Source organism: Lynx rufus, unplaced genomic scaffold, assembly GCF_022079265.1.
Source record: "Lynx rufus isolate CCGP_SWC_20201006 ecotype Redwood Valley unplaced genomic scaffold, mLynRuf1.p SCAF_13, whole genome shotgun sequence".
In the NCBI taxonomy this organism is placed as follows: Eukaryota; Metazoa; Chordata; class Mammalia; order Carnivora; family Felidae; genus Lynx; species Lynx rufus.
The window spans coordinates 55,741,497-56,318,212 of record NW_025814827.1 but is presented as its reverse complement, the minus strand read 5'-3'; the positions used below and the strand labels follow the sequence as shown (position 1 = coordinate 56,318,212).

Sequence of the window (576,716 nt, the reverse complement as noted above, 5' to 3'; positions counted from 1 at the left end):
GCACTGACAGCAAGGAGCCCAAAGTGGGGCTGGAACTCACAAACCATGAGATCATGACCTGAGCTGAGGTCAGATGCTTAACCAACTGAGCCACCCAGGAGGCTGTTTTTGTTGTTGTTGTTTAAAGTTTTATTTATTTATTTTGAGAGAGAGAGTGTAAGCAGGGGAGGAGCAAAGAGAGGGGGAGAGAGGAGAGAGGGAGACGGGGGGGGGGGGGGGGAGGGGGGGAGAGAATCCCAAGTAGGCTCTATGCCCAGCACGGAGTCTGATGCAGGGCTATGAGATCATGACCTGAGCTGAAATCGAGAGTTGGGCGCTTAATAGACTAAGCCACCCAGGCGCCCTGACAAGTTGGTTTTTAAAATGAACTTTTTGTACCTTCTTATAGGATTGGTGTGGCATGTGGCCCTGACCAGGCCCCTAGAAGGAGGGGAGGGAGAGCTGCTTCCCTGACATAGTCCCCACTATCCTTATCAGAATATGAGAAGCCCTAACAAAGAGTTGATGAAAATATACTGGGGAAAACCTTAACCAAAGAATAACTTCTCCCTGGGGCACCTGGGTGGCTCAGTCCTTGAAGCGTCCCACACTTGATTTTAGCTGGGGTTATGATCTCAAGGTTGTGGGATCAAGCCCCCAGCCCAGCACCATGTTGAGCCCTGAATGGGGTTCTGTGCTGGGCATGGAGCCTGCTTGACATCCTCTTCCTCTTTCCCTCTGCCCCCTCCTCCTCTCATGTTCACTCTTTCTCTCTAAAAATTAATTAACTAATTAATTTTTTAAAAAGAATAACTTCTTTTAAATGTTGCCATCATTTCATATTTTTAATTTACTGAATATAAAGTACTAGCACAAAAATAGACACATAGATCAATAGAACAGAATAGAAAACCCAGGAAGAAACCCATAATTATACGGTCAATTAATCTTCAACACAAGAGGCAAGAATATGCAATGGGGAAAAGACAGTCTCTTCAACAAAGGATGTTGGGAAAACTGGACAGCTACATGCAAAGGAATGAAACTGGAACACTTTCTTATGCCATACACAAAAATAAATTCAAAATGGATTAAGGACCTAAATGTGGGACAGGAAACCATCGAAATCCTAAAACACAGCACACACAGTAGTAATTTCTCGGACATCAGCCGTAACAACATCTTTCTAGATATGTCTCCTAAGGCAAGGGAAATAAAAGCAAAAATAAACTACTGGGACTACATCCAAATTAAAAAAAAAAAAAAAAAGCTTCTGTACAACAAAGGAAACAAACAACAAAACCAAAAGATAATCTACTGAATGGGAGAAGATATTTGCAAATGACATATCCAATAAAGGGTTAGAGTCCAAAATATACAAAAAACTATACAACTCAACACCAAAAACCCAAATAATCTACTTAAAAAATGGGCAGGAGTGCCTGGGTGGCTCCGTCGAATGAGTGTCCGATTTCGGCTCAGGTCATGATCTCACAGTTCCTGAGTTGAAGCCCCACACCGGACTCTGTGCTGACAGCTCAGAGCCTGGAGCCTGCTTCACATTCTGTGTCTCCCTCTCTCTCTGCCCCTCCGTGTTTGCACTCTGTCTCTCAAAAATGAATAAACATTAAAAAAAAATTTTTAATGGGCAGAAGACATGAACAGAGCTTTCTCCAAAGAAGACATACAAATGCCCAATAGACACATGAAAAGATGCTCAACATCACATCATCAGGGAAATGCAAATCAAAACCACAATGAGATATCACCTCACACCTATCACAATGGCTAAACTCAACAACACAAGAAACAACAGGTGTTGGTGAGGATGTGGAGAAAAGGGAACCCTCTTGCACTGTTGGTGGGAATGCAAACTGGTGCAGCCATTCTGGAAAACAGTATGGAGATTCCTCTAAAAATTAAAAGTAGAATGGCCCTATAATCCAGTAATTGCACTACTGGGTATTTACCCGAAAAATACTAATTCAAAGGGATACATGCACCCCAATGTTTATAGTAGCATTATCTACAGCCCAAGCCAAATTATAGAAGGAGCCCAAGTGTCCATTGATAGATGAGTGGATAAAGAAGATGTGATATATATATACAATGGAATATTATTTATCCACAAAAAATGAATGAAGTCTTGCCATTTGCAACAACATGGATGGATCTAGAAAGTATAATGCAAAATAAAGTAAGCCAGTCAGAGAAAGACATATGCCATATGAATTCACTCCTATATGGAATTTAAGAAACAAAACAAATGAACAAAAGAAAAAAAGAGAGAAAGAAAGAGAAACCAAAAAACAGGCTCCTAAATATAGAGAACTGATGGTTACCAAAGGGGAGGTGGGGGGGGGTGGTATGGGTGAACTAGGTGAAGGAGATTAAGAGCACACTTATCTTTTTTTTTTTTTTTTTGAGAGAGAGAGAGACAGAGAGAGAGAGAGAGAGAGAGCATGCACAGTAGGAGAGGGACAGAGGGAGAGGGAGAATCTTAAGCAGAGCCCAACCAGGAGCTCAATCTCATGAACTGTGAGATCATGACCTGAGCCAAAATCAAGAACTAGACTGAGACATCCAGGTGCCCCTCTGGTTTTTTTTTAAGATTTTATTTTTAAGCAATGTCTACACCCAAGTAGGGCTCAAACTTATAGCTCTGAGATCAAGAGTCACATGCTCCATGGACTGAGCCAGCCAGGCATCCCACGAATACACTTATCTTGATGAGCACTGAGTAGTATATGGAATTGTTGAATCACTATATGGTACACCTGAAACTAACATAATACTATATGTTAATTACACTGGAATTAATTTTTTTTAATTTATTGAATTATAGCTTATATGGAAAGCATTCAGCTATTTAAACTTAAGTTTTTAAAGTCTTTTAAATTGTCGTATTTTGTTTGTACAATGTATTTTTCAAAATCTCACTCAACTGATCTATGGTAACATATATCATGGGATAAAATAATAAATTCACCTTTTATTTATTAAACATGTATACAGCATTTCCTATGTGCCAGATACTATTCTAAATGGTTTGCAAATATTAATTCCTGTAATCTACAAACCACCCTGTGAGGTAGGTGCTATTATTATTTTCATATTTTTTTATAAGGAAACTGAAGCACAGTCAACTTAAGAACCTCAGCCCAGGCCACACAACGCCAGGCTTGGGTGGGCTCCAGATCCACATTCCCAACCTGTTAGTATAAAGCAGGCTTCAGGGGCACCTGGGTGGCTCAGCTGGTTAAGTGTGCAACTCTCAGTTTCGGCTGAGTTAGAGCCGCGCATTGGGCTCTGTGCTGACAGTACAGAGTCTGCTTGGGGTTCTCTCTCTCCCAATCTCTTGGCCTCCCCCCTCCACACAACCCCCCCCCCCGCTCTATCTGTGTCTCTCAAAAATAAATAAACATTTAAAAAAATAATAAAACAAACAAATAAAGCAGGCTTCAAAGGCACGCATGGGGTTCCCACTGACTGAAGTGATCGCAACTCATCAATTTTGAACCTGTTTCTTACACATTCATTACAGGTATCCTACAGAAATGGGATAAATATTACAAAGGATGGTTTGAATTCTGAGGTGTCCTGTTAAAGGAAGAGTGTCTCATAGAAACTATATGATAAGGCAGAGAATGGAAGATGTGAGCTCGCAGGAAACCTCAGTAACCTGAACAATAGTGGGGACCCGGATTCATCTCTGAATGTTTAGTGTTGAGTTTCATGTGGTGCTAAATAAAAGGAAGTGAGGCATGTCTGTCCTTCCAGGAGTTTCCAGTTGTGCGGTCTAGGTTCACTTGTGATTGAGGCTAGGTGTACCCAAAGTCACCACATTAAACATTTTGGTCAGACTTCTAAAAACTTGGCTGTATTTTAATATTCATCTCCAGGGAGGCCTAATACAAACTAGCAAGTGCAAGTTTTAAGGACTAATGAATGGGCTTCTTTCAGGTGAAATGTTCTAGTGTTGATTCCATTTTAAGTTGGGTTTTAACGTTCTCCTTCCAAGCCCTCACACACACACACACCACCGCCATTGGGAGGCAACTTCCCAGGACAGGACTTTGCCGTGTGACCCACCCTGTGTGGCCGGCCAGTTGTAGGGGACGAGCAGCCCTGGCTCCAGGGTCAAAAAACATTTCTGGGTATTTGCATTTAACTCAGTTGTTCTCCACAAAACACAGAGTAAGCCTCTGGTTTGAAGGAGAGGCCTGAACCATTGATATGTAAATACCATCAATTTACAAGTCAAATGGAGTAGAAAGCTTTCACCTTTTTGAAGGCAGAACTGGGAATAACTGTTCCACCAGCAGATTCACCACCAAAGAGCCTTGCTGGGGTGTAAGCAGTACTTTCCAGGTCTGAAATGCACACCCAGAGATGGGCAAGAGTGGCTCTACGCACAGGATCCTCCGCCCACAGTCCCCAAAGCACCCCAAGGGGATGACACAAGGTCAAATCTTAATGAGAATTTCAAGTTTGTCTTAAGCAGGTCTTTCAATGCAGGGCTTGATTGGGATTGGCAAAAGTTCAAGATAGCAGTTTGGGGTTGGAAAGAGCAAGGTGAGGGGTTATTTAAGGCAAGGGGTTTGAAGTGTCTCAGGCATGAACTGTCTGTGGATGCTTCCTACTAAAGAGTTGATGGGTCTTTTAGGAAATTCCTATGATAAACAATCAAGTTATTTGCCTAGGCAAGAGCAGCTTGGAATAGTTAAGTTACTATAATGAAGTTGAAGAATAGTTATGTTAATGTAGACAGTAAACGAGGGGGCAGGATGGGGTAGATTCATCCCCAACCTGACTAGTCATTAGGCCTAGAGTAAGGGTCTGAGGAATATGAGGACACGTGACAGGGACATTGTGATAAATTAAAATGATTAAAAATTCAGGACATAGACCCGTGAGCAATTGGGGGGGGGGTGGCGGGGGGAGAGGGGGAATGGGGCTGGGGGTGGGCTAACAGGGAGTTTGCAGAGGAAACTCTACACTTGGAACACAGAGCAAGTGAGGCAAGGGTCAAGAAACAAGTTTTACATGTTCTGTCATTTCACCTGTAATTGAAGAGCCTGAGCTACAACATCTCTCTTTAAACGAATTAATTCACATCATAAATTCACACCACCAAGTACCCAGGTAATCCAGCTACTGGTGAAAAATAATAGGAGGCATCATTTCTCAAACAGTGGCTATATGCCAGCCATTTTACATATAAGATCACTACAGGGCAGAGGTGGCATTATTAGCCCCATTTTACAGAGGTTCAGAGAGGTTTAGCAACTTGTCTGAGGTGATGCAGCCAGGAAAAGTGGCAGTGCTGGGATTCGAACCCTGCCCCCTGGGCCCCCAAGGCCCTTTCCCACCAGGCTGGCCAGGGTGAGCCTCCTCATTTACTGAAGATGTCTGAAGCTCCCAACAACTGCCATTTTCCACTACTGCTGTCGTTAGTCTTGAGTAGCTCTGACTGCCACACAAACCCATTTTACTCTGAGAAGCCACTTGCTACGACTTCTATTTCATAAAATTTCCTCATCGGAAAGGTTGGAAAAGTACCTCACAGGAGTGTCTGAAAGGTAACTGAGAGGGGGGCGTCTGGCTGGCTGAGTCAGAAGAGCATGCAACTCTTGATCTTGGGGGTCGTGAGTTCGAGCCCCACGTGTAGAGATTACATACATATCTACAAACTTAAAAAAAAAAAGTAACTGATAGAGCTGCTACAAGTGCATAGGAAACTCACCGTGCAGCTGTGGACACAGTGCTGGGAGAGTTCTTGAAAGCGGGTGGTAGGAACCCACCTGCAAAGGAGAGAGAAAATTCCACGTTCTCTGGGCCTGCTGGGAAACCCTGTGCAAGGTCATTTGTGATTAAGTTTAGACCACATTCAGCTGACCCTCTGAGGCGGAGATTGGTACAGTGAGCAAATGCCCGTGGGGCCTGGGGGCAGCTGTTTCAAGGGGCGTCACCACTGGTGACTATCTGGACAGAGGCAGCCTCCAGAGGGACTTCCCAGTTAAGAGTATGTGGGGGGTGTCCTTTTGTAAGTATACAGACCTCCTTCCTCCTTCATTCTCTCAAACACTGTTGATGCTGCTACAAGAATGAGGGCGGTCTCTCACTCTCTTTCCCTGCCTTTTCCACAAGTGGGCAGGTAGAAGGAAAGGCAGGGTCTCCATAATTAAAGCTCACTTTCCTCATAATGAGGCAGGCCTGAGGGTACACCAACCTGGCTCCCACTCTGGGCCCCAATCTGTACCACTGCGCCCCTGGGCTAGTTGCTTAACTTCTCTGCTTCTCAGTTTCTCTTGTGTAAAGCAGGATGGCACAGCTCTCTGGCAGTTGCTGTGATGCTAGTGTCTGTGAAACTCTGGCAAAGCGCCCTGCACGTAGTAAAAGCTCAGATGACAGCTTGTCCTATTAGGATTAGTCACATGAGCAGGCGCCTGGGGGGGGCTCAGTCGGTTAAGCTTCCTGGGTTCTAGCCCCATGTTGGGCTCTGTGCTGACAGCTCCGAGCCTGGAGCCTGCTTCAGATTCTGTGTCTCCCTCTCTCTCTGCCCCCACCCCGCTCACACGCGCGCGCGCTCTGTCTCTCTCTCAAAAAATGAATAAACATTAAAAAAAAAAAGTATTCACATTAGTAGCATCGAAGCAGCTGACAACCCTCCCTTTGGCATCCCACCCCTGCAAGTAGCACTCCTTCCTCTACCTCTCAGGGAAGCCCAGGACCTGTGGGACCAGATTCTCTAGGGACAAACTAGGGCAAGGAGCTTACCTACAGCTTCCATGACCTTGTGCCTTGCCCCAGGGCTCCACCCTCACCCAGCGCCATTTTGGCCTCCTATTGTCGTCGCCTGGAACGGGGACCAGACAGGCTGAGGGGAGCCCATTCAAACTGTACCTGACACACAGGAGTTTCCACGGGGCTGGACTAGGAGGGCCTGATCAATGAGGTGCCTGACCAAAGGTGGGAAACTGAAGGTTGTTGTGGGCCCCGGCAGGGGGGCGGCAGGCCTGGTGGCTCCTGACCTCCGACAGCCCTGTAAAGCCTTGGATGGTGTAACCTTTGCTCCCGTAATCAGCAGGGGGTCAGGCTCAGTCTGCGCAGGGGAGGAGGCTCAGTGGAAAAGCAGGGCCTGCTTATGGAGGGTGACACACACCCCTCTCTTGGGGCCTGGCCGGGAGCCCACTGATAGGGGATGGCTGGTCAGGCACATCGTGACTCATTATGAGAAAGTGAACTTTTATTATGAAGACCCTTCCTTCCCTTCTACCACTTGTGGGAAAGGCAGGGAAGAGCGCCCTCATTCTTGAAGCAGCATTAGCAGCAGTTTGAGAGAATAAATGAGGGAGGTCTGTATACCTACAGAGACTCCTTCCTCATGCTATTAAGTGGCGGCGGGTGGGGGGAGCACCTTACCGAGCAGTTTGCATAGTATAATCTTGTCAGTGAGCAAAAAACTATACAAAATCTTGTGCCCACCAGGATTTTCAGTTTGAGGGAAAGAAACAAATTCTGGATAATTTAGGCAGAAAATATTTGTGAGAGGATTTGGGGGAGCCCTCAGAATCTCCAGGAAGGCTAAGGAGCCAAAGAGAAGAACTAGTGAGCTTACTACGGCAGCCTAAGTTGACCCACTGTGGCCCTAATGGAGTCCACACAATACCTCCCATTATTAGCCTCTGATTCAAGGTCCCGGGAGAGGGTGTGATTGCTGGAGGCTCTGTCATGTGCCTGAGAAAGGAGGCTGAGAACGTGAGTGGCTGGCATTTTTGCTTCAAGTTATGGCATCTCCTCCAAACATAATAAGTGGGTTAGGATGACAAATTTGAGTGACATATGTCCCAAGATGTTAATGGTAGTTATTTCTGGGTAGTTGGATTAAAGGGTGAGGTGTTGTTTTTGTTTTTTTGTATTTCAAGCAGATAAAAATGCAGAAAGAATATTAAAATGAACCCCCATCCCTGGCTTCAGTTATCAGCTCTTGGGCAATTTTGTTTCATGTATACTTCCATCCACCTGCTTTCCCTCTCTTATTTTGAAGTAAACACCAGTCACCACATGTACATTCATAAAAGGTCATATAAGTTCACCCTTAAATATCTTAGTCCTTATGCCTAAAAATACAAACTACATTTTATTTATTTATTTATTTATTTATTTATTTATTTATTTAAATTTTTAGGTTTTTATTTATTTTTGAGAGAGAGAGACAGAGTGTGAGTGGGGGAGGGGCCCAGAGAGAGGGAGACACAGAATCTGAGGCAGGATCCAGGCTCTGAACTGTCAGCACAGAGTCCGACATGGGCTTGAACCCACAAACTATGAGATCATGACCTGAGCCAAAGTCGGCTGAGCTACCCAGGTGCCCCGATTTTATTTCTTTTTTTAAAAGATTTTATTTTAAGTAATCTCTACACCCAATATGGTGCTCGAACACACAACCCCGAGATCAAGAGTTGCATGTTCCACCGACTGAGTCAGCCAGGTGCTCCAGAGAAGAGCAATATTTTAAAGATGTAACTTTAATACGATTATCACACCTTAAAAAAATAATTAATAATTCAGAGGGATTTTTAAAATTCTCTTCTTCGTATATTTCTCTATTACTTTAGTTGTCAGGAAAAAATAAAGCTATTGTCATATTTAATTTGTTCTAAAAAACATTAACCACAGTTGGGCATGCCTCACAAACTCAGTCTGAGACAGAGGCCAGTCAGGAAACACAGAAGCATAACCCAGGGTGACAGGGACCATGGTTTGGGTCACAAGTAACAGAAGTCTCTGGTGCAAGGGCTCTGGAGGCTCACCGAAGTGGTGAGGCCATCAGACATCACCTGGGCCTCCACCTGTGCTCCTCTCAAACAAATAGCTCTGCCTCTTTTCCTGTGTGTCCTGTCACATGGCAGGTGAGCCTGGCTGTGGCTGCCAAGAGCACAGGTGATAGGCACAGGATGGAGACAGGCCAACCCCTCAATGAATCTCGCTCTTCTTCTTACACACACATTGACACACATCCACACTCTTAACACATACATTCATACTTACACATTCACCCACACACATATGTTCACACCCCTGTCCCACAAACACTCCGAGGGAGACAATCAGACGGGTCTAATTATATCCCCAAAGTAGGGCATGTTTACACCTGTCAAGTCTTGACAGCCTGCAGCGAATCGGCCTATGAGCCTAGGCAGATCGATGACCAGAAGGAGAGCCACCATGAGCTGGAGAGCCAGCCTAGTAGGCGCTCACCTCACAAGAGGTCTGTGCTGGCAGAGGGTTTGGTTTCAGGAAAAGCCCCAATGCGGAAAATGGTTAGAAAGTCATACGGAGCATGACGCAGGGTTGGCGGTGGCCCGGGCAGCAGCACCCACCGGGGAGAGTCCTGTAGACTACAGCATTACCGACTCCCAGACTCTGCACACCAGTCAGGCTGCGGTACGTGTGACTGGGGCCAACAGTGGGCTCTGTGCCTTTGTGGACCGTATGTGTCTCCTTTTTTCTGGGGTGCAACAGGGCAAGACCAACTGCACCCACCCAGTTCATAGGACTGTAATGATGAAGGAAGAAGGGAGAGAAAGGGAGACCTTTGGATGGCCCCTCCATGACCTCTTCCAGGGCTGGGGCCTCATGAAAGAAAGGGGTGAACAACAGTGTGGGGAGGGGGCTTTGCATGGAATTTGTTCGACTGGGAAACTGGGAGGAACCATCAACAGCCACCTGACCCATCCCAGGCCTTCTACAGAGGACAGCAGCAGCCCGCAGGGAGGGTCAGTGATGCCCCAAACCAAGACAAGTTCCTAGGAACCCTGAACCAGATCCAGAGAGCCAAATTCTTGCCAGAGTTTGGACAGACAAGAAGGGACAGGCTTTCCAACAGGGGAAGTGCCAAGGTGGGTGTCCAGTTGGAGCCATTCAAGGAGTACACACTGGGCTTCTATGGTCAGATGGCAGGAGTGGTATCAGATTAAAGGAGTGTATGGAGGTCTAGACTTGACCCACACTAGGTTCTTGAGCAGAGAAGTGACAGGATAAAGGGCTCCAGTGACACTTAGCAGAGCTAAGGATGCAGAGTGAGCTATAAGGGAAAACAGTTAGGAAGCAGTTGCAGTTGCCCAGATGGAAGGGATGGGGGATGAATTAAGAACAAGATATATTGTGAAGAGAAGAGTGTGGGATACTCTGGCTGACTCCCCATTACTAACTATCAGATGAGTGCTTGACTCAGGCTGATGCTTGCATCCATAATCTGTAAGCCAGCCCCAGCAGGTTTTAAGCAAAGGGGAAGTTGGTGGAAGCCCACAGGGAGTGGAGAGCTCACAGAATAGACAAGAGATTGGGAAGAGCAGGGTCAGGAAAGTCAGGAACCGAGCTCTCTAGACAGCCAGAAGAAGGTCATGGCCTGTGCACCAAGACTGCAGCAACCCGGCTGCACCTGCTTGTGTAAATGACCTCTAACCACTCACTGTCCTCAGCTCACTTGCCCAGGATCTGAAACCCTAGGCAAGAATGTCCATTGGCCAGGTGGAGGCCACATTCCTGTCCTGACTGGGCAGGAAAGGGGGTGGAGTGGAGAGGATTTGGCTGCCTTAAATCTCTATGGCTCTCTTTTGTTGAAGGAAGTAGGGATGAGGCAGTCTCCTCCAAAGGAGGTGAGAATGCTCTTTGTGGGTGCTGGACACACCCCAAAAATGACAACTACCTTCCACCTAGCCCTTGCTTCCATCCCACTGATTCCCCAGGTTGCTGAGATCTCTGACCCACACTACTCCTCTCCTGAAACTGCTCTCCACTACTACTGCCCTTGTAAGGGCCGCTCAAACATCCTGTGTTGCTTTATTTTGGGGAGTGCATTTGAGGTTCCTGCAATGACAGAGAATGCCTGCCCCTGGGCAAGTGGATGAGTGGTGGGCTGACCACTGGGCTTCCAGGACAACCCAGGGTGGTCTCTGACTCCTAGGGTAACTTCCTCCCCTAGTTCACCTTCACATAGCCCCAAAGCAAACCTTCCAGCATCCTCAAGATGAAGCTAAGTTCTTCTGGGGGCACATGAGGTCCCAAGGATCTGGTCCTGCCTGTGTGGCCTCCTTATCAGCCACACACGCTTGCCACATTCTGTATATCCTTGCTTCTGCTGTTCCTCTGCTGAAAGACCTCTGGATCCACCCACCAGCCCAGGTCTGGCTGAGGCTAGCAGACTCCTCTTCAGCTCGCAGAACCCCTTCCCCAATCTCCCTAGCATTCCTAAACCCTCCTCCTTCCATCCTATCACATTGGTACATATCTCAACCAAAGCATCTCCCCCTGCCCAAATATCACATTGTATGATAGTTGTTTGCAATACTTTTTTCCTTTCAGTTAGAAAGGGGACTCGACACATAATTTGTAAAAAGTCCTTTTTAGCTGCCCCCACCTCCCCCCACCCACCCCACTGCTGCATTTCCCTCCCTTCTCCCCTCTCTGTAGAGGTAGCACTTTCCTGAATTTGCTGGGTAGCCTCCAGATCCATTTTGTGTACTTTTATACACTTCTATTTACCCATAACCAGTGCTCGGTACCGGTCTTTGGTGGTGTTGATTTTATGCTTATTTACATCAGTGTCGTCATGCTCCAAGCATCATTTGGTGCCCTCATTTTCCCTACTCAGCATCATCATGGCAACCAGCACACTGTGCTGTAACTATTTCTCTCTCACCATTTGTGTCCCCCTTGGAGGGCAGGGCCTGTATCTTTTCCACTCTATATTCCCAGTTAGGTGCTCAATAAATATTTTTGAATAAATATATGAATATGAACACGGTTCGAGTTAATTTCAATTTCTACTGAGAATGTGAAGTCATGGTAGCTGCTTCATTTCCCATCTTGCCTGTCTCCATCAAGTTCTACTTTGAGTTCTAAACTTTATTTATTTATTCATTTTAATGTTTATTTTTGAGAGACAGAGACAGAGCATGAGCGGGGGAGGGGCAGAGAGAGGGAGACACAGAATCTGAAGCAAGCTCCAGGCTCTGAGCTGTCAGCATAGAGCCCTACACAGGGTTTGAACTCACGAGCTGAGCCCAGCTGTGAGATCATGACCTGAGCTGAAGTCAGACATACAGCCCACTGAGCCATCCAGGTGCCTCAATTAGTTCTAAACTTTAAATCCACATGGATCCTGCTCCTGCACCCCCTCCTTGTAATCCCCTAATTTCCCATATAACATCTTCAGTTCTCCTGATCTTTTGGAGGACATTTGAATAAAAGTTTGTGAAATGCAAAATCAAATGACTATAAATGGCCCCTCTCAGCCAGCAGGAAGAAATCAGATGACCTAATCCCAGCCATCAGAAAGGGAGGGTTCACGGTGTCTTCCTTTTATACATTTAGTTCTTTTTCTTTATAAAGGAAATGCATGTTTCTTAAGAAAGAAAGAAGAAAGAAAGAAAGAAAGAAAGAAAGAAAGAAAGAAAGAAAGAAAGAAAAAAGAAAAAATTCAACTCAACAAGACTTTCCTTACCCAACAAACTCAGCTACAGAGTAGCTCTCAAATTACTATTTTGAATTATTTCTTCCCTGATTTAAAAAAAAAAAAAATTAACGTTTGTTTATTTTGGGGACAGAGAGAGACAGAGCATGAACGGGGGAGGGTCAGAGAGAGAGGAAGACACAGAATCTGAAACAGGACCCAGGCTCTGAGCTGTCAGCACTGAGCCTGACGCGGGGCTCAAACTCACAGACTGTGAGGTCATGACCTGAGCCAAAGTCGGACGCTTAACCGACTGAGCCACCCAGGTGCCCCATTTCTTTCCTGATTTTATGCCATTTTTTTCTTTATACAGTTGTGTATATATACTTTCATAATCTATTTTAAAAAGTAACATAATGTAAGCAGTTTTCATATTATATAAGTTATTTAAATAGTAAGTCTTAATGGTTGCATAAAATCTAATAAGTAAATACTGTAATTTACCAAGTCACTTCTCTAATATTAGATACTTAATTTCCACTTTTTTTTCTTTTTCTTTTTTTTTTTTTTTTAGTACTGGAAAGAATGTTGCATACAGAGCTTCTTATGTATTTAAGGTGATACCTTTGGGATGGAATTTTATAAGAGCATGTATTGACTGGGCCAAAGGGCATGGATGGGCTTACTAAGGCTCCTTACAACATTGCTAAATCTGTGCACTTTCTGGGAGCAAGCCCCAGTCTCCCAGCAGGGTATTAGTAAGAACACTTCTACAACAGTACTTTTTCTAACCCTGGATATTATACATTCTTAAAGTCAGCTAATTTGATAGGTGGGAAATATACCCTATTTTAAATGCAAATATTTGAGGGTGCCTGGTGACTCAGTCAGTTGAGCGTCAGACTACATTTTGGCTTAGGTCATGATCTCAGCCAGGGTCATGGGATTGAACCCCACAGTCAGTCTCCATGCTGAGCTCCTCGGGCCCTCTCCCCGCTGCTCGTGTGCTTTCTCTAAGATGGAAAAAAAAACTAAATGCAAATATTTGATTGTTATACCTTTTCAATTGGTTAGTAATCAATTGTATTTTTCTTTTGTGATTTGTCTACTCATATTCTTTATCTTGGAATTATATTATTTTTCTTTCCCATTTAATATACAGTAAGAGTTTTAACACTTTGTCACCTTGCCTATCAATATCTTTCACCAGATTTTCTTTTAGTTTTTAAAAAGTTTATAATCATAGTATTGGACTTAGTTGAAATGTTTAGCCATGGTATTAAATCTCAGGCATACCATGTGTTTTCTAATGCTGTTTTCTGAGTATATTTTCTCCCACAAGGTACATGCTACTTCTGTGCTATTCCTGGGAAAGGATTTCACTGTCTACATTTTATTGGGATGCAGCGGCCATAGGCCAGCCTAGAGGTATTTCCTTCCTTGCCACAGGAAATAATCTTTACTCATCTCAGTTTGGTGTGGCTTAAAATATTTTTAAATCAAATCTATCAATCTTTGTAAAAAATTTTTTTAAGTTTATTTATTTTTGACAGAAAGAGACAGAGCATGAACAGGAGAGGGGCAGACAGAGACGGAGACACAGAATCAGAAACAGAATCCAGGTTCTGAGCTGTCAGCCAGAGCCCGATGTGGGGCTCGAACTCACAAGCAGTGAGATCATGGCCTGAGCTGAAGTCAGATGGTTGCTTAACCGACTGAGCCACCTAGGCGCCCTTATCAATCTTTTTATTTTTATTTTTATTTTTTTTAAGAGATCAAAAGAGAAAGAGAGAATGTGTGCGAACTAGGGGGAGGGGCAAAGGAGGGAGGGAGAGAGAATCTCAAGCAGTCTCCACACTCAGCACAGAGCTCCATGTGGGGCTTAATCCCACAACTCTGGGATCATGACCTGAGCTGAAATCAAGAGTTGGACACTCAATTCACTGAGCCATCCAGGCACCCTGATTATTTCTCTTTTAAATTCCGAAAGTCCTCTCATCTCCAATGGTTATATTACTTATTTTCTTTTGCTTTCCTTTAAATTTTGTGGGGTTTTTGCTCTTTTTTTAAAAATATCTAACTTCATTCCATATGGAATTTATTTTGGTGAGGTAAGTATAGGGTCAGTTTGGAAATAGGCAACAAGAGCTATATTTATATTCTCTGACCCACTTTAGAAGTACACTTCCAAGAAAATAATTCAAAATGGAAGATTTTCCCAGATGTTCATGGCAGCACTATTTATAATAGAAATAGTGTAGAAAGTTTAGATACCTACTCCAGAGGAAGAGTTAAACACACCATGACACGGAATAGGAGAAAGAAAGGTACGTGTGATGAATTTTAATATCTTTAAGTGTTTATGTTTGAGAGACAGAGAAAGTGTGAGTGGGGTGGAGCAGAGAGAAAGGGAGACACAGAATCCAAAGGAGGCTCCAGGCTCTGAGCTATCAGTACAGAGTCCGATAATGCGGGCTTGAACTTACAAACTGTGAACCAAAGTCAGACACTTAACCAACTGAGCCACCGGGGCGCCCCTGAATTTTAAAAAGAATACAAAATGTACCTACTCTATGTTTACACTTACATATAATCAGGCAAGAAAATGACCATAGCCTGGGAAAAAGACACAAGTGATAGGGTTGTGAGTAAATTACTGATTGCAGCTGGGCAGGGGTGGCCCCTGGCTGTCTGTCCCTTTCTTGAAAGGTATTCAGAAAGGGGATCTGGAGATGGGAAGGGTGTCCCTGAGTGAATTGTTTTCCCTTTAAATTTAAATTCTATTAATATCAGCAAAAGATTTATTACATTAATACAGCAGCTGCCTGACATTTGCAATGAATATGTTTCAAGAACTTTGTTAATCTCCAAATATGTACATAAGGAAACATCCATCTGCTCACCTGCTGGACCGTGTCTTCACAGAGACTCCTTGTGTGTCTCTTGCTTATTCTTGCATCTTTTCAACCATCACTAGTAGTCACTTTCTGGGTCTTGGGTTCTTCTTGAGAGACAGTGGGAGCAGAAGTGGGGGGTGGGGCAGAAAGAGAGGAGAGAGAGAAACCCTAGAAGGCTCCACAGGGTTCCATCTCACAGACCATGAGATCATGACCTGAGCAGAAATCAAGGGTTGACGCTCAACCAACTGCGCCACCCAAGTGCCCTCAACCATCACTAGTTTGATCTCTCACATGATGTCCTTTCTTTTTTTCCACAAGGAGAAAGTGTTGAATCCCACTGCCCCCATCCCACACTTCAGGAGAACTACCCAGTAGCCAAGGTGAGTGGATGCCATCCAAACTTTGACAAGTCAGGTGCTGCACAGACAGCCAGGCTCATTCACCAGTAAGTAATTCTCACTTCAGCACTGGCCTGGAGACACAATTCTAACACTGTCCTTGCAAAATCACAATCCTGACATCAGGTTTGCTCACAAGTGATTGGACCTGACATCATCAAATCCATAACTATTCACGGTCCTCTGGAAAAGAAGGATGTTGCGGCAGACTGCTACATTGTGGTAGACTGTGCCCTCCCAGGAAGCAAGCTTCCTGGAATCCTTGTCCTTGTGTAGTCCCTCCCACATCATCCCTGGCCTTGGCCATGTGTCTGGCTTTGGCCAATGGGACTTTAAGGAGGCATAATACATGAACAGCCTTGATAAGCGCTTGTGTTTTAGGTTTGTCTGCTTGGCATATTCCCTCTTAGAATCCAGCTGCATGCTTTAAGGAAGTCCTGGCTAGCCAGTGGGAGTGTGGAGATGCCTGGGAGAATGAGACAGCTCATGGAGAAGAACAGAGGTGCCCAGTGGAGCCCCCAGCTGAATGCAGCCACGTGAGTAACACCATGTGGAGCAGAAGAATCTCCCAACCAACCCACAGGATCATGAAAAATAATAAATCAAGGTAGTTTTAAGCCACTAAATTTGGGGTAGTTTGTTAAACAGTAACAGATAGCTGAAATACATGGAAATGTACATGCAGTATATACTGTAGTATGTTAAGTGAGAGAGTAAAATACAGGGGTGCCTGCGTGGCTCTGTTGGTTTAGCATCTGTTTCTTGATTTTGGCTCAGGTCATGATCCCAGGGTCATGGGATAGAGCCCCATGTCAGGCTTCACGATGAGCGTGGAGCCCAAGATTTTCTCTCTCTCCCTCTCTCTCTCTGTCCCTGTCCCCCACTCATGCTCTCTCTCTCTCTCAAACCAGTACTAAAAGCCACTTTAAAATTATAGAAAATGGGGCACCTGGATGGCTCAGTCGATTAAGCGTCTGACCTCAGCTCAGGTCATGATCTCACAGTTCATGAGTTCGAGCCCTGTGTTGGGCTCTGTGCCAAAAGCTTGGAGCCCAGAGCCTGCTTTGGATTCTGTCTCTCTCTCTCTCTCTCTCTCTCTCTCTCTCTCTCTCTGCCCCTTCCCTGCTTGTGCTCTCTCTCTCAAAAATAGATTAATAAAAAACATTTAAAAATTATAGAAAGTGCTGTTCATTAGGTTCCTTTTTTTTAAAGTTTTGATTTAAATTGCAGTTAGTTAACACACAGCCTAGTATTAGTTTCAAGTGTACAAAAGAGTGACTCCACACTTCCATACTTCCATCCATTGCTCATCACAATAAGTACAATCCTTAATCCCCATCACCTATTTAACCCATACTCTCACCCACCTCCCCTCTGGTAACCATCAATTTGTTCTCTGTAATTAAGAGTCTGTTTCTTGGTTTGTCTTTCTCTCTCTTTTCTCCCCCTTTGTGCATCTGTTTTATTTCTTAAATTCCACATATGAGTGAAATCATATGGTATTCGTCTTTCTCTGACTTATTTTGCTTAGCATAATACTCTGTAGCTCAATCCAATGGTAAAATTTAATTCTTTTTACGGCTGAGGAATATACCATCGTATGTATATCTACCACGTCTTCTTTATCCATTCACTTAATGCAATCCCTATCAAAATACCAATAGTATTTTTCACAGAGTTAGAACAAACAAACTTAAAATTTGTATGGAACCACAGAAGAACCCAAATAGTCAAAGCAACCTTGAAAAGGAAGAGCAAAACTGGAGGCATCACAATTCTGGAATTCAAGTTATATTACAAAGCTGTAGTCATCAAGACAATATGGTACCGGTGCAAAAACAGACAAAGAGATCAATGGAATAGAATAGAAAACCCAGAAAATGAACCCACAACTATGTGGTCAATTAATCTTCAACAAAGAGAGAAAGAATATCCAACGGAAACAAACGTCTCTTCAACAAATGGTGATGGGAAAACCTACATTTTGCAACATGCAAAAGAATGAAACTATACCACTTTCTTACACTATACACAAAACTAAATTCAAAATGGGGTGCCAAGCTGGCTCAGTTGGTGGAGCATGCTACTCTTCACCTCAGGGTCATGAATTCAAGGTCATGTAGAGATTATTAAAAAATTAAATAAATTAAAAAAAAAATTTTTAATGGATTAAAGACCTAAATGTGAGACCTGAAACCATAAAAATCCTAGAAGAGAGCACAGGCAGTAACTTCTTTGACATCAGCCATAGCAACTTCTTTCTAGACATGTCTCCTACTGCAAAGGACAAAAAGCAAAAATAAACTATTGAGACCTCATCAAAATAATAAGCTTCTGCACAGCGAAGGAAACAATCAACAAAACTAAAGGCAACCTACAGAATGGGAGAAAATATTTACAAATGACAAATCTGATAAAGGGTTAGTATCCAAAATCTACAGAGAACTTATCAAACTCTACCCCCCAAAAATAAATAATCCAATTAAAAAATAGGCAGAAGACATGAACAGACATTTCTCCAAAGAAGACATACAAATGCCCAATAGACACATGAAAAGATGCTCAACATCACGCATCATCAGGGAAATGCAAATCAAAACCACAATGAGATATCACCTCCCACTTGTCACAATGGCTAAACTCAACAACACAAGAAACAACAGCTGTTGGTGAGGATGTGGAGAAAGGGGAACCCTCTTGCACTGTTGGTGGGAATGCAAACTGGTGTAGCCATTCTGGAAAACAGTATGGAGATTCCTCTAAAAATTAAAAGTAGAATGTAAACATTAAAAAAAAAAGGGGGGGGGGTGCCTGGGTGGCTCAATTGGTTGAGCGTCCAACTTTGGCTCAGGTCATGATCTTGCAGCTTGTGAGTTCGAGCCCCGCGTCGGGCTCTGTGCTGACAGCTCGGAGCCTGTGAATCCCTCTCTCTCTGCCCCTAACCCACTCACATTCTGTCTCTGTTTCTCTCAAAAATAAATAAACATTAAAAAAATTTTTAAAAAAGTAGAATGACCCTATAATCCAGTAATTGCACTACTGGGTATTTACCTGAAAAATATAATTCAAAGGGATACATGAACCCTGATGTTTATAGCAGCATTATCTACAGCCCAAGTCAAATTATGGAAATAGCCCAAGTGTTCATTAGGTTATTTTTTAAGTATATAGTTCTTTGAGTGTTATAGGGAATTTCAAAAAGTCTATCATGGCTCTTAGTCTCAAGAACTTCCAATCCTTGAGAAAAGTAGTGCCAGGCAGCTTTTGGGAACAATACTTGTGACTCCCAGCCCAGAGAGGGACTGGCTGAGTCGGAGAAGTTCTGGGGTCAGCAGAAGGCTAGGATGGCTTCTAGAAGAAGCAACTGACATCCTCTTTTTTGGAAAAGTGGCTCTCAGTAAGGAAGAAGTTCCACTATGAAACAAAATGATTGTGTATATGTGTATGCATATGAATGTGTGTGTGCATATGCATGCTAACAAAAAGTAATCCAGCACTAGAACCTTCCCCAATGCTGCCCAGTCCTGAGCCTCTGTGGTTTTGGCAGTGTCGGTTCAGTCCGTAGGCTCTGGGACCTTCCTGGGACTCACTGATAAGTCTTGAACTCTTTCAACTCTTCCAGTCAACTCAGGCCTAATCATGCTGTGGTTGCCATCAGCGAGTGCATGACATGATGTGAGATGTCAATTGGATGTTCTAAAGTTAACTGAATGCTTGCTGGCTAAAATACACTATATGTGAAGTTTGTGCAAAATTAGGAAGATTATAGCATTGGTAAGGAGGGCATGACTTCTGGGAAAGTATTTTTTAAAAAATAAACAACTTAAGTAATTTTGCAAAATAAGCAACTAGTAAAACAAAAAAACTTTACCTCCATCCTTCCAGTTTCTTGACTAATTATAGTAAATGTCCACATACATTTACAAAATACATTTATAAGAGGAAATGGACATTAATGAAAAAATCAGAAACCATTGAGCATACTGTAAGTGAAAGCTTTTGGGGAGCATCTGCTTTTGAATGTGATTTCATGTCTTATTCATAGGCAAATTTTCTGTTGGCAATGTTGCTTCTTGGACTCATAGTTCAACATTTCCCAGTGTTCCAGAAGAACGCCCTGGCTACCACCAGGGCTGAACTAGTCTAGGATGCTCTGCAGAAGCACATCAGGTCACTCAGCCATTCCAGACTCAACCGTTTCTGAAAAGGTGAGCACACTATTGCTGCCAATCACGAATCTTGTAACTGAGCCCAGGGCCATCAGCAAAAAGTTCAGGAGTCAGGAAATCCTGGTTCAATCCACTTAGTTAGAGGGAACAACAACGTTCTTGTGAAACTTCTGGTTCCCTTTGTGAAATGAAGAAGTACTGAGTCACCTTTCTGAGGTATTCCTGTAATGAGCTTCCTATATTTCCCAAGATTTTTTACTTCATTTTCCCTTGATTAAGAAAGTAGTACAATGAATAGCCCAGTAAATGTCACAGAAGGTAGAAAGCCACTGGTGTTGACAACGAGGACTGCGTCAGGGTCAGGAAACTGGAAGCCGGACATGCCTTTCTGTTTGCTGAAATCTCCATTCACAGATGCAGGAAAGATTGCTGAGACCCTGTCCTGGGAAAGGAGTGGACCAGCCACACAGTGTTGATTTTCCTCCCGAATGGTGTCCTTCAACAACAACTTTGAGTTCTGATTGGAACCTTTTGTTCTAGCTGCTTAGTGAACAAGACCTCTGTGATCTTGATAAGGGGAGGCACCTTTCCTATTTTTTCTGGCTTCTTAGCCTGGCATTTTGGCTTGGTTTCCAGCCTTATTGTTTCAGTCTGTTCGAATAAGCAACTCTCTGGTGAGGGTTCTACGACCCATCCTCCAGCAGGCAGCACCGGGACTGGGGCTAGGGTCAGGCTGAACCCATTCCCCACAGGTCCTCTCTGTGCTCACTTGTTGCCTCAGAGACCCACTGGGCACCCAGGGGTGGAGGCCGGGCAAGGATATCTCACAGCTCAGAGGAATAGTCATGGTACTATTGGAGTCCTGATGGTGACATAAAAAAGAATTAAGTTCCCTGATCTTGGAACTCCGTGTGCCTGAGCAGCCTTTGTGACTCTCTGCTCAGAGGACCCCTCAACATCCCATCAAGGGCAGGGAGGCCACCACAGAATCACTTTCAGGGGGAGGGGACAGTAGATCATAGTGGTTAATGGTGGCCTCCTGGCCTTACCACTTGTCAACCATGAGGTTTTGAGAACATCATTCAACCTTTCTGTGCCTTGGTGTTCTCATCTTTAAATTGGGGGGTTTGGAAGTTCTTATCCATAGAGTTAAAAGGAGAAATCCAAATGCCATGGTAAGCTCTCAATAATACAACCATGAATATTAATTGTAAGGTGGGGAGAATAGGAAGTCTTTTTATCTGCTCTGCTCCAGAGAACAATCTCAATCGGTTCCTGTTAATCTGGCCCTAACCCCCATCCTCACCCCTGCTTGGGCTGTAGAAGGCCTTGTCCCAGCTGGGATGGCCTAGGCATTAGCACTCAGACCTTCTTCAACCTCAGTCCTTGGAAGTCTGTGGCTTCTGTTCTAGAGTGACTGTTTATCCAAATTGAACACACACTGTTCAGGTAGGACATGAATGGGGAAGTGGAAAATTGCCTAGGAATCTGTGTACTGTGCAGGAGGAAAGAGCACTGACATTACATGGAAAAGGTGGATTGATATAGATGAATGTTAATGTTTACAGTCGACTTGGGGAGATCCAGAGAAACAGAGGATTTCAGGGAAGGAAAGGGAACGGTAACTCCAATAAGGGTCATCAGGAAAAGCTTTGGAAAGCAGCATTTACTTTTCTCTAATTTGCCAGGATCATCCCTCCCAGCATCTGAACAACCAGGTTTCAACAAAGTATCTTTCACCTGAGCCTCTAGGCCTTTGGCAAAGGGTTTAGAAAAGCTGCTCAGAAGACAGCTTAGTGCCACAGGAGAGCAGGGTTGGCGGGAAAGGTGCAGTTCCAGGCTTTTGGATTCCTGGGTTCTAGCCCGGCTCTGCAACCCAGGCCCTTCCTTGTCTGTGAAATCAGGGTGGTTAGGAAGTTGGCCAGAAGCTCCCCAACTTCTCTTCTGGCTTGCTACGTCCAGGATCCTTTGCGCTCCAGGCCCTGCCCCCACCCCAACCATAAATCTGGGCACATGGGGAAGAAGCCCCAACAGGATTCAGCTGACTCATGTATGTTACCGTAACAGGATACATTTCATATTGCTCTCTGGACCTGGAAAAAGCCGAGAGTGCCAAGCGCGGACCTGTACGTGAACGCTTCCTGTTTCTCCCAAGGCTCACAGGCTTTCCGCATCCCGGGAGCAGCGCAGGCCAGCATCTCCCGAAATGCCCGAACCTCCAGGCCTCACTGGTTCTTTAGAGCGCTGGGCGTGGTTTCCGTGCGGCTCAAACCCGCTGACGCTGGAGCCGGGAGCTGTCATCCCCCCCTCGCTGCTCCTCGGTGGGGCTGTTGTGGGAAAGGGGTTAGCTCCGCAGCCTGGAAGCTCCTTAAGGGTTCTGTGCGCCCCGGCGTGCGCCGCACGCGGCTGGCGCGGAGGAGGGGGTCACATTGATCCCCGGTGCATCCAGAGGCTCCACATCTGGAGGAATGTGCTCGTCACATCCGTCTGTCGTGTTCCTGCGGGCCCTCCTCCCAGGATGGATTCATGCTTTCAGACTATAAGCCCTACCAATTCCTTTAAATGCACCGCTCTTGGATCTCCCAGGCTCTGGGCGTCCCCAGTGGAGGGTGGCATTCGTGGAGGTCATTTTGACAGGATACTGTGGGGGTGAGGACTGGATACGAGGAGAGGGTCTGAAATATCTGTTGTGCACATCACTGGTGTAACCGTCACCCGCACAGCAGGTAATTCCTCACTGCAGAGTTGAATAAAGAGACTTTTGAGAAAGGCGAGGGGGAGGGTGTGCGGGGTGGGGGTCGCTTGAGGCTCAGTGCAAGGCCTAGGGTCGCAGCAGTGGTCACGACCCTAGAGGCCTACGGGGGAGAGAGGGCGGCGATGGCCGAGCCCTGCAAGAGCCCGCAGCAGCGAGTGGGGGTGGGTGGGGGCAGGGAACGGCCCGGCCGTGCTCTCCCTCCCGCAGCCGCCCTGGACGCCCAGCTTCTGTGCTGCTGTCCCCGCGGGGCAGAGAAGGGGGCGGGAGAGAGGAGCCGGAGGGACAACCGTCATGCACTGCTAGCTCACGTCTAGGTGGTTTTGTTTTGTCTTTGCAGTTTAGAGATAACCGTATAAAATTAGCTGCATCCAGAGGTCTCAAGAGTCAAGGGAATCCCCCTGAAACGCCAGGCCTCTCTCTGGCTTTGTGTTCTGGGGCCATTCGTGGAGCACATACTTCCTCCCCTGAGGTCTCTAGCACCAGCCTCAGGTGCGCGCTCTTCTGCTCCGTGGCCACTGTCACCAGCATGCTCAGGTCTCCTGTCCAGAAAAGCCCCTGAATCGCCGTTTCCACCCCGAGACCACTTAGAAATTACAGCTGCTTACTTATTGTCCCTTCTCTGGGCCACCGTTGTGCGGAATCCCAGCTGAAGGAAAGCACCAGTGACTCCAAGTTACTTAAGAATAAAAATATACTTCTTATCCCAACAACATAAAACATTAAGAGGAATTATGTTTTTTACAAAATCCAACAAACCACCCACGATTGTACCTACCAAGCAAAAGCAGTACCTTTGTAAGCAGAGCAATGATGAAACAGACTGGGGCCACTTGATCTCAGGTCCTGGGCAGACATTTAGGTGCCAGTCTTGTTTCTAATAGTCTGAAAAAGAGTTGACAAAAAGTAATGTTTATTGGATACTTCCTAGGTCCTGTAAACCTGGACAAGTTTCTTAACCCTTCTGTGCCCCCAACTTTTTATCTGTAGAATGGGAATAATCTTAATGCCTCTTAGGGTTTTGTGAGTATTAAATGAGTCCATCTCTGGAAAGTACTTGAATGGTATCTGGTGCACAGAAAAGCGGTATTTACATGTTACCTCAATATCAGCTACGATCACGTGGCAGCCCAAAGGGGGTTCACGGTCTCTGTTTTTGAGACTATGGCTTCAGGGCTTCCTCAACACCCAGGGCCAGCCAGCCATTAAGTGGAGCCATGAGGGGCGCCTGGGTGGCGCAGTCGGTTAAGCGTCCGACTTCAGCCAGGTCACGATCTCGCGGTCCGTGAGTTCGAGCCCCGCGTCAGGCTCTGGGCTGATGGCTCAGAGCCTGGAGCCTGTTTCTGATTCTGTGTCTCCCTCTCTCTCTGCCCCTCCCCCGTTCATGCTCTGTCTCTCTCTGTCCCAAAAAAAATAAATAAACGTTGAAAAAAAAAAAATTAAGTGGAGCCATGGATCTCCTGATCTTCGTTCCCTGGGGAAAGGTGTCTCCAGAACTCTCTCTCTAGGCCCTGCCTCCTCTAGCCTGAGTGCCAGGCACCTGGACCTGCCTCTGTGGCACTTGGTGGTGGAAAGCGGCCCTGAGTTAGGATTCAGAAGATACTCAGTGTGGCAGCTGAGTGACCTTAATCTTTGGGCCTCAGGGTTCCTATCTGTAAATTAGAGATAATAATTGCCCTCCCCACAAACCCACATGCAGGGTGGTTTTAAAGACCAAATGCAAAATAACTAAAAGTTCTTCCTAGAGGTGATATCATGAGTCTCTGCCGTGCCTCCAACCCCAAATTGCACTTTTTTTTTATTATTAAAAAAAATTTTTTTAACGTTTATTTATTTTTGAGAGACAGTGAGAGCAGGGGAGGGGTAGAGAGAGAGGGAGACACAGAATCCGAAGCAGGCTCCAGACTCCAGGCTGTCAACACAGAGCCCGATGCGAGGCTCAAACCCATGAACTGCAAGACCATAACCTGAGCTGAAGCTGGATGCTTAACCGACTGAGCCACCCAGGCGCCCCCCCCCCAATTGCACTTTTTAAAGCTCAGCTGGGGGGTAGAATGGATTGAAAATAAACCAACCTCGATAGTTGTGCAGGGGTCTCAGGGGAGCTCCTTAGCCACATAGAGTCCCTGTCTGCCCCCACTGCCAGGCTGCTACAGGGAGGAAACCATTAGCCCGAGTGAACTCTTGAAACACTGGGGGCAGTTGTTCCATCCCAGGTGGTTCCCATGTTCCAGGAGGAAGTAAGGATCTTGCCCCCAAAGAGCCCAGGATGGAGTCTGAGAGGAGGGTCTTCTGGAAAAGGCGGCCCAGGCCTTGGATGTGAAGCAAACCTAAGCAAACCCTTTGCAAACCTAAAGCTCTTAGCTGCAGCTGTGGGTAAGGGAAAGAGCCTGGGAAGGTAAGGGGCCCTGTCGGCAGAGCATCCTGCAATGGGGGAAATAAAAATAGAGATAGGGTTCTCCCTGTCCTCACCCCAGTTGAAGAAGCCTAGCACTGGCCTGGCACTTAATAGATGCACAATGAATTTGTTCCTTTTATGCACATGTGCACACACACACACACACACAACTCCATTTGGCCTCAAAGTACCTGCTATGTGCTGGGCACTGTGCAAGTTCGGGGGACCAGGTGCAAGAACTGGCCTTGACCTCTGGGAGTTGTATTTGGTGGTTGAGATAAACTTCAGCCCGGGAGAGAATTGGAGCCCTAAGAGGAGCCCTGGGGAGGTGGTCCAGAGCTGGGAGTGCTAGTAGAAGGGCCCCTAGGCTGAGGGGACAGCAGGCACAGAAGGAGGGGGCAGGAGCTCTGGGTTAGGCAGAGGGAAGATTCTTGGATGGTATTTTCTCGTTACATACCTATTTGATCTATTCTTTGGTACTTTCTGGAGAGGCAGGACCTTGGCTGCCCACCTTTGCAGGCCTCTGCATAACCGGTACGCAGTAATCCCAGCATGGAATCCCCGTTGTGGAAGGGGATGGCAGTGTAGCTCTTACCCCAGATAATAGCACAGGTGGACTGGAAGAATCTACAGAAGAGTCCTGTCCTCTGGGTTCCAGGAGAATCCTAACCAGCCACAGTCCTCATGGGACTGAATGTTTTCCCCGAGGTAGCTCCTAGGACTAACTCCAGGTGCAAGGCCTGGGTGCCACCCATCACTTCTTCCCTCCTGCCCACCCCACTTTTAGGAGAAGGTAGCCAGTTCTGTCCACATCTGGCTACCTGTAGGATGGTCCTGGGGTGTCAGATCCAGAGTAGGAAAGGAGAGGGTGGAAAAGAATCCTCTTCAGTGGTCTGCCCCTTGGGTGGGTGTCTCGAGCTAGGCCATCCTTCACACCACCCAGAGAAATCAACTCCTCAATTACGATGATGGAACTTGTTTCCTCCAGCCACATATTTGCATGAAAAGTTGGGGACTGGATATGGGAGAGGGAAAGCGATAACTCTGAGAGTTGACACCAGGGCTCAACTCTGGTGCCAATTTGAGTTGTGCCTCAGAGCAGGTTTAGAACAAGGAACATGAAGGGGTGCCTGTGTGGTTCAGTCAGTTAAGTGTCTGACTTCAGCTCAGGTCATGACCTCATGGTTTGTGAGTTCAAGCCCCATATTCGGGGTCTATGCTGACAGCACGGAGTCTGCTTCGGATCCTCTGTTCCCCTGTCTCTCTGCTCCTCCCCCACTCATGCTCTCACTCTCTCTCTCAAAAATAAATTAAAAAACATTAAAAAAAAATGAGGAACATGTATTGAAGAGCACCTACTATGTGCCAGGCCCTTTGCATGTATTCTGCATGAGGTAGGTGTGTGAGGTAGGTGTTCTAGACACATTTTATAGATGAGGAAACTGAGATAGAGCGAGTTTAATTGAGTTGCCCAGAGTCACACAGCGACCTGAGAGGAGTAGAATCTGGTTGTGCTGGCAGGACTGTCTTTTCTGACTGAGGGTCCCTCAGCAAGCTCCTGGGACAGTGTAGTTCTGGGCGGATGGCTGCAGCTCAACTTGATGCTGCAGCCTGAGGAACCGTGTGGAAGGCCGGCTTGGTGAGCATAGCAGCCGTGTCACAGATGGGTCAGGGCTTTGGGTGTCCTGCCGGCCAGTGAGGAACCGTGCAAGGCGTTTGCACAGGCTACCCTATTCCTGAAGCCAGTGGGGGTCTCCAAGTCTTCTGGCGTGGGTGAAGGCTGCTTCCCAGTTGATGCACTTGGAAAAGCCCCTGCCTCTACCATGGGCCACGGAGTGCTGTGTAACTTCCTCTGTGGGTCAGTCCTCCACCAGGGGCTGTGACAGGGTGGTGAGTCAGACCGCAGCCTGTCACTGATAAGCCACCAGCTGCCTCGCTTCTAGCCTGCTTGGTGGACATCGGGATGGCTGCTCACTGCCTTCTCCCATCTCTGCTCTGCCCTGCGTAGGAGAAGTGGGGCTGCTCAGGGGAGGGTCAGGCAGACATCCGCTGTGGGTCATGTAAACCTCCAGGGTCAGGAATTGAGGTGCCACCAGCAAGCTGTTTGAACCTGGCCTGATCACACCATTCATCTCCCAGGCAAGAACATTCTCTGCCTTCCCCTCAAGTTCGGGAGACCCACAGGGGAATCTGCTCTTCTCAGAAAAAAGCACTCAGCTTAGGTGATTAAAAAAAAAAAAAATCAGTGGTTATTTCAACTGCCTTCAAGGAATTCACCATGTACGGACGGGCTTTGAAACTCAACAGCTGGCTTTTAGAAAACAAGAAGGATTATCTTTGGATCCCTTGCTGTGAGCTGACAGTGGCTCATCCAGAATCCCTCAGGGTAGGGAGGCTGTCACAGGCTGGAGTGCCAGTCATACTTCTGGGCAATTTAAAGCCACGTGCTCTGTGTCACCAAGACTGTGACTCAACCGTGTGCTTGCCAAAACTCATTCACAGAGGGGTTGAAACTGCTCTGTAGGCACTTTTCGGAGTGAGGGCTCTTCATGTCCTGGAGGGAAACCGGGGATGCACAGGAGATGAGCCTTCCCAGCAGTCCAGGTGAGGGCCCCTTCGAGCCAGGCCCCGTAGGTGTTCGCTTCTGTTACCTCAGCTCCTAGGCTTTCCATAAGTGTCTGTTAGATGACTGAATGAACAACAGAAGAAACAAAGTGAAGCTGGCACAAAAAACTAAAGCCCATACTTTCCTATGTGTGTCTTGCTGCTTAGCAAAAAGGAGTGATGCTCATGTGGTCCCCACAAGGGAGCCTGAACCTCCACAGACAGACCAGATGCCTGGCTGGCTGCCAAGAGATCCATGCACCCCGAGGGCTCACCCTTTCTCTGCATTCCTCCAAGAAGGTAGGAGTTGGCCCCGAACACCTTGAGGGAATAAGGCCACTCATATGTGGGCTATTTCTGGAATTTTAAATTTTTTTTAATGTTTATTTATTTTTGAGGAAGAGAGAGAGAGAGAGAGAGGCAGAGTGTGAGCAAGGGAGGGGCAGAGAGAGAGGGAGACACAGAATCCAAAGCAGGATCCAGGCTCTGAGCTGTCAGCACAGAGCCCAAAGCGGGGCTCAAACTAACAGACCACGAGATCATGATGAGCTGAAGTCAGATGCTCAACCGACTGAGCCACCCAGGTGCCCCTATTTCTGGAATTATAAAGAGTTTGTGTTGGCTGAGATCCTCAAAAGAGATTTCTTAAATTATTATTATTTTGCTCCTTAAAGACAAAAACAAAAACAAAAACAAAGGCCTGATGACAGGTGCTAAGAGTCCAGGCTAGATCAGCATGGCCAGGCTGGGAGGAGTGAGCAGCCACCAGTGGGTCTGGTCAGGCAGCCCTGCCAGAGTGGGCAGGCAGGTCCTCGCACTGCAGTCTCCATCAACCCATGCATCTCCTCACATCTTGAAATCTCCATCTTCAGTTACACCTGCGGGCTGGACAGCCACATTTAGACCAGCTCCTGCCATCACTACTCCTCACTGCAGAGCGCGACCCAGGCATCTTGGCTTTTTTTCTTTCCTTTTCTATCCTTTTTCTATCTCTTCCTTTTTCTTTCTTTGCCTTCTCCTTACTTAGTCTAATTGTCAGCCTGGCTGGTAGAGACCAGAGGCCAGAGAGGGTGTGACACTAGACAGAGACTTCCAGGGGCAGCAAGAGCCCCATAGTGAGGATGGGGTGACTAGGGGGTTCCTTGGCCCGCCATGTGACAAGCAGATCCGGCTTATCATCCTGGAGACTTGGTTCCGAGGTTCTGCCCAGGAAATAGCTATAGGGCGGGAGAGAACAGGGGCAGGGGAGAGACACCAAGATTTGGGTCTCTAAGAGAAGAAGACAACAAGAAACATCAACAGTTTTATCGGGCTGATCACATAAACTGCCAAAACACCAGAGCTGCATGGACCAGAAATACATCAAGCATTGGTGGCTGGAGAATTCGAGTTTGTTCTGTGCTTAGAACTGTGACGTCCACATGGGAGGATTTTTCACTGGCTGGGGCCTTCCACAGAAGCGCATTTTTACCATTCTCTGCACCATAAACAAATGCAAACCCTCATGGCAAGTGGTTTTCAAAGACTGTTGTCTCTAAAAGGAAATCGGGACTGCATTTTCCCACAAGAACTTCAAGGAATTATGATTACTCAGAACTCCCTCTTGACATTCTTGCGAACATTTGAGAAATTCCCAGTGCCTCCTGTCGCCCTGAGTGCGGGAAGCCAGGGATGTGCCGACTCACACACAGCCCAGAGAATGCTTTCAGGCTCATAGCAACTGCATAAACCATTGCATAACTGCAATCGTGCCTTTTTTTTTTTTTTTAAACTTTGATAATGAAAGGAAATGCAAATAAAGAAGTAATGACTTCTGGGAAAATGATGCCTAGAAGATGACTTCTTCCTCTCTATCCTTCCCATCTCCTCAAAAGTGCTCCTCTCTAGATCTCTTTTTCAGGAGCTGAATTCCCACAGCAATTTTCCAGGATTGTAAAGGGACATGGGACAGTCCGCGTAATTAATTCTGTGAGCTCCCCTACTCTGGGGCTCAAACATTCCTTCAGGCCCAGAGATGGATGCAGGGACTCTCCGGGCTAGAAGAACTTCTGGCCACCAGCCAACTTCCAATGCAAAGTACAACTCCAATCATGAAACAGACATGGAGAGCCTCACCAAATACTAAAGACTACCGGAAAAGAGTTAAGGGCCTGCGTGAGCCTGCCCCCATCACTCAGTAGAGAGAGACAGCTCACCTTTGTTACCTACAACCATGGACAATAGGTGTATAGGGACTGGATATGTAACCAGATATGTAACTGGATCTGGTAACCAGAGGGCTACCAGAAAGCCCAAAGAAAGTAACTAGTCACATGCATGCTACAGCACGAAAGGGGAAATAGCCACTGGACAGAAGAGAGTTCTGGAAAATAAAGTTTCCTAGTATTTTCTGCCCGGAGAATGCTGTAGGCAGGTAGACACATGTCTCATTTCTTTTTTTTTTTTTTTAAGTTTATTTATTTATTTTGAGGGGGTGGGGAGAGAGTGAGAGCAAGTGTGCGTGAGCAGGGGAGGGGCAGAAGGAGAGAGGGAGAGAGAGAATCCCAATGTTCAGCATGCAGGGCCTGAACGCACCACTGTGAGATCATGACCTGAGCCAAGATCAAGAGTCAGACAATCAACTGAGCCACCCAGGTGCCCAAAATGTTTAGTTTCTAACGAATGATTTGGTTTTCTAAGAAAGAAGAAGGAAGGAAGGAAGGAAGGAAGGAAGGAAGGAAGGAGAGAGGAAAGAAAGAAAGAAAGAAAGAAAGAAAGAAAGAAAGAAAGAAAGAAAGAAAAAGAGGGAGGGAAGAAAGAAATGGGAAGGAAGGAGGAAAAGAGGGAAGGAGGCAGAGGGGGAGGGGAAGAAAAAGGGGGGGGAAGAAAAGAGGGAGGAAGAAAACACAAAAGGAAAGAAGAGGGGTGCCTGGGTGGCTTAGTCAGTTAAGCATCCAACTTTGGCTCAGGTCATGATCTCACAGCTCAGCTCGTGAGTTCGAGCCCCACATCAGGCTCTGTGCTCAGAGCCTGGAGGCTGCTTCAGATTCTGTGTGTGTGTCTCTCTCTGCCTCTCCCCCACTCACGCTCCGTGTGTGTGTGTGTGTGTGTGTGTGTGTGTGTGTCTCAAAAATAAATAAACATTTAAAAAAAATTTTTTTAAAGAAAAGGAAAAAAGATAAAAATTCTAGAGCTATGCTGTTCCATATGGTAGCTTCTGCTCGCAAATGGCTTTTGGGTCCTTGAAGTACAGCTGATCTGAATTGAGATACGCTGTAAGAATAAAATATATGCTGGATCTCAGTACAAAGACAGGCATGTAAAATAAATACCAATTAATAATTGTTATCAATTACACAGGGAAATGATGTTTCGGAGATTAAAAAAAATTTTAATGTTCTTATTTATTTTTGAGACAGAGAGAGATAGAGCATGAGCAGGGGAGGGGCAGAGAGAGGGGGAGACACAGAATCCGAAGCAGTCTCCAGGCTCTGAGCTGTCAGCACAGAGCCAGAAGCGGGGCGAGTGTCTCTCACAGAGTGTGAGATCATGACCTGAGCTGAAGTCGGATGCTCAACCAACTGAGCCACCCAGGCATGCCTGGAGATTTTGAATTAAACAATATACATTAAAATGAATGTCATCTATTTTTCACTCTTTTTAATGTGGCTCCTAGAGCATTTACAGTTACATCTGCGGCCACACTCCATTTCTCTTGCAGCGCTGCTCTAGGTAGCTGCCTTCCGTGGCATAGGGCTGCCCTGGGGTTCCAGCCCCACTTCTAGCTCCTGCCACACTGTAGAGGGCCTCAGCTCCACCCCTTTCCCTGGACTGAAAATGAACTCGCTCAGATGGGAGATGTCTTGATTCTTAGATTCTCCAGAAAAGATCCAAACATCTCCCTGGAAAACCCTTTTGAGTTTCAAGCAGTCATGTTTGACCTTTCAAAATCCTCTGCATTGCATGAAGGCGCACAGGGGCTTTCTTGCACTCGTTCGAGAGATGGTAGGTGGCTGTGTGATAGCAACGGAAACTTTGAATAGGATGTGTGAGTCGTGGGAGGTTTTGGTGAGGCCTCAGTGGGGACTAAGACATTGACAGACACTGTTAAAGTTTGAATCCAGGTTCACCGGTAAATATTTAGGAGAATTTTTTACATTTTTTAAAAGTAGTCTTCACACCAAACCCGGGGCTTGAACTCATGACCCTGAGATCAAGACCTGAGCTGAGATCAAGAGTCTGATGCTTAACTAACTGAGCCACCCAGGAGCCCCCTAGGAGAATTTTTTAAAGTGGCAGAATATCGAGGCAACGTTGACAAAACATTTCTTCCAAAAATATGTGTTTGAGCACCCTCTCTTTGCCTGGAGTAAACTAAGCGATGAGCACAGCCGTCTGCTGTGGAGCCCTGGAAGGCAGAGAGGAAAGGCTGGGTGTGTGATGTGGGAGGGACAGGGTCCAGGCGCCAACGGTATACCTGCTCAGTTTCCCAGGCCTCCAGCCACCGTGTGCAGACTTTTACAAAGTTGAAATTATAGTATACTTGCATGTTTTGCTTTATACTTCTTTCTCATAAATGCTCAGAAGTGTTTTCCATGTTCCTATATAGTCTTCATAATCATCCTTTTTAGTACTTAACTAATATTCCAAGTGACCGTATCATTTTGTAACCTCCTGTGGGACAGTTTCCAGTTTTGTTTAAATAAGATAGCAGCAAAAATGCAATTTGCTTTCTTTGCTGTCTTTCCTTTTGGATTTAATTAATTGCCAGAAAAGAAAGAAACTACCGTGTTCAGGGGTATGAAATCTTTTCTAGTTCTTGATGGATATTGCCAAGGCGCTGTCCAAAAGGCATGTATGAAATTATATTGCTTGCCGCGATGGATGTACATACTAAGTTTCTTACAACTTTGCCAGGATTGAAGTTACAGTATATATATGTATATATGTGTATGTGTATTCTTAAGCATTCAAATTTGCAAACGTATATATACATGTACATGTATACATACACATAATATGTATGTATACGTTTGCAAATTGTATTGCATATGTTTTGAAGCTTGAGATTTTTGAAGCTTTTATAAACAAAATGTTTATAGACAAGTAACACTATATATATATATATTTTTTTTTTCTGAAAATGCCATGATATTGTCTTGAGCATTTCTGGACTCTGCATGCATTTCTGTCTTTAAATTGTTCTGCACAAGTTTAAGAAACAAAACAGATGAACATAGGAGAAGGGAAAGAGAAATAAGATGAGAGAGGGAGGCAAACTGTAAGACTCTTAAATACAGAGAACAAACTGAGGGTGGCTGAAAGGGTGTTGGGTGGGAGAATGGGCTAATGGGTGATGAGCATTAAGGAGGGCACTTGTTGGGATGAGTTATAAGTAAGTGATGTATCACTGGGTTCTATTCCTGAAATCATTATTATACTATATGTTAACTAACTTGGATTTGAATTTTTAAAAAAGTGCTATTGTCAGCCTCAAATATTTAAAAAAAATTTTAAAAATGTTCTGCAAAGATATGTCTCTTTTTCTCCATTTATTAATTTATTTATATCAATATGGACTCATTTTATATTTTGGGTTCTACTCCAATTGATTGTGTTGCCCAAATCTTCCAGCTTAGGCCATCGGGATCTCTTTCATTTGGCTCCTGTGCCCCTTTGACATACCCTATCAACGTATTTGTAATTATCTCCTTACTTTCCAGCACTCCAAGGTGCTCCAGGCTCATCTTTCTCAGTCTTAGAGTCAGTCTGTTCTCCACGGGGCCCTGTTATTGGAGAATGGTTCTAGAAACCAAGATCTGGGTGCTCAGTGTGCTTATTGCTACTATGGTGTCGTTTTTCAGGTTCTCAGGTGACAGAGAAAAGACATATGTGTGTTTACCAGCCTGCATCAGGGGTAGATTCCCATAAGTGACATTTCTGGATCAGAGCAAACCCACATTAAACATGTTGTTACTGCCTAGTTGTCCTCAAAAAAAAAAAAAAAAAAAAAGAGCGTTTTTCACTCTTCCCAGTGGTGCTTAAGAGCACCTGTTTTCCCACACTCTCACCAATACTGAATAGCAGCAAATACAAAATTAGCAAATTTTTACTGATCTGATGAGTGGAAAATGGGATCTCCGTGTTTGAATAATTTGAATTGACTTTGAACTTATGTTTCTAGTTTTCTCACTGCTCATCTGTTACTAGACTTTGAATTTCTTCTTTCATCTTCTTTTATCTTGTATAAGCATTTGCATCCTTCCAAATAATATCTAAAACGACTCTTTTAAAACTCTTTGCTGACCTCACCTTTGAGCTTAGGTAGATTTTGCTGAGAAATGGAAGCTCTTTTGACAGACTGACAACAGCACAGCTGGGGACAAGAGGACTCATTTTCCATCTCTCCTTGCAGGCACTTCCTTATTAGTCCTTCCCAGCCCCATCTAGAGCCCCTCCGGTGCTCCTTCCTCCAGGATAAACTATTCTAGAACACGTCAGCAATGCCTGCCTTTGGGAGGTTGTGAACTTTTGTCACAGTTTCCAGGGTGACTGTGACTCAGCCCCTGTTCCTGAAGTCTGAGGCTGTCCACCTAGAAAGCGCTCATTCCCTAGCACAAACATGCCTCCCTCAGCCTCAGGCCAGCAGAAGCTCTTCTGTGCCTTCCTCCCCTTGCTCCTCCACTCCCACTCCCCACTTTAACTCATAGTGTCATTATACAAATGAAACGTCCACAGACATGAACCATTCAAACAGTACACAATTATCCTGTGAAAATATATGGGTATTTGTTTAACCTCTGTGCCTCTTCAGAAATAACCATGCATAAACAGGCATATATTTGCATATAGATTCTTTTTTTAATGTTTATTTATTTATTTATTATTAAAAAAAATTTTTTTAAGTTTCTTTATTCCTGAGAGAGAGAGAGAGCAAGCGCATGAACGGGGGAGGAGCAGAGAGAGGGAGACACAGAATCCAAAGCAGTCTCCAGGCTCTGAGCTGTCAGCACAAAGCCTGACCCAGGGCTCAAACTCGAGAACTGCAAGATCATGACCTGAGCAGAAGTCAGATGCTTAATCGACTGAGCCACCCAGGTGCCCCATTGTTTATTTATTTTTTAGAGAGAGGGAGAAAGTGTGAGCAGGCAAGGGGCAGAGAGAGAGGGAGACAGAGAATCTGAAGCAGGCTCCAGGCTCTGAGCTGTCAGCACAGAGCCCGACGAGAGGCTCAAACTCGCGAACTGCGAGATCATGCCCTGAGCCGAAGTAGGACGCACAACAGACTGAGCCACCCAGGGGCCCCTATACATTCTTTTTTTATAAGGCAACTGGCAGAAAACTCTACACAGTGTTCTGCACCTTGCTTTTATTTTTAATTACCAGTGTATTTCGAAGATCTTTCCACATCAGCCTACACAAATCTGTCATTTTGAATGGCCACATGGTATTCCACTGATGTGTTATTGTTTATCTAGTCCCATTTTAATAGATACTGGGTTTTTCCTTTTTTTTTTTTTTTTTGCCACTAGAAAGAATGCTACTGTGAACATCCTTGTGGACCTGTGGGGTTATACCTGCAGGGTAAATTCTTTAAACTGGAATTTCAGGGTCAAAGAAAATGGTGTACTTTAATTCCAATAGATATTGCCAATTTGCTCTCCGAAGGGGCTGTGCCAATTTACCCTCCCGTCAACAGTCATGAGAGAGGCTATCTCCCTGTCCTCTCTCACCAGCATCCAGCTCCGTTATACTTATAAACCTCCTCCCAGCTGATAGGTGAAAATGGTATCTCGTTATAATCTTAATTTGCATTTCTCTCATTATGGTTGAGGGATGTATTTCCTTTTTTTTTTTTTTAAATTTATTTATTTATTTTGAGAGAGAGAGAGAGAGAGTGTGTGTGAGCACTAGCTGGGGAGAGGCTGAGAGAGAGGAAGAGAGAGAATCCCAAGCAGGCTCCACCCTGTCAGTGCAGAGCCTGATGTGGGGCTCTGTCTCACAAACCATGAGATCATGACCTGAGCCGATATCCAGTGTCAGACACTCAACTGACCAAGCCACCCAGGCACCCTGAGGGATATATTTCAAGTGGCAAGAAGTCATTTATATTTCTTTTCCTGTGAACTACTTATATCCTTTATGAATTATCCCATATGTTGCAAGTTTTTATCTTACTGATTTAGAAGCATTCTTCATATATGAAGGAAATTAGTATTTTTGTTATATATGGTATAATAATTTCCCCCCAGTTCATTGTTTGTCTTTTGTTGGTAGGCTTTTTAAAAAAAATATACATGCTGCCCTTATAGATTCTGTCTTACAGCAGGTTAGAATTTCAATATACATATTTGGGTGTGCAATAATCGATTTTCTCATTTCTACATTTCATCTCCCATCCCCCTGAGGGGGCAGACACGTCTTGTCATCAGTTCAAAAGATCAGCTGGTCCTCTCGTCCCCTCAAAGTTCCTGGGATGGTCCTGAGTTCAGTACACGAGAGGACAGATGGAGCACCTTCAATTCTCCAGGCTAGCTGGCCAGCTGGCATCTACTGGGATTCCCTGGCTGGTCACTTTGGGCTGTCACTTCTTGTCCACAGGATCCCTCCATGTGTGCTCTCTCCTCCATACCCCTACACCAGTTACACAGTACTCTTTCTGCCACCCACAGCGAGGCAGAGACCCATCTGCCTGACACGCCACAGCCATTTCTAACCTGGACCTTTGCCACTTCCTCTGGGTTCCGCCTAGGAAACCCAGGCAGGGTTTCTTTCTCAGGACCTCAACAACATCCACGTATATCTCAGGACACCCCTCACCTCTGCCCTCTTCCCAAGCCCAGACTGGCAAGCCTTGCTATTCCTTGTCAAGGAGCTCCCACATCTATTCCTGTGTTTTCCATTCCTCTGTGGACTTATAATTCTGGAACTCAGAGGTCAGGAAGATTTCTTTCCATACTTTTTCTTCTGTTTCTGTCTCACATCCTTTCCCTGAGGCAGCACACACAGAATGGTCAGAAGTGTGTGTGTGTGTGTGGTTCCTGGGGAGGGAGAGACCAAAACTTGTCAGGAACCCCAGGAGAAAGCAGCCAGGTGTGAAACCCTGTGAACTTCCCCAGCCTCTCCCAGCAAGTCTCAGCCACACCCCTCATTGCTGGGGGTCTGTTCTCTCTTAGGCCCTCTCTGATACCATCTGAGGCTGCTGTGGGTTGAGTGGTTGCCTGTGCCCCCTTTGTGGGTGGGGGCTGGCCCATCTTGCATCTAGCCCATGGGCCTTGCACATCTGGGCACTCAGGATGTATGGCATTGAAGCACCTGCTGGTTTTACCAAGCCAGCTTGTCCTTGTTCTTGGTGCTCTCCGAGAGGCCAGGAAGGTGGGGCATCAGTGAGAGGGGTCCCCAAATACCCTCCTCAGCTTCTGCTTTCTTCTGAAGGCATTCCTCAGCTGACCTTGAGAAGCCAGGGTGAAAGAAGGTTTTCTCCAGAGAGCACTGTCGGCAGATGAGGCCTCCTCACCCAAGTTTGTCTCCCCTGGTCTCCATTCCTACTCTTGCTGTTCCTGCAGGCTAGGGGGCTGGATAGCGTGAGATGACCTCAGACCTCAGGTCCTCAGGAAGGGATGTTGGAGGGAGGAGCCGGAGAGGAGGTGAATACAACTGAATTCATTCCTCATGAATCCCATCCCTACTGTACTCCTGGTTCCATTTTTACTTTGCCTCTAGCTAAAAAACCTCTACCTTTAAGCCTTCTGTGGGTGAGGACAAGGTCCCTTCTGGGAAGTCTTTCTCTTTCCTGGGCAGGGCCAGCTCTCAGGACCATGCATACATACCTTTAGCTGGTCTCCAGCCTCCCAGCCATTTCTAGTTGTTCCCTCCAACATTCTCGAGGGGCTCAGCCTGTAATCTGATCTAGTTTTGCTGACCCTGTTACCTCACATCTGTGCCCATTACCTCCAGCGGCTTACTGTCTCCAGTTCTTTCATGTTAATTAATCTTTTCCTCGGTAGCATCTGAGCAACACTATCCACCAGCAAGCTTACCTAGGGACTGCAGGCTGAACTCTGGGAAATGTCCACAGTAGTGGAGATTCGAGGTCAGGAAGACGGTCCAGCCCCACCTCTGGCATTGACTGGCTGGTCCCTTGACTTCCCTGAGTTTCTTTCTTCATCAGTAATGAAAAAACCCAGTATGTACTTACCTCACAGCAGGGTGAGGGCTACAAAGGCATCATATGCATATTTCTAAAACATGTGCTATTAGTAGTAGTATAATGTGAAAAGCATTTTTTATAATTGACCCTGCCCTATATCTAGCATAAATCTGGATATATATATATATATATATATATATATATATATACACATATTCTCCCCCCCCCCCAGGGGAGGGTGTGTTCTCTACCATCTTGTTTCTCCTTTTTCTACAATTCTTTTTTTTTTTTAATTTTTTTTTAACGTTTATTTATTTTTGAGACAGAGAGAGACAGAGCATGAACGGGGGAGGGTCAGAGAGAGGGAGACACAGAATCTGAAACAGGCTCCAGGCTCTGAGCTGTCAGCACAGAGCCCGACGTGGGGCTCAAACTCATGGACCGCGAGATCATGACCTGAGCCGAAGTCAGCTGCTTAACCGACTGAGCCACCCAGGCGCCCCTACAATTCCTTTTTTTTTTTTTTTTCCAACGTTTATTTATTTTTGACAGAGAGAGACAGAGCATGAACAGGGGAGGGGCAGAGAGAGAGGGAGACACAGAATCGGAAGCAGGCTCCAGGCTCTGAGCCATCAGCCCAGAGCCTGACGCGGGGCTCGAACTCACGGACCGCGAGATCGTGACCTGGCTGAAGTCGGACGCTTAACCGACTGCGCCACCCAGGCGCCCCTACAATTCCTTTTTTAACTAGAAGTTGGAAATGGCAATGGCAGTGTTAGGGAGGAAAAGCAGTGCTGGGTGTGGGTGGAAAGATAAACAGGCTATCAGCAGCCACACCCCCTCGAGTAGGTGCCAGCAAGTTCAGCTGGGATTGAATCAAGTTTGGAAACCTCGTGCTGAGCTCCTCACATCAGCAGATGCCAGCCAGGCTCCCTGCCCCTGCAGGTGCGGTGCTCCCCACGAGCCAGTGTGAGGAAGGCAACCCCACCCATGGATGCTACGGGGGCAACCGATGCCCTCTTCCATTACCTTGTGTCATTGTGGTTTGTCACATCTGAAACATAGGCCACCAGGGAGGGTGCTGGGCCCAGGAGACATGGGCTGGGCTCACTGCAGAGCCAGAGGTGAAGGAACAGTTAGTTCCCTGAGAGGGTACAGCAAGTCAGGAAACTGGAGGACTGGAAGGCTCTGAAGTCACAACAGTGGTTGGTTTCCCTTGTAGGGATGCAGAGTGGGAGATGCAGGGTAATGAGCCAGGAAAGGAAACAGGAGCTTAGAAACAAACTGCAGCTATCTGTGCAAAGATTGAACACACCTTCAGTTTCCATCAGGGTGGGAAGACCGAATCATATAGGGACTATCCATACAAGGGCAGGCTGAACAGAAGGATGAGAATTGCATTATTTATTGATGTGACATGACATCCAATATGTATCACTAAATGAAAAAAGCAAGACGCCAACGGTGTATAAAAGAAGCTACCATTCATGTTTTTATTTACGTGCATTTGCTTGAATATGTGTAAAATGTCTCTGGAGAAATTCACTGAGAAACAACTTCAAGGAGTTCATGTTTAATGGGTGCAGAGTTTCAGTTGGGGTAGATGGAAACGTGCTGAGAAGGATGGTGCAGGTGGCTGTACAACAGTGTGAATGTACTTCATGTCACAGATTGTACACTTAAAAATTATCAAAATGGCAAATCTTATATATATTTAACCACAATAAAAATACTCCCAAACATTTCATCAGTTGCCTGTGGGGAGAGCAGGGTGTTCGAGAGAGAGAGGAAGGGAGAATTTTACTATACATCCCTTTGTGCCCATTTAAATCTTTCCAAAAAATAATTAAGAAAAATGAAAAATAAATGAGGCAGCAGACTGATAAGACCCCAAAACAAGCTAAGCCTTGCCGGATGGGTAGCCGTGAGCAGTACAGGGCTGTGGCTGGCTCACTTACACAGGAACTTTTTTTTTTTTAATTTTTTTTTAATGTTTATTTTTTTTTGAGACAATGTGAGAGACAGAGTGCAAGCAGCGGAGGGGCAGACAGAGGGAGACACAGAATCTGAAGCGGGCTCCAGGCTCTGAGCTGTCAGCCCAGAGCCCGACGTGGGGCTCGAACTCACGAACCATGAGATCTCGACCTGAGACAAAGTCTGACGCTTAACCAACTGAGCCACTCAGGTGCCCCTTTACAAGAACTATTTATAAAGATGTAAAGGGGGGAAAGAGAGCATGTGGACAGTGCAGCACCCTGGGGTCAAAAGCAACAGTTACTCATACTACTTACTGGAATTAGGAAGGAGAGAATCATTGCAAGAGGCTGCCTGACAGAGGCTGTGACCTTCCTTCCCGGGTCACAGCCAGCCTGGGTGACCCTACAGGGAGGGTCTTCCTGACTTCCATCTTTTCCCTTCCTTTAGTGTCTCATGGGCTCCCCATTGGCCAACACCGAAAGGCAGCCGGAGGCCGGGTGCACCTGTCAAGGCAGGATCAGTCACGTGGGTCAGCTTGCTCTGGACACAGTGCAGGGTGGCAAAGGATGAGGAGAGGATCTGGTGAGACAAAGGGACCGTCTCTGCGACGGCTTGCAAACCCAGGCACCAGCCTGCTACTGACTGCCTGGGTGCCCTTAGGCATCCTGATCTGTAACAGGGATAATTGTACCTCTCCGATAGGCTGGTAGGAGTATTAAATTTAATATCCACGTACAGTGCTTAGAACAGTGCCGTGCACGTGGTAAACCCTATATGCGAATTGTGACTTACTTATTACAGCCTCCCCTGTGAGACCCAAAGCTTTCCGTGGTTCCTACTGAGGCCCGGTGCAATGGAGCGGGCCCATTCCGTGAGAAGGGGGAAGCAGCAGTGAGTGTCCTGGTGAGGCCGGCACCTGGGAGTAACAAAAAGAGCTACTCATCCAGCACCTCTCAGAGGCAGCCCTGTGCTGGGCCTGCTGTATCCATTGTCATGAAACCCTCACCACATGTGCCAGCTGGGTGGAATCTTCTTGCCTTACAGCTGAGGAAAGACTGCAGCTCAGAAGGGGAAGCCCCTGCCCAAGGCCACACAGCTAAGAAAAGTTACTCTCAGCAAGCACTCACCATGACAGCCCTCCCAGCTGCCAAGTGTTCCTTTAGAAACTCAGAGCCCAAGAAAGATTTACAAATTGCAGTACAAAAATTGCAGAAGGTATTAAGGATACCCTCTGTTTACAGAATTTCTCTGAGCTTCCTAGTCCTTATATAGAGGGTAAATCTCATTTAAAAATATTATGGTCGGGGCTCCTGGGTGGCTCAGTCAGTTGAGTGTCCAACTTTGGCTCAGGTCATGATCTCACAGCTCTTGAGTTTGAGCCCTGCGTCGGGCTCTGTGCTGACAGCTCGGAGCCTGGAGTCTGCTTCAGATTCTATGTCTCCCTCTCTCTCTGCCCCTCCCTTGCTTGCGCTCTGCCTCTCTTTCTCTCAAAAATAAGTAAACGTTAAAAAAATTTTAAGTATAAAATAAAATAATCTTATTTTTGAAGCAGCTCTTTCTGCCTATGGGTCATGTCCCCGTGCTTTAATAAAACCACCTCGCTGCACAGAGAAAACAACCTTATTTTTGAAAATAGTTTTTAAATACATTATTTTAGGGGCGCCTGGGTGGGGCAGTCGGTTAAGACTCTTGATCTCCGCTCAGGTCATGATCTTGCAGTTCATGAGTTTGAGCCCCACATATGGCTCTGTTCTGGTGGTGTGGAACCTGCTTGGGACTCTGCCTCTCCTTCTCTCTGCCCATCCCCTGCTTGCACTCTGTCTCTTTCTCAAAATAAATAAATAAACATTAAAGATACATTATTTTGAAAGAGCACCAATATAATAAAATCAATTTGTTAGTCAAAAATACTTTAAAAAATGTAAAAGACAATGGCCAGGCCATATATCAGCATCTGTCAATGGACACATGGGCCACGTCCTTGCTCCCTGCCCCTGTCTCTTTACAAACTGACAAATGAAGGGTGCCTGGGTGGCTCAGTCAGTTGAGCATCTGATTCTTGATTTCGGCTCAGGTCGTGATCTCCTGGTTGGTGAATGAGAGCCCCACATCAAGCTCTGTGCTGACAGCTCACAGCCTGCTTGGGATTCTCTCTCTCCTCTCTGCCCCTCTCCCGCTGTGTGCATGCTCTCTCTCTCTCTCTCAAAATTAATTAGTTAATTTAAAAAAATGAAAGCTGATTTTCATCCCTATCAGTCTCCATTCATGGTAAATATAAATGAATGAGTGAGTGGATGGACAAATGGTGTATTTGAAGGAAAAATAAACCAATGAGAAGAGGTGCCGGTGATGAGCTTGAAAGACAGTTTGGACTATGTGGGAAAGCCTTTGACCCAAGGCTGAGGAGAGGATTTCCCTCAAGAGGCGGTACAGTGCCCATTGGGGTTTAGGACAGGAGAGTGATGTGACTCAGGCTTTAAGGAGATTTATCTCACTGAGGGGTAAGAGGACGGTAGGGAAGCAAGTAGTGTCAGTGTCACCATTCGGGGGCTCAAGGTGACATCTTCTTTGGGAGGGTCTGGAAAGAAAGGGAAGGAAGCCTGAGGGCCGGTAAAGAGAACTGGCAGGATCTGGTGGGTGCCTGGGTTGGGGGCCCAGGAGAGGGAGAGGTTGGAGATACGCTGGTCCCTTTGGCAGCTCCAGGGAAGCCAAGCAGGGGGAGGAAACCTTTTCTGTCAGCATTAGAGTTATACTACCTGCCTCCCAAGAGTGGGGGTGATATTGAGATCATTCTTGAGTCAAGACCTGTGTCTGAGGCTCGATGTCTCCCTTGTGCCCAGAACGGAGGACGCCAAGGCCACAGTACCACACTTCCTCTGATTCTGGCCCTGTTTCCGAAGTGAGGTTCTGTCCTCTACTTGAGTGGCTGATGGGAGGCATTGTATCCTTCATTAAAGTCCCTGAGACTTCTCCCAAGCAGGCAGACCCTGGGCAGAACATTAATCCAGACACGCTTTTATATCCCTTAGCATATTTCCAGGATACCTGGTGGATAACTTGTCAACCACCTGAGACCATCATTTGTCTGTGCTGAATCCTCAGGGGCTGAGACAGCCTAAGAACAGAAGATCCTAGATCATCTATCTTTTGCTCTTTACAGTCCTGCCTCGAATGTCAAAGTTCAGAATGAACTAGACATAAAGGAGAAGACAAACCATAAAGAAAGTGACTGCCCCTTCCATTCAGGCACACAGAAAGGCATGCTGGTAAGGAGGCCAAAAGGCCACAGACCGGAAGCTTCTGATTCTTGTCTGCAAGGCCAGTGCTGGGTAGATGGGATATTTATCAGTAAGAATACAGATCAAGTAGTCAGCAGCCTCTTCTAGTGTCGCATGGATGACTTATGACGCCTGTGAGCCGCAGGCTGCTCCTCACACAGGGGTCAAGTCCCTTGCCCGAAGCAGCCTTGGTTGTAAGAAGGCTGTCTCTGGAATCAAATGGCCATTTTCAAATTTTCAAATGAAACTTCTGAGTGATCCATGCCTGTTCCTGGTGGAGAGGACAGGGCTAGGCCATAGTATCAAAGACACTTTGGCAGCTCTGGCCATTTCCTTCATTCAGCACATATTTATGGAGCATCCCCTGGCTCTGTCTGCCTTCTAGAGTTCCAGCAGAGCCTGAGATCACTCTAGGGTGAGGGCTGATGCATTTCAAGTGCGTGCTCAGCTCTCCTTGGCCACGGGAACCCAGGGCCAGCAGCAAGTAGGTAGAAGCCAGGAGGGTTGTAGAGAATGGGGCTATGGCCAGTGGAATCCTTGGGACATGCATGGGGCAGGGGAGGCCCTTCAAGTCCTGGGCAGCAGGTTCCTCAAAAGCAAAACCACTTGAAACACATCATGTGGGACAGCTGAGGCCCCTATGGCCAGCCCCCAGCAGCCCAGGAGGTTTCTGTTGTGGAAAGCCCCAGCCAACAAGGGCAGCTGCTGGCCAGAGATGCCCAGAGATGCATCTCCTGCCACACCCCTGCACAGTGCCCAGGATGGCTGCGAGCAAGGGGCTTGGGGCCAAGGAACAAGGAGGTGACTCTGGGGAGACAGCCACTCCGAGGTTTCCCTTGGGCTCCAGGACTCAGCCCTAAGCTCAAGCTCCCCCCCCATCTTGGTTCTGTTCCCCTCTTCTGTTCTCAGCTCTTGTCTTTCCCCCAGTGGAGGCAGGCTGGGAGGCTCGACTGCCCTGGGTAGCTGCCAACAAGCTGTGGAAGGCAGGGGCTTGGCAAGCACACAGTGTCGCCTCTGTGGGAGCAGTGGAGCTAATTATACTCAGCTGGCGGCAGCAGTGGCCGGGAGTTTCCCAGCTCACTCGCCTCGCCTCCTTCTGTGTGGTAAACACTAAAGGGAGGTGTGGGGACAGAGGGTGGGGAGGTGTGGGCAGGAGCCCAAGTCAGGCCTTGAAGGGGAGCCAGGTGGGACAGCCCAGCCAGTGCTGGCTCCAGCTAGGAACCTGACTTAGAATCCTTGGATGTGGGGCCAGTGTGACACCCCCAGGGTTCAGGGTCCTATTGAAGGGGTCCAAGCCTCACCCAGCTGGGATATGGTAGAACCAAAAGGGGATGGAATGCTTGGGGAAGGCCCAGAGAAGGGGCCTGGTGGAGAATGTACTGTGTCTGCCTTTCCTTTTCCTACAAATATTGGGGACTTTCCTGGGGTCAAGGCTGCTGTATACAACTGTGCAGGTGTGGGCTGAGGCATCAGTGGGGACTAACCCAGATGGTGCTGGGTTGTGTCCATCTGAATGATGGGTCACCTTTTTCCAAATCACACAAAGGCCTGGTGCTGGCTGGTATCTGGTGCCCACCAGGCCAGAGTCAGAGGAGGCTGTTCATCACAGGCGAGCCCTGTACACTGGGTATCTGCCGGCCTTGGGAGTCCTTCCCCAGAGGATGGGGTGATGCTTTCAGGTCTGCACATCTGACCTGGTGTGGTGGGTTGGTAAACTCTCGGCCCAGGAGGTGATCAGCAGGTTTGCAGAGTAGCCTGAGGCCTCTGGCTGAGAAAACCCAGATCCCTCTCCTCCTCCCCAGACCGGTTGCTTCCACATCTTCCCTGCCTGCGTTCTAGCTTTTGCCACTGTGGCAGAGTCACCTCTGAACCAATCAGACGTCATCGCAAGTGGCTTGGGTCACACAGAATCAGGATGAGGAGTGAGCCTGTGGAAGCCAAGGCCGGGAGTCAAGTACATTGGAGCAAGACCAATGATTTAATTTCATACCTATCATTACATAATGCACAAGAATGTTGAGATTTACGAAAACTAATCTCAAAGCCCTATTCACTCCTTCAGCAAACATTAACTGACCACCTCCTGGGTCTCACTCAGCATTGTTTCTGAACTCAGCAGGGAAGCGGTTGCACCACATCACCACTCACATTCTAGTGAGTAAGACGGAGGAAAAGGCAAGAAAACAACAAAATAATTGCAAATTGCAAATAAGCCCCAGGGAGCAAATAGCATGCCACAGTGGAGAGCAATTGGCCTGTGTGAGTGTTGAAGGTGTAACTGAGCTGGTCCTGCTTCACTTTTTTTTTTTTAAATATTTATTTATGTTTGAAAGAGAGAGAGAGAGAGAGAGAGAGAGAGAGAGAGAGAGAGAGAGAGAGAGACTGGGAGAGGGGCAGAGAGAAAGGGAGACGCAGATTCCAAAGCAGGATCCATACTCCGAGCTGTCAGCCCAGAACCCAGCGTGGGGCTTAAACTCACTAACTGAGAGATCATGACAAGAGCAGAAGTCGGATACTTAATCAACTGAGCCACCCAGGTGCCCATGGTCCTGCTTCACTTCTGAAATAAGATCATAAGAAACCTACCCAAATCATTGGCAGATGTAAAACAAACCCTGAACTACCTCCAGACCAAATCCAGAAGAACCCTCTTCCCTGCACACCTACTCCAAGCTGCAGCTGCTCACAGAGGAGAGGCCCTCAGGGAGCCTTTGCTGACAAGAGGGCTCACAGACATGAGGGACGTGACCACAGACACGAAAGACGTGCCACCTCGCAGGCACCATGGGAGAGGGAGACATCAGGTCTCTGTCAGGGTGGTAGGAAGGATTCATAGAAAATGTGAGGGAGTCGAGGTTGGTTTTGAAAGATGAATTCAAATTTGCAGGCCCACAAGGGGGAGGCCTACCTGGCACAGAGGTGCAGAGCAGGGTCACAGGAGTGTGCTGGAATGGGGTGCAGTGGGCACCCTGAGAGGAGAGGCCCAAGGCCTCCACCCGGAGGGTCAGAGAGCACCCAAGAAAAGGATGCATTCCCAGACCTCCATGGTCCCCCCCTTCCTCCTGCCACCTCTGAGGCTCCCACGGGGTTTTCCCAGGCCGTCAGCCTGGCCAGAATTCCATAGGGCAAGGTCCAGGCAGAGTGACAGGAAGGGGGCAGGACTCTAGGGAGGGGCTCCTTCTCCTCAGGCCTGGCCACTCGTTTGTCTGTAGAAAGCACCAGGATACTGAGAGATGCCGCTCTTACTGAATGTCTGGCCATGAACACAGAAACTCAGGGAGGGAGGAGCTGGCTAGGGAAGAGGAAACAGGCTTTGTATAGAGGTGCCCCTGGTCTAGGTCTGGCCTGAGTAGGAGGGGCAATGGTTCTCAAACTCGAGGGTGCAAAATTCACCTGGGGGCAGAGGGGACTGTTAGCATGAAGGTTCCCTGAGCTTCTTCCCCTCCTTTGAGATCAGAATGTCTAGGGTGGGACCCGTGAATGTGCAGTTTTAACAAGTACCCAGGCAATACTGATGCAGGTAGCTGGTGGGTCCAGAGCCCTGGAAATTGGGCCTACATGGCACAGAAGTCACCAGGGAGGCTGGGAATTGGTGGCTCACTATGGGGCATGGCAGCTCCAGAGACCCCAAGACTTTTCCTTTGGTCCATATCAGTACCCGCCTCCCCCCTCATTCCACCACAAGATCTCAGAAGGGGGGCTTCTTGCTGGCATTCCCACCTGCTCTATCTGTGCTCTGACACATAAATGAAAGCCCCCTCCTCCATATTCTCAATAATGTTTTTTTCCACCAGAAAAACAGCCTGAACAAAGCAAACGTGAGGATTTGTGGTGGCCTCTGTCTGGGACCTCAAAGATGAATGCATTTTACCTTCAGGTAAGTCCTTCCCCACTGCCAGCACTCAGCTGATGGTGATGTTGTCAGTGGACAAAGATGAATATCCCACAAGAAAGGCTTGAAACCACCAAGCAGTAGAGAGAGCTCACAGCTGCTAAGAACCTGGTGGCATCAAAGCTTTACTTCTCTGCTCACCCCACAGCTGTTAGGTTACACATGCCACAGGCAGGGGTGAGTATCCTGGTTGGCAGGAGAGTCAGAGGGGTGGAGAGGCCCAAGGAGGACCTCAGGCAGGTCAAGGATGCTGCCCTCAACTGGCCACCCCTCTCCAGGGTCAGAGACTGACATAGTAGAGGCACATCGTGCTTACCTGGGAGCAGATGGGCCTTGTTTGCATAAATTTTAGGGCCTCAAGATTCTTACTCACCTGCAGCCCATTGTTTCCTAAATCCTGAACTGCAGCCCTGGGGAGGTGAGCGCCTGGACTGTGGGGCTGACCTTAAGGCCCTTGCTTGGGGGGCTGGGCAGAATGAGGCCTATGTTACGACTTGCTAGACTTTGTGGGAGGCAGAGCTTTTGCCCTGATAATTCTCGTCCCTTCCCAGCTCTGATCCAAGCTGTAGCCTGTGGCTTTTCTCCCATGAGAGCTGCCAAGCTGGGGGTTAAGAAGGGTTGCCCTGCCTGAATAGGAGATATGTTCACAGGCTCAGCCCCAGAGCCCCAAACTCCTCCCTGACTTCTGGCTGGTGAGATCCACATCACTGACCACAATGAATAAATTTAGCTGCCTATTACCATCCAACACGAGCAAATTACACTTTGAAATTGTAAGGCAAGTTTACTTTGACTTGCTTCTTATTTGGCCTTATATCTCATTGGGTCTACACCCTAATTTGGAGGGCTCAGTGTGAAAATGGGACAGCTTCGCCTACCTTATTATTGTTAACCACCACTCCAGAAAGGCCATTTCAGAAAGCTGAGCCAATTCATACCTGTGTCTTCTACGGGCCTCAAGGGAGGCTCTGGGCTCCCTGTTGGAGGCGTCGGGATGCTGCAAGACTTGGAGTCGGGAGCTGGGCGAGAATAGGATGAACTGTGCTGGCTTTTGTAAGACAAGGCTGTGTGTTCTGGGCAACAGCTGCCTGTGGAAAGACTTGATGGCCATTGAATTCCAAATAGACCTGGCTTTGAATCATCGTCTACCACCTGTGTGTCCTTGGGCAAATCGCTAATCATTTTGAGCTTCAGAATCCCATCTGTCAAATAAGCATGACAACATCCACCTCATAGGATTGCTCTCGAGAGACAGTCGGTGGAGGTAGCGTTTACTTCAAGCACCAGTCTGAGGGCCTGGTACACAGTAGATGCTCAGTGAGTGTTCCTGCTACCTCGCCTTAATTAGGAGCCAGAGCCCCTAGGATTCCATTCCTCTCCTGAGCAATCATGACCTGATCACGAGAGGCAGCAGCTGCGAGAGGAGGAGGGTTGGCTGCCATGACTGTGTGGCCCTCACCAGGTCCTGGCCCTTACCCCTAGACGACCGGCGCTCTTGTGTGTCACTGCATGAGTCACGACCCAGGACTGTGGGACTTACAGGTGTTTGCTCACATGTCTCCACTTTCTGCTCTGGTCAGGACAATGCTTTTATTTTATTTTATTTTTTTTTATTTTTTTCAACGTTTATTTATTTTTGGGACAGAGAGAGACAGAGCATGAACGGGCGAGGGGCAGAGAGAGAGGGAGACACAGAATCGGAAACAGGCTCCAGGCTCTGAGCCATCAGCCCAGAGCCCGACGCGGGGCTCGAACTCACGGACCGCGAGATCGTGACCTGGCTGAAGTCGGACGCTTAACCGACTGCGCCACCCAGGCGCCCCAGGACAATGCTTTTAAATTAAACAGAGATAAAGGCTAAACATGAACACAAACTTTATACAAACCATATATATATATATAATTATATAATATATATAATATATATATAAAACTTTATTATATATATAATTTTTAAAAATGTTCTTTATTTTTCAAGAGACAGAGAGCGCAAGCAGGGGAGGGGCAGAGAGAGAGGGGGACAGAGAATCCGAAGCAGGTTCTGTACTGACTAGCCAATAGCAGAGAGCCGACGTGGGCCTGACCTCACGAATCGTGAGTTTGTGACCTGAGCCAAAATTGGATGCTCAACCGACTGAGCCACCCAGACGCCTCCCATTTTTATATACTAAACAGACAAAAAGGACCTCAGAACATCGGAGAGGTCTCTGGTTTGAGCTCTGTTCCCTTACACGCAAAGCCAAGGCTTTTGTCTGGTCCCCACGTGGCCCTGCTGTGAGTTCTTGGCCCCGTGGGTGTGGTCGCCGAGGGCACTGAGGAACACGGGCCTGTCTTGTCCTCCTTTCCCGGGTCTCTCAGAGACAGACATTGCAGCTGCCTGAGCAGTCCCAGGAGCACATTTGCATTATTTGGTGGCAACAAGCAAATTTCCTGGAGGGGGTTTTTTGGAAGAGCTGGGAGACTTCCAGAGTGAAAGCCGAAAGAAGCAAGAGAGCAGGAGGCCAGGAAGAAACAGGCCTGGGCAGAGGTAGAGGCTGTGGGGGAACACAGCCTTGGCCTGAACACTGGGCTGAGGGATATCTGGGGTGCTGAACCCCTCCTCCACCCTCCTGAGCTGCAGAGGGCGAGGCCAGGGCCTGAGCAGGCCCAGGCACTGCCTGAACCACCCATGCTGACCTGCAGGAAAGCTTGCCCAGCCCAGGCCTGTGTCAGTGGCGGGTGATGATCTATTTAAGGAGGAGCCGACAGGGCTGTAAGATGGAAAATCCCCATGGCGCTCCTACACGTGAGGCAGCACCCAGGGTGGGGGCTGGGCACCGTGCTCCACTCAGGCCCTGACTATAGGAGGCATGTGCCTGACTCCTGGGTTTGGCAGGGCGGCTGCCACCAGGGCGCCAGCAACTGAACAACTTCGAGGAGAAGGGAATAGAAACCTGGCCTTTGACCTTCCTCTTTATTCTTGTGTCCTGAGAAATGGCCTGACTCCAGGCTTAGTGTTCGTATGTGCTGGGTGGGATGTGGAGGCCATTAGGAAATGAGAGAAGGCAGACCCGTTTTCTGAATATAAAAAAGGTCCAACGACCACTCGAAATAGGCTGGGAATCTGAAAAAAAAAAACAGGTCATAGTGGTTTAAAGAAATCAAACAGCATTCCACAAGCATGTAAGTCACTATTAAAAGTCAGATGCAGGGACGCCTGGGTGGCACAGTCGGTTAAGCGTCCGACTTCAGCCAGGTCACGATCTCGCGGTCCGTGAGTTCGAGCCCCGCGTCAGGCTCTGGGCTGATGGCTCAGAGCCTGGAGTCTGCTTCCGATTCTGTGTCTCCCTCTCTCTCTGCCCCTTCCCCGTTCATGCTCTGTCTCTCTCTGTCCCAAAAATAAATAAACGTTGAAAAAAGAAATTAAAAAAAAATAAATAAATAAAAAAATAAAAGTCAGATGCAGACATTCTAAGGTGCCACCAATACTGATGAACATCAGGCTGTACTGGGCTTTGGGCCTCAAGGAAGAACACCCATGGGGCACCCGCTGTGTGGTGGCACCGTCACATAGTCTCTCCTTCAGTTCTTGCTTGGTAGGGGCCCTGTGAGCAGGAGGGTGTGCTTGATGAGTACAGAGCAACATAGAAACACTCCTGATCTCTCTGCCCTCTCAGTTTCCCCCAAGAAGCCAGGCTCGAACAGACTGTCTCAAGACCCTGGGAATGTAGGTGTTTTCCATCCAGTCAGTCTCTGGAGCAGAAACTTCATGTTCCCTGTACTCCAGGAAGATGAGAAGGATCTAGGTATCAGCGGATGTGTCCCCAGTGTGGGGAGGCTGTGTGGGGCCCAGCCAAGGGAAGAAGGAAGGAAGCCATGCAAGATAGGACTTCCCCACCTCAAGGCCTACAATCTGGCTCCAATCACCTGATAAGCAAGTTGGTTTGTTAGCTAACCTGTAGTTTTCTACAGGTGACAAAGCCACTAGGAGGTTGCAAAATCTCTCCCACACAAGCAGATTTCAAGAGGACATGCTTTTTCCACAGGGATATGAAGAGAAGGTGCACAAACCCTGGACGTTCTATGGAGGCTGACTAGCACGGCCCAAAACTACAGAGAGGAACTCAGTAGCACAGGAGGATTTCTCGTCTGTCCTCCCCATTCTTCTGGCCAGTTAGTGCTCCTCCACCTCTGCCCCTCCCTCCCTAACTGGCCTTGACTCACACACTCTCTGGGTGAGGCACCTGCCCTCTGGCCTCCCTCCATCTGTTTTGCTCTCCTCCCCAGGCTACCCAGGGTGAGGAGCCCCTGGCCAGGCAGGCTCTAGGTACAGGCCGGAGCCTTACTGCTCTGTGCTGGGGTCCAGCTGAGCCAGGACCACCAGGGTTCTTGAGGATTCTGCAGGCCCTGAAGGTGTGGAGGTGGGAGGAGATCTGAGCCTGGGTTCCCCTCAGAGCTCCGGGAGACTGGACTCATGGAAGGGTCAGAAGCTGCTTGCTTCCTGATGCCATTTTGTGTGTTCTTCCAGGACAAGAAGGCTCTATCCAGGACAGGATTAGCCCCAAAGGCCGGGGACCCCCGTGGGGAAAACTTACAGCCTGTGGATGTCATGAGCAAGTGAGCAATGGAGGTTCCCAGGAAGGAATCCCTTCACCCAGAAAGAAGGGGGAAGCTGGCTGAGCCATGAGCCTTGTGCAAGTTACTGAGGCCACACCTGCTCAGCTCTGGCTTGCAAGAAAGGCTTTTTCACTATAGGCTGGCTTCTGCCCTGTCCACCCCACTACTTAGGTGAAAATTTCCCAGGAAATTGTATTTTGGAAGGTCAGAATGCTTTAGAAACTTGAAAGCATTTAAGAGCCATTCTGGAAGAGCTACACTATATTCTGTTGATAGTACCTACTGTTCTCAGCACTTTAAGTGCATTATGTCATTTAATACCCACAGCAACCCTTTGAGATGGATCCTATGATTATATCATTTTACAGAAGAGAAAAGTGAGGCTGTAAATTACTCAGCTGTGGATCAAGAATTCAATGAGCCTCTCTGTTGGAGAGTTGAAGTCCTTGGCACTTGAATCTAACAGAGAGAGCCTGGGGGTGTAAGTGCCCCTTTCCCGCACCTCTCTAGTCTGTCTCTGTCACCTGGGTCTCCTCAGGCTTCCTGAAATGGAACAAAGGCAGAACTGAGACTTCAGTGGTGGGTGTGTATGTAGCCAGCAGGCGCTGTTGGCATGGTGTTTTCAGCGGGATCCTCCTCACTCCCAGTTTCGCTGTTGTCTGATGTCAGGTTCTTGTAACCTCTGCATGGAAAGCCCCTCCCTCTAAGGCCATCAGCTCCCCCCCACCCCCACCCCATCACTTTGTGTAAAGGAAGCCTGGTACTGGGGTTTTTCAGAAATGTGAAATCAGCTGTGAGCAGCCGTGAGCGCCTGCAGCCCTTCCTGCTTCAGAAGAAACCATACAATACTCTGTTTTACAATGACGTTTGTTTTTTAAGAACACAGAGTAGAAGAAAAAAAAAAAAAAACCCAGAAGGGATCTCCGTGTAGTTTGTGGCAGGAAAGGAACACACTAAGCATATGACAAATGAGAGTTGTTAGAGGCATCTTCTCACCCATCACAGGCAGGTTGCTGCTGGTCCCTGGGGGCCCCAACAAAGCCCATCTGGAAGACGGCCTGGAGGCTGGTTTGGCACAAGGTGCCTCCATGCCCAGTGTGCTTCTGTGAAGGGTCCACTCCCTACCCTGCTGGATGGAGGCAGGATGCAAACATCTCAGTGACAGCTCACTCGCAGGAGATGCTCTGAGAAAGAAGCAACAGCCCAAATCCTTAGCACCCGGAGAGAATTAGGCTGCATCGCCTTGTTTATCACTGTGACCCCAGGCCCAAAACCTGGGTCTGACTTGTAGCAGGGGTCAAAAATATTTGCCGGTAAATCAGAAGAACTAAAGAGAACTTTCCTACATTAACAGGAAATGGTGCAATAACATGGCCCCTGCACAGCAGCTCTCCTCCCCGGGTCCCTCCTAAAGCACATGTTGTCGGGTGGTTGCTGGACACAGAGGCACAGAGAAGCTGGCAGCCTGCTCCAAGTCACTCCCCAAGTCTCTCCAGCCATTCTATTAGGATCAATGAGCTACTTTTTTGGAGGGGGTAATTTTGTCCCATCGTGTCCATCCAAAACCTAGAGCCATCACAGAAGCACACTGGGCATGGAGGCACCTTGTGTCACCATTACTTAAGAAGTGCCTTGGGGCGCCTGGGTGGCTCAGTGTGTGAAGTGTCCAACTCTTGGTTTTGGCTCAGGTCATGATCTCATGGTTTGTGGGTTCGAGCCCCATGTCGGACTCTGCACTGACAGCGTGGAACCTGCTTGGGATTCTCTTTCTCCCTTTCTCTCTGCCCCTCCCCATCTCCGCATTCTGTTTCTCTCTCAAAAAATAGGCAAACGTTAAAAAAAAATCTTTAAAAAAGAAATGCCAGCATGGCCATCCTCACAGAAGCTTTCTTGCCTTCCCTTTTGGTGAGAACTTATATAAGCTCCCTGAAACTTGTGCTCACCAGGCCCCTGGAGGCTGCCCAAGGAATCTGGCCCTAGTTATACTGACCCAGGCAAACGTAGCTCTGATGGTGGTTATCAACTGGAGAGCTAGGACCCATTGATAACCGAGGTTCTGCCTTTATCCCTGGAAAACCCCAGCGAGGCCGGGCACTCTGTGGCTGTTCACTGGGGTTCCCCCCAATTCATCCCTACTCTGCCCAGGGAAACCAGGTCTTTCCTGTTCTTCTTCTGCTTCTCCTTTTCATCTTCATTCCAGTCCCCACTAGAGCCTTAATCACTGTAGCTCTTGGTAAAACCTACATGACTGGGTTAACTCTGAGGTTTGCAGGTCAACTTGTGCAGTTAGGCCAGATGCTGATTTCTGTGTGAAAGATGTCTAATGCAGACAGTCTTCTTGTGGTAACCTCTCAGAAGGGGCATGAAGAGCATCACCAAAGTTTCTGCAACACCACTTGTCTTATGGGACAATGGCACATTCCCTTCTCCTAAATGTGTATTTCCCTGTATTCTCTTCACGTCCCTCTGGATCTTGAGCCCTTGCAAGGGGAACCCCAGGATACAGTTGCTGCAAGCTGGGCTGCTGAGAAGGGTTAATTATTGTTAGACATTTGCATTTTTTGTCCCCTTGACTGACTTTAGGACTCAAGGATGAGGTCAGAAAGGCACAAATGACATTAACCTAATGTACAGGGGTCACGTCCTGGACACCCACTTGACTCTTCAGCACCCCAGAAGCTTCCCACTTACCAAAAAAGGAGTAAAGGGGAGATAAGCCCCAAATACACTTCACTATGATCATGCCACTGTTAATTACCTCTTATAATATTTCCTAACCAGCAGCAAACACCAGAACTACTGGGGAGCACCTCAAAATACACATGTCCTGAGCAGCATCCTGGGAACCTCTGAGTTGATTGATCAAGATTGGAAGCCAGGTTCGTGTTCTTCACAAGAGTTCCCCTGGTGGTTCTGATGTGAAACCCTGGCTAAGAACACTAAGTCAGACATTTCAGTTCAAAAATCTTCACTGCTTACCCTCATGAGATGTGGGCATAGAAAGGTGGTATTACAGAGAATTTGAAACCACACTGAGCTCAGTGATTTCCTTCTTGGTAAAGAGGTCAGTGGGCAAAATAGTGCTTTTTGCTACCCAGGAGGCTCTTTTTCAGTCAGAAGCACCTGATGCTTTCTCTAAAGCTAAGGTGAGGCAGGTTCCCAGGGCTAGAGGTGAGGTCTAACGGATAACCCACAAGCAGGGTGAGATTGTGCACCAGGGAACTTTGTAGGTTCCCCAACGTGGGCTGTGTGTGGCACTGATGATTTGGCCCGGGAAATGTAAACACTTCATGCATGCTCAGAGTTTGGGCCACCTGGGTTAGGGATTGTCTGTGCTCTGAACTGGGGAAAGCAAGCACCCCATGGAGAGTTTGAACAAGGGGTCTTGACCAACACGTGACTAGCTGAGCAAGGCTCCTCTCCAGATAATGCTTCCCTCCAGGTAGGCTGTGCAAACACTTCAAAAATGGGTAAGACCCTCCATACCTTCACTTTTGGTATTTCACCAGGAAAATGTGGGCTTAAATTTGCTCATTAAAAAACTGAAAATTTCCATCAGGTTTTCAAAATCCATGCTTTTCAGTATAGGTTTTTAGAATTCAGAACTTAATTTTTGCCTGGTCATATAAGTAATACATAATCCATTTAAAGATTTGGAAAATACATTAAAGTATAAGAAATGAGAAAAATTATTCATAACTGATATGAAATTTTCTCTTGAAATTTTCTCCAAACATTTAAAAAATTAATGGACTTTATTTTTTAGAACAGTTTTAAATTTACAGAAAGATTGAGTGGATTGTACGGAGAATTCCCATATAACTCCCCTCTGCACCCACACACATACTTGTTTTCCCTATTATGAATATCTTGCATTAGTGTAGCACATTTATTTGATACATTATTATGAAGTATTATTGATACATTAACTAATGAACCAATGAACTAATATTGATACATTATTATGAACCAAAGTTCATGGTTTATATAGATATTCACCCTTTGTGTTGTACATCTCTATGGGTTTTTTTTTTTTTAATTTTTTTTTTCAACGTTTATTTATTTTTGGGACAGAGAGAGACAGCATGAACGGGCGAGGGGCAGAGAGAGAGGGAGACACAGAATCGGAAACAGGCTCCAGGCTCTGAGCCATCAGCCCAGAGCCCGACGCGGGGCTCGAACTCACGGACCGCGAGATCGTGACCTGGCTGAAGTCGGACGCTTAACCGACTGCGCCACCCAGGCGCCCCTATCTATGGGTTTTGACAAATGCAGAATGTTGTGCATCCGCCAGTACTGTATCAAACAATAGTTTGACCACCTTAAACCTGTGCTTCTCTAGTCGCTGATCCCTACCATCCTCCACTTTCCTTCACCCGTTCCAAATACCCAGTAATCATTGATTTTTTACTGTCAGTATAGTTTTGCTTTTCCAGAATGTCATACAGTTGGGAGCTTAGTCTTTCCAGACTGGCTTCTTTCACTTAAAATGTTCACTTACAGGTTCTCGATGTCTTTTCATAACTTGATAGCACATTTCTTTTTAGAGCTGAATAATATTCCATTGTCTGGATGTACCACAGTTTGTTTTCCAATCACTTATTGAAGGACATCTTGCTTGCTTCTAGTTTGGGGCAATTATGAATAAAGCTACTAAAAACATTTGGGTTTTTTTGTTTGTCTTTAAAGTTTATTTATTTATTTTGAGGGAGTGTGAGTGGGGGAGGGACAGAGAGAGAAGGGGAGAGAGAATCCATCCCAAGCAGGGTCTGTGCTGTCAGCACAGAGCCCGATGCGGGGCTCAATCCCACTAACTGTGAGGTCATGACCTGAGCTGAAATCAAGAGTGGGACGCTTAACTGACTGAGCCGCCCAGGCACCCCTAAAAACATTTGTGTGTAGGTTTTTGTGTGGGCATAAGCTAGATCTTACAGCAAGATGGTATCAAACTGCCATCCAGAGTCATTCTCACCAGTTTCTGCTGCTTTTTATCTCCACCAGAATTTCATATAGTCAATTTGTTTTAAACCATCCTAATAGATGTGTAGTGATATCACATTATTGTTCTAATTTGCAACTCCTGATGACCTACAGTGTTGGCTCCATGCTGACAGCAAAGAGCCGGATGCAGGGCTCGAACTCACAAACTGTGAGACCGTGACCCAAATGAAAGTTGGTCCTCAGCCAACTGAACCACCCAGGCACCTCTGCCAGTTTTTGAACTGGACATTGTCTTACTGTTGAGTTTTAAGAATTATGTATTTTTTTAAATTTTTTTTTCAACGTTTTTATTTATTTTTGGGACAGAGAGAGACAGAGCATGAACGGGGGAGGGGCAGAGAGAGAGGGAGACACAGAATCGGAAACAGGCTCCAGGCTCCGAGCCATCAGCCCAGAGCCTGATGCGGGGCTCGAACGCACAGACCGCGAGATCGTGACCTGGCTGAAGTCGGACGCCCAACCGACCGTGCCACCCAGGCGCCCCAAGAATTATGTATTTTTGATATCAGTTCTTTATCAGATATGAGTGTGCAAAGATTTTCTCCCAGCCCGTGGCTTGTCTTTTCCTTTTTTTTTTTTTAACGTTTATTTATTTTTGAGACAGAGAGAGACAGAGCATGAATGGAGGAGGGTCAGAGAGAGGGAGACACAGAATCTGAAACAGGCTCCAGGCTCTGAGCTGTCAGCACAGAGCCCGACGTGGGGCTCGAAATCACGGACCTTGAGATCATGACCTGAGCCGAAATCGGCCGCTTAACCGACTGAGCCACCCAGGTGCCCCAGTCTTTTCATTCTCTTAAGTGTCTTCACAGAGCAGAAAAAGTTTAGTTTATCAGCTTTTTCTTTCATGAATATGCTTTTGGTGGTGTATCCAAAAGCTCATTGCCAACCCCAAGGTCACCTTGGGTTATGTTATGGTCTAAAAGTTTTATAGTTTGTTGTTTTACTTCAAGTCTATGATCCATCTGGAGTTACTTTTTGTGATAGGTGAACGTTTTGCATGTGAATGTCCAGTTGTTACAGCACCATTTGTCAAAAAGACTATTTTTTCTCCATTGAATTGCTGTTGCTCCTTTTTTCAAAGATTAGTTCATTATATGTGTGGGAGTCTATTTCTGGGATTTCCAACTGTCCTAATTGATTTACCTATCCTTTTACCAATACCAAGCTATCTTGACTACCCTAAGTTTGTAGTAAGCCTTTAAGTCAGATAGTATCAGTCCTTTGACTTTGTTCTTCTTTGGTATCTTTGGCTATTCTGGGTCTTTTGCCTCTCCATAGAAACTTTAGAATCAGTTTGTTAATGTCCACAAAATTACTTGCTGGGATTTTGTTTGGGATTGTGTGGAACCTATGGACTAAGTTGGGAAGAATTGGCAACTTGACAATATTGACTCTTCCTTTTCATTTATTTAAATCTTTCATCAGGGCCTCCTGGATGGCTCAGTCGGTTAAGCATCCGACTTCAGCTCAGGTCATGATCTCACGGTTCGTGGGTTCCAGCTCTGCGTTGGGCTCTGTGCTGACAGCTCCGAGTCTGGAGCCTGCTTCAGATTCTGTGTCTCCCTCTCTCTCTGCACCTCCATCGCTCACGCTCTGTCTCTCTCAAAAATAAATAAACATTAAAAAAAAAGCCCTTTAAATTTTTCATCAGTTTTAAAACTTTCCTCATATGGATATAGCACATATTTTATCAGATTTATATCTATGTATTTAATTTTTGGAGGGTGCTAATGTAAGTGGTAGTGTTGTGTTTTAATTTCAAATTCCAATTGTGCACTGCTGGTGCATAGGAAAGCAACTGACTTTTGTATATTAATCCATATCTGCAACCTTCCTGTAAACACTTACTAGTTCCAACAGTTCCAAGAGTTTTTTCTACATTGTTTGTATTGTTGAAATCATAGACTTTGTAAACAATCATATGCTATTTTTTCTCTCAATTATGTCATGGCATTTTCCAATGTAATTAAAAAAATTTGTAAACACTTTTAATGGCAGCAAAATATTTTACTGAGCTATGATTAGTTAACATCCATCTTTAACTTCATGCATATTCCTTATTAGAAATGCAGAAGAGTATAAAAAATGTGCTCATAGTTCTACCATAAATAACCAAATTAATTTCCACCAGAAATAACCACAGTTCATATTCTATTGTTTTCCTTCTACTGTTTTTTTTTTTCTGCCAATGGTTCGCCTTTCTTGGGCAATAGCCTTCTTTGAATATCTGATGAAAGCTATGGGTCTCTCCCAGGAAATTAAGATATGCACTAAATTTTGCAAAGTTCCAGAGTTCTAGAGGCTTCTATGGCCCATCCCAGAAATGACTGACAAAAGAGGCTGGGACAGGGCTACACTTATGGCTGCCCTGGGGGATGAGATGTTGGGACAGTTACATGTACCAAATGTACATCCCCTTCTGGTACCCCACCCCTACCTGCTTGTTTGCCACCAAGGGCAAGGGCGTGGCAGGTGGCACCAGGGCGAGGGCTATCTTCCTGCTTCCTCCTACTCGTCCTCCTCTGCTGGGGTGGCCTCATCATCTCTCATGAATTATAGGCACTTTGACAGCTATCAGCAGGCGCAGCTCACGGCCCTTCTGTTGTGGGTGAGCCCAGGTCTCTGAGGAAGTTATAGTCACAACAACAGCAGCAACAACAAAATAGAGACAGAATATATAGAGAATATTCCCTCTGTTGACCTGAATATATTCTATGACATATAATTATAGAGAAAATATGTGTTTTATTTTTGGAACAGTTATTCTTGGTATAGAATAATGGCATTTTTTAGAATTTTGAATCTAGCCACCTAACTGATGGTGGGGAGGGGAGAACTTGACGTAAGTGATTGTAGGTTTCATCTAATGCCCTGACAAAGAAGTCTTGGGGTCAGACAGTTGTGTGTGGGTCTACTCCTGTCATCAATGCTTGTGTGATCTTGGACAAATTAATTTACTGAGCTCAGTTTTTTCACTTGCGGTAGGGGACTATTGATAGTATGGATCTATGATCCTTTCTGCATTAACTCTTATATATCCCAGACTCTTAAAACACACACACACACACACACACACACACACACACACAAACAGAACTAGAGTGACTTAATGTTCATACTTAAATTGATCATTTCCATTTCTTCTAGCTCATTTAAGCATAACTTAGCCAATCCAAGAAGCTTAATAATACTATTTTATACTTGGGGCATCTGGCTGCCTCAGTCGGTATAGCATGTGACTCTTGCTTTCAAGGTTATGAGTTCGAGCCCCACATTGGGTGTGGAGATTACCTAAAAATAAAGTTTTTTTAAAAAACCACTATTTTATACAGTAAAACCTTGGTTTGCGAGCATAATTCCTTCCAGAAACATGTTTGTAATCCAAAGTACTTGTATATCAAAGTGAATTTCAAAAACCATTGGCTCAGTTGTGATCATGTGACATTTGACGTCATGTACTCTTCTTATTGAAAGACATTGCTCATTTATCAACTTAAAATTTATTAGAATGTTTGCTCATCTTGCAGAACACTCACAGAACAAGTTACTTACAATCCAAGGGTTTACTGTACTTAAATTTGTCTAGATTTTGCATAATGTAAAACTTATTTTTCTAACAAATGAGGCAATTTGCATTTTCTACCACTAAGAGGTATTTTCTTACAAAATAGCCAAGGTATTTGCTAGACTTTCACCCATGACTCCAGAAGGGTGGAGTCGGTCAATACTCTAAGGGTATAGTTGTCCAGTGAAGTAGGCTGAGGGTCTACACAGACCCCACTTTGAAAATGGTAGTACCTTTATAGGGCCTAGTGGATATAGATGGGTAATCCCAGAGCAGCAGCCCCTGAACTGGAAGACCTTGCTTCCCCTTTAGGACTCATGACTCAGCTCTGAAGAGGATGTGGTCTGTGAAGTTTCCTGCTTTTAGTGGTCACAAGTTCACATGGTCTCCCCTTTTGTGGGACTGATGGCTACAGATACAGGAGCAACTGCCTCCAGGCATTTGTATTAGGCCAGCAGCCACGTTCACCTGTTGTGTGTGGTGACAGCCTGTCTCACCCAGGGCAAATGAGGACATGAAACGTATCAACCTTAGAAATTGTGAGATTTTTGGATCATCTGTAACAATTAGCGATTCATGTCACCAGGGTATCACTATGGGAATTTAAAAAAACTTAATTCTGTTCAGTAATGATTTTTCTCAATATAATCTGCTCTTCTTTTTCCCTTAACATTGTTTATAGTGGCATCTCTACTATAGGCCAATTCCTTAAAGTCTGCTTTAAATAATTTTAAGGCAGCATAGAAAATACATATATTCTACAACTTTCCTGGCCTCATTGTTTCTCAAAGTAACTGCAATTTTTGCTCTTAAAAATACTGCATCTTACGGAGTAGAGATTAAATGTGTATCTCAAAACCACTAATAACAATGCCAATCTTTTCACTCTGGTTAAAACCTCTGACAGAACTTGGGAGTCCAGTTCAGGAATATTCCATTTGAATGAATGAAGAAATGCAAAATAAAGGTCTTGCCTCACATGCCAGCTTACAATCAGAGCAAGTTATACAACCACAGTTTTTAGTTTGCCATTTATTCATTAGGCCATAGAGCTATAGTTTAAACTTCTGCCTGTTAAGTTCCTAAAGCCAAAGAAACTTGGATCTCTGTCAACAAAAAGAATAAAGCTACAATGTGAGGATGGTGGGCACTAACAGTCTGCATGCACCAGAGGCTTACAACTTAAAACTTGAGGTGAAATTAAGACAAGATGCGATTATTTTCCAAAAGCACTATTTTTTTTTATTTATACAGAGTCCTAACCACTTCAGTGGCAGGAGGAGTGGGAGAGGTTCCTTTTTCAATCCAGGGGCCTCCATAATGTTGGTCTGTTGTTACCAAACACACAGGCAAGTGGCGTCATGGATTTGGTAAACTAACTACATACAATGTTTAGTCTCTCTCTGCTAGAGCAACAAGGTGAGCATCAATCTCTGCTTCTGTAAGAATCCTAGAAGGCAAGGAGAAAAAAACCCGTAACTATTTTACTTTTTGAAAACTTTTTCTTATCTAAAATTCCAAACACACGAAAGTAGAATAGGTAGTAATGAATTCCTGTGTACCTAACACCCAACTTGAACAATTATCAATTTACAGATTTAAAAAATCTGTATACCTGTCATCCCTTTAGAATTCCTAGGTATTTCATCAACTTTATCTATACATAAAAATGTTTACTTAGCTCCAGTGTCAAAATGCCCTTTAGAAAAAAGACGGACATCTGGGTGGCTCAGCTGGTTGAGTGTCTGACTCTTGGTTTTGGCTCAGGTTATGATATCATGGTTTGTGAGACTGAGCCCATGTTGGGCTCTGTGCTGACAGTGTGGAGCCTGCTTGGGATTCTCTCTCTCTCTGCTCCTCCCCCACTTGCTCACTCTCTCTCAATATAAATAAATAAACATTAAAAAAAAAAAAAGAGGGGCGCCTGGGTGGCGCAGTCGGTTGAGCGTCCGACTTCAGCCAGGTCACGATCTCGCGGTCCGTGAGTTCGAGCCCCACGTCGGGCTCTGGGCTGATGGCTCAGAGCCTGGAGCCTGTTTCCGATTCTGTGTCTCCCTCTCTCTCTGCCCCTCCCCCGTTCATGCTCTGTCTCTCTCTGTCCCAAAAATAAATAAACGTTGAAAAAAAAAAAAAAAATTTAAATAAAAAAAAAAAAAAAAAAAAAAAAAAAAAAAGAGAAAAGAACTTGCAGGTCCTTTAAGCAGATTTATAAATTGCTCCTGCAGGAAAAATACTCCTAAAACCAAACACACAATTACTTCCCACAGATAAAAAAAAAAAAAAAAAAGTATAGATTCAAAAAAATTTTAATTCCATGAATTTTTCTTAAATCATTCATGTTTAAACCACTTACCTACAGGCAACAAAGAGAATAAATTAGAAGAAAAAATGCATAGTAACAAAAAACTCTGTAAGGTCCAGTTAAGCTTAGTTTACCACCTTTTTTCCCACCCCTAACCATTATCAAGTATCCCTGTAACTGTGACCTAAGAGTAAATACAAATTATAGTTAACATGCCTTCCAGCAGTTCCCTGCATCTGTGGATTTAACTGAAGTATTTTTCACAAGTGCATCCAGATTCATGGTAAGTAAACCACCTCACAAGGTTCTGGGGGGATTAAGTGAGATGGTATATGTTAAGCACCCAGTATAGATTTGACTCATGGAAGCTATAAGGTTGATCTGTAGGAGTTAGTTACTTAGTAAGAACAGACGAGCATCCAGCATCTGCAATTCAATTAGCTATATTCAGAATTTGGGGTTTCCAAAGATCTGCAGACAGGGTCTGATATAGATCAGTATTTCATATTACTCTCAAAGCTCCACTTAAATAATCACTAAATAATCAAAGCTTCACCTGAAAAAAACTAAAAACTACTACTCTGGGAGATGAGGTTTCTATTGGCCATAAGGTAAAAAAAGGTAACACTTATGCTTACTTACTCCTAACATAAAGAAGGTTATTTTATGTTGCCGCTGATATTTGATATAAAATCACTCAGAAATGAGAAGCAGTTATGTCTGCCTTAAAGAGATTTCTGATAAGTTTTAAAACAGATCTCTCAGGTAATGAGGGAAAAAACTGCAATTAAAAAAAAAAATGCTTTTTCCCCCCAAGTTGTAGGACAAATGGACCCACACACTTCTACCCTTCTAGGCTGTAATTTATCTCTTGGCGAACTTCTTTAAGCACCTGTCCAACAATATAACTCACCTGAATTTAGGATTTTCAACTGTAACTACTCCAACTTCTATTTCTGAAGGTTTAAAATCAATTGATAGAACAGTAGATAGGCATGTAATTGCAGTCTGAAAAAAGTATCAACATTAAAATAGTATTTTTCAGAGATTCCAAGATTTTTCATTCCAAGCTTATTCAGATCATGAATTAACCACAAACTATTCATTTTTGTTCCATGTTTCAGTGATGCAGTTCTACAACCACGTGTTACCAACAGATTGCTTAATTCTAATATGTTGCCTGCCAATGAGAAGAAACTTGGCTTATACTTAGTCAAGTCATAAATGAAAGGGGTCTATCAAAAAACACAGGATGAATCACACACAACAGTCTGTTTGCTTGATGACCTCTACATGCTGGGCACTATGCTTAGCACTTGGGGTGAGATGGGGGAGAGGATAAACATGAATGATACAACCTTCCTTCAAGGAAAATTTACAGTAATAACAATTTAAGAATGTTTTAAAGTGGCTCTGTATCTGATGTGATTAATCATTTATGTAATTATGAACTGCAAGTAAAAAAGACCTTTTATAAACATTTCAACAGGACACAGTACCTCCCAGATGAGAACTAGCTTTATATCTCCCGTTATTATAAATAATACTGCCAACCAAACATAAAAGTATTAGATAGTAATTCTTTTGTCACTTACCAGAATCATGTTTTAAGTCTTTAGAATGGTTGTATCCCAGACCCTCCTTTCCAAAATTTACTAAAATTTTTGTTTTCAACTTCTTGGCAGTAAATAAGAGGTTTCCTTGGTCTAAGATTACTAAACATTTATGTAAAATTTTAGCTTGTTGTATCCATTTAAAACATCCCAATCATAATGAATAATCAATCCCCTATCATTCCTGCATTAAGCTAGCTCTGCTTTTGCATCCCAGATAGAATTTCTCTGTCAAGTTATCGCATGAGCATATATTCTTTAACCAAGAAGATGTTTGTTTGCTGAGAATCTGGTATGTGGCTGTTTCTCCTTTAGGGCCATAAGAGTAACACTGCGGACTCAATTTTTTCACTTTTGCTCCCAGGAAGCTTAAGCCTAATTTGAGTCACAACCATGCAGGTCTCAGGCCCTGGTCTTGAATTCTCATTTTTAGTTACATCTTCCCATTTTATAAGTGTTTTATTGGAAGCAGTTTCAAATACATTATGACATGAGATAAGGAATTAAGTGAATACAAGCAGTCCTCATTGTTCCCATGTCAGCTGAATGACACCAATTTTACTATTAAGCCAACAAACTTGGTTCTGTGATAAATCCAGAACAGCCTTTTTAGATGGTCAATTTATACAATGATCTTCCCTATTCTATTTAGCATTAAAAAAAAAAAAAAAAGGTCAGATCCTTTTGACTAACTTACTTCCACTGTCTGTTCAAATGTCCAATCAAATTTCTTCTTGACTTTTTTTTCAAGGAAGCTGGTTGATTCAGTTTGTTTAACTCCTGCTGCAGTGGCTTTAAACCCACAGTAGTAACCTGCAGGATCACACTTGTACACCTGAGGGCCTTGTTCTTCATCTATACCAATTAAAATCATACCTAAAAAGAAAGACCCTCATGAAATATCTTATACTTTTGTACAACACAATTTCTTCTTTCTTTGTATTGTCATAAAGCTATTGTTAATCATTATTCTGTCCATCTATTTTAGGGTATGTATTTTGCTTAAAGAACACTGATAAAATACAGGTTATCACCACAGATAAACTAGGTAACCAAGAACTTTCCATTTCACAAAAGGCTTATCAAAGATGTTTTTAAAATTTGAATTATTACAATTATAATTTACAACTTTCTAAATCCTTGCTATTACTCAAAGCATATTCCTCTGAACCCTTGAGATGTTACCAAATAAATCTGAACTGAATTGAATTGAAGTTGAATTCAGTTAAATTTTTCATCTTCCTTTTAGAGAAAATAATATATAGTAGTATGGTAAATGTTCTGCTGTAGACTGATCTACTTAAACTTAGTAGTTCTTTAATTTATTTGACCAAGGAAGACTTTTTCTCTTTTTTTTAAGAACTTAAGGTTCTAAAGAATTTAAGGTTCCAGGGAACCAAAATTGTGGAATACACCTTGGGAATGGTGGTGCAAAACGAAATACACCTTGAGGCTACTTGCTTATCTTCAGACTGCCCATCTTTGATACTGCTGGTATACATTCCTCTACTAGTCAGGAGAAACCAAATTCTAAATTCCGTACACAGACCTTTATTATTACAAATCCATTATGTTATAATGACATACAGTTAAAATAAACACCACACCAAACTTCTTTCTACTCAGCAAAGCAGGTAATAAAGTATTTAAAGAATGACTTAACTCCTAGTTTCTTGTATTTCTAGATCTGAACCTCTTTTATGTACAGGCATGCCTCGTTTTATTGCGTGTTGCCTTGTTGCACTTCACAGATACTGCATTTCTTTATAAAGGTTTGTAGCAACCCTGTGTTAAGTCTATTTTTCCAATAGTGTTTGCTTGCTTCATGTCTGTCACATTTTGCTAATTCCTGGAATATTTCAAACATTTTCCATTATTCTTATTATACTTGTTACAGTCATCTATTATCAGTGATTAGGACTTGTTGAAAGTTTAGATGTTAGCATTTTAGCAATAAAGTATTTTTAAATTAAGGTATGTACATGGCTTTTTTTAGATATAATGCTATTGCACACTTAATAGAGTACAGTGTAAACATAACTTTCATATGCACTGGGAAACCAAAAAATTCATTTGACTCACTATATTGTGATATTAGCTTTATTGCAGTGGTCTGTACTGAACCTGCAATATCTCTGAGGTATGCCTGTAGTTTCCTCTGTTTTAAGATTCAGCAGTAGTCAATCACTTTATTCACATTTAGAGATGTTTTACTGAGTCTACCAATGAGGAATTTTGAAACTTATTTAATTGATAAACACTATGACAGTGATCAGATATCTGTTTTATTCAAAGGTTATGTCACCCTCTAATTTTCTTTACATTTTATACTTGATATAAAGTATAGGGCAACACCAAAGAGATATCCACTTACTGCTTGAGGGAACAAACACTTTTTTACTCCAGTCTTGCAAGATGAGCTGGGTTTAATAGATGGTAAGGACATGAAGGGCAATCAAGGCAAAAGGAACAACATGCACAAAGGCATCAAGACATGAAAGGTCTTGTTATACCCAGGTGATGACAAAAGACCCACGCACTACTGGGACTTCAGGTGAGGAAGGAAAGCAGTACACGGAAGAAGGTGCTTGGGAATAAACTGCATGTCATATTAAGGGGCTTGGAATTTACACTGTAGCTGATGAGGAATCAGTTTTTCTAGGGAGTAACAATCAAAATTTAATTTTAAAATGATAACTCACATAGCAACATGGAAGACAGACTAGGAAAGAGTGAGAAAAGAGAGAAGAGACAAGTAAACTAATTGGCAAAGGCAAGAGATGATGAAGAAGGAACAGAGGAGACAGGAAAGAACAGATATTCTAAGGTGAAGCTCGAAGACTAATCATATGACCAGGGAAGGTGGAGTAGGCGTAGCAAAGAGAAGTTGAGGATAAAAGTAGGAAAACAGCAATGATTTCAAGTCTGAAGCATCTGCAGGCTGTGGAGGAAGGGACTGGGCTAACACTAACGTAGTAGTGACTGGCTGAATACAGGTAGTAAACGAAAGTATGAAAGAGGGTGAGATCACTGACACAGAACCAAGAGGGAGAGAAGGACCACAGAGAAAGCCTGGTGAGCAAAAACATTTAAAGGAAAAGCAGAAGATGAGCTAAGGAAAGTGAGGAAAAGGGGGAAAGAGCATCACTGAAGAAACTGAGGGAGCATTTTTATTTATTTATTTATTTTTTTTGAAGTTTATTGACAAATTGGTTTCCATACAACACCCAGTGCTCATCCCAAAAGGTGCCCTCCTCAATACCCATCACCCACCCGCCCCTCCCTCCCACCCCCCATCAACCCTCAGTTTGTTCTCAGTTTTTAACAGTCTCTTATGCTTTGGCTCTCTCCCACTCTAACGTCTTTTTTTTTTCTCCCTTCCCCTCCCCCATGGGTTCCTGTTGAGTTTCTCAGGATCCACATAAGAGTGAAACCATATGGTATCTGTCTTTCTCTGTATGGCTTGAGGGAGCATTTTTAAATGAGAGGTCAAAAATAGGGTCATATGTTAGAGAAAAATCATTACACTCACTGTTTTAATTCCCATAAACGACACAATGTCAAAAACAAACGTGTTCAATTTTTCAGGATAATGTATTACATTCAATCTAAAATCAGTAAACCTCATCTCTCTCCTAATAGAATTTTATTTATTTTTAAAAAACATAATATAGTCTACAAATATGAACCACAGGTATATGTGTTTGAGCCTAATTCTTTAGGGTGATCAAAAAAAAAGAGCTACATTGTTAAGATGCCTATTGAGACATCTGCATGGAAAGAGTAATCTGGAATTGCAGTACAACTCCCATTACAACAGCCCAATGTAACAGTGACTTGGATCTTTCAAATCAAACATCCTTAAAAGAACTATTTTAATAAAGTCTAATAGCACCTAAAGCTTAAGAGATAATACCTAAAATACTGTTGTGAAACCTACCCTTCATTGCTGATTTATTATAGAGAGTTCCACCCTTTATATAATTTTCTTTTATTCCTTTCTGAAAAAATGTAATTCATTTGTGAGCCTTGTTAGCATACTTACAACAACCAAGAGGCCTCATTTCAGCATTCTGTGTGTAGACCTGAGAAATATCAGCAATTCTTTTGCACAGCATGTCCACAGGAATCTCATAGCCATACTTGTACTTCCAATTAGCTGCCTCATAGCGTGCCCTCTGTACCTGGGATCTGCTGTCCGCTTAGAGCAGAAAAAACAAGTTTACTTCTTTAGAGGAAAGAGTGAACGTAAAATCAGACAATTTTCCATTTTCCATACATATATAAAATCTCCACTCTAACTTAAGGAAGGTAGAGTGGTCCACTATGGTTTTTTCTACCACCAACGAACGGTCGATGACTCAGCAACAAATACATGACAAAAAAGGAAAACATATTTAAAGATGGAGTTCTACACACAGCACTTCCTTTTATGCTGAGTCCTTTATCAGCCGTGAAAATAGTTTCTACAAGTGTTTAATAATTCCCAAAAGAACAAGTTTTAAGGAGAATGTTTCTCTTATCTTTTTTGTAGGCTTGAATTTTCTCTTGATTTCAGAAAACAGAAACCCAAAGTAATTTTTATAATTCTCATCTACTTCTAACTGTGCCATTATTACCAGGTTTGAAATATATGGACTTAACTATCCTTAAAGTATTAACTATATATGAAATAAATCATCTATGAGAGGGGCCTCAGCCCAGTTTCCCTGACAGTAGTATACAGATCTAATTCTATTATACTTATGATTTCAAAAAAGCTCACAATACTCCGAATATACTGATACTAACCTTGGAAGATGGCAAATATACTCCTATATATCAGGCACATCAGGCACTAAAGGGAGCCTTTTAAAATTAATACAAAACTCGTAAATAATTGAAGAAAATAACAAATCTAAGTAGACATCAAATCAGTTACCTGTCATTCCTGTCATCACACAGCCAATGTTTTCAGTTATCTTGAATAAGTGAGTCACTGTGCTAGAATCCAATAATTTGTCCTAATGAACAAAAGAGATCAAGATAATTTTTTTTTTTTTTTTAATTTTTTTTTTTTTCAACGTTTATTTATTTTTGGGACAGAGAGAGACAGAGCATGAACGGGGGAGGGGCAGAGAGAGAGGGAGACACAGAACCGGAAGCAGGCTCCAGGCTCTGAGCCATCAGCCCAGAGCCTGACGCGGGGCTCGAACTCCCGGACCGCGAGATCGTGACCTGGCTGAAGTCGGACGCTTAACCGACTGCGCCACCCAGGCGCCCCAAGATAATTTTTTTTTATTTTTTTTTTTTTTTAAATTTTTTTTTTTTCAACGTTTATTTATTTTTGGGACAGAGAGAGACAGAGCATGAACGGGGGAGGGGCAGAGAGAGAGGGAGACACAGAATGGGAAACAGGCTCCAGGCTCTGAGCCATCAGCCCAGAGCCCGACGCGGGGCTCGAACTCACGGACTGCGAGATCGTGACCTGGCTGAAGTCGGACGCTTAACCGACTGCGCCACCCAGGCGCCCCAAGATCAAGATAATTTTTGTAAAATCAGAGGTCCCAGTGCAGGGATAAAAAAATTCTATGGAGTTATGATAAACTATGTAACAAATGTCTTCTGTTCATTTTATTGTTAAACCCAATTTTTTAAAAAAGGCAGGGGATAGACTTTGTTTTCCTTTGTTAGATGATAGGTTTCCTGTGGGGGAGAACTATATCACCAAAGCCTGTTGCAAGATTCCTGAAGAAAAAAGACCTAGAATTCCCACTGTGCTTATAATCATTACTACAAAGTTCAATATGTTAATTCTGTCTACTCAGCTAAACAGTCCATAGCTGCCGAGTAAATACTTCTGGAGTGAAACGGGAAAGCACGAGGAAAGCAAGAATGTTAATGTATATAGGTTGTAATATAATTTTGTACAAACTCATGAAAAATCCTTACATTATATTCTGTAACAACAGGCTATCTGAGCAATATTACTTACAGGTACTTTCTTCTGTGTGACAATTACTGCACAGTCTTTCCCTCTGACAGCTACTGATGTAAGGCCACCCTGGTTAATAGCCTTAAAAGCATATTCTGGAAAACAGAATAGTGTTTTTAAAAGGTGGAATAAATTATTATAGATTCATCAAATGGAATAAGCAAGCAATCACTGAAAAGAATGAGCTAGAGCTATACAAACTAACATGGAATGCTGTCCAAGACATGCAAAGTTAAAATAATAATGATAATAATAAATTCTAGTTAAACCAACTCCATTTCTTTTCATTTTAGTTTACTAATCATTTTCATCAGACTAAGTACCAACTTTCCAAAAAAGATTTAATTAATTTATCATATCAAGTCTTTAAAAAATTTTTTTTTTAATGCTCATTTTTGAGAGAGAGACAGAGCATGAGTGGGGAAGGGGCAGAAAGAGAGGGACACACAGAATCAGAAGCAGGCTCCAGGCTCTGAGCTGTAAGCACAGAGCCCGATGCGGGGCTTGAATTCACAAACTGTGAGATCATGACCTGAGCTGAAGTCAGACACTTAACCAACTGAGCTACCCAGGCACCCCTATCATATAGTCTTTATCAATTACATTTTATAATTTGAAAAATTTGTTTTGTGGTCATTATTTCTACCAAGTCTGGTTTTCCTGGGTCAAATTTAGTTGCTCTAAATTTTCTCAAGATCTACTACTACTGCTAATTTTGGCCAGTAACTAATTTGACCATATGCAATTTTAATTGCTGTTAAGATTATTCTGTATTGTCTTTCCCCCTACCAAGTTGAACTTTTCTGGATCATAGTTTTTCTGATTTTCATGATATCTAAAACAAGGATTCTTTAGTTTGTCTATAACAAACTTCAGCTTGTGCACTTCTAGCTGATATCAAACCATTCCCCAGGTTAAAACAGATGGATCAAAGAGGGAGCATGAAAACAAACTACTTTAACACCATGCAGTTGACAACAACTGCTTTTGAAGAGTAGAATTACAAATGAGACTACCCCTTTCTATGTTTTGTATTTCTGTAATATCTAAATCTAATATAAACATACTTTGTAATTATAAAAGTAGCAACAGATGAACTATTGGAACCTCATCAAGATAAAAAACTTCTGTACACAAGGAATCAATCAACAAAACTAAAAGGCAACGGACAGAATGGGAGAAGATATCTGCAAATGACATATCAGATAAAGGCTTAATATCCAAATACATGAAGAACTTACCAAACTCAACACCCAAAAAAATAAATAATCCAGTGAGAAAATGGGCAGAAGACATGAATAGACACCTTTCCAAAGATATCCACATGGCTAACAGACATGAAAAGATGCTCAACATCACTCATCATCAGGGAAATACAAATCCAAACCACACTGAGATACCACCTCACAGCTGTCAGAAAGTGGAGAAAGGGGAACCCTTTTGCAAGGTTGGTGGAAATGCAAACTGGTACAGCCACTCCGGAAAACGGAATTCAAGTTCCTCAAAAAATTACCTACAGAACTACCCTACAACCCAGAATTGCACTACTAGGTATTTATCCAAAAGACACAGGTGTGATGTTTCAAATGGGCACATGCACCCCAATGTTTATAGAATTATTGATAATAGCAAAAGTACGGAAAGAGCCCAAATGTCCATCGACAGTTAAATGGATAAAGAAGATGTGGTATAGATACACAATGGAGTATTACTTGGTTATCAAAGAGAATGAAATCTTGCCATTTGCAGCAATGTGGACAGAACTAGAGTGTGTTATGCTAAACAAAATAAGTCAGGCAGAGAAAGACAAATATGCTATGATTTCACTCATATATAGAATTTAAGAAACACAGCAGATGAATATAGGGGAAGGGAAGGACAAATAAGGTAAAAACAGAGAGGAAGCAAGCCATGAGAGACTCTTAAATACAGAGAACAAACTCGGGGTTGCTAGAGAGGAGGTGGATGGGGGGTGGGCTAAATAGGTGATGGGCATTAAGAAGAGCACTTGTTGGGATGAGCCCTGGGTGTTATATATAAGTGATGAATCACTGGGTTCTATTCCTGAAATCGATACTACACTGTATGTTAACTAACTTGAATTAAAAAAAAAAAAAATTAAAAGAAATTAAAATAAAATATTAGTCATAAAAATAGCAACAGAAATATTTGCTCACTGTAGAAAATACGGGGATTATAGAATACAATGTAAAAAAAAAGTCACTCATAACTCTAATCATTATTGACATTTTAACATAATAGATGTTTTAAAAATTCTGTCAAGTATTACTCTGGGCACAGGGTCTGAATCCTAGTCTCCTATGTTCAGAAAGCCAACTAACTGGTGATGAGGACCAGCCAAGAAAGATACTACCTGTGCCAAAGAACTTCCTTTAATAGGAGCTATAATAAAAAAACTCATCAAATATTTCTAAGTAGCTATAGATTGAAGACAGAAAAATAGAGTAAAAAAGACTCTAGCAAAACACCATAAAGAAAATCCTCAAATCTACCTTAGATTCAACTAGATTATAATAGTTTATTTTTACCACCACCACAAATAATTTCTAAAGCATAATGTTTCAAAATGCTTCTCAGTTCTATTTCTCATTATGGCCAAAAAGCTTCTATCAGATCAAACCTCCACAGATAAAAAACCATAAACTCTGAATAACTACCTGAAGACACCAGAAAGTGACAAACAGTAGGCAGATTCTAGAAGGGGAGGACAATGCTTGGAAGAAAGGAATGGCATGAATGAGTTTCCCGTTTTCACAGCTTATAGACTGAGTGCAGGCCCTGGTCGGGGCTAAATACCCACAGAAAATTCAGTCTTTTTAGCCTGAAGAACTAGAGAACAGTTTGGGGGTAACTACAGCTACTGGAAAATGAGGGAAAGAAAGGAGAGAGCCAGAGAGGGAAAGACTCAACCCATATATTATGTTACCCAAATCTCTGGCTGATTCCATAACCACATATACACAAGACAGACTCCAGGCAGCTTAGCTAAGGATAAAAGAAAGGGAGATTTGAGCTGCCACCCAAATTAATTGCCTGCTAGAACAAATCAACATTCTTTGGAGGAATATAGCAGAATCCATGTCAACTGCATTAAATATTAATGGATAAAATACTCCAATTAAAGGCAGAAACTGTCAGAATGGATAAAAAAGCAAACCTCAAATATATGCTATCTACCACAGACACACTTTACTAAATGAATGGAAAAAAAGATTACCATATAAACAGTAAGCATCAGAAAGTTGAATGGACAATATTAATATCAGACAAAGTAGAGATTTCAAGACAACTAATGTATCAGAGATAAAGAGGGACACTTCAAAAAAATGTCACAGAATGTCAAAAAATGTCATAGAAAAATCAATTCATAAGAAAGAAGACAGAACAATCATAATGTATACGCACCTTATAAGAGTACTTTAAAATACATAAAAGTAAAATTGACAAAATTAAAAAGAGAAATGGCCAATCCCATCCAGTTTAAGATTTTACCACCACCACCACCAGGCAACTGAAATAGACATAAACACACAAAGTAGACATTCATGATATGGACCACACTATTGATCACCTTGACTGAGTTGTATCTAAAGAACACTACTGGCAACAACTGAAGAATATACATGCACACGGTGTACTACAAATGCACATGGTACTTTTACTGAGATAGAGCATATATTAGAGACCATAAAACAAGTCTCAATAAATTTTAAAGTATTGAAATCCCTAACTATTTGAAAAATTTAAAACACCCTTCTAAATAATCCATGGATCAAAGACATAATCATAAGAGAAACTTAAAAATATTTTGAACTGACTGGTAATAATGTATCAAAATTTGTAGGATGCAGCTAAAAGAAGGAATTGTATTGCTATGGAAAAAGACCCTAAAGTGGCCTCCTCTCTATAATCCCTGCCTCCGGGTGTTCACACCTTTGTGTAATCCCCTCCTCCTGAATGTGAGCAGGACCTGTTACTTGCTTCTGACAAAATGTGGCAAAGGTGATGGGATGTCATTCTCCTAATTACATAAGACATCTTAAAAGCAAAAACATATGTTACCTTCCATTGCATATTTCTCCTACCATCATCTTTTTGTAACATTGTTTTTTTTGCCTTAAAGGTAAATGTCTGCCCCAAATGAATATGCAAAATTTAAAAATAAAAATGTTTAATTAATACAGTTTAATGCTTCTAAGAACAGCCAAACTAATTCCAATTACTTCATAAGTTGAAATGTACACTGATAGCTTTGAATGCAAAAATATTATCAGAGGTAACAATTATGGCATTTACAGATGTCATTAAGTGAGCTTATAAAATGATTTACCTGTGACATGAGGCTAATTTCAGTCCTTAACTGTACTTGTGTGTGTCTCATTTATCAATAAAATTATATATATAGTTTATATATAAACAGATATATAAACATATATTTATATAAATATAAACATATATAAAGACTCTGTCTTGCTAGCAGACTAACTCTAGAGATTCCTCTTGCTGGCTTGCTAAATGGCTGTATGACAAAGAACCATGGGTGTCTTCCAGTGAACAGTCAGCTAGTAGCTGGGACCCTCAGTCTTATACTGAAAGGAAATGAATTCTGCCAACATCCTCAGTGAGCTTGAAAGCAGTCTTCTCTAGTTGAACCTCCAGATGAAAACACAACCTAGACAACATGATTGCAGCCTTGTGATATTCTCAGCAAACTACTCCTGACCCACAGTAACAGTGACTTAATAAATGTATTAGTTTTAGCGGCTAAGTTTGTAGTAATGTTTATGCAGCATACAAAACTAGTATGCTAGCCTTGTTTATATTAGACAAGGTCTAAAATCAATTATTTAAGTTACTACTTTAAGAAAATAGGAGGGTGTCTGGGTGGCTCAGTTAGTTGAGTGCCCAACTTTAGCTTGGGTCATGACCTCACTGTTCATGAGTTCGAGCCCCACATTGGGCTCTGTGCTGACAGCTCAGAGCCTGGAGCCTGCTTCAGATTCTGTCTCTTCCTCTCTCTACACCTCCCTTGTTCACACACTCTATCAAAAATAAATAAACCTTAGGGGCGCCTGGGTGGCGCAGTCGGTTAGGCATCCGACTTCAGCCAGGTCACGATCTCGCGGTCCGTGAGTTCGAGCCCCGCGTCAGGCTCTGGGCTGATGGCTCAGAGCCTGGAGCCTGTTTCCGATTCTGTGTCTCCCTCTCTCTCTGCCCCTCCCCCGTTCATGCTCTGTCTCTCTCTGTCCCAAAAATAAATAAACGTTGAAAAAAAAAAAATTTAAAAAAAAAAAATAAATAAACCTTAAAAAAATTTTTTTTTAAATAAAAAGAAAGAAACTTAGAAGGGGCACCTGGGTGGCTCACTTGGTTAAATTTCCGACTTTGACTCAGGTCACGAGTTCACAGTTTGTGAGTTCGAGCAAGCATGGGGCTCTCTGCAATCAGCTCAGAGCCCGCTTTGGATCCTCTTTCCCCCCCTCTTTCTGCCCATTCCCCTGCTCATGTGCTCTCTCTCCCTCTCTCAAAATAAACATTAAAAAAAATAAGAAACTAAGGAAAGGTAAAATAAACCTGGTTCCCCCCAAATTTCCTTATCTAATTCCCATCTATATCAATTCACCTTCTCTGAGGAACCTTTCCTGGCTCTCCCTGGCTATGTCACTTTCCTTTTTTTTTTTTTTTTGAAGATTTTTATTTATTTCTTAGTTTTTTGGAGTAATTTCTACACCAAACATAGAGCTTGAAGTCATAACTCTGAGATCAAGAGCCACACGCTCAACTAACTGAGCCAGCCAGGTGGCCCATGTGTCACTTTCTATAGTAACCTTCTTTGTACTGTTATTTTAGTACTCACCATGTTGCACTGTAATTTCCAATAAAATTTTATATAAATGAATCCCTACTGTAATATTACCAGTGTAAAATATATATTTTATAGTAATTTCCAGAAAAATGGAAACTGCTGGAGTAAAGAATCTTGAGACAACATAATAAGTAAAAAGTATCTTCTAAAGAAACACTGGTAGGGTAAAAATATAGTTTACAGCAGAGGGGAGCTTGAAGGCTAATTAAGAAAAAAACAGAACAGCATAAGGGGAACATTTAAAGGTGTATTTGTTTTTTAAAGCCAGAATTCAAATATTGGAAATAGTAATTAAACACTTTATTTCCATCACTAAAGATTGGGGCTTTTAGGGTAAAATTTCAGAAAAACTTACAAACTAGCAAGCACTATTACATTAATCTCCATAATCTGTTTTTGAATGCCCAAAATTATGCAGGATAATAACTGATAGTCCATTTCCCATTTTTTAAATGGAACAAATTATAATGAATTACACTCAATCTCAAGTCTTCATTTCCTTAAATACATAGTAAAATACATATTTGTAAAGTATTAGGTTGACCCACGAAAATCACTTTAATAGGTAAAAAAAATAGTAAAATATCAGCAGTTTCACATGGTTCAACCTAACAATAAACCATTAGGTTAGAACGTAAATTGCTTCCTTGACCACAAACAAAATGGTAAATCAACAGTTGTTTTGTATAGTTATCTATTTCAGTCATCTCTTATTCACTTTCTTTCCTTATACTTTTTCCCAGCACTTTCCCAACTTTTCTGGGAGTCATTTGTATAGTACTAGGAAAAAAACAGGGGAAAAATATAAAAGATACTGTGATAAAACGTTCAGGACAATCACGATACCAGACAATGGCTCATACTACGACTTGCAACAGCAGAGATGCATATCCCCTTTATGAACACTCATCGGCTTTGCAAGGCATCTATAGATGATTCTGAGGTTCTGCCAATTACAGGACTATACTCAAGATTTTACCCATAATTTTGTTTAAAATGCTGTACTGAGTTTTGAGAGATAGATATGGGTTTTTTTCCCCCATATAAACATGGGCTGGAAAAATAAAAAAATGAAATGAGAGATCTATACATTCTATGAAGTTTGGTTATGGAAAAAAAAAAAAAAACACCAAAAAGGGTTGTTCTACTGGGGCAAGGCAGGTATTCTGCAAAATATGTCTATTTAATTTCAATGCTGCATGCTAGAAACTTTTTGTAAGATTTTTGGCAGCTGTTTATTCTTCTGTCTTTCCCTAACCTTGGAACATAAATGAGAAGTGCATCTCATTCCTTAGCACCACCTATTACCCTCTTTAAAAAAACTGTGATCTTTGGGGTGCCTGGATGGCTCAGTTGGTTGAAAGTCCGACTCTTGATTTTGGCTCAAGTCATGATCTCAGGTCCTGGGATTGAACCCTGCATCCAGCTCTGCACTGGGTGTGGAGCCTCCTTGGGATCCTCTCCCTCCCCACCCCCTCTCTCTCTGCCTCTTTGCCCCCCTTCTGCACTCACTCATGGGCGGTCTCCCAAATGAAAAGACAAAACAACTGTGATCTTTAAGCAGGTGGGGTCATTAGAAATCTTGGCACTGGCATGGGGATGTAGAGGGTGTATATGAGGTTTGAAAACATAGTAGTGTTTGATCTTGTTACTTTCTGGTGTAGTTATGATATGTATGTATTTATGTATACAGACATTTAACTTCAAATCGATTCAAGGAGGGCATGAGAAGTCTAGGTTCAGAAACACTATTTTTTTTAATGTTTATTTATTTTTGAGAGAGAGAGAGAGAGAGAGAGAGAGAGGGGGAGAGAGAGAGAGAGGTGCATGAGCAGGGGAGGGACAAAGAGAGAAGGGGACAGAGTATCCAAGATGGGCTCCAGGCTGACAGCAGTGAGCCTAATGTGGGGCCTGAACTCATGAACTGTGAGATCATGACTGAGCCGAAGTCAGATGCTCGACTGACTGACCAGGTGCCCCAGAAATACTACTTTAACACGAGTTTTTTTTTTTTTTTAAATAGCAAAAAATGTAAACAGTAAATACTTCCCAGTCCATTTATTTATAAAACTCTTGATTCCATTTTTATCACCCACTCATTTCTTCCTGACAGCATCCCTCACTGAAACATTTATTGAGCACTTACTTTGTGAAAGACACTGTTCTAATAAGTACATTGTATGTATTAAGTCATTAAATCCTTACAGCCCTATAAGGGACATGAAATTATTATTTCTATTGTACAAATCGAAGAAAATTCTCATAGTTGGTGTGGAGCAAGAACTTGAACTCAGGAATCCTGGCTTTGATACTATGCCAGACTGGTATTTCTAGATTAGAAAAGTGTCCTATCCAGTCTGATTCTACCAGTCTATTTCTTTCCTGCTCCTTATCAGTATACTCCCTTCTTAGAAGCACATGGGCAGTGCTCATATCCCCCTGGCAGGCACATTCAAATGACACTCCTCTCCTCCCTTGCCAGACCTATGCAGCAAAGGATCAGCAAAATCAGGAGAGAAAAGCCCGAAAATAGTGAGGTTTATTTTGTTCCACCTGGGCCTTAGTTTCTTCACTGATAACTTAGGGATTTCTGAAATTAGATTTCAAAGCTGGTGCTCTGTGTATAGTTCTACAATTTTTACATACACACACCCTGAATACATTCATTATAAGAAAATTTTCAGTAGTTACTAAAGAGTACAAATAACAATGAGAAATCTTTCTCTTACTCCCTGGGAGCAAACACTGTCAACAGTTTGTAATTATGGGTAACATTTTAACTTTAAATTTGTATCTCTATTTTTTAAATTATTGCCTTTAGACTATATTTATGTTTTGAGTCCTACTATGGAAGAGGAGGAGCATACACTCACCTCTCCATTAATCTTTCCTTCCCCAGTCACCTCCCCATTTTTGCTTTATTTTTTTCCACTATCAAAGTTAACAATTTGCACTCATAATTCTTATATACTTTGTCTCTGGTGGATTCTAAAGTTTATAAACTCATCAACAGCATTCACAATATTATAACGTACAAATATTTCACTAGAGAACCAAGTATGGATAGACCATAAAAAAGTAAATACTCCATGCTTACAGAGCTACTAAGCTAACAGACCAAAAAAATGAGCCAAAGAATCAAATAAGCACCTAAAAACATTTACTGAGCATTTAATACTGTGCTAAGCACTCTACATGTATCATCATATTTAATCCTCAAAACAAGCACACAGGAAGGAATTGTTAACCCAACTCTGCAAACGGAAACTAAGGCTAATGTTAATGTCATAGATCACTTGCCCAGGTTGGCTAGTATGCATTATGCAAGGATCTGAATCCAGGTAAGGCTCCAGGGCCTGACCTCTTCGCTATACTGCTTGCTCACACTAACTGTTCTTTCACTTTCCTTTTCCTAGCAATATCTAATTACTGCCCTGAATAGCAGAATGTGTTATTCAACAAGGCAGTGCTTAAAGTCATCCTGTCTAGAGATTAAGCTTTTGGACTTCATGTTTCATTCCAAATCTTTTTAAATTACTTAACTGACACTATATCCAGCCTTTCCACTCACCTAATCTGGAAGTATTAAAGACTACTTTCTGGCTGGATTTCACAATATGGTATATAGCAAAGCAAAGAGTAGGTCTGACTTTTCCTGTTCACATATTAAAAATCATAAAATAGAACATTCAAAGCAGTAGTCCAATATAGAAAAATTCTCTAAAACTCGGGAAAGAAACTAAAAATGAAACTTCCTTGAGAAGTTATCTTTCTTCTGTCTTTGGTCATATTTTTCGATTGAGGATGAGTGAAAAGGGTTACTGAATTACCCTTGCTTCTTGCTACCTTGTAAACAGTATATAGCCATATACTGTGTAAGTTTCATTCCACACTATTGAACTATTTCTAAACTACTTTTAACTATTTCTAACATTTACAGGTGAACTATTTCTAAAACTATTTCTAAATCTTGAACTATTTCTAAAATTTACAGGTGAAGAGAACCTCATTTATAGGTCAACTCTCCTATGATTTCCAACCAGAGATGGTATTACTGTCCTCCCCAAAGCACTGTGGCGGTAAACTCACTCAAAAATCAAAGGATCATGGGGTCAGATGTAAATCAGATTCTCCAGATATTAATTAAATTCCCTATGGCAGGAGATTAAGAATCCCTGACACCATTTCAATCCAACAAAATATATTGTTACACTGAATGAATGGTAAATAGTTTAGGGTTTATTGCCACTAAGTCTGTCTTTCAGGAAACAGCTAGTTCACCACTTCTCATCCACAATTCAAAAACAAGCTTTTAAACTATTTAGAAACATTCAGATGTGGTTTAAAAGGGGATGCTAATTTCAAGAACAGCTCCAGAATTGACAGCCACTCACTCGATCTGCCAGTTTTTCAAAGATGTCCTGATCTGTAGATCCTTGTCATCTGGCTCTTTTTACTTTCCTTTTTATACGTTTGTTTACGTTATATGTTACTCCCTTTAAGCTGTGAGCTTCAGTATAGGAGAGGGTGTGACATCTTTGCATCCCCTAGGACCGCCACAGTGTCCTCCACATAAAAGGGTCTGAATGCCAGTGTGGAATTAACTACTACAAGGAAGTACATGTTGCAAACAAAGGAAAACGGAGAGGACTGTTTTAATGGCAAACTTAAGGTGCCAATTATTCTTTAGAGAAGTCCAGATGTTGGGCCCATCCAGGCCAAAACGTAACAAGTGAAAAGGCGTCAAGAAACCAGAGTCCAGAATTGCAGTCCTACCTTCCTTAACTCTTTATTGTGTCCAGGAGGTGCGGCCTCTCGCCCTTAAGAGCCCGAGGCCTTCAGCCTTCGGGCCCCCCGATCCCTGCCTCCAGACAGGCGTGGGAACACCTTGGGAATGGACCCTGACTCGGCCTTTCTCCCGTCCCAGCTCGGGCCATGCTTCAGTCGCGGACTAAACTCCGGCCGCGTCTGCCTGTTCCAGGCCGTACCATGACAGAGCAATTCGAGTGGACCACAGGCGGACTCGGTTCACTCACCTACTTGGTAGAGCCGGCCCTCGGGTGAAAAAATGGTAATGTGGCGATCAAACCCAGCGCTGGAACCACGGGACATGTTGGCGCACCCACTATTTCAAGCACTGTCTCTGAGCCCCGTAGCTCCCGTACCAGGCGTACAACCCCCCCCGGAAGTTGCAGCAACTGCTTCCGGGGCACCGGCCGGCTTCATCCGCTCTTACGCGCGGAACTCGCGACTCAGCTCCAATTCAGGCGCGGAGAGCGTTCCGAGGCCACACCCCTTCTTGGGGGGTGGGGAGAGCAGGGACGGTGCGGCGTGGGGGCGCTTTCGGTGAGCGCTTGCGTCAGCTACGCGTCTGAGCTGTGTGCAGATACCAGGTGAAACTGGCGTTGTGGCGGTTTAGAGTTTTCATCTGGAAAGTGAATGGACTGCAGCAAGGACGAAAAAGCTTTCTGGGGGCCCCGAGTAATAATCTGCCTACCGGTGGGACCTAAATGGATGGATGATGTGTTTAAGTCTCTCGTTAGTTTGGGGACGTATGTATCCAGCTTGTGTCTAGATTTCTTGCGTTCTTTCTAATCTACTTTTTACCCATCCACTTTTTTTCCTACTACAGGAGAAAATGCGTTGCAGGTGTTGCGGCAGTAACCGTTAATTTTAGGTACAGAAGGGAGCGGGTTCTAGTAGCTACTGGAAAGAACAGAACTGTCTTCTGGCCAGGCAAGGCCAGCAATCCCGACAGTTTTGTCTTAGAAGTAGAACTGAGGAAATATAGGTGAGGAATATGAGGAATCATGAAGTTAAGTTGCTTTAATTGATAAGAACGGAAAGGACGTGGAGTATAGCCCTGTTCATTTGTTGAATGAACTAATGGGAGTAGCGGACTGGGTGGCTCCGGGGAGGAAAAGTGGCTTTTCAAATTGTAAAACGGTGCCTATTTTGACTTTTCCCCAAGGCACACTCCTATTTAACCAATATTGAATGCAAAACATGACGTTAGGCTGGTGTCCCTAACGTCCTCCGTTTGTGCATCTGGGAGGCCGGTTTTGCCAAGGTTTCTGGCACTTGAGTGCCTGCTGTAAGTTAATACTAAAGCAAGGATTCTTACCTCTTTAACATATTTTCTCCTAAGCTCACTTTGCATTTAAAGGAAAAAAATGTGTAAGACCCTCTTAAGTAGTTCTTAAGGAAACCCCAAATGTCAACAATGTTTTTAAAAATTAAACCTCCATTTTTATCAAGCTGAAAAAGTCCAAAAGTGAGACATGATTAAGATAATACTAAATGCATACAACATCTTTGGCACACAGGGTACTTTCCAGCTCTAATTTCCAAGTGTACCGATAAAAGTTGTCCCTTACTTCTGCCGCAGGTCCCTACCCTACCCTCAGGACCAACTCCTGACCTTTTGGGTGCTTTTTTCCTCACACTCTGAGCAACGCTAGTGTATTATAATTTACCAGACTTTACCTGAATAGTCATAAAGAGTTCTCTGTAAGGCTGCTAAGGAGGGTGAACTCTTTTAGTTGCACAGCCTCAACAGCCCCCCACCCCCACCCCATGCTGATGTCTCTAGCTGGACCCTTCTCCAGAACGCATTCTTATCTAATTGCCTGTGGGATGTTTTTCACTTTGAGACACAAGGTACCTTAAAACCCAATGTATTTAAAACAGAGCTCATCATGTCATTTCTTCCCCCACCAAGCCAGTTCCCGCCCCTTGTACCACACATTACAAGTACTCAGAACCCAAACCTTGCAGCAGTCTTTGATTCCTCAAAACTTCTTACTCTGTCCCTATATTATTCTGATCCTTCATTTTCTTTTTTTCTGTTCTGTAATTCATAATTTTGTTCACTGTTTATTGTCCCATCCCCCACCCCACCCCCACTGCCCCCACCCCCCACTTGCTCCATGAGGGCAAGAATCTTTGTTTTGTTCACTCCTGTAGCTCAGGCAACTTGAACAATGCCTAGCATATATCAAGTGCTCAATAAATATTAGTTGAATGAATGAATCCCTTACAGCATCGGGATTAGGAGTACATCCTTTTCTATTTAAATATGGATTTAAATGCCATTTGTGGCAGTTACTAGATATATGACCTTATGCAAACTCTCTAAGTCTGGATTCCCTCATCTATTAATTTTGGATAAGATCCACTTTATTGGAGGCTGTTGTGAGGATTAAATGAGAAGGCAAGTGAAGACCTAAACAAAGTACCTAGCATGTAACCTGGCACATTAAACAGTTTATGTTATTGTTGCTTTCCTGTCTGGTCAGTTACCAAATCCTGTTGATTATTCCTATGGGATAGGATATGTCTGCTTTTCATTCCCACTGCCATGCAGTGATGGGACATTTAAAATCACAGACACTGGAAGCCATTAGAATGTCACATGTTCAAAGAAATCCTCATCCCTTCTTGAGGTTACATTTAAGCTGGGCCCTGAAAGAGGCATTGGATTTCAGATGGTATATACATTTTAGTACTCAACCTGGAAAGAATCAACCTCATTTTCCACACAAACACAAACTGAAAGCTACAATTAGAACATTAGACTCCCTTAGGGCAGTGGGCACATTTATTTTGCTCCCCAGTGTATCCTCAATGGCAAACCATGTCTAGCATGAAGTAAGCACTCAGATCATTCAATGGATATGCATGCTCACTATCTGAGTTTTCTGTTATGTTTGTTTTTCCTAGTTTGGAGAGAGTTGTGAATAAATGAGAAATCCAAATTTCAAAAACCTAAAAGGTCAGAGATTTTATATTAGAATTTGAGATTTTTTTCCCCATACACAAATGAATTCCTCTGGGAAATCTTTCTGAAAGACAAACCCCTTGCTGATTCCACTGCTAAGGGAAATCCCCTGGAAGCAGACTGAATATGTGCCACTGGGTGCCAAGCAGCAGCCAAACTACTCACCCAGGTGGACTTCCCCCTTGGGTTAGGGAGCTTTCACCAAAGTCATCAATACTCTTGTAGCTTTAACACAGGCCTATGGGGGCAGACTTGCTGTGTCTGTGTGGAAAATTTGATCTTCCTCTCTGTGAGGCCACCAAGTTAGACTTTTTGAAATGACTTTCTGGTTTTTTGAAAAATTTTAGAGATGACTTGACATCTTGTGAGTCTTGGAAAATCTCCTGGGGGCCTCCATTTGGCAAGGCCCACATTCTCCCCTGGGGGTGGAGGTAGGTGGAAGGTTGGGGTTACCCACAAGGCAAAGGTAAAAAGTGGCAGCGTAGATTCCCAGTGACTGCAGACATGCTGAATCACGTGGTGTTTAAAGGCAAGATAAGAATTTAGCCCTTAGCTTACAATGAGCCCAGGGAATATAAAAATGGAGCTTATCTGTGTTTCCATGTGATATTAGCAGATGTTGAAACACAATGCCCTGTGAGTTAGCCATCAACACTGGTAACAGTATTTTAGGAGAGTGAGGATTTCTTGATGTTAAGGGACCCCAAAGGTCAACTGGAGCCAGGACAGAGCTCAGGATGTAGCAGCTTGGGTGGATAGTAGGAGGGAGGTAGATCTCTGCCCAGCTCCCTGGCCAGACTTCCCAGTCAGGTGCTTCTCAGGGGACTGAGGGCAGGGACCTGGCTCTATTTGTATGTTTCCCTATTTGTATCGTTCTCACAGCAATGTCAGTCCTACAGCTCTTCCTCCAGTAGCTATGGTTGGCTGCCTGGGAGTTGTCATTCTGGCTGAGTCTCTGGGAAGGAGAAAAGTGATGTCTCTGTACTCTAGTTCTATATAATTTATGGGCAGAAAAGGACAAATGCACCAAATGTGGGGGAAGTGTGCTTCTGTGACTTACATGAAGCACTTGATTATGCCTTTACTTGAAAGTCCTTCAAATCCTTTACGTGACCAGATTCCAATAAAACAACACTCCCCTGCCCCCTTGTCCGTAACATCTTGTGTGGTTCTCTCATCCTCCAATACCAATGGTGGGTACAAGATGATGTCTGTCGACATAGCAGTCACACAACTGTCATTTCCATTCTGCTCCATCCTTTCCTTACCAGTCCATATAATTCTGTGCCTGGATTCTATTAGTCATCGCCAGTATTGAGAATGTTGTCCTTTGCTATGAAAGGGAATAAACTTGCATCAGCCTAACCCAAAGGACATTTAACTAAAACTATCCAGGAATCCCCCACCTTCCCTTATATAGAGCCAAAACGTTTTTTTTTCTTTTTTAGAGCCAAAACCTTTAGCTTTCAGTTTACCCTTGATTTTTAGCTATAACAACGTCAGTATTATCCTCTTACAACTTTTGACGTTTCTCTTGCTTTCTCAAACCCTCCTTAAATGAAGATGCAGTGCTTGACTGATCTCTTGTTTCTGGAAGCCAAAGGTCTTGAGAAACACTTGAGAGTTCTCATGGGTCTCCCCAGAATACTGGAAGAAGCAATGGAAGACCCCAGCTGTCTTGGGCTTAACCGTTGGTGGTTTTTAACATACAACTTCCCCTTAGGCATGATAACACAGGAAGCCCTGCATAGCTTAAGAGAACAGCAAATGTTCCAGTGAAAAATCTGAAGGGGAAGGGAGGGGCCTGAGTCTCAAACATGGTCAGGCTCTGAGTGTCAGAAGCGCTGAATTACAATCTGAGCCTTGCCACAGACTACCTGATGACCATGACCTTGGTTTCTTAAACAGGCAAGCATGCTGTATCCACCTTAAAGGCACATAGAAAAAAATATTAACCACTACTGTGAAAATAAGTCACATACTAATAGACTTGAACTCAGCTTCTCTCTTTGTAAAGGGGAGCCACTGGTGAATAAAGGACTGGATTGTTGTCTATTTTGCTTTGATCTCACCCTAGTACAGAAGGAAACCAAGTACTGCACCAACCTGCACTGCACTCTGCTATTGTTCAGAAGTGAAAGTCTATTTTCTTAACTTGGAGAGCAGCCAGTTCTTACCCACCCTGTCCCACACACATGCAGCCTCACCCACGGCTGTGGACAGGGGGGTGGGAACTGTAAGCATCAATCAGTTCATTGATAAGATTTTCATACCTATCATCTTGAGGTCTTTAGGAATGTTATTTAACTTCATTCGCTCTGCTCGCCACCCTCACCCTTACCCCCATTCCAGCCCCCTAATCAGGTGGGGAAAGGGAGGTACAGAAGTTCGCCAGCACCAAGAGACCGAATTAAGGACAGAGAGGAAATAAGACTCAGCAGCCTTCCCTTTAGCCTAGAGACACTTCCTCTTCCTTGAGGTTTCCTAATTGGCTTCCTCTAATTCCTATTTTCTTACCACAAAATTAAGTCATCTCTGATGCTCAGAATCAGCCAGCCTCTCTCGGGTAGTAACAGGGGAGAGAGCAAATGAATGAGGTTTCTGATCATTATAACCAATATTTTCAGTCACTAATTTAGGAACTAGTTTTGAGAAGCCAGTTATTGATGGGAAAGTAAGAGAATGCTCCAGTCTTATTTTCTCCTTGCTTTGAAATGATTGATGGACCTGAGTTGAGATCCCCAAATTTCACCCCAAATGCATTTTGTCCACGGTGGTCAAACAAAGGCAAGTTTGAAAAATCAACCAATAACAGATCTAAAACATTTCCAAGAGTAAAAATTCTGGAATGAAGTCTTACAGGTGTATAGCAAAATTTATTCCAGCTATCACAGTGCATGTACATAATGATGCCTAATACATCATACTGAATTCATATAAGACATAGGGGGCTTACATGGAAATGATTATAGAGGGTGGCAGTGAGAAGTTAATATTTCTTGAGGATCAAAGGATCAGACACCAAAGACTATGTTCTTGAGTTAGCCAGCTCACACACAAAATACCATGGAGCAAGAGGGGAATTCACTCAAAGGAGAAGTGGGAATTGGAGATAAAAATCAGGAAGATATTTTCAAACAACTTCTCCAAAGTCATTCAACAAACATGTATTGAGCCCCTTCTATGAGTAAGAAGCTGGGCTGGCTGCTCTGGGAGGCACAGAGATGAACCAGACAAGGGCCCCACCAGAATCAGAGTTCAGTGGGGAAGATGAAACATGACTAAAAGCAACACTAACAGACAGTTCATGATACATAAGGTAGACTCCATCAGAGCACTGTAAATGGCAAATTACCTTGGGCCATAGGGAATGTACACTTCCTGTTGGAAGAAGTATATGTGAGCTTAGCATAGGAAGACAAGAAATCCTCCAGGTGTGTTAGTTGTTGGAAGCAATGTCAATCAGCGGCACCAAGATGTAACATGGAGTGGGAGTGACACGAAGAGAGAAGCAAATAAGGGAAAAAAAGCCTGTGCTTAGGACATGGCAATGGCCTAGCTTGACTAGGACTCACAAATGTTCTAGATTAGGACACAAATGCAAGGAAGAGGCTTTGAATGCCTAAGCTAAGGAACTTAGGCCCTGGTTGGAAGGCAATGGGGAGACATTTAATATTTTTGCTTTAAATTTTTTTTTTTTTTTTTTTTTTAGTGTTTATTTTTGAGAGAGAGGGACAGAGTGTGAGTGATGGAGGGGCAGAGAGAGAGGGAGACACAGAATTCAAAGCAGGATCCAGGCTCTGAGCTGTCAGCACAGAGCCTGACACAGGGCTCAAACTCACGAGCTGTGAGATCATGACCTGAGCCGAAGTCAGATGCTTAACCAATGGAGCTACCCAGGTGCACCAATATTTAATGTTTTGGACTAAGGGAAGCAGCATAATTATAATTATGCCCTGGGAATATAAAGCTAGTGGCATTGTTTATGATGAACTATATATAGATGGGGATATCAATCAGGAGGCTATTGTGAATAGTCCAAGTGAATGTTTCTGAAGGCCTGAACTGGGGTGGTAGTAATGGTTATGAAAGGGAAACAATATTTACAAGAGATTTTTAAATAGCTGTCCCCCTATTGTTAAAAGTAATATACTATTCAAAGCAGTGCTATTTGTAATAGGCAAAAACTGGAAGCATTTAAATGCCCATGAATGGTACAATCAATAGTTGTGGTGTTCACACTATACAACATTGTACAACAATAAAAATGACTGAAATACAGTTACATGCAACAATATGGATGAATTTCACATAATGTTGAAAGGAAGAAGCCAGCCACAAAAGAGCACATCCTGAAGATTCCGTTTATATAAAGTATAAAAACAGGCAGAATGAATCTATACGGTTAGAATAGGTAGTGTTTAAGTTTGCGGGGGCAAGAAATGATGGAAGCAGGCATCTGCGTTCTGCTAACAGAATCTGATGAACAGATTGTGATAAAACTCCAATTTGATTTTTTCTCTCCCACCCTTTCTTCAATCTTTCTTTCCTCTACACGAAAACCTGGCAGGTCCCATTATTTTGCTGTTCCTCAGACAATATGCAGTTCTATGGTCACTTTAAGTAATAAATGAAGTCTCAGTTCAGAAATCAGAATATCCAGTTCTAGAACAATAAAAATTCCAAACAGCACTGCATCATTTCTAATCTGCCAGCTTAAATTGGTTTCAGATTAAAGCCTCCCAGCGGAAAGGGATTGGGAACATGGTTGGCTTTTTTGGTTCAGTCACTCCTGGTTCAATTCTGCCCCCAGCCAAGGTGGAGGATGGACAGTGGAGGGCTAGGATGGGAGGGTAGGTAAGAATGAATGGTTAATGTTTTCTAGGCCTAGCAGCTACTTAAAGCTGGTGCTTCTGGTGAGCCTGGTTAAAGCTGATGCTTCTTCTCTTGGCCACTCTTCTAGGGCCGTATATCTTTTATATGTAGGTGGCTACTTGCAGCAACTTCTTCAACCCTCTGGGCATCCAGAAGTTCCTCTCCAGCCCAAGACAACCCAACCCCAACACATCTGGCTCCCATCTGGCCCTTGGGAAACCTTTCAAGGCAGTGGCCTTGACTCAAGGGAGCCTCTGACTCCCTTTCCAATACTGCTTTTTGGCCCTTCTGTCATCTTCTATATTTGCAGACACACTCAGGCCCCATCCCCAGAGGCTTCAGCTTTCTCAGGCACCAGAACTCTGGGTCACCCATACTGTAGGAGGCTCTCCAAGTCCTCCTGCTGAAGCATCTTTCTTGGGGTCCTGGGGGCAGAGGACACAACTCAGAGCCTGGCAATGGCTCTCTAAAGAAACTTCTTTATCTTTTTCTTTCCTCTGACTCTTTTATATGTTTGGCCTGGCTAAGAGGCCAGAGGTTGTGAGACAGATTCTTCTTTATTCTTTTTGTAAAATCTGTGTATGTACCTCACATTCATCTGGGAATCTTAGTATCTACTGTATTTGTGCCTCAGTGGAATACAGCACATATATTGTAACAATTTCAGGCTATGCAGGAGATGAAAAGAAGAAAGTAAAAATCATCCACAGTTCTAACACCCAGAGATACCTATTAATATTTTGGAATCAATACAATGCTATTTCTTTTTTTTTTTTTTTAATTTTAAAAAGACTTTATGTTTTTAAGTAATGTTTTCTCCTACATGGGGCTTGAACTCATAACCTTGAGACCAAAGGTTGCATGCTGTACCGACTCAGTCAGGCAGGCAGCACAACAAAATGTTATTTAAGATACATTTCTCCAGGTATCTCTTTCCTTCCTTCCTATTTAAAAAATGGGATATTAGACGTACCATTTTGTAGATGCTTTTCATTTAATCCATACCAACACACAGAGTTTCATTTTAGTCACTATAACATTAAAAACTACATTTACTTCTTTATTCCCTTGTTTTGAGCACTTAGTTATTTCCAATTTTATTATTATCATCAGTAACACTATTATGAACATCTTCAGGTACAAAGCTTTACAAAAGAACTTTTTTTTTTTTGAAAGACAGTCAAGAGTCAACTAACTAGCCTGCAACAGACATTTTGAAGGTATAAATCAACACAATTTGCTAATTGAGTAGGTATGCGAGTAAGGGGAAAGGAACAAGAAAAAATAACAAAGTAAGGCAGGAAGTTGCTTTGGGTGAAGATGAGTGGTTCCCACAGTGGTTCAGTTTGTAGGTCCTCAGGCCACCCAGGTAGAGATACTCAGCTGCAAATGTGGAATTAGAAAGAAACCAGGGGTAGAAATGGCGCCTACCTTTGAGATGTTTGTCTATTATACTAACCCTAGCAAGGCATGGTCTATGTCAGGCTACAAGCCTAAAGGTATTTGCAGTTAGCTGCGAAAAGAGCCAGTGGAAAGGGATTAACTGAAGAGAACAAGGTCTCAAGCCACCAAGAAGGGACAGAATGGAGGCAAGTAGAAAAAGTAACCTAGAAAAGAAAAGGAAGAAAAGTTCAGGATGGAAAGTTACTGGAAAGGACAAAAATTGCTGAAGAGGCTTCAGCAGATTGCAGATGGCTTGTAGATCTTAGTTAAGTCATCTGTTGACAGTGAGAATAGTGAGGTTATGACTCAGGACTCAGACTCATGAGTGTTGTTGTATTATTATTTTAAAATAAGCTTGAGCTCACTTGAAGCTACTCACGATACTACTCAAAATATGGTCTGTAGCATTGCATCACTTGGTACACCAGACGTTAAATCAGAATCTGCATTTTAAACAAGATTCCAGATGATTCTATGTCTATTAAAGTTTGAGAAGTACTGCTGTAGCCCATCTTCCCAATTAACAGAAAAGGGAATGGAGGCTTTAGGAGATAAGCCATTTTTCAAGTTAATATTGCAAAGGGTGAGAGAGCTCCTTCAGGAAATTAATGGGAATTCAATGAAAGATGAAAACAAGGATCTTCAAATGAGAGTGAAGTTCCAGCTGTATAATTTCACGACTTTTCTAGCAATACTTGTGTGTAGCAATGGAGGAAGTGGGATGGTTTGGGGCTGTCCAAAATTAGGTTTAGGTAAGATGCTGCAGGAGGTGAAAGGAACAAAAGAAGGCAAGCAAAGGCAGATGGGGATGGACAATAGAGGGCTTTAGGTAAGGAAGGGATGGGCCAAAGAATACACCAAGGAACTGGTAGTTGGGATGAAGGAGTGGCGTTGGTAAAGAGGTTGTGGTCAAAATGAAGAACTTAAAAGTTTGAAATCCTGAAGGTAGAACACCTTTTTTTTTTTTTTGGTTTACTTATTTATTTTGAGAGAGAGAAACAGAGAGCAGGTGGGGCTTGGGGAGGGGAAGGGACAGAGAGAGAATCCCAAGCAAGTTCCAATCAGCATAGGGTTCTATGAAGGGCAGGACTTGATCTCACAACCTGTGAGATCTGGACCTGAGCCCAAACGGAGAGTCAGTGCTTAACTGACTGAGCCACCTAGGCACCCCTGGAACACTTTTAAGTAATTTAAAAGGTCCAGGTTGGCCATCTCACAGGGGGCTGAAAATGACCAGGTTTAAGAGGTTAAGAAACAAGACCAACATATAAGTGGTTGTTAGATCTCCGGGGATAATGGCAGTGGACCAGAATAAAAAATCTGGTGACATTTATAAAGCACAAACTGTTCAATACTGATTGCCTCACATAAACTTCCCTTGGTGCGTCAACGAACAAAAAGAGCCATGTGATTTGCTTTAAAAGATAAAAAGCCCTTTTTATCTGTGTAAAGCAGCAATCCTTCCTGAGACTTTCTCTTCAAAAACTTGGTCTGACTAGAGTTTATTTCTTTAGCAGTTGGACATCAGAGGGCCTAACTTGGAAAAGATCCATTTCTTCAAAGATGTGACCACTCCTGCCAGAATAAGACTAAATGCCAAAGGGCATGACCCTTAATTTGAATCAATAGATACTATCAGGGTGACAGCTTCCTGGAACACAAATTTCCTTCTGAACACAAGGAAGCCTTGAGTAGTATATGAGTATACAGCTCTGCAAGTAGTGGTTTATGGTATACAACAGCCCTAGCTTAACTTGGCTGGCTCTCTTTATGAATTTACATTATTATGATTAGAGTATACGAAGAAGAAATGGTAGAAGACCATACAAACGTTTTCATTTTCTCTCAGGTGAACAAAAAGTTACAAAAGAGTTTACAGAGAATTGATCCTTTAAAAAAATCATGTGCATGTAATAGCCATATCTACGTATGTATAAAAACTTAGTAGCAACAGACAGCCCAGCTTTGGAGCAAGGGATAGAAAAAAAAAATGCAGCTGTGGATTCTAGGACAAGGCACTGAAATGAGGAAAATAGAATAATATATTTTTAAAGACTTAGGAATAGGTGCACCTAGCTGGCTCAGTACAGCGTGTGGCTCGATCTCAGGGTTGTGAGTTTGAGCCTCACACTGGGAGTAGATATCACTTAAAAAAAATAAATAAACTTACAAAAAAAAAAAAAAGACTTAGTAATTCAGTACATCTTAAGCAACAGGGGACTTACCTTTGGGAAGACCTGCCATGACCACTTCCAAAGGAACCTATTTCATGGAAGTGGAGGCCCATTCTCTTCTCCCAGGCCAGGACACCACTCTGCCCCAGACAGCCCAAGGAACAGCAGAATTGTGAGAGAATTCCACTGGCACCTGTCAGAACCCGGACATTCTCTGTTCTGATGTGGTCATAGAAAGCAAAAGAAATCTGTTCAATTTTAAAGGTTTCTATGTGAACTAAGCTTGATACCAAGTAATGTTCTAGTCTAGCTGAGAGTGATAGGGCAATCTGACCCAGTCTCTTCAAAAATGAATTTATGTCTCTACCATAGTAGAAATTTAAGTCCCTAGCAGTGATTTTTCCAGCATTTGCTTTTTGTGCTGGATTTTAATTAACACCAAAGAGATGGTGGGGTAATCATTTTAATGTGGTTGAAATTTCCATCACATTTCTTGTCAGAAACTACCAAAACCCCTTCATATGACACTGTTATTTACAATAAGTTATCGTGGTTACCTTAATAACCTAATCCATTTGATAATAGTGAACGGAGAGGACTCTGTACAAACTATTTTTGGCTGCCATCAATGACTACTAGATAATTGTCTTCCTGTTTATTTCAATTCCGGGTTGAAAGCAAGTTGTGTATGTAGGGTCTCTGGAAGCATCCGTCGGACTGAATATTGCCAACAAAGAACAAATCTCGGAAGACAGAGCTTCCCTAGAAGTATTTTTCAGTGGCAGAGCTTCAGGGAATTTTGAAACATCAAATGAAATAGACATGACAAGAGAAAATTAAAGACTATCTCTCCAGATTTACTGCATTTACTCATTGGTGTTCCCATCTCTTATATTTTTTCATCTCACTGCTTTCTATGGCTTTTTCTAAGTAGTTCTCTAAATGGAAGTCCCTTTGCTTATAGAGTGTACATTCAAGCAGATTTGTTATTAGCTGGGACCAGCAGGGAAAAGCTGGTCTTCTTGCCTTTCCTTCCTCTCTCAGGTGCCCTTTACTCACCTCCTTTCTTCTCCTTGTTTCCCTCCTGCCTCCTGTAAGACTACTGGGCTGTTAGATGCTTCATTCCCCACTAACACTCACCCTCCCATGTATGTCTCACCTAGGGTTGTCAGATGTACTAAATATAGGGTGCCCTGTTAAATGTGAACTTCAGATAGGCAATATTTTTAGTATGAGTCTGTCCCGGCAATACTTGAGACATATTTACACTAAAAAAATGTAAATGCAAATTTAACTCCTAGTCCTATATTTTACTTGAGAACCCTACTCATTGTGGGCTATAGGGGGCGCTAACAGCTGCCTGGTCTCTCTTACTGAGAACTCCATTTGCTGAAAGAATACCTAAATCAAAATAGCACCATTTCAGGGTGCCTGGGTGGCTCAGTTAGTTAAGCATCCGATGTCTGATTTTGGCCCAGGCCATGATCTCACGGGCTGAGCTCCTCGCTGATGGCACGGAGCCTGCTTGGGATTCTCTCTCTCTCCATCTCTCTACCTTTCCCCTGCTCATGTGCTGTCTCTCTCTCTTTCTCAAAATAAATGGGGTGGCTGGGTGGCTCTGTCGGTTAAGTGTCCAATTCTTGGTTTCAGCTTAAGTCATGATGTCACAACTTGTGAGTTCAAGCCCCGTGTCAGGCTCTGCACTAATGGCACGGAGCCTGCTTAGGTTTCTCTGTCTCCCTCTCTCTGCCCCTCCCCTGCTCACACTCTGTCTCAAATATAAATAAATAAACATTAGAAAAAATAGGGGCACCTGGGTGGCTCAGTCGGTTAAGCGTCTGACTTTAGTTCAGGTCATGATCTCACGGTTCATGGGTTTGAGCCCTGTGTCAGGTTCTGTGCTGACAGCTCAGAGCTTGAAGCCTGCTTTGGATTCTGTGTCTCCCTCTCTCTCTGCCCCTCCCCTGCTCGTGCTCTGCCTCTCTCTCTCAAAAATTAAAAAAAAAAAAAATATTTAAAAGAAAAAAGAAATATCACCATATCTTCACAATGGTCTATGTTGCTATACTCCCAGTCATTCCCACAAGGGCTCCCTTAGGTGTTTTTCACTCTAGGAATTCCAAATTACTGAAGGACAGCTGAAATACCAGATCTGGACTCCATTTAGCTTTGCCCTCAATTACCCTGATAATACTAATTTTTAGCAAATGAGTATAAGACTCACCATGATGGACAGAATTCAGGTGCCCATAAAACACACTCTTCCTTTCCATTCCTGCTTTAGAATGAAGCTATTAGGGAAAAAGAAATCCAACGTGAACATATATGATGTATTTTATAATACATCAGGACAATTTTTCAAAAAATGAGAAACCTGCTACAGGACCAAAGAGCAAGTAATTATATTTAAATGCAAACTTGAAGACACAAATTAATGTGAAGAACAAGACACCTGAGGTGAGGTAGTGTCAATGTAGTCCTGAGAGAATAATTAACTCAGGCTTCCCCTTTGAGATCTTCTCTTTATTCAGTCTGAGAACAGCAGGAGGCAAAGAGAGTATAAATTCAGGAGCATTTCTGAGGGAAACACAAAGCACTTTAGAAGATTGATTGATTGATCAATTGATTTAGAGAGAACATGAGCAGGGGAGAGGCAGAGAGAGAGAGAGAGAGAGAGAGAGAGAGAGAGAATCCCAAGCAGGCTCCATGCTGTCAGCACGGTGCCCCACATGGGGCTTGACCCCATGATCCTGGGATCATGACGTGAGCCAAAATGAAGAGTCCTACACTTAACTGACCGAGCCACCCAGGCGCCCCTGGAGGTATTTTCCAGTGGCAGAGTTAATGCTCTTTCAAAGCCTTCATGTGCCCTTTCAAAGCCTTCATTTGTTCATAGCTGACTTAAAAGACACTATTAATCCAGAAAATAACTTTTTTTTTGAGTTTATTGTTTTTAATTTACTTTGAGAGAGAGAGAGCAAGCAAGGTAGGGGCAGAGAGAGGGGGACAGAATCCCAAGCAGGCTCTGCACTATCAGTGCAGAGCCCGATGTTGCGCTGGGACTCATGAACCGTGAGATCATGACCTGAGCTGAAATCCAGAGTCTGATGCTTAACTGCTTCACCACTTCACGAACTGAGCCACTGAGGCCCCCTTGAGCATAACTTAAGAGAATTCCTTTTCCCATTGTCTCAGACTTTGCTTAACTGGTAGCTTTTTTTCTTTTTCACTCAGAACACAAAAGGGCAGCCTAAGTGTTTGGTACCAGCTCCCTTCCTTCAGAAGATCCCTGCACTCCTCAGTGTCCTGTGTCAGTGTCATTTACACTAAGCAGCCCTAGAATTCCCTTACTCCTGGACAAAGAACAGATGCACCTCAACTCAAGCAGAAATTAGGATTTTTTTAAATTATTTATTTATTTATTTTAGTAATGTCTATACTCAGCATGGGGCTTCAACTCACAACCCTGGGATTAAGAGTCACATGTTCTTCAGACTGAGCCAGAGTTGTATTTTTTAATAGTATTAAAGAGTTCAAAAATAATGTAATTTCCCTGACATAATTTTGTACACTGAAGAGCCATTCTACAAATGTGGACCCTTTAAAGAGGTACTCCCTTGTTTCTTTGCTCTCATTCTTCCCCCTTTCTCTTATGTGGCTAAGTCCCTCAATCTAAATACTGGATGCCCTATGATTCAGTCTGTTTGAGTTTTTATGAACTACCCTAACCTAAATCACAGTGTAGAGAAGGAAGATTATTTGGCTGGGAATCAGGGAAGGTGGGTTACAGTTGAAATGTCTCCACGAACTAGCTATGGGATCCACAGAAGCCATTTCATCTTTCAGGGTCTGTCCCTCCTCTATAAAATGCTACTGCTGGACTTTCTGTTCTTCAAGGTTCACTCAAAGTTCTGGGATTCCTTTTGTATTCTCCCCCATCTCCATGTGCTCCTTGTGAGGTATTTGTGTTAGGCTGTCAGATAAGCTTATTTAACAAACACATTTCTCTTTTTTAAAAATTTTCCAAAAACTAGGATAGTTACTTTAAAAAAATGTAACTCACTGAAAACACAGTTTTCTGTCTGTAGTTTATGAAATTTAGAAAATAAGCAGATTGGATGTAGGAGAATTTTCTGATCTTCAATATTTTCAAATTATTGCACACTTTTCTGGAAAGCTATTTTTTCTAGGCACGCAGCAGAGTAGGATCCAGTAAATGGGTAAGGAGATGAAACATTCCCCTCCTGTGTTTTTCCTGAATAGTCTCTCTGTGCATAATACACACCCTACTTATATCTGTGTATATGGCTTTATGTAAGTAATTATTTATTTCATGTAAATAATTATCTTAAAAAGTTTTTAATACTTATTTTTGAGAGAGAGACAGAACGTGAATGGGGCAGGGGCAGAGAGAGGGAGACACAGAATCTGAAGCAGGCACCAGGGTCCGGGCTTGTCAGCACAGAGCCCGATGCGGGGCTCGAACTCACGAACTGTGAGATCATGACCTGAGCTGAAGTCAGACATTTAACTGACTGAGCCACCCAGGAGCCCCAATAACTATCTTATTAAGGTTAATGTTTTTTGAGCTATATTGTTGTAAAGGCATCCATTTTAAGTAGTGTGATAAATCGACCAGTATACACATACACCTAAGTTAGCATCACCCAGATCAATATAGAGGGAACTTTATATCACCCTCCAGAAAGGTCTCTTGTGCTCTTGCCTCAGGCAACTACTATTGTGATTTTTATCACCACAGACTGGGTTTGCCTGTTCTTTTTTTTTTTTTTAAGTTTATTATTTATTTTTTTTTTATTTTTTTTTTTAATTTTTTTTTTCAACGTTTATTTATCTTTGGGACAGAGAGAGACAGAGCATGAACGGGGGAGGGGCAGAGAGAGAGGGAGACACAGAATCGGAAACAGGCTCCAGGCTCCGAGCCATCAGCCCAGAGCCCGACGCGGGGCTCGAACTCACGGACCGCGTGATCGTGACCTGGCTGAAGTCGGACGCTTAACCGACTGCGCCACCCAGGCGCCCTATTATTTATTTTTGAGAGAGAGAGTGCACAAATGAGGGAGGAGCAGAGAGAGAAACAGAGAGAATCCTATAGAGGTTCTGCACTGTCAGCACAGAGCCCGATATGGGGCTCAAACTCACGAACTGTGAGATCATGACCTGAGCCAAAATCAAGAGTCGGATGCTTAACTGACTGGGCCACCCAGGTGCCCCCGATTTTGCCTATTCTTGAGTATTAAATCATACAGCATGTGTGAATAAAGAAAAAACATAAAGTATTGTGGACATGAATATTTCCAGCTAAAATTAAGGCCCAGTGAGGTATAAGCAGGCTGGCAAGGAAGTAAAAGAGAGGCAAACATGAAAAGTTCATCACTTTGTTAAACTAAGTCAAACTTGATTAAATGAAAAAAAATCTGTATCCTTTAAAAAGCCCTCATATTCTGAGTGATGGAATTAATAGTGTTCACAAAATATTGAACCAATTTGAAAAAGGCATTGTAGAATGAAGAAATGACCACAGGCTAAAGAGAACAAACTGCTCCTTTCTCTCCCACTCAAATCATTGGGTGGTAAGTAAAAGTTGCTAATAAGCTTCTGATTTCTTGGCCAGTTTATCACAGAGGACCATAAGTGATTCAGTGTGAGTAGCAGATCATGTGTAGAGGATGAGATCATGCCAGAAATGGTAGAAGGGGTTTAGAAACAACATGAGTAGCCTAGGCCTAGATGCATTGGCTCTGCTATTTGTGGACCTGGAAGGTGAGGTCAGGGGTAGCAAAATGGATATCAGAAGCACCTGTTGTCCAAGTGAATGGCCAAGCTGGCCCGACAGGAGAAACGTAGACTTCACTCTGCCCTGACTTCCCCAACTATGGATAAATTCTCCAAAAACAAATGGCTGGTAAAAAAAAAAATACAAATACAACTGCTTATGAAAAGATATTATATTTTATTTAATTAAAAAAAAAACCTCAATTTGTTGACACCTGGACCAAACAGGACAAAGTGGATCACACAGGAGCAATGCTCTAAGCAAGCACTGACTGAAGAGCTCTGATGCCAACCAGAAGGGCACCCAAACACAAGTTCTGCATGGGGTATAGTCTTTATGTCTTTCGGTGAAGGCACAGCCATTTGGTTGGCACTTCATAGGAATATCTTTCCAACAAGTCTTCATCATATGGTATGTGCCATGAGTCTCCAGTTGTTTGCACCACTGTGTCATAACTGGGGATATGCTGTTGAATTAAAAAGGGAGCCAAACATTGAGAACAACACAGAGGGGTTACCTGGCCATTTCCCTTTCTTTTCTGACAACTTCTCAGTTTGCGTCAGGAGTATTCTCTGTCTTACTTAACAATGGATTTTCAAAGAGCAGCTAGCTCTGTGAAGATGAACCCTAGCATTAGGGGTTTCTTTTTTGGGGGAGAGTTCATCTTTAAGGTTAAAGACTCTCTACAGGAGAGTCTATATTTGGACTGAAAGAAAATTTTCATATATACAAAATAGAGAAATAGTATAATGAACTCCCATGTATGCACCACCCAGCTTCAGCCATTATCAACTCATGGATAATTTTATTTCATCCATACCACCGCCCAAGATTATTGTGAAGCAAATCTCAGCTATCATATCCCTTCTTCTATAATATTTAGTATGTACCTTTATTTTTATTTGTGAGAGAGAGAGAAAGTGGGAGAGAGGGGCAGAGGGAGAAAGAATCTGAAGCAGGCTCCATGCTCAGTGTGCAGCCCGAGGTGGGGCTCGACCCCAGGACTCTGGGATCATGAGCTGAGCCGAAATTAAGAGTTGGAAGCTCAACTGACTGAGCCATCCAGGCGCCCCTCAGTATGTACCTTTAAAAAGCAAGGATCTATTTTGTAAATATAGGATCAATATTATTACACTTAAGAGTTAATAATTCCTTATCATCAGATATCTAATATTTACATTTCCCCAATTATTAAATATGTGTACATATATTTTACAGTTGATTTCTTTGATTAGGAGTTGAAATTAGGTTATTACATCGTGACTGAATTATCTGTTAATTTTAATTAGAGCTTTACTTTTCATCTCTGTTTTTCTTGTTATTCTGTTGTTGTTGAGGAAACCAAGTCAGTTGTCCTGAATAGTTTCCCCCAGTCTTGATTTTTCCTATAGAGCTGTTGTTTTGTATATTTTTTGACCATTGGACCACATATACATTGGCTAGTGTATTTTTTTATAATAGCTTGCCTTTGGATTTTTTCCCTTTGCTTTCACACAAGAGATAAGAGATCTCATATTTTCAGGGATCTAAACTAGAACCAAAGGAGAACTCAATTGAGACCATGCCGCAGAAGTGAACTAACAGGAAAAAGAGTTACTTAGCAGAAATATGACGAACCATAAGGGATAAGGAATTTTCAGGAAAATAAAAAACATGTATGAGGAGTTATAATTGGTGACATAACTGAAGTCACAATTGATGACATCTCAGATGTTTTTGATATGTCAGTTAACGTGATGTGAGGCTGGTCTATGGAAACTTTTGCTCTGGCAGGAGCTGGCTAATCCAGGAGCTGGCTAATCCCAAATACCAAACTACAGCTGAGAAAAATAAAGCATTCAGAACCTTCAACTAAGTGCAACATTCTTTGACTATGCCACATTCTTACTATCTATCTATATCTATATCTATATCTATATCTATATCTATATATGTGACTATATACTGTACTTGACTCTGTTGGCATTATGTAGAGAACAAATAACATACCTGAAAGGTTATTTTTGATCCTGGAAGCCTATTAATGATTGCTAGCTGATGGCCCTGCTGCCACTTAAAGAAGAGGCGCTGGGTCTTGGCATCATGTAGACAGGCCTTGTGGTCCCGCATCAGATCTTTTGTGATAAACTTGCAGTGGTTCCCCGAGTGCAGCGTGGCATACAGAAGGAATGGGTCGTCTGCCGAGCTAAGCCAGGCATAAGAAAGAATACAATTAAGCACAGCCCCAAGGAGGCAGAGGATGGCATTCTTCACCACGCTTTTTACTTCTTACTCTATCTACTTTCCTCAGAGGTGCTCTGCATTCTTAACTGACATGATCTCAGTGATGCTTACAAACTACCTGCATCATGTCCTTTGCTAGTAGACAGCATTCTCTAGAACACAGGTTGGAAAGCTAAGTGGAAGGGAATGCAAATGCTCAACTTGGTCCACTGTAGTGGGCTCTCCCACTAAAATGAAGAATTCTAACAATGACTTTCTCTTCACATTCACAGAGAACCCTGGTTCTCTGTGTGCCCAAGGTGTTGTTCCTATTTGCCTTATCTACCACAGGGCATACCCGTGCCACCCCCCTTCTCACCTTTCCTCATTTAAATTTGAGGAATATTCAAAATATTAATAAGGCAGGATGACACTTCCTTGCAAGCTACCAAAAATAATGGGCTGCCCTGAAAGCTAATAGTGGTATCTCAAAGAAGCTTCTGGGTAGTCACCCAGATCAGCACTCAAAGGCATCTCCTGCTATGAGATGAACCAGTGACTCAGAGTTTCTAACAGACCCTCCACTTGAGCACTTACCACTGTAGTATGTGTGCTGTAAAAACAGCCAAGTAGTTGCCTTGCTCAGGAGATTTGGACTATAGCACGTGGTATGTCTTATGCCTTGATCCAAATGACCCAAAGTAGGACCATTTATAGTTTATTTTATACTCAACTATTTCAAATGAAATGATAAATGACTAGAATCTATCGCCTTTAAAATCTCCAGGAAAAAAGAGAGCGGAAAGAAAAATAGAAAAAATGTAGGAGGTTATATGCAACAATATCAGAAAAATGATAGTAATTGCTGGAGCTGGGTGACACTTCCATGGAGATTCACTATACTATTCTCTTATAGTATAGTATCTGTTTGAAAAGGCTTCTTTGGTACATTAGTGGAAAATAGAATTAATGTTAAAAACTTAAATATTCAAATCCAAAGCCACAGGAGGTCACTGAATCAGTCTTTACAACTGGGTTTGGAACTTTAACAGACACAATAAACACAAGCCCCAAACCAAGCATGAGACCAATTTCCAACAGGCTTCTTGGTTGTAACACTGCATTTATCCAGTTCCTCCACCTAAGAAAAATAAAAGTGATGATGATGGCACTTACATATATGCTTTCCAAGTACTTGGTGCCCTGCTACAGTTTTTCATGCATTATTTACAAATATTATCTCACTTAATCTTCACAGAAACCCCATGGGGGTTATATATGAAGACACAGAGGGAAACTTCCCAGATAGGAGGTGGCAGGGCTGATATGAGTCTGGGTAGACTAATTCCCAAGCCTGTGCTCCTCTTGTCTATCCGATGCTGCCTAAAGTGAGTGTGAAGAGTATTATTATTGTCTTCTACTCACAGAGACAAAGAAGCAACCCTTCCTGTGAATACATAAAAGGACTTAGCTAAGGAAAAAGGGATTGGTTTGGGATCTGAACGAGGGGTTAGCCCCCTGTTCCATGCACAGAGAGTCATTTTACCTTTTTAGGAATAAATGATTTGGGGAATACTGACAAATCTTGAAGCTACCACATTCAACATAATGAAACCTATACCCAGGACTGAGGTACACACATGATCCAGGCAAAGTTAAAAATAAACTTTTGTCAGCATAAATCGGATGTAAAACTAAGTGTATGTTAAAAGTTTACACGTCCTGTTGAGGGTCTGTGCCCCCTCCTGATTAGCTGCTTTCTTCTTTATGGACACTGTACCATTTTGTCACTCACCATGTTTTCCATGTTTCTTTGGATTCCTGAGAAGCTGTGGCTCATAGCAACATTCCCTTTATATTTAGAATAAATTCCAGGCTCCTTGCTTGCCTATCCGAGTCCACAGGTCTTCTGTACTATGGTCCTTTCCTTCTGAGTCCAGAACCTCCTGCTTTTCCTTCTTGCTGCTACAGCTCATCTACAATAGTTTGTTTGCTTTCTTCAAACATGTCAAACACATTCCTGCTTCAGGGCTTTTTGAACAGTGGCTGTTCCCTCTGCTTCATATGTTCTTCCATCCACCCTCCCCCATTTTCTCAAATGACTCCTTCCCTCTGGTTTTGCCCCCTCCAAAAGGCTATTCCTGACCACCCCATCTACTACCCTCTGACCTACCCCCTACCTAATCCTTTTTAATCTATTTACTCTGCTTTATTGTCTTCCTAGCCATTGATCACTGCCTGGAATTACATGACCTTTTTATTTGTTTACTTATTTACATCCCAAGAAGGCAGGCACTCAATGAACGACTGCTGTTTTCCAAGAACACAGAGGGTGCTCATATTTATACAATACTGGTTAAATGATCTGTGTAGGACCTTATGGCATGCATTCTGTGTACTCATCTCACTTCTGACTTTATCTCCCTCCTATTTCTCCTTTATCTTTATTTTCTCATCCATTTAAATGTATCCTGCTGTAGAAAGTATATTTTCGTAAGCTGCTTCAAATCTTTAAGAATGAGGCTGAATATACGTACATATATACATTCAGACACATGCACTTTAAAAAAGGCAAGAATAGGTTACTAACAAGCAGATGATGGAAGCCTAGTGTAATTTACCTAGTGCCTTCAGTACTTACATGTTGTCAGCAAAGAAGCAGCTGGCTTGCTTCTGCACCTTTTTCATCTCATCCTTTCTCCACCTGGAGTGCTGTGTTAGCATGTGCTTTCGGCCCAAGACCAGCAGCTGCAGATTCTGCTTGGCTAGTTGAGAGACCACATGCAAGAGCTAAAAAACACAAAGCCAGTCCCCAAAAGGGCCAAGAGAAGAATGTCAAGTAAGTGGAGTGATTCTTCTACCTGGTAGTCTCAATGGTGAAACACTCTTTTCTGGTAAGGGGTGAGAAAACATTCCTTAAAACAATTCTGCATCTTTGTAAGCCTGAAGCAAATGTTTCTTTGTTACAACTGCAGGCTACTGGTCAGGCTACATTACATTGGGTCTGGTGGGGGGGGGGGTTTCCTAAGCATAGACAAAATAGGTGGTTGTTGTTGTTGTTGTTGTTGTTTTACATTTAATTATTTTTGAAAGACAGAGAGAGACAGAGTACAAGTGGGGAAGGGGTAGAGAGAGAAGGAGACACAGAATCCAAAGCAGGCTCCCGTCTCGGAGCTGTCAGCACAGAGCCCGACGCAGGGCCCTGAACTCACAAACGATGAGATCATGACCAGAGCCAAAGTCGAACGCTTAACCGACTGAGCCACCCAGGCGCCCCCAAAATGAATTGTTTTTAAAGTGTGTTCCGCAGAGTCCACTGGGATAGAGACAGAGAGGTTCAATGAGGATGGGGTTTAGTTCCTATACTTCCGACCCTGTTTCAACCCAAACAAGCTCAGCTTTGGTACATTTATACATAGGTATTCTGCATAAGTTGTCACTTGAATAAAGTGAACAAAGTGTTCTACTTTTTTTTTTCTTGTAAGTTTGTATATGGCTGGAATAGATTGCATCTTTTCAGCCAACTTTTCCATGTCATGATTCTGCGGAGACTGATACCTTTCACTGAAATTCTTTTTTCCACTCAACGATCTGTCAATTTCTGTTCCCCACCCAAAGATTGTTAATATGTATTTACCAGTGGTTTTATTTCATGCATTTTTATATAATCTTATAAGCCATAATTTTAAAAGGCTAGTAATCAAAAGCAAAACACCTACACTATAAGAAAGTTTGGTTCATTGATTCAAACACCTCAAAAGATACTGAGAGGTGCATCTCCTTTAGAATGCATTTATAACATCCCTTTATTTATTTATTTTAATGTTTATTTATTTATTTTGAGAGAGAGAGAGAGAGAGCGAGAGAGAGAGAGAGAGAGAGAGAGAGCATGTGAACAAGCAGGGGGGAGACAGAGAGAGGGAGCGAGAGAATCCCAAGAAGGCCCATGCTCAATGTGGAGCCCAATTTGGGGCTTGATCTCACAAACTGTGAGATCATGACCTGAGCTGAAATCAAGAGTTGGACACTTAACCAACTGAGCCACCCAGGCACCCATAACATTCCTTTCTTAAAACTATGCTGAGATTACAGATTATTTTCGGTGAGTTCAATTATAAAACGACAACTGGATTCATTAAGAAGAATGACAATTAGTTTTAAAATTTTCCACATGAATTTCCATTGGATTATCACTTTATATTTTTAGTTTACTACTATACCCTGGTTTAGATAAATGGCCTTGAGTTTACTAATATTAAGTTAAAAAGAGGGGCCCAGGGAAGAACAGAAAAGGATTAGCTTGAACTGCTCTGGGGCACCATCTTGTGGCTTAGAGGTCTGTAGTAGCAGCAGCTCTCTGAAATGATGCTAACAAAAGAGAATAAAAGAAAGATACAGGAAAGAAAGATGAGTTTACAGAATAAAGGCACTGGCCTGAAACTCTATGACAGTCTAGCCATGAGCAGACTTCCTCTGCAGTAAATTCCAAGGCTAGATCCAGGGGGCTGGGTCAGAGTCACAGGTATACTCAGAATAGTAAAGAAAAAGAAAATTTACCTTAATTCTATGTTAGATCAAAACTAAAACTGGGGGGGATTTCCACTTCTTGGAAGATGGAAGTAGATCTACTTTTCCCTATCTCTAAAGTACTACTAAAAAGCCCAGACATTCTACAAAACAAACGTATAAAGACTTTGAAAGTTTGATGTTTCCAAAAATCAAAATGTTTTCAAACACATCTAAAATATAAAATACATCATAGGGGCACCTGGCTAGCTCAGTCCGTGGTATGTGCAACTCCTGATCTCAGGGTTGTGAGTTCAAGTCCCATGCTGGGTGTGGAGATTGCTTAAAAATAAAATCTTAAAAAAAATACCATAAAATGAAATTTATACCCATTTTGCATATAAGAAAAATATCAGAAATTAGAAAAAAGAAGACTGTGAAAGGTACAGAGAAAAAAGCAGACTGGCTAGGGACCTGAGGGCATGAAGAATGACATGTTAAGTGAGTTCCCTGTATATTCTTTTTGACTCATATATCCTAGACTTAGAGTGAAGAAGCTGGCAACCCAGAAATGCCAATGGGTACAAAAAGACCCCAAGAAAGGCCCAATTTCTATAGCCCAAGGACCAGGAAAGAGGCCATCCAGCAAGACAGAAAACTTGTTACAATGATGACACCAGAAGACTGTGGTATTGTGTGTGTGTGTGTGTGTGTGTGTGTACATATATACATGCAGTTCCCAGAGCAGCCATTAAAAATCTACACTAAAACACACTATATATTAAAAAACAAAACACAGTAAAAAACCCAGGACAGATACATAAAAATAGAATTCTATAAAAAAGTTCAAGTAGCCAACAGGAAGGCAGGAAATATGAAACAGAAAAAAAAAATAGAGACGATACAAAACAAAAAATAAAATGGCAGGCATAAATCCTAACATTTCAATAAGGACATGAAATACAAAGGGTTTTAATACACCAATTAAAAAACAGAGGCGGGCAGTGTGGATTAAAAAACATAACCCAACTATATACTACGTAAAAGAAACTCATTTTAAATATAAAAATATAGGCTAGTGGAAAGTTAAAGGATGGAATAAGTTAAATCATGCAAAGATTCATTAAAGGAGTGCCAGAGTGGCTACATTAATATTAAATGAAGTAGAATTTAGAGCAAAGAAAATTACCAGATATGCAGAGGGACATTATGTGATAAAAGGATCAATTCACCAAGTAGACACAGCAATCCTAAATGTGTGTGCACCAAACAACAGAGCTACAAAATATGTGAAGCAAAAGCTGATAGAATGCAAAAGTGAAACAGACAAATCCATAATTATAGTTTGAGATTTCAATATTCCTCTCTCAACAACTGAGAGAAGACCCAGACGGAAAATCAGCAAGTATACAGAAGAACTCAACAACACCATCCATGTTCATGGATTGGAACACTCAAGACAGTAAAGATGTCAATTCTCCTCAAATTGATATATGGGTTTTAAATGCAATTCCTATCAAAATCCCAGCAAGTTTTTTTTGTAGATATAGACAAGATTATTATAAACTTACAGGGTAAGGCAAAGGAAGAGCAGCTAAAACAGTTTTGAAAAAAAAAATAATAAAGTGTGGGAAAAATAAGTCTACCTCATCTGAAGCCTTATTACAGAGCTAAAGTAATCTACATTGTGTGATATTGGTAAAAGGATAGGCATATAGATCAATAGAACAGAATAGATGACCCAGAAATAGACCCATATAAATATGCCAAGGAAAGGTAAGTTTTTCAACAAATGGTGCTGAAGTAATTGGACATCCATAAGTAAAAAATGAACCTCTATTTAAATCTCACACCTTATACAGAAAATTAAATCAGAGAAGATAATGGACTTAAATATAAAGCATAAACTATACAGTTGTAGGAAAAAAACCTAGGAGAAAAATCTTCATGACCAGAGATCTACACAGAGTTCTTAGATTTGACATCTAAGACATTGTCTATAAGAGGAATCTTTGGGGGTGCCTGGGTAGCTCAGTTGGTCAAGCATCTGACTCTTGATTTTGGCTCAGGTTGTGATTCCACAGTTCGTGACTTCAAGCCCTGCGTTGAGCTCTGCGCTGACAGCACGGAACCTGCTTTGGATTCTCTCTCTCTCTCTGCCCCTCCCCTGCTCATGCTTTCTCTCTCCCTTCCTCGCTCTCAAAATAAATAAATAAAACTTTTAAAAAAATTAAAAAAAAGAGGAATCATTGATAAATTGGACTTTAAAATTAAAACTGCATTGTGAAAGGTCCTGTTAAAAAAGATGAAAAGACAAGTTACAGACTGGGAGAAAATACTTGCAAACCACATATTCAACAAAGAAGTGATATCAAGAACATATAAAGAACTTTCAAAACTCAACAGTTAAAAAAAAGCAAATAATCCAAATAAAACATGAACAAAGACCTTTTCGAGTGCTTGGCTGGCTCAGGTGGTAGAGCGTGTGACCTTGATCTCGGTATTGTGAGTTTGAGCCCCACATTGGGGGTAAAGTTTACTTAAAAACAAAACAAAACAAAACAAAACGGGTACGTGGGTAGCTCAGTCAGTTAAGCATCTGACTTCAGCTCAGGTCATAATCTCACAGTTGATGGGTTTGAGCCCTATGTTGGGCTCTGTGCTGACAGCTCAGAGCCTGGAACCTGCTTCAGATTCTGTGTCTCCCTTTCTCTCTGCCCCTCTTCTGCCCATGCGCGCGCGCGCTCTCTCTCTCTCAAAAACAAATAAAAATGTTAAAAAAAATTTTTTTAAAACAAAACAAAACCCAAAGAACTTTCACCAAAGAATGCACACAGATGACAAATGAGCACATGAAAAGATATCCAAAATTATTAGCCATTAGGGAAATGCAAATTATAACCCAATGAGGGATCACTATATACCTATCAAAATGGCTAAATAAAAAATAGTAATGACACCAAATGCTGGTGAGTGAGGACAAGGAGAAACTGAATCACTCACATATTGCTGGTGGGAATTTAAAATGGTACAGCCACTCTAGCTACAGTTTCTTGTAAAACTAAACATGCAACTACCACATGACCAAGGTATTGTATTTCCGGGCATTTATCCCAGAGAAATGAAGACCTATGTTCACATAAAAATTTGTATACATATGTTTAACTACTTAGGTTTATTTGTAATAGCCAAAATCTGGAAACAATCCAGATGTCCTTCAATAGGTGAACAGTTAAACTGGTGCATCTAGATCATCGAATACTAAACAACAATAAAAAGGAACAAACTATTGATACTGCAACAATCTGGATTGATTTCCAAAGAATTATTTGAGGGAAAAAAGCCAAACACAAAAGGTTATGTACTGTGTGATTCCACTTACATAACATGTCTGAAATGAGAAATAAAAACTGAGAACAGATTGGTGGCAGCTGTGGGCTAAAGAGAAGGTGAGGTCAGGAGGGAAGTAGGTATGGCTATAATAAGGAAACAGGAGGGTTCCTTGTGGTGATGGAAATGTTCTCTATCTTGACTGTATCAAGGTCAATATCCTGGTTGTGATAATATAGTTTGGCAAGATGCTACCATTGGAGGAAAGTGGGTAAAAGATACACGGGATCTCTGTCACTATTTCTTACATCTGTATATGAATCTACAATTATCTCAAAATAAGAAGTTAAACAAAAAAGCCAAAATAAAACAAAACCTCTAAACCAAAACAAACTGGGGCTCCTAAGGACAAATGGGTATGTGACAAATATCCAATGCATCCTGGATGGTCAGTATAAGATATAAAGGCAATCCTCTCCTGAGACTATCAGCAGGAAATAAGTTTAGATAAGAAAGATAAGGAAGGGTTTTCTTAAACTCAGGACAGTCATGACCAGAGAAGCCACAATCCACTCTGGACTGTTCTAATGTGGAAAACCATGAATGAGATGGTAAGGGATAGTTCTGGGTTTGTCTAAGTAATCTAGAATCTGAGCCACATAATAGAACAAAATAAATAGTATGGCTCCTTCTGGAGAGTATCCAAAATTCCAAATTGATTCTAGAACTTCTCTGGGTATCTCAAGGTTAACCAGAGATTGGATCTCAACGCCACCACCACCCCCCGCCCAACCCCATTGCTCCTTAGGATGTCTAAAGGATAATTTTCCAAAAACCAGAAGAAGAAGAATAAATTTCAGACTAATATTTGATGCAAACACTTTCTGGTTTGGCTTCCATTCTAATTTGGTTTATCTCCTACAGGAACAGATAAAAGGTTTTTGTTTGTTTTTGTTTTGTTTTTTTTTACTTGTAAGTGACACTTATTTTTGGTATAAAATTGCTGAAAGGTAGTTCCTGAGCTTAGGGTAAAAATACATTTGGCAGGGCCACATCTGTTAGAAATAACTGCATAGGGATACTCAGGAAGTAGAAAAGCTGCTTGGGAGGTGGTAGAGGCCAATGAGACCAAGAGTTTTTCTGAGTAATCCTAAACTGCAAGTGTAACTTCCTTTCCCTATTCTTAACTTTATACATCACCCCCTGCAGTCTCTTGCGCTTCCTGGGTTGTGTGGACTGTAGGTCTTCAAAAACTCTTAAGCCTTTGGGATCTGATGTCTACAGAAATTAGTTTTATGCCAGTTCTTCAGCAAGATAACTATAATCAGTATACCTTATATATGAGAATAGTTATTATCAGATACCTTCTGGAAAAAGTTTTGGAAACAACCCAAATGTCCATCAATAGATGGAAAGATAAACAAAACGTGTATATACACACAACAGAGCATTATACAGCTTTAAGAAGGAATAAAATTCTGATACATGCTACAACATGGAGAAACCTAGAAGACATTACGTTAACATTATGTTAACTTAAGACATTAAGCCAGACACAAAAGAACAAATATTGTATGATTCCACTTATGTGACGTATGTAGTCAAATTCATAGACAGAAAATATACTGATTGTAAGGGGTAGGGGTGGGGGAAAATGAGGAGTTATTGTTTAATGGGTACAGAGTTTCAGTTTGGTAAGATGAAAACATTCTAGAGATGAATGGTGACAATGATGGGACAACAATGTGAAGCATTTAATGCCACAGAACTGTACACTTAAAAATGGTTAAAATAGAAAAAAAAAAGGTTAAAATAGGGTGTTATATGTACGGGATGAAATCATTAAATTCTATCCTGAAAATAAAATTATACTAAATGTTAACTGGAATTTATTTATTTATTAATTTTTTTAAATGTTTGTTTATTTTTGAGAGAGAGAGACAGAGTGCAAGTCGGGGAGGGGCAGAGAGAGGGGGAGACACAGAATCCAAAGCAGGATCCAGGTTCCGAGCTATCAGCACAGAGCCCAATACGGGGCTCGACCTCACTAACGGCGAGATCATGACCTGAGCCGAAGTCAGATGCTTAACCGGCTAAGCCACTCAGGTGCCCCATTAACTAACTGGAATTTAAATAAAAACTAGAAACTATAAAAATGGTTAAAATAAATTTTATGTTGTATATGTTTTGCCACAATGAAAGTTTTATTATAGAAATCTAAGAATATAAACAAAAGTCAGTCAAATATAATCACACTACTGTGTGCCTGTCACTAGTTTCAATAGTTATCAGCTTATGGCCAATCCAATTTCATCTATATCCCCACCCAGATTATTCTCCCATTCATATTATTTTGAAACAAACCCCAGACATTATATCACTTCATCTGTAAATATATCAGAATATACTTCTAAACATAAGGACTGTTTTTTACAAATAAGCACATAATACCATTATCACATCTAAAAAATTAACAATAATTCCTTAATGTCAAATATACACTATTCGTATTTCTCATTCATGATTTTTTTTTTACAGTTTTCAAAAAAAAAAATCAGGATCTAAAAAAGCTCCATATATTGCAATTGCTTGACTGCAGTTAAAGAAATGTGGCCGTTTGTTTTACAGTATTTCCTGTATCATGTAACATATTCTCCAGTCCTCTGTTTTTGTTATAAATTAGTAGTTGGATCTAGGGAGTCAACCAAACTCAAGGATTTTTTTTGGTGTGTACTCATGTATGTGCATGTATGTGAAACTCCAGTTCCTTCATAGAACATGAACGAGAACTTCTCTGTCAGTCAATAAACAGGGGGCATTGGAGATACAGATATAAAGACACAGTAATCCCTAACCTCCAGGAGTTTACAGTCAAATGATTCTAACAGAATTGAATAAGTCTAAGAGGGAGCACAAGGGATGGGCACTTAAATCACACTGAGGGTAGGGAGGGTGGTCAGGGACATCTCCACAGAGGAAGCGACCGCTGAGGTTTCAGATGAATTATCCAGGCAAGGAATGGGAATTTCCAAGGACAAGGAGCAGCATGTTGAAGGTGGAAGCTCTTTATTAGTACACCGCATTCGAGGAACTGCAAGCTGTCAAATGTGTCTCAAGCAAAGGTGTGGGATGACCTGAGGAATGCCACAAATAAGGCTGGAAATAAATGTAGAAGTCAGTTCACAAAGGTCCTTATAAGTTGTGATAAGGAATCTTTTCCCACCTGAAAGCAATGGCGGGGGGGGGGGGGGAAACAAAGAATTTAAAACAGGAGCATGATATGACTACCAAGTTAGATCAAAACTGTGAACTGAGAAGGCTAGACTAGGAGATCAAGTGGGGGGGGTGTTTCTGCAGTAATTCAAGTAAGAGATGAGAACTGAGGCACGGGCAGTAAAGCTGGAGAGAAGAGAGCCTTCTAAGTTAGTAGAGTTAGTGGAGCAGAACTGATCAGGCTTAGTCACTGATTAGCTGTGGAGATGAGGAGAGGGATAAACCAAGGAAGACTGGGACAACTGGACAAATGTTAGTACCAAGACAGGGTCTATGAGAAGAAAAGCTCATCATATCCCCAGGTGGGAGATATCCAGTGGGCAGCCAGTTATGTGACTCTACTATCTAGCAGGGAGCTCTGGGCTGGAGACAAAGATTTCAAGGCATCATGGAGTAGAAGTTTAAGAGGAAGGATACAGACAGAGAAAGGAATTAAGCTGAGGATGAAATATGAAGAATACTATTTTTTGAAGGCTAGAATGATAAGAATTTAATGTCAACTGAGGAATGGTCAGAGAGATAAAGAAAAACCAGGAGACAGAAGTCTCTCAGACTATCAAGAGCTTTTAAGAAGAAAGGAGAGGCTAAGTATCAGTGCTTATAGAGACACCAAAGTGTGGTCTGCAACGTGGAGTCATTTTGAGGAAGCCACGGGGACAGGAGTGAGATTTCAGTTGGTTTCCTAAATTACATAAGGTTACAGTTTGCTTTTTCCAGAGAGACTCTGTTTTACAAGCATATCTGTATTTTGTTTACCAAAAATAACAATTCTGCTTTTTTCATCTCAGAAACGATGTTGTGTGGTCTCTTCAAAACTTCCAACCTCCAGAAGCTTCATTTTGAAGGGAGGAGGTATTTGATTTTGTTTTTTTTAAAGACAGAAGACTTGAGAATATTTATATCCTGATCAGAAAAAGTCAGCGGCAAGGTAAAGGATGAAGATACAAGGCACAGAAAGAATAATTGTTGGAACAAGTTTCCTGAGAAAGCAGTAAGAGAATCCAGAGAATAGGCAAGAGAGAAAGAGAGAACACCTCTAGCACTGAAATGGATTTGAGCATAGATAAATTGGCATGACCATGTGGTTCGTCTATGTATGTGTGTGGTGTGTATGTTGAAATATGAGGTCACTCCTCCTGACAGTTTCTATTTTCTGTGTGCGACAGGAGGTGAGTCACTGGCAGCGGGATGGTGGGGAGGGTAGAGCAGGAGGCTTGAGGGCACAGACACGGAGGAGATACAGCTGGTGTGAGATTAGGAGTGAGAGCTGACCTCGGACTCACAGAGCAAGCCAGACAGCATAAAAACCCAGAAGAGGGTGGAAGCCGGGAGTGCCTTGAGGCAGCAGCAGTTGGCACAGTAGGGAGATTTTCAGCAGGCATCATCCTGGCTGAGTGAGAAGGCCAGTGTGGGTAATGATAATCCCTTGCTCCGCATTTGGTCCAAAGGCAATTACAGGTGGGGCCATCATCAAAACATCAGTCATCTAATATCGCTCTCCCTATTTACTACTGAAGATCTCATCCCAAATTTTTATCAATACAGGATCTGTGGTTTGGGGGTTCTGGCCTGAGTCAGGAATTTCAAATTCCTATTTTATTTATTTGCTCAGATTGCTTTATTTTTAAAATGTGAAATAAGTTACCTCCCACCCTCTTCACTCCCCCTCCCAATATCCTCAACAGTATTATGAACATTTATCTATCAAGATATCATCAATAAAAATGTAAAATGACATCAACTCACATACAACTTCTATATGGAAAGATCTTTGGAGCAAGGATCTCAAAACCATCTGGCTTTCATGGCATGTTCTTTCTGGCAATGTTTCTCCCCTCTAATGACTTTTGGAAACCACCAGGGGTCAATTTGATAAGGGGTCCCAGGGGGCCACATGTTAGTGCTGAAGTATGTTTCCTTCCTCAACCTACCTCTCCACCTTCAGCCCTACCTCTCTCCTTTTAATGTATTAGTGTGTGTGTGTTGGGGGGGGGGTGGAGAATGGGGGTGGTGGTGAGAAGTTGTATTTACTTATCTTAGCCTTAGTTAAGAGCAGACGCCCCCCCCCGCCAGGCCCCAATTCTATTCAGCTAGTTGGAGCCCAGTACCCAGTGGATAAGGCACCCAGTATCATTCCCTGGCAGCTTCTGATGGTAATATTCAACGTGTGAAATGAATAAGTGTAAACAGCTCTTCAGGAATCATGGAAAGTTGAAATTCCTGCACTTGGCTGTGGACAGTTTTCTTTAAAGGATCTAATATACAGATGGGAAGTGGGAAAAAAAGAGAAAAGAGGGAAACAAACTACAGGAGACTCCTAATAACAGAGAAAAACTGGGGGTTGATGGATGGAGGTGGGTGGCAGATGGGCTAGATGGGTGATGGGTATTAAAGGAAGGCACTTGTGATGAGCACTGGGTGTTGTACTTAAGTGATGAATCACTGAATTCTACTCCTGAAAACCAATATTGCACTGTATGTTAACTAAAATTTAAATAAGGAAAAAAAAAAGGACCTGATGTAGAAGGGGAGCTTAATTAAAGTAGAAGTTGTTCTCTCTGAAAATGGTCAGCAGCTGTTTATAGGTAAAAACTGATCAGGTGGGGTGTTTGAGGAGCAAGGCATCATGCATTTGACTGGTCCAAGCTTTTGGAGGCCTCATTTTTTCTCAGATAAAACCATACTAGTGCTCACACCAAGGAAGATGTGAAGTGATTTTGTCTTTGACCTGTCTCCTCTTTACACATACACACAGCTGTAGTTCAGCACCTGAACTGCAAAATGAAACATTAATTAAAAAAAAAATTTTTAAGTTTATTTGAGAGAGAGAGTGCACAAATGGGGTAGGGTCAGGGAGAGAGAGGGAAGAGAGAGAATCCCCAGGCTCTGGGCTGTCAGTGCAGAGCCTGATGCGGGGCACAAATTCACGAACTGTGAGATAATGACCTGAGCCAAAACCAAGAGTTGGATGCTTAACTGACTGAGCCACTCAGGAGCTCCAGAAAGCAGATTAATTTTAAATACAATGTTGCTATGGGGCACCTGGGTGGCTCAGCCGGTTAAGCATCTGACTTTGGCTCAGGTCGTGATTTCATGGTTCATAAGTTCGAGCCCCAAGTCAGGCTCTGTGCTGACAGCTCAGAGCCTGGAGCCTGCTTTGGATTCTGTGTCTCCCTCTCTCTCTGCCCCTCCTCCACTCACACTTTGTTTCTCTCTCTCTCTCTCTCTCAAAAATAAATAAACAGGGCGCCTGGGTGGCGCAGTCGGTTAAGCGTCCGACTTCAGCCAGGTCACGATCTCGCGGTCCGTGAGTTCGAGCCCCGCGTCGGGCTCTGGGCTGATGGCTCAGAGCCTGGAGCCTGTTTCCGATTCTGTGTCTCCCTCTCTGTCTGCCCCTCCCCCGTTCATGCTCTGTCTCTCTCTGTCCCAAAAATAAAAATAAACGTTGAAAAAAAAATTTAAAAAAAATAAATAAACATTTAAGTCAAAGGCAAGCAAGAAAAGTAAGTAAAAATTCTTTGGGTCCTTTTCTTTCATGTGCATTAATTAATTTTGACAATTATTTCCCACAAACTAAGAGAATATGAAATCACTTTAGATACACAATGAATGATTCTATAGAGGCAGTGTTCTCAGACTCAGAAGACTACAAACACAATGTTTATAACTGATGCACTGTGCTCTCCACAAAGTTTACAGCAGAAAAAACAAGGCAAGTCATAACTTACACTGAACAATGGAGTTTTCTACTTGTTTCTGTGTTGTTTCTACCATCTGCAGGTAAGCTCATATCTAGTTTCATTCTCTCTTCTGTTTTTGTAAGTCTCAGTGTTCTCTTGAGCTAAGTTTTGGGAAGAGAATTCCTGCTCAGGTGACTGCTATATTCAACATTTTTCTGTATACCTTGGAAAATACCAACAAGAAGGAGTTTAGGAAAACCACCAAAGTTTTGGCTCAAAGCTTCTCATCATGTTTTCATTTGCCAACTACTTACTGGTGCTGTCTCAGCCTCAGTTCTATCTTAGAGAGAGATATCATTCTTTACTTAAGGAAGATGAATGATACTTCATTGGTGGAACTGTTCAAGAGCTATCCACCATGTAAGATGTAGATTAGCACTTGATTAAAATGGGAGAATTAGAAGAAGATGAAAAAAGGAAATGTTTTAGAGAAGCGGCAGAAGCTGGGGTGAGGAGGGGAGGGGTACTTTACTGGGTGGTATTCAAATGGAAGCTTCATAAACATGGTGGCAGAGTTCCAGAGAGAAAAGGCTGAGACTAAACCAGGGTTCCACTCCCATCTCTGGGACCATGTATTCTGACCACAGAAGATTTAAAACTTTGATGACTGACTATGTAAATTTCTTTGAATCTCTTGGAAGAAAGTATATACACAAAATACTGTTACTTTATTATGATGTCATAAATGATCCCACTGGTTTACACTAGACTCACCATGTTCTATATATCCTGCTTTCATCAGTCTTTGGTATTTTGGGGAGATTTGAATGATCTCACGTTGTCTTTATTCAATGAAACAATTCTACTGAGGAAGAGAAATGCCCTTCCTGCCCTGGGAACATCCTGTCAAGTGTGGGATGTGTTTCCTGCATACCTTGTCTTCTCTGATGCCATTAGCACCCACACAATTGTCCAGCCTTTTAGAGAATGATTAACTTGGCCAAGATGGATTTCCCCAGCTAGCTGAGAGTCAGCACTGTCTAGAAAACAGAAGATTTGGCTCCTGACTCATAGTATGACTTTTCTCCAAACATTACATGCATCCTTTGGTCTTTTTAGTTTCTCTGTAAGATATTTGCGTTTCCTTTATCACTGTGAGACAGAAAAGGATAGTATTTTGAAGACTGAAAACTAATTTCAGGAAGATTAAATTAACTTACTCGGACACATTTTAATTTCCACTTGCAACAATTTAATAAAAATTTCCACTAGGGTTCTAGATCCAGTCCATGTACGGGGAGTAATCTGCTCACACTGGTAAAGTATGAAAATACTTTCAGGCTCATAGATACCATTTAATGACTAGAAAAGAAAGAATATGATGACTGGGGCTGTGGAGGCTTGAAAATTTATGTAACCTTTCCATGGCTGCATTGATTTACATAGGTTCTATTTTAGTAGAGAGCCACACACAAGACTATATTATGGCTATTGATTTTGTTCACTTAAAAAAGTTTTTTTTAATGTTTATTTATATTTGAGAAAGAGAGACAGAGTGTGAGCAAGGGAGTGGCAGAGAGATGGAGATAGAATCTGAGGCAGGCTCCAGGCCCCAAGCTGTCAGCACAGAGCCTGACATGGGGCTCAAACCCATGAGTAGTGAGATCATGACCTGAGCTGAAGTCAGACACTCAACTGACTGAGCCACCCAGGTGCCCCTTGATTTTGTTTTCTGGAACAAGCCTGTCAGTTCTAAATATATGAGAGACATAGGAATATAAAAAGATACCTTGGATATCTCCAGTTAATGTTCCAAGTCATCTATACAGTTCTGTAGTGGAAAGGCTGATATGGTAAATGAAACTGAATAGAGACATAAAAGAAACTTTTGCAATTCATATCTAGTATTTGATAGTATAGTAATTAACAGCAATAAGTTTTGATATCAGGCTGCCTAGTTCAAATTCTGGCTCTACTGTGTCAGAGCTGTGTGACCTCAAGAAAGTTACATTTCTTTTTTGGGCCTCTGTTTCATCATTGGTAGAATGGAGATACAAATTGGGTTATTATGAGGATTAATTTAGATTCATTTAGCTACAAAGCACATGGAAAAATACTCAATAAATGCTAGCTATTATTAGACAGTACAGTCTGGATTAGTAAATTTAGACCTCCCAAACCCTACTGTATTCCCACTCCCTCAAAAAACAAAAACAAAAAACAAAACAGAAAGAGAATAAAACAGATAAAAAAGAAAGAAAAGAGAGATTCTTTTGGTATTATCACAGACCTCGGTGATTTTTGTATTAATCTCTCTGTCAACACTTGTTAAGAGTAGAACATAAGCTTTCAGGTTAAGAAGACAAAAGGAACACATGCATCTAATATTAACCCCACTTGAAACCCTACTAAAACTATAATACAGAGCCTTCTAAAATGACAAATCCACAAGAACCTGGAAACAAGGGAGATAACAGCAATAAAATTTGGAAGCTGGAAAGGAGATGGACAGGTGGTAACTAATCTTGCAGATCCAACAAAGTCAATTTTGAAGAGGGGTGAACTAAGAACCAACCTAGTTTCTCAAAATACTCCAGAACTGGAAGCAAAGGAGGCAGGCTAACTGGAGGCGTATGTCTTCACTCAGAAGACCTGGATAAAAGCTGTTAAGGAAGCATCAGATTCCTAAATCTTCCCTCCCCACTCCACATACATACTGTTTCTGCTGTGGTGGGGGTAGGAAGTCTGAAAGTTCATTACTTGGACGTGGTAAATCAAAGGATCTCTATACTGGAGTACTGTGCGCATTTCACAGTGTGAGTACAATACTGAAAAATAGGCATGACGTGAATATACGTATATTGAAAGCAGGATGTAGAGAAACTCAGACCTGTTCCTGTTCCTCTACTTGGCTCTCAGAAACACTGGCAGTAGTAAGCCCTTGGCCCTGCAGTCAAGAGATTGGAAACTCTCCTTTGGGGAATCTGACCAGGCAAAGAAAAAACCCTAGACATACTGACTGTTGGGAATTCCCCAACAAATGGCCCACCCAGATCACCCTACCATGAAGTCAATAAGCCCCACCTACACACCCAGAGCTTCTAATCAGCTCTTGAGATTATGTTTAATCTTAAGCACATAGCAAAGAATTATCACAGCTGTGGAGAGCCTATGACATGGAAGAGTCTAAAATAAATAAGAAAAAAAAAAAACAACAAAAGACTATAAAGGGATAAGGCCAAAATCCTACAAAAACTTATCATTAAAATCATGAGATAATATATACTCATTATGTATTTTTTTTAAAGGAAGAAAATAAAGAAGAGCTCTTAGGAATTAAAATATGGCTGCAACCATGAATTTTTAAAAAAAAGCAATAGAAGGGTATAAAGAGAACACTGAAGAGGCCTCCCAGGAAAGGAGCAAAGGGATAAAAATTAAGAAATTTAGAAGACCAGCCTGGAAGATCTAACATCTGAATAAGAGACAGAGAGAGACAGAGAAAAAGAAAGGGAGAGAGGAAGAAGGGAACGAACAGGGAAAAAAGAGAGGAGGGGTCATCAATGAAATAATCAAAGAACATTTCCCAAAACAGAAAGATACGAGTTTTTAGAATGAATGGATAGCAACTTGACCATATCAAGTCACACTACTGTAAAAGCTTACAATGCTGGAAACAAAAAGACAATTCCAAAAGCTTCCAAAGAGAAAAAAAAAATCATATAGAAAAGATCGGGAGTCAGAATGTCTTCAGATTTCCACTCTTCCTGTAAGCAGCCTGAGATGATCTCTGAAAATGGTTCACTATTCAGTTGACCCAGAAAATCATACAAAATCATGAAAATCAAGAGGTTCAAGGGTGCCTGAGTGGCTCAGTTGGTTGAACATCAGACTCTTGATTTCAGCTCAGGTCATGATCCCAAGCTTGTTGGGATTGAGCCCAGTGTCAGGCTTCGTGCTGAGCATGTAGCCTGCTTGTGATTCTCTCTCTCTCTCTCTCTCTCTCTCTCTCTCTCTCTCTCTCTCTCTCTGTATCTCTCCCTCTCTCCCACCCCCCGCCCCCCATGCTTGTGAGCATGTGCTCTCTCTCTTAAAAAAAAAAAAAAAAGAGGTTCAAATCTTCATGTTCACTTTAACAACACATGTGAAACTGCCTAGGCCATCAAGGGTATGCATATCCAAAAAGCCACACAGTATCTGAAGGATGTCACTTTGCAGAAGCAATGTATGCCATTCCATTGCTACAAAGAGTGGGGCTAGACACAAGGTTGGTGTCCCAAAAAGAGTGCCAAATTTTTATTGTACATGTTTAAAAATGCACAGAGTAATGCTGAACTTAAGGATTTGGATGTAGATTTTCTGGTCATTGAGCACATCCAGGTGAGCAAAGACCCCAAGATGTGGTGCAGAACTTACAGGGCTCATGCAGATTAACCCATACATGAGCTCTCCCTTCCACACTGAGATGATCCTTACTGAAAAAAGAGCAGATTGTTCCTAAAGCAGAAGAGGAGGTTGCACAGAGGAGAAGGATATCCTAGAGGAAACTGAAGAAACAAAAACTTATGGCTCTGAAGTACATTCTGCATAAACTAAATGCAAATAAAAGTAAAAAAACAAAAACAAAAAACAAATGTCTTCAAATTTTCAACACTGGAAACATAAAGTACTATCTTTAAAATTCTGGAAGAATATTATTTCTTAACCTAGAGATCTATTTTCAGCCACTCTATCATATGTAAGAATAATATAAAGACACTTTCAGACATGGAAGCATTCCAAAATTTTACCTCCCATGCATCCTTCCTTAAGAAGCTCCTGGAGAATGTTTTCTACTAAAGACACTAACCCAAGAAAGAGGAAGACAGGAAATAGAATCCAATACAGGAGAGAGGCGATGGGAATTGCAGGAGAATGGTGAAAAGACATTCCAGGATAATTGTCTATGTATCAGATTCAGAGGGCAATCAATCTAGATTGGAAAGTGAGTCCAGAGACAGCCACACTGGGGACAGTCATCACCACGATCTCCACTACCATCACATCATCGTTTTCATTTGAGCATAGAGTGCTCAAATGCGTGAGCTTGTACTTGGCTGTCTTAACCACAGTCTGGAGTTACTATACTCTCTACTCCCTGCCCTGCTGCCTGGATCAGTAAAGACTTGCATTTACTGAAAATGCAAGAAAGTTTTGCTTTGATCTACTCCTAAAAGCTGGAGGAAAGCCATGTGAGTGTAGAGGCAGTAAACAGCAGCCTGTTTGGTTTGACCATATTTCTGTCAAATGTTGTGTAACTGATCCAAACTATAACTCTGCCAGATGCCTGATAAAACCTCTGTTTCCTAAGACTCACGCCTAACGCTGAATGCTTACTTCCCCAGAAGGGGCTCTTACAAGCTCTCAGAGAAGCCATGAACCAAAGATTCTGTTCACCTTCTCCAGGGAGTTGTCATCTAATAGCAACAACACTGGTCTTTCTTTACACAGCTAGGGTTGAGCTTGCTAACTTGGTTTTTCAAATCTAAACAAAGAGCAAGAAAATTATTTATACCATACTCAGGGTGTCAGGATGAAGAAGAGGTTAGTAGAAGAAAGAAAAATAAGTTAGGGCAGAGAGCTTCTTAATCTGACAGGTATAGGAGAGTTTTATTATTATTATTCTTTACATCATACATTTACATTTAAAGTGTTCTTGGGGCGCTTGGGTGGCTCAGTTGGTAGAGCATCCATCTCTTGATTTTTTTTTTAACTTTTTTTTTTCAACGTTTATTTATTTTTGGGACAGAGAGAGACAGAGCATGAACGGGGGAGGGGCAGAGAGAGAGGGAGACACAGAATCGGAAGCAGGCTCCAGGCTCTGAGCCATCAGCCCAGAGCCCGACGCGGGGCTCGAACTCACGGACCGCGAGATCGTGACCTGGCTGAAGTCGGACGCTTAACCGACTGCGCCACCCAGGCACCCCAACCATCTCTTGATTTTGGCTCAGGTCATGATCTCCCAGTTCATGGGTTCTAGCCCCATGTCAGGCTCTGCTGACAGCATGGAGCCCACTTGGGATTCTGTCTCCCTTGCTCTCTCTTCTTCCCCTGCAGGCGTGCATGCACGTATGATTTCTTGATAATAAACAAACAAAGTGTTATTTATAGATAATTATGTTTCTCTCTCTCTCTCTCTCTCTCTCTCTCTCTCTCTCACACACACACACACACACACACACATACACACAGAGGCTCTGTAATATGAATCATATGAAGTTCCCAATATTCTACCATTTTTGAGGTGCAAAATAGCAACCTCCTATGTTTAAATCTAATAGTTGAGGCTCAGCAATGTACCTTATGCCCTTGAGGTGAGTTAAGAGCCTAAGTTTCCCCATCTGCAAAGTGTAGAGTGAAAAATAAAACAACAGAGAAATCAAAGTGTAGAGTGAAAAATAAAACAACAGAGAAATCAATGTAATGAACTCTCATAACTGTGTAACTCTCATACTATGTATGCCCAATACAATAATTCCTGTCCTCCAAAAAGTTAAAATGTAAGACTAATGGGGAAATTCCTTTGTGTTTCCCAGAGTAAAGATCTGGCAAATATTATATTCACATAAGTATAGTTTAATGTAATGTAACAATGAGAACTTAGGAACAGTTTTTAGAAATCCCCAAACCCTCACATTTCCCTCACTTCTGCTTTTCTTAAAGAAATAGGGGCACAGAAACTGGAAATGGCAGGAAGCAATAATGGGGATGTGATTTGAGGGAGAGGTGTGAGAAGAGGAATTAGATCTCAAATGAGACAAGTGTATTCACTATGCTCTAATCAAGGCAGAGATGTGGGCAGACTGAGTTGTTTCTTGGTAGAAGAGCTATTTTGAGGCTTTTTCCAAGCATACAGAATAAACATTCATGTAAACTAAAAAGAATCATCTTCTTTTCTCCCTTTAGCATAATTTACTGGGCAATTCTGGTGGGTCAGAAGCACTTTAAACATCTTTATATACATCTTCACTTCATCCTCATAGACGTCCTATGAATTTGGTACCATTATTACCACCCTGCTTCAAATGCCCTTTTACGTACGAGTAACTGAGGCTCAGTAAAGTTAAGGAACTAGCTCAAGGTCACAGGCCAGTAAATAGCAGAGCCATGTTTCAAACCTGGGCTAATTCTAACTTCAAACCCATTCTCTTAATCAGTAACCCCCTTATACTGAATACATCTTGATTCTAACTCCTTTCTTTTCAAAACGTTCCCCCTTCTTAATCCTGCCCCTAATCTATAGCTGTGACTATGATTTTTCCAGTAACATCTATTGCTTCCTCCTTCCTGAGTTGTGGGAAATCCCTAGCTACTTTTTTTTGACAGCCTAACGCTGTATTTCTTACATTGGGGTATGCACAAACAGTACTTGGCAACATATTGGGGGCACCCAGAAGCCCATAGGATAAACAGGCACATCCTCCTGGACTGACCATTTTACTTCAGTTTTGAGACTCTCCTTGCTTCTGATTTGAAAACAAACACAGAACTGCTGTGATATCTTCAACTGCAAGATCTATACTGACTTTTAAGATGAAACAAACAAGACTCCAGATATATTTTCTATTTGTGGCAGGGTCATATACTGCAACCTCTGGGTATAGGTGCTTTTTCCTCTACAAGTGTTAAGGAGTGATCACTGGGCTGTAAAGTAGGTCAGCAGAGAACAGCACTCTAACCAGCCCAGGAACAAAGGCAGACTATGGAACATTGCCCTAATCTGACTGTTCAAAGACATTTCCAAAACTTTGTACTTACTGGAAATGCATATATTTTTAAAAATGCAAATTTTAGAAAACTATGTTTAATGATGGCATTTCTGTGCAAAATAATTGTGTGTATGTGTGAAAACTGTCTTGAAAGATGCACACTTAACTGTTATCAGTGGTTTCCTTTGAGGAGCAGAACTGAGAGAACTTTCAATTTCTTCTTTTTTTTTTTTTAATTTTTAAATGTTTGTTTATTTTTGAGAGAGAGAGAGAGAGAGAGAGACAGAGCACAAGCAGGGGAGGGCAGAGAGAGAGAGAGGGAGACACAGAATCCAAAGCAGGCTCCAGGCTCTGAGCGGTCACAGAGCCTGATGCAGGGCTCGACCCATGAACCATGAGATCATGACCTGAGCCGAAGTCAGACACTAAACTGACTGAGCCACCCAAGTGCCCCAAGAATTTTCAATTTCTATCATTTGATAGTATTTGACTTTTTCCCCAATGAACATGTATATTACCTTTAGAAAACAAGAAAAACATCTGATGGTTAAAAAATAGAAAGAAGAAAGTGGGGGAAACGGGTGAATGTTGCCAAAAGGTACAAACTTGCAGCTGTAAGGTAAGTAAGTTCTAGGAATGTAAAGTATAGCATGGTGACCACAGTTAACAATACTGCATTATACATTTGGAAGTTGCTAAGGAGTAGATCTTAAAAGTTCTCATCACAAGAAAAAAAAAAAAACTATGTGAAGTGACAGATATGTTAACTAAATTTAGCATGGTAATCATTTCACTATTTCGAATATCTATAAAGCAAATCAGTATACCTCAAACTTTAGGTATACAAATCAGTATACCTAAAACGAAGGGGAAAAATAGCAACAACAGCACACACAGCAATCCCCCAAACTAAAGATAAAAAAGGATTCCTAGAGATCTTCCAAATCAGTAATTCTCTGAATGACTGAGCCTAAAAGGTCAATCTGAAAATCAGATCTCAGAGTAGGTTCTACCTGAATTTATTTAATTCAATTCAGCAAATATGGTGTCCACTCTGGCAGGCACTACTTGAGGTGCTGGGGTATATAGACCTTTTTTTTTTTTTTTAATAGATCTTAATATCAATAAGATTCACTTCTTTTGGGGCGCCTGGGTGGTGCAGTCGGTTAAGCGTCCGACTTCAGCCAGGTCATGATCTCGCGGTCCGTGAGTTCGAGCCCCGCGTCAGACTCTGGGCTGATGGCTCAGAGCCTGGAGCCTGTTTCCGATTCTGTGTCTCCCTCTCTCTCTGCCCCTCCCCCGTTCATGCTCTGTCTCTCTCTGTCCCAAAAATAAATAAACGTTGAAAAAAAAAAAAAGATTCACTTCTTTTCTTTCAAGAGTTCTGTCCAGGGACACAGACATGTAAACAAATCACTGTAATATATATAGTTTTAGTGCAATACAAAAATTTACCAAATGGATATAACTCTTCTGCTCCAGGTGACAGAAGGGTAAGCAAGACATGGTAACCTACACTCAAGGAGCTTAGAGCTCACTGGGAGTAAATATAAGGTGTTGGCAGAATCTCTACAAAGGAGGCTGAAAAGAGAGGCCTGTGGCAAGTATTGAAAGTTAAAATGAAATGAAACGAAACTTCCTAGTCACATGGGGGAAATATAGGGGAGAATATTCTAGATTAAAGAAGTAGCAAATGCAAAGGCACAGATGAATGAAACAACACAGTATGTTTAAGGAAAGGCAGGAATTTTAGGATTGGTGGAGTGTACAGTGCAGGGTAGGAGGAAGGAGGTGCTGAGAAGGTGAGAGAAGGGCCAAGAGGTACATAGAAGTCAAACAATCAGGACTGTGCACTGTACAGTACCTTGGGTTTATGTGATGACAAGCCTCTGAAGAGCTGTGGCAGCAGAGTAGTGACACTTTCAGATGTCCATTTCAGAAAGAGCATTCTCACTGAGGTTCAAAATGTAGGGAGGTCAATTATTAAACTTCAGCAGTAGTGAGAGATGAAGAGTCTAAATAAGATAGGACAAGACAGACGAGAGAAGTACAGCCCAAGTGAAATATGACATGAGCTGCAAATATAAGTTTGGTAGCCACATTAAAAACAAATAGAGGGGCGCCTGGGTGACTCAGTCAGTTGAGCATCCGACTTGGACTCAGGTCATGATCTCACGGTTCATGGGTTCCAGCCTGCATGGGCTCTGTGTTGACAGCTTGGAGCCTGGAGCCTGCTTCAGATTCTGTGTCTCCCTCTCTCTCTGCCCCTCCCCCATTGATGCTCTGTCTCTCTCTCTCTCAAAAATAAATAATAAAACATTAAAATTTTTTTTAAAAGTTAAGAAAATAAACAAAAAGAAACACAAAATATTTTTACTTAACACACTACATCAAAAATGTAGTTCAATATCAAAAATCAAAAGTTCAATATGAAATTAATATAAAAATGATTAATGAACTAGTTCCTATCCCTTTGTACACTATATCTTCAAAACATGGTGTGTTTTTCACACTTACAGCACTTCTCAGTTTGGTTAGCCACACTTCAAGGGTTCAACAGCCCCACTGACTGGTGGCTACCATATTAGTGCAGGACTGGAGGGATTAATTTAGGAGGCAATATCGATTTGCAGGATTTGTTAATTTTGTGAATGTGGAGAATAAGAAGGTAGAAATACCTGGAATTGCTGGCTTGGGTAACTGGATGGACAGTGGTACCAGCAAACCAAATAGAGGATATAGAAAGAAGAATAGGTCTGAGGGAGGGAAGGGAGGAGACAGAAAGTTTGGTTTTAGAGTGTTAACTTTGCAATGAAGTTATTTGCCCAAGCTAGTAACCTAGCTAATACATGACAGAGCCAGAATCCTGACCCAGATCTCTTTGATGTCAAACCTTTTCTAAAGATTACTCTAAGTGAGGATTTGACAAAAAAGAAGGATGAGGCATGGGAGGTCAAAGTCTCCCTTTATTTTCATTCAATATGAAATACCTTCACATTGACATGTCTCAGAAAACAAAACAAAAAAATTAAAAATCCCAAGTATGTGAGGCTTTTCATTCCATCTCCAAATTTCGTGCATTAATAGTGCAGTCATAATTTTCAGTATTTTTGAAAGACAGCAAGAGATTTTTTGAAATATGCCCAATTTAAGAAATCTAATGTAAAAAAATACACTTTCCAAGGCACTATATCCTACTTTGTAAATTTACACCAAGCCTAGAAATGGGATTTTTTTTTTTAATTTTTTTTTTTCAACGTTTATTTATTTTTGGGACAGAGAGAGACAGAGCATGAACGGGGGAGGGGCAGAGAGAGAGGGAGACACAGAATCGGAAACAGGCTCCAGGCTCCGAGCCATCAGCCCAGAGCCCGACGCGGGGCTCGAACTCACGGACCGCGAGATCGTGACCTGGCTGAAGTCGGACGCTTAACCGACTGCGCCACCCAGGCGCCCCTAGAAATGGGATTTTTAAGATTTCATCAAAATTATGTCCATACTGTAGGTGAAGGTATTAATTTTTAAGACTCACCAGATAGTCAGAAAATTACTAAGACCTTCTGATATGCTAAAAAGTGCAGTCTGATTCTATATGTGAATTCAGATGTTTACTTGAATTAAATTTTGGTTTCTCCTGCATATACGCCTAGGAAGAGAGTATTGGGAAAATGATACATCCAAAAGTAGGTGGCATAATAGCTGTCCTTGAGATTATTTGCTGCTTCAAAACACAACTGGTTGCCTTAGAAATGACTATGATCACACACACTCTCACATGCACATGCGCCTGCTCATATATGCCCCAAAGCTATCTATGAATGGGAATAAACAAAATAATTTGTTTTCAAAGGCATGATTTTCCAAAACAGAAACAGGCAAAGTGAGAAAACTTACCTGAGTCAGTTTTAAAACAAAGAAAAGAATGGTTTAAAATTTGACCACTATCCAGGAAATGGTAGCCACAATATTTTTAAAGGATGCTAAAATTAGAATGTATGTGTACAGAATGCAGTCTGAGTAGTAACTCTGGTGATAGTGAAATGATTTATAAACCACCAACTCTGTGCCAGTCTGCACAACATTCCTATCAAGCACTCTGTTTAAAAAAACTTTTCTCATTTTTTAAATAGAGAACAGAGCAGAAGACCCTTGGTTTTCCAGTTAGACAAGGCAGGACAATTCATGTCCATGGGAAAGTTATTTCAGTGTGACATACCACTGAGTTGAAATGGCAATGGTATGGCTTCATTTACTTACTCCTATTAGGCAATATAGGAAATGCAGAAGCAATAATGTGCCTGTTATCTGTCACCTGCCAAAAGGAAGGACAATACTGTTTGTAAGATGTAGACCAGGCAGGCATCAAATTCTAGAAAATATTGCAGTTGGGAGTTATCACAAGAAAATCATTTTATGAACTGTCTTAGTCAGCGTGGGCTACCATAACAAAATATCATAGACTGGGTGGCTTAAACAACAGAAATGTATTTCTCATAGTTCTGTAGGCTGGAAGTCTGAGATTAGGGAGCCAGCATGGTTGGATTCTGGTAAATGCTCTCTTCCTGGCTCACAGACAGATGCCTTCTCACTGTGTCCTTGGCGTGGCAGAGAGAGAGCTGTTTCTTCCTCTTCTGACACTAATCTCAGGTCTCTTCCTCTTCTCATAAGAACCCCCCATGACCTCATGTTAACCTAAACATTGGTAGTTAGGGCTTCAACATGGCAGGGGTACACAATTCAGTCCATAGCCCATAGCATGAATCAGATCATCTGTTTTTATTTACCCACTGCCTGATCTAACCAACTCATGATATGCTGCCAAGCTGGCATTCAAACGGTGAAAATGTGATCATTTGCTTTGAGAAATATTGTTCGTTTTCGGGGAGGCAGAACATCTCTGAGAAAAGCACAGTATATGGATTCCGTGCAGTACTAGACAGCTGTTAACCTCTGGGCAAGTCACTTAACCTCTGAGCCTGTTTCCTCATATGTAAAATGACAAAAATACAACCACTTACTCCAAAGAAACATGTGAGGATAAAATCAGATAATATCTATGAAAGGACTCAGTAAGCTGTAAAAGACTACATATTGTTATTGTTAGGCTATGAAAGCACAAAAATGTGGTCCATTTATACATGGCTTTGAAAGATCCTAAAAGATTACGATTTTAAGAGAATTAAGTTTTCATGAAAAAAAGAGTGGACATATATTTGCAAAGATGCTTTAACTCCTTGATTTAAGCACATTCATTTCTTCTTAGTTTCACTGTCATCACTTGACTTCAAGATGCAATTAGGTCTCCTGACTGGTCTTCCAACCAGGATTCTCCTGGATCACTGCCAGGTTACTTTTCCTGCTATTCATTCTACTTTCTGGGATTCATCCCAATTTCTGGGATTCTAGGCTATCCTAAATTGTAGGTATGACAAATCCAGAATTACCTGGTGAGGAGAGGGCTACATATGAGGTTTGGAAATTATAACACAGAACAACATACACAACACAGGAAGAGTAGCATAGTGGGAAGACCATGGACTTTGGAGTCAGATTGGCATTTGAATTCTGAATCTATTACTTGTATTTATTTACTCTAGGAAATGGTTTAATTGCACCTCAGTTTGTAAAATGGAAAGTTAATTGCTTACTTCATAGGGTTATTTAAGCACAGTGTCTAACTTTATTAGTTGTGTGTTTTAGTTTCTGTCCCTTCATATAAAACAGATAGAAAAATAAGATGTTAATAAAAACAAAATGGTTATGTGCATTGTATATTTAGAGTTTTGTTTGCTCCACTGCATAATCAGGTACTATATCTAAAGTGCAAGAAGATAAAAAGGCTACATTGGAAAAGGGAACAATTTAACAAAATAGTTCACATCTGTTCCCAAAATAAATCTTTTTTTTTTAATGTTTATTTTTGAGAGAGAGAAAGGCAGAGCACAAACAGAGGAGGGGCATAGAAAGAGGGAGACACAGAATCCAAAGTAGACTTCAGGCTCCGAGCTGTCAGCATAGAGCCTGATGTGGGGCTAGAACCCACGAACCGTTGAGATCATGACCTGAGCCAAAGTTGGACACTTAACCGATTGAGCCACCCAGGCGGCCCTCAAAATAAATCTTTTGACATATTCAGATATCTCCTTGGTCAAAACATCAAATGTAAATCTATGGTTACACTGTAAATTAAGTTTGAGATTTACATTTTTGTCTGTAGAATAGGTTGGATTTGAAAGAAACAAAACTGGAGATGAGAATCCAGTTACGAGGATATGGTACCTATTTAAGCAAATGCTAATAAAGATTTGAAGAGAAGGCTATAGAACAGAGGGAAGGAAGAGAACTGATTTGAGAAATAATTAGAAAGTAAAATTGGCAAGACTTGGTGAATGACTGGATTTGAGGGCTATGGAGAGGGAGGAGTCACAAACCACGCCCAGGTTTCTACACTGGATGCCTGGAAGGATGGTGGTATCATCTGTAGGAGTAGAGGTTAGGGATGAAGATGCTGACTTCAGTTTTGGACATTCTTAGTTCAAAGTGCGTACTTGTCTAGGGTAGAGATGCAGATTTGGAACTTGACAGCCCAGAAAGTGGATGAGATCCACTAAGGTGGAGCCTGAGACAGAGCTTCAGGGAATAACAACACTTAAGGGGTAAGAGGACCTCAAGTATAAAAGATGACAAGGAATGGTCAGAGTACAAGAAAAAGGATAAAAGTATGGACTCACAGAATTTACATTTCAAGAAGAAAAAAAATAAAGTACTAAATATAAGAGAAAATGTCTGAATGCCTGTATCTCCCCACTGAATTCACATATTGAACGCTAACCCTTAGTGTGATATTAAGTGGGGACGGGAGTCTTTTGGGGGTGGTGATTAGGTTATAAGGACAGACCCCTCCTGAATGGGATTAGTACCCTTAGAAAAAAGGCCAGAGAGATCTCCCTTGCCCTTCTGCCATGTGAGAACACTGTGAAAAGTTGGCTATCTATGAACACAGAATCAGGCCCTCACCAGAAACTGAATCTGCAGAGCCACGAACTTGACTTCCCAGCACCCAGAACTGTGAGAAATACATGTTTGTTGTTTATAAAGTTACCCAGGTTATGCTTTTTTGTTATAGCAACTCAAATGGACTAATACAAGGACTAAAATATGTCCACTGGAACTGGCAATTAGGAAACTATTGATGGCCTCAGTGGGGCTAGTTTCAAAAAAGTGATGGGGGCTAAGCCATCCCTTAGGGGTTAGGGAGTAAATGGATAGCAAGAAAGAAATTGTATACTAGTCTTTTGAGAAGCTTAGATGAGGAAGAGAGAAACTAGAGAAAGCTAGCTGTTTATGAGTTAGTGATTAAAGCAATGGAGATCCAAAGAATCAAAAGCATGATACAAAGAGGCCAAAGTAGAATTTCAGGAAAGAGGGACAAATAGATCTGTTACAGAAGAACATGGATTTTGGAAAGAAGTATTTATAATCCTGTAACTTTGCCCCTTACTAGCTATGAGACAAATTACTTAACCCTTTTTGAGTTGTAGTTTCCTTATCCTTAAGAAAGAAATACCACTATCTGTGGATCCGCTGTGAGAATTAAACGAGATGCTACATATAAAAGTGCCTTGCACAGGCACCTTCTGCTTGCTCCACAGAACACACTCAACAAATACTAGCTTCTATCTCCCCACAGAAGTCACTAGTAACATTGAAGAGTGTCATTTCAACTAAGCAGTGAAGATGATGTTAAATTGTCCTAGATTAAGGCATTCAGTTATGAAATATTACAAATAGGGAACAAGAATTGAAAGAGGAAAAGGATCTGAGAGAGTTAACCATGTTTGAAGCCTAAAAAGGTTGAGGCAAGTAAACTGCCAAGAAAAACTAAGGCCAGAGGAGCCCTCATGTCTTATATATGATTAGTGTATGTCCCAAAATTATTTGAAATAGAGGTCCCCCACTGGTCTATAAAGGGTGCAATTTGCAACAAAGATGGAAGCTGTAGAAAGCTGGACATGGACAGGATCACAGGTCAAATGAGCCACGTCATGGAGGAAAGTTTTGATGGAGCCTGATGCTGTTGATCATTTCAGCAAAGATCGAGGAAACAAAATATTTAAGAATATTAGCTTCCAAAGCAGACTTGAATTCAAGCATCCCTGGGCCTGTTAACAAGTGTGAAGCACACAGCTAGAGAATTTGTGGGTAGAAAACATTCCCTAATTGCACAATCTCTAAACCTTCCCATCTGATTCTAACTATAACAGATGTTCAAACAAATATACGTCTCAAGTTTTCCAACCCAAATGCACAAAGAATTACTCTCTTCAAACATACATTCATTCTAATAATTAGTCTTGACATGACAGCTTTCTTAAATAAATTCAAAGTTATTCCAGATGGGGTGTGTGTGTGTATGTGTGTGAAATTATCAATATTTTCAGCTTCATATGTTGGTTACAGAGAAAACCTAACGTTTAAAGAATTTAGAACTGCACAGACTCAAAAAGCAAGATAATGGTATAATGGAATCCAATGCTATTCTTTTTTCATATCTCTCTTCCTAAATAAATACAAGAAATGCAACTCTCTCTTCAAAATACAGGGCACAGACTTCTTACCAACTGCACATTTACTGACCGCAAATCAAGGTGGATGAGCAACCACATAGCTCGGAAGAAAAAAAAAGAGAGATGCTGTGATCATGTGAGGGAAAAGAAAACTAGAAAAAACTTCCCATGTTTCTCTGTACAGGGAAGAAAGAAAGAAAGAAAGAAAGAAAGAAAGAAAGAAAGAAAGAAAGAAAGAAAGAAAGAAAGAAAGAAAGAAAGAAAGAAAGAAAGAAAGAAAGAAAAGAAATTAGAGAACTCTTTAAAGGCAAAGAAAAAAATCTTCCAATTACTACTGAAGGTAAAGAAAGAAGTGGTAAGTGAATTTGAGAGCAACTTAACACAGGTAGTCTGAAGAAAGACAAAGGTTGGTTTCTCCACAAAACTTCTTCCACCCCCTGGGAGAGAACTTATGTGCTTTCCTTAAAGAAAAGAGTTGCACTCTGGCAATGCTGGAATGTGGGAAATGACTGACTTTATTATAGGAAATTAATTTTGACAAACATCCAAATTAAGCATAGTAGACAAGGTCACTGTGTGGAGTTGAGCTGGCTGTGCACTGCACAACTCTAGGGCAACATTCACACAGACTAAGATGTGAGAGCCCCTGTGGGTGATGCGCAGCAGCAGCCCTGATGGCAGGCATGTATTGAAAACAATGTGAGCTCCAAGAGGGCAGGGGATTTTCTCTGTTTCATTCATGGTATCCCTGGCACAAAGAATAGGGCCTGGTACTTAAGACGATCAATTAAAATGTGCTGCATGAATGAATGCATTAATGAATACAAGAAAAGGGGAAAACTGAAGTTTGAGAGCAGAGGGGAAGTATATGTTAGAGCAGGATTCCTTTCAACTGGAAGACTGAGCAAGTAAAAAAATCCAGAACCTTGGAATGGAATTCCTACCTGTTATGTAGGAGGAGAAAGAAGGGATGACAGAACCAGTTTGAACTGTCTTGCCAAGTTTTATTGTGCTCTGGCATGGACTTATTAAGAGTGAAGCTAAAGTTATATTAATAAAGAGGGGTGGAAAGACCATGTTGGCATAGATGGGAACTTTTCTTCTTATTTTTTTCTTCTTAGTTAACAGGCTAAGTATGTCAAGAAAAGTTCACTCAATTGCTTTTTTTCTATCAAAAGTATCTACATGGCCATAACCATACAGGGAGGTGGAAGTCAGAAGAGGATTTTCACCATAATATGACTCCCCCCCCCCAACAAATAAATTCTTGAACACATGATCAAGTAAGATGAACACTGCAGAAGTGATCTCTAAATTGTTATACACTACCATAGTGTTAGCTGTTTTTATTATCCAATTAATAGAAACAGAATTCACAAAGAAAGATTAACCAGTCACGTAATGTCTACTGACCATATTCTGAACTTGAGCATATATGCATGTATATAAAATAGGTAACTTATATTATTCCTTGATTTTCATTCTGTTCTATTTATCAGGTTTCAACTAGACCTGTAGTCTGTTTCCTTAGAACCCTCAACATCATCTTTACATGATCCCATTAAATATATATAGAATTTCTAAGGACATGGGCTGTTTCTATGGAATTTCTTTACGCATTCACAGTATTTTTTTTAAGTTTTATTGATTTATTTTGAGAGATAGGGAGAGAGAACACTCGAGCACAAGTGAGGGAGGGGCAGAGAGAGAGAAGGAGAGAGAGGATCTCAAGCAGGCTCTACACTGTCAGCACAGAGCCCAATGCAGGAACCAAACTCATGAATTGCAAGATCATGACCTGAACTAAAATCAAGAATTGGACGCTTAACTGACTGAGACACCCAGGTGCCCCATATTCACAATGTTTCTTAAAATTTCAGCTACAAAAATTTATTTCAGGAGAGCTGATGCCTCTATATGTCCTATTATGATTCCTCTGATGACATATCACAAACAAATCATCTCACCAAAGAAATTTGCTAAGTTGCTCTATATTCTGAGCAATACAAAGGTACTTACTGAACCATATTTTTTCTGTTCACAATCTGTTTTCTGCCATGGGTTTTGGGACACACCATCTGTAATTTCCATTAAAACAACAAAAGCAAACAAAAACAAAACATATAGCTCTTCGCTGTATAAAAAATCTGTAGTTGGCTTCTCTGGGAGGAACCACTCCTACTCACAGCCACTTGATGTTTATCAGGATCTATTAGTTGAGAGCTGTGAAAAATAGAGTGGGAAGTTCCCTGTAACCAAAACAAAAATGTTACAAATACTTACGTGATCCTTAGCAATACCTGTCTCCTATCCACCATATGTTTAGGAGTTTAGTAGGTTATAGAACCCACCAAATAAAGGACAACTCTTCATGTGGTAATGTGATGTACCAAGCCATTAAAGCTTTATTTTCCTATGGGTAATAAATCCACATGGTTCAAAAATCCAAAAGAAACCAAAGGGTATTCACTGAAAAGTTTCCCTCCCATCCTATCCTCCAGCCACCTAGCTCCTTTCCCCAGAGGCAACCAATATTTTCCACTTGTTGGGTGGCCTTCTCAAGAGACATGAACAAGCAAGTGTGTGTGTGTGTTTTCTTTCCCCTTCTTTGCACAATGGGTGGCACAATGTATACTGCTTAGACTCCTAAGCACTTCTCCCACTGTGCCATGGATAGGGAATAGGCTTCTTATATGGGTTTTTTGGTCGTTGTTAGATAGAACGATAGCAGTTTCCTCAAGTGCTGTGTTGTGAAGGAGCTTGAGGCCAGCAGGCTTGAAGGACAGTATGTTGTGAATGTTCTGTAATATCTGCTACAGCCATCTATTCCCGTTCTGTGCCTTACTTTATCTTCTACATGCTTCTATTATAAGAATTACCACACTTTATTATGCTTGGGAAGGGGTGTCTAAAGACAGGTACCATGCTCTTTTATGGATATAATGCAAGGTGCCTACCCAGCACAGGACCTAGCATATAATTAGCATTTAATAAATATTTACTCAGTGAATCCCACAGCAAAATTCCCAACGTTTAGGGAGAATGAGAGAGCTTTTCATATTCATGGAAGAGCTACTTCCCTCCATACAAAGATAGATTTGATCAACTCTGGAACTGTAGATATACAATGATGGTGTATTTGAAACACAGGTGACAGTGTTCTCCCTGTCCCAGTCAGAATTTTCAGCAATGCCATGTGGCACTCAACCTCCTTGAGAAAAAATAATTTTACAGAACTTTACACAGGATCTTATATGTATAATCACCTGGTTTCCAATCACTACCATGTAAAGGGAAAATGGTTGTATAACATGTGATTTCTGAAACAAAGGTGAGGTGAGAGGGAGGTCAGGTGATGGTGAAATAAAAATGAACGGAAACATCATGAGTGAAAAAGAAAGTTTATGATTATTTTTTAAAAATCCAGCAAATGAGAAAAATTAAGAACATTTCAACTGAACTTTACTCATTTAAGACTCCATCTGCTAATCATTCTCATATAAGTACTGCCATCTACAGTACATCTAGGAATCCTGGTATTTTTTTAGGGAGGAAATAACAGAAATGAAACGTCTGGCACACAACAGGCTAATATGCCTTCATGCCCTTTTAAATACATGCATTTATCAAAGTTACATGGTATATTTTCTCTTTGTCACTTTGAAAAGTAATAATGCTTAATGGGTTGGTTATTATCTTTTAAAATTTTATAGTGTAAAGCTAGAGCTTATGATTTTAAGTCTTTAAATTACATGTTATGTAACTATTAATAGTGAAGAAAAAAGAACTAATTTATAATTTTAACCTAGAATTTTAAGAAATATTTTAATATGCTCAAATTCTCATTCACTTCATTTTGTTGTAAGATACAAATTGGGACTCTCCAAGGAGAAGTAAAGAGAGTCCCTTTTTTGAAGTGAAAAGAATCTCTTATTTTTGGTGGGATTCTCTTTACTGACCTGTGGGTTAGTGTAGGGACAGACAGGATGGAAAAGGAGGAAGGGCCATCAAAAGTGAACAGACTGACTCATATTTGTAGGTACAAGCTGGAAAAGCCTAAATGAATTTATCCCAAACCACAGGTGATCTTCATGTTCCCAAGAGAATATTATACCAATGTGCTGTGTTGTCACAACACAGCTTTTAAGGGGGCGCCTGGGTGGCGCAGTCGGTTAAGCGTCCGACTTCAGCCAGGTCACGATCTCGCGGTCCGTGAGTTCGAGCCCCGCGTCAGGCTCTGGGCTGATGGCTCAGAGCCTGGAGCCTGTTTCCGATTCTGTGTCTCCCTCTCTCTCTGCCCCTCCCCCGTTCATGCTCTGTCTCTCTCTGTCCCAAAAATAAATAAATGTTGAAAGAAAAAAAATTAAAAAAAAAAAAAGGGGCGCCAGGGTGGTGCAGTCGGTTAAGCGTCCGACTTCAGCCAGGTCACGATCTCACGGTCCGTGAGTTCGAGCCCCGCATCAGGCTCTGGGCTGATGGCTCAGAGCCTGGAGCCTGTTTCCGATTCTGTGTCTCCCTCTCTCTCTGCCCCTTCCCCGTTCATGCTCTGTCTCTCTCTGTCCCAAAAATAAATAAACGTTGAAAAAAAAAAATTAAAAAAAAAAAAAACACAGCTTTTAAGGTAAATAAGTGGAATCCATTCAAAATACACTTTAGAATCAAAAAGAAGAAATTTGATTTTGGAGATAACATAACCACCAATATTAAGAAGACAGTGAATTTTTCTGGGTTGTTTATCCAACTATTGCCAACTGGGTATAAAATTTCATCTTTTTTCTCAAATCCCATCCTATTATGGGTACGAAGTGTTCGACAATAGGAAAAAAAGGGTGATATTTAGTACTTCCCCCACACACACCCTTTACTCCCTACCTCCCAAGAACTACTTTGCTACATAGTGCTATTTGAACATGTTGTCTGCACACAGAATCAGCCCCCCTTCTTTCCCACCTCCTCAGCTCTAGTTATAGAAACCTAACCTAGTCATAAAGAACCAATTAAATGGTGATGTCTGTCCATAAAGTATTCTTTTATTCCTCCTTAGCTAGAAGTAGTTTTCCTTAGCCTATGATTTTTTTTTTTTTTTTTTTTTAGTTTTTCTGAAATACTTCTTAGGGCCCTTATAAATAGTCTACATATGAACAACTTGAGTATTTACAAGATTATAAACTCCTTGACAAGGAGAGAACTGCATTTTACTCACCTTTGTATCTGCCACAATATCCAGCACTATGCCTGGCACAGGATAGGAAGTCAGTAAAGATTTAACGAATAATGTGTGTTTACATTTCAAAAGTTATATTGTCCACAAGTAATTTTTTTGAGAAATATCATGGCACAAAGATCAACAACAGAAGGGTCTTTGTTAAATATTTCTTGGGCAAGGAAAGCCAGAATCTATGGCAACTACAGTAAAATATACATACTTAAGCTCATGGTTTTTATAAGAGTAATACTTAGTGTCATTAAGTCACTAGCAGTCTAGTGACAACTTAATATTATAACTTGTCAGAGCTGTGGTTAGGCTAGGGGCATTTGATTTACAAGGAGCTAAAACTTCTAAAGTTCTTTTCTAATCATTAATTTATAGACTAGACAGATTGTACTATTGCCAGGGAGATGTCATAACTACCAGAAAGGAAAGCATAACAAATTCTAAAACATACCAAATGTTGGGAAGAAGGGCAGGTATTAGAATCCTTAGCCTTTTGTTTACTGATTTCATTTCTTGGGTCTCTCTTCACTACAGTAGAAAAATGCCCTACGAAGGTATTCAAGTGTTAAGGCTCTCTTATTCAGAGTTCCTAATAAGTTTATGTATGTAGTATGTTATACTACATAAAATTAACTACAACAGAGTTTCTTTTAAAACAATCAAGAACAATATATTCAGAAAAGAACACAAATCTATGCAGAGATATGGAAAAAATTAATTTATGATACTAGCAAAACCAATCAATATCAGTGATTAGATATGAACATGGACAGGTGGAAATAATTATCAGGAAAAATTATAATTAAGCTAAAAGAGAAATAGATGAAAAGACATCATTAGTGTAACCCTGGAAACAATCAATAAACTTCCCACAATCCCAACCCAAAACATACCACAATCAACCAAAAGGAGTTTGTGGTCAAAGATAAACAAGAGCTAGATACAAACCATGTAATTTCAAAGTTGGGAAATGGGGAGAGAACCAAGGAGACAATAATTACCAGGGAGGGAACACTATTGTAATTAGGTAGCTTTGGGGAAAGTTATAATTATGAAGGTCAAGGTGCTACACATCTGATAAAATCCTTAATTAGTTGTTGTTTCAGTAATGTTTCATGTTCTTTAGGTATTTTCTAGTATAGGCTGTAACATTTTTTTCCATTGGAACTTTAGAAAGAAAATAAATTGGAAAGGCTGCATTATGTAGTGTTTAGAGCATAGGCTCAAGCCAGATTTCTTTAATTCAAATTCTAGCTCTTGCTTAACTAGCTTTGTGACCTCAGGGATGTCACCTAATCTCTCTAAGCTTCAGTTTCCTCATCTACAAAATGGGAGCTAATACTGGTTCTCACCTGATAGGAGGATTTGTTTTTTATGAGGGTTAAATGATTAATTTAGTAAATTAATTTATTGTTTATAAGGCACTTTGGAACTGTCTCCCACAGAAGTGCTACGTGAATGTTTGGTAAATAGTATCGGTCCTCAATATTCCCACTGTTCATCTGACTTAAAAACTTTGAGATTGATCTGATTGCTGTAGATATCTGGCACCTCAGTCCAAGTTAGCATGTTCCAATTTTAAGGTCCCCATAGACCACTCTGATGGCCATGATCGAGATCTCCAGATGTACATATTATGATGACACTAGGTGTAATTTAAAAAATGGTTTTCTATTTTTGAAAAAGCCCTGCTTTGACTTTACTGTCTGTCCTTCATTCCCCCTGCTATGATTTCTAACTCTGTTTCTATAATTTTAGTTAAAAGATAGTTATCCAGGAAACAGTATACCTCTTACTCAGGGTGCTTAAGTGTTCACTGCCTCCAAATCTGCCATGACCCTGAAGAAATTAAAGGGCACACACACACACACACACACACACACACACACACACGTCAGGGGAATACATAGAGAGAGGATATAAGAAGATATGCATCATTTCCACTGTTAGATATATGACAGTACACATTAAAGCTGCGGATAGAGTGGGGTCTGAAGTCTCAATAAGACCATGTAAAATCAAGAAGAGCTCCCACATAGAGGTGCTGGTGTGATACCTAAAGAATACTATAGTAGAGCCTTTCAATAATTTATCAGTGAAAAATCAAGTAGATGGAGAGTAAGATAATGGCTTTATTCCTAATAACAATCTCTAGAACATGGATAACAAGAAAAGGAAAACTTGAAAGGTTAACACATGGAGGTAAGTGTCACTGAGACTCATGACACTGGAAAGGTATGTTCTATTCTAATGATGCTGTTGTGGTTGACGAACTGTGATGCTCTCCTAATACAGATTACAAAACAGATATAGACACGATATACAGTAGTAACGGGAAATGTCACCTCTCCCAGCATGGGTGAGAGATTTCATTCTGGTAAAAGTAGAGCACCTGATAAGTTGATATCATATTGACAATTTCATTTCTCAGCAGAGGAAACAACAAAGAGAACTGCTATTCAGGAGTATAAAGACTGTCGAGGAGGAAACTATAGATGATGTGACAACGGCTTTAAAAGACATGATGGTCCTCACTAGTCTGGACTTTATAAGAGCAAAGGAAGGAAACATTTCCCATGGGAGGACCCTAGACCCTGAGAGAGAAAATGTCAAAGTGTTCAGACAGTATGGAGTAATTCCAAGCTAGAAACTCTAACAGGGAGTATAACCTAAGACAAGTGGAAGGTAAGGCTTTAAAAACAAAATTGTAATATTATTGACTCTATTGAGAAAAAAAGGAGAGAAGCAACTAAAGAAAAAAATTAAACACAGGTAGAGATGCATTTATTAAAGGATGAATAAAAAAAGTGGTGCAAACTCACTACAATAATATCAAGAAATTTAACGCCCAGAAGGAGATTATTTTTTTTCCTAAGCACATGACCTTTTTGTTTCCTGCTCTTCCTTGCCTCCCCTCTCCGCCCCACCCTGCTTCTCCTTCAGGTCAGAACTGCTGGTTAAGTTCTACCTAGCAAGGAGACCAGAGAATTAGAATCTCAGCCTGGGAAAAGAACTTGAGAGTACAAAATGGGGCAAAGACAGTATGTGTTAGGGACTTGGCAGTATCCAAAATAAGCTATTTTATGGCCATCAGAGTGGTCTATGGGGACCTTAAAATCGGGACATGCTAACTTGGACTGGGGGTGCCAGATATCTACAGAAATCAGGGAGACAGGGCTAGCCCCATCAGTGGATCTGAGTGGTATGTCCGTATTTCTCATGACTTTTTCTGTAGGTAACTGTTATTTTGAGCTTTTTGTTGCTTTTACTGAATATGCTCTGAAGTTCTTGAACCAAATCTGTAGTACTGTTACACATATGTCAATTTTTGAGGCCATTCTTTCCAAATACTGGACTCTGAGTGTAATAAATACTGAATAATGTCTCCCAGCTGTTTCTTGGTGAGTATCATTTGTTTTCATCCATGGATGCCTCTGGTGCTGGTCTTTGGTGAGATCCACTGAGCCTGGCATCCTTTAATCTCTGCTGTTCATATATTCAGGTCCAATGACTATTACAATTTGTAAGTTATGGACAACAGAAAATAAAAGTTCCAAGTTATATTCAAGTTGGAAATGCTGCACAAAAGACTGAATGAGAAAAGAAGTACAAGAGAATTGACTGAAAAAAATAATTACTCCAAGCGAGTTCATTTTTCTAGGCCTGGATGAATTTCATCCTAAGATACCAAGAAAACGTATATATATAATTGTGCAGCCATTACTGGTTATCTCTAAAGAAGGAAGAGTGGAATTCTGGAGATAAACAAACATGACTAATTTTCAAAAAGGAAGGAAATATAAATCTCGAATACCACAACACCAGTTCAGAAGAGGAACAAGACCAAAGAAGGTCAGAGTAGTAACACAACCAAGGTCATGCCACAGGAGTGGTTAATTAGACACTGCCTCTGGGGCCCACCACTGGACCCTCAGGTGAGCATGCTTGCATGTCATGCAGGCACACACACCACAGTCACAGTAGGGCAGGATACAGACTTCCACTGCCGTTGTGAAATGTCTCTAACCGCATCTGTGTCTTTATATCCTCCAGAGTCAAAGTCCCAGGAGGAAAAGCCCACCTGGCTAAGCATGGATCTTGTCTGTCCATTTTAGTTGCAGGGCTGGGACCAGAATGAGGTGACTAAGGCCCTTGCCTTGGGCACAAAATTTAAAGGGGCACCAAAAAATTCACTGAATAAGATGAACAGTACTTTAATGCAGTATTTTGCACGATCAAAATCAATGCACAAAAATCCACGATGAACAAAATATCAAAATTTAAAGAAAGACAGGTTCAATAATAGTGCCACGCCAAGCCATACCGGTGCCTATGACAAAAGGGACAATCAATAACAGTGATTCAGTTTTTCTTTAAAATTTCGATATTTTGTTCATCATGGATTTTTTTTTTTAGTTTATTTACTTATTTAAGTAATCTCTACACCCAATGTGGGGATCAAACTCATGGCCCTGAGCTCATGAGTCCCATACTCTTCCAACTGAGTCAGTCAGGCACTCCCATCATGGATTTTTTTACATTAATTGTGATTTTTAAAATATTGCATTAAAACATTTATCCTTATTAATTACTGCATTTTGGGGCATCTCCTTAAATACTACAGCTGAGGTGAGTGCCTCATTCTTACCCCAGCCTCAGGCCTGCCCCTTGGTTCCAAGGAGCAACAAGAAGAACTGTTTGGAGCCATCTTTGATTTCCCCTGTGGGAGGGCATGGCTCCAAAATAGGAAGTGAATGTGGATGCTCCTTCTGCCTGGAACATAAATCTGCCCTGCCTCCCTCCTCTCTTCTTGATTGTCAGGTCTCAGTTTAGATCTCACTTCATCACTACTGATTTAGTTATTCCTCTATGCTCTCTCAGTATCCTATACGTAAGCTTACCAAATATTTACCACAGTGTTTTTACAATTTATTTGTTTACATCCTCCCCCAAACTACAGTCTTAGATGACACAGATTCTGGGATATTCATCCTTACATCATTCTAATACTTAACATAGTGACTCATATTAGGCCCTCAATAAATACTTTCTGAATGAAAGGTATGGAAGCCATATCATAGGGGAGTAAATGAAATGAAAAGTATTGATTCCAGAAAACAAGACTCAGGGAAATATAAATAGTTGTCCTCATCTACCTGAATGGCTGTCATGAGGAAGAAGGCTGAGATTGCATTTCTCAATCTTTTGTCCATTCTCCACCCTCCTGGAGGAAGTTCATGACACATCCATCACAACTGGCTCACAATGATATTAAATATTCATTTAATATATTTTTTAATGGGATTTTTTTTTGGAGGGTGATGGTGGTAGTATATATGCTGGAAAGGATCTCATACCCCTAGAAGACTGTGTCAGAATGCTAGAGAAGCAGTACATGTGTTATTCTCCCCGAACCTGAGAATCATGGGACAAGTTTTTCTTATCCCATATAGCTTTATAGGAGATCTAGAACCCACTGTCAAATATTATCCCAGAACAGGTTTTGGCTCAACAGAAAGAAGGATTTTTACCCTTTAGAACTGCTCATAAACAAGATAGGTAGAGATGAGAAATCATGAATGTGCCATGACCATGAACATTGCAGCTCCTTATCAGAATGTTGCAAAGTGAATCTGGCAGGAAGTGGAGTGAGATTAGGGTGTGGGTTGAATAGTGAACCTCAAAAAGATATATCCATGTCCTAATGTCTGGAAACTGTGAACTTGTTTGAGAAAAGAGTCTTTTAAGATGTAATCAAGTTAAGGATCTCCAAGGTGAGATCATCCTGGATTACCCAGATGAGTCCTAAATCCAAGGACTACAAGAGACAGAAGGAGAGAGGTCAGGGACACTGAGAAAGAGACATGAATATGGAGACAGGGAGAAATGAGACAAGTAGATTTGTGAGAACTTCGAAATTGAAGAATCTTTGTTTCTAGTCATTTCCTGCTTAGCAAAAAACCAAAACAAAACAAAACCAAAAAAAACCAGAAAACCAGAAAAACTGAGACCATATGGAAAGCTACCACTCAGGAAAGCTTTTCTGCGATGTTTCCTGAAACTGACACCTCTACTCTTCATGCAGTAAAGAAAAGGGTAAGTATTTTAATACAATCAAGTAGCATTTCTGTTGGCATACAGAAACTACAAAAAAATTAACTGGTAATGTTGTGAAGTTGATGGTACCAACTTATCTTTAGCAAATGCATGAAGCTATGTCTAACACGTAGGATTTAGATGTGGACTCCATCCAAATGTCATGTATGGTCACTTAGGAAATGGTAGCTAATCCAAATTATGCAGGTAAGGGACAAAGTATGCTCTTCTGAGGGTCCACCAAACACTTTTCAAATACTCAGTGTCTAAACAATGTCACGTGTAGGCCACTAACTTTCATAAATGCTGTATGTCCCTTTGTAGAAAAAAATGTTTCTGTAGGCCCATCTTACTCTGCCCATAACTTGCTATTAATTTACAAAATGGGCTTTAAAAAATCTGTGACTATTTCTTAAGCTTTTAAAGAAAATGTAAATACCCAAAAATAATGACATTCCAATTTCACACTTTTTGGATTGTTAATTAAAAAGGGGGATAGCACAACTAAGAAAAAGGAATAAATCTTAACTATATGTCACCAGTGATTTTTACACCTCGAAATTGTTTTCATAAGACCAAATACTTTAAATAAAAAGGAATATTTTTCTCCTTCCAATGTAAGTTTTATTTGCTAATCACAAAACCATTTTATCAAACAGCCTAGTGTGTGATGGAGTTGGGTTGCACACAGATAATAAGAAAGACAGATCCGAACCCAGATCTGGGAGATCCAAACCCAGATACCTTTGCTCCTGCGCTCTTAAGCCGTCTGTCATGGTGTCTCCCAAGTTATTACTCTATTGGTGTTAACAGGCTACCCTGAGCTGGTCCACCAGTGTCTAAATTTATTTAGTTGTTCAAAATATTTAACGACAGTGTACTATGTGAGAATGTGTTGAGCCACAAAGGTGAAAAATACAGAGAACTGCAAGAAATAGAGTGACATGTAGGGAAGAAAAAACATGGACTGTAACAAATGTTCATCGATGGGTGAATGGATAAAGAAGATGTGGTATATATATACAATGGAGTATTACTCAGCAATCAAAAAGAATAAAATCTTGCCATTTGCAACTACGTGGATGGAACTAGAGGGTATTATGCTAAGCAAAACTGGTCAGTCAGAGAAAGACAAGTATCATATGACTTCACTCATATGAGAACTTTAAAACACAGAACAGATGAACACAAGGGAAGAGAAGCAAAAATAATATAAAAAACAGGGAGGGAGGGGTGCCTGGGTAGCTCAGTCAGTTAAGCATCTGACTTCGGCCCAGGTTGTGATCTCACAGTTTGAGTTTGAGCCCCGCATCAGGCTCTATGCCGACAGCTTGGAGCCTGGAGCCTGCTTCAGATTCTGTGTCCCCCTCTCTTTTTGCCCCTCTCCTGCTTGCACTCTGTCTCCCTCTCTCAAAAATAAATAAACATAAAAAAATTAAAAAAAACAGTAGGGAGACAAAACATAAGAAACTCTTAAATATGGAGAACAAACAGGGTTACTGGGGGGGCGGGAGTTGTGGGAGAGGCGATGGGCTAAATGGGTAAGGGGCATTAAGGAATCTACTCCTGAAATCATTATTGCACTATATGCTAACTAACTTGGATGTAAATTAAAAAAACAAACAACAACAACAACAACAAACTATAACATAACGAGTGGCAAATGCTACAAGACAGAGACAAAATAGGAATTCCAAAGAGAAAGAGATTATTTTTAGCTTGAAATAAGAGTAGAGTGGTAGAATCTGGGAAAATTTTTGAGATGTGCCCGTGTGATATCTCAGAGTCAGCTCACTAGAGGAGGTAAGCAATGGAATGGTGATGATGATGATAACATCACCTATTAACTGAGCACTTATCAACATTTAAATTGCATTTTTAAATTTAATTCTCACTAAAATCCAATGGGTAGGTATTTGTCCTCCTTTTATAGATGAAGCAGTCAGAGAGACTGCATCTCTGTGGCATCTAAGTGGGCATAGGCCTGGGATCCTGCTAAGCATGGACAATAACAACAATGAACAACATAACCTCAAACAAAGAATTATCTGGCCTAAAATGTCAATAGTGCCAAGTTTAAGAACCCCTGGGCTACGCTATCTGGTCTCAACACTCCTGATTAAGATAGAACGAGGAATGTTCTACTTTAGAGAGCAAGTTAGAAAGAAGGAGATGAAAGAGGTAGAGAATGAAGAGGACTGAACAGAAAAAAAAATAAGAAACTCTGTAGCTTGAAGCTGGCTAATTAGTATGAGAAACATTAAAAAAGAAAGAAAAGAAAATGAAAAAAGAATAGCCACTCTTACAGTTTCTGACACAGGAAAAGAACTAAGAACAGAGAACACAGGCAAGGCAAGGCAAATCAAAGTCTTTCTCAGAATTAAAAGAACACGGGAATCTTGAAGGAGGTTACATGTAAAAACTTGAAGTTACACTGCTTTACTGAAAACCCAGTGATGTGTGCGTGCATAGGAAAGTCTTTTAACACCAAGTAAATCTAGCAAATTATACCAAGGTACTCTGGTGAGGTTTGTTGTGGGGTGTGGGGCAGAGGGGGAATCAAAAACAACCCCAAAATAAAACTAAGGAATTAGGATAGACTGACAACATCTCTGATATAATTATTATAAGGTATTTAAAATTTTGTTGTTTTAGGACTAATAAAACAGTTCTATTTATATATTTTAAAAATAAGTTTAAAAATGTAATCTACCTCTAAATGGCTTTTTGGACCACAGTGGCCAAGATTCATCTGATTTCCTAACAAGAATGAATTTAGGAAGGGGGAAATTTTCCAAAGAAACAAAGAAAAAATTAGGCCACTTAAAAACTAAAAGCTTGGGAAAATATTTGCAATAAATATAATAAGGTCCAATATACTTGCTTTATAAAGAATGCATACAAACAAAATAAATTTTAGGCCCAACAGAAAAAAAAGCATAAACATATAAACTTACAGAAATAACATAAATTTACAGAAGAAATCGAAACTGCTAACAAACATGAAAACTGTCAGTCTCATTATTTACTTAAAAAATACAAATGAAAACAAGATACTTTAGATTCAATGTAATCCCTATACCAAAACATCAGATGGCTTTTATGTAGAAATTGACAAGCTGATCCTAAAATTCCCATGGAAATTTAAGGGACTTAGAATGACCAAAACGATAAAAAAAAGAAGGTGGAGACTCACATTTTTCAATTTCAAAACTTACAACAAAGCTACAGTAATTAACACTATGTGGTACTGACATAAGAACAAACATACAGATCAGTGGAATAGAATTGAGGGTCCTGAAATAAATATTCACATTTATGGTCAAGCTAGATCATACCTTATACCATATATAAAAATCAACTGAAATAGATCAAAGATCTAAATATATACATATACACACATTCTACATACATACATACATATATATACATACATATACATATATATATTTACATACACACACACCCACACACACCCACACATACACACACTGGTAAAAAATTGAATGAGACAAAAAAAAAAAGAATAGAAATACACCAAAATATTAATACTGAGTGTTGAGATTATGTGTACTGAAAATTTTTTCTTTGAAATATTATTTGCCAGATTTTCTAAAGTCAACATTAAAGAAAAGCTTTTAGAAGCATCAATAACATTAAGAATTGGTTTATATTACCTTATCTATATAAATTTAGGGTATGAGATGCTATTTCTCAAAGGTTGGTAGTCTGAAGACATAAAATTAAGCTGAGATTCTACCTCTGTTCAGTTCTTTTCAAGAAAATGCTAAAGCTCTCAGAAATACCACAGCACCCTCTTTTGGAAGAAATGCATTGTTTTTCACAGGGAGTCTGCTGGAATCACTAAGTTTTAGAACTGAGAGTCTCTTAGTATATTAAGCCTGGTTTCCTCATTTTTTTTTTTTTTAATTTTTTTTTTTTCAACGTTTATTTATTTTTGGGACAGAGAGAGACAGAGCATGAACGGGGGAGGGGCAGAGAGAGAGGGAGACACAGAATCGGAAACAGGCTCCAGGCTCTGAGCCATCAGCCCAGAGCCCGACGCGGGGCTCGAACTCACGGACCGCGAGATCGTGACCTGGCTGAAGTCGGACGCTTAACCCACTGCGCCACCCAGGCACCCCTGGTTTCCTCATTTTATAAACAGGAATTTGGGGTTCAAAAAGGAAACACTACCCAAATCATAAAGGGAGGTAGCAGCAGAGCTGAGAATAGAGCCCCACATTAGATCCTAACCAGAGTATTTTTTTTCTTTTCATTTTTTATTAAGCACATTAGAAAATTTTTTTATTAAAAAATTTTTTTAAAGTTTACTTATTTATTTTGAGAGAGAGAAAGTGTGTGTGTGTGTGTGTGTGTGTGTGTGTGCGCGTGTGTGTGTGCACGAGCAGGGAAGGAGCAGAGAGAGAGGGAGAAAATCACAAGCAGCTTCCGCATGCTGTCAGTGCCGTGTCGGATGCAGAGCTCGATCTCACAAATTGTGAGACCATGACCTGAGCTGAAATCGAGTCGGACACTCAACTGACCAAGCCACCCAGGCGCCCCTAAACACATTTTTTAAAGATTAAAAAAAAAATAATACTCTGCCATTCTTTGGTAAGTATGAGAGCCTAAACTCAAAAAGTCTCTAGGCACCCAGCCATTTAAAGGAATTATTTTAGAAGGGGCGCCTGGGTGGCTCAGTCGGTTAAGTGTCTGACCTTGGCTCTGGTCATTTCACGGTTCACGGGTTCGAGCCTAGCGTCAGGCTCTGAGCTGTCAGCACCCGCTTCAGATCCTGTGTCTCCCTCTCTCTCTTCCCCTCCCCCACTTGCACTCTCTCTTTCTCTCTCAAAAATAAACATAAATTTTTAAAATAAATAAATAAAAATAAAAGTATTATTTTAGAAGGGCACATACATTCTTGCCTGTTGCTTGATACAAATCAGAATACGAATTTATAGGAGCGCTTGGGTGGCTCAGTTGGGTGAGTGACCAACTATTGATTCTGGGTCAGGTCATGATCCCAGTGTTGTGGGACTGAGGCCCGTGTTGGGCTGTACGCTAAGCATGGAGACTGCTTGGGATTCTCAATCTCTCCCTCTGCCCCTCTCCTCTGCTCTTGCTCCCTATCTCTCTCTCTCTCTCTCTAAATTAAAAAAAAAAAATTTATAATACCTCACAACCTTTGCATCTGTCTATTAATAACACATCCTTATTATAAACAGCAACAGTAGGGGCGCCTGGGTGGCTCAGTTGGTTAAGCGTCCGACTTCAGCTCAGGTCACGATCTCGCGGTCTGTGAGTTTGAGCCCCGTGTTGGGCTCTGGGCTGATGGCTCAGAGGCTGGAGCCTGCTTCTGATTCTGTGTCTCCCTCTCTCTCTGCCCCTCCCCCGTTCATGCTCTGTCTCTCTCTCAAAAATAAATAAACGTTAAAAAAATTATAAAAAAGCAACAGTAGATAAGAAAGTAAAATCATTCTGTTTAGTTCTAAAAAAATTATTCTCTAAATCTATTCTCTAGTGAGAACAGATTCAATATTAGTTTGAGGCTTCTGAAAAAAATCTGCTATCAGATAACTGACCTAATGTACTGGGATATTATTCTGGAGTAAAGTCCTACAATTTCACTACTTAGGCTGGTTTATGAATGTCTATTCATAAAGGGAAAGAAACAGTATATAACTCTTTTCCAAAAATATAAATAATATAGGGACTATTTCAGCCTTTATTCTCCTATTTGTAGATCTGAACAGTATACCTACTTCCCTGAAAGGCAGTATTCTTTGAAAGAACACCCTGTGTTTTCCTCTTATTTGAAGGATGCCTAGCAAAAAAAAAAAAAAAAAAAAAGATGTGACAAGTGTTGAATAAAAGAAGAAAGTATGGCTTCTATCATCAGCAGCATTTTAACAGCCTTTAAAGTATACTGAATACTGGGGACATGATACTTATTCCTGATTGATAGTTATTTGTCTATTGATGCATCTATAAAAGTAAGAATCATTAATTCTTTTGACAAATATTTACTGAGCAGCTATTGTCTGCAAGGCATGGTTTTAGGTGCTGGGAATATAGCAGTGAATAAAAGAGGCAAGGTCTCTGCTCTCATGGAAGAGAGAAAGCAAAATGAGAACCAGTAAACAAAGAAAAACAAACGAATAAGGTGATTGTGAAATGTGAAGACAACAAAATGGGTACCTAAGAAAAAACATAAAATTAATTTTTACAGTGTTGAACACCCACTAAAAATTGTTCACCAGTTCCACTGTAGCAACTGAGTGAATCCTATATATATGACTGTCCATTATAGTGCAATGTGATGTGGGCATAAAGCCTATAGTGGCTTGTTCTACTGAAGAAAACTGGAGGAGGTGAACTGTTGTGCTCTTTTTTTTCTCTTTCCAGAAGTTTAGTGGGCATATCTAAGTATTCCAGATATTTAAATTAGTTTATTTATCTAGTATCTAAATTAGGCAATGTTTCAGGTATTTCTAGCTAGTCACATGTGTTGATTTTCAAGATAATTAACACTTACCAACATGAGCTTCTTCTTACGAAATTCTGCCACTGTCAGAATACTAGCTATTCTTGCCACTTCTGCTGACTTCCCAGTCTAACTCTTCTCCATGGGCTCAGTCAAGACTCCTAACTACGAGCTAAATGTTAAAAATGAAAACCACCCAGGTGTAACTGAAATCAGAAATGTTTTATATAACTTTGACTTTTCCTCATCCATTCTGAAAACAGAGAATGAGATGATGCATCTTCACTATCCAAAATTAGATTTTTTTAAAGTTTATATATTCATTTTGAGAGAGAGAGCATGGCCAGGAGAGGGGGGGAGGGGGAGGGTGATGGTGAGAGAGAGAGAGAGGATCCCAAGTAGGGATAACCCTGACACAGGGCTTGAACTCATGAACTGTGAGATCATGACCTGGGCCAAAATCAAAATCAAGAGTCAGACACTCAACCGACTGAGCCACCCAGGCGCCCCTGAAATTAAATATTTTGTTAGTGGAAAAAAGAAAGAAAGAAAGAAAGAATTTAGATGTCTTCCAACAAATAATTAACGATAACTCAATTTATACATAGGAACGTTCTTCTAGTTATTCAGCCAAATGTCTTTCTCCTAGTCAAAACTTCGTAACACCTAATCAATTTCTTTTTTTCCATTTGTGAGTTTGAGTGTGTCTGTCTGTGCGTGTGTGCACACACGCACACACACATATGCAATTCTATGAGTTTTATCAATACCACGATCAGGATACAGAACAATTTCACCGTTAATTAATTTTTAATTTTTATAATTCTATGCTGGTTAATATTTTAACACTAGCATTTATTTTTTATTTTTACAATTGCAATATAAAGATCTTATCTGTTTTAGAGACACTGCTCTAGCAAAAAAGGGAGAAGGTAAACTGGCACAGCTTGAAACTAGAGGTAGGGGCAGAAAACTAATAAAAAATACATTAAATATTGCTACAGGGAATGCAATTCAACTCTAAGCATTGATGCCAAGAAATCAAGAGAAATGATTGGGGGGGGGGGGGAACTAATAAGTTTCTAACAAGGGAACTAAGAATAAAAATGACCTCAACACAAAAGGGTATGGCTTGCTGTGATACATACCACTACTTCTTTTGCATTCATTAGGAAATTGGTTGCTAAGTCATTATATTCAGGCATGGACATTTATCAGAAGAAATATACTCCTGAGGTTTAAAAGTCTAGAACTATCTTGTCCAATATGGTAGCAATTAGCTACGTTACTATTGGGCACTTGAAATATAAGTAGAATTGAGGTGCACTGGATTTCTATGAAAATTACTATTCACATAGAATATAAAATATTTCATCAGTAATTTAAAAAATATTAATTACATGCTGAAATGATAACATTTTGGACATGCTGGGTTAAATAAGATTTAATGTTATTTCACTTGTTTCTTTTAATTTTTTTATATGGCTATTAGAAGATTTAATCTAACATTATATTTCTATTGAATAGTGCTGATCTACAATGTTACTCTAGAATGTTACTGGTCTGTTCTGTGAAAACCACTCTGTAAAAGCTGACAGCACTGTACCAATAAGCTGGTAATATGCATTAAGAACTTTAAGAGGAGTCAGAAGAAGTGGTCATGTCTGCGCACTTGAATCCAGCCAGTTTGGGCAGGAATATAAACACTGATCAAAGAGAATAGGTATAGATAGCTATATTCTACTTTGAAATATATTTTTAAAATCCACACTAATTAATGAATAGATGAGAAAGACAAACAGCTAACAAAACAAGTATAGTAAAATGTTAATAGTAGAATCAAGGAGATGGGTGTACAGATGTTTGCTGTAAATTCTTTAAACTTTAATGTATTTTAAAAATGTTTCATAATAAAATGTTGAAAAAAAAAAAGGGAAACAGGAAGCATTGTCTCAGCATGGAATAGTAGCTGATAAGGATTAAACTGGAGGGTTAGGAGGCCTGTTCCAGATACCATCGCTGTTAAAATGTATACTTTGCAGTTTCTTTGTTGGTGGAGAACAGGACAACGAACTATTAATGTATGCATAGTAATAGTGAAGAAAGTATTTTTTTCTGACAACTACAGTTCTTTATATTTGTTATCTGAATTCTGCCTTCAGGAAGTAAGGCTTTTCAATAAAACTATAAGGTCTTTTACTTTACGTTCAAAAACCTTCTTTTAAGAGTAGAGAGTTAATTCCTTTCATGAAGATGGCAGCGAAGGCAGAAGGAAGCCCTTGCCCCTCCCAAAGCCAAAGCCAAAGCAAAGGCTTTGAAGGCCAAGAAAGCAGTGCTGAAAGTCGTCCACAGTCATAAAAAAAAGATCCGCAGGTCACCTACATTCCGAGGACCCAAGACACTGTGTCTCCGAAGGCAGCCCAAATATCCTCTAAAGAGCGCCCCCAGGAGAAACAACCTTGACCACTATGCCATCATCAAGTTCCCCCTGACTACCGAGTCAGCCATGAAGAAAATAGAAGACAACAACACTCTTGTGTTCATTGTGGATGTCAAGGCCAACAAGCACCAGATCAAACAGGCTGTGAAGAAGCTCTATGACAGGGGCGCCTGGGTGGCGCAGTCGGTTAAGCGTCCGACTTCAGCCAGGTCACGATCTCGCGGTCCGTGAGTTCGAGCCCCGCGTCGGGCTCTGGGCTGATGGCTCAGAGCCTGGAGCCTGTTTCCGATTCTGTGTCTCCCTCTCTCTCTGCCCCTCCCCCGTTCATGCTCTGTCTCTCTCTGTCCCAAAAATAAATAAATGTTAAAAAAAAAAAAAAAAAAGAAGCTCTATGACATTGACATGGCCAAGGTCTACACTCTGATCAGGCCTGATGGAGAAAAGAAAGCATATGTTCAACTGGCTCCTGACTATGATGCTTTGGATGTTGCCAACAAAATTGGGATCATCTAACCTGAGTCCAGTTGGCTAAATCTAAATATGAATTTTTTCAACATAAAAAAAAAAAAAAAAAGAGTAGAGAGTTAAAAGGCCCAGGAAAACACTTCAGCATTTATGTCATGTAGGATATAAATGTAGGCGCATGCCCAAAAGGCTCTGGCGTCCTTAGGTAAATGGCTTGACAGTTCATTTGTTCAGCATTATTAGGCTGTTAGTCCTGAAGAAAAAATAAAAGAAACACAACCACCTTGAGAAAAGAATTCAAAAAGAGACGACTCCACGTGATAATAATCTACTATCAGCAAACTTCAGGGGTTAAAAATCAACATACTGAATGCAATGAAGTTCATGTGTTAGAATTTCAACACTGTCATCAACAATGACAAACAAATGGCAAATGTATAATCACTACAGAGAAGAAAACTTCTCATCGACTTTCTCAATGAACAGCATTGGAACACTGCTAAATAATTAATATAAATTATGTGTCCTAAAATAGAAATGGAATGGACCTTGAGAAACAATCCAGGTTAGTTCTATGGTCTCATGAACATAAAAACTCTCACATTAGAAAACAGATGAATGAGGCCCAGAGAAGCTCACTGTCTTACCTAAGGTCACCTGGTCAAAAAACATTGGTGGTGGGAATGGTGTGCAGTTTTTCTGACATCTGATATATGATGATGTTTCTGGTCTACAGACTTGTGATGGAGAAAAAGAGATTGGCTTCAGGTCAGGGGTGAATATTTAGGAATGATCTATCACCTTGACCAAAAGGTTTAAACCTGGTGCTGGTTGGTGGGAATATAAAGTATAAAATAGCTATGGGCCTGCACAGTGTAGACGTAGCCAATATTTAAATCAGAGGTCTTAACCAGTAAACTATAAGCTACCAACAGACTCTGAGGTTTCATGTGAATGCCACTATCCTCCCCCTAACTCTACAGCTTGGCCCCCTTCTCACTGCGAAGGGAAGTAAGAGTAACACCAGTGTCCTCTACCCTACTCAGGGAATTCGCTAACAGCATTCCCCACTCCTCTCCCATTTGATGACCTCAAGCCTTTAGGGATATGAAAAACACTATTCACCAGAAAGAAATGGAGAACCAAACAAAAGGTACGTTGTCTATCATAAGAACCACTATCATAGCCACCAAACATTCCACAAGTCTAAAAATACACTTTGGGTTAAACATTCACTCAACCTTTTGCGTATACTTAGCATATGCCAGACACTGTGCTGGATGTTGAAATTTCTAAAAAGAACAGTTCCTGCTATCAAGGAACTTAAGACAATTGCAATCGTGTGACTGATGCTACACCAGAGATGAGAGCGGGGTACTCAGAGAGCACACATTAAGAGGCCAAGTGCCCAGACAAAAGATGACCTCTGGGAGAAGACAGGGAATGTGGGGAAGGGGTTTTAGGAATGAGAGAGGATTCCCAAGCTGAGCCCTGAAAGGCAAAAAGAACTTAGCCATACTACAGAAGCAACATGTACAAAGGCAAAAAATTATGGTGATATCACAAGTCTCAAGTGTTTGGTAGACTGTGAACATTTTCTATTTCAAGATCATGTCAATACTTTTAATTAAAATAAACAAATGCCACTGATGGCTTTCCTTTCACTTCTGAAGCTGCTTTTCTTTGTTAATAGAACAGATGTATGGAAAGCTGGCAAGATCGATAGAAAAGAATATAACACAGTGTTATCAGTCTTAGCCTCTGCTGTTAGAGAGCCTGGGTTTGAGTCTCAATTCTGACATTTACTAACTGTAAATTTATCATGGGCAAGTTTCTTGACTTCTCCAACCCCTTGTTTCTACATCTGTAAAATGGAAATGACACCTTATAAGACTGCTGTGAGGAATAAATGAGATAACATACATAAAGGGCTTAGAACAGTTCCTGGCACATGTGAAATTCTTAATTTTCTCATTTCTTTTACAAATCATCTCCCAATATGACTTTCCAGTAACACGACCATGTGACATGAGTATCACCTGTAACAAAGTTAAAGTGGAAGATAAAAATTTTAAAGGAGAAGGGTAAGTAAACAGAAAATTACCTCTTCCTCTGCAGGAAGTTTTTTTGTGGTTGCCAGATTAAAGGAGATAACAGATACCATTTGTGAAATACCAAGCTCTAGATAACTACATAAGGTGTACATATTTAGTAGTTCAGAATTTAATTAACTAATTCAATAAAAAAACCTTTCGGATATTCTTGCTTGATTTTCAGGTTTCTTTTTTTTTTGCCTCAACACAGTAACAAAACGATCAATTCTATCAAAAAAATACTCTTACACTAAAATCTAGATGTTATTAGTGGTAAGATCAAGCAAAATTAAATAAGGTTTAAATCTACATTAATATACAATTTCTTTGCTTTTATAGACTAATCTTAAGAAAGTATAAAGAACATTTTACAATCTAAAATTACTTTTAATTTATTCTAAAAGGAGTCCAGGATTAAAAAGCATTAAAAACACTAATTTCGAATATCTGTTACAGCTTCTCATATAACAAGTGAATAGTACTTGATGACTTAGAAAGTTTGGAAGACGGTTGGTTATGCTTTAAGGCAAAATTTCCCCAAGTGTATTTTGAAGAATATGCCCTTCAAAATGCTCTGTGAAAAAAGTTCCATAGTCAAATAATACATCCTCTCTTGGAAAATATCCGTATACACTGTGTTCTTCTTCCCTCCATACTTCCTGTTTTGGTTAATTCCTCCTTCTATGCTCTGGACCCTATTGCTTTCCACCTTCTTTAATACACTAACCATTCACTCTTTTTCTCTTACATAGTCAGCTTCAACCCCAACTTGAATCTTCTCTCACATGTCTACTTACTTTATCCCCCTTCAGATACTGCCCTGTTTCTATCCTTCCTACTTCACAGCCTCAATTTCCTTTATTCCTTGTGACATAATGAAAAGTATACATATATTGGTCTCTGCCCTGGTTCCCGGCATAGAGTCCCTAAAACCCTTATAATTTCCTAAGTGATAAGAATACTAGGAACTCATCTTTTGTTTTAATATTTGGTCTCTGATCCCAGTTCATGATGCAGAGCTCCTAAATTCCTTAGAATTTCCTGGGTGATAGGAGCATCTTTTTTTCTAAGGAAGTGACTCCTGGTGAGCTCCTGGATAGCTTCAGGACAGGGGCTGATCACCACAGAAAGACCAAACCATGATTAGAAGCTTGGAACTTTCAGCCCTAGCCCTTCATCCTCCAGGAAAGGAAGAGGGGCTGGGAACTGAGTTAATGGTCATGCCTAAATGATGAAGCCTCTATAAAAGTCCTCAAGTATGGGGTTTGGAAAGCTTCTAGGGTGGTCAATACATCTACATGCGAAGAGGGTAGCACACCCCAACTCCACCAGTATGGAAGCTCCTGTACTTAGGACTTTTCCAGACCTTGCCCTATGTATTTCCTCATCTGGCTGTTCATCTGTATTTTTTTACCATATCCTTTATTATATAATAAACTGGTAATCATAAGTGTTTCCCTGAGTTCCATGAGCCATTCTAGCAAACGATAAAACTTGAGGAGGGGTCATGGGAACCTCCAATTTATAGCTGATCAGTCAGAAGTACAGGTGACAACCTGGGAACTGCAATTGGTATTTAAGGGGTATAGGGAATCTTGTGGGAGAGCCCTTAACTTATGGAGTCTGCGCTAACTGCAGTTAGTATCAAAAAAATTTAACTCAATTGTAGGACAACCAGCTGGTATCACAGATAATTGCTTGATGTGTGAAAAACCCACACATCTGGTGTCAGAAGTTAAGTAAAGTGTGGGATGTTCCGTGTAAGTGATAAAGGAGAGACACACAGAGTGTGTAGTCCAAGCTACTCCATTTGACTGCTTATCCCTTCTCTCCACCTCCATAGCTCATTCTATGGTCACCAATCATCTCCATATCACTATATTCAATGACACCTCCTGATCCTCATTCCCCCATGATAGTTGTGTAATATTTGAAAATATTAATCTCTGCTCCCTTTTGAAACATTCTCTTCCCTTGGCTGCCATAACATACTTACTCTTCCAGTTTACCTATCATCTCTGTAGGTACTCTTCCATGTCCTTTGCAAGCTTATCCTCTTCTATATACTGGTTTATATATTAGAGTGCCTTAAAGCTTGGTCCTAGAATTACTCCTTTTTCATTCCAGATGGTTTCAATTATCACCTATAGGCATTTGAGTTAAAATTTCTACCTCCTTCCCAGACTCCTCTTTTGCATCGTAGGGCTATATGCCCAACTATCTATTAGGTATCTCCTTTTGGATACCCCAGAGGCATCAAACTCAACATATCTAAAGGCAGACTCGTAATTTTCCCTCCAACTGTCTTCCAACCTCTCAGGAAATGGCATCACCTTCTGTCCAGTTAAACAAACCCATTCCTTGATATCATCTTTGATCGCTTTCTCCAATTAACACCCCCCCAATCCAGTTCATTACCAAATTCTCGGTTTAATTCCTAAATATTTGAAGATTCGTCCATCTTCTACCTAGTCTCTCCCTCTCTAAATTTATCTTTGTATGCTTCATTCTGGGTGAGTTTCTCAGTACCAACTTCCAATTCATAAATTTTTTCATTGTGGCCAGTCTAGAGTTTATTATGTCTACTGAATTATTTCAATGACTATTTTTCATTCAAGAGTTCTGATTCTTTTAAACATCTGTTTCTGTTTCATTTGCTTCATATTTTCTTGCTTGCCTTAAATAGAATAAATTCATTTGAATCTGAGCAAATATATTAAACATACTTTAAAATATTTGAACCTTTACAGAATTAATTTGATCTATAAATTTATGTGTTTTTTATTTATTTTATTTTAGGGAGAGAGAAAGGGAGAGAGAGAGAGAGAGAGCAAGAGCACATAAGCAGAGGAGACAAGCAGAGGAAGAGAGAGAATCCCAAGCAGGTTCCATGTTCAGCATGGAGCCCAATGTTGGGATCAATCCCAAGACCCTGGGATCATGACCTGAGCTGAAATCAAGAGTCAGATGATCAACCAACTGATCCACCCAGGTGTCCCTGTAAATTTATGTTTTAATTGTTTTGTTGGTTTTCTTTCTTAGCATTAAATTTCTTCACACTTTGAGTTTTGGTTTGTAGACTTATTTTCATTTTAAGTTTAGAGTTTTTGGTTCTTTTCTCTCTTTCACATTCTTAGCTGCCATTATGCTGATCCTATCCCTGCCTAAAAGTTTTGGGATTACTCATCTCCCTAGTTCCTGAGTCCTTTGTTGATGGGAATATCACAGATCCTGTCACTGGTGAGTTGCTAGAGTATTCTTCCGTCTTCATTCCTGGGGCTTGCAACTAGTCGACAGGTCATTAACTTCAAATGGTAGTTAAAAGGTCCCCCCCCAACCCCCCACCCCAGTACCCCAGCTTCCTCTGCCATTTTGAGAAGCTTTGCTCCTGCTCTAGCTTTAAACAATAAAGCCCCATCTCACATGGCACACTTTTAGTCTTTCCTACCCCAAAGAGTTAAATCCCTGCCTCCATGCCTATTCTAGGACTCAGAGCTAAGCAGGCCTGTGGTTACAGTTCTATTGAAGGTTTTGTTTATGCTTTGTTTTCTTTTTGAGCTTGGCAATATCTTTTTAGTTTGTAGTTTCTATAGTTCATCTATCATTGATATATAGATGTATATAAGTGGTACATCAAAGTGTGAATTTATGGAACCACCTTAACTGGAAATCACTGATTCACTTTCCACACTACAGCCAGAATTATACTTTTAAAATGAAAACTGCATTATGTCAATTCCCTGCTTTCTATCACTCTTAGGATAAAGAACCAACTCCTTGAAGTCTATAATGTCTGGACCTTTTCCAATCCTACCATCCTGACCTTTCAGTCTCTCATACTTGTCATCTTCCTGTTAACCAGCCCCCACCAAGGGCCTCTGCACATGCTATTCTCTACCTAAAATACTTCCTTTTTTGTTATCTTTCTCTACTTAGTTAACTCCTATTCATCCCTCTGACCTCAACCCATTTGCCATTTCTTCAAAGAAACCTTTCCTGATCTCCTTGTCCAGGTCAAGTTTTGTTTTTGTTTTCTTAAATGTCTTCATAGCACCATGTACCTTCTGTTTGTTTGTTTCGTATCATTTATCACAATTGCAATTTTACACATATTTCTAGGATTATTATAACGTCAGGCTATAAACTCCACAGGGGTGATGATCATGCCTGTTCTGATTTACCACTGTACCTAGTTGCTGAATGACTGAAAGAAAATTCCAACCCTTCAATATTATATTTAAGGTGCTCAAACCATGGCCACAACCAACATTTTCAACCTTATCTCCCACTACTACCAAACAAGTAAGCTATGTTCCAACTACTAGTGGTCTACTCACTAGTCTTCAAGTGTGCCTTTATTTTCTGCCTTTAAACACTCATGACTCAAACCATTGCCTCTGCTTAGACCACCCTTGCCCACTGACTCTGCCTGATGAAGTTCATCTCAAATGCCACCTTGTTCATGAAGTCTTTACCTAATCTCCTGATCTACATCTCACTAATGATGTGAATACTCCTGCTCCTCCGTCATTTGAATATGTGTCTTATCACTTCTAGGTTGTGAGTTTCCTGAGGGCAAACACCATAAGGCCATTTCCAGAACCACACAATAGTAACTTAGTATTTACTGAACTGAATTCTGGGCACAGAGAGTTAAACTTATTTTTGTTGATTTGCAGAAGATTTTATTAGAAAGTGACTATGCTGTATTTAAACTCTGGCAAACAAAACGTTATAGTAAAACAAAACCTCTTTGGCTTTGAGTTATATAACACAAATGTCTGGTTGTTTTACGGTATACTGAAATAAAAATAAGAACACACGGAGAGGACAAAAAGACACATTTTATGGCACAAAGAAATATAAACAAAACTCTATCAATGTTTTATTTAAAATATCCTAATTTCGAAATGGGAGAGCCATTTTTTAGGGGCTCTTGTGGGGGTGTGGAGGTAAACAGATTACTGGCTGCAGTGACATTCTTATTTTGAGATCGTGCCATATCCCAGGGAAAATGTGGAGGGGTTCCCTTGAGTTGGCAGGTCCAAGTTGGTGGGTGAAGAAGAGAGGAAAAAGAACAGGTAAGTAACCTTAGGGTGTAAGGGTCAGTGTGCATAGAATAGAGAACCCAGTGGATATAAAAAAAGAAAGAAAGAAATCAAGTCTCAGGATAGCATGGAAAAGCAGCAGAACAAAGAACCAGTGGGAAAGATTCCCACCTATTCCTTCTGCAGCAACACACCAAAACTGTATGTCTTTTTATAAGTGGTCTTCTCTATCTACAATGTATTTGTAACTTCATTAAAGAAAAGTTTTACACTTCTGAAACGACTGTCAGAGAATACCAAAAATCTCCATGTTTAAAGCAGGCATTGCAATTACATAAAACAATTGGGCAGATATGCCAATTTCACTAGTACAGGTACAGGCAAACAATATTAATGCAAAATAACTACAAGTCTTGAGTATATCAGGTGTGGGGGGGAAAGTCCTTAAGTTCCAAAGCATTTCAAACCACAGAAAGGGTAAGTTTTTTTCTTTGCATCTCCACTGACTCTAAAAATAAGCCTTTACTATTTTCCAGATTATAAAAGAAATGTAAGTTCATTATTTAAAAAAATTCTAAAACTACACAAATACAGAAAGCCAACATTCTATATAACCCTTCCCTTTTAGAGGTAACTAGTGTTTATCAGATGGGTAACGACCACTTTTTGATTACTTGAGACACAGTAATAGTAGAGCTGCTCTGAACAAGTTTATGCTAATTATTTCAATTTATCCTTTGAGCTGTTACCTTTCCTACTCCACTGCTAAGGAAACAAAAAAGGAAAAAGAAAATTCAAAATACACGCTGATCCTCCAAAACAGGCAACACACAAATAAGATTAACCCCTGGGGAAAAAAAAATCAAAGGTGACTGGGCAAAACTGTTACACTAAGTGGCAGAAACAAGTATTATTTGATATTGAAAAATGGAGTAAAAGTAGAAAAAACACTAACCTTTCTTGTTTATTGTTCTCAATAATCAAAAATGGAGACAGCATCTTTCCCTTCAATGGAGACTGATGCAGCCTACTTAATTACCTGTGTTTTCTAGCTTTCAAAAAAGAATGTTGTACAACTGAGTTACACTGTGGTGCCAGAAAGTAAGGAAATGCTCACAACATTGACAATGATGGGGGTATGTCAAAGAGACACAGGAGCCAACAAAAAGTTTGCAATTGCCAAAGCTAGAATATATTGAACAACAAAATAAATATTAGATTATAACCCAAAGTATAAAATAAAATATCCATGAGTCCATACTACTATAAATAAGCATTAAATAAATAAGTAAATGGGGGACAATATACACATTTCCCATGTAGAAGAATCTAAAATAATTTATGTAAATCCTCTGCCTCCAAGAAGGAAGAACATAACTCCCTCCTCTCCACATGTGGCTGCATACTGACTTCCTTCTGAAGATTACAACATGAAAAGAGGGGGGAAAAGAAAAACTTCAATATCATGTTGGAGAAGTCTGACAAACACTTCCTCAGCCAGGTGATCACAGGTAACAACAGGAGGGATAAGTCATGTTGATACCATGTACTTTTAATATCATGTTATGGGACTGGTAATTTACCTCCATGGTCTTCCTTCCCAAAACCCATAACCCCACACTAATCATGAGAAAAACATCATACAAACCCCAACCGAGGGACATTCTATGTAATACCTGCCCAGCACCCCTCAAAACTGTCAAGGTCATCAAAATAAAGTCTGAGAAACTGTCACAGGGAAGAGGAGTCTAACAAGATGTAATGATTAAATGTAAGGTGGTATTTCTGGATGAGACCCTATGACAGATGTTATGATATCTTAATATCATTTTTTTCTCTCTGATGACATGTCAGAATGACAACCAGGTAGTGGACATTGAAATGGGATTAATAAAACAAAATATTGGAAGTAATTAAGAATTTGGTATACTTAGAATGTTTTCATAACCATAGAACTATGCGGCTTTGCAGTTTTCACTTTCAAGTTCTTATTTTGGTAAAAGACTGATATTGATAAAACACTTTATGTGTATTTTGCAGGGTTATTTTGGTCCATTTTAAGAGGAAGTGCTATTTCCATTTATCTTCTAAGCTTAAACCCAGTAAAATTGCCTGTTATCTCTTTCCTAAACCAATGAGAAAATTTTCAAGAGGTTTTCCTGCCATTCATATCATAATATGTGCAGATATTTTTGTGGAGAGGGATATCTATAATAATCGGAAAGCTTCAATTCAGATTAATTTTGTAACTTTATGTACACAAGTACTTTCTAGGCATTTATGATTTACACAAGACTGAGTGAGAAAGCACTACACTGATTAAATTAAATGATGTTGAGTTGGCAAGCTTCCTTTTTCACATAAAATAAATGGTATTTGCTATAATTATTTAACAAAAACCAAAGGCACTTCAGATACTCCAACCCACCTGAGTATCTCTTTAAATCTTAAGAGTGCTTGCTACATAGGCAGTATATTAGAGATATATGTTTCCTAGCCAGATTTTTTAAAAAACTGAAATCAAATTATATATTTTAAAAACAAGGTCTAGGGGCGCCTGGGTGGCTCAGTTGGCTGAGCATCCGACTTCGGCTCAGGTCATGATCTCATAGTTAGTGAGTTCAAGCCCCGCGTGAGGCTCTGTGCTGACAGCTCGGAGCCTAGAGCCTGTTTCGGATTCTGTGTCTCCCTCTCTCTCTGCCCCTCCCCCGCTCATGCTCTGTCTCTCTTTCTGTCAAAAACAAATAAAAATTTTAAAAAAAATAAATAAAAAATAAAATAAAAACTAGGTGTAGTACCACTGTGGATTACTGTGGATCCAAAGTGAAAAACCAGCTTACCCATTTTCCAAAGAGGTCAAGAAGCATGAGTTCTGCTACCAGGCCTTCTCACCAACTTGAGACAGCATTAATGATAATGAGTTATTGAGGCCTGTTCTCTCAAGCTCGTATATTATTCTTCTGACTCCTTTACTGCTGATACTTACACAGTCCATTCGCCTGGTCCTAACAAGGGTGTTGTAAAGAGCACCCACAGTGCCCACATGCCCTATACTAAAAAGGCCTGCAAGTGAAATCTCTTTGGTTCAAATATTAGAAATAATGGTACTTTCCCCAAACAATTTGTTTCCATTTGGTCTTATGAATTACATGAATCCCCCAAATCAATGAACCTTACAGTGGAAATAATTTCTTTAGAAGGTGTACCAGAATTGTGTGTCTTCAAACTGCTCTACTTTCTGATTATCTCTTCACTCTCCCAAAACCCATCCCAGTCTCTGTGAGAATCTCTTTAAGGAAAGAGAGTGTTTATAAATGGCAGTGTGGAGTGCTTATGAATGATGTACAGGCAGATAAAAGGACAAACCCCTACTCTTCCGCAATCATGTTTTCATCTTCAAGTCTGTTGACAGAATTTACAGCCAAATTACTAGAGTACTGCATGGTATAAATTTTGTGGAACCAAACTCAAGCCTCTTATTTTTCCTAAGCTTATATTCCCTTTGTGCTCTTATTTTAAGTTCATTTTATTTTAACTTATTTTAAGTTTATTTTCTGCATTACACACACTATTTTTTTTTTTAATTTTTAATGCTTTATTTATTTTTGAGAGAGAGAGCATGAGAAGGGGAGGGACGGGGGTGGAGTAGGGGGGGAAAGAAGATCTGAAGCAGGCTCTGCGCTGAGAGCAGCCAGCCCGATGTGGGGCTCGAACTCACAAACTGCAAGATCATGACCTGGGCTGAAGTCAAACGCTCAACCGACTGAGCTACCCAGGCGCCCCTGCAGTGTACACATTATTATAATCATCTTTTATCTCATAGAACAAAGTGGGACACAGATAATCTACAAATAAAGAATAGCTATGGTGGAGGGGGAGATGAATACCTGAAGAACTATATACACTTCCTAATACTATCTAGGAAAAAAAACCACGTCTAAATGAAATATTGCAATAAAATCTAAGATCTGAATTGATCTCAATCAATCGATCTTCATTGTATTTGACTGGGAGAAAAATAGCCTTTCAGTAGTTAAAAGTCTGAAATAGAAGCTATTTTAAAAGGAGAATTATTTTAAAATAAATATTTTAATATAAAATTAATGACTAATAAAGTATTACCACTGCAATAATAGGTAAGAATAATTGATATAACTCCAAAAATATGTTTAAGTAAACTTACTACTCGTTCTGGAATTGCTGTTTACCTTAGAGATTTAACAAATATATATTTTTAAATTTTGATTAAAGTGGGTATTATATTTTCATAGGGAGCTCTGCCTACCACATTCCTGGAAGTGTTTTAAAACATTGTCATAGAAGCAAGGTACACACAATAATGATTCACAAAGATAATCTCACCACACCCCAAACAGTTATCACACATTATCAGTGGCACATCAAGAGAAGAATCAACTTGTCATTGAGATTTTGTCAGAGAGACAACAGATATGGAAGCCTGGCAACGCTGTATTCCTAACAATGCTGTTCTAAGACACACAATCACTTGAATGAGTAACGCAATGGGGGAAATTTTCTTTCAAACACTATGCAAAATAATACCTTTTTGGAGACGTCTGGAAAGAAAGGGACATGAGGCTAACATCATTATAGAAATTTTGCCTGGCTTCATTCATCTTTCTACTTATTCCCTTGATTACTTCACCAAAACCCCACTTATGTGACAGTTGATCATTCACCCCATTAGCAGTTGGTACATGTAAGAATAATTCTGAGTGGTGTAGACTATTCTAGCAGTCACATAACAAAACAGAATTCTTATGTGTGTCAGGCAGGTAGAGTGGGTGGAATTGCACGTGGATGAAAGGAAGTACCTAGTCAGTGTGGCATTATTTGATTGCAGGTAATGTGACCTCCTTGAGTTATCATGTCATGAAAGATGAATAGTAAGAAAAGGAACATATTTTGTGTTTTTCAGTAAATTCTAGATTGGCATTCACTAATGCCTATTTATTTCCCCAAGTCACTTAGATCATCTTTGACTAGCTAGATATAATTATTCTAAAAATAAGGAATCAAGATTAGACCTACTTTTTCTCTCCCATGTAGTAAGTTTATAGATTAGAGAACTCTTATCAGCCCTTCCAAAGTCCCAATAAAACAGAACTTAAATGCTGCTACAGGTTAGCTGCCTTAAGATTCACAGTCCAAGTTTATAGTTACCACTGGTTTTCTTTTAATCTTAGGCTTATAAATACATACTAACAATGACTTATTTGGGTGATTATTTCAGATGCCCTAGAGAGAAACAAGCAATTCCACTGGTTTGATACTCCCTATAATTAATTAATTGAGTCTTAGGCTTTCCCCAGTTAGCACATTCTCTTTGGGCTACTTAACATATTTTTTTAAAGTCATATTCTAGGTACCTGAAAATCATCATAATGCTAATATAACAACTTGATAATGTAACTGTTGGTTATGGAAACATGACAAACTTCTACTTTGAAAGTGGAAGAAGTATATTATTCTTAGGACCAAGTTTCAGTACCTTAAAATGAGTTTCATATATTCAGTTAAAAAAGCAGAATCCCGATCTAAAAATTATTAAGACTTCTAATAATTTTGAGTGTTTACCTTTTATAAACTGCTTGTTTTTGTAAAGCAGTATGATCACACTTCTGAGAAACTGTCTTTATATTATAGTGGTTCTCAAAATGTGGTCCCCAAACCAGCAGCATCAGCATTACCTTCTCAGCCCCACCCCCAGACCTTCAGAATCAGGAACTCTGGGGGTAGGGCCTGCATCCTGTTTTAACAAGCCCTCAAGGTGATTCTGAGGCACACTAAAGTCTGAGAGTCAATATTCTAAAATATAGCCGAATCACTAGAGGTTAAGTTTGTAATACTACATATTTATTTCAAAGTTTTTTTTCTTTAAAAATATGTTAATTTTTTCTAAAGAAAGATAAAGTGAACAGTGAAGTCTTTTGCCGGATTACAGTTTAACCTAGAAAAAACTGGATTCATAATTGTTCTTACAGCTCCTAGCCTTAAAAACACTGAAAGAACCAGTCTTTAAATTCCACTAGAAAGAAACTATTGTTAACCAGTTGACTAAAATTAAGAACATGTTTAGAAACAATCTCCAATCACTTATTTCCAATCATTAGTAATCAACGAAACTTACGAAAGTAAACTGAGAAAAATGACAAGTTTTCAATTTGACATTTCAATACAGAAAAAAGTTACTCAAACACCTTCTCAGAGGAAACATGGGGGTTAGTACATGTTTTCTGAAGGCAACAATAGCAGCATGACATCCTAGTTTTGAGACCCAAGGAACAAGACCTTCTACCTCTAAAGCCAGTCCTTAGGAGCTAGTCTTTAAGTAGGAAGAAAAAATATATGGAGAAAAGTATTTAAAAGTTAAGAAGGTATTATTAATAAAAATACTTCAATACTTAATCTAACATTTGCCACTGCAAACACAGTAAGATAATTTAAGAGTTTCTGTGCTACTTTAATATTATTAAAACATAATTTCGGGGCACCGGGGTGGCTCAGTCGGTTAAGCAGCCAACTTCGGCTCAGGTCATGATCTCACGGTCTGTGAGTTCGAGCCCCGCGTCGGGCTCTGTGCTGACAGCTCAGAGCCTGGAGCCTGTTTCGGATTCTGTGTCTCCCTCTCTCTGACCCTCCCCCATTCATGCTCTGTCTCTCTCTGTCTCAAAAATAAATAAACGCTAAACAAAAAAAAAAACAACATAATTTCAAGCACAGTTGGTGTTAAACTCTACAATATTTCCACAGTTTGAGCAAAAAAAAAAAAAAAAAAAAATGCCCAAGATCACACACACACCACACAAAACACTGAGCATAGTTTATTGTATCTTAGGTTTTTTATGGTATTGAAACATTTACAAGAGACTATGTAAATCAACCAAAAGAAATAAAATAACTTGGGTGGCAGAAAAAAAAGAGAGAACTCATTGCTAAGTAAATGCTACTGCCAAATAACCTTTACTGGCTAATACCCATGCTTCAATTTTTCTCTCACTATAGTAAAACCAACTAAGAGGTGGCAATCAAAACAAATTCTGCAGTGTTTCCACCAAACTACTTTTTATTCAATGCCTCAAGCATGCTGTAAGGATAAAGCATTCAGTGCTGATGTCTGGCCATAATTCTTTTAAATTACATTATATATTTTCATTCTGTAGAAGCTATTTTAACCAATTCTCAGTTATCGACAAAAATTGGTAGCAGAGTTTTGAACAGCTAGCAAAATTAACTAAAATGATGTACTTTTCCCCCTATACACTACACCCTCTACTAAAGGAGCTTATTATGAACAAACGAAAATCCAAAATGCAAGCTGCAAAAGGAGCAAGGAACAAGGACACTAGGACTGAATTATGGGTAGGAGCGTGAGCCTGTGTGTGTGTGTGTTTGGCAGGGGAGACAAGAGAGAAAACTCAAAATAAGAACCCTTCCAATTTATATCCTTTTATTTTCTAGGTAAAAAGTTAGTACGGTGTCCCTGTCCCCTCAAGATGATCTCACATTGCCAATTATTAATGATGAATTGGTGGCTCAAAAGAAAAACTCATCCTGAAAATGAAAGTTGTGAAAGTGTGTGTAAAATATGAGTCATGGAGACTTTAGAATTCCTATCTGTTCATTCTAGAAAAAAAAAAAATCAACCATCAGTTCTTTCTACATAAAACCATGGTGAAGGAAACTGATATTGGAAAAAAGAACCTAGGTGAAGACAGTTTGCATGGTCATGCTGAAACTCATTTCTAGCTCCTGGGCTACACTTGACCATTGTAACAAGCAAGACATCACCAACCTCAGTGTGGTAGTCATTAGAGCTATTCAAAAACATTAATTCTCCTTCTCCTTCTGGGCACATGTGGTAGGATTTCCCCCCAGTCCCCATCTTACTGAACTCAGGTGTAGCTGCATAGCTTGCATTAGCTGCTAATAAATTATGAGCAGAAGTGATAGGTATCAGATCTGAGTAGAAGCTTTATGAGTCAGCATGTGCTCTACACCTTCCCTTTTCCCTCTGTCACAGTGACTGGCAATATTTCAGAAAATTATGCGGAATCCTGGAATAAGGATGACAATGAGACAGATGATCCACACTGAACATGCAGCATGAACAAGAAATAATTTGTTTTAAGCCATTGAAATTTGGGTTTATTTTTTTTTTAATTTTATTTATTTATTTTGAGATAGAGACAGAGACAGAGACAGAGAGGGAGAAAATCTCACAAACCACGAGATCATGACCTGAGCCAAAGTCAGGAGTTGGATGCTTAACCCACTTAGCCACCCGGGCGCCCCAGAAATTTTGGGTTTATGACTGCAGCATTACATAACCTATCCTAATGAATACTAATACAGTCTTTTATTTTCTCTGTACCATTAATATATTTCTTATTTAATTATTTTACAGAAAAGTTAGCCATTTATTTAGACACTCAGGTTTAGATTCTAAGCATCAGTTCAAAACAATGAAGACCCCCAAATTGAAAAAACTAAGAGCAGATTGTCAGTTATATTTAAATTAGGAAACTAAACGCATCATAAAAAACTACCATACTTTGGTACCTACAAAGTTAAGACCATGGACAACTAAATGCACTCACAAGGTGGTGGTGGTTTTTTTTTTTTTTTTTTTCTGCTTAAATTTATTGGACTATGTGCCAGGCACTGCAATAAGTGCTTTTCAATGATTAGTTCATTTGATCTTTACAGAAGGCATGAAGAGCTTTAACAGCCTAGATCACAAAGCTAGCAAGTGAATGAAGTTGCAGAGTGAAACTCAAGAAGTCTTTCAGAGTTAACCCCCAAACCCAGTTATTTCTAACAGTTTATATAATTTCCTATAACTCTATATCCATTTGTTCATCCTTTCATTCATTTACTAAGTATCTAGTGAGCAATTTACTATGTGTAAGGCCCTTTTCTCAGTGCTGAAACTATAACTGTAAACAAGATGTACAAGATCTTCAATATTGGGGCATTTTCATTCTGATGGAGGTTAGTAAAGTAAACAGAGACATGTATCGGAAATTGTAGATACTAAGTGCTATGAAAGAATTAAATAACTATTGCTGTATAATTAACTACCCTGAAACTTGGGTTAAAATAACCACCTATTTTCTCACAGTATTATGGGTTGGCAACTTAGGTTGGGCTCAGTTGGACAGTTATTCTGCTCTACATGGCATTGGTTAGGCCAATCCATGTGTTCACAATCAGTTGGCAGGTTGTCCAGAGGCTGTCTGGTATTAGATGACCTTACTCATATGTTTGGAGCCTTAGTTGGGATGGCTGTGTCCCTGATCTTTCTTGCCCTCTTTTTCCCTCTCCCTCTCTCTCTATGTGGCATCTCATTCTTAAGGAGACTGATGTAGGCTTGTTCACAAGGTGGTAATTCCTCGAGAGTGACAGCATAGCCGCATGACCTCTTGCGCCCTTGCCCAGAAGTCCCACAATGTCACTTGTGCCACATTCTACTGGCCAAAGCAAGTCATAGAGCAAGCCCAGATTCAAAATGTGGGGAAACAGACTCCATCTCCATATGAGAGGAGCTGCAAAGAATCTGTGGCCATTTTTAATCCATTACCAAAGTAAATAAGGTTGATGTAACTGAAAATGCAGGCAGAAGGTAGGAAAGCAAACTGGGGTTACTTCAGAAGAATTAGGGAAGGCCTCTGAGGTGCTGATAATGACCCCGCCATTTTAAGAAGAAAGAACATTAAAGGCTGAAGGAATAGCAAGTACAAAGACCTTAAGGCAGGAACAAGTTCAGTGTGTTTGAGGAACAGGAAAAATGCTAGTGTGCCCATTATTCATTGAAAAAAAAAAAAAACAGTACTATAATCCATGATAAGGAACTTGGATTTCATTCTAAGTGTAACTGAAAGACATTAGGGCAAGGGTGAAAAAGCAAGGAGACCACTTAGGAGTTTAGATGAGAGATGATGTGAATGGAGATGGAAAGAGATAAGATTATGGGATATATCTGGGGGTTATGACCAATAAAACTTGTCATCGGGGCACCTGGGTGGTTCAGTCAGTTAAGCATCCAACTTCATCTCAGTTCGCCTTGTGGTTCATGAGTTCAAACCCCGTGCTGGGCTCTGTGCTGAAAGCTCAGAGCCTGGGGCCTGCTTCGGATTCTGTGTCTCCCTCTCTCTCTCTCTCTACCCCTCCCCTGCTTGTCTCTGTCTCTCAAAAATAAACATTAAAAAAATTGTTTTTAAGCAAACAAAAACAACAAAAAAACTTGTCAGTCAACTGGATTTGGAGCTAGTGAAAAAGAGCAATTGAGGCTAGAATCTTTGGTTTTTGACTTGAACAACTGGGAAGATGGTGGTGCCAATTACTTATTCACTTAAGCTCTAAAAAATACAAGTTAATTTCTACCTCTGGCTATGCAAAGCTTTTCCTCCGAAGACTTGTGGATTTATTTTATTTTATAATATTTTATTTATTTTTGAAGGAGAGAGAGAGAGACAGAGTGTGAGCAGGGGAGGGGCAGAGAGAGAGGGAGACACAGAATCCGAAGCAGGCTCCAGGCTCTGAGCTGTCAGCACAAAGCCCTACAAAGGGCTTGAACCCATGAACCGTGAGATCATGACCTAAGTTGAAGTTGGAAGCTTAACCAACTGAGCCACCCAGGTGCCCCTTTCCTTAGAAGTATTTGTAAGAGTCAAAATAGCATGCTGTTGGATGGTTGTTAATAAAGAGATTCATGAACCTAAAACTACGCTAAAAAGATAAGTTTATTAAATTAAAAGACAATAAATGCAATTGAAGAAAATCCAAAATACTGTATCTTGCAGAAGGTAATGCTAAAGAGATACCAGTTCAAGTGAGTCAAGGGTTCAATGGAGCAAGAGTTCATACCTGATACTTTAGTCAAAGTTTAACATTTAATCAAATTTAGTTTCTCCCAAATTACAACACATTCTGGAGAACTGAATGTTACGAAAACTGTTTTGCAAAACTTATTAAAAAAATTTTTAGCCCATGTATTTTGGGTAAACGTTATTCTCTACTCTGACATTTGAAGTAGATTTTTTAAAAAAAGAATCATATACAAATATAAGAATCACTGTTAATGGACAACAAAATGCACAATATACTACAAATGTCTTGCTTAGATAACATACCTATTAGCCCAATTATGTTCCTAGCATTTATTGGCCTACAGACATATCCTCACATCTTAAAACAATATCTGACATGGAATAGGTGCTCAGTAAACAGTAACTGAATCTACATTGTAATTCCTGGCTAAGATGTTCTAACTGTCCTCAAAAAGGAGACTATATAATTAACCACTGGTCACCCAGAACCCTTCCCACTTTTCAAAATAAAAATATAAATTGGATCTTTTCTTCTTCTGAAAATTTGAAACTAGATATATATATTTTTAAGCAGGATACACTTTACATTTGAAAAATATCTACAAGATTAGTAACAAGTCTTATTTTCCCCAGATTTACTAAAGATTAAACAAATGAATCAGAAACAGTCAAAGGTAGTCCTATCTGAATCTATCTTCTAAATTATTGCTTATCATCTACCCATGACTATATCTCTAAATATTCAGAAACCATAAATGCAGGAACTAAAACTATAGAACTCTTAGAAGAAAACATAGGCATAAATTTTCATGATCTAGGATTAGGCAATGATATTTTAATTTTTTATGTATTATTATTATTATTTTTAATTTATTTTTGGCAATGATTTTTTTTTAGATATGACACCAACAATGACAGGCAACAAAAGAAAAACAATAAACTGGACTTCATTAAAATTAAAAACTTTTGTGCTTCAAAAGACAATCTAATTGGGAGAATATATTTGCAAATCATTTACCTGATAAAGATCTAATATTCAGAATATATAAAAAATACAACTCAACAATAAAAAGACAAGTTACTATTAAAAAATAGAGTATTTTTTAAATGTTTATTTATTTACTTTTGAAAGAGAAAGACAGAGATAATGAGAGAGAGAAAACGCAAGCAGGGGAAGGACAGAAAGAGAGGGCGACAGAGAATCCCAAGCAGGCTCTCTGTTGCCAGTGCAGAGCCTGAGACAGGGCTTGAACTCACAAACCATGAGATCATGACCTGAGCCAAAATCAAGAGTCAGACACTCAACCAATGGAGCCACCCAGGTGCCACCCAAATAGAGGATTTTAATAGATATTTCTCCAAAGAAGACATGCAAATGGCCAACAAACATAAAAAGATGCTTAACATCCTATGTCATTAGAAATGCAAATCAAAACCCACAAAAAATTCCACTTCGTATACACTAGAATGGTTATAATAAAAAAGACTGATAGTAACATGTTGGTGAGGATGCAGAAAAACTGGAACTCTTATACACTGTTATGGAGATGTAAAATGGTGCAGCTGCTTTGGAAGTTTGGCAGTTCCTCAAAAGTTTAAACAGAGAATTACCATATGACCTGGCAATTCTACTCCCAATTATAGATCCAAGAGAACAGAAAACATGTCCACACAGTGCAGCAAAAGTGGTTCTAAGGAAGAAACATATAGCAATACAGGCCTACCTCAAGAAGCAAAAAAAAAATCTCAACTAAACAACTTAACCATATACCTGAAGGAGCTAGAAAAAGAATAAGCAAAGCCCAAACCCAGCAAAAGGCAGTAAATAATAAAGATAAGAGCAGAAATAAATGATACATAAACTAAAAAAACAACAGAACAGATCAATGAAACCAGGAGCTGGTTCTTTGAGGAGATCAACAAAACTGATAAACCTCCAGCCAGACTCATCTAAAAAAAATAAAAAGAGGAAGAGAGAGAGGATCCAAATAAACAAAGTCACTAATGAAATATGAAATAACAACCAACACCATAGAAATATAAACAATTGTAACAATATTACGAAAACCTACATGCCAACAAATTGGACAACTTAGGAAAAATGAATAAATTCCTAGAAACATATAAATAAATAAAGCAGGAAGAAAGTGAAAATTTGAACAGACGAATTATCAGCAATGAAATTGAAGCAGTAATCAAAAAACTCCCAAAAAACAAAAGTCTAGAACCAGACAGCTTTATAGGCAAAATCTACTAAACACTTAAAAAAGAGTTAATGCCTATTCTTCTCAAACTATTCCAAAAAATAGGAGAGGAAGGAAAACTTATAAATTCATTCTATGAGGACAACATTACCCTCATACCAATACCAGATAAAAGATTAAAAGAGAGAGAGAGAACTACAGACCAGTATCTCTCATGAACACAGATGCAAAAATCCTCAACAAAATATTAGCAAACTAAATCCAACAATACATTAAAAAAATCATATACCATGATCAAGTAGGATTTATTCTGGGGATGCAAGGGTGGTTCAATATTCACAAAACAATCAGTATAATATATCACATCAATAAAAGAAAGGATAATAAACATAAGGTCATTTCAATAGACACAGAAAAAGAATTCAATAAAGTGTAACATCTATTTATGATTAAAAAAAAAACTCTGCAAAGTAGGTCTACAGAGAATGTACCTCAACATACTAAAGACCTTATATGAAAAACCCACAGCAAACATCATACTCAAAGGGGAAAAAGAGAGCTTTTCCCCTAAGGTCAGGAACAAGACAAGAATGTCTACTCTCACCATTTATATTCAACATAGTACTGGAAGTCCTAGCCACAGCAATTTGACAACATAAAGAAATATAAGGCATCCAAATTGGTAAGGGAGAAGTAAAACTCTCATTATCTGCAGATAACATGATATTATATATAGAAAACCCTACAGACTCCATCAAAAAACTACTAAAACTGATAAATTCAGTAAAGTTGCAGGATACAAAATCAGTGTAGAGAAAGCTGTTGCATTTCTATACACTAATAAGGAAGCAGCAGAAAGTGAAATGAAGAAAACAGTCCCATTTACAATTGCACCAAAAACAATAAAAAATATCTAGGAATAAACTTAACCAAAGAGATTAAAGACCTGTACTCTGAAAGCTATAAAATGCTGATGAAAGAAATTCAAGAGGACACAAAGAAATGGAATAACATTCTATGCTTATGGGTTGAAGAACAAATATTGTTAAAATCTCTGTATTACTCAAAGCAATATACAGATTTAATGCAATCCTTATCAAAATACCAACAGCATTTTTCATAGAACTAGAATAATCAATCCTAAAATTTGTATGGAACCACAAAAGACCCCAAATAGCCAAAGCAATCTTGAAAAAGAAAAAAAGGGAAGGTATCACAATTCCATACTTCAAAACTTACTACAAAGTTGTAGTGGTCAAAACAGTATGGTACTGGCACAAAAACAGACACGTAGATCAATGGAATAGAACATAAAACGCAGAAATAAACCCACAAATATATGGTCAATTAATCTTCGATAAAAGAAGAATGAGTATACAGTGGGAAAAAGACAGTCTCTTAAACAAATGGTGCTGGGAAAAGACAGCTACATGCAAAAGAATGAAACTGGACAATTTCTTACACCATACACAGAAATAAACTAAAAATGGACTAAAGGCCTAAATGTGAGACCTGAAACCATACAAATCCTTGAAGAGAGCACATGCAGTAATTGCTCTGACATTGGCCCTAGCAACATTTTTCTAGATAGGTCTCTTGAGGCAAGGGAAATAAAAAGCAAAAATAAACCACTGGAACTACATCAAAATAAAAAATTTCTGCACAGTGAAGGAAAACAGTCAACAAAATTAAAGGGGAACCTACTGAATGGGAAAAGATATTTGCAAACAACATATCCTATAAAGGGTTAGTATTCAAAATAAATAAAGAACTGATATAACTCAACACCCCCAAAAAACAAACAATCCAATTAAAAAATGAGCAGAAGACATGAACAAACATTTCTCCAAAGAAGACATCCAGGGGAGCCTGGGTGGTTCAGTCAGTTAAGCATTGGACTCTTGATTTCAGCTAAGTCATGATCTCATGGTTGTTAAGATTGAGCTGCACTTTGGGCTCCACACTGAGAGTGGAGTCTGCTTGGGATTTTCTCTTTCCCTCTCTCTCTGCCTCTCCCCTGCTCGTGCACTCTCTCTCTCAAAATAAATAAACATTCAAAAAAAAAAAAAAAAGACATCTAGATGGCCAGCAGACACATGACAAGATGATCAACATCAGTCATCATCAGGGAAATGCAAATCAAGTTACATGAGATATTTCCTCACACCTGTGAGAATGGTTAAAATAAAAAACACAAGAAACAGCAAGTGTTGACGAGAATGTGGAGAAAAAGGAAGACTCTCACACTGTTGACGGGAACGCAAACTGGTGCAGTCATTGTGGAAAACAGTATGGAAGTTCCTCAAAAAATTAAAGTAAAAACTACCCTATAATCCAGTAATTGCACTACTGGGTACTTACCCAAAAAATACAAAAAAACACTCATTCAAAAGGATACATACACCCCTATGTTTACCGCGGCATTATTTACAATAGTCAAACAACGGAAGCAGCACAAGTGTCCATCGACAGATGAATGGATAAAAAAGAAATGGTATATATATATATATATATATATATATATATATATATATATATATATATAATGAAATATCATTTAGCCAAAAAAAGAATGAAATTTGGCCCTTTTCAACAGCATGGACAGAGCTAGAGAGTATAATGTGAAAATGAAATAAGTCAGAAAAAGACAAACACCAGGGCACCTGGGTGGCTCAGTGAATTAAGTGTCGGACTTTGGCTCAGGTCATGATCGCGCAGTTTGTGCGTTTGAGCCCCACATTGGGCTCTCCACTGTCAAGCATGGAGTCTGTTTCAGATCCTCTGTATCTCTCTCTTTTCCCCTCCCCTGCTCATGCTCTCTCTCTCTCTCTCTCTCAAAAGTAAACATTAAAAAAACTTACATTAAAAATAGAAAAAAGAGATAAAGACAAATACCATGATTTCACTCATTTGTGGAGTTTAAGAAACAAAACAAAACAAATGAGCAGAGGAAAAAGAGAAAGACAAACCAAGATACAGACTCTTAACTACAGGGAACAAATTGATGGATTTACCAGAGGGGAAGAGGGAGTGGGTGGGTGAAATAGGTAATGGGAATTAAGGGGTACACTTATCATGAGGAAAAAAAATTTTTTTAATTAAAAAAAATTTTTTTAAAGGGTAGTTCACTAAATACTCAGTTTGCTAGCTGGATTCAGCTATTTTATTTTCTCCAAAATGACTTGCTTGTCTAGATTTGGCCTCTGCATCAAGATTAAACTTTCTAAAGGGTCATTACCTTAAAAGGTCATTTAATCTTATACCCATGCCTTGGGGGTGCCATTCAGGAAGGTAATTCTTCAATGTCATTAAGAGTTCTCTGGAGATCATGACCTGAGCCAAAATCAAGAGTCAGAGGCTTAACAGACTGAGCCACCCAGGTACCCCTTTTTATGTGCTCTTTTAAGGTGCTTCCATCTCAAATATTTTATTTTTTTAACTGTTTATTTAAGTTTATTTATTTGAGAGTTTTGAGAAAGTATGTACATGAGCGAGGGAGGGGCAGACAGAAAGGGAGAGAGAGAATCCCAAGCAGTTTCTCTGTGCTGTCAGTGCAGAGCCCGAAGCAGGGCTTGATCTCAAGAACTGCGAAATCATGACCTGAGCCAAAATCAAGAGTTAGATGCTTAACCAACTGAGCCACCAAGACACCCCTCAAATATTTTTAAATGGGTAGTTCTATACCTTTTAGAATTTCGTTTTTATTGAGAGCTTTCAACAACTGTGAATTAAAATGCAGATATATAGTCATTACACAGTTGAAGCTCAATTAGGTAAGAAGATGGAAAAACACTGCAAGGAAATAAAACAAAACACTGACAATGATTATTGTTGAATGATAGGGCTATATATAATTTTATTTACTGTAATTTCCAAATTTTCTACACGCATTACTTTTATAATCAGAGGAAACTAAAATTTCTTAAAATCATCACATTAGGGGCGCCTGGGTGGCTCAGTAGGTTAAGCATCTAACTTAGGCTCAGGTCATGATCTTGTGGTTCTTGAGTTCCAGCCCCGCATTGGGGTATCTGCTGTCAGCACAGAGCCCGCTTTGGATCCTCTGTCTCCCTCTCTCTGCCCTTCCCCCACTTGCTCTCGCTCTCTCTCTCTCAAAAATAAACGTAAAAACATTTTTAAAAACATCATTGCATTTAAAATTTTTCTTAAGTTTTTGGTAGTACTGCCTTCAATTCTCAATTATTATTTGAATACCTGACCTAGATTCAGTCTAATACTAAGGCAGAGTTTTGTATTTTAATTCTATTTACATAGATGATACAACGGAAAAAAACTGCCAAATAAGGGTCTACTGAAAGCAAGAATTACGGTTCCAGATAGGAAATCAATCTGAATAGTAATCAGAATAATAGTTACACCTATTAGATACTTACAATGTGCCAAATGCTTACATATATTAACTCATTTATTATTTATAACATCTTTGTGAGATAGGTACTATTATTATCTCCATTTTACACACTGGGAAACTAAGGCACAGAGAGGTTAAGTAATTTGTTCAAACCATGAAAGCTACTGAAAGTGGAAGAACCAGGACTAGAATTCAAAAAGTCTGACTCCGGAATCCTTATTCTTAACTTCTAAGCTAAAATTCTATTTACAAGATTAACAGAAAAACTGGGAAGCTAGTTCTGACAACCTACAAAGTGTTAAAGAATAAAACTAAGCCACAAGAGGGTCTGACAATAGATATAAAAAAAAAGGGGGGGGGAGAGGCCTATGAGAAATATGATATATCTGTATTTTTTTAAATATAAATCTCTAGATTCGGAGATTTGACAAAAAACTTGAGAAGGAAATTTTTTCCTTTTTCCTTATTCAGGTGGCATCTCTAAGCTGACAGCCTCTGAGCTGCAGTTTCCCAAATATAATACCAATGTACTGCTACAAGATAAGGGTGCTTTTACGAGCTGAGTAATAACAGTTACCTGTCCACATAAAGTGTTGTTAACATTAAATTATTTTAAGAGTGAAAGCTAAAAGTGGTGGCAGCTGCCTATGATTTCATAGGTTAATCTTTGTTCTTTGCCTCTTGGTTTGCCAAAATCTGCTAAGATCTTTCCAAATGTAAAAAATTTTCTCCTATAGGGGCACCTGGGTGGCTCGGTTGGTTAAGCGTCCAACTTTGGTTCAGGTCATGATCTCGTGGTCCGTGAGTTCGAGCCCCACGTCGGGCTCTGTGCTGACAGCTCAGAGCCTGGAGCCTGTTTCAGATTCTGTGTCTCCCTCTCTCTCTGCCTCTCCCCTGTGCATGCTCTGTCTCTGTCTCAAAAATAAATAAATGTTAAAAAAAAAATAAAAAAAAAATCTCCTATAATACTAGGGGATGTATCCACTACAGCATTTTCAACGTGTTACTTTCCCCAAAAATGTTCACCCAATTTGGGCTATATATTTCTGGCAAGCCAATTTTTACTGCTTTGTGTGAAGCTGAATGTCAAATAAAAGGTAAACAAATACAAAACTTTACACAGATTAGCTGAGGAACTTCTGATTTTGAGCTCCACCATGTACTAGTGATAGTAATTTTATGCTTCATTTTCTGGCTTTGCCCTTTTCAATATTGCTGATTCAAATAACCCTTCAAGTACCTAAAGGACAAAAATATTTTCAACTTGCTTTTGTGTTTTTTAAAAATAAAGGATTGAAAAGTACATACTTGACCATAAAAATGTAGGCATAAAGGATAGACATATAAAGAAATTTCTGTAAATCAACCTCGTCCTTGGTACTTGTAAGCTTTTCTGAGTATAAATGGCCAAACGGGACTAGTCGCATCTCTGAGAAAAAGCTTTTAAATTGGCAGTAATTTTTAAGAAATAACACAGATTAACTACAGATGAATGGCCATAGATTGCCAGCAGTAAGAACCACAAGCTTGAAATCCAGGAGCTGTCTACAATTTAATTCTGATGTTATGACTGCTTTCTACAGATTTACTATACAAAATTGGCTTCACTTTTCTAGTATTCTAATCTATAAAAATGAGGATTAAAATAATTGCTATAGGGTATAAAAACTGCTATAAATTATATGTAAAATTTTATATAACTGCTATTAAAAATCATGATATTCCTATTAGAAACTACAGGACACTTATAAACTTATAGAACAAATGATTACTTTACAAAAAAAAGAGCTGGTTAGATTCATTTATGAACATACTATGTTTGGAAAAACAAGTATGGGTATATTAACATCTCTTAGTTTATGTTGAAAATTTTCAAATACAGGAATGTGACTCACAGGGAAATGACAGAGTAACCCCAAAGAAAGAGCAGAGATGTAGAAAAAGGTTAGTTAAGGGGCGCCTGGGTGGCACAGTCGGTTAAGTGTCCGACTTCAGCCAGGTCACGATCTCGCAGTCCGTGAGTTCGAGCCCCGCGTCAGGCTCTGGGCTGATGGCTCAGAGCCTGGAGCCTGTTTCCGATTCTGTGTCTCCCTCTCTCTCTGCCCCTCCCCCGTTCATGCTCTGTCTCTCTCTGTCCCAAAATAAATAAAAAACGTTGAAAAAAAAAATTAAAAAAAAAAAAAGAAAAAGGTTAGTTAAAGGTTATATAAGTAAAAAGGCTGAGGGCACTTGGGTGGTGCAGTTGGTTAAGTGTCTGACTTCGGCTCAGGTCATGATCTTGCAGTTCATGAGTTCGAGTCCCACCTTGGGCTCTGTGCTGGCAACTTGGGAGCCTGGAGCCTGCTGTGTCTTCCTCTCTCTCAGCCCCTTCCCTACTTGTGCTCTCTCCCTTTCTCTCTCTCTCTCTCAAAAATAAACATTTAAAAAATTAAAAAAGAAAGAAAGAAAGAAAGAAAGAAAGAAAGAAAGAAAGAAAGAAAGAAAGAAAGAAAGAAAGAAAAAGGGCTGAAATGGCCCTCTACTACATGGCTTTTTAATCACTCTTGGCCAGCCTATAAGAGTCACTTTCTTGCCAGAGATGAAAACAGTGAATCTTAGATAAGTGGTTGGTTACTGTGACACCTTTAGGAACTTATTTTTAGAGGAAGGAAAAATGGGGAGTTAACACATCCAAGGAAGATCACAAATAAGTACAGTAAATATTTCTAGAGATTTGGAATAACAAAATAAAACTTGTACTTACAACTTGAGATTCACGAGCTTTAGGAAATGTTTTGGCAACATTGAGCCCATCAATGACAATATCAAAAGGAGGACAGCATTTTACAAAGTTCTGAAATCTCTCAAGTTCCTAAAAAAGAAAAGCCAGATAAAACAATAAAACTTAGCAAGGGCTTTATCATAAACACACTGTTATGACTTTTATTATTGTTCTGATAAGTAAATATATTCATCCCTTAAAAATACACACAAAAAAGGGGCACCTGGGTAGCTCAGTTAATCACCCGACTTCAGGGTCTGGTCATGATCTCACAGTTTGTGGGTTCAAGCCCCGCATCGGCCTCTGTGCTGACAGCTCAGAGCCTGGAGGCTGGTTCAGATTCTGTCTCTCTCTCTCTCTCTGACCGCTCCCCTGCTCTCTCTCTCTCAAAAATAAAAAAATAAACATTAAAAAAAATTTTTTTAATGCACACAAAGATACTTTCAAAATGAAATCCAAAAAGACCAGACTAATAAATGCAACCACATGTAATTAACTGATATACCTTATAATCTCATAGCACTGTACACTTCCTAGAGTACTTTCACATGCTATTTCATTCGATCTGCACCTAGCTATTGCCTACTAAACTGACTTACGTGGTAGTTATGATGAGAATGAAACGTCAAAATCTCTATATCCTGTTCTGTATGCCAAGGAGAAGTAAACCTCAGATATGTCAGTCTACTAGTGCAACTGTGTTGAAAGAACAAGGCTCTACAATAGCTCTTTGGTCATCAAGAGGTTTTTATTTACTTCTGGTTATTTTGAAGAGTTGGGTTATTCAACAAATATTTGTGGGGCATCTACTGTGTGCCCAGCAGTTACCAGACAGATAAAACTCTAACTTAGTGGAACCTGCATTTTAGTGGAAGGAGACATAAAATAAACACATAAGTTAATAAATTATATTAAATGTCAAATGTGATGAGTGCTATGGAAGGAAGAAAAGGAGGAGAAGGAGCTCCATTTCTGGTAATGATGGAATAGTCTGTCCTGGACTATGAGATAATATAAATTTTACATAAAAACCAACTATTTGAAGATACTAGACAATGACCGAAAGCAGGCAGAAATTAGAGGAAATGCAAAATGTGAACGACAGTATGGTGTTTTATTATTATTCTTCTTTTAAATCTTTTTTTGAGAAAGAGGGAGAGAGAGCATGCAAAAGTGAGGGAGAGGCAGAGGGAGAGGGAGGGAGAGAATCCCAAGCAGGCTCCATGCTGAGCATGGATCTCAATGCAGGGCTAGATCTAATGACCTTGAGATCATGATCTGAGCCAAAATCAAGAGTCAGACACTTAACTGACTGAGCCACCCAAACTTACAGTTTTAAAATAAGTCATAAGGATGTAAAGTACAGCATAGGAAATATAATCAATAATACTGTAGTAACTTTGTATGGTGACAGATGATAACTATACTTACCTCAGTGAGCATTTCATAATGTATATAAATGTTGAATCACTATGTTGTACACCTGAAACTACTATAATGTTGTATGTCAACCAGGCTTCATTTAAAACTAAATTAATTAGGGGCGCCTGGGTGGCACAGTCGGTTAAGCGTCCGACTTCAGCCAGGTCACGATCTCGCGGTCCGTGAGTTCGAGCCCCACGTCGGGCTCTGTGCTGACAGCTCAGAGCCTGGAGCCTGTTTCGGATTCTGAGTATCCCTCTCTCTCTGACCCTCCCCCATTCATGCTCTGTCTCTCTCTGTCCCAAAAATAAATAAACGTTGAAAAAAAAATTTTAAACTAAATTAATTAAAAATAAAATAAAACAACCACTAATCCATATGCATGCTTTCATTTCTCACTTGACTTCTTTAGCTTTTCTATCCTTGCCAACTCCAGTTGTATGGGACCAACCTCTTTCCTTTCTACTCAGCATAACACTTTTTAAAAATTTCTTTGCTCAAATATATTTCCTGAAAAATGTTTAGAAAGTTCCAACTAATATCAAAACTAACTAAATAAAGTTGCAATAGGAATACTGTTTTTTATAAATGGAAATAAAACTATCAAGGAGAATTAAAACAGTTTGCATACAATATGACCATTTCTTGTTTTGGTCTGAATGAACGAAGGGAAACAAAACAAGTGCATTAAATTCTAAAATTCAGGTTTCACTAATTAACATGGAAAAGATTTCCCACTATACTTCCAATATATCATTGTGGTGCTGCTCTTAGTACTATGTTGTATTCACCTCAGGAGTAATGACAAAGCAAGGCAGTTCACCGTGACTGGCAAAATGGACATTTGGAAAATCAAGAGTCAGTACTAGATAACTTACAAAGTCCCCTTCCAGTTCCGATATTCTATGTTAACAAGACTTGGAAATCCCTTAAAATCACAGAATGGAAAAGGTTATACTCGTGATGGTTTGTTTGAAAGGTGAGTCTCAGGAACCTCTGTGCAATCACAGAATGTGTAGTAAAATTCCATCTGGAGATTTAGCCTCCTGATTCGTATCTAATACACAGAAAAATTTTAAATGTCAGATTGGGCTTTTCCCCCATTATGAAATCTCCATTTACTAAATATTACCAGTCGAGGAGTAACAATTTATTACTTTGTAATACTTTCTGTGTGTATCCAAGATGCTCACTTTTCAAACTAAACAAGTTTATATGTCGTTGCACTCAAAAGCCACTGAGCAGATCATGCTGATAAGGCATGACAAAGAAAGAGGTGACCTACTGAGACAGCATATTAACTATGGCATAGGCCTATACAAATCTGCAAGCTTAAGTGTTTTAATGGAGGATAAATTTAAATTATTTCTTTCTAGTGCTGCTGCTGGGATTGTACTTGATTAGACTGGCTAATGATTTAAAGTATGAAAATCCACCAATCTTTTGATCATTTGTTTCTTGACTAACAAAAGAAGTTCTTTTGAAAAAAATTTATTGATACATAATTCATATACCATATAATTCACTCATTTGAAGTATAGTAAAACCTTGGTTTGTGAGCATAATTCCTTCCAGAAACACGCTTGTAATCCAAAGCACTTGTATACCAAATCAAATTTCCAGAACCATTGGCTCAGTTGTGATCATGCCATCTCAGTTTTAATCATGTGATCACGCATTCGGCATCACTTATTATTCATGTTGCAAAACATCGTTCGTTTATCAAGTTAAAATTTATTAGAAATATTTTCTTGTCTTGCAGAACACTTGCAGAACAAGTCAGCTGCAATTCAAGGTTTCACTTGTATACAATTCACAGGTTGTGCAACATTACTACAATCCAATTTTAGTTCTGTCTTTCCTACTAGAAACTCCATGCTCAGCAGTCAATCCCCATTCCACTACCTTACCACGTGGCAAACTGAATTATACAAATATATAGTCTTTTGTGACTGACTTCTTTCACTCAATATAATGTTTTCAAGGTTCATTAGTATTATAAATGAGTACTTCATTCCTTTCTATTGCCAAATAATATTCCATTGTATGGATTATACCACATTTTATTTATCCATTCATTAGTTGATGGACATTTGGATTATTTCCACTTCCATCACAATGCTGCAATGAACATCTGTGTACAAATTTTAGATGGATGTATGTTTCATTACTCTTGGGTATACATCTAGGAGGGAAACTGTCATGAGCTACCATATGTAATAATAGTAACTCTCTGTTTAACTTTTTGAGGAACTGCTAGACTGTCTTCCAAGTAGCTATACCATTTTACATTCCCAACTACAATGTACAAGGCTTCCAATTTCTCGACAGCCTCGCCAATACTTGTTATTTTATGTGTTCTTTATTATACTCATACTTTCAGATGTGAAATGGTACCTCAGTGCGGTTTTGATGTACATTTCCCAAATGACTAATGATGTTGAGCATCTTATTGTGTGCTCATTGGCCTAAAAGGAATTCATTTGTGTGACATATAGGCTTTACAAATTCAACATATATTTCCTTCAATAAAAAGTCACAACTTCTATCATCTTTACTCATTTTACACTTCTAGGCTTAAGTCTAAGAGGTGTTACTGCATAGGAATTACAAACACCATAACTTGCAATAGAGATTGTTAGCTCAAATGTCTACAAGGACCAGGCAGGTGACCTCAATAAGTAAAATGGGCCAAGTCTATGAAAACACAACAGAGCAGGCAAAATGATAAAGAGCAAATAGTGTAAGTCTCATGGTCCAAGATTCTATAGAAAGAAGTAAAGGCTGACAAACTGGAGAATGTAGGTCCCTTACAAAGGGAGTAGCCCAGTGCTCAGTCCAGCTAATTGCTGCCACATGAAATAAATACCCAGGGCTAGGAGATTTAATTTTTCAAGGAAAATAAAAAATCTGGCATTTTGAAACACTGTTAAATAACTATTAAAAAGAATAAAATACAAAGAAGCTCAAACAAAAAACATTTTTGGGCTAGATTCCACCTGCAGACCACAAGTTTATAATACATTCACTTGGTCAGTCAATAGATTTTCATTGAGCATGTGTTATGTGCCAAATAATATTCTTCTTCCTAGGAACAGAACAGAATAGTGAACAAATTCACTGAGCTAAAGAAATTTATATATTAGTAGAGGAAACAAGCAATACCAAGTTAACAAATAGATATTTAATTTTAGGTAGAGAAAAGTGCCTTGAAGAAAATTTAATCAGGGCAGGGTGTTAGCCCAACTCTTCCAAGCCCCTCTCTACTTTAGATATGGTGAAAGGAAAAGGTCTTTCTAATCAGGTAACATTTAAACAAAGACTTGAATGAAGTGAAGGGGTCAACAACCATGCTTCCTCTGAGGGAAGAGCCTTTTAGGCAGAGGAAAGAACAACCAAGGCCCTTAACTAAACACCAAAAGCTTTGAACGTTTGATGATTAATGATTAGGCAATTTGAAAGTTCAAATAACTATAAAGTTTTTATGTATTATGTTTTGAGTTTAAGTTTTAAAAATTCAATTCTTGTTTATTACTACAATATGGGAAAGAGGAAATAAATGTAAAACAATTCTAAAACAGCTAATCAAAAGTTTTAAATTCTGTATCATATCCAATTTCTTATTTGAAACAAAGAAGCAGAATTGATATTTATTGTTTTGTAGTTGTTACCTAATCATAAATGAGTAGCAAAAATGATCCAAATATGTGCATCAAAAAAAGAAATAAAGGAATGGGACAGCATATACATTACACAGATGATTCCAGCACCTGCCATCACAGATCTGACTTCCTAATTATAAATGACTCTCACAATATACATGGCAATAGAAATTGACTCTTCTATTTATTACTCCTCCTACATTATGGATGAGAAGGCAAAGAGGTTAAGCAACTGATTTTTCTCAACAAATGATATTCCAAGAGATGCTAAAACTTCTCTTTTACCTTTCTACCTAGAAGAGGTTAAATTCTTCAATTTTTTGAAATGATGGTCCATATGTTTATAGCAGTTTACTTAGGAGACTTTGATATAAACCTCACCAGGAAATTCAAAACAGATCTCTCTCATTTATTGTATTGAGTTAACATCCTCCTCTACAATGGCAACTCAGGGGAAACAGGACTACAACAATGTATACTCAAAACTTTACATCATAAAAGAAACAATGAACTCAACATGTTAATTATATCCAATGTACTACAACAATCATTATATTTTCCAAAGATTAGAAGAAAGGGAGTATTAAAACAACTGGCTTTAGTCATAACAGATATGGAAAAACAGGGGAATACCAGCTATTTTGGTGGGAAGCACTGTTCTTAACATGGAACCACAATAAAAAATCCATCTCTGCATCTAATGGACAAATTTCTTTGCATACCTTCTTTACCCCATGAGATACAAATAAGTGTGAAATAAAAAGAACACTAAAATGATTGCCTTACTGTAGCCAAAGAAAAACGAAATTGTATGTCTAGAAAATGTCACTGCAATCTAACAACTAATAGTCTTAGAAAGCTTACACTCCCTTAATAACAAGTTATATTTTAGGAGATGTTTTTCATTTAGTAATTATAGCTAGAATTACTATACTATGCTACTCTGTTTTTAAATACTTACAATCTTATCTGAGTTTTCTGACTCCAGAAAGATGAAAAAAACCCCAACAAACCCTTTCTGCCAGAAGTTTCTAAAAGGCTGTGTAAAATACAACAAAAATACCTATGCATGGTTGAACTTGAAAGAGAGAAAGAAAGAAAGAAAGAAAGAAAGAAAGAAAGAAAAGAAAAAGTATCCCAGTGCCAGAGATAAAGCCAAATCTGAAAATCAGAATGGTAAGGATAAAAATTGATGCTAATGTTGTCTAGGAGACAAGAAAAGAAATGGAGTGGGTATTAGCAAACAGGAGCCTGGTTTCTGATACCACCATGGAACCTGGAGATATATCAAACCTTCCAAATGAAGGGAGAAATTGGAAGTGAATTCCCGAATAAAAGAGGAACCTTTACAGATGGGAACACTGATGTCAAAACACAATACACCACCCTTTCTATCTCTACCAGGGATCTAAGCAGGAGGAAAAAAATCCCTGAACAAAAAGAAACTCCAGGTTTGTGTTTTAAATGTGTTTTAAAATGTTCCACTGAGAAATTACATAAAAACTAGTTCTGATCCAGAGGCGCCTGGCAGGCTCTGTCAGTAGAGCATGTAACTCTTGATCTCAGGGTCATGAGTTCAAGCCCTATGTTGGGAGCAGAGCTTACTTTAAAACACACACACACACACACACACACACACATACACACACACACATACCTGGTTCTGATCCAGTAACATCTCTTGGACACTTGGCAGAAGCAAATACCAAACCTCTCCAGAGAGATAATACCAATAATCTAGGCAACAAAGGGACACTCATAGAAAGAGCAAGTCCTTCTAAAACCGAACTCACCAATTTAAAATTTAAAAACACAAGAGTAAACAATCTACCATGTGGGAGTCTTCTGACACACCGAAGGATTAATGCCCAAAGAGTTCAGGCAAAAGGAAAAATGGAGAAACCGAAGAGACAATATAAAATATGTAAAAATAATTAAAATGTACAAAAAGAATCAAAACTGTAAGAAAAGAAAGAGACCATGAAAAAAATGAAGAAAACAATTTGAAAGAGAAGTTCTAAAATTAACATCCTAAAATAACTAACTGAAACTAAACGGATGGGAGAAAATCCAAATGTCCATCAGTTGGCGAATGAACAAACTCTGATGTATTAACACACTTAAATACACTCAGCAATGAAAAATAACTGATACATGTAACAAAAACTCAAAAACACTATATTTCAAACTAAATCTAATATATTGTAAAAACAATATTTTTTAAGCATTATTTTAAGTGAAAGACAAACAAAAACATTACAGATTATATGATTCTATTTATACACAACTATTAGTAAAGACAAAACTACAGAGACAGACAGCAGCTCAGTGGTTGCTGGGGTTATAGGAGTAGGAGCAGGGACTGACCTCCAAAGGGCATGATGAAAGTTTTTGGTGAAAGAAGTATTCTAAAGCTGAATCATGGTGGTAGCCACACAAGTATATAAATTTACTCAAAATTATTGAACTGTTCACTTAAAATGGTGAATTCTGTGGTCTGTAAATTATTGAAACAATAGGGGAAAAGCCCAGAAATGAATGTATAGAGAGAAGAACAGACACATATGAGGTAAGGAAGTAGTGAATTAGAAGATAGATCTAAAAATGTTACCCAGAATGCATTTCAGAAATACAACAAGATGAAATAATATGAAAGAAAGAGTAGGAGCACCTCAGGGTCTCAGTCAGTTCAGTGTATGACTTCAGCTCAGGTCATGATCTTGAGGTTCGTGAGTTCGAGCTCCCACATCGGGCTCACTGCCGTAAGCCTGTCAGCTCAGAGCCTGCTTTGGATCCCCTGTTCCCCTCTCTCTGCCCCTCCCTGACTTGTGCTCTGCCCAAAATAAATACTAAAAAAAAAAAAAAAGAAAGAAAGAAAGAGTAAGAGACATAGAGGAGAGTGAAAGGGTCTCACAAATGTCTAATGGGAATTTCAGGAGAGGCAATATTTGAAGATATAAGGGCTGAGAATTATTCAGAAGTGATTCAAGATATGAAACATCAGATTCAAGAAGCTCAGTGAATCCCAAGCAGGAAAAAGAAATACATTCATAATACATATCATAGTGAAACAGCAGAAGTGAAAACAATTTTAAAGAGCAACAAGGAGGATGGAGATGATATACAGAACAAAAATTGGACTGATAGGGCACCTGGCTGGCTCAGTTGGAGGAGTGTGCGACTCTTCATCTTGGGGTCGTGAATTTGAGCCCTATATTAAGTGTAGGGATTACTTAAATAAAAAACTTTAAAAAAAAAATTGGACCAAAAGCAATCTTCTCAATAGTAACTAAAATAGAGACCAGAAGATATTGCAATACTATCATCAAAGTGTTGAGGAAAGACATTAAATTTCATGTAATTAAACTATCATTCAAATAGACATTTACAGACAAAGAATAAAATAGTTTACCACTCTCATCCTGTCACTGAAAGGATGGTATTCAGGAAGATGGCCAACAGGAAGTTTGGGGTTCGGTGAGAATGTGAGGGCTAGAGCTATATATATCTTTGAGTCATTGGCACACAGGTGCTAGAGAAAACCAGAGTGGGTAAAATGGCCAGAAAGAATGGGTAGTGTAGCAAAAGCAGAAGCAGAAGTTCAGAAACAACAAAAACTCAGGGGATAGAGGACATATTTTATTATTGTTTATTTATTATTGAGGACAAATTCAGTTGCATTTATGAAGAAAGAGACCTGGCAAAAATAAAAGAAATGCAAGAAAAAACAAATTGCAACTACAGAATTTAAATCTCCATGAAAAGCCATAAAGATTAGATGAGTAATTTACCAGAACATGGATTTGGTGAACCAACTTTGAGAAATTCTACAAGAATGCAGAGGAAAAGAACTAAAAGAAAATGTTAAGAGAAAAAAACATTATAGATACAAAGGACAGAGAACAGAGACAACTTAAGCCTCACAACAATGAGGAATAAATCAGACAAAAAGATGAGAAATGGGGTGCCTGGGTGGCTCAGTCCATTAAGTGTCCAACTTCGGCTTAGGTCATGATCTCACAGTTCATGGGTTTGAGCCCCATGTTGGGCTCTGTGTTAACAGCTCAGAACCTGGAGCCTGCTTCAGATTCTGTGTCTCCCTCTCTCTCTCTTTGCCCTTACCCTGCTCATGCTCTGCCTCTCTCTGTCTCTCAAAAACAAATAAATGTTAAAAAACTTTTTTAGGGCGCCTGGGTGGCGCAGTCGGTTAAGCGTCCGACTTCAGCCAGGTCACGATCTCGCGGTCCGTGAGTTCGAGCCCCGCGTCAGGCTCTGGGCTGATGGCTCAGAGCCTGGAGCCTGCTTCCGATTCTGTGTCTCCCTCTCTCTCTGCCCCTCCCCCGTTCATGCTCTGTCTCTCTCTGTCTTAAAAATAAATAAACGTTGGAAAAAAAAATTAAAAAAAAAAAAAAAAAAAAATTTAAAAAAAAAAAAAAAAAAAACTTTTTTAAAAAGAACAAAAAGATGAGAACTAATCATTAAAAAAAAAATCTTTCCTAATATTAAACAAAAAATCTAAGTCTTTAAGGATTCATGAAATTCAGGGAAACTTAATGAAAAAATTCACCTAGTCCTCTTCTCACAAAATTTTTAATTTTGAGGTTGAAGAAAAATCCTATATACATCCAAGTCAAATAAGAGTTACAGAAAGACTTTTATAGGGTTTTCTATGTGACAAGCAGATCACAAAATAGAGAAAAACAAGAATTCTAAGCGCTTTTCATATATTAACTTCCTCCTTCCTAAAAAGTGGTTAGGAACTTAACAGATTAGGAAAATGAAAGCACAGAGAAGTTAAGCCAGTCACATAACTAGTAAGTGGTGGACTTGGGATTTAAAACCTAGAAGTCCATGCTCTCATATGTTCTACAACAGCTCAGAGAAACCAAAATCAAGCTGGCAACCACAAAAACCAGAAGACAACCAAATGACTATGTTTTAAGATGGTGGAGTAGTCCTCAGAAGGGCCTGAACCCCACAGCACCTGCTTCGGAATAATTTTTCCTTCTTCCTGAACAGTACATACTAATAAATTGTGGCCTATGCTCTTTTTTCCCATTTTATTGAGAAATAAATGACACACATCACTGTATAAGTTTTAGGTGTACAGTATGAAGATTCGCTTTACATATATTGTAAAATGATTGTCACAATAGATTTAATTAACATCATTTCATATAGGTAAAATAAGAGGAAAAAAAATTTTCTCCTTGTGATGAGATTTCTAAAGAGCTACTTTCCAAACAACTTTCCTAGATATCCTACAGCAGTGTTAGCTACTGTCATCATGCTGTATATTACATACCGAGTACTTATTTATCTTAGGAAGTTTGTATCTTTTGACCATCTTCCCCTAATTCTCCTCGCGACCTCCTGCCTCTGGTAACCACAAGTCTGATCTCTTTTTGTTTGAGTTCGGTGGGGGTTTTGCTTTTTTTTTTTTTTTTAAATTAGATTCCACATGTAAGTGAGATCATAACAGTGTCTTTGTCTGACTTATTTCATTTAACATAATGCCTTCAAGGTCCATCCATATTGTCATAAATGGTAAAATTTCCTTGTTTTTTTTATGACTAAATAATATTCCCGTCGTGTGTGTGTGTGTGTGTGTGTGTGTGTGTGTGTGTGTGTGTAACTTCTTTATCCATTCATCCATCGATGGACAGGTCATTTCCCTGTCTTTGCTATTGTAAATAATGCTAAGAAGTTGGCAGTGCTGGGGCGCCTGGGTGGCGCAGTCGGTTAAGCGTCCGACTTCAGCCAGGTCACGATCTTGCGGTGCGTGAGTTCGAGCCCCGCGTCAGGCATGGGCTGATGGCTCAGAGCCTGGAGCCTGTTTCCGATTCTGTGTCTCCCTCTCTCTCTGCCCCTCCCCCGTTCATGCTCTGTCTCTCTCTGTCCCCCAAAAAATAAATAAACGTTTAAAAAAAAAAATTTAAAAAAAAAAAAAAAAAAGAAGTTGGCAGTGTAGATATCTTTTTGAGTTAGTATTTTTATTTCCTTTGGATATGTTCCCAGAACTAGAATTTTTAGTTTTTTGAAGAACTTCTATATTTCATACTGTTTCCCATAGTGGCTGTACCAAATTACAATCCCACCAACAGTACATAAGGATTTCCTTTTCTCCATATCCACACCAGTATTTGTTATCTCTTGTCTTCAGGACAACGGTCATTTTTTTTGTTTGTTTTAGAGAGAGAGAGTACATGTACAAAGTAGGCAGAGGGAGAGAGACAGAATCTTAAGCAGGCTCCACAATGAGCACAGACCTCAATCCGGGGCCTGATCCCAAGACACTGGGATCATGACCTGAGCCGAAATCAAGAGTCAGATGCTTAACCAACTGAGCCACCCAGGCTCCCTGAAGATGGCCATTCTAACAGGTTGTAATGTGATATCTCATTGTGGTTTTAATTTGCATTTCCCTAATAACTAGTAATGTTGAGAATCTTTTCATGTACCTATTGGCCATTCATATAACTTCTTTTTTTTAAATGTTTATTTATTTTTGAGAGAGAGAGAGAGAGAGAGAGAGAGAGACAGCACGAGTGGGGGAGGGGCAGAGAGAGGGAGACATAGAATCAGACTCCAGGCTCTGAGCTGTCAGCACAGAGCCAGATGTGAGGCTCGAATTTACTAACTGTAAGATCATGACACGAGCTGAAGTCTCGAGCTGAAGTATCCTATGTTGATGAATTGGAAGAATGAATACTGTTAAAATGCCAATACTACCAAAAAGCCATCTATAGATTCAATGCAATCCCTATCAAGATTCCAACAGCATTTTTAAAATAGAAATAGAAAAAATACTCCTAAAATTTATATGGAAACACGAAGACCCCAAGTAGCCAAAGAAATACTGAAAAAGAACAAAGAACAAGGCATCATACTTCCTGATTTCAAGCTACACTATAAGACTATAATAATTAAGACAGTATGATATCAGCCTAAGAACAAATACACCCGTGAAACAGAATGGAGAGCCTAGAAATAAGTCCAAGCATATACAGTCAACTAAAATTTAACAAGGGAGCCAAGAATATTCAATGGAGAAAAGATAGTCTCTTCAATAAGTGGTGCTGGGAAAACTGGATATTCATTTAAAACAATGAAACTTCACCCCTATCTTAAACCACTAACAAAAATCAACTCAAACTGGATTAAAGACTTAGATGTAAAACCTGAAACCATGAAACTTCTAGAAGAAAACAGGGGGAAAAAGCTCCTTCACATGGGTCTTAGTAATAATTTTTTGGAAATCATACCCAAAGCAAAGCAATGAAATAAAAAGTAGGACTACATCAAGCTAAAAGGCTTCTGCAATAGTTTGAAAAAATATTTGCAGCCCATATATATGATAGGGAATATGAAAAATATATAAAGAACTCAAACTCAATAGCAAAAACCCCAAATAGTCCAATTTAAAAAGCGGCCTATGTACTTTTTTTTTTCTTAAAGTTTTTATTTTGGGGTGCCTGGGCAGTCCAGATGGTTCAGTGTGTGACTTCCACTCAGATCATGATCTCACGGTCCTCAGTTCGAGTCCCACATCGGGCTTGCTGCTGTGAGTACACAGCCTGCTTAGGATCCTCTGTCCCTCTCTCTCTGCCCTTCCTCCACTGGCACTCTCTCTCTCTCTCTCTCTCAAAAGTAAATAAACAGAACAAAAAAAGCTGTTCTTTTAGTTTTAAATAAATAAATAAATAAAAGCTTTTATTTTAACCACTCAGTGCTCATCAGGACAACTGTACTCCTTAATCCCCATCACCTATTTTACCCATCACCCCCTCACTTCCCCTCTGGTAACCATCACTTTGTTCTCTACAGTTAAGAGTTTGTTTCTTGGTTTACCTCTCTATCTCTTTTTTCCCCCTTTGCTCATTTGTTTTGTTTCTTAAATTCCACATAAGAGAGAAATCATATGGTATTTGTCTTTCTCTTATTTTGCTTAGTATTACACTCTCTAGTTCTATCCATGCTGTTGCAAATGGCAAGATTTCATTCTTTTTTATGGCTGAGTAATATTCCATCACACACACACACACACACACACACACACACACACAGAGCCCACAACTTTATCCATTCATCTATCAGGCTACTTTTTATTTAATTTTTCTTTTTAAATGTATTTTCTTATAAGATTTTGTTTAAATTCAAGTTAGTTAACATATAGTGTAGTATTGGTTTCAGGAGTAGAATGTAGTGACTCATCACTTACATATAACACCCAGTGCTCATCACAAGTGGTCTCTTTAATGCCCATCACCCATTTAGCCCATCCCCCCCCCCACCTCCCTTCCAGCAACCCTCAGTTTGTTCTCTATAGTTAAGAGTCTCTTATGGTTTGCCTTCCTCTCTGTTTTTATCTTATTTTATTTTTCTTTCTCTTCCCTTATGTTCATCTGTTTTGTTTCTTAAATTCTACATGAGGGAAATCATATGGTACTTGTCTTTCTCTGACTATCTTATTTTGGTTAGCAAAATATACTCTGGGTTCTATCCATGTTGTTGCAAAGGCAAGATTTCATTCTTTCTGATTACTGAGTAATATATATCTCACATCTTCTTTATTTGCTCATCAGCCAATGGACATTTGGCCTTTTTCCATAATTTGGCTATTGTTAATAGTATTGCTATAAACATTGGGGTGCATGTGCCTCCTCAAATCAGTATTTTTGTATCTTTTGGATAAATACCTACCAGTGCAATTGTTGGGTCATAGGGTAATTCTACCTTTAACTTTCTGAGGAAACTTCACACTGTTTGCCAAGATTGGCTGCACCAGTTTGCATTCCCACCAATAGGTTGAGAGGGTTCCCCTTTCCCCATATCCTCAACAATTGGGCTACTACCCTATCAGGACTATTGTAAATAATGCTGCAATAAACATAGGGGTGCATGTATCCCTTTGAGTTAGTGCTTTTCTATTCTTTGGGTAAATACCCAGCAATGCCATTGCTGGATTGTAGGGCAGTTCTATTTTCCAGACTGGCTGCAACACTTTGCATTCAAAAGTGGCCTAAGTTCTTATACAAGGCATGCCAATCAAGACTACTATGTTCTCCTATAAAGTACTTGCAAACAATGGGAGAGAAATGCAAATGTATTTTCTGAGTTCTTTTGTTGAGAAATTCTACTTGCTTTGAAGTGGTCTTCCTTATTTATTTAGGATGAGATATCCCCCCTCCTCCTACTCCCCCCCTCCAAAAAAAAAATGACTACTATAGACTAATGGGATTTCACCTGAATAGAATTCTAGTAAGGTATTTTTCAACTGTGGGTCACAGCTCAGTACTGGGTTACGAAATTAGTTTAATAGGTTGCAACCAGCATTTGTGGGGGAAAGTATACAATTAGAATACAACACATGTACCAAGAGGACATAATTTTTTGTATGTAAATTTTTTTCACTTGTAACATTGGTTGTTACATAAAATATAGTTTGTGCTTGAACTGTAGCCAAAAAAAATTAAAAGTAATGAGACTCTGTCATACATACAAAACACGATTTTGTCCAAGGGAACATTATTAATACATTTTATCATAAGCCTGTAATATTTGTCCCTTGAAAGTTTATTAAAATAAGGGTCAGAACTCTAAGGATTAATTCTACTATATTAAGATATATTATAAAACTACAATAATCAAAACAGTATGGTCAGGTACACAGATTAATGAGTTAGAATAGAAAGTCCAAGACACAGACCCAAATATATATGGGAATTTGATATATGTTAAAAGTGGGATACCAACCTACTAGAGGAAAAGATAGGTTGTTATATAAATGGTGTTGACACAACTAGGCAATTAGCTGGGGCAAAAAAAGTCAAGTTGGAACTATACTACATCTACACCATAAAAAACTCCAAATGCATCAAAAATGTGAGGGAAAACAAAAGCAGTGGGGGACAAAAGGAGGGTTTTTTTTGGTTTGTTGCTTTGTTCATTTTCAAATAATCTTGTAATGGAAAAGGTCTTCCTAAAAATATAAAGCCCAAAAGCCATAGAGAAAAGTTTGACAAATTTTACTATTTAAAATTTTGCATGGGAAGAAACAACGTAAGAGAAGGAAAGAAAGAAAGAAAGAAAGAAAGAAAGAAAGAAAGAAAGAAACAAGAAAGTCTCAAAAAATTCAAATCATAATTTTTCAGATAAAAAGCTCCTAAAAATCTATAAAACTCTCAGTAACTCAAAAATTAGCAAGACAGAAGCAAGCAGTTTGCAGAAAAGAAATACAAGTGGTTTTTAAACCTATGAAAAAATGCTTAACTTATTCATTAAGAAAAATGTAGGGGCACGTAGGTGGCTCAGTTGGTTAAGCGTCCGACTTCGGCTCAGGTCATGATCTCGCGGTTCGTGCGTTCAAGCCCTGCATCGGGCTCTGTGCTGACTGCTCAGAGTCTGGAGCCTGCTTCAGATTCTGTGTCTCCCTCTCTCTCTGTGCCCCTCCCCTGCTTATGCTCTCTTTCTCAAAAATAAACATTAAAGAAATTAAAAAAAAAAGAAAAATGTAAATTAATCCTATACTGAGATTCCCTTTTTTACTTCAGATAGGCAAAAATCAAAATGTTTGATGACACACTGGAACACAAAAGTGTGGAGAAACAAAAATTCTCATACTTTGCTGATCAGTGTGTGTGTGTATATATATATATATATATATATATATATATATATATACTGATAAATTTCCATGGAGGCCAATCAAAATTGATTTTTTCCATTGCCCTAGCAATTCAACTTGCAGTAATCTATGTTACCGGTATCTTGGAATATGTGAAAAATTGCAAATGTGTAAGGTGATTCACTGTGGCATTTTTGCAATAGTAAGATTTAATTTAGACAACCTAAATATCCTTTAATAAGTAAATTATGGTCATTCTGTTAGCTAGGATACAAAGGGAAGTTATTCAAATAAGAGGGCTGAAAGCTATCAAACAGAAAGGAGAAGGAGAAGGGACAAAAGTAGGGAAGGAATGTATTTTGTTTTGCAGAATCAACAGTTCCAGCCAAAGAGACACTAATTAGGTGTTTCACTTGATAGCCCTTGCTAGTTGTGTCTTGCCTGATAGCCCTTTTACATGAGCCAGTTTGAGCTGGATTCGAGTTAAGGAGCTGTGCAGGAGGCCCCGGGAGCTGACGTGAAGTTACCTTTAGCTTCTTATAATACTAACATCTCTTGCTATGAGCAGAGTTTACTGCCATTGTTTGAACATACAATGTACGCACTAGCATGTTGCCATGCTAGGCATGTGCAACTGAACAAAAGCTGTCTGCAAGCTCTCTGCCCCACCCCCTAACACACTGAATAAAAACTTTCTGTACTAATCCCAGAGGCAGGCAGGCTTTGGGAGCTATCTCCTTGTCTCCTTACTTGTAACAAGTAATAAAAGTTCTTTTTCTTTGCTTTCAATATTTACCTTGGGTTGTGTTTAATTTGATGCCCTCCAAGTGGTAAACCCCTTGCGTTCCATTACAATCCTATACAATGCAAAACTATACAGCTAGAAAAAGAAGAGAGGAAGAAAAGGAAGAGGAGTGGGGGGAAGAAGATAATCTATCTTTTGCCTTGAAACACAAATGATAGCCTACTATTAATTGCAAAAAGGACTGGAAATTTCCCTAAAAAAATTCTCAACTATCTAGAATTCAGAGTTGAAGACAAGTGTTCTCTAGCAGGTAAGTGTATTTTCACATAGATTTTTCTACTAAATATCCCAGACAGAATGGTACATACTCACAAGGTTAAAGTCATTTTTCTTTTTTAAAATTTTTAAAATTTGTATTTATTTGTTTTTGAGAGACATACAGAGAAAGCAAGCACAGGAGGGGCAGAGAGAGAGAGAGAGAGAGAGAGAGAGAGAGAGAGAGAATCCCAAGCAGGCTCCTCACTGACAGCATGGAGACCAATGCAGGGCTCAAAACCACGAACCATGACATCATAACCTGAGCTGAAACTAAGAGTTGGACTCCCAATTGACTGAGCCACCCAGGCACCCCTTAAAGTTATTTCTTAAATCTTGCATGGGCTTTGGGGAAACATATCTGATTCGGGTAAAAATAGTTTAAAAATTAAACTCCTAAGGGTGCCTGGGTGGCAGACCCAGTTAAGCATGCAACTCATGATTTCGGCTCAGGTCATGATCCCTGGGTAGAGGATAGAGCCCTATGACGGGCTCTGTGCTGAGCGTGGAGCCTGCTTAAGATTCTCTTTCTCTTTCCCTCTGCCCCTCTCCCTCTCTCTCTAAAATAAAATAAACAAATAAATAAATTAAACTTCTAGGTAGAATAAAAAGCTGTATTCTTTTTTTTTTTTTTAATTTTTTTTCAACGTTTATTTATTTTTGGGACAGAGAGAGACAGAGCATGAATGGGGGAGGGGCAGAGAGAGAGGGAGACACAGAACCGGAAACAGGCTCCAGGCTCTGAGCCATCAGCCCAGAGCCCGACGCGGGGCTCGAACTCACGGACCGCAAGATCATGACCTGGCTGAAGTCGGCCGCTTAACCGACTGCGCCACCCAGGCGCCCCAAAGCTGTATTCTTTATAATCCCACTCTCCTTTCTGTTCATATCATACCCTGACTGAGTTATAAAGACCAGCTAAGGGGAGCCTGGGGTGCTCAGTTGGTTAAGGGTCTGACTTCGGCTAAGGTCATGATCTCACAGTTCATGAGTTTGAGCCTCATGTTGTGCTCTGTGCTAACAGCTCAGAGCCTGGAACCTGCTCCAGATTCTGTGTCTCCTTCTCTCGGCCTCTCCCCCATTCGCACTCTGTCTCTCTCTCTCTCTCTCTCTCTCTCTCTCTCTCAAAAATAAACCTTAAAAAAAATTTTTTTAAGACCAGCTAACAGAAAGACAAAAAGGCAATACATTAAAAATAATTTTTAAAAATTTATTTTAATGTTTATTTTTGAGAGAGTGCACGCACGCAAGCAGGGGAGAGGCAGAGAGAGAGGGAGAGAATCCGAAACAGGCTCTACACTGTCAGCACAAAGCCCAATGTGGGGCTCAAACCCATAAACCATGAGATCATGAACTGAGCCGAAGTCAGACACTCAACCAACTAAGCCACCCAGGCGCCCCAAAAAGGCAATCCATTTTTAATTGCAGAATCTTGCTCCCAAATTAGAAAGGAAAAAATCAGACGAGGAAACACGACAAACCTGGCTCCCAGAAATGCTGTTAAATCACTTTTTTTTTTTTAATTCTGCTTTTAGTTAAAGGAGTTCATCCATGCTTACACATCCTGGAAATCCCCTCTACTTAACAACCAACCAGGAACCAGCTCTAGAGCACCAACACTGTACTAACTAACTTCCCTCCTTCCTGGGAAGCAAACAGAAAATTTAAATCCCTTCAATGGATGATCCCAAAACAAAACAAAATTTAAAATATTGCACAGCTAAAGCTCATTGAAGAACTTTCCCAAGAAAAAAAAAATCAGAAAATAAACACTTTTCAAACAAGGAAAAGTCTTAAAGAAAAATTTAGCACTATATATAGACAGAACTTGAAGCCCTCAAAAAGAATTCCCAGAGAAAAGCAATTACAGAGGGCTGCCCAAGGCTCTTTTTAAGAATCATTACTGATTTTTCATTGTCTACCCTAAAAAATGATCAAATTCAAAATGTTTCCTTTAACAATAACCTTGGACACTGTATTATTATTATTATCCCTCCCAGGAACAAGTACAAACCCTCAGAGGAGCTGTGGGGGTACTAAAGGAGCCGATCTGGGTTTGCATCTTCTCTGCTGGGCCACCCATTAGCTTATATGACTTTGGTCAAGTCACTGGACTTTTCTGGACCTCAAGATTCCTCTGGTATAAAGTAGAGCTACGTACCTACTTTAAAGAGCTATTGTAAGGACTCAATAAAATTAAGTGATTTGACTACAAAAAGTCTACGCTACACAAGCCTCTAACATGTGCATTAGGTAAGTAGAAACAGTAGCACAAGTTTTACCAATAGTTTGTCACCAGATATAACTCTTTGGTTTTAAAAAAGGATACCAGGAAAATAACTATCCCTGCTCCTATCTTAACATCGTGGTAAAATAGATGGATCCCTATAAGTATCAATAACCTGCCTCCAGATGTGTGAGGAAAGCATGTCTACACTTCATTTTTTCCCCCAGGTGTTCTGATTCAGGGGCCAAAGAAACTGTTCAGCCCACCCCCTTCAGAAGGGCTTTGGTCTAAGACGAGATCCACTGCCTTTGCCGTACACAAGTAAAGATAATTTATAAACCAAATGTTCTCCCCTGGGATTGCCTGTCGTGCATCCTTGAAAACTACTTTATGCTTTACAATTGAATATATCTTCTGATTCTGTCCTCCAAACAACCCTCTTAGAAAAATGAGGATAGAGAAAAAAAAAAAAAAGTTAATGACTACGTAAAAGATACAGAACCTCTATTTCTGACTCCTACTTAACTCATTACTTTATTGAGCTCAGTAAGCTATTTCTTTTCTTTATAAAGCAGAAACAACACTGTATCTGCAAAAGCCATCAAAGTTTAAAGTCTTCTCATTAGCAGTAAAGCTGAATGAATCTACTATCATCTACACTCATTTTTATTGCTAATTAAAAAAGAAAATGGTTTGGGCTGTCTTTTTGTCCTCTTTCAGTGAAAAAAAAATCAAGAATAGAAAAGGGAGAAGAGAGAAGGGAAAATTTTAAATTCCTGGGATTTCTAGTGCCTGAGTAAACAATACAAAATCTGACTAAGGTAAAAGAAGCAGACAGTAAATCCCTGTGCATCACAGTAGTAAAAAGTAGCCCACTGAAGCTGTCTACATGGAAGGCAGAAAGAAACTGGGAAGTGATTTTCACTCTGAAAGAAATCCAAAAGATGAAAGACTGAAACAGTAAATGGGAGAGGCAAGAATACACAGGCAGACATCTTGGGGATATCCCGGGAATACTCATAAGCTCAAATGACGTGTCTTGTACATCTCATCAGTGGTTTTCCCTCCCATGTCCAACCTAAACAAATATTGAGTCGCTTAAGAACAACGTACAACTGGAAGATGAGTCACTCCACCAGTAAGCAACGAGATTAAGGGGAAATTTTAGTTTCCTGTGAACTCTGACACAGTTTGCTTGGTACAGTTTGCATCTGTTTGCATTATCCCTGTTAGCAATTACTGCTAATCCATGTTTGCACATCTTTTCTGCTACCATTAATTAAGCAAGTAATAGCAAGGTAAGTGTTAAGCACTCTTCCACCCTCAAAAAACATGCATCAAACTAATAAGGAAGTAGAATTACTAGCAAGTGTAAATAGCATGTGTAATTGAATCCAAAGACTTGGGTTTGAATCCTGGATTCATGACTTAAACAGTGTGGCTTTGGCAAGCTACTGAACTTCTTTGAGCCTCAATTTCCTCATCTGTAAAGTATATAAAATACTTCTTCCCTCAAAATCATTGTAAAGATTAAACAATATATTAAGTATATGGTAGCTATTACATAAGAAATAGAAACATTGAAAAAAAAAGAAATATAAACATTGGAGTGATAATACATAAGTAACAATAGTTACTGCATGCCTACTGGATTCCAAGCATTGTGGAGAATACAAAGAAGGGCATCTTGCCCTTCCAAGAGTTTACAATGTGAGTGAAGAGATAACAGATACTGATGTGAAAAACCAAGCACTAGAATGAGAACACAGTACAGGGTCAACGACAAGTGTGTGGCAGGGTTCAGAAATGCTACAAGTTCAAAAGAAGGAAAGATAAATGCCGACTAGAGAGGTCAGGAAAAGTCTGAAAAGGGTTTGGAGACAAATGTACATTTTAGAGGAGGAGAAAAAGCAGAGGAAAAAAGCAGCAAAGGAAGCCAGAGCCAGTGAGTCAGCTCTGGCTGCAGCAGGTGTTTGTAGAGGAGAATAAGAGATGAGGCTAAAAAAGTGGGTCGTGACCAGAAAAGGAGCTACTTTTAGGGCAGGAATGGGAAACTGCAAAAGGTTTTTGGGTAAGGGAATAATACAACTAAATCAGTGTTTTGATAAAACTGATCTAGCAATAGTGTGAAAGAGAGATGGAAGGAGGAGAGTGCAGACACATGAAAACCAGTTGGGAAGTAAAATGGGAGTTGAGGTTGAGGAAAGAAGTAGTGAAGGGATGGAAATAGTGGAAATGGACAAGCGGAGGCAGATGACAGCAATACTGCACAACAAGATTCATGACTGATTAGCCACAAAGGTTAAGGATACGAGAGGAGTCAAAAGCAGTTTTACTCTCTTCAGTCTCAGTGGCAAAGAGGAAAGTTACAAAAAGAAACTCAATGGTGTGTGATCAGAAGCTAGAAGATAGAAGAGAAGAAGCGTTGATGAAGAATTTGATTTGTGACACACTGAATTTGAGTTCATAATGGCATATTACATATAAATGTCACAAAGGCAGTTGATTACATTGATCTGGCATTCAAGAGAATAGTCAGAATTAAAGAAAACAATTTGGGAGTCACTTAGACAAAACAGCATTAAAGCTGAGGGAAAAAAATCCCATCAGGGACACTATAAAGGCTCTGGGTCTTCTTCCAGGAGAAAAATCCATTCCATTGCAGGGAAATGTGGTTTCTCCTCTGGTGAGGAGGGGCTATGGAGTCCAGGAGAGCCCAATACTCATAAAAGTCCTCTTAAAGGAGGCATCCAGATTGTCTCTGTAAACAGTGGTCAGCCTAGGTATAAAAGATCTGTGATGCAATATGAATTAACATAGGGAGATCCTACCTTGGATGGCCATTGTCACTGGCTGCTCAGCCCCATTAGGGACTCCAGGGACCTAGGGAAAGTTTGCTGAAATACACTGCACTTGTTTCTTCTATATTTGGCCATTTTCTTTCTTTCCTTTCTTTCTTTCTCTTTTTAATGTTTATTTTTGAGAGAAAGAGAGAGACACAGCTCAAGCAGGAGAGGAGCAGAGAGAGGGAGACACAGAATCTGAAGCAGGCTCAGGCTCTGAGCTGTCAGCACAGAGCCTGATGCAGGGCTCGAACCTACAGACCACGAGATCATGACCTGAGCTGAGGGCTCGAACCTACAGACCACGAGATCATGACCTGAGCTGGAGTCGGACGTTTAACCGATTGAGCCACCCAGGCGCCCCTATATTTGGCCTGATAAATTTTGGTGTCTGTAGCTATATAAACAGGGAATTTAATCTAATTTTACACTGGATATAAGTGTGGTGTCTACCTACTAATCCAAAACCCACTTGAAACACTGCACACATATTTACACATAATTTTACTAAAGTTTCTGGGGTCTCAGAATCCCATGGAACAAGACCTAAGAACCACCAGAGTATTTAATTACAAAACAAGGGGAGGAAGAGTTATGTTCCTTTTCCCTCCTCCCCAAATCTACTATTATTCCTTTGCTTTATAAGGTTATTCTTACTTTAAAAGTTTTATTCTAACACAATAATGTTAAATTAAAAGTAAACACTTTGGATTTTAATACTAGCTCAGCTTCACTGATAACATAGCTGACAGTTGGGAACAATGAATGCTGTGCTTCGGATCTGATCGGTCAGCTCTGCTAGTTCTGGAAGTGATCTGTCAGGTTATTTTGGTACTTTATACAACAATCAGTTCCTTATATATATCCAATCACTATGTTATACACCTTAAACTAATACAATGTTATATGTCAACTGCATCTCAATAAAGTTGGAAACATTAAAAATAATAACCGGTTCTTGTTTTCTAATAATCATATGGAGTTTCTCGGATTGCAGACACAGAAGCCTTATACTATTAACACAATATTAAGCAACCTGAAAAGAGGTCACTTCAAAAATTTCTATATCCAGAGGACTGGCCCATTTATATTTACGAAAATATAGGCCCCTAAATATATTTTGAAAAAATGAACCATGGTTATTAGGCCATGAGACAATGACTACAGAAAAGGTATACATTTTTGATAATGCCTTTCCCCTTTCACCTAATGCTTAATAGCTCCTGAGCATTTATTCTAATAAGTTCTTTTCACTTCCCAGTGACACTGCACCCACGTGCAGTACCTGATATGGCCTTATCCCATGTTCCTGAAAAATACCCCTTCTCATTTTTCTCATTTTGGAGAATTTATAGGTTAAACAATAAGTTCAACCCCAAAGACAAGCATTTACATTGCATTAATCTGCAAAGGAGATATAATATTTTTATTAAGATGACAGAATGCAATTTTGCCATTCATAGTTTTTTCAGTTAGTTTGCAAAGAAGCTTACTGTTAAATAAAGCAGTGGTCTGTCAAGATGGATGCCCACCTCTGAGACAACTGAGTTATCTGCTACTTCAAATCATCGGAATAAATGGCACAAATGCAGTGAATTTATAAACAAACAAAACAACACAACTGTTTAAATCAGCTGTGTGAATAGCTCAATCCATATGCATTCCACTCTTCCAATTATAAGTCTCCAGAAGTAAACCTAGTACTTGCAAGTGCAGGAAATCACATTTTACTACCCTGCAGCTGCTTCATAGCTCAGGAAAATGCAAAAACAAAGAGGAAATACGCCTGGAGATCTTATTAACAAAGAGTGGAAATCCCCTTACTCCACATCTTCCAATTAGCACTGCTTGAGAACATAAGCTCTTGGGTTCAAATTTCCCTTCATGGAAGGCCCAACCACACTGGAATTAATCTGCAGTTGCCACCTGCACTAAAGACAGGAGTAGATGCACACTGGAGCATTCCAGATTGCCACTTTAGCTATCATTTTCACTACAGAATGGATTAACATGTAAAGGATTTTTTTTTAACTCCAGAACAGACATTAATCTTTTTGCAAAGCAAAAGCAATGTAGTTCAATAGAAAATCTCTCTCCTGCTCTTGATCTAAATTTCATCTTTCATGCATTTCATAAATGCAAAAAAGAATATTTATCATGTGCAAAAGACATGACAATTTTCAGTATTTTTAAATATTTGATGAAAGAAGGGGATTTTCACTTTCTATAGTGACATTTCTAAGCTACTTTTGTATTTGACAATTAATATATGTTTGGGGAAAATATTATAGAAAGATGTTGCCTCTGCATGAAATTCACTAAAGATGCATTGTTTTATTAAACTCCCTCTTCACAATTTCTATCCTGAAAGCATATGTGTATTTATGTCGGTTTTTAAAAAGACCTTTACAGGGGCGCCTGGGTGGCGCAGTCGGTTAAGCGGCCGACTTCAGCCAGGTCACGATCTCGCGGTCCGTGAGTTCGAGCCCCGCGTCAGGCTCTGTGCTGACGGCTCAGAGCCTGGAGCCTGTTTCCGATTCTGTGTCTCCCTCTCTCTCTGCCCCTCCCCCGTTCATGCTCTGTCTCTCTCTGTCCCAAAAATAAATAAACGTTGAAAAAAAAAAAAATAAATAAATAAATAAAAAGACCTTTACAATAGAAATTTCAAACATATACAAAGTAGAATGATATAATAAATCCCAATGAACCCACAAACTAACTTTATCAACTCATGGCTAATCTTGTTTCATATCTAACTGTACCCATTCCATCCCCCATTTCCCAGCTATTTTTGAAGCATATCTTGGGCATCACATCTTTCATCCATAAATATTTTAGAGTGTAGCTCTAAATTATAAAGTTTTTGAAATGTTTGTTAATTTTTGAGAGACAGAGTGAGAATACGGGGTGGGGGGGGGGGAAGAGAGAGAGAGAGAGAGAGAGAGAGAGAGAGAGAGAATCCCAAGCAGATTCCATGCTGTCAGCACAGAGCCCAACTCAGGGCTTGAACTCATGAACCATGAGATCATGACCTGAGCCAAAATCAAGAGTTGGATGCCTAACCAACTGAGCCACCCAGATGCCCCTAAAATATAAAGTTTTTAAAAGATAACTCACTAGCATTATTATACCTAAAAAATAATAAACAATAATTTCTTAGTGTCTCCAACAATCAGTGTTCAGATTTCCCTGATTGTTCAAATCAGGAATTAAAAGCCAAATACAGTACACACTCTGCAAATGATTGATATATTACAAACTGCTTTTGATCTACAGGTCTCTGTTTCCTTGCAATTGATTTATTAGAAGATACTAGGTTGTCTCAGAGTTTCCCATGGACTGGATTTGGTACTGTATCCTCTAGGTGTAACATTTCCCCTATATTTCCTATAAATTAGTAGCTGGCTATAGATGCTTGATCAGATTCAAGTTTGACACTTTCATGTACCAGATTCTTAACTCTTATCTCCTATTTCTTGAAACCTAGGGAGAGAAGAAACACTGGCCAAGTTTCAACCTATTGCTAAAAAGTAGTACTGAATATTAAGGAGGTGTCATATGCTCTGCTGAAAACTTAACTTCAAATTTCTACCTTTGAAAGGCAGGGAGGGAAAGAGCTTCACACCACTGAAACCTCAACAATGATTTGATGCTCCCTTTCTTCCTTCCCAGACTGATACTGTGCTAGATACAGATTCTGCATTGTTTTCTTTTTTTAGAGAGAGAGAGAGAGAGCACATAAGCAGGGGAGAGGGGCAGAGGGAAAGAAAGAGAGAATTTTATGCAGGCTCCACGCTCAGCATGGTGCCCAATGCAGGGCTTGATCCCACAACCCTGGGATCACAACCTGAGCCAAAATCAAGAGTCAGATGCTCAACTGACTGAGCCACCCAGGCACCCCCAAGTTCTGCATTTTTATTCATCTAAATCACAACTTCCTCTTCTACTCTGTACTGTTTTCAGGGTTCCACCCTCATCTCTACTCCCACTAGGGAAAGACTACCTTATCTGACTAAAACATAACTAAATTGCCTGGCAACAGTTAGAAAGTCTTGACATTTCAGACCTGGAAGGGGCCTTGGAGATCATGGAGTCCAATCTGCTCTGTTTAATGTTTTTTTAATTTTATTTTTCAATCTGCTCTGTTTAACGATGAGGGAACAGAGAACAAGAATACGGTAGTCCTTCCTTATCTGCAGAGGATATATTCCAAGACCCAGTGGGTGTCTGAAACCAGGAATAGTACCAAACCCAAATACATTATACTTTTTCATACATACAAACCTGCGATAAAGTTTAATTTGCAAATTAGGCACAGTAAGACATGAACAGTAATAACTATTAACAAAATAGAACAATTATAACAACATACTGTACAGAAGTTATGTGAATGCACTCTCCCTCTCTCTCAAAATATCTATTGTATTGTACTCAGCCTTCTTCTTGTGATGATATGAGGTGATAAAATGCCTATGTGATGAGATAAAGTGAGGTGAATGACAGGCATTGTGATGCAGCTTTAGGCTACTACTGACCTGACAATTCGTCAGAAGGAGGATAGTCAGCTTCCAGACCACAGCTAACTACAGGTTGCTGAAACCGCAGAAAGTGAAACTGCAGATAAACAGACGCTATTGCAATGAAGTAACTTGCCAATGGTTATGAAGATGATGTTAAATGAGTTAATAGCTATAAAATCCTCACAAAAGTGACTAACATATAATAAGCCTTATATAAATGCATGCTTTATTTTAAAAAACATAGTTAAAACTAATTAAAAAGCAAAATTAATATTTGAAAGGATCTCTCAAATTTCTTCAAGAATATAAACACTCCCTTCTACCTTGCATGTTGGGGGAATAATATATTCTATATATAAGTAAATGTTCAAGATAACTGCTCCTTTAAATAACCAACTTTATTCCATATTAATCTTTACATTTTTTTAAATGTGTTTTTTTTTATTTTTGAGAGAAAGAGAGACAGACAGAGTGCAAGTAGGGGAGGGGCAGAGAGAGAAGGAGGCACAGAATCCAAGCAGGCTCCAGGCTCCAAGCTGTCAGCACAGAGCCCAACGCAGGGCTCGAACTCATGAAGTGCGAGATCATGACCTGAGCTGAAGTCAGATGCCTAACTGACTGAGCCACCCAGGTGTCCCTCTATATTAATTTTTTAAAGTCAAGATAATCCAAGACAGAAATTGTTAGAAATATATTGCATACTTTCCTTTATCAAATGAAGAACACTAAACAATCTTATTAAATTTCATAGTGACCTAGTATTTCGTTATGAACACAGGTAAGCTTAATGAAGAGAACTCAGATTTTAGAGACTTGGGTTCTAATCTTAGCTCTGTTACTTGAGTTCTAATCCTAGCTCTGCCAAAAAGCTTGTCTTGGCAAAGTCCCTTAACCTCTCTGAGACCTAGCAAATAAGAGATGCTGCTTTCCCTAGAGAATTATCAAAAGGATTAAAGATAACAAAGGTCTAACACAGTGCCTGATACATAGTCAGCATTTAGTAAATGGTAACTATTATCCATTAATTCAACAAAGTGAGAATCTTCATGCCAAGCATTGTTCTAAGATATGGGAATACCACAGAGTTCAAACAGACAAAAATTCCTACTATCATGGAGCTTCTAGTCTAATATGTGAAAAAAAATATTAAAAGCTAATAAAATATACAGTAATGTCAGATGATAATAAGTGCTATGGAAAAAATAAAGCAGGGACAGAGTGCTTGGGCAAGGTGTGAGGGTATATATGCAATTTTAAATGTGGTGGTCAGAAAAAACCATTCTAACAAGTCTATACTTCAGAAAAGAGTTAACAGTGGATAAATAATCATGCAGATATTGGGAGGAAGAGGAAATAGCAAGGGTGAAGGTCCTGAGGTAGGAGCATATCTGGTAGGATTGAGAAATAAGAAGTAAATATAAAGAAAAAGAAAAGAAACACACAAGAGTCCAATACAGCTGGAATGGAGCAAGATCTGAGAGGCTATGGGATGCCAGATTAGGCAGAGCCTTTCAGGTCACTGTAAAGACTGACTTTCAGCCTGAGTGACATAGAAAGCTCTTGGAAAGTTTTCAGCAGAGAAGAGATATGATCCAACATGGATTTAAAAGGATCACTCTGGCTGAAAACAAACTTGGGCACTGGGAAACAGGGAAACCAGTTAGGAGGCTACTGCAATTGCTTGGTCTAGTGATGATGGTGGCTTAGATCAAAAACTTGGTAGTAGTGAATGAACGTGATGAGAAATGGTCCGATATCCTTTGAAGGAAATCAACAGAACTTTCTGGTAGACAGGAAGAAGGGTATGAAGGAAAGAGAGAAGTCAAGAATGAGTGACATTTATATTGATATCTAAATAACTAGAAGGAGAAAGTTTTATTTACTGAGAGAAGAAAGGCTGGAAGAAGGGCATCTTTACAAAGATCAGGAATTTGGAGCTATGAAGGATGAAGGAGACCTTCTGCCCTTATTCTCAATATTTCTGCTGCTGCCATATCACATTAATAATTTTCTCTTTCCTCACAAGTAAACAGTCTTCAGAACCAGTTTGTTACCGTTTCTAATCTCTTATTTACACCATTCTATTCTCTAGGGAGAACAAATGAAAAGGCAATAAAAACTACTACATTTATTCAATAGTGAAAGAAAAAACTGAATCAGAAATCTAGGGCAGCAGTTTCTAAGGAAAAGAAAACTTAAAAGTGTGGTCACTCTGGGTAGTGCTCCACTTCCAACACATTATTTCTAAAAATTCACTTATAAAATGGTCATTTAGAACTCACAATATTTTTCTCATAAATACAAGTTTATAAGAAATGACTTGGTTTGGGGCACCTGGGGACTCAGTTGGACTGAGCATCTGACTTCAGCTCAGGTTCTCATGGTTCAGGGGAATCTGTCAGCAGACTCTCTCTCCCTCTCTCTCTGCCCCTTCCCCACTTTGCTTTCTCTCTCTCTCTCTCTCAAAAAGAAATAAACTTAAGAAAAAAGAAAGAAAGAAAGAAAGAAAGAAATGACTTGGTTTCCATGCCAAACTAGATAATGGAACTACATTATAACAAAAACTGTGCCAGCCTGAATCTAAGGGAGAAAAGATCACAGCGTATAAGAAAGACCAGACTTCCCTGCCCTTGGCCTAAGAGAAAAATTAGTCAAGTTTCTCCTTTGCACACTCCCACCTTGTTCAAATCACTTATACTAAAAGCACCGTTATTAAAGCTTCTCGGCCTTTTGGCTAAGATCAAGGGTCTAAAAGCACCTTTATCCTCTGCCTGTAACACTGTAATCTCCATGAAACCTCCTATTCTAGCATTGTCTTCAAATCTGCCTGGAAATATGTTTTATGTTCTCTATGACCACGCAGTTCTAAAACAGCAGCCACCAAACACCCACGACCACACACAATTCTCATTCCCTTGTAAAACAAGACTCGGCAAAGCATCAGGAGGAAATGCACTGCTTAAAGTTAATTCTAATAAAAATGACTTGATCCCAGTTGGAAGAATTTCAGTAAGTACTATATAAGAGAAAATGAAGAATATAGAAATAAGGAGAATATTTCACATTGAGAAGTCCACTGCAAAGAATCAGCCTGCTTCTTTCTACATTTTCACCTTTCCTGTACTTCTAAACTCACTGATTTTTCTAGAAGTTTTACCTAAGTTTTCTAATTACATTTTACCATAATTCTTGCACCAACACCCTGGACAATCTAGAGATTACATGCCTATTTTCCAGTTTTCCTTTTTTTTTTTTTTTTAAGTTTATTTATTTATTTTGAGAGAGAGTGAGCGAGTGAGCAGGGGAGGGGCAGAGAGAGAGAGGGAGAGACAGAATCCCAACGAGGCTCCATGCTATCAGCAGAGCCCCATGCTGGAACTCATGAACCGTGAGATCATGACCTGAGCTGAAACCAAGAGTCAGACGCTTAACTGACTGAGCCACCCAAGTGTCCTTTCCAGTTTTCAATTGTGGAGCTGAAGAAGAGGGAATGGGGAATAAAATTAGTGATTAATTAAGTATGCCTTGGTAAAATGTTTTTAAGTTAAGAACTATATTCATTAATGGGCTTTTATAAATAAAGACTTCAAAATACATGGATTTAAAACTATACTTTGCATATAAATTTCTTTCTCAGGTTTTCTTCTTAAACTACCAAACCCCTCAAGTTTGCCATTTGCCATTCAACATTTTTTAAAATCTGGGGCGGGGGAGAACCTCATAGTTCATGTAAAAGATAATGAGCAAAAAAAAAAGAGAGATAACTGGAGCCTCAAACCCAGAAAGATGAGAGAGCAAAGTTCTGAAGACTGCAACAAAGGGCTCAGTTAGTTCACATCTTTCAAGTTTGCAGCTGCCACCCAAACTAAAAACAACAACAAACACCTACATTAGATCAGTTCTTTTTTTTTTTTTTTAAGTTTATTTTGAGAGAGTGCATGCATGCACAGGAGGGGCAGAGAGAGGGAGAGAGAAAACCAAGCTACACACTATCAGTGTGGAGCCCGATGCGGGGCTCAAACGCACGAACTGTGAAATCATGACCTGGGCTGAAATCAAGAGTTGGACGCTCAACTGACTGAGCCACCCAGGCACCCCTCATTGGATCACTTCTTATACTGACATTCATTTGGGTCACATGTGCTGTCTTAAATCTGTAGTTAGAGAAACACCAGAAGGTCTCCCTTCTGTCATTTAACTCAAGAGATATCATCAAGCAGAACAAATTGTCTGACTTAAACTTAGCCCTAAAAATGATAGGGAAAAATCTGTTATAAGATGGCTGACAGGACTAATAGGAAAATTCCTGTCCCCGACCGACAGGACAGGTTCTTCTTCCCACCCTGCTTGCAGCATTGCTCCAAATTACTACTAATTCGGAATGCGTTTAAGTAACAGACTATAAATTGTTCCCTCTGTGTATGCTGAGGGCTCAGACCTCTGGAGAGTTAGCTCCTCTGAGCCCACAGGTGTAAAATAAACCTCCTGCCTTTCAAGATCTCTGAGTGCCAAGTACTGCTTGGTTCTTCCACTGGGTGATCCAGACCAGGTTCCGTAACAAAAACTCAATTAAATGTACTATAGGTGATTTGCCTTCCTCCAATTTCTTTTTCAGAAAACAGAATCCCAAGTCATTAAAGTTTTTTTTAAGAAGTCCTAAATCACAGGATTATGGGGGACTGCTATTGTGATTAAAGTTTCATTTAGAGTTAAAAAAAAAAGTTTTATTAAAAGTTCAAACTGAGAGGACCCTGGTAGGCTATTATTTCCCTCTTTAGAATTATCTATTTTAACTGTAGTTTTTAAATAATTAATAAACATCATTTTTATAATTAGAACAAAAGGCACTTCCATTTTGGAAAGTGACCAATGGTCAGGAAGTCTCAATAAGAGCTAAAAGAGAAGACCCTAAATAGAAAATAAGCTGAGTAGTGACACTGTTGTCTTTAACTTCTTTTGTTAATGTCTGTAGAATAAAACTGAGAGAAATAAATTTTACTTAAACTTTTCAAAGAGTTAGAAAAAGGAAACTACATCTGCAGTGGAATATTTCTAGAGCAGTGGTTCCCACACTGTGGTTTGCAGACTTCTGGGCATCTGTAAGACCCCTTTGGGAAATCTGTGAGGTTAAAAATGATTTTTATAATAATACTAACATGTTATCTGCCTTTTCCATTCTCATTTGCTCAAAAGTGTGGAGTTTTGGTAGAATATCAAAGAATAACCACAGTTACCCGAAAATGTCAATAAAATACTCTTAACTTTTTTATGTTTACCTATATGAGGTCACATTTTTTTCATATGCTTCAGCCAAAATCACATACAATAGACTGAGTACAGAAGCAGACACAAAAATTCAGTTGTCTTCTATTAAGTTATATAATTAAAGAGACTTCCAAATACATGACAATGCCTCTCTTTTCACAAATTTTTTTTGTTTTGGATGATAGTTATTACTAAGGAAATATTATTTATGTTAACATGTAATAGTATTTACATTGTCGTTTTAAATAAATTAATATTTTTAAAGGTTCTCAGTTTTAATTTCTAATCCAGTAATTATCAATAGATATAATCTCACATAAAATCTCTCAGGGGTCCTTAATTTTAAGCTATAAAAAGGTTGTGGGGCACGTGGCTGGCTCAGTTGGTGGAGCGTGCAACTCTTGGTCTTGGGATTGTAAGTTTGAGCTCCACATAGGGTGGAGAGATTAATTAAAAAAAAAATCTTAAAAAAAAAAAAGAATGTAAAAGGGTCTTGAGACCAAAAAGTTTGACAATTTTTACTGTTCTAAAGTATTCTTAGCTTTTTTTTTTTTTTTAATGTTTATTTTTGAGAGAGAGAGAGAGAGAGTGCGTAGGGCAGGGGCAGAGAGAGAGGGAGACACAGAATCTGAAGCAGGCTCCAGGCTCTGAGCTGTCCACACAGAGCCCGGCGTGGGGCTCGAATCCACGAACTGTGAGACCATGACCTGATCAGGGGTGGGACGCTTAACTGACTAAGCCACCCAGGTGCCCAAGTGTTTCTTAGTTTTTAAGAAAAAATCACTGTGTAAAGAATTTTTTAGGTAAGAGAAACAAGTGAAGTGAATTTATAATTAACAGGACAAATGATTAAGATCACATTTGCTTCACAATCTGAGGAGCAAACAAGAAACAGGTGGAAGTGTTCATGAACTAAAAGTGGCCATGAGTTAATGATCATTGAGCTAGCGGTTCATTATACCAGTCTCTCTCCTTGACAGATGTTTGAAATTTTTACTAATAAAAAGATTAAAGAAAGAAGTGAATTCAGACTTAGCAGTTGAATTTAAAAAAAAAATCGGACTGTAAAGTAACATTACTGCTTAGAATGAAGGAAAATAAAGGGAGGAAATCTTAATATTAAAAATTAACATTAATTATTAACTATTAATATTAAACTAGCAGTATCTACATAGCTCCAAATGCACTTAAAAATTTTTTTTAATGTTTCATTTATTTTTGAGAGAGAGAGTGTGAGCAGGGAAGGGGCAGAGAGAGAGGGAGACACAGAATCTGAAGCAGGCTCCAGGTTCTGAGCTGTCAGCACAGAGTCCGATGTGGGGCTAGAACTCATGAACTGTGAGATAATGACCTAAGTTGGAGTTGGACGTTCAACTGACTGAGCCACCCAGGTGCCCTCCAAATGCACTTTTTAAAAAGGTTTATTTATTTTGAGAAAGACGGAGACAGTGTAAGTGGGGGAGGGGCAGAGAGGGAGGGAGACAGAGAATCCCAAGCAGGCTCCAGGCTGCCAGCTGTGGAGCCTGATGTGGGGCTCAAACTCATGAACTATGAGATCATGACTGAGCCAAAGCCAAGAATCAGATGCTTAACCAACTGAGCCACTCAGGTGTCCTCCAAATACACTTTTTGATCTCCACTGATCTTCTCTCAATTAGTTTCATATAGTTAAATCAGCAAGATACACATACCATTCAGAGTTCTGCTTTGTTCACTTCAAAGTCACTTATACAGCTCCTATCTTTACCTACTATCACTAACCAGACTTAAAAATGACATGCATATCTTTCAGCTTAATAATTTTTTAAAAGATTTTTTTAATGTTTATTTATTTTTGAGAAAGAGCAGGAGCAAGAGAGGGGCAGAGAGAGAGGGAGACACAGAATCCAAAGCAGGCTCCAGGCTCTGAGCAGTCAGCACAGAGCCTGATGTAGGACTTGAACTCATAAACCACGAGATCATGACCTGAGCCAAAGTCAGACACTTAATTGACCAAGCCACCCAGGTGCCTTTCTTTCAGTTTAATAATTAAATAAGGTTAGCAATCCTTTAACCTAATTGATCTGACTATACAATAATTTTTACATGTGATACTATTGCCATCTGCTGGCTGTGATGTCTAAGTACAGTAAACAAAGGTTTAAAACAGAAAAGCTAAAAATTTACCTATGACTGAGGTTTTCTCCCAAAATTATCCTGTAGAAAAGAAGCTGCCATACATACATTAGGGTTCTGCAAAACATCACATTAGACAAGATTGGATGCATTCATCGTGGTATGGCTGTAGACCAAAACCTCACATCAGAAGCAGTGGTTCTTGACCCTGGTTACACTTTATTTAAAAAAAAAATTTTTAATGTTTATTTTTGAAAGAGAGAAAGATAGAGCAAAAGTGAGGCAGGGGCAGAGAGAGAGAGGGAGACACAGAATCCAAAGCAGACTCAGACTCTGAGCTGTCAGCACAGAGCCCGATGTGGGGATCAAACCCACAAACTGTGAGATCATGACCTGAGCCGAATTCAGACACTTAACTGACTGAGCCACACGGGTGCCCCAACCTTGGCTGCACTTTAAAATCACCTGGGAGCTTTTGAAAATCCTGATGCCTGGGACCTAAAACCAGAACAATTAAATCAAATCTCTATTTTATTAAAATGAAAGGCAAGCCACAGACAGTAAAGATATTTGCAGAAAATCTGACATAGGAAGTATATCTAGAATATATAAACTGTTACAACTAAATAAGAAAGCAACCCAGTTTTAACAATGGGCAAAATATCTGAACAGGCACTCACCAAAGCACATAAAAAGATGCTCAACATTATCAGTCATTAGGAAAACATAAATTAAAACAAAGAGAGGGGTGCCTGGTGGCTCAGTCAGTCAAGTGTCCGACTTCGGTTCAGGTCATGATTTCACTGTCTGTGAGTTCAAGCCCCAGTAGGGCTCTGTGCTGACAGCTCAGAGCCTGGAGCCTGCTTTGGATTCTGTGTCTCCCCCCACGCTCTCTGCCCCTCCCCCACTTGTGTTCTGTCCCACTCTATCTCTCAAAAATAAAAAAATGTTAAAAAAAAATACAAACAAACAATGAAATACTACTTCAGATCCATTAGAGTAGCTAAAGGTAAAGAGACATCATAGTAGAACAACTGTAATGTTCATATAGTGCTAATAAAAATATAAAATGGGATAACCACTTTGGAAAACAGTTTGGCAGTTTCTTAAAAAGCTACACACACACACCTACCATAATACCCAACCACTCTACTGCTAGATACGTACCCAAGAGAAAGAAAAGTTTTAGTGGTTAGTATGCCTTCTAAAATTCATGCCCACCCAGGAGCGCCTGGGTGGCTCAGTCGGTTAAGCATCTGATTTCAGCTCAGGTCATGATCTCATGGTTCGTGGGTTTGAGCCCTGTGTTGGGTTCTGTGCTGACAGCTCAGAGCCTGGAGCCTGCTTTGGATTCTAGGTCTCCCTCTCTCTCTCTCTGCCCCTTCCCTGCTCGTGCTATCTCTCACTCTCTCAAAAATGAATAAACATTAAAAAAAAAATTTTTTTTTAATTCATGTCCACCCAGAATGTGACCTTATCTGGATGCAGTTATAATTAGCTAAGATGAGATCATACTGGAATAAGATGAGCCCTGAATCCAATGACTGATGTGCTCATAAGAAGAGATGGCACACAGGGGTGCCTGGGTGGCTCAGTTGGTTAAGCGTCTGACTTCGGCTCAGGTCATTATCTCGCAGTCCATGAGTTTGAGCCCCGCATCGGGCTCTGTGCTGACAGCTCAGAGCCTGGAGCCTGCTTCATATTCTATGTCTCCTTCTCTCTCTGCCCCTCTCCCACTCATACTCTGTGTGTGTCTCTCTCTCAAAATAAACATTAAAAACAAAAGAAAAGAAAGACAAAAGAAAATATGGCACACAAAGAAGCAGAGAAATACACCTAAAAGCCGAGAAAAACCAAGGATTACCAGGAGTCAAGAGCTTGTGAAGCTAGAAAAAGAGAAGGAAGGATTCTTCCCTAGAGCCTTCAGAAGGAGCATGGCCCTACAAATACCTTGATTTTGGACTTCTAGCCTCCAGAACTATGAGAGAACAGATGTTTTAAGTTACCCAGTTTGTAGCAATTTGGCATCCTTAGGCACCCCTAGGAAACAAACACAGAGGAACAAAGCACAAACTCTTGTACAAGAATGTTCTTTTATATTTTTTTAATTTACTAATTTGAGAGAGAGAGTACATGAATGTGTGGGGGAGGGGCAGAGAGAGAAAGCCAGAGACAGAATCCCAAGCAGGCTCTATCCTGTCAGCACAGAGCCCAAGACAGGGTTCAAACTCATGAACCATGAGATCATGACCTGAGTGGAAATCAAGATTCAGACACTTAACTGACTGTGCCACCCAGGCACCACATAAAAGAATGTTCTTATTAGCTATATTTGTAATAGCCCCAAAATGGAAATAACCCAAATGTCCATCAATAAATGAAAGAATTTATAAGTTGTGGTATATCCACCCCAACAGAATGTTACTCGGAATAAAATTGATTGAGACACAAAATATGAATGAAATCTCAAAATTATGTTCAATATTAAAAAAAATAGACAAAAAATACTATATATGGTGTGCTTCCATGGTGTTTATGGGGCATGGGGCAAGGAAAGAGTGAGGTACAGGAGTCATTAGAAAGTAGCACAAAGAAACTTTTGGAGATGATATATTCATTATATTGACTGTGGTGACAGTTCCACGGGAGTATATATGTGTCAAAACTCACTAAGTTGAGGGGAAGATGGTGGAGATGAAAGCACCAGGAATTTGTCTCTCCCACCTAGATAACAATTACACTGACAGAATTTGTCTGATGTAACTATTTTGGAACTCTGGAGTCTGTTGAAGGCTTGCAAATTGCAGAAGGAGCCTTGTATGATAAACTGTGGTTAATTTTGTTCAGTTTTAACACTTAATACAGTAGCAACTACCCATTCCACACCCGAAGCCAAATGGCAGGCATCTGTCATGTTCCTAGAGCAGCTTGCATGCATTATGGGAGCCTGGGTGGACAAAAAGGATCCTGTCTTCCAAATACTGGGGATCTACGCTCTGCTGATCGCTGCTTTTGATCACAGAGGTACAGACAACAAGGCATAATCACAAAGAAAAAGAAAATCTGAATATACCTATATGTAGTAAGGAAACAGAACCAGTGAGAAAATCTCCCAACAACAACAACAACAACAACAATAACAACGGCGGCAACGACATCTTAGACCTGATGGCTCACTGGTGAATTCTACAAAAGAGAATTAATACCAATCTTTCTCAAGCTTTTCCAAAAAACTGAAGAGGAGAGAATACTTCCTAATTCATTCTTGGAGGCCAGCATTACACTGGCTCTACCAAAGCTAGAGAAAGACACTACAAAAAAAAATACATACCAAGATCCTCCATGAACAGTGATGCAAAAATCCTCAACAAAATACTAGCAAGCAAAATTTAACAGCATACTAAAGGGATTACACAATATGACCAAGCAGGTCTATTCCTGGAATGCATGGATGGTTCAACATATGAAAATCTATCAATGTAATAGGCCACATCAACAGAATAAAGGAAAAATAAAACACATGATCATCTCAACTGATGCAGAAAAGCATTTGACAAAAAACCCTTTTCCTGATTAAAAAAAGCCCCAAAAACTAGGAATAGAAGGAAACTACCTCAATATAAAAGCCATATGTGAAAAACCTACAGCAAACATAATATTCAATGGTGAAAGACTGAGAGCTTTTCCTCTAAGATCAAGACCAAGGCAAGGATGCCTTCTACTTCTACTTAACATAGTACTGGAAGTTCTAGCTAGAGCAATTTAATCATGTAAAATAAGTAAAAGGCATCCAAGTCAGAAAGGAAGATGTAAAATTATTTTTGTTTTGCAGATGACTTGATCTTATATGCAGAAAATCCTAAAGATTCCACACCCAAAAAAAGCTGTTACAATATATCAGTTCAGCAAAGTAGCAGATTACAAAGTCAACATACAAAAACTGGTTGCATTTCTATAAACTAACAATGAACAATCTAAAAAATAAATGATGAAAACAATTCTATTTACAATAGTATCAAAAAGAATGAAATAGTTAGGAAGTAACCTAATCAAGGAAGTGAAACACTTTATAATGAAAACCACAAAAGATTGCTGAAAGAAATTAAAGACATAAATAAATGGAAACACATCCTATGTTCCTGAACTGGAAGACTTAACCTTGTTAAAATGTTGATACTACCCAAAGCAATCTACAAATTCAATGCAATCCCTATTAAAATCCAAATGATATTTTTTGTAGAAATAGAAAAACTCATCCTAAACTTCATATGGGATCTCAAAGGACCCTGAATAGCCAAAACAATCTTTAAAAAGAACAAAACTCATACTTCCTGATTTTAAAACTTACTACAAAGTTACAGTAATCAAAACAGTGTAGTACTGGTGTAAAAACACACATATAGACCAACAGAATAGACATAAACCCAGACCCTCTCATCCATAGTCAAATGATTTCTTTTTTTTTTTTTTTTTTAATTTTTTTTTTCAACGTTTATTTATTTTGGGGACAGAGAGAGACAGAGCATGAACGGGGGAGGGGCAGAGAGAGAGGGAGACACAGAATCGGAAACAGGCTCCAGGCTCTGAGCCATCAGCCCAGAGCCCGACGCGGGGCTCGAACTCACAGACCGCGAGATCGTGACCTGGCTGAAGTCGGACGCTTAGCCGACTGCGCCACCCAGGCGCCCCCATAGTCAAATGATTTCTGACAAGGGTGCCAAGACCATTCAACGGGGAAAGGGCAGTCTTTCAACAAATGGTGCTGGGAAAACTGGATATCGACATGCAAAAGAATGAAGCTGGACCCTTACATAACACCATACACAAACATGAACTCAAAATGAATCAAAGATCTAAATATTAAGACCTAAAAGAGTAAAACTCTTAGAAGAAAACAGAACAAAAACTGAATTCAACAATGATTTTCTTGGATACGACACCAAAGACACATGGTAACAAAAAAAAACAACAAACAAATTGGACTTCACAATAATAAAAAAATTTTGTGCATCAAGAGACACTATCAATAGAGTAAAGAGACAACTCATAGAATAGGGGATATTTGTAAATCATATTATCTGATAAGAAATTAATATCCAGAATATATAGAGACCACTTAAAACTCAACAACAAAAAACAAAATCCTGATTCAAAAATGGGCAAAGGGATTGAAGAGGCATTTCTCCAAAGAGGATATACAAATGGCCAAAGAGCACAAGAAAAGATGCTTAACATCACTAACCATTAGGGAAATACAAATCTAAAACTACAATGAGATACCACCTCATTAGAAGAGATACTATTTAAAAAAAAGAAAAGATCAACAATAGCCAAAGTATGGAAAGAGTCCAAATGTCCCTCGATGGATGAATGGATAAAGAAGATGTGATACACACACACACACACACACACACACACACACACACACACACACACACAATGGAGTATTACTCGGCAATCAAAAAGAATGAAATCTTGCCATTTGCAACTACATGGATGGAACTGGAGGGTATTATGCTGAGTGAAATTAGCCAGTCAGAGAAAGACAAAAATCATATGACTTCACTCATTTGAGGACTTTAAGAGACAAAAAAGATGGATATAAGGGAAGGGAAACAAAAATAATATAAAAACAGGGAGGGAGACAAAACAGAAGAGACTCATAAATATGGAGAAAAAACTGAGGGTTGCTGGAGGGGTTGTGGGAGGGGGGATTGGCTAAATGGGTAAGGGGCACTAAGGAATCTACTCCTGAAATCATTGTTGCACTATATGCTAATTTGGATGTAAATTAAAAAAAATAAAAAATAAAATTAAAAAAAATAAATAAAAGAAAAGAAAACAAGTGTTGGCAAGGATGTGGAGACAGTGGAATCCTTGTGCACTGTTGGTGTGAATGTCAAATGGTGCAGCTACTGTGTAACACAGTTCCTCAAAAAATTAAAAACAGATTTAGCTGTATGATATAGCAATTCCACTTCCAGTAACATACCCAAAAGAACTGCAAGCAGAACCCTAAAGAGATATCTGTACACCCATGCTCATAAACAGCATTTTCATAATAGCTAAAATGTAGAATCAACTGAAGTATCCATTGCTGGATGAATGGATAAACAAAATATGGTACATACATACAATGGAATATTATTCAGCCTTAAAAAGGAAGGAAGGGCAGCTGGGGGGCTCAGTCTGTTTAGCATCTGACTTTGGCTCAAGTCATGGTCTCAAGGTTCTTGAGTTCGAGCCCTGCATCAGGCTCTGTGCTAACAGCTCAGAGCCGGAAGCCTGCTTCAGATTCTGTGTCTCCCTCTCTCTGCCCCTCCCCCATGTTCTCTCTCTCTCTCTCTCTCTCTCAAAATAAACATTTTTTTTTTCAAATTTTTTTTTCAACGTTTATTTATTTTTGGGACAGAGAGAGACAGAGCATGAACGGGGGAGGGGCAGAGAGAGAGCGAGACACAGAATCAGAAACAGGCTCCAGGCTCCGAGCCATCAGCCCAGAGCCTGACGCGGGGCTCGAACTCACGGACCGCGAGATCGTGACCTGGCTGAAGTCGGACGCTTAACCGACTGTGCCACCCAGGCGCCCCTCAAAATAAACATTTTTTAAAACTTAAAAAGAAAAAAAGGAAGAAAAGTCTGCACTATGCTACAACATGGATGAATGTTGAGGACATTATGCTAAGTGAAATACCCAGTCAAAAAGGCAAATACTGTATGATTCCATTTATATGAGGTACTTGCAGTAGTGAGAATCATAAAGACACAAAGTATAACAGTGGTTGCAAGCAGCTGGGAGGGAGGAGAGAATGGGAAGTTATTATTTAATGGTATAGTTTCAGTTTACAAGATGAAAAGAGATATGAAAAAAAGATGAAAGAAGTTCTGGGGATGGATGATGGTTACATAACAATGTGAATGTATTTAATACCACTGAACTGTACATTTAAAGCCAAAATCTATAGAGGGTGGAGTCCAGGTATCATTAATTTTTAAGCATCTCCCAAACTATTCTAATCAGCGGCCAAGGTTGAAAACTATTTTATCAGAGGGTGCCAACTCATTTGAACAAAAGAATTCTATTTGATGAATTCATTTTAGGTGCTTATGGAGGTCAGCTGATATCATACTTTTTCCTTAAGTAGACAAAGAAACTCAACATGGATGGGATATTTACTCCTTGGTTTATACCTTCCATTTCTAAATTATAAGCAAACTATAGAAAGCAATATTGAACTCAGTTTCAGCTATTTGTTCCTAGTACAAAATAACTGAAAATGCTGAATACAACATAGTTTTAATACATATTGCAATGAATGGTGTTATAGACTGAATTGTGGCCATCTCAGAATTCATATGTTGAAGAAGTCCTAACCCTAAGTACCACAGAATGTGACTATATTTGGAGATAAGAAGTGGTTTAAGGTAAAATGAGGCCATAGGACGGGCCTTAATCCAATTTGACTGGTGTCCTTGGATGAAAAGGAAATTTGGACAAAGAGAAACCGGGGATGCTCAAACACATAGCAAGTCTATATGCAGATAAAGCAAGAAAGGGGTGATCTGCCAGTCAAGGAGAGAAGCCTCAGGAGAAACCAAACCTGCCAATGTTTTGATCTTGGACATCTAGTGTCCAGAACTGTGCAAAAATAAATTTCTGTTGTTTAAACCATCCAGTTTGTGGTATACTCTGGTGCTGAACTTTACCCTGGGGTATATGCCAAACCAGATGCTGGATCTGGCCAGAGCATGGTATGGCTATTCCTGTGAAATCTTAACCTCAAATATTTCACCTGCTCTCTGACCTCAGCCTTCTCGTATTGTTTCCTTTACTCCCACTATACCTTTTCTTTTACCCCACATTGAGACTACTAGTCCCTTAAACTCTCCTAGACAGTGCTCTCTGACCTTTCTTCCTCATCTAGTCTGAGCCCCATGCTGATCATGTTAACTACTCTGTCAGAACTACCTTCCCTTGCTCCCTATCATATTGTCACCCCTAACCAACAAAACCCAAAATCTGATCCAATGTTACATTTTGTCTTCACTACTACCATTCTAGGTGAGTCAAGCTCTGTCAGAAAAATATTAAATCATACATTCATGTAATGTCTACAAATTACTGACTCAAATCTCAGCACCCACCCTGTCATAATCCTTCTGCCCTGAGTTAGCATTTCTGCCATTCTCCTTAAGAACCATTCCAAACCATCTCTACTGTCTCTAGTGTTGACTAGACTTTCCACTTGACTCCAATCTCTCACCTTATATCCATTTGACACAGATGCCACTTCCCTCAAACTTCTCTCCCTCTTACCTATATATTATCTATATCTGCACCCATCTTCACTTTCTTTTCTACAGTCTCAAATAAGAACTCTCATTTCTAACCTCCCCATTTGTGCTCTTTTTGGCAACTCCTCCTACTTCTGAAGCTGGGTCATTCATGATCCATTCTCTCTCTTACGTGTCCTGCTTATTCAACATTTTTATCTTTACTGACACCTTTTCTCCATCACCTAAACATGCACAAGTCTCTCCCATCTCCCTATATCCCCTCCCTTGACGTCTACCATCCTCCAGCCACAACTATCCCATTTCTTCTAATTGATTTTCATCTAATCTTCTCAAAAGTATAGTTTACACTCAATGTGTGTTCACTCAGTTGCTCTGACATGGCTGGCTTTGGCCTCCAGTGTACTATCAAAACTACTCTTCCTGAGGTTACCAATGATTTCTTAGTTACTTAGTTCTTAGGGAACCTATTCTCTCAAAGCATGCTATAGGACTGAGGAGAAAGAAAAGGCCCTCTTCTAGTACCCACTGCTCCTTCAAAATCACTATGTCTTGGGGTGCCTGGGTGGCTCAGTTGGTTAAGCGTCCGACTTCGGCTCAGGTCATGATCTCGCAGTTCATGAGTTCTAGCCCAGCATCAGGCTCTGTGCTGACAGCTCAGAGCCTGGAACCTGCTTCGCATTCTGTGTCTCCTTCTTTCTCTCTGCCCCTCTCCTGCTCACACTGTCATCTCTCTCTCTCACTCTCTCTCAAAAATAAATAAAATTTCAAAATCACTGACTCCAATCCTCACATCAACTAAGGCTTATGATATTCATCTATACCAGTGGTCAGCAAATTTTTCTGTAAAGGGCCAGATAGTGAACAGTTTAGGTTTTATGGGCCACATGGTGTCTTTTTATAGGTACCCAATTCTGCAAGGCAAAAGCAGCCATAGACAATACAGAAATGAATGCATATGGCTGTGTTCCAATAAAACTTTATTCATAAAACCACGTGGTGGGCTGGATTTGGTCTGCAGGCCATACTTTGCTGACTCCTCCTCTTTGCTGTCACCTGTGTCACCCCAGACATTTCTACATGCATCAAGAATTTGCCATCCGACTCAGTCCTTATCACCAGCCTAAATAACAAAGCACAGTGCCTGGCACCTGGTAAGCATTCCATAAAATGTGGCTATTTTAAAAAGCCACATGAATTAATTTAAATTTATTTAAATAACAATTTATTTATTTAAATAATTTTAAAATTATTATTAAAAAACTATCATATGGACACTCAATAAATCTGTGGATGACCATCTAGCACTTATGGCTCTCAGTCTCTTCATCTGCGTAACTGTCATACTCTGGACTTTGTCATCACTGTAGAGCACTCAATCTCTAACATCTAAACTCTAATACACACTGATCAAAATCTCCTGTTTGTCATTCTCACTCCTTTTATGCTTGCTCTTCAACCTCAATGAGCCTCCAATCCACTTTTATGTCTATTGTCTCCTAATCCATGAGCTCCCACCCATCTTTACTTCCTTCCTATCAAGCTTGATCTCCTGGCCCATTAACTGATCCATCCTTTCACCTACACCTTCAACTCCTGTTTTCCCTCAACTATACCAGATTAGCAAAATCCTGTACCATCCCATCTATCTGCTTTCCCAATTCCTATTCCTAGATGGCCCAGGAATGCTGAAAATGTCTCACAGATCAATGCCATTACAAACTTATGCTCTCCACCCTCAGTTGGGACTTCAGCACCATCCAGTAATACTTTCTCCAATCCTCTCCCAAACATTCCAAACTTCCAAGGCTTAAAACTCTCCTCAAGGCTCCTTAGGCTATATGCTTTCTCACACCTTCAAAGGACAGATTTGCCTTGGGCTCTAGTCCCAGAAAAAGAATTGGTTCTACTCCAATCCACTAGCGGTGCTCTGGATCCATCCCTGCCCCTTCTCCTCCACCAATACCACAAAAACTAAACCCTGAACAATCCAGCCACATCATATGACTTTCTTCACTGCTCTTTAACCATGGATACATTGCTTATCCTGAGCTTCCTCATCTTCAGAAGGGTGATATCCTTGCAATGTTGTCATGAGTGTAACAGATCTTGAAGTACCTGACATATGATAATCATTCCATAAATGGTGCAATTATTATTATGTTAACAGCTTGAAGGTGAAAGGCAGTTTCAAGAGATGGAATATAGGGTTGGAGACCTTCAGGGGAAAGGGGAAGCATACTGAAAAGAGAGAATAATTTCCCTTGCCCTAAAATATTCCAATCCTTCGGTGAATATAATCAGTTACTTTGTCAATTACAGTAATTAAATATATGACTACTCTCTGCTACTCTCACCATAGTCTGGAGCCTGCAACTCCTCTTGCAGTATAACGCTGTTCAACGAGAAGATGTGCTCTGGGTTCTAAGTCTTTTCCAAAAGAGAATACTAACAAATCTTCCTTCTATTAATCTAGATTTAAAGTGATATTCATTAAAAAGGAATTAAAGCAATGTTTAACCACTGAGAGGTGCCAAACAAAAGTATTCTATTAGTGATTGTGCCAGAAAGAAGAGAAGTGCAAAAGCTGGGGGGAAAAACTGATAGGGTAGTGGTGAAGTGCCAAAAAGAAACAGGAGATGGCTTGAAGGGGGCTCCTAAAAGATAAATCCAAGACAATTTGAGCATCAAAAAGAATAATGATGGTAATGGATTCTAACACAATTAATTTAAAAAAAAAAGTCCTTGTCCTTATGTCTATATAGATTATTAAAAAAACAAAACAGGGACGCCTGGGTGGCTCAGTTGGTTAGGCGTCCGACTTCAGCTCAGGTCATGATCTCGCAGTCCATGGGTTTGAGCCCCACGTCAGGCTCAGACAGCTCAGAGCCTGGAGCCTGTTTCAGATTCTGTGTCTCCCTCTTTCTCTGACCCTCCCCTGTTCATGCTCTCTCTCTCTCTGTCTCAAAAATAATGTTTAAAAAACAAACAAACAAACAAAAGAGCTCCAAGAAAGAGAAAAACCATTTATAGAATAGTACCAGTTAATAAATGTGAAAGGAATAAAATAACTCGAAGATCACCACTGTGCAACCTCCAAAAGTAGAGATCATCTCCATGATGTGAAAAACACTAGGTGCAGAGTTAACAGGAAATCCGCAAGAGTGACAGGATATCTGCATAGTCCTGAAATATTACTCCACAGATTACTTTTTAAATGTTTATTTATTTTTTAGAGAGAGTATGCATGTGCACATGTGTGAACAGGGGAGGGGCAGAGAGAGACAGGGAGACACAGAATCCAAAGCAGGCTCCAGGCTGAGCTGTCAGCACAGAGCCTGATGCAGGGCTCAAACTCACAAACCAAACCATGAGATTGTGACCTGAGCCAAAGTCAGACGCCCAAGTGACTGAGCCACCCAGGCGCCCCAAATCCCAAGCAAGCTCTGCACCATCAGCACAGAGCCGGTGCTGGGCTCCAACTCATGAAATGTGAGATCATGACCTGAGCCGAGATCACGAGTTAGACGCTTAACCAACTATGCCACCCAGGCACCCCACTTTTTAATTACAAAGATTACAAAGGGAAAAATGTACCTTTATAATGGAGATATCTGGCAGTTGTCCTCTTAATCAAGTGATGAAACTTAGCATCAATAGTGAAAATAACCTAGTATTATGTGGCTGCAGTAAGCACACAGCATCACCCACATACTTTACCCAAAATCTTTTATACTGAATTAATGAATAAAAAGCAATCAATCAGTCTAAAGTCTTATTGCTCAAAATGTGGTCTAAAGACCAGAATCATATCATCTGGGAGCTTGTTCAAAATACAGAGTCTTGGGACCCTAGACAACTCAATCATAATTTGCATTTTAACCAGACCTTCAAATGATTCACAGGTACAAAGTTTGAGAAGTCCAGTATAAGACAAAACACCTAGACTTTTCAAAAAAACATCAATGTCATTAAAAAAAAAAAAAAAAAGGCAGTGTGGGAGGGGCTGCTCTTGATTTAGAGAGACCTAACCACCAGAAGCAATGAACAAATCTTGACTGAATCCTGGATCAGTGAGGGGAAAAGTTATAAAATACATTTCAAGGAGGCAACTGGGAAAATTTGAATATGTGCCTTTTATTAAGTTATATTAATATGAAGGTTCTTAGATGTGATAATGGTATTTAATAACAGAATTTTCTTATTCTTAGAAGATACAGGCTGAAATATTTAAGGTAATATGTCTACAACCTATTTTTTTTTATTTGTTTATTTTGAAAGAAAGAGTGAGCAGGGGAGGGGCAGAGAAAGAAGAGAGAGAGAGAGAGAGAGACAGAGAGAGAGAGAATCCCAAGCAGGCTCCACACTAACAGTTCAATGTGGGCTTGAACTTACAAACCTTGAGATCATGACCTGAGCTGACAACAAGAGTTAGATGCTCAACCAACTGAGAGACACCCAGGTGCCCCCACAACCTACATTTATATAACTCATAAAAACATACGGAGGGAATGCATAAATGGCATGGTAATAATTGGTTACTCAAAATGAAGAGTATGTAGGTGTCTATTGTGCTATTCTTTCATTTTTCCTTTAGGTTGAAGACTATTAAATAAGAAATGAAAGGTGAGAAAACTTCAATTAATCCACAACAGAAATGGTTAAGTTTTTGGCAGCAAACAGCATAATTTGTATACAACCTTGCGTCTATCTTAACAGATAAGTGTTCAACAGATGTTTGATGAGGGAAATGAAATTTATTTATTTAAATTGTATTTCAGCTGGCAGAAATTCTTAAAGCTGCTCCAACCAGCTGGCTGTCAGATTTATATGGAACTATGGACTGTCATGCAGTGAGAGGCAATAGAGTGTGACAGTAAAGGTTTTAGGGTCAGTCAGTCCTAGTGAGGGGTCCTTGGGCAGATTTAATCTCCCAAAGCCTCAGTCACTCTCTCTATAAAACAGAAATAAAATAGTACCTTTTAGGGTGGTTATAAAAATTAAATAATATATAAGATAATGAATATAAAATACTTAGCATCACTAATAAATGTTAACTAATTTTATTTATCAATAAAGTTAGCTAAAAGGTATTCCATAAAATGAAGCTAATGTTATTATGGACCATATTTTGACTTTATTTTGAGGATTAAAAGTTTTCATATGATCTAGGGGCCTTCTGTGACAATTTTAAGTCAAGGGGAGAAGGCAAAACTATTTTTACTTCTTATTTTTATTTGGTATCTTGAAGAAAAAGCATTTAGTAAGATGATAAGCAATTTTTCCCCAAGTTGTAAAAGCATTTTAGTTCTTCAACTTAATCTTAGTGAACCAGTATAAAGTACTGAAGATTAGCAAAATGAAGCTATTAAAAATGACTTACAGAATCAAATTCAATACTTAGAAAATTTGGAAATAATTTTGTCAAGTTACCTTCAATTCTCTTGATTAGAAGAGTTGTGAAAAGCCATGTTTTCATGGGAATTTACTGAACACAGTTTTCTGGAAATACTTAGACAAAAAAATAAGCACCTATCTTTTTGGCTTAAGTGGACTTGCATCTACACGAAACAGAACTGACTTCAATACATGGATGACAGTCTACCCCAATTATTCTATTAAATTCTAAGGAGTCTCTCCTAAAGGTTGGCAACTATAGCTGGCAGGCCAAATCCAGCCCACTGTTATTTTCATTAATATAGTTTTACTGTAACACAGCCATGCTCATTCATTTTGTACTATATTATGTATTGTATTTCAAGTTGAAAAGTTGCAACAGAGACTGTATGGCCTACAAAGCCCAAAATATTTACTGGCCCACAAAGCCTAAAATATTTACTATCAGTCTTTTATAGAAAAAAAATTGCCAACCCCTACTCTAGAAAAGCAATCCAAAAAAGGAATAAATCCTGTTCAGGACTCACCTGAGGGGTTGTCTTTTTGTATTGATCACCTCCATCTATCACATCCCTCATGATTTTTTCCTTGAGAAATTCATACTCTTCTGGACTCAGGTGAAGAGACTCTATGGTTTTTCCACAGCCCGAACACTGACCACTGTAATTACAAAAGTTTGTGTTAAATGGTATCCTGGAAAAGAATTTTCTCTAGAATGAATAATCCTAGGACAGAAAGAAATTGAAAGGTAATTTAAAAAGAATGTTATAATCTTTGTGATCATCACATGCAATTTTTTGTAAAACTGATAATAACACACATTAAGTATGCCAGAAAACCCAAAAAAGTAGACTGCTGGGCATCCAGATAAAGTATTTAAACTTATTCCCAAAACACAACTGGGTCCCAGATCTGTAGGGCAAAATATCTCTGAGGCTTCACATGAGGCTCACTGCACCTATGGGAAAAACATGTTGAGCACTGCAAATCCTCCATATGCCAAATATGGCTTTTTTTCTTGGGTACTCTCTTAATTATCCTATTTCTAAAATATTCTTAAAATTTTTTTGATCGGTAGCAACAAAACCTCCTAAACCTGAATCAAACAAGTTAAAAATAAAATACTGGTCTTTACCTTCCCTGGATTGTTGTGAACTGTCCTTTCCATTGTTCCCCAGGAACACTACAAAAAAAGATTACAAGACCAAATCATTACGTCAGATTCCTAAAACTTAAAACAATATAAACAAATTGATAAAATAAATGAGATAATAATTCTAATTTTTTTAAAAAAAGAAAAAAGGTCAGATTCCCATAGAACCAAAAAATAGGCATTTTATTTAGAAACTGTATTTAGAAACTCGGCAGGCAAGAGCTCTGAAATGTTCAGGATACTTCCCCAGGATGGTTTAATTAGAAGAGTGGGTGATACACTGTGATGGGGCTAAGGAGGGAACAGTACCCTACTGTGGACCTCCTTCCCTTCACTTCTCCTCTGGTCATTCAACCCTCATCTTCAAGTCTAAATCTACTTTCATGGGATTGTGCAGCTAACATTAATAGTGTAACCTCTAAATCAAACTCAACTCTTTCTCCATGAAGCTGCCAGAGATTGTTCCTGCCCAGAGTAATTCCTTCCCTTACACTATCTTCTTATACACCACCATTAACTGTCAAGTATTGCATTCTCCATTAGGTTGTGAATGCCATCATAATAGATCTTACATCACAAAACACCCAAAGTGCCTACCCAAATGGAAGCATTCAAAACTACCTGATTTATTTGCTCAATCAATGTATTCCTTTTTTTTCTCTCACATATACTACCATCAGTTTCTAAGGACTCTGTTGCCTTCTCCTTCCCTAGTTCATAATTCAGGATCTCATCATCTCTCATTCAAACCTACAATTGCCTCCAAACAGATCTTCCTATTTCCAATCTTAATCCCTCTCCAACCTTTTTTTCTGTTTTGGCAATTACCTTTTTTATTTTTATTTTTTAATTTATTTTTTGAGAGAGAGAGGAGAGTGAGTGCACACGCAAGAGAGCAGGGAAGGGGCAGAGAGAGAGAGAGGGAGACAATCTTAAGCAGGCTCCATGCTCAGCGTGGAGCCTGACACAGGGCTCAATCTCATAACCCTGAGATTAGGTCTCATGACCTGAGCCAAAATTAAGAGTGGGATGCTTAACCGACTGAGCCAGGTGCCCTGGAACTCTACTCTAAGGTAACAGAACAAAACCCAAAATCCTTGGCATTCAAATAATTTCACAATCTAGCTCCTCCACTCATATTCAACAAATTTGTTAAATAATTAAACATGATTGCTACTTCAAAGCTCTGTGCAAAGGATATATATATACTTGAAAAGAGAAAAACAGAAAAAGAACGAATTTTTTTGAAAGTGCCTAAAAAAAATTAGTAGTGAATCAGTGAATAAAAAACTGAAGCAATAAATAGGGTCACAGCCAGGAACGTGAACAAAAAGCAAATAGAAAGCAGAGAGCCTTGGAGAGAGCAGTTGGGTGATGGAAAGATACAAAATGAACTGGAATGAAGAGATTTTCCATTTTTAACACTCGCATATCATGTCTGCTCAGCCTTCCCTTATCTGTTCTAAACATCCAAGTTGATGAAATGCATAGATTAAACAGATACCAGTCACTAGGTTTCAGAAGAACTTCTGAAAATACTAATATGATCCAAAGACAGCTCCAGTTTTCTTGCTATAAACTCCAGCCATAAGTACTATTGGTAGGCACATCAAAGTGAATACCTCAGAAAAAACAGATGATCCTTCCAAACAGAAAAAATACATACAAACATACAAATGATTTATAATTTCACTTTTATGTGATGAATGGAAAATACAACAACTTGTTTATGCTATTACTTTTTTTAAAGAGAGAAAATGTTGTCTTTAAGGAGAAATAAATCTCAAGGAAGGAAAGTATAATTTGAATAGAGTAATTCTCAGCAACAAAAAAAGGAGGCAGCTGCTTTTAGGTAACGGTGTTGAATTAAAAACATACATATAAAAAAATTAAAATTACCTCTCAAACCATGTTTTTATACTGTGTGCAAATGATTCCCCAGGATATAGATGATTATTTCTTAGATACAAAAGAATGTCAAATAGCTTGTTTGAATACTGATCATCTTTTATGTTTTTTCCAAAGTCAAAGAATGCTTTTAAAGTTTTCAACATAGGAATAAGATTATGACCCAACAATTCCTGATACAAATTCCACGCTAGGTTTACATCTTGGTGAAGGAGGGCTCCCTCGATACAATCATTGTAGTTCTTTTTTGAAGGAATCATGACTTTTTTGATATCCTCTAACAGCAGCAAGGCCTCTTTCCATCTGTCTGAGTGGATTAATCCTTGGATGAGAAGAGTATATCCTCCAGGTTCTAACCTCTTGTATCTGGCTTTCATGATTTCATAGACATCAATAACTTCTGATATATGTTTATGAAAGACGCAGAGATACAAATACTTGACCAGCAAATCATAGCCTACAATACCATTGTTTTTTGCAGCTACCCAGGCTAACAAAGATTTGGCCACATCTATAGAGCTATGGCAGTGAGCCATTTGTGAAATGATCCAACTTTCAAAATTAGCCTTTCCTTTGAAATCTTCCTTGAATTTATCCCACTCTTCTGAATTCAGAGGTCTTGTTGGAAGTTGAATAGTGTTCCTCACAGGTGGCAAGCCATGATCTTCCCTATGAGTATTCATCTGTGATCTCTTCTTAGCTGCTCCAGCAGCAAAAAGATGGGAATCAGAAGAAACTTGATTACTGCCTTCATCTCCTTTCCTGAGATATCTGGCCTTGGCAATCAGAAGATTCACTGCTTTAGTATTTTGTGGAGACACCGCTTTAAGAGAAAACCACTTCTGTTGGTTCCTGATGCCACAATAGTCTTTGAGAAAGAGAGAGAAATAAGAGTGTCCTGGGCCTACGCTAAGGTATGGGTTGCTCTTCCAAAACTTAGGAAGGCTTCGAATACCAGTGAAACAGAAAGTCATCATGCGGTGAGATCAGCACCAGATATAATTAGAGAGATGTTCATAAAGCCCCTGCTTCTACAGCGTAATTAAGGAATTGGGCGTGAGGGGCGAAGAACCAAAGCACAATTTCTTAAAAGATGATTTTCATTTTCTCACAGACAAATCAAGGATCTGCTTTTTGCGCTATTAATACAACGAAGTCTGGTGAGTTCTCTCCATTAAACAACCATCCAGGGACAGCCAATGTTAGTCACAAGTCCCAGAACCAGGCGATAGGGCAGGAATCTTCTGGTGGCAGATAAATTCCAACCTATAAACCTGAGGAAAAAGCACAAGGAGGTCCGTCCAATTTGTTTCGCGTGTGTGCCCTTGAAAAAAGGTAGGATCCCATGGGAGCCTTGCTGACGGAAGGGCTTAAAGTGGAAAACCGCTACCAGGAGTCCCCAACCCCAGACCTAGCAGCAGCATGGACAGCGGCGAAAGCCCAAGTCTAGGAGCCCTGGGCCTGCATTACAACCCTCCCAGGCCGCCAAAGACGTCAGGTAAGGATATGAGGGCAGGGGAGGTGGGGAGACAGCAGAGCCCACAATTCACGTAAGGAAGGGAGGTACACAAAGGTCACTGCCTGCTGTGTACGAACCGATCACAAACAATGTTCACCCCATTCAACAACTCACCTCAGCACTCACGCTGAACGCAACCATAAACACGGCGGAAACTACCGCATCCAGAATGCACCGCGAGGGCCCGGACCGCGGGGGCGTGACAGAACTCGACGCGAGCGTTTCGCTGGGCCGTAGGGCGATTAAAAAAACTACTTTGAAGCTTTTAGTGGCAGTTGACGTCTGCTACATTCAGACGTTGTATTGAATTGGCTGTTGACGTCTGCTACATTCAGGGAACCTTTATGGCCTCTAGATATCAGCAATGAGCAATGAAAAGAAATTGTGAAGGAAGAAAACCTTCCCCCCGCCCCATCCCCGGGCCGGAAACGCTTAAGGACTCCTGAGTCACGTGGCCCATACGCGCCTAGGCCCCAAGTTAAAGAACAACGTGGGGCTTCCTTATCCTGAACCTTTCAAATTGGACTTGGTGCAGTTGGGTGCTGACTTGAAGAGGATTGTTTTTAACGTCCCTTTCAAGTCCGTGTTGCCCGCTGTTAACGTGATTAGCTGTATTCGCCGCAGTGGCAATAATCGTTTGTTCGCCTCTTCAGCCGACTTCCGCCCATGTCCAACATGGCGATTGAATATTCCTGACCTTTACGGGGTTGGGCGGTGATTGCTGTCTGAGCTGGTAGAGGGTGGAGCGGTTAGTAAACAGCAAATGCAGGAGCTTCTGCGCGGGAGTCAGCCATGGACTGGAAAGAAATTCTTCGCCGGCGATTAGCGACGCCCAGCACCGGTACTAACAGTGAGTTTGGGAGGGGCTGCTCGCAGAGATAGCCAGGCCCTAAATTCCTGAAGATGCGGGGAGATGCGGGAGAAGCAGCTACTGGGAGCCGCACTTTACGCTTCTATGGAAGCTCTCTCGATAAAGGCAGTTGGACTGTGATTTAGGGTTACTGAAAGGTTTGATCCCCACTTCCCGGGAAAAGGAGTTGCGGAATGAGGAGCTACCTTAGCACCAACTTACGTGGCTGTGACCTAGGCTTTTGAGGAATAATTGAGAATCCCAGTCCCAACAACTCTTTAATCCTACTATAACCTATAATCCATTGATCTTTTGTCTTTTTATTATCACACTTTTTTTTACTTCCCTCCTTATACATTTTAGATTTCATAATATATTTTTCCCTTATCCCTTCCCTTCACCTTCACGCTTGCCTGTTAACCAACCTGGTTAAAACTATCTATCCTATTTCACACGTGCCTTCAGGGTAGCCAAAAGTGGCTGGAGAAAAACGAAACCATGGTGAATGGTCTCACTTTTAGTTCATGTCCACGAACCTAAAGGAAGTGTTTCAGTCATTTATTTACACATATTCCTTGTTTCCTTACACTCAGTTCTGGCAGTTCTCATCTTCCAGACATCCAGTTCTCCAGTATACCCTACCTACTCTTTATCTTCAGTTGATGAACTTGTATATGTATTTGAGAAAGTCGGAGCTCACCTGTTCCCACTTACCATTTCTATCAGCCCTTTCCTCACCGTACATCCCCATACACTCTGCCTTTACTGTTAAAATTAACTAATTGTCCCTGCTCCTATTTGAGACAATTCCTCCACTCCAACATTAGATCATGCTCCCTTTCTTTTATTCACTCTCATCTTCTCTCTCAGCTATTATCAGATTTTCCTTCTTTATTGGATCATTTCCATCAACTGACAAACATGTTATAATATACTCCATGTAAGAAAAATATTTTTTTAAACATTTATTTTATTTTTGAGAGACAAAGATAGAGCATGAGCAGGGGAGGGGCAGAGAGAGAGGGAGACACAGAATCTTAGGCAGGCTCCAGGCTCTGAGCTGTCAGCGCAGAGCCCGATGCGGGGCTCGAACTCATGGGCCGCGAGATCATGACCTGAGCCAAAGTTGGCAGCTTAACCGACTGAGCCACCCAGAAAAACATTTCTTCTCACATCTCCTTCCAGCTTTTGCTACATTTTTCTGTGCCGTTTATAGGAAAAGTTACATGTACTTGTACATCCTCATCACTCTTCTCTTTTTTGAATTTTTTATAACATTTATTTATTTTTTGAGAGAGAGAGAGACACAGAGTGCGAGCAGGGGGCGGGCAGAGAGAGAGACACACAGAATCCGAAGCAGGCTCCATGCCCCTAACTGTCAGCACAGAGCCCAATGTGGGGTTCAAACTCATGAACCACAAGATCATGACCTGAGCCAAAGTCAGAGGCCTAACGGACTGAGCCACCCACGTGCCCCATTCTCTGCTTTGCTCTTTTTTTTTTTTTAATGTTTATTTATTTTTGAGAGATAGACACACAGTGTGAACAGGGGAGGGTCAGAGAGAGAGGGAGACACAGAATCTGAAGCAGACTCCAGGCTTTGAGCTGTCAGCACAGAGCCCGACGTGGGGGCTCAAACTCACAAGCTGTGAGATCATGACCTGAGTCAGACGCCCAACCCACTGGGGCACCCGGGCGTCCCCTCTGCTTCGCTCTTAAACCCACCCCATTGCATGCTTGTTATGTGCCAAGTACTGTTCTAGGCTATAGCAGTAAACAAAACAGATAAAAAAAAGTCCTTGTAGAACTTAGGCTTTAGTGTTGGGAGAGATAAATAAAATAATAAGTAAATCATTTAGGTTGTACAGCTTCTATTTAAGGCTGTTTCCTTCAGTGGTGTGCTAGATCCCATTTTTACCTATTCAAAGGTGTACTCCTGCAGTTGTCTCTGTCTCCTGCACCAGGTTTTCTTTCTCAGTCATTCCTATCAGTATTTAAACATGGTGGTATTTCTCTCACCTTAAGAAATGTTCTTGTCTTAAACTTCTACCTCTTAGCTATGCCTCATTTCCCTGTTCACCTTATATTATTGCTTGTTAAAAGAACTGTTGATTATGGGGCGCCTGGGTGGCTCAGTCGGTTGGGCGTCTGACTTCGGCTCGGGTCATGATCTCGCCATCCGTGAGTTCGAGCCCCACATTGGGCTCCGTGCTGACAGCTCGGAGCCTGGAGCCTGCTTCGGATTCTGTGTCTCCCTCTGTCTGCCCCTCCCCCACTTATGCTCTGTCTGTCTGTCTCTCTCTCTCTCTCTCTCTCTCTCTCTGTCAAAAATAAATAACTTTAAAAAAAAAACCCTGTTGATTAAATCTGTACTGTAATTCCTGCTTGTCAAGATCATTAGTGATCTCTGTGTTGTTCCCGTGGTCAGTGTTTAGTCCTCACTTTCCTTGACCTGCCAGGGATATAGTAGTTCACTCTCGTCCTACGTATACTTTTCTCTCTTGGTTTCTGGGAGACACACTCCCTTAGTTTTCTTCTCACCTCACCAGTCATCCCTTCTCAATCTTTGTTTTCTTCTCCCCAGCAATTTACCATCAGAGTGCCCAAAGCTAAGTCCTTGGTCAGCTTCTATTCTATTCTCTATCTACACTTACCTTCATGGTGAAATTAACCATTATTTTTAAGGCTTTAAATACTGTATATTTGCTTTTGTCTCCTAAATGTGTATTTCCACTTCCCAAATGCCAGACTCATATATCTAATTGCCTACTTGACATGGCCACTTGGTTTTAATAGGAATCTTTTTTTTTTTTTTTTGAGAGAGAGAGAGAGAGAGCACGTGCGCAAGCCAGGAGAGAGGCAGAGGGAGAAAGAGAGGGAGAGAGAGAGAGAGAGAGAGAGAGAGAGAGAGAGAATCTTAAGCAGGCTGCATGCTCAGTGAGGAGTGGGGTTTGATCCCATGACCCTGGGGTCATGACCTGCGCTGAAATCAAGAGTCGGATGCTCAACCAACTGAGCCACCCAAGCACCCCTGTAATAGGTATCTTAATCTTAATTTATCCAAGACTGAACTCCTGCTTTCCTTTCTAACTTGCTCACTGGTAGCTTTCCACCTTTTTGATATTGGCCACCCCATCTGCTCAGGTCAAAATCTTTAGAGATATGTTCAACTGCTCTTTTTCTCTGATATCCACATCCAGTGTGTTTGCAAATCCTGGGACTAAAAAGAAAATATATCTAGAATATTTACTCCTAACTGCCTCCATTGCAGCCACCATGATCCAGGCCTCCACCATCTCTCACCTGGATTACGGCATTAGCCTCCTAATTGTTTCTGGTGGCTCTCTCCCTCACCAATGAGCTAGTGGCCTTGTCTCCCATTAATCTGCCTTCCCTCATCTACGTTTCCTCTGGCCCACTCTGCTACAGCCACACTCACTGCTTCCCTCTTCCCTGGACACACCAGGCACACTCCTCTCTCTTAGGGCCTTGGCACTGGCTATTTCCTTGCCTGGTATGCCCTTCTCCCATGATATCTGGATAGCCTGCTTCCTTGCCTTCTTCAGTTTTTTGCCCAGTTTCATCTCCATGAAGCTTTCCCAGACACTGTTGAAAGTGTTGTGTGTATGTGTGGACACATGTGCATGTGTCCACTCACACATATATTTGTGTGTCCCTAGAATAGTTGAGTGAAAAAAGAATGAGTGAAATAATGAAAATGACTCTAGGGGTTTGGGCTTGGGTGACTGGATGAATACCATTAACTGGGATAGAAACATGGAATTAGGAGAAGAGTAGTGAGGTGAGGAATGGGAAATTATTAGGTATGTTGGAGTGTGAGGATGAAAATATTTTGTTTTGAATGTATGAGTTTAGAGTTCAAGAGCAGTGTCTGTGTTAGTGACATACACTTGGGACTTAGAAGTCACACTACAAAAGTTGAAATGAGGAAGAAAGAGTAACAAAAATAAATGGCCAGAAAATAAGAGAATCGACAGTGTGGTCCAAGGTTAGGAATTAACATGGCACATGTGGCAGAAATGCAGGCATAAGAGAGGTTTAGGGGAACAACTATAGGCATGTTGGAAGGAAGTGGAAAGAGGAAGAGGAGAAGGAAAGTAAACTATTGAGAAAATAGACCCCAGAATTGAAGATTTCAGTGAGGCTGAAGTGTAGGTATGATGACAGTGAGGTTTTGAATACCAGAAGGAGAGAAAAGTTATCTGAGGGTATATGAGAGTTTAAGATTTTATATAAGGTTAGTATATTTAGGAGCAGATAAGATCTGCGGTCTTGCCATGGAACTGAGTGACAGAGGTGACCCCCTCTTCAGAGTTGAGGTGTCATGGTTACTATCATAAACGTTATCCTTCCTTGATGATTAATGCAAGACATTGAGGTGAAGAACACTGCACCAGTTGCTATGGTCAACAAACTGGCAGACTGACTAAATATGATGGTTATAGGCCAGCTGCAGGTGGTTTGGTGGGTAATAGCATCCTGAGGTCTGAGCTCAGATGGACGGGGTTTGCATTAGGTAGAGAAACAGTGATTGCAAACTGAAACTCATATGAGGTCCAGGACTGTTTTCTTACTGCTCTAGCCCCAGTGTCTAATAGTGCTCTATATGTAGTAGGTGCTCAGTAAGTACTTTTGATGGAATGAATCATGAACATGCCAGAAGTCTGTAAGGGAGGCAGTGACTTGAGGAAGAGACAAGTATAGTGATAAAAAGAAGTGAAAGGAGCAGCTGAGATATGATTGAAGTTGCAGGGGAGGCTTTTTCAGTGGAAGATAGTGATTCTTCCTGTTTTCAGAAAATTAATATAGATGTTCAGTATCTAAGCACAATTTTCAATGTCTTTTTTGCACTGTAATTACCCTATGGTAAAAAATACTTATTCCAAAAGTGCTTTTCCCTTTTAATCTATCTTGTTACCAGAAAAAAAAAGTGAACAAGAATTAAAAGATGAAGAAATGGATTTATTTACCAAATACTACTCAGAATGGAAAGGAGATAGGAAAAACACAAATGAATTCTATAAGACCATTCCCCGGTTTTATTATAGGGTAAGTGGTATCTAAGCAAATGTCTTACAGAGTTTATAAGTGAAATGTAATTTTTAAAATGGGATCAGCATCTTTTATTTTGTATAAATACAGGATTATATTTAAAATCTTATATAGTCTTTCATTGTAGTTGATCTTATTGTTTTGGAATTGATATATCTCAGGGCTTGATATAAGTTAGTATAAGAACACAAAGTTGTTACTTGGCCCCCTTTTGTTGGGTTACTGGCTTTTTATTCCTCATTTTCCTATGGATATTTGTGGTAGGTATTCTGTTGGATTATGTTGTCTTTTTATAAGACTTAGGTTTACTTGGCTGATCACCATTTTTAACTTTTGTCTTTTACTCATGTTCATGATAATACGTTTTGCTCAAGGTTGAACTGAAAAATAGATTAAAATGGAAAACTTGAAAAGTTAGACTCAATTATGTTTCCTCATGCCAAAACCGTGAAGTCTTTGATAAAGATTATAGTAAACAGTAAGACCTTAAGAAAGCTACTTAGAGCTGAAGTTGAAGGAGTAAGACCTATTTAGTATTATGTAAAATGTGACCACTGTAGAAAAGTTAACTGTGGAATTTTAGCAGAATGTCTCTTAAACCTGTTACCTTCTAAACTCAATTATAACAATATTTACAAAGAAAGTAGGAGCAATGTATTAATATAAGTGAATTATCCAGATATTCTTCAAGTACAAACTTATTTCTTCAAGTACAAACTTTTTCCAAGTAAAACAGTGTGGACATTCCTCAAAAAATTAAAAATAGTTCTACCCTATGACCCAGCAATAGCACTGCTAAGAATTTACCCAAGGGATACAGGAGTGCTGATGCATAGGGGCACTTGTACCCCAATGTTTATAGCAGCACTTTAACAATAGCCAAATTATGGAAAGAGCCTAAAAGTCCATCAACAGATGAATGGATAAAGAAATTGTGGTTTGTATACACAATGGAATACCACTTGGCAGTAAGAAAGAATGAAATATGGCCTTTTGTAGCAACGTGGATGGAACTGGAGAGTGTTATGCTAAGTGAAATAAGTCATACAGAGAAAGACAGATACCATGTGTTTTCACTCCTATGTGGATCCTGAGAAACTTAACAGAAGACCATGGGGGAGGGGAAGGAAAAAAAAAAGTTAGAGCGGAGGGAGCCAAACCATAAGAAACTCTTAAAAACTGAGAATAAACTGAGGGTTGATGGGGGGGTGAGAAGGAGGGTGGGGTGGGTAATGGTCATTGAGGAGGGCACCTGTTGGAAGGAGCACTGGCTGTTGTATGGAAACCAATTTGACAATAAATTTCATATTAAAAAAAACTTTTTCCAAGTAAACCATTTTTATTGGAAACCTTTTTATAATACTGTTTGGCAGTCTTTTAAGAATTATATGACTAGGGGTGCCTGGCTTGCTCAATTGGTAGAGCATCCAAATCTTGATCTTGGGGTCATGAGTTTGAGCCCCACATCAGGTGTAGAAATTACTTAAAAATAAAATCTTTTTAAAAATTATATAACTAAGCCACATTTGTCATGGAAAAGAGAAAATACAGCTGATATTTTCCCATAACATTGCAGACATATAAGTATTTTTGCATGAATTCTTCTGCATACTTCTGTGTACATGTATGTGTTTAGCAAAAATGGGATGATATCATACATACTTCTGCTTTTTGTATTTCATAATTTCTTAAACAGTCCACTAGACAACTGAAAATTTTCGGTAGTCTGGGGGCACAGGAAGGGAATTGACATTTATTGAGTGCCAGTGTACTTCAGAGCATTTTATATTCATGATTTCATTTAATCAGGACTTTGAAATAGTATCTTACTAACCCAGGAACAGCCCTTAGATGTTGATATGATCCCATTTCTGAACCCAGGAGTCCATTTTCCTGTATTTCCAGTACTAACCTTTGGCTCGCCATTGTGGTTCCTGAGGGAAACCCCTATGTCCCATTTCTGTTTCTTCCTTCTCTCTGTGACCTCTTCCAGATCCCAGATGGTTTCCTGTCTGCAGATGCGGATTTGTGGGATGTTCTTTTTGTTGTTTCTTCTCTCTCTGTCTTTCCACAGCCTTGGAGAACCTAGTATCTTTATCTTTGGTCACCACTTCTCTCCTTGGCAGATTAGCTGGTTGACTAGCCACTGGAGCACAGTCAGAGTTTCATCCCCAGCCTTACTTCCCAATACTTCTTCCTTTTCATGGGAGGGATGGCATCTTAATTCTTGGAAATGAAAGGTGGAAATCATGGCTAATTTGGATTATGGTTACTTAGCCACATTTAATGGGGCAGAGATATGGAAGAAGAAATCCTTGAAGCAAATTGTTTGAAGTCGAATTGGAATGAGTCATTTTTAAGCCCTGTTTATGGAAATCACTCCAGTGGGCACACCCTCTACTTGGAGGGGAACATAATAGACACTGGCTTGACCATTTCCAAGGAGTAAGATCATCCAGGCTCAGAAGTCATATTCTGCTAAGGCAGTCTATCTTCAGTTAGTCCTAATTTCATTCTGTCAGTCTAAGGTTATAGTGGAAAGAGCACTCTGAGAATATAAAATGAAACTTGGGCTGGACCGTTAGTTCTTTCTAGGCAGGGATATGGTCTTGCTGATCATTGAATTCTCTGTGGATCTTTTTTTTAAATGTGTGTTTATTTTTGAGAGAGAGAGAGAGAGTGTGTGTGCATACAAGCAGGGGAGGGGCATAGAGAGGTAGGGACAGAGGATCTGAAATGGGCTCTGCACTGACAGCAGAGAGTCCGATGCAGGGCTCAAACTCAACGAACCATGAGATTATGTCCTGAGCCGAAGTTAGACACTTAGAACTGACTGGGCCACCCAGGTGCCCCTAAATGAACTTTGTAAATTAATAACTTGAAGTTAAGAAAAATTGAGATGCAAAAAGTAATTTGAGGGTGTGTACTTAATTTATGTACTATTTTATGAGGCCAAATATATTTTACATAATCCAAAACTGTGTAAATGCTAGAATTTAGGTGTAGAGAAATTAACTCTAGTATATTTTTAGCTGCCAGCTGAAGATGAAGTCTTACTACAAAAATTAAGAGAGGAATCCAGAGCTGTCTTTCTGCAGAGGAAAAGCAGAGAACTATTAGATAATGAAGAATTACAGGTAAGCATAGAATAAAAGGTTGCTTTGGATGTTAGCTATTTTGTATTTGTACTAAAGTCATACAGGATCTCAGGGTTTCTTAATGGAATCACTGCTGCAGAGTGGGTGAAGGCCCTGGAGCAATGGTTCCTGTCAAAGTCAGCTGCAGAACTTGCCTGGGCACAGTTCTCCCCAAAATAGTTTTGTTTTTTAAAGTCCCTAGGTGGAAACCAATTTGACAATAAACTTCATATATTGAAAAGTAAATAAATAAAGTCCCTAGGTGATTCTAACAAGGCCAAAGTTGAGAGCCACAAGTATGGGGTCAAACTGGGGGGGTTCACATCCTAGCCAGGCTCTGTGATCTTGGACAGTGGACTTAACATTTCTGTGCTCCAAATCTCATTTATAAAGTAGAGATAACAGTGTCTATGTCACATAGTTATATGGATTAAGGAAGTGCTGTATAAGAAAACTTTAAACTTAAGCATTCAGTAAATGCTAGCTATTTGTATTATGTTCTTAGTAATCAAAAGGGTAATAGGGGATAAGATTCATCTTAATACTAAATTTCTATCAGGCTACCATTTTAATGGAAATAACACATTTAACCAATGTTAAATTTTGTTTTGTTAACTGTAACATCTTCATTTCTGCAATTCTCCTAAGAACTTATGGTTTTTGCTGGATAAGCACCAAACACCACCTATGATTGGAGAGGAAGCAATGATTAATTATGAAAATTTTTTGAAAGTTGGTGAAAAAGCTGGACCAAAGTGCAAGTAAGAATAGTATAACTAACAAAGGAGTATGTTAAACATTTTAAATGCCTCAAATAAATGTTAATGAAAGTATAAGCCACTGGGGTGACAATTTGAGTCCATTTGAGTTATTAATCAAGTTTAATAAAATTAGTCAAAATTCTATTGGTATGAAGTTATTAAAAGAAATAATACTTTATAATATGGAGTATTTACATACCATGCAACTACATATATATAGTACATTTATTTACAACAGTATGGGCTTTCATTCTCAGGATGATAAAATACAAAGATGTATGACTTAATATTTTAAGTTTTGAACTACGATTCTCACTTTGATTTTTTTCATTTTGATTTTTAATTCTTTGGATTCATGCTGTTGTTAACTAATTCAATATAGAAGTCATTTTAATATTATGTTGGCAGATGATTTTAATCTTTATTTCCTTTCCTTAGGCAGTTTTTTACAGCAAAAGTCTTTGCTAAACTCCTTCATACAGACTCTTATGGAAGAATTTCTATTATGCAATTCTTCAATTATGTCATGAGGAAAGGTGATTTCATTTTCATTGTGCTTAAATTCCTCTGGGAATCAAAGAGTTTTTGGTACATGCTTTTATAGTATCCCTTCCCTGTGAAACAACTCTTTTAGTAAGTCTGAATAGCAGAATTTGACCCAGATTTGTTTTCTTATTATTCCATTTCTCTCCTGGAATTTACTAGAGCTGAGATTTCTTACCATAAATTTGGGTTCATTATTATAAACAAAACAAAAACATGTATCCTAAAGATACTAACTGAAAAATATTAGGGGTGCCTGGGTGGCTCAGTTGGTTAAGTATCCAACTCTTCATTTTGGCTCAAGTCGTGATCCCAAGGTCATGGGATTAACCCCTTCGTTGGGCTCTGCACTGAGTGTAGAGCCTGCTTGAGATTCTCTCTCTCTCCCTCTGCCCCTCTCCCCCACTTGCATGCTCTCTTTTTCTAAATAAATTAAATACATACATACATACATATATACTATATATTAAAGGCTAAACCAAGAGTTTTAATGTATGGTGATTTAAATTATTTTAATTCACTGGTAATTCTATTTCACCAATATACAGTTGACTCTTGAACAACACAAGGGTTGGGGTACTGGCCTCCCATGTAGTCAAAATGAGTATAAGTTTTGACTCCCCCAAAACTGACCTGTTAATAGCTTGTTATTGACTGGAAGCTTTTCCAATAATATAAACAGTTGATTAACCCATATTATATATGTTATATGTATTACATACTGTATTCTTACAATAAAGGAAACCAGAGAAAAGAATGTTATTAAGAAAATTGTAAGGTGGGGCACCTGGCTAGCTCAGTTAGTGGAGTGTATAACTCTTGATCTCAGGGTTGTACGTTCGAGCCCCATGTTGTTTGTAGAGATTACTTAAAAAAAAGGGGTGCCTGGGTGGCTCAGTCAGTTCAGTCTCCAACTCTTGATCTCAGTTCAGGTCTTGATCTCAGGGTCGTGAGTTCAAGCCCTGCATTGGGCCCTGCATTGGGCTCTGCACTGGGCATGAAGCCTACTTGGAAAAAAAAAAAAACATAAGGAAGAGAAAGTACATTTATAGTACTATACTGTATTTATTGAAAAAAATCCATGTATAAGTGGGCCCACACAGTTCAGACCCATGTTGTTCAAGGGTCAGCTGTATTGTAGGTTGAGTTGCCTGAGGATAGTTTCAAATTCAAAATTGTAGCATCACATTCTAGGAGTTTTTATTAAACAACCTGGAGTTATGATTCCTATTAAATTCCAGAAAGATCTGTGAAGTTCTAGATGTATGATTTTTAACTAATACTTAGTCACAGTAATAACCTCGGTAGAATAAATGCACCTTCATTGAAGGCATAACATTACAATTGCTGTCCCTTTTTGGTGAAACACCAAGTTTAATGGATGTAGAACAATATTCTCAAGGGCATGAACTTTATTGTCACTTTAGGCAGGGTAGACGTGTTGATATCTGCCATTAATTATATGGTATATTTCATTACAAACAATTTTGGGGTAATATATGTGTGAGAAATGTTTGTAGAGTTACTAGTTTGTCCCCCTAATCTAGCCGTTTATCTCCTTTTATCCAAATATATGCTAAAGGACAGATCTTAAAATTACATTTCATCTTCTTATGTATTGTCAGTTTGGCTTCATCAAACAAGAATAGGACTCAGTTTATATGATGTTGCTGGACAAGGGTACCTTCGGGAATCTGTAAGTATTAACCTATTTTAATAATTACTGTAGACACCAAAATGTTAACAGTAGTTATCACTGGTTGGGTTACAGGTGATTCTTATATTGTTTTTGTTTTTGCAAATAATGTGTTTCCCCCAAAAAACTTTTAAAATGTACATTGACCACAAGAATTCCTTTTTAGATTCTTTTCCTCCAACTTTTTTTCTCCAACTTCTAAAAAGAGCCTTTCAAAAAGAAAATAAAAAGAATATAGTGTTTTAACAGCATTAAAACTCATTAAAGAAACAGAGGAAAGCTTTTGGTTATTCATGAGTGTCATAAATGTTAGGGCCAGGAATTTTTCGGGCTGACAAAGATCAAAAAGTTCAATAATGCATTTAAGAAGGGAATATAAAATAGGGTGTGGTTTCCCAGACTCTCAATTCATGGTGCCCTTAGTATCTCCGTAATTTTTGCATAGTTCCTCTACATCAAAAGAAATACCTAACAGTTGCATTTATTAACCAGCTGGTTCTAAACAATTTATGAAAGTATCCATTAAGCTTATTATTGTATTAGCCATTTGAAAAAATAATACACATAAGTTGAAAATAAGTAATATTTTTGCTTCATTCTTAAATTACAATTACTAACGGAATCTGTGCCCATGGAGCAATGTATGGGTAGTCAAACTTGGCAATTAGATTGGACAGTCATCCTCATTTCCTATTCCATACTAATTTTCCTGTGGTACTTGCTTTATCACCACAACCATCAAGAACCTAGCTTTGCAAAGATTGATGTCATTAAAAAGCACATATCTCAATCAGTGTTGAAAATGTGAACTACCTTGAGCTCATACATAGCTCTAGCTCATAGTGACATCTATTATGTACTCTCTGGCAGATGTCACTGTTCTCCTGAAATTTTGAAAATACACTGCTGCACCCCTGTGAGCTTACTGCAGCATTCCTGGGGCACAATTTGGGAACTGTTGGTTTAGCCTTGACTTGCTGGTGGGAGTGTAAAGTAGGTGTGGGCTTTTGGGACAAGGTGGGAAATTTGCCAGTGTCTATCAAAATTATGAACATGCACATTCTTAAATTTTTTTAACGTTTATTCATTTTTGAGAGAAAAGAGCATGAGTGGGGGAGGGGCAGAGAAAGATGGAGACAGAATCCAAAGCAGGCTCCGGGCTCTGAGCTGTCAGCACAGAGCCCAATGCGGGGCTTGAACTCACTGACCGTGAGATCATGACTTGAGCCGAAGTTGGACACTTAACCGACTGAGCCACCCAGGCGCCCCTGAACATGCACATTCTTTGACTCAGCAATTTCACTTACAGAAATTATGTCCCATGTTCTCTCATAATATCTGTGAATGGAAAATTAGCTTATTGTCCCTGGAGTATTGTTTTTAGTATCACAAAAGATTAGAAACAGTCTAAATGTCCATCAGTAGAAGACTGGTTAAATGGATTATGGTACACATCTACAACTATGTGGATGGAACTAGAGTGTATTAAGTTAAGCGAAATTAGCCAGAGAAAGACAAATATCATATGTCCTCACTGATTTGAGGAATTTAAGATACAAAACAGATGAACATAAAGGAAGGGAAGCAAAATTATATAAAAACAAGGAGGAGGACAAAACATTAAGAGACTCAATTCTTAAGTATAGAGAACAAACAGGGTTGCTGGAGGGGTTCATGGGAGGGGGGATGGACTAAACGGATAGAGGCATTAAAGAATCTACTCTTGAAATCATTGTTGCACTATATGCTAACTAACTTGGATGTAAATTTAAAAATGAATTAATTAAAAAAATGAAAAGAGAGCAAAAAAATAAATAAAAATTGGGGTGCCTGGGTGGCTCAGTCGGTTGAGTGCCCAGGTCATGATCTCATGCTCATGAGTTCGAGCCCCGCGTCCAGCTCTGTGCTGACAGCCCAGAGCCTCGAGCCTGCTTTAGATTCTCTGTCTCCCTCTCTCTCTGCCCCTCACCTGCTTGCATGCTCTCTCTCTCTCTATCTCTCTCAAAAATAAATAAATATAAAAATTTTTTTTTGAAAATAAATGGATTATGGTACATCTGTACAATGAAAAAATACGTAACTATTTAAAAACAAGAACCTTGGGGTGCCTAAGTGGCTCAGTCGGGTAGGCGTCCGATTTCAGCTCAGGTCATAATCTCATGGTTTGTGAGTTCAAGCCCCACATCAGGCTCTGTGCTCACAGCTCACAGCTTGGAGCCTGCTTCAGATTCTGTGCCTCCCTCTCTCTCTGCCCCTGTCCCCCTTTCTCTCTCTCTCTCTCTCTCTCTCTCTCTCTTTCTCCCTCTCTCAAAAATAAATATTTTTTTAAAAATTTAAATACAAAAATTTAAAAAATAAAAGCAAGAAGCTCTTTGAGAGCCAGGATTGAATGACTGTAAAGTATGTTGTTAAGTGATAAAAGCAAGATACAGAAGAATTTGCATAGTTTGCTGCTATATCCTTCATAAAAATAGAAAGAGAGGGGCTCCTGGGTGGTTCAGTTAGTTAAGCAGCCAACTTCAGGTCATGGTCTCACAGCTCAAAGGCTTGTGAATTTGAGCCCCATGTCGGGCTCTGTGCTGAGAGCTCAGAGCCTGGAGCCTGCTTCGGATTCTGTGTCTCCTTCTCTCCCTGCCCCTCGCCTGCTCATGGTCGGTCTCTCTTTCTCTCTCTCTCTCTCTCTCTCTCTCTCTCTCTCTCTCAAAAATAAATAAACATTAAAAAAATTTTTTAAGAGAAAGAGAAATACACATATATATGTATTGGTTTGTATGTGCATAAGTTATTTTGGAAAGATGCATCAGAAGCTGATATAGGTTACCTCTGGGAAGAGGAAATAGACGAGACTTTCAATGAATACTTTTTGTTCCTTTTGAATTTGGAATTTTGTAGAATGTATTACTCAAAAATATGTTAAAATTGAAATAAAAAATAAATTTGTAGAAACACAATTTAATATGTTTACCACTCACATAGTTATATAACTAATTTAAGTAGTTTAATTATTTAAGTTTTACCACTCACATAGTTAATATACTATTAATGCTGAATGATTTTTAGGACTGAAATTCAATATTCCAGTATCTAATGAAGAAACAAGATTAGACATTTAACACTTTGATTTAACATTTTGATTTGTTTTATTCTTTCAGGACTTAGAAAACTACATATTGGAACTTATCCCTACTTTGCCACAATTAGATGGGCTGGAAAAGTCTTTTTACTCCTTTTATGTTTGTACAGCAGTTAGGAAGTTCTTCTTCTTTTTAGACCCTCTAAGAACAGGTAAAAGAAAATCTTATCTTAGATATTATAAGGATATTATTCTAAATCTTAATAAGCAGAGAAGTCATGAAGATGTCATTTATTTTTCTAACATGTCATTGCCCTTAATATATAAATATCTTTTATGATTTATTTGCACCAACTATAACCAGCTGTGTGACACTGGGCATGTCACCTAACCTCTAAAATGGTGTATGAATTCGTTAATCAGTGGCTCCTTCCAGTTCTAAAAAACAGTTATTCTGATACTTGCTCTTCCTGTTATGTAATATACGGAGATTGGTTCTTTTTGATGTAAAATATGAAACTTTAAAATACCAATTGTGTGATTACTCTTCTAAAATACCTTTATAAAATTGAGTTCCTCTATTTTTTTTAAATGAAATTGTGTTTGTTCTTTAAAGGGAAAATTAAAATTCAAGATATTTTAGCATGCAGCTTCCTAGATGATTTATTGGAGGTAAATATGTTTTTAAAATACTTAATTATATCACTTGACAGTTACTGTCTTCTAACCATGTCTCTGTGTTTATTTAGTTAAGGGATGAGGAACTGTCCAAAGAGAGTCAAGAAACTAATTGGTTTTCTGCACCTTCTGCCTTAAGGGTTTATGGTATGGTTCCTATCATAATGCTAAAATTTGAGTTATCCTTTCCTCAGTTAATTGGTGTTCAAAGAACAGTTTTATACATAGGCTAATTTAGCTTAGGATCAAAGTATTCTAATTACCTTAAGAGCTAGTATTATAAATTACTAAAATTTACTTGTCATTTTCTTGCTTTTTAATAGAACATACAGAGTGTAATTTGACCCTTTCTTAATGACTCAGGAGCATTTTTATGAACATCAGCTATTATCTTGCATTGTGATTAAAATGCCACTGCTGTCAGTATCCAGAGGCAGGTGTTCTAGGGACTGTTTGCTTATTTCCTTTAATTTCATTAGTCTGCTAAACTATTCTTTTGGGTGGTCTTCTGATTCATTTTGGCATCCTTGATCTCTGCTTTCAAATACTAACATTTCAGTGCTTTTTATTGACCCCTATCTCTCTCTAATTTCAACACCTAGGAAAGTTTTAAACACCTGCAAACTGAAAACAAATAATGATGTGGAATAGCCCAAAGGCCATGGCCTTCATGATGGGTTTTCTTTGACTGGTTCTAGCTTAAGGGCTGGTGTGACAGAGTCCAGGGATAGTTGATCTTAGGGCACTACCCTAATATAGTTTGAAAATCAAAGTATTAGCCAATAGAAAGAACTTTTTGTGTTTATTCTTTTGTATTCTAATCAGAATTTTACTTTTGTCATGTCTTTTTATAACTTTTGTTCCCAAGGCCAGTATTTGAATCTTGATAAGGATCACAATGGCATGCTCAGTAAAGAAGAACTCTCCCGCTATGGAACAGCAACCATGACCAATGTCTTCTTAGACCGTGTTTTCCAGGAGTGTCTCACATATGATGGAGAAATGGTAGTAGTTTAAAGCTCTGATAAGTTTTAAAAATTTAGGCTCCCGCAACTCCCACAAACCCTTTTCTTGATGTGATACAGCATTATTTTTACATCTATCTTAAAAAGTCCGAACTAATCAAATTGTTTGAGTTTTGGAGACTTTGATCTTAAGGAAAGTTCACTTTAAACATGGACTCAGGACAAATACAAAATTTTAATATTTTCATTTCATTATCGTCTTTTTTTTTAATGTTTCAAGTTTTTATTTAAATTCTAGTTAGTTAACATACTGTGTAATATTAGTTTAAGGAGTAGAATTTAGTGATTCATCACTTATATAACACCCAGTGCTCATCACAGCTCGTGTCCTCCTTAATACCCATCACCCATTTAGCCTATCCTCTGCCCACCTCCCCTGAAGAGTATGGACTAGTGAGAAAACAAAAAAAAATCTCAAAAATGGGCAAATCCTATCAACTGTTTTCATATAGATGATTCATTCTTTAAACTACCAGGTCAGATATAGTACCACAGATGCCATGGTTTAAATCTAAGAATCAGGTTGTATTATTTTCTGTAAGTGGCTATGTTAGTACCTAACAATTAACACGCACCTGTCCTTTTATCCCAACAATGCAAAATACTTTAGGAAATTCTAACTAGTATTTTATGTTTTTTTGTTTATTTATTTTGAGAGAGAGTGAGAGTGCACGGGGGAAGGGCAGGGTAAGAGGGGAGAGAATCCCAAGCAGGCTCCACACTGTCGGCACAGAGCCCACTGTGGGGCTCCAACTCACGAAATGTGAGATCACGACCTGAGCTGAAACCGAGTCGGACACTTAACTGACTGAGCCACCCGGGTGCCCATCTAGCGTTTTAAAATCACCATCCTTGCTGTTAAAAACACGTTAGGGATCTGATAAATTGTCAAACGAATGACAGTTAAGAAATGGTCATATTGTCAGAAGAGAATTGGGGTTTAGGTTTTATCATTTAGCTTTAATAGCAGTTTTCTGAATAACACAATTGATAGCCGGTGGCACAGGAAAAGGAGGGAAAGGTGCAGAAACTCTGCTTTGTGACTCCTACGGCTGTCTACACTCAAGAGTGAGGAGCTTGTACTATTCTAATGACTTCTGGTGAATAAAGTAAACCAGATGCTTCAACTGTTAACGGAGTTAGACCATGATGAGGCTGCATCTCTTTAGCTCTTTATATTGCAATTTATGCAAAAAGGAATTCTTAATGTTAGCCTAAAAAAGTATTTTCCAAGAATATAAATTTTTTTTTTTTTTTTGTTTTAAATTTTTTTTTTCAACGTTTTTTATTTATTTTTGGGACAGAGAGAGACAGAGCATGAACGGGGGAGGGGCAGAGAGAGAGCGAGACACAGAATCGGAAACAGGCTCCAGGCTCCGAGCCATCAGCCCAGAGCCTGACGCGGGGCTCGAACTCACAGACTGCGAGATCGTGACCTGGCTGAAGTCGGACGCTTAACTGACTGCGCCACCCAGGCGCCCCTAAATTTTTTTTCTAAGTGAGAATCTCTCAAGTGTTCTTTTCACCATGCAAAAGTAATCTGAATATGCCTTTTTTGTAGAGAAAGCTTTCTGTTCTCCTTATGTCATTCTAGCTTTTATTTGTGCTTTTTTCCATTTCTTTGCAGGAGAACAGTTTCAGTTAAAGTAGAATGTCTGGTAGTCTTAAGATGGCTTCTTACTGGAAATCATCTGATTTAAAAATGTTTAAACAGTATTTCAAAGTAACTATTTAAACATACTATTCTATTCATTCCAGATAAACTCCCCCCCCCCCAAACCTGACCACATTGAAATGAAGATGCTAATTTAGTGGCGTTGTACAATAGCTTGGTCACTGTCCTGTCCATTTCAAAGGCATAATCAAAGAAAATTACTCCTTAAAGCAGCAAATGTCTCATAAGAAAATGAGCTGTGTCCCCCAGACTATTCCCAATACAGATTAACTGCTAAGTAGAATTCCTAGAAACCAATATTAAGTATACAAGTGGATGTCTCATTTCATATTAAAAAAAATTGCCATCTTTGATTGTAAAATGGCTTCAATTCATTAGATACTCACTTGAAAAGTTAATTCCAAATAAGGCTTCTAATTAACATCCTTTTCTTTTCTGTAGGACTATAAGACCTACCTGGACTTTGTTCTTGCGTTAGAGAATCGAAAAGAACCTGCAGCTCTGCAGTATATTTTCAAATTACTTGATATTGAGAACAAAGGATATCTGAATGTCTTTTCACTTAATTACTTCTTCAGGGTAAGTCTCATTTAACAAAACGTTTACTAATAGATGTTAGAAGCAAATCAAGTCTGCTTTTAGTTTTTGTTTTTTTTTTTCCTATTTAAATTGACTAAAAGCTGATTTGATTAGTTGTAGAACACTAAAAAAGTGCAAATATGTAAGGGGTTATACTGGACATGGAGATACAGATATGCATGAGAAATTCGTTGCTTTGGTGATCAAAAACTAATGTGTAAAATCCTACAGAAGCTTCAATTAAACAGTTCAGAAAAGGTAGAACTTTTGCAGACTTTGGTAGTAGTAGATTCTTTTATTTTTTATTTATTTATTTTTTTAAATGTTTATTTATTTTTTTGAGACAGAGACGGAGCATGAACAGGGGAGGGCCAGAGAGAGAGGGAGACACAGAATCCGAGGTGGTCTCCAGGCTCTGAGCTGTCAGCACAGAGCCTGATGTGGGGCTTGAACTCACGGATGGTGAGGTCATGACCTGAGCCGAAGTCAGACGCCCAACCGACTGAGCCACCCAGGCGCCCCAGTAGTAGATTCTTTTAAATGCTGTGCTGTAAAAAAAAAAATTTATTTTTGTATGTATATATTTTTAATATTTATTTTTGAGAGAGAGATACAGACAGAACACAAGCAGGGGAGGAGCAGAGAGAGACACAGAATCCGAAGCAGGCTCTAGGCTCCAAGCTGTCAGCACAGAGCCCGACATGGGGCTCACACTCACAGACTGTGGGATCATGACCTGAGCTGAAGTTGGATGCTTAACTGACTGAGCCACCCAAGCGCCCCTTATTATCATATTTAAAATAATTTTAGAACTGGCTAGGGGCGCCTGGGTGACTCAGTCAGTTGGGCATCTGACTCTTGATTTCGGCTCAGGTCATGATCCCAGACTCATGGGATGGAGCCCCACGTCAGGTTCTATGCTGTCAGCCCAGAGCCTGCTTGGGATTCTCTCTCTCCCTCTGCCCCTCACCCCTGTGTCACACGTGCACTCTCTAATAAACAAAAAGAAAGTAACTTAAAAATAGGAATAATAAATTTAAAACTGGCTAGAATTGTGTGCCACATTTCAGCATGAAAACATTGTTGCTGAAGTACTTATATTGCACCTTAGGTGGTCTCGGGGAATAACATGATGAGTTCTGAAGGGAAATTTAATTGTATCTTATCTGATAAGCCTTCAGATGCACAAGGTATAAAAATAGGAATGTCTGCCCTTTTAAGACAAATCATTCCTAAATTTGGTGACTTTTCCATTTGGTAGAATAATTTTGTATAGTAGTATTTCATTCCATTACCTTAGAAAACTAAGTGATTTTTATATGGTTAAGACAACAGTAGGAAGAAATGGCTTTTTTTAAATGATAAAAATGACATTTTCACATCTTTCTCATAAACCATTTTTCTCCAGAGGCTTTCTCTTTGCCATTTAAAAATTTTAGATATTTTAAAAATAACTATTTGGTTTCTGAGTTTCATACTATGTATTTCTTAGTTTCATGTTACATTCTCTAAAACTTCCATTATGATTTCCTAGGTCGTAATGACTGCAAATATTAGGATAAATTACAATTGCAGTATTAGTATACATTTTTTAGAAATTGAGTCAATGGCTAATATAAGAATATAATACCAGCTCATCATAGGGATCTCCCACGTTAGGCAGACCTATTCAATGAAGATTCAATTTTAGGAAAACAAAGTAAATGTATCTTTTGGAAATTAAACCCTCAACTCTTTTTCATAAAGATTTCTTTATAACATTCTTATAATACTAAATTTTGCCAAATATTTTATATTGGGGTGCCTGGGTGGCTCATTCGCTTAGTGTCCAATTCTTGATTTCAGCTCAGGTCATGATTCCACGGTCGCAAAATCGAGCTGTGTGATTAAGATTCTTTCTCTCTCCCTCTGCCCCTCCTGCTTGCTCTCATTTATTTTATCAAAGTATTTAGGCTTGGTTGTGTGGGCTAAGGTAATTATTTATTGGTACTGAGTCCTGCAGTCCTAAGCTGTTCATAAAGTCTTTGTACGTCAATATTCCAGTTATAAAGTGGGCCTAGATGTTGCACTCTAGATCATACCTCCAGGTCTACCCCTCTAGTAGCTGGGGGTGTACTTAAAGATTCTCATCTACTTCAAAGAGATGTCCTGTGCACACACTGATACCAGTGGCACCACATACTGAGTAAGCACCTGCAACGTATTTATTTGACTATTTACCAAAAATTTTCCAGTGAATGACTCTCACCTAAAATATTTATTAGTCCAACTGGATCACAGTAGTTTCTTTAGTTAGGGTTTTTTGTTGTTGTTCTTAAAGGTTATAAAAAAGTTTGAGGGAGTTTTGCTTACATTTTTTTCTGTCAAGTAGAAGGCAAAGTATAGGGTGGGAGGCAGAGGTGGCGTATTGGGTGTCTTAAAGAATGGTGAGGGTATGGGGCGCCTAGGTGGCTCAGTAGGTTAAGTGGCCGACTTCAGCTCAGGTCATGATCTCACGGTTTGTGGGTTCAAGCCCCGTGTCAGGCTCTGTGCTGACAGCTCAGATCCTGGAACCTGCTTCGGATTCTGTGTCTACCTCTTTCTCTTCCCCTTTCCTGCTCCCGTGCTCTCTCTCTCTCTCAAAAATAAACATACATTAAAAAATTAAAAAAAAAAAAAAAAAGAACGGTGAGGGTATGAACAGCATTCCTGGAAAATGAGTGGATCAGGTATCACAGATTAATCGCTAGGCCATGTAAAGGCCGATCTGAGGTTGGAGACCATTCCTATATGGTAGCAATAATCTGTAGACTTTTTTTCTGGAATTCTCAATAGCAACGTTATGTATCTTGAAAGGTTGGTACTTACACTGAAATTGTTTAAGTTTGGCCGACTGGAGGTGAAGCAAGGTCAAGGAAGTTGAGAATATTGGCAAGAATGGTTGAAATGATAAGGCTTGTGGTCTGATAGGAAAGGAAGTGGAACTAGAAAGGGGCCATGGGACAGGAAGGGGGCTGTTGTGCATTTTTTATTTACAGACTTATTTCTATCCATACAGGCCATACAGGAACTAATGAAAATCCATGGACAAGATCCGGTTTCATTTCAAGATGTCAAGGTTACCTTTTCTTTCCTTTTCAGTAAGCTCTACACCCACATAGAGCTTGAAGTCATGACCAGGAGTTGCATGCTCTACTAACTGAGCCAGCCAGGCTCCTCTACCTTTTAATATATGTAATACAGATAATCACCTATATTAAATGAAATTTTAGGGGCGCCTGGGTGGCTCAGTCGGTTGAGCGTCCGACTTCGCTCAGGTCACGATCTCACGGTCCGTGAGTTCGAGCCCCGCATCAGGCTCTGTGCTGACAGCTCAGAGCCTGGAGCCTGCTTCAGATTCTGTGTCTCCCTCTCTCTCTGGCCCTCCCCCCATTCATGCTGTCTCTCTCTGTCTCAAAAATAAATAAATGTTAAAAAATAAAAAATAAAAAAATAAAACTTAAAAAAAAAATGAAATTTTATATGAAAGAAACTTATGAACTATGAAGTGAATGAAATCAAGTATTTGCTGTTACTTGCTCTGAACCAGTATTTAAATCATTAGTAACTGAGACCACACTTGGACTAATGATTTGTATAGTTAATGATTTTAGCATGTCAGTCTGTATTCTCATTGGAAGCATTCATTCATTTGATTGAAAATTAAGAGAATCCATATAACCTGCATCCTTTGGCAGCCTATTCCAAGTTAAAATGAATTTTTAACTTGGTAACTATAGTTGACTCTTGAACAACACAGGAGCTAGGGGCAATACCCTCCCTGCTCACCCAAGCAGTTGGAAATCCACGTATAACTTTTTAAAAAATGTTTATTTATTTTGAGAGAGAAAGAGAGTGTGTGTGCAAGCAGGGGAGAGGCAAAGAGAGGGAGAGAATCCCAAGCAGGCTCCACGCTATCAACAGAGCCCGATGCAAGACTCGATCCCACGGAACCGTGAGATCATGACCTGAGCTGAAATCAAGAGTCAGATGCTTAACCAACTGAGCCACCCAGGCGCCCCCCTCTCCCCCACCTATAACTTTTGACTCCCTGCAACTTAATTAATAGCCTACTTTTGACTGGAAGCCTCACATAAACAATAACATAAACAGTTAACACATATTTTATATATTACATGTTTTATATACTATATTTTTAAAAATGAAGCTAGGGAAAAAATATTGAGAAAATCGTAAGGAAAAGAAAATGCATTTACTGTATACTGTATTTATCAAAAATATCTATGTCTAAGCAGACCCATCCATTTCAAGTCCATATTGTTCAAGAATCAACTATATTTAGGTTTGGACACTTTTTAAATCTGCTACTTCAAAGGTCTTGCTTGCTTTGATACTATTACGGAGACATCAGTCTTACAATATGAAAACTACCACTGTTTGAAACACGTGCTGCTACTTAGCATTTTTGTAGACTTTACCAGCTATGAAAAACATTCAGTATTTGGGGCGCCTGGGTGGCTCAGTCGGTTGGGTGTCCGACTTCAGCTCAGGTCACGATCTCGCGGTCCATGAGTTCGAGCCCGTGTCGGGCTCTGGGCTGATGGCTCAGAGCCTGGAGCCTGTTTCTGATTCTGTGTCTCCCTCTCTCTCTGCCCCTCCCCCGTTCATGCTCTGTCTCTCTCTGTCCCCAAAATAATAAACGTTAAAAAAAATAAAAAAGAAAAAAAAAAAGAAAAATATTCAGTATCTAGTACAGATTCAGGTTCAGGCTAAGTAAATAATAAAATAACACATCCAGTTTTAATTAAGTATAAAATAATAATAATAATAAATGAGACAAATCTGAAACTATGCAACAGGCAATCTAAGAATTAGTAATTTTAAATTGCCACTAACCTAGAAAGGGACGTTTCACAAACATACAAGATTAAAAGCTCATAGATTTCATTTACCTGAATTCTTCTAATCTTTTTAAAATGTAATCTCCCTCTTTAAATGCTACTAAATCCTGAGTAATTTTCCTGCAAAAAGATTAGAAAACGTGCACCTAATTCCTTGTAAATATTCATATAGTATACCTCATAATATAGAAGAGATTTTTCCATCTATTCCGGTAACTTTTAGCACAATTTCATGGTCATTCTGGAATTCCTTGATACTGAATATCCCTCACCCACCACCCATCTTAGATCCAGAGTATAAAACATTGACATCACTATTGGAAATGAAGCGTTGTCATTATCTTGGCTCTGGAAGCATTTAAGTTTTTAGTTTGAGCTGAGTTTGCACTTAAATCAAGACCTTGCTTTACCAACAATTAGAAGACAACATTAAAGTATAAGATACTTATCATGTATTCAAAGAACACTGCATTAGTTTTACCACTAATTAGCTATATAGCTTGGATCAGATGAAACTCCAAGCCTCAGTTTCTTTCTCTCTTAAGATGAGAGATAGATGCCACATACCTAAGGAATCTTCCAGTAAAAATTTGTGTGTAGGGAAAAGGAGTTGTGTGTTAAATGGAAAAGAAAAAAACTGGAACAAAAAATTTTACATGAGGTCAAGTGCCAGCCTTGAATTTCACATCACTATATGAAAGAAATTAAGTTCATCAGGTACCAGGTTTCATTGTTATTTTTTTCTCTCTCACAGGATGAAATCTTTGACATGGTTAAACCAAAGGATCCTTTGAAAATCTCTCTTCAGGATTTAATCAACAGTAATCAAGGAGACACAGTCACCACCATTCTAATCGATCTGAATGGCTTCTGGACTTATGAGAACAGAGAAGCCCTTGTTGCAAATGACAATGAAAACTCTGCAGACCTTGATGATACATGATCTCTCAAAGACTAGACTGTGTTCATTAAGATAAACTTGAATGCTGCATGCAAAACCTTTCAAGCTGGATCCTTAGAAATGGCCTAAATAAAATACTTTATATGCCTATAGAACACAGCAAATGTTCTGGTTATTGGAATTTTGTTTGCAGTAGTTGGAAAGCAATAGGATGAAATGTTTTAGGAGGTAGTAAATTCTGGTTCCACTTAGCTCAAGTAAGGCAAGTGTGATTTGGTAAAGGTAGGAGTCCACTTTAAACCTATATCATCTTCAGAAATGAAGTTTTCATGGGATATTTCTGACATTAGACATTAAGAATTTGCATATTTGAGGGATAATTTATATGTGGTCACTTAACCTTGAGTCTTCTAAAGCATTAAGTGTATCAGAGATTATAAACTTACCCATTCATTAGAAGAGAGCCATTTCATTTCTGGGTTAGAAGTCTTTGGATGTGATGTTTCTTTTTAGGATGTTTCAATAAAAAGTATTCAAGTTAATATTTCAACTAAAAACACTATTGTATTTTTTAAAATCTGTCTAGCTTTATTTAACCAGTACCAGGGTTACACTGTACAAAACTCCATTTCGTTAAGGATTTTGTTAGAGAAATTAACTCAGTGTAAAGATTCTCAATTATACTGTTCTGTGTTTAATTTGTTTATGAGAAGAAAGATTAGAAGAGGGCAAAATATCATGAACTATGATCCAAAGGAAATAGTAATTATAAAAAGAGTTGAAAAGGAAGGAAAAGTGAAAGAGGCTTAAAAATAAGACAAAACCATTTAATGCATTTCTGGGAAATTTTATAGTTTGCATAAGTAAAGTATAAAAATTTAAGGCACAGTGAATAACTATATAAACATTACAAACTGGCCACTGTTGGACAAGTAGAGAAAGTGAAATTTAAGAAACAAAACCTTCATAATTCATCTTCCTTCTACTACAATCAGAAGAGTTTCTAGGTAAACTTTCAGATCTAGTGCCTTTCAAGAGAGAAGATTCAGATCGTCTTTAGATATGCATGCCTTCACTGGATAAACCAATAAATATCTGAGTTAGAGGTCCTATCTCAAATGAAGTTTAAAACAAATTGGAGGAGGTCAGGTTAACATGTTTTAGCGTTACTGGTAAACTAAAATTTATGGTGACATTAATTACATAATCTGAAGATTAATCCTTTAAGTACTAAATTAAAGAGTTTACACCCATGACCAAAAAATTACCATCATATACCATGAAGTACCATACCACAAATCCTTGTAACTGAAGATTCCAGATGAAAAATTATCTTTCCTAAATCCTTCAAATTTTAGTTGAAGAACTTAATGGCCAGATGTTCGTGTTCACTGATAAAAGATTTCCTTAACAGGCCTACTGTACCCTATGTTAGAGTTTCTCTGAAGCCATATTTTATATAAAAATATTTAAGACTGAAAGCTTAATGCTGTTTTGAACAACCATTAATCTCTGAAAGCTTTAAGTTTGTGAAAAAGCTTTTAAGAGCAGCGTTTCTGAAATACTCCACACATTCTTCCTTACCCACATTTAGTTATAAATCAGTCATACATACAGATATCTGTAAGACTATGAGCACATACTTAGGAATATTTTCAAAATCAGTTTCATATTACACTTTTGTAAGTTTTGCCAATAGCACAGTGGACTCTAGAGAGATGACCATACCTGGGTTAAGTAAATTGTCCACTTTACTGTTGTTACTTTGAAAAGGTAATAACCAGTCACCACTATGCTACCATGGCACCTTATACAATATTCAACAGTGAGCCCTGGAAGGGTTAAGTCTTCATCTGTCCCTTACTCCACCCACCTCACTGCAACGACTTATCCCATAGGAAGCATTCAGGGTCCACTGAGTGACAAAACCAGGATGCCATGTGGATAACCACTAGGTGTTACCACTTGAATACAAACACGTTAATAAATTCATCCCGTAACTAGTGTTTTTAACATAATTTTCAAAGCTAGTTATTTGAGTACTGAAAAAGAGAAGGATTAAGTAGTAACCTGCATTAAAAAAAGTAAACCCATCTTAAAATTGGTGTTACACCCTCTCTCTCTGCCCCTCCCCCGTTCATGCTCTGTCTCTGTCCCAAAAATAAATAAAAACGTTGAAAAAAAAAAAAATTAAAAAAAAAAAAAAAAAGGGGCGCCTGGGTGGCGCAGTCGGTTAAGCGTCCGACTTCAGCCAGGTCACGATCTCACGGTCTGTGAGTTCGAGCCCCGCGTCGGGCTCTGGGCTGATGGCTCAGAGCCTGGAGCCTGTTTCCGATTCTGTGTCTCCCTCTCTCTCTGCCCCTCCCCCGTTCATGCTCTGTCTCTGTCTGTCCCAAAAATAAATAAAAAACGTTGAAAAAAAAAAAAAAATTTAAAATTGGTGTTATCATCTTTTCATAAAATATTCTCAAGGAAAGAAAAATCAAAGTGCTTTTGTCTTGTTCCTTTTATTACACACGGTAAACCATCCTTAGTATGAAATTAATGGTTAGATGTATAAATGTAAGACAACATGAGAAAATCTATGGGGGAACGTCCTCATTTTAATCTGAGACCAGGAAGATCAGCTCCAATTAGTCTTCATCAGTAATTTAACTATTTTTTTTCTTACAAACACAAATAACAGACACGTTTGATAATTTAACTCTTAATTGGCAATTACGGCTCTAGAATGTCCTTATTTTTCTAAAGAATATTTTAAAACCAAAGCACTAATTTGACATACAGTAAAAGCATAATATAAATGCCCAAATTTCAGATTTGGCTTTTGCTAGATAGAGCCTAAGAATAAAGAAACATTTCTCCCTTTCCAGATAATAATTTAAAATATAAATAATTGTATTAAGTCCCACTGAATAAAGAATGTGAAAGTTCCTGGTATTATAAAAACCCTAGAGTTTGAAGTTTGATAGTCATTTCATTCTACGGTGGGACAGAGACTGGATTTTGTTTGTTTTCCATAACTACTTCACAGTCTGCCTCCATTTCAAAATTGAGATTCACAAATGAACTGGATGCCCCTGTTTCTGGTTGATCCGTCTGGACAATGGAATCAGCTTGCAGTTTACTCTGCTGGTACTGTCTTTCTGCTTCTTCAGACATCCTGTTTTCTTCTTCTTCTTCTTCTTCCTAAAAAGAGGAAATATCAAGAATTGTTGAAATATAAATGCCCAGAAGAAATATTTGTTCCCCTGCTTTCAACTACTTGTGCCTTTGTTTTTTTTAAACTAAAACATTAGTGTCATGTCCAATTCAGTTTGGTCAAATTAAGACAAGACTTACCTCCCTGTCCCCTGTTCCCAAACTGAAATGGAAACTATTATATGACATTTTAAAGAAAGTGATGTTATTTTTAAAACACGGTACAGCACTGCTTCCCTTAGATGGGACCTGAATTAACTTTGACAAAGGCTATATCTTTTCAGATTCTAATCTAAATTAACAAATTGCTAGAGGCGCCTGGGTGGTTCAGCCAGCTGAAGAAGTGTCTGACTTCAGCTGAAGTCAGGTCTCGTGGTTCATGAGTTCGAGCCCTGCGTCAGGCTCTGTGCTGACAGCTCAGAGCCTGCAGCCTGCTTCAGATTCTGTGTCTCCCTCTCTCTCTCTGCCCCTCCCCCACTCATGCTCTAACTCTCTCAAGAATAAACATTAAAAAAATTTTTTTAATTGCTAAATACTGTATCACTTCAATTATAGGATATCAGCCTATTCAGTGGAATAGGGTGGTCTATTCACTAAATGGTATAACATGGTTAATGCTTCTGTAAGCAGCTTGTATACAGATAAGGCAGTCACTGCCCTCAAGAAGTTTACAATCTAGGAGGGAAGTTAAGACATGTAAAAAGAGTATTAAGACAGAAAGGAATAAGCACTATAGAGATTTAGACAGTAAGTAATTTCTAGTTCCAGAACTACTAAATTCATGGAAGAAGTGGCAATTGTATCAGTCAACACAATATGGGTAGTAAGTACAGAATAAGTAACCTGTCAAGATCACTCTAGAGCTTGCTTGAGAGAAAACAAGAAAAAGAGAACACTTAAGACTCTTTAATAGTCCAGATGAGGTAATGAGGCTGTAAACAAGGCTGGTAGTGTTAAAAACACTCATGTGTTCATAAAACATTTTTGAAACCATATAACAAATATAAAGTAAGCTGCCTTAGGCACTCTCCCGTTGCACTCTGCTCCAGTGACAAAGTACTATTCTTGCCACTTCTCCAGATACATGACTTCTCTTCATGCCTCTACATTCTAGCTTTAGCTGAGCTGCCCTCCCCATTTGCTTGAAGGAAAATAATAAAAGATTCCAATATTTATCCCATGCTCATCTATATACATTGGGTACTTTTTCTAAGCATTTTACATATTAACTCATTTAATCTGTAGAGCAACCCTGAACATGGATGCCACACTTCTGATTATTAAGATGAAGAAACTGAGGCTTACATGGGGCACCTGGGTGGCTCAGTCAGTTAAGTGCCTGACTTTGGCTCAAGTTGTGATCTCCCAGTTCACGAGTTTGAGCTTGCACTGGGCTCTGTGCTGACAGCTCAGAGCCTGGAACCTGCCTCGGATTCTGTGTTTCCTTCTCTCTGCCCCTCCCCCCACTCACACTCTGTTTTCCTCTCTCAAAACATCAATAAACATTTTTAAAAATTAAAAAAAAAAAGAAACTGAGGCTTTACAGACGTTAAGCATCTTGCTCAAGGTTACTAAGTTAGAAGTGGCAGAGTCAAAACTCGAATTCAGACCCTTTGGTTCTTCAGCCCATGCTCTTGAGAGCTAAACTTTTCTCATTCCTTAAGGCTCAACCCATTTTACCCCCACCCTAAGACCTCACTACATTTGCAGACAAAATTGCTTCACCTCTTTGTGCCTTAACAACTGGCACTTACACATTTCTAATACTTGTAATTTTCTGTGCACCTAACCCTCCACATCTATATATCCTAAGTATAGAGACTAAGTCTTCTTTGCTCATCTTAAAATTGCAAAAATAATCCAAAGAGAGATGTATGAAGATTAAATAACACCTCACATAACACCTAGCACAATGAAATCTAGCTTAGTTTCACACCAAGATCCTAGAGAAATTTCAGTATTAAAAAATACATAAATTAAAAATATCTAAGTTGATAAATTAATAACACTAGAATGAAATGCCTATCCTAAGGGAGGTCTCTTTTGGGCAGCTAAGGACGATATATATGCTCATTACACAACCCATGAAGTCCACAGTAAACCGAACTGAATGAAAAAAATGTAAAAAGGAGACACACCTCCTTCTTCATCCGGTAATACTCATCAATGGCATATTGGTATTTCGGGGTGCTGATGCCCAAAACAGATGCAATCTTCTCTCCAAGAAAGTCACACACTAAGGATACAAAAGTTAGATGACTTACACAATTCCATAAACTTTTCTTAAGTATTTTCTATGTGCAAGACACTGTAAAAATACAAAAGTTACAGTCTCTGCCCTCAGGGAGATTATGAACACTTAATACATCTCTTCTGTGTATCTTCCTTGATTTCCCCAAGAGGCAGTAGTGGCTCCTTCTGTTCCTAACAACACTCTCCTTATACCTCTAATTATAACCCATATCACCATGTATTATAATTATCTATTATGTGTCTATTTTTTTTTAAATTTTTTTTTTCAACGTTTATTTATTTTTGGGACAGAGAGAGACAGAGCATGAACGGGGGAGGGGCAGAGAGAGAGGGAGACACAGAATCGGAAACAGGCTCCAGGCTCTGAGCCATCAGCCCAGAGCCTGACGCGGGGCTCGAACTCACGGACTGTGAGATCGTGACCTGGCTGAAGTCGGACGCTTAACCGACTGCGCCACCCAGGCACCCCATATGTGTCTATTTTTTAAAGAAAAACATATACTCTTAGAGAGTTGGGACACCATTAGGCTGTAGGAGAGGAAGGGCTTGTTCTCTAACACTCACTGAGTGCCTGCCACATGCCAGGCACTGTGAAAGGTTAGACTCAGAAGGGCTGATGAAGCACATCCAAAATGTAATCCAGGTCTGAATGTAAAGCTCATGTTCTTTTCATTACACCACACTGTGTAGGTATATTAAGTGCTCAGTAAACGTTTCTTGTATGAATTACTGTTCAAAATTAGCTCTAGTAAAAAGCAGAAAATGACAGAAGCTATGAGGGAGTTAAAACTGGAAACAGAGGAAAGCTTTATATTTAAAACCTATGTTTAAAGTTAGCATGATTAAGTCATAAGGTGATAATTCATTTCCTTCAAATATGACTTAGTTACAGCTCAACTTAAGATATGAAATATTAATGAAATTAAAATATAAATGAATTGTAACTACAGGCTCTAGAATAAGCAGACAGAATGACAACAGTATCAGTAGGAAATCATGTAACAAAATAGCAAAATAGCTGCTGACAGAACTAAGTTTCAAAAACACAAAAATTAATATAAAATAAATTAATAAAGCCATTTTTCAGTTCTTTAAAAAAAAAAACACCACAACCAGAAGCTGAAGATTAGATTAACATCTTCTAATGCTAGCTAGCTGCTGAAAGTAAAGTAATTACCTCCCTATTGTTTCTCCTTCACTTTGGAAACACCCCATTTGGCAAAGCTCCTGTTTTTGGAGCATATTATAATAGTTATACAATACTCAAACAGAAAAGTAGTACCTGAAAGGGTTGATGTGGCAGCTCGAAGCATGTAAAACCATAAGTAGGGGCCCCAGGTAAGTTTTGTCTGCAACAAGAAGTCAGATTAGCAACATTCATACCTAAACTCATTCTGTATATTTAGGCCAGAATGAAGTAATCAAATACTTGGTTGGCACATAAAACATTCTTTAAATAGTACTATAGACTACAATCCAACTAAAAATTTAGAAGTTTTATAGACAGAATTCTACAAAGACATTTCATATTTGCCCATTTAACTACCACCACCTTAAACCCATGGAATAACCAAAAAAGGCAGCAGCCCCTAAAAATGGAGTTGGTAAGTCATAGTCTTGATTATTTATGAATTGACAATCTATAGCCTTTCTCCTGTCTTGCTGTTTTTTGTCTTTATTATTGATAAGCACAGTATCAGAGAGATGATGCAATAAATAGAAAGGGACCTTAAGAAATCATACAGTACATGGGAATGCAAACTGGTGAAGCCACTCTGGAAAACAGTATGGAGGTTCCTCAAAAAACTAAAAACAGAACTACTGCTATGACTGAGCAATTGCACTACTAGGTATTTATCCAAGGGATACAGGTGTGCTGTTTTGAAGGGGCACATGCACCCCAATTTTTACAGCAGCACTATCAACAACAGCCAAAGTATGGAAAGAGCCCGAATGTCCATCGATGGATGAATGGATAAAGAAGATGTGATATACACATATACAATGGAGTATTACTTGGCAATGAAAAAGAATGAAATCTTGCCATTTGCAACCACCTGGTTGGAACTGGAGGATATTATGCTAAGCGAAATTAGTCAGTACGAGAAAGACAAATATCATATGGCTTCACTCATATGAGGACTTTAAGATACAAAACAGATGAACATAAGGGAAGGGAAGCAAAAATAATATAAAAACAGAAAGGGGGACAAAACATAACAGATGCTTAAATATGGAGAACAAACAGAGGGTTGCTGGAGGGGTTGTGGGAGGGGGGATGGGCTAAATGGGTAAGGGGCATTAAGGAATCTACTCCTGAAATCACTGTTGCATTATATACTAACTAACTTGGATGTAAATTTAAAAATAAATTAATTCAAAAAAATTTTTTAAATCATACAGTACAACATACTTTATGATACAGTAGGCAAATTAAGATTCAGATAAATGAAGCAGAATAAGTAAGGGTATATCAAATGAACTTTCAATGGTGGGAAAATAAATGACCAATAAGCAACAAGATGAGTTTTTCTGTTTCTTTAAAGGTTATAAAGGGACTAGACCATATAGCCCAAGACAAGCTGACTGTATATTTACAGGACCAATGGTAGAATGCAATCTACATTGTACAATTCCATTGTTAATCTTGATGCTGCACTTCCCACAGAATACTTCTGTGAAGCTTGCCACACAGATGACAGTTTGCCTCTGTGGATGAAATCAGTAATATAAGCATGCTTCACTATACCAATATTTTTGTTTACCAAAAGGAAGTAGAGAGAAATCAATCAAATAACAATTATTATTATTATTTTAATACTGTTTCCAGGAAGGAGAAAAAAGATAACATTCTTAGCTAAGATATGTTCATGATTATAAGGGTATTAAAACAGCAAACACAAGAATATCTGTAACTGGGTAGACGAACTAAAGAGAAAAGGGGGAAACATGTAACACAATCTTCTCATGAAAAGTAGGTAAGCGAATTTCTGTAACAGGATTCTTGGAAAGACACTGAAGTGAGTTAGCTCCTCCACTTCTATTTACACAAGAATGAGTGTCCAAGCAAATACATTCAACTAAGAAAATACTGTATATTTATGATTTCCTCAATCAAATCTAATATATGTATATCTTCTACGTTCAGAGCAGGAAGCATCTGTCTTATTTGAGGATAAGGGTTATTTTAGGGACTCTGTTTAAGATGCTCTCATCTTAATGTTTACCTTTTTTTTTTTTTAATGCTTATTTTTGAGAGAGAGAGAGATAAAGAGAGAGCAAGTGGGGAAGGGCAGAGAGAGGAAGACACAGAATCCGAAGCAGGCTCCAGGCTCTGAGCTGTCAGCACAGAGCCCGACGCAGGGCTTGAACTCAGAGATGGCGAGATCACGACCTGAGCCGAAGTCAGACGCTCAGCCGACTGCGCCACCCAGGCCCCCCTTCATGTTTTACCTTACAGTCCTTCCAGCAAATGGGACAGTGCAGTAATCTAGGGAATGGAACCAGTTTCTATAACACATTATAATGATAGGGCCAAGAAACTACTTAGAAAGGGTTTAAGCAGACTTTTGAAGGAAAGCATATATTTCTAAGTGGACCAATTTTCCTGGGGTTGTTTCTAAAGAGAACAATTGCTAATAACCATGTGGTGACTACCAAAAAGTCAAACCTGCTCCAGAGCTGAGGAACTGGATAAGGATCCCCGAATAACGTCTATCATCACACATAATTATACAGAATGAACGTATAGGGCTCTTTGTTTAGACACTGACTTCACTGAATCAAAAGGACAGATGACTCAAGAGCCTACAATGGAACCTTGCCACTACTGCCAGCATCGCTACCGCCACCACCATCCCAGTAATAAGAAAAATGGACTAGATCTTGGTCTTCAAGACTTCCAGTTTATGATACAAACTCAAGCTGATTCATTTTTTCTACAAAAATTTAAGTATCAATCTCTTCCTGAATAAAGTATCCATCTCTTCCTTAATAGAGAACTACTAAGACTTGCTATCTTTTTGGTTTTTAAACTTATTTTTATTATTTTTTAAATGCTTTATTTGTTTTTTATTTTCAAATTAGTTAACATTCAGTGTAGTCTTGGTTCAGTAGAATCCAGTGATTCACCACTTACATATAACACCCAGTACTAATCCCAATAAGTGCCTTCTTTAATGCCCGTCACCCATTTTCCCCACCCCCATCAACCCTCAGTTTGTTCTCTGTATTAGGAGTCTCTTATGGTTTGCCTCCCTCTCTGTTTATACCTTATTTTTCCTTCCCTTGCCCTATGTTCATCTGTTAAGATTATCAAATTCCACATATGAGTGAAATCATGTGATGTCTTTCTCTGACTTATTTCACTTAGCTTAATACCCTCCAGTTCCAACCACATTGTTGCAAATGGCAAGATTTCATTCTTTTTCATCACTGAGTGGTATTCCATTGTATATATATACCACGTCTTCTTTATCCATTCATCAGTTAACGGACATTTGGGCTTTTTCCATAATTTGGCTATTTGTTGATAGTGCTGCTATAAACATTGGGGTTCATGTAGCCTTTTGAATCAGCATTTTTGTATCCTTTGGATAAATATCTAGTAGTGCAACTGCTGGGTTGTAGGGTAATTCTATTTTTAACTTTTTGAGGAACCTCCATACTGTTTTCCACAGTGGCTGTACCAGTTTGCATTCCCACCAATAGTGCAAGAGGGTTCCCCTTTCTCCACATCCTCACCAACATCTGTTGTTTCCTGAATTGTTATTTTTAGCCACTCCAACAGGTGTGAGGTGATATCTCATTGTGGTTTTGATTTGTATTTCCCTGGTATGAGCAATGTTGAGCATCTTTTCATGTGTCTGTTAGCCATCCGGATGTCTCCTTTGGAAAAGTGTCTATTCATGTCTTCTGCCCATTTCTTCAGTGGATTATTTGTTCTTTGGGTGTTGAGTTCGATAAATTCTTTATAGATTTTGGATACGAACCCTTTATCTGATATGTCATTTGCAAATATCTTCTTCCATTCTGTCAGTTGCCTTTTAGTTTTTGATTGTTTCCTTTGCAGTGCAGAAGTTTTTTGGGTTTTTTTTAGATTTTTTTTAGTGTTTTATTCATTTCTGAGAGAGAGAGAGAGAGAGCGAGCGAGCTGGGGAGGTGCAGAGGGAGACACAGAATCCAAAACAGGCTCCACAGCCCAGAGCCTGATGTGGGGCTCGAACTCACAAACCATAAGATCATTACCTGAGCTGTAGTCAGACGTTTAACTGACTGAGCCACCCAGGCACCCCAGTTGTGCAAAAGCTTTTATCTTGATGAGGTCCCAATAGTTCATTTTTGCTTTTATTTCCCTTGCCAGAGGCATGTCAAGTAAGACATTGCTGTGGCCGAGGACAAAGCATTGCTTCCTGTTTTCTCCTGTAGGATTTTGATGGTTTCCTTTCTCACAATTAGGTCTTTCATCCATTTTGAATTTACTTTTGTGTATGGTGTAAAAGTGGTCCACATTCATTCTGCTGCATGTTGCTGTCCAGTTCTCCTAGCACCATTTACTAAAGAGACTGTCTTCTTTCCACTGGATACTCTTTCCTGCTTTGTTGAAGATTCATTGGCCATATATCTGTGGGTCCATTCTGGGTTTCCTATTCTATTTCATTGATTTATATGTCTGTTGTGCCAGTACCATACTGTCTTGATGATTACAGCTTTGTAATACAGGTTAAAGTCTCGGATTTGATGCCTTCAGCTTTGGTTTTCTTTTTCAACATTACTTTGGCTATTGGGAGTCTTTTGTGGTTCCATACAAATTTTAGGACTGAACAACTTATTTTTAGATTACAAAAGTAATGCTTATTTACTGTATAATACTTAGAAAATGGGGCAAAATATAAAGAACATCTAAGCCACCCATTTTTCTGCTACCTGTAAATAATTATCATTAATATTTTAGTATATTTTCTCAGTCTTTTCCTAAGTGTGTATGTTTTTTACAACACTGTCATACTTTCTCTATCCTGCTGTTTTTCCCATTTACAATATTGGTATTTACCCAAAAGAACTGAAATCTGGACCTTGAAGAGTTACTTCCACTCCCATCTTCACTATAGCATTATTCACAACAGCTAAGATGGGGAAACACCTAAATGTCCACTGACAAATGAATGGATAAATAAATTGTGGTGTATACATATAATTGAAAAATTCACCGTAAAAAAGAAGGGAATCTTATCATATACAACAACCTAGATGAACCTGAGGACATTATGCTAATAAAATAAGCCAGTCTCAGAAGGACAAATATTGCATGATAGGCCATCAATCAGCATTTCTGATCCTGCCCACAAGCCACCTATTACTGAGACTAAGTTCCAGGTAAATGCAGTCGACAGGCAGGGGATTCCTTCTGTCAGCCCCCATTCATGGAATGGAGGCTACACCATGGGCATGGTGCCACTAAGAATATTGGGGCACTGATATGCCCAGTTCATGAGGCAGTGAAAAAAAACAAAAAAGATCTAAGGCTCCCCACCTCCACCAAGCAGTCAGCTCTTAAAGTAGGTGTGTCACTCAGAAATGCACCACTGTCCCTACCACCAACTTCAGAGCTCTGGTTAAGAGATTTTGCCCAGGAGAATAAGCCATAAAACAGATAGTTCCTAATCTTTTCCCAAAGGAACTGACTTCATTTGCAACAGAGCTGGAAAAGTTCAAGCCCAAAGGGTGCTCTCAAAATCAGTAGAGATTATGGTGAAAGGTAATTGAGAGGAAGTTCTTAGAGTCTATAAAGATGCAGGCTAAACTATAGGCCAGCTAGTTTTTTTTTTTAATGTTTTTAAATGTTTTATTTATTCTTGAGAGAGAGACAGAACATGAATGGGGGAGGGGCACAGCGAGAGAGGGAGACACAGAATCCGAAGCAGACTCCAGGCTCTGAGCTGTCAGCACAGAGCCCGACATGGGGTTTGAACTCATGAGCTGTGAGATCATGACCTAAGCCGAAGTCAGACGCTCAACCGACTGAGCCACCCAGGCGCCCCCCCTCTTTTTTTTTTTTTTAGGCCAGTTAGTTTGTAGCAGAGAACAGGACATGGGGAGGAGACAGACTTCACTAAAATAATCCAACAGTCACTAAACAGAACAAAACAAAAACACAAGCAAATAATAAGACTGGGTGGGAGGGAGGAGAGGGAGAAGGCAAGGGGCAGTACCCAGAGTTGTTGCAATATGTTATCTAAAATGTACAATTTCCAACAAAAAACTAAGAGTCATGCAAAGAAACAGAGAAGTATACTCTGTACACAGGAAGAAAAGCAGGCAACAGAAACTACCCATGAGTGACTAGATGTTGGATTTAACAGAAAAAACATCAAAGTAACAGAAAACATAATTAAAGAAATAAAGGAAGGAATAACAATGTTGCATCAAAAAGACAAAATCAGGGGTGCCTGGGTGGCTTGGTCAGTTAAGCGTCCGACTTCGGCTCAGGTCATGATCTCACGGTCCGTGAGTTCGAGCCCCGCGTTGGGCTCTGTGCTGACAGCTCAGAGCCTGGAGCCTGTTTCAGATTCTGTGTCTCCCTCTCTCTCTGCCCCTCCCCTGTTCATGCTCTGTCTCCCTCTGTCTCAAAAATAAATAAATGTTAAAAAAAAAATTTTTTTTTTAGAAAGACAAAATCAATAAAGAAATGAAAATTATTAATGAGAACCAGATAGAAATTCTGTAGTTGAAAAGTGTAATAACTAAAACGAAAAATTCAGAAGAGGGACTCAACAAAAACTGACAGAAATGAAGGGAATAGACAACTCAACAATAACAGCTGGAGACAACACCCCATTTTGAATAATGAATAGGACAATCAGGCAGATCAACAAGGAAATTGAAGACTTGAAAAACACTATGAACCAACCAGACCTAACATATCTATAGAACACACCACCTAACAACAACAGAATATACATTTTTCTCAAGTATGTACAGAACATTCTCCACGACAGACTACATACTGATATCCATAAAACAAACTTCCATAGATTTAAAAGGAGAGAAAGAATACAAGGTATGTTCTCCAACCACATGGGGGTGAAATTAGAAATCAAGAAAGAAAAAAAAATGTGAAAATTTAAGAAACATGGGGTAAATAGGGATGCCTAGGTGACTCAGTGGGTTAAGCAACTGGCTCTTGATTTCAGCTCAGGTCATGACCTCATGGTCAGTGGATTCGAGCTCCGCAATCAGCTAATGGCACAGAGCATGCTTCAGATTCTCCGCCTCCCTCTCTCCCTCTAACCCTCCTGCACACTTTCTCTCTCTCTCTCTCTGTCTCCCCCCTCTCAAAAATAAATAAACTTAAAAAAAAAAAGTAGTTAAAAAAAAATATGCGGGAAATAAAACACATATTCTTAAAAAACCAATAGGTCAAAGAGAAAATACTTTGAGATGAATGAAAATGAAGATGTAACACACAAAATTTATGAGATGTAATTAAAACAGTTCTAAAAGGGAATTTCAGGGCGCCTGGGTGGTTTAGTCAGTTGGATGACCAACTCTTGATTTTGGCTCAGGTCACGATCCCAGGGTCATGGGATTGAGCCCCGTGTCAGGCTCCAGGCTGAGCATGGAGCCTACTTGAGATTCTGTCTCTCTCTCCCTCTGCCCTTCTCCCCTGCTCACACATTCTCTCCAAAATAATTTTTTTTAGAAGGGGAAGTTCATAGCTAATTAAGAAAGAAGATAACCTAACCTTTCACCTCAAGACACTGGAAAAAGTAGGGCAAACTAGACCTACAGCAAGCAGATGGAAGGAAATAATAAAGACCAGAGTGAAAACTAATGAAATGGAGAAAAAAAATAAAAGAGAAAATCAATGAAACCAAATGCTTATTCTTGGAAAAGATCAACAAAATTGATCAATCTTTTGCTAGACTGACCAAGAAAAAGGAAGACCCAAATTACTAGAATCAGAAATGAAAAAACAGAAAAAACTATAAAGGAATACTGTGAACAACTGCATGACAACAAATTAGATAACTTACCTATGAGAAATAAACAGAACTGCCACAATGGACTTAAAAAGAAAGAAGACAATTTTGTAATAATAATAAAAAAAAACTATACACAGGGTGCCTGGGTGGCTTAGTCGGTTAAGCGTCCAACTCTTAATTTTGGTTCAGGTCATGACTCCACAGTTCATGGGATCAAGCCCCAAGTCATCCTCTGCACTGTCAGTGGAGCTGCTTGGAATTCCCTCCCCCTCCTCTCTGCCACTCTCCCACTTGCACTCTTTCCCTCTCTCAAAATAAATAAACTTTAAAAAAAAAAAAAAACAAAAAACAGACACAATGAAAAGCCTAGGCAGCTTCACAGGCAAAGTCTACCAAACATTTAAATAAGAATTAATACCAACTCTGGGGGCACCTGGGTGGCTCAGTCAGTTAAGCATCAGACTCGATTTCGGTTCAGGTCATGATCTCACAGTTCATGAGATCAAGCCCCACATCAGGTTCTGCACTGACAGCACAGAGTCTGCTTGGGATTCTCTCTCTCCCTCTCTCCCTGTCCCTTCCCTGCTTTCTCTCAAAATAAATAAATAAACTTAAAAAAATAAAAGAATACCAATTCTTACAAACTCTTCCCCCCTACTCCCCCTCCAAAAAACCAGGAGTGGCAACAGTTCCCAACTCATTTTAGGAGGCCAGTATTACTCTGGTACTAAAACCAGACAAAGACCTTACAAGAAAATTACTGTATTTTCTATGAATATGGGTGCAAAAATTCACAGTAATTACCAGCAAACCAAATCAGGAACATATAAAAATAATTATATACAATGATCAAGTGGGTTTTATCCTAAGAATGTAAGGCTTGTTTAGCATCCAAAAAATCAATTAATGTCACTATACCAATAAAGAACAAAAATCTCAAAACCATCCCAATTGATGCAGAAAAAGCATTTTACAAAATTCAAGGCTGCATCATGATTTAAAAAAAAAAAAAAAGCCTAAGAATAGAGGGAAGTTCTTCAAACTGATAAAGGGAATCCACAGAACCAACCCTCATCATATTTAACAGTAAAAGATGGAACAGTTTTGCGCAAGATTTAGAACAAGATGAGAATGGCCACTTCTCAGCACTTCTATTCAACATTGTAATGCAGGTTCTAGCTAGGGTAATTAGGCAAGAACATCAAATAAAAAGCATCCAGATTGGAAGAGAAGAAAACTGTAAGAAAACAATTCCACTTACAGTAGCATCAAAAAAAAAAAAAAAAAAACCACTTAGAAATAAATTTAAGAATGAAGTATAAAACTTATACTCTGAAAATTACAAAACAGTACAGAAAAAAATTAAGGGACATCTAAACAAGTTAAAGATTCATGAATCAAAAGTCTTAAGACATCAATGCTCTAAAATTTATCTACAGATTCAACATAATCCCTAGCTAACTTCTTTGCAGAAACTGACAAGCTGATTCTAAAACTCATATGGAATTGAAAGGGGCCCAGAATAGTCAAAACAATCTTGGGAGAAAAAGGACAAAGTAGAAAGTCTCAATGCCTTCAACTTCAAAATTTGCTATAAGGCAACAGTAACCCAGACAGTGTGGTACTGGCGCAAGGAAAGACATATATACATATATCAGTGGAGGAGAACTGAGGGTCTAGAAATAAAACCACATTCTATGATCAAATTTGACAAGAATACTAAGATCATACAATGAGAAAAGAATGAGAAAAATGGAAAACCACATGCAAAATAATGAAGTTAGACCCTTACCTCAAACCATATACAAAAATTAACTCAAAATAGATCAAAGACCTGGGGCACCTCAGTGGCTCAGTTGATTAAGTGTCCAACTCTTGATCTTGGCTCAGGTCATAATCTCATGGTTTGCTTTGTCAGTTCGAGCTCCATGCTGACAGCACGGAACCTGCTTGAGATCCTCTCTCCGTCTCTCTGCCCCTTCCCTGTTTGTGCACTTTCTCTCAAAAATAAATAAAACATTTAAATAAATAAATAAATAAATAAATGCCAGGTCACTGTAACTTTATATCAGTGAATTGTATGCCAAGTAAACTGTATTTCAATAAAGCTTTTATTTCCTTTTTTTAATTTTTTTTTTTAGAGAGAGAGAGAGCAAGGGTTGAGGGGCAGAGGGAGAGAAAGTTAGAGAGAGAGAGAGAGGGAGGGAGGGAGGGAGGGAGGGAGAGAATCTTAAGCAGGCTCCACGCTCAGTGTGGAGGCCAATGTGGGGCTTGATCCCATGACCACAGGATTATGATCTGAGCTGAAATCAAGAGCTGGACACTCAACTGACTGTGCCACACAGGCACACTTCAATAAAGCTTTTTTAAAAAAGAGTTAATCTTTAGGAAAGTAGTAAGAATGCATTCGTTTCTACGCAATGCTTTTATTATCAGTTTCTTTGTAAGCAGAGAGAAACTTTTGAGACAATGACTTTTAAGGGGAACCTGGACAGCTCAGTCAGCTAAGTGACCAACTCTTGATTTCAGCTCAGGTCATTATCTCACAGTCTGTGAGCCCCATGTCGGGCATCATGCTGACAGCATGGAACCTGTGTTAGATTCTCTCTCCCCTTCCCTCTGCTCCTTACCCACTCATGCTCTCTCTCTCTCAAAATAAACATAAAAATTAAATTAAATTAAATTAAATTCATACATATATACACAAATGTATATAAATAAGAATCACTTCAAATTAATTTAAAAGAAAAACACTTATTCCAACAATTCTCCCAGTGCATGAAACACCTCTGCAATGTTTTCCATGCATTTGGAAATGCCATCAGAGTATACTGCACAGTCCTTTGAATATATTCTATAGTAGAGACTCTGGATCTGATGTTTTTTTAATAACCAAAATTTATGAAGAGTGGAATCTAATAAAAAACTAGTAATAACATTTTTAAAATAGAATACAAATTAATAATTCTCTATCCTGTTATCCTAGTTTATTTTCTTTATAGCAATTTTCAGTCTAATAATTGTAGTATGTATTTATTACCTGTCTGCCCACTAGCATGTAATAGAAATTTATGTACCCATTGCTGTATCACCAGTGCCTGAAAGAGAACCCATTAGAAAGTCAGTAAATATTGATCAACTAAACACTCAAAAACCTACTTAGAAGGACAACACTCCTTTTTAAGAATGTACAGCTAGTCCTATAATTTTATAGTACATCATATATAATTTAGAAATTCTTAAATTTAGCTGATAAGGCACATAATATTAAGAACTATTCACTCCCATGTTCTTTTCTTTTTCATTTTTTTTAATGTTTATTTATTTTTGAGAGAGAGAGAGAGAGCATAAGCTGGAAAGGGGCAGAAAGAGAGGAAGACACAGAATCCAAAGCAGGCTCCAGACGCTGAGCTGTCAGCATAGCGCCTGCCATAGGCTTGAACCCACGAACCATGAGATGATGACCTGAGCCGAAGTCGGATGCTTAACCAACTGAGCCACCCAGGCATCCCTGTACACTCCCATCTTCTACTCAAACTTTGAGGCAATATAAAAAGAACTGACAAATCCTAAGTTTTAGGTGGAAACTATTATAGTCCTTAATTCAAAGGGACTGGAATTCAAACACTCTTCAGTAAGATAACTCTTAAAGAAACCTAGCTACACTGACAAAGAATTCTGACACTCAAATGATTTCACACTACTGAAATGCAGGAAATATTTCCATCCATATTTGTAAAAATACTATTTTATACCAAAATCATAATGTATAATTTGATAATCAATATATAGTTAATTTAAACCTCAAAAGGCCCCTTCATTCAATGTTTAAGGGGAAACAAATCAATTTTAAAAACCACTGACAGAAGTATCAAGCTTACCGGGTCAACAGTAGGCAAAACGTCTTTCTTCTCCAGGCCATCAACTTCATCTTCATCTGTGCTGTATTCTTCCATTGTTTCACCACTCACAAAGTGGATGACTCTCCTCGGGACTTTCTTCTTTTTTCCTATGACTCCGAGTTCTACATTTTCAAAGCCTCTTTCACTATTCATCTAATGTCAATAATAAGATAATGAGTTTCAAGTGAGGTTAATCTTTCAAATGGCGAAAAGATTCTTAGTTGCTGTATTGTAGGGAATTAAGAAACATAAAACAATCCTTAAATGTTTTTTTAAAAGAGGTCACATACACACAAGAGTGTCAGCATAAATGTGGAGTTTAATGAATAATAATGCAAACACATGCACACTCACTACTGAGGGTAAAAAACAGAACTTAACCAATAAACGTTCTTGAAGTCAACAGCTAAGAAATCAAGCACTGCACTTCAAGTCATAGCAATTCCAATGCTATATAATATGTGAAGATACTCTGGACTTCACTCATTTAAAGAATAATGCTAATTATGGATTAATGTACAATATCAAAGGAAAATCATATAGATGCACATATACATACAGTAGAGACATAAAATAAAATAACAGTTCATGGCAGAGAATTCTACATCCCTGGATTTGGGCTTAGCTATGTGTGGGCAAAACAAAACTAGTATAACTTAACTCTGCATCTCTCCTTTACCCAAAAGTTCCTAATTAAAATGCTTTTTAACGCCAACTGGTACCAAAAGTGAGCAAAACTATATAGGGAAGGGTAGACCCTGGGTTGAAAGCATCCCCCATGAAGACATTCAAACCGAAAAAAAATTTTAAACTGTGCAGTCCAAATGAAACTCATTTGTAAATCAAATCTGGAAAACAGGCCATAAGTGTTCTATCTCTAAATTTCCATATTTCTTAGTCAATAATGTATAGATGACAACATTTTTCCTGATAGTAAAAGGATTTTACAAATTTCAGTATAACAGTATGTATGGAATTCTAATTACACTCAAATTTCATTCCTAGGGAAATACTAATTTTACTTCACATATATAGCCATGTTCCAAAATCAGAGTAAATGCACACTGTGGGAGAGGACAAGGTTTTTCACTGTCACCTTGCCTCAAGTTTAAACTCCTAAGGAAGGCTTTATTTCATCTCCTTGCTAGAATATTTCAAAAAGGCCAGTGCAATTGTGAAGAAAAATCTGGCAAGTGGTTACTCCTAGGGACAGGTACTAAATACTAGAATAGTCCAGAGTTCAAAAATTTCGTCCTCTATAAGGAGTCTTACACTTGTATACATGACCAAACAATTTAAAACCATGAATGTTGTTCAACCAACAGGAAAATTCTTTGAACTGCAGTTGCAGAGATGGGATTATACTGATAAAAATAGTGGACTAGAACTGCCCAGTTATACAAATATAAGTAACTTTACTTTTGCATTATTTCCTCTAATCCTCTAAGTTCCTTCTTCGAAAAAATATATGGCCTCTCTGTTCTTCACTTCCCAAAGGTAAGTTTAGTCATTAGCCAGGATTTGAATCCAGCTATAACCAACTCAAAGAACACATACATTGCTCCAAGACACACGAAGACATCACTGACAGCATCTACGACTCCTGTACAGTGAACTGAGATCATGAAAATCTTGAGACCAGGGGCTATCTTTGGATTAACCTGAAAAAACAAAAGCCACAATTCTCCCTACCCTGTCTTGAAGGTTCAAACAAATCCTGGCCCTTAATAAAGGAAGACCAGCCCATTTATTATGTCCACAAACAAAATGAACAACAAATGGTCCACCAGGTTTACCTGGTCCCTAGGCACACTGAGCCATTCCTACTCAATTTCATTTTTCCCCTTGAAATAAGATTTGGTTTATAGGTGTTCTGATGTCAATATTTCCTTCTGAACCATTACTCAGCTCTGCGGATCCCTTCACAAGCAAGGGAAAGTCAGAGGAGTTGGGTTGTATCTCCAGTCATCACACTATCTGGATGGATCTGATGCCAAAGTAACAGTCCCTGTCGGTAGACAGAGCTGAGACCTTTCACAGCACATCACCATGTCCCGTTCCACCCCCATGAGAGCAGAAGCAGCTTCTCACTGCTCCCTCTGGTAATTTCTCATCGGCTTAATTTTTCCTTTCTTAGATAAAGGCAAAGGAGAAGGCATATCTCTCATTGGCTCAACTACTTTACCTTCCTTCCTTGGACAACTTGAATACATCAAAACATTCTGGCTGGTTCATAACAATTAGTATAAACTTAGCTACTAACTCCATTAGCTGTGACTCTTGGCAATATTCCTTCCAAAAGATTTTTTAAAACCTGCAAAGGTGAAGGCTGAAACATGATTCATATTTTTCATTCCAACACTGAGGTTAAGTTTAAACAAAACTTTGAGTAATATTCTCTACACACAATATAGAATTAAAAATGGCATTTTATTTGCTCTAGTAACATTTCATATAAAGATTTTTATTAAAGAGACTTTTATCTAATGGCTTCCTTTTAAAAATTTAATATTAATTTTTGATACAGTAAAACCCAAGTTTTAGGCTTATCTTCTTAAACAGGAATAAGCAAACCTTTTCTGTAAAGGTCAGATGGTAAATATTTTAGGTTCTGCAGGCCATATAGCTTCTATCACAGCTACTCAACTCTGTGAAAGCAGCCATGGACAATACATAATAAATGGGTACAGGTGTGTTCCAAAAAAAGTTTATATAGTGGCTAGTGGGAATCTGGCCCATAGGCTATAGTTTGGTCAACCCATCATCTTAAGGAACGAGAGTGGCAAGTAAAAAAACCTGTTAAAGACAGTTTATGACATGTGATTCCAACCTCTAGGGAAAAAGAAAGGGGGAACAGTGAGTGAAGGGAGGCATTGATGAGTAAAACCAACCAGAAAATGAAAATAGTCTGGTGCAAAATTCCCAACAATTATAAATGAAAGTGATTCTCTGAATTTTGCAAATGTTTCTTTTTTACTGATAAACAATAAACCTCTTAGTAAGAAAAATTTCACTGTCCATAATACAAATTCCATTTTAACAAATTCCAAAGATCCGAAAAAAGAGGTTCCTAACATCAGGAAATTAATAGATGCATTGTCAATTCACATTTTATAGTTAACCAGACTAGACTGTAAATTAACTTATCTAGTTCCTCGGGGCCTGATTTTAACGGCAATTTTCTTTTTACACAGTCTCATAGCACCAAGAACTTCTTTAAAACATGTACTGCACATCATGGAATTTATTCTGTGTCACCATCCCCAACTAGGTAGCAACATGGAAGTAGGCAGAGTGTGTATCCTTCACTAGCTAGTTCCTAGCACATCATAAGTTCTTGGTATCAGAGGTGCTACATAAATGAATGTGTAGCACTAAAATTTTCACTCCTTTAATAATATTGAGGCTCAGATTTTGGTTAAAAGTCTAGTCAAAGAACCTGCCTGATAGGATATCACAACAGGTACTGAATGGCCGGATTTGAGGTGAAATTCTAAACACAAAGACAAGCTCCTATTTCTTACTCCTTTCCCTACACTGCATTTAGAATTTCTCAGTTCAGACAACTGATCAAGGACAGGAGGCTCTCCTTCCACCCAAGTCCCCACTTGGGCCTCTTTGCTCTAAATATGCTCAAAGGCATAGATCTGGGGTTCCCAGAGATGTTTCTGTTTCAGGAATGTGAATGAGACAGCAAAAAAGGGAAAGTCAGAACACCATTTGCATAGTATGAACCTATTTATGTTTAATGCAGAAGAGACTATGTATGTATAGGAAATCTCAGAATGATCACAACAGAAACTTACTTTTGGTGAAAGTGAATGTGAGATACTGGTGATGGGGGTATTCTTATGACTTCCTACTTTTTGTTCAACAGCCTCCTTTACTGTTTAGATATTTATTATGTTTCAACCAGGAATCTGAAAATAATATAATATCACTAAACCAAAAAACAAAGAGCCTCTCTTCAAACAATATTTAGCTGATAAATCAATACAGGTATGTTTACTTTGCTATTAGAGTGATTCAAAGCTTGAAGCAGTGATGAAAACAATGATAACAACAGAAGGAAAAACCAAATGAAAATATATCGAACACTACAGACTTAAAGGTCCAGTTCACATGTACCTGTCAGCAACAGGTCTCTACTGAAAATGAAAAGAGGCTCCCTAATCAATTAGTGTTGCCCCTGAATTCCTTCTTGCTGATGACTTTTCTCCTTCTCAAGTAGGAGAAAAACAAGAAATTCCATATAAAAACTAGTATGGAGAAAAGTTTTTGTTCATGCAAACTACATTCTATACTACAAGAAGCTACACTCGCATTCACGCACTATTCCCTAGGAAACTGTAATTTGGGGGAAATGTCTTACTAACATTCAGGTGGTGGTTAGTCTCAAAACTGAAGCTACCCAAAAAGCTTCATTTCCACTGAAGGTGGAAAGATTTCTACATAGGAGCAACTCGAGGTTCTTAATGGCCCACACTGTACTAATAAGCTAGTTTCAGGTGAAACAATTTCTTCATTAGTTTTACTTGGCCAAAGTTCCTAAACTATTACTTTTTTTTTTAATAAAGGAACACTTTATTATTTTTCTTAAAGTAGTCTCCACACCCAAAGTGGGGCTTGAACTCACCATCTTGAGATGGAGTTGGACGCTCCACCAGCTGAGCCAGTTAGGCTCCCCTAAACTACTACTTTAAACTATCAAACTGAAAACAAAACAAACCTCCAGACCTTACCTCTCTAAATTTCTGCTGTCCAACACAGTAACCACTAGCCACATGTGGCTAATGCTCCCTTAAAATGAGGATAGCCCAAACTTAGATGTGCAGTAGGTCTAAAACACATGCAGGATTCCTAAGCCTTGTACCAAAAAGAACGTAAAATATCTCATTGTTAACTTTCACATTAATTACATATTTAAGTTTTTTGTTAAATTAGGTTAATAAAATATTAATAATATACAATTAAAAATTAAAATTTCTTTTTACTTTTTAAGTAATGGCTACTAGAAAATGTGGCTCCCATTATGCTTCTATTGGGCAGCTCCGAGCCTTAGTTACCCCGCGAGTGAAATGGGGATAACGCCCACATCATGCAGAAGTTATCAGGATTAAGTGAAAGAAAGCCTGTAAACGCTCAGCACATAGTTGCTATTAGCTAACCAAAGGGCACAAACAAGACAACTCAGGCGCTTGCACAAGGAGAGTCAGAGAAGTGTCTGAAGCCGCCGTCACCTGGCTTCCAGCTACTCTAAGGACAGCCTTTCGGAGCCACGCCTTCGTTCCTCGCTCGCAGACCCCAAGCTGGAATAGCACCCCCGGGAGCCCCCCACAGTCCGCAGAGCTGCCAGCGGAAAGGGTTGGTGAGGGACGCCCTGCTGTGGCGAGGCGTTCGCCCCTTGCCCCAAGCCGGTGCCTTTGGGCAGAGGCGAGGATACCGTGAGGACGAACCCCGAAACGCACCTCCGGCGGGCGGCCTGCTGGGAGGAACACAACACCGCGCAGGCCAAAGAGGGCAGCCGGCGGACGAGGGCTGTGTCCTCTCAGCTAGTCTCTCCTAGCCCCAGCCTCCGCGCCGCCACCTCCCTCGCCGGCCCCACCTACCTGCCGAGTCGATTCCCTTAACGTCGCGGCGGCCGCAGCTCCAGAGGCTCCTACTGCTTCTCCCTCCGCACGGCTCAGAGGCTCCGGGTCCATCGTTGTCACCGCTACAGGGCTGCTGGCGCTGGCAAGATAGAACGTAATGGCCGATAAACCCATTTCCATTCTCCGCCTCCCCACCCAGGCGCGGACCGAGCCGGCCGTCACGAACTGGCACTCACCGGCAGCGCCCACCTCGCGCCGCGCCCGGCCACGCCAAGGCAGGAGGAGTGGGGCTGCCTTGATGGGTGGGACCTGCCTGAGGGGCGGGGCCGGCCGGCGCCTCGCCCCCCACTCCGGCTTGGCAGACCGCGGCCTGGGCGACTCAGCGACCAGCTCGCGTGGGGCGGAGCGAGGAGGGCCGCCAGCAGCACCGCTTCCGGCCCAGCCCACGGCCGCAGCTCTCGGAGCCGCCGCCTGGCACCACCGGTGACGTCATGCCTCGTACCTGCACCTGGAGCTTGGCCTTGGGGATCCCGGGGCAGCCATGCAGCAGCTGCGTTTTGGGCAGTCACCCTCTCAGATCTTGGTTTCTGCACTTGTAAAACCAAACAGCCTTGTAGTATGCTTCAAAGGTTTGTCAAATAGATTTTAAGATGTACGGCTCATGCTGCATATTCCATACCTAACATGAATGACAGTCTAGCCAAAATACCCGTAAAATAAGAGCCTGAAAGGTAAATTTTGTTTACACTTCTCTGAAATACTTAAGTATAACTAGAGAAAAAGTTAAGTGATATCTGAAGGAGGGCAAAGGGCAGCCCCAAGGTTCCATTTTGATAAATACAAGGCATGTTTTTATTATGTTTTAGGAGCGAGTGTTCGTGTATAAGGGGATTTTTTCCCATTTTTCCCAATGTTCAACCAAATTGAAGTCATGATTGCACCGATTACAGTATTACTTAAACTAGTTGGAGCATTTCCAGCTAAAATTTTTATTGTAGTTTTAGTATGAAAGTTTTCACACAAGGTTTTGTGAATTGTAGAGGTCAAAAATAAAATACATTATTTGGGCCACAGGGAGCGTTATATGATACTTTAAATTCCATTTTTATGCCAGTCAAAATCCAGAAATACTCTCCAAAGTTATGGCGTAGTGTATCTGTAATTCTACCTGACCCCAACAAGGTCCACACCCCTGTAATCTTAAATATTCCCTTCTCTCTTGTACAAAAATTGTTTTTCCTTACTCTCTGCTTAATATTTTTGTACACTTCTATCCTGCATGTAACTATAACCTAAAAAACCAAAAACCTTAAAGACAAAAGTTGATTATTTGAAAACCAACATTTTAATAATTGGGAATTCATAATCCATTTTCTGGTAATAAAATCAAGTTAGCTTGTTGCTAAGGTAAACAGGTTTTAGTAATATGATCTGAGGCTGCCTAGTGTCATTAGCAAGGGTTGAGACAGTCCAAAACAGCAAAAACAATCTCTGCAATAAACTGAAAAGAAAAAGAGCCAATTGTTAAAGACCTTATGATTTGGCTTTCATAAACAAGAACAGTTCTGCATTACTTGTATTCAAAATCCCTTTCCTCTTAACGACATCAACGATATTATTTAAAAATTTTGTGGAATGTTTATAAATGCATGATTTTATTTTGCAAATTGGTAATTAAACATCAAATTACAATTTTCACTGCTGAAGCAGGACTTGTGTTCATAGTTTACAAGTGTATTTCTTAGTTAACTGAAAATTCAAAATGCAAGTCATATCCCAATATGAACTGGAAGCATTTCCTAAGAGTTACTTTTTTAACACAAATTAGCATTTGAAGGGCAGTCTATTACAAATGAAGGACTGATAGCAACAGAAAAGCATAGAAATTCTAATGGTTTTATTTTGGGCATTAACATTTTTGTCATTATTCCAGACTGTCATAGGTCCACTAAAAGTGGGCAAACAAAGCAATATGTCAAATCTTTCCTTCATTTACCTTGGTAGTGTAAGTTGTATTATATCACTATGACAAAAAAAACACATCCAGATATTAATATATCTACTTGAAAACATAATTGTGGCCTAAATTTATCACTTAATGGTGCTTATAGATCTAAAAAGGTGTAGTTGGATCCACCTATTTCTCTGAAAAGCTAGGAAAACAAAGCTAAAACTTGATAACCAGGAATGTCCATCAAATAAAACAACAAGATTTTCTTATGGTTTTATCATAGCTACATACATATTTTAATAGAAAATGTTTTTAAGTTATCCCATCCCTCAAATAAGGGATCACTATCAATGACACATAAGAAAAAATAAGGTGGTAAAACGAAAAATGCACTTTAGGTTGATTTTAAGCATAAAAAATTTTTTAAATCATAGTAGTGGCTTCACTTATGGAGCCCAGATACTGTGCTAAGGACTTTCCTTGTATGAACTCTTCCTCACTTCTAACAGCTGTGAGGTACTACTATAGTTACCAACATTCTACCGATGAGGAGACAAAAGCTTAGAGAGAGTAAGAAACTTACTCATGGGGCTCCTAGGTAGCTCAGTCAGTTGAGCATCTGACTCTTGCTCAGGTCATCGATCCCAGGGATGTGGGATCTATCCACACGATGGGCTCCGTGCTGAACGTGGAGCCTGCTTAAGATTGTCTGTCTCTCACTCTCTGACCCTCTTGCCCATGCTCTTACTTTAAAAAAAAAGCAGGGGGTGGAAGGAAGAAAGAAACTTGCTCATGGACACAGCAGGTAAGCAGCCAAGCAAGGATTCAAAGTCAGGCAGTTTGCTTCTGAAGCCTATACTCTTAGCTACTCTGCTCCTCTGGGAAAGAAAATGTCAGAAAATGGGCTATTAGGGGCAGAAAATCCCTACATCAAAGGTGAATGTGATAGATGAAAAGATGTGGAGGCAAATGATCAAAGTGTGTATATTTTTGAAGTCTATTCTAAGATACAGCCATTTGCAAGCCCTATATTTAACAAACAAATGAAAATACCAAGTGAGCAGGTTTTATCTGATGCCATGTGAGCACATTTCTTCTCATTGCAATTTGGTCAGATTTTTTTTGTCTCAAGAATAGACTACTGATATTCAACTAGCAGAATCTTTTATATGGCATTAGTCATAAAATATTAGGTTCTTTGTATACTCTGCCTAAACACAATAATCTCAATGTTGAAAACTGTACATATTAATCTGAAGTCCGTAGAACACTAGGAGTCTTCTGGCAATAATCAAAAAAACAAGTATAAAGCTGTAATAAGGATTGCAACGGGGCACCTGGGTGGCCCAGTCACTTAAGCGTCTGACTCTAGATTTTGGCTCAGGTCATGGTATCATAGTTGATGAAATGGAGCCCCACATCAGCCTCCGTGTTGGCAGTATGGAACCTGCTTAGGATTCTTTCTCTCTCTCTCCCCCTCTTCCTCCCTCTCTCTCTCTCTCTCCTCTCCCTTCCCCTTCCCAGCTCTCTTTCTAAATAAATAAATAAATAAATAAATAGATAGATAGATAAATAAATAAAAAATAAAAATAGGGACTGCCACAATTAAGGATCTTTCCATGTAACGTACATGATGACTATAGCTAACACTGATATACGATATATAGAAAACTTAAGAATAAATCCTGAATTCTCATCACAAAGAGAAATTTTTTCTCCTTCTTCTTTTTTATTGTACCTACATGAGAAGATGGATGTTAGCTGAACCTATTTTGGTAATCATTTCATAATATGTGTAAATCAAGCTATCATGCTGTAACCTTAAACTTATACAGTGACCTATGTCCATTATTTTTCAAGAAAACTGGGGAAACAAAGATGCCATTTATCTCAGGGCAAGATTATCCACTGTTTCTCTTAACACAGTAAGAAGGAAACTGCAGAAAATCAAGAGACACGCATCAACTGAAGGTTTTCACACTTCCTATATTTTGAGTGTGAAGAAACCAGCAGATATTTCTTGCACCACTTCTACCAGAAATGAAATTCTGACCCCCTTAATTGATTTCCCAAAGTCAGAAATTATGGACCCGTGAACGTATCCAATAACAACTCTTACCTCTTTTGGGTCACTGAGGAACAAATTTCTCTCATTCAATTATAAAATCATAAAAAGCAAGCAAGCATGGTTCATAAACTATGCAGGTAGGCAGACATTGCATGTTGTCCTCACTGATGCAGACAGGAGACCTATCTCTGTAAAGAAGCTCACAAAACTTTAGCCATGTGTTGCTTAAAAATATACCATAGTCACAGGGTATTACTCCCTTCTGCTTCCCATGAGAAGGTAAAGCCTTTATGCCCCAGTGTCAGAGGACGTAGGAGATTGTCTAAGGATCAGGTTCATCTGAATTATCCTTGTTACAGGTAGGTACTGCTGTGTAATTACTTGACTGTTTTTCCATTTAGATTCAACTGGTACCAGGAAACGCATTGTTTTAGGCTGAGAGAACCCTGTAAGCCAAATGAAGCTAAAAGATATATGCTTTTCAGATGATAATTTCAGATGGAGAGAAGAAAAGTAATGAGAAAATTGCAGATAGTAGCATAGGCATGCCAAACTCAAAAGAACTTGAGTGGCACCACATGCATATTATCAAAGGAAATATGCCATAATCACCAGATTACAAGGTATATTTTCAGTTTAAAAGTATCTGGAAATTACCTCGTACTCAGTATACCCATATCAGAGATACCAGGTCAGTAGAGACAGGGCCTAGATTCTTGGGTTAGCAACTACTTGACACTGAACACAAAGTTACTCCCCTCTAATTGCAAAGTATGGGAAAAAAACTATCATAGCAAAATTTCACATCACATCAACAACTATTTAACAAAGATAACTCTTAGACTACTCAACTCTCTAGAAGTTAAATTTAAATTAAGCCCCCAACATAGGAGATATAAATTCATCATTCCTGTAACTCATGACTCAAAAGCAAAGAAGATGTTAGGCTCAACTTTAATGCAATGGCTTAACATCGAGAGTATGGTAATTGGATATTAGAGCAAAATTTTGAAGATGACCACTCCGTTTCGAATCTGGTAAATACAAGCAATGAACAAAATTATCTAAATATGAGGTGTGATGATGGATTTCTAGTTTTGTATATAACTTATTTGGCTTTATTAAAATTATTTCTGGGTTTTAAGGAAGATCAAAAGTTACATACATTTTGTTATTATTTAGCCATGGTTCTCACAGATCTAGTTTTTATTAGAACTTATTCAAATTCTTTGGTTACTCTCTCATACAAACTGTAAAATACTTGCTTTTACCACATACACAAGCATCAAGCTAAAATTCCTTTGCATTTAAATGCTTTTTCCATTTTTTACTGAAATATTTGTATGTACTAAAGCTATATATAAAAGAAATTCAATTTTATTTTTATATTGTGGCTTTTTAAACCCTCTACATTCACTGAAATAAGGTATTAATATTATGTTCTACCTATATGAATATGCATAAAATTTCCTGCTTTTGTTACCTCTGTAGATCAGTATTTATTGACAATATTACATTTCTTTTTAGCTACGTGACACTATACTCAAGATAGTATATTACTGCATGTCAGACCTAGGAACTCTTCTCATTATAATGTACTGTATTTATCTGAACAAAATAATGATTTATATAAGACACTTTGAAATCATTTTTACTACATATGAAAGGTACTTAATTTTTTCCAATAAATTACTCCATAAAATTGCAATACATTGTATATACTTACCTTGTATCTTATATGCCAGCAAATACGATACTTCCAGAAAAATACTGACATCCATCACATGAAATTGCCCACTAATTTGCCCTTTGTTGGTATTATAGTTTGTTGAAATTAATTTCCGAGTTTTTGTTTTATAATTACATAAGCATTGTAAGCTTAGGAACTACACCTAGTTTTATTTTTGTATATATTATAATAAACTTCAGGAAGAATCCAATGTTATACAATAGTAGATCTACGTAGGGGTCTAAGTTGGGAATATAACAGGTACCAAAAAGCTTAGGAACCAATTTTAACAATAGTGAAAAATAAAAGGAAATTTGGTCAAATTATTTATGCTGTCAAACTTACGTTGTTTGCACTTGGACAAAAACCGTGAGAATGGAAGGCTAGCTTTTGCAACTAAAGATGTCATATTGAGGAATTAATGAAATCAGAAGTTTAGAGAGCATCTCCAGTTCCCTCGTCTTACCAAAGAGGAAATAGAAGCTGAATTAGGTGTTCTGCTGTCCTTTGCCACTGTTATTTTTGCTTCTGAAAAATATAATTTGCACCAGACACAAAAAAAACTTAAAAGCAATACCTTAGTCATAAAGTTTGGCCAAGTGTCTCATTTCCTTTTTTGGTCAGAGTGAAAAGTGGTACCCCGAGGACAGAAATCACAAAAATGCTTGCCCAGAAAAGGTGGTATGCATCAGTTTAATTAGAAACTAATTTGGAAAACAGCATTTTCTCATTGTCAAATTTCTATAGCTGGACCTTATGACATTTCTGCAGAGTACAAGATACATCATTTATATAGGGTATACAGTGTTTTATAGGAGTATGCTAATTTTTAGCTGGTAAAAATAATTTAGTGGTATATAAAAATCTGTGCCCAAGTAAACAAGAAAATCTGTTGCACTCTTTTTGTAATTATTTTTAAAAGATACTTTGGCTTATAAGACCTTTTTGAAACGCTTGAGTCATAAAAAATTAATACTATAAAAATATCCTCTCCTACTACTACAAATCAATCCTGTGCTGAAGATCAATTCACTATAGCTCAAAATACACAACTATACCATATCTAGTCTTCATGATCAACAATGAATAAGTATAATAATTATTCTAGTATTATTAATTTCATAACTTATTTAAAAGCCACTTTTCTAAATGTACTATGCAGCAATCCAAAGTAACCAACAACCAGATCAACCTTGTCATGGTCTCATTATTTTTAATATGTATTAACAGCCTAATATATGCAATTATTTTCCCATTAGGAGGTCTATACATTAACTATTAACAAAGTACATCAGTTTCATCAAACAGATTTTTTTGGTGTGTAAGAAACAAAATTGGCTTTTCAAAAAAAACCAAATATTGTCATTAAGTCTTCAAAAATATGAGATAAGAAAATGGAAGCTATATACAAAACATTATATTGTAAACTAACCAAATTCACAATTTCAATTTAAATGGCAGGCCTAAGATTTGTATGGCAAAATTACCGTAATTACTCTAAGTTAAACAAAAATCCCTAATACTAATGGTTAAATTATGCTATGATATCTCCAATTAAAGGTATACATGTAGGACTAGTTTTAAGTGACATAGCAATTGGTTTTTCTGTCTGCCTTTTAATGTGATACATTGATAAATTTAAATCATAAGAAAGTTAACAACCCCTTAATTTATAACGAGTTTGAAGTTTATTTTACAGCACTTTTATTGAGACATCATGTAACTACTGACCAGGACTGTTTACAAATGTAATGCTTGGCCTTTGAGACAATTAAAAACTTTTAAGTACTAAATTTTACATCATGATTTGTTTAACTTAAGAAGTATTATGGTGGTGAACACTAACAGAAGAAAATCTAAAGCAAAAATAGAATGATTTCCACAAAAACTATATATTCCTCCCTTATATCAAAGGGAAGGAGAAAAGAAGGAAGGAAGAAGAAAAGGAGGGGGAAAAAAGATGAGAAGAAGAAAAAGAGCAAGACAGGCAAGAAAAATACTTTTTTTTTTCCTGTTTGCAAAAAGGAGGGAAACTCTGAGGTCTCAGCAAATAATGTAATCAACTGAGTCAGTTTATATTAAGGCATCTTCTTTACATATTATTGAATCCCATCATGCCTTTCATATTGCCAGCAGCACCCTGTTGAAACTGCCTCATCATTGACTGAAGTCCTGCCATACCACCTAGAGTGAAAGTAGAGTAAATTCAGATAATTATTATGCAGAACTTGAAACATTACTTTTGCCTAAGAAGTACTTTAACTTCTAAAAATTTACTGGGATCTGACTGCAATTTGGTCATCAGCCTTAAAGAATAAACCAATTAAAATTTTGTATTATCACCAATATCCTTATCTGTAAAACAGAATGAATAACATATCTCATCAAGTTATAAGGAATAAATGAGATAATATATGAAAGGATCTTAGAACAATACCTGGTACACAATAGGAAGTCAATAAAACTAAACAAAAAAATTTTTTCTGGGAAGTCCAAAAGACTCTTGTTGTAAATCATGACCAATTCAGGGGAGTAGAGGAGTTGTTTCATAGGACTTACAGGAAGAAAAGAATTTACCATTTATTGAACATCTGTATGCCCAGAACTGTACTAAATGCTTTCATATATATTAGCTCACAATGTCCTGATGAGCTATTATCTGTGATTTTACAAAAGAGGAAAGTGAGTTTCAGAAAGTTTAAGGAACTTTTCATAGGTCACATGGCAAAAGTATAACTGGGTTTCAGAATCCTTATATAATTTCAAAGTCTCCTCATTGAAAATACCCAGATTCCAAACTAGGGCAAAAGGTCTTCAAACATTAACAGAAGATGATTAAGTATCTTGCTCAAAAATCACACCAATGGGGCGCCTGGGTGGCTCAGTCAGTTAAGCGTCCGACTTCGGCTCAGGTCATGATCTCACGGTTTGTGAGTTTGAGCCCGTGTCAGGCTCTGTGCTAACAGCTCGGGGCCTGGAGCCTGCTTCGGATTCTGTGTCTCCCTCCCCTCAGCTCCTCCCCTGCTCACACTCCGTCCCTCTCTCAAAAATAAATAAAGATTAAAAAAAAAAAATCACACCGATGGCAGCAGAAGAGTAAATAAAACCTCTGTTATATAGCACTATTACAACCATTCAACTTAGAATTCAGATGGCCATTTCCCTAAACCATACATCTTTGAACAGATTTTCATAGTATCACAACAGAAGGCTTATTAAAACTCAACCTTTATAAATTAAAACTGTATGTTATAAACTGGCAACAATTTTATATTTACCCATGTGATGCAGAACTCTTGGATCCATCATTTTGGCCATTTGTTGATTCAATTTTGCCATCTGTGACTGACTCACGTTCTTAGACATGTCACCACCTGAAAAAAAATAAAAAGGTTTTGAGTCAATGTAGAATGTAAGAATGTAATATAATCAGCGTATCAAAGAAAATTTTATGAATTGAGTAAAATTTTTAAACAATCACCCATAACCTTAGGTATTAGGTTATTACCCTAAACACATTATTTCTATTTATACATATTCCCTTCTAATCTTTATCTCAATTACATACATATTTTTGAGAAAGAACAAAATTCTATATTAAAATTCTATATTAAGGGACATTCAAGGGACTTTTTAAGGGCTATTTTTGTTAAAACTGTATCCAGTGGTTATTAACAGTAAGCTATAACAACAATTGTTTAATAGTCATACGGGAGAATGCTAAACAAAAAACTGACTTTATAGATAAGAGTTAATCAGGAATGAGCCTGGATTGCTGGTAAATGAATATGAAATAATGACTCTGAGAAAGCATGAAGATTTGCATATATCTAAGAAGCTATTAAAAATAATGAAAAGCTTCAGACAAGAGAAAGACAAATAATGCAACTCCATTTACCAATGAATTTCCACACACTTGGTTGAAACTCCACAGGAAAAAAGGAAGCCAATAAAAGAGATGCACTCTGAGGCAAAACAGGAAAGAGCATCCTTTAAGAGAATAGCTGCTGTGGTCTTAAGAGACAGGAAGCAAAAGAGATCATCGATGTAACAATAATGAGTAAGCAGAGCTGCTTCAAGCAAAATTATTTCAAAGGAACATAACTCTGGTGCTTCTCAAAAGTATTTATGAAAATGAGCATCAAAGCTGACTAATCTGAATAAGTTATATGAATTAAGATATATGAATGAAAAATATGTTTTTATAAAACATGGTAAAATCCGTGAAAAATTTTTCATGATTAATAAATCTGTGTAAAACATGAATTCTGTGTCTATTGGTAAACTGTCATATGTATTTGTTTCCGAGGACTTAAAACTTCTAAAAGAATATCAAGAGCTTGGTATGACAAGAATGTGTGCCACATCCACTGCTCATTTCATCTTGATTGTGCCTTTACTGAGTAATCAGTGCTTAGATCTGCAGTTCTATCAAGAATAGTCAGCGTTATTTAGGAAAGATGTTAAACTGACATAATGTGTTTAATAATCACAATCTGAAACAGCATGTGATGTTAGGAATTACAATTTTAAACATGTTAGTCTAACTTTTCTCCCTGCCACAAAAAACAAAATAGAATATAACAAGCATGGAAAATAAGTGTCTAGGACAAAAGGCAGTAAAAACTTCTGTATATAATATAGAACAATACAGAAACATAGAAAAAAATTTTAATATAGAAAATATAGAAAAAAAATGAGAATAAATTTTAAGAGAGGATTAGGACAGTTGATTAACTCTGGAAAAGTAAACATCTTTTTGCTTTATACAGTACACAGCAAAATAAATTTCAGATGGGATAAAGAGTTAAAAACTAAAACCAAAATAGAAAGTATAGGTGGCTATTGTGGTACCAACATGGAGAAGGCTTTTATGAGTATAAAGGAAATCAAAGAAAATGATAAATAGGCTTGGCTACATTAAAAATGAAAGCTTCCTTTCACTAAAAAAAATAAATAAAAGTAAAAGGCAAATGAAAACTGGGTAAAATATTTGCAGACACAAACGAACCATTTTAAAGAGTTACTACAAAGCAATAGGGGGGAAAATGAGACAAATAAACAAGGAACCTAAGAGGTGATTCACAAAAGAAATTCAAACCAAAAAATGTATGAAGAGATGTTAAACTTGAGTGGTAATTTAAAAAACACATACTGAGAAAACATTTAACCACCAATTGGAAATAATAATTACAAAATTCGTTCAGCATCTACTATGTATCTGATCAAAATAGACAAAATCCCTGGCCTCATGGAAGACTGCACAGGAACTGATGCAGGAACTGATACTGATATAGGAGCAAATGGATCAACATAAATAACCATTGCACTAAACGAAGATACAAGCATACCTGGGAGAGTATTCAGTGCTTCAAAGTTATATTTTGAAGAATATTTGACAATACAGAAAAATAGTCATGACGTATCAGAAGAAAGCACTCATTTACCAAATGTTATTTAAAATAAAACCCATAGGATTCTCTGGAGAGAAAAGGTAATGGGTGCTTTAAGATTTTTTTCTTATTCTTTCTTATATGCTCTAAATTGTCTTTAATATATATTACATCATAAAAATAAAGTCATTAAATTTGTTTTTTTTTAAACATTAGTATTTATTACTTTGAATGTACAAACAGATAAATCACAGATCACATTCAAGTAGTACTTGAATATAACATGAAATTCAGCAGTGTTTGCCAATCCTGGTAGCACTCCTGGCTTTTAATTTCTCACCTTCTTTCTTTACTTTCAATACTAACAAAAGAGGAGTTTGTTACTTTTCTTACCTTTGAAAAGTCCTTTGATACCTCCCATCTTTTTTACCATCTGTGCAAATTTGGTATATTGTGTCAAAAGTTCTTGAACATCTCTAGTCGACACACCTGATCCTCTTGCCACTCTTTGGATTCTTCCTGGTTGTTTACTAAAAACCTTGGCACCATCAGTACTGTCAAGTTCTGCAGATGAGGATTAATTACTATCACTTACATACAATTAACATTCATTATCAAAACAGTTATGTACAAATACCTCACACACACGAAAACAAAATGATGAAGTCACCACCAAATTTAACAAATGTTATTATCATCTGCCATGTTTGCATCTGATTTTTAAAAATTAAACATGGAATATATTCAAAAGAACATTTATAATATTCATAAGCTATGAAAACAATAAAACAGGGGCTCCTAGCTTAGTCGGTTAAGCATCTGACTTGATTTTGGCTCAGGTCATGATCCCATGGTTCCTTCACGGGATGGAGCCCCGCATCAGGCTCTGAACCCACAGGAGGTGCTTGCTTGGGATTTTCTCTCTTCTCTCTCTTTGCCCGTCCACCTGCTCACATGTGCTCTCTCCCAAAATAAATAAATAAACTTTAAAACAAATAAACATGTACTCACCCCACAGTTTAAGTAAAATAGAACATTCTGAAAACCTTTGAAACCCATGTCCACTTTTTCCATATCTCATATCCACCTGCTCCTCAGAGCATATATTAGAAGCATAAGGTGTCTTTCAAAAAAGAAAACTGCTCATTTCTAAATAACTAGTAACACTTAAATCACAAATTTAGGCACTTAAGCAAGTGGAAGTAGGTAGGCTCTACCTATCATCAACAAAATAATGGTTATATTTTTTATAATCAAGTAATTATTATTAGTATTTTAATCCTTTCTATAACATAATGAGTTAATTCCCTCCAGCATTTTTAGTTTTTAATTTATTTTTATTTTTTTAAGAATAATTTTTTTAGGGGCGCCTGGGTGGCGCAGTCGGTTAAGCGTCCGACTTCAGCCAGGTCACGATCTCGCGGTCCGTGAGTTCGAGCCCCACGTCAGGCTCTGGGCTGATGGCTCAGAGCCTGGAGCCTGTTTCCGATTCTGTGTCTCCCTCTCTCTCTGCCCCTCCCCCGTTCATGCTCTGTCTCTCTCTGTCCCAAAAATAAATAAATGTTGGAAAAAAAAAAAATTATAAAAAAAAAAAAAGAATAATTTTTTTAATTAAAAATTTTTTTAATGTTTATTTTTGAGAGAGAGAGAGAGAGAGAGAGAGACAGAGTGCAAACGGGTAAGGGGCAGAGAGAGAGGGAGACAGAATCTGAAGCGGGCTTTAAGCTCTGAGCTGTCAGCACAGAGCCTTACATGGGGCTCAAACTCACAAGCTGTGAAATCACTACCTGAGCCGAAGTCGGACACTTAAACGACTGAGCCACCCAGGGGCCCCATTTTTTTTTTTTTAATTTTTAAGTTTATTTATTTTAGAGAGACAGAACACACACATGTGGGAGAGGGGCAGAAAGAGAGGGGGAGAGAGAGAATCCCAAGCAGGCTCTGCACTGTCAGTGGAGAGGCTGATGCTGGGCTCAAACTCACGAACTGTGAGATCATGACCTGAGCTGAAGTCAGACGTTTAACTGACTGAGCCAACCAGGTGCCCCACCCCTTCAGCATTTTTATAACTCTATGAGTATGATGTGTATTTCTTCTGGCTTTAGCTGCATACAATCTCAGGAACAGGATGGACTTTAGTCAAAATTTCTATTATGTCTTCATTCTCTCTACAACATTCCCCAATAAATGGTCACCTAGCCTCCATCTTAATATCCCCAGGAGAGGTGACCCAGTATCTGAAATACAGTAATCTATGCCATTCTAATGTACCTATAATTATGGAAAATATTTCCAGGGCACCTGGGTGGCTCAGTTGGTTAAGTGTCCGACTCTTGATTTTGGCTCGGGTCACGATCTCATGGTTTGTGAGATCAAACCCCACGTCAGCATGGAGCCTGCTTCAGATTCTCTCTCTCCTTCTGTCTCTGCCCCTTCCACACTCATGCACACGTGCATGCACACGTGAGCACTCTCTCAAAATAAATAAACTTTAAAAATAAATACATAATAAAATATAGTAATCTATACCATCCTATTATACCTATAATTATGGAAAATCTTTTCACATATTAAAATGATGTATGTTTCTATGGCACTTCTTCCTATTTGCATACATGTCTCCTTGCCAGGCACAAAGAATAAGGCTTTCAAATATTCTCAAATATTTGAGAATTTGAGAGACTATTTCAAATTCTTATGAATTTCCTCTAGGTTACAAATAACATTTCCTAAATATATCTTCTAATTTGTCTATGCCCTCTAAGCATATCATCCAGAAGTGAACTGAAATCCAGGTGAAATTTGATTACCAATGAGATATAAATAAAGAGCAAATTGTCTCATAATGAACTTACAGTCATTAAAACCTAAATCCATTTCATAAATGCAGCTTTTAAGCCCCATCTTCACTATAAAATATTTAGGAAATATGCATTCTAAGACCTCAAGTGTAGTGAAGAAAAAGACACGCTAATAACAGCATATCATGGTAAGCAACATGATAGATTTAAGCAAATAGCAAAAGGGGACATAATTTAAAGAAGAAAGTCAGGAAAGGCTCCATGCTGATGGTTTCTCTTTAACTGAGTAACAAGGTAACTCTTGTCCTAAGGGACAAGTATGAGGTTAAGTAAAGAAGAGAAAGCAAGGGACATTCTAGGAAGCAGAACATGGATTTCTAGAATAAAAATAGTTTTTTGTAGAAGAAACCAAGCTTGGATAAGAGCTGAGATTTAAAAAGTTCCAAAAGTAGATAAGGACAAGATTATAAAGAACTTGTAAGCCAGGTTTAAGAGTTTCAAATTCATTATGACAACATTAAAGAGCCACTGAAGGAGTTTGACCCCAGAACTTTCTATGTTTAGAAAGACCATTCTTGTGGCAATGAAGAATACAAACTGAAAAGAGGGATGAAAAAGAGAAAGGGAAATGTTAGGAACCTATGATAGCAATCTAGGTAAGAAATGATGGGTGTAAAAAAAAAAGAGAGGGAAATGATGAGTGTATGAACTAATGTAGGGGATTTAGAGACAAAGAGAAGAGGGAAGATATGAGAAATATTAAGGAAATGGAACTCACTAAATCTAAGATAATGTTAAGGTTCCTATCTATTCCCCTAAAAGTGATAAAATACTGATAGAAGTAGACTGTTTTAAGTTAAATATGTATGCATACTATAATACCTAAAGCAACCATTAAGAAAACTATTCAGGGGCGCCTGGGTGGCTCAGTCAGTTAAGCATTCAACTGTTGACTTCAGCTCAGGTCATTATCTCATGGTTCCTGACATTGTGCCCCTCATTGGGCTCTGTGCTGACAGCACGGAGCCTGCGTGGGATTCTCTCTGCCCCTCCCCTGCTGGTACTCTGTCTCTCCCTCTCTCAAAATAAATAAATAAACGTGAAAAAAATTTTTAAAAATCAGACAAAATAGACAAGGGACAAAGGAGGTCATTACAGACATTATGATAAAAAGGTCAATTCACCAAGAAGACCCAACAATCCTAAATATGTATTGTACCCAACAAAAGAGCTTACCTGACAGAAAACTGACACAACTAAAAGGAAAAAGTTAGGCACTTCAATACGTTTACCTCTGTCATCAGTTGAACCACTAGATAGAAAATCAGCAAGGACACAAATCTAGGTTGACCCCAGTTTCTAGCTTAGGTGACTAAGTAAATAGGTATCTATTAGATAGATGAAGCGTCACTCACCAAGGGAGAAAAACTACATTTTGGATCTGTGCCTCAGAAAACTTTCAATTATGTAAATAAAGATGTCTGTCCACCATTTAGTGAGCATCTAGAAAGGAAGTGGTCCAGAGTGTAGACTCTTGAGCCAAAATGCCTGAGTTTGAAGCCCAGTCTCTCTACTCTGTAGCTAGTATCCTTGAACAAATTACTCAACTTTCCTATATCTCAGTTTCCTAATCTACAAAAGTTACATAATAATGGATTTTAACCCCAGAACTGTCTCTTGAGAGTGACTGTGATAATTAGATGGGTTAATCTATGTAAAGTGCTCAGGACAGTAGCAGGACAGAGTAAATACTCCAATTATGGCTGCAATTGTTAATTCTACATACAAAACTTTTCACGGTGTCAAAGATTCAGAGATGAGAAAGATAGTCTTATCTGGGTTACTATGAAAGCCTAGAGCCCAGGAAAGAGGTAGAGAATACAAAAAATAATCAGTGAAGCAGTAGAGGAAGCACAGATGTGGATGAATTATTCAAAGAAAATGAGCAGAATGAGAAGAAGCATTGGCAGAGGACAAAACTTGTAGTATGTATTCATTTAAGGGACAGGCTGGGAAAGTAACTGAGTTAACAAGAAAAGTAGGGTAAAAGTGGGGAGATGATATAACAGAAGCCAAGAAAAAAAGGTGATTAACAACAGTCAATGTTGTAAAGGTCAAGAAAAAGACTGAAAAGGATCAACTGGAGCAGCCCAGCAGGTTATTGGAAATCTTAGTATCTATTTCCAAGCAGTGGTAGGGACAGAAGTCAGATTTCACTAGTTTGAGAAAAATATAAACGGTTCTTTGAAGAAGTTTGACTGGAAAGAGAAAAAGAATAAAAAAGCATGAGAGAGAAGTATAGCTCAAAAAACTTAATGTTTATATGCTGATGGGAAAGAAAAGTCAAAAGATGAGAAGAGACTAGAGATCCAGGAAAGAATTGTACTGAAGGAGACCTAAGGTCCTTGAAAAAGCTTGAAGAGTGGTTTGTGGCTGCCACAATCGTATTGGTAAGGTAGCCAATGGTTAAGGAAGTTCAAGGCCAAAAGCCTGTATTTCTTTGTAAATGAAGTCAGAGGTCAAGTGGTAGAGTTAGACCTAAAAACTGTTCAGCATATCTTCTGGGCTGCATCAGAAAGGGTGCTAAAAAACTGGAAAAAAGATAAAGGGGTCATAGTACTATAAATGTTAACGAGCTAAGGATTACATAAAAGACCTGGAAGTATAATGCAGGATTACAGAGAACAGTGTATGTCTTTCTTTCTTCCTTTTTTTAAAAAAAATTTTTTATTTTAGAGAGAGAGTACCCACACGCATGGGAGACAGAGAGGGAGAAAAAGAGAGAGAGAGAGAGAGAGAGAGAGAATCCCAAGCTCCATGCTCAGCACAGAGCCCAAGGTGGGGCTTAATCCCATGACCCTGGGATCATGACCTGAGCCAAAATGGAGACTCGGATGCTCAACCAACTGAGCCACTCAGGCACCCGGAGAGCAGTGTATCTCTAATAAGACTGAAGCCCGAGAGTTTCAGTATAAAATAAGTTTGTAAACATTGCTTAAACTATCTTTCTGACAGATTCCCAATTCATGTTAGTATATGAGAGCACTAAGGAGACTTATAATAAATAATAGTTTTTTTAACCCATAATTCCCCCAAATTTATTTGATTACAGAACTCTCCTTTCAAGTTATTTCCATCATCATCATGAAGAGCTAGTGTTCTTTTCATGAAACTCATTTGGAGAACTGTATTAGACATTTCTCTCTCTGATAAAGTCAATCCAGTAATTACAATGCTTTGAGTAAGAGCTTTCAAAGGGCTACAAATCTACCTAACAATCTTTCAATCTAAATTTTTCCCCATCTTATCCACAAGAACACAGTGAATCCACTTGTAAATATTCAGAACATTGTCCTCTAAATCAAGTAATCTGCCATCTTACCTTGATCATTCATACTATCCATTATCGTCATTAATTTCTTTAGCCTTGCCATTGACTCCTGTTCATTTCCTTTGCTCATAAAATCTGTTCCAAAACCAGGGATCATCCCCTAAAACAGATATATTTAAACATAAAATCAACAACAGCTTGAGATTAAACTGTTCACAATGTTCACATTTAAGTACTCAGCTTTAATTTTGACACTAAGTTTTTAAAGCATTTTTACGCAAATAGCAAAAATACTGAAAGTAAATGCATCTACTCTTTAAAATTTTAATGAAAAACAAAAGAAGATGAAAATAAACAAATTTTTTAGGATAACTAACCAAGATCTGACTGAAGGGGCCCATTTTCATGATATTTTGAAATTGTTCATACATGTCTCGCAACGTAAACTGACCTGAAATATAAATTATTCAGATATATTAGAAGGTGTACACTTCCATTCAATAAAATTAATCTTTTCCTTAGTCATGGGTTCATCCTGAAGCACACTTACAAAACATCTAATCAACAAATATTCCTGAGCAGTTACTCTGGGCAAGATCATAGGATGAATGCAGTACAGAATACACAGATCCTATCCTAGAGAAGTTTACATTCTATCAGAGAAAATGGACAACAAACAACAAAAAACACGAAAACGAGGCAGATAAACTCTACCCACTAGGGTGACTAAAATTAAAAAGTGTGACAACACCAAAAGTTAAAGAAGATATGGGGCAAGACATGGAGCAAGCAGAATTTTCATATACTGCTGGTGAGAATGTAAAGTGGCAAAAACACTTTAGAACATCATTTGGCATTTTATAAACAACTTAGCTATCTGTGAACAAGAAAATGGAGAGACTGTGGATGAACTACTACTCAGCAATTAAAGAACAAGCTACAGGCACATGCAACTACATGGATGAATGTCAAAAATATGATGCTGAGTCAAAGGAACCAGGTGGGGGAAAAAGGAATACTCTAGGATTCCTATACTATGAAGTACTTACTGGCAAGGAGAATAAGCAAGCTTTCTAGATAATGGAAATGTTGTTTCCTGACGGATATGGGTTATTATGCGTTTGTCAAAATTGATGGAATGATACCCTTAGGATCTAAGCATTTCATTACATGTAAATTAACTTCAATTAACAATGACAAAAACATCCAGAGTATTTTCTATTTATGTCCTAAAGATATAAATGGAAAAGGTATTTGGTTTTAGCCATTCTGAATTTCATTGGCAGTACAGTATTTTAAAAGAAATGTTACAGCAGACAGCTAGAAATGCAGAATTAAACAGTGGTAGAAAAAGTTAAGGCTGAAATATTATTTGGTCATTATACATACATGACAATTGAAGCCATGATAACAAAGGAAATTCACTGTCATGGAACCCAAGTGAAGAGTTTGAAAACAAAAGAAAGATAACACTTAAATATTGGGAACCAAGGGAAAAAAGAAAGGTTACTAGTTTTGCCCTTGGTGACCACAGAAATGAGTAGAATGCTAAGAGCAGAAGCAAAATGCAGACATAAGGAGAGACCTAAGAGTCAAAAAGTAGACTGAGTAGGGATACTTTACCCAGTTTAGTGTGGTAGTGGAAGCAGCGGTAGGACTGTTCAAGATAGAGGAAGGCAGGGGAAAAGAGCCAGGCCATGAGGGACAGATTCATTCATTCAATAAATATTTATTAGAGATCTACTAAGTGTCAGAAACTGCTAGATACTGTAAACATAAAAGGTGGGGAACACAGCTATGAAACTTACCTTCACCTTCAAGCAGGGAAGACAGGTATCTAATAATTGTGATGAATGATACAAAAATTAGAGGGCGCGATGGAAACATAAAGCAGAGAGTTCTCAGTCCAGGGATCAGGTAAAATGTCCCTTTTAAAGAAGGAGAAACTTAAGTATGAGTAGGAGCTGCCCAGTATGGCTGGGGAGAGGAGGGTGGAGGCAGGAAGAAGATACCTAATAGGCAAAGGCACAGAGGAGACAGATAGCAATGTACATTTAAAAGCTGAGAGAAATTCAGCATGATTGGCACACAGAATCCTATGAAGAACAGCATCAAAAATGATGTAGAGGATGTGGGCTAGATGGTAGAGTCACTTTTTTTAAGGATTTTATTTTTAAGTAATCTCTATACCCAACATGGGGCTCAAGCTCACAAACCCAAGATCAAGTTGCATGGTCCTCCAACTGAGCCAGCCAGCCAGCCTGATGGTAGACTCATGTAAAAACATATATCAGGGGAAGCCACTGAAAGATTTTGAGAAAGGCAGTAGTAGGATCAGACTTGCATTTTTGAAAGATCATTTTGGCTGCAGTATAAAAAATAGATCCAAGGGGAAGAATCCAAGAAACAGGAAGATCTGATAAAACACAGAATAAACAATCTGGGCAAGAGGTAAACTTGCATAATTACTGGAGCTGGAGAAGGGAATGGAATGAAGACAGGAGGTAAAATCAGTAGGACAAGCTGACTGACAGGAAAAGTAATGGGCAGGGTGAGGAAGAAATAAGAGAGTCCATGACCATACTCAAGTTCCTAACTCTGGCAATAAGACAAATGATGTTAACATTCATTGATGGTAACAAGGGGGTGGGAAGTTAGGATGGGAAGATACGGATATGCTGAATTTGAAGTGTCTACGGAACATCCAAGAATGGTCTAATAAACATACAGATAGGAGTCTGAAGCTCCAGAGAAAGAAGATGACCTAGCATGATCCCTGAAAAACACCAGTATTTAAAACAGGAATAAAGGCATAGGTAACTGACAACATGAGTGAGAAAGAGTAAAGAGGCAGGATAGTATGTGACCATGGGAACTAAAAGTAAGATCATTTTGAGAAAAACAGAATGGTTAATAATAGTATATGTTGAATGCTTCTGATGTGTTAGACATTTTATATATATCAGCTGATTTAATCTTCACAACTCCATGAGGAAGATACTTAGTACTACCTACTTTTTACAGGTAAGGAAATTAAGGTTAAGTAACTTGAAAAAGTTATACAGCTGAAAATAGATCAGATATAAATTCAGGTATGATAGATTTAAGAACTTGATTGAGTTCTTAATCACAACATATATTCTCTATAAGAGTGGTCTTTAATGTGGAGTCAAAAAAAGTGTTTATTAATCTCATTCTTTTAAATTTCCTTATATTTTATAATGTAAATAATATATACACACACACATATATACACACATTTAATTTACAAGTAAACAGTTTAGAAGAGTGTTCTAACCTATATTTAACCTGTTTTACTTCAAGAAACTCCATTTCAATTTTAATTTTAAGGCAATTTGATTACAAGAAAGAAAACAAAAATACTCAATTCTACAACTGCTCACATATCTGAGATTTAAAATGATTTGCATACAAATCATGTAGAAAATAAACATTTGAAGAACTTTAATAAGAGATTTATCATTTCAAACAAATTAACAGTAGCTTTATCAAAAAGAAATCATGGGAAGACATCTGAGAGCAAATGCTTTTTGCTACTCATATACCATGTTTCAACTTCTCTATAAGCGCTTCATTGTCATCCAACTTCAACTCATTGACTTTATCTATCAGTCCTTCAATGTCACCCATACCTACAAGACCCAAAAAGAGAAAAAATAACAATAGCATATGCTGCTTTACATTATACAAAATACATGCACATAGATAATAACCATGTGAGATAGCAGGTCAGATATTCCTACCATACTTTACAGGTGAGAAAACTGAACCTAGAGTGACAAAGCAGGGACTCCAGCCCAGGGTTCCAAATTCCATGCTCTCTAACTCTATTACCTAGTACAAAAGTTTTACTGCCATTACCCCTGCTATTACCACAACCACATATTTTTGTATTGTGCTCTAAAACTTTTCCTAAAAATTTTCCATTGAGTAGCTCATTCTACCACTCTAACCACAAGAAGCAGAAAACCATCACCCTTACTTTTTACAGGTGAGGGAGACAAATCAAGGAAGGTAATGGTTTTCCTGAACTAGTCAATGAGAGGGCAGGATTAAAATCCTAATCCATCCCAAAGATCTATGCTATTTTTCGGAGATTTTTCTATATCCCCTACCAATGTACATACCAAGAAGCTTGCTGATGAAAGGCTGTGTTTTGAAAGGTTCAAAGTCATCTATGTGTTCCCCTGTACCAATGAAAATAATTGGACTTTTTGTGGCAGCAACTCTGCAAAGAAAAAGAAAACATAAAATAATCTCAAAAAGGCAAACAAATTTCTAGCAGATTACAGAGTATTTAGACAAAGGTACACAGTTCAAATTTCTTTTCACCTATTAAAACGGAACTATACCAGAAAGACTCCAAAATTCTGTTTCAATTTAAACTTCTTTTATAGACCGTATTAAGTCCACTATTGGAATATATTTTTATTTTATTTTTAATTATTTAAATTTGAGTATATATTGGAATATATTTTATTTTCTTAAATGTTTATTTATTTACTTTGGAGGCAGGGAGGGGCAGAGAGAAGGAGAGAGAGAATCCCATGTAGGCTCTGTACTGTCAACACAGAGCCTGACACGGTGCTCAATCCCATGAACTGCAAGATCATGTCCCAAGCCAAAATCAAGAGTCGGGTGCTTAATTGACTGAGCCGTCCAGGGGCCCCTTGAATATATTTAAAAAAAAATTTTTTTAGCATTTATTCATTTTTTGATAGAGCATGAATGGGGGAGGGGCAGACAGAGAGGGAGACAGAATCTGAAGCAAGCTCCAGGCTCTCAACTGACAGCACAGAGCCCGATGCAGGGCTTGAACTCCCGGACTGTGAGATCATGACCTGAGCCGAAGTTGGAAGCTCAACCGACTAAGCCACCCCGGTGCCCCGCCTTGAATATATTTTTAATGATCAAAAAGAAAGCCATAAATACACTCATACACACACACACACACACACACACACACACACACACACGCCCAAGACTTAGGACAACAGCATCAATGGTACTTACGCACTGAGTGCACCACCTCCTTTTGCATGCCCATCAAGTTTTGTTACTATGACCGAGGCTACATCTACTTTATCTTTAAAAGCCTTTGCCTGGGCTTCACAAGCCTGCCCAATGGAGGCATCCATCACATAAACAATGTTATCAGGTTGCTAGAAAATTTAAATGAAAACAATACATATTTTTCCTGCTCTTAAGCAAATGTCATCATTAGAAGCTATAGAAAAATATTTATTATAAATAATTATTCATTCAATCAGTAAATATTTACTGAGGGAATACTATGTATTAGGCACCATTTAGGTCCTGAGACAGAGAGATGAATATGTAAATCCTAGTCCTTATAAGACTTGCATTCTAGTCAAAGGAGACAGATAATAAATGGGCAAGTAAACTTTAAGATGTACGATAATTAAAATGAGATAGAGAATATGAGTTTTGAGATGTGGGAGGTTTCTTTAGGTGGGGCAGCCAGGGGAGGTCTCTCTGGAGGTAGTAACGTTTTAGCTAAAGTGTGACCTGAATAAAGAGGAAAGAAGTTATGCAAAGATCTGGAGGAATCACATTCTAAGCAAAGGGAATAGCAAAAGTAAATCAGAGGAAAAAACATATAAGAGTATGCACTAAAACCAATATTAATAAAACAGAGGTGAGGCTCTTTCCCTAAGCTCTGCTCAACTAAGTCAAAATAATGGCATGCCTAAAGAAAACCTCACTAGCATTAACCATTAACTAAAGAATCACTGCCAACTCTCCAATGGCAAAACATGGGTTCATGGGCAAAATATGTGCTACAGATTATTTACAAACCGCCTCTTCTCCCCAGATTATTTCCATCATAATTTTAAAGAGACACTAAATGATGATTAACATTTTTAAGTGCTTCATTTTGAAAATCTTTCAAAATCCATCTCAGGTAAATGTTCCAATTTAAATAATTTACAGAAAGGAAATTCAACAGATATTAAAAGTTAATTCTAAACTTTTGTTTCTTATTTTTTCTTATATATACTAATAAGATAATTAAGTAAGAAAGGAAGTTTTTGATACTTACTTATGAAAATTTCATACCTAGAGAAAATTAAGTCCTTACCATACAGATATACGTACCCAAAATAGAAATAAATTACTTGGAATCTATCATACAGGCAAAAAATAACTTATAAATTTACATGGATCATAAATTCAGTCAGGTTTTGCAATTAAGTTAACCAAAGTCCTTACAATGTTATTAAATTGAAAGCTACTTACTATAGCATTAGCGACTTGAAGCATTTCTTCAAACAAAGAGTCTTCCTGTTTATGGCGGCCACTTGTATCAACAATAATAATTTCAAAATTTTCATTTTTGAATTTGTCCACTCCTTCAGAGGCAATGATAACAGGATCCATTTCTGTATAGCTATTTAACAAGGACAAATGATTTAACAACAACCACAAGAGCAAAACTTATGAATACTAATAATTTGGAAACTGTTTCTACACCTTTAATGCATTCTGAAAAAGTCATAATGATCACAACTGCAATTTAGAATAACAATATCTAATAAATATTAAAAATAGCAAACAAAAAAAATAAAAATAGCAAACCACTTCTAGAGTATCATCAAGCAATATCCAGTTTTCCAATCACAAAATTCTATGTGATTCTGCCACATGTCTTCTCTGAATGTGTTTTCCTCAGATACTTTTTATATTTTCTTAAATAAATGACTGAGTTAGTGTTTCACATGTTTTCCCACTTAACACCCTTTCTTAAGCATTTTATAAAACCATTATTCTTGTAAAACATGACTTTTAGGCTATATAGCATTCCATCATATGGCTACGCAATCATTTCTTGAATAAATGCCCTATTGTTGGTCATCTGAGGTTTTTTCAATTTCTTGGTATTAAAAACATAGTCAATATGAAGAGTTCATAATGTTGTTTCTTTGAAATTGTGATGACATTCTTACAGCTTGAATTTGTATCAAATGATATGATAATTTAGGCTTTTTGTTTCTTCTTTGTTGATTTTGATGGGAGTTCTCTGTGCCTCTTGGATGTGGATGTCTGTTTCCTTCCCCAGATTAGGGAAGTTTTCAGCTATTACTTCCTCAAATAAATTTTCTGGCCCCTTTTCTCTCTCTTCTTCTGGTACTCCTATAACCTGAATGTTATTACATTTGATGGTAGGCTTTTGGCTCCTAAGAGGAAAATGTCTTCCATAAAATTTTAATTTCATTCCTATTTCACTACATTTTCACAATTCTCAAAACTCTTTTCAACTTGAAAATCAAGAAATGAAATCCCAGGGCTCCTGGGTGGCTCAATCAATTAAATGTCTGACTTTGGCTCAGGTTGTGATCTCACAGTTCATGAGTTCAAGCCCAGCGTTGGGCTCTCTGCTGCCAGCACAAAGCCCACTTCAGATCCTCCATCTCCCTCTATCCCTCTCTCTCTCTCTCTCTCTCTCTCCATCTCAAAAATAAATAAACATTTAAATTAAAGAAAAAAAAAAGAAATGAAATCCCATTTTAATTTGCACTGTTTTCAGTAGCGGCAACTTCTTATACAGATCAATACTGTCAGATGAAAGGACATATGTTAAAAAAAAGTTTTCCCCCTAAATTAACAATAAAAATCAGGTATGAAGGCATTTGATAAAAATATGTGTGAGATTTAAATGAAGAAAATTACTATATTTAAGGACATAAGTTTTTAAAGCAAAAATGACATAGTAGGTTTCTAAGCTAACTATACAAATACAGTAAAGATGTCAACTCTTCACTAAGTTGATTAATTGGTTTCAATGTACTTCCAATCAAAATCTTAAGAGAGATTTTTTTTTGGAACTTAATAAGGAATTTTAAAATTTAATCTAGGAAAATAAGCAGGTGAGACTAGGCAAGAGAATGTTGAAAAAAAATGTCATAAAAAAGAATTACATTAAATAGTATATTATCTATTCCAGAATTATTAAGATCCCATTTTTTTTGTAAATGTGTTAACGAAGTATAATATATATATAGAAAAGCTGCACAAATTATAAACTCAGTGAATTTTCACAAAGCAAACACACCCAGATCAAAAAACAATAACCAGCACCACACTCTCTCCTAAGAGTAATCACAATCTGGTCATAAGATCTCATTTGTAATTAAAAAAAAAGATCCCACTTGTAATCAACTCTACAGTGGTCTACTAATATACAGGAAGATGCACTATTTTAAATGTTCATTTTGATGAGTTTTGACAAATTTACATATAACCACTACCACAACAATCAAGGTACAAAGCACTGTAACACTCCATTTCAATTTCAAATTATCTTTCTGTGTGGTTGTTTGTACTGACATAGAAAAAAAGCACAGGTGGACACACTAAAAACTGGTAACTAGGAAATGAAACTGTTAGTGCTTTCACTTCTTTAAAAGTTTTATGTGAGATAGTTTTTTTTAACACAGAACAAATGATAATATAACAAACAGTCCTACATGTACCACCCCCTAAAATAAATGCTAACATGTAAATTTAACAGCAGAGATGCAGTTCAAATTCTTCCTCAGTCTCACTCCCTTCAGTCCTCCCAGAGGAAACAATGATACACTAATACTTTACTCCACACATACATGATGTTTCTTAAGTTTACATGAGCAAAGGAGAGATTATTTAATAAATGGTATTGAGATAACTGTTTAAAAATGCTCAGGCTTTGGGGGTCCGTGGGTGGCTCAGTCAGTTAAGCATCCAACTTTTGATTTTGGCTCAGGTCATGATCTCAAAGTTTGTGAGATTGAGCCCTGCATCAGGCTCTGTGCTGACCATGTAGAGCCTGCTTGGGATTCTCTTGCATGCACTTTCTCTCCCTCTCTCTGCCTCCTCCCCTGTTCATGCTCACACGTGCTCGTACACCCTCTCACAAAATAAATAAGTAAGGGCGCCTGGGTGGCTCAGCCATTTAAGTGTCTGACCCCTGATTTCTGCTCAGGTGAAATCTCACGGTTTGTGAGTTTGAGTCCCTCATGCTGACCATGTGGAGCCTACTTGGGATTCTCTTTCTCTCTTCCTCTTTCTGTCCCTACCCCCTCCCTTGCAAAAAAAAAAAAAAGATAAACTTTAAAAGAAAATGGTTTGGCTTTGGCCAATAGTTCAAGTAATTATCAGCTAAATTGTTTACAAATTTTGAACCCTAAAGATAAAATATACTATTCCTTGATTTTTTTATCCCTTGATTTTTAAATCTATATTAGAAACCATTCTTATCCTAGAAAGATAAAATTCCTAACATTATTCTTTAATCTACCTGTAAGACATTATCATAAAAAAACTGAAAGGAGGGGCGTCTGGGTGGCTCAGTTGGTTAAGCGGCCGACTTCAGCTCAGGTCATGATCTCGCAGTCCGTGAGTTCGAGCCCTGCGTCGGGCTCTGTGCTGACCGCTCAGAGCCTGGAGACTGTTTTGGATTCTGTGTCTCCCTCTCTCTCTGACCCTCCCCCATTCATGCTCTGTCTTTCTCTGTTTCAAAAATAAATAAACGTTAAAAAAAAAAATTTAATAAAAATAAATAAATAAATAAATAAATAAATAAAACTGAAAGGAAAAAAATTTAAATAAAGAATACATGGAAAGAGAAAGTTCGTTCGCATTTCTGGCCAGCCAAAAAGTAGAAGGCAGTGACTAACAAAATGATATCATTCATTTAATTACTTCAAAGTTTAGCTTCTTTAAACTTTCTTTCTAAGGGTATAATAAGCCATTTATATTAATAATGTTAAAAAAATGCTATCCTCTCAAAAAGTCCTAAAATCAATCTAGACTTGATTTTTTTCATCAATCATTCTAACATGTATAAACTACCTACCTGAACTACTGTATCAAATGAAGGACAGCAATGATCAGAATCTCTGAGTTAATGACAAATTATAAGCTATTTTCAGATGTTCAAACACAACTTTTTAAAATTATGTACTAAAGAAACAGTATGGAATTCACCAGTGTGTATTTAATCGAGGAATGCTTCAGATAGGTCTTAAAAGAAACAACAGGAATAGGGAAGCAAGTCAGAAGGCATGCAAGGCAGGATGGTAAATACAGGCAGAATTATGAACTAAATAATGTCCACTCTGATCTATAAGGCTGGATCAGAAGAGTCATGGTACAATAAAAAAAGATAATTTATTAATTATACCCTACTTAGTTCCAGAAAGATTTAAACTTCTAAGTAAATATTAAAAATGTCACAAGATGGCATAAAATAAAAACTTAGAGAAGACATGAGTATCAAAATAAAAACCAGAAACCCACCTTCCATAGAATGGAATTCTTGCTTTGGTAGCATTCTGTTTTAGTTGGTCAAAAGCTCCTATAAAATAAAGAATTAATGAGTTCTCAGACTTGAAAATAAAAATTACAGAGAACGGTTTTCAAATTTCAACACATTACCTGCTCTGAATGTGTCTGCACATATCAAACAGGTCTTCCAACCTTTCCTCTGGTAATAATATGCTAACTGGGAAAATAAGATTTAAAAATACAATATCAATAAATACAAATTATTATACACAAAATACTTTTGTTTACTCTTGTTATTTACTTAAGGATTGAAGTAAAACTGCTCATATTCTCCTGAGAGTAGTAGTATTACATTTTTAACAGTTTTAATTTTAATTTCAGTTAGTTACCAGTATAATATTAGTTTCAGGTGTATAATACAGTGATTCAACACTTCCATACAACACCTGGTGCTCATCACAGCAAGCGCATTCCTTAATCCCCATCACCTATTTTGCCCATCACCCCACCTACCTCCCCTCTGATAACCATCAGTTTGTTCTCTATAGTTTAAAGAGTCTGTTTCTTTTTTCTTTAAGTTTCTTTATTTTTGAGAGAGAGAGAGAGAGAGAGCGTGAGCAGGGGAGGGGCAGAGAGAGAGGGAGAGAGAAAGGTAGAATTCCAAGCAGGCTCCGCACTGTCAGTGCAGAGCCTGACACGGGGCTCAATCTCACAAATCATGAGATCATGACCCAAGCCAAAATCAAGAGTTGGACACTTAAACGACTGAGCCACCCAGGCACCCTAAGAGTCTGTTTCTTTGTCTCTCTTTTCTTTTTCCCCTTGCTCACATTTGTTTTGTTTCTTAAATTCCACATATGAGTGAAATCATATGGTATTTGTCTTTCTCTGACTTATTTCACTTAGCATAATACTCTCTAGCTCCACTCATGTCATTTCATTAATTTTTTTGATGTTTATTTTTGAGAGAGAGAGAAAGACAGAGTGCAAGAGGGACAGAGAGAGAGGGAGACACAGAATCCAAAGCAGGCTCCAGGCTCTGTCAACACAGAGCCTGACGCAGGGCTCGAACTCAAGAACCTTGAGATCATGACCTGAGCTGAAGTTGGACACTTCGACTAAGCCACCCAGGCACCCCCATCCATATCATTTCAAATGGCAAGATTTCATTCTTTTTTATGGCCGAGTAACATTCCATTATATATATATATATATATATATATATATATATATATATATATACACACACACATACACACACACACACACACACACGTATATATTCCATTCCATAACATTTCATTATATATATATTATATTCTATTATATATAATATATATTATATATAATATATATACATATATACACACACCACTATTATTACATTTTTGAACATAGCAAACATTCCATTATATATATATACATATATATATTTATATTTATATACACACACCACTATTACTTTTTTTTAAATGTTTATTTCTGAGACAGAGAGAGAGACAGAGCATGAGTGGGGGAGGGGCAGAGAGAGAGGGAGACACAGAATCCGAAGCAGGCTGCAGGCTCTGAGCTGTCAGCACAGAGCCCGACGCAGGGCTCGAACCCACAAACCATGAGATCATGACGTGAGCCGAAGTCAGTCGCTCAACTGACTGAGCCACCCAGGCACCCCTACATTTTTGAACATGGCGAATTTGCTAAAGAGTTTAAATTCTAACTGCCATACAGTAACATTCAAAGGACATAAAATGATCAAGCAATACATTACCATAGTGAAAAATACTAACTACTATTAATGTTAAGTAAAAATAAATAATGATAGAATCCTCTAAGAAATAATCCTTTTTTCTTTTTTTATAGACTATAACATAGTTGAGGCTTGTGAAACAAAATCCGGTAAAAAACTTGAGGCATGTGGGGCGCCTGGGTGGCGCAGTCGGTTAAGCGTCCGACTTCAGCCAGGTCACGATCTCGCGCTCCGCGAGTTCGAGCCCCGCGTCAGGCTCTGGGCTGATGGCTCAGAGCCTGGAGCCTGCTTCCGATTCTGTGTTTCCCTCTCTCTCTGCCCCTCCCCCGTTCATGCTCTGTCTCTCTCTGTCCCAAAAATAAACATTGAAAAAAAAAAAAAAAAAAAACTTGAGGCATGTAATTCTGAAGAAAGAGGTGGTATAATGAATTAAAAATTAGTAGAAGGATATGCAAAATAAAGATCTATGATTATGTTGGGGGGGGACACTGTGAAAAGAGAGCCTGGAACCACAGGAGATAAGCTAAACTTTCCATGTTCTCTTCTCCAAAAATCATATCCTCATGTCCTTAAAGTACAGGAACAGTCTCTTTGGTAAAAGAAACAGGATAGCTATGTAGAAGTCTACGATTCTTATAAAAAGCAATCACAAGGGAGACTCTGGGATTCTTTCTTCTTACCGTACAAAAAATTAATGATACATCAAATAACACAAAATTGTAAAGCGAGCATTCTAGCCTGGCTTTAACATAAAACTTGATATATACAAACATATATGTTCCATGACTTTTTTTAAAACTAAGTATAATTTACCTTTGAACATGTTGTTGTTTTACCACTCCCTTGCAATCCAACAAACATGATCACATTCTGTTTTCCTTTAGTGGGTGTCCATGCTTTAACTCCAGGGTCTACAAGCTATGTACCAGAAATAAATTAGGTTAAGATTGGGTTAACATATGCTTACATTCAAAACCCCTATCGCCACAACTTCTAAATTGTAAAAATAATTTAAAGGCACTTTGGTATAAAAGGCAACCATAATCCTACCATTCCCATAAAACTTGACTATTTCCCTATTTTGCCTACAGAGGCAAATTTTCTATTTTAGATTCTAGATAAAAAGCAAACTGGAAATAATGTGAGGAATCCTACAGAGTTTAGAGATCAGACCTGGGTTTGCCACTAACTAGCTGTCTCACTTTTCTCAACTACAAATGAAGAAGCATGACTGGATAAATTCTCTGACCTCATTTACGTCTGAATTTCTTTTTTTATTTATTAGTCTATAAGAAACCAAAGGAATAAATGAAACTACTCACACAATAAATGGAAAAATACTAGAAGACCACTAGCAGATATCTGTTGCTCTAAAAAAAGTTTTCATAGTTCCTTCCTTTTCTCCCCCTACCACTGAACCTATATCTGTTTTTTTTAATGTTTATTTATTTTTGAGAGAGAGAGACAGAGCGCAAGCAGGGGAAGGGCAAAGAGAGAGGGAGACACAGAATCCAAAGCAGGCTCCAGGCTCTGAGCTGTCAGCACAGAGTCCAAAACGGGGCTCGAACCCACGGACTGTGAGATCATTACCTGAGCTGAAGTTGAACGTTCAACCAACTGAGCCACCCAAGTGCCCCTATTTTTGCTTTTTTTTTTTTTTTTTTTGAGAAAGTGAGAGAGAGTGAGAGTGAGAGAGAGACAGAGAGCACAAGAGGAGCAAAAGGAGTAGGGGTGGGGGGAGAGAGAGAAAGACAGAATCTTAAGCAGACGCCATGCACAGCATGGTGCCCAATGGGGCTCAATCTCCCAACCATGAGACCATGACCTGAGCCAAAATCAAGAGTCAGATGCTTAACTGATTGAGTCACCCAAGTGCCCCAAGACCCATACATATTTTTTAAAGCTCTAAGATTCTCACCATAATTTTCATGACCACGGAAGCAAAATCAGTTCTAAGGTGATACAAAGTAATAGGCTATATTTACCACTTGCAAAATAAAATTTCACCAATTGCTCATAATCTAAGCAAGAGTTGGGATATTTGGTCTTTTCAAAGGAAATTCTGTAAACAATGAACAGTTCAGAAAAGAAGACTTGTCAAGAGTGACTTTCCATACAAAAGTAAGACCAATAAGGTAAAACCTGATGCTAAAGAGGATAAACTCAAGAGAGGCCCTTCCATCCATTAATCTGTAGTGCAGTTTTACTTTTTGTAACCTGGCTTTGGGAATTGTTGCAGGAATAGTACTGGCCTTTCATATCTATACTCAGAACTCTGTATTCAGAAAAGTCAATAATAAACATAGGCCCCTTTAGAAAAGTTAATAATCTTTCCGTTAATATTTTTAATACAGATGAATATTCCATAAAAATGTAAGTAGGTATTCTGAAATAATATTCTCGTTCGTAGTGCTAATGTATTTTTACCCACTGAGGTCTACAGAGAATCACAGCACAATCCTGATATACTCTTACCTTCACAAGTTCTTTAAATACAGCGTGCTGAATCATTTTCCTTTTGTTAAGACCAGATGCCATCTCTTCAAGATCAATAGCAGACCTTCATGATGATGGTTATTTGCGGGTAGGAGAGAAAAGCCAGTTAAGACGTTCTGAAAAAAAGTTTCTGCTCCAGAGAATGTAAAAATATTCAATCATTCACATTAGTAGCCCTCTGATTAACATGCATGTAATTACCACAGATTTATAAGTCTATATCCTAAAAAACTGATCAGGAAATATTAGATGCAAGACTGGTTAGTTTTTCAAGGTTTTTTTTTTTTTTAAGTCTAAATATTAATTTGTCTTCATATCACCACAAAGTATTAATTTTATTTACTTATTTTCACATATATACTTTATACATCTTTACACCAAGCAGAAAATAGGATTAATTTCTCTAATTCTAAATGTGTAAATGCCAGCAGTTCTACATTCATTACCCAGTCTAACAGTATGAAAAGGAAAGATGGCCTGGACATGACAAGGGCAAGGATTCAAGAAGTTAACTGAGGTGCCTGTATTACTCTATGAGCCCTGCCCCAGTCAGTGCCTTTCCCAGTGAACACAGTAACTGAGATGACACACATTACTCCTTCATTCAAATACGGACAGAAAATCAAAAAGGAGAACAAGAAATGAATACAATTCTCCAATAATGAAGGAAGCTCATTAATGTCATCTTAAGGCTGAAAAGGATAAACTGGCACCACTTTTGTATGAAGAATTGTTAAAAGGCTTTTATATTGAAATACTATACTGTAGATGATTGAATCCATCCAAATAAAGGAGTAAAATGGAAAGAAATCCATAATTAAATGAAAGCCACATGTAGTTTATTCTTTGAAACATCATTACAGAAACGTACTATAAATACAGTCTTGCAACATATGAGTTCTATTCTTTTCAAATGCTTAAAGCAGAAACATTTCTTGATATAGCAGACTTTTCTGGTTACCTCCTCATCTCAGTAAACTAAATTCAGTTTTGCCTGCTTTTTACCTGATTAATTTAACTTACTTTACATTTTCTCTTAGTTGCTTCACTAGTTTAATATTAACATCTGCTTCCAACAATGCTGTACATACTTCTTTTAGCATAGCATTTAATACCTGCAAATAAATAAATACATAAAAATTTAACACAACCCCCCAAAAAAGTTTAACACTCCCCGTGTATCATTTCAATCTTATAAAAACAATGGCTGATTACTCATCATATACTACCATAACTTAATAAAAATAATACTACACTATTATAGGAAAAAAAGTTTTTCAATTAGCCTTAGAAAGAGCATTTTATCAAATGTCTAATCATGTTGTCAAAATAAGACATTCTATTTAGTTTTATTCAACCAAATATTATCACAATTTTATTCCTATATTAACATAACAGTAGTAAAGACTTTTTCTTTAAGCCAAAGAAAGTTACTACGCAAGAGATGCTGCTATTGAATACCTGTGGCTGATACACAGCACTTTATATTCACTATATCTGCTTAATTGCACTACCATGGAGGAAAATATAACAACAACAACAAAAAATAACCAAGTCTGACCTAGCAGTCTTACTATTTCCACTCAGAGCAGAGGAACAAAGTTGAAAAGAAAACTATCCTCCATTGATAACTCACTATCAGGGCACCTGGGTGGTTTAGTCGGTTAACCGCCCCACTTGATTTTGGTTCAGGTCATGATCTCATGGTTTGTGAGTCTGAGCCATGCATCAGGCTCTATGCTGGGAGCCTGCTTGGGTTTCTCTCTCTTTCACTCTCTCTCTCTGCCCCTCCCCCGCCCACACTCTGTCTCTCAAAATAAACATTGAAAAAAAATTAAAAAAAAAACTATCATATATTTGCTGAGTTACAAGGCCAGTTAAAAGGTCACAAACTATAAAGTCTTAAAAAAGGTGAGGCCTTTGTTGCTCATGTAAATAAGTGTTTACACACTAAACTGTAAGCTCCATGAGGGCAGGGATTCTGTAGTCTGTTCTGTCACTGCCAAATCCCTGGTGCCAGCAAAAATGTATTCCTTGGGGCACCTGGCTGGCTCAGTCAGTGGACGGTGTGATGCTCAATCTCAGGCTGTGGGTTTGAGCTCCACACTGGGTACAGAGATGACTCAGACATAAAATCTTTAAAAAAAAATGTAGTCCCTCAAATCTTCTTGAATGAATTCCCATCTTCAACTCACTTCGTACATCCTACAGAGGCTTATCAGATCTATCTCTCACTAAAAGGGCCTGATAAAAATGGAACTGATCTTTCATTAGAGGGATTTCTTCTTGTTAATTCCCTAGCAGCACAGTACTAGGAACAGAGAAGTTTGCTAATTCAAGCAGTAGCTTTAACTCTACTTCCCACTAAGCTCTTTTCCCTGGTTTCTTTTTTTCTCCACTATAAACATAAACAGAATAAAGGTTACACAATAGGGAAAACTGTTTTGAAAGCTGTTGTTTTATTTATTCTGAATTCCAAAGACTAAACAATGGTTATAATTATTAGAAAAAGCACTGGATGAGGAATTAGAAAAAAGACACTAATCCTGGTTCTTCCAATAAATAAACATGTGAAACTGACTTTCTGTTGCTGTTAACTAAGAGGCTGGACTAGCTAAATTCAAAGATGGTCCCAAAATTATTCAATTCCATTAGCTTATTAAAATATTGATAACAAATTCTGCATTAGAATTTCTTCCCAGTGAGCACTGAGTAATGTACAGAAATACTGAATCACTGTATTATACACTGTATTGAACTAATATAGCACTGTTTGTTAACCACACTGGAATTAAAATTTTTTTTAATTAAAAAAAAAAAAGAATTTTTTTTTCAAACTTCCAAGTTAGAAAGTACTTTTCATCTATTATTTCATTTGATCCTTAAAACCATCTTATAAGGTAAGTGTTTTCTTATTTTATACATTAAAGAATCTGAAGCTGACTTGCCCAGATTTCTATCACAAGCTACTAAGTAGGTCACTAAACAAGGTCTTCTAAAACCAAATTCAGTACTCTCCCATTGGTACCACAAAATATAAAGTATACTTGTGGACTCTCATCTTTTTTCAATTGACAAATCATTAAGACACAAGACATGGGGGGAAAAAGAAAGAAATATTTTAAGAATTTTTTTTAATATATATTTTTTTATTTTAGAGAGAAAGGGGGGCAGAAGAGGAGACAGACAGGGAGGGTGAAAGAGAGAGAGAATCCTAAGCAGGCTCTATGATCAAAACGACTAACACACTCTGCATGGAGCCAACAGGGGGTCCTGAGACCCTGGGACCATGACCTGAGCTGAAATCAAGAGTTGGATGCTCAAATTTCTGAGCCACCCAGACACCCCCAGAAAGAAATATTTTAAACTTAAAACAAGAAAGCCAGGAGGAAGAGTATTTCAGACACCATACAAGGAATCAGCTTACAAAATCTCTAAAACAACTGAGTGAAGATTTCAGAGAAAATGAATCAAAGTAGACAAAATAAAAATACTAGCCTTTAACAAGAATGCTAAGTAGAAGTCAAAGAGAAAAAGGTGAGACACACACGCATGCCTAGCCAAGAAAAAAGAAGCAGGACAATGAAGTTTTAGGCCTATGCCAAGAGACAAAGCAAAAGTGTATCTCCAGACCTAAGCCCTTTTTTAAAACATAAAATGTATGTCATTTTTACATGTTAGTGAAGGTTCGGTTTTTTGTTGTTGTTGTTTCTTTTTTATAATTCTTTATAGCAAGTTAAACAGTAAGATGGTCAACTCAATAAAAGACACTAACTAGTGTCTTCAGTTTTAAGTGTTTACCTACAATGATTAAATCTACAACAGAACAAATATAAACAGAGAGATTACTAATAATTCACCTCCCCAATGCTAGTAATGATGTGCTATCACATGCATTTCACATATTTTACATACCTCTTCATTGATAATGGTGGCATTGCTCAATGAGCGTAATGCTGATGTTATTTTTCTTCCAAGGTCTGCTAGTACCATCTTGAAGGCTTTGGTAGATGTGATTACAAGAAAATCTAGGAAAGAAAAAATTAAATAAAAACATTTGAAAATAATCAATACCGGTTCCCATAACTGGAGACTTCTAAAAAAGAGTATTTAAATTCAAATAAAGTACTTCAGTCTTCAGATACTGTAACCTTGGGGTGCCTGGGTGGCTCAGTCAGTCGAGTGTCCGACTTTGACTCAGGTCATGATCTCATGGTTCCTGAGTTCAGGATGCACATAGGGCTTGCTGCTGTCAGTGCAGAGCCCGCCTCGGATCCTCTGTCTCCCTCTCTCTCCGTCCCTGTCCCTCCCTGGCTTGTGTTCTCTCCCTCTCAAAAATAAACAAACATTAAAAAAAATAGATACTGTAACCTCAACCTCTATAGCCTCAATCTGCCACTTCAATATAGGCATGCCCAAAAGCTAAACCTACCACTTGATGATGTATACCTAATTGGAATATTTTATACAAATCAGCAAATTCAACCTATCAGATAATATGCTTTGAGGAAATGATGGTATGATCTCAAATCTGGAGATACATTTTGAACATACATTTGAATATGAGAAAGAGAAAGAAAAGGGGATTTCCACCCAGAAATATTGTCTAATTTATCACATAAAAAGACTTTTGTAAACTATTTTGATTCATGCTCTAAGCCAAAAAAAAAAAAAAAAAGTTTTAATTAATAGGACACCTAACTTTTCACACACATTATATTAGCTCATCTTACTCTTCTAATAACCAAGGAAAGAGGTATATTACTAATCTTCCCATTTTAAAGCTGTTCTTGATTCCCCAACTCTGGAACAAGATAACCTCAAAGACCCTATCCAGCTCTAATGTTAAAGTTTTATAAAGTATGCAGATATACCACTTAAGTCCTATGCAAGGATTTATGGACGGTAAGCAAGCAAGCATGACAGGTGGTCCCTGGCCTCAAGTTGCTTATCCACTAGCTGGTAAAACAAGGCACATGAATGAATGGCAAAATAAATACTAAGGGAAGTCCTCTTGCCTGACTGCCTTTGAACCGGGACATTGGCTTTTTCCTACCTTCAGGCTCAAACGAAACATCAGCTCTTCCTGGGTCTCAAGCCCGCCAGCCTTTTTAGACTGGAACTACACCACTGGCTTAGCTCTCCTAGGTGTCCAGCTTGCCAAGTTGAAGGATTTTGGGGCTTAATTAGCCTCCATGATCACATGAACCATTTATTATTCCTTATAATAAGTCTCTTTTTATATATGTGTGTATATATATAAATGTGTGTATAAATAAACACACATATACACACATATATGTAAATACACACACATATCCTATTGTTTTTGTGGAGACCTTTAATGACACCAGTAAAGTATAAGTTCAAAGTTAGTAATGAAACTTTATGATCAATGGCCAATGATTATTTCTATAAAAATTCTAAGGAAGAAAAAACAGGCTCAAGGAGACAGAACAGGCTGTACAGAGAAGTTTGAATGTGAATTTGATCCTGAAATATAGGTAGAACACATGGGCAGGTGGAAAAGAAGACAAAAAGGAATTTGAAGATGATATGGCATAAGCAGAAATTGAGACACGGAAAAGCCTGGGACATACTTACAACTTACATATACATATGTATGGACTCGTAGATTATTAAATATGCATTATTTAGGAGACAGTAAATTATACATTCTAGTCAGAACAGTAGGCTATCTAATTAAAAGGAAATGCAGTTAGTAAAGGGCTCTGAAACCACATTAAAAAGTATCAATTATCTGGTATAAATAAGTAGTATCAGCAGAAAAGTTCATTTGTTCAAAACAATTTAGTAACTCTTCTGAATTAATCCAATCTAATATAGTCAACCAAGATAATCTAGACTAGATCCTACATAGAGAGTATACAGGAGATTACAAATAAGAGAAACAGAAGGACAAAATTGCTGACTCATTCAACATCCAGAAAGCGGAGATGAGGGGAGTCAAAAGAAGCAGGAAAGGAAACGCACTCAAGGACTTATCACTGGCAAAGAGATATTCCAGGTTGAGCTCCAGATTAAACACTACACTTCCACTCACATAAAATTAGGTAATTTAGAACCTAAAAAATTACTAACAATACTTGATGGAATTGAAAACAATTGCTTACCATAACTTGTTTACAATTACATGGTTACTTCACCTAAAAGACCAACTACTTCATAGAAAAGATCCAGCACTTTTTGTTTCTTCTCCCATACTCGTTATACTATTATTGCTTAAGTAAATATTCTTGAGGTAAAAAGTAAGAGCCAGATGTTTCAGTTCATCTCCTTTACCACTGTGTTACCAGGAGAGATATAATCCTAATTATGACACCACAATTTACTTTTTTAGAGATCATGTCATAAACATGTCATCCTCCATTTTAAAAAGCTACACTAGTTAACTAAAATAAACCTATTTCCCATATTGGCCAGATCTTTTTTAAAAAGATTGTTAAGTTTCCTTTCCTTTTTTAAAAACATTTTTGAGAGAAAGAGAGCAAGCAGGGAAGGGGGGGCGGGCGGGGGTGGGGAGCAGACAGAGGAACCGAAGCAGGCTCTGTGCTGTCAACAGAAAGCCCGGTGCCAGGCTGGAACTCTTGAACTGTGAGATCACAACCTGAGCCAAAGTCGGATGCTCAAACAAATAAGCCACCTAGGCACCTCCGTGAATTTTCTAATACATTTTTCCTTATGTAAGTACTTATTGGCAGCACATTTTCTTACACATTTGACTGATTATAAAAACCTGCATTTCAGTAGAGGAATAATGATACCTAATAGTACCTTTTATTTATATAGTATTTCCTCTGCAATTTCCAAGGATATGTTTGTGAAAACTCCAATATTAGAATTCTGCTCAAAACCTCAATGCCTTCCTATTTCATGCAGAGATAAAGTCTTCAAAATGGACTGTGAGGCACTCCCAAACACACACACACACACACACACACACACACACACACACACACTCTCAGTTTTAATCACATGGACCTCCTTGCTGTTGATACTGCACTATACCACCTCAGAACCTTTGTACTGGCTGGCATTCTCTTCCTCTGGCCCACATGGGTAAGACAGCTAGCTCCCTCCCCCATCTCCTTCAGGTGGTTGTCCAGACGCAGTTTCTCAGTGAGGCTTTCCCTAACCACTTGTTTAAAATCACAATCTGCCTTCTCTTTATTTTTCTCATCATTCCACTACCAACTGACATATGATTTACTCACACTGTTTGTGCTCTATATCCCCCAACTGAAATATAAACTGCATGAGGGCAGGGACTTTTCCCCCTTTTGCTCTCCCTATGAGCTCACTGCTTTATGTATCCTCAGAGTTATGTATTGAAAATGAACTTTACAAATGAAAACATTTAAGACTTTAGGAATAAAGCAAGACTAGGGATCCAAAGTCATGAAAGGCCTTTCAAATATCTCCTTTAAGACGACTAAAATAAACCAGTGAAGATAAGATGATAAATTAAAAAAAGTCAATGACCTATGTAATTGATATTGTACAATTAATACTCATTTGCCATCACTTATTATAACTTTTTAGAATTTCTCTAAAAAATTTCCAACAAGATTCTTAAAAATGACCTTCAACTTGATCTTATATGCACACTAAAATGCAAAACATCTTTTTTAATGTTACTAGCTAACCCTATATCTCAAATTAGAGTAATTTACAATTCAAGAACACTCCCTCAAAATTCTCTTGTTCAACTAAAAAGATTTACAGAAGTAAAGCAGTATGTGCTAGAACTTCACAAAAAAGGAATCTCTACTTAGATGAGGCTATTGGAAAGGTAAGGGTAAATTACTGTATAGTATTTCATTCAATTTAACATCTATTATCTCATTCCACCCTCACAACAATTTTATGATACAAGCAGGTTAGGGAATGGCTCTTCCCTAGAAGGAAAAAAAAAAAAAATACAAAATGACTTCCCACAGTCCCTTGGCTACCCAGTCTTAGGCCCTATAGTATGAATGATGCTTTAAAAAATAGGGTTGAATGCCCCTGCTGGCAAACTCCAGGGTCAAATTTTGTTGCTATATTACAACAGAGGAAATCATCTTTTGAAAGCAAAAATGCACACTCTTCTCCATGGCAGAATAACTGCAATGTCCAGAAAGAACTGATGAGGACCACTGCAATCAGATGTGTGAGGACGGAGCTTCATCTGAGTCACATGTTCTGACAAGAATCTGACTAGGAGTTGGATAGTGAGGTGATGGAAACAGGCTCAAGTCTGGGTGCCCTCGTAAGGCAAGCACAAGGCCAAGTATCATACTTACCTGCTGCAGTGTGAAGTACTGGAAAGAGCATGGGCTTTGGAGTCTGACAGACTTGGATTCAAACCCAGCTCTGTTACATACTGGCTGAGTTACTGTGGGCAAGTTACTTAATCTCTCTGAGCCTCACTTTCCTCACCTGCAAAATGGAGATAATACCATTATCAAGATAGTGACCCTGAAGGGATGTTGTGAGGGTTAAATGAGACAATAAATATAAAACTTCCTTGTTTTCTTGAATGACACCAACTGGCTCTCCCTATATTTTCATCCGAAGTGTAAGTAAACTAGAAATTTTCTTAAAAACCTTACCCTACTAAGTTTCCTATCCCATTACCTAGGAACCACCCCAGGAATCTTTAATGCCAATTATATGTTCCTGTAATTCTATTATTCAACAGAAGCTGGAGTGTCCAAACAGCCACTTTATATTATTTATAAACAATTATAAATATGCCTGCCAGAACCTTGCCTGATCTGAGATTTTATAAACAGATCCTAATGACTAGAGATTTCAAATCCTATTACAATGAAAATCCCTATAAAAAACTTATTTTTAGCCTTAGTCAGTGACTAACTTATTGGATCAGTATTAGACTAAAAAACTAAATAAATATATTATTAGTAGTAAATATCTTTAGAAAATTTACTTCTACATTATATACATTTCCATAAATTAGTCAATAGCCCAAACCAAAACTTGCTTTCCTAACTATAATACTAAATATATGGATATATAAATTGTGTATGTCATATGTATTCACATTCTAGGATAACAGAAAAGTAAATTTATTTAACAAAGTGGACTATCTGTATTTTATCTGCTAAAATTATTATGTTTGAATAACCAACAATATAATGTTAATTATGACTTTTAAATTTGTGGATATTTTTTCATACTGAATCTTGGTCCTCCAAGGAAATAATTCATAATAGTTTATGTTTTGTGATTACAGGAGGATACGTGTTCACTGTAAAAATTCAAACATTACAGAAATACTAAAGGCAGAAAATTCCCCTAATCTTACACCCTCTTGTCCCCTGATAACCACCAATAACAATTTAGTATATGTTCCTACAGATTTTATTTTCTATGCATATAAGTGAGGCAAGTTTTCGCAAGAATTATGATTTGGGGTAATGAAAAGGGAAGCAGTAATGAGGGAAATTCTTTTGTAAACATGCTCGCTAATGTTAAAAACATGCTTAAATGCAAAAGACAGAATACAAAACTGTATTTATTGTATAATCCATTTTTATCTATAAACAAATATCAAAAAATAACATTAGCCTCCAGGGAAATGCAAATCAAAGGCACACTCAGATACTACTCCACACACAATAGGATGGCTATAGTCAAAAAGACATAACAAGTGTTGTTCCGAATGTGGAGAAATCAGAACCTTCATGTACTGTTGGTGGGGATGTAAAATGGTACAGCCCGTTGGAAACAATTTGGGCAATTCCTCAGAATGTTGAACACAGGGTTACTATATATGACCCAGCAATTCCACTCCTAGGTACAAGCCAAGAGAAAGTAAGATACATCCAAACAAAAATTTGTACATAAATGGTCATTGGCAGCATTATTCACTCTAGCCAAAAAGTAGAAAGAACCCAAACATCCCTCAACTGATGAGTGGGTAAAAATAATGTGATATATCCATAAAATGGAATATTTGATAATAAAAAGAAATGAACACAGCAAAGAAAACAATCAACCAAACTAACAGGCAATGCGAGAAGATCTTTGCAAATGACATATCAGATAAAAGGTTAGTTTCCAAAATCTATAAAGAATTTACCAAACTCAACACCCAAAAAACAAATAATCCAGTGAAAGAATGGGCAAAACACATGAATAGACAATTTTCCAAAGAAGACATCCAGATGGCTCACAGACACAGGAAAATACTCAACATCACTCATCATTAGGGAAATACAAATCAAAACCACAATGAGATACCACTTCATATCTGTCAGAATGGCTAAAATTAACAACTCAGGAAAGAATAGATGTTGGCAAAAATTCAGAGAAAGGGGAACCCTTTTGTACTGTTGGTGGGAATGCAAACTGGTACAGCCACTCTGGAAAACAGGAGGTTGGTTCCTCGAAAAATTAAAAATAGAACTACCCTAAGATCTAACAAATGCACTACTAGGTATTTATCCAAGGGATACAAAAATGCTGATTCAAAGGAGCACATGCACCCCAATGTTTATAGCACTGATATGAACAATAGCCCAAATGTCCTTTGACTGATGAATGAATAAAGAAGATGTGGTGAGTGTGTGTGTGTGTGTGTGTGTGTGTGTGTGTGTGTGTGTGTATAACAGAATGCTACTCAGCAATCAAAAAGAACAAAATCTTGCCATTTGCAACACAGTGGATGGAACTAGAGTATATTGTGCGACACGTAGTAAGTCAGAGAAAGACAGATACCGTATGATTTCAAATATGGAATTTGAGAAACACAACAGATGAACATAGGGGAAGGGAAGGAAAAATAAGACAAAAACAGAAAGAGAGACAAACCACAAGAGACTCTTAAATACAGAGAATAGAGGGTTGTTGTAGGGGAAGCAGGTGGGGGGATGGGTTAACGGGTGATGAGCATTATGGAAGGCACTTGGGATGCGCACTGGGTATTACATGTAAGAGATGAATCACTGGGTTCTGCTCCTGAAGCCAAGACTACACTCTATGTTAACTAACTTGAATTTAAATACAAAAAAGAATTGAAGTACTGATTCATGCTACAACATGGATGAATACTGAAAACATAATCTGCATGAAAGAAACCAGTGACAAAAGATCACATATTCTAGGATTCCATTTATATGAAATGTCCAGAAGTAAATCTACAGAGACAGAAAGTGGATTAATAGTTGGTTAGGGCTCCGAAGTTGGGGAAAAATGAGGAGTGACTATTAACGGGTATGGGGTCTCTTCATGGAGTGATGAAAATGTTCTAAAATTGATTGTGGTGATGATTGCACAACTCTGTCAATACACTAAAAAGCACTGAATTGTATACTTTAGGTGAATTGTAGGATATGTGAATTTTATTTCAATAAAACTGTTAGCAAATAACATTTATCATTTCTGGATGGTGAATTTTTATTTTCTTATTTACATCTTTTTGTAATTTACAAATTTTTGGTAGGACTATTATTTTTTAAGTCAAAGGTAAAGTTAATTATTTTTCAAAGTTCTCCTTGTGAAAATTACAATGATATTATACTGGGGATTGAGATGAAGTTGCCACATGGATTCATTTAGTTATTCATTCATCAAACACCTAGTATGTATTCCAGGAATTGTCCCAGCATGAGAAAAGCTCTAACTCCAAAATCAATAAATTACATCAATTTAACACAAACTCCTCCATTAACTTCAGAAGATAAATTAAACATCATACCATCACTGACTTACCTGCTTTAATTCTGCAACAAAGGTTATATTCAATTACATCAAAAAGTATCAGGAAATTCCCTCTTCATTAAAATAATGTTTCCAAATTTTAAAATTCCTTTTAATTAAAAACAACAACAATACGACACTTTATAGGTTGATAACAGAAAAGGCGTACCAAAAACTCAATTAGCAACAAGAGGTAACAGTTCAAAAACAATGAGAATCATTCCTTTAAGATACTTTTTTGGCTATCAGGTCAATTATAACAAGAATTTTTATGTAAACTTTTACCAAGATTAAAACAAGTCAAAAGAATTCCTTGGAAACAGTTTGTCCTGAAGTTGAACATAGACTGAAAATACGGAAGAGGAGGAATGAGCTATTTCAAGCAATGGGTTATTTCAGCGACGTTTAGCTAACACCTATCAGCTAAAAATTAGATATCCAATCAACCTCTAGGGATAGTAACATCAAAAGGTGTTGGCAGAAGTGGCCTCATCTAAATTCTTCATTAGGAGAGTGAAACAAGGCATCAGATTTTGAAAAACTTCACTGGCTACATATTAAGTACAGCCAGGCTTAATAACCATTGCATGAAGCAATATTCTTCAAAGAAAAACAGAGAAAGAAAAATCTGTTCCATAATTTAAAAAGATTAGAGTCAAATAGCAAATACTTTGGAGGGAGAAAAACTTGAGAGCAAAGAGACTACGTACACTAATCTTATCCCAAAAGTCTAATGGAGACGTGGGCTTGAACCAGGGAAGCAGAAAGCAAAATGGCTCAAGTCAAGCCTATAAAACAGTAGCTACAGGACATAATGACCAAATGGTTGTGGAAAATGAAGGGGAAAAAAAGGCAAAAGTGACTCCAAGGTCTCAAACAGTAACCAGATGCCCAATGATGCCATTAACCAAAGAATGGAAGGCAGAAGAGAAACTGGTTGGAAAATTAAAGAGTTAATACAGAAAAGGTTCAAGGGGCTGTAAGGTTTTGTAATGTTGTATTTGTAAAGTTTTACTAAAGTTGGATTGTGAGCACATCTACTAAAATATTTTGTAATGTTCTACTAAAGTTGGATACTGTGCACATTTTATTATTCCTTAAAAATTGAACATACAAATATCACAAAATTCAAGTACAAACAAGGAGTCAAAAACATGTATATATCATATAGTAATAATGAAAAGAATTTAAAAAAAGGAAAGTTGAGGTAGTAAGCTTGGTTTTGGACGTACTAAATTTATAGAAACTAAAAAACTATATCATTCACGAGACAGAAGTTACAGGGAAAAAAAGAAGTTACAGAAGATTGGAAATGGTTGGCATACAAGGATAATGCCATGGAAGCCATGGATGTAGATGATAATTCTCAAGAAGACTGTGAAAGACCATTTGGGTTACAGGGATGGCAAAGAGCCAACAAAAAGTAGTCAACTAAGACTGAGAATAATTAACAGGTCTAGAAGCCCTTACTAATTGCTTACCCTCTCCAAAAGCATACAGAAGAAAATCAATTTTTTTAAAGCTACCATTTATATTTACCTTATTAAATTCTAGAGGTGGATCCAGAATTCCCAGTTAGGTGAAATTAGAGGCAAGATCTGTTTGAAGAAGGGCTTGAAGATGCTTTTATTAAATTAGAAAATACTAACTGACCACATGAAAACATCAAGAGAAAGAGTTTTAAGGGAAATAATTCTACCCTTTGGCACCAACACTGCTATATTCTAGACACTGCCCAGAACAGATCACCTAATCTTTCATCCCCATAATAAGTTATTAGATAGATGAGGAAACTGAGACTGGATTGGACTAGCAACCTTCTCAGGGTCACAAATCCCCCTGAACAATCTCATCTGTGTTCCCATAGCTATCATGGCTCTTTAAACTTTCTCATTACTCATCTTGCTATAATGTATATTTATGTGCCTCTCTCACTGTACTGTTAGCTCCTCAATGGCAGTATTTGTGTCATTCATTTCAATATCCCTATAGATAGGAATAAGTAAATACTGTTGAATTAAGCATATGAAAGAACTAGGTGAGAATAGCATCAAGAAAGACAATAGGGGAAAGAGTTTAAAGAAAGTGTCAAATGTACAGAAAGAGCCATCAGTATATCTGAAGTCACCATTGGCATTGAACTGATATCCCGTATTGTTTATTGAACGCCTACTATATGCAGAACAATGTGTCGAGCACAACGGACACGGAAAAATGAAATCTCGTACACGTCAAAAGGTTTTCGGAGAAGTAGCCACATCTAAATTATTGATCAAGAGAGCAAAGCAAAGAGCCAGGCCTGTAATTGCCTACATCTAATTTGGCTCGGGTAAATCTGAAGACAACTTAAAAGGGTCACAGTGCATCCTTTAATAAAACTTCTGACGGGGCACACGAGATGAAAAAGGGCCAGTGCACCTCAATCTCGGTGACGAGAGTCGGTGGCCAGAGAAGCCGACTCCCTCTGGAGTCTCTAGCCCCCAAGCAGGGCTGAGGCTGCCCCTAGCTGCCAGTCCGTGGTCGGGGGCGGGAAAAAGCAAGACACTTACCGCAAAAGGCACCGCTACCGCTGTGGCCCAAAGGGGCCGGGGATTCCTTCGCGAGGCCCCCGCAACGTGGGAGGAAACCAAGAAAAGCAGGGATCAGACAGACAGATGCGATCCCACAGCCCGACTTCCCAACTATACAAACTAGGGCTCCAGCGCCCAGCACCGCGACGCCAACTCCCACCAGCTGGAAGTACGACGATTGCCACCGAACCTTCCGCCCAATGAGGAAACGTCACCACTCGGCGTAGTCCGGCCTCTTATGAAAAGGATACACTTCCGCTTCCGGGGCACCTGCCGCGTACTTTCAGTGCTTTCGCTGAAAGGGTTTACTGCGATGTTTCTTTGCTTCGACTGGCTTTGGGACATTCCGTTTCCTATTGCCCAATCACTGCGGCAGCAAAGTGGCAGTACAGGATGTTCTCTAGGGATGCGATCTCAGGAAATAATTCCGGCCTCGAGAAGTCACCTTAAAAAGTGACTGGGCAGTGCACTGCCAGCTGAAAGGAGAATCATGAGAGATGCAATTCAAAGTAGGGTTTCGTCCCCAGGCGCACGTGTGAACACCAACAAGGGGCGGGGCTTAGGGATTTCGCAGCCCGGGGAGGCGGGTTCCGCCGTGTCGGATCTGGAGTGGAGACCGCTCTCTGCTTGCGCGTGCGCATTGCGAACCTTCCCCGACGCTGTTTTCTGCTCCAAGATGGAATTCCGCTCCGCGCGGCAAGCGATAATGCAGCTGCTACGTACGGTGGCTCCGGCAGACCTCCCAGCGCTGCTCGAGTGGATGAGAACTACCCGTAAGCGACCAGAGCCAGACGCAAGTGGTTGGGGCAAAGATATACTATAGGTGTTGACCTTGGGGACCTAAGACAGCATGAGGCCGAAAGCCTCCTAGGGGTCGCTGTGCCGGTCTCAGCTCCTCTCTATAGGAGAGGTTGACGGGGGGCACATTTCAAACCTTAGCAGGTTCAGAGTCCAGTTTGGAATTGGGTGCAGGAAGACCTGGCTCTGGGTTGTTTGTGATGGTGCTGCAGACTTCAGACAAGCCACCTAGAGGCTCCTTGTGCCTAATCCTTTTCTGAGGGAAGAGAAGGGCTGGAGGGTTTTGCCCTCCCCACCGCCATTCCTCCCACGAATTTGTGACTACCAGTAAGGTTAGTTACTACCTGAAAAAGCACTTTGCAAAAGGTGTTTCAGTCTGTGGGGCAGGAAGCTTTTACCCTACAAGCAAAGTCACCTGTAGCTAGTGCATTTATTTTCTCAGTTGTAAAATGGACCATCAATTTAATAGCAGTTTTCCAGGGTGAGGTAAGGGAGAGATTGGGGGGTGACGACTTTGATTTTAAGCTGTTAATAAAATTAATAATACAAAAAAGGACAACTTAGAATCGAGGAAATGTGGCAATTAGGTCCATTTATTGAAGAATGGTTACTGCTTTGGCAAAGTGAAGCCTGGTGAAAGCACAAGATAACAGGATATTCCTTATTTTAGAACAATGCCAAAAAACCATGCTACCTTTATACCTCTAAACATTGATTCCCATGTTTATTTTCATCCAGACTCATGATTTGAAATATTCATGTGTGCTGATAACTTCCAAACTTAACTTTTTCCTAGAACTCTCTTTCTTTGTGATGTTATTAGTCAATCAGTAGGATTGGGTATTTTTATTATTATTACACATTTGGGGGATCATTTTAGATGAGAGGCCAAAATGAAATTAACTTGGAAAACTGGTAGAGTTAGCCTTTTAGAAAGTGGAGAAAACCAGACAGGTAGATTCAAGATAGGAATTGCTGAGTCAAAATATGCTGAGTCTCCTTATTTAAATTTTGTATTGCTAGTTTTATTTATCATATCCCGATTGATTATAAAAACCATAGTAGTTTCCGTTTGTTTTTTTCTGCATTCCTCAGCACAAGATCTTTTATTCCAAAAGCCCTAAGTGCCTACAAAAATGCCACCTACTGCCTGGTTCTGGCAATTGCACAGTTACTAAAATATTCTTATCCTCAAGATTTCAGTTTTGTGGAATCATTTGTAATCTAAATTTCCAGTTTTAGAGACATCAGTTGAGAGCCCCATTTTTCAAAATCAGGAAAACCTGTAAGCATGTCTTGGGTGATAATTTTGTAAACAAGAAGACCCAAGATCACTGACTTTAGAGTACATTTTTACTTTTTTAAAAGCTCTTTTTGTGCCTTTCTCCAGCAGATCCTGTAGTCAGAGAGCTCATGCAATTTATTAAATGATTTAGAAAACAACAGTGAATTTCTGAGAATGTTTATTAACATGAATATTGTAAGAAATGAGGGTGTCACTTTGCTTTAAATGGAGTGTTTTAACATAAATCTTGAAAAGCAACTTATTAGTATACCTTTTTTAGGTGGTAAAATATACATAACATAAAATTTACCATTTTAAGCTATTTTTAAGTGTACAGTTCAGTGACATTACATACATTTACGTTGTACAACCATCACATCTGTCTCCAGAACTTTCTCATCTTCCCAAGCTGAAATTCTTAGTATACTTTTTTATGAAGTGGCTCTAAACAGAGCACAAAAGATTCTTCCAGTCAACCATTTTTTTATTTTCCTAACTAATTTCCTTCTTCTAGGAAAAAAAATTATCTTTTATCTCTAGCATTAAGTCACTTGCATAATATCTTATTTGTATGACATTTTCTTAGACATTTAATAAGTATAAATCTCCTTGAATTTTTATACTATTTAATGAAATAGCAAGAGACAATAGTAGGTATTGAGTATGGCTTTGGTTTTGAGTTTTGCAATGCTTATTGAAACTGAAAAACATGTTGCTAACAGGTAAAATCATAATCATTTTAGATACACAAAAGGAAGGATAATCTTTTTTAATGTTTATTTATTTTTGAGAGAGAAAGAGAACGAGCAGGGGAGAGGCAGAGAAAGAGGGGGACAGAGGATCTGAAGCGGGCTCTGCACTAATAGCAGAGAGCCCGATGCAGAGCTCGAACCCACAAACCATGAGACCATGACCTGAGCCGAAATCAGACACTTTACAGACTGAGCCACCCAGGCACCCCAGAATAATATTCTTGATCTCTGAAGGAATAGTGGGATTATCACACCAACACCTGGAGTCATTTAGGATCAGGCTGGTAGAACTAGAAGCGTGGACCAGGGCAGAGCCAAGCACATGTCAATGCCTGATAAACTGAAGATGTAGAAAAAATAGATGGGAGCCTACATTTTACCTTGGTACAGCTTAGGCCAAAGATCTAGGAAACAAATGAATACCAACGTAGGAAGGATACACCAAGTCTGAAGGGCAAAGCACACAAAGATACCGTCTCCCAAAATGAATGAATGAATGAAGTAAAAAATACAGCAGGACCTCAGCTAATTGATTCTGATCTTGTGGCAGAACATCTGTTCTCTTCTATTTCCTGTATATATATAAAATGGGCTCTTGATCTAGATTTCAAAGTGTAGGAGAGTGACTGCAATCCATTAAGTGAGGAGAGCTGAGAGCCAGAACTGCAAGTGGGACCCCCAATAAGCATATTTTTAAAAAGTACATTGGAACAACTGTATGTTAACATATGCTATTCTGAAGCCACCGAATTTTTCTTGGATATGCAAATACAAATGAGGAAGTCAAACACACTGCCCAAAAGAGTTTCTATTAAGAATCAGATTACAAAGGGTAGAAAATTAGGGTTTGCTCTAAGAAAATTAAAATCATCAAAAAATATTTAATGCTTAAAGAAGATAACAGTAGATGACTAGAAGCTTTTAGAAGCTTCACTGTATCCTATATTTTAGGTATATCTTCACTGACCGTAAGTGGACCTGTTTGTGAGCAGCAGCTACAGAGCTGTTAGAAATTCTTTGAAATTCCCACAAATCTAAAAAGCAAAGTCTGGTTTCTAGTTACATTTGTCAGACAGTATACCGCTTCAGTTCCATATTGCATTACCACTGAGGAAGTATCATAACAAAGATATTCTAATCTTCATTGAAACCATATGAATTAATGAAAGTTACCAAGAACATGAGGTAACAAAAATAGATTGTTTTTTCAAAAACTAACAAGGTATACTAAGCAAATTGGTACCTCTCTTAAATTGGTACCTCTTAAAAATTTTCTATCAAATAAAAAGAATTACACTTTTGGGGCATCTGGGTGTCTGGGTCGGTTAAGCGTCTGACTCTTGATTTTGGCTCAGGTCATGATCTCACAATTTGATTCATGAGACCGAGTTATGTCTCTCTCTCTGCCCCTCCCCCACGTGCATGCACATGTACTCTCTCTTTCAAAATAAATAAACTTTAAACAAAAAAATTATCCTTTTCTCTAAAGTACTTTTGTACTTTGGGGCACCTAGGTGGCTCAGTCAGTTGAGCATCCAACTTTGGCTCAGGTTATGATCTCACAGTTTGTGAATTCAAGCCTGGCTTCAGGTTTACTGCTGTCATTGCAGAGCCCACTTCAGGTCCTCTGTCCCTGTTTCTTTCTCTGCCTCTCCCCCCTCACACTTTCCCTCACAAAAATAAATAAAACATTTTTTAAAAAGAGAGAATAAAGTACTTTTGTATTTTAATATATTGTTGTGTATAAAATGAGCAGGATAGGGGCTCCTGGGTGGCTCAATCGGTTAAGGGTCGGACTTCGGCTCAGATCATGATCTCGTGGTTTGTGAGTTTGAGCCCCGTGTTGGTCTCTGTGCTGACAGCGTGGAGCCTGGTGCCTGCTTCAGATTCTGTGTCTCCCCCTCTCTCTGCCCCTCCCCCACTTGTGCTCTCTCTCTATCAAAAATAAATGTAAAAAAAAAAAGATTTTTTTTTAAATGAGCAGGATATATAAAAGGATAATACATCATGAACAACTGGGTTTATCCCAAGAATGCACTGTTGGTTTAACATTATAAAATCAGGGGCACCTGGGTGGCTCATTCAGTTAAGTGTCTGACTCTTAATTTTGGCTCCGGTCACAATCTCAGGGTTCAGGAGATCAAGCCCTGCATCAGACTCCATACTGACAGCATAAAGCCTGCTTGGGATTCTCTCTCTCCCTCTCTCACTGCCCCTCCCCTGTTCGTATGTTCTCTTTCCTCTCTCACAATAAATAAACACTTTTAAAAATAAATGAGTAAAACATTATAAAATCAATGTAATTCACCATATTCAGTAAAAAGAAAAACTATATTATTACCCCAATAGATCAGGAAAAGCATTTGACAACATCCAACACCTCTTCCTGATAATAACTCTCATCAAACTGGGAGTAGAAGGGAACATTCTCAACCTGATAAAGGACATGTATGAAAAATCTACAGCTAACATCATTCTTAAAAGTGAAAAGACTGAGTTCTTTCCCCTAAGATCAGAAATGACAAAGATGTGCACTCATCGCTACTATCCAGCATCATAATACAGCTTCTAGTCAGTACAGTATCTCAAGAACAAGTGAAGGAGGGAGGCATTTCAATTAGGAATGGGTGAATGGATGAGCAAATTGTGGTATATTTTTATAATGGAATACTACTTAGCAAATAAATGGAAAGAAGTATTTGCCCAACAACGTGAATAAATTATACTGAGTGAAAGCAACCATACTAAAAAAGACTGTATACAGCATGATTTCATTGACTTATAACTAGAAAACGCAGCCTGATCTATAGTGATAGAAAATACATCTCTGGCAACTGAGTGAGTGGAGGGATTGGAGAAGGATTACAGATGGGCAAAAGGAAACATTTGGGGGTAACAGATATGTCCACTACCTTGATTGTAGAGATAATTTCATGACTGTATCCATATGACAAAGTTTATATAATTATACACTTGAAATATGTATAGTTTATTTGTACAAATTCTTCTATAAAACTTTTTACAAAATGGCCACAAATTCTTTGATCCTCATTCCATGAGAGGTCTGATCTATATTCTCTACCTTGAAATCTGAATGGGCTCTGTTACAGCTTTGGCCCATAGCATATGGCAGAAGTGACACTATGTCAGTTTCAGATCCAGGACTTAAGAAACTGGCAACTTCTACTTTCTTTCTCTTGGAATGCTTGGTCTGGGAGAAGGTAACCATCATATGTGTAGTCTGACTACCTTGAGATTATCAAACTATCAGGAATCCCCAGCTAGCCTATGGACAGCAAGATGCTCAACCAGGCTGTAACTGTTCTTGCCATCCTTGCCTAGACACCAGACATAGGAGTAAAGAAGCCATCTGAAATGCCCACTCCAGTCAAGCCTTTCTTACAAATAATATTGCTGTGAACATTCATGTGTAGATTTTTGTGTTAACATAAGTTTTCATTTCTCTGTGATAATATTCAAGAGTGCAATTGCTGGGTCATATATGGTAAGTGCATTTTTAGTTTTATAGAAACTGTCAAACTGTTTTCCAGAGTGGCTATTTTTATGTTAATACAAACATACTGTAATCCGATTTCTCTGCATCCTCACCAGCGTTTGCTATTAGTGTTTTTTTTCTTTCTTTTAATACTTACTTATTTTTGAGAGCGAGACACACAGAGTGTGAGTGGGGGAGAGGCAGAGAGAGAGAGGGAGACACAGAAGCTGAAGCAGGCTCCAGGATCCGCGCTGTCAGCACAGAGACTGACGCTGCACTGGAACTCACAGACTGGGAGATCATGACCTGAGCCGAAGTCAAACACTTTTACCGACTGAGCCACCCAAGTGCCCCAGTCAGTATTTTTTTTTTTAATGTTTATTTATATATTTAGAGAGCGAGAGAGAGAGAGGGCAAGTAGAGACAGGGGCAGAGGCTATCAGTGTGGAGCCTAACACAGGGCTCAGTCTCACAAACCATGAGATCCTGACCTGAGTCAAAATCAAGACTCAAGACACTTAACTGACTGAGCCACTCAGGCACTGCTATCAATATTTTTTATGTTAGCCATTCTGTTATTTGAGTGATATATCATTAGGTTGTTGAACATCTGCTCATGTGTTTATTTGCCATTTCAATATCATCTTTGGTGAAATATCTGTTTGTGTCTTTTGCCCAATTTTAATTGTATTTTTTCTATACTGTCATCTTGAGAGTTCTTAATGTATTCTAGGTATAAGCCCTTTGTGAACATATATGTGGTTTGCAAGTATTTTCTCCAAGTCTGTAATTTGTTCATCCTCTTAACAGAGTTTTTACTTTATTTTTATTCATTTACTTATTTTTAAATTTAAATCCAAGTTAGTTAACATATAATGTAATAATGATTTTAGGAGTAGAATTTAGTGATTCATCACTTACATATAACACCCAGTGCTCATCCCAACAAGTGCCCTCCTTAATGCCCCTTGCCCATTTAGCCCATTCACCCACCCAACACCCCACCAGCAACCCACAGTTTGTTCATGTATTTAAGAGTCTCTTGGTTTGTCTCCCTCTTTGTTTTTATCTTATTTTGCTTCCCTTACCCTATGTTTATCTGTTTTGTTTCTTAAATTCCACATATGAGTGGAATATATGGAATATATGATTTTTTTTTGCTTTTCTCTGGCTGACTTATTTTGCTTAGCATAATACATTCTAATTCCATCCACGTTGTTGCAAATGGTAAGATTTCATTCTTTTTGATCGCCAAGTAATATTCCATTGTGTATACACCACATCATCTTTATCCATTTATCAGTTGGTGGATATTTGGGCGCTTTCCATACTTTGGCTATTGTCTATAGTGCTGCTATAAACATTGAGGTGCATGTGACCCTTCGAATCAGCATTTTTGAATCCTTTGGCTAAATACCTAGTAGTGCATTTGCTGGGTCATAGGGTAATTTTTTGAGGAACCCCCATACTTTTTTCCAGAGTGGCTATACCAGTTTGCATTCCCACTAGCAGTGCAAAAAAGATACTCTTTCTCTGCATCCTCACCAACATCTGTTGCCGGAGTTGTTAACCTTAGCCATTCAGACAGGTGTGAGGTGGTATCTCAATGTGGTTTTGATTAGTATTTCCCTGATGATGAGTGATGTTGAGCACCTTTTCGTGTGTCTGTTTGCCATCAGGATGTCTTCTGTGGAAAAGTGTCTATTAATGTCTTCTGCCCATTTCTTCAGTGGATTAGTTGTTTTTTGGGTGTTGAGTTCGATAAATTCTTTATAGATTTTGGATACTCACCCTTTATCTGATATGTCATTTACAAATATCTTCTCCCATTCCATCAGTTGCCTTTTAAATTTGCTGATTGTTTCTTTCACTGTGCAGAAGCTTTTTATCTTGATGAGGTCCTAGTAGTTCATTTTTGCTTTTGTTTCCCTTGCCTCCAGAGACATTTCAAGTAAGAATTTGCTGTAGCTGAGGTCAAAGAGATTGTTGTCTGCTTTCTCCTCTAGGGTTTTGATGGCTTCCTGTCTCACATTTAGGTCTTTCATTCATTTTGAATTTATTTTTGTGTATGGTGTAAAAGACTGGTCCAGGTTCATTCTTCTGCATGTTGCTGTGTAGTTTTCCCAACACTGCTGGCTGAAGAGGGTGTCTTTTTTCCACTGGATGTTCTTTCCTGCTTTGTCAAAGATGAGTTTGCCATGCATTTGTGGGTCCATTTCTGGGTTCTCTATTCTCTTCCATTGATCTGTGTGTCTTTTTGTGCCACTACCATAAACTGTGTTGATGATTACAACTTTGTAATACAGCTTGAAGTCCTGAATTGTGATGCCTTCAGCTTTGGTTTTCTTTTTCATCATTACTTTGGCTATTCAGGGACTTTTCTGATTCCATCAAATTTTAGGATTGTTTGTTCAAGCTCTGTGAAGAATGCTAGTGTTATTTTGATAGGGATTGCATTGAATATGTAGATTGCTTTGGGTAGTATCAACATTTTAACAATATTTGTTCTTCCAATCCATGAGCATGGGATGTTTTTCCATTTTTTTTGTGTCTTACTCAATTTCTTTCATAAGCTTTCTATAGTTTTCAGTGTATAGATTTTTCACTTCTGTGGTTAGATTTATTCCTAGGTATTTAATTGTTTTGGTGCAATTGTAAATGGGATCAATTCCTTGATTTCTCTTTCTGCTGCTTCATTATTGGTGTATAGAAATGCATATGGGGGCGCCTGGGTGGCTCAATCAGTTAACCCTCCTACTTCAGCTCAGGTCACGATCTCATGGTCTGTGAGTTCTGTGAGTTCTGTGAGTTCGAGCCGCGCGTTGGGCTCTGTGCTGACAGCTCGGAGTCTGGAGCCTGCTTCAGATTCTGTGTCTCCCTGTCTCTCTGCCCCTCCCCGTTCATGCTCTGTCTCTCTGTCTCAAAAATAAATAAACATTAAAAAAAATTAAGAAAACATAACCAGGTACAGTCAAAGGTGGACACATTAAATTGAGATTACAGGTATTAGAGCTAAAGAGAGTTTTCACATTTACAAAAATTAATGTGTTTCTGTGGCTGTATTTACATTTAAATAAGAAATATATTTAAAAAAAAGAAATTGTGCGATTTCTGTACCTTGATTATAAAAAAAATCCTCCTTGCCGAGTTGGATGCCTTTTATTTCTTTTTGTTGTCTGATTGCTGAGGCTAGGACTTCCAACACTATGTTGAATAAATAATAGTGATGAGAGTGGACATCCCTGTCATGTTCCTGACCTTAGGGGCTTATCTTTCAGGTTTTCCCCATTGAGGATAATATTAGCAGTGAGTCTTTCTTATATGGCCTTTATGATCTTGAGATATGTTACTTCTATATCTACTTTCTTAAGGATTTTTATCCAAGAAGGATTAGGGGCGCCTGAGTAGCTCAGTCAGGTAAGCATCCAACTTCAGCTCAGGTCATGATCTTGCTGTTCATGAGTTTGAGCCCCATGTCAAGCTCTTTGCTGACAGCTCAGAGCCTGGAGCCTGGTGGGGATTCTATGTGTCTGCCTGTCTCTGCCCCTCCCCCACTTTCATGAGCGCGCGCTCTATCTCTCTCTCAAAAATAAACAAACATTAAAAAAAAAAGGATGCTATATTTTGTCAAATGCTTTTTCTGCACCTATTGAGAGGAACGTGTGGTTCTTATCCTTTCTTTCATTAATGTGATGTATCACATTGATTGATTTGCGAACCAGTTCTGCGTCCCAGGAATAAATCCCACTTGATCGTGGTGAATAATTCTTTTAATGTATTGTTAGATCTGGTTTGCTAGTATCTTGTTGAGAATTTTTGCATCCATGTTCATCAGGGAAATTGCTCTGTAGTTCTCCTTTTTAGTGGGTTCTTTGTCTGGTTTTGGAATCGCAGTAATGCTGGCCTCATAGAATGAGTTTGGAAGTTTTCCTTCCATTTCTATTTTTTGGAATAGTTTCAAAAGAATATGTGTTAACTCTTTAAATGTTTGGTGGAATTCCCCTGGAAAGCTATCCAGGCCTGGACTCTTGTTTGTTGAGAGGTTTTTGATTACTGATTCAATTTCTTCACTGGTTATGGGTCTGTTCAAATTTTCTATTTCTTCCTGTTTCAGTTTTGGTAGTTTATATGTTTCTAGGAATTTGTCCATTGGGCAGTCTTCCAGATTGCCCAATTTATTGGCATATAATTGTTTATAATGTTCTCTTATTGTTGTTTGTATTTCTGTAGTATTGGTTGTGATCTCTCCTCTTTCATTCATGATTTTATTTATTTGGGTCCTTTCCTTTTTCTTTTTGATCAATCTGGCTAGGGGTTTATGTCATTCTGGCTAGGGGCTTATCAATTTTGTTAATTCTTTCAAAGAACCAGCTCCTGGTTTCATTGATCAGTTCTTCTGTTTTTGTTTTTTTTTTAATTTTTTTTTTCAACGTTTATTTATTTTTCGGACAGAGAGAGACAGAGCATGAACGGGGGAGGGGCAGAGAGAGAGGGAGACACAGAATCGGAAACAGGCTCCAGGCTCTGAGCCATCAGCCCAGAGCCTGACGCGGGGCTCGAACTCACGGACCGCGAGATCGTGACCAGGCTGAAGTTGGACGCTTAACTGACTGCGCCACCCAGGTGCCCCATGGTTTTTTGATTTCAAGATTGATTCCTGTTGTAATGTTTATTATTCCGTTTCTTCTGCTGGTTTGGGGCAGAATTTTTTGCTGTTCTTTTTCCAGCTCTTTTAGGTTTAAGATTAGATTGTGTATTTGAGACCTTTCTTCCTTCTCTAGGAAGGCCTGATTGCTATATACTTCCCTCTTATGACCTCCTTTGCTGCATCCCAAAGGATCTGGACTGTCATACTTTCATTTTCATTGGCTTCCGTATGCTTTTTAATTTCCTCTTTAACTTCTTGGTTAACCCATTCATTCTTTAGTAGGATGTTCTTTTTTTGTTTGTTTGTTTTTTAATGTTTATTTATTTTTGAGATAGAGGGAGACAGAGCATGAGTGGGGAAGGGGCAGAGAGAGAGGGAGACACAGAATCTGAAACAGGCCCCAGGCTCTGAGCTGTCAGCACAGAGCCTGACATAGGGTTCAACCCATGAACTGTGAGATCATGACCTGAACCGAAGTCGGATGCTTAACCGACTGAGCCACCTGGGCACCCCTTAAACATGTTGATATTAAAACAAACATAAATCTAGTATGGAGTACAAACTTCAAGTAATTTAACAAATGTCTTTGAGTTCATATATCATTTCCCCTAATTGCTTTATCAATAACGTTGTCTATCAATGACCCATATTTAACAAATAAGAACACAAGGGCAAAAATCACACTGGAATTCAGATCTTTGTCCTGAACACTTTGTCCAGTGATCACTTTTTCACTAATACTGAAGTAAAAATTTAGCCATTACTTTATAATTTTATAACCCTAAGATTATAATTTATTCTAAGTTCTGTCCTTAAAAATATAAAAAATGAGTTACTTAATATCCTTAAAGTTGCAAAAAATGTAGAAATATAAAAACATTATTCAGTATATATTTTTCTTTAATTGTATTTCCTACTTCAGTAGTATGTGGGAGTTATTTTCTTCCTGCTAATGAATACATTTTTAGTAACTTTTAAACAAAAAATATGAACTTAGGTCCAAATAATTTGTGACACAAAAACCATAAATTCTATTATCCAAAAACAATTAGGAGCTTTTTAAATGAAACCACACAACATCCTAAAAGGCACTGGGATTCCTCCACTTCTAAACCGCTGCTAAGCTGGAAAAAAAAAATCTGCTTCTATCAGGAATCTCAGAATTGAGTGTTCTCCAAAGTGGAAAGTATATAGTGCCATTTCAGGAAAAAGTTATTCAGCTCTCACCCCCAACATAATTAGGCTTCATATACTCTTCTAAGAAACCAAAACAAATACTGAAATCAAAATAAAAGATTACTTAAGGCTAATTATCATACATACAGGTTGTTTTAGTTCCTTGTTTTAAGCCCCCTTCTGTAATATTAATAAAGTAAAATTAATATTTTACTGCAAAGAAAATTTATGGCTAGGGATATGTAAAATATATTGTCATTAGTTCTTACATAAATACTGCATAGTGCCATTACCCAAATGGCAGGAACATTTTATGCCTACACTTCACTTCTGTATTTACAAAGAGAATTTGCATGATTTACATAAATGTAACTATCAGTGAAGGTTTAACAATGGAAATGCAATCTAACATCCATAATATCTGATGTTTTACAGACAGCAATGAGCAACATAGAAGAGATGTATTTTTAAATACCTTTCATTTGAGTGACCTTATGTAAAATATAAAAGATCATTTAGAAGTTCTTGGTCTCCTAAGGAGATTTTCAAATGCACTTATAGAAATAGTGAGATCTTTAAGAAATATCTTCCATGTCCACATCCTGTTGTAATTTCTGCACCAGTTTTTCTTCCAATTGCTTTCCTTTGCCGGCAAGAGGGGCCCGGATAAGATGAATGTTTTGTTTGACTTCTTTGATGTCCTGAACTTTCTGTAATTCTTTATTTTTCTTTAGTCTGTTCATTATAAATTTAGCTTGGCGTTTCTGTTTGATCTCTTCAACTCTCTTCATTGCATCAATAGTCTTACTCTATAGCTCTCGCTGGTTTTTAACAGGTTCATTTCTACATTTTTCAAATTCAAATGAATTATCCACTGTAAGCTGTTTACCAGCTGCTTTACGGAATGCTTTAATCCACCTGACCTTGCGAGGATTGCGCTTCTTTTTAAAGTTTTTATGACACTTGGATTTACAGAATCTGAACACCTTGCAATCGTTGCAGACAACATCATGCCGTGGCTGGGGTAAATGGGCCCGGAACAGAAATAACACTTCTCAATAGGCATGTTGAAACCACGTGAGTTGTCACAGACGAAACGCCGAACTCGAGCGGAAGTGATACGACCCCTAGTAGGATGTTCTTTAATCTCCCAATTATTCATGGTCTTTCCAAATTTTTTCTTATGGTTGATTTCGAGTTTCATAGAGTTGTGGTCTGAAAACCTGCAAGGTATGATCTCAATCTTTTTGTACTTGTTGAGGGCTGATTTGTGTCCCAGTATGTATTCTATTCTGGAGAATGTTCCATGTGCACTCGAGAAGTGTGTATTCTGCTGCTTTTGGATGAAATGTTCTGAATATATCTGTTAAGTCCATCCAGTCTGGTGTGTCATTCAAAGCCATTGTTTCCTTGCTGATTGTGTTTCGATGATCTGTCCATTGCTGTAAGTGGGGTGTTGAAGACCCCTACTATTAAGGTATTATCAATGAGTTTCTTTATGTTTGTGATTAATTGATTTATGTATTTGGGTATTCCACATTGGGAACATAAATATTAACAATTTTTAGATCTTCTTGGTGTATAGACCCCCTTAATTATGATATAATGCCCTTCACCCCTTGTTACAGTCTTCATTTTCAAATCTAGTTTGTCTGATATAAGTACGGTAGCATGATAGATGGTTCTCTGTCCCCTTTCTTTCAATCTGCAGGTGTCTTTAGGTCTAAAATGAGTCTCTTATAAGCAACATATAGATGGGTCTTGTTTTGTTATCCATTCTGATGCACTGTCTTTTGATTGGAGCGTTTAGTCCATTTACATTTAGAGTGAGTACTGAAAGATAGGAATTTAGTACCATTGTGTTGCCTGTAGAGTTAGTGTTTCTGGTGATGTTCTCTGGTCCTTTTTAATCTTTGTTGCTTTTGGTCTTTTTTGTTTTGTTGTGTCTTTTCTCGAAAGAGTCCCCCTTAAAATTTCTTGCAGGGCTGGTTTAGTGCTCATAAACTCCTTTAGTTTTTGTGTGTCTGGAAAACTCTCTGTTTGTATTTTGAATGACAGCCTTGCTGGATAAAGAATTCTTGGCTGCATATTTTCCCAATTCAACACATTAAATATATCCTGCCACTCCTTTCTGGTCTGTCAAGTTTCTCTGGATAGGTCTGCTGCGTTCCTGATCTGTCTTCCCTTACAGGTTAAAGACTTTTTTTTTTCTGTTCTTTGTATAATAATTGATTTTCCATCATATCCTAGATATTTTGGATATCATGCCAGGATCATTTTGATTATATCTCAGATATTTTGGATGTTATGCTAAGACTTTTGTTCCTATTCAAATTTTTTTATCAATAGGCGGTTTGTTGTCTTGCTTAGTTCTAACCTGTTGGTTCTGGCCTGCTTTTGTGGGCTTTTGATAACAATTTGGTTTTCAGTGTCCTTGCAGTGTTTTCAACTTTGCCTTGTTCTCTAGCACTGTTGCAGTTCTTGTTCAATCTATGCTGGTGTCACCTGCATGGGGAAACACATTGGGCTGCCCTGTCTTGCTGAGCTGCCTTCCAATAGTGAGAATAGGAGACAAGCAATTCAGGACCTTGTTTGCTTTCCACCACTGAGCAGATGGCTAAGAGGTGCCAGACCTGGGTTTTTTTATGCCCCTGGGTAGAGGGTCTGAAGACTGGACAGTCTGCTGCTGGCCCAGGTGTGGAGTGGGGATGAGGGTTCCTCAGTAGGTCTCTGTTGTTTGTCCCCTTTACCAGTCTTTGGCAAGAGATAACACACTTTTCTTAATACTTTTTTTTTTTCCTCCTATGCCTGTTAGTGGTTCTGGTATTGGTTTCTCTGGTACCTAGTCCAGGCTACATGGAAGATGAAAAGAAAATCCAGGGAACTCACTGCAGTGACTGTTCTTAAGTCCTAAGGCCCCTAGACAGTTCACCTTCTTTCTAGCTTTCCAATTCCTATTTTATAATTGCCTGTTGAATTATTTGCAGGGTATTTAGTTGTAGTTAGAGGGGAGGAACAAAGGAAAGTGAGGAAAGTTGCCATCTTGTCTGGGACCAGAAGTCCCCTCAATAAATTTTCAAAATTTCAGTAGGGACTTCAGAGTAATACATGATATGAATGAATAATAGGTTATGTGTGTGTGTGTGTGTGTGTGTGTGTGTGTGTGTGTATAAAACCTTGTATTTATGCATTGTAAGTCATTAGATGTACGAGTATGGATAAGTTAAGGCTAGAGGTTGAAGGTCAGAATTCATGGAGAGGTGCCTGGAGGGCTTAGGTTATGATCTCGCGGTTTGCGAGTTCCAGTCCCATGTCGGGGACTCACGCTCCTTCACTCACACCCTGTCTCCCTCCTTACCTCCCTCTCTCTCTGTCTCTCTCTCAAAAAATAAATGTTAAAAAATTTTTTTAATAAAAAAAGAAACAATTCATGGCCACGAAATAATTTGGACAGGCCCTTATTGCAAAAAGCTAGGTCATGCAGTTGAAAGGAACAGTATGAATGGGAAGGACTATGGAAAACAACTGGGGAGATTTGCCTCTTTTGTTTTGAAAGAGTATGAGCAGTGTAGAGGCAGAGAGAAAGGGAGACACAGAGTCCAAAGCAGGCTCCAGGCTCTGAGCTGTAAGCACAGAGCAGGACGGCAAGGCCTGAACTTGTAAACTGCAAGATCATGACCTAAGCTGAAGTCGGACACTCAACTAAGCCACCCAGGCACCCCAAGATTTGCCTGTCTTGAGCAGAAATTATGTTAGGGGTAATAAGGATAGAAAATAGGATGGTTAGACTCTTGATATAGAGGGCCTTAAATATCTAGTATAAGATTAGATAGGTTGAAAAGTAGAAAGACATCCAAAAATTGTAAGGGAAGCAAGTGATATGAAAGTGAGGTTTGAGTGAGATTAGTTTAAAATAGATGTACAAGATATGTTATAGTAGGGGAACCAAGATCAAGGGGCTAGTCATGAGTTTGTCCTAGTATCTAAGTGTGAAGTGATGACTGTGGCTGAGGTGGTTGGAGTGGGAATAAAGAGGAAGTAGGTTTTACAAGCAAAAATGGCAGGACTTGATACTGACCAGGTATAAAAAGTGGGGCTTGATTCGTAGACTATCAGTTTTGGTGACTTCTGTTTACTCATATATTTAGTTAAATATAGGTAGGAAATTTTTAAAGAATTAATGTTGCCCTTTAGAGCAACTTTTCTTTCTCCACTCCCTTCCCACCTACATGTGTAATTTGAGAAAAACTTTACTGTCAAGCAACTAACACCTTTCTTTAATCTTTTTCCAAGCATAATACTGTTACCACACATGCTGAAATAGCTATTATACATGTTAAAAGATGTCAGCCTCACCAGTAATTAAGGAAATGCAAATTAAAACAACAAAGTTTGTATGGTAATATTTACTGCTGCAGGGTTTAATGAAACACATATTCTTTTCTGTTAAAGTAAATTGGTGTTATCTTTCAGGAAAGAAATTTGACAATATGTAGCAAGAGCCTTTAAAATGTTTAAGTACTTCTAGTTCTAACCATTTACAATAAGCAAATAATCAGAAATGCAAGAGAAGATGGATGCCAAAATGTCAGTTGCAGTGTCCTTAATTTTTCACAGTTAGAGCTATATCTAAATGTGCATTAGAAGTGAATGGTTAAATAAATACACAATGGTGGAATATTGCACAGCCTTTAGAAATGATGTTTTAAGGAATTCCACTTTAATAACAGAGTAAATAGTTAACGATGTAACATGAAGTTCAGATTTACACACTTCAGTAATATCCTATCATATCATGCTTTTTTAACCTGTCTTATAGCCATTATTAGGGCAAAAATGTTTTGCTCTTCTTTTCATAAGTTATTTGCCAACCACTACAGATACTAAGACTAATTTTAGCCTTCTTGCACTAAAAATTTCCATAGTGCTCAATAATATTAGCTATAATTATTGAACCTCTTAAGAACTTTCTTCCTGGAAAAATATACATATTTATGTATACAACCGAGCATACAGCTTTAGGCCCTTTAAGGACCACATAAGTCCCATATGTAGATCCTCTTTAGGGCCACACTGAAGAATTACTGCTTGGGGCCCCTGGGTGGCTCAGTCAGTTTAAGTCTGACTCTCAGTTTCGGCTCGGGTCAGGATCTCAGTTCATGAGTTCAAGCCCCACATCAGGCTCCATGCTGACAGTACAGAGCCTGCTTGGGATGCTGTCTCTCTCCCTGTCTCTGCCCTTCCCCTGCTTGTGCTCTCTCTCTCTCTCAAAACAAACTAAAAAAAAAAAAAAAAAGGAATTATTGCTGTAACTGAAAAAATCTCTCTTTACCCTTGAATGTGGTTGAATCAGAGTTTGTTCAGGGTAAGAGGTGCCAGTTCTCTTTTTCACTTGGTATCCTTGGTATTGGGGTTAAACAAATGCAGTCTTCATTCATAACTACCTTTTTTAAATGACTGAATTTAATACACCTTTTCATAGTATCTCTCAACTGGTAATGCTCACATTAATTGAAGTATTGACTCTCAAATAAACATACTTCACCAGAGAGACAGCTGGAAATCGATTATGATGGCTTAGAATTTGCAGCCATTCCCATCTGTCATTGTTCCAGCTTCCTTGATCTTTACATATGACTATTGAAGACACTCTTTGGCCTCCACTGCCACTATCGCTTCCAAATTTATTAATCACCCCGTAGCAGTAGTAATCAGGGCCCTAGCCGCCACAATGTGATAGAAGAAGAGAATAAACGAAGGTAGCCATGGATTAGAGAACTAGATTGGCAATGTGAGTTCCAAGGCTATATTTAAAGGGTTTTGTTGAACAAGTCCAGAAGACAGCAAGCAGATGGCAAAAGATATGGCTGCCACATCATATGGAGAACTGGTCAGAGGTGGGGAGAAGAGAAGATAATTGTAGTGATAGGAGAACTGTTACTAGCCAGCTGCCTTCTTTGCTATGATGTAGTAATTAAGAGTTCAGACTAAGCCCTGCATTTAAACCCCAACTCCACCTTTTGGCCAGTAGGACTGAGGCAAGTAACTGAACCTCTGACCTCATATTTTCATTGTTTTTGTTACAAAATAGAAATAATCATAGTTACCACCTATAGGATTTTTAGGATTAAATGATAGTGTGTGAAAAGCACCAAGTCTAGCATGCCTCACGTGTTCATTCAGTAAATGTTGTATAGCGTTAAAGGTGATGATTCCTCTCAGAAAAAATGAGTTAATGTTATAGAGAGTCAGATTCTGGCTCAGCATGAGGAAGGAATTCTGTCCCTGAATACGTTCAAGCAAAGACTAAACAACTATCGTGTGTGTGTGTGTGTGTGTGTGTGTGTGTGTGTGTGTCTGTGTGTCTGTGTGTCTGTGTATGCATATGTATATATCAGAGATGCATAGATGGATGGGCCATTTGGTAATAGGTCATAGTCTAAGTTCCTTTTTCACTGTAAGACTTTTTTTTAAATTTATTTTGAGAGAGAGAAGCATGCAGGTACATGAGCAGGGAAAAGGCAGAGAGAGGGAGAAAGGGAGAGAGAGAAAATCCTCAACAGGCTCCATGACTCGGGGCTCAGTCTCATGAGCCGAAATCAACAGTCAAGACACTTAACTGACTGAACCACCCAGGAGTCTCTGGGCTGCCTTTTATAAGGCAGACCCACATGAAAACTATGTCTTATTAATATGGTTGCTTATGTTACAGAATTAAATCCAAAGAAGTTGGGATAGGAAATATCTTAGTTTAACATAATGAGACTTTTTTTGGCTTTTCTAGTGATACCATTTACAAATTGAGAGAACCTGCTAAGGATCACTGGTGGGAGTGATATTATTAGAATTAATGTGAGTCATAGAGACTCCCAGACAGTGTTCTATCTATGGAGGGAAGGAAGCTAAGCAGATGTTAGATATTAATTAACACCTTGAGAAAACTTAGATTTTACAAATACAATTAAAAAGGCCAATTTTTTGAAAAACACATATCAGATGCTGTTTAAGTTCCACCTAAAAGAGTTTGGAATGAATTTTAATAGTATTTTTGTTTCTCTATAATTTTATGTTTTGTCTCCTTCTAGAAATAATTTTAAGCAACAGCTTAGAACATTATGCTAGATAGGTGAGGAAAGAAAAAAAGCTCAAAGACCTTCTCACATCAGTTCAGCAAACTGAATCTTTGTATTACTGTTGCTCAGTGAGAAGTTATGCAGAGAAAGATCCTTTGTGTGTAAGGCACCGAATAATACAGTGAAAAAGAAGAGTATCTTTATTTAGAATCAGAAAACCTCCGCTTATTTCCTTATGCTGCCATTGGCCTGCTTTGTAACTTTTAATTGTTATTAGTGACAGGATAATAGCATTCTGAACCAACACAAGAATTATTTTTTTGTTTAAGAACAAATCATGAGCTTACTTACAAACAGCCCACAATTCGGGAGCAGGGAATGTGGAGACAGATAACATTAACCTTCAGGATCTCCGTGTTTTCCTTCTACAGCTATTTTGAAACAGACCCTTTGGCATGCTTTTACTCTAGTAAGAGTTCAGTATAAGAAAGTCTTTTAAGAGAAAGGTAAAATATTTTCATTAGTACTTTCCAGTCTACATTTGGCATCCCAAGTGGTAGCTAACTTTATGAGTATTTTACTTTCAGATAAGTCACATTCTATTTAAAATTATATATGAGCTGCTTGGAAATAATACTTTTTTAGAACCAGAAAATATTAAACATGCCTAAAAGTAGAAACAACTGAACAATAAACACCCCTTTTATACCCTCACCTAGATTCATCAGCTGTCAATGTCTTAACTAGACCTTCCCCATCTTTATTGCTACACATACTCTCCCTTACCTCATCTACCCCTCCACTTTTTGCCAGATCATCCAGAAGTAGGCCATAGCCATCAGAAATATTTTCTTTTGGGGCATCTGGGTGGCTCAGTTGGTTGAGTGTCTGACATCGGCTCAGATCATGATCTTGAGGTTCATGAGTTTGAGCCCTGCATCGGGCTTACTGCTGTCAGCACAGAGCCCTCTTCGGATCCTCTCTCCCTCCCTCTCTCTCTCTCCCTCTCAAAAAAGAAATATGCTTTTTTTTTTTTTTTTAGGTAAGCTCTACACCCCAACAAGGGACTCAAACTCATGACCACAAGATCAAGATTTGCATGTTCCACCAACTGAGCCAGCCACGCACCCCAGAAATAACAGTTTTAATGATAATTTTACCTGCTGCTCAAATGCAGCAGAGCATCACGGTCATTGTTAAGTTTATTACATAGTTGGTGTCAGCCATTAGTGCTTATTATCTTAAGGCTTAGGTACATTTTGTTGGAGGCAGGGATACTCAGTTTAGTTATCTTCTTAGCAGTCTCTGTGATGCCTCCTACACTAAGATCTGTATGGTCTGAGAAGGAATATTTAACCACTTGCTGGTGAGTTTAAGACCCTAAAAAACTAATGGCAGTGCTATTTTCGAGTAAAAATAGTTTAAATACTACATATTATTCATGTGTTTACTTATTTTAATGTTTATTTTTAAGAGACAGAGAGAGCACAAGCAAGGGAGGGGCAGAGAGAGACACAGAATTCTTAGCAGGCTTAAGGCTCTGAGCTGTCAGCACAGAGCCTGATGCACGGCTCTAACTCATGGACCAAGAGATAATGACCTGAGCTGAAGTCAGACTCTTAACCAACTGAGCTACCCAGGTGCCCTTAAAATGTTATATATATATTTAAATTCCTTTGTTCTTCTTGAACAGGCTGAAATAGTCAAGTTTTGTATTTTCAAACAATTTGGGAAAAAGAAAAATTCACTATTTGAAATGGAACGTTTATTAGAATTTGAATATTTCATTGGTTAGAAGGCTTATTTATTGTTATAAATTGATGCTTTCTGATGGAAAATATGTCCATTGTATTAACTTAGGTATGACCAAAACCATAAAAGATATTTCTTTTTTTTTTCCCCAGGAGATTTTGATGAGTTCACTCAAGATAATAATGACATTATGTTGAAAAACATAGCAGAAGACCTTCGGAATTGCTTACCTCTAGAAACCATGCTTTCCTCAGAACATCTAGCGCTCCAAAAAGTAAATACATTAAATTAATTTACTTTCAGTGCTATTTGAGGATACTCCTATTCTTCCCTAATCCCACAGCCTCTCTGGTCTAATTAGTCCTGAATTCTGCTTTAAACAGTATTTCATTTGGTTCTTCAGCCGTGTCCCTAATTCTTTTGAGTCTGTAACCCTCTGGCTCCCATTCATTCAACAAATATTTTATGAGGGCATCCTGTTTGCCAAGCACTTAACCCATCCCCACCCCCTACAGAACAAGGCCCAACCATAATCTGGTCCTGCCTACATCATTGTCCTGGTTTTCTGTTTCCTGTTCCATTTCCCTCACTTTTATCAAAGGTGAAATTCATCTTTTTGTTTCCTTCTCCTGCTTTTGCACTGTACAATTTTTGCTTATTCAGTTCCTTTATTCCTAAAATAAGTCCCATTTTTCTTATCCAGACAACCCCCTCATTCAAGTCCCTTCAGATCTCAACTCTTATGGGGTACATATGCTAGGAATATTGTTTCCTAAAGCAAAGCTAATAATAATCCTTCTCCCACTAATCTGAAAACAGCAACTCTCTATGTGGTTTTTCAGCATGCAAATTCCTAAGCAGAAGAAGAACTAAATCCCATAAATTTTTGATAGTGCTGTGCACATTGTGAACACTTAGCAAATCTTAGTAAACATCCAGTCATTCAGAGTGGATTCTCAAAGGTGGAAAGTAGTGAATAGTATAAAAACTGAGAGAGTATTTGTAATATAGTTTGGATGTTATTAATAAGACAGTCCTGTATCAGTGGCATGATATACCAAAATACATGAAACAAGGAAAAAGTATATTCATTGCCTGTAATCATTGACCCATAATCCCTTATTCTGACAAATGATTTTTATCTTCCTTTGTTTCTTTCTGGTCCTTGTGTTATGTTCATACATTTTACACACGTATAACGGATTCATGTATGTGTAGGTATAGATATAATTTTGTAGGTCTCTAAGTAAATAGGTTGATTCTTTATTATAGTTAAGGTAAAAAGAATCAGACATTTTTTCTTTGTAGCCACTTGCTATTATATCATGTTTTGCCAGTATTAATAAAGGGTTATTAATTGTCAGCAAGAAATTTTACTAACATCTTTATTATTTGAAAACTTTGTCTCTGGGCTAAGATTACTTGCTAAGTATTTTGATGGGTAGTCACTGACATGTAGGACTCAGAAGAACATGGTATTAGTTTTAGTTTCAATTCTTTCTTATGGTCGTTTTCTTTGGAGAAATCTGAGTATCAGTTTCTTTGTCTGTAAAATAAACTACTTAGGATGGACAGGATGGTCTCAAAATACTCCTTTAACTCAAATTTTATATATTTCTCATGGCCATGTTTTACATCATTTTGCATCAACTTAAAAGTTTCTAATTGTCTCAGAAATAAAATGAAAGAAGAACAGGGTTGCTCTTCAATAAGTGAAACTTGTCTTTCTGTGCCTTGTTGTTGCTCTCAGATTTTTAGCATATGAACCACTGATGTTTTGCCTTATTTAGCAATAAAAAGAGACTCCTTTGTACTTTGTTTCTTTTGAAGTTCTTCTTCTCTCCACCAGATACAGCAGCAGCCAGAACCCACAGTTCACGTTGATGCATTCCTTTATGATGAAGACTTTATTGATTCATTATGTGAGGAAGGAAAAATGAGCAGAAACTACTGTATGGTGTGTGGCTCACACCAGACTGCACCTTTAGGTAGGCATTCAACTATGCAAACCTGATGATTTTGTGTCTTTTCTTTACATTTCATGAGAATACAAATTCTTTTTTTTTAATTAATTTTATTTTAAGTTTATTTATTTTTGAGAGAGCACTTGCGAGCAGGGGAGGGTCAGAGAGAGAGAGGGAGAGAGAGAATCCCAAGCAGGCTTCACTGTCAGCACAGAGCCTGACGTGGGGCTTGATCCCACCAACTGTGAGACCATGACCTGAGCCGAATCAAGAATCAGACGCTTAATCAACTAAGCCACCCAGTTGCCCAAGTATGCAAACTCTTGACCAAGGCATTCAATGGTTTTTGAAAGAAAAAGGCCAACCTCCAACATAGCCATTAGCAATTATTGAGGTTTAGGGAGGCAAAATAGAAATCTAACCCAGGAAAGTTAGGCCACTTAATGCCTCCAGGGAGGGTCTCTCTGCTTTTCACAGAAGTGACTTTTCAGGTCCAGAAACTAATCAGAAATAACTGAGTACAGAGAAACCAACTTATACTTTCCAAACTTACAAGAAATTCATAGATAAACCATAATGCTAATTCATTTACAATGAGAACTATAACTGCAGGGGGGCTGAAATGTTCTTATAAAAGCATCTACTTGAGAAGTCAGATAGGGGCACCTGGGTGGCTCAGTTGGTTGGGCGTCCGAATTCAGCTAAGGTCATGATATCACAGTTCACGAGTTTCAGCCCCACGTCAGGCTCTGTGCTGACAGCTCAAAGCCTGGAGCCTCCTTCGAGTTCTATGTCTCCCTCTCTCTCTCTGTCTCTTCCTTGCGCTCTCTCTGTCTCTCTCTCTCCCTCAGAAATAAACAAACATTAAAAAAAAAAAAAGATAGTAACCAGATATTGTTGGATGGGCATGGATTCAGAGGACAGAGATAGATAATCTTGGGAGCACCTGGGTGTCACAGTTGATTAAGCATTCAACTTCGACTCAGGTCATGATCTCACTGTTCATGAGTTTGAGCCCCTCATGGGGCTCTGTGCTGACAGCTCAGAGCCTGGAGCCTGCTTTGGATTCTGTCTCCCCTTGTGTCTCTCTGCCCCTCCCCCCACTCACACTGTCTGTCTGTCTGTCTGTCTGTCTCTCTCTCTCTCTCTCTCTCTCAAATGTAAATAAACATTTAAAAAAAATTTTAGGGGCACCTGGGTGGCTCAATCGATCAAGTGTCCAACTTCAGCTCAAGTCATGATCTTATGGTTCGTGGGTTCAACCCCTGCATTGGGCTCTGTGCTGACAGCTCAGAGCCTGGACCCTGCTTTGGATTCTGTGTCTCCCTCTCACTCTCTGCCCCTTCCCCACTCACATTCTCTCTCTCTCTCTCTCTCTCTCTCTCAAAAATAAATAAACATTAAAAAAAACTTTTTTTTTTTAATTTTTTCTTAAAAAGATGAGAAAGAGTTTATTCAGGCCATGATTTGACCTAGTGAAACATCTCCAGTCCATAAGAGAGTACAGCTCTAGTGACAGAAAGTCTCTTGCATCTCTGCCCCTAAGATGCAACACTTATGTCTCAAATGGGAAGCTAGACTAACCCCATGCTACTAATATGCTAACTCTTCTGTTAATATATTCTTTGTTCAAATTGGATATGATCATCTAGGCTGTTGCTTTAGACATGCTATTTCAATCTTCCTGGTCACTTAGATTTAGTTATTGCTTATAGTGGCCTACCCCTCCAGGTAAGTAATCTTGTGTTGATATTACTGATCTCAGATAATATCATTGTCAAAAGTTGACTACTACCAAATTTGTAATGTGCTGCTAATACAAATATATTGTCTCTATATTATAATGGGGAATTAAACTTCCCTGATTTACTTGTTTAAGATTCTATTTTTAGATAGTACTCACAATTTCCATTTGAGATAGTTAAAATTCAAGAATAGAAAAGGACTCAGATAAGAACCATAAAAGGAAAACTAAAAAGTGAATTACAACTATAATACCATATCAGATCTGATTTGCAGAAGTCTAAAGAAGAGATATGTTTGACACATAGAAATTTGAAAATTACAAAGCATTTTGTGGGAAAATAGATGCATTTTCCCATAGAAATCAGGTTGTAAATAGTGACTAGGTGTGCAGGCCAGCCCATATAACTACAGTGAATCTGAAAAAACTATCATCTTGTGGAACTCTCCTTCTATGAAAAGGGGCTTGTCTAGCTGTAAGACACTAATGATGACTCTAGGGGCGCCTGGGTGGCACAGTCGGTTAAGCGTCCGACTTCATCCAGGTCACGATCTCACGGTCCATGAGTTCGAGCCCCGCGTCAGGCTCTGGGCTGATGGCTCAGAGCCTGGAGCCTGTTTCTGATTCTGTGTCTCCCTCTCTCTCTGCCCTTCCCCCGTTCATGCTCTGTCTCTCGCTGTCCCAAAAATAAATAAACTTTGAAAAAAAAAAAAATTAAAAAAAAAAAAAAAAGACACTAATGATGACTCTGTAACCCAAGGCAGAAGCACTAATGTGACAAAGAGGGTAGTGAGGATGAGGATTCTAGGCAGAAAAGGATAGTAGTGGTCAAACGCTTTATTTCCTTCCAAGGATTAGCCTGCCTGCTTCGCATTTTCTTTGCCACCATCTATTACTTACAGCCAAAGTATCTCCCCTTCCTACCATTATATTATGTAGAACATAATATAGCAAGTCTTTAAAAAATATACTTAGGCTCTTCCAGATACTTGATTACACAAACAATGGAGTGAGATGAGCTAGGAGGCTTGTAACAGTTAAAAAATTGTAGCAATTAAACTCAGAAATAAAAATAATTTGTGGGAATATCTTCGCCTCCCCTCATACCAGCCTCCTCCTGCACTCCAGAACACATTTTAGGTCGGTCAGGGCTGCCACACTGCACAACTCCAGAGATGGTCATTCATTTGATAGTGTGTGTTCTATGCAGTAGTGTGTGGCTGTTCTGTGGTTGCTCTGGGATGAGGGGAGAAAGCCAGATGGTATGGGAGTTAGGAAGCATCCCACAGAATAAGAGACCTAAGGAAAAGAAGGGAAAAACCAAGGACAAGGAAGTGAGGGGCACAGGGATAGGGACAGGTTGCTAAGTAGCTGTTCCCTAAATGTCAGAGACTTCATGTTTATTCTTCTCTAATACAGCTCAGAGTGAATGAGTACAAAATTATCACATTAATTTTTTCTAAATAACCTCTGGATGGCCTTTGTTGATGAAGAGAAAAACATAAAATATGCTTTATAGGGGCACCTGGGTGGCTCAATCTATTGGGCATCCAACTTCAGCTCAGGTCATAATCTCAGCATTTGTGGGTTCGCACCCCACGTCGGGCTCTGTGCTGACAGCTCAGAGCCTGCAGCCTGCTTCAGATTCTGTGTCTCCATCTCTCTCTGCCCCTCCCTCCCTCCTTCTCTCTCTCTCTCTCTCTCTCTCTCTCTCTCTCTCTCAAAAATAAACATTTTAAAAAATTACAAAAGAGGGGTGCCTGGGTGGTTCAGTCGGTTAAGCGTCCAACTTTGGCTCAGGTCATGATCTCACAGTTCGTGAGTTCAAGCCCCTCATCAGGCTTTGTGCTGACAGCTCAGAGCCTGGAGCCTGCTTCGAATTCTGTGTCTCCCTCTCTGCTCTTCCCCTGCTCATGCTTTGTCTCTCTCTCCCCTTCAAAAATAATTAAAACATTAAAAAATAACAGTAAAAAAAAGAAATACACTTTATAAATATGGTTAAAAGAATTAGAAATACAGAAGAGAATGTTTAATACCCAAGTACAATTTGATGTTTATTCTGTTCTAATTCTCCAGGATTTATTTCTCATTCCTTCTCCCTCATGGAATTGAAGTTCATTTATCATCATGTCCTCCCTGATCTGTCGGGAAAGGTCTTGGTTGACGTTGGCTCCAGGCTTGGCACAGTCCTTTATGGGGTAAAGTCCAGCTTGTGGACACACTCAACATTTGGAAAATACTTTCTTCTCCTGCTAGCAACAATTTTGCCTGCCACCATCCAAGGTGACAGCTTGGCTTTATTTATTAGAGTAACAGAATAATAAGGTTAAAATAATATACTGGACTTGGAATTTCAAAGGCCAGCTCTCTGATATCCTTTACTAGTTTGTCTCTGTGACACAAATGAAGGAATAGCAACAAAACAGAAGCAGGTGACCCTCATAACACTTTGCTGTTTTGCCCATCACTACTGATGGACTGAGGTTTGGTAAGAGCTTTTATTAAAACTTTTATAAAATTTACCTAACCTAGGAAATTGCATATGGCCGTAACCAAGTCACTTAACACCCTGGCTTCAAGCTCCTCACCTGTAAATAAGCTAACTAAATGATATCCAAGGACACATCTTGCTCCAATTTTCTGTGGTTCAAGTTTGAACGGAGACATTTGTTTCTGAAGTATCACTTCAAGGTGGCTTTTTAAAAAAAATTCAAATCACGAGTATTTCTAATGTTCTTAAATGGTTTTATCAAAAAACTTAAATGTGGTTTCTGGTTGTCATTAGCAGACTTGTTAAAACATGTGGCCAACAGCAGTAGAGACTCATACCAGAAACAGGCACCATCAGTTCCCAGCATCCGTTGCTGCTCTAATCGGAAAGTTAACTCTTTAGTGCTTAGTTTATGTTTTAGTGTTAAGACTTACATTCTATAATTAGCAATGATATCTGTAGTAGAAAATACAGATCGTCAGATGGTTTTGTTTGGAGAACATTAGAGATTATGATTGTTTACCATATTTGCTCCACTCTTGTCCATTTTCTGATTTGTTGGAAGAGTATATAGCTGAAAGAAATCTGGCTGTGCAGGTATGTGGCAGCGTTAATAAATTTAAACATATTGTCATTTTTCTCCATATTAATATGGTTAACAATTCAACAGAAATTTTTGAATAGCTACATATGTTCTGTTGAACATATTGTAAAAATCCATCATGAGCTGTGAATACAAATCTGGTTTATACATGGGTGTTAGTTGATGTAAAATGATATTCAGAATATGATTTGCCTTTCCTTCCATATTATTTTTTTTGTAATTGCGACCAAAAATGGATACGTTATAATATCTAGTCCGTTCTTGATTGTTCTTGTTGACTGATTGGTCAATTATCTTTGGCAGATTGCAGACACCAGACTGACTTCCCTAAGCCCAACAGGACACATCTCCAGCCACCTTCCTCTAGTGTCAGACTGTGCATGATTTTCCATTATATTCCCCATGGGTTAACTCCTTTCTTGATTTCCCCTGATAAAACTTTCCAAGAAATTACAGAAATAGGGTATTAAACAGAGAATCTGTATGTGATCACTTTTCTTACTTCCAACTTTGTTGAATGCACGGTTTTATCAGGAAAAGTAAGAAGAGATCAATCTTTCAAAACATGATTGCTTTTAAATAATAGAAATTAATAAACTACAATCAAGGTCTTGATCAGTAAGAGTCTTTAAGTTCTTGAAGTTGTAAGTTTTACATACACTACAAGTTATTATTTATCTTTCATTTTATTTTTACTTTATTGAATTCCATTTTTTTTAAGTTTGATTTTTTAAATTTTAGGTAGAAATGAACTCACAGTTAATTCATTTGCATCACAGTGTGTCTTCATCTTTTTCAGGGTTATCTTTACAGTTCAGCATTGCAACTATATGGAGTAGAATTGAATGGAGATTTTTGCCAGTTGCAGGAAATGGTTATTAAAAAATACCAGTTCACTGACAGAATAAAGGTACCCTTTTATTTATTTATTTATTTATTTATTTATTTATTTATTTATTTATGAGGGACAGTCGACACAAAGTGTTACATTAGTTTCAGGTGTACAACATGGTGGTTGACAAGTCTGTACATTATTCTGTGCTCACCATGAGCATAGGTACCATCTGTCCCCACACAGCACTATTACAGTACCATTGACTGTGTTTCCTAAGCTGTATTAAAGGTACCCTTTTAAATATACGTTCTGTTATAGGGGCGCCTGGGTGGTTCAGTCAGTTAAGCATCTGACTTCGGCTTAGGTCATGATCTCGCGGTCTGTGAGTTCAAGCCCCGCATCGGGCTCTGTGCTGACAGCTTAGAGCCCGGAGCCTGCTTCAGATTCTGTGTGTGTGTGTCTCTCTCTCTTTGCACTTCCCCTGCTCGCTCTCTCTCTCTCTCTCAAAAATAAATAAACATTAAAAATTAAATATATATATGTATATTTCTGTTGTCTATCTTATACCATAATTTAGCCAAGTTTCTTCTGAATTGGAGTTAGAAAATCTTTTTGAATCTATTCTTGGTTGCTGTTGTGTAGAAATAGGTGGAGTTGACTTAATATTTTAAAACATTAATAAAGATGAATGAAATTATAATTATCTTCCACTCCTATTTCTCTTCCTCCCCAGTGTTATTAGAAAGTGGAATTTTTTTTCTTAATCTCTTTCATCTCCACTTTAGTACAGTTTTGGTAGCATTTTTGAACCTTGAGATGTTGGTCAGAAGTGTATTTAATTAAATTCTCACGTTGAAAGTAAGCAAAAAAATTAATGCTCTCAGTTCTTTATCTTCTTTTTCTAAGCTTTCAGGAGGCTTTGTGGATGCCACAGAATGGTGGTTCAAGGGGAATGATGCCCTGGGTTGGACTACAACAGAAATTTTCTCTTTTTCTGTATGTAAGGGCAAAAATAACCAAAAGGGGGAAAGGAAGTTTTTTGCTTAATGCAGTAATTCTTACCCTTTGAGTGACAATCTTATACTTCTAGTGGCAACGCAGGGAAATATTGAGCATCGAAGGCTCTCTGGTGTTAAGGGCAATCTGATGTTGAAAGACATCTCAGTACAATTGAGGTCAGGTCTTCCCCTTTCTTTTTTTTTTTTTTTTTTTTTTTTTTTTCAACGTTTATTTATTTTTGGGACAGAGAGAGACAGAGTATGAACGGGGGAGGGGCAGAGAGAGAGGGAGACACAGAATCGGAAACAGGCTCCAGGCTCTGAGCCATCAGCCCAGAGCCCGACGCGGGGCTCGAACTCACGGACCGCGAGATCGTGACCTGGCTGAAGTCGGACGCTTAACCGACTGTGCCACCCAGGCGCCCCAGGTCTTCCCCTTTCTTACTGAAGGAAATTTTTTCATGGTCTTCCTCCTTCCAAACTTTCTTTTTTCTCTCTCTCTCTGTCTCTTTCTCATCTTAGAAATAGACAAATGATTAAAGTAAATTTATTGTCCAGTAAAAAAAATTCATGGGTTGTTCTCACTATCCCATATTTAGTGAACGAAAACACATTGCTCTTGGATAATAAGAATCACATAACTAACAGTAGTGTCGATTTAATTGGAAATTGAGATTTAAAAATTAGGACCTCTGGAGCACCTGGGTGGCTTAGTTGGTTAAGCGTCTGACATCAGTTCAGGTCGTCATCTCATGGTTTATGAGTTCGAACCCCACATTGGGCTCTCTGCTGTCAGCAGAGGCTGCTTGGGATCCTCTGCACCCTTTTCTCTCTGCCCCTCCCCCATTCACGTGCTCATTCTCTGTCAAAAATAAACATTAAAAAAAATTTTTTTAATAAGAAATAAAAATCAGGACCTCTGAGAATCATAGTTTATAAATGGACAACCAAATACTTTATTATTTTTTTTAAAGAAGATGATAAAGTTATATAAAACATTTACGGGGTGCCCAAGTGGCTCAGTTGGTTAAGTTTCTGACTTGATTTCAGCTCAGGTCATGATTTCAGTTTGTGAGGTTGAGGCCCAAATGGGGTGCTGTGCTGACCTCACAGAGCCTGCTTGGGATTCTCTCTCTCCCTGTCTCTCTCTGCCCCTCCCCTGCTCATGTGCATGCTCTCCCTCTCTCTAAATAAATGAACTTTAAAAAAAAAAAAAAGCATTTATTTACATTTTAAAAGATTTTTACCCCTTACTTTTCAAAGGAGTATATGTGGATGCATGCCCATCCCACATACTTTCCCAGCTTATGGCTTCGGTGGCTATTAGTAACCCAATGGCAGAAAGCTGTTTTTATACCATTTTATTGGCAACCTTCACAGTTTCCTTCCTTGATGCTAAAGATAATTGTTGTGTTTGAGAGGCCCTAAGATCAACAGAAAGGAATTGTAGGACTATTTTTTATAGTATCTGTTGAAACCCATCCACCCTTTAAGGCTCAGTCTCTGTGTTTTGTTTTGTTGTAGTTTGTGTTTGGTCTTTTTTGACAGGACTTTCCTCAGAAGTCTAAGAATCCTTGGTTGTCTGTTCATACTTGAAAGTGAGAAACAAAAAGGCTGGTTGAATTTCTCAGCACTTAGGTGGGGATTCTGAGCACTGTGGGCTTCACTGTTGAGTGATCTTGTTTGGGTGGTTAATTAGTTGGAGAATATCTGATAAAGTAGCTTAAGATCTTTCCTCTTGGGCTGGTCTGATTGCCCGGAGAAAACCTTTCCAGTCTCCTTACTAAATGGCAAACAACATCCTGGGGACTGAGGGATAGAGGAAAAGAATTGAGACATGAGGGATTCACAGCATCCTGTCTGCGTTATTTCCTTACTTCCCTTGTTTTCAGTACATTAGCCTTTCTTTCAGCTAGTCCTGATATCCCCTGACCCAGACTCCTTTGCATTTTATCCTTTGCAGAGAATAAACGTCTGTTGCTGGGGCAGGGCAGAGGTGTATAGGGGTCTGGGTGCTTCTAAAACTGACTTTCAACCAAATTACCTTATTTTTAGCATTTGTCTGTACTCCTTCACCCAGAAATGCCCAGTACCACCAAATATAAGCCTTTTTAAGATTCTGTAGTATAAATCAAGGCTGAATCTTTGCTTTCTATATGTCTAGAAATATATAGAATATATGTATATTATAGATATATATGTGCTTATATATAGATACATATTTTTATTCTATATAAAATTATAGATATATGTATAGAATTATGTATATAACTAAATAAGTAGAATTATAGATATGTATAGAATATTTAGAATTATAGATACATAATCTACTTAGAAATCAGATTTTTCTGGTCCTAAATTCCTTATTAGTTCCTCTTTTTTTCCTAACATACTAATTTTTTTTAGATTTTATTTTAAGTAATCTCTACACCCAACATGGGGCTCGAACTTACAACCCTGAGATCAAGAGTCTCATGTTCTACCAACTGAGCCGGCCAAAGCACCCCCTTAACTTGTAAATTTTATGTCTGTTGTTTGCTTTCCTATTCTCTTCATCCTTATAGGTATACATCTTCTTTTCTAAAAACCCTATATTTTTATTATAATGGGGTTTCAGGAAAGTACTAGAGTACATGCCATGTGTCTTACGTACTTTATGAAAAGACCCATTGATTTAAATTCTTCCCTTTCTTTTAGGCTAAAGGTGAATTTTCCTTTATTCATATCTTGCTTATTCCTTTGATGGGATTTAGAGTTACCAGCATAGCTGTTTCATCCCATTACTAGATTATGAAGTATTTGAGTATAGATAGTGTATCTCATTCATCATGTTATATCTCCTTGCATAGCATCTTATTTATAGGAGGTGTCCATTAAAAATTGGTTAAATTGATTTTGGTTGCCTTGTGGCCTTTGCCTTGTTAGCATTCCAGTTTGTCCAGAGCCATTTTGAGGGGTTGCCCTGGGACCTCTATTGGTTGCCATAATTAATTGATCCACCATATTTTTTTACCCTATCTGTGGGATGAGGTGTGAGAGAGTGAACAGAGATAGGAAAGAAAAAGAGGAAACTATATGAGAGCTATACTATATCCATAGGTTAATTTGCATACCTATTTCATATCTCAGCAACATGTTTAGAAAGTTTAAAGTGAGGGGAGCTTGGGTGGCTCGGTCAGTTGAGTGTCAGACTTTGGCTCTGGTCATGATCTCACAGTTCGTGGGTTCGAGCCCCACATCGGGCTCTGTGCTGACAGCTCAGAGCCTAGAGCCTGTTTCAAATTCTGTACCTCCCTCTCTCTTGCCCTTCCCCCACTCTTGTTCTGTCTCTCAGAAATAAACTTTAAAAAAAATTTTTTTTTAAAGAAATTTTGAAGTGAGTGTTTTCTAAGTGTGTTCAGGAACAACACGTCAAAGGTGTGGTTCAGAGACTACAGACCCACTTAATTTAAACTATTTTAGTATTTTTACTACTTAAAGAATAAAATATGTTAAGAATCAAGGGTGCCTGGGTGACTCAGATGATTAAGCATCTGAATTGATTTTGGCTCAGGTCGGGATTTCACAGTTCAGTTGGGCATCTGACTTCGGCTCAGGTCATGATCTCTCGGTTAATGGGTTTGAGCCTTGTGTCAGGCTCTGTACTAACAACACGGAGCCTGCTTGGGATTCTCTCTCCCTCTCTCTGCCCCTCCCCTGCTCATGCTCGCTCCAAATAAATAAATAAATAAATAAATAAATAAATAAATAAAACTTAAAAATAAATTTTTTTTAATATGTTATGAATCAGACTCTACAACATTCTGAACACTATTTATTTGTAAGACCAAAGAAATCATATGATACAAAATAGCTTAACTTTTTCTCTTCTTTTTAAAATGAAAAGAGGTTTGTTCTGGGGCATCTGGGTGGCTCAGTTGGTTAAGCCTCCAACTTTAACTCGGGTCATGATCTCACAGTTCGTGAGTTCAAGCCCTGAGACGGGCTCTGTGCTGACAGCCTGGAGCCCACTTCCAGTTCTGTGTCTCCCTCTCTATCTGCCCCTTCACTGATCACACTCTGTCTCTCTCTCTCTCCAAAATAAATAAACATTAAAAAAATTTGTTTAAAGAAAAGAGGTTTGTGGGGCGCCTGGGTGGCGCAGTCGGTTAAGCGTCCGATTTCAGCCAGGTCACGATCTCGCGGTCCGGGAGTTCGAGCCCCGCGTCAGGCTCTGGGCTGATGGCTCAGAGCCTGGAGCCTGTTTCCGATTCTGTGTCTCCCTCTCTCTCTGCCCCTCCCCCGTTCATGCTCTGTCTCTCTCTGTCCGAAAAATAAATAAACGTTGGAAAAAAAAAAAAATTTAAAAAATAAAAAAAAATAAATAAATAAAAAAAAAAAGAAAAGAGGTTTGTTTTGCTCTTCAGAAAATAGATGTTTTCTCTTGTTATCTTGCCTGTGCTCTGTAAGATTTGTTGATTCTGGTCTAGGTTAATTTTTTGAGGTATATAGTTTTTATTTTTTATTATTAAGTTTTTTGTTCTAATTCCAGTATAGTTAACATACAGTGTTATATTAGTTTCAGGTGTACAATATAATAATTCAACAATTCTATACATTACTCTGTGCTCATCATGATAAGTGTACTCTTTAATCCCCATCACCTATTTCACCCATCCTCCCACCCACCTCCCCTCTGCTGACCATCAGTTTGTTCTCTAAGGTTAAGATTCCGTTTTTTGTCTCTCTCTTTTTTCCCTTTGTTTTCATAAATTCCACACTTGAGTGAAATCATATGGTATTTGTGCTTCTCTGACTTATTTCACTTAGCATTATACTCTCTAGCTCCGTCCATGTTACTGCAAATGACAAATTTCATTCCTGTTTATGACTGACTAATATTCCATTGTGTGTGTGTATATGTATGTATATATATATATGTGTGTGTATATATATATATATATATATATATATACATATATACATATACCACCCCCTCTTTATCCATTCATCTGTTGGTGGACACTGGGACTGCTGCCATAATTTGGGTATTGTAAAGAATGCTGCAGTAAACATAGGGGTGCATGTGTCCCTTTGAATTAGTGCTTTTATATGTTTTCAGTAACTGCCCAGTACTGCGAGTAATGGGTCATACAGTAGTCCTATTTTTACCTTTTTGAGGAACCTCCATACTGTCTCCCACAGTGGCTGCCTCAGTTTGCATTCCCACCAGTAGTGCATGAACGTTTCTTTTTCTCTATATCCTTGCCAACATTTGTTGTTTCTTGTGGTTTTTTTTTAGTCATTCTGACAGATGTGAAGTGATATCTCATTGTAATTCTGATTTACGTTTCCGTGATGATGAGTAATGTTGAGCATCTTTTCATGTGTCTGTTGGCCATCTATACGTCTTCTTTGGAGAAATGTCTCTTCATGTCTTCTGCCCATTTAATTGGATTATTTGTTTTTTTGGTGTTGAGTCTTATATGTTCTTTATAGATTTTGGATGCTAACCCTTTATCAGATATGTCATTTGCAAATATCGTTTCCCATTCAGGAGTTTGTCATTTAGTTTTGTTGATTGTTTCCTTTGCTATACAGAAGCTTTTCATTTTGATATAGTCCCAATAGTTTATTTTTGCTTTTGTTTCCCTTGCCTTGGGAGATCTATCTAGAAAGATGTTGCTATAGCCAGTGGCAGAGAAATTATTACCTGTACTCTCTTCTAGGATTTTTATGGTTTCGGGTCTCACCTTTAGGTCTTTACTCCATTTTGAGTTTATTTCTGCATATGGTGTAAGAAAGGGGTTCAGTTTCATACTTTTGCATGTAGCTGTACAGTTTTCCCAACACCATTTGTTAAAGACACTGTCTTTTTCTTGTTGCATATTCTTGCCTCTTTTGTCAAAGATTAATTGACCACATAGTTGTGGATTTATTTCTGGGTTTTCTATTCTGTTCATTGATTTAGGTGTCTATATTTGTGCCAGAACCATACTGTTTTTTTTTTTTTAATTTTTTTTTTCAACGTTTTTAATTTATTTTTGGGACAGAGAGAGACAGAGCATGAACGGGGGAGGGGCAGAGAGAGAGGGAGACACAGAATCGGAAACAGGCTCCAGGCTCCGAGCCATCCGCCCAGAGCCTGACGCGGGGCTCGAACTCCCGGACCGCGAGATCGTGACCTGGCTAAAGTCAGAGGCTTAACCGACTGCGCCACCCAGGCGCCCCCAGAACCATACTGTTTTGATCACTCCAACTTTGTAATACAACTTGAAGTCTAGAATTGTGTTATCTCCAGTTTTGTTTTTCTTTTTCAAGTTGCTTTGGCCATTTAGGATCCTTTGTGATTCGATACAAAATTTAGGATTGTTTGTTCTAGTTCTGTGAAAATTGCTGTTGGTGTTTTGATAGGGATTCCATTAAGTCTTGTTTTGAGTAGTATAGATATTTTAACAATATTTGTTCTTCCAGCCCATGAACATGAAATGTCTTTCCATTTCTTTGTGTCATCTTGAATTTCTTTCATCAGTGTTTGTTTTCAAAGTACAGGTCTTTAACCTCCTTGAATAAATTTATTCCTAGGTATTCTGTTGTTTGGGGTATGAGGCATATAGTTAAAAAAAATTTTTTTTTTAATTTTTTTTTAGTGTTGATTTATTTTTGTGAGAGAGAAACAGAGTGCAAGCAGGGGAGGAGCAGAGAAGGGGGAGACACAGAATCTGAAGCAGGCTTCAGACTCTGAGCTGTCAGCACAGAACCTGAGCCAAAGTCGGACACCCAACTGACTGAGCCACCCAGGTGCCCCTAGGCGTATAGTTTTTAAATAAATTATCTTGTTAGCTTTTTTAGATAAATAATATATCAAGTAAATTTTAGATGAAAAGTTAGACAAAGCCAATAAGCATATTAACATTTTACAATGTATCAATTACTTTTATTGTTTTTATATGATCCCATTTGATTCTGTGAATCATAGTAGATATATTCCAATTTATTTATGAGGATACTGACTGCCTAAGTATACAAACTCCATTGATGATGGAGCCAGAATTTGACCCTAGGGCCTTTGACTCCTAACAATTAATGATATAATCATAGTGAGAAAAAGCTCTGAACTGGAGATTAAAAGACTATAATTATATGAATAAATTTTATATATGTATATATGTATAAATAAATCCATCTGAAACAAATTTTCACAAGTTTATGGTTTTCATTAGATATCAAGTATCGGGGCGCCTGGGTGGCGCAGTCGGTTAAGCGTCCGACTTCAGCCAGGTCACGATCTCACGATCTCGCGGTCCGTGAGTTCGAGCCCCGCGTCGGGCTCTGGGCTGATGGCTCAGAGCCTGGAGCCTGTTTCCGATTCTGTGTCTCCCTCTCTCTCTGCCCCTCCCCCGTTCATGCTCTGTCTCTGTCCCAAAAATAAATAAACGTTGAAAAAAAAAAAAAAAATATCAAGTATCTCCCCTAGACAGTACTATTAAATATACTGTTCTTTCTCCCATTTTAAGTAGGTTAACTTCTCATATTGCCTCAACAACATCATTGAACCAATAAATATTTCTTCTTTGGTTATATGATACGGTATCTTTGTTTTCTTAAATGAACTCATTCTTCTTTAGGTGCTTCATGCAGACATCTGTACCCAAGGTTCACTTCTGCAAAATGCTGATGTTATTATAATGAATAACGTCTTCGAATATTTTCTTGATGAGGCAGAACAAGCCAGGTATGTTATTTATTCAAGCAAGAATCTGTTAAACTATATTCAGCAAAGTATGAAAAGGGGTTAGTGGGGCGCTTGGCTGGCTCAGTCAGTCAGGCAACTCTTAATGTTTGGGTTATGAGTTCAAGCCCTACACTGGGTGTAGAGATTACTTAAATAAATGCATATTTTTTAAAAAAAATAAAGGATTGATAAAGTAGAAATACTTTCATATTAAACTATTTTTTAAAACAACCTCAACAAGATTTATATTAACAAGGAAATGAATTATGTATAAAATAAAAATAAACTTTGATTGTCTAACTTTGTAGAATATCACATCTAATTTGCAGGGGGGAGGGTATATATAAAATTATATCATGACTCAAGCACCTGCTTAGCAATCACGGATGCAATAAAATATCTATTCCCAGTGGGCGTTTATACTTACTCTTTTCTGTTTTATTTTCTTTGAAAAAACATCTCATGTGCTATTCTATCACAAAATGATGGGAATTAATTTTTGTGAATATAAAGCAAGATATAAGAATATTCACCAAAATAGTGCTTAATTATCAAACTAAAAATATTTTTAAGGTGGTAATAGTTGGTTCCTAGTTGGTTCCACTCTTCAGGTAATGGAAAAATCAGCAAATCTGTTACCACTTTTTTTACTTCTCTGCCACAGTTTGATGTTTTTTGATCCATCAGGACCAGTAGGTTCCTCTAATTGGAAAATTCCTATGGTCCATAGTCTGAGACACTGATTTTTCTGGCTAGTTAGGATTGCTGGCTTTTTATTTATCATAATGGCATATGTGTACTCTAGATGCAGGAAAGCTCCTTTCCATATGTATGAAAGGGAATTACACAAATGTTTGGATTAGTATATCAATAAGGTTTCTACTGCAGAGAAATAAAAAGGCATATAGTTACAGACCATAAATAGTTATTACTAAGTGGACTCTCAAATGGCTAAACCTCTTCATCCTGCCACCCTTTTACCTTTTACCTTCACCTTGCCCCCAACTTTCTCCCTCCCTCTCTCTCTCTCTCTCTCTCTCTCTCTCTCTCACACACACACACACACACACACACACACACACACACAAATACATATATCCAGAGGGTTGATGGGGGGTGGGAGGGAGGGGAAAATGGGTGACGGGCATTGAGGAGGGCACCTGTTGGGATGAGCACTGGGAGCACTGGGTGTTGTATAGAAACCAATTTGACAATAAATTTCATATTAAAAAATATATACATATATCCATACCCATTACTAGTAGGTTAAGGTCACTATGAAATTAACAATTTAAATATTTTAAAAAGAAACTAGTTCAGGGGCGCCTGGGTGGCTCAATGATTAAGCATCCTACTCTTGATTTCAGCTCAGGTTATGATCTCATGGTTCGTGGGATCGTCAGGCTCCGTGCCAGTTGTGGAGCCTGCTTGGGATTCTCTCTCTCCCTCTCTATCTGCCCCTCCCCTGTTCACATTCTCCTCTTCCAAAATAAATAAGTAAACATTAAAAAAAGAAAGAAAGAAACTAGTTCAACAGAAAGCTAATCATACAGTCAGAGCTCAGCCACAATGAGTGACAATTTTTGGTCACAGGCTAAAGACCAGAAACACAACATGAGCAAAGTTGTTTTAATAATGGTGCTTTCTTTAAACTTAATTTCCAGTGGACAAAGTATGATTAGCTCTTTACCTTTTTAAGTTAATGACCAGTAGCCAAAACAGTACATAATTGTTGGAGAATGAAATATTAACCAGGTTTATGTTGTACAAGAAGTTAAAAGAGAAAAACACCTTAAAATCTTTGGAGATTCATTGTAGAAAGATTTAGACTACTGAAGACTGGTGAAAGCTACTGGTGAACTTGATATTGGAAATACTGCTGAATGTTTGGGCTGTTTTAAAAGCTTTCTTGGTACATTCAGTCACAAACTCTCATTGTTCAGTGAATAGGTTTTGGCCACATATGTTGGTTCAGTCATTTCTCCTAAATTAGTCTAGTGCAATGAAGTCTAAATATATGCAAGTTATAGTCATGAATGACAGTATATAAGAGAGTGTTTAGAACACATAGTAAAGTATTCTGACATTGGAATCATTCTGAAGAAACTGATCATTTAGCTGTATTAATTCTGTATTGTACTAAGTGAAAAGGAACAGATGGCATTACATACAGCCTCCAAAGACTTGTAGTCTTAATTAGAATCTGGGACAAGTGGGGCGCCTGGGTGGCTCAGTCAGTTAGGCGGCCGACTTCGGCTCAGGTCATGATCTTGCGGTCCGTGAGTTCTAGCCCCACATCAGGCTCTGTGCTGACAGCTCAGAGCCTGGAGCTTGCTTCGTATTCTGTGTCTCCCTCTCTCTGACCCTCCCCTGTTCATGCTCTGTCTCTCCCTGTCTCAAAAATAAATAAACGTTAAAAAAAAAATTTAAAAAAAAAAAAAAAAAAAGAATCTGGGACAAGTGGGATGATATTGCTATAGGAGTTAGTATATAAGAGAAAACAGAAATATATCATAATAATAGAAAATGTATACTCAGGAAAGTCTGAGTCTTCAGAATAAGTTAGATCTCATTGCAGGGTAACACCCCAGATTTGTAGAGTAATTGTTAGTTTCAAAGGTGCCTCAATGCATTTTTTTGTTAGGTAAAACAGATACAACTCCTACAGTGACAGCTTACCAGTATTTTGAGAGCCATGACCAACCATGCCAATTTACTCAGCTTCTTCATTCTTATTAAATAAACTTGTAAAATACATCATTTTTAAGGCACCACATCAAAACAATAGCTCTAACCCAAGCACAGGGACTGTTATCAAGCACTGCTACATGATTTTAGATCTAGCCTAAGAAAAAAGAACATTTGTATCATTTTGCCTAATAAACTCCAGAATACTAAACCTAATAAATTGTTGTAACTAAAATAAATACAAATGACACTGCTGCCCATCCGTGCTTTGCTAACCATCGCTCCCCAGTAGCGGGGTGCACTGTCGAGACTCGTGTACATGAGAATCCAGTTCATGTCTGCATTAAAGTGAGTCAGAACTGCTCAGGTGTTGCCCTCTGGCACATACATATGTACATGGTATTTCGTCGTGCTTTCAACCAGGCTGGCCCCACTAAACCATATTGTCCAGAAGTCTTTCCATTAAATATTTTTGACAACCAAATAAAGTATGATTTCACTCTTGATGTTATTTTTAAAAATGTAATCTACATATTCTGCTTTATTGTTAGCTTTTTCTTGGTTTCTGGCTTCTGTGGCCTTTCTCTACGTCCCTTCTCCCCTCTCTGCCTCTCCCCAGCCCTTTTCCATCCGCAGATCCAGTTTTGACACACTTCATCAAGAGTTTAAGGGGCGTTAACTGCTGATCCACCTTTACCTTGTGTATTGGTCCTGAGAACTGAGTTTTTGCCTTACAGTACCTGGTAGTAACACAAATCCCCATCTTGCTAAATCTCTTCAATACTGAACTGAAAAATTTCCCAATTTCTAATTTGCTGCTATAATCCTGTTTCCTGCAGGCAAACACTTTTGCCCGCCTGGATTTCTAGGTATTGCTTATGCTGCATTTTCTCTTGTCATTTTCTTTTTTTTTTTATGTGTTCAGTATCTGGTAAAACCTAAAATATAAGTTTTTAATATGTTGCAGAGCCTGGGAATATATCAGCCATAATGTAAGGAAACAAGGATCCTTATTAGTAACAGTACCAAGCCTTGAAGATTCTCTCTCAAGTCTTCAGGTATGTAAGCCTCTTTCCCAGCATTTTTATTGTCAAAACTTTTCTTCTACTTTTTTCTTTTTTTTTTTTTTTAAACATTTTTATTTATTTTAGAGAGACAGAGCATGAGCAGGGGAGGGGCAAAAAGAGAGGGAGACACAGAATCCGATCCAGGCTCTGAGCTGTCAGCACAGAGCCTAACTCAGGGCTCAGACCCATGAACTCGTGACCTGAGCTGAAGTTGTCCGCTTAACCGACTGAGCCACCCAGGTGCCCCTCTTCTACTTTTTTCTGGTAGCTATTACAATATTCTGGAAATGCTTTTTCTGGATATAGTGACATATGATTGAAAGAATGCAAAAGCCTATGGCTTAAGAACTGGTTTGTAGTTTTTTCATTGACCTCAAGAGCTCAGAAATTATAATTCTTATCTTGGTATTGATTCCTTTGCTTCTCCACCTGGTTTTTCCAACTGGGGGGTTACAGTTTTAGGTTAACAAATGCTCTTAAATGTTTGTAAGAAGCTTAGAACACCCACATCATAACATTTCCCTTAGAACAAAAGGAACAGAGTTGTTCAAGGCTTCTAGAATAAGATATGTAGATTGGAGGTCCATGTACTCTGTGTAGTTTGGAATCTTATGCAGTCCACTTCTTTGTTCCTCAGATTGTCCGTATAAAATAAGCCCAGAGCACCTGAGTGGCTCAGTAGGTTGAACATACAACTTTGGCTAAAGTCGTGATCTCCTCATGGATTTGAGTCCCATGTCTGGCTTTGTGTTGACAGGGTGGAGGCTGCTCTGGATTCTCTGTCTACCTCTCTCTCTGCCCCTCTCCAACAGGCTTTCTCTCTCTTTCTCAAAAATAAACATTTTTTTGAAAAGGACAGATTTTTAAAAATAAAATAAATAAGGCCCATACTTACTAAGTTTCAACCCAATAAATTGACCTTTATATAAAGATTCATTAGTATTTATAAAGTTCTTAGAGACCCCCAGATGAAAGATACTGTTGTATTTCTCAATAATGGAGTGCTATAGTTTTTTTTCGTAGCGCTTTCCTTACCTATAAGCACTGCCAAATTTAAGTATCTATTTCTTTCTTAAAAAAAGACTAAACAATCATCAATAATACTGTAAGAACTTTTTGTTAATCATCTAAATTACAAAAGTAATTCATGTTTGCCATAAAAAGGGAAATAATCCTGAGATATATTAAAAAAAGATGTTAATCTCCCCATTCCCTCCATTTAATTCTTTTCCGGAGAGACCCATCTCATGAGTGGTATAATCCTACCATACTTTTCCATACTTATAAAAATGTGTCTTTTAAATATATGGTCTCCAATTTATTATTTCTATATAGATTTGAAGTAACTTGGTGAATTTTCACTTAACAAAATAGTAATTTTCACGCTAAATATGTAAATCTGTCTAGATAACCACTGGAAATTATTACTTAAGAATACATAAGTATTCATACATAAATTTATACATAAATTTTTTAATAACTTCATTGCTTTCTTGTTTAATGAATCTTCTTTAACCAGATATATTCATTGGTGTCTCTAGAATTTCTGTGCCATGGAGACTCAAGTTTACAATGCAGAGGAAGGTGGAGGGAGCAGATAAAAGTTATGGGGGGGGGGGAGTAGATTAGTCCTTCTCATGCAGTCCCTTAGCACCATCACTGTGTATGTATGAATAGTTTTTTCTGTTCTCTGTGTATTCTCATTGTTCTAGTCTTTTATTGTTTAAACCTAATAATAATTATTAAACTAGTTACATTAAAACAATTATTCTGCATTTTCTTTTTTCTTTCAAGTTCCAAAATCATAGTAAATTAAATCCTGAATCCGCAGACCTGCCATGTAGTACAGCAAAGAATTGTTCATATGAGGGGCACCTGGGTGGCTCAGTCAGTTGAGTGTCTGGCTCTTGGTTTTGGATCAGGTCATGATCTCAGGTTTCATGAATTCGAGCCCTGCGTCAGTCTCTGTGCTGGCAGCACAGAGCCTGCTTGGGATTCTCTCTGTCTCCCTCTGTGCCCCTCCCCCACTTGCGCTGTCTGTGTCTCTCTCAAAATAAATAAATAAACTTTAAAAATATTGTTCATATAACACTGTGTAAACTTAGTCCTGCTCATTGTAAAAAAAAATCTCTTGTATTCAGTTACTTAGTTCATCATGATTTCTTGAGTTCCAGAGAACAGGATCATTCTGCAGTTTACATGTGTTTTTATAATCTTTCTCTTCCAGATTAATATACAGTTATCTCCCTGGGTTGAAGAGGTACCATTGAACTACGATGTATACCCAGAAAAGCATATTGACAGAGAAGCTCTTGAACAAATTCATTTGTATAAGATTCTGTGACATTAAAATAGTCCTATCTCAGTGTAATGTTTTGTGGTGTATATTACAAATTAATTTTTTAAAAATCTCCCCAATACCCTAACATATGTTCCTGTATTTTCCTTTCTAGTCTTTGTATATATGTTTACATATTTGTAAATAGTTGTATGGGTATATATAAATATACATAGTTGTGTATAGACACATAGTTGTGTCTCTATACAACTTTGATTTCTGTGATAGTTTAATTAAATATCGGAATATTTTTGGTTTTCCCATTTCTTTTATCTTGTTTAAAACATAAATATAGGGGCATCTGGGTTGCTCAGTTGCTTAAATGTCCGACTCTTGATATCAGCTCAGGTCATGATCTGAGGGTCGTGAGATGGAGCCCAACGTTGGGCTCCATGCTGAGGGTGGAGCCTGCTTGGGATTCATTCTCCCTCCCTCTCTCTCTGCCTCCCTCCCTCCCTCCCTTTGCCCCTCTCCCCCTCTTTCTCTCTCTCTCTCTCAAATAAATAAACAAACAAACCACATAAATATGTCTTTCTTTAGTCACTAACTCTGCATATCAATCCAGATAGGACAAAAAAGATCAGAAGGTGTTTTTATCACAAAAGAAGGGTAGAGGGGCGCCTGGGTGACGCAGTTGGTTAAGCGTCCGACTTCAGCCAGGTCACGATCTCGCGGTCCCTGAGTTCGAGCCCCGCGTCAGGCTCTGGGCTGATGGCTCAGAGCCTGGAGCCTGTTTCCGATTCTGTGTCTCCCTCTCTCTCTGCCCCTCGCCCGTTCATGCTCTGTCTCTCTCTGTCCCAAAAATAAATAAACGTTGAAAAAAAAAAATTTAAAAAAAAAAAGGGTAGAGGGGAAGAAGGTAGGTTACATTCGATCCCATTTATTAGATCTCTATTCTGTAAGATTCCTTGTATACAGCTTTATGTGAAAAGGCTAGCACAAGGACTAAAATAAAAAATAATTAAGATACTTATAGCTGTTATTTGTATGACTGTTTTATACATAATTAAATGTATCGGTTTACTGTAATAGCATATATTTAGGCACTTAAATTTCAAACACAACAAACAATACTAATGTAGCAAATACATAAGATACAAATAGTAATCACACATGAAAAAATAAGTTTATTAGTAACAGTGCATAATTACAGAATGTTTATTGAATTTCACTTGATTGTGTACCTATTCTTTTTAATAGGTTTTTTTTTTTTAATATTTATTTATTTTAGAGAGAGAGACAGAGTATGAGCAGGAGAGGGGCAGAGAGAGAGAGACACAGAATCTCAAGCAGGTTCCAGGCTCTGTGCTGTCAGCACAGAGCCCACCACAGGGCTCAAACCCACGAACCACAAGATCATGACCTGAGCTAAAGTCAGACACTTAACCAACTGAGCCACCCAAGCATACCAATTAGGCACCTTTTCTTAAGAAACTATATTTCTGGGGCACCTGGGTGGCTCAGTCAGTTAAGCATCTGACTCTTGATCTCAGCTCAGGTTACAGTCTTACAATTCTGGGATTGAGCCCCACGTCAGGCTCTGTGCTGGAGCCTGCTTGGAGTTCCCTCTCTGCCCCTCCCCTACTCACACACTCAATCACTCTGGAAGGAAGGAAGGAAGGAAGGAAGGAAGGAAGGAAGGAAGGAAGGAAGGAAGGAGAAAGAAACTGTATTTTCTAAACTCTGAATTTGCTTGCTCTGGCCCTGGGTATATGCCAGAACTCCCATTCTAGAGTGCACTTGGCAGGACAAGAGAGATAACATTAGCAACACATGAAGGGACAAGTCTATTTGTAAATCATTCAGCCCCTAAGGTCTAAAATAAAAATAAATATTCAGCTATCATTAGTAGAATATATTCAAGAGCATAGAATATCAGTGGTTTCCATAGATACATGCATAAAGTTACAGAAAAAATTGACAATTATTTTTTTAAGTTTATTTTTTTTAGTAATCTCTGCACCCAATGTGGGGCTTGAACTCATGACCCCAAGATCAAGAGTTGCCCTACCGATTGAACCAGCCAGATGTCCCAACCATTGTTTAAATACTGTTGTCACTGCAATGATTTTAGTTATGTTAAACTATATATAAACTATTTTAGTTGTGTTAAACTATGGATCTTTAGTTGATGGAATGGAAAAGAAGGTATAAAAATGTATAAAATACAAAATACTAGAAATTATTCTATGTAATATTTATGCCATTAATACAGTTTTTAGTAAATGAGGCAAATATTAGAACTATAGGATATTGAGGAGACATTCTTACACCAGTATTAAAATTCTGTGTGTAAAATTCTTTAATATAGATTTTTATGTATAGACTTTGAAATGTCTGTATGTTTGTCTAGATGTCTCTAGACATATACTGTCATTAAAAAGGCTAGTTTCTCACTTGGGGAAAATTTTTCATCTATGGAATTTTACGCTCCAGTTTGTTACTCCTTGTGTGTCTCACAAGGTTCAGGGGAAAAAGGGTGGTGGAGCTAAGATATTTCTGTATTTCAGCAACCAAATGAAAAAAATCACAAAACATTTTTTCATATTACTAGTGATCAGACTACTAAAAACATTAAGATTACAGTAAATGTCTGAATTATTTAACTCTTTACCTCCTAAAATATGTGACCAATTTGATGAAAGAGTTAAACTGGATAGAAAACAAAATTGTTTTTAGAACTTTTTTCTAAAAAGTTTAGATATAAGGTAAGGACAGATGTTCCTAGTAAAGGGAACAGCATGTGCAGAGGCATAAAGGAGAGTATTTCAGTATGACTAGACCCCAGGGTAGGAAGGATTACATGAGGGCCATGAAATAGATGGATGCCAGACCAGGAAGGGCATGGTATACCAAGCAAAGGAGATCACATTTTATTCTGAGTCAGGGTGAGCCATTACAAGATTTTAAGCAGAGAAAAAAAAAAAAGATTTTAAGCAGCATATTGATATGGTCAGAATAAAATTATAGAAGCCACTATGGTGGTCCAGTGAACTGAGTAGGAATGAGCTAAGACATTGTCTCCAAGGATATACAGAAAAGAGTCAAGAGGTATTTAGGAGGTCTCAGCTCTTTGTTAGGGAGTACATAAATCCAGAATTGAAGAGGGTTTAAAAATTACATTTATGAAGATACATAAGAAAATGTGGCATTACAGCAAGTTTATTAGGTCAAAAGATAATAGCAAGAAATCTACTGAATGCAACCTTATACTATCAGCATAAAAATAGTTAAATACTAAGTATTTTGGCAAAAATGCTCGGAGGCAAAAATTATGACAATAGCTTAAAAAGGGACCTGCCAACACACACACACACACACACACACACACACACACACACACACACACACACACACCACACACACACCACACACAAAACAAGGATATTAATTAGCATTAAAGAGAAGGATTTGGGTGGGGCATAAAGTTCCAAACATTTTTCATGTAAATAAATGAAGAATCTAGCTGAGGGGGGAAAAAAAAACAAAACCTAAAGGTTTCCCTGGGGACATGCTAGCATAGTAAAAGATTTCTCCTTTTCAGAACTCGTTTCTGAGAAACAATATTAACTAAACCAGCCTTGTTTGGCAGCTGTAAATTCCCTAGACTTGTCCAGATGCCTAAAGCAACCCAACCACTTTAGGCTGTAGTTTACCTACTTGTAAATTAAGTTAATTAATGTTTTTGGACCATGAGTTTCACAGGAGTATTATGTACATTATCTGAATCATAACTACCTTGAGATACACACATGGAAGAGCACATAAATAGAATACAAATTGAAATTGATTTTAGTCTCTCTAAAGACATGCCCCAAGAAAACTGATAGATATAATAATCATAATTGTATCAAGGATTCTTGTTTCCAAGAGCTTTCAAATTCAAGTTCATTTTGCCAGCAATGATGATCATTGGTTGTTACATTCTCCAAATCTTCTTGTTTTCTTAAATTTCTACTTTCTTTAAGGAAGATAAGGAAAAGAAAAATGTGCCCAAGGTAACCTAGGAATAAATTGAATATGGATTAATGAAAATATAATCCTGTAGGCTAAGAAGAAAAAAAATGTATGAAAAATCTGAATCTAATGGCAGAAAAAGATCACAGGCTATGAAATCAGTTCTTAAACAGGCTCTGTTAAAGCACATCCGTACCGACCTAAATCAAAGACAGACTTCTAAGGGGGCCTAGGTGGCTCAGTCAGTTAAGCATCCGACTTCAGCTTAGGTCATGATCTCCCGGTTAGTGGGTTCAAGCCCTGAATCTGGCTCTGTGCTGACGTTCAACCTGGAGCCTGCTTCAGATACTGTGTCTCCAGCTCTCTCTGCCCTCTCCCCTGCTCATGTTTCTCTCTCCCTCTCTCTCTTCTCTCAAAAACAAAGAAACATTAAATCTTTAAAAGACACACTTCTAGATCAGGAAGTAATATATATTTAAATGCTGAGCCATCAAGAAAGATTTTCAGGTAAAAAAAAAACAAAAACAAAAAACACCCTAAATTCATCGATACAGATTTTGTACTTGATGCATTACTGAGCCTGACAACCCAATGAAGTGGGAGCTCTTAATCCTATTTAACAGATGAGTAAACTGAGTTTTAGTGAAGGTAAGAAACTTTCCAAAAGTTGTACAGCTGGTAAATGGCACAGCCAGGATTTAATTCTATTTTCTATCTAAACTCCAAAGCCTATGCTCTTTTGTTATGCTGCCTCTCTCTTAAATTTCATAGTCTAATATTAACCACTAAATTAACAGATTATTATGGAGAGAAGAAACTTCTTATTTTGCCTTTGGATTCCTCATCAATGTGAGAATTGCTTTAGTAATTATCAAATGTGTGGGTTGCAACTGTGATTTTTTTTTTAAGTTTAAATTGCAGCTAGTTCATATACAGTATAACAGTAGTTGCAGATATGTATAATATAGTGATTCCACACTTCATATGACAGCCAGCACTCATCACTACAAGTGCTCTCCATAATCCCCATCACCCATTTTCCCCTCCCCCACCCCGCTACAGGTGTGATTTATAAATCTGGTGGATGCTTAAACCAAGAGGAAAAGTGACAACTAGGTCATAGATCACATTTGGCTTTTGTATGAAAGAGAGGTACAACAGGGCTTTAATATTATAATTGATACTGATTAATACTATGATTATAACATCCTAGATGTAAATTATTAATGTTTTATTATTAATATTATTTTTATATTTTATTAATATAATTATATATTATAATTTTATATTTTTATTAATATAAAATTATTAATGTTTTTACATTGAAAGTTACCTATATAAAAAGTAGGTTCAATTTCTTCCTTTTTGTCCACTTACTAAATTATTCATACATTGTAAAATAATACCTGAACTTTTCAAAAGCAACTGAAGACAAAACATGCCAAGATTTTGGTTCACAGGCAGAAAGGGTAACGAGTTCAGACTATAGATAATTTACCTAAAACAATGACTCAGGTTTTGGATTCCAGCTTTATTTTTTCCTTGCCAAACAAACATTATTATTATTTAGGTCAGACTGCAAGGTGCAAATAAGAAGAGCCATTCTTTCTGTTGGAAGATGAAGAATTTGGAGAAGCACAGATTTTTAGTTAGAAGTTACCTTAGGATAAACCAGTTCAAATCCATTTTCTTAGAGAAAGAAAATTATATCTGGAACTTCTTTGCCAAGTGGGAAAAAGCAACTTCCTTAAAATAGATCTGCATTTTGGTGGTAACATGGGACCCACAATTTATGGGGTAAAATGAAGCTTGCAAAGTATTTTACGTTGGTATTGAGAAATTGGATCCTTCCTACATTGCTGGTAGGAATATAAGTTGGTAGGCGCCGTGGAAAACAGTTTGGTAGTTCCTCAAAATGTTAGCCATAGAGTTGCCATATGACCTACCAATTCCACTCCTAGATATATACCCAAGAAAAAGGAAAACTCACATCCAACCTCAAAACTTGTACACAAATGTTCATAGTACATTATTTAAAATAGCCAAAAAACAGGGTGGGGAAACAAATATCCATCAACTAGTAAATGGATAAATAAATAATGTATAAATAATTCCATACCATGGAATTTTATTCAGAATAAAAAGAAACCAAGGATTGATACATGCTAGCACATGGGTGAATCTTGAATACTTCATGCTAAGTGAAAGAAACGAGTCACAAAAGATCACGTCACAAAACGAGTCACGAAAGATCGCATGTTGTATGTTTCTATTTAAATGAAATGTCCAGAATAGGCAAATGTACAGAAAGTACATCAGTGGTTGCTTAGAGCTGGGAGGGGGAAGAGAGCGGATAGGAAGTGTCTATGAATAGGTATGGGGTTTCTTTTTGGGGTGATAAAAATAGTAAAATTAGATCATGGTGATAGCTGCATGCATAACTGTGAATAGAGGAAAAACCATTGAACGGTACACTTTAAATGGTTGAAATTGTATATGAATTACATCTAAATAAAATTGTTAAAGTAAAAAAAAAATGAGGTACCAAAATTACTTTAGGTTGTAAGCGATACCTGTGGCTTTCTCCTTATAAGAGTTGGGTAATTATTTAGCACAGCAGTGTTTGTATCATTAAATCATGAAGTAAGAAGACTACCTATACTTAGCTTAACAAGTACATGCTTGATTCTCAGAAAGCAAATAATTACATTAAAAATTATGCTAATCTCAGGTTCATTAGAAGAAATGAGATAATTTTAGTACTCTCACTTACTATTTTATATATATGTGATCATAAAGTTATCTGAAAACAGTGTAAACCAGTGGTCTTCTATTCTTCTACCCATGCAAATCCACTGGAGATCCTGGATGAATGTCTAGCATTTTCAGAGCCTTCATACATTTTTTAGCACTGAAAATAACTTTTCCATTTATGACTATAGTCATGAAACAAGATCTGGGACATGTCTCACTGACAAAGGTCTAAAAGAAGGCAAGCTGCCCAAAAACCAAGGAGGCAGCAGGCCTAAAAGCAATTGAATACACTGTCCTTTTTTTTTCTGTATTTAGTAACAGTAACTGAACATAGGTACCAGAACACATAGATGCATACATACCCAAAACTGTCAGAAGGCTCTTGGGTAGGAAAGGAGTAGCACTGATAAAATATATCTTTGATCACTGCAAAAGGACTACAATTTTTACAGGTAAAACACTGAAGAAACCAATTTGCAGGCTCTATTAATATACACATTTAGAATTCTAACTAGCTCTTGTAAGTACTACATCTAATATTAATACTGGTGTCAAACCATACAGTTTTATTGAAGTGTAGTCAATATAAAATAATCTGCAAGAAGTACGGTAATTGTACCATGACATAGGTATACACCTCTGAATCCATTACCATAATCAAGAGGACAAACATTTCCATCCCCACTAAGGTTTTCTCTTATTTCTTTGTCATCTATTCCTCCCTTGACCTCTGTCCCAGGCAATCACTGATCTGATTTCTGTTGTGATAGATTAGTTTGCTTTACATAAATGGAACCATACTGTATACATTTTGTCAAACTTCTCTCATTCAGCATAAGGATTTTAATGTCTATCCATTTTGCACATTATCAATAATGATGAATAGTGTTCAATAGTGTGGATTTACTACCATTTAAATACTACTACCACTGTAGATCTTCCAACTTTGTTTCTCTTCAAAAATTTTGTGGCTACTCTAGGCCCTTTGTATTTCCATACAAATTTCAGAATCTGCTTGTAAATTTCCACAGATAATCCTGCTGGATTTTTTTCATTGAGATTACATTGAATCCATAGATCAATTTGGAGAGGAATGACATCTTAACAATATGAGTTTTCTGGGGCGACTGGCTGGCTCAGTCAGTGGAGCATCTGATTCTAGATCTCGGGATTGAGGGTTGGAATCCCACAATGAGTGTAGAGATTACTTTTAAATCTTTTTAAAAAACAATGCTGAGTTTTCTGACCCAAGAATAACGCATGTGTTTCCATTTACTTTGGTCTTTAATTTTTCTCAGCAATGTTTTACAGCTTTTAGTGTACAGGTCTTATGCTTCCTTTGTTAAGTTTATTCCTAAGCATTTCATTGTGTTTTTTGTTTCAATATTTATTTATTTATTTATTTATTTATTTATTTATTTATTTATTTATTTATATAGGGAAGAACACAAGCAGGGGAGGGGAAGAGAGAGAGGGACAGAGGATCCCAAGCAGGCTCTGCGCTGACAGGCTGACAGCAGCGAGCCCAATGTGAGTCTTGAACTCTTGAACCTCAAGGTCATGACCTGAGCTGAAGTCCAACACTCAACTGACTGAGCCACCCAGGTGCCCCCTCAAACTTTTATTTAAGTTCTAGTTAGTTAACATATACTGTAATATTGGTTTCAGGAGTAGAATTCAGTGATTCATCACTTACGTATTACACCCAGTGCTCATCGTAACAAGTACCCTCCTTAATACCCATCGCCCATTTAGCCCATCCCCTATCCACCTCCCTACATCAAACTTAAGTTTGTTATCTATAGTTAAGAGTCTCTTATGGTTTGCTTCCCTCTCTTGTTTAACCCACTTGTCCATCTGTTTTGTTCCTTCAATTCTACATATTCTACATATGAGTGAAATTATATGGTATTTGTTTCTCTGACTTTTTTCACTTAGCATAATACATTCTAGCTCCATCCACATCATTGCAAATGGCAAGATTTAATTCTTTTTGATGGCTGAGTAATATTCCATTGTATATATGTACCATCTCTTCTTTACCCATTCATCAGTCAGTGGACATTTGGGCTCTTTCCATAGTTTGGCTATTGTTGATAATGCTGCTATAAACATCGGGGTGCATGTGCCCCCTTTGAATCAGTCTTTTTGTATCTTTTGGGTAAATACCTAATAGTACAATTGCTGGATGCTAAGGTAGTTCTACTTTTTTTTTTTTTTTTTTTTTTGAGAGAGAGAGAAACAGAGCATTCAAGCATAAACAAGGGAAGGACAGAGGGAGAGAGGGGGAGAGAATCCCAAACTGGCTCCATGCTCAGCACAGAGCCCAACAGTCTGAAGGGGAATCATGACCTGAGCTGAAATCAAGAGTCAGACGCTCAACCAACTGAGCCACCCAGCTGCTACAGATTATTTGCTTTTTGGATGGTGAGTCTGAGAAATTTTTTATAGATTATGGATACTGTTTATCAAATATGTCATTTACAAATATCTTCCATTCCTTAAGCTGCCTTTTAATCTTGTTGATTGTTTCCTTCACTGTGCAGAAGATTTTTATCTTGATGAAGTCCCAATAGTTCATTTTTGCTTTTGTTTCCCTTGCCTCCAGAGACCTGTCTAGTAAGAAGTTGCTATGGCCGAGGTCATAGAAGTTGCTATGGCTGAGGCCGAGGCCGAGGTTGCTGCCTATGTTCTCCTCTAGGATTTTGATGGTTTCCTGTCTCACCTTTAGGTCTTTCATCCATTTTGAATTTATTTTTGCGTACAGTGTAACAAAGTGGTTCAGTTTCCTTCTTCTGCATGTCACTGTCCAGTTTTGTCAACACCATTTGTTGAAGAGACTGTCTTTTTTCCATTGGATATTCTTTCCTGCTTTGTCAAAGATTAGCTGACCATATCATTGTGGGTAAGCATTTCATATTTTAATGTTTTTAATGAATGGTATTTAAAATTTTTTTCAATTTCTGATTGTTGCTAGTATATAGAAGTACAATTGATATTTATGTATTGACCTGTATTCTGCAATCTTGCCAAATTCACTTATTAGTACTAGTAGATTTCTTATTGATTCCTTCAGAAAAAGTTTTACTTTTTCTCTTCCAATTTATAAACTTTTGTTTCTTTACTTGCCTTATTGCAGTAGCTCTGACTTCCAGTAAAATGTTCAACTGAAGTGGTAAGGACAACTTTGTCTTGTTTCCAATCTAATGGGGAAAAAGCACTTAGTCTTTCATTTTTAAGTATGATGTTAGCTATAGGTTTTCAGGACATGCCCTTTATTAATTAAATGAATTTCCCTTCTATTCCTGGTTTGCTGAGAGTGTTAGCATAAGTGGATACTAATTTTGTCAAATTATTTTTATTGAGATGATCAAATGTTTCTCTTTTTAAGTCTGCAAAAGTTGTGAACTACATTGTTTGACTTTTCAAATGGTAAACCAACTTTGCAGCCCTGAGATAAACCCTCCTTGGTTATGAAATATTATTGTTTTTATAAATTATTGGGTTTGATTTGCTAGAATTTTAAATCCATGTTCGTAAGGAATAGTGATATATAGACAATAGTTGTTGTGGTTCTTGTTGTTATCTTGAAATGTCTTTGGTTTTGGTGTTAGGCTAATGCTTGCCTCTGACAATTTCTGCCTTTACATTGTGTGTTTAGACCATTTACATTTACTGTAATTGTTGATATAATTGAGTTAAAGTTTATCATTTTTCTTTTTGTTTTCTATATGTCTCATCTGTTGTTTGCTTTTTATTCTGGTCCTATCTTCTTTTGTATTAATCAGAACACTTTTGATGATTTTATTTTGTCTTCTTTATCTGCTTATTAGCAATACATGTTGTTTTTTTAAATGACTGCATTAGAGGGGTGCCTGGGTGGCTCATTTGGTTAAGTGTCCCACTCACGATTTCTACTATGATCTTGCAGTTGGTGAGTTCAAGCCCCACATTGGGCTCTGCACTGACAGTGTGAAGTCTGCTTGGGATTCTCTCTCTCACCCCTCTCTTTCTGCCCCTACCCAACTCACGCTGTCTCTCTCAAAATAAATAAATAAACTTTAAAAAAAAAAATGGCTGCATTAGAGTTCATAGTATACATCTTTAACTCATCACAGTCTACCTTACGTGATATTATACTAATTCACATATAGTATAAAGACCTTACCACCATATACTTCCTTTTGTCCCCCCCCAGTCCTTATGCTATTGTTGTCATATGTATTTACTTCCATGTGTATTATAGACCCCACAGTACATGGCTATTATTTTTTGCTTTAAATGGATCATTATTTTAAAGATAACTTGAAAGTAAGGGAAAAGTCTTTTATATTTATCCCCACATTTGCCATTTCTAGTGCTCCTCATTTCTTTGTATAGATCCATATTTACAGTCGGTTATCATTTACCTTGTGCCTGAAGAGCTTCCTTTTTCTGTTTTTCAGCTGGTGTACTGGTGATGAATTCCCTCAGCTTTTCTGTGTCTAAAAATGTCTTTATTTTGACTTCATTTTTAAAAGATTTTTGCTGGGTCTAGGATTCTACGTTAATGGTTTTATCTTTCAGTAGTTTAAGGATATTCTGTGTGCACTCTGGCACCGCTCCTGTCATCCTTACTTTTGTTTCTCTGTATTTGTATCTTGTTTCTCTGGCTCCTTTTAATATTTTCCTTTTTTTAATGTTTTTATTTATTTTTGAGGGAGAGAGTATGAGTAGGTGAGGGACAGAGAGAGAGGGGGACAGAGGATCTAAAGCAGGCTCTGGGCAAAAAGCAACAATCCCATGCTGGGCTCGAACTGACCAACCATGAGATCATGACCTGAGCCGACGTTGGACACTCAACTGACTGAGCCACCCAGGTGCCCCTGCTTGTATTATTTCCTTTTTGTTACTGGTCCTCAACAATTGCATTTTGATTTGAATTGCTGTGTTTTATTTCATTTTTCTCTTGCTTGGGATTTTTTTAGTTTCTTGGATCTGTGAGTTTATACTTCTCATCATATATAGAAAAATTTGGGTTATGATTTCTTCATATATGCATTCCATTCATCAATCTTCCTCCTCCCCTTTGAGACTCTAAGGACACATACGTTAGGCTGCATGGTGTCCTGCAGTTCAGTGATGCTTTGTTCTTTTTTACCCCAGTCTTCTATCTTTCTGTGTTTCATTTTGAATAATTTCTATTGTTGTGTCTCCAAGTTTACTAATCTTTTTTTTTTTAAGTAATCTCCAACACCCAACGTGGGGCTCAAACTCACAACCCTGAGATCAAGAGTGGCATACTGTACTGACTGAGCCAGCTGAGCACCCTAAACTTACTAACATTTTATTCAGCAGTGTCCAATCTGCTGTTAATCTCATTCAGAGTATCGTTCATTTTAAGCATTGCTTCTTTTTTCATCTCCAGAAGTTTGATTTGGGTCCTTTTAAGATCTTACATACCTCTTATCATGCTCACACTTTCCTCTAACTTTTTGAAGATATAGAGTTGTATTATAATAGCTGTTTTAATGTTCCTAATTAATTTAACTAATTCTGTCACCTGTGTCATTTCTGGGGCTGTTTCTATTAATTTTTTTTTCATTATAGGCTGTATTTGCCTGCTTGCTGGAATGCCTTCTAATTTTTTATTGCATGCCATTGTGCTGTGGTTTTCTTGTATAAACATTTTTGGGCTTTGTTCTGGGATACATTTATGTTACTTGGAAAGTTTGAGCCTTTCAAGTCTCACGTTTAAGCTTTGTTGGGCAGGTCCAGAAGAGCCCTTCATTTACGGCTTATTGGCCCAACTGCTAAGGTGATAACCTTCTGAAGACTCTACTCGATGCCCTACATATGAGGTCTTTCCACTCTATCTGGTTGGAACACAAATTATTCCTGACCCTGTGTGACTCCCAAGTTTTGTTGTACTTCTTCTTTTCCAGTGATTTTTTTCCTCTGGCCCTGGTAGTTTTCTCACATGCCTGTACCGATCAGTACTCAGCTGAAGACTCAAGAGGTACTCTCCCAAGCTCTTCTTTTGTGCAGCTATCTTCTCTGGTTTTCAACCTGAAATTCTGATGTTTTCACCTCCCAGATCTTCCAACTCTGTTTCCTCTGCTCAGAGAGGTGACCGAGCTTTGCTTGGGTTCCTCCTCCCTATGCTGCAGCCTGAAAAGATCTGCAGCCAGAGCAATTATAGGAATCACCTTGTTTATTTCCTTCTCTGAAAAATCTCTGTCCTGCACTGCCTGCTCTTTGATCCCTGAAAACTATGACTTCATACATTTTGTCCAGTTTCTAAATTATTTTAGGTGAGAGACTAATTCTGGTCTCTGGTGATAGCAGATATCATACCATATATTTTTTTTATTTCCTAATTTAAGTTTTTTGAATCATTTCTCAAGATGGAGGAAGCTAATAAAGTGGGAAAGGCAAAAAAGCCTGAAATGAACAATTAAGAAACGCAAGAAACAATCACGATACTTTGACAAAATGTAGTACTAGCTAATAACTAAATACCCAAAGCCTTTTAGAAAACATGTCAAAAACCCTTTTAATCATTACCATATCTCAACTTTACAGCTTCAAGTATTAAACAGACTCTAGCACTGGCAGCTTTTTGAAAACCCACCCTTCACTGCAATTTTACCTGTAAGTAAAATTGGAAAATTTTTCTTTAAATTATGAAAGATCTTGAGCATAAAACTTAATTTTCAAGTGACCAGATTTTACTCTAATGAAGCCAAAGATGAGTATGGTCATTTTTCCAGCACAAGTTATAGAATGATAGAAGAAATTACTTTAAAAAGAAATTTCTCAGGGGTGCCTGGGTGGCTCAGTCAGTTAAGGGTCCAACTTTGGCTCTGGTCATGATCTCGTCGTTAGTGAATTCGAGCCTAGCATCAGGCTGTGTGATGATGACAACTTGGAAACTGGAGCCGGTTTCAGATTCTGTGTCTCCCTCTCTTTCTCTGCCCCTCTCCCACTCATGTGCGCGGGCTTTCTCTCTCTCTCAAAAATAAATAAACATTAAAAAATTTGTAATAAATAAAAAAGAAAAGAAAAATTTCAGGGGTTCCTGGGTGGCTCAGTTGGTTGAGTGTCTGACTTTGACTCAGGTCATGATCTCATGGTTTGTGAGTTTGAGCCCTGCGTCGGGGTCTATGCTGACAGCTTGGAGCCTGGAGCCTGCTTCAGATTCTGTGTCTCCCTCTTTTTCTGCCCCTGCCCTGTTCTCACACACACTCTCTCTCTCTGTCTCAAAAATAAACATTTTAAAAAATAAAAGAAAGCTTTCAAAGTGAAATAATAAATATATTTTCCCCTGTGAGGGGGAAAATCACCTCAGATGAGTTATCTCACTTTTTCCAAACAAAGAAATAATCGGGTTGACCAAAGGCATGGAAAGTTTCAAACACACATAAAGGGTGGTACAACTGAAAAGGGCTTGTAATACAGCAAGCTGGCCACCAGGCTTAATCACCTAAAAGCTGTATTGTCAGCATTCCTGTCGAATGGATGAATGAGCCCAGAAAGATACTTCTGATAAAAAAAAAGGAAGGCATAGTAGAAATGTTACTATGTAAGAGTGCCAATAGGCAAGAGAGGTGGTAATTATCCTTCACTAATCACCTAAAAATACAGTATCTTCTCCTTTTTGAGGGTCCCAATGATCCCCACCTGCTGACTTTCACATCTTTCTGTTATTCCCTCCCATTGTGTGTTGGCTGGACCCAGTGACTTGCTTCTCATGAATAGAATATGGCAAAAGTGATGGAAAGGTGTGTCTGAGATTAGTTTACAAAAGACTATGACTTCCATCTTCCTCTCTCTCTCTCTTGCTCTCTCACTTGCTCATTGTGACGGAGGAGACTGCCATGTTGTGAACCGCTCAGTGGTTAGGTCTAGGTGGCAAAGAACAGAGAGGGCAGCTTCCAGTCAACAGTCAGAGAGGAACTGAGGCCCTTAGTGCAACATACTGAGAGGAACTAAATCCTACCAATGTCCTCCGAGTAAGATAGAAGTGGATCCACCTCTAGTCAAGCATTAAGAACACTAAAAACACTGCAGCCACAGCTAACACCTTGACTGCAGCCTTGTGAGAGACCCAGAGTCAGAAGACCCAACTAAGCCATGTCTACCTTCCTTACCCATAGACGCTATAAGAGAGTAAATGTCTATTGCTTTTATTCATGAAGTGGTAACTTGTACAGCAATAGAAAACTAATACAGATTCCATATGATAAATAGTAACTTACCCCTAACTCAAATTTCACTTAAGAAGAAGTGAATATGCATCTGAGAAGATTTATTCTTTACCCAGTCAAGGTAGTTATTGTCCAGAAAAAGCTTAGATACATGCCAAGTGATCGTATCATGATCTCACTTCTGAGTTTAGAAATTAATCTGAAAGAATTGTAGTTTCCAGTCATATTTTTCCATTAAGAAACTATGAGGTTCTATTTTTATGAGCCATAAGTACAATTTTCCACTATTCTGAAAAATAATATACTCCTAGCTCTGTAGTAACTATGGTTGATTCCGGAAATAAGTATTCTGTAGTGGAAATTATCAGAACTGTGGATTTGAATAGACCTAGCTATTTAAATAAACAGCCACCATTTTGTGAAAATTCAAAAGGAGAACAAATGATGTGACAATTCTCATAAATAGTTCATTTAAGAAATTATTCTCGGGGCACCTGGGTGGCTCGGTCAGTTAAGCATCTAGCTCGTGATTTCAGCTAAGGTCATGATCTCACAGTTTGTGAGACTAAGCCCCAAGTGGACTCCTTGCTGACAACAAGGAGCCTGCTTGGGTTTCTCTCTCTCCCTCTCTCAGTCTGCCCCTACCCCCCTGCACACAGATGCTCTCTCTCTCTCAAAATAAGTAAATAAACTTTTAAAAGAGTTATTCTCAAACTAGTGGATATATTGATGTTTCTATAGTTCTTTAAAATCTACTTCTAGATTTTATATGCTCTTTGGTGTATATGATACATTTTATAATAAAGACCAAGTTAAAAAAATCAAACAAGCCTTCTGCCTGCTTCTGATATTTAAGACTTTATTTAAAAGTCAAGCTGTAAAGGGTGCATATGGTAGTCATCTGAAAAAAGATGTGCCTTCTAAGCTTCTATTAAGTTTAACATACTTTAGTTCTGCTAAAATGTTTTAAGTTACCTGTTTACCAAAGATCCAACCACTCAGGTCCTCCAAAATTAATCCTTTTGTTTTGTTTTGTTTATTTTTGACGGGGGTGGGGGAGGGGCAGGGAGAGAGAGAGAATCTTAAGCAGGCTCCATGCCCAGCATGGCGCCCAGTGCGGGGTTTGAATCCTACAACCCTGGGATCGTGACCTGAGTGGAAATCAAGAGTCAGATACTCAACAGAATGAGCCACCCAGGCGCTTTTTAGTCCTTTTGTTTTAAAAGATAAAGGGGGGCGCCTGGGTGGTGCAGTCGGTTAAGCGTCCGACTTCAGCCAGGTCACGATCTCGCGGTCCGGGAGTTCGAGCCCCGCATCAGGCTCTGGGCTGATGGCTCAGAGCCTGGAGCCTGTTTCCGATTCTGTGTCTCCCTCTCTCTCTGCCCCTCCCCCGTTCATGCTCTGTCTCTCTCTGTCCCAAAAATAAATAAAAACGTTGAAAAAAAAAATTTTTTTTAAATAAAATAAAATAAAAGATAAAGGTGAAAAAGCAAAAATAAAGAGAAGCCACACAATAAGAAAAAAGGTAAATTGCTTCTGCAGTTACCTCCTTTTTTCATCTGCCACAGGTTTAAACATTTGTCTACATGGATTGATCTCTTCCTTTTCTCAAATATTCAGTCAGAATACCTGAATCTCAGAATTCAGATCAGATCAGTCTGAATCTCAGAATTCAGTCAGAAGGGCTACTTCTGACACTGATATTATGAACCCCACTATGCATTTATTACTCATTCTGAGTATTACTATTAATATCATCATTCATTGAAGCAGTAATGCATGCTACCACTTTAAAGTTTGGAATTAGATTAAATTTGCAACTCTGTTGGCACATCTGGATTGTTTTACAACTGGATGCCTTTGGAGCTTTTGTTTATAGTATTTTATCAATGCAATGCTGTTTTGGTTTTTATTTTTTTACTCTTTTTGAATTATGGCTTTAGTTTTCATTCATTCAGAAAATATTTATAGACCTTTTACTACATATCTGGAACTATTTAAGATAGGTATGCAGCAGTGAACAAGATAAGCAAGGTCACAGTCTTTTTGGGGTGTATATCTTTTTTTTTAAGTTTATTTATTTTTGAGAGAGGGAGCGTGAGCAGGGGAGAGGTGGGGGGGCGGGGACAGAGGATCCAAAGCAGGCTCTGTGCTGACAGCAACAAGCCTTTGCAGGCTCAAACCCAAGAACCGTGAGATCATGACCTGAGCTGAAGTCGGACGCTCAACCGACTGAGCCACACAGGCGCCCCGTAGGGTGTATATCTTAACTGGGAGAGGAGTGGAGGTGGAGGGTGCTAGGCAAGTAAAATAAATTACCAACTGAAGTTTTGTACTACATAATATTTTTCTTTTTTTAATATTTTACTTACTGTCATTTATTTATTTTTATTTTAGAGAGAAAAAGAACATACAAGTGGAGGAGAGGGGCAGAGGGAGAGAGAGAGAATCTTAAGCAGGCTCCACACTTAGTGCAGAGCCCAATGAGGGATTCGATTCCTCGACCCTGGGATGATGACCTGAGCTGAAATCAAGAGTCTGACACTTAACTGACTGAGCCACCACCACTATATATATACACACTATATAGCATAGTATAGTATAGTATATACTACATAGGTATACTATTTACTATACAGTATACCTGTATATTACTATTTAGTATACAGTATACCTGTATATTTACTATATAGTAGTATAGTAAATTTACTATACAGTATTTACTATACAGTATACCTGTATATTACTATATATATATGTGTGTGTGTATATATATATATATACACATAAATATGTGTGTGTGTGTGTGTGTGTATATATATATATATATATATATACACACACATATATATGTAGGTCATGAATACATATATATATATGTATATATGTATATACTGATACAGATTTGTAAAAGTGACAATAATACACTCATGCTCCCTTCTCTAAGTGTGTCTTAACAGATTAAACCACACACTTAAAGGGGCGCCTGGGTGGCGCAGTCGGTTAAGCGTCCGACTTCAGCCAGGTCACGATCTCGCAGTCCGTGAGTTCGAGCCCCGCGTCAGGCTCTGGGCTGATGGCTCAGAGCCTGGAGCCTGTTTCCCATTCTGTGTCTCCCTCTCTCTCTGGCCCTCCCCCGTTCAGGCTCAGTCTCTCTCTCTGTCCTAAAAATAAATAAACGTTGAAAAAAAAAAAAATTTAAAAAAAAAAAAAAACACACACTTATGACACCTATACATTATATAATCAACATCTTAAATAACAGCTTTGAAATCTCTCAATGATAGGTTGCACTGCATGAAAAATCAAGATATAGGCACTTAATGCCATACTCATTAAAACAGGGAGGGATTAACTCTCATCATGTATATACTCAAATCAAAGTTAATGCCACTTGGTTTTCTTTTTCTTTCTTTTAATAAAAATTATATAGTTTGCCATTAAATATCTTTGAGTAGACCTGATCTTTCAGGTCATGAATATTTTTTTTTAATTTTTAATATTTATTCATTTTTTGAGAGACAGAGACAGTGCAAGCAGGGGAGGGCAGATAGAGGGAGACACAGAATCCAAAGCAGGCTCCAGGCTCTGAGCTGTCTGCACAGAACCCGACGCAGGGCTCAAACTCATGAACCGTGAGATCATGACCTGAGCTGAAGCCGGATGCTTAACCTACTGAGCCGCCCAGGTGCCCCTCAGGTCATGAATATTTAATGAAAATAACAAAATTAGTTATCATCTTTGAAGGGGAGAAAATTCAGGTAAGAAAAGACCTATTCTGTCCACCTACAGTAGACTGCTTAATACTGCAAGGAAGGCATTTAGCAAGAGCACACTGGAGATAAGAAGTGCCCAGGGCTTTCTCCTCTTTGATCTACATATTGTGCTTCATGTGCCAAGGGTGTGACACCATCTTAAACACAATCTTACCTTTCCCCCCTCAGACACCAAATTGACAGGGTAGAATAGATGGAGCACTATATCTCTTTTCTGCTATGGCATACCAGGGAGAAAAATCTCTATTATGTAATTTTCTGTAATTTTCAAAACAAATCAAGCTTCAAACAGGAAATATTGTCACCCCTAGAAAAGTTCTACCCATCAGAATATGAGATCCTCATATGTTGCTGATAGCAGTGTCATAAAAGCCTTAAAATGTTTAAAGACCTTGACTAAGCACTTCCATCTCTGGGAACTTAAGAAAATAACCAGATATTTATACAATTACTTACATATGATAGTTCATCACAGTATTGTTTATAATGGTTAAACATTGGAAACAAACTAAATGTCTAATAGAGATTAAGGACAGAGCAACCATATTCTGAAATGATAATCAGAAGTAGAAGAATATGTCAGAATGTGAATAAATATTCACAATGTATTGTTAGGTTAAAAAATGAGGTTACAATATATAGAAAAGTGTTCAATTGAAAATCAAATGTCAGTAAATGTCACAGATTTCACAGTAGACAACAGTAAGCCAGTCACTCGTTTCAGACATCACTCTAAATCAGAATACTTATGTAAGGAACAATCCAAAGTTAAGCTCTTAGATAATGTGCATGCTATTATGCTTCAGAAGATTCAGGGGATACATTTTTGGACAGTTATCAGTAATTTCAATATGTTCCTTTTTTACATTGACCCTATTTGAGATTTGTGACTAGCAAATATTAATGTATCTCTGCTCTTAAATCACGAAATTCGTTTATTCCTTGTGGATATGTGAAATCACGTGGTTGCTTGTTTCTGCTTGAACAATATGAAATGCCTTTCTTCATTAGGTGGGATTCATGCATCTAATTTTCCATGGACGATTAATGACAGCATAATATACAATATATGAGTAAAACCTAAATGGAGATGCTGTTCACGGTTGACTTGTAACATTGATATCATTACCTTGAAATTGGTGTTTAGGGCCTCATTCTTCTGCATTTTGTATGACTAAGAAATATTTTGAATTTTATAAATAAAATGTTATACCAATTGGTCTTTAAAGAAAAAGTGGTGCCAATCTATTAAAATACTGATGCATCTTTATAATAGTAATAGATAGAAGTAGAGAATATTAGTTGATGTGGTTGAAATGAAGAAACTTTCACAGATATCAGTAGAAGATAGCTAGCTAACTCTTTCCTAAAAAGGCATACAATTGTACATCAACATTTCTTCATAATTACCTCAGGCCTGAAAATTATTGAAATCCTTACTCCTAGGTCATTATATTAGAACAAGAATGCTTCTTGAATGCTTATAATCTATATTTTGAACAAGGATTATACAGTGGATTTGAAATTTAAAAAAAAAGAGGTCACAGAGTATTATATAGAATATGATCCCAATTACACATGTGTTTGTGTATATGTGTATAAATGTACATATAAATAAAAATGTTTAAAGTTATATGCCCAGATGTAAACAGTGATTATCTCAAAGGTGGCTTTTTTCTTTCTTTCTTTCTGCTTTTCTGTGTATTTCAAACTTTTTTTTTTAATGTTTATTTTATTTTTGAGAGAGAGAGAGACAAAGCGTGAGCAGGCGAGGGGCAGAGAGAGAGAGAGAGACAGAATCTGAAACAGGCTCCAGGCTCTGAGCTGTCAGCACAGAGCCGGATGCAGGGCTTGAACCCACGGACCACGAGATCATGACCTGAGCCAAAGTCAGATGCCTAACTGACTGAGCCACTAGGTGCCCCTGCATATTTCAAACTTTTAAGAATGAAAAGCTGGTAGGGGCGCCTGGGTGGTTCAGTCAGTTGAGTGTCTGATTTGGGCTCAGGTCATGATCTCACGGTTCATGGGTTTGAGCCCCATGTTGGGCTCTGGGCTGACAGCTCAGAGCCCGGAGCCTACTTAGGATTCTGTGTCTCCCTCTCTCTCTGCCCCTCCCCCACTCGTGCTCTGTCTCTCTCAGCCTCTCAAAAATAAAGAAACGTAATAAAAAAAATTTGTTTAAAGAATGAAAAGTTGGTATTCCTTTTGTTGTCAAAGAAAAGTACACCAATTTTTAACAAAGTTCTACTTTTCTGAAGTTCCATTATTCTCATTTGGCATCACTCTTCCCATCCTCACTTTCTGAATGTCTATATATTGTCTATATCTTCGTAGTATCAATTGTCAATGTCTGATATTTATCAGAGATTCACCATTATAGGATTACGAGCTTCCAATTTTTCTCAAGGTACCTCTCCATTTAACAAGTATTTGCTAAATTAAACTAAATACATTTATCTTTCTGTTCGCCTAGCCTCTGTGACAGAGCTGCAAGGTAGAACTGTGTGTAATGGGGGCTTCAGGAGTAGGAGGGATAAATTAATATTATGCCAAATATTAATGCCAAACACTTAATAATTTCTTTGCAAAGCAATATTACAAAAATGCAATGCTGTATGCCAAGGTGAAATAGAAAATGTTCCAGAAAGGAGTGGGAACATTGGGAAGCCAACTAAACAGAAAAGTGTTGGGGCCCCTCCCCCAGAATAAATCTTAAGGGTCTGGGAACTCTTTCTTTTTTTGCTTCTTCCTTCCTTTTTTTTTTTTTAAGCAGTTATTATTTTTAGTTACTTATTTCCTTTTGGGCAACTCTATAGTGAGAAAAGTTTTTTCTTTCACCCTAGCTCAAAGTTTAGGTATCAAACATGTGAATGAGCCAGTGCCTTCTCTCAGGGAGAGTGCAGCTCCAGGGAATGAAGACCAAGGATCTCTAGCTATCATTCTTGGGGGTGGTCCTAGAGAGTTAGAGACTCTGCGCCTATTGAGAGAGACCGGAAGCCAAACCAGTGTGTGGGTCCGAAAGAGACCCAAATACTAAGAATGGTCCTTGGTCACCTGTGGTGCTAGGAGTGAGATCACAGAGAAACAGCATGCAGCATCATTGACTGGCCAATTATTGGATTTAGGGATTAGCAGCAAAAACAAAACAGAACACATTGGGGACAACAGCATACGCACCTGAGGTGGTGACAGAGCTGGGATCTCTATTCTCGGGAAATTAGTTATTAAAATGGCCCTTTATGGGGCGCCTGGGTGGCTCACTCGGTTAAGCATCCGACTTCAGCTCAGGTCATGATCTTGTGGTTCATGGGTTCCAGCCCTTCATTGGGCTTTGTGCTAACAGCTCAGACCCTGGAGCCTGCTGTGGATTCTGTATCTCCCTCTCTCCCTGCTCCTCTCCCCACTCATGCTCGCGCTCTCTCTCTCTCTCTCTCTGTCTCAAAAATAAACATTTTTTAAAAATAAATAAATAAAATGCCGCTTTACTGGGCACCTGGCTGGCTCAGTCAGTGGAACATGTGACTCTTGATCTCAGGGTTATGAGTTCGAGCCCCACATTGGGTGTAGTGATTACTTAAAAATAAAATCTTTAAAATAAAATAAAATGCCCCTCTGCAGAAGAAATTACCAAAAAAAAAAAAAAAAAAAAAGACACAATACAGGTTTAGGGGAGGACAAGAGTAGGGGGAGTTACATGTGTACATAACACAGGACTGTGTTATCATCCACAACCCCACCACAGAGAGTTGGGGTGCAGCCACCAGTGGCAGACAACTTTCATCAAAAAGTAGACAGCTGTAACTTTAAGTCTCCAATGTGCTAGCCAGGGTAAGAGCCACTACTTCCATTAAGGGAACATAAAACTGAAAGCTGCAAATGACACTTTTTCTATTCTGTGCTTTGCTTTCCATCAAGTCACGTGTTTATCAGACTTCTCTTTATTTAAAACTGGGTAATACTTCTTTCTCACCTTGCAGGTGCCTCCTGAAATACAGTCAACACAATGCTGTGCTTTGGCTACTTGTGTTTTTTAAGAATAAACCAAAATCAGCATTTTTAATCAACCACATTGGACCAGATTGGGAGAGAAAGACTAATGTGTTCCAATTGCCTCGTTCCTCTTTATGACCAAGCAGGAAGTTTCAGAGCAAACCTCCACCTCTCAGGAAGTTTACGTCAAAATGAGTATTGACATCCTGTTTAATACAGTCTTAAATTTTTTCCTCACTTCCAGACACTCACCATTTGAATTAAAATGTTTGAGTAATCTGTCCTGAAATTATGTTTCCTTTGACTCTCAGAAGACTATGTCTAAGTGACAAATGGAATATCTCTATGACTAATAATGATAAAAGTTAAAGGTTTTTTTTTAGTAGTAAGTACCTGTAATTATAACTCTTATTTATATCAGTATTCCCTACCCCTTATTCATTTGATCTTTCAAGTAGGCCCTTGTTAATTGTATTCTGATTCATTAGTTATGCCGCCAATACACTAAAAACAAGCAGATGAAACCCTGAGTAGAACATTCTGGTGCTTCCCTCCAGGACATACTATGTAATACTGAAGTGAGAGAGGTGAGGTGCTGGTGGCTCTGGATCCTCTAGAAACCGGCTGTATGATTTGGCTGAGTCTCATAACCTCTCTGGCTTCAGCTTTCTCACCTGAAAATGAGGTGTGTGGTTAAATGATTGTCAGTACATCCTGTGCAATTGTACGATGGAGAAGTGGAAATCTTTATCTCAGATACTGTAAAGTCATACTTCTTAAATTAAAAAAAAAAAAGTACTCTAAGTGTAAGCCTCAGTTTGCATCTTCCTAAGTGTATTGGTTAGGATTCTTTAGGGTTGAAAGTAACGGAAATCCAAATGGACCTTATTTAGATAAGAAGGCAAATCTATTTTAAAGGTATAGAAGCATCTCACAGAACTCAAGGACAGATAGTCAACTGCACATAAGGAACCAGGAAGACAAATGTCCAAAGCACTCTCCTTCTCCAGTCTCCCCCTCTCTTTGTACATGTGCTTCATTCCACCTCCTCTCTGTAGACTAGGTTCTTCTGCTTCCCTTGACCACATCTGAAAAAGAGGACAGCCTGGAAGCTCTTGAGTTTAAAAGTTATAGTCCAGGCATAAAAAGAGAAATGGCTCATTTAGTCCAAATACCATAATTTAGTCCAAATTCCATATCCAGAAAAGGCTCTGATTTGTCTGTATTAGGACAGATGCCCACCCCTGGACTAATTGACTGCCATGTAGGTTTGAGGCCAGTTAGATGGAATATAACAGCTTTCACCAGAATCCTGAGGGAAAGTAGAGAAATTTTTAGAGATGGGAAATAAATAGAAAATCCAACAGACATTCTTGCACTAAAATTCCACTTAACACAATAGTATTTTTTCATTTTGAAATAATTATAGATTCACAGGAAGTTGAAAAATTAGAACAGAGAGGTTCCACCTAGTTTCCCTCAGTAGTAGCATTTTACATAACTGTAGTATGATGTCAAAAGCAGGAAATTGACATTGGTATAATCCATAGAATTTATTCAGATTTCACCACCTTTACAGGCACTCATTTGTATGTGTGTATAAAAATCTATGCAGATTTATCACATCTTTATAGATTTGTGTAACCAACACCATCATCAAGATACAGAACAATTTGGTCAGCACAAAGACCCCATGCACAAATGCACAGTTCATTTAATTTTCATGAAGTAAATTCACCCATGCAATTCAGTGCAAGAAACAAAATCACCACCATTTCAGAAGACCTCCTTATACCCCTTTTCAGTCATTACTCTCCGTTAAGAGTGAATCACATATTATGTACTCTTTTGTATCTGACTTCTTTTGCTCAATATTATGTTTGTGGCATTCATCTATAATTGCTTTATATAATTATGGCTCACTCATTCTTTAAGGAGCTTAATTTTAACATTTTTTGAGGTTATATGACATACAATAATCTGTACATTTTCAAAGTGTACAATTTGATGAGCTTTGATATATGTACCTATATCTGTAGCAATACCACAATCAAGATAATGAACATATCTACTTCCTCAAAATATTCCATGAATTTTTCAATTTTTTAAAATATTTATTCATTTTTGAGAGACAGAGAGAGACAGCGAGTGAGCAGGGGAGGGGCAGAGAGAAAGACACAGAATCTGAAGCAGGCTCCAGGCTTTGAGCTATCAGCACAGAGCCCAAAGCGGAGCTCAAACCCACCAACCATGAGATCATGACCTGAGCCGAAGTCGGACGCTTAACCAACTGAACGTCCACCAGGCACCCCTATTCCATGAATTTTTTAAACTAAGAATGGTTGGAAAAAAGTGAACTTCTTAGGGCTACATTGACTTTCAGATCTTTTGTGGAAGGTTGGGATAATTACTTTTCTCTATTGTTAGGACTTCAATGAGAAAAGTTCTTAAATATGTTCTATCAAAAAAATATCCTGCTTTACAAGATCATAAATCTAAATAATTATTCTAAACTGCCACCTGAAGTGGTTTTATGAAGCAATGTTACTTGTGACTGCTGGAGACAAACAGGAAATCCTGATATAAAAGCAAACACAATCCACACACACATAAACGTGTACACATACATGCATTCATGCAAAAGGACTAACTGGACCAAAATCCTGGATTCACTAAGGTCCAAACCCCAAACTGTAAGTAGAATAATAGTGTTTAGAGGGCTATAGGCCAAAGGACATTTACTCATTTTATATACATATAAAACTTACATAGCACTATTCTTAAATGTGTACAAACATAGTTGTTAAAATGAACAGTTCTTCGCATTCATTGATTCACATATCCTCAAAGCTTCTCAATAACTTTCCCTAACTGACTTGGCCCATTTTGTGAAAGGATATAAAGAACTCTGACTAAAGTTTAAGAGCAGTTCAAATGCATGAAACTGGAATTTAGTTATTCTCTTCATTCCATTGCTTAGGTCATGGAAAACTGTCCCTTGAGCTTCAAACTACTGTTGCTCTCCAGAGACAATAAACACCACACATCTGTAGAAAAGTGGATGTACTAAATAAAGTGAGTAAAAATCTTTATATATATTATTTTGCTCTGTTCCTTTCCTATAGGTGATCTAAAAGGAAATATTTTCATATATAAACATTTACAGAATTCCCCCTGTCCCAAGTACGGGGAGCAGGGTGCAGGGGGAGGGATACAAAGACAAATAGCACAAGGTTTCTGTGCTTAGGGAGTTCATGTGGGTTTTTTTGTTTGTTTCAAGTTTTTATTTAAATTCCAGTTAGTTAACATACAGTGTAACATTAGTTTCAGGAGTAGAATTTAGTGATTCATCGCTTACCTATAACACCCAGTGCTCATCATAACATGTGCCCTCCTTAATCCCCATCACTCATTTAGCCCTTCCCCCCACCCACATCCCCTCCAACAACCCTTAGTTGTTCTCTATAGTTAAGAGTCTGTTTTATGGTCTGTCCCTCTCTTTTCCCCCCATGTTCATCTGTTTTGCTTTTAAATTCCACATATGAGTGAAATCATATGGTATTTGTCTTTCTCTGACTGACTTATTTTGCTTAGCATAATAGTCTCTGGCTCCATCCACATCATTGCAAATGGCAAGATTTCATTCTTTTTGATGGCTTCATAATATGCCATTGCATATATGTACCACATCTTCTTTGTCCACTCATCAGTCGATGGCTCTTTCTATAATTTAGCTATTGTTGATAGTGCTGCTATAAACATCTGGGTGCATGTATTACTTTGAATCAGTATTTTTGTATCCTTTAGGTAAATACCTGGTAGTGCAATTGCTGGGCCCTAGGGTAGTTCTATTTTTAACTTTTGGAAGAACCTCCATACTATTTTCCAGAGTTAGGGAGTTTATGTTCTAATGAACACATCTACCTACCTTATAAGGGAATAAATAGTCTTTGCATTTTTTAATTGAAATATAGTTGACATGCAATATTATATTAGTTTCAGGTGTACAACATAATGATTCAACAAGTCTATACATTACTCAGTGCTCACTACAATTATTCACCATCCCTGTCACCATACAGTGTTACAACAATATAGTTGACTATATTCCCTATGCCGTACTTTTCATCCCCATGACTTATTTATTTTATAACTGGAATTTTGTACCTCTGATCCCCTTCACCTATTTCTCCATCCCCTCACTACCCCTCCGCTCTGATAACCACCAGTTTGTTCTCTGTACTTATGAGTTTGTTGCTGTTTTTGTTTTTTAGATTCCACATACAAGTGAAATCATATGATATTTGTCTTTTTCTGTCTGACTTATTTCACCTCCAAGATCTATCCATGTTGTTGTCAATGGCAAGATATCATTGTTTTTCTATGAATGAGCAATATTCCATTGTATATATTTATCACATCTTTTTTATCCATTCATCTATGATGGATACTTAGGTTACTTCCATATTGAGGCTATTATAAATAACAATTTGGGGCGCCTGGGTGGCTCAGTCGGTTGAGCGTCCGACTTCGGCTCAAGTCATGATCTCACGGTCCGTGAGTTTGAGCCCCGCATCGGGCTCTGTGCTGACAGCTCAGAGCCTGGAGCCTGCTTCAGATTCTGTGTCTCCCTCTCTCTCTGCCCCTCCCTTGCTTATGCTCTCTCTCTCTGTCAAGAATAAATAAAACATTTTTAAAAAAAACAAAAATAAATAAATAAATAAATAAATAAATAAATAATTTATGCAATAAACATAGGAGTGCATATATCTTTTCTAAGTAATGGTACTATTTTCTTTAGGTAAATACCTAGAAGTGGAATTACTAGGTTTTATGGTATTTCTATTTTACATTTTGTGAGGAAACTCCATACTATTTTGCATAGTGACTGCACCAATTAACATACCCACCAATAGTGCATGAAAGCTCCCTTTTCTCTACATCTTCACCAACACTTGTTATTTCTTGTCTTTTTGATACTAGCCATTCTGACTGGTGTGAGGTGATATCTCATTGTGGTTTTGATTTGGATTTCCCTGTAATGAGTGATATTGAGCAAATTTTCATGTGTCTGTTTGCCAGCTGTATGTCTTCTTCGGAGAAATGTCCATTCAGGTCCTCTGCCCATTTTTAATCAGATTATTTGGGGGTTTTTTGGTGTTGGGTTATATGAGTTCTTTATATATTTTGGATATTAACCCCTTAGATGATATGTACTTTGCAAATATCTTCTCCCTTTCTGTAGATTGTATCATTTTGTTGATGGTTTCCTTCATTCTGCAAAAATCTCTTACCTTGATGTGGTCCCACTTGTTTATTTTTACTTTTTTGTTTTTGTTTCCTTTGCTTGAGGAAACATCCAGAAAAATATTGCTAGGGCTGATGTCCAAGAGATTACCACCTATGTTTTCTTTTAGGGGTTTTATGGTTTCAGGTCTTACATTTAGGTTTTTAATCCATTTTGAGTTTATTTTTGTGTATGGTATAAGAAAGTGGTCTAGTTTTATTCTTTTGCATGTAGTTGTTCAATTTCCCCAGCACCATTTATTGAAGAGACAATCTTTTCCCCTATTTTATATTCTTGCCTCCTTTGTCATAGATTAATTGATTGTATAAGCATGGATTTCTTGCTCTATTCTGTTCCATTGATCTATATTTCTATTTTCGTGCCAGTACCATACTGTTTTGAATATGATAGCTTTGCATTTTAATTTATTTTTAATTTGTTTTTGTTTTTTATTTTTGAGAGAGAGCACACAAGAGCATGAGCAGGAGAGAGGGGCAGAGGGAGAGAGAATCTCAAGCAGACTCCAAGCTCAGCACAGATCCTGACATGGGCCTCAGTCCCACAACCCTGGGATCATGACCTGAGCCAAAATCAAAAGTCAAATGCTCAACCAACTGAGCCATCCAGGAGCCCCTATATTTTTTTTTCTTTTTCTTTTTTTCCCCCTGTATTTTAATTTAAAACATAATGCTGTGAGTGCTAGAGTTATTTAAATTTTTTCTTGTTGAAATATGAGATGTTATAAACTGAGAAAAAAAAAAAAACTTGAAAAATCTGACCAAATGCAGAGACATCCAGATGCCTAAAGAAAGGATTTTTTATATATTTTTATATTTTTCATAGAGGATAATTATTAGAAATGTCTATGGCATCTCAACACATCGAGTGTCTTCCTCTGTATGCTTGTCATTAACACTTGTTATTAGGATTGAAGGTGCTAGAGAGAAAGTTTGCTAATATAGACAAATTAAAATGAAACCAATAATTTGGAAGGGATTATTACAATTATTATCCTATCAAGTTTTAATCATTTAATATCAACTGGAAGTCTACCGTGGGCAAGTTTTCCAAAGAGGAGAACCATTTCCAAAAATCATTCTCATTATTGATATTAAAAGGCACTTTTAAATTAATCTGTGTTCAATATTTATATTTTCCTATATTATGGAAACAGACTATACCCTCCACAAAGGCTCGAGGGCACCAATACAAAACCAGGTGTGTACCTAATTGTAATTATCACACTAAAAGTCTTTTACTGTGTTATTTATTAAAGATCATCAAATTTGTAGATTTTGCTTCTGTTGACATATCTTCTTAATAGCATAAGTAAAATCTATTCACATATAAAAATAAATCGTTTTAGTTTGGTAAAGTGATAAACTGTGATAAAAACCTATTCACTGTTGGTTGTGTTGGTTGGACATATTTTACCTTGTATATTGATGTCTGTTGCCAATATGTATTCGATCAAAGTCTGTGCTTCAGAACAAAAAGCTTCCTATTGCTCCTCTAGTCACTTTCAACTTTGTAGACTCATCAGGAAGCTCTTAAGTAAATAAGCATTTAAATTGAAAGCAATGAAATTGTGTTTTGTATTACCTGATACGGCTTCCACATATCCCACCTGCTCCATTCCTCTCATGTGCTGAACCCACTCTTTGTGTCCCTTACTATCAGTATCTGAGGAGTTGAACCTGCCACACAAACCAGCCCAGACCAAGACCATCTCCAGATGAGGCTGTCCCCTGCTGTACCTCACTGAAGTGATTGATAGTTGAAGAATCGTAAGGAAGAAGAGAGGGGTCAAAAGACCATAAAGACAGAGCAACATGATTTTCAGCAAGGGAAGAAAGGTAGATTCTGCATACTGTATTCTGACAAATTTAACATTAGTACCAGGAAAAAGTTGAGAATGGGTTTCCATAAATGATTTGAGTGCACTTACAGGATAGGACAGGGATCATTTGGAGCCAGCATGCGTTTCTGAAAGCAGGGTAAACCACACTAACTTTATTTCTTTTTCAGATAATATTGGTAGATTAGTGGTAAAGGAGAATGCTATATGAAGAGTATAAAACATTGAACTCTTTGTGGACATGATGAAAAACTATGGATCAGATTATAATGCAGTTAGATCTTGCCTGAAGACTTTGGCTCCAAAAAGCAGATAAATGTTTTCTTGGACAAGTCCTTCATTTATGCTGTAGGGATCGGTCATGGTCTCTATTGCACTTCACATTTAATTAATGGTTTGATAGAAACTCACATGTATTTGGTTTGAATAGATCATATGTAGTTAAGAGTTACTAATTTGTTCATTGACACTAAAAAGTTATTTGATAAACCATTGTAAATGCCAGCATTTCAGTTAAAAATCGACTCTACAAGTATAGTTCAGGTAAACAGGTCCTTCAGCAGTATCTGAAGCAGTATCTAGAAGGACAAGAATTTTAGTAAACTACAACCTTGGGCTTTATTAATGAAAATTCAGTGTGTAGAACCAGAGAGACATTGGCCCCGTCTATTCTTGTTTGGTCAGACAACATCATATTTTCAAAACAGCATTGAGGGTGTGCCTGGGTGACTCAGTCGGTTACGCATCTGACTCTTGATTTGAGCTCAGGTCATGATCTCGCAGTTTGTGCAGTCAAGCTTCGTGTTGGGCTCTGTGCTGACAGTGTGGAGTTTGGGATTCTCTCTCTCCCTCTCTCTCTGTCCCACCCCCACTTATACTTTGTCTTTCTCAAAATAAATAAAAATTGTAAAAAAGCATTGCTAAGCCAAAAGTATCAAAGGAGGCCAACCAGGATAATAGGAATTTGAACCTATGTCTTATGAAACCGCTGAAGATATGGTTTTGTCAAGGGGAGAGGGATCAATATATTTTCAGATATCTGAAGGAGAGTTATGTGGCAGATATTAAACTTGGTATTTGTGACTTTAGAGAACAAAGCCAGGATCAATATATAGAAACTACATGTAAACAAAGCTTAGCTCAATGAGAACTTTCTAGCCATTAGAGTTGTAGGCTACTTTGGGAGGGTGTGGTAGAGAGACTAATGGTATCCACATCTTCAACCCTGAAACCCCTGAATATGTTGCTGTACATGCCAAAAGGCCATCTACTTTGTAGATGTGATTAATTTAAGAATCTTAATTTAAGGAGATTACCTGATAAGCCTATTGTAATAACAGTGGTTTTTAAAAGATAGAAGAGAAAAAGAGAGAGAGAGAGAGAAAGGAATAAATAAATAAATAAATAAATAAATAAATAAATAAATAAATAAAAGATAGAAGAGAGAGGGGCGCCTGGGTGGCTCAGTTGGTTAAGCGTCCAACTCTTGATTTCGGCTCAGGTCATGATCTCATGGTTCACAGGATCAAGCCCTGGGTTGGGCTCTGCGCGGACAGTGCAGAGCCTGCTTGGGATTCTCTCTCCCTCTCTCTCTGCCCCTCCCCCGTTTGCTCTCTCTCTCATGCATGCACTCTCTCTCAAAATAAATAAACATTAAAAAAAGAGAAATTCTATAAAAATAAAAAAATTTAAAATGGAAGAGGGAAGAGAATCAGAGAAGGAGTAGTGATGATGGAAGCAGAGGGCCAGGGTGAAAAGGAGATATGAAAATGTTATGTTGCTGGCATTGAAGATGAAGGAAGGGGCCATAAGTCAAGGAATGCAGGGAACTTCCAGAACCCAGAAAGACAAGGAAACAGATGCTACTAGTCTCTGGAAGGAATTCAGTCCTGTCAACGCCTTGATTTGGGCCTAGTGAAACTCATTTTGGACATTTGAACTCCAGGATTGTAAGATTATATTTTTGTGTTATTAAACCACTAAATTTGTGGTAATTTGTTTCAGTGATAAGGGGAAACTATGTAGGGGGTTAATAAATTTCCATTATCACAAGTATAGTAGTAAAGTAGGATGATTTTATTCTGGGGAGTTGAGATTTTTGTAAAGGATTGGACTAGAATGATCTACATGGTCTTTTCCACCTGGACTGAGCCCTCTTTTTTCATTTTTTGATTATTTTTCCTTGGAGGTCTTAACCTCATAACTTCAGCTGTAACCTCTCTATTAACAATAGACAAATTCATAGCCCTAATTTCTCTTGAGTTCTAATTACACATATCTCATTAGTTGACATATTCATTTGGACATCCTGGAATCCCTTTACATCGAATATGCCTCCAGGGAGGAACAATGCTGGGATTGAGAGTTTAGAATACAGAGAGGTAAATATGGTCTTTCCTCGAAGGAGGGAAAATAAGACCAACTTCTCTTCTATAAGTGAACAAATCCAAAATTGAGAAAAATCAGCCATGAAGAATTCTGATGACAAAATGTCAAGAGCTTTTGTGCAGCAAACTAGAGGTTTTTTAACCTAAAGGAGATAAAGATGTTTTGCTTTAAGTTGTACTTCTTTAAGTTTTTTCTTAAATGTTATGCTCTTAACAAGAAAAATTAGACTAAATAATATCTGAACCTGATCTGCATGTCGTCAACCATCTCTCTCAAGACTAGGCTGAGCCCAGTAAAATGGCAAAATGATAAACATGAGTTCAAATGGCAAAGAGCCATAGACTGTAATGGTTTAGAGTGCAGGCTCTGGAGTCAGACTGTATGGATTGGGTCACAGCTGTAATAGTTGAGCTATACTCAATATTGGACAAGTAACTTTGGACAAGCTAGTTAACTTCACCTTGGTTTCTTCTTCTATAAAATGCAGATAGGTTGCCTACTCCATAGAGGTGGTATACAAATTAAAAAATACAAGCAAAGCGCTTAGAATACTTGGAACGTAGCAAATGGTCAATAAATATCTTTTTTTTTTTTAAAGAAGGTAACCATGGACACTCTTGACCATCAACCCAAAGGGAGATTCTAGTTTCCAAGTGGGATTTTTTTGCATACAAGATTTAATCCAAGGATACATTGACTTTTCCCATTGCAGCCTGACTCTGTCTAGTCCCTAATTTATGCCCTGGTAAGCCTTTTTTGGTTTCCTAATTCCTCGATCATTTTGGTCCTGACTTGATGTCAACGTTCTCCCTGACATCCCAATGACTAATTTGAAACACACCACAACTCCTTTCTAGTTCCTACCCTACCTGCTCCACATGGACAACTAGACCCACCTGTTCTTCAGGGCTTTCAGGAATGCACCATTCCAGCAGCCCTCTACTGCCTTCACCTTTCACCCCTCCTAATAAGTGCAACATTCCAGCTCTGACTTCAGTTCCAAAAGAACCTTTGGTGGTTTGGGCAAGGTATTATTAAAAAAGAGTTGAAATTGACTGAGGGAGGGGTTTTGTGTATGAGTGCTTATGCTTCTCTAAATCTTATTGAATATGATGTCCAGAATATCTCATTAATAATTGAAGAGGTCAGGGGCGCCTGGGTGGCGCAGTCGGTTAAGCGTCCGACTTCAGCCAGGTCACGATCTCGCGGTCCGTGAGTTCGAGCCCCGCGTAGGGCTCTGGGCGGATGGCTCAGAGCCTGGAGCCTGTTTCCGATTCTGTGTCTCCCTCTCTCTCTGCCCCTCCCCCGTTCATGCTCTGTCTCTCTCTGTCCCAAAAATAAATAAACGTTGAAAAAAAAAATTTAGAAAAAAAAAAAATTGAAGAGGTCATACTTGAAGACTATTATTCTTTTTTTTTAAATGAGCAGCAGGCAAAAGTTTATTGGAGTATAAGATCAGAAAGTAAGAATAGTATGAAAGCTCTCTTTACAGAGAGGAGGTATTTGAAAGTGAATGCCCCTATTCTTTTTTTTATTAAGTTTTTATTTTTTTATTATTATTTTTTTTATTTTTTTTAACGTTTATTTATTTTTGAGACAGAGAGAGACAGAGCATGAACGGGGGAGGGTCAGAGAGAGGGAGACACAGAATCTGAAACAGGCTCCAGGCTCTGAGCTGTCAGCACAAAGCCTGACGCGGGGCTCGAACTCATGAGCCGCTAAATTATGACCTGAGCCAAAGTCAGATGCTTAACCGACTGAGCCACCCAGACACCCCCTTTTCATTAAATTTTTAATTTTAATTACAGTGCAGCTAACATACAGTGTTATATTAATTTCAGGTGTACAATACAGTGACTCAACAATTCTGTACATTACTCAGTGCTCATCATGATAAGTGTACTCTTGGCCGCTTTATTTCCCCCACCCGCCACCACCGCCCCTCTGGTAATCATCAGTTTGTTCTTTATAGTTAAGACTCTGCTTCTTGGTTTGTCTCTCTCCCTCTCTTTTCTTTCCTTTGCTCGTTTGTTTGTTTCTTAAATTCCACATATGAGTGAAATCATATGGCATTTATCTCTCTCTCACTTATTTTGCTTAGCATTATATTCTCTAGTTCCATGCATGTTGTTGCAAATGGCAAGATTTCATTCTTTTCTATGGCTGAATAATATTCCATTGTATATATGTACCACATCTCTATCCATTCATCTGTTGATGGACACTTGGACTACTTCCATAATTTGGCTATTGTAAATAATGCTGCAATAAACATAGGGGTGCATATATCCCTTTGGATTAGTGTTTTTGTATTTTGGGAGTGAATACCCAGTAGTGCAGTTACTGGATCATAGGGTAGTTCTATTTTTACCTTTTTGAGGAACCTCCATACTGGCTGCACCAGTTTGCATTCCCACCAACAGTGCAAGAGGATTTCTTTTTCGCCACATCCTTGCCAACACTTGTTGTTTCTTATATTTTTTATTTTAGCCATTCTGACAGGTGTAAGGTGATATCTCATTATGGTTTTGATTTGCATTTCCTTGATGATGAGTGATGCTGAGCATCTTTTCATTTGTCTTTTGGCCATCTGTATGTCTTCTTTGGAAAAATATCTTTTCATGTTAAGACTATTATTCTTTTGTTGTTGTGTTGCAAATGGCAAGATTTCATTCATTTTTTTTTAATTTACATTCAAATTAGTTAGCATATAGTGCAACAATGATTTCAGGAGTAGATTCCTTAGTGCCCCTTACCCATTTAGCCCATCCCCCCTCCCACACTCCCTCCAGTGACCCTCAGTTTGTTCTCCATATTTACGAGTCTCTTCTGTTTTGTCCCCCTCCCTGTTTTTATATTATTTTTGTTTCCCTTCCCTTATGTTCATCTGTTTTGTCTCTTAAAGTCCTCATATGAGTGAAGTCATATGATTTTTGTCTTCCTCTGACTAATTTCACTTAGCATAATACCCTCTAGTTCCATCCACGTAGTTGCAAATGGCAAGACTATTATTCTTAATAAATAGATATGGTAGAAAAACTTACAGACTATATTCTCTTATCCAAATCAAAGAATAGACTAAACAATAAGTCCATGCAACCATAAACCAGGGACCACCATCCTCTTGGATTTATATATTTATTATATAAATATAATTTAGGCTCACAGAAAATAATACATTTTCATAAGGTTGGCCTTACCAAAATTACATCCATAACATGACCACAAATAGCCATTTTAAAGTGGTGTCCAGTGACCAATATAATGATGGAGAGAAAAGGAAAGATGTCAGTGTTGACTATAAAGTTAAAAAATAGAAATAAATTGGGGTGCCTGGGTGGCTCAGTCAGTTGGGCATAGGACTTCAGCTCACTTCATGATCTTGCAGTCCATGAGTTCGAGCCCCACATCAGGCTCTGCACTCACAGCTCAGAGCCTGGAGCCTGCTTTGGATCCTGTCTCCCTCTCTGCCCCTCCCCTGCTCACACTCTGTCTCTCTCTCAAAAATAAAATTTAAAAAACATTAAAAAAAATTTTTTTTAATAGAAATAAATGGCCATAGAAGGGATGACCTTTTGTACAAGTAGTTTGCAAAACACAAGTTTATTGAAGGATTAACATTTGTATAGCACTAGACAATATACGTTTCATACAGTCTACCTCATTCATTTCTTGTAACAGTATTATAACATCAATGCTATTATTATTCCTATTTTAAAGATGAAGAAATTAAGGGTGGGAAAATTTAGGTAACTTGCCTCAGGTTAGGTTCACACATTCAAAGAAGCAGAACCAGGGATTCAATTTCACTTGCCCCAGTTCCAAGTCCTGGACTTTCCCCATTATATCCACTACCTCAGTAATATGGATTCCATTTAAATGTATGTAAGAACTTATTTTAAATAGGCTCTTGGAATCTCCATCCTTAGGAAATCTTCAACAAGAGAATACGTTTTAAATAATTTTAGCCAGTCTCTAAGCAAGCTTTTAGGCATAATCATCTTGAGGTTATTTTCCACTTTTTAATTTCCAGTTACTATCAGCCCCTTCTCGCTTAAGTTTATGACTTCTTATATTATCCCACATGTAACGTATTTACCGAGGTAGCCTGAGCGTCTACTTTGGAAAGTTACCATTTAATCATAAGCAGTATTGTGTAGGTGACCAGGTAGGTAATTGTCTCATTACGTCACAACCTTCTGACCTGGGCTCCATTCACAACCTCCCTAGAGGCTGGGTCTGTAAATGTTTCCGGTCCCTTCTGCTTCTCCCTCACCTCCACCCCTGCGGGGACCCACTCTCTGTGCTCGACCGGCAACTTGCCCCCTTCGGAAGCTCTGCCGGCAGGGAAAGGCCCGCTTAGACCTCTGTCTTATCAAAAGTGTTTTGTTTTGCTTTTGGTGAGAGCCCTTCAAAATGTTTTCCTCAGAAATCGGGTCCTGGAATACACAGGATGATCTGAAGAGATCTGAAGGTCTCTTCAGGCTGGCGGCCATCCCTCAGCTCAGGGGCACAACCGGAAGGGCGCGCCTTGCAGGGGCTGGGTTGCTCTGGGCGGAGCGCTGGCCTCAGAGTTGCGTGGATTGTGCCTGCGCGGAGGATCCCGGCTCAGCTGGCTCGGCTCAGGAGGAGCAGGCGGTCACCAGGGAAGAATGTGAGGTTGCGAATATGTGGATCCAGGCCACAGGGGTGAGCAGGGCTCAGTGGGAGGGTGGACGCCTACCCTGGGTTTGTAGTCAGGGTCCTGGGGTTAACACTGGGCAGAAAACAAAAATGACCTGCTCTGAGCTACCAAGAAATTCCTTTATTCCACAAGAGCTTCAGAAGACTCTCTAGACTCAGTTTCTCATTATAAAAGTCCTTCATGGTATAACCCAGGGCAGGGGTCTTGATACCAGTTGTCCCCAAACCCATTGCTGAAGCACAGCGCTCATCTTTAGAGCTGGCTCCTTTTAGTAACGTCCTCTTTTTTGTTTTTTAAATTCAGCGCCCAGTCCAGTTCTCTTTCCCACACTGAGGTCTTTTTTGATACACCCCTAAAACGCTGTGGTGTAGAGTATACTCAGCCTATGAAATACAATCAACGTTAAAAGTGTCTCATTGAGGGGCGCCTGGGTGGCTCAGTTGGTTGAGCGGCCGACTTCGGCTCAGGTCATGATCTCGCAGTCCGTGAGTTCGAGCCCCGCGTCGGGCTCTGTGCTGACAGCTCGGAGCCTGGAGCCTGTTTCAGATTCTGTGTCTCCCTCTCTCTGACCCTCCCCCGTTCATGCTCTGTCTCTCTCTGTCTCAAAAATAAATAAACGTTAAAAAATAAAAAAAAGTGTCTTATTGAATTAAATCTACTTTTTAAGTTGTCCACAGTGTAGTTAGCCTTTTAACAATAAAATAATACATAATAATTTTTAAAAATTTAATGTTTATTTATTTTTGAGAGAAAGAGAGAGAGAGAGAGCAGGGAAGAGGAGAGAGAGAGGGAGACACAGAATCTGAAGCAGGCTCCGGGCTCCAGGCTGTCAGCACAGAGCCCGACATGGGGCTGGAACTCACAGACAGGGAAATCATGACCTGAGCCGAAGTTAGACACTTAACTTGCTGAGCCACCCAGGCACCCCTATATAATAATTTTTTAAGACAAACATAGGATGTGACTATTACAATCTTAAGTTTATAAATGAGAAAAATAAACATACCCAAAATGCATAGGAATATCCGATACATGCAAAAAAATGAAATTGGGTTTTTAACTTACAGCATATAAAAAAATTAACTCAAAATGGATCAAAGCCCTAAATATAAGAGCAAAAGTATAAAACTCTTAGAAGAAAACATACAGAGAATCCTTTATGACTTTGGATTTGGAGATGTTGTCTTCAGTATGACACCCAAAGCACAAAACAACAAAGGAAAAAGATACATTGTACTTTATAAAAACTAAAACCTTACGCACATCAAAGGACACTATCAAGAGAGTGAAAAGACAGAAAATATTTGCAAATCATGTATGTGATAAGGGATTAATATCCAAAATATATAGAGAACTCCTACAACTCAGTAATGAAAAAACCCAACCCAATTAAAAAAGTGGGCAAAGGATTTGAATAGACATTTCTCCAAAGCAGATATGCAATGTCCAATAGCACATGAAAAAATGTTCAACATCGCTAGTCATTAGACAAATGCAAACCCAAACCACTATGAGATCCTACTTCATGGTGCACCTGGATGGCTCAGTCGGTTGGGTGTCTGACTCTTGATTTCAGCTCAGGTCATGATCTCATGGTTTGTGGGATTGAGCCTGCTTGGCATTCTCTCTCTCCTCTCTCACTGCCCCTCCCCTGCTCATGCTCTCTCTCCTCTCTCAAAATAAATAAATAAACTTAAAACAGAGAGAGAGATACTACATCACACTCATTAGGATGGCTATGATTAAAAAATAAAACAGGTAATAATAAGTGTTGGTAATGATATGGAGAATTGGAATCCTCCTGCATGGATGATGCTAATATAAAATGGTGTGTACTAGAAAACAATATGGTGGTAAAGAAAGAAAGAAAGAGGAAGAAAGAAAGAAAGAAAGAAACAAAGAAACAAAGAAACAAAGAAAGAAACAAAGAAAGAAAGAAAGAAAAAAGGAATTGTCATATGATACAGCAATTCCCCCTCTGGATATATACCTAAAAAAATTGAAAGCAGGAACTCAAACAGATACTTGTACACCAATTTTCATAGCAGAGTTAGTCACAACAGCCAAAAGATGGAAACAACCCAAATGTCCATCAACAGATGAATAAACTAAATGTTGTATATCCATGCCATGTAGTATTATTTAGTCTCAAAAAACAAATGAAATTCTGATACGAGGTGCAACATGAATGAACCTTGAAAGCACCCTGCTAAGTACAATAAGGCAGACACAAAAGGACAAATATTATATGATCCCACTTACGTGAGGTACCTAGAATAAGCAAATACATAGAGACAGAAAGTAGATAGTTTACCAGGAGCTGGGGGGAGGAAGGAATGAGGAGTTACGTTTAATGGGTACAGACTTTTTGTTTGGGATGATGAAGAATTTCTGGAAATGGATAGTGGTGATAATTGCACAACATTACTTAATACCACTGAACTGCATACTTACAAATGGTTAAAATGGTAAATTTTGTATTACGTATATTCTATCACAGTAAAAAAAAATTTAAGTTTATTTATTTTGAGAGAGAGAGAGAGAATGAGAGCAAGTAGGGGAGGGGCAGTGAGGGGAAGTGAGAGAAACCTAGGCAGACTCCGTACTACTTGTATAGAGCCCAATGCAGGGCTCAATCTCACAAACCATGAGATCATGACCTGAGCCAAAGTCAACACTTAACCAACTGAGCCACCCAGGTGCCCCGCACAATATTTTTAAGCATAGGAAACATGAGTCCTTAACTTTATTTTGAAAGCCTTTGTGATCTCCATGTTTTTGCTACAGAGTGAACCCATAAGCCACCACACACACCATGGGAACATCAGATCCAAATGTGAATTTAGTTAAGAAATTGTGTGTATGTATGTGTATGTGCAGACAATAAGTGTTTTGTCTACATTAGATATGATTCTTCTTCTGACTTGTCAGAAGTGCCACAGCCTCTTTGCTTCCTTTCTTCAATATGTTGTGCCTCAGTTATTTACAGGGAGAGATGGAACAGAAATTGCTAGCGATGCTGCAGATAACTTAGTTCACCTAACTTAGTTCAACCTGGAGATTGGTTGAAGGAAGAAGAAATGTGAGTGATAGAGGCTTTGCTGGCCATGCTTCTCAGCCACTTAATTCCTCCCAGGGTCAGAGGCACCTAGGGCCACATTGTTTATGAATTCTCTATCACTTCCCCCTTGAGGTTTAGCTTTCAATGTTTGCAGACTCAGCAAACTGGATTATTTGTTCCTGGTGCGTAATGGCATATGCTGAGGTTTACTGTAGAATGTTGACCCTGAACAATAATTCCACACAAACCTTTCATCATGCTCGTCATGCTTAGAGAAAGGAAATTTGTTTAGTAAGCACTAAACAAAGTGGTACAGACTTATATTAAAACTAATGCCTTTTGGGTCGCCTGGGTGGCTCAGTTGGTTAGGCAACCAACTTCGGCTCAGGTCATGATCTCACAGTTTGTGAGTTCGAGCCCCATGTCAGGCTCTATGCTGACAGCTCAGAGCCTCGAGCCTGCTTCAGATTCTGTGTCTCCCCCTCTCTCTGCCCCCTCCCCTGCACACACTCTGTGTCTCTCTGTCTCTCAATAATAAATAAACATTAAAAAAAATAAAAAAAACTCTAGTGCCTTTTATGTGATTAAAATATATCATTACTGTCATTGTTTCTGGAATTTTTTTTTTAATTTTTTTTTCAACGTTTATTTATTTTTGGGACAGAGAGAGACAGAGCATGAACGGGGGAGGGGCAGAGAGAGAGGGAGACACAGAATCGGAAACAGGCTCCAGGCTCCGAGCCATCAGCCCAGAGCCCGACGCGGGGCTCGAACTCACGGACCGCGAGATCGTGACCTGGCTGAAGTCGGACGCTTAACCGACTGTGCCACCCAGGCGCCCCTCTGGAATTTTTAAAAATGTTTTAAATTTTTATTTAGAGAGAGAAAGAGGGAGGGGCAAGGCAAGAGGGAGAGAGAGCGAATCCCAGGCACTCTCCAGGCTATCAGTGCAGAGCCAGAATGTGGGGCTCAAACTCACAAACTGTGAGATCATGACCTAAGCTGAAATCAAGAATCAGATGCTCAACCATCTGAGCCACCCAGGTGCCCCAGTCATGGTAATTCTTACTATAAAGATTATTTTAAACCAAAATAAACCACAGTGGAGAGGTGAAGAAAGACATAGGCATGTGTATATATGTATACACACACATATATATGCAGATAAAATAACCAAGGAATCTTAATTACAAGAATAGTTTCCTGGGCCTTAGCCTACTCAGACTTTAGTGGAAAGTAGCTGATGCCTGTAGCTCAAACCACAGTTTCACTAAACTAATGAGAATCTACCAGCTATCTTTTGGGGATCCTGGGTTGCTCCAGGAGTTTAGAGTAAGATTAGAATAGATATTAGAATAGGTATGAGGGGCCTAACTCAAAGGAGTGGAAATGGAGGTACCTTATGCTCAAAAGGTCAGAAGCACTATAGATTCTCCAAGGAATTCTGATCAGTTTTAGGAAGTGTTTGCTACCCAGGGAGTCCAATTAGCATAAGCATAATCAGTAATAGGACCAAACTGGGTTGTTTGGGGTCACTAGAATGATTCTGTGCTAGGGATTTTTCTGGAATTTAGGAACAACCCCAATGATACATTAGAGAGGCAATTCACCAGATCAAATGCCCTAAACCTCCTAAATCATCAGGAACTAGAGACTGAATTACTGATTTTGCCAACAGAATTAGTTTGTGCTTATGACTTAAGATTTTTGGTGCTAGTTCCAGCTTCAAATATAGACTTTTTTTCTATCTTAAATGTATTATGCTTAATTAATGGTAAATATTTACGCTTGAGGAAATTAAGGCTCAAATAGGTTACATAATTTATATGAAGCTACACAGACCTGAGTGACTCCAGTGTCACTACTCTTAATCACCGTACTCTGCTGTTCATGCTACCATAATCATTTTATCAAGTATGGAATGTTTTACTTAAATCTTACATGGTTCTAAGATCAGGAAAAAAATTATGTGCTTTTCCTAAATAAGTTTGTTAGATTCAGGGCCTACAGTCATGCACATCCACATACAGATAATTTTGTATGTTTTCAGAAAAATGTATATGACAGCTGCAAAAATATTGGGTATATATATATATATATATATATATAACACAAAAGAAGAGTGAGAGTACAGACGTGTGGCTCAGATAGATTAAAAAGTAAAAAGTAGAGGTGTTGTGGCCATTTCTGGGCATCGTGAGAAACGGATAAATAATGTTTATAGACCTGTGTTTTCAGGAATAACTTCAGTAATTCTTAACCATAGAGATCATTTGTACACACTCTGGCCTCATGAGTTCCCCTGAGCTCATGTCAGTGACTGTTATGTCCATATCCTGTGGTCATTTGGAAATGCTTCTTTTCTAAAATAAAAGGTTTGGATACTCCAATCTATGACCATAGTCTCCAGTCTTTTCATCTTTCTCTCCCTTCCTCATCTTCAGTGGGTGTTATTTTCCTTCCTTCTTCATGGTCCACAACTCCAGCCTCTCTGTTGACAATAGACCTAACTTCCTCAAAGTCAACTACTTCAATACACATAATTTCACTTCCTCCACCCAGTGTTTTTCCTCCTATTTAGTGGCTCTCTATGTTCTAGAACTCATCCTACCCTTTTTTGCTCCCGTAATTATTCTATTTATCATCCTCCTTACCAAATATGCAGCTACTTCTCCTCAGCTAGATCTTTCCATAATCATTTTAACCTAATTAAGCTTCTCCTATCATAAATACCAAAACCAAACCCCAAGAAAAACCCCATAGCCATTAATAATCACTTTCTATTTCCTCTTTCCTGCTGCCTCTGACAACCACTCATCTACCTTCTGCCTCTATAGATTTGCCCATTCTGGACATTTACTATGACTAGAATCATACAATATGTGACTTTTATGACTGGCTTCTTTCATTTAGCATAATGTTTTCAAAGTTCATCCATGTTGGAGCATGTATCAGTACTTCATTCCTTTTTATTGGTGAGTAATATTCTGTAATATACCACAGAATAGATGTATCATTTTGTTTATAGATTCGTCAGTTAAGGGACATTTGTGTTGTTTCCACTTTGGGCTATTATTATTATTTTTAATTTTTTTAACATTTATTTGTTTTTTGGGAGACAGAGCGTGAGTGGGGGAGGGGCAGAGAGAGAGGGGGACACAGAATCCAAAGCAGTTCCAGGCTCCGAACTGACAGCACAGAGCCCAACACGGGCCTCGAACTCATAAACCATGAGATCATGACCTGAGCGGAAGTCGGACACTTAACTGGCTGAGCCACCCAGGAGCCCCTACTTTTGGCTATTATGAATAATGTTTCTGTGAATATTTGTGTACAAGTTTTTGTGTAATTCTCTTGAGTCAATTCAATTTTCTTGAGTAAATACACGAGTGGAATTGCTGGGTCATATGATAACTATTTAGCCTTTTGAGGAACTGCCAAACTGTTTTCTAAAGCAAGTGCACCATTTTACATTCCCATCAGCGATATAGGAGGGCTTCAATTTTACCAACTCTTATTATTATCTAATTTTTTTAATTCTAGCTTTCCTAATGGGTATGAAGTGGCATTTCATTGGAGTTTTGACTCGCATTTCCCTTATGACTAAAAGTGTTGAGCATCTTTTTATATGCTTATTTGGCCATGTGTGTATCTTTGGAGAAATGTCTATTCAAATCCTTTGCTCATTTTCAAATTGGATTATCTTTTTATTACTGAGTTGTGAGAGTTCTTAATATATTCTAGATAATAATAGACCACTATCAGATGCATGATTTGCAAATATTTTCTCTCATTCTGTGGGCTGTTTTTTCACTATTTTGATAGTGTCCTTTGACATACAAAAGCTTTTAATTTTGATGAAGTCCAATTTATTTATTTTTCCTTTGGTTGCTTATGATTTAGGCGCCATATCTTAGAAACCATTGCCTAAGCCAAGGTCATGAAGATTTATACCTATTCTTTGTTATAAGACTTTTATAGTTGGGGTGCCTGGATGGCTCAGTAGGTTAAGTGTCCAATTTCAGCTCAGGTCATGATCTCATGATTTGTGAGTTCAAGCCCAGCATTGGGCTCTGCACTGACAGTGTAGAGCCTGCTTAGGATTCTTTCTCTTTCCCTCTCTCTCTACCTCTCCCCTACTTACTCTCTCTCTCTCTCTCAAAATAGATAAACTTTTAAAAAATTAAGACTTTTATAGTTATAAGTCCAACATTTAATCCATTTTGGGTAAATTTTTATGTATAGCATGATGTAGGGGTCCAAATTCATTATTTTGCATGTGGATATTGAGCTGTTGCAACATCATTTGTTGAAAAAGACTATTGTTTCACCATTGAATTTTCCTGTCATCCTTGTTGAAATCAATTGACCACAGATGTATGGGTCCAGTGGGCACTTTTCATAGTTGACCTCTCAGCAGCATTTGACTCTTACTGATTGATCGCTCCCTCCTTTTTTTTTTTTTTTTTTTAAATTTATTTTTGCAACAGAGAGAGACAGAGCATGAGCAGGTGAGGGGCAGAGAGAGAGGGAGACACAGAATCGGAAGCAGGCTCCAGGCTCTGAGCTGTCAACACAGAGCCTGATGCGGGGCTCGAACCCACAGACTGTGAGATCATGACCTGAGCTGAAGTCGGACACTTAACCAACTGAGCCACCCAGGCGCCCCACTCCCTCCTTTTGAAAATGCCCTTTTTCTGTGACTATTCAATTACCAGGCATCTTGGGAATTTGCCTGCTTTAGAGATAATACAAAGCATATCCAAAGATAAGTAACTGGGTGGCAGTATGTGTTAGTTGAATAAGCACATTGCTAGAGTAATCATGAGACATATATGTGTCATTTGCTGTGAATTGTTTGGTATACACTTTGTTCATCTGTCTTGGGAGTTGTGGATTTTATTATTTTCTTGTAGGAACTCTTTTGTATTAGAAAAATTAATTATTTGTCTATGCTGTGAGTGACAAATATTTTTCCTCAGCTTATCCTTAGTCTTTTGACTTTCCATCTGAACATTTTTACCATGCAGGTTTTTTTTTTTCTGGTTAATGTATTAGTTTTTTATGCCTTTTTGGCTTTGTGTCATGTTAAGAAAGGTTTTCCCATCCAGACATTAGCAGCAAAAAAAACCAAAAAACAAAAAACAAAAAACCAACCAAACAAACAAAAAAAACCAGTCCCATGGTTTTTGTCTCATAGTTTCAAGGGTTTGTTGTTTTACATTTAAATCCTTGATCCATATGAGGCTTGTCTTCAGGGTAGGTGTGAAATATGGATCTTAATTTTTTTTTTTCTGGATGGCTGTTTTTTTTGTTTCATTTTGATTACATGTAATTGAATAATCTTAATTTAACCACTTTTGTCATATCCAAATTCTCATGTTTTAAGATGCATTTCTCTGCTTCCTATTTAATTTAATTAGCCTGAAGCTATTTCCACACTGAGAAATTATTATTGCTTTCTAATATATTTTAATATCTCCTCCTTTTTTTCAGAATTAGCTTAGGTGACAGACTTTTTTTAATTTTAATTTTTATTATTTATGTATTAAAAAAATTTTTTAATGTTTATCTTTAAGAGACAGAGACAGATTGTGAGCGGGGGAGGGGAGAGAGAGAGAGAAAGACACAGAATCTGAAGAGGCTCCAGGCTCTGAGCTGTCAGCACAGAGCCTGATGCGGGGCTCGAACTCACAAGCTGTGAGATTGTGACCTGAGCCGAAGTTGGATGCTTAACTGACTGAGCCACCCAGGCACCCTATTTGTATTTTTTAGATGACAAACTTTAAATGGTCCCTGTTAAGGAATGATTTCATCTTGTTTATTTCAGCTCATGAAAATATATTTTTAAAGAAGTTCTTTATTTAAGTTCTTTATTAAGTTCTTTATTTATTTATTCTAAGGGAGAAAGAGAGAGGGAGAGCAGAGGAGGAGGAGAGAGAGAGGGAGAGAGAGAGAGAGAGAGAGAGAGAGAATTCCAAGCAGGTTATGCACTCTCAGCACAGAGCACCACTGAGGGCTCAAACTCACAAACCGTGAAATCATGGCTTGAGTGGAAACCAAGAGCTGGATGCTTAACCGACTGAGCACCCAGGTGCCCCATCAGCCTGTGAAAATATTTTTAAATCTTAATTCTGAGGTAAACTGCTCTCTCTTTAATTATCATATTTAATAACCATGCCTGTAGGTCTTAATCCAATATAAAATTTTCAACAGAAAAGGGCTGGAACTAGAGACCTGTAGCATTGTTCAAGAGCCTTATTACTCTAAGTATCGTCTATGAACCAACCCCACCAATACTACTTGGGAGCTTGTAAATTTGGAATCTGAGGACCGAATCCAGACTTACTAATTCAAAATCTGCATTTTAATAAGATCCGCCCCCAAGTGATTTGTATGCATGTTAGAAGTTTGAGAGCAGTATACCATAGATTTCCCTCTAGGATAGTAATCCACAACCTTCACTTCACATTAAATTTATCTGGGGAGCTTTTAAAAAACACTGAGGACTGGGATGCACCCCTGGAGATTGATTTAATTGGTCTGGGGTTGGGACCCTTAGCACTGTATTTTTAAAAATCCTTAATTGCAGCCATGGTTGAGAAACAGTACTCTAGAATCACCACTTGAGATTGTTAGGGTCCTGGTTACTCAAAAACCAAGAAGGATCTGATGGGGTATCGGCATTAGAAAACAACCATGACCAAAAGCATTATCTATGCAACTTGCATCCCCAGAATTTTTTGGCTGTTGCACCGGCCTGGTTAGACTTTTTCTCCCACCATTTCTTTGGTCTCCTTGATAAATGACTCTTGCTTGCTGATAACCACTTCTTCTTTGTCTTTCTGTTGGGATGAACAATGAAAGTTTCTGACTTGTCTGCTCACTCTGAAACCATAAATTGGTTCCAGCCTGTGTTTCTGTCCTACCTTAAATATTCCAGTTCAGAACCCTGATTTAATTCATCCCTGCCTGCTAATTCCAGCTTTCACCTAAGAGATTTTAGTTTTTTGTACAGTTAAAATTCTGTACTCATAAATAGCTATCACAGTGGCCTGCTAATCTTACGGTGTATCCGTGGTGATTAGTAAAAATAAGATGTAGAATTCCCCTGATATACCATCCCAGTAACTTTAGCAAAAAAGGAAAGGGGAATTCATTTTGAATGATATTCTGAGAGAACACATGGTGGCTTGTAATGATCGCTATGTACTTCCATTAATGCCCATAAACCAATGTTTAATAAACTGCTACAGAATGTTGCAGGTTACCAGAATCAAGTTTTCCACTGTGTAATTATTAGACTATGTACTATTGAAAATTTGTAAAGTTCTCAGGCTACAGTTTCTAGAAACCTGCTCCCCCACTACCCCTCTTTTTATATTATTTCTCAGAGATTACTAACAGTGACTCTGAAATCAATGGGCAAATTCTTTCAGCATCTAAGGGAATAATTCTCAGGAGTCCCGGAGTCTTGAACTCTGTAGAAGTAAGAATATAAGAATTGTGTTTATTATTTCTTCACATACTGTAGGCTTCTTCTCATCTGCTTTTTAGTTTTATTCATCTAGCATACATGAATGAAGATCATGATGTGCTGAACTTGGACAAAGTTGAATAATCAAGGAGTTTACTTTCCATCTGGAGATGGTAAAATGTTTGTCCCTAGTCAATACACACTCTTGTGTGAATGAACTAGATGGGATGGGGTAGATGAAATTCTGTATGTAAAATTAGCTGGTCTTAAAGTTCTGAAATTTGAATACTGATGTTATAGATTTTCAGATTCTAAAGCTTGTCACTGGGTATGGATAAGATTCAGTTTTATGTTAGACGGACTGGAGACCAGTTTCCAAGTAGTATTTTGATTTTTTCCACCTCAAAAATATTTCTTTTTGCTTAGAAGATGAGACCTATGCAATTATCAAGTAGCCCATCTCTCTCTTTTTTCTGCTGTGACAATCATACTGTTTCTCTCAAGCAGTGGGCCTATTTCTTTTTTGAAGTATTTCCTCCCACTAACTTCTAAAGAAAATCTATGGCCTATGGCTGAAAGATTTTTAAAATTATATCAAGATAGAGATTTATTTTTTTTCCAAGATATAGATTTTAAATGTTTGTTATTTTTATTTTGGGCATACAGTCAGAGTGCTACAGCAGATTTGGCTCAACAAGTATTTAGCAACAAGTCACTTATAACATATTTTATGATGTGCCTCAAAATCTGTCCTTTCCAAGTTCAGAACAGTAGTAGAGAAGAGTTAATAATGATGACTGTTTAGCTAATTTATGCCAGGCACCCATTTTATTTGATCTTCACAACAACTCTCTGAGTTAGGCACTATTATTAACTCCAGGAAATAGACACACCTTGTTTAGTTGCAGCTGTCAAGAGCCAGTGGTAGGATTCAAACCCAAGCCTGCCTGACATCAAGGCATAAGTGAGGAACCACCATAACAAACTTCTCTCTTTTCTGCTGCTGTTCTCTCTACACTAGCGGGTAAAGCTTGTCTTCCTGCCTTCCTTCAAGTTGTCAGTGGGATATTGAAGACTCAGACTTGAGACGATTCTTGGAAGCCACTGACTAAGCAATTTCATCTCTTCTTAATTCCATCCCTATTATGTGTCTGTGGTGATGGGTTGTGTTTTAGTTTGCTTTTGCTTTTGTTGTTTAATAAAACACTCTGCTTTCCTTCAGTGACATATGAAAATGAAAACAAAACTAAACAAAAACAAAAATGGGAATGGTCCTTTTCTAGCTCCTCTGCCCTACCCTTTGAGAAGTCCATGGATTCAGTGGTACCCATAGGGCCCACTTGAATGTTTGCTTTCTTTTCTGTCCTTGGCATCCCTGCACTTATCTGAAATAGGCAGAAACATGGACATACACCCTTCTCCAAATGCTTTACCTTTTATTATATTTTCAGATATTTAACTCAACACCTGATCATAATCCATCTATTAGAATTGTGCACAGAGAATAACTGAGAAAGGAGAATAAAAATACGTTTTTCCTGGGGCACCTGGGTGGCTCAGTCAGTTAAGCGTCTGACTTCTGCTCAGGTCATGATCTCAGGGCTCATGAGTTCGAGCTGACATTTCAGAGCCTGGAGCCTGCTTTGGATTCTGGGTCTCCCTCTTTCTCTGCCTTTCTTCCTCTCATGCTCTGACTCACTCTCTTTAAAAAAATAAAAAACATTAAAAAATATTTTTCTCCAATAATTTAAATGTTCTGTAATCGCATATTTCCAATAAAAAGAAAGTAAACACACACACACATATCTTTACTTCACTATAGATTACAATAAATGACCTTACCATTTCAGTATTGGCTCAGCTACTGATTATGGTCAACTTTAATAGAATGTTGGGATTATACTACTGTTTTCCTGTAGGTTACTGGTTTTTAACTGCTAGGAGGAGAAAACCAGTAGAATAAATAGAATACATTCACAGCAATATGAAATTCAGCCTGTAACTTTTCAACACCAAAAAAAGGTAATTTTTTAAGTATTTCTTAGCCTTTTAGAACTTTTGTTCTCTTTATTTAGTATTTAAGATCTGACTGTTTTGTTTGAATATGGCTTGTTTGAATATTTGTTTGAATGTGGTTTGAATATGGCTGTAGAAATTAAATACCTTTGATTATTTGAAAAATTGTGAAATATGTGAAGTTTCTCTCCATAAATCCTTTATCTCCTTTGCTGTGGCATCTTTCTGCATTCTGCATTCTTCCAGGGACTCGTGTCCTGCTGCTGCTCCCCCAAACTACCTACAGTCTCCACTGCAGATTTACTAGCCTGGCAATTGTCCTTTCTTTCCCTTTCTGTGCTGAGCTCCTATTTCCTACAAGTCTTACACAGGTTGGTAACCGATAAACTAATTTAAACTAACATGTTAATGGCTGACAGCTATCTTGGGAATTTGGGGAAGAGGTTTGAGAAAGGCCTTTCCCTGTGGCTTTCAAATCCCACCTGGGCAACAGATTAATTAGCTTATCTACAAGTGTGGTCTTTCTCCTAAACAAATTAATTGACAAGTACTGTACATTTGGAAACAATATATCATTTAAATATAAAATAGTTCTTTATTTAGGGGACTGTTGCTTAATTGTGTCTCCCATGTGGGAATTTTTTTTTTTTTTTGACATCCAGAGTTAAGGTAAGAATTAGGAGATTAATTCTAAAATCATATATCAGAAACTTAGCTTTTTCCAAGCTTTGTTGCTACTGCATATCCTATATGCATTCCTATATTAATCATTTATAAAATAGGAACAAAATTTCATATTTTATAGGAATGTCACAGAACTAAATGATCATTCATTACATTATAACTATGAAAAAAGTAAACAATAATTATGATATTTAAAGTCACAATATTGTGGTTTTCTACAGTATTACCATTTATAAAATTATACAGGTATAAATATAGCATTATAAATTTAAAAGTGAGTGAAACAGTTCGTATAAACATTAAATCAAGATGGATGGAACTTTTGAAAGTGTTGAACTTTCAAAATGGATTTCCTATAGAATTTAATTTTTGTGTGTGAAATTTGTCCCTAATGAGCAAATCAGAATAAAACAAGAAAACTATTGACATCTTACATTAGTGCCAATTATAGGTTCTGAGTCAATAACACTGCTGAATATAAAGAGTTATAATTTTTAATGTATACACAGTGTATAAACCACATACTATTTCAGTTGCAGATCTCATGGATTCTATTTTCAATCTATACTACTTAGTTTGCATTACTCCCTAAGGTTTTAGAATTGGGGAAAAGAACTGGCATAGCTTTAAAAGCAGAACTGTTTTCAGTAATCATGTTGAAAGGCACTTGTGCATGTTTACCATTATCCAAATAGCTTAATTAATGTTCAATACTTTTGTGGGCAATTTGAATCATATGTATTTCTTTCAATTAAATAGTTCTTTTTATTTTCACATGAGCGTGATTAAATATTATTTATCATTTTACAAACATTATATTTGCTCGTTTATTCATTTTGCTTGTATGAATGGCAAATCATAACTTTTTAACTAATCAGTAACTATAGACTTAAATGTAAACACAGTGATGTTGCTTTTTCATTATCGCATCAAATTGTAAAAATTAATTGGAACTATATTTTCAGAACTTAATCAGAGATCATTTGTGAAAGCTGCTTATTCTTTCTGATCTATTTTAAGCAGATTTTTTTCTGTTTACCTGTGAATTCTTCATGTATTTGCTATACAATAATCATTCAGTTATTTAACATTGATATGTTAGGTATCTTTAACAGGCTTAGTACTCAGCTAAATAATACTTGAGTATAATGATCCTATTTTCTAAACCAAAAAAATAGGACACATGCTCTGACAAATATATCTTTGTAACACTGTTTTTGAATTATAAAGAGGATTATCCTGAACAATCTAAGACATAATGTTGCCAAATACAAGTTACTTGAAAAAAATAGACATCTATAAAACAATAAAAACTGATTTATTGAATATGTACTATGTGTCAGGCACTTTATAGTATACCTAATTTTTACAGCAACCATGCAAGATGGTGCTATTATTTCCATTTTGTATTACAGAATTCTGCTGAGGTTTAGGGTGGAAGTGAGGTGGTTATATAACTTGTCTAAGATCAAATGGCTAGTGTGTGCGACAGCTGGGTCTCAAACTCAGAGCTGGTCTAACATCAAAGCCTATGATGATCTAGTATCTCTTAGCATACAGATATTTGTGGTTAAGAAAAGGATGAGGAGGGGAATCAGGAGTCAGACAGATCTGGGTTGGCTGCATTATCTCTATCACTTAGTAGTTGTGTGACTTTAAGCAAGTCACCTTAACTTCTGAATTTTGTTAATCCTTTGTGAGGATTGAATGAGATAATGCATGTATAGTACTTAACACAGTGCCTACACATGGGAAATGTTCAATGAGTGCCTTTTGTTATTTTTATTATTATTTCATAGTGACAGCTCAAAAGACAGAGTGACATTGATATACACTAGTAAAAAGTTATTGTTGGTGAACATTGTTATAACATATATCTTCTGATCTCATGTAATTCTCCATTATCAGATTTAATAACTAATAAAAATAATTTCTGAGTAGTGATTTCATTATATATGATCCTACTTTCTAAATTCTCTTTTAAATTTTTTTTTTAACGTTTATTTATTTTTGAGACAGAGAGAGACAGAGCATGAATGGGGGAGGGTCAGAGAGAGAGGGAGACACAGAATCCGAAACAGGCTCCAGGCTCTGAGCAGTTAGCACAGAGCCTGACGCGGGGCTTGAACTCATGGACCGTGAGATCACGACCTGAGCCGAAGTCGGACGCTTAACCGACTGAGCCACCCAGGCGCCCCTCTAAATTCTCTTTTAAATCTTTATTATTTTCGTTTCTATGGTGAATCTAGACAAAGCATTAATAAAACAGAATGAACAAATATTTATTGAGCATCTACATGCCAGGCACTGTTCTAGGAGATGGTGATCTGATGGTGAGCAAAAATAGTCTGTGCTCTCATGGAAGAAGCAAAATGATGAAATAATTACACAAATAAATGTAAAGCTGTACTTGTGGTAAGGGCTATGAGAGAGATGCACATAGTGCTGTGAGAGATTATAGCAAGTAGGGATTCAGCTTACTCAAAGAAGTCACACTAGGCTTCCAAGAGGGCGACACAGATGATCTCTGAATTATGAGTACCAGTAACCAGCCAAACACAGTGGAAAGAATATTTCTGGCAGAGAAAACAGCACCAGGAGACATCCAAGAGTACCAGGGATTGAAAGAAGGGCAGTGTGGGTGGAGAAGGCCAGAAGAAGGTATTGTGACAGGAACCAGAAGAATAGGTGGGGAATCAGAATGTCCAGGGTTTTGAAGGCTGTGCTAAGGAGTTTGGACTTTAAGAACAGTGGGAAGACATTGAAATGTTTTAAAGTTGAAAGTGACATAAGTAGATCTTACTAAACAACAACAACAACAAACCATGGATGTGTATGGTAATTGTGGTGATAGTCGGAAAATTAAACTGATTTGAGTGATTGTTTTAAAAAAGGGATTTTTGGGGCACCTGGGTGGCTCAGTCGGTTAAGCGGCCGACTTCGGCTCAGGTTGTGATCTCGCGGTCCGTGAGTTCGAGCCCTGCGTCGGGCTCTGTGCTGACAGCCTGGAGCCTGTTTCAGATTCTGTGTCTCCCTCTCTCTGACCCTCCTCCGTTCATGCTCTGTCTCTCTGTGTCTCAAAAATAAATAAACATTAACAAAAAATTTTTAAGGGATTTTTATGAATTAGGTAATGGGAATTAAGAAAAATTAAGTGATTTTACCATGAAGTATAGTCATGTTTTATTTTTATTTAAAAAAAATTGTAACGTTTATTTGTTTTTGAGAGACAGAGCATGAGTAGGGGAGGGGCAGAGAGAGGGGGAAACACAGACTCGAAAGCAGGCTCCAGGCTCTGAGCTGTCAACACAGAGCCTGACATGGGGCTCAAACTCACAAACTGTGAGATCATGACCTGAGCCAAAGTCAGAAGCTTAACCAACTGAGCCACCCAGGCACCCCTAGTCATGTTTTTGAGGTAAAGTAATTTGAAAGCTAATTATATGAACAACCACCACAACAATAAAACAAAACAAAGATCCTCCTAAAATGTAGTTGAAGACTAAGTTCTATTAACAAAGATGAAACATTTTAGCTAGAAATAATGGACTAAAAATAAACACTAATAAAAATTAAACTATTTCTAATTTTGTTTGTAGCATGATGTGGCAAATTTGCATGTCTTCTTAGAAAATTTGAAATGGCATTTTAGATGTTCCTTTAAATTTGTGTGTCTAGATTGTGGTTGCACTATTGATGATGATGCATTACTCTTGAATGTCTTTCATCCCAGCATCGTAAAAGATTTTAAAGACATTAAAATTCACAACACCTCTGACAAACAGTTTATAGGTTATTAAATTCTGTGATCTGCCCACTTGACATATGAATCAGTTCCTAGTTAATATGGCTCTCTTACACATTTAAAATGAAATTTAAAATTTGAATAATAATGACATAAGCCACAGAGAAATACAAATGAATTTAAAATAGCGATGAAAACTCCTAAATTTAAAAATATTAACAATTAATTCATTTTTCAAAAAAAATTTTTGGAGGCCCACCGGGCACCAGACATGTGTTAGAGGTGGTTATACAATGATACATAAGATGTGTCAATGCTGGCACCTGTCCTTGAAGGGCTAGCTATCTAATGAGAAGCCATCTAGGATGCAAATAATCATGACACAAAGTGACAGGTGTTAGAACAGAAGTGTTTACAAAAGTACTGTCCTGCTGATGCATAAGGACAATGGCATGTGAAAAGCAAAAGATCTTACATTAATAACAATCACTCTAAACACTGTGTTAATAATACCAATTTTTCTAAAGACAAAGATACACTTCTGTGCTATAGAATAAGGAAGGGCCTCGCAAAATCAATAAATAAGCTACTCTGTGGCAGGCATCTAGTTAAAACTTCTTATTTTATAGATATGTTAACCCCACCACCATGAAAACTGGATCCCCTTCACCCCCCACCAGAAGTTTAGTGAATAATGGTAGGAACTAAACCTCCTGGGGCTGCTATGTTCTTTCCATCCCATTTTTTTTTCCATCCCACTTTTAACATGATTTTATTTCAACCTTGTTCAAGATTCAAAACAGCAGAACTCTATTTCAGATCCTTTAGGTTTATACAATGGAGTTGGAAAAAATACAACCCAGATTCTTCCTCACATTCATTCATATTCATTTACTCATTCATTTAGGATATATTAAATAAGAGACTGCAGTGTGCCATGTATTGTTTTAGGGGAGGAAGGTAATGTCCCTGCCCACCTCCATCCCAGGATTATTAACATATAAACAAATGGGTACGATATGTTATAAGAGCTATGTAGGGGAATAAGGGAACCAAGAAAGAAGTGTTCAGTGTTATGGGTGTTTGGGTGCAGGGTACAGGAAATGCTTCCTTGAGAAGATATGTGCTTAGTCTAGTATGTTTTAAGATGAATAGTCTTAATCTTGCAAAACAATGGCTTGGCCTACGTATTTATATCTGACTTGTGCAAAATATAATTTTAGGGCAATAGTAGTTTTTATTCTGGCCAATTACAGTTATGTAAGAACTTTTAGACCCCTCACATTCTCCCAGGTCCTGCTTATTTTGGACATGTTAGCACTACTTGTTGCAATTTGTTTTCTCAGACTATTGAGACACAGTAACGAGCTTTTGTTCTTGAAGGGACTAGTTGCAACAGCCTTGGAATGTGTTTGTAACATGAAAAGACAAACAGAAACATAAAATGCTACAGTTCAGAATTTGCTTTTTATTAGATCTGCTACTTTGCTTCAAACTTTAAAACTGTACACAGATAATATAAGAAACAGATAGGTGCAAGTTGCAGAAAGCCTTCTGTGTTGATTGCCCCTCAGGAATCTTAACGTCTGAATATATTTCCCAAGGTCCAATCATGCAATGGGGTGAACTCCAGAAGGTACAGGGGTGTACCCAGTTGTGTAACCCCATTATTATGAAGAACAGAGTTACAGCATAATTAAATTTTAGGCTATCTTTGAGAACATGCATAGAAAGTTATATGCTTCGAACAGATAATTTGTAAGCCCAGAGCCATTCAAAATCCAGAGCAGCAATATTCAGGCTAAAACAAAACTTACTACTTTGTTACAACAGAGAGAATATGCTTTTTACTGGGACGCTGAATCATAGAAAGGACAGAGACTAAACACTCCATAGATAGCAAGTCCCAGACAGCCTTACTTTCAAAGTGAGTGGGATTGAGCCACCATATGATGCAGGACCTTCCTAGAAAAGCGGCGTGTTGCCCCAGTGTTGCTGTTGCTGTAGCATACAGGCCTCAGAGGGAGTTTTCTTCAGTGAATTTGGTCAGAAGGCCTACATGAGCTCTGGGGAAGAACAGAAACAACATAGGAATAGAGGTGAAATATGTGGGTGGGGCTGTAACTTTCAGGGGAGGCCGCTGGGACATTTTTCTAGAGACTGTTGGGCCCATATCACATTACACTGAATGTGCACCCAGCATTTAAAAAAAGGTAAAATCAAGTTAAATGAACATCAAATCCTAGAAGTAGAAAAGTGGTCTGTCAGGTTATATGGATAAGGCATGATCAGTCCGACTCTCAGTGGGAGAGTGAATGACAACACTGACCACTTTAATTTTGATTTTGCTGCTGTGTAGAAAGACTCTTGTTATAAGTAGGAATACTGCTGAAAGGGAAGAGAGAACAATACCAAATGCCTGTTGCGGGCAGACACTGTGCTTACTACTTTCTGTGAAAGGTAACAACTTATCTCATTCAAAATAAGCAATTAGAAATAAGCAACTGAGAAATTATCAATACCTAGGGTCATCTGACCTTTGCTAGACAATAGATATAATGATCAAGTTGATTTACTACAGCAATGATTTTTCTGAATCCATTTCCCCTTGTGTTGTTGTGTATGAAATTGCCAATATCTTCAACAGAGAGAATTGGGAAAGCAGGAAGAATGTGATGTTCAGTTGTGTTTGCAGTAGCTACAAGAGCAGTGTGGAGACAGGTGCAATCAACCAAACTTTAGGGACTGGGATGGTGGTGTTTGAGGGGGATCCATACTTGCATTTTGTATTCTTTGTATGTTACAATATTGCCAAAAACAAACTATTTCATTGTGCCTATTGTAAACAACACTTTTTCACAGACCTAACATAAAGTTTTAGTGATGGGGTGCCTGGGTGACCCACAGTCAGTTAAGCATCCGACTTCACCTCAGGTCATGATCTCCTGGTTTGTGGGTACAAGCCCCATGTCAGGCTCTGTACTGACAGCTCAGAGCCTGGAGCCTGCTTCAGATTCTGTGTCTCCCTCTCTCTTTCTGCCCCTCTACCCGCCTCACACTGTGACTCTCTGTCTCTTTCAAAAATAAACAAACATTTAAAAAAAATTTTTTTAAGTTTTACTGATGTATTGTCTTCTGGTTGTCATAAAAATTACTGAGTTGCAGTAGTTAATGACAAACAGAACCCAGCCAACCTTACTTTTTATTTTTATAATAGAAACAATATATGCCTATTACAGAAAAGTCAAAACAATAAAGAAAATGTTTAAAATAAAAATTAAAAGAACCAATTAACCCATCAATCCAGAAATAAACGCTGGCCAGTTAAAATTTTGATATACCTTTAAGACGTATCATGCATACTGTTTTGTAACTTCTTTTTTCGTTTGAATCATATATTAAAAATATCTTTCCATGGAAATAAAACCCACTTCTATAACATCATGTCTAATGTCAGTACAGTAGTCTGTTTGGATTTACCATAATTTATTTAATCCCTTCTTACTAAATATTTGAACTGTTTTCTTTTTACTAATATAAATAGAACTTTGATGGACACTTATATATAAATCTTTGCCAACAGTACTCAAAATTTCTGGGGAATATAATTTTAATAAAAAAAAGTGGGCAAAATTTATTCCTTGAGGATTAAAAAATGAAAATTGGTGTCCATATCTCTAATGTCTAATGAGACAACATCTTTCTCCTAATGCCTGGTCATTTGTATTTTTTCTTTTATAAGGGGTTTTATGTCCTTTGCCCATTTTTCTATTGGTTTTTTTCCTTTTCTTTCTAAGGGCTCTTTACCTATAAAAGATACTAAACCTTTACCTGTCATAATTATCATAAATATTTCTATAAGTTTTCCATTTGCTCTTTATTTTTATTTTTTGGTAAAAAAATGTATTTTTATATAGTTAAGTGTATCAGTCTCTTCCATTTTATTTCTACCTATTGTATCATGCTTAGGCAGTCTTTTTTCACACCAAGGTTATATAATACTTACAAATTTTTTCTCTTAGTAGTAGACGTTCAAGTCAGAATAATATGGCTTTGTATTTTTGTGTTTTCTTTTTCATATAATATTTATTTCATGTCTATCCTAGGATAGACATAATTTTTTCCTAAATATTTTACCAGTTGACTCAATACCATTTTGATTAATCCATCTTCCTCCAGTGCTTCAAAATCCTACCTTTTTGTATTCTGAATTCTTACCTATACTAGGGCTATTTCTGGACTTTTTCTTTTGCTCCATTGATTTGTCTGTCTGTTGCCCCTTCCCTTTTCTTAAAGGGGAACTGAGTTTATTTACCTCCAGGGCAAGACAACACAAACAAGAAATTAAAAAATGGTTCACTGATTCACTAAAGGGGAAAATGGTGGGAGTGGTCTGTCTGTGATAGAAACGGAGTTCATGATAGTATGCCAATTTAGAATTGAAAACTTGCATTCCGGATTGGACAATGAATCCATATGTGTGTGTGTGTGTGTGTGTGTGTGTGTGTGTGTGTGTACGCGACCGCGTGTGCATGTTAAAAGTACTGTTGTAGGGCACCTGGGTGACTCAGTTGGTTAAGTGTCTGACTTCGGCTCAGGTCATGATCTCATGGCTGGCGAGTTCGAGCCCCACCTGAGCTCTGTGTTGACAGCTCAGAGCCTGGAGCCTGCTTCAGATTCTGTGTCTCCCTGTCTCTCTTCCCCTCCCCCACTCATGCTCTGTCTGTCTCTCCTTCAAAACTAAAAAAAAAAAAAAAAAAAAAAAAGAGTGTTTTTCCCTGTAAAAAGCTTCCAAGGAGGTCCAAGTAAAGGCCTGGCATACCATGGACTCTAAAATTTCATTTTGTAAGCTTCCACCTGTGGGTTGTGCAACATTTCAAACTTTTTGTTTTGAAATAATAATAGGCTCACAGGAAGTTGTTTTAAAAATGTGCAGAGACGTCCCATGTACCCTTCACCCAGTTTCCTCCAATGGCAACATCTTCATAACCTGGGTACAGTGTCAAAAGCAGGAAAATGACATCAGTACAATCCGTAGAGCTTATTCAGATTTTATATGCACTTGTGTGTGCATGTGTGTGCGTGTGCGTATGTATAAAGTTCTATGAAATTTTGTCATATGTAATTAATGTAATCACAACCACAATCAAAATATAGAACTGTCCCATCACCACAAAGCTCACACTAACCCCTGTCACCCCCATTTGTAACTCCTGGCAACACTAAACTAATCTCCATCTCTGTAATTTTGTTATTTCAAGATTGTTATATAAATAGAATCACACAGTATGTAACCCTTTGAGATTTTTTTTGCTCCACATAATTCCCTTGAGATCCATCCAAGTTGTTAGACCAGTGGTTTGTTCCTTTTTATTATTGAGTAATATTTAGTGGTGTGAATGTGCCACAGTTTGTTTAGCCATTCACCCGTTGAAGGATATCTGGGCTGTTTCCAGTTTGGGCCTATTACAAATAAAGCTGTTATAGGTTTTTGTGTAAACTTAAGTTTTCATTTCTCTAGGATAAATGCCCAGGAGTGCAATTGCTAAATGCATTTTTAGTTTTATAAGAAACTGCCGAACTATTTTCCAGAGTGACTGACTGCACCATTCTACATTCCAACCAGAAATGTATGAGTGATCTCAATTTCTCTTTGCCAGCATTTGTTTTTGCCATCTTTCATTATTTTAGTCATTCTGATATGTGTGTGCAATATCTCATTGTGGTTTTAATTTGCATTTCCCTGATGGCTAACGATATTGAACGTCTCTTCATGTGTTTTATCTGTCATCTATGTATCCTCTTCAGTGAGATGTCTGTTCATGTCGTTTGCCCATTTCCCTAACTGGGTTTTCTTAACTGTTGAATTTTGAGAGTTCTTCTTATAATACACACACACACACGCGCGCGCACACACAGTTATATATTCACACACTATATATATAATTAAAAAGCTCTGCAAAGTAAAGAAAATCATCAACAAAATGAAAAGGCAACCTACTGAATGAGACAAAATATTTGCCAATCATACATCTGATAGGTAAATATCCAAAATATTTAGGTGCACCTGGGTGGCTCAGTCAGTTCAACGTCCAACTCTTTTTTTTAATTTTTTTAAAAAGTTTATTTATTTATTTTGAGAGAGAGCGAGAGCAGGGAGGGGCAGAAAGAGAGGAAGAGAGAATCTCAAGCAGGCTCTGCAGTCAACACAGGGCCCGATGCAGGGCTTAAGATCATGATCAAAATCAAGAGTTGAACCCTTAACTGACTGAGCCACCCACATGCCCCAAGTATCCTACTCTTGATGTCAGCTTAGGTCTTCATCTCAGGATCATGAGTTCAAGCCTCACACTGGGCTCTACACTAGGCCTGGAGCCTACCTTAAAAAGAGTAAAAAAAAAATTTTTTAAGCAAAATATTTAAAGAACTCATATAACTAACAAAAAAAATCCAATTAAACAATGGGCAGAGGATCTGAAAATTTTCTTCTTTTTCTTTCTTTTGTGAAAGGGGGTGGAGGGGCAGAGAAAGAGGGAGAGAGAGAATCCCAAGCAGGCTCTGTGAGATCATGAGCTGAGCCAAAATCAAGAATCAGACACTTAACCGACTGAGCCACCTAGGTGCCCCTTATCTTTTTCTAAAAGTTTTATATTTTTTATGTTTTAAATTTAAACATGATCCATTTTGAGTTAATTTTTATATAAGATAATGTGTTTTAGGTTGAGGTTTTCTATTTTGCCTGTAGCTGTCCAATTATTCCCGCACCATCTATTGAAAAAGCTCTCCTTCCTTCATTGACTTGCTTTTGCACCTTTGTCAAAAATCATTTGGGTATGTTGTTGGGATTATCTGTAGTTCTGTTGTATTGATCTCTGTGTCCACCTGTCCTGTTTATTCTTTTTTGTTTTTAGATATTTATAATACGTTTTCCTTCTGGTAAGGTAAGGAAGGTTGTCTTCATCCCTCTTCTTTTTCAGGAATGTTCTTGCTCTGGTGAATCAGTATAGCCTAGTGGTAAAGAGCTAAGGCTCCAAAAACAAACTGGGGCTTCACCACTCAAGTTGCTATGTGACCTTAGGCAAGCAAACTGAAATGGAAATAGACTTGTGAGAGCTAACTTACTTAATGCCTGTAAAGTGCCATAATATTTGACACATAGTAAATGTGTGAGTCTGGTTGTCTAATGTTGTAATAAAAAACCCAAAAACTTCTTACTTGAAAGAAATAAACTTACTTCCTGCTCATGTAATAGGCCAATGTGGGTGTTCCTGATAAGGTGACTTCCTTGAGCAATTCTCTTCTAAACTGTGACTCAAGGACGGAAACTCCTTAATTCTTACTTCCTTTCTTGTAGCTCCACCATCTCTAGGTCTTTGGAGTATTTTCATTTTGTTGGTGGGAAAAGAGAACAGGGAGCAGAGAAGTGGTTGCAAGGTTTTTTCCCCTGTGTTCCAGAAGTGGAGCTTTCTCCCATATTACACTGGTCAGAATTCAGTCACATGGACCCAACTAGCTGCAAGGAAGGCTGGAAAATGTATTTTGTGTACCCAGGAGAAAAAATAAACACATGCGAACACACAGAGCAGCAGTCTGTGCCTCTGGAAATGATTAAGAGTGTTAGGGCCTAGAATAAGGAGAAGTCTTTATAAAGGACAGGACATTGAGATGAAACAGGAATGATGAGAGAGTGACAGACACACAAGGATCAGGGGAAATATTTCAAGCAGAAGAAGTATCAAGTCAAAGGCCTCAGTCTGGACTCTTTTTGAATGGGATCTTTCTTACATTTTCCAAACGGTTATTGCTACTGTATGGAAAAAGTTACCTTGTAAACAAACATCTTTCTGAAGCTCTCTTATTAGTGGTAATTGTTTGCTTGTTTTTTTAGTTGACTCTTGGTTTTCCAGACAATTAGATCATCCTCACATAATGATAAGTTTCTCTTATTTAAAAATATCTATATCTTGTTCGTCTTGTCTCATTTCTTAGCTATCTTCCTGAACAGATATAAATAATAGCAACAATAGTGGGGATTTTTTATTGTTCCTGATTTTGTTGAAAATGTAACTGAAGTTTTAACATTAAGTTTGAAATTCGCTGCTTATGTTTTATTGTGGCTTTATTTATACTTTTGTTTTTTACAAACCAGGAACAGACATCAAATTTTATCAAGTTCTCTTTTGTTCTCTCTCATAGTGATCTTGGATTTTTACTCTTCTGATGCATTTTTGTGGTGAAACTTCTTTATTGATCTCTTCATGTTTAACCATCTATACATTCTTAGAATAAGCCCATCTTGGTTAGGGTGTGTTATTCTGTTAATATACTACTGGATTTGATTGCTGATATTTCATTTAGGATTTTTTTGCACCAGTTTTCATAAATGATACTGGTCTATATTTTTCTTTTTTTTGTGTACAAGTTATCTCAGATTTTGTTCTCAGGGTTATGCTAACTTTGTAAAATGAGTAATAAGGCTCTCCATAGCATTCTATTTTCTAGAATGGGTTGGATATTATGGATTATGTATGCCTTAAAGTTATGAGACTGGAATCTATCTCCACTCTTTATAGATGAGGAAACTTTGTTTCTCAAGGCTTTATGGGCCAAATGGAAATTTAAAAGCCCAGGCTTCAAAGGCATTTGCTTTCTGCAACAGCCTGTTGTTCCTCTAGCGTGATTAATTATCCCTAACTATTGTAGAGATGTCTTGCAGTTCTTCTCATGTGACAGAGCAGAATTTACAAAAAGCTTCAATAATCTGACATGGAGGGGAAATGAAACTCTTCTATATTTGTGAATTTCCCATATATGATCACCCAGTGGTTAGCTGCCCCTCCCGTTTCAGCCCCCACTGCAGCTTCACTTTTAGACTACGGGGAGTCTTACAATGTCTCTCAAAAATATTTTTTCTGGTTATGAGACTCTCTGCTGCTACCAAAAACCACTAGAAACTGATTGAAGTCCATTCTTTGAGCTCAAGCCTTCTTGATCCTGAGGCCTAGGAAGAAATGAGATAGAGCAGGGTCCCTCTGGTTCTACCCTCCCTGTCCTGTTAGACGCCACAAAACTTTTCCATTATATTTTGAAACATAAATTTCTCCAAAGCCTACTGAGAAAATAATATTCTCCCTCTATCTGCTGGCATCAAGCTCACTCCATAGAAACAATGACTCTCTGTGGTTGTACAGCAGTTTTTGGTCTTTTTTTGTCTTGCTCAGAGAGCTTTGCCCAGGAGCAAAATTAAAGAGCTTTAATAGCTGTTCTTTGTCCCTCTTCCACCTAACAAAGATCATTCTGTTTATTTTAACCACTTAATATCAAAATCCTTTAAAATGTAAAGAGGACAGATCCTCTAAGAAAAAATCAAAATGGCCAATAAGCATATAAAAAGATAACTAACCTCATTAAGCAATCAGGAAAATGCAAATTTAAACTACAGTGAGGTATTACTACATAGCCACCAGAATGGCTAAAAAGAAAGGCAATACCAAGTATTAGTGAGGATGGACAGTTACTGGAACTTACCTAATGTTGTGGATTGGAGTGCCAATTTGGAAGACCATTTAACTATCTATTAAAGCTAAAAATGTGTATATCCTATGACCCAACAATTCTATTACTATGTATACATTCACATGTCCCAAGAGGCATATACAAGAGTATTCATAGGCAAAAACTGCAAATAATCCATTGTTAATCAAGAGAAAAAGTGGATAAATTATTAATGCATAGGATAAAATACCACATTGTAACAAAAATGAATAAACTACAGCTATGTGTAGCAACATAGATGAATCTAATAAACATGAGGGTATAGACTGTGTTCTCTTTCTTTACCTAGGTGGTGTTTTTTGTAAATTTTTAGGCTATATATTTATTTTGTGTACTGTTCAGTGTATTTCACAATGGAAAGGTTTAAAATGTGTGTGTGTACACATATATACAGTATACACATTCCAAACTCCTGAATAGTATATTGAGCATAATTTTATCTTTTCTTAATAATCTAGAGGCACTATAGTAAACACTGTTACTATGGAACTGTAATACAGTTGATTTATGTGGGATGTTTTGTGCTAACTTTAAATTACTCCAAATCCAGGATTTTAAAATTCTTATATATGCTTCTGAGTCAGAAGTAGTTTTGAATTATCTTCTGAGTGGTAGAAATTATGTCTTTTATGTCAGTTGTAGTTATCTCTGCTTTCCAGTGAAATACATGATGCAATGAATATGAATATGTATTGTCTTGTTTATATTAGAAAGATCTTAAAAACACAAAGAGACAATATTCCTCTAGATGATTTCCAGAAAAAAATTAGCCAATTTTATGACTTATCCAATGTATCACTGTGATGACATTATTCACAGGAGAAGGTCTTCTTCCTTCTGAAAGATACTTTTATGGATGTAGAAACACCATTCGTTTAAAGCCAGCATAATAGGACTTCTCAGAAACCAAGGAGGGAGTTTCTAGGAGTGATCAGCCTCATCAAATGTAGACAAATCCAGAGAGGCATGAGGACTGCAAACAATCTGTGGAAGGAAAACCAGGTAGCAGAGGGTTAGAGAGAATGAGTGTTGTAGAATTTAGGGTATGGTGTGGAACAAGAAAAAAGAATGGAAGTAAGACAAGTAGAGGCATTTTTCAAGATGAGACCTGTGTATATTTAATGTAGTTGAATGGATCCAGTGGAAGAAGCAATAATTGATTAAGCCAGGCTTCAAAGGAGACTTATGATAAAGTTGATAAAATCAACAACCTAGGTAGAAGGATTAATCTTGCAAAAGTAACAGAGAGAGAGAGAAAGTGAGAGAGAGAGAGAGTGTGTGTGTGTGTAGATCTGTGGGAAGAGAGAAGACAGAGGAGTTGTCAGCTAATGAGTATAAACACCAAGAGTGTAGGGATCTTCTGTTTTCGTCCCTAATGTATCCCATGCCTCTAGAACAGTGACTGACATATAGAAAGCACTAAGAAATATTTGTTGGATGAATAGACTTTGACATCTAATCAATCTCAATTTAAGCCCCAGCTCTTCCACTTGCATTCTGTGGGAACTTGAACAATTTCTTCACTCTGCTAAACCTCAGCCTTACTATTTTATAAAATGAGAATAACAGTATAGAATGTGTTTCTAGACATGTATGTAACACAAAGTTTTACTCTGAGCTGTTATGACTTTATTATATTATACTTAAATATTAAGTTCAGAGCTTGGCAAAGTGCTTTATACCAAGCAGTTGTTTTAATTGAATTTTTATACTTAACTGTAAGGAATAAACTTGCATTAATGCAAATCACAATCTTTAATTTTTTTTTAATATTTTCTAGCTGTGGGGACTTAATTTTGTCAGGATAACATAAAAGACATATTTTTGCAAAATTATAAAAATAACTTTTTCTAAAAGTTGGTTATAAAAATTAATTTAAGTTTTGGGCACGTGGATGGCTCAGTCAGTTAAGCAGTAGACTCTTGATTTCTGCTCAGGTCTGATCTCACAGTTTGCAGTATCGAGCCCCATGTCAGTCTCTGCACTGACAGTGTGGAGCCTGTTTGGGATTCTCTCTCTCCCTCTCTCTCTCTCCCACCTTGTGCGTGGTCTCTCTCAAAATAAATAAATTTTTTAAAAAATTCTTTAAAATTTTAAGTTTTAAAATATTTTGTTCTTTAGCTCTTAGATTCAAATGCATAGCATTACATTCTGGCATGTTCTCTAACTTCATCAGTTAGGAAGGCAGCTATAGTAGAACAGGGCTAAAAGGCAGCTTTTTAGGATAGAAGGAGAAATGTAGGTGTATATATAGAGTATAGAGGGGAAGGCAGTGTCAACTTTCCTGATAGAAAATTCTAAAGCATAAAGTAAATAACTTTTCTGAAGATTGATTATATCTAAATTAATAATGGAAAAAAGTAGTGTTTTCATGGTGCCTTCTAAGTTTAAAACTTGACTGCCCGCTTCTCATGTGAACATCTACATTTGTTGCCGTAGGGATTGCCCCCCAAGACTCCTACTTTGGCCTTAAATGGTATAATTGCTATTGTTATAGACATCAGAAAAATCCTGACTTGTGACTAAGATAACCATTACCAAAACCACTCTAAGTGCATTTACAATTTTAACTCCTTGGAAACAGATAATGGTAAAGTAGTATTACATTATTTATTGTTTCTCAGAAGTCAGCATCCCAAATCTCACAACCATTTCTTGATTAGTTATAGCTGAAAACATCTTATGATTAATTTACTATATGCTTTTTGCCCTACAGAAACTTACATTTTGGAGGCTCTGACGTAAACATATAGGACATACTAATACAAATAGCTCTAGCAATGGGGCGCCTGGGTGGCGCAGTCGGTTAAGTGTCCGACTTCAGCCAGGTCACGATCTCGCGGTCCGGGAGTTCGAGCCCCGCGTCGGGCTCTGGGCTGATGGCTCAGAGCCTGGAGCCTGTTTCCGATTCTGTGTCTCCCTCTCTGTCTGCCCCTCCCCCGTTCATGCTCTGTCTCTCTCTGTCCCAAAAATAAATAAACGTTGAAAAAAAAATTAAAAAAAAAAAAACAAATAGCTCTAGCAAGAATTCAAACCACTATCAAGACTACATGTAGTTGTAAAGTTTACTTAGTAGCACCAAAAAAAAAAAAAAAAAGTAATAAGGTGGTAGCTCTGAGGAAATCAAAGTGAAAGAAAAAAATTTTCTAAAGATAAGGTGGACTTGAATAAGTTAGTAGGCCAGAAAAAAGGAGCAAGTGAAGGGCTCCTGGATGGCTCAGTTGGTTAAGCGTCCAACTTCAGGTCATGATCTCGTGGTTCGTGAGTTGGAACCCTGCTTGGGGCCCTGTGCTGACAGCTCAGAGTCTGGAGCCTGCTTCAGATTCTGTGTTTCTCTCTCTCTCTACCCCTACCCCGCTCACACTCTGTCTGTCTCTCAAAAATAAATAAACATTAAAAAAAAAAAAATTTTTTTTTTAAAAGAAAGGAGCCAGTGAAGTGGGGAGATCTTGAGAAAGAAGTCATGGAATAAGGTCCTAGAAGTTGAAAGAAATGTGATCAAAGACACAGAGATAGCCTTGGAAAGGAGAAGACAATGGGAAAAGAAAGAAGGGTGGGGTGAAAATAGAAGAAAGTTTGAGTTGACAAGCGCCTGGATGGCTCAGTCAGTTAAGTGTCTGACTCTTGGTTTCAGCTCAGGTCATGATCTTAATCTTCATGAGTTCAAGCCCTGCCTTGGGCTCTGTGCTGACAGTGTGGAGCCTGCTTGGGATTCTCTCTCCCTGGCTTTCTGCTCCTCCCCCTGCTCATGCTTGCTCACTCAATCTCTCTCTATCAAAAATAAATAAATAAATAAATAAACATAAAGAAAAAGAAAAGAAAATTTGGGTTGAGAACAGAAGTCATATGGAATGGCATCCACTGGGGGCCTTGGAACATATCCCCCATGAATAAGGGGGGGGGGACTGCTGTATTTAAGTTAGGAGGCAAGGTAAGTGCCAAGAGCAAGGTAAGGCTAAGAAGGAAAGATAGGTTGGCAGCTTGAGAAAAGTGACAAGAGGTTTACAAAGACTATTGTAGAGTGTTCAATAGAATATCAACATGAGATGACTTAAAGGGAATTTAGTGTGTTTGTGAAGGCTCCTAAGATCAAAGACCATGTTCTGTAATATCTTGCAATGACAGGGAGAAGCAACAGAAAAGGCAAATGCTGGGGTTTACTCATGGTGGGACAATGAGATATTTCAGAGCTCTGATGAATGTCTTGGGCATCCTGGTACTTCGGCTGGGTACTGGAATAAAAGAGATAACATCAAGAGATTTATTTAGTTAGCAAATATTATTTACATAATAATATTTGTGTACAAATATTATATAGTAATACAGCAATCCCCCCCTTATTCATGGGGATATGTTCCAAGGCCCCCAGTGGATGCCTGAAAATGTGGATAATACTGAACCCTATATATACTATGTTTTTTCCTATACATGCATACCTGTGATAAAGTTTAACTTATAAATTAGGCACAGTAAGAGATTAACAGCAATAAGTAATAATAAAATAGAACAATTACAATAAAAGTTATGTGTATATGGTCTCTCTCCCTCAAAATATCTTATTATACTGTACTCACCCTTCTTGTGATGATGAGAAAAGTTAAAATGCCTACTTGATGAGATGAGGTGAGGTGAGGTGAATGACCTATGTGTTATGACTTAGGCAACTGATGATTTATCAGAAGGAGAATCATCTGCTCCTGGGCCATGGTTGACTGTGGGTAACTGAACCCCAGAAAGCAAAACTGCAGATAAGGGGGACTACTGTATCCATCAACTTAGTAGTTTTTATTATCCTATTTCTGGAAACAGTTCCTTGACTTATAGCCTCAATCTTGATTTCTCTTTTGATTTCAGAGCCCAGCCTTCCCCCTATAGGGCATCTCTGCTTTAATGTTCCATGCCTACAATTAAATGATTTATTTTCCTTAAAAAAAAAAAAAAAATTTTAAAGAGGGGGGGCGCCTGGGTGGCTCAGTCTGTTAAGTGTCCAACTTCAGCTCAGGTCATGATCCCGCAGTTCGTGGGTTTGAGCCCTGCGTCAGGCTCTGTGCTGACAGCTCAGAGCCTGGAGCCTGCTTCGGATTCTGTGTCTCCCTCTCTTTGCCCCTTCCCCACTCATGCTCTGTCTCTCTCTGTCTCTCAAAGATGGATAAACGTTAAAAAATAAAATAGAATAAAAAATAAAAGATTTATCTTCCTCCCAAGCCTATTTTTCTACTGATTACCCCATTTCTGTTAATAATGTTAATACCTGTCTAGTCTCCCAGGTCTGACATTTGAGTCATCTCCGACATTTCCTCTCCCTTCCTTAATGTGTCATCAAGTATTGTCCTTAAATACTTCCACCAAAATATTTCTCCTGGCTTTTCTTCCTTTCCTTTGTCAAGGTAATAATTCAGTCTGTTGTCATTCCATAGTGGTACTTCTGTGCCTTTTCAACTGGTTTCCCTCCCTCTAGGCACTACTCAATCCAGTCAGTCTTACATACCACACCCAGATTAATCTTTATAAAAGGTCAATTTTCTGAGTCATTCTCATCTCAGAACCCTTCAAGGAGCTATGGTAGAGTCCCTAAGGAAACAAGAAGACCCTAGAGGACATTATGTTCTAATGAGAAAAGGGCAGTTTATATAGTCTGGAAGAGATGCTGATTTAGAGAAGGCTTCACTCAAGAGTGATGAGAGAAGAGAATGGATGCCAGAAAGATGAGATACATCAGGGTTTAGGAAATAGGTTGAAGAGGAATAGGTGATGCCAAGGAGACTCAGGAAAGTTAGAGGGGTTGGAAGAGAGCTAGGGTAGAGTGTTTCACAGAGGCCAAGATAGAAGAGGATGTCAAGTAACAGACTGATAAGGTGGACTCTTGCCAAGAGTCCATCAGATTTGGTAATTAGGGTGTCAGAATTAAGAGCAGTTTTAGGGGACTATAGGGACACTATGGAGGGTTGAGAAATAAAGAAATAGAAATAAGGAGCATAGGTTTCCTTTTTAAAATGTTGGTTAAGAAGAGAAACAATGCTGCAGATAAAGAGAGATGAACTTAAAATTTTCCCCCCAAGGAAAGAGACTTGCACTACATCATAGCCTCAGGTTAGAGATTTCAGTGGTGAAGGAGAGCTTGGTATTAGATAGAGGGAAGACGATTGACTGAGCAAGATCTCCAAGGAGGTCTGAGAAGATCCAATCTAATGAGAAAAAAGTCTTTGTACATTTATAATCATCCTCTTGCTATATACATGCTAATTCTGACTGTATATATATTATGGTTGTATATGGTTAAGGTGATGATGCATTATGAAATGACTATATGAATTTTTGCAACTTGAAGGGGTAGAATGGATGAATCATTTCGGAAAATGTAAGGAGTTACTAATAACCCCAGTTTGAACATGCTAAATCATTCATTAAAGTTCAAAGGTATCATTCACTATTGCCATTGAAATCAGCTGAGGATTAAGAATATTTTCGGACTGAAAAGTGGGATTCTGAGTTTTAACTGTCTTAAAGACTTTATTTTATTTTATTTATTTTGAGAGGGAGAGATAATGAGTGGGGGAGCAGCAGAGAGAGAGAGGGAGAGAGAGAATCCTAAGCAGGCCCCATGCCCAGCATGGAGCCCGAAATGGGCTCAATCTTATGACCGTCAGATCATGACCTGAGCCAAAATCAAGAGTCAGACACTTAACCAACTGAGCCACCCAGGCATCCCTGAATTTTAACTGTCTTAATTCTCTCTCTTCATCCATAATTGCCAGGTAGTCCATGGATACATGGCATTATTGGCGTCAAATTTGCGGTATTTACAATGCTAATATCATGCTTCAACCACAAGTAGTTGGTTAGAAAAATATATGGTCCTAAATCTTAAAAAAGATATGGTCCTAATTATAAACATTATAAGTATAATATTATAAATATTAATTATTTAAATATACGAAATAATATGAGAAAAATGAAAGATCATAATACTTTACTATTTAGGTTTTGAGTACCTGGTGTGTTCCAGGCATTGTTGTATATACTCTTTAAAATATTAAAAAACATTTTTTTTAATTGTGAAATAATGTTTTCTTTAACTTTTTTTTTTTTTTAATTGAGAGACAGAGAGAGACAGAGCGTGAGCATGGGAGGGGCTGAGATACAGGAGACACAGAATCTGAAGCAGGCTCCAAGCTCTGTGTTGTCAGCACAGAGCCCAACGTGGGGCTTGAACCCACAAACTGCGACATCATGACCTGAGCCGAAGTCGGATGCCCAACCGACTGAGCCACCCAGGCACCCTGTAAAATCATTTTTAAAATGATATCTGATAGAAGCTTACAGCTTGAGCACTAAAAGGAAAGTAAAAGAGGAACAAAATATATTCCAGTAGTTTCTACTCCAGTATTAACAGAAATTAGTCCATAAATGAGATGGCAAATATTAGTGCAACTTTGATAGCTATTTTACTACAAACTAAAACTTAAAAATTAGTTTTGCAGTTGATAAAAATAAAAAGAACCCCATATTTCATATTTTAAAATCTTCTACTTGTTCCTTGTATGTCTTTTTAACAAACAATTTGACTGAACATAGTATAATTTGGCCTGTAAATTGGTATATAACTAATTATTAACATAAGCGACCTAGAAAGACTATTTGGTAATGTGTAATCTAAATTCAATCTTCAGGTTTGGGGCACCTGGGTGGCTCGGTTGGTTAAGCTTCCGACTTCAGCTCAGGTCTTGAGCTCGCGGTCCCTGAATTCAAGCCCCGTGTAGGGCTCTGTGCTGACAGCTTAGAGCCTGGAGCCTGCTTCAGATTCTGTGTCTCTGTCTCTCTCTCTGCCCCTCCCCTGCTCATGTTCTCTCTCTCTCTCTCTCTCTCTCTCTCTCTCTCTCTCTCTCTCTCTCTCTCTCAAAAATAAATAAACATTTAAAAAAATTAAAGAATAAATAAATAAATTATATCTCCAGGTTAAGATGAAAGCAGCCATCCATCTGGCTCTATTTCTTTCACTGTAATCAAATTAAATTTGTACTTTATATATCCATCTAACAAAAATGTGCTGAACTCCTATCATGGGAAAGGCACTGTCCTAGGCCCTGTAAAATATTTAACACAGACATTTTTACTTATTATTTGCAGTTCTAAACTTATTTCCATTTGTGAGGGAAACACTTTATTATATCAGTTATCTGTCCTGACTGGCCTCTTTACATCTAATTTGTGTATCTCACAAATTTCGATTCATCTTTCTTCTGCAGTAAGTCTCCCTTTTATCCCTGTCCACTAACAAATCTTTTCCCAGAGGTAACTAGTGTGTTATTTTTCTGTATATCCTTCCAGATGCATTTTATGTATCAAGCAAATGCATATATGTATTTAACTCCCAAACATACATTTAGGCATCTTTAAAAAATTTTTTATATTTTATTTATAAAATATATTTATATTTGAGAGACAGAGAGAGAGAGAGAGTATGAGCAGGGGAGGGGCAGAGAGAGAGGGAGACACAGAATCCGAAGCAGGCTCCAGGCTCTGAGGTGTCAGCACAGAGCCCCATGTGGGGCTCAAACTCATGGACCGCCAGAGCTGAAGTCAAACACTTAACCGACTGAGCCACCCAGGTGCCCCATATTTTTAGGCATCTTGTCTTTTTTTTTCAACTTCCTCATTCTTTCTTATGTTTGTATACTATTCTATTGTATGGACATATCATTTACTTAGTTATGGACATTTCCATTAATTTTAAAATATTTAATTTTAATATTAGTCTATTCCTAACAAAGACAAATAGTCTTCTACTCAAATATATTTGTGGATATCTTCCTAGAGGATGGAACGTCTATGTGTATTTGTAAGTTTGAATAAATATTGTCAATTTGCCCTTCATAGAAGTTGTGCCTATTTCCCCGTAGACTTATCAACAAATGATGGTGATCTGTGCAAATCCTAAGGGTGAAAAATGTTACCTTAAAAATGTAGTTTTAATTTGCATTTCTCTTATTATGAGTGAGGTTGAGCTTTTTGTCTTTTAAAGCCATTTGTATTTCCTTTTCTGTTTCTCTTGGGTTGCGATTTGTTATTATTAAGAATTTATAGGGGCGCCTGGGTGGCTCAGTCGGTTGAGCAACCGACTTCGGCTCAGGTCATGATCTCACGGTTTGTGAGTTCAAGCCCCACGTCAGGCTTGGTGCTGACAGCTTGGAGCCTGGAGCCTGCTTCTGATCCTGTGTCTCCCTCTCTCTCTACCCCTCCCCTACTCAGGCGCTCTCTTTGCCTCAGAAATAAAACATTAAAAAAAAAATTAAAAAAAAAAGAATTTATATATTTATATATTATATATTTAGTATATAATTTACGTATTAGGTAAATGCCTTTGTCAGTGAGTTGTAAGTATGTATTTTTTTTCCCAGTTTGAAAATTGTCTTACAACTTTGTAGTAGCTTTTGTCATGCAAAAATTTTAACTTTTAGTTTATAGAATTATTTTTATAGATGGGCTTTGTGTTTTACTTAGGCTTTTCCCCCTCTGAGATAATTTTAAAAGTTCTTCATGGAGTCCTTTAGTACTTTTATTATTAACATATGTTCTTAATCATTGTAAGTTCTAAATTGTTTAGTGCATAAGATCAAGTTCCCTGTTTCAATTTATATCTAAGTTAGATTACCAAATCAATCCCATGAAATATAGAATAGTAGTAAGGAGCATGGATTTTGGAGTTGATAATTTGGGTTTTTCTGTTTCTGGGCTGTATGATCTTGGGTATGCTGCTTAATTAACCTCTGTTAGCTTCAACAGCTTTGTCTGTAAAATGGAAATAATAAATAATACTTAGTTTGTTGTGAGAATTGGGAGATGATTCATTTAAAGCCCTTAGCACAATGCTTCACAAGCTGGAATCATTCATTAAATGTAAACTGTTGTGATAATGATGATGGCCATAGACTATTCTTTCAACTGCTACTACCATCCCATAATTTCACAGCTTTAATCACAAGGGGTTGAATAAAAAATGCATCCCAAATTTGCCAACATTACCAGTTTAGTGTCAAGAATCCAGTCTCCTCTAAGCATAGTTCTCAACCTTGGCAGTACATTATAATCACCTGAGTAGATTTTTCAGTTCCAGATGCCTGGGTCCCTACCCCTAGATGTTGTTTTAACTGGTCTGGGGGTATGGCTCAGGTATCAGTATTCTTCAAAAACTCCTCTGGTGATTTCAATGGGCAGCTAAGGTTTAGAACCATTAACGTAACACTGGGCCAGTGGCTTCAGATATTAAGGAAAACATGTTGTTTCTAAAGAACAATATATAGAAATTGTTTATAAGTCAGATGCCATGAATTAGTTAGGAAGACATTGAAAAGAGAACATAGGAGGGTTGAGACTGATGTCGAATATAGATATTGAGGAAAGGAATTACGAAGTTGAAGATATTCCTTGCATATTCACCTAGGACATCTTTCTCAGAAGAGCTCAGGGCAGCTATACTTCAAGTACTTTTATTAACTGCTCCTTAGAGGTAAGGGATATAAAGTGTTTATATTTGTTAGATGGGTTAACTGAAGCATGAAGATAGGCCTCATCAGCTCTTCAAATTTAGGATTCTCGTTATCCTCATTCTCAAAAATAAATTCCTGGGTAATTCTCAAAAATAAATTATTATTTCTGATCATGAGTAATATATCTTATTCCCTTACGCAATTTTAGCAGTTTGGGAAAGATTTGAAATGGTATTTTAGCTTATTGATAGATACAGTGTGAGATGGGTATACAAGAAAATTGGATATTATTGAATCCAAGGTAAAGAGCAATGTGGTCTAAAGAGACTGGACGAGGAGTCATGAGGCCAAGATTTCAGTTCCTGAATTTAAGTTTCCTCAGCTGCAAAATGAGAGAAACAAGGGTTCCCAAAGGTTTCTTTCAGCAATTAGTAATTACTGTCATCAAACCACCTAAATAAAGCCTTTCTTGATCAGTCAATAGAAGACAGGAAAAGACAGGAAAAGCTCAACCTTTTTAAAAATACATATTTCATAGATTTGTTGTTTTTACATACATAAGGAAGTATGCTTTCTCAAATATTAAACTATGTCTTGAAGACATTAGACTAATATAACATTACGTCCTACCTAACTAGCATATTTACATTTTACATGTAAGTGGAGGCAATTTGTGTCTTCACCCAGAGGGGTAACTAATGGAGGGTAGGGGATTGCATCGTGAGACCCAGGAGGAAATGTTGGATCAGAGCTTTCTGTTGTCTTTCAAATCATGCCCCGTGGATAACTTCATTTGGAACAGATCATGGGTCCTCCTACTATATTTTCTTCTAATCTTTTCTACTTCTCTTTTTGCATTATATTACTCATGATCATTAGGACTCACACCATTCTTGTTTTCGTTGTCTTTACTTCATCTCTTCCCTACAAGATTGTACATTTTTTTAAGGCCAGGTTACATTTATAGTGTATACTATAAGCTAGTGTCTTAGCACATAAGAAAAGCCTGATAAATATTTACTTAAATTGCTAAAAAATTAAATGATTTTAATTTCATTGTTTTCTTTTTTCTATCTTTTTAAACGTGTACTTTAATTTTCATAGTCTCCTTTACAATATTTTCCATTTTTTTACACAAAATCTTATTTCATGACATTATTCTTAACTACTTCCTGAATATAGCAATAAGCTTTTCATTCTCAAAAGCCTAGAAGTAGTAATTAATAAATAAAGTAGTAATTAATAAACTAGTAATTAATATAGATATCAAAATATGAAATAAGTACATTAGGTAAGCTTTCAGTAGTAAATGTGTAGGATAAATTTAAAAGGTATAATTTTGAGGTAATTTAGATAGGCTATCAATTTGATCAAGTATGATAAATACATCAAAACTAAACATGGGGGGCACCTGGGTGGCTCAGTTGGTTGAGTGTCAGACTCTTGATCTCAGCTCAGGTTTTGATCTCAGGGTCTTGATCTCAGGGTCATGAGTTCAAGCCCCAAACTGGGCTCTGTGCTGGATGTGAAGCCTACTTAAGAAAACAAAAGACCCCCACTAAACTAATATGTTAATTATAACTTACTAAACTTACATTATTGTGAATTAACAATGAACAGCTATATAACATTTATTAAACATCACAGATCATTAAAATAAATCCTATGTACGTAATTCAGAGAACTGAGTTATATAGGATGATAGTATTGAAATCTGAGTATGGTAATAGGGAAATAGTATTTTGATAAAGTAGAATAAAATTTAACTTTTAAGTTAGTACTAAAAAGAATCCAATTGTTTAAAAATTTTGTATTTAATAAAAATAAAATTGACATTTTCTTATTGTGATTTTAAGAAAATTTTAACACCTTATCAAATAGACACCAACCAGGTGACATGTGCAAGTGTTGAATCATTATATTGTACACCTGAAACTAAAATTACACTGTGTTAACTTGAATTTACATAAAAACTTAAAAAACTTCGTGAGCTCTAAGAAATATAAATATTATACAGAGAAAATTTCCTGTTTTTAGCTTAACAGTTAAGTTGGGAATTTGAATTGTGAGAATGATGCTTCATTAACAGTTGTAAGTTTATCCGTCCTCCTCATTCCCCCGTTGAGAGCCGTTGTGGGCTCTAAATTTTTCACCTGGAAAATTAAATACTTTCTAGGTAGGGAATAATAAATTGTTACTCAAGTACTTGTTGGAGACCAGTTAAAATGTTTGAGTGCAAAATTTTTTGAAGTTTATCCAGACTAAAGAATATATATATTTAGTACTGAGAACACTTCCAAGCCTCTGTGACTTCTATATTTGTACAGTAAGGTGCATTAATTTTATTAATGATTTTTAAAACACTCCAAGCATATTGTGTCTTTCACAAAATTTTATTTTGCTAGCTGCCATAAAAGTATCTTGAAAGAAGTTAAAAAATTATAACTCTTGCCATTTGAATAGATTCCTTACATTTTCTGCTCCAATGTACTCATGTACTTAATTTGAAGATATAAAGATGATCCTACATTGTTTCTATAACTATGATCATTTCACATAGCTGGTACTTAGTTATGTCCTTTGTTGAACGACTGTTCTTCAAACTTACTGTCTTTTAGACTCATTCTTACATGTTAATCCGCAAATAAGCAAATGTCAAGGGCTGCAGCAAAAAAGATGATTTAAAACAAAACTGGCAAACATTTGGAGTTATTTGTAGTTTCAAAAATTCTTTTTAATTCAAGAGTCACAAGTATTATGTGCATTAAAATTAGTTTCACAAGTGGAAATTTTGAATATGGGAAAGTTGCTTTCGGGTAAATTTCACTAGCAAATCCATAATCTTTAAAATTCTGTATGATTGAATTAAATGTTGATACTTTGCAAAATATTTTCAGCGGTGCATTACAAATACTACTTTCTAAAGGTGTGTTTTTTAGTTTTAAATATATGGTGGTCCCATAGGCATGATGACATTTTGTAACATATACCTTTTTGGTCTTTTCCTCTGATCTTTGACTGAATTGCCCTCTTTAAATATTAAAGAGAACTGCTGTCAAGAAAAGGTATTTTCTTTCCAAGAAGGATGCTTACACAAGCAAAATATTTTTTTAGACATGAAAATTCTAATATTGAAGAACATATCAAAATAGTTTATATTTTTTATTTCTCATCTCTCTTCCCATCTTAAAATAAAAGTTAAATCTTAACTGGAATCCTTTGCCCCCCGTGAAACCAAGCGACGGTGCCAGACTCGAAGACGAAGGCTTTACTTTGTTAGCCATGTGTTTATGAAATCCCAGCGCCTTCCCTAGATCTCTTGGCTGATAATCTCAAACATGGAGGATGCTTCTGATTCTACACAAGGGGTTGCTCCATTAATTAATAATGTAGCTCTCCCAGGCTCTCCGCCGTCTCTTCCTGTATCAGTGACAGGCTGTAAAAGTCATCGAGCAGCCAATAAAAAGGTAGAAGCGAGAAGTGAAAAGCTCCTCCCAACAGCTCTTCCTCCTTCTGAGCCGAAAGTAGATCAGAAACTTCCCAGGAGCTCCGAGAGGCGGGGAAGTGGCGGTGGGACGCGATCCCCCGCGCGGAGCCAGGCCGTGGCAGCGAGACAAGCGGCGGCCGGCGGCGCGGCGCGGCCGGCGAGAGGCGACCCCCCGGGAGGACAGAGCCTCCCCTCGCTGCCCTTGTAGTTGAAAAGGTGGAGAGGTGGCAGTCGGCGTGCTCGCAGGTGAGGGGCTCCGTGTGGTCGCTCGCAAGCCGGCCGGCGCCGGCAGGGAAGTGTAAGCGAGCGGGGGAACAAAGCGGAGCGGCGCCGGGGTCCGCCCGCAGCGAGCTCCTCGCGGCGTCGGGCCGGCCGGCTGCGCGCCAAGCACGTTGCGAGCCCGGCGGCGGGCCGGGAGCCGGCGCTGGGGGAGGGGGCCGCCGCCGTCCCCGCACCGCCCGCCCGCGGCGGGGCGTGCGGCCCCATTGTGAGCCGGCCGCCGGGCGTGCGGAGGTGGGGCGCGCTGGGAGGGCAGAGGCGGCGGCTCGGCTCGCTCAGTACCCCAGGAGCGGCCGGAGCGACCTCGGCCCGGGTGGCAGCCGCGGCGCGTCAGTCACACAAAAGGCAGTCGAGCTCCCCCCCGGCGCGCGGACCGGCCCACGCCGCCGCCGAGCGCTCCCCACCTTACCGGCTTTCCTTTCCCTCCAATTTTGATAGGGAAGCGGGGCCGACGCGGGCGGCAGAGGGTCCGGGCGAGCCCGCCGGCGGACAGGAGATGCCGCTGCTACACCGAAAGCCGTTTGTGAGACAGAAGCCGCCCGCGGACCTGCGGCCGGACGAGGAAGTTTTCTTCTGTAAAGTCACCAACGAGATCTTCCGCCACTACGAGTAAGGGCCGGGCCGGGCGCGGGGGGTGCGAGGGAGTGTGGGGACTCCCTCCCCAGCGTCCTTTTGTCTCTTCTTTTGCTCGCTTTGGGCTTCTGGCGGGGCGACTTGAAAGTGACGGCTGGCCGCGGACCCGCGTTTCTCTGCCCACCACCCCCCCTCCCCGCCCAGCCCGACGGTGACTGCGCGGGGTTCCCGGGCGGCGCGACCCGCCGTTGGCGCGCGTGGGGAGAGCGGGCCGGGGCCGAAAAGGCTGGAGTCCTCGGCCGGCGGTGGGGACCGCTTCCAGCCGCCGCTGCCGCCCGGCCGCCGGGCAGCGGAAACTCCCCGCGTCGCCCCTCCCCGCCTCGGCCACACGCGCACTCCGGGGCCAGTTCCGGGATCCCCGCCCGGCGGCCGAGGGGATCCCCGCTCGGGTCACCGGCACGGGGCCGCCGTCCCCCGGCCCCGGGGAGGGAATCCCCGCCCCCGGGGGCAGGAAACGGCCGGACTGGGCGTCGTTTCCTCGGTCGGGAGTGGAGACTGAACGTTGGAGCTAGCTGCCTAAAGGAGAGGACGGGAGGGAGGGAGCGGAGTTGAGACTCGGAGAGGGAGTGGGCTCCCCGGCGGGGGGGGGGGGAGCCGGGACACGAGGGGCTCCACCGGCGGGCTCTCGCCCGGTGAGGCTAGGCCTCGGAGTGTGCGACGCGAGCCGAGCGCTCTGTCACCGCCTCTTCTTGGTGACTAACTCCCGGCCCCGGAGAACTCAGCGTCTCCGCCCCCGGGAGACCTTGGTGAGGAAGAAGTCGGGTTCGGGCGGGGGCGGGGGGGGGGGGGAGGAAAGACGCGGGGAGAGAGCCGGGCGCTGGGCACCCCTAGTTATCACTTTTTTCGCGTAGCCCCGAGGGCGGAGGTGGGCGTTGGGGGAGGGGGTTAAGACAAGTTCAACTCCAGCCTCAGCCAGTCTCCTCTTTATCCCCCTGCGCATGTGGGCTGTCTGACATGTGCCACTCGCTATTGTTTTGATAAGAATCCGGAGCTGCTGCGTGTGTAGTTTCAACTCCTAAATCTTCAGTACCTCGCCCGGTTTATCCCAGGAGATCCCCTTGTCCTGTGACACCAAACACCCGGGGTGTTTTAGAGATGTGTGTTTAAAACAGGATCTCCAAGTGAGAACCTGAATTGGTCAGTCAATGAAGGAGCCTGATCCTCCCTTTTTCTTATGCTCCCTTTATTCTCTCCACTCAGAAGGAATCTCTTTGTGGCTTAGAAACCAAGTGTTATAGCAACCAAATAAATTGTGTGTAGGAGGCACCTTTTCGGAGTGGGGGCTTTGTGATCAAGGGAGGGCTTTAGGCAAAGTCTGCACCTGTCTGAGAAATGAGTAGTGAAGTTAGAAAAGTCAGTTCCTTTGAGCTTTTATTTTAAGTAAGGCTTCTCTTTTTTCTTCGGCTCCAGACCAAGAGTCACACATGAACATGTTATATCTAGAGAAGTTTTTCAGCAGACAGTACTTTTATGTAGGAGTGTACATCTTAACTCAGCTCCTGTACAGACTTGTTTTGTTACTCAAATATTCACTCTTGTAACTACTTAAGTGAATTTGGATTAGGTAACTTGACAAGGATGATGTCTCTCTTCTTTCTTTCCTTTTTCTTTCTTTACTTTTTTTTTTTCAGTTTAAGTTAAAATCCTTGGTAATAATTCCCAATTAAAAACAATTGTACTTAAAAGTGCCAACAAAATGGAAAACCGGCTTAAGTTTCAAACTTTTCTCCCTTGATATGAGCAATCTTCTCTTTTTAAGAAGCTTTTCTCACTTCAGAAGGGAGCATGACTATGGCTGTATCCTTTTTGAATTAAACTTTTTATATACTTTGGTTCTTGATGACTTACTATAATCATGGAGAAATCTGAAATGCTGAAATACATTTTTTGGTATCCCAAACCTACTACCTTCCACTAATATTATAAGAACTGTGTCCTTTGTAGCCTTGTAACATTAACAGATTTTTCTAAATAGCTGATTTTTTGGTTTTTGTTGTTTTCTCTGTGCTGAAGTGTTTGGGTTTTTGGAATTTATAAGCAGTTCAGGAGAGACCATTGGTTTTGGAGCAAAGATATTTAATATCATTTACCCTGAACAAAGCAGAGCTACTAGTGTTCTTAGGTATTAATCTTTGTGACTTTGAATTGGCAAAATTGGAAGAAGACTGACATTTAATTGTGTTACATTTTGTAATACTTTCTTTTAGATGATTACAGAGAGATTTTTCCAAAATTGCATTCATGGTGTATGGTATATGGTGATCCTTAGTATTATGATAATCTGACCCTTGGCGCAAGTCTGGAGAAGGAAACCTGTTTTCACTCATTCATTAAACCACCAATTGGCTTATGTGAATTTGTTTGAAGATTATCCTTTAAGTGCATTAAATGAATATATTTGTCTTTTGTATTTGTGTAAAGACCACTATGCTCACCTATTTGCTCAGGTTTTTGATTTAAGTATAACTTTTTCTGTTTTAATCAGTCTCAAAGAGAGTTTCTACACTTCCCTGCCTTTTTTTTTTTTTTTTTTTTTTTTGCAACACAATGCAAAGTAACTTTTCCCTCTGACTCTGGTTAGTAGAGGTTCCCAGTGACCTTTTAATTGTTAAATAGTTTTCTGTCTTCATCTTACTTGATAAAATAGTCTAACATTTTCTCCTTTGTCCTAGGCAGCAATGATCCACCCTCCATTTTATCTAGTGTAAGATCTATTCTTGCATGCTAATATAATACATTTGTTGCCTCAAATTTTCTCTTTTCCTAGACCAAGAATTTTTTGAGTCAGGGACTGTGACCAGAATGGATCCTTAACGATTATACAGTACAAACCCTTCTCTTTTTTTTTTTTGTTTGAACTACATGCTCTTTAACTAATTGCTAACTCTTGTTTGACCTGCTTTCCATAAGTAAAGAAGACTCATTAAAAATAGCACATTAACTGTAGGCAAATGATAAGCTAAGGTACAAAAGAATGAAACTGGACCATTGTTTTTGTGTTCTATACAAAAATAAACTCAAAATGAATTAAAGACTTGAAAGTAAGACCTGAAACCATAAAACTCCTAGAAGAAAGCTCCTAAGCAGTGAGCTCCTTGACATAGTTTTTGGCGATGATTTTTTTAAATCCAGCACTGAAAGCAGAAGCAACAAGAGCAAATGTAAGTAAGTGGGACTATATCAAACTAAAAAGCTTCTGCACAGTGAAGGAAAACATCAAAAAGGTGACCTACTGAATGGGAGAAAGTATTTGCAAATTATATATCCAATAAGGGGCTAATATTCAAATTATAAAGAACTCCTACGACTCAATAAGAAAAAAAAAACCTGACTAAAAAATGGGCAGAATATCTGAATAAATAGTTTTCCAAAGGAGAGCTACAGGTGGCTAACAGGTACATTAAAAGACACTATATACCCTTAATCAGGGAAATGCAAATCAGAACCACAGTGAGATCCCACCTCAAACCTGTTAGAATGGCTATTATCAAAAAGACTAGCATCAACTAGACTATTGTCAACTAGACAGTTGCTGGATAGGATGTGGAGAAAACTGAACCCTTGTGCAGTTTGTAGAAATGCAAATTGGTGCAGCCACTATGGAAGACAGTATGAAAGTGCCTCAAAAACTTAAAAATAGAACTACCAAATGATCAACAACTCTGTTTCTGCATATTTATCCAAATTTTAAAAACCCACTAATTTGGAAATCTATATGCACTCCCATGTTCGTTGCAGCATTGTGATAGCCAAGATATGGAAACAACCTAAGTGTTCATCAGTGGATGAATGGATAAAGAAATTGTGGTATATACACAATTGAATATTACTCAGTCATAAAAAGAATGAAATCTTGCCATTGAAGACAACATGGATTAACCTTGTTTAAGTGAAATAAGTCAGACCAATGATCTTTCTTATATGTGGAATCTAGAAAAAATAGGTTAAAAAAAACCTATGCGATACAGTGATACTGTAATAGCAGTGTTATGGGACAGATGGTAGCTACACTTGTAGTGAATATAGCATAATGTATAAATTTGTCAAATCACTAAGTTGAACACCTGAAACTAATGTAACATTGTGTGTCAATTATACTTAAAAAAAAGATTTTATCCCCCCAAACCACACAAAAAAAACAAAAAACAAAAAATAAAACTGAGCTTGTAGGCAAAGAACAGAATAAAGCATGTACTTCGGTTTATTAGATAAGATAAAAATTTGTTCTGTAATTTGGTTAGCTGACAATTTTGTTTTTATTTTGGGCTGTGGATTGTTAAAAATGAAGCAGTCAGATCTGGATACTAGAAATTCTGGATTTGTAGGCTAGGAAGATGATTTGTTGTATTACCCAATGACTTAATCTCCTAAATAAAATTACTTTTTTTTTTTTTTTTTAAGCCATTTAGCCCCTTGGTATCGGAATGTGTTTACCATCTTTGAGTGAATTACACTTTTCATAGAAAAAGTAGGAATCTCTTTGTCAGTGACAGACCAGCTTATGCTTCAACCTGGCTTTCCATTGAAAGGTGTTTAACTGGTTTATAAAACACCCGATTTTCATGGTTCATCAGCTCATTTGTTAATTCAGTCCTTTCAGCAACCCTCTTTTACAGATGAGGAAACTGGATTTGGGGTAAAGAGAGTAAGTCTAAGATCAGTGTCAAAAACCATGTATCTAACAGTTGGTGAGATTAGACTTTTCACTCCCCTAAGACTCTAGAGTTTATATTCTTATTTACTGTCTGCATGATACATATTAGGGAGAATTCTTCCTGTTATTTGTTGAGCTTGCAGAAATGTGCACCAAGAACGTAGGGCCCTGCTTCGAATTCAAGCTTGCTGCCTAGATCTTTCCATGAGCACCACTTTCTGTTGTCTGCTCAGACATTTGACTTCTTTACCATATGCCCAGTGATTAAGCTTTAGATATTAAATGTATAGACTAGGATCCATTAGTTTACAGTGGGGGGAAGATGTCCATACAGACCAGCTATGCATGGAATCTGATTATTATCTGAAGGCCTTTTAGTGAGCATGGAGTCTTTTTTTAAAAAAATATTTTATTTATTTTTGAGAGAGAGAGACAGAGTGTGAGCAGGAGACGGGCAGAGAGAGAGGGAGACAGAATCTTAAGTAGGCTCCAGGCTCTGAGCTGTCAACACAGAGCCTGATGTGGGGCTCGAACCCACAAACCATGAGATAATGACAGATAATGACCTGAGCTGAACTTGGACACTTAACTGACTGAGCCACGCAGGTGCCCCGTGAGCATGAAGTTTTTAAGGAAAGTTGGGTAATCTTCATAACTATTGTCTTCAAATTAGATTTTCAGCTCCCCTTTAGAAGTAAATCTGCTACATGTTCCAGATATTTGGGTCCAGGAGTCTTTTTCTTAGATGGTAGAACAGATTCCTAAATGCTTTTCTTTTTGAGTTTTACTTTTTTGTTTGTTTTTGAGAGAGAGAGAGAGAGAGAGAGAGAGAGAGAGAGAGAGAGAGAACGAGTGGGGGAGGGGCAGAAAGAGGGTGGGGGGACAGAGGATCAGAAGCGGATTCCACACTGACAGCCGCAAACCTGCTTTGGGACTCAAACCCACAAACCATGAGATCATGACCTGAGCTAAAGTCGGATATTAAACTGACTTAGCCACCCAGGCTACCCTTGAGTTTTACTTTTCATCCACTTAGTAGGCTACCATGTTTTGTGTTAATACATTCTTTTTTCAGGCAGAATATGTCTATCAGTTACTGTGTAACAAGCCAACCTAAAACTTAGTGGCCCAAAATAATCGTCCATTTTATTTGCTCGCTATTCTGTGGATTGCCAGTGTGGTTTCTGCTGGTCTCTGTGCTCATTTAGCTATAGTCAGTTGAAGGTTAGGCTGAGGCTGGTTAGAGTAAGAGGTAGCCTCAGTCATAGGTCAGGGACCTCAGCTGGGATCACTTTTCTTTCCTGTGTGTGTGTTTTCTCACTTTATTGAGATATAATTGACTAATAGAATTATAAGATATTTAAAGTGTACAATGTGGTGATATATCACTACTGGGATGGCTTTTCTGACCATGTGGTCTTTCATCTTCAGAAGACTAACATGGGGGCGCCTGGGTGGCACAGTCTGTTAAACATCAGACTCTTGGTTTCAGCTCAGGTCCTGATCTTGCAGTATCAAGGGTTTGAGCCCCATGTCGGGCTCTGTGCTGACAGCACAGAGCCTGCTTGGGATTCATTCTCTCCCTCTCTCTCTCTCTCTCTCCCTCTCTCTCTCTCTTTCTTTCTCTCTCTCTCTCTCTCTCTCTCTCTCTCTCTCTCTCTCTTTCCTTCTCCCTCTCTCCCCTGTCCCCCACTCGCACTTTTTCTCTCTCAAAATAAATAAACTTGAAAAAATGTTTAAAAAATTAGAATTAAAAAAATAGACTAATATGGACTGCTTTAGGTGCTGGTCTCAGGGTTCCAACAGGGTGAGAGCAGAAGTCTCTCAGTGTCATTTCTGTATTATGTTGGTCAAAGCTAATCTCGAGGGGCTAGCCCAGATTAAAGAGGCGGTGAAATAAACTCCACCTCTTGTGAGAAACAAGTACCAAGTCATATTTCTAAGGAGGCTGCATACCTTCAACCCTCTTTGCAGACAGTCTACCACGGAGCAGCTGGTAAGATATGATGCTTGGGTCATCCTAATTGGGTTTTGGGAGTTCGTTGGTTATCTTTTTGCAGGTAATCCCTCTTCCTACCCTTACCAATGCCAAACTTTTTCTTCAAAGATTCTCAAGTCTTTTATTTGTTCTTCTGACATTGTTCCTGTATCACACTAGTTATTCTGTGTATTTTTCTAGAATCTCTTTGCAAATATGGTACCTGAGCAGTTAGAATTGATACTATTTATTGCATGTACATACAATATGCTGGGCAACCAGTATTATCTTATTATCGTATTTAATGTTCATATTAACTGTTCACGGAAGATATCCCCATTTTATAGAGGGGAACCAGGTTCAGTAAGGTTGTGTAACTTACTCAGAGTCACATTCTGCAAGTGGTAAGCTGAGATTCAGACACTCTTCCTCTCCTTCACATTCATATGTGTGTACTTTTCTCTATCTAGATACACACAAAAATAAATGTGGACTGCCAGTGGAGAGTACATTTGTTTATTACTCTTTGACACTACGCTTTGGAGAGTCTGGAGATATTGAGATAATTTTTCCCTCTAGTGAGAAATGAATGTATAACACAATGGCATAAATCACATATATGCTATGGAGCCAGTGTAATGGGAGCATAGAAAATGGAGCTGATAACAGCCTTCAAATAAGGAGAGAACATCTGAGTTGGGTCCTGAAAGATGGAACTATCAAGACACAGAATGGAGAAAAATGACATTTTTAGCAGAGGGTGCTCTAAAGATACTTTTTAAGCTAAGGAAACTATAAAAACTCTTAGAAGTATGAATTTGCAGTCCACTTAAAATTTGTCTTTTTCACATTCATTATTGTTAAGCTAGGACTTCTGTTAAGCTACCATAATGTTTCACTTTTGTTGATTTCTATTTAAGATTTTAGTCTCTAGATACAAAAAAGCCTTTATTGCTGTTCCCCACCTTGGTGCATCAGCAGATTTCAGGAGTCTGCCTTATGTGTCATTATCTAAGTCTGAGGCAGTGCTAAGTAAACTGCAGAGTAATATTTCATTAAATGTTTTCTAAAAGTAAACATTATATTTTTAATTAATCTAATTTTTCCCCTGACCATTTGTGGATAAATGTAATAAATGTAATTTTCATCTAGCTGAATCATCTAGCTGATTTTTTTCTGTATAACATAAGGCGTGTTAAGTCAGCCATGCCCAAGATCTCTTAATCTCCTGCTTTTGTAACCCTGTCAGTAGAAGAAATTAATACAACAATCTATCCTGTCTTAACAGCAGTTACTACTTTTCTAAATTTATGATTTGTACTTTTCCATCTCTTGTATATTGCATGCTGTTTAAATCAGGAATTATGTTCGTTTTTAACCTGTGGCTGCATTGCTCAGCTATACTAATTATTTTTATGGACAGAGGAGTTTATGTCCTTTAGATCTTTTATGCAGTATTGTGCTGGGTCTTTCTTATGTCTAGTTGATACAGTTTTGTCCCTTAAGTAGAGTACACTTCGTGTTTACCTTTTCTAAATTATATTTGGCTTCTGGTTTTTATGTCACTTCATTCTTTTTGTTTTTATTTTTTATTTTTTTTAGTTTCAAGTTTTTATTTAAATTCCAGTTAGTTAACATACGGTGTAATATTAGTTTCTGGTGTAGAATTTAGTGATTCATCACTTACAACACCCAATGCTTGTCACAAGTGCTCTCCTTAATACCTATCACCTATTTAACCCATCCCCTGCCCACCTCCCTTCCAGCAACCCTCAGTTTATTCCCTAGAGTTAAGAGTGTGTTTTAGGGTTTGCCTGTCTCTCTCTTTTCCTGGCTATGTTCATTTGCTTTGTTTCTTAAATTACACATATGAGTGAAATCATATGGTATTTGTCTTTCTCTGATTGACATATTTCATTTAGCATAATAGTCTCTAGTCCCATCCATGTCACTGCAAATGGCAAGATTTCATTCTTTTTGATGGCTGAGTAATATTCCATTGTGTGTGTGTGTGTGTGTGTAATACATACATACTGCCTCTTCTTTATCCATTCATCAGAGTCATTTGGGCTCTTTCCATAATTTGGCTTTTGTTGGTAATCCTGCTATAAACATCTGGGTGTATGTATTCCTTCAAATCAGTATTTTTGTATCCTTTAGGTATATACCTAGTAGTGTAATTCCTGGATCATAGGGTAGTCTATTTTTAACTTTTTGAGGAACCTCTATACTGTTTTCCAGAGTGGCTGTACCAGTTTACATTCCACCAACAGTGTAAGAGAGCTCCCCTTTCTCCACATCCTCACCAACATCTGTTGTTTTCTGTGTTATGAATTTTAGCCATTCTATATGTCACTTCATTCTTAATCTTATTCTACTAGATTTTTAGTTTTCCAAATAACCTTGTAAGTTAACAGTATGTTGCTCTTTGTTCCTTAGTTTGTTCACCATAGAATTGGTTGAATTTACATTAATTAGAGGTGTGTTCTTGCCAATAGTCGACCTGCTAACTCAGAAGCAAGTTTTCCTTAAGAAATAATGGAAAAGTTAAGGGGCATTAAGGAAGACACTTGTTGGGATGAGCACTGGGTGTTATATGCAGGGGATGAATCACTGGATTCTATTCCTGAAGTCATTATTGCACTGTATGCTAACTAACTTGGATGTAAATTAAAAAAAAAAAAAATGTATGGGGACCAGAAGTAATCTGTGGAAAATTCTTCCCAACATCAGATGTACTATAAAAGTAAGCAGAGGATTTTGTTCTTATTAATGACTCGTCAGAATGAAAATGCTCTCCAGGCAGGAATTGTGGTGCATTGAAGATGACTATAATTCTTTGTCACTCCTTCCAGTAAAAAGAAAGAAAGAAAGAAAGAAAGAAAGAAAGAAAGAAAGAAAGAAAGAAAGAAAGAAAGAAAAAGAGCAGAAGTCATCAAACTCTTAAAGGGCCAGATATAATCACATTTTAGGCTTTTTAGGTCATAGTGTCTGTTGTACCTATCCAATTCCATAGGAGTTAGTGAGAAAGCAGTCATAGACAATACCTAAAGGTATGGGTGTGGTTGTGTTCCAATAAAACTACAAAAACAGTTGGAAAGCTAGGTTTGGCCTCCAGGCGAGTAGTATGCTCATCTCTGGTAAAGAAGATTGTTGAAGGAATGTACTAATGTACTAATAAATTGGAGACGTAATAATCTACATTTGCCTAAACATATTCATATAAAACAGGATTTTGTACTTTATAAATTTTTGCTCACAATGGAAAAATGTGCTTCCTATAAAATTTTCATGATTTTATGTTCTTATAGTATAGAAATTAAAGAGTCACTGTAACCTACCCCCAAGGAGTTCACTATTATTAACAAAATCCTGCATACTTGAATGTGTGTGAAAAATGAGTGAAGAGTGGAATTACAGCAGTGTGAGAAAGTGAAGGTGTAAAATGTCAGAGATGGTGCCATGCTGGTGCCATGCTGCTAAGGGGTGATGAATAGGGAGAAATAGCCCTTGGGCTTTTTTTTTTTTTTTTTTTTTCTCGCTTGCTTTAAAATGGCTACTGTGTAGTGTACTTGGTCTCCCTCTTCCTGAGTGTAGATCTTTGTGCACAACGGGACTGTAATATAACAACTTTGCAGAGTAGACAGACACAGGAACAACAAATAGTACAAACACTTTGCCAGAGGAGGTGGAAACCTGAGTATAGAAAGACAGCTGTATGTATAACGATGGTTACTAACGATCCTATTTTTCTGCCTGGTAACAAGTTTAGTGGACGTTTGTGGCACTTGTGCCATTGCTCTCTTTGGTATTTTGAACAATGTCAACTCATCTAAATAGTGTTTATTGCAGCTCAGTACCCCGTCTCCCTGACAATGACACCAAATACCCCATGACCTACCAAATACCTAATCACTATAGCTAGAGCTGTGCTGTCCAACACAGGAGCCATTACTTGGCATGGGGGTTATTAAGAACTTGATAATCAGAATTAAGATGTGCAATAAAGGCACAATATATACTGGATTTTGAAGACTTAGTACAAAAAAAAAAAGAATTTAAAATATTTACACATTGAAGAATTTAAAATTAATTACAGATTTGAAATAAAGCATTTGAGGATGTATTAGGTTAAATTAAATATATAAAATTAATATATAAAAAGATTGTTTCTCTTTAAAATTTTTTAAATGCAACCCCTAGAAAATTTAAAATTATATGTGTGGCTAGCATTCTGTTTCTATTAGCTCTGGTTTAGAGACTAGTTAATGTAAGATACCTAGATTTGAAGTATGTTTTTCTTAGGTAGTATTAAGTATGGTTTAAATTAATAAAAGTATACCTTACGTACATCATGTGCTAATTGTACACATTCACAACAGGTGTGTTGTACACAACAGGTGTGTTGGCTTGGTAAGCTGAGTCTTACAGATATGTTTGTTCCAACAGGAAAAAGTTGACAACTTATATAAAGCTTTCTAAGTGAACTGTGGTTTTAGGAAGTAAAACTTAAGAGCTCTTTCAAGATCCATCCATTCGTTCATTTTGTTCTGCACCATTTATAACCACTTATTGGGTATATCTGTTGTCAATTTCTTAGCTAATAAATTCGTTATTTGGCATAGATTTTCTTGATTATGAGAACCAGATTACACTCATCTTTGTTCTCTCTGACATTTCTTTCTTCAACTCTGCTTTTCCTTTACAACCTAACTTTTTAACACTATTTCCTCTAAAATCCATTCTGGTATTTCTTGATCTTTTTTGCCTATCTCTCCTCCTTCCCTTCCTCTGAACTCCCAAAAGATATCTGCTTCTGTCTTTTAATCACTTTGTAATTTTAATTTTAATGGTATGTATCCATTATCTCCTCTACTAAAAGGTGCAGACTTCAAAAGAATCTTTTTTGTACTAAATTAAAATCATGTAACTTGATGTATGCAGGTAACCTCTTTAGATCCCATTTATATTAAGGTAGGATTAGTTCTCTTTATGTCCATAGATTTCAATTTTGTTCTGCAGACGTATATACAAATGAAACCATGTTAATGGAATTACCTCAAATCTTGTTTGGAGATCAGACTACTAGGGATAACCTCTACAGATATACTAATCAGGAAGTAAACATATAGTAGTCTTAATGCTTTTCAGAATGATGACAGAAGGAAAAGGGAGATTTCAGGAAGGAGAAAAAGAGAATAGTGAATTGTATCAGTCACAAATAATTATTGAAAAGTACACCAAAGTATAGAGAGGGAAAAACATTTACTTGTATATTACCACTTAGAGGCAACCATTGTTACCCTTTTTACATATGTATAACCTTCTCTGTTCTAAAATGTGTTGATTATAAAAAAATAATACAAGTACATGCTTCTTATAAAAATTCAAACAATATAGAAATATTTAGAATAACAAATTTTCCTTTTCCTTCCTTTGCAGTCCCTCCCTTTCTCCATAATGAACATCTGTTTATAGTATTTGTATAAATACACATTTTTGTTATTCTGATTAACGTATATGAGATTATTCAGTGATTTGGGTTTTTTCTACTTAACATACCTTAGAGATCCTTCCGTATTATGGATCTCTCACATTTTAAAAGTGACTGATAGAATTTTTGAAAAGAAATGCTCATATTAAGAAATTCCAACAGTGCAGAAAAGCACTCAGTAGAATGGTCCCCCAGGCCCATCCCTACTCTGTAGTTCTTGCCTGGATTTTTGTAGAACATTCTAGAAGTCTTTTATGCTTCTTTAGGTTATCTTTCTTTGCCTGCCTGCCTGCATGCCTTCTTTCTTTTTGATGCAAGTGGGACCATATATATATTTTTTTAGTAAGCTTTTACTTTCAAAAATATAGGTGGTGGGGGCGGTGCCTAGGTGCCTCAGTCATTTGAGCATCCCACTTTGGCTCAAGTCATGATCTCAGGGTTTGTGAATTGGAGCCCAATGGGCTTGCTGCTGTCAGCACAGAGCCCACTTCAGATCTTCTGTTCCCATCTCTCTTCACCCCTTTCCCACTCGTGCTGTCTCTCAAAAATAAATAAAACATTTAAAAAAAACTTACAAAAATATAGGAGGGAATCAAACTGGAAAGTTTCTTTTTTTTTCTGGTAAACATGTTTTTTAAGAACTCTTCTCATACTCTTTAATGACTATGATTGTTCATTACATAAAGTACTGTAATTTACCTAACCTTTCTCATCATTAGATGTTTAGATTTGCCAGTTTTTCACTATTACGTTAAAGCTTTTAAAAGTTCATGGTTAAGTGCTTAAATTGTCTCTAGTGTTTTGGCTGCTTTGGAACAAACACCTTTAATATTAGAAGAAAAAAGAAAGATTGAGTTTATTTGCAGTTTACTCCCAATTTCAAAAGTGATGGAAATCAAAGTTCAATTTTGGCTGAATGTACCTTTAAATTGCAAAATATAAATGTCTAGTTTAAATATACTTTTTCTTAGGTTTGTATTAATGTGTAAGTTGACCGGTTACTAAACCCCCGTTCTATGATTCTATGTAAAATTTTACAATGAAGGCATAATCCTTTATCAGCTTTTAATGTAAAATTTGTGAAATGATAGGTGATGAATGGATTTTTGTTTTTGTTTTTTAATCAGTGACTTTTTTGAACGAACCATTCTGTGCAACAGTCTTGTGTGGAGTTGTGCTGTGACGGGTAGACCTGGACTGACCTATCAGGAAGCACTTGAGTCAGAGAAAAAAGCAAGACAGAATCTTCAGAGTTTTCCAGAACCACTAATTATTCCAGTTTTATACTTGACCAACCTTACCCATCGTTCACGCTTACATGAAATCTGTGATGATATTTTTGCATATGTCAAGGATCGATATTTTGTTGAAGAAACTGTGGAAGTCATTAGGAACAATGGTGCAAGGTAAAGTACTTTTAATTTTTCCTTTTGATACCCATACATTCACATTACTCAAAATTCAGAATACACAAAAAGGTAAACTTAGGAAAACTTCCTGTCTTCTGTCCTCCCAGTACTCTCTTACCCTCCCCACATATAGCCCTAGTGTTAGCAGTTTCTTATATATTTTTCCAAAGCTAATTTTTACACAAACCACCAAAAACATGTGCTTGCCTAGATACTTGTACACATATATGCGTAAGCACACACAATCTCCTGCCCCTTTTTAATGCAAAAGGTAACATACTGTATACCTTTTTCATTTAAAATATCTTGAAGATCAGTCCATTGCTTTATGAAACAACTTTCTTCTCTTTTTTATTTACTGTATAAAATGTTCCATTATATGGAAGTTCCATCTTTATTTCAGAGTAAAAAAAACTTAGGGGCGCCTGGGTGGCTCAGTCGGTTAAGCGTCTGACTTCGCTCAGGTCATGATCTCACGGTCCGTGGGTTCGAGCCCCGCGTCGGGCTCTGGGCTGACCGCTCAGAGCCTGGAGCCTGTTTCGGATTCTGTGTCTCCCTCTTTCTCTGACCCTCCCCTATTCGTGCTCTCTCCCTCTCTGTCTCAAAAATAAGTAAATGTTAAAAAAAAAAATAAAAAAAAACAAAACAAAACTTAAAGGTCATCTACTTTGTCCTCATTGTGTTACCTAATACTTAAAATATGCATGTATTTCTTCCTGAGTTTTAGTAAGCTCCTTTGATAATATGAGGATTGAGCTTTATACACTCCACTAAGTTCTCTTTCGCAGCTCTTCAAGAAAAGAATGAATTTTTCATATAAAAAATTTTAAATGACATTATCTATGGCACTAAGTTAAAAATTATTGAATTATTGCTGCTTTCCTGAAGTCTTAAGCATTTGTGATTATCTAGTCATTAATATTTATCATAGTAATCTTTATTTGCATTAAAACTTTTTATATTGGAATCATACATAGTTTTCTGTAACTTTATTTCTTTCCCCTAGTGTAACGTGTACAGGGTTTATCCACATTGTAGCATGTATCAGTATTTTATTTTTAATGATAAATTCTACCGTATGGATCTATCACATTTTGTCTATTCATCAGTTGACAGATAGTTAGGTTGTTTGCACTTTTTGGCTATTCTAAATAATGCTCTTATAGGCATTCATGTACAAGTTTTTGTGTGAACATATGTTCTCAGTTCTCTTGGGGATGCACCTAGAAGTAGAATTTCTAAGTTGTATGGTAACTCTGTGTTTAGCATTTGAAGAACCTCCACACTTCAAGAGCTACTGCATCATTTGACATTCCCACTACCAGTGTATCAGAGTTGCAGTTTCTCCACATCTTCACCAAGTCATATCTGTGCACAATCTGTTATTGTCCATCTCTTTTATTTTGCCATCCTAGTGGGTGTGGAATGGTATCTTGTGGCAGTTTTGATTTGCATTTCCCTAATGACTATGTTAAGCATTGTTTCATGTGCTTACTGATCATTTATGTGTCTTCTTTGGAGAAATGTCTGTTCTGGTTCTTTGCCCATTTTTAAATTCAGTTCTTTATCTTTTTTACTACTGAGTTGTAAGAGTTCTTTGTGTTTTTGGATACACGTCCTTTATGTGATTTGCAAATATTTGCTTCCATTCTAGGAGTTGTCTTTTCACTTTCTTGATGGTACCATTTGTAGTACCATCTCCCTTTGCTTTTAACTTTTGTTTCTACTTATTAATGACATAAACCTTTTGTTTCTGTCTCTGGTAGTACTTACTAGTGGTCTTCAAGACTGCTTCATCCTCTAGAATTAGATTTACTGGAAAGGACATGCTGAGTTACAGAGAAATGGGACAGAGGCCATTCTTAGGTTGAGTTAATAAGTATAGGTATTCTGGATCTTTTCGCCTCAGTATTCTTTTCTTCTTGTCTCGTTTACCTTTCAGTATTCCTCCCCTCTTTCTTGTTGCCTTTTATAAGTATAGATTAGGTGCTTCCCTAATCAACAAGACTTTCTGTTTTGAAATAAGCAATCAGCTAACAGATTCTTCTAGAAGATCTTTGTCATTGCTATGGCAGAATAGTAAAGAGAACAGCTGACTACTTGACTGAGGGAAGGATTTAGCTCTTTATCTCCTCCATCCTGATTACCACCCAGCTTGCCTACCAGTTGTACAGACATTTGTTCTCAGCTACTTCCTTAGAGCCTACAGAAGAAGTGAGAGTGTTATGGTGGTCTTATGTAAAGAACCCTAAACTAGGAGTCAGGTCTATTAATTTTAAATACCTGCCAGATGCTTTATGTACATATTATACCAGCAGATAAGACCTTATTGTTTCCATTTACGGATGAGGAAAACAGAGGTCCAAAGAAGTCGATATTTTTATAATGTTTATCATACATATACTGATCTCCTGTGTACTTGCACTGTTCTAGATGCTGGAAATACAGCAGTGAACAAAACAGTCATGGAGCTTCCATTCCAGTCTTACAAGTAGTAAGTGGTAGGATTTAAATTGAGGTAGAACTGGGGTGTCTAACTGGCTCAGTCGGTAAAGACAGTGATTCTCCATCTCAGGATCATGAGTTCGGCCCTTGTGTTGGGCGTAGAGCCTACTTTAAAAAACAATTTTTTTTTTAAATTCAGATAGAACTGATTTATAAAATCACTGTAATTTCTTTCACTGGAACTGTATCATTGCCTCCTTGGTTTTGGATTCTGCCATTTACTTGCTCTGAGCAAGTATTTTAAACTCTTTATGCTTTTGTCTTTTTTCATCTATTAAATGGATCCCTGCCCCTCCCAGGTTCGCCGCACAGGATGAAATGATATAATGAATGTGAATTTTTTAAATCTGTATTACATAATGTTGCCATTTGATAGCAGTGTCTTACTAGTATTTGAATGTGCATATTGGGGACCATGCAGTTTGGTGGGGGAAGGGGGATTGTTTCATGAGAGATATCCATAGAGGATGTGAGGCTACAATAATTGCCTGGGACACTGTAACCAGGAATCAAATTTCTCAGTTGTAGCTTTGAAAAGAAACCCCACAGTTAATTTCACTAAGAAAGACAGTTGTTTGGTTTTGAAGATAGCCATCCCACGTTTGTACATGGTCTTCTAAAAAATGCTACACAAGCTAATGCTAATTATCATTGTTTAGTGAAGCGTTGGGAGGATGGTGATCTAGAACTTAAGCATTTAAGTTAAGCATAAACCCATCTTCTCCACCCTACCCTGGAATTGGAAAATTAAATCAGGAAAAATAAGGTGAAAACCACACAACAAATACACATTTTAGATTTGTGAGTCATCTTTCAGTTGAAGGATAGAGCTAGAGTTTGAGACAATCTGAAAAATTGAATCAATATAATTGTGTATTTGGTTGTCTTTTAAAATTAAAGTGGACTTTGGGCAACTTGTTTTCAGACATTTTATAAGTACAGTCAAGATATTCTAGGAGTTCACAGGAGTTGGAAGCAACAGATGTGAGGGGGTACCTCTAAAAAGTAGGTATATTGACAGTAAGAAGTGGCACCTGACAGGAAAGAAGGAGATGGAATAAACATTAACTACTAGCTAATGGTTAAGTATACTGGCCTGGCTTAGTATATTGTTTGGTAGCATTAGAAGGCATTGCAGAGTTGAGAGTATACTAGCATTTATTGAACTTTTCCTGCATGCTAGGCAGTGTACCATATGCTTTCATTTTAATTCTCATGATATGGATAGGTGACCCCGAATTTTCCAAAAGTTATATGCTCCTTAGTATTTACTCAGAGGAGTTGAAAACCTAACGTCCACAAAGACCTACAGATGAATGTGTATAGCAGCTTTATTAATAACTTCCAAATTTTGAAAGCAACCAAAACGTCCTTTCCTAGGTGAATGGATGAACTGTGGTACATCCACATAATGGAGTATTGTTCAGTGCTAAAAAGAAATGAGCTATCAAGTCGTGAAAAGACCAGAAGGAACCTTAAATGACTATTACTGTGTAATAGAAACCAATCTGAAAAGGGTACATATGGTATGATTCTAACTTATGACCTAGAAAAGGCAAAACTGTGGATACAGTAAAACGATCAGTGGTTGCCCGTGACTGAGGTGGAGCTGGAGAGAGGTGAATAGGTGGTGCACAGCGGCTGTTTAAGTCAGTGAAAATAGTCTGTGTACTGTAATGATGGATACATGTCATATACATTTGTCCACCCATAGAATGTATAACACCAAGATTGAGCTCTAATGTAAGCTACAGACTTCAAATAAGAATGATGTGTCAGTGTAGATTCATCACTTGTAACAAATGTACCTCTGGTAGGGGGATGTTGATAATTGGAGAGGCTATGAATGTGGGGCAGCAAGGGGTATATGGGAAATCTCAATATCTTCCTCTCAGTTTTGCTGTGAATCTTAAAAACTTCTGTAAAAAACTAAAGTCTTTACATGAACTATAAAAATTGTGTGCTCTGCCTATTAAGACTGAGCTTTATAATTTTTTTAAAAATCTGCTTTTTCTCCCATAAAGATCCCTATGTATCAGAGAAAATTATAAAAGGTGAAGGCCTAGAGTGCACTTCCCAAGTGCTCTTTCAGAGATAATCACTGTCAAAAATTAGTGCATAGTTTTCTTTTTTTCTATACTACACTAAATTTAAAAAAATATATCAATCTGCTTTTTCACTTATTAGTGGTTTAGATATTTTCTTATATCAAAATACATAGATGTGCATCATTTCTAATTGGTTTTGCATAAACTGGTTAAACTACTGGTTCCTAAAAAGCTATTCACTTTTTCTGAGGCTGGAGAAAGTTATTTCTTTGCTAGCCTTGTATGAATTTTCCCTTTGAAAATAATAAACTGTATTTTCTTCCAAATAATCTCTGACCTTTCACTGATAGATCTTTTTCCCTATGTAAATTATAAATCAGTGGAAATAGCAAAATTGGAACTGTACCAAAGAGTTTCTTTTTGTTTTTTTAATATTAAAAATAATTTATTGTTAAATTGGTTTCCATGCAACACCCAGTGCTCATCCCAACAGGTGCCCTCCTCAATGCCCATCACCCACTTTCCCCTCTCCCCCACCCCCCATCAACCCTCAGTTTGTTCTCAGTATTTAAGAGTCTCTTATGGTTTACTTCCCTCCCTCTCTGTAACTACCCCCCCCCCCCCGCCATGGTCTTCTGTTAAGTTTCTCAGGATACACATATGAGTGAAAACATATGGTATCTGTCTTTCTCTGCCTTATTTCACTTAGCATAATACCCTCCAGTTCCATCCACGTTGCTACAAATGGCCAGATTTCATTCTTTCTCATTGCCAAGTAGTATTCCATTGTATGTATAAACCACATCTTCTTTATCCATTCGTCAGTCGATGGACATTTAGACTCTTTCCATAATTTGGCTATTGTTGAAAGTGCTGCTATAAACATTGGGGTACATGTGCCCCTATGCATCAGCACTCCTGTATCCCTTGGGTAAATCCCTAGCAGTGGGTCATAGGCTAGATTTATTTTTAATTTTTTGAGGAACCTCCACACTGTTTTCCAGAAGAGTTTCATTTATAGCCAGATTTTCCCAAATATTATCCCCATACTACTTAGATTTAAAATTTACAAAGTGTTATCTGGTTAGGGAGCATAAGAGACTATTGTTCAGTATTATTTTTAGAACTGCTCTGTAAAATAAAGATCGCAGAATTCTTTTTAATCTGAGAAACTGATATTTGGCATTATAATACTGACCAACCAACTAAAACTTTTAACTGTATTTTTTTTTTTTTTTGAGTTTATTTATTTTGAGAGAGAAGGAGCATGCGTGTGCAAGGGGGAGGACCAGGGAGAGAGAGTGAGAGAGAGAATCCCAAGCAGGCTCCCTCTGCCCCCGTCAGTGTGGAACCCAGCGTGGGGCTCAATCCCGTGAACCGAGAGATCATGACCTGAGCTGAAATCAAGAGTCAGACATTTGAGAGTCAGGCACCCTGAGCTTTTTAACTGTATTAAAGTATATTTCCTATAGCTTTATAGCTGGAATGCTTTAAGTGCTTTAGTCGTATGAAGTAAAAGAAAATTAGCGTTAAAACCTATAATATAGAAAGTAGGCACTTCGTATTTATTAGAATTGGAAATGAGAAAATGAACTTTTATTTTATTTTATTTTTTTTAACGTTTATTTATTTTTGAAGGAGAGAGAGACGCAGGGTGAGCAGGGAGGGGCAGAGAGAGAAGGAGACACAGAATCCGAAGCAGGTTCCAGGCTCTGAGCTGTCAGCACAGAGCCCAACGCGGGGCTCAAACTCACAAGCCATGAGATCATACCCTAGCCGAAGTCGTATGCTCAACCGACTGAGCCACCCAGGTGCCCCGAAAATGAACTTTTAAATCTTTGGGTTCTTTTTTTTTTTTCATTGCTAGCCTAAATGGTATTAGTGAAGCAAAATTAATTAAACTGCATTAATATTGAGGACAAAGAGAAATACTAAATATATTGAGAAGGTAGGATGAACATAAAAGATATGTGAGGACCAAATCTAGTTATTTTTTTAATGTTTATTTATTTTTGAGAGAGAGCCCAAGCAGAGGAGAGGTGAGGTGGGGGCGGGGGGTGGGGGAACAGAGGATCCAAAGTGGGCTCTGTGCAGGCTTGAACTCGTGAACCATGAGATCATAACCTGAGCCAAAATTGATGCTTAAGCAACTGAGCCATTCAGGCACCCCAGATTTAGTTATTTTTATTTAAGCATACATGTTTGGATGTCAGTGATTGATCCAGGTGGGATTAATCAAAGAGAAGTTTTTGGGAACAGGTTATTTGACTAGAAATCTTTTGAAGGCAGAGAAAAATATAAATTAGTAGGAAAGGATTAAAGAAGGCTTCCTATTTAGATGCAAAGATAGTATAGAATTTTTAGCAACATGTATTGGTTAAATTCGTATCATAACTCTTTCAGAAAGTAGGCTTTCTATTGAGCAGCTTACACTACTGATCTTTTCTTTTTTTTTTTTTTTTTTTTAATTTTAAGTAAGCTCCACGCCCAACATAGGGCTAAAACTCACAACTCTAAGATCAAGAGTCACATGCTCTAACAACTGAGACAGGCAGGTGCCCCACTATTGATCTTTTAAGGTCACAATTTCTGGTTCTCAGCCAAAGAGAGTCTTTAACAACATCCAAAAATTGTTTTCAATCTTTAGTTCTCAGTGACCCTAGTATGTTGATGATGTAATTTTTAATACAAAAAAGAAAAAAAAGGAGACTGTTTGGAACAGCTGTTCTTTCTTTGGAATTCTAAGTTAAAGTGAAACTACCTTCTTTAGATATATATAGTGTTTGTTGTATGTACCAAAGACCCATACTTACAACCCTACTGACTCCTGGATTGTCATTGCTAGTTCAGGAGTTAAAATTTAGAATCCTTATTTACTTGCATAATAATAAATTAGGCCATCCTGGGAAATTATTTTTATACTCTAAAAATCCTATAGTCACAAAAATAAATGAAAATAAATTTTTTTTCTAGGCAAGTTTAATTTAAATCACTTATAAAGATTATGTTGTATTTCTGTATGGACTTAACAAAATAGTTCAGTAAAGTTTAGACTGATCATACATACTTACTCATTTTCTTCAGTATTCTAAAGGCATTCAAATTGCTTTAACCAATAGGAACATCTGTCTAATACCACTCAAAAGTCTTTGAATGTTAAATATTGGGGGTGAGGGTGGTTAGTCTCTGGCAACTTCTTTACTGATCCTTTGCATTAATGCCAAGTACAAACAGTAAGCTGAATCTCCCCCCAGGACTTACAGTCATTACTGTGGAGGTAAGAAAAATGATAAAAGTGGGGAGTTGGTAAATAAAGTGAGGTTCACCTCTTTTCTAACATAAAAGGAAGTCAGATATTTACTTCAATTTGTATCTCATTGAACTTGGTTAGTAGCAGGATGGTGAAGTAGAACAGTAGTAGTTTTGAAATTCTTATTTCCCTGTGGCAAGAGAATATTAGTGACTAATATCACAAAAAAGGAGAGACTATGTATAGCTACTTCTGTCCTGAAATCCCTGTTAGAAATAAAAGGGAAATTCATGTCTACATGGTTATTACATGGGTTTAGGTCTGAGAAATTAGAGCCTCTTCTGAATAAAATCTCTCTCCTATATCTTTGTTTACCTCCTTTGGGATCTGTTTCATTTGGCCAATATAAGATCAGTTCTTAATAAACAACTTTCTTCATAGATACTTTGAATTAGTTGAGAATAAGATAAAATTGTAGTCTGTTAATTTTCCAAGCTGTCTTGGAGGCCAGTAGTATGGTGTGTAAGTGGAATTCATTTGACCTATGGTTCTCAATTAGTATTTTAAAAATGAGGTTTATCTTTTTTCTTAGATGAAGTCAGAGACCATCCAAAGATTAAAGTTAAGAAGAACTAGGAAAAATGACATAAGCTAAACTAATTTTTGGTGAAAGGAAAAGGAGTGACAAAAGTACAAATAAAATCTACTCATCATTAAAGGCCAGGAAGAATCCTTTGTTGTTTAAATTAAAAACATACGCCAAGAGAATAATTCTGAGCAGATGTTGGTATACTTTTTTTAAAATAAGGGGCCAGATAGTAAATATTATAGACTGTGTAGTTCATATGGTTTCAGTTGCAGCAACCCAACTCTGCTGTTGGAGTGCAAAAGCAGCCATAGACAGTATATGAATGAGCACGGGTGTATTCTAATAGTTCTCTATTTATAAATACTGAAACTTGAATATCTTGTTATTTTCACATATCACAAAGTCTTCTTCTGACTTTGAAATTATTTAAATATGTATAAATTATTCTTAGCTTGCAGACCATACATACAAAAACAGGAGATAAGTTAGATCTGGCTCACAGGCCATATAGTGTGCTGATGATTCCTGGAATAGAGGAAAGGTACTGCTTTACAGAGATCCCTTTTTTATTTAGAACTTCAGAGTATGGCATGCAGAAGTGGCTTGGTAGAAAATCTTTTGGAGCCAAACTGTTGTTTCTGGGAACCTTCTTTCTTAATCTGTAAAACTGAAATACTGTCTATATTCATAGGGTGGTTGTGTTAGCTTTTGCCAAATAACAAACTGCCTGCAAAACTAAGTGGCCTAAATCGATAAACCTTATTCTCACAATTGGTTGGCTGAAATGTTCCTGTGATCTGGGCTGGCCTGTCTGGGGCTGGATTGTCTAGATCCTCTACTTTAGAATAGCCTTACTCACATATCTGGGGCCTCAGAGTTGGGTGGCTACTTTCATTTCACCCTTCAGGAAGCTACTAATCCAAACTCGTTCCCAGGGTGGTAGCAAGGTTCCCAGCAGCAAGAGAGGGCAAGCTTCAGTGTGCAAGCACATTTCAAGCCTCAGCATGCTACATATTGCTAGTATTCCGTTGACCAAAGCAAGTCACATGAACAAATCCAGAGATCAAGTGGGAGGGAATCAGAGTGGTATGATTCAATGGGGCCATAACTGTGACAGTCATCTGCCACAGTAGTTAGTATTTGTTAGGAGCCCAGCATAGTGCCTGCCACATAAAGCACTCAGTAAATGTTTATTGCTTTCAGTACTTGTCAGAGACCAGTGAAGAAGAGTCTTCCAGCTGTGATGACTCATCCTTTTTTTAGTCAGTCCCTAATTTTCTTACATCATAGTCACTGTTCTTGAGAGTTTGCTATATGTCATTTTAGGGAGATGATGACCATACCTATAAACTTTTGAGAGCTTACTATATGCCAGACACTGAGCTTTTTATTTATAAGATCTTATTTAATTCCTGCAACAGCCATATGTAGTAAGTGCTCATTTGCCCATTTTGCAATTGAGAAGCTCATACACAGAGGCTCATTAACTAAAATTTGCTCAAGGTCACAAGTAGTATAATTTCCAAGCACAGGCAGTGTCAGAATCCGTGTTCTTCTGTTTGAGAGAAACAGATGAGTGAAAAAAAAATTAAAGAATAGAATTAAAAGATTGTAGTTGAATGTACTCATTGTCCACTATTTACTTTTCCCTTTACCTGAACATTTTATAATTTGTCTAAATGGGAAGAGATACAGGATTTTATATATGTGGTTAGATTAATCTTTTGATCATTTGTTCTAAGAGTGATGCAGGTCATATTGTAAGTGTCTGAAAATCATCATCTTTTGATCATTGATTCTAAGGGGGAAAAAAGCTTCAGTATTTAAATAGGTTTCCTGGTTAAATTCTTAATCACTGTTCTTATCAGAGGGTACTTTAATTATTTTACTTTTGTAGTCTGAGCTGTTTAAGCTTTCTTCTTTTCAAATATTTTGTTTTAGATGAAAGATGCTATCTAGTAGCAACAAAAGGAGACTGCAAGTATGGCGAAAAACTGTAATTTTTATTTATTGACTTTCTATCTTTTTTTTTTTAATGTTTTATTTTTGAGACAGAGAGAGACAGAACATGAACAGGGGAGGGTCAGAGAGAGAGAGGGATACTCAGAATCCGAAACAGGCTCCAGGCTCTGAGCTGTCAGCACAGAGCCCGACGCGGGGCTCGAACTCACGGACCGCGAGATCGTGACCTGAGCCGAAGTCGGACGCTTAACCGACTGAGCCACCCAGGCGCCCCTATTGACTTTCTATCTTTTGGCACAGTTCCCAGGAATGAAAAATGCAGTTATGTCTTTTTTCTTGGAAGTGGTAGGGAATATTAAATTTAGTACTTAAAAGTATACACAAATTTTATGATTCATTAACAAGCATTGTGTGCTCAGTTGTCACTTTGTAGGTATTGGAAAGAGGGTAGTGACTAAGACAAGGACTAGGGACTTAGGTTCAAATGCAAGAGACAGAAACCCACGAATCAACATGATAATTCAGATTCTGATGAATGTTGTAAAGAAAATAAAACTTGATGGGATAGAGTCTTGAGTCATAATTTTTTCTTTTAGTCAATTAAATTCAATATTGTGTCTGTAAACTACTGTGTTGGATGCCACAGGTTAATCTAATATGAGTAAAGCACTAGTACTTTTTTTTTCTCAAGTAGAACACAGGTAGTAGGGATAGAGTTTGCAGGGCAAATAGAAGTGAAATACATATGAAAGATTAATAAAGGATTGGATAAGAAGTGCTATAAGAGGACATAGAAGGGAGGGAGAATTGGAGGAAAGTAGTCAAAAAGGTACAAACTTCCAGCAATAGGGGAACCGGGGTGACTCAGTCAATTGAGTGTCTGACTTTGTTTCTGGTCATGGTCTCCCAGTTCATGAGTTCGAGCCCCCCATCGGGCTCGTTCCTGTTAGCATAGAGCCTGCTTCAGATCTTCTGTCCCCCGTGTCTCTCTGCCCCTTCCCTGCTTGTGCTCTCCCTCCCAAAAACAAATAAATCTTCAAAAATATATATTTTTAAAAAATTCCGATTAAAAAATGAATAAGTACTAGGGATATGATGTACAACATGACTGTAGCTAACACTACTGTATGACATATAGGAAAGTTGTTAAGCAAATAAATACATCTTAAGAGTTCTCATCGCAAGGAGAAAATTTTTTCTTCATTCTTTTTTTTGCATCTAGATGTGATGGTGGATGTTAGCTGAACCTATTCTAATGTTTTTTTGGTTTTTTTTTTAAGACAGAGACAGAGCATGAGTGGGGATGGGACAGAGAGGGAGGGAGACACAGAATCTGAAGCAGGCTCCAGGCTCTGAGCTGTCAGCACAGAGTCCCACATGCAGCTCGAACTCATGAACCACGAGATGATGACCTGAGCCTAAGTCGGACACTTAACTGACTGAGCCCCCCGGGAGCCCCTGAACTATGACTATTTAAAACAAATTACTTTTTTTTTTTTATAATTTATTGTCAAATTGGTTTCCATACAACACGCAGTGTTCATTCCAACAGGTGCCCTCCTCGGTGCCCATCACCCACTTTCCCCTTTCCCCTACCCCCGTCAACCCTCAGTTTGTTCCCAGTATTTAAGTCTCTTATGGTTTGCCTCCTTCCTTCTCTGTAACTTTTTTTTCCCCCTTCCCCTCCCCCATGGTCTTCTGTTAAGTTTCTCAGGATACACATATGAGTGAAAACATATGGTATCTGTCTTTCTCTGCCTGACTTATTTCATTTAGCATAATGCTTTCCAGTTCCATCCATGTTGCTACAAATGGCCAGATTTCATTCTTTCTCATTGCCAAGTAGTATTCCATTGTATGTATAAACCACATCTTCTTTATCCATTCGTCAGTTGATGGACATTTAGTCTCTTCCCATAATTTGGCTATAAAACGAATTACTTTTAAAACAAAAACAACTTTTTAAATAAAATTTTTTTTTCAACGTTTATTTATTTTTTTTGGGACAGAGAGACAGAGCATGAACGGGGGAGGGGCAGAGAGAGAGGGAGACACAGAATCGGAAACAGGCTCCAGGCTCTGAGCCATCAGCCCAGAGCCTGACGCGGGGCTCGAACTCAACAGACCGCGAGATCGTGACCTGGCTGAAGTCGGACGCTTAACCGACTGCGCCACCCAGGCGCCCCCAAAAACAACTTTTTGAGGGAAGAGGATATACCATATTCTTATAAAAGTCGATTTCCATGCTTAGCTTGTTACTGTTTATAGATTTGTTGCTAACTTCTGTGTCCTCAGATTCTGTTCTTGCTGCTGTTCCACAGACTTGGTTTCACTCTTAAAAGTATTGTAAGTTGTTAGCACTTGAGGAGCCTCTTGACTGTGTAGGCTTAAAGCTCTGAAATACCCTTGAGTCAATACGGTGTATCTGTTCTCCCTCAACTCCAGTGATAGAGTGGAAGATTCGGAGTCAAAGCTAAAGTTTTGGCTGTATCCTTACAGACTGTATGACCATGAGCAAATGATTTAACTTTTCTGACACTGCAAAATTTATAACTTGCAGAGTTGGTATGAAGAGAGAATTATGTGTAACTTGTGTACTTAATCTGACATACAGGAACTCTGATAATAATAAGGACCATCTTTTGATTGTCAGCCTCTACTCTGTCCTCAAATAATAGAGCATAACTTTAATTTAGGAAGGTTCTGTATCTTTGGAAACCCATTAGCTAGGTCTTAATTCATGATTCTTCCACCTTTTTTACACTCCAATCTTCTTTGGACTCACTAGAACCAAGAAATTGTAGAAAGTGGATTTGAAAGACACAGACTAAGTCTATTTGGAAATCTATTAGAAGGTGTTGACTTGGGAGCTCCTGGGTGGCTCAGTTGGTTGAGTGCCCAACTTCAGCTCAGGTCATGATCTCACGGTTTGTGAGTTCCTGTCAGCATGGAGCCTGCTTCTGATCCTCTTTCCACCTGCCCACACACCTCCCCCACTTGTGCTCCCTCTCTCTCAAAAATAAATAAAACATTAAAAAAAAAAAGTGTCAACTTGGCATTTTGAATAGTTAACTGATATTTAGCTAAGCACCAGTGAGTAGGCCTGGCCTTGCTTAGATTAGCAAGAAATGCAGAAATGCAGAAAGAGAGAGAGGGGGAAAGAAAGGAAAGAAAGAAAGGAAAGAAAGAAAGAAAGAAAGAAAGAAAGAAAGAAAGAAAGAAAGAAAGAAAAGAGAAAGAAGAAAGAAAAGAGAGAGAGAGAAAGAAAAAGAAAGGAAGGAAGAAAAGAAAAGAAGCAAGGAAGGAGAGAAGAGAAAGGAAGGAAGGAAGAAAGAAAAATTTTTAATCTGTGGTTTGTGCAAAATTGTTAGCTTTGGTAATAACTAGTATAATTTATATATAAGATATCTCCTACATTCTAGGCTATGTCTGTCTCTGTACTGTACTGGTTTGCTTCTCCCTTATTCTGTCAGGGATTTATATTTCTTATCTGTTATTTTTCTGTTGGTTTTAAAGAAATTTGTTGTTAAATTATTAGAGCTCTGTGGGCCCTACTGGGGGTCATAGGCTGTTCCCTTCAGTGGACTGTCAAACTGTTTTAGACACTACATCAATCATACCTGAGCCCAGAGTAGATTCATTTACTTTGTTTTTCCTTCGTGACCACCACCACCATCACCATTTTGGAGCACTCAGCTGAGCTCGGCCAGTGAAAAACTATTTCTTTTTGTAACTTGAACCTTGTCAAATGTTCACTGAAGAGCTTCCCTTCCCTCCACCATGGGGAACTCTGAGCAAACCATCCCTGGATAGGATACCCAGGGTCCATTTGAGGTGAAGGGGTTTAAGAGAGAAAAACTTTCAGTTACAAAATAAGTAAGTCATGGAAATGAAAAGTACAGAATAGGGAATATAGTCAATAATGTTGTAATAACACTGTATGGTGACAGATGGCGACTGTGCTTATCGTTGTAAGTACTGCATAATGTACAGAATTGTTGAATCACAGTGTTGTATACCTGAAATGAATGTAGCATTATATTGTCAACTATGCCTCAGTAATACATTTTTTTTAAATGGGTCCATTTGATTTCTTGCATACTTTTGTGGAGTTCATGTCACTAAATTACCGAACTTTTTTATCATTAGATTACATAATTAACATTTTTTATAAGATTTCCTGTAGTTGTTCCTCTTTAGAAACACTGGTTTATTTCTGCCAGCCAATGGTGAAAGTTAGTCTGCAGGTTTTTTTACACCATTTCCCTTTGCTACCAAAGTAGTTAGCTTGGTGATTGTGCCGTCTTAGGCTTTACTGTTAGAACAGAAAAAAAGTTCTTTTTTTTTTTAATCCTTTTAAATTGTAATCATTTTTAAATGTGTAATTCAGTGGCATTAAGTACATTCACAGTGTTATGTAATCATCACTACTATTTCCAGAACTTTTTCATCATTTCAAACAGAAACTCTGTACCCATTAAGCAATAACTCCCCATTTCTCCCTTCCTCCAGACCCTGGTAACCTTTATTCTACTTTCTGTCTCCATGAATTTTCCTCTTCCTGATACTTCATATAAGTGAATTCATACAATATTTGTTATTTTATGTTTGGCTTATTTCACTGAGTATGATGTTTTCAAGGTTAATCCATGTTGTAGCGTATATCAGAATTTCATCCCTGTTTGTGGCTGCTGAATATTCCATTGTGCGTGTGTGTGTGTGTGTGTGTGTGTGTGTATACATACATATATATTTTGTTTATGCATTCATCTGTCGGTAGACACTTGTTTCCACCTTTTGTTTATTGTGAATAATGCCCTTATGAACACTGGTATACAAATATCTGTTGAGTTTTCAATTCTTTTGGGTATATACCTAGAAGTAGGATTTCTGGGTCATATGGTAATTCTGTGTTTAATTTTTTAGGGTCCACCATATTGTTTTCAGAGCAACTACACCATTTTATATTCTCATCAGCAATGCACAAGGGTTCCAATTTCTCTATTTCCTCACCAACACTTCTTTTTCTTTTCTTTTTTTTTTTAATAATTGGCATTTAGTGGGTATAAAGTGGTATCTCATGGCAGTTTTGATTTTGCATTTCCCTTATGATTAATGATGGCTGAACATCTTTTCATGTGGTTATTGCCATTTGTATCTTTCTTGGAGAAATGTCTGTTCTGGTCCTTTGCTTGTTTTGAATTGAGTTGTTTGTATTTTGTTAAGTTACAAGAATTTTTCATATGTTCTGCCATGTTTTTCTCTGGTTTGTGTATCAGGGTATTATTAGTGTTATAAAATGAATTAAGAAGTGTTCTCTCCTCTTCAATTTTTGAAAGATTTTGAGAATTGATATTAATTCTTTAAATGTTTGGTAGAATTCACCAGTGAAGCCATCTGGTCCTGGGCTTTTCTTCATTGGAAGGTTGATTACTGATTCAATCACCTTTCTACTTATAGATCTGTTTAGATTCTCTGTTTCTTCTTGGGTCAGTTCTGGTAGTTTCTGTCTCTAAGAATTTGTCCATTTTATCTAAGTTATCCAATTCGTTAGCATACAATTGTCTGTAATCTTTTCTTTTTTTAAAAAAAAATTTTTTTTAATGTTTATTTTATTTTGAGAGAGACAGAGTGTGAGTAGGGGAGGAGCAGAGAGAGAGGGAGACACAGAATCTGAAGCAGGCTCCAGGCTCTGAGCTGTCAGCACAGAGCCCGACGCAGAGTTCAAACTCATGAACTGAATCATGACCTGAGCCGAAGTCAGGCGCTTACCGAATGAGCCACCCAGGCGCCCCTGTCCATAATTTTTTCTTAAAATCTTTTTTAGTTCCTGTAAAAATCTCTAGTAATGTCCCCACTTTTGCTTCTGGTTTTAGCAATTTGAGTCTTCTCCCTTTTTTCTCAATTCTTTAAGAGCAAGTTGTAAAGGAGCCACATATGATACTTTTAATTGAACCTGTATTAGAGTGAGGGAAAATGAGCAAAGAATGAAGATAAGATGGTTTGAGGGCTGGATTCACCTACATAGTCTCCATTTTGTTGATTCTTAAGCCTTGGGGTGCTGTAAAACCAGTTGCTTTCTTCAATTTGGGTGCAAAAATTTCCTAGCAGTAGATCCATGGTCCTGGTTTTCTCAGTGCCTAACAGTGCTATCAGATATTGTAGGGCATACTAAAGATGTTCTCCTAATGGATAATTATAGGCACATGATAAAATGTACACTAATGAGAATAAATGCTATTGTATAAAAATTCACCAGCTTCCCAAAGTGAATCTGCTCTGAATATACTGTTTCTTTTCTGGAATTGTATGAGTCTCTTTGTTGTGGCTGTGACAAAAATTCATTTTGAAAAAACAGGTAAAAGCGTTAATTATCCATTTATTGAATCAAAAGAAAGATTAAACAGCTAAACCTGAGATGAGCAAAGCACAACTAAGTCTAAGGAAGAACAGGAATAAGAATTGATTGCCTCTAGTACCCTTGTCATCTCTCCTTTCTTGTCTCTTGTAGACTTTATGTTCTTACTTGTACAGTTACCTGTTGGTTGTGGCAGGAAACATGGCTGCCAAAAGCACCAGAATTTCATACCTTATAGTATAGATTCCATGATAGGAGAGGGACTAATTTTTACTCTCTAGATTCCAAATTTTAAAATCTTGGAAAAGATGTATTGGCTCAGCAGAAAGGTGCCTACCCAGTATCAATAACCCTGGCCAGGCCCTTGTAGGAACATGACAGCTCCCACATGTGGAAGAAGGTGGGATATAGGAATATTGAAGTTCCTAGGAGAATGGGGATAGTGAATAGGCAGTTTACGAATGTCCACAATATATCAAAACTTGTAATATATAGGGTGACCAAATGAATGATGTAGTGAGAAAATTGTCCAATCTTGAGTCACTTTTTCTCAGAGAAAAAGGATTTACCCCATTGGTAGGTGTATATATAGTTAAGATATTCTTAGTTAATAAAATCTACCCCCACCCCCACCTCTGGATTGCCCAGGAGTTGTAGGGAGGCTATAGATAGAATTCCAGCAATGCACTTTTTCTCTCTGTTACTCCCTACTATATACCTTTTTACTTACGGTTCTGTCTTCTTTCAACAACTTGAGACATATTTCACACACCATAAAATTCACACATTTGAAATGTACAGCTTAATGGGTTTTGATATATTCATAGTTGTACAGCCCATACTATAAACCAATTTGAGAATATTTTCCATACCCCAAAAGAAAGCCCATGCCCATTGTCAGCCAGTGCCCATGGCTGTCCTTTCTCACTTTCTTCCCTTTCTGCCCCCACCTTCCAGGCAGCCACTTTCTGTCTATGGATTTGCCTCTTCTGGATATTTCATATAAATGGAATCATATACTATGTGGCAGTTATGTTTGGTTTCTTTCATTTAGCATAATGTTTTCATGGTTCATCTGTACTTCATTTTTATTTTTATTTTTTGCTGAATAATACTCTATTGTATGGATATACTACATTTTAATTATCAGTTGCAAATTGGGATAGTGAAAATGGGATTGAGGAATATTTCAGTTGTGGTGAATATGTCTGAAATTGCAGCCCATAAAACCCAGATAGAGTGGGCAGAAGTAAGGGAACCCAAAATAGAGGCAGTAGAACTAGTGAATAGGAAGTTTTATAGCGATCAGAAATCCCAACAAAAACTACAGTAAGAATGATCTCCAGGTTATGATCTGGAGAATTTCTGTATTTAAAATATTGGATGTTTTGAAAAACTAAGGCTCAACCTGTATAATGACATATTATGCCAGCATTTGATTTTCTAAACAGTAACTTTAGTTAAGAATATAATTGCTAAGGGGGTGCCTGGGTGGCTCAGTTGGTTGAGCATCCGACATCAGCTCAGGTCATGATCTCCTGGTTCCTGTGTTCGAGCCCCGCGTTGGGCTCTGTGCTGATAGCTCGGAGCCTGGGGCCTGCTTTGGATTCTGTCTCTCTCTCTCTCTCTCTCTCTCTCTCTCTCTCTCTCTCTCTCTCTGCTCTTCCTTTGCTAGTTCTCTGTGTGTGTGTGTGTGTGTGTGTGTGTCTCTCTCTCTGTCACTCAAAAATAAATAAACATTAAAAAAAATTTTTTTAAGAATATAATTGCTAAGAATCTTGATAAATTGACCTTTGTATTATTTTAAATTGCAGCTAACTTTTCTTAAATTGGATGTTACAGATTTTCTTTTTTCTTAATTTAGTTACATCAATAAGCCATAGTCTCTACAAAAGCAAATATCTTTCAGTTGTTCATAATAATTAGATTGTTCTGAAATGTTTGATTATAAAATATAAAATAATTTGCATTTTTAAATGTATAATTTTCTTTAGGTTGCAGTGTAGGATTTTGGAAGTCCTTCCTCCATCACATCAAAATGGCTTTGCTAATGGACATATCAGCAGTGTAGATGGAGAAACTATTATCATCAGTGATAGTGATGATTCAGAAACACAAAACAGTTCTTTTCAAAATGGGTAAGTGATTTTTGTTAATTTTTTAACTGTGTATCAGATTGACTAATGATATCCCATTGAAATAAGTTTTTCTTTAATCCTTCCTTTCTTCCTTTGTAATCATACAGTATAAATTCCATCTAGGAAATGTGGTTCAACAACACACATTAAAATTTTCAAGATTGAGGGGCGCCTGGGTGGCGCAGTCGGTTAAGCGTCCGACTTCAGCCAGGTCACGATCTCGCGGTCCGTGAGTTCGAGCCCCGCGTCGGGCTCTGGGCTGAGGGCTCAGAGCCTGGAGCCTGTTTCCCATTCTGTGTCTCCCTCTCTCTCTGGCCTTCCCCCGTTCATGCTCTGTCTCTCTCTCTGTCCCAAAAATAAATAAACGTTGAAAAAAAAAAAAATTTAAAATTTTCAAGATTGAAAGCTACCTTGTTAATTGTAGTCAGCTGCTTAGGAGCACTTGAAGTTCACCTCATTCAATTGCACTTAACACATTCCGTTTTTGTTTACTTGAGAAAATTCATTCTGTACTTTAATTATTATACTTAATTGCTTTATGGTGCATATGGTAAAGACACTAACTTTCTGAAATTCAGTCAGTTGACAACATGGGTCAGCTGAATGCTCCTGGAGAAAAATCCTACAAACACATGTAGATTGGCAATGTCGGGGCCCCTGGGTGGCTCAGTCGGTTAAGCATCTGACTTCGGCTCAGGTCATGATCTCGTGGTTAGTGAGTTTGAGCCCCGCATTGGGCTCTGTGCTGACAGCTCAGAGCCTGGAGCCTGCTTTGGATTCTCTCTCTCTCTCTTTTTCTGCCCCTCCCCTGCTCACGCTCTCTCTCTCTGAAAAATAAATAAACATAAAAGGAAAAGATTGTCATTGTCTACAGGTAAATTTAAAAATCGCAGCTGTCTTCAACTGATTAAAAGTCTTCTTACATGTTTTCGTTCCACTCCCTCCTATTCTAAATCTTTATTGCTCCATTCTGTTCCTTCTCTGCCTTATAGGCATCTCAAACTTAAAAATTCTTTTTCCAGTCTATCTTATGTTTTTTTCCTTCCCTGTTGTCAGTGAACAGTGCAATAATATTCCAATAAGAAACCTGAGGCCGCTTTTTTTCTTTTGAGTATAGTTGACACACAGTGTTACGTTAGTTTCAGATTTAAGACATAGTAATTTGGGGGTGCCAGCCTGGCTCAGTTGGTAGAGCAATGTGGCTCTTGATCTCTCAGGGTCATGAGTTCAAGCCCCACACTGGGCGTAAAGCTTATTTAGAAAAAAAAAAAGTAATTCAACATCTCTCTGTATATATGCTATATGACTTAGTGATTGAACGACTTTCTCTATACTTACATTATATGACATAGTGATTCAGTAACTCTCTCTATACTGTCACCAAAGTATAGCTACTATCTATCACTATACAGTGCTATTACAATACCATTGACTATAATCCTACTGCTATACCTTTTTATTCATGTTACTTATTCATTCCATAATTGGAAGGCTGTATCTTCCACTCCTCTCTACCCATTTTGCCCATCCCTTCATCCCTCTTCCCTCTGTCAACCATCAGTTTGTTCTCTGTACTTAGGTCTGATTCTGCTTTTTGTTTATTCATTTGATTTTAGATTCCACATATAAGTGAAATTATATGTTATTTGTCTGGCTTACTCCATTTAGCATAATACCCTCTAGTTCCATATATGCTGTTACACATGGCAGGATCTCATCCTTTTTTATGACTGCCTAATATTCCCGTGTGTGTGTGTGTGTGTGTGTGTGTGTGTGTGTGTGTGTGTGTGTCTTTACTCATTCATCTATGGATGGACACTTGGGTTGCTTCCATATCTTGGCTGTTGTAAATAGTGAAATAAACATAGGAATGGGGTGAATATATCTTTTTGAATTTTCTTTTGTTTTCATTGTGTAGATATCCAATACAAGGAATTATTGGATCATATGGTATTTCTATTTTTAATTTTTTGAGGAACCTCCATACAGTTTTCCACAGTGGCTATACCAGTTAACATTCCTATCAAAGGGTTCCTTTTCCTCCACATTCTCACCAATACTTATTTCTTGTCTTTTTGATTTTTGCCATCCTGACAGGTGTAAGGTTTTGATTTGCATTTCCCTGATTATTAATGATGTTGAGCATTTTTAAAATGTGTGAGTTTTCCATTAGTATGTGTTCTTTGGAAAAATTTCTATTCAAGTCCTCTGCCCATTTTTAATTAGATTATTTGGGGGGTTTTCGTGTTGAGTTGTATCAGTTCTTTATATATTTTGGATATTAACTCCCTGAGGCTACTCTTACCTACTTCCTTTATCTCCTTTGCTTCTGAAATATCAGTAACTGTCAAATTCCTTCAGAACCTTGTAATTCAACTTCTGACTAGAACTATTTTGTCTGATGTTTTTGAACTATTGTATCTATAACTGGCTTTTGAGCATTTGCTGTCTAGGCAGTGTGCTAAGTTCTTTACATGCACATTAGTCACTCCTAGAAAAATGTTGTTATCCTTATTTAACAAGAAGAACCTCTGCTTTAGAAATGTTAATTGGCCTTGCACAAAGTCACCTAGCTAGTACATTGCCTGACAGAAAAAAATGATTTTTAGATGAGTGAATGAAGCATGACATGGCCCTATATGTGAAGTCTTGATACATCGCATTTTTTGAGTTGCTACAATTAAGCAGAAAAAGAAATTAATAGGTCATTTGTGTCCCTCATTGAATATAGGGTTTATGATGCAAAACTATTGGGGATTATGTAGTTAATATATATCCTTTAGCAGCTCTGACAGTAGTTCATGTGTTTTGTTTGGAGCGTATCAAAGATTGTAACCCTTAAGTGGAGTTAATTATATATTAGTTTATTTATTTTGAGAGAGAGAAAGAGCATGCATGCATGCACGCACAAAGAAAGAGGGAGAGAGAGAGAATCCCAAGCAGGTGAAGCCTGACACGGGGCTCAGTCTCACAGATAATGAGATCATGACCTGAGCCGAAATCAAGAGTCTGGATGCTTAACCAACTGAACTACCCAGGTGCCCCTATAGTAACCCTTAACCTAATCTTCTAATTCTTGTAGGTGCTGTGAGGTGCTTAGGATGAGGAATGTCTAGACTCTTAGGTTCAGCACTCTATTATTCAGCTCATTAATGTCCTTTCTCTTCCTTATAGATTTGAATATGAACTACATGCATAGTGTGTGGCTAATTTGTTACTTTGAGTATAAAGCAAATTAATTCATAATCCCAGTTAGTAATAATAAATATTTTGCTTGTTATACAAAGCAAATTAATTCATAATCCCAGTTAGTAATAGTAAATATTTTGCTTGTTATATGTGCCATTTAGAGCACTTGTGCCACTTATAACAAGCTTATCACAGAATAGTACTGAATTTGACCATAATTTCCTATCTAAATATGTTGTGCCTTATCCCGTGAATATAGGTACTTGGGACAGACCCTTGCAGTAGGAAAAGTGAGTAAGCTGGTCAATTACTTTATTCACAGATATTTTAACTTGTTTGTGATTCTCAAAAAATCTGAGCCTTCACTATACATCAGCATCATAAAATGCCTACTTGTTTGTAGATTTGCTACCACTGTATCCTAAGATACCAGGAAAGGTGAAACATAGTCATCTTTAGACCTTTGTTCTTTTATTTCTATTAATTCAGTAAGTAAGAAATTTACCTTGTCTTGGTTGCTCCCTGACAATAAAACATAATATAGAGTTTTTCATGTTTCAGTAGGGGACTTGAAGGGATGGGAATGGAACAGTTATTGGCATTTTCCATGAGTTGAGCTGTATAAAGTCACCCACATATGTTCTCTTATTTTATTCCTCAGAACCATTCTAAAAGGGTAGATGATCATTTTCTTATATCATTGAGGAGAAATGGAAGTTCAGAGTTAGAAAAGTTTTCCAGCATCATAGTTCATAATATCTGCAAGACATACTAAGGCAGCATATTTAGAATTAAACATATTTAGGGGCGCCTGGGTGGCTTGGTCGGTTAAGCGTCCGACTTCGGCTCAGGTCATGATCTCACGGTCCGTGAGTTTGAGCCCTGCGTCAGGCTCTGTGCTGACAGCTCAGAGCCTGGAGCCTGTTGCAGATTCTGTGTCTCCCTCTCTCTCTGCCCCTCCCCTGTTCATGCTCTGTCTCTCTCTGTCTCAAAAATAAATAAACGTTAAAAAAATTTTTTTTGGGGCGCCTGGGTGGCGCAGTCGGTTGGGCGTCCGACTTCAGCCAGGTCACGATCTCGCGGTCCGTGAGTTCGAGCCCCGCGTTGGGCTCTGGGCTGATGGCTCAGAGCCTGGAGCCTGTTTCTGATTCTGTGTCTCCCTCTCTCTGCCCCTCCCCCGTTCATGCTCTGTCTCTCTCTGTCCCAAAAAAAAAAAAAAAAAAAAAAAACGTTGAAAAAAATTTTTTTTAAAAAAGAATTAAACATATTTAGAATTTACATAGATCATTAAGATGATCACCAGCGTTTTTTGAGGGAGTGAAGGGTTAAGATATATGTATAACATAATATTTTCTGTTTTAACCATCTTAAGTGTATAATTCAATGGCATTAATTGCATTCACCATGTCGTACCTCTATCACCACTATTCCCAAAACCTTTTCTTTACCCCAGACAGAAACTCTGTGCCCATTAGGTGGTAATTCTACATTCCCTTCTCTCCCTCCATCACCTAGTAACCTCTAATCTGCTTTCTGTCTCTATGAATTTACTCATTCTAGATATATCATATAAGTGGAGTCATACTGTATTTGTTCTTTTGTGTCTGGCTTATTTCAGTTAGTACTATTTTTCAAATTACATCCATGTTGTAGCATGTTGAGATTTATGGTAGAGCCTTTGGTATACCTGTCTAAATATACTTTAGAATGAGATGAGGTTAATTTTTGTAATCATTCCTTTTTAGGGCTAAACATTCCCTTGTATGTATATACTACATTATATTTATCCATTCAAGTGATAGACATTTGAGTTTCCACTTTTTGGCTATTATGAATAATGCTGCAGTGATTATTGATGTACCAGCACGTATTCAAGTCCCTATTTTAAATTCTTTTGGGTATATACTCAAAAGTGGAATTGCTGAGTCATATGACAATTGCTTAACTTATTGAGGAACTGCCAAACTGCTTTTCACAGCAGCTCCACTATTTTACATACTTAACAGCAATATATAAGGATTCCAATTTGTCCACATCTTCACCAGCACTCACTATTTTTCGAGTGTTTTGATTATAGCCATCCTAGTGAGATGAAGTGGTATCTCATTGTCATTTTGACTTGAATTTCCTTAATCACTAATGATAATGAGCCTCTTTTCACGTGCTTATTGTCACTTGTGTATCTTCCTTGGAAGATATACAAGTCCTGTACCAATTTTTACATTGCCTTATTTGTCCTTTTGTTCAATTATGAGTTCTTTATATATTCTAGTCATCAGATTTTTTTAATAGAATATTTTGATACATTTGGGGGAGCATATTCATTAATTTTTTCAAAGTTAGTTTTACATCAGTAAAAGTAAGAAATTAAAGGCTTGACTTTTTATAAAGTTGCTTTCTCTCAGAACAACACATTATTAGCTTACTCCTCAGTCTGGGCATGGACTGCAGAATCTGATTGAATTAAACAGTAAACTACATATTTACCTTTGTAGGTCAGCTTTTTTTTTTTTTTTTTTTTTTAATTTTTTTTTTCAACGTTTATTTATTTTTGGGACAGAGAGAGACAGAGCATGAACGGGGGAGGGGCAGAGAGAGAGGGAGACACAGAATCGGAAACAGGCTCCAGGCTCCAGGCTCCGAGCCATCAGCCCAGAGCCTGACGCGGGGCTCGAACTCCCGGACCGCGAGATCGTGACCTGGCTGAAGTCGGACGCTTAACCGACTGCGCCACCCAGGCGCCCCTGTAGGTCAGCTTTTGTTGGCGGGCAGCAGTAGGGTTTTAGGAAGCAGGTTACTTATTTATTTTGAGGATGGGTATTAACACCTTAAACATATGTTTCTTAAACTATAATTGTGAAAGAGGCTGAGAAAATTGTTACTCTTCTTATCACAAAGCCATGGACAAAGTCATGGACATCGCAGCCTTATACATTTTAGTGCTCTTTGACCCTCAGCTTAACATTCTTGCAGAACTCTCCAACATCTTTGCCAGAACTGGGTTCTAGAATAACACTATGAAGTCATTTTCTCCTACAGCTATTTACCATGGGATTCATGACAGAGCCTTTGCTGTACGGATCTAAATATACTTAAGAATGAGTTGAGGCTAATTTTATACAGTTAGGGTACTTTGTGTAGATTATATAATATAAAGAATAGTTTAGGGGTGCCTGGGTGGCGCAGTCGGTTAAGCGTCCGACTTCAGCCAGGTCACGATCTCGCGGTCTGGGAGTTCGAGCCCCGCGTCAGGCTCTGGGCTGATGGCTCAGAGCCTGGAGCCTGTTTCCGATTCTGTGTCTCCCTCTCTCTCTGCCCCTCCCCCGTTCATGCTCTGTCTCTCTCTGTCCCAAAAATAAATAAACGTTGAAAAAAAAATTTATAAAAAAAAAAAAAAAAGAATAGTTTAAATTTAAAATTATTCATTTATTTTATGTATATATAAGCAAATTTTATTTTAAAAATTGACTTGCTACTCTCACAATTGTAGCAGTAAATAAAAGTTAAGACTAGAGAAGATAATTTAATTTGCATCATATAGAACATAACAGATTTAGGGTTTTATCTGTTAGTCCTGCTCTTTGAAACATGCATATTGTGTATCTGCTCTTAGTGTTCCTTTACTCATCTCATGTTTGCCCATCAAGTGTGGATTGAGTAATGTTATACTTATGTCTACTATTGTTCCTCTCCCTTCAAAGTTACTAAAATATTTAAAGAAAATTTATATTTAAAAACCCTCACATCTTGTTGAGACCAGTCTCTGTAACTACATGATACAAATTTCCTTTCTTAATGAAAGAGCCAAGTACAATTTGCTCCTTTGCAATCACAAATTCTCCGAAAATTGAACTAAATTGATAGACAGTACCAACTAAAACAGTCCTGAAAGTCCTGAAAATATTCACTAGCTTACCATCTGATTTTAGTAGGCAGGTATGCCAAGTATACATCAGTGTGTTTAGTTGCTTTTAGGGTTTGTAGAAGAAACTAAGTACAGTATCTGTAGCAACTCAGATTGGTAGGTAAATAACACTTTGTAATAATATACTCTGCTATTGTGATTTAAGGCTTTACAAATTTAAGGCCCTTTACAATGGATCAGTGTTTTATGCAGTCCTATCTAGGCAGGTATTATTTAAAGTTTTAAAATATCATAAAAACATTATCCTAACTTGAAAATAGTACATGAACAAGATACATTTTTGGTAACATCTTATATCCTAGTGGTAATTTGCAAGAGCACAAGGAAAAACTAGGAACCTTGAGGAATATATTGTATATCCTGTTTAAAATTCTTTATGTACTGACTTTCTTCATGCAGTGTAATCTGACTGTATTGTTAACCTGCTTAATTGTTAGTAAGATTACAGAATCTGAGTGTTATTTTTAAAGAAGTAGACCTAATTGTTTTGCTAATTGTAATTCATATATGAAATTTTAATGTATGAGAAGGTTAGCATTTGAAATTAAAACAAAAAAACCCATAAGTAACCATTTGTGCTGAAAGCTTAATTATCTGGTCTTTTGTCATTTCTATTGTACTGTTATAGAAAAAATTTTAATTGCTTTTGTATTACCAATATTACCATGGAATAGCAACAAATGGAATTTCCATTTTGAGAAAATAAAAGTAGAACTAAAATTTAACATATATAATGGGCATATTGAAATATTATATTTTTATAAAATAAATGGTAAAATTTTATGAACAAATCATTGGAATAGCAATCTGATTTCTATAAATGTAACATTAGGTGTTAGTGTGCTATATAGAACTGGTAACAGATCTGCACTTGTTGGCAATAAAATCAGTCCATTAGTCACAGTCATGGTTAAGGTCACTACATTCCATTTAGTATTCCAGCTGTTTAGGCCTAGGCTTTAGGAAGCAAGGAAGAAAAATTATTAAAATGGGGTTTCTTTTTAATATTGTCTTTTAATTCCTGTCTTATAGGTGAATCCATATGATAAGCAGTTTCTGTTGGTCTCTAATAACTGTACTTCTTTGGAAAGAATCCAGTTATGATTTTTATCCTGTATAGAGTTTTGTGTAAGAGTTACAACAAAACCCCCATAAGAATATTTGCACTGATTGGAAAAAAAGATTTTGATTCTATTATGCTTTATTTTCACAAATGAATTTCATGACATAGCAAGAAAAAACAAAAAAATAATTTTATACATGAAAAGTCACATTTTTATAGCCTTAAATCCATTAAGATAAAGTCCACAAACAAGTTTTCTATAAACAAATAATATATAAACAAATTTATAATTATGACTTAAAATGAAATTATGTACTGCCACTTTTAGTAATCTTTTAATTCTACTTGATCATCCCCTATATGTATAAAATGGTAGTGATTAATTGCTAAGTTAACACCTCTTCAGAAAACTATATTAAGATTAAAAACTCAGTCAATCAAATCTGTTGTTCTTGAACACCTGCCACTGATTCGTTAAAACTTGTTTTTCTTTTTTCTCCTCTTTTCATTTCAAGAAATTCCTTTATTGGAAACCCACATCAGTATTGTTCTCTGAACACTTAGAGTTCTCTCTCTTTGGCTCTTTTGGAACAGTGCTTTTCAAATTGCAGATTATGGCCTCATGTATGTTGTAAATTAATTTAATGAGGAACTTTAATAGAATAGAAAATATTAGATTGCATTTCATATAGTCAGGGTGAATGATTAAATATATATTCTAGTTTCTGTGTATCCTGGGTCTCCATGTAAAGATCCTTGGTCTTCCAACTAGGAACTTAATGCTGTTAAAGGTGAACACTTCAGTTTTATTTGTGTGATTGTCTCCTGCATCCCTTTTGTGTGGAGTCTCTCCCCACCCCCCACTTTGTGTTTACTGTATTTATATCACTTTGACTGTATCTGACCCTCATTGCTGAATGCTTCCTTTGTCATCCTTTCATATCATTTTCTTCTCAGTAACCCTTACTTAACACCCCCGTTACATATGCACTTGCATGCACAGGGGCAGCTTTTTAAGAGTCCAACCACTTGTCTCCCTGCTGCACCACTACCACCTTAGTCTGTTGTGCCATCAGTTCTCACTTGGTTCATTGCATTAGCTTTCTAAAGAATATCCTTGTTTGCACTCTTGCCCCGTAGTCTGGCAGCCAGAGTGATCTTTCTGATCTGATAAGTTAAATCATTATCACCCCATTATTCAATATCCTCTAGTGTCTTTTCTGAGTAAAATCTAAATGGTGGCCTATAATCTAGCCCTTCTATTTCCTCTCTGGCTGTATCTTCTTTTATTCTCCTTATTTATTCTGCTTCTTGTAGAAACCATGCCTACATCCACCCCAGGGCCTTTACACTCCTTTCTCTCTTCCTTTAAACTTATTTTCAAGATTTTCTCATGAGTTGCTCCCTCTTTTCTTTCAGATCTCTGCTTAAATGTTAACTTCCTATAAGCCCTATCTGGTCAATTTATCAGGACTGTCACTATCTAAAATAGAGTACCTCTACCTGGCGGTGTATTCCTTGATAGCACTTACCACCTACTCTGTTGTGTATTTTTGTTTGTTTGCCTGTATCTCCCCAATATAGTTCTATTTTGTTCACTACTTAATCCTTATTGTTTAGTATTTGGCACATTATAGGCTTTTAACTATTTATTGGATAGATGGATGAATGCATCCTCAAAGGGAAGAAAAGATGAGAAGTTGGTGGAGTCAAGGATTAAAGGTATAGCCTCTGCCAGGTCTTAAAACAGGGTAAACTACATTATCTCCACTTTTGCTCTTGGATTACATAGCTATGAAGAAGAAAGCTTAAAAGCAAATCCAAGAGCTATTTTGTTTACAAATTTATCTTATCTAAACTCGGTACTCAGTGCTTACTCATCTCTAGTTGATTTCTTCACACAGGAAAATTTATTGAATGAGTAAAATACCTACCTAAGATAAAATAGTGCTTTGTACTATTTTGGCTAATAAACTTGTGAGGGATGTCAGTAACTTATAAAATTCTAGTTAAACTGGGGTGCCTGGGTGGCTCAGTCGGTTAAATGTCTGACGTCAGCTCAGGTCATGATCTCATGGCTCATGAGTTTGAGCCCCGCGTCGGGCTATGTGCTGACAGCTCAGAGCCTGGAGCCTGCTTCAGATTCTATCTCCCTCTCTCTCTGCTCTTCCCCCGCTTGCACTCTGTCTCTCTCTCAAAAATAATAAATATTTAAAAAAAATTTTTTTTAATCCTAAACTAAAAACTCCTTAGATTCTGTGACAGTGTGTTCTTAGAAACTAGATTTCCATTTAAAAGCTCATATTTTCAGACGAATTATTAACTGATTTGTGTCTTTGCTCTTTTTAGGAAGAAAAAAGATGCAGTTGACCCCTTATTATTCAAGTACAAGGTGCAACCCACTAAAAAAGAATTGTATGAGTGTGCTATTGTTAAAGCAACACAGATCAGGTAAAACTTGGTTTCTATCTATGCTGGTTTAAAAGACAATAATTATGGGGCGCCTGGGTGGCGCAGTCGGTTAGGCGTCCGACTTCAGCCAGGTCACGATCTCGCGGTCCGTGAGTTCGAGCCCCGCGTCGGGCTCTGGGCTGATGGCTCAGAGCCTGGAGCCTGTTTCCGATTCTGTGTCTCCCTCTCTCTCTGCCCCTCCCCCGTTCATGCTCTGTCTCTCTCTGTCCCAAAAATAAATAAACGTTGAAAAAAAAAAAAATTTAAAAAAATAAAAAAATAAAAAAAAAATAAAAGACAATAATTATGTTTGATTAAGAAGATTCACTATATGGGCGCCTGGGTGGCTGAGTTGGTTAAGCGTCTGACTGTTGATTTTGGCTCAGGTCATGAACTCATTGTTTGAGCCTTGCATCAGGCTCCATGCTGGCAGTGTGGAGTCTGCTTGGGATTATCTCTCTCCCTCTCTCTCTGCCCCTACCCCACCCTAAATAAGTAAATAAATAAATAAGGGGTGCCTGGGTAGCTCACTCAGTTAAGCATCCGACTGGGGCTCAGGTCATGATCTCTCGAGGTTGGTGAGTTCGAGCCCTGCGTGTGGCTCTGTGTTGACAACTCAGAGCCTGGAGCCTACTTCAGATTCTGTGTCTCCCTCTCTCTCTTCCCCTCCCCCGCTTGCACTCTGTCTCTCTCAAAAATAAATAAAAAAAGGTTAAAAAAACAAAAACACCACATGTGACTAGTGGGTGCCATGTAGGACAATATCATTCTTGAGGACTAGTATATTTATTCAATAGTCAAAAGATAATTACCTTCTTATTGTCATGTACTGTATGTATGGTGCTAGGATAGCACAGTAAACCAATCCTTTCTTTCCTATAATCCTTTCTATATGAAAAGAATATACATTTTGAGGAGGCTACTACTTTAAAACTTCTGTCTTGTTCATTCACTCATAGAAGCTTTTAATTTGACTTTTTCTTGAAAGGAATACATTGAATTTAGTTAAAACATTTACTTTCCGAGGCACCTGGGTGGCTCAGTCAGTTAAGCGTCTGGCTTTGGCTCAGGTCATGGTCTCACTGTTCGTGGGTTTGAGCTCCTCATTGGGCTCTACGTGGAGCCTGTTTAGAATTCTGTCTCTTTCTCTCTCTCTCTCTCTCTCTCTTTCTGTGCCCCTCCCTTGTGTGTGCTCTCTCTCTCTCTCAAAAATAAATAAGTAAACATTAAAACAACAACAACAACGTTTACTTTCCTTCCAGAACTTTTCCAGAAATATTTGAATGTTTGGAGTTTGTTTTGTTTTGTTTTTGGTGGTGTTATGTTTGTGTTTTTCTCAATTTGGGGCCAAGGAGAATCAAAAATAGCAAATTTTTAGAATATTTTTTTGAGAGAGAGAGAGCTCAGACACATGTGTGAGCCAGGGAGGGGCTAAGGGAGAGGGAGAGAGAATCTCAAGCAGGCTCCATGACACGGGGCTCAATCCTCACAACCGTGAGATCATGACCTAAACCAAAAGTAATAGTTGGTTGCTTAACCAACAGAGCCACCAGGTGCCTCTGTTTTTAGAACCTTAATCCTATGAATTTATTTTAGAATATGATAAAACCTGTGTTCAAGAATGTTCAAAATATCCATTTAAATGTTGACAGTGTTATGTGACATCTGGTAATCTACTGACTTTAATTTTTTTAAAGAATTTTAATGGTGGTATTTGGAGGAATGATCATCTAATTTTAAAAAATTTGGTTTACTCTCTGTAGTATATTTTCCTTGAGGTTTATTTGATTTCTAAGTGGTTCTTAAGCACCAAATGCATATACTGTTTTTGTAACAGACATTTGTAATAGATCCACTTGAGTAGATATTATAACATTCTACATAAATATTTGTGAAGTTTCTCATAACTTCTACATAAATACCATTGGAAAATGAATTGTCCTTTTCCTAGGCTTGAAATGAAGGTTATGGGTTTACAGAGATTATAGAGTTCAAACTGAATTCTTTTATACTAACACTTTACTCTTTCTCCTCCTTTTTCCACTGTAGCCGGAGAAAACACCTATTTTCTCGTGATAAATTAAAGCTTTTTCTGAAGCAACACTGTGAACCACAAGATGGAGTCATTAAAATTAAGGTAATCAGAGCAGTGAAATTATTTGTTGGAAGGAAGAAGAGAGAGAAATGGGCTGTTACATAGTTAAAACATCGCAGAAATTTTTTTTTTTTTTTTTTTTTTTTTTTTAGAAAGAGAGAACATGGGCAAAGGCAGTGGGCAGAGGGAGACAGAGAGAGAATCCCAAACAGGCTCCATGCCCAAAACAGAGCTCAATGCAGGGCTTGATTCCACAACCATGAGATCATGACATGAGCCAAAATCAAGGGTTGGATGCTTAACCAACTGAGCCACCCAGGCACCCCAGAAATGTTATTTCAAAGTTGATTGAAAATAGTTCTTTTTGGGGTGCCTGGGTGGCTCAGTCGGTTAAGCAGCCGACTTCGGCTCGGGTCATGATCTCGCAGTCCGTGAGTTCGAGCCCTGCATCAGGCTCTGTGCTGACAGCTCAGAGCCTGGAGCCTGTTTCAGATTCTGTGTCTCCCTCTCTCTGACCCTCCCCCGTTCATGCTTTGTCTCTCTCTGTCTCAAAAATAAATAAACATTAAAAAAAAAAAATTAAAAAAAAATAAAAGAAAATAAAAAAGAAAATAGTTCTTTTTAGTTGTAGCCAATTGTTACTAATTTTCTCTCTGTTTAAGGATTAAATACTATTTTGCAATTGCTAGAATTACTAGGTGGCTCAGGTAGTGTACTTTTTTTTTCCCCTTGTAAAAAAAAAAAAAATCAACCAAGACAGGTGATAATAGATGGAAAACTTAGAAAAAGAAAATGTTATAGGGGAAGGAGGCAACTATATTTTTCTAAGTGTGGTTCTGGCTTACAAAAATAAGTTCAATACACAATGGAGTACTAAGTGGCAATGAGAAAGGGTGAAATATGGCCCTTTGTAGCAACGTGGATGGAACTGGAGAGTGTTATGCTAGGTGAAATAAGCCATACAGAGAAAGACAGATACCATATGTTTTCACTCTTATGTGGATCCTGAGGAACTTCACAGGAACCCATGGGGGAGTGCAAGGAAAAAAAAAAAAAAAAGAGAGAGGTTAGAGTGGGAGAGAGACAAAGCATAAGAGACTCTTAAAAAATGAGAACAAACTGAGGGCTGATGGGGGGTGGGAGGGAGGGGAGGGTGGGTGATGGGTACTGAAGAGGGCATCTTTTGGGATGAGCACTGGATGTTGTATGGAAACCAATTTGACAGTAAATTTCATATATTTAAAAAAAACAAAAATAAGTTCAAAGAACAGATCCTACTGGATAAGAAAACAATATATATAATAAAAAGAACATCAGAGACCAATACTAAGCAGATGGGTTATATTTTATTCAGAAACATTAAAAGGGAAAAATCAAGTTTAGAAATCTCACATGTGTAACGAAAGTTAAATGGTAAAACAAAAACTAATTTTTTTAATTGAGAAATACTTTACTCATATTGGGAGAAATACGTAAAAAAGCAGTGGAATGGGTAGAGGGATGTATGCATGTGTCAAAAATCAGCTACCGTATGATTAAGATTTGTGTAACTCATAATATGTGTTATATCAAAAGGAAATAAATGTTTAAAAAAGAATATATGAATTTACTTTGTGAAAAATAGCATTTAAGATCTCTAGAGACCAAGATAGATTATTTAACAAATAAAACTGGGACACTTGGTTAACTTTGGAAAAACAAAGTTAGATCTAACACAAAGGAGGGAAAAAAGGAAATGAAATGAAACAATTTTTAATGTTATGCATATTAAAGAACAAGAGGAAAGAAATACCAAGGATAAGACTGATTTGAAATATAAACTTATTTAGGTTTAAAAACATCATGAGGGGCACCTGGGTGGTTTAGTCAGTTAAGCATCCGACTCTTGACTTTGGCTCAGGTCATGATCTCACCGTTCATAAGTTCGAGGCCGGCTTCAGGCTCTGTGTGAATGGTGTGGAGCCTGCTTGGGATGCTCTCTCTCCCTCTCTCTACCTCTCCCTCACTTGTGCACATGCTGTCTCTCTCTCAGAATAAATAAATAAACAAAAAAATAAGTAAATAAATAAAAATGTAATCAATGCATTTCAAGGGCAAAGTGCTAGAAGAAAACTACTTTCAGTTAATACAGTGAGGAACTCAAATCAATTTGAAAAACATAAGTACCCCAGTAGAAAAATAGACAAATAGGCATGATCAAACTTCACGATGGATGAAATATAAAAACTTAAAAACATAAGATAGAATCATCTGAAAAATAATTTTTTTAATGTGAGCATATTTATGTATTTGTCTTGATAATAAGAAAATGCTTAAATTGTGCTCAATCTATGCATCATTTAAAACCACAGGTAGCCATGTTAAAAGGAAGCTTCCAAAAAGCTAATGAATCAAATATTTGTGAGAAGTGGCTAGAACAGTACCTAGCACAGGGAGGCAGTCAGCCAGTATGTGAATAGTTAGTTGTGGTATGTGTATCATAAATAGCAAGTTGACCAATTTCCCTAATTTACAAAAATCTCTTAATATCAATTAACAAAAACAACCCAATTGGGAGAAAATGATAAAGAGCATCAGCGGTTTTTTACCAAGGAAAGTAGTCAATAAACATGAACAGAAGTTCAGCGTAATAAATACATGAAAATTAGGGGTGCCTGGGCGGCTCAATTGGTTAAGCGTCCAACTGTTGATGTCAGTTCAGGTCATGATCTGGCAGTTCATGAGTTCGAGCCCCACATCGGGCTCTATGCTGATGGTGGAGAGCCTGCTTGGGATTCTGTCTCTGCCGCTCCCCCGTTTGTGCTTTCTCTCTCTCTCAAAATAAATAAACATAAAAAAATTTTTTTTAATAAGTAAATGAAAGTTAAAGTGACAGTAAACAATTTTCTCTTTGAGTAACAAAAGATTATTAGTGGGTTTTCTAGTGTACTTGCATACATGTTGCAAGCACATATGCATACACACACACACCCAAAGACAATAAGTTTGATCCTGATGTGGTAAGTGTAGTCTGCTTTTAGGAGTGCTAAAAGAACACAAAGATATATTAGTTTATTGTGTATTATGTATGTATAAATAAGGAACATTGGCAATTAATGTATTAAAGCCTATTTTGACCTTTTTTGAGCATATATATTTGAAAAGAAACCACTCATATCTTTATACATATGGGCGTTTGTATATTCAGGCGTTTTATATATATGGGATAGTCAACAACCATCTTAATAGACTTTAATGTAGAATCTTTAAATAGTCTTGATTTATTATGGCCAGAACTAATTGAATTTTAAATGTTAAAAGCTATGTTCTATCCACTAAGATTACAATTACTACATAGAAAATTTAATCCCCAGTTGAAGTGTTTCAGTTTTGTTAAAAATTTAAATTTTTGTGTCATTTTCTTATACATTTTCTGAAAGATATTTCTATAAGTAGCATGTTTTCTTCTAGAGAAAGAAAGAATAATGATCTTGGCTGTTAGGCCAAAAGTAATCTTCAGAATTACTAATCAAAAATAAAAAGGTTAAAGTTGGACATGAATGAAAGGTGAACAGGTTCTGAAACTTTTTTGGATTTAGCGGTTATCCTAGAACCACACCACTTCTGGTAGGAATGAGTTTGACTTCGGGATGCCAGGGGGGCTCAGTTGGTTAAGCATTCGACTTCGGCTCAGGTCATGATCTCACGGTTCGTGTGGGTTCAAGCCCCACATCCCGCCCTGTGCTGACGGCTCAGAGCCTGGAGCCTGCTTCGGATTCGGTGTCTCCCTCGCTGCTCCTCCCCCAGTCATGCTTTATCTCAAAAATGAATAAACATTAAAAAAAATTTTTCTTTAATATGTTTGACTTCTCTGAACTTAAACTCTATTGAAAGTTGATAATTTTTCAGCATTTCTGCTGTCTGCCACATCAACTTTAAAATTTGATAAAAGTCTTGGGGCTCCTGGGTGGCTCAGTTGGTTGAGCGTCTGACTTTGGCTCAGGTCACGATCTCGCGGTCCATGAGTTCGAGCCCCACGTCGGGCTCCGTGCTGACGGCTCAGAGCCTGGAGCCTGTTTCAGATTCTGTGTCTCCCTCTCTCTCTCTGACCCTCCCCCATTCATGCTCTGTCTCTCTCTGTCTCAAAAATAAATAAACGTTAAAAAAAAATGTAAAAAAAATAAATAAAATTTGATAAAAGTCTTTAAATTAAAAAAAAAAGTCTTTAAGTTACCACCCTGAATTGGGGGGGGGGGGAATCTAAAATGTACAGCAGTTAAGAAATGGTTGAGAAAAAATGTGTTGGGTTGATACAGTGGGTTTTTTTAAAGATTTTATTTTTACGTAATCTCTAACATCCAAAGTGGGGCTCAAACTTACAACTCTGAGATCGTCACCTCCTTCACTGACTGAGCCAGCCCGAGCACAGTGGACTTTAAATGTTAAGTCATTGGATTATTTATTTACATAGAAAATTCCATACAAAATTAGTCAAAACAAAGCAAACTGCAAAAGATTATTATATAAATGTAATTTTGTAATGGTTTTAGAATTTAAGAAACTGTTGAAACATTCTTGTGTATTTTATGTGAAAAAATTCTTTACATTGTGGTTTTCCTTCTGGTAAAGCTAATTAATCAAGTAAATCAGCTAAAATGTGTAATACTGTATATTAACACATGAAATTCTATGTCGAAATCTTTTCAACCTGGTCTTTAACAGCAGTCATACATGACATTTTAGAGTACATCTATAAATGGTTTCCTAATTGTGTTATTATTGTACCCTATATTTTTTTTATGAAGGCGTCATCTCTTTCAACATATAAAATAGCAGAACAAGATTTTTCTTATTTCTTTCCTGATGATCCACCCACATTTATCTTCAGTCCTGCTAACAGAAGAAGAGGGAGACCTCCCAAACGAGTATCTATTAGCCAGGTAAGTAGAGAATGGATAAAAACTACATTGTAGCTCTTAATAAAACTATTCATAATCAAGAGCAGTGTTTGGCTCCCCTCACCCACATAGCTTTAGGAAGGAACACATTCCTTCATATACAGTGTATATACTGTGCGTTGAAAACTACTTAGCAGTGAGGCCTGTAGAAGTCTCAAGTGTGAATTAGACATAGCTTTAATGCCACAGGGATTTTATACCAAAGTGGAAGCAAGCATATAAGCAGTTACTGAAATACAGGGAATAAATCATGGAATCAAAACACGAAGAACGTTTAAAAAATATGAAATAATAAAAATATCACACTAAACAGGTTACACACCATTATGCTCACAAGAAGTACCATAAAAATAAATCCTTTTGGGGCGTCTGGGTAGCTCAGTTGGTTGCGTGACCGACTTTGGCTCAGGTCATGATCTCGCAGTTTGTGAGTTCAAGCTCTGCGTTGGCTCTGTGCTGACAGCTCAGAGCCTGAAGCCTACTTCAGATTCTGTGTCTCCCCCTCTCTCTACCCTTCCCCTGCTCACGCTCTGTGTCTGTCTCTCAATAGTAAATAAATGTTAAAAAAATTTTTTTTAATTAAAATGAAACCTTTTGACATTATTAACATTTACCACAAGAATATTTTTGACATGCACTTCTTTCATATTTGATGTCTACGCCATTTAGTTTATAAGGTACCTTAGAAAAATTTCTTGTTTTTTCTAATGCATTTATTTAAGGCTGTCCTTGTAGATTACCAGTTTTTCCTGGGAGGTTTTTGTACTAATTTGTAGAACTATAGAACTAACCTCATATTCTGTATGTTACTATGATTAAAGTTATTAAAGTTTTGTTAGGCTTAGAATAAAACCTCATTGTAGTATAAGGAAAGTATAATTGATGAGAGTTTTTAAAACTTTATTATTATTGTAAGAACAAGGCAAACCATCTGTCTGAAAAGTTGTGGTGTTCTATAACTAGTTTCTCTGTTTGTTTTTTTAGGAAGACAATGTTGTTAATAAACAAACAATTGCAGGTTATAAGAACAAAGCTACTAAAGAAAGAGACAAACTTTTGAAGCAAGAAGAAATGAAGTCACTGGGTGAGTTTTAACATTCTCTTCAAAAACTGTTCAGGTACTGGAAAGAATATTTCTCTTGCTTTCTGAAATGGCATATTTCTGTTATTTGGGTTTTTTTTTTTTTCCTTGTAAGCATAAATATTTCTTGCCCCTTAGGTATCTGTAAATTTTTATGATGAATAAAACCTGTGTTCATCTCTTAAAACAATATTTCAAGGGAGAGCATATCCCTGTTAAACCAAGCTAATGCTTAGATTAAGCACAAATTGGAGTTTCCATGGCTCAGACTGTTTGGGGCCATTTTTTTTGCTTTATAAAACAGTGCTTTCCAGACGTGACTGTACATATGAATCACTTGGGAATCTTATTAAAATGAAGATTCTGGGGGCGCCTGGGTGGCGCAGTCGGTTAAGCGTCCGACTTCAGCCAGGTCACGATCTCGCGGTCCGTGAGTTCGAGCCCCGCGTCGGGCTCTGGGCTGATGGCTCAGAGCCTGGAGCCTGTTTCCGACTCTGTGTCTCCCTCTCTCTCTGCCCCTCCCCCGTTCATGCTCTGTCTCTCTCTGTCCCAAAAATAAATAAACGTTGAAAAAAAAAAATTTAAAAAAAAAAAAAAAAAGAAGATTCTGAATTAGTAGGTCTGGGTGGGAGAAGAGATTCTGCTTTTCTAAAAAGGTGATACTTTGCTCCTGGTCTTAGGACCAGGGCTTCAAAGCAGGGCTTTGAAATAGCAGGTATGTTTGTCCCTGGTCAGTAGTTTGTCTTAAATGCAGCCAACTTGCTTTCCCATTTGAATCACCTGCTGGCTCCCTCCAGCAGTTTACAACACCTGAGTCTACTGATCCCATTTAACCATAAATTATTTCAGGAATTCTTTTGTTACATTAAAAAATGTGTTGTTTTCTGTCTGTGAACAGTTCTAAGTTTGACCTTCTCTACAGCTTTTGAAAAGGCTAAATTAAAAAGAGAAAAAGCAGATGCCCTAGAAGCAAAGAAAAAAGAAAAGGAAGATAAAGAGAAAAAGAAGGAAGAATTGAAGAAAATTGTTGAAGAAGAGAGACTGAAGAAGAAAGAAGAAAAAGAGAGACTTAAAATTGAAAGAGAAAAGGTATTCATTCAAGTATTTTAGCTATGCTGTCTATATAATAGTATTTTACATATTTAAATTCATAGTTAATTTTTAAATGCTTTTACCACTTTGATTCACATTTCTAGTTGTTCATAGAGTGCTGGATAAACACTTGTTGATTTATCTCTCTTTTGCTTTGGAAAATTTAGTAATTTAAGGTTCAACATGTAAATACATGGCCTTTACACCCTAAAGCCCCTTAAGTACAATTTTAAAGTTGATTTTCTTCATTATTTAGACTTTCTAATTTAGGGAAAATGATATGCATAAAACTTGCAAAAGTAAAATATGTGATTAGAAAAAATACAATAAGATCAAGACCCCTGGTTGGCTCAGTCAGTTAAGTGTCCAACTCTTGATTTTAGTTCAGGTCATGATCCCAGGGTTGTGGGATCAAGCCCCGTGTCAGGCTCCATACTGAGCCTGGAGCCTGCTTAAGATTCTCATTCTTTCTCTCCCTCCCTCCCCCCTTTGCTCTCTCCCCCGCTCTTGCTGTTTCCAAACAAAAAAACAAAATCTGCAAATAACAAGAAAGAGTGTTCTTATTCTCCTTGAAGAATAAAGTATCTGTATAAAAATAGATTGCTCAGCAAATCTCTTATAATCTTTAGTAGTAGATATTCCCTAGAGAATTCTGTAGCTGTTTTCTTCCAGAGTCAGTCAGTGTCCTTGGTTTTCTGGGATATTTACAAGTGGCCCTAGATGATCCTGTTACACACTGTGCTCATTTAAATTGCCTGTAGTTTCTTGAACTGTTTCAAATAGGCCATTGGTTAGGATGGGGATGGAAGTATCTAATACATGTACACTCCAGAAAATTTAGAAGGGGGCACCTGGGTGGCTCAGTTGGTTAAGCATCACACTTCAGCTCAGGTCATGATCTTGAGGTTCATGAGTTCAAGCCCCATGTTGGGCCATCAGGCTCTGTGATGACAGCTCAGAACCTGGAGCCTGCTTCAGATTCTGTCTCCCTCTCTCTGTCCCTCCCCTGCTCATGCTCTATCTCAAAAATAAATAGACATTAAAAACAATTTAAAAAGGAAAGAAAAGCAACTGCACTTAAAAAAATATTAGAAGAAAACCACTTGTAATCTAAATGGTAATGTTTAGAGGTAGCTTTTTTTTTTTTTTTTTTTTTTTTGGAAAGAGAGAGAACACAAGTAGGGGAGGGGCAGAAACAAAGAGGGAGGCAGCGTCCGAAACAGACTCCAGGCTCTGAGCTTTCTGCCCAGAGCCCAGTGCATAGCTGGAACCCACGAGTTGCAAGATTATGAACTAAGCCAAAGTCGGACACCTGACTGAGCCACCCAAGTGCCCTGAGATCGCATTTTCTCCTAACACTTTGATTAATTTATTTCTAATCTTTATTCTGGGCCCTAAAAAAGAGAGATACAGCATTTATAATTTTGTATTTTTGTTTATTTAACATTATTGTAGGGCTGCTGGGTAGCTCAGTCTTAAGTGTCCAACTCTTGATTTTGCCTCCGGTCACTATCTCTCGTTTCATGAGATCAAATCCTACACTGGGCTCTGCGCTGACAGTCTGGAGCCTACTTGGGGTTCTTTCTTTCTCCCCGTCTACCCCTTTCCTGCTTGCATGTGCACACATGCATATGCTCTCTCTCCCCCTTAAAATAAATAAAAATTTTAAAAACACGTTTTTAAAAATGTTGTAAGCATACTTTCATGCTTAAATAAACTAAGGTGGAATTTTTAGTGACTGTGTAACAGTTAATCAAATAGATACAGGTAAGTGCTTTATAATTTTTGCTCATAAATGATGATACCCGTTCAAATTTATGAATAAGAGTCTTTCCTATTTTTGGATTATGTCCCTGGATAAATTTGTAGAAGTAGAATCTTATGTCAAAGGGTAAGAACATTTTAAAAACTTTCTATACAAACATATGTGGATATTTGTTTGCTAAACATGTGCTTATTTACATTCTTAGCAACAATGATTGAGAACACCCATCTTATTACATCCTACAAGAATTATCTGGGGTGGGGAGTGGAAGACTTAGTACAGCAGACTATTTAAAGCACAATGAATAAGTTCTGTAACTGTCTCTAGTCACTTTGTGTTAAAAATTTGGTAAGTGCACATCTATTACCTTCAGTGGTCCTAAATTTCAAAGGAAGAGAATAATATTAACATACGTTAAACATTTATTGGAAAATAAGTATATAATGTAATAAATAAAAATTATTTATACTCTGCTTCACTGGAGACTTTCTAGGGTCATTATTTACCTTGCAGTTTCAAATACCAGAACCAAGAAGTATCAAAAGACCAAGTGAGCAAGAGAAATGGTCGGGAATAAAAGAAAAAGAAGTCCATCAACTGTGTTCTGATAATTGCTTTTACTTACTGGTCCCTCTGTGTATCCCTAAGCTGTTAGGGTTAAATGAATCTTGAAAATAACAACTATATTTCAAATATAGGAGGAGGTTTTATTTTAGGTACTCTAATAATTTGTTACTTTACTTTGTCAGGATTTAATTGATTTGAAATAGAGCTGCTGTAGGCAGAGTCAGATTGAATTAATATTTATCCAGGAGCTACTATGTGTGAGACATTTTCCATATTTATAGCAGTTGTATTGGCAGGTGTTGTTTTGATCAGTGGTTCTAACACTTTAACATGCATCAGAATCACCAGAAAGATTTAATGAAAACATCAACTGTTGGGGCACCTGAGTGGCTCAGTCTGTTGAGTGTCCGACTTTGGCTCAGGTCATGATCCCACTGTTCATGGGTTCAGGCCCCATGTCGGACTCTGTGTTGATGGCTTGGAGCCTGGAGCCTGCTTTGGATTCTGTGTCTACCTCTATCTCTGCCCCTCCCCCACACACGTGCGTGCGTGCTCTCTCTCTCTCTCTCAAAAATGAATAAACATTTAAAAAGTGAAAAACACACAAACAAACAAAATCAACTCTTGGTCCCAACCCCAGAATTCCTTGTTCAGTAGGTATGGGATGGGGCCCAGCTATTTGTAATTCTTACAAGTTCTCAGGTGATAATGATGCTGCTTTACAAGGTTCTTAGAAGTGGGGTGCCTGGGTGGCTCAGTTGGTTGAATGTCCGACTTCAGCTCAGGTCATGATCTCGGGGTTTGTGAGCTCGAGCCCCGCATCAGGCTGTGTGCTAACAGCTTGGAGCCTGGAGCTGCTTTGGATTCTGTGTCTTCCTCTCTCTCTGCCCCTCACCTGCTTGCAGTCTCTCTATCTCTCTCAAAAATAAATAAACATTAAAAAAAGTTTTTTAAAAAGCCAAAGTTCTTATAAGAAACTTTATGAACCTTTTGTTTTAGGAAAGAGAAAAATTACGTGAAGAAAAACGAAAATATATGGAATACTTAAAACAGTGGAGTAAACCTAGAGAAGATATGGAATGTGACGATCTTAAGGTATAAGTATGTTATGTGATGTTTCACACCCATGCTCTGTGTGCCCTATGTGGCTTTGCTGATGAAATTTTTCTTTCATAGTGGCTTCTTCATATTTAAGAGGAATAGCCAATTAAACAAATGCTATATTTAGAGTTCCAAAACAGCATTATTAGTATTTTGTAACAAACTTTGATAATGCTTCTTATTCCGCAGACTTAATGGGTCATTTGTGTGATCGTTGATAATCCAGTATTATCATTCATCTCAGTTTATAAAGAACCATTTCTAAGTTCAGTAGACAGTGGATTAATTCTATTCTATATCCTAAGGAAATCCTGCATTGAAGATAATATTGGCACAGCGAATGCCTGATCTCAGAGTCTTAGGTTAAAAGTCCCTCTTAACTAGAAAATGCAGTGAGAAATATACTTTAGCCCAAAGTTGTTCTTAGTTCAATAAAGAAAAAAGTCCCTAGTGACTGTGATTTAATAAAGCTGGAATAAGGCCAAGACACACATCATTTTAAAAGTTCCAGGGCGCCTGGGTGTCTCGGTCATGATCTCGCAGTTTCGTGGGTTTGAGCCCCACATCAGGCTCTGTGCTGACAACGTGAAGCCTACTTGGGATTCTCTCTCTCTGCCCCTTCCCCACTGACACTGTCTGTGTCTCTCTCAAAAATAAACTTGTAAAACAATTTTTAAGAAGTTCCAAAGGTGATTGTGATAAACATCTAGGGTTGAGAACCACTAGTCTACATGAAATAAATCTTACTAGGTAAAGAGTATGTATCTATTATAATTTTCTGTAATTGGCTCAAATAGTTATATAAATTATTTGATCTTTCAGGAACTTCCAGAACCAACTCCAGTGAAGACTAGACTACCTCCTGAAATCTTTGGTGATGCTCTGATGGTTCTGGAGTTTCTTAATGCTTTTGGGGAACTTTTTGATCTTCAAGATGAGTTTCCTGAGGGAGTTACCCTAGGCAAGTGCAATTGCTGTGTCACAGTTCACCCTAAAATTAGTGGCTTAAAGTAATAAATTATTATCTCTCAAAATTCTGTGGTCAGTGAACTTAGCTGTCCAACCCTTTCTTGGAGTCTCTCATGTGGTTACAGAGAGTGACTGGGACTGGAGTCCTCTGAAGGCTTACCTGGCTGGATGGTCAAGATAGCTTCCTCACACACATGCCTGGTACTCAGTGCTCCTCCACGTGGCATCCCACTCCGTCAGAGTAGCCTACACTTGTTATGTGGCAGCTAAGGACTCCCAGAAGAAGAGAACAGAAACTGCCAGCCTTCTTAAAGGCTAGGCCTGGAAGTGGCAAGCCTTGTTTCTGTCATAGTCCATTGGTCAGGCCTGCTGGGATTCAAGGGAGTGGAGGAATAGACTCCTTGAGGGTATCATGGTTTATGTTAAGTGTAGGGAAGGAAGGAATTGACATCAGCCATATTTTGAGATAAGTTATGCCTGCCTTGGATTTGTGATTCTGTATTGACTCTGTACTTTTACTTTGTGTAAACGTTATAATAACTACATTGATTGAGGAGGGCTTTGGATCCCATTTTGGCTTTTGAATTGTCAAATACCAAAATAGTTTTCTTAAAATAGAGACCCTCAAAGACAGAATTATAATGCCACTCTTATTTTAAGAAGAGTATATTCTTCAGGAGGGCTTTCACATTCCCTCAATTTCTCTTTATGAGCTGGGTGAGGCATGCATCATGTGCCTCAGAGATCAAGGTCTAAACAATACTGGTTTAGGTAAGATAAATTAGATAAACAATTGTGACTTGGATACAACATTAGGATCATAAAAAAATTTAGATTTTAAAATTTTAAATAAAGGATTACATCTAATACTAATGATTACCTCTCCTATGCACTGTTTGGTAAACGGTAATGTCCCACATAGCTCCTGAGAGCAGCGGGGCAACAGTAACAAATCTTTGCGTTGTTATTCAAATTAGAATAAAATTATAATTTTTAATTTGTGCCTTAATTTGCACCTTAAGTTTAAACTTAAGGTGAAATATTGTATTGATTTGCTGAGGCTGACTTGACTTTCTTGAATATAGTGATTTTTGGCTTAATGGTTTTATTTTATTGTAATCATTATAAATTGTTTTTAGACTTTGCCTTGGATAATACTCTACTTTGATAAATGGACACTTAAAAAAATAATTGCACAGGCTGTTGTCGATTAAAATGTTTATTGTTCCAATGGAGTTGTTTTTTCAGTGCATGAACAGAACTTCAAATTCATTTTAAACATTTTATTCACAGAAGTATTAGAGGAAGCTCTTGTAGGAAATGACAGTGAAGGCCCACTATGTGAATTGCTTTTTTTCTTCCTGACTGCCATCTTCCAGGCGATAGCTGAAGAAGAAGAGGAAGTAGCCAAAGAGCAAATAACAGATGCAGACACCAAAGGTCAGAATTCAGTATTCTTGTTGATTGATAGTAGCTCTGTAGCTTTGAAACTGATTTTTAAAGGTTATTTTAAGATTAACCTCGCTTTTACAGTTCTAAAATATAGCTGTCCAAGTTACCCAATTCCTGAGTCATACACTAACAATACATTATCAGTTGTTTTATAAAAACTTTGTTTTAATATATCCTGTTTCTGGGGCACCTGGGTGGCTCAGTCAGCTAATGTATCCTGTTTCTGATGACCTTAAAATATCTACCTCTGCCCCCAATCGGTCTTGCTTTTTATTCTTTTAGATTTCTCCTATGATTTAGGAACATTATGGATTTCATTGACCAGTATCTGTAATTGCAAGAGATTCTGCTAAATGGCACTGATTTCTTTGCCTCTACCTAAGGAAATACTTTAATTATTGTTATCAGTACTTTAAGTTGAAAATACTGTTGCTGATTTCATTTGAGACGTGAAAGTTTTTAGATGAGAGTTAAGTAAAATTTAGTTTTTATTTCACCAACAGTTTGAACTAGAAATTTTGCTGTTTAAATGCTATGCACTTAAATATCTAGGGTCAGCATGTGGTACATATTAACGTAGGAATAATTCTTAGAGAAACCCTTTTTTATTTTTAAAATGGAGTATGTTCACTATTTTGTTTAGGACTTCATCAGAGGAATTGTTAAGCATTTGTATGATTTGGCTTCCTGAATTACACTCTTCATGAACTTTGCCATATCACATTAGACGTTGTTTAAAATATCTATAAACTATTTTAGTGTATTGCATAAAAATTCACCATAAGATAATTTTGGGGAGACATTTTGATAGCAGTCTTGATACAAAAAGATGGGACATTCTTCCATTCAGATAGTATTGTTGACCTTAGATAATTTGAGCTCATTTTTTAATGCCTGATTCATGAAGCAACAGGATCATCAATATGCATCCAGTGTTAGTTTTGGTTTTCTTTTACAGCCTAAGTTCAAGCAAAATATTTTCTCTAACTTGAGTGCTAATCACCATATGCCCCTTTTCAAGGTCATTTTAACAATGCTGTCCCCTTTATCATCTCAGATGACTTAGTCCATAAAATGAGACTCTACTAAGGGGAAGATAGAAGGGCAAACAATTCATAAAAATCTAAAGATTTTTCTAACATAACCAGTACCAGCACTAAAGATGGATTATCTAAGACAGAAAATGTGGCAAATACTCATTTTTTTAGCCACTAGATTGTCTTAAGGACCAATAATATCACAGGGCTGTTGACCAAGTTCTGACCTTAATACAAGGTATAAGTCTGTATTTAACTCAGGATTTGAAGCAGGTGAATTTTGTAGTCTTGTACTGATGGGAAAAAGTGGGGTGACAAGGAAATTATGTTGGAAAATCAGCTAGTGTAAAGAAAAAAAAATGTATATAGATATTGGTGTTTGTATTGCCATTGTATTTTCTTTCCATGATTTGTTTGATCTGTAATTTTTATAACTCTAGTCCTGTACAGGATTGCAGATAAATACTAATACAAATTAATAATTTGTATTAAATAATACAAGAATAAGTATTAAAATAATACTTATTATACCCCAGAATAAGTATTGGCCATTAAATAAAGGTTTTAATGCACCTTTTGAAGATATTTATTTAAATGTTAGGGAGTGGAAAAAACATGCTTTGGAATTTTAACACCCTTGTCTACTTCCTGTTGTATTGGCTACATTTTATATAATTATTACAGTTTCAGTAAGTACCCTAGGCTGTTCTCCCAGGTATTTTCCACATGTTCCTCCTATCTCTGTAACAAAAAAGCTTTTCCACAGTTCTCCTGAAAACAAGTGACATAAGATACTGTATATGCATTATTTCATTTAATTCTCATACCCCCTTGTGGTATAGATAGGTAGGTATAATAGGCAGATCATTATTAATTATTTTCTGCCTTTACTTATAAAGAAATTTAGTCTTAAGGAGTTTAATTAACTTGCCCAAAGACACATGGCTCATAAGAAAGTGATGGGATAGAGATTCAGGAAGTCTGCTCTGAAGCCTCATAATGCCTATACTATATTGCTTCATGATATGGCAGAGATGTTGAAAATTTGAATATTTGTTTCCCTAGCATTGCCTATAAAATTATCTGTCTTCAAAAAGATTTAAATCCTTTGGCCTTTAGGCTCCCTCTTTTTATGTCAAATCTTGGAAATTTGGGCAATTTTTAAAATCTTACATTAAAATTTTCAATTCCTCTCTTTAGTCTTACATCATGAACTTGGAAGCCCTTCAAAGTATGGGAAAAAGAGCATCCTCCTTACATAGCATAGTTTTGTGTATTTGCTAAGATATCATTGTTTAGTGTTGGAACTGTAGATTCTAGATTACTCTGATGATAAATGTAACTTTAAGATAATCATAACAGACACAGTTCAGCTGTACAGTGGAGCCTTGAAGAACACAGGGGTTAGGAATGACAGCTCTCCCCACCCGTAGCTGAAAAATGCACATATAACTTTTGGCTGCCCCCCAAACTTAACTACTAATAGCCTACTGTTGACTGGCAGCCTTACTGATAATAGAAACAGTTCATCAATACATGTTTTGTATATTATATGTATTAAATGCTGTGTTCTTATAATAAAGTAAGGTGGAAAAAAGAAAATGTTATAGAGAAAATACATCTATAGTACTGTTCTATAAAAAATCCACTTATAAGTGGCCCCACAGAATTCAAACACATGTTGTTCAAAGGTCAACTGTATTCTCTTGGTATGATATACCCAACTGACTGTCTCTAAGCGAATCCTAGAGTAATAATACAGTTTCTTGAGAGTGTCATTTGGCAAATAATTGAGTTAAAGAATACATTTTACTTTTTTTTAAGTAGGCTCCATGCCCAACATGGGGCTTGAACTCACAACCCTGAGATTAAGAGTCACGTGCTTTACCGACTGAGCCAGCCAGGCACCCCTACATATTTTAACATGCTACGTGAACACAATTAAAAGTAAACTGTTGGGGCGCCTGGGTGGCTCAGTCCATTAAGCGTCTGACTTCAGCTCAGGTCATGATCTCCCAGGTCTGATGGTCTCACAGTTCATGAGTTCCAGCCCTGCTTCGGGCTCTGTGCTGACAGCTCAGAGCCTGGAGCCTGCTTCAGGTTCTGTGTCTCCCCCTCTCTCTGCCCTTCCCCTGCTCGCGCTCTGTGTGTGTGTGTGTGTGTGTGTGTGTGTGTGTGTGTGTGTCTCTCTCTCTCTCTCTCTCTCTCTCTCCCCCCCCTTCTCTCTCTCTCAAAAATAAAAAAATAAACACTAAAAATAATAAAATAAAAATAATAAAAATAATTTTTTAATCAAAAAAAGGTAATCTGTCATGTTTTTGGTTGTTCATTTCCTAAGGCCTTTGTAATTTTGTCCTAGGATATTAAAACTGACTACAGATAAAATAGGTTGAACATGGTAATTGCTGCGAAGGAAGAGGATCAGTTCACTTTTACTGGGACTGTTATTAATATTAGAGTGCCTATTAATTTTGTTTGACTTTACATGTAAAATGAAAATTGAGGAAGTTTTAGCTCTCGTATTTCTCTGGTAAGGAAGATTATAATGTCTCATTTGGACTGGATTCTTGGCCTGGTAGGAATAACTCCTGCATATTTGCAATGTTTAGTCAAATAACTTCTCCTGTGTGGCATTGTCTATGCTTTAATGCCATGAAATTGTTAATGATTGTAATCAAACATGATCCCAGAGTTGCCTTTTTCCTTTTAGTAAAGGACAGCAATTCTGTTCTCTGAGGTTCATTTTGTTAGCTTGTGAATTTTTGGAAGGAAAACATAGTAGAAAGATAAGGAACCACAGACAGTTTAGCCCAGTGATTTTTAACTCTAACCCATGGAATACTATGAGTTGTACAGGGATTCCTTGGTGCCACTGCAGGAGAGTTGGAAAAGATGAATGGGCAGGATTATCATCTCCATACCCACTTAACAAAGGAACTTTTATCTCTTTTCTATTGGATTCCCCAAGAAATATTTGAAGAATTTGAAAACCATTGATCTAGATTCACTCCTTTAGGAAAAATGAAGGCAATTAAGTGACTTGTGTAAAGGTTCTGTAACTAGGAACTAGGGGACTGGCAGAGCCAAGACTAGAATATATATGATCTGACTCAGTCTGAAGCTATGCCCACTGTACTATGATATAACAAGAGGTTTTTGTAAGCTTAGAGTTTTTTCATAGTTGACACTTTAAATTTTTTTATCAACAATGTATTATAATTAGGAATAATTGCATATGCTAATACTTTAAATACATTTGAGCTAGTAGATTTACTCTAGTCTTGTTTGTAAGCTAGGGATGGTTTTCAAAGTTAAAGCAATTTACTTAGAAAGTACAGGGAAATCTCCCTGTGGTTTCTTAGATTGCAGAGTTTTCAAAATATAGGAAATTTAATGAAGAGGATAAATCAATGGTTAAGTGACAGTAGTGCTATCTTTAACTTGTTTTCGTTCTTTTTCTGTTCTGTGCTGGTTTTTGATGATCACAAACCATACTTTGTTATGATTCAATCCTAAAATATTTATTAAAGATTGGGGGATCTTCAAGTAGATTCTGATTTTCAAAGTAGACTTTTCTAAAGTTGTATTGAGTGAGGAGATTTGTTTTTAATTCTATGCATTTTACCATGTTTTTTGGAATGTGTATGTGCACCTTGTTGGTAACTTGGAAATTGTCTTCTCTGTGTTAACTAAGGAAGATATTAGTGTGCAGTACATGTCTTAGGATTTATAGTCTGAGGTAGACACAAGGCGGGATGTGAATGATGCTTGTTTTACCTAGTGTTGGCTCTTTTGAGGTTCCCGAATGTTAAGCTGTTTGCTGTTTCTTTCATCATTTTAAAAGGGCATTATTCCCAAATATTCCAGCTTTGATCTGCACTAGAATAAAGTATTTATTTCCTTAAAGATTTAACAGAGGCTTTGGATGAAGATGCAGACCCCACAAAATCTGCACTGTCTGCAGTTGCATCTTTGGCAGCTGCATGGCCGCAGTTGCACCAGGGTATGTGTGGGTTTTATTTATTTTTAATTGGATTTTTATTGATAATTTTATTAAGGCGCATTTTACATTGCTAAGGATTCCTTGCTTATATTCTAAATGACTGTTTCATTTTTTAACAACTATAGGCTGCAGTTTGAAAAGCTTGGATCTTGATAGCTGCACTCTTTCTGAAATCCTCAGACTCCACATCTTAGCTTCAGGTGCTGATGTAACGTCAGCAAATGCAAAGTACAGATACCAGAAACGAGGAGGATTTGATGCTACAGATGATGCCTGTATGGAGCTTCGTTTGAGCAATCCCAGTCTAGTGAAGAAACTGTCAAGCACTTCAGTATATGATTTGACACCAGGTAAACTTTGCAAGTTGGAATTTGTATAACCTGCCCCCTTCCTACCCTCTTTTATCTCTTTAGGCCAGAAAACTAGGTGCTGATGAGAAATTTTAGATGATACCAGGTTTAAAAGAAAGAGCAGTCTTAAAAAAATTGTTGGACTACAAATAGTGGCCCAGATGGAAACTACTGTTGTTTTCCTATTAGCTTTAACTGTTTCTGATTTTCTTTTCTTTTTTATTTGGACTTTCCTGGTGGCAAATCTACTACATCTACTAAATTTAGAAGGATAAGTGACAATTAGCTGGCTTTCACTTTTATTTATCAGTATATCAGAAATTTAAGCCGGAGCAGCTAAATTCTAACATTTGCTTGAATAGTGTTTGAGGTATGAGAAATGGTGTATGAAGGTGAAGTTTCTTTTCACTTCCTTTTTTAAATAAAAAATTACAGTGTACAAACATACCAACTTTAATATGATTATTTATCATAAGAGACTCTTAAAAACTGAGAACAAACTGAGGGTTGATGGGGGGTGGGAGGGAAGGGAGGGGGAGGGTAGGTGATGGGTATTGAAGAGGGCATCTTTTGGGATGAGCACTGGGTGTTGTATGGAAACCAATTTGACAATAAATTTCACACACACAAAAATAATAATATGCTTATTTCAGAGAACATCTAATAAAAGTAGAGTGCATTCATTCCTAACATCCATATAGTTTTTATAATTTATGGTGGGTTTTTGTGTGTGTGTGTGTGCAGTATTTTCAGAGTAGCAATTTGCCTGTTGCCATTTTTTAAAAATCCATGTGGTTGGGGCGCCTGGGTGGCGCAGTCGGTTAAGCGTCCGACTTCAGCCAGGTCACGATCTCGCGGTCCGTGAGTTCGAGCCCCGCGTCGGGCTCTGGGCTGATGGCTCGGAGCCTGGAGCCTGTTTCCGATTCTGTGTCTCCCTCTCTCTCTGCCCCTCCCCCATTCATGCTCTCTCTCTGTCCCAAAAATAAATAAACGTTGAAAAAAAAAAAATCCATGTGGTTATAATTTAGACTTTATTTGAACTTCATAAATGAGCCCAAAAATTAAAACTTGAAAAAAATTGTCATTAGAAAATTTTTCATGTGTATTTAACTGGTATATAAAGTAGTTACTAGTATTTGAAATGCCTTGCATATTACATAACTATTAATTTGGACTCGGTTGCTTTTTTTGAAGACATGCCATTGGCATGTTTGATCTTGAGACTTTTTCCTATTTTTTTAAGCATTTTCACATTGAGCCACAAATTAAGATTTTTCAAACAATTCCGTTTTGTCATTGATGATACAGAATTTATTTACCAATTTTTGACAGGAGAAAAAATGAAGATACTTCATGCTCTCTGTGGGAAACTACTGACCCTAGTTTCTACTAGGGATTTCATTGAAGATTATGTTGATATATTACGACAGGCAAAGCAGGAGTTCCGGGAGTTAAAAGCAGAACAACATCGGAAAGAGAGGGAAGAAGCAGCTGCTAGGTGAGAGATGATTATAGTCAGTTGTGCCAACGAAGGCTGCTTATTCCTTTACATCTAAAACCGTACTTGACAATGGGCTGTAATATGACCTTGGTTCACACTGGTGTTTGATGGCTTACCTAAGAGGTTATGAATGAATACTACCTTATGGTTTTGTGATAACATTTGGATCACTTTCCATAATTTTATGGTTGAAGACAAGATGCTAAAAGTTGAAATTATCTTCCATCAAATAGACTGTAGTATTTTATTTTAACTTTCAGAATTCGCAAAAGGAAGGAGGAAAAACTGAAGGAACAAGAACAAAAAATGAAAGAGAAACAAGAGAAACTGAAGGAAGATGAGCAAAGAAATTCAGCTGTAGATATATCTGTTGGGTATGGTTTGAATTACACTGCTCATTCTTACATAAGAACAAAAATCAGCACTTTAAACTCTAAAATGCTTTCAAAAGTTTTAAAAACTAGCTTTCTAGTTTCTTATTCATAGGTACATAACAATTGTGCCAATGGGCCTATAGCCTCTTTTTAACCAATAATGTATTAATAGTGGTATCTCCCATCTCCACCACCATCACCATTGTGCATTATGTTTCACAAAGCTCCTCTGAGTTTATTGAGGAGTGGGGATGAAGTTGGAGGTGTTAATAGATGGTATAGGGAGAAGATGAAAGCCCCTTAAGTAATTTAGTGACTTAGGTACTCTTTTTCATTTGAAAATATTTGGGGTGATAATTGGCTATGAATACAAGTGGGAATTTTTTCATATTGTACATGGCAAACTGTATTCAAATTTACCAGAATTTTTTTTATAAAATCTGCAAAGGAAGGCTCCAAAAATCTCAGTATTCCGAAATTAATGTATTGACTTTTAGTTATACTTTCATATAAAAATACCTGTAAGTCACAAACTTGCAACAGCTGTATTTTATATGGCCATCAGCAATACTTTAAGAAATAGAATTTAGGGGGCGCCTGGGTGGCTCAGTCGGTTAACGTCTGACTTTGGCTCAGGTCATGATCTCGCGGTCCGTGAGTTTGAGCCCCGCATCGGGCTCTGTGCTGACAGCTCAGAGCCTGGAGCCTGTTTCAGATTCTGCGTCTCCCTCTCTCTCTGCCCCTCCCCTGTTCGTGCTCTGTCTCTCTCCGTCTCAAAAATAAATAAACGTTTAAAAAAAAATTTTTTTTTAAAAGAAATAGAATTTAGCTTAGGAAAGTTAATCTGATACCTAAATAATAAGCGATCAAAGAAAAAAAACGAATACTTTGATTTCATCAAAGTTAAAAACTTTCATGCTTCAAAGAGCACTGTCAAGAAAGTAGAAAGAGGTGTCTGGGTGGCTCAGTTGGTTGCGCATCTGACTCTTGACTTCAGCTTCTATCATGATCCCAGGATTGTGGGATCGAGTCCTGTGTCAGGCTCTGCACTGGGTGTGGAGCCTGCTTGGGATTTGCTCTCTCTCTCTCTCTCTCTCCCCTGCTTGCACCCATGTGCACTCACTCTCTCTCTAAGGGGGAAAAAAAAGGTAAAAAGACAGCTCAGTAGATGGGAAAAAATATTTGCAAATCATATCTCTAATAATGGTATAATATCCAGGGATGCCTAGATGGCTCAGTTAAGCATCCAACCTCAGCTCAGGTGATGATCTCATGGTTCGTGGGTTTGAGCCCCACGTCTGGCTGTGTGCTGACAGCTCAGAGCCTGGAGCCTGCTTCGGATTCTGTGTGTGTGTGTGTGTGTGTGTGTGTGTGTCTCTGCCCCTCCTCTGCTTGCACTCTGTCTCTCTCTCTGTTTCAAAAGTAAACAAACATTAAAAATAATAATAATAATAATGGCATAATATCCAGAATACGTAAAGAACTCGTACAACTCAACAATAAAAGAACAACCGGTTTAAAAAATGGGAAAAGGATTTTAATAGGCATTTCTCCAAAGAAGATATACAAGAAGCACAGAAGATATTCAACATCTTTAGTCATTAGGGAAACACACATCGAAATCACAATGAGATATTACCTCATACTCACTAGGATGGCTGTAATCCAATGAAGGGACAATAAGAAGTGTTGGTGAGACTGTGGAGAAATCGGAACTCTCATGCATTGCAGGTGGAGATGTAAAATGGTGCGGCTGCTCTGGATAAATTTGGCAGTCCCTCAAACAGTTAAAACATTTGTTGCCATATGACCCAGCGATTCCACTCCTAGGTATATACTCAGAGAATTAAGAGCATACGTTCACCCAGAAATCTATATACAAAAGTTCATAGCATCATTATTCTTAATAGCCAAAGAAATGGAAATAACCCGAATGTCCATCAGTTGACGAATGGTTAAACAAAACGATGTATTTCTTCAGTGGTATATCCATATAGCAGAAGGTTATTCAGCAATAAAGAAGAATGGAATTCTCATACATGCTACAATGTAGATAAACTTTGAAAACGGTGCTGAGTAAAAGAAACCAGTCATAAAAGACCATGTGTTGTATGATCTCACTTATATAAGTAGTCCGGAATGGGCAAATACAATACACAGCAAAAAGTAGATGAGTGGGTACCAGGACAGTGGGGAAGAGGAAATGGAAAGTGACTACTAATGGCTATAGGCTTTTTCTTTGGGGATGATGATACTGTTCTAGAATTAGATGGGTGTAATGATTGCATAACCTTGTAATATACTAAAAACCACGAATTTGTATACTTTAAAATGGTGGTTTTAGGGTATGTGAGTTATATCTCAATTTTTTTTCACATTTTATAAACCCTTTCCAGTTTTATTGCGATATAAGTGACTTATAACATTGTATTAATCATTTAGGGTATACGACACAATGATTTGATACATGCATATGTTGCAAAATAATTACCAGAATAAGCTGAGTTACTATTCATCACCTGAATTTTTTTCTTTCTGATATCTTAATTTAAAAACAAAAGAAGGGCACCTGGGTGGCTCAGTTGGTTAAGCGTCCAACTTCAGCTCAGGTCATGATCTCACGGTTGGTGGGATCGAGCCCTGTATTGGGCTCACTGCTGTCAGCACAGAGCCTACTTCAGATCCTCTATCTCCTCTCTCTCTGTTCCTCCCCTGCTGGTTCTCTCTCTCTGTCTTTCTCAAAAATAAACAAACTTAGAAAAAATAAAAATAAACGTTACAGATTCCACCATTTCATATATTTTTATACTCATCTAGCCTCCCCTCATTTACATTATCCCTCTGGCTCCTAAACACATTTGAGTTTGCAAACCTTGCTTTGGATAAAGACCATAAATGGTGGAACTTATTGGGGCGCCTGGGTGGCTCAGTCGGCATCCAACTCTTGATTCTGCCTCAGGTCAGGATCTCACAGTTCAGTTCGTGAGCTCTGCATTGACATTAGAGAGCCTGCTTGGGATTTTCTCTGCCCCTCCCCCGCTTGTGTTCAGGCACACACTCTGTCTCTCTGAATAAATAAAATATGGTGGAACTTATTTCAAGGTTCATACAATTTTAAACTTAAAAAAAAATTTTTTTTAATGTTTATTTATTTTTGAGAGAGAGAGAGCAGGAACAGGGGAGGGGCAGAGAGAGAGGGAGACACAGAATCCGAAGCAGGCTCCAGGCTCCGAGCTGTCAGCACAGAACTGGACGCGGGGCTCAAACCCACAAACCGTGAGATCATGACCTGAGTCAAAGTCAGATGCTTAACCAACTGAGCCACCAGGTGCCCCATACAATTTTAGTTTTAATTTGGATAGTATAATGAATTAAATATCCATATTGTATTTATTCAGCCTGTTAACTGTATCAGAAATTTATCTTCTCTTCTCCACTATTGGTCTACTTACCACCTACTTTCTACTCTGAGCCGACCATCACCTCCCAGCCAGCTACCTAGACTGTTAACAGTGGCCCCTTTTCTCCCTTCATCTACTTTCTCTCCCAGATCCTTTTCCACATAGCAGCCAAAGTGCCTTTTAATCATTTCTGTTTTCCAAATTCTACTTTTTCCCCCATTGCTTATTGAATAATTCCCTACAAGGCCCAGTATGACCTAACTCTGCCCTTGTCTCATCTATATCTAGGACGACTTCTTTGTTTTATATTTTTCTCAAAATAATAGAGAAAAAAGCTCTTTCCTTTTCTCTTCAGCTCAATGCCATTGCACACATTTTCCCCTCTGCTAGAAATGGAGATTTCTTCTCACCTGCTGCCTTACCCCTCCCTGGTCTCCCTAGTCTCACAGTTTAAATATCACTTCTTCAAGCAAGCCTTTCTTTTTTTTTTTTTTTTTTAACGTTTATTTATTTTTGAGACAGAGAGAGACAGAGCATGAACAGGGGAGGGGCAGAGAGAGAGGGAGACACAGAATCCGAAACAGGCTCCAGGCTCTGAGCTGTCAGCACAGAGCCCGACGCGGGGCTTGAACTCACGGACCGTGAGATCATGACCTGAGCCGAAGTCAGACGCTTAACCGACTGAGCCACCCAGGCGCCCCTCAAGCAAGCCTTTCTTGATCCCTGAGACTAGATTTCAGTTCACCTTGAAAAGTTTTCATAACACCTTGAACTTCTCCTTTTTTAATAGTTATTACATATTTTAATTTTATAATTGTTTGTGTTATCTGTTTCCTCTGCAAGAATATCATTTTGTCCACTACTTCCTAAACATAATGGCTAGCCCTTCATAAGCAGGCAATGAATATCTCATGAATGGAATTTTATATATTCTTTAATGAAAGTAATCTTTTTTTTTTTCCTTAAGGGAGGAAGAAAGGGAAGATTTTGATACTAGCACTGAGAGCAAAGAAATGGAGCAAAAGGAACTTGATCAAGATACCATCACTGAAGATGAAGATGACCCCAGATCACATAAAAGAGGCAGAAGGGGTAATACAGAAATTTCTTAAGGGCATGCTTACTTGTTTTTAATTAATTAAGGCACATTATAAATCAGCTATACTGAAATATGTATTAGATTACTTCCATTTATTATTCCTAGGTGTGTTTGTTTTTAAATGCCCAACTCATAGCAGTGATAAGTTCCTTAGATGGTGACCATTTTGTTAAAAAGTGGTGTTAGAAGTTACATTCTGTCTTTATTCTCATGTCATTTATACTTTAGGGAAGAGAGACAATATTCATATTCTTTTAACAGATCAGTTTCACATAACTTCAACTTCTGGTTAGCGAGTTTTGTTGAGTTTGGTATTGACTACTTGATATTAGGCGAAATAGAAATTTTTATTCTATAGCCTACTCAACATTCATTGAGTACCTTTTAGATGCTAGAAATACAAAGGTCAGTAATGCTTATAATTGGTACCAAATGATTGAGAATGGAAACCTACTACCTTAAAATAATTTTATAAATTTAGATCAAAGGGAACACATTTTTTTAAAGTTGTTGATATAATTTACTTCTGAGGATCTTTAACCATCTTCATTTGACAACTACTGAAGGAGATTTGTAAGTTTATTCTGTGTTTATAATTTTGATGGTATCTTTTTTTTCTACATTATTTTCTAAAATGGCTATTATAAGTAGACAGAAAATCTCCTGTATCATGAAGGCTATATTTTCTGATTACAATGCAATTGATTTAGAAATCCAAAACAAAAAAAAAAAAAACCTCATTTGATTAGAGGTTTAAACACCTCATTTAAAACACACTTCTAAGTAATAGGTCAAAGTAGAAACCATAAATAGAAACTAGAAAATGTTTAAAACTACTCAATACTGAAAAAAAGCTAATCAATACTGCACATTAATAACTTGTTGGATACAGTCCCTCTACTTAGTGGAAAATTTATAGTTTTAATACATATTAGGAAAGAAGAAAGGCAAATTGACCTAAGCATTCATTTAAGAAGTTAGCGGTAGAAGATAGAATAATCCTTCCAGAGAAAAGGAAACAATGGATACAAATAGAAATTAATAAAAAGTAAACTGTAATACAGGAGAACAGCAAAGCCAAAAATTAGTTGTTTGAAAAAGATACAAACTAGACAAACCTTTGTTGAAATTGATTTGGGGGGAAAGTCACAATAAGGTTAGGACTGAAAAGGTAAACATAACTACAGATAAGAGTAGAAATTTAAAGGTAAGGAAACAGCATATACAGTTTTATGGAAATAACTTTGAAAATGGAGGCAAAAAGGGGGCACCTGTGTTGCTCAGTTGGTTAAGCATCTGACTCTTTGTTTTGGCTCAGGTCATGATCTCACAGTTCGTGAGTTCAAGCCCCGCATTCATGCGGAACCTGCTTGAGATTCTCTGTCTCCCTCTCTCTCTGCCCCTCCCCAACTCGTGTCATCTCTGACTCTCACAAAAATAAAATAAATAAAGCTTTAAAAAAAATGTTTAGGAGGGGCGCCTGGGTGGCGCAGTCGGTTAAGCGTCCGACTTCAGCCAGGTCACGATCTCACGGTCCGTGGGTTCGAGCCCCACGTCAGGCTCTGGGCTGATGGCTCAGAGCCTGGAGCCTGTTTCCAATTCTGTGTCTCCCTCTCTCTCTGCCCCTTCCCCGTTCATGCTCTGTCTCTCTCTGTCCCAAAAATAAATAAAAACGTTGAAAAAAAAATTTTTTTAAAAAATGTTTAGGGGTGTCTGGGTGGCTCAGTCGGTTAAGCGTCCGTCTTTGGCTCAGGTCATAATCTCACAGTTTGTGAGTTCGAGCCCAGCATCGGACTCTGTGCTGACAGCTCAGAGCCTGGAGCCTGCTTCAGATTCTGTGTCTCGCTCTCTCTTTGCCCCACCCCTGTGCATGCTCTGTCTCTCTCTCCTTCAAAAAAAAAATTTTTTTTTAAAAGGAAAATGGAGGGGTGCCTGGGTGGCGCAGTCGGTTAAGCGTCCGACTTCAGCCAGGTCACGATCTCGCGGTCCGTGAGTTCGAGCCCCGCGTCGGGCTCTGGGCTGATGGCTTGGAGCCTGGAGCCTGTTTCCGATTCTGTGTCTCCCTCTCTCTCTGCCCCTCCCCCGTTCATGCTCTGTCTCTCTCTGTTCCAAAAATAAATAAAAAACGTTGAAAAAAAGTTTTTTTTAAATAAATAAATAAAATAAAAGGAAAATGGAGGCAAAAATAAAGCAAAATCCTAGAAAAACACACATTATAAAAATGCATGAGAAAATTTAAAAGGTGACTGGTCCTAAACCTTTAGGTCTTGAATCAGTATTAAAAGTCTTCCTACAAAGAAAATGTCAGTCCTAGACAACTTTATAGGTGAATTTTGCAAAATTTTAAAGAAGCAGATAATTTTTTTTAATCTTTATTTATTTTGAGAGCAAGCAGGGGAGGGTCAGAGAGAGAATTGCAGGCAGTCTCCTCACGCGGTCAGTGCATAGCCCAACACAGGGCCCAATCTCATGAACCATGAGATCATGACCTGAGCCAAAATCAAGAATCAGACGCTCAACCAGCTGAGCCACCCAGGTGCCCCAAAGAAGCAGATAATTATAATCTTATATACAAACACTTTCAAGCAAAGAAATAGAAGTAACTCCCCACCCATCTAAGCAATCTGACAGTGACTGAAAGAAGAGAAGTTTAATTCTTCAACACACCATAAAAGGCCTGGCAGGTCACCAGGAATCCAGTCTCTTCCTGTCTTGTTGGTACTGCCATCCATAGGGTTTGCTGCCATTCTCATGTTCAAAAATGATTTATCCCCATGTCTCCATTCTGGCTAGTTGAAAGATGGGAAATGCAGAGAGGTACAACCCAGAGGTTACATTTAATGCTTCTGCTCCCATCTCTTTGGCCAGAAGTTTCTCATGTAGCCATGCCCCCTGGAGAAACATTTCTTTTTTTTAATTTTTTTTTTCAACGTTTATTTTATGTTTGGGACAGAGAGGGACAGAGCATGAACGGGGGAGGGGCAGAGAGAGAGGGAGACACAGAATCGGAAACAGGCTCCAGGCTCTGAGCCATCAGCCCAGAGCCTGACGCGGGGCTCGAACTCACGGACCGCGAGATCGTGACCTGGCTGAAGTCGGACGCTTAACCGACTGCGCCACCCAGGCGCCCCCGAGAAACATTTCTTGCTGGAAAATGTCCTTCGTTTGAATTGCTAGGTACCCAACTAAGCATTAGGGGTTCTGTTACCTAAAATCATTGGTTTGTAAACTACAGCCCATTGGCCAAATCTGCCTTGCCCGTTTTTATATAATCCATAAGCTAAAAATGGTTTTTTATATTTTTAAGTAGTTGGGGAAGGAAGAATGATATTTTGTGATATGAAAATTAAATGAAATTCAGATTTCAGTGACCATAGTTTTAATTGAACACAGTCATTCTTGTTCATTTACATATTGTCTGTGGCTGCTTTCATGCTACAATGGCACAGTTGAGCAGCTGTGAGCAGAAACCATATGGCCCACAAAACCTAAAAATATTTACTAGCTAGACCTTTATAAAACTAGTTTACTAACTCCTGCCTTAAAGAAAGAACTATGTTGCAGCATAACAGAGTCTGCCTCACTCTCCAGTGTGAGATTACAGTTTTTTTGTGTGACTCTTGTAAGTAAGTCCAGTTTCTTATCAGCATAGAGTATTAGTCTGTTCGTGCGCCATAATAAAATATCGCAGACTGGGTGGCTTAAACAACAGAAATTAATTTTCTCACAGTTATGGAGGCTGGAAGTCCAAGATCAAGGTATAAGCAGGTGAGGCCTCTCTCAGCTTGCTATTGCACCTTGTCATTGTGTCCTCACATGACTTGTCTTCTGTGCCCAGAAGTGAAGTGAGTGAGCACTCTGGTTTCTTTCTTTTCTCCTCTTATAAGTACCCCAGTCCTGAATTAGGGTCCCGCTCTCTGGACTCATTTAACCTCAGTTACCTCCTTAAGGGCCCTGTCTCCAAATATAGTTACATTGGGGTTTAGGACTTCAACCTATGAATTTGTTGGGCATTCGGTTTGGTCCATAATACATAGTAACTTGGGATGGCTTTGTATATTTTTCTGATGAAAATTTAAAATGTGATGATGATCAAATGTTTCAATTATAGGGAAAAGGGGACAAAATGGGTTTAAAGAATTTACAAGACAGGAAGAAGTCAACTGTATAACGAGAGAGCCTCTTACTGCTGATGAAGAAGCAGCTTTAAAACAGGAACATGAACGAAAAGAGAAAGAGCTCTTGGAAAAAATCCAAAGTGCCATAGCGTGTACCAATATCTTTCCCTTGGGCCGAGACCGCATGTATAGGCGATATTGGATTTTCCCTTCTATTCCTGGATTATTTATTGAAGAGGATTATTCTGGTCTCACTGAAGACATGCTGTTGCCTAGACCTTCATCATTTCAGAATAATGTACAGTCTCAGGATCCTCAGGTATCCACTAAAACTGGAGAGTCTTTGATGTCTGAATCTACCTCCAACATTGACCAAGGTCCATGTGATGATTCTGTGCAGCTGCCAAAACCAGTGCATAAGCCGAATCGGTGGTGCTTTTACAGTTCTTGTGAACAGCTAGACCAGCTTATTGAAGCTCTAAATTCTAGAGGACATAGAGAAAGTGCCTTAAAAGAAACTTTGTTGCAAGAGAAAAGCAGAATATGTGCACAGCTAGCCCATTTTTCTGAAGAGAAATTTCATTTTTCAGGTAAGTTTTCATTGAAAACTATTTCTTTTTCTCTCCCCATAATCTCTGGTTCAGGATTAAACATCTGTCAAGCTATTAGAGCTATATTTAAAACATCTTCTGTCTTCTCTTTCATTTGGACCATGAAAGTTGGCAAGTTAGAGAATGTTTTCCAGTTAGACAAGATTTCACTGGGTTCCGTTTAGATTATGAGGAATGGCCGTATAGGAAGATTCATATTCTTCCCAGTCCCATTCCCTGATCAGTAGACTCTGAATACCCAAGGCACTAAGGTTGCCATTAGTTTTAGACAATAGACATGATAGTTCATTCACTAGGGGTTTTGGTTGAGGGTCCCAGGGACAGTTTCCATTAGTGATCACACCTTTGGAGATTGGCTGCAAGGGCAGATAGGGTAGCAACATACGATGGCTGGTTCATTGATAACAGGTAAAAGAAGGTAATAAGGCGTTTTTGGCGTTTTCATATTACTGAGTTTCTCTAGGTAAAGAACTCTTAAATTTAGGGGCATACTGTCATGTCTACTTTAGTTCTCTTCAGAATTAAAAACTTCAGATCACAATTCTTTAACAGCTTTATTGAGATTAGTTCATATGCTATGCAGTTCACTCATGTCAAGTGTACAGTCAGTGGTTTTCATTAATATTCACAGATGTGCAACCATCACACAGTCAATTTTAGAACATTTTTATCACTTCGAAAAGAAACCCCATATTTGTTTTCCTTCTCTGGAAATGTCCCTGTCTGAACATCTTATATGAATGGTATCATATACTATATATGGTTTTTTGTAACTGGCTTCTTTCACTTAGCACAATGTTTTCAAGGTGCATCCAAGTAGTGGCATGTGTCAGTACTTCATACCTTCTCATAACCAAATGATGTTTCATTATGTAGGTAAACACCACATTTTACTTAACTGTTAGTTGATGGATGTTTCTGTTTTTTCCACATTTTGGCTGTTATGAATAATGCTGCTGTAAATGTTTGTGTACAAGTTTTTGTGTCGATATGTTTTTATTTCTCTTGAGTGTATATCTAAGAGTGCAATTATTGGGTCATATGGTAATTCTGTTTAATCATTTGAGGAACTGCCATACTGTTTTCCAAAGCAGCTGCACCATTATATATTTCTACCAACAGTGTATGAGGGTTAAATTTTTTCCATGTTCATGTCAACTCTTATTACTATCTGACTTTTAGATTCTAACCATTTTAGAGGTATGAAGTAGTACTTCATGACCAGTAATGTTGAGCATCTTTTCATGGTCTTAATTGACCATTTGTATATCTTCCTTAAAGAAAAGTCTATTCAAATCCCTATTGCCCATTCTTTTTATTAGGTTGTCTTTTTTTTTAATTTTTTTTTTAACGTTTTTATTTATTTTTGAGACAGGGAGAAACAGAGCATGAACAGGGGAGGGTCAGAGAGAGGGAGACACAGAATCTGAAACAGGCTCCAGGCTCTGAGCTGTCAGCACAGAGCCCGACGCGGGGCTCGAACTCACGGACCGCGAGATCGTGACCTGAGCCGAAGTCGGCCACTTAACCGACTTAGCCACCCAGGTGCCCCTAGGTTGTCTTTTTATTGAGTTGTAAGAGTTCTTCATACATTTTAGACACAAGTTCCTCATCAGATATCTGATGTGCAAACATTTCTGCCCCCCCCCTTTTTGTACTTTAGAATTTACTAAGTGTTTTTATAAGTCCATTATCTCATGATCATAACTGTCACATTGGGAAAATTGTGTTTTTAATAAGAAAATCATAATAAAGGTATTGGTAACTATTTCAGACAAACCTCAAACTGATAGCAAACCTACCTATAGTCGGGGAAGATCTTCCACTGCATATGATTCATCTCAGATGTCTGCGGAAAGACAGCTTGAATTGAGGCTGAGAGATTTTCTTTTGGATATTGAAGACAGAATCTACCAAGGAACATTAGGAGCAATCAAGGTTAGTACCTGGTCCCATTTTTAGTTTGCCTAATTACCAAAGTTTTCGTCATTTTTGTTAACTTATTTGATACAGGCAAGGCATGTGTGTTTTGAATAAATACATGGGAGTGATAATAGTTTTTATGAAAACTAAGCTAGTTCCCCTCTATCAAAATACTAATATATGAATAGAAATCTTTCTTAAATGTACTATATGGCTATCTGCTTTCGTAAACAGAATTTAATGAACATAATTGACCTTTTTAATAGTAATTTTTAGTATGTTTAAAATAACTGTTTTGCGGTATTTTCATCTGAGATGTTAAAATGTGTAAGGATATTTTCTTCTTCCTTGACTAGCTCCTGCCTGCTCTGCTGAGTCTGGTTTGTTTATTGGTTTCTTTGTTACCTTTTTAAAATCTGTAAGTAATTCATGCTTGATATGTGTGTTCTGTTCATTCCTTTGCTATCATCTGTCACTTTTTTGCTACTATCAGGTGACCAATCTCAGAATTGTTTATGATTTCCCTATATAAAAAGTGAGGTACTAAAGCTTCCATCTATAAATGATATGAATTCCATTTTGGCCACTTAGTAACGTTATTTTTAGATCCCTTTTTGATTTACAATCTTTTCTAGAATATTCATGAATTTTTCATATGTACATTGAACCTCATACTTCTTAGGAACAACATATGCCATTTTCCCATGTTGGTAAACCTGGGTTTTGTTACAGGTTACAGATCGACATATCTGGAGATCGGCATTAGAGAGTGGACGATATGAGCTGTTAAGTGAGGAAAACAAGGAAAATGGGATCATTAAAACTGTGAATGAAGGTATAGAAGAGATGGAAATTGATGAGCAAGCAAAGGTCATAGTAAAAGACAGGTACAAAAATGATTTTTCTAAAGTAACTCACTTTTTCTTGCCACTCTATATGGTTCTTTTTAGTAAATGTTTTTTTCTTCAAAAAATTGTTTTAAAATCTTACCATGGGGACTTTTAATACTTGTAACCACTGAAATAATTTTCCTCAACCACAAACTCTCTTTTACTCCACTTTGTGCTAGTGCAGACAAAAGGCAGCTTGTTAGGATAATGATAATTGCTCAAATTTAAAATAAAAAGTCTTTGAGCCTAGGGTTTTATTAATTTCAGAAAGTAATTTTATATTGTCCATTTTTCTATAGGATATCTTAGTAAATTGTGTTGGGCTTAAATATTATTTGAATTATTAAACAGAATCTATATCTGTAGATCTGTAGATAGATGCTTTTACTTTTTCAGAGTTCTTTTTGGATAACTCTCCTTAAGGAGTTTATTTAGAAGGAAATGGAAAAGAGACACTAAGCTAGCAGCTATGAAACAGGATAAGAGTTCTGATAGAAGCAGATACCCAGTGCAAATGTAGTACATAGGAGGGCTACTTGTCTTTGTAGATCAAGGAAGACAGCACAGGAAGTGCCAGAGGAAGTGACCAAGAACCTGAGACCTAAAGGTGGGGAAGATGTACTGGGAGGGAAGATATAGTACTAAAGGCTTTGAGCGAATAGGTTTGTACGTGTAAATGATCATTTTAGCTGCGGCATGGAGATTTATTGCAAAGGGAATAAGATTGATGGCTAAGAAACTATTCAGGAGGCAGCTGTAAGTGTCCCACCCAGTAAAAGTTGAAGCAAGAGAAATAGAGGGAAGCTGCCTGGTCTGCTTATCCTTAAGGCCCACCACTGGGTCATCTCCCTAAATCCTTTCCCCTAACCCGTGTCTCATCCACCTTTCCTCCTCCAGATATTTGCCCTTCTGACCGTAAAGGAATTGGTATTTAGTTAAGCTCTTGCTTGATTCATGTATTTATCTCCCTTTCCTGCTAGCTTATGTGATCTCCTTTGAGATTGGGGAAACTATTTCTTACACAGGTGTGAGTAAGCATTTGAAGGAGTTAGACTCAAGTCTTACCTAACAGTGTTTTTAAGTACCATAAACTCTTCCATGTTTTCATTGTAGACTTTTGGGCATAAAAACAGAAACTCCAAGTACTGTCTCAACTAATGCAAGCACACCACAGTCAGTAAGCAATGTGGTTCATTATCTGGCAATGGCACTTTTTCAGATAGAGCAGGGCATTGAGCGGCGTTTTCTCAAAGCTCCACTTGGTAAGTATCAATTTTTACTTCAAAGTATTATTTATATTTTAAATGATTTTGAAATTGCCTCTTAATAGAAATTTATGGGCTGACACAATAAAATTGGCTAATTGGAAAAGCTTGAGATTATATTTTCACTTAAAAGCCTGAGATTTTTTTAAATAATGCTAAAGTACTTTTTATTGTAGATACTGATCTTTAATGACTGTCTCTTTAAGTGTATCTGTTAATCCTTTCTTTTGTGTGTAAGTTTCATCAAAAGAAAGATTACCAAAACCTGTGACTAGCCAGATCCTGAATGATCAAAAGTTGTAGATAAGTATTTCTCTTGTTATTTAGAACAGAATCCCAAAGAAGCTACTTAAATCTCCACCACTGGGGGGTATGGTTTAACAGTGTGGGTCACTAACCTGAGCACTGTATAAGAAGCACTAAATCAGAAATACCAAGTGTTAAATACAAATGAGGAAATTCTCTATAATTTATGGCTAGGATGATAGAAATAATACTATCTGGATCATGTTTTAGCAGTTTATTAAATTAATATGCTTTTAGGGACTAGGAATATAATCACTATGTCTTTGGGAAAATGTGTGTTTCAAGTTCCAAATCAATTTTCATGTCGTAACTGCCTCTACTTCCCTATGGTTAGTGTTAAATTAATTTATAGCTCATCATATTCAAGATAGTTTGTATCTCAGTAGTGGGGTGCGAGAAGAAACAGTTTTTAAAGCCATATCTTTTTGGTCTCATATTGAAAAAGCAACTTGAATAGACTAAAATCATTTAAAAAAATTTTTAATACTATTTTTGAGAGACAGAGACAGAGCATGAGTAGGGGAGGAGCAGAGGGAGAGGGAAATACAGAAACAGAAGCAGGCTCCAGGCTCCAGGCTCCAGGCTCCAAGCTCTCAGCACAGAGCCGAATGCAGGGCTCGAACACGCAAACTGTAAGATGATGACCTAAGCCAAAGTTGGATGCTTAACCGACTGAGCCACCCAGATGCCCAAATCCTTTTTAAATTACATGAATATTGTTGAATATTAAGAACAAAATTTTCATAAATATATGGTGCTATCAGAATGTGAATATATTTTTTAAATGTCTGTTTTAAAATTGAAGAGTTTATGGCCAGTATCTCATTGTTCTAATAAGCCTATTCATATTTTTTATAAATTGATAATTCCACCATGAGCTTAATAACCACTTTTCAGATTGGAAAGTAGCAGTTGTAGAAATAAATACATGTGATCAAAGCTCACAAAAATATTAGTTTGTATTTGCTATGTCACTCTTACTTCCCAGTCTTCAATATTTCTTAATATTTTCTGTGTCTAAATTGAATTACATGTACAAGAGATTTCTTACAAGCACATGTGAATCTACAATTACTTCAATTAAAATTTCAATTGACGGTTATTTGTAAACTATGTAGCTCTTAGAAATATATCACTACTACTCATTAATCCCATGATTCCAAAAGAGATAAGATGCAATTCAGCTTTTTCCATTTCTGAAATTGCCATCAATTAAAGTTGTTTATAAATTCAAGGGAAAAAAAATCAAATTGCTTAGTGTGTCCATATTTTCATCAGTACATCTTTTTAAAAACTTAGACAAAGGGGAAAAGTTAACACTGGAGAATGTTGCAACTAATATCTAGTAGGTTATATGAGAGCTGAGAGCTATAGTGTTCTTTATGCTGGTTTGTATATAGCAGTGTTGGAACATTCATTTCATCCTAACAGATAAAAAGGAGCAATTTCAATTTGAAGTCTTAAAAAATAGGTGAAACAAAAGTTTAACTTACTTTAGTGGTAAATATTGATCAAAGTTAGATGTTATTCATTTATAATATGGATATTATCATCTACCATTGCTGCCACATAAAAAATTAATAGAGGGGCACCTGGGTGGCTCAGTCGGTTGAGTGTCTGACTTCAGCTCAGGTCATGATCTCACGGTTTGTGAGTTCAAGCTCCGCATCGGGCTCTGTGCTGACAGCTTAGAGCCTGGAGCCTGCTTCCAATTCTGTGTCTCCCTCTCTCTCGGTCCCTCTCCCCCTCACGGTCTGTCTCTTTCTCTCAAAAGTAAATAAACATTAAAAAAATTAATAGAATAATTGGTGTCTGTAGCTTTTTATATTATATTTAAGCTTTTGGAGGGTCTGTTTTGAATGGGACAACAAGAGATAGAGCTGTCTCTGGGTTTTTAAGATAATCTTTTTTTTTTTTTAATGTTTATTTATTTTTGAGAGAGAGTGTGAGTGGGGGAGGGGCACAGAGAGAGGGAGACACAGAATTTGAAGCAGGCTCCAGGCTCCGAGCTGCCCACACAGAGCTCACTATGGGACTCAAACTCACAAACTGTGAGATCATGACCCGAGGTGAAGTCAGACGATTAACTGACTGAGCCACCCAGGCACCCCTAGATAATCTGGGGTTTTTTTTTAATGTTTATTTATTTTTGAGAGAGAGACAGACAGAGCATGAGTGGGGAGGGGCAGAGAGAGATGGAGACACAGAATCCGAAGCACGCTTCAGGCTCTGAGCTATCAGCACAGAGCCAGACCCAGGGCTCGAATTCACAAACCACGAGATCATGACCTGGGCCAAAGTTGGACGCCCAACTGACTGAGCCACCCAGGTGCCCCTAAGGTAATCTAAACATCAGATCAAGGTAATCAAGTATACCTTAATGTGGGAGAGAAATGGGGGTTCCACTTTATGAATGTAATAAAACTAGGCTTTTTTAACTTGAGGAAGATACTCATATTTGAATTATTTTAGGTAAGATATGTGAGAATTGTTCAGATTGGTAATTTCATCCCTTATAAAGTCATTACTTCATAAAGTCATCACCCGTAAGCTATGAAAAAAATCCTCAAACTAACTTTATCAGTTTGAAATTAGGTAACACAGAAATTAATAAAGATCAAAAGGGAGATTAAAAAAAAAGGACAAGAAAAAGAGGAAGATCAATCTAGTGTGAGAGATGGTAAATTTTTAACTTTAAAGAATTTTGTCTTTTTAAAGAATTATGGATTTACTTTCTATGTTGCTGAGTACTGGTTTGAATATTTAGCTTTTGAAGGAAAACCGTGGGTTTAATTTTTTTGGAAAGGAGTGGGGTTGGGGATAAGCTTATAAAACAATATCCTCTTCCTAGCATTTTCCTTTCTACATTTCATACCTCAGATAATGAAACTTAAAAACTGATATATAGGGTGGCTCAATCAGTTGAGTATCTGACTTCTGCTTAGGTCGTAATCTCACGGTTCGTGAGTTTGAGCCCTGAGTTGAGCTCTCTGCTGTCAGCCTGGAGCCCACTTCCGATCCTCTGCCCCACTCTCTCTCTGCACCTCCCCTGCTTGTGCACTATGTCTCTGTCTCTCTCTCTCAAAAAGAAAAAACATTTTTTTAAAAAGTGGTATATAAAAAGTTGACATTGGTGAGTTTTAGTATACTTACTTATCTGTGAAAACGATGAACAGTAATGGAAGGTATGTTTATTTATTTTGCATATGGTATTTATTTATAGAATTTTTTTTTTTTTACTAGAAGGTGGGAATTTTTTTGTGTTGTTTTATCCCCTGGAGAAACCTACATAGCTTGGTCACATGAATTACTGTATGTGGCAGTTAATAATAAGAAGTCTCCCAGTGTAACTCTACCATTATTTCATATTAGTAACATACTTTTAATTAGTAATTTCTTTTTTTTATATATATATATATGAAATTTATTGAACAAATTGGTTTCCATACAACACCCAGTGCTCATCCCAAAAGGTGCCCTCCTCAATACCCATCACCCACCCTCCCCTCCCTCCCACCCCCCATCAACCCTCAGTTTGTTCTCAGTTTTTAACAGTCTCTTATGCTTTGGCTCTCTCCCACCCTAACCTCTTTTTTTTTTTTTTTCCTTCCCCTCCCCCATGGGTTCCTGTTAAGTTTCTCAGGATCCACATAAGAGTGAAACCATATGGTATCTGTCTTTCTCTGTATGGCTTATTTCACTTAGCATTACACTCTCCAGTTCCATCCACGTTGCTACAAAAGGCCATATTTCATTTTTTCTCATTGCCACATAGTATTCCATTGTATATATATACCACAATTTCTTTATCCATTCATCAGTTGATGGACATTTAGGCTCTTTCCATAATTTGGCTATTGTTGAGAGTGCTGCTATGAACATTGGGGTACAAGTGCCCCTATGCATCAGTACTCCTGTATCCCTTGGATAAATTCCTAGCAGTGCTATTGCTGGGTCATAGGGTAGGTCTATTTTTAATTTTCTGAGGAACCTCCACACTGCTTTCCAGAGCGGCTGCACCAATTTGCATTCCCACCAACAATGCAAGAGGGTTCCCGTTTCTCCACATCCTCTCCAGCATCTATAGTCTCCTGATTTGTTCATTTTGGCCACTCTGACTGGCGTGAGGTGATACCTGAGTGTGGTTTTGATTTGTATTTCCCTGATAAGGAGCGACGCTGAACATCTTTTCATGTGCCTGTTGGCCATCTGGATGTCTTCTTTAGAGAAGTGTCTATTCATGTTTTCTGCCCATTTCTTCACTGGGTTATTTGTTTTTCGGGTGTGGAGTTTGGTGAGCTCTTTATAGATTTTAGATACTAGCCCTTTGTCCGATATGTCATTTGCAAATATCTTTTCCCATTCCGTTGGTTGCCTTTTAGTTTTGTTGGTTGTTTCCTTTGCTGTGCAGAAGCTTTTTATCTTCATAAGGTCCCAATAATTCACTTTTGCTTTTAGTTCCCTTGCCTTTGGGGATGTGTCGAGTAAGAGATTGCTACGGCTGAGGTCAGAGAGGTCTTTTCCTGCTTTCTCCTCTAAGGTTCTGATGGTTTTCTGTCTCACATTTAGGTCCTTTATCCATTTTGAGTTTATTTTTGTAAATGGTGTGAGAAAGTGGTCTAGTTTCAACCTTCTGCATGTTGCTGTCCAGTTCTCCCAGCACCATTTGTTAAAGAGGCTGTCTTTTTTCCATTGGATGTTCTTTCCTGCTTTGTCAAAGATGAGTTGGCCATACGTTTGTGGGTCTAGTTCTGGGGTTTCTATTCTATTCCATTGGTCTGTGTGTCTGTTTTTGTGCCAATACCATGCTGTCTTGATGATGACAGCTTTGTAGTAGAGGCTAAAGTCTGGGATTGTGATGCCTCCTGCTTTGGTCTTCTTCTTCAAAATTCCTTTGGCTATTCGGGGCCTTTTGTGGTTCCATATGAATTTTAGGATTGCTTGTTCTAGTTTCGAGAAGAATGCTGGTGCAATTTTGATTGGGATTGCATTGAATGTGTAGATAGCTTTGGGTAGTATTGACATTTTGACAATATTTATTTTTCCAATCCATGAGCAGGGAATGTCTTTCCATTTCTTTAAATCTTCTTCAATTTCCTTCATAAGCTTTCTATAGTTTTCAGCATACAGATCCTTTACATCTTTGGTTAGATTTATTCCTAGGTATTTTATGCTTCTTGGTGCAATTGTGAATGGGATCATTTTCTTTATTTGTCTTTCTGTTGCTTCATTGTTAGTGTATAAGAATGCAACTGATTTCTGTACATTGATTTTGTATCCTGCAACTTTGCTGAATTCATGTATCAGTTCTAGCAGACTTTTGGTGGAGTCTATCGGATTTTCCATGTATAATATCATGTCATCTGCAAAAAGCGAAAGCTTGACTTCATCTTTGCCAATTTTGATGCCTTTGATTTCCTTTTGTTGTCTGATTGCTGATGCTAGAACTTCCAGCACTATGTTAAACAACAGCGGTGAGAGTGGGCATCCCTGTCGTGTTCCTGATCTCAGGGAAAAAGCTCTCAGTTTTTCCCCATTGAGGATGATGTTAGCTGTGGGCTTTTCATAAATGGCTTTTATGATCTTTAAGTATGTTCCTTCTATCCCGACTTTCTCAAGGGTTTTTATTAAGAAAGGGTGCTGGATTTTGTCAAAGGCCTTTTCTGCATCGATTGACAGGATCATATGGTTCTTCTCTTTTTTTTTGTTAATGTGATGTATCACGTTGATTGATTTGCGAATGTTGAACCAGCCCTGCATCCCAGGAATGAATCCCACTTGATCATGGTGAATAATTCTTTTTATATGCTGTTGAATTCGATTTGCTAGTATCTTACTGAGAATTTTTGCATCCATATTCATCAGGGATATTGGCCTGTAGTTCTCTTTTTTTACTGGGTCTCTGTCTGGTTTAGGAATCAAAGTAATACTGGCTTCATAGAATGAGTCTGGAAGTTTTCCTTCCCTTTCTATTTCTTGGAATAGCTTGAGAAGGATAGGTATTATCTCTGCTTTAAATGTCTGGTAGAACTCCCCTGGGAAGCCATCTGGTCCTGGACTCTTATTTGTTGGGAGATTTTTGATAACCGATTCAATTTCTTCACTGGTTATGGGTCTGTTCAAGCTTTCTATTTCCTCCTGATTGAGTTTTGGAAGAGTGTGGGTGTTCAGGAATTTGTCCATTTCTTCCAGGTTGTCCAATTTGTTGGCATATAATTTTTCATAGTATTCCCTGATAATTGTTTGTATCTCTGAGGGATTGGTTGTAATCATTCCATTTTCATTCATGATTTTATCTATTTGGGTCATCTCCCTTTTCTTTTTGAGAAGCCTGGCTAGAGGTTTGTCAATTTTGTTTATTTTTTCAAAAAACCAACTCTTGGTTTCGTTGATCTGCTCTACAGTTTTTTTAGATTCTATATTGTTTATTTCTGCTCTGATCTTTATTATTTCTCTTCTTCTGCTGGGTTTAGGCTGCCTTTGCTGTTCTGCTTCTATTTCCTTTAGGTGTGCTGTTAGATTTTGTATTTGGGATTTTTCTTGTTTCTTGAGATATGCCTGGATTGCAATGTATTTTCCTCTCAGGACTGCCTTCGCTGCGTCCCAAAGCGTTTGGATTGTTGTATTTTCATTTTCGTTTGTTTCCATATATTTTTTGATTTCTTCTCTAATTGCCTGGTCGACTCACTCATTCGTTAGTAGGGTGTTCTTTAACCTCCATGCTTTTGGAGGTTTTCCAGACTTTTTCCTGTGGTTGATTTCAAGCTTCATAGCATTGTGGTCTGAAAGTATGCATGGTATAATTTCAATTCTTGTAAACTTATGAAGGGCTGTTTTGTGACCCAGTATATGATCTATCTTGGAGAATGTTCCATGTGCACTCGAGAAGAAAGTATATTCTGTTGCTTTGGGATGCAGAGTTCTAAATATATCTGTCAAGTCCATCTGATCCAATGTCTCATTCAGGGCCCTTGTTTCTTTATTGACTGTGTGTCTAGATGATCTATCCATTTCTGTAAGTGGGGTGTTAAAGTCCCCTGCAATTACCACATTCTTATCAATAAGGTTGCTTATGTTTATGAGTAATTGTTTTATATATTTGGGGGCTCCGGTATTCGGCACATAGACATTTATAATTGTTAGCTCTTCCTGATGGATAGACCCTGTAACTATTATATAATGTCCTTCTTCATCTCTTGTTACAGCCTTTAATTTAAAGTCTAGTTTGTCTGATATAAGTATGGCTACTCCAGCTTTCTTTTGGCTTCCAGTAGCATGATAAATAGTTTTCAATCCCCTCACTCTCAATCTACAGGTGTCCTCAGGTCTAAAATGAGTCTCTTGTAGACAGCAAATAGATGGGTCTTGTTTTTTTATCCATTCTGATACCCTATGTCTTTTGGTTGGCGCATTTAATCCATTTACATTCAGTGTTATTATAGAAAGATATGGGTTTAGAGTCATTGTGATGTCTGTTTTATGCTTGTAGTGATGTCTCTGGTACTTTGTCTCACAGGGTCCCCCTTAGGATCTCTTGTAGGGCTGGTTTAGTGGTGACAAATTCCTTCAGTTTTTGTTTGTTTGGGAAGACCTTTATCTCTCCTTCTATTCTAAATGACAGACTTGCTGGATAAAGGATTCTCGGCTGCATATTTTTTCTGTCTGGCACACTGAAAATCTCGTGCCAATTCTTTCTGGCCTGCCAAGTTTCAAAAGAGAGATCAGTCACGGGTCTTATAGGTCTCCCTTTATATGTGAGGGCACGTTTACCCCTTGCTGCTTTCAGAATTTTCTCTTTATCCTTGTATTTTGCCAGTTTCACTATGATATGTCGTGCAAAAGATCGATTCAAGTTACGTCTGAAGGGAGTTCTCTGTGCCTCTTGGATTTCAATGCCTTTTTCCTTCCCCAGTTCAGGGAAGTTCTCAGCTATGATTTCTTCAAGTACCCCTTCAGCACCTTTCCCTCTCTCTTCCTCCTCTGGGATACCAATTATGTGTATATTATTTCTTTTTAGTGTATCACTTAGTTCTCTAATTTTCCCCTCATACTCCTGGATTTTTTTATCTTTTTCTCAGCTTCCTCTTTTTCCATAACTTTATCTTCTAGTTCATCTATTCTTTCCTCTGCCTCTTCCATCCGAGCCGTGGTGGTTTGCATTTTGTTTTGCATTTCATTTAAAGCATTTTTCAGCTCCTCGTGACTGTTCCTTAGTCCCTTGATATCTGCAGCAAGAGATTCTCTGCTGTCCTGTATACTGTTTTCCAGCCCAGCGATTAATTTTATGACTATTATTCTAAATTCACTTTCTGTTATATTATTTAAATCCTTTTTGATCGGCTCATTAGCTGTTGTTATTTCCTGGAGATTCTTCTGAGGGGAATTCTTCCGCTTGGTCATTTTGGATAGTCCCTGGTGTGGTGAGGGCCTGCAGGGCACTTCCCCTGTGCTGTGGTGTACAACTGGAGTTGGTGGGCGGGGCCGCAGTCCGTCCTGATGTCTGCCCCCAGCCCACCGCTGGAGCCACAGTCAGACTGGTGTGTGCCTTCTCTTCCCCTCTCCTAGGGGCGGGATTCACTGTGGGGTGGTGTGGCCCGTCTGGGCTACTTGCACACTGCCAGGCTTGTGATGCTGGGGATCTGGCGTATTAGCTGGGGTAGGAAGGCAAGGTGCACGGCGGCAGGGGGGGCAGGCTTAGCTCGCTTCTCCTTAGGTGATCCACTTCAGGAGGGGCCCTGTGGCAGCCGGAGGGAGTCAGATCCGCTGCCGGAGGTTTGGCTCCGCCAGAAGCACAGAGTTGGGTGTTCGCGCGGAGCGAGCAATTTCCCTGGCCGGAACCGGTTCCCTTTGGGATTTTGGCTGGGGGATGGGGGGGGGGGGAGATGGCGCTGGCGAGCGCCTTTGTTCCCCGCCAAACTGAGCTCTGTCGTCCGGGGGCTCCGCAGCTCACCCTCCCTTTGTCCTCCAGCCTTCCCGCTTTCTGAGCAGAGCTGTTCACTTATGACCTCCCAGACGCTAAGTCGCGCTTGCTGTCAGAACACAGTCCGTCAGGCCCCTCCGCTTTTGCAAGCCGGACTCGGGGGCTCTGCTTGGCTGGCGAGCCGCCCCTCCGCCCCGGCTCCCTCCCGCCAGTCCGTGGAGCGCGCACCGCCTCGCCGCCCTTCCTACCCTCTTCCGTGGGCCTCTCGTCTGCACTTGGGTCCGGTGACTCCGTTCTGCTAATCCTCTGGCGGTTTTCTGGGTTATTTAGGCAGGTGTAGGTGGAATCTAAGTGATCAGCAGGACGCGCGGTGAGCCCAGCGTCCTCCTACGCCGCCATCTTCCTGTCGAGTTAATTAGTAATTTCTTGAGGAACTTATGCTGGCATGATGATGGAAGATAAAAGAAAAACAAGATCTATCTCCCCTTGAGAGTTTTATAATCAGGAGAAGAAGCAAGAAAATAAACCAAAAAATGGAATCAATTATATATACTTTTTATTCTTATTGATACTATATAAAAGTAGAAAAACATGGACATCCTTTTGTATTCAGAATATTTAAGGGGCACCTGGTGGCTCAGTTGGTAAGGGGCACCTGGGTGGCTCAGTAGGTTAAGCATCCAACTCTTGATTTCGGCTCAGGTCATGATCTTCAGTTCGTGGGTTCGAGCCCCCCGTTGGGCTCTGCTGGGGTTCTCTATCTCTCTCTCTCTGCACCTCCCCCATTTGCTCTCTATGTCTCTCTCAAAATAAATGAGAATAAACTTTTAAAAAGAAAAAATAGAATATTTAAAAGTAGATGGGATAAAAATTGGACCTCAAGCTACCGACCACTGGTTTAATTTTATTAAAGCACATCTTTGATCAAAACCCATAATGTGTCACCAACCTTTGAGTTAACAATCAAACAGACTTCCAAAATTCCAAAGTTTCTTCACAATTTGTCTTTTTCTTCCACTCTTCCACATTGGCCTATGCAAACTTATTTCTTACACTTAACAATAAGAATGTCCTCTGATTTACCCAGAAAGATTTCTTCAAGATCTTTGAACTAGCAATTTTTGTTGCCTCCTTCCTTAGAGGTTCTGCTCAGGCCAGAACTTTTCATGAAGCCTTACATCAAAAAACCAAGGTAAATAGAAAACACAAAATGAGAGGGTAGAAATAAAACAAAGACTGTATTATTGCATTTCCCACTTGGCTAATATTTCTCTTTAGCTTTGCCTGAAGAGCCGTTTGACCCATTCATTTTTTTCCCTCTCCCATTGAGCTGTTAATCTCTTATTTTTGGAGGTTCTGATTATTTTCAAACTCCTTGGTTATATTTTCAAACGTTTATTTCTTAAAACGTATTAAAATAATTATTTTGTTATATTCTGTGTCTAATTCTGATATCTCAGGTCTTTCTTGGTCAGATTCTGCGGGCTCTTGCTTATAACGTTTTGTTTCCACATGTGCATTATGGGTTTTGACGAAACTCTCATTCCTCAGAACTTGATCCATGGAAATTTCTTCAGAGAGAATGTGCAAAGATTTGTACTTGTTTCTGCCATTCACCTGAGGTCACTACCAACCTGAACCCCCTTTAAAAATTTTGTTTTTTTCAGGTTTTAAACTGTTTTAAGGCATTGCTTATAGTTACATATTCTCATGGTAGATTTATTTTCCCTTTCCACCCAACACCAAGGTCCAAATGAGCAGATTTCCTTGCTACATCTTTCTTTCTGCATGGTATCCTTTTCCACCCTTACATTTAAAGGTATAGCCTTATGGTGTCCTAGCTTTTCAGAAAGGATTCAACACATTGGGTGAGCCCTTGATTCCATGTCCTGTCTCTCTCACCCTAACAGTCAAACAAGAGCTCAAGACTCACTAGTGTTTGGCAGGTCTGTTCCTTTATGATTTCAGCTCCTTGTGTATATCTTCACTCTCCCAGCTGTATAAAAAGTTTCCTAATTCCTAAAGGTAGGGACCATAGAACACACTTGTGTCATCTTCTAAATTGTTGCGCATAGGAGGAACAGTATAATTCAGAAATAATGATAACATTAACAGCATTTACTTATGCATGACAGGCATTTTATTTTTCTTATGTACATTATCCCACTTAATCTTCCCACCAGTTCTCAGAGGTGGGTAGTATCCACATATTACTCTTGAAGAACCTAAGCACAGAGAGGTTAAGTAATTTGCCCAAGTTCACATAGGGGAGCTAGTACTCATCTCAAGGCAGACTGACTCCAGAGCTCACATTCTTAAAAAAATTTTTTTTAATTTTTATTTATTTTTGAGAGAGAGAGAAAGAGAGAGACCATGAGCAGGCGAGGAGCAGAGAGAGAGGGAGACACAGAATCTGAAACAAGTTCCAGGCTCTGAGCTGTCAGCACAGAGCCCGACGCGGGGCTCAAACTCACAAACTGTGAGATCATGACCTGAGCCGAAGCCGGACGCTCAACCGACTGAGCCACCCAGGCGCCCCATGCAGAGCTCACATTCTTTTAAGCATTATGTTATGGCCCAGGAGAACTTTTTTTTTTTTTTTTTTAAGATAATGGTAGGAAATATGTACAATAGGAACAAAGTATGTATGGAGTCTTATATATCTTGTAGAATTTTGACATTATGTGGTAGTCCCTTCATAATTAAGTATATCTTAGGAAAATTAAGGTGGTAGCAATAATTGAAGCTTATTTTTTTTAATGTTTTGTTTTGAGAGAGATCATGTGCCAGGAGAGGCGGGGACAGGGAGGGCAGAAGATCTGAAGCGGGCTCTGCGCTGACAGCAGCAAGCCTGTGGCAAGGCTTGAACTCACAAACCGTGAAATCATGACTTGAGCACAAACCGACTGAGCCACCCAGGTGCTCCAGCAATAATTGAAGATGGAAATCACATACCAATGTAAAATGATAGACTGACTAGATTAATGGCATCTAGTGAAATGACACTTAATAAATTTTTTAGTCCAGAAGATAAAGGAATGATGTTATTAATGACAGAAAGTTCCAAATGTTTCTATATAAATATTGGTGCTGAAAGTTCTTTTGGGAGATGGGGTGTTAGCATTTTTTATTTACCTCATTTATTTTTTTTTTTTTTAATTTTTTTTTTCAACGTTTTATTTATTTTTGGGACAGAGAGAGACAGAGCATGAACGGGGGAGGGGCAGAGAGAGAGGGAGACACAGAATCGGAAACAGGCTCCAGGCTCTGAGCCATCAGCCCAGAGCCTGACGCGGGGCTCGAACTCACGGACCGCGAGATCGTGACCTGGCTGAAGTCGGACGCCTAACCGACTGCGCCACCCAGGCGCCCCTTATTTACCTCATTTAAAAATTATTTTCTTAGAGGGACGCCTAGGTGGGTCAGTTGGTTGAGTGACCAGTTTCAGCTTAGGTCATGCTCTCATGGTTCATGAGTTCAAGCCCCGCATCAGGCTCTCAGCTGTCAGTGCAAAGCCCGCTTTGGATCCTCTGTCTCCTTCTCTCTCTGCCCATTGCTCATGTTGTGTCTCACTGTCAAAAATAAATAAACATAAAAAATATGTATTTTCCTAGAGATAGAAGATAACAGAGTTGGCATTTGTACAGAATTGATATTTTTAATAATAACTTTATTAAGATATAATTCACATATGTAAAATTCATCCTTTTAAAAAGTGTATAATTCAGCAGCCATTCCCCATGATCTAATTTCAGAAAATTTTCATCAGCCCCAAAAGAAACCTCATATGATTGATACTTAGAGAGAAGTCCATCTTTTATCCGAAAAGAAGAAGTAATATTCTTGATTCAAATGAATAGTCACTGACTTGTAATCATATTTAGCCAGTCCTCTAAATTAGGTCAAGATTTGGTAACAAAGACTAGATTGAGAACACATTGCCTAAGTTATTTTTCTCTTTTAACTCTTGAAATCTTCAAGCATTTGATATACGGGTTTAAATAATTCCTTATGTCATAAACAAGATACGGCTCAGCAAATATTTTCTTTAACATGAAGTTTTCTTTTTAATATTAACATCTTTTTGTTAAGTATTAGAAAAACTTTAAAATCAAATCTGTTTAAACTACTTAGAAAATAGTTCTAGGAGATGTCTAAGGTTTGCCTAGAAACTTTAATCATTTTACCTTTTCTTTTAAGATGCCAGTGACAGTGGACGTTCTTATAAAACAGTCCTGGACCGTTGGAGAGAGTCTCTCCTTGCTTCTGCTAGTCTATCCCAAGTCTTTCTTCATCTCTCCACCTTGGATCGTAGTGTGATATGGTCTAAATCTATACTGAATGCTCGTTGCAAGATATGCCGAAAGAAGGGTGATGCTGAAAACATGGTGCTTTGTGATGGCTGTGATCGGGGTCATCATACCTACTGTGTTCGGCCAAAGCTAAAGGTATTTTTCCCTTCTTCTACTTCTTAGATTAAATTGAGTGATTGAGGTTTTGAGTGATAGATGATTAATGATCATTTCTGTGATTTGTCAGACTGTGCCTGAAGGAGATTGGTTTTGTCCAGAGTGTCGGCCAAAGCAACGTTCGAGAAGACTCTCCTCTAGACAGAGACCATCCTTGGAGAGTGATGAAGAGATGGAAGACAGTATGGGAGGTGAGGATGATGAAGTTGATGATGATGATGAAGAGGGTCAAAGTGAGGAGGAAGAATATGAGGTAGAACAAGATGAAGATGACTCACAGGAAGAGGAAGAAGTCAGGTAAGTCCATGCAATAAAATGAGAGTTTGTGAGTTTTATTCACACAGTGTCTTGACCTCGCAAATACAAATGGAATGGTTGGGGCCCTTGACTTTTTTTAAAAACCGGTGGATAATAAGTGGCCTGAGGTTATCCTTGCTTTAGTTTTATAAGCATTTGAAATTATTCCTGAGGAAGTATAGTAGCTATATGAACCTACCCAGATCATAAAATCAAATATGAGTTCAAGTTTGGACAGGAATACTAATTCAGACCTCCATTAAGTTTGATTTTACTTCATTTTATGCCTGAAGCAGCAAATAAGCATTCCAGAGGATATTCATGAGATAAAGATGAATGCAGCTTCCCTGTGCCCCTATTGCTTTCTCAAGGAGTTATACTCGAACAAAGAGAGAAAGAGATATGCCAAGAAGCACATTATATTGTTATACTTCTACCACATTAGCACCCAGAAGGGGTCAACTTCTATATACTACCATACAGCCAAGTACTCTGCAACTTAGCAAGTGCCTGGCTATTCCAGCCGTGGCAGCACTAGAGCATTCTCCCTTTATTTGTCCCTTTTTAACATTTGAACCCCATTCATGTGGAATCGGGAAAGTGAATGTGAAGCAAGGGCAACTTAGAACTGACAAAGTACAAAAAGGCCAGTCTGAGGAGGGGTAAGTAGAAAGAGCTGCCCCATCTATTTTAAACAAGTTGTTTTTGTTTGTTTTTGTTTGGTTTTTTGTTTTTATTTTTTTTTTAATGTTTATTTATTTTTGAGAGAGAGAGAGTACGAGCAGGGTAGGGACAGAGAGAGACAGAGACACAGAATCCAAAGCAGGCTCTAGGCCATGAGCTGTCAGCACAGAGTCTGACGCAGGGCTCGAACCCACGAACCATGAGATCATGATCTGAGCTGAAATCAAATGCTTAACCAACTGAGCCACCCAAGAGCCCCAACAATAGTTCCAACTAGCAAGAGCTATCGCCCCGGTAGATTATAAGGGCAGTATTTGTGTTAACATAAAGATGATATGGGAAATTCTTGGAAATATTTTAAGTAAACTGGAAGCCCAGGTATATGGGGAGATGGATAAAAAAGGCTTAATGGAGTTGTTTGATACTTGTCTACAGCTTAAAGGCAATTAAAAGAGTGAACCTAGAGTTGCCTGGCTGGCTCAGTCATTGAAGCATGTGACTCTTGATCTTGGGGTCATGAGTTCGTGAGTTCTAGCCCCATGTTGGGGTTAGAGTTTACTTAAAAAATAATAATAATAATAAAATGGAAGATTGAACCTAGTTCTGTATTTTACAGTAAGAAGCAAAAGATGGCAAAGAGATTCTTAACATACTATTCAGGAACCATAGGTTTAAGGCCTATTTTAGTTGCAGTCATTGGCCAAAACTGTAGGTTACCTCAGCATCAGTGGTAATGAAAAGTGATGAAAAACTGTTACTGTAAGGAGACAAAAGAAATGTATATAGAACTCATTGGCTGAATAGTAGAACAAGGGGAATAGAAATAATCTTAATTTCATCATTTCTCTGTACAATAATTATGTTTTCAAACAATATTTACAGCCCACCAAAACGAGGAAGACCACAAGTTAGATTGCCAATTAAAACAAGAGGGAGACTTAGCTCTTCTTTCTCCAGTCGTGGCCAACGACAAGATCCTGGAAGATATACTTCAAGGAGTCAGCAGAGTACACCCAAAACAACTGTTTCCTCTAAAACCACTGGTAGAAGCCTTAGAAAGATAAAATCTGCTCCTCCAACAGAAACTAAGTCTTTAAGAATTGCCGGTCGTTCTACTCGCCAGAGTTACGGCCCACTGCAAGCGGATGTATTTGTGGAACTACTTAGTCCTCGTAGAAAACGCAGAGGCAGGAAAAGTGCTAATAATACACCAGAAAATAGTCCCAACTTCCCTAACTTCAGAGTCATTGCCACAAAGTCAAGTGAGAAGTCAAGATCTCTAAGTGTTGCTTCAAAACTTTCTCTCCAAGATAGTGAATCCAAGAGAAGAGGAAGGAAAAGACAATCTACAGGTATGAAGAAGTCTAATTTAAACTATTCTTACCTAAGAAAATGGAATAATTTTGAAAGATTGAGTGTTGTGGGGTGCCTGGGTGGCTCAGTCGGTTGAGCGTCCGACTTCAGCTCAGGTCATGATCTTGGCTTTCGTGAGTTCGAGCCCCGCATCGGACTCTGTGCTGGCGGCTCAGAGCCTGGAGCCTGCTTTGAGTTCTTCTTTTTTTTTTTTTTTTTTTTAATTTTTTTTTTTTTTCAACGTTTATTTATTTTTGGGACAGAGAGAGACAGAGCATGAACGGGGGAGGGGCAGAGAGAGAGGGAGACACAGAATCGGAAACAGGCTCCAGGCTCTGAGCCATTAGCCCAGAGCCTGATGCGGGGCTCGAACTCACGGACCGCGAGATCGTGACCTGGCTGAAGTCGGACGCTTAACCGACTGCGCCACCCAGGCGCCCCTAGAGCCTGCTTTGAGTTCTATGTCTGTCTGTCAGTCTGTCTGTCTGTCTCTCTCTCTCTCTCAAAAATAAACATTAAAAAAAATTTTTTTTTTAAAAAGATTGAGTGTTGAGATACTTTGAATCATTTTTTAAAAGCTGTCACTAAGAAGGGCACCTGGGTGGCGCAGTCGGTTAAGCGTCCGACTTCAGCCAGGTCACGATCTCGCCTGTCCGTGAGTTCGAGCCCTGCATCAGGCTCTGGGCTGATGGCTCAGAGCCTGGAGCCTGTTTCCGATTCTGTGTCTCCCTCTCTCTCTGCCCCTCCCCCGTTCATGCTCTGTCTCTCTCTGTCCCAAAAAAAATAAATAAACGTTGAAAAAAAAAAAAAAAATTTAAAAGCTGTCACTAAGATACACAAAGTTACTAGGGAACAGCCCAGCCTGAAGCATAATGTTCATTGAAGGGGCCGCTAGCCATTTGAGGAGTAAGGTAAATTATATTGCCAGTATTTTTCTAGTAGTGTAGCAAGATAGTTGTGAAAAATTTTTAGTGTTCTGTTTCTAATGGAGAGATTTGGCCAACATTTGAACAGTCTTGGTATAACATATTCTAACATTTCATTCTCTTCCACCCTTTCTACTTTAAAACACATATATTCATCATAACCTACACAGGCTACATTGGGTTATTTGGTTAAGTTTCCTATCTGGCATACTGAATTTGGGGGCAGGGGAGAGCTGGGAGAGTAATATTGTTAGGGAGTAATCATCAGCTGTCTTTTTAATTCTGATAATCATTTTTTATAGTAATCTCTATCCCATATAATCTCTTTATTTATCTCTTCAATCCTATTCTTTTCTTCCTTTAGTGTCCATAGTAATAAAACTTTGATATTTCCAAAAAAATAAACATAAAAAGCATTACTGTTCCTTGAAGAATTATAGATAGGTTGTATTGTATTATTCAAACCTATGACAGGATTAAGGAATCCATTGGTGAAAGAACGGAAGACCCGTTAGTCTGTATGTGCAGTCACCGGGTTGTTGGGTTTGGGAGGGTCCTATCAGGTAACTTGGCACCGAAATCTAATTTAGCTTTTCCCATCCCCTTATCTGTTTTGCTCTTCCCCAATTCTTAACTTCAAGCTACTTGGAAAAAATAGTACACCTGAAGCATTTGTATTCTAAAAAACTCTGCTAAGAAAACAATTTTGTTGCTGTTAATTGATTTATGAATTTACTGTCCTGGCTCCAAGGACAAACAAAGGGGAAAATGTATGGATTTACATTTAAGTAGAAAATTTAAACACCTGAATTCATAATATGAACTATGCTGCCCTTTTCTACTCATTCATACACTTTTCCTCTAGTTCATACATTCCTAATGTATTTCATTATATACACCTTAGATTTTATGAGAAAACATTTTAAGAAAGTCTCCATATAAAAAATAAGACTTATAGGAATAATCTTTTACTTCATTGTTGAGAATTACTTTTCTTTTATGCAAGGTAATCTATAAGGAGGCCTACTTGCGGGGCGCCTGGGTGGCGCAGTCGGTTAAGCATCCGACTTCAGCCAGGTCACGATCTCGCCGTCCGTGAGTTCGAGCCCCGCGTCGGGCTCTGGGCTGATGGCTCAGAGCCTGGAGCCTGTTTCCGATTCTGTGTCTCCCTCTATCTTTGCCCCTCCCCTGTTCATGCTCTGTCTCTCTCTGTCCCAAAAATAAATAAAAAACGTTGGGAAAAAAAAAAAGAGGCCTACTTGCTAGATCTGAAGAGGTTACCTTCCTGAGGATGTGTTTTCAGAAATACTGGAGAATTGCTTACTTTCATTTTATTATAGTTGAAAATGTATTTTTAATAAAACAGGCTAAAAAATAATGTATAAACTTTATAAATGTATAAAGTTCTAGAAACTTTCTTTTATATTACACTGTTGTTACAATATGTTCCCAGTGATGGGGCACCTGGGTGGCTCGGTCAGTTAGGCGTCTGACTTCGGCTCAGGTCATCTCACGGTTCACAAGTTCGAGCTCTGCATCGGGCTCTGTGCTGACAGCTCAGAGCCTGGAGCCTGCTTCAGATTCTGTGTCTCCCTCTCTCTCTGCCCCTCCCCTGCTTGCACTGTCCCTCTCTCAAAAATAAATAAACATTAAAAAATTGAAAAAGAAAAAACACAATATGTTCCCAGTGAATGTTCATTTGGAAATTTTATGATCAAAAAGGAAATAGTGGGGGTGCCTAGCTGGCTCAGTCAGTGGAGCATGCGACTCTTGATCTCAGGGTTGTAAGTTTGAGTCCCACATTGGGTGTAGGGATTACTTAAAAATAAAATCTTTAAAAAAAAAAAAAAAGGAAATAGTAATTTTTGAACCAGATTTTCATATCTCCAATGTAAGTTAGTTTATCTCAATATATACAGAATGGCAATTTTCTCTTTGAATTTAGGTGTATTTATAATACCCTGTTTAGCTTGTAGTGATCAAATATTTTGCTTTGTCATCACCTAAAATTAATTTAATCATTTATTTAGAATCATCTCCTATGACACTGAATCGAAGGAGTTCAGGCCGACAAGGAGGAGTTCATGAATTGTCTGCTTTTGAACAACTTGTTGTGGAACTGGTACGGCATGATGACAGCTGGCCTTTTTTGAAACTCGTTTCCAAAATCCAGGTAAAATTATTAGATTTGATAAAATGTGTTCATGTATATTATCTGATTTTAGTCTTCTTGGCAACTTTGAGGTAGTCAGAACTCCCATTAGTCACTACATATTGGAACGTTGGTTCCTGTGTTGAAAAAAATGGCGTTAGGGCGCATTGTGTTCTCAGTCCTTTCTAATCCTGTGACTGATTCTCAACGAATGATGACAGTATGTTGAAATAACCTCAAAGTTCTTTTTCTGTGTAATGAATATGAATAGATTTAATTCAACTGAGTATCGTTATTGGTACCCTAAGAAAACAGAGATGGCCTAAACTGAGGGATTTGAGATGGTGCTGGAGTTCTTTATATACTTAAGGCCGTATGTGATATGCTGCAGCAGATAGGGCAGTGTTATAGTGCTGTAATAGAAGTTATACCTGTTTCCGATTCTGTGTCTCCCTCTCTCTCTGCCCCTCCCCCGTTCATGCTCTGTCTCTCTCTGTCCCAAAAATAAATAAATGTTGAAAAAAAAAAATTTTTTTAAAAAGAAGTTATAATGGTCCTCCAGAAGTAGAGAAGAAAAGGAGATTGATTTGACCATTTCAAAGGGAGGGAATAGCAGGAATTAGTTCTTTATAGAAGAACTAGAACTGTTTGGTCTGGTCATTAAGGAAAGGTAGGATTTCAATAGTAAGAAATAGAATAAGGACATTCTAGGAAAAGGAGACCCAGAAATGAGAATATGGGAAATGATGGGTAGTTTGAATGGAACAAAGGGTGTGTTAGGCACAGTAGAGAGAAATAGAGAGAGAGAGCACACAAGCAAAATCATAAGCTTTTTCTCCTTTTTTTTTATTTAAAAAGAAATTTTTTATGTTTATTTTTGAGAGAGAGCATGAGCGGGGGAGGGGCAGAGAAGAGGGGAGGGAAGACACAGAATCCAAAGCAGGCTCCAGGCTCCGAGCTGTCAGCACAGAGCCCGATGCGGGGCTCGAACTCACAAACCGTGAGATCATGACCTGAGCCAAAGTCAGATGCTCAACTGACTGAGCCACTAAGGCGCCCCTCCTTTTTTTTTTTTTAAGTTTATTTATATATTTTGAGAGAGAGGCAGCATGCATGAGGTGGGTTTAGCAGAGAGAAAGGGAGAGAGAGAGAATCCCAAGCTGATAGCACAGAGCCCGACGCCAGACTATCTGTCTTACAAATCACAAGACCATGACCAGAGCTGAAACCAGGAGTTGGATACTTAACCGACTGAGCCACCCAGGTGCCCCAAGCTTTTCCTTTTCACAACTTATCTCTGATAAATTTTCTATAGGAGATATATTTGAATTATTTTACAGGTCCCAGACTATTATGACATCATCAAAAAGCCCATTGCCTTAAATATAATTCGTGAAAAAGTGAACAAATGTGAATATAAATTAGCATGTAAGTAATTTATGTTTTTCTCTGATAATTATTTTTGTTTAAAGAGGTAAAGGCTGTTTTCTCGTGATTTAAATGATGTATATTAATGTGGTTGTGTAGATGGCATCCCAAGAGGTCCCTAAAATGCTTGTCTATGTATACAGAGATAAAAGATGCATAGGGATTAAATGAGTTTGAGATATTTTATAGAATCTGATCTTGATAGAAGTTCTATGTAATTATATAACATTCCTAATTACATAAGTGCATAGTTTCAACAAATCAATTTTAAAGCATTTATAGTTCAACAATTTTAAGTTTTAGTTCTACTACCTTGTTTCAGAGGCTTCAATTTCTTTTTTGGGGAACAGGGTAGAGTCAGGTCATTTGTTTGTCTTTTACATGAAAACAATATGGAGTAGAGGCTTCAGTTTCTTTTTTCTTCCTTTCTTCCTTTTTTAAAGTTTTTATTTATTTATTTTGAGATAGAACCAGCAGGGAAGGGGCAGGGGGATGGGGGGAGACAGAGGATCTGAAGCAGGCTCTGTGCTGACAGCAGAGAGCCCAATGCAGGGCTCAAACTCACAAACCATGAGATCATGACCTGAGCCAAAGTCAGACGCTTAACCAACTGAGCCACCCAGGTGTCCCAGAGACTTCAATATGTAAAGAAAAAAGTGGGCTTCTGTTTTCTTAATGACATTTCCAGCTGTGATACAAACAAAATGTATATTTATAATTTATGTACTTTTATTCTAATCTCATTTGTTTTTTTTCTTTCTAGCGGAATTTATCGATGATATTGAGTTAATGTTTTCGAACTGCTTTGAGTACAACCCTCGTAACACAAGTGAAGCAAAAGCTGGAACTAGGCTTCAAGCATTTTTTCACATTCAGGCTCAAAAACTTGGACTCCATGTCACGCCTGGGAATGTGGATCAAGTTAGCACACCACCAGCTGCAAAGAAGTCGCGAATCTAATTTTGTCCTTCTGAAGGATATATTTGAGAAAGACAAATTGTTCATGAAAATGGAACATTAAATCATGCTCTAAAGCAGACATATATATTTATATATATAAAGCAATAACAACTGATTGACCACATTGAAGTGTGGCCTGCACTATATTCTCAATTTTAATATTAAGCACTCAGGAGAATGTAGGAAAGATTGCCTTTGCTACAGTTTTGTTCAGTATCTAATAAGTTTGATAGATGTATTGGTTACAGTACTGGTTTACAGAGGTTTTGTACATTTTGAGATCATTCATGTGTCCCAATATCTCTGAAAATATTTTCTCACCTGTGATTTATTTTGTCATTGATTTTTTTTTTTTAGATGTGTGGTATTAAGGGAGATTTGTCCATACAGATAAATCTTCTATTATAGCACAGTCTAGGAAAAAAAAGCATATATGTCTAAGATGTTTAATAAGCACATTTTTTCAACACTACACATGAATGCATCCAATTTTATATCCTTGAAGTGCTGTACCAATGCTGGCTGGAGATATTAAGTCTGAGTTTATTAACTAGATATTTATTTAGCATTCAAAATAATTTGTGAATTTGTTTTGTATTTATAAAATTTGTACCTGGAAAATGTTCTTTAATTTTTTAAACATTTTACTGTGTTTTTGTTTTATTTCTCTAACTTCTTTAATGAACAATCAGTAAAAGGTAACCCCTCCCTTTTCCCTGACAGTTCCTTCAGTTTTACAGAACTGTATTACAGGTTTCTATGTACAACTTTTTTTAAGTGTACAAATAAAATGATACATGTTTTTCAAGTATTCGGAATCTGGAATTTTTACAAAGCAGAATTGGACTATTGCATGTGATACATACAGACCATAGGAACTAATGTTTTATTGTACCTGAGTCTCTATGGCAGTGATTTGCATCTTTTTCTGCCCCAACCCTTGAGAGGTAAGATACCTCCCATGAGTAACAGCAGCAGTCTCTGATAGGGATTCTCAGTAAAAGGAAGAAAGAAAGTTTGGAATATGCCCACCTGGTTAAGAAACACCACTCAACATTTTATAAATTAAATAGGAGGTGCTATTTCTTAGGGATGGAAGACGTACAGAGGCCTTAGTTTCATAGGACTAGCTGTTCCTTTTTAGAATGCAAAACGCAGGTGTCCTCTCTAGGGCTTTTTGGAAGGCAGTAGAATCATCCTGTTTTCTCATCTAAAATCTTGCCATATGTTCACAAATGTAACTTTTGACATATTTGTAATCATTTCATATACCAATAACCAAATTTCTTAGAAAATTGTACTTCAGTATTTATTCAGGAGAGAATTCTAAAATGCAAGTACACTTCAATAGTAAATTATCTTATTACTTAATATTCTTCACTTTTTAATGTTCATAACAACTAACATTTGTATGTGCTTTTCTTCTAGACAATAAACACTAAGAAGGAAAATTCTGTCCAACTAATAACTGTTAAGTCTGAAAGTCAGTCTTAAGCCTTGGCAATTTATATGTTGCCTTTCTCGGACTCAGTGAAAATTAAAGACATTGCTTTTTAATCTGCCCAGCCAGATTTTCTTAGATACAGAAATCATTACTTACACCCATACATACCTGCAGTAATTGAAATTTTACACAGCAACAAGGCTAACATACATACATAACATTCATAGTAGTGGCTGGGAATGTAATGTTGACATGACCAAGAAAACAGCATTATCCAACTCCTATTTTGAGTTTATGTTTTTCTTCAAGGAGACAGAACTACAAAATGGAATGGGTGGAATAGAAACATAATTGAAAACTCAAGTCCAAGATAGTTGAGACGTTTCAGTCAGCTAGGCACCACTTACTGAGTTCAATTTCCAACCCCAGATAAACTATATATGTAAAAGCACTTAATTTGTGGGGCGCCTGAGTGACTCAGTCAGTTGAGCGTCTGACTTCGGCTCAGGTCATGATCTCACAGTCTAGAGATCGAGCCCCACGTCAGGCTCTGTGCTAATAGCTCAGAGTCTGGAGCCTGCTTCAGATTCTGTGTCTCCCTCTCTGCCCCTCCCTCTGCTTGCACTCTGTGTCTCAAAATAAAGACATAAAAAATTTTTAAAAATAAATAAAAGCACTTAATTTGTAATTGTAAGAAGGTGCTAGAAGGGAAAGAAATTAACACCTCTTGTTATATGCCAAGCCTATTAATTTAGAAGTTTATATCCTTCATACCTAATAACTATGTATGTTAAGCCAATTCTGTAAGGATTTTCGCTGTTATTCTCTCCATCTTTCAAGTGAGATTTTGACTCAGATGAATTTTTTTGTAAGTACTTGCCCAAGATCACAGAGTAAATGACACCAGGCTGTCGAAATTCCTTATTTCCAATATGCTAGGCTACCTCCAGGAAGATGAGGGATATGCAAATTTATCTCTGAACAGTAAAAAAGAGTGGGCAGAAAGGAAAATGGAGAATGTACATGTATTCATATCAGATAATAGTCTACGTCACATGTTTGGAGAGTTATTCATTGTAAGCATATGCTTATTTTCCTTTTTTATTTGTAGTTTCTAAGGATCACTGTCCTATTCTTCAGCCATGTGCTCAGAATATGTACTAAAGAGAGCATGAGAATAGGAAAAGCTGCTATCTTCCAAACTTTGGATTTAGTTCCCATGCATATTTGGCTACAGATCTAATTAATATTGGCTACAGGATCCTTATTAATATTTTAGCAAAATCAGAAATGCGTGAGAAGCCAAAATTTAACAGCTATGTCATGCTTTGAACATTGTTCTTCCAAATATGTTCATTCTCTCATTTGTTTGCTATTTTTTTCCAATGTTAAAATATTTAAATGTCTTGGACTTTTTCTCAAGAGAAAAGGAGGTATGCTTGGACACATGTGAGTTCATTGTTTTAATTTCAAAAAAAAATGGACATGGTGCTTAGGTTAATTTCACTAACAACATGAGGAAGATTGTGCGTAAACCACATATTCTGCATTAGCCTTTATGCTCACAGTTCAGGAGAGCTTGCTATATTAAGCAAAGGTGTCAAAGCAAACCTCTAGATTAGAAAAAACATGCAGAAACATCAGTGTGTTCATAATTTAATGGTGTACAAATGACTGAGCAGACCTTTAATCTTTCTATTCATTCTCTTTCTAGGTAAAAATTTGTCTTGAGAGCCAGTGACCCTTACTGTCAAAGAAATTGAGAAAATATATTCAAAGTATTGATGAACAAATCTCTAAAATGTGAGGCTGTGATTTAAGCCTTTGGGTCAATATTAGACGTATATTACTTTTCCCCAGTAATATGAAAAGCTTACTTCTCCTAGTTACAAAATTAATAAATGGCCATTGTCCAAAAAATAGAAAACAATAAAATGCAAAATAGAAATAAATTTGATGTATAATTTCTCAGATTATTTTCTTCAGTAAAAATGGATCGTGGTATACAAATCCTATTTTAAACAGCTGTTTTCGCTTTGTACCGTACATTGTGGATATCTCTGTTCTTTAGGTGCTGTTCAGTGTTCTGCTGTATCTAAGGCTCACCTCGTTTGGAAACCTCTCAGATAACCCAGTCCTGCATTTACTTAACCAGGTATCTGATAGTTAATTATAAAAAATTATAATTTACTTGTGATGTTTTGGCTAACTACTACAATTAATTCAGTAACCATTTACATGTATATAACAGCTGTTTCTGTTATTAGAGCCTTAAAATGAGTTAATGATCAGAAGTGACAAACTAAAAAATGGATAATGAGGCAGTGTAGCATTTCTACAGCTAATAGGCATATATTTTTTTTTTTAATTTTAATGTTTATTTTTGAGAGAGAAACAGCATGAGCAGGGGAGGGGCAGAGGGAAAGGGAGACAGAATCAGAAGGAGGCTCCAGGCTCTGAGCTGTCAGCAGAGAGTTATAGGCATATAATTTTAAATATTTTCCTGCCTGGGGGTGCCTAGCTGGTTCAGTGGGTGGGGCGTGTGACTCTTGATCTCACAGTCTTGAGTTCCAAGCCCCATGCTGGGTGTGGAGATTACTTGAAAAAATATTTTTCTTTCTTTCCTTCTTTCTTTCTTTCATTCATTCATTCATTCATTCCTGCCCTGGCTTCTTGTGGTATTTCTTCTGCCTGATCCCATGTACTTTTCACTGTTCAGTCCCCATAATCCTCTAGGATAGGACTTAGTGAACTTTCTGTAAAGTTTTAGATAGGAAATATTTAAGGCTCTGCCAGTCATCTGTCTCTGCTATAACTATTCAACTCTGCCGATAGTAGCACAAAAGCAGCTAGAGACAGTGCATAACTGATGCATGGCTGTGTTACTGTAAAACTTTATTTGCAAAAACAAGTGTGGGGCCAGATTTGGCTTTGTTTTCTGATCCCTAATCTGGACTAAATAATACATAATTTAAACAAAGAACAGTATTTAACAAACGGAAAGAACTCTTAATTTTCTTCACCAGTTCTTGCTCTGGCTACTCTTAAAAGTCGATTCACCTGTAATCTCATCTTTGGTTCTCTTTTATTTTAGGTCTACATACAGTCCCTGAGCAATTGCATACTGCTTCATGGTGAAACTTAGCAACTGCCCCATGCTAGATTCTACTTCCAGCCATGAAGGAGGAACGGGTACAGGATTTGATACCCTGCTGTAAACAGAAAACTGGACGAAATACATCAAACTTTTCGTATATTGCACAATAATCAGTATAGGACTGTTATCTCTGCAAGATCTCCCTATTACTGGAATTACCTTCCTAAATAACAAAACTAAGCCACTCAATTTCTTATTTATAATTTTCCTTTCCTGTTACCTCTAATGGGATTAGCTTGGCCTGTACAAGCTGACACCATTCTGTCAACCACATGTATCACTTCCCACTACACCATCTATGTATTGGTTCCTGTCACACTAGACTCTGTTGTGTCTCAGAAATTAGGACTCTGAAGACTTCATGCCTTTTCGCTTGCTCTGCCTTCCACTTGAAATGTCTCCCACTTCACCAGCCAGAAGCAGATAACCTGAAAACATCCAGAATACAGTTTCTGTTTGGAATGATGAAAAATTCTGCAAATGGATAGTCGTGGTGATTGCACGACAGTATGAATGTACTTAATGGTACATTTAAAAATGGTTAAAATGGGGGCACCTGGGTGGGTCAGTTGGTTGAGTGTCCAGCTCTTGATTTCAAGTCAAGTCATGATTTCAACTCAAGTCATGATTTCATGGTTCCTGGGATCAATCCCTGCAGAGGGTTCTGTGCTGACAGCCTGCTTGGGATTCTCTCTCTCTCTCTCTCTCTCTCTCTCTCTCTCTCAAAAGAAAAACAAACAAACAAAAAACACACACAACTTTAAAAATGGTTAACCTGGAAAGTTTAGGGGCACCTGGCTGGCTAATTTGGTAGAGCATGCAATTCTTCATCTCAGGGGCATGAGTTTGAGCCCCACGTTGAGGGTAGAGCTTACTTTAAAAATAAAATGGAAACTTTAGTGTGTGTGTTTTTACCATGATAAAATATATAAATTTTTTAAACATTCATAAATGTTAACTAAGACACAATGAGCATCTGTTTAAACTCATAGCTGAATGCACAAGAGAGTGGTTGAAAAACCATTCTGACAGTGACATGAGCTGAAGCTGTAGCTATCCCAGTGAGGGTAGGCAGCTGGTAAAGGAAAGTTGATGGACTTAATGTCTTAATACTATGGGGGGGGGGGGGAGGGGGGGGGGAGATAAAATCTACAAATTAGACCTGAACTGAAAACCCACGTAAAGCCAAAACTGTCATAGAACTATACATTTATTAAAAATGTAGACTTGGGGGGGCGCCTGGGTGGCGCAGTCGGTTAAGCGTCCGACTTCAGCCAGGTCACGATCTCGCGGTCCGGGAGTTCGAGCCCCGCGTCGGGCTCTGGGCTGATGGCTCAGAGCCTGGAGCCTGTTTCCGATTCTGTGTCTCCCTCTCTCTGCCCCTCCCCCGTTCATGCTCTGTCTCTCTCTGTCCCAAAATAAATAAACGTTGAATTAAAAAAAAAAAAAATTAAAAAAAAAAAAAAATGTAGACTTGGGGAAAAAAATGCCAAAATGTGATCCAAAAACCCACAAAGAAAAAAAACAACTTTAAAAATGATCCTCAGGCAGACTTCTACTTCTTTTTTTTTCTTTTTTTTAATGTTTATCTTTATTTTTGAGACAGAGCATGAGTGGGGGAGAGGCAGAGAGAGAGGGAGACAGAATCCGAAGCAGGCTCCAGGCTCTGAGCCATCAGCACAGAGCCCGAACTCGTCAACTGCAAGATCATGACCTGAGCTGAAGTCGGACGCTCAACTGACTGAGCCACCCAGGCACTCTGGCAGACTTCTACTTCTTGGATAATGAAGTAAGTAAGCATCCTTTCCCCTACTCTTCCTGCTATAAAATTAAAAGCCAAAAACCCTAGATGTCATATAGAAAGCAAACTTAAGACTGAAAGTTGTTGAGAAGGCAGACTGACTCGGGACCTTGGGATCTGAGGAAAGCATGATGAGTTACCTGGGTTTTCTTTTTGGCTCATATATCTAGATGAAACTGAAGAAGCTGGCAACTGGAAATTCTAAATAGCACAAAGAAAACAAAAGCCACAACAAAAGCTTTTCCAAAGAACGAGAAAAGGAGCAGCCTAGGAAGATAAAACATTTAGACAATAACCATTCCATTCCAGCCAAACACCACAGAAAAACCTGGCCTTACCCACACCCAAAAATCAACTGGGGAGCCTAGACTTTCACCAGGATAGGATAAGGATAAAATAAGGTGCCCCTACACCCCCACTGGAATGGTGTCAGTGAAGAGCAAGTAGGGAGCCTGGACTTTCATCCCTACCAGCCAGTAGTGAGGTATCTCCCGCCTCCCCTAGAGTGTCAGTGGAGACCAGGAGGTGTCTACTGACTACTGACCAGCAATAACGGGAACCCCATTCCTGGTGTCATCAAAGGCTGAGTGGGAAACTTGGACTTCTGCATTTGGCAATTACAAGGTAGTTCCCAGACTTTCCCTGTCAGTGGTGTCAGAGAAAGCTAGTAGCTAAGAAGATTTAAATAAAGTCCAGAGTCTCAGCCTACTTCAGATTCTGTGTCTACCTCTCTCTCTCTGCCTCTCTCTTCCCCGCTCACACTCTTATCTCTCTCTCTCTTTCAAAAATAAATAAACATTAAAAAAAATTAAATAAGGTCCACAGTCTCATAATACAAAAATGTCCAGGTTTCAGTAAAAAATTACTCATACCACAAACCAGGAAGATCTCAAACTGAATGAAAAAGAGAAAGATGTCAACACCAACGTGACATGTTAGAATTATTTGACAAAGGGGCGTCTGGGTGGCTCAGTCGGTTAAGTGTCCAACTCAATTTCAGCTCAGGTCATGATTTCACAGTTCATGAATTCAAGCCCCCATCGGGCTCTGCACTCAAAATAAGAAACTTAAAAAAAAGGAATTATTTAACAAAGACTTCAAAGCAGCCATGATACAAATGCTTCAATAAGCAATTAAAAACACACTTGAAACAAACAAAAGAACAGAAAGTTCAGTTTTCTATTGCTGCTGTAACAAGTTACCACAAATTTAGCAGCTTAGATGATGCAAGTTTATTGGTTGTAGGTTAGAAGTCTGACAGGAGGCTAAAATAAAGTTTCTAGAGAGCTGTTTTCCATTCTGGAGTCACTAGGGAAGAATCTATTTCCATGCTCTTTCCAGCTTCTAGAGGTCCCCACATTCCCTGATTGATGGCCCCCTTCATCTTCAAATCTACCAACATGACATTTCTCTGTGCCTTTCTTCATAATCACATCTGCTTCTGACCCTGCCAGGGAAGGTTCTCTGATTTTAAGAACCCATTTTAATTATATTACACCTGCCTAGACAACTCAGGGTAATCTCCCTATTCAAGGTCCTTAAATTAATCACATTTTAGAAGTCTATTTTGCCAGATAAAGTAACATATTCACAGGGATTCCAGGGATTAGGACATGGACATCTTTGGAGAAGAAACATAAAAAAAAAAAAAAGTAGACATAAGCCCTAACAAATCAATAATTATATGCAACTTAAATGCTCTACATACACCAATTTAAAAAGTGGAAGGAAGGAAGGAAGGAAGGAAGGAAGGAAGGAAGGAAGGAAGGAAGGAAGGAAAAAATTGGTTAGGGCTCTGAGGGAGAGAGAACTGAATGGAGCACAGGGGCCTTTTTTAGAGCAGTGAAACTATTCTGTATAATTCTATAATCATGGCTACATTTCATTATAGATTTGTTAAAACACAAAGAATGTACAACACAAAGAATGAACCTAATGTAAACTATGGGTTTAGTCAATAATAATGTAAATATTGGTTTATCAATTATGACAAATGTACCACATGTATAGAAGATGTTATTCATAGGGAAAATGGGATGGGTGTTAGGAAGTATAACGAGAAGTCTCTATACTTCCTGCTCTATTTTATGTAAATGTAAAAGTGTTCAAATAGTCTATCAATCAAAAAGAGAGATTGGCAAAATGAATTAAGACACATGACCAGATTATATGCTGTCTACAAGAAATTCATTTCAAATTTAACTATATGGGTAGCTTGAAAGTAAAACGATGGGAAAGACAGAGTGCAAACATTGATAAAAGAAAAGCAGGAGTGACTATATAAATCAATATCACATAAAATGTACTTGAGAAAAATGAAGGTTAGGGGCACCTGGGTGGCTCAGTCAGTAAAACATCCAACTTCAGCTCAGGTCATGATCTCATGGTGGGTTCGAGCCCCATGTCAGGGTCTGTGCTGACAGCTCAGAGCCTGGAACCTGCTTTGGAATCTGTGTCTTCCTCTCTCTCTGCCCCTCCCCTGCTCACACTCTTTCTCTGTCTCTCAAAAAATAAACACATGTTAAAAAAAAGAAAAAAAAAAGAACAATGTAGGTTACCAAAGACAGAAAGGAACATTAATGATAATAAAAGGATCAATCCACCAAGAATGGTAATTCTAAATGTGTATGCATTTAGGACTGCAAAACATGTGGAACAAAAACTGATGGAACTGAAAAGAGAAATAGACAAATCTACAGTTATAGATTTGTCTCTCAAAAATTAGTAGGGGGCGCCTGGGTGGCGCAGTCGGTTAAGTGTCGGACTTCAGCCAGGTCACGATCTCGCGGTCCGTGAGTTCGAGCCCCGCGTCGGGCTCTGGGCTGATAGCTCAGAGCCTGGAGCCTGTTTCCGATTCTGTGTCTCCCTCTCCCTCTGCCCCTCCCCCGTTCATGCTCTGTCTCTCTCTGTCCCAAAAATAAATAAACGTTGAAAAAAAAAAAAAAATAAAAAAAATAAAAAGCCATCTAATTTAAAAAAAAAAAAAAAAAAAATTAGTAGAACAACTAGGCAGAAAAGCAGCAAGTAAATAAAAGTAAACACCATCAACCAAAAGGATCTAATCAACATTCATAGAACCCTCCACCCAGTAACAGTGGAATATACATTCTTTTCACATACTCAAGGAACATATACTAAGATAGACCATATCCGGGGCTAAAATTTTTCATTTCAACTCAGCTTTTTTCTCTGTAAGGTCTAAACCAACTATGTCAGAGTCTGCAAAGTACTGTGTTTGTTTAACTTACTGGGTGACCTAACAATGCCATCTTTTAGGACAAAGATAAAGGGTCCACCAGTACTGATCATCTCTTGACAATTTCTTGGAGGGAAATGAGCAAGCTCCAAAGCAAAAGAACATGTGGAAGTCCATCCTGTATAATAGAAAGCAAGAGATCTGTAACTACACCAAGTTATAGTTCATGGACTCGCTATGGCTACATCTGGTAGAATTAGAGAAAGTGTGTTGAGAGTTCACATATGTTAGAAATCCCAGCAGATCAAAGACTCTTAGACTGAACTCTTTTCTAATAGATCTAAAAACATCTACCAGTGCCCCTATCCAAATGTGAAAGATGCTCGTCATCTCTAAAAGTCCATGTTACTTTGAAGGTAGGAATTTCCAGAGCAGAATCGTAAAGAGCTGACTTTTTGAGATGAAGGCTTTAGCAAAATTATTTTGCTTAGATAAATAATGCAATTATCACATTTTAAAAAATATTCTGACTTATGGCCAAAAAGGATAAATGGTGAAGAAGAGAAGGTTTAAAAATCTTTTCATAAATGTAAAATACCCCTTTGGTTACTCCTATTTTATAGAAAATAATGGGCATCATTCTTCAAATTTGGGTTGAAAAGTATGTTTCCACATAGCCAAGGCAAACTGTCCTCATTGGTTTGGAAAGGGCTTTCCTAGCATAAAAACTGTCATAAGACACAGCCAACCACACAAGCATTCCTTCTTAACCATCTTTGGATAGCTCAACAAAAGCCTGTTCTCTGATGCTTTTCTATGGCATTCCTTCAGAGTCACCCAGGTATTTGAAGCCTAAGTGCAAAGAGCGGCTTTAAAATTATTTGAAGAATATATAGGAAAAAAAATTCTTATATCAAGATTGGAAAGGATTTCACCTCTCTCTGTGTATATACCTATATATGTATACAAATATATATATATATGCTTTTTAAATTTTATTTCTTTTATTTTTTTTATTTTGAGAGAGAGAGAGAGAGAGAGAGAGGGGGGGGGGGGGGAAATCCCAAGCAGGCACCACACTCAGCACAGAGCGCAACATGGGGCTTGATCTGACCCTGGGATCGTGACCTGAGCTGAAATCAAGAGTCAGAGTCTCAACCAATTGCGCCTCTATATGCTTTTTATTATGGTCAAATTTTAACATATACAAATTAGTTAGAATAGTATAGTGAACTTCTATGTACCTATTACTCAGCTTCAATAATTACAACTAATGGCCAATCTTGCTTTATCTGTCCCCCATTCTCCATATTATTTTGAGGAAAATTCCACTCATCACACCATTTCATTTGTAAATATTTCCGAATGTATCTCTAAAAGAAAAGGCACTCTACACAAAAATGACCTGAATATCATTATTACATTAAAAAGACTTCAATACTGATTCCTTGAGCTCATCAAATATCTAGTGGGGAAGGATTTCTTAAAAGAAAGGAGAATAGGTTGGGGAGAATGGAAAGTAGGGAGGAAAAAAAAGGAGGAGGAGGGTAGGGTGAAGAAGGTGGGAGCGAAAGATCAAAGCAGGAAGAAAGAGGAAAGGAAGACAAACCATAAATATAAAGGAAAAGGTACAAACCTAAAAGAATAACTTGATACATTCTATTACATGATTTTTTTTAACTTCTTTACTTAGGAGACACTATAAACAAAATGAAAAGATCACCCAGAGAATGGGAGAAGATATTTGCAATGCATATAACCGACAAAAAGTTGGTATACTGAATATATGAAGAACAGTTACAAATAAGGAAAGGAAAAATGACCCTACAGAAAATGTTATAAAGTATGTGAATTGGCATAAAGATGTAGACAGTTTGTGAAGGCATAAACAATTTAAAAGTCATTGAAAGACACCTGCTTCTGCTTTGATTCTAGATTGGTCTCTAGCCTTGGGGCAAAATTGTCTGTTAGGGAGGAAAATATTGGAGTCCTTAATTAATTAGAATTTCGAAATTTAAACCGAAGACTTTGGGATAATTGAGCAAGTAATTGGCAGCAAAATCACTTGAGGCTAAATGTCTAGATTTTTTTTAACCACCATTTTACTAGAAAACATTAAAGCCTCCATGTCACTCTCCCTACTGTAAACTTTTTAATAGCTTCCTGTAACACTTGGAATAAAGTATATTAAAATCCTTAAAGTAGAAGCTGCCAAACTTATCAGTTCAAGGTGCCCTTAGTATCTCAGTAATTTTTTTTCAAGGTGCTCTTGGGCCCAAAGAAATAGCTAACAGTTCTGTTTATTAACTAGTTAAGTTCAAGCGACTTAATATTTATGTCCCAAAAGCGCCTGCTGGACACCACATAACTTCTTAAACTTTGGAATCAGATTGGAAACAGCCACCTTCATTTCCTGCTCCACACGGATGCTCTCCAGGGACTAGCTTTTTATTACACCAACATCGGAAAACTCACCCAAAGTACATGGGATTAAAGTGTAAATGAGTTTGAGTTGGTAAATTCCCACGGTGTCCGAGAGATGTCGCTGTGTTTCCCTTGAAACTTAAAGCATCCGCAGCGCCCCTGCTGAGTTTGCTGGGGCACCAGGGGAGCCTCAACGTGGGGTTTGGGATTGGTTTACAGGTCCTGCATTAGTTGGCCCCTAACCTCTTCAGCCTCATCTTGTAGCGCTTTCCTTCTTGTCGGCTACACTGTAGCTTCACTGGCCTTTTATTTTCCTTGAAAAGCCAAGCTTCTTTTTTTCCCCCCTCTCTGTTCTCTCTGGAGGGCTCTTCAGCCAGAGAATCAGTCTTTAATTCTCCTAATCTATATGATCCCTGTTATTTTTGCACTAGACTATAAACTGCATGAAGGCAGGGACCATGTTTGTTTCGTTCATCTTATATCCAGTGCCAGCACAGTCCTTGGCACATAGTAGGAACTCAATACTTAAAAAACAACAAAAAATAATAAAGAGCCCAAGTGTCTATCAACAGATGAATGGATAAAGAAATGGTATATTTATACAATGGAGTATTACTCAGCAATCAAAAGGAATGAAATTTTGGCCATTTGCAGCGAGGTGGATAGAACTAGAGGGTATTATGCTAAGCAAAATTTGCCAGTCAGAGAAAGACAAATATCATATGACTTCACTCATATGAGGAATTTAAGAGACAAAACAGATGAACATAAGGGAAGGGAAACAAAAATAATATAAAAACCAGAAGGGGGACAAAACATACAAGACTCTTCAATACAGAGAACAAACAGAGTTACTAGAGGGGTTGTTTAGGGGGATGGGCTAAATGGGTGAGGAGCATTAAGGAAGACACTTGTTGGGATGAGCACTGGGTGTTATATGTAGGAGATGAATCACTGGATTCTACTCCTGAAATCATTATTGCACTACATGCTAACTAACTTGGATGTAAATTTAAAAACTAATTTATTTATTTATTTATTTATTTATTTATTTATTTATTTATTTATTTAAAAAAAGGATTCTCTCTGCTCCTCTCCCCAGTCACATGCTCTCTCTTTCTAAAATAAAATTAAAAACTAAAACAGGAGTTACAAAATTCTTAGGGAAAAAATGGAAGAGAATCTTTATAAACATAGATGAGGTGATGGTTTCTTAGATATAATGACAAAAGCACAAGCAACAAAAGAACTAGATAAACTAGACTTCATCAAAATGTCAAAGTTTCCTGCTTCCAAGGACATCATTAAGAAACTGAAAAGACAACCTGCAACCCACAGAATGAGAGAAATTTTTTCATAAGTCATATATCTTATAAGGCACTTGTATTCAAAATATATATAGAACTCTCGGGGTGCCTGGGTGGCTCAGTTGGTTAGGCATCTGGCTTCAGCTCAGGTCATGATCTCACGGTCCATGAGTTCAAGCCCCGCGTAGGGCTCTGTGCTGATAGCTCAGAGCCTGAAGCCTGCTTCACATTCTGTGTCTTCCTCTCTCTCTGCTCCTCTCCTGCTCATGTGCGGTCTCTCTGTCTCTCTCTCTGTCTCTCTCTCTCTCTCTCAAAAATAAATAAATAAACATTTTAAAAAATTAAAAAAAAAGAACTCTTACAACTCAATAAAAAGACAAATAACCAATTTTAAAAAACTGAACTGATGATATTAACAGACATTTCTCCAAAGATATACAAATGACCAATAAGCACATGAAAAGATGCTCTCAATATGATTAGCCATAAGGGAAATGCAAATCAAAACCACAGTGAGGTACCACTTCACACTCAGTAGGATGACTTAAAAAAGACAAACAGTAACAATTGTTGTTAAGGATGTAGAGAAATTGGAACATTGCGAATGAGGTTGCAAAATGTGTGGCCACTTTGGAAAAGTTTGGCAGCTCCCCAAAATTTTAAACGTGAAATTACCATATGACCCAGTAATTCCACTCTCAGGTATATACCCCATAGAAATGAAAATATATGTTCACACAAAAATTTGCACATGAATGTTTATGAAAGCATTATTCACAATAGCCAAAAAGTGCAAATAGCTGAAAGGCCGCCATCAGCTAATGAATGGATAAAGGAAATGTGGTATATCTGTGCAACCAAATATTAGTTGACCATAGAAAAAGAATGAAGTACTGGGGAGCCTGGGTGGCTCAGTCGGTTAAGAATCCGACTCTTGATTTTTGGTTAAGGTAATGATCTCATGGTTCATGAGACTGAGCCCCACATTGGGCTCTGCACTAACGGTGTGGAGCTTGCTTGGGATTCTCTCTCTCTTCCTCTCTCCCTGCCCCTCCCCTGTTCACACTCTCACTCTCTCTCTCTCTCTCTCTCTCTCTCTCTCTCTCTCTCTCAAAAGGAATAAATAAACACTTAAAAAATTAAATTAAAAAAACATATTTGAAAAATCTTTGTTGTCTCCCTCACTGCCTGCAGAATAAAATTCTGACTGTGAGATTGAACACAAGGCTCATAAGAGCTGGTACTTCCATACCACTCCATCTTCATCCCTTACCCAGTGTAGGGGCTCCAGTATCGCAAACTACCTGGGGTTTCTTATGCTTCACTCACACTGCTGTGGCTTTGTGCATTAGGTTCCCTCTGCTTTGAATGCCCTTACCCTATCTGCATAGTGAACTCTCACTTGTCCCTTTGGACCCAACTCACTCCAGACTGAGCTGGTGGTCCACTTTTGTGCTCCCAACCCATGCAAGGCATATGGTGTGCAACTGTTCCATAGACATTGGCTTCCTTGCTATAGTCTCACAGAACTCAATCTGCAAGGCAGGAATTATGTTATTTTTATCTTTGCATTCTCAGCTTCTAGCAGACGTGCTCAATAAATGAAACAAAGAGATGGGTGACCGAGTAAGCTTTTGACATTCTTGATTTAGTTTTTGATCTCTTGCCTACTCTTATCCATGTCTGTTAACATATAGTTTTCGTATGTAATGCTTTTCATGTCTGTCTGATTTTCTATGATTAAAAAATCTACAACTTTTGTAACCAAAGGATTTCCACCTTAAATAAATTACCCACAAGTTTTTCTCAGGTGTTGTTTTTGTATGGTTGTATAATTTAGGTAACCAGCTGCTACTTATTATCATGATCCAATTAATAGTAAATCACTGGTAGGTGGATCTGATAAATGTGTCTGTGAGTTAATAAATTGAAAGTAGCATCTATAAATGTAGAGTTTGCAACTGCTTCAAACAATATTTTACTACTTCCCGCATTTCACTGCTGCTACTCTACCTCATTGCCTCTTCACGTGAGCTAATGCTAAGTTCCTTTACTGTGAGGTCATGTCCCTAAGTTAGAAAGAACAAGAAATGAGACATGTAAGACCCAAAGTGAGTTTTGTGGATGAGAGAGTGAGTCACACAGATTGGACTCTGACACACCATCTCCCACTGTGTTTATTTTCTTGTTCAAAGTTCCAACTTGAATTTAGAAAAATACATGACTTGCCTCCTTACCAGTCTTCTCACTCAGGCGTGGGTTAGGAAGGATATGTCAGAATAAAGAAGGCATGTGGGTAGAAAGGTACATTTTGAAGTGGTGACCGTCTTTATGCTTACATTTGTCTTTGTCGGGAAGTGGCTGTGGGAGACAAGTGTGATGTGTCTTGACAGTGAGTGGGGCTGCATAATCTTCCAGATTCAATGGCTTCAATAGTAATTAAAAAATTATTCTAAACATTTACATACCACAGAAACTCCGTCTAGCTTGTTTCTTGGGAGAATATGCAGTAGGGGATGTTCACTTTTCCAATTTTCTAAGGAATCTTGAATAAACATACTTAAGCGGAGCCTTATAAATTAGTACCCATGAAGCCTGGCATTGTTTCGTGACTGTTGCCTGTGAGTTGGTGTAGAGGACAAAATTTCCTTTCTCCCGTTCAAGATTCTTTTTTTTTTTTTTTTAATTTTTTTTTTCCAATGTTTATTTATTTTTGGGACAGAGAGAGACAGAGCATGAACGGGGGAGGGGCAGAGAGAGAGGGAGACACAGAATTGGAAACAGGCTCCAGGCTCTGAGCCATCAGCCCAGAGCCCGACGCGGGGCTCGAACTCACGGACCGCGAGATCGTGACCTGGCTGAAGTCGGACGCTTAACCGACTGCGCCACCCAGGCACCCCCCGTTCAAGATTCTTTGGCTGGCCTAATAATTAAATGGACATAAAATAAATTAACAAGAGGGGTGCCTGGGTGGCTCAGTTGCTTAAGCATCTGACTTTGGCTCAGGTCATGATTTTACGGTCCAGTTCGTGGGTTCGAGCCCCACATTAGGCTCTGTGCTAAGAGCACAGAGCCTGGAGCTGCTTCAGATTCTGTGTCTCTCTCTCTGCCCCTCCACTGGTCATTTTCTCTCTCTCTTTCTCAAAAATAAATAAACATTAAAAAAAAAACATATTAACAAGAAAAAAAACATTTACTTTCTTACACACAAGAGCTCATAGAAATGTGAAGCTCAAAGCAGGCAGCTTTTATCCCTTTTAGACAAAGAAATAATAAATGTGTGAGGAATTAACAAGACAAAGAAATTTGAGCTTGGGTAGTAAGCTAGTAAGGAAGTAACAAGGGCTGTTTATACAGCTTTCTTGGCCCTGAATTCCCTATCTCTGGTGATAAGGATGTCTCTTCACCTTCTCACACAGGAAGGGTAACTTTCACATGGGAAATGTATTTCCTGCTTTTGGGGCACAGAGAAGGATCGGAGTGTGCTGTTCGTACTGGATGTTCTTAAGTCACTTTAATTTAAAATAATCAACATGCCGGGGTACCTGGGTGGCTCAGTCGGTTAAGTGTCCGACTTTGGCTCAGGTCATGATCTCACTATTCATGAGTTTGAGCCCTGCATTGGGATCTGTGCTGACAGCTCAGAGCCTGGAACCTGCCTCAGGATTCTGTGTCTCCCTCTCTTTGACCCTTCCTTGCTCAGACTCTGTCTCTCTTAAAAATAAATAAACATGGGGCGCCTGGGTGGCTCAGTCGGTTAAGCGTCTGACTTCGGCTCAGGTCATGACCTCACGGTCCGTGAGTTCGAGCCCTGCGTCAGGCTCTGCTGACAGCTCAGAGCCTGGAGCCTACTTCAGATTCTGTGTCTCCCTCTCTCTCTGACCCTCCCCTGTTCATGCTCTGTCTCTCTCTGTCTCAAAAATAAATAAACATGAAAAAAATTGTTTTAAATAATAAATAAACATCAAAAAAAATTTAAATAATCAATGTGCTAAAGTGGAGTAATTTGGGGTGGCCTACCCTGAACCCCATCATTGGGGTTCCCCACCTGCACTCCACACTGGTGCTGACAATGGCCTTTAGGGTTCCTTTGCCTGTACTGGAAGGAGCTTTACGTACACAATCTCACCTGATCCTCACCATAATTCAGAGAGGTAACATAATCCCCATTTTACACATGAGGAAACAGCCTTAGAGAAGTTAAATAAATGGCCCAAGATTGCACCACTACCATGAGTCAGAGCTGAGATTCCATTTAGATCCATCGTCCCTGAGGTCATTCTCACTTAGTTCCTAACAGTTGTGTGTTGCTGCCATCCACGTGCGGTCCAGCGAATGGAAAATTACAGCTTAGATGTGAGTTCTAGTACTGGATTGGTTAGGATTCTTCTGTCCCACCTGTTAGTTATTTGCTTGGGCTTGAAATTGCTAAAGAGAACAGATGTGGTGTGGGAGATAGAATAATGGCCCCTGTTAAAAAATTAAATTCAATCAAGTAAGTTTGAAGATCTAACTGGCTTTATGAAATGATTCATGAACCGGGCAGCATCCCTCTAGCAAGTACAGAGATGTTCAGAGCGGTTGTACAAAGTGGGAGGTTTTTAATTGGAAGGAAAGTGGGGCAAGGGAGTCATTAGCAAAAGAAAGGTTTGTTTCAGGCCAGGTCATCTTCTTTTGGCAGGAGGGGGTGGGAAGGGCACGGCAGGGTTTGTATCATGCAGACTGCCTCACTAGTGTTGATCAGAAAATTTCTGATCAGCTTTTCAAAGGTCACATGCCTGGATAGGTTGAAACTGTAAATAAATTTTAGTTTGTTGCCGTGGGAGGTGGGGGGACAAATGACTACATCTGGGACTTACTGTTTCTTTTTCTGTAATATCCCCCAAAAGATGTCCCCACGTGAAGTTCCAGAACCTGTGAATATGTTACCTTACATAGCAAAAGAGACTTTGTAGATGTGATTAAGTTAATGATTTTGAGCTAGGAGATTATCCTAAATTATCCATTGGGTCCAAAATAATCACAGTGGTCCTCAGAAGTGAAAGAGGGAGGCAGGAGACAGATTCAGAGAATCAGAGATGTGAAGACTGGGGGTCTGGGTGGCTCAGTTGGTTAAGCATGTGACTTGGGCTCAGGTCATGATCTCACTATTCATGAGTTTGAGTCCTGCATCAGGCTCTGTGCTGACAGCTCAGAGCCTGGAACCTGCTTCAGATTCTGTGTATCCCTCTCTCTCTGCCCCTGCCCTGCTTGCACTCTTTCTCTCAAAAATAAATAAACATTAAAAAAAAGAGAGAGAGGGCAGTGCGCCCGGCGGTCCTGCGGATCTGTCTCTTGCTTCAACAGTGTTTGGACGGAACAGACCCAGGGACGCCCCTTCTACCTGCCTCCGACCACCCTCCAACCTTTTTTCCAGTCGCCACTTTCGGAGCCATCTTCTTGCCCATCCTCTGCCTCCGGGACCAGCCAACACCCGATTTTGAACTTAGCTCCTCATTACCAACCAACCATGAGCTCCCAGATTCGTCAGAATTATTCCACCGAGGTGGAGGCCGCCGTCAACCGCCTGGTCAACATGCATCTGCGGGCCTCCTACACCTACCTCTCTCTGGGCTTCTATTTCGACCGTGACGATGTGGCTCTGGAGGGCGTGGGCCACTTCTTCCGCGAGTTGGCTGAGGAGAAGCGGGAGGGCGCCGAGCGCCTCTTGAAGATGCAAAACCAGCGCGGCGGCCGCGCCCTCTTCCTGGACGTGCAGAAGCCGTCCCAAGATGAGTGGGGTAAAACCCTGGACGCCATGGAAGCCGCCCTGCTTCTGGAGAAGAACTTGAACCAGGGCCTTTTGGATCTGCATGCCCTGGGTTCTGCCCGCGCAGACCCCCATCTCTGTGACTTCCTGGAGAATCACTTTCTAGATGAGGAGGTGAAACTCATTAAGAAGATGGGCGACCATCTGACTAATCTCCGTAGGCTGTCCGGCCCCCAGGCCGAGCTGGGCGAGTATCTCTTAAAAAGACTCACCCTCGGGGCGCCTGGGTGGCGCAGTCGGTTAAGCGTCCTACTTCAGCCAGGTCACGATCTCGCGGTCCGTGAGTTCGAGCCCCGCGTCGGGCTCTGGGCTGATGGCTCAGAGCCTGGAGCCTGTTTCCGATTCTGTGTCTCCCTCTCTCTCTGCCCCTCCCCCGTTCATGCTCTGTCTCTCTCTGTCCCAAAAATAAATAAATGTTGAAAAAAAAAATTTAAAAAAAAAAAGACTCACCCTCAAGCACGACTAGAAGTCTCTGGAGCCCAGCAGCCTTCGAGAGGGTCCCTCTGGCATTCCCCCCAGATGTCAGGGCTTGTGCCTGAGTCTCTCCTTGCAGCCACTAGGCAGCTTTTTAACCAACCTGGAGCCCTCTCCCAAGCCGTGGACCAAATGAAAACAATAAAGCTTTTTTGCAGCAAAAAAAAAAAAAAGAGAGAGAGAGGGAAATGTGAAGACTGAAGCTGTCTGGGGGCCATAAACCAAGGAATGTGGGTAGCCTCTTGAAGCTAGATATGGCAAGGAAACAGATTCTCTTCTTATAGCCTTCAAAAGCAAGTAGTGCTGCCATCACCTTGATTCTAGCCCTGTAGGACTCATTTCTGACTTCTGACCTCTGGAACTGTAGGACAATAAACTTATATTTTTTTAAGCCATTAAGTTCATGCTAATTTGTTACAGCAGCCACAGGAAACTAATACACACGATGTCTGACACTCAGATCCCTCCACTACACATGGACCAAAATTCACGTAGCAATGCTTGGTAATGCCGTTCTTTTACTAAGTGGTGGTAGGTTCTGGTTATAATCAATAGGCATGAAGAGGAGTTGCTGCTGGCCCTGAGGTTCTAATGCAGTCCTCACAAGGGCCCATAGAAAGACCTCACGATCTTGAAGAGAGCTTCCTTTTTGTTCTCTTTCTAGCACTAAAGCATCTTAAATGTATTACTTCATTATAATCGAGCACCTACTGTATTCCAGATTCCAGAAATTCAAAGATTGAGTAGGACTCAGATCCCTAAGGAATTTATAGTCTAGCAGGGTGGCAGAACACATAAACAAACTATTACAACACAATATGTGCAAAGATGAAAATATCTTGAGGAAAAGAATCCTAGTATATAGAAAATATCAACTCTGCCAAGGGGGTGGTTGGGTGGGGGGCGGAGTTCGGAGAGGGTTTGATGTCACAGCTGGGAGTGACTAACATCTTTGGAATTCCCAGTTTTGATGGGAGACATTCTGATATCTAACCTAGATTCCTGTGTCCCCAGACCTGGTCTCTGTCAGATTGTAGCTTCTGTGGAATCTCTTGTCTTCAAATTTCAAGGCTAAGGAGGGAGGGAGACCCTGAGAGGGAGAGTCCAGTAAGGAGAGGAGTTCCCGATACCCAGACAAAGCAAGTGTTTAGAGCACTGGGGATCCTTTCTCCAAGATTTCTGTGGAACTTCAAGAGAGAGAAAGAAAGCGAAAGATTTTGTAGGCATTCAGAAAGAGTAGCCCCAAGATGTGCCACTTTGGCATGCAGATTATTTTGAGATGAAAGTAACCAAGACTCAAGAAAAAATTCTGAGCTTCCCCTCCAACCGCCTGAAGGAGTTTAGATAGAGAACCTACTCTAGGAAGAGAGCTATCACCACAGATAAAAGCATTAAAATATGAACTAGGGATGGGAGATAGCGAGGCCTATTTGATCAAAGTCCTCTCTATGTCCCATTATTTCTGGATGGCCCAGCAAAAATAATTTTACCAAATATTTACTCTTTCCTTTCTTTCTGTGAATTGTCTTCCTTTCCTTTGAAGTTCCAGAGTTCTACACCTCCTTAGTTCAGGATGACATATATACCTCATTTTGGGGCACCTGACTAGCTCAGTCCACAGGCCATGTGACTCTTGATCTCAGGGTTATGAGTTCAAGCCTCACATTGGGCATAGAGCTTACTTAAAATAAAATAAAATAAAACAAAACAAAATAACACGTATACTTTATTTTGCCTGACTTACCTTTGGAATCTTGTGTTTGTTTGTTTTTAATGTTTATTTATTTTGAGAGACAGAGAGAGAGAGTGAGAGAGAGAGCACACACATGCGAGCAGGGAGGGGCGGAGAGAGAAGAGAGAATCCCAAGCAGGTTCCATGCTGTCAGCACAGAGCCCATGCGGGGCTCAATCCCACGAACCATGACATTGATGAGGTTTTGGGGTGATGGTGGGGGGTCCGGAGCCGATGGCCAAGAAAGAATTCTTGAAGATGTCTTTGGTGCAAAAAGGTGATTTTATTAGAGCACAGGGACAGGACCCATGGGCAGGAAGAGCTGCACCAGGGTTGTGAAGAGTGGCTTATTTTGTACCAAGAATTTGGGGGAGGTAAAGTCAAAAGGGAGGCTTCAGAGGGACTTTGATATGCTGAAGAGGACTCCTAAGATACCTGAGACCTGGCTATTGTCAAGCTAAGGGTTTGTTTGGTTTTTTTTTTCCTTCCTCAAGTAAGGCATTAACATTAGGATGGTAGGGGGTTCCTGGAGAAATGTTATACTCTGTATTTGCCTCAAGTATTTGTCAATGGGCTACAGATTGTAAGGAAATTTAATTTTACCTGCCCTTCCTTCCTTCCTTCCTTCCTTCCTTCCTTCCTTCCTTCCTTCCTTCCTTCCTCACTTCCTTCCTTCCTTCCTTCTTCCTTCCTAGCTTGTGTTTTGCCCCCAGCCTAGCACCCCCTCCCGCCCTGCCCAGGTGGGATCTGTGTGACACTGTGACATTCGTCAGGCACTCCTGGCTGCCCAAGAACAAAGGAAAGGACAGAAAACAAATGGCTAACTGATAGGGATCACAGTCATGCAGGACATGAGTCTCCATCAGTTTACAAATATCTTAGTAAATTACAAGACTAAGGCAATCTTATCAATAGCCTAATCTCCAGAAACCTGGAGACTCAGTTTTCCTGGAGCCCCAACATCACCCCTCCATAGTGATATGGGGAACAAAGGCAAGAAGGAAATGGCAGGTAAAGTTAAATTTCCTTATAACCTGCAGCCCATTGGCAAATACTTGAGGCAGGCAGAGTAAAACTTTCTCCAGGAACTCCCTACTGTCTTTTTTTTTTTTTTTTAATTTACATCCAAGTTAGTTAGCATATAGTACAATAATGATTTCAGAAGTAGATTCCTTAATGCCTCTTACCCATTTAGCCCACACCCCCCACAACCCCTCCAGTAACCCTCAGTTTGTTCTCCATATTTAAGAGTCTCTTATGTTTTGTCCCCCTCCCTGTTTTTATTTTATTTTTGCTTCCCTTCCCTTATGTTCATCTGTTCTGTCTTAAAGTCCTCATATGAGTGAAGTCATATGATATTCGTCTTTCTCCGATTAATTTCGCTTAGCATAATACCCTCTAGTTCCATCCATGTAGTTGCAAATGGCAAGAATTCATTCTTTTTGATTGCTGAGTAATACTCCATTGTGTGTATGTATATATATATATATATATATATATATATATATACATACATATATATATATATACCACATCTTTATCCATTCATCCATTGATGGCGATTTGGGCTCTTTCCATACTTTGGCTATTGTTGATAGTGCTGCCTACTGTCTTAATGTTAATGCTTTGCTAAAGGAAAAAACAACCTTAGTTTGACAATAGCTAGGCCTCCAGTAATCTGCGAGTCTTTAGCATATGAAAGTCTCTTTGAAAACTTCCCTTTTCACTTTACCCTTCCCAAATCCATGGTATATAACCAGTTACCCATCACAAGGTCAGTGCTCCTCTTCCTGCCGATTGGTCCTGTCCCCGTGCTTTAATAAAATCACTTTTTTTTTTAACGTTTATTTATTTTTTAAAGACAGAGACAAAGCAGGAGCCAGGGAGGGGCAGAGAGAGAGGGAGACACGGAATCTGAAGCAGGCTCCAGGCTCTGAGCTGTCAGCACAGAGCCCAGTGAGAGGCTCTAACCCATGAATGGTGAGATCATGTCCTGAGTCTAAGTCAGATGCTTAACTGACTAAGCCACCCAGGTGCCCTAATAAAATCACCTTTTTGCACCAAAGACATCTTCAAGAATTCTTTCTTGGCTGTTGACTCTCAACCCCACAAACCCCACCATCACTGCAAAACTTCATCAGTCAAGATCATGACCTAAGTTGAACCACGAGTCAGACACTTAACCAAATGAGCCACCCGGATGTCCCTGGAATCTCATGTTTATTTGGATTCCCCTTAAGTAAAAAATGAAATTTTACTTTCCTCTGTTAATCTGTCTCTTGTCAATCTGATTTCTGACCAGCCAGAAGATCTTGAAGGGCAAAGGAAAATTTTTCTTCCCCAACAGTTTCACCAACTATAAAGTACCAGCTAAATATGAAGTGTTGTTATCCACTTGCTTGGGATTCATGCTTGGACAATGGGAAATTTCTTCTCAATTTTGTCTCTAAACTAAGTCAATCTTTCCATTAAGAAAAGAAACACAAGGGGCGCCTGGGTGGCGCAGTCGGTTAAGCGTCCGACTTCAGCCAGGTCACGATCTCGCGGTCCGTGAGTTCGAGCCCCGCGTCAGGCTCTGGGCTGATGGCTCAGAGCCTGGAGCCTGTTTCTGATTCTGTGTCTCCCTCTCTCTCTGCCCCTCGCCCGTTCATGCTCTGTCTCTCTCTGTGCCAAAAATAAATAAACGTTGAAAAAAAAAATAAAAAGAAAAAAAAATAAAAAGAAAAAAAGAAAAAAAAAAAAAGAAAAGAAACACAAGGGGCGCCTGGGTGGCTCAGTGGGTTAAGCGGCCGACTTCGGCTCAGGTCGTGATCTTACAGTCCGTGAGTTCGAGCCCCGCATCGGGCTCTGTGCTGACAGCTCAGAGCCTGGAGCCTGTTTCAGATTCTGTGTCTCCCTCTCTCTGACCCTCCCCCATTCTTTGTCTCTCTCTGTCTCAAAAATAAATAAATGTTAAAAAAAAAAATTTTTTAAAAAAGAAAAGAAACACAAGCTGTAGACATAAAAATTAGGTCTACATTTGCTGGGCAATGCCTAGCATGCTCCACTTAAAGTATGTTAAATTTTAGACACAAGGATTTATCACACAAACTAGGGCATAATCCCCTCGTTATGATTTTCCATCCTTAAACTTACTTAATCCTGAAATACATATACACCATTTCCTGAGAAACACTGGTATACTAGGAAACTGAATTTTAAGGTGGAAAGTACTTTTTTTTTTTAAGTTTATTTATTTTGAGAGAGAGAGAGCTAGCAAGGAATGGGCAGAGAATGAGGGAGAGAAAGAATCCCAGCCAGTTCTGTGCTGACAGCACAGAGCCCGATGAGAGGCTCAAACCCACCAAATGTGAGATCATGACCTGAGCCGGAGTCAGACGCTTAACCAACTGAGCCGTCCAGGTGCCCCAAAGCTGGAAAGGACTTTAAGGATAATTTAATGAGAGTTTGTTTTTTTTATTTAAAAAAAAAAAACAATTTTTTAAATGTTTTTATTTATTTTTGAGAGAGAGAGGGAGAGAGATAGAATGAGACTGAGCACGAGCAGGGGAGGGGCAGAGAGGTAGACACAGAATCCAAAGCAGGATCCAGGCTCTGAGCTGTCAGCACAGAGCCCGACGTGGGGCTTGAACTCACGGACCGTGAGATCATAACCTGACCTGAAGTCGGCCACTTAACTGACAGAGCCACCCAGGCACCCCAATGAGAGTTTGTTTTACAGATGAAGTATGTGAGGTCTTCTGGGTAGAAAGCCCTTCAAGGTTACAAAGATAGGGGCAGTGCCAAGATTAATCCCCAAGTCTCCCAACTCCCAGCCCAAAGTTCTTGCCTGTGCACTGCACTTCTGGCTTAGTCTGTATCAAGGTGTATCTGGACTTACGATTTTCTTCCCGACAGTTTTAGGCAAAAATAAATGTGCTTTTTTTAGTGCAAGTCTTTTTCACAAAGTAAGTTTAACTATTGATCAGAGCTTTAAATTTAGTTTACCAATTTTACAAATGAAGGGAGTTAGGAAGAAATCGTCAAACTTTAGGAGAAAAGGCAGCATACAAAATCAACCCCAAATAGTTTAACACTTTATTAAACATTCATTACAGATAAGCACATAAAGTGTTTCACTGATAATACAGTATTTTCATATAAACTCATGAAACATTAAATTTTTATGAAAAATTTCCTCAAGTATAAAGTGACAATTTTTTCTTTGATAAATGGGACGTATGTGTAAGTAACAAAAAGGTTTAGAGAAGAGTCTTGGCTCAGTTACATGGCATTGCTAGAAGAGGTTGTGATTGCCAAGGAGGAGGAATCTCTACTCTTGGGTCCATTTATTTGATGTCAGCTGTCACAGCCGGGGCTTCATGAAGAAAAGACTACCAGCAGAGACTACATCCATATCCTATGAGTCTAACATACAAAACGATATTACCAAGGGATGTTACTACCCGATTTCCCCCCGTTGTTATTATGTCAACCACAGACTTGGGGAAAGTGATTTTCCACTTCTGTTTATCATTTTGTTTTTGCTGAGTAATTAAGTCAACTGGGGTAACCCTCCCGCCCCCCTAGTGTTTATTCTCATTTAACTGTTGGAAGAAAATCGAAACAATTCACAGCATCTCAAGTGGGTTTTCCAAAATGCCTCAAAACACTGGACTCTAACCCCTTCGGTGGAAACCACAGGTGAATAAAAGAAAGACACCTTGGAACACCGTTCCCCTCGCCAGCGCCCAATCCCGAGAGCAGCGCCCCTCGGGGACCCGAGCGCCTTCCCGGGCCGGCTGACGGGTGGCGGCCCGGGCCGGAGGCGGCTCTGCCAGGCCCCCGGGCCCTAGCCACAGCCGCGCAGCCGGCCAGGCCCGCAAGGCGCGCGCGCCGGGGTCAGGTCGAGGACGCGGGCGGGGCCGGGAGGCGGAAGGGCCGGCCCGGGGCGTGTCCACGTGACTGCCCCGCCCGCCGCCCGCCGCCTGCAGCCCCCCAGCCACCGCCGCCGCCTCCGCCTCTCGGGCTGCAGCTCCCGGCGTGCCCCGCACTCGCCGCTGCCCGCCCGCCCCTCCCTCTCCTCCTACCAGTGCCACAGAGCCGGAGCCGGAGCCGCCGCCGCAGCCACAGCCGCGGACACTATGGTAAGGTGGGCGCGCCGGCCCGGGGGGCTGGGAGCGGGGACGCGTCGAGCAAAAACCCTCGCACGGCCTTGCAGGACCCTGGGAGTGAGGCCGCCATTTTAACCTGCTTTAGGCCTTAAAGGTGGGGGCTCCTGCGCTGCGTCCGGCCCCGCTGCTTTCTCTCCAGCCAGCCGGCCGGCCTACCCGCCCGTCGTCAGGCTAGGCCCTGCCGCTTTTCGGATTCCTGAGGGCGAGGTGGGCGCGCGCGTGGGTCGGGGGGTCGGGGCCTAAGTCGGACAGGCGCCTCTGGAGAGGTCGGGATACTGGGAGCGGCGGCCGGCGGCGCGGGGCTCATCCCGCGCACGCCGTGTTTGCGCGGGGCTTCCTTCTTTTACTCAGCGCTCGTCTCTAAAATTGGTACGTGCCTCAAAGCCCTTGCTGAAGACTTTCGGTTAAGGGTCTCGGTGCCCTGTAATAAAACCCCTACGAGGAGTTCTGGAGGTGAGAAAACGCTTTTAAAAATGCTTTCTCGCTGTAAAAAGCTTTTACACTAGCTCCGTTAGTTTTTAAGTGTCGGCGTTTGAGCTGTGAGGCAATTATGTTGTAGCCGTGGGCGGATTGGAGTTCACACTTGATTCTCTTTCCTTATGAGGAAACGGCACTGGCTAGGATGACTTTAAAGAAAAAAAAATAGTAGAAGCTTTAACTGAAATCCAAAAGTGTTTTTTTAAGGCCTGCAGAGTTGACACAATACAGAAGGTATTTTTGCTGCTGCTCCTGAAGCTCTGACATCACCCAATGAAATAGGAAACATTTCAGGGATGGAACAGCTTGTATTTGTCCCTTTCCCTCTACCTTCCATTTACTTCAACCTCCAAACCCCTTTAAAAAGGATGAATGGGACAGGATGAGTTAGAATCCTTTGGGTGTATCTCATACACTGCTACTTAAAATGTGGCAGATCTGACTGGACTGCTTGTACTGTAGGATGCAATTTTTGGTGTCCAGATTAAAGTGAATCCTCTCTAGGCAAACAGTAATTTTGGTTAAAACCAGAATACTTGTTCTGAATTACTGTTCTTTTTTTATTTCAGGCTTCTGGAGTTACAGTGAATGATGAAGTCATCAAAGTTTTTAATGATATGAAAGTAAGAAAATCTTCTACACAAGAGGAGATCAAAAAAAGAAAGAAAGCCGTTCTCTTCTGTTTAAGCGATGACAAAAGACAAATAATTGTAGAGGAAGCAAAGCAGATCTTGGTGGGTGACATTGGTGATACTGTAGAGGACCCCTACACATCTTTTGTGAAGTTGCTACCTCTGAATGATTGCCGATATGCTTTGTACGATGCCACATACGAAACAAAAGAGTCTAAGAAAGAAGACCTAGTATTTATATTCTGGTGTGTAAAAACAAAAGAAAAAGTACTTTTAAAATGCAAGGATTGTTATTAACATAGTCAGTTTTGCCTTTGTTATTCTTTTAAGTGGGATTCAACGATTTTTTTTTTTTTCTGTAGGGCTCCTGAGAGTGCACCTTTAAAAAGCAAGATGATTTATGCTAGCTCTAAAGATGCCATTAAAAAGAAATTTACAGGTACAAACGTTAAAAGTTTTGTACAAAGGAATTACTCTTTCTTAATTATAAGATTTAATGCTATCATATTTTTCCTTTTTAGGTATTAAACATGAATGGCAAGTAAATGGCTTGGATGATATAAAGGACCGTTCAACACTTGGAGAGAAATTGGGAGGCAACGTAGTAGTTTCACTTGAAGGAAAACCCTTATAAAATGCCAGTCAAGTGCCATCTGGATCTTAAGGAGCTTCCATTTCTCCAGCTCAATCAATTGAAATAGTGTTAGATGTTTTTTGTTTTTGTTTTTGTTTTTTTTCTCTTCCCACTGGGTCCTTCCAATACAGTGAATGAAGGAAATACCATTCATGTAAGCAGCCTATCAGTGATTGCCATTAGACTGTTTAATACTGTTACTTTTATGTAGAACCCAAGGAATGCCTTCCCGTCATATTTTAGCCAAAACAACTGGTTATATGCCTCCCTTGCAGCAAGCACTACAATGAAAGTGATTGTCAATGTGAATAGCTTAGAATACTGCAAAGGGTAAGCTGATTGAATGCCTTGAAAGTATTATCCACTGGTCAGATGGTAAACT

General features: G+C 38.8%; 10 protein-coding genes, 1 long non-coding RNA gene and 1 pseudogene across 23 annotated transcripts in view; 7 read left to right on the top strand and 5 right to left on the bottom strand.

Annotated features, from left to right (window-relative positions):
* Positions 1 to 61,320: 61,320 nt before the first annotated feature.
* On the bottom strand, positions 61,321 to 81,053 carry PSMA6 (proteasome 20S subunit alpha 6). Of its 2 annotated transcripts, XM_047075612.1 has the most exons (7): positions 80,914 to 81,051; positions 69,991 to 70,085; positions 68,938 to 69,019; positions 68,062 to 68,217; positions 64,714 to 64,892; positions 63,317 to 63,411; positions 61,321 to 61,551 (listed from the first exon to the last, which is right to left on the bottom strand). In XM_047075612.1, exons 1-7 carry the CDS (start codon positions 80,987 to 80,989, stop codon positions 61,494 to 61,496), a joined length of 741 nt encoding a protein of 246 aa, XP_046931568.1. In that variant the 5' UTR covers positions 80,990 to 81,051; the 3' UTR covers positions 61,321 to 61,493. The 2 variants fall into 2 exon arrangements, with proteins under 2 accessions (XP_046931568.1, XP_046931569.1); XM_047075613.1 differs by lacking the exon at positions 63,317 to 63,411 and having other exon boundaries at positions 80,914 to 81,053.
* Positions 81,054 to 98,109: 17,056 nt separating this feature from the next.
* On the bottom strand, positions 98,110 to 231,048 carry PRORP (protein only RNase P catalytic subunit). The gene is made up of 7 exons (XM_047075610.1): positions 229,772 to 231,048; positions 227,855 to 227,902; positions 227,247 to 227,379; positions 179,269 to 179,376; positions 102,790 to 102,938; positions 99,936 to 100,131; positions 98,110 to 98,412 (listed from the first exon to the last, which is right to left on the bottom strand). The coding sequence occupies exons 1-7, from the start codon at positions 230,755 to 230,757 to the stop codon at positions 98,281 to 98,283; spliced, it is 1,752 nt and encodes a 583-aa protein (XP_046931566.1). The 5' UTR covers positions 230,758 to 231,048; the 3' UTR covers positions 98,110 to 98,280.
* LOC124508947 (60S ribosomal protein L23a-like) lies at positions 138,664 to 153,013 on the top strand. Its single transcript, XM_047075665.1, has 4 exons — positions 138,664 to 138,669; positions 138,899 to 139,092; positions 151,304 to 151,664; positions 152,939 to 153,013. The coding sequence occupies exons 1-4, from the start codon at positions 138,664 to 138,666 to the stop codon at positions 153,011 to 153,013; spliced, it is 636 nt and encodes a 211-aa protein (XP_046931621.1).
* A 776-nt stretch (positions 231,049 to 231,824) lies between the features above and the next one.
* PPP2R3C (protein phosphatase 2 regulatory subunit B''gamma) lies at positions 231,825 to 256,322 on the top strand. Of its 4 annotated transcripts, none has more exons than XM_047075606.1 (13): positions 231,825 to 232,149; positions 237,092 to 237,219; positions 240,255 to 240,359; positions 241,008 to 241,120; positions 241,559 to 241,656; positions 243,289 to 243,359; positions 246,512 to 246,644; positions 247,049 to 247,104; positions 247,182 to 247,257; positions 247,979 to 248,115; positions 250,252 to 250,389; positions 253,427 to 253,508; positions 256,024 to 256,113. In XM_047075606.1, the coding sequence occupies exons 1-13, from the start codon at positions 232,092 to 232,094 to the stop codon at positions 256,026 to 256,028; spliced, it is 1,200 nt and encodes a 399-aa protein (XP_046931562.1). In that variant the 5' UTR covers positions 231,825 to 232,091; the 3' UTR covers positions 256,029 to 256,113. The 4 variants fall into 4 exon arrangements, with proteins under 4 accessions (XP_046931562.1, XP_046931561.1, XP_046931560.1 ...); XM_047075605.1 differs by having other exon boundaries at positions 231,827 to 232,140; positions 253,427 to 253,486; positions 256,024 to 256,322; XM_047075604.1 differs by having other exon boundaries at positions 231,827 to 232,149; positions 253,427 to 253,486; positions 256,024 to 256,322.
* A 2,336-nt stretch (positions 256,323 to 258,658) lies between these two features.
* FAM177A1 (family with sequence similarity 177 member A1) lies at positions 258,659 to 280,417 on the bottom strand. Of its 2 annotated transcripts, XM_047075609.1 has the most exons (6): positions 280,338 to 280,417; positions 280,120 to 280,240; positions 274,490 to 274,663; positions 262,907 to 262,973; positions 261,510 to 261,607; positions 258,659 to 259,359 (listed from the first exon to the last, which is right to left on the bottom strand). In XM_047075609.1, the coding sequence occupies exons 2-6, from the start codon at positions 280,210 to 280,212 to the stop codon at positions 259,153 to 259,155; spliced, it is 639 nt and encodes a 212-aa protein (XP_046931565.1). In that variant the 5' UTR covers positions 280,213 to 280,240; positions 280,338 to 280,417; the 3' UTR covers positions 258,659 to 259,152. The 2 variants fall into 2 exon arrangements, with proteins under 2 accessions (XP_046931565.1, XP_046931564.1); XM_047075608.1 differs by lacking the exon at positions 280,338 to 280,417 and having other exon boundaries at positions 280,120 to 280,314.
* Positions 280,418 to 286,523: 6,106 nt separating this feature from the next.
* On the bottom strand, positions 286,524 to 326,415 carry SRP54 (signal recognition particle 54). Of its 3 annotated transcripts, XM_047075601.1 has the most exons (17): positions 326,202 to 326,415; positions 320,232 to 320,367; positions 315,841 to 315,953; positions 312,949 to 313,040; positions 311,905 to 311,989; positions 310,243 to 310,347; positions 307,833 to 307,899; positions 307,695 to 307,752; positions 303,657 to 303,807; positions 302,409 to 302,557; positions 301,523 to 301,623; positions 300,941 to 301,027; positions 297,752 to 297,825; positions 297,426 to 297,534; positions 291,636 to 291,806; positions 289,128 to 289,223; positions 286,524 to 288,033 (listed from the first exon to the last, which is right to left on the bottom strand). In XM_047075601.1, the coding sequence occupies exons 2-17, from the start codon at positions 320,260 to 320,262 to the stop codon at positions 287,942 to 287,944; spliced, it is 1,581 nt and encodes a 526-aa protein (XP_046931557.1). In that variant the 5' UTR covers positions 320,263 to 320,367; positions 326,202 to 326,415; the 3' UTR covers positions 286,524 to 287,941. The 3 variants fall into 3 exon arrangements, with proteins under 3 accessions (XP_046931557.1, XP_046931559.1, XP_046931558.1); XM_047075603.1 differs by lacking the exon at positions 300,941 to 301,027; XM_047075602.1 differs by lacking the exon at positions 320,232 to 320,367.
* A 77-nt stretch (positions 326,416 to 326,492) lies between these two features.
* Positions 326,493 to 369,754, top strand: LOC124508904 (uncharacterized). Its single transcript, XM_047075600.1, has 8 exons — positions 326,493 to 326,995; positions 347,355 to 347,476; positions 349,052 to 349,190; positions 352,987 to 353,108; positions 354,805 to 354,915; positions 363,446 to 363,552; positions 367,208 to 367,298; positions 369,535 to 369,754. Exons 1-8 carry the CDS (start codon positions 326,713 to 326,715, stop codon positions 369,649 to 369,651), a joined length of 1,092 nt encoding a protein of 363 aa, XP_046931556.1. The 5' UTR covers positions 326,493 to 326,712; the 3' UTR covers positions 369,652 to 369,754.
* Positions 338,935 to 339,443, bottom strand: LOC124508905 (probable ribosome biogenesis protein RLP24; annotated as a pseudogene).
* Positions 369,755 to 381,628: 11,874 nt separating the features above from the next.
* LOC124508903 (uncharacterized) lies at positions 381,629 to 395,569 on the top strand. 2 transcript variants are annotated; one of them, XR_006961334.1, is made up of 4 exons: positions 381,629 to 382,354; positions 382,921 to 382,989; positions 392,302 to 392,699; positions 395,295 to 395,569. It is a non-coding gene; the product is annotated as an uncharacterized LOC124508903 (long non-coding RNA). The 2 variants fall into 2 exon arrangements; XR_006961333.1 differs by lacking the exon at positions 395,295 to 395,569 and having other exon boundaries at positions 392,302 to 393,410.
* Positions 395,570 to 447,200: 51,631 nt separating this feature from the next.
* BAZ1A (bromodomain adjacent to zinc finger domain 1A) lies at positions 447,201 to 548,905 on the top strand. 5 transcript variants are annotated; one of them, XM_047075596.1, is made up of 27 exons: positions 447,201 to 447,289; positions 447,761 to 447,931; positions 461,209 to 461,487; positions 480,197 to 480,340; positions 490,867 to 490,968; positions 493,018 to 493,105; positions 497,848 to 497,982; positions 498,985 to 499,084; positions 500,004 to 500,170; positions 503,505 to 503,600; positions 504,429 to 504,567; positions 505,869 to 506,015; positions 510,972 to 511,067; positions 511,193 to 511,417; positions 512,750 to 512,915; positions 513,179 to 513,292; positions 517,661 to 517,785; positions 521,904 to 522,500; positions 524,296 to 524,459; positions 525,177 to 525,331; positions 526,448 to 526,596; positions 540,026 to 540,273; positions 540,365 to 540,591; positions 542,158 to 542,627; positions 545,585 to 545,727; positions 547,047 to 547,134; positions 547,898 to 548,905. In XM_047075596.1, the coding sequence occupies exons 2-27, from the start codon at positions 447,819 to 447,821 to the stop codon at positions 548,092 to 548,094; spliced, it is 4,674 nt and encodes a 1,557-aa protein (XP_046931552.1). In that variant the 5' UTR covers positions 447,201 to 447,289; positions 447,761 to 447,818; the 3' UTR covers positions 548,095 to 548,905. The 5 variants fall into 5 exon arrangements, with proteins under 5 accessions (XP_046931552.1, XP_046931550.1, XP_046931553.1 ...); XM_047075594.1 differs by having other exon boundaries at positions 499,980 to 500,170; XM_047075595.1 differs by lacking the exon at positions 447,201 to 447,289 and having other exon boundaries at positions 447,601 to 447,931; positions 499,980 to 500,170.
* A 17,812-nt stretch (positions 548,906 to 566,717) lies between these two features.
* Positions 566,718 to 574,273, top strand: LOC124508308 (ferritin light chain-like). Its single transcript, XM_047074692.1, has 3 exons — positions 566,718 to 567,489; positions 573,367 to 573,385; positions 574,166 to 574,273. The coding sequence occupies exons 1-3, from the start codon at positions 566,933 to 566,935 to the stop codon at positions 574,271 to 574,273; spliced, it is 684 nt and encodes a 227-aa protein (XP_046930648.1). The 5' UTR covers positions 566,718 to 566,932.
* A 160-nt stretch (positions 574,274 to 574,433) lies between these two features.
* The window catches only part of CFL2 (cofilin 2), a 2,765-nt gene continuing 482 nt past the window's right edge, over positions 574,434 to 576,716 (top strand). Inside the window, exons 1-4 of the mRNA XM_047075592.1 lie at positions 574,434 to 574,564; positions 575,638 to 575,945; positions 576,063 to 576,139; positions 576,222 to 576,716. The exon at positions 576,222 to 576,716 is cut by the window's right edge and continues 482 nt beyond it. Of these exons, the coding sequence (XP_046931548.1) occupies positions 574,562 to 574,564; positions 575,638 to 575,945; positions 576,063 to 576,139; positions 576,222 to 576,334 (501 nt within the window). The 5' untranslated portion in view covers positions 574,434 to 574,561 and the 3' untranslated portion in view covers positions 576,335 to 576,716. The remainder of the gene's footprint in view (positions 574,565 to 575,637; positions 575,946 to 576,062; positions 576,140 to 576,221) is intronic.

What these genes read in the sequence shown, in the direction of transcription:
- LOC124508904 (XM_047075600.1), top strand. Translation starts at nt 326,713, where the DNA reads ATGAGAGATGCAATTCAAAGTAGGGTTTCGTCCCCAGGCGCACGTGTG. An exon ending in CGAGTGGATGAGAACTACCC is followed by an intron (nt 326,996 to 347,354) that starts GTAAGCGACCAG and finishes TTTTTTCCCCAG; the next exon opens with GAGATTTTGATGAGTTCACT. An exon ending in AACATCTAGCGCTCCAAAAA is followed by an intron (nt 347,477 to 349,051) that starts GTAAATACATTA and finishes TCTCTCCACCAG; the next exon opens with ATACAGCAGCAGCCAGAACC.
- PSMA6 (XM_047075612.1), bottom strand. Translation starts at nt 80,989, where the DNA reads ATGTCCCGTGGTTCCAGCGCTGGGTTTGATCGCCACATTACCATTTTT. An exon ending in GGGCCGGCTCTACCAAGTAG is followed by an intron (nt 70,086 to 80,913) that starts GTGAGTGAACCG and finishes TCTGTTTTCCAG; the next exon opens with AATATGCTTTTAAGGCTATT. An exon ending in TGTGATGACAGGAATGACAG is followed by an intron (nt 68,218 to 68,937) that starts GTAACTGATTTG and finishes TTCTGCTCTAAG; the next exon opens with CGGACAGCAGATCCCAGGTA.
- PPP2R3C (XM_047075604.1), top strand. Translation starts at nt 232,092, where the DNA reads ATGGACTGGAAAGAAATTCTTCGCCGGCGATTAGCGACGCCCAGCACC. An exon ending in GCCCAGCACCGGTACTAACA is followed by an intron (nt 232,150 to 237,091) that starts GTGAGTTTGGGA and finishes TCTTGTTACCAG; the next exon opens with AAAAAAAAAGTGAACAAGAA. An exon ending in AAGGGTACCTTCGGGAATCT is followed by an intron (nt 243,360 to 246,511) that starts GTAAGTATTAAC and finishes TTATTCTTTCAG; the next exon opens with GACTTAGAAAACTACATATT.
- LOC124508947 (XM_047075665.1), top strand. An exon ending in AATGTCAAAGTGTTCAGACA is followed by an intron (nt 139,093 to 151,303) that starts GTATGGAGTAAT and finishes CCTTTCATGAAG; the next exon opens with ATGGCAGCGAAGGCAGAAGG. An exon ending in TCTATGACAGGGGCGCCTGG is followed by an intron (nt 151,665 to 152,938) that starts GTGGCGCAGTCG and finishes CTAACTCTACAG; the next exon opens with CTTGGCCCCCTTCTCACTGC.
- LOC124508308 (XM_047074692.1), top strand. Translation starts at nt 566,933, where the DNA reads ATGAGCTCCCAGATTCGTCAGAATTATTCCACCGAGGTGGAGGCCGCC.
- FAM177A1 (XM_047075608.1), bottom strand. Translation starts at nt 280,281, where the DNA reads ATGGAAATGGGTTTATCGGCCATTACGTTCTATCTTGCCAGCGCCAGC. An exon ending in TGCCACATCAACCCTTTCAG is followed by an intron (nt 261,608 to 262,906) that starts GTACTACTTTTC and finishes TTGTATCCTTAG; the next exon opens with TGTGTGACTTTCTTGGAGAG. An exon ending in ATTACCGGATGAAGAAGGAG is followed by an intron (nt 259,360 to 261,509) that starts GTGTGTCTCCTT and finishes TCCTCTTTTTAG; the next exon opens with GAAGAAGAAGAAGAAGAAGA.
- PRORP (XM_047075610.1), bottom strand. Translation starts at nt 230,757, where the DNA reads ATGATGACTTTCTGTTTCACTGGTATTCGAAGCCTTCCTAAGTTTTGG. An exon ending in AAGCTCGTGAATCTCAAGTT is followed by an intron (nt 102,939 to 179,268) that starts GTAAGTACAAGT and finishes TGTGTTTTTTAG; the next exon opens with CTCTTGCATGTGGTCTCTCA. An exon ending in GATCAAAAATAACCTTTCAG is followed by an intron (nt 98,413 to 99,935) that starts GTATGTTATTTG and finishes TTAATTCAACAG; the next exon opens with CATATCCCCAGTTATGACAC.
- BAZ1A (XM_047075594.1), top strand. Translation starts at nt 447,819, where the DNA reads ATGCCGCTGCTACACCGAAAGCCGTTTGTGAGACAGAAGCCGCCCGCG. An exon ending in AGGGAAGAAGCAGCTGCTAG is followed by an intron (nt 512,916 to 513,178) that starts GTGAGAGATGAT and finishes TTTAACTTTCAG; the next exon opens with AATTCGCAAAAGGAAGGAGG. An exon ending in ACATAAAAGAGGCAGAAGGG is followed by an intron (nt 517,786 to 521,903) that starts GTAATACAGAAA and finishes TTTCAATTATAG; the next exon opens with GGAAAAGGGGACAAAATGGG.
- SRP54 (XM_047075601.1), bottom strand. Translation starts at nt 320,262, where the DNA reads ATGCTCTTTCCAGTACTTCACACTGCAGCAG. An exon ending in TTTCATCAGCAAGCTTCTTG is followed by an intron (nt 301,028 to 301,522) that starts GTATGTACATTG and finishes TGGGTCTTGTAG; the next exon opens with GTATGGGTGACATTGAAGGA. An exon ending in TATCAAAGGACTTTTCAAAG is followed by an intron (nt 289,224 to 291,635) that starts GTAAGAAAAGTA and finishes ATTTTTTTTCAG; the next exon opens with GTGGTGACATGTCTAAGAAC.